This window comes from Oncorhynchus tshawytscha, linkage group LG09, assembly GCF_018296145.1.
Source record: "Oncorhynchus tshawytscha isolate Ot180627B linkage group LG09, Otsh_v2.0, whole genome shotgun sequence".
Lineage (NCBI taxonomy): Eukaryota > Metazoa > Chordata > Actinopteri > Salmoniformes > Salmonidae > Oncorhynchus > Oncorhynchus tshawytscha.
The window spans coordinates 41131029-41707744 of NC_056437.1; the positions used below are offsets into that span (position 1 = coordinate 41131029).

General features: G+C 42.2%; 1 protein-coding gene across 4 annotated transcripts; it reads left to right on the forward strand.

Annotated features, from left to right (window-relative positions):
* The first annotated feature begins 29104 nt into the window (after positions 1-29104).
* Positions 29105-445545, forward strand: cadm1a (cell adhesion molecule 1a). 4 transcript variants are annotated; one of them, XM_024431990.2, is made up of 12 exons: positions 29112-29233; positions 342939-342956; positions 359942-360088; positions 370854-371006; positions 373230-373367; positions 385665-385823; positions 392309-392405; positions 395279-395451; positions 406091-406177; positions 418172-418204; positions 441337-441465; positions 442259-445545. In XM_024431990.2, exons 1-12 carry the CDS (start codon positions 29161-29163, stop codon positions 442375-442377), a joined length of 1326 nt encoding a protein of 441 aa, XP_024287758.1. In that variant the 5' UTR covers positions 29112-29160; the 3' UTR covers positions 442378-445545. The 4 variants fall into 4 exon arrangements, with proteins under 4 accessions (XP_024287759.1, XP_024287758.1, XP_024287760.1 ...); XM_024431991.2 differs by lacking the exon at positions 342939-342956 and having other exon boundaries at positions 29105-29233; XM_024431992.2 differs by lacking the exon at positions 418172-418204.
* Positions 445546-576716: the final 131171 nt, after the last annotated feature.

Genomic DNA, 576716 nt, shown 5'->3' on the forward strand with positions numbered 1-576716 from the left:
ATTGGAGTGGTGCTTCCTATCACTCAGAAGTAGTTTTTTTTAGAAAGCTAAAGTGACAGCAATGCCTGCCATGGATGCTTCCCAGCTCTTAAGAATGTTCAAAATCATAGTGTAAGAACACTTTTAATAAAGCCTCAAAGGATAAGATGATCCAACTTTCAAAACAAGTCCTTTTTGGCTAAGCACAGCAGCCAACTAGCTAGCTAGGTAGCTGTTTAGCTTTCTAGCGCATTCACTAATTTGTTTGTAAACAATTAACAAGCTAGTTAGTTTCCACACATTCTTGTGGACATTCTCTCAATATATGCCAAATAACAGTCTTAAAAACCACTTATGGGCAAATAAATCAGACTTGTCAATTCAGACACAAGTTGCATGCCAGGAATCAGATTTGTGTCTGATTTCAAACAGCGTATGAAGGAGGTTTGAAATGTGACATGAAATATGTGATTCCATGTGCTCTTTGGCTGTTCAGACTGCAGGAAAATGAACAGATTTGAATTGGATATGCAAAAAAGTAGGATTTAAGTCAATCTGCCGGTGCAAACAAGGCTTTAGTGACGATGTAGCATCCACCAGAGCTTATAATGAAGAGGTGGAGGTGACACAAGGCTCACTCTTTGGCTTATAGGGTATCATCAACATGTTTCTAACTTAAAGCATGCTGCTACTGGTTAGAAAGCTGACTGGTTTCTTGACATGTTTTATTTATTTATTGCATAATATGTCTGAAAATGACAACTATTACTCTTTTTTCTGGCAAAAACTGAAAAATAGTCTGCAATCATGAGAACATGACATAATATGAGCAGTGGTGACCTGTGATTCTGGGCAGGTGGGGCAAATTCTTTGCTAAAAAAAGACAATGGGGGGTGCATGTTATTTTGGCATTAATACGTGTCACATATCAGTTTGCAAACAATGTAAAAAACAACAACAATTCATTGAGTTAATAAAGCCTTGATACAAACATGGTCTCTTTTTTTTCTTTCTTTTGTAAGGCAGCTCCAAAATGCAGGTGTTTCAGCATTGCTCAGTGCTTTCTGTGGTGGTGGAGCAGCCAGTGGAAAATATGGAGCTTAGGGGTTGGTAATGTTCTCTAGTTGCGCCGTGGTTGGCTCAGTGTTCTGTCACTCATGGGGACACTACGTCACTGCCAAATCTAAGGGTAGAGCTCCAAAATTCAAGCCCCTTGGGTGCTGCCATAGAGTTACATTAGAAGTGCCCATCCAAGAAGGCTCAAGGTCATTGGCCACAGATAAAAGGAAGTAAAATCATGTTATATCTACAGTAGCTTTGATTGGACTGATCATGTCAACATCATACTTTCAAAATCTTCGTTAGCAGTTATCATCATGAATCAAGTCGACAATCTAATTTTAATCCTTGTCATATGAAGAGAAACAATGAAGAGAAATTATAGATAAAATGTAGCGGTGCTCATCGGCCATTAGACATAAACATTACACAAGAAGTTGGAAATGTCAAATTCAACAAATTCAACTTGCTAACTGCAAGCATTGCAAAGCAATCACCAGCCTGCTATTCAGTGGAGTGGGTGTGTGGTCCCAATTGTGGGTTTAAGGGTCTCTTTTCTCAGCTTAAAATGATACATATTCAACATTGGCCAAGCTGTCAATCTAGCATGATTTCTTCCGCGCTCCAAACAACTTAATTTGGAACTGGGAAATATGACTTCAGTGAGTTCAAGACAACTGGAAACTTGGGGAAAAAAATTAGCTTCGACTGGGAAAATACGTTTGGAACGGTCATCCAACTCGGAATTGTAAGTCGGGGAACTCGGGCCTCTTTCTAGAGCTACGACCTGAAGATCATCATGATTCAAGCTTGTTTTTTTCCAGTTCCCAGTTGTCTTGAACGCACCATAAATCCAGAGAATGCCAGAGTTTGATGACAGTTTGATGACAAAATGTGCCCACTGTCACGTCTACTCACGCTCCTCCCCTGGGAATCATCATTACATGCACAAGAATTTCATCATTACGCGCACCTGCACTTCATCATCAAGCATACCTGTTATCCATTACCTCACTCATTACCGCCCCTTTATCTGGCACTCCTTTAGGTTCCTTCCCCAGGCAATATTGTTTATGTTTGTTCATGGCAAGCCACTCCGCCTACAATGTATCGGTCCATGTTTGTTGTTATATTATATATTATACTTACCACCTGCACCTCGGCTCTCCACGTCTACATTACAGAATACTGCCTCACCAAATGGAAGCAGTAGGAAATAAGTCGGTCAACGAACAGGGATACCTACTTCGTAAACAACACAACCAGCTGGCTCAACTGTGGACTGCCATGGAAGAGGTTCATCGCAGTTTTCAAAGTCTTGAACATGCCCAAGAGACGTTGCCTTCCACTAGCAGAGGATAATCTTCCACCAGTTGAGCCAGCACATCAGTCCATTCAGCAGTCTGCCCAGGTCAGTGATGCCCATTTGTCCCTCCCATATCCCTCCCATATAAATATGACAGAACCCCATCTAAATCCCGTGGCTTCCTATTCCAGTGCTCTCTCCATTTTATGCATACTGCAAGAAGCTGAGCCCCCGGATCTATTTTACGCATCCTGCAAGAAGCTGAGCCCCCGGATTGTGAGGCCATTCACGGTTCTCCAGGGGGGTAGTGAGGTGACTTATAGGTTACAGCTTCCCAGTGAACACCGTATCGCACCTTCTTTTCATGTCTCCCTTCTCAGGTGGGTGGTTCCTGGTCCCCTGGCTGATGCTGTCCCCCACGACCCCCCTCTGCCCCATCTGGACGTCAAAGGAGCTCCTGCCTATGCCGTCAGATCCCTATTGTACTCCCGACGTTGTGGGGGTCGAGTCCAGTACCTGGTGAACTGGGAGGGGTATGGCCCGGAGGAGTGGTGTTGCGTTCCGGTGGAGGACATTCTGGATCCCAGCATCATTGTGATTTCCATCTTCGCCGACCGGCCCGCTCCTCGCCCTCGGGGCCATTCCTCTGGCCGACGTTGTCTTGCAGCTGGCGCATGGGTGGGGTACTGTCACATCTGCTCCTCCCCTCCGAAGTTCAGAGTTGCCGATTTACAACTGGGAATCATTACGTGCACCTGGCTTCCCCAGGTAGTATTGTTTCTGTTTGTTCATGTCTAGACGCTAGTCCTACGTTTTATCGGTCGATGTTCGTTGCTATATTAATCTTACCAAATGCTTCTCGACTCCCAGCGTCTACGTTACACCCACGATGGACCGCCGCGCCACCTTCCTCTTCAAGTGAGCACAGCACAACAAGGTGAGTCCAAAAATGTCTTGTATGCTGCTGCATAAATTATGTAATATGCCAGGGACTTATGTATACTGTAGCTAAGAAAGTAATACTAAGTGTATGTTGTGTAGTAAGCTGTTAGTAGCCCATGTGCCTCACCCTAAAAACTTGGTCTATTTTCCCCTCTTAATTTCACCTACTGTTCTGACTTGGTGGTGCACATTTAGCCTATAACCTGTTTTAGAAAAATATAATCATCAAATATTGTAAGAGCTTTCATTATCTGCTGATATGCCCCACTTATATAGCGTATTTATTTACAGTTCTGACTGTGTGTACAGGGAGAACACTGTAAGAACGGCCCATGTTCTGAATTATGTCGTTGTACATTTCAAAAGTGTTGAACTAATAGTTATATTAACTACGTCCGTCCTAGCTCGATCATTCACGTCTTAATCGAAATTACGGATTGCCTCTTATCAGCTTGTCGTCTCATTATGCCATAGTTTGTACATCCTCAATTGTCAGTAGAAACCACATTTGTTTAAGCAAGTCAGCCATATCAGCTATGTTTATTTAAAAGGCAGTAAATAAGGCTGAATTAACTGTTTCGCTGCCAGACAAGGCTGCACTGATTGCCAGTTGTCTCTCAGTGGGAAGGTGTTGGGACTGCTGTAGGGCCTTAACTGTTTTTGGTCACAACGTTTGGCACCGTTATAGTGGAATTCATGTATTGTTTAGTGTTGTGTAGTGGCTTTACTGGCATGCATCCCCCCCAAAATTATTTTTTTGTTTGCCCCACAAAGATTTATATGCTAAAATCGCCACTGTGTTTGACACAATGCAAAGATTATATATACTGTATGCAGGGTTAGGGAGTAACAAATTACATGTAATCTGTTACATGCAAGGAATTACAAAAAACTGGTAACTGTAATCCGTTACGTTACCAGCAAAAACATTGTAATTAGATTAGATACTTTTGAAAAACTAGATGATTACTTTTAAATTCAGAAAGGATGTTGGCGAGAAATCTTTGACACTTCTCTGTTTTCTCAATGACATTCAAATCAGCATTGAAAAGGCACAGGTTTAAATTTGTTCCACCTGAGCGAGTCTGATCACAAGTCAGAGACCACTATGATGATGCACCAAAATGTGTTTGAAGGATCGCAGGAAAAGAGCTTGTCCTGTAGTAATATGTCTTACAATGGTGCGACTGCTGTCGGGCATTCAAAGATGATTAAACTTGAATAAATGCTTGAACATAAGGATGACAGCAGTTGTGTAGTCTACGGCGACACAAATATCACTTATTATTGATATCTACAAATAGCGCATTGATGTGAATCACACTGCTGCTCTCTCATTTAGGTATTTGCACCTTTCGGATTGGGGTTGTTGTCGATGGCTGTTCACAAATCTAAATGTGTATTTGAACCAGATGGTTCAATTCAAGAAGTTTAAAATGCCTATTTATCATTGTTTTTAAAACCAGTGGACAGCCAGTGAAAAAGGTGCTGTTGCAACAGCTGCATAGTGTGAATCCCAGCCCATGGAATAAAAATGGGGGTTTTATTGCTTAATTTAATTGATGCTGATAAAACAAAATCCATAGGCCTAATGGACATATGCTCAAACTCGTACACTTTTGATAGATGTAAAGGGGCAATCTGTTTTTGCTACATCCATTTTTGGACTTATAAATGATACATATTATTGGAAATATATAATTGAATCGTATTATGTAGTAGAAAGTGATGGGTTAGAAGAAGCCTACATAACCAACCCATAAAGTAAAATGTAACATCCATATATGGCCAGCTATGTAAACTTTAACATTGATTTATCCTGCAGTAGATGTCATTCAATTGGTAACATACATTTTTGTCTTCTTCTAATGCCTTTTAAGGGGAAAGTAATCTAAAAGTAACTGAATGTAATCTGATTACATTACTGAGTTTGGGTAGTCCAAAATGTACATTACTGATTACAATTTTGGACAGTTAACTAGAAACGGTAATTACATTTTGAAAGTAACCTACCAAATCCTGATTGTATGTACTGTGTGTACATTGTTAGTTTGCGATACTACCAGCTTTTTTACAATGGGATAAGAGGTTGTTGCTGTATACCTACCTGATACTTAAATATCAGGACCAATATGAACTGACTTGAACACACAACTGCAAACAGTCCTTAAACTCAAGCTTGAACCCACCTACTGGAACATTCTCCAGCTCACTCCTTATTTCCAAGCATGAACTTCAAAATATCCACTCGCTAAACCACTGTTTTATGTGCCACTGCACATTCATAGTTTCACCGACTTTAAACAATTACCTACACTTTAATGGAGACCTGATGCTGTTACGGAGTAGAGGAAAACAATAACTGGACACTGATCCATTGTCTCACGTATCAAGTTGTCAGTCTCCCAAGGATAATTACAGTGACGACGAGACAGCCACTCTCCGCATTTTACTGTCCACCCTAAGGTGAAGAGACAAATTGAAAATGTCCGGGCCTCCAGTGGAAACGATTTATGGTTCTTTTCAGTATTAATTCTCCCTGATGGCTGGAGTCAAAGCAGAGAGACCCCGCCACCCTAGCCTCCAGGAAGGGATTAAGCTTAGTGCTTCATCGGGCTGATGTGGCAATCAGCTAGGAGGAAATGTTTCCGGTCAGTTCAGTCGCTAGCTACAACAGGGAGGGCTAGTTTCTGTGTGGAATGCCACAGCTATCTGTGACAGGAATGAAACGTTTCTGGCGCTTTCCTTGCATCCATTATCTCTCTTATTAGAAAGCATGGGTCCTTTGAGGGAATTGTTTCCAAAGTATCAAACCTGATGAATGAATGGTGACAGAGGAGTTGATGTACTCTCTTCTGAAGTTGTGTTGAGCCTTTCTCTCTGCTGCAACAGTGGTGAAGAAATAAATGCAACAATGTATTTTCACTGCTGCATTGACAAATCAATGTGCCACTGGTCTGAAGAGAATGTAATGGTTCTGGCTGACGTATCTGCAATTGAAGAGTCAGTGTACACAAAACAAAAAATCAGTCAAGTTGGATTGATAAACCTTGGTCCTATCCTTTGAATCATTGAGAAACTGGGATTCCATTCACTGTACAGTAAAGGTGGTTGTGCATTGTAGTACATGTATCGTCAATCAAAACTTTTTAGATTTGTTTCGATTTCATAACCCTGACTGCCCCAATGTCCTGTTGCTGTTGGTTGGAGAAGTGAGTTCCTAGAATGTTTGCTTTTAAATATTGGGGATCACAGTCTGACTGCCCTTTGAAGAGAGCCTCTTTTGGCAAGTGGCATCTGTCAATGGGAACTATGTTCAGGGCAACTCTACCTTTGATGGGCAAACAGTTTAGTGTGCAGTTCACCTCTACATATCCACATGTGTACTGTAGGCTATCGTAGTGTAATGGTTGTGATAGCAGAACTATTATCGAAAACCTCTGGCAAAGGCTGTTTTATACATCATACTGTGAAGTATATTTAGATTTCAGGCTCCTATGGGTCCTGAAGTTTCATAACTGGGACCTTCAGAAACTCGATTTGAGTTTTAAATCTTTCAGAATTTTTATACAAGTGTCTGAAACTCCATCTATCTGCTTTCAGTACTGTCTGCTTTCAGTACTATTAGATGCATTCAGTATGAAATGGCGGAGACTTTTAGTGTCCTGAAATTTCAACACACCAACATACTGACGAGTAACAATTGGGTATAAAATTGTATTGTCGACAATTATTGTAATTTGTTACAACCCTGAAATATGCTCATGTAGTGGTTACAGTAGGGTCTCAGTCGTCAAATTACATGTATACTAGAAGTTTTAAAAAGTTAAATATGAGCTCTCCTCCATCCTGCTAGCATGATCTATTTCTATCAAGATTTCATTTTGTTTGGCTCATGGGGAGTAGAAGACTTTTCAGACAACGTTATGGTTATTGCCTATATTTACATAGAACAGCAACTTCTAAGTGCTAAATTAACATGAGACATTTATGGCATACTATACAAATCATGTGCAACAACCTGGGTTGTCTGTGTGCTCACTCCAATAAAGTGTTAGCCTGCAGAGGTAAAGCATTAACACCGGTCTAACACAAGTCTTCAGGTCTGCGTGTTTCATTGAAACACCTCACTTACAGTTACATTATCAAAGTAAAAATTAGATGCACATTTTGTTCAGTACAGCATTACCAAAATGGGGATGTATACGTGACATTTTATACCCTCCATTGGCATTCACAGACTTGACTTTTTATAGAGAATGCAGAAAGACTTCTCTGTGATTCTGTTAGTAAAGTCTTTCGAAAAGTACAGGCTGTGGATCATTGTTAGAGATCCGGCTCTTCAGTATTGCTTGAGATGATACTGTACTGAATAGATTTATGACATTCAGTGTTTGCTCACGACAGCGATGGCCTCTCCTTCTATTAATTCTGACACTGAGTTTCTCACACCATTCAGTCCCTTTTTTACTCCCTCCACGATCACTGTAGATGCCAGGCCTGGAAATTCTCTACATTGTGCACTTTATGAAAATCTAAAAGTAGAAGTTGTAAACTAGGGGAGTATATTGGGCTTTCACCCAAATGTAAATCGTTTGTTAGGTTATGTGGTGGTAAATGTGGTTATGGTGGTATAAAGATGGAGTCCTCACAAGGTTTAAACAAGAGGACACTGAGTGATGGTACTTGTCTTGGCTTTTAGCTTCTCCCTTGGGACTGCAACACCAAAAGCTTGCCCTAGCCCCCACATCCTTACACAAAGGTTTTTCTCCCCCCTCTGTCACACTATGCTCTTAGCAATAAAGACCCTGTACTCCGAGCAACCATAACAGACTTGTAGGGACCTATACTGTCATCATGACAATGACCCTGGGCCTTCACACAACTGATACAAGGGGAGAGAGTGACCTCTGGACACTGGATCACATGGGAGGTATTGGGCTTCTGCTTCTATTGTCCAAGGGTCATCAAGCCTTGTTCTAAGCACTGAACTCTGTGGCACTTACTTTTGTAAATATAGTGTATGTGGACACCCCTTCAAATGAGTGGATTTGGCTATTTCAGCCACAACCGTTGCTAAGTAAAGATGGCACCAACAGAGAGGGCTGCCTCACTTCTAGTTCTTAGGGAATTTTGCAGTGTTTTTTAAATGTATAATTTCTTACCAAAACAAAGGAGATGATCGTGGACTTCAGGAAACAGCAGAGGGAGCACCCCCTAATCCACATTGACGGGACAGCAGTGGAGAAGGTGGAAGGTTTTAAGTTCCTCGGGTTACAGATCACTGACAAACTGAAATGGTCCGCCCTCAGACCGTGTGGTGAAGAAGGCGCAACAGCGCCTCTTCACCCTCAGGAGGCTGAAGAAATTTGACTTGTCACCTAAAATCCTCACAAACCTTTACAGATGCACAATTGAGAGCATCCTGTTGGGCTGTATCACGACCTGGTATGGCAACTGCAGTGCCCACAACCGCAGGGCTCTCCAGAGGGTTGTGCAGTATGCATAATGCATCACCGGGGGCAAACTACCTGCCCTCCAGGACACCTACAGCACCCGATGTCACAGGCAGGCCAGAAATGTCAAGAACAACAACCACCCGAGCCACTGCCTGTTCACCTCGCTATTATCCAGAAGGCGAGGTGAATCAAAGCTGGGACCCCAGAGGCTGAAAAACAGCTATCTCAAGGCCATCAGACTGTTAAACAGCCATCACTAGCACAGAGAGGCTGCTGCCTACATACAGACTTGAAATCATTGGCCACTATAATAAATGGAATTACCCCTTAATTCCATGATAAGTACCATCACTCAGTGTCCTCTTGTTTAAACCTTGTGAGGACTCCATCTTTATCCCACCATAACCACATTTACCACCACATAACCTAATTCCAAGGATCAAGTGTAAGTTAATTTCCTTTATCCCCCAGTAGTTTGTCAAACGCTCTTAGCAATTGTTGATCAGGTTATTAAGAGCAAATTTCTGAGTAGCTAGCAGACACTCTGGTACTTGGAACCTCATGGATTTTCACCTAGAAAAAGAAACAGGAGACTATTTAAATCAACAACACAAGCGTCAAAATATTTACTCGCTCCTAAGGGTTCTCAAAGTTAGTCTACTGCATGGGGACAAAGATGACTGAAAAAAAAACATATAGCTTTCATTCTGTATTTACGGTAGGTTATAGATAAATTAAAATAGTTTATTTGATTACTTTGGTTTTAAGTTTTTGGAATCTGGGAAAATTATGTTCTTTCAATACATAAAGCAGATGAATATAGCAAGGCTTGAACAGTTCTCACCCTATTCTGTCTTCTCACTTTACATTCGCACTCTCTCCCACACACTGGGCCACCATCTGTCAACATGTCTCAATTCCTCACACAAATTCTATTTATGACACAAACACGACAACTTCAATGAGTCTGCTATGGCACTGAGATCGACAAAATTCAAAAGTCCTCAAGGTGACGTTGTCATCCTAAATAACTTCAGGGATTGTCAGATCCTTCAGTAGAGAAATAGAACATGTCTGATATGTGTGGAATCGCACTGTTGTACCCAATACGCCCAGGTATAATCAAATCATTTTAATCCAGTTTGGTGGCAATTACCTTGCCAAAAAATGCTGTTTGTAGATGCAGTGCAATAGTCCCACTGAGCATGCCACACACAGTTGACCTCTCCCTTGGTGAGGGGGAAGAAACAAGTGGTTGCCATCTTGTTGGTTGGCTCTGGGGGATAACCGCTAGGAAGTGTCCTGGGATGCTTACGTCCATGAGGCAGACAGCTGGTCTGGGAACAGACTGAGTATGGAGAGCGATTTTCCCCTGAGTTACAGCTGCTGCCAGGGGTGTATCTAGGATTTGAAGACATTCGGGGCTTACCCCAAAGCCAGTAGCGTGGTCTGAGGGCATCCTCCCACGGCAAAAGACATTTCAACAGCTAAATGTATGAATTTGGTGCACTTTGAGAGATTTTATATTTTTCAGGTACAGTGGGGAGAACAAGTATTTGATACACTGCCGATTTTGCAGGTTTTCCTATTTACAAAGTATGTAGAGGTCTGTAATTTTATCATGGGTACACTTCAACTGTGAGAGACGGAATCTAAAACAAAAATCCAGAAAATCACATTGGAATTACAGAGATCATATGTTTCCTGTAGTTCTTGACCAGGCTTGCACACACTGCAGCAGGGGTTTTGGCCCACTCCTCCATACAGACTTTCTCCAGATCCTTCAGGTTTCGGGGCTGTTGCTGGGCAATACGGACTTTTAGCTCCCTCTAAAGCTTTTCTATTGGGTTCAGGTCTGGAGACTGGCTAATAATTGCGCCAACAGTTGTTGCCTTCTCACCAAGCTGCTTGCCTATTGTCCTGTAGCCCATCCCAGCCTTGTCCAGGTCTACAATTTTATCCCTGATATCCTTACACAGCTCTCTGGTCTTGGCCATTGTGGAGAGGTTGGAGTCTGTTTGATTGAGTGTGTGGACAGGTGTCTTTTATACAGGTAACGAGTTCAAACAGGTGCAGTTAATACAGGTAATGAGTGGAGAACAGGAGGGCTTCTTAAAGAAAAACTAACAGGTCTGTGAGAGCCGGAATTCTTACCGGTTGGTAGGTGATCAAATACTTTTGTCATGCATCACAAGGTCCTGGAGTGGCCTAGCCAGTCTCCAGACCTGAACCCAATAGAAAAGCTTTAGAGGGAGCTAAAAGTCTCTATTGCCCAGCAACAGCCCCGAAACCTGGAGGATCTGGAGAAGGTCTGTATGGAGGAGTGGGCCAAAATCTCTGCTGCAGTGTGTGCAAACCTGGTCAAGAACTACAGGAAACGTATGATCTCTGTAATTCCAAACAAAGGTTTCTGTACCAAATATTAAGTTCTGCTTTTCTGATGTATCAAATACTTATGTCACGCAATAAAATGCAAATTAATTACTTAAAAATCATACAATGTGATTTTCTGGATTTTTGTTTTAGATTCCGTCTTAGATTCACAGTTGAAGTGTACCTATGATAAAAATTACAGACCTCTACATGCTTTGTAAGTAGGAAAACCTGAAAAATCGGCAGTGTATCAAATACTTGTTCTCCCCACTGTAACTTGCACCTTCCCACCTGCCACAACAGACGTAACTCAATTACAGTAGCTACTGAGGATCTCTACTCTGGAACACTCTACTCTGGAACACATACATCTAAAGTTTATTGCCAAAAACCTCCATACCACTCAAACGTTGGACATACAGTAAACTCTGACCTGTCCAATGAGCCAAGCTGATTTAAAGAATCCCACACACACACACACACACACTGTGCAGTAATTGGAATCTGTAGAGCAGCTTTAAGTGATGCATCTACCGTGTGTTCCACCCCTACTCTGCTTCTCTCCACCACTGTCTTTGTGTCGTATGTTGCTGTCTCTTTTGTCTACCCTCCTCTCTCGTCCTATACAAATACTGATTGTAAAGTGTAAAAGGGTCATGTCCACAGAATGGGTTCCTTTTGTGACCCATTGAAATTGAAGCGTCCTTTAATATAGACCACATGGAGAATAAATAGCTAAAGTGCCAAAATTTGGCATTTTGACACGTCCCTCCATCAACACTTTGTCACCTCTAGGAACATTTTAACCCCAACATTTCTCCAGGTTTCACCATTACTGTAAAGGCCTAGTTACGTTGCTTTGACAAAGTCATTTCTGAAGATTATTATTTATTTAATCTGATTAGTGATTCACTTGCCTGTCGCTCTTTTTAAAGTCAACCCTGTTACGTGAACTGAATTCTTGCTTTAATATGGTGAAACTATTCATTTTGTATATTTATTTCAAATAAAACACGAACAAATCATTGTGTAAAAGCAGGTGAGCTGGTTCTATTTCTGGTTTGTGTTGGAAAACTGAGGGAGCATAACACTTCAATGTTGCCCATAGATAGACAGGCTAGACTTATTTTTTTTATTTTTTTTGTGAAGCTTGCATTTTATTGCCAGCCCCTATTGCACACAACAAGCTTCCATTCCCCCTGTCACAATGGGATTTATGGCTGATTGAAGATAAAATCGTCAACCCTGTTACTTTATTTGGCACATAAAAATCTGTTAAACTCTTACTCTCTCTGGTGGCATTTTCTAAACAACGTATAATATTGTATGCTACCCTAATAAAGTACATTTCAGTTTTTTTTCATTTAGCAGAAGCTCTTATCTAGAAGAACACAGAAACAATTAGGGTTTTGCTCAAGTAGACATCGACATATTTTTCACCAAGTCGGCTCAGATTTGATCCAGCAGCCTTCCAGTTACTGGCCCAATGCTCTTCACCACTAGGCTACCTGCCAATTTCAAAACTGTAATTCCTACAAACACATGCTTGGTGTCAGAAACACTGACGCTTACAGAGCCCGAGATACAGCATGTTCCCTAATTGTTTCCATGTTGGGGAATAAGAGATATGTCACCAATTACTGTTCCAAAATCTTTTACCTAATGGTGGCACTCTAGACATGTGCAAATTCACATTAAAATTAATTTCATTGTAATTTTTTGATCAACAATCTACACAAGCCTCCTGAGTGGCGCTGTGGTCTAAGGCAGTGCTAGCTGTGCCACTAGAGATTCTGAGACCGGGAGACCCATGGGGCAGGGTACAATTTGGCCCAGCGTTGTCCGGGTTAGGAGAGGGTTTGGCCGGCAGCGATGTCCTTGTATCATCGCGCACTAGCGACTCATGTGGCGGGCCGGGTGCAGGTCGCCAGGTGTACAGTTTTTCCTCCAACACATTGGTGCGGCTGGCTTTCGGGTTAAGTGGGCATTGTGTCAAGAAGCAGTGCGGCTTGGTTGGGTTGTCTTTCGGAGGAAGCATGGCTCTCGAACTTTGCCTCTCCTGAGTCTGTACGGGAGTTGCAACGATGAGACAAGACTATAACTACCAATTGGCGAGAAAAAAGGGGTATTTTTTACAATCTAGACAAAATACTCTATAAAATATATATATATATTTTTTTTATATAAATAAAAAGAAACATTAAACATAGCTGTTGCATAAGTATTCAGCCCCTTTGTTTAGGCAAGCCTAAATTAGTTCAGGAGTACAATTTGGCTTAACAAATCATGTATAAGTTACATGGACTCACTCTGTGTGAAATAATAGGGGTTGACATGATTTTTGAATGACTAACCCTTCCTCTGTCCCCAATATAGTACATACGACATCTGTAAGGTCCCTCGGTCAAGTATTGATTTTTAAGCTATAAAGACCAGGGAGCTTTTAGAAAGCTTTGTAAAGAAGTCCAGTGATTGTTAGATGGCTAACAATAACAAATCAGATGTGGAATATCTCTTTAAACATGATCAAGTTAATAATTATGCCGTGGATTATGTGTTAAACCACCCAGACACATCAAAGATACAGTTGTCCTTCTGAACTGAACTGCAGGACACGAATGGGGTGGCAGGTTTCCTAGTGGTTAGAGCGTTGGGCCAGTAATCGAAAGGTTGCTAGATCTAATCCCCAAGCTGACAAGGTAAAAATCTGTCATTCTGCCCCTGAACAAGGCAGTTAACCCACTGTTCCAAGGCCGTCATTGTAAATAAGAATTTGTTCTTAACTGACTTGCCTAGTTAAATAAAGGTTAAAAAAAATCTATATATTAAAATGAAACTGCTCAGGGATGTTACCATGAGGCAGTTGGAGATTTTAAAACAGCTACAGAGTTCAATGGATGTGATGGGAGAAAACTGAGGATGGATCAACAACATTGTTGCGACTCACAATAACGACCTACTGTGAATGACAGAGTGAAAAGAAAAATAGAAATATACAGAATCAAAAATATTCAAAAACATTAATCTTGTATGAAACAAAGTTATACTGAAAAAAACACAGCAAAGGAATACACTTTTTGGCCTAAATGGATTTGTTTATGGATGTTTGGGGGCAAATCCAACACATCACTGATTAACTGCCTCTTTATTTTCAAGCATGGTGGTGGCTGCATGATCGTATGGGTATGCTTGACATCAGCAAGTACTGGGGAGGTTTTCAGGATAAAAAGAAACGGGAATGAGCTAAGCACAGGTAAAATCCTAGAGGAAAACCTTCAGTCTGCTTCACACCAGAGACTGGGAGAGGAGTGCACCTTTCAGCAGGACAATAACCTACTACAAAAGTCCACGTCTACACTGGAATTGCTTACCAATAAGGAAGTGAATGTTCCTGATTGGTTACAGTTTTACTTAAGTAATATTTAGAAAATTGCTGTCTAGCCATGATCCCCACCTTGACAGAGTTTGAAGAATTTTGAAAAGAATAATGGGCAAATATTGCACAATCCAGATGTGCAAAGCTCTTAGAGAGTTACCCAAAAAGACTGTAATCGATGCTGTGGGTTAAGGTGTTTCTAACAATGTATTGACCCAGGGAGCTGAATACTTGCAATGACTGTATTTGAATTACTATATACTTATTAATCTTTAAAAAAAAAAAATATTAATTTTTCATCCATTTTGACAGAGTATTTTGTGTAGATTGTTGGCAAGAAATGACAATGAAATACATTTTAATCCCACTTTTTAACACAATAAAATTTGAAGAAATCCAAAGGGTATGGATACTTTTACTAGACATATGAGGAGAAAGCTGAAGTCTCTACCTATCCATTGATGTAAATATATCCCCGTCTGATTCCCAGTTTGTCCACTAGATGGCAGCAGATCACATGACATCTCTTGGTCACTTGGAACCAGTTATGTCTGGTTTGGGGTGTGGGATGTTCCCCAATGCTGGAGTGAAAAAGTTTTGGAAACCCCTAATTTTGCAGATGCTCTTATCCAGAACAACATACAGGAGCAATTAGGGTGAAGTTCCTTACTCAAAGGCACATTGACAGATTGTTTTCACCTGGTCTGCTCTGGGATTCAAACTAGCAACCTTTTGGTTACGCTTAATTGCTAGGCTACCTGTCACCCCAAACTCAACTTCACAAAAAACAACTCAACTCTTTTCCTCTTGAGATGGGAAAACGTGTTTTTTATGAAGTTGAACATGTGCTCTGTATGACAGAATGTTACAATTAGGTGAAATCAAAAGTTACACTTCTCAAAAGGCACTGAATTAGTGAAACGACCCAAAAGTAAACAATTGTTTTAATTTCAGACTTTTTCGCCTCAGCTGAAAATTCTTTGTAAACCATTTTTCACTTTTTAACTGTCTGTATTTCCCCTGTTATCTGTACAAATAAATACAACTAATTAGAATCTATAGAGCAGTTTGAAGTGATAGTCTACTGTGTGCTCAACCCACCTCTGTTCTCTCTCTCCATCTGCCCTCTTCAGTCACTTTCTCTGTGTCTTGTCTGTTGCTGACTGTCCTCTTCCTTTATAACCTGGGCTGTTCTTGGTGTCTCTCTCCATCATATCCTATTATTCTGTTGCGGTCTCTGTGTCTTGTCTGGTGTGTCTCTCTCCTTCACCTATTCTTCTGTTTCTGTCTGTCTTTTGCGGTGTGTCTCTTTAGTTTTGCAATTATACACGGTCAAGGGGATACTGGGGTCGCTTAACTTGGTTTTGGGCCTGTGTCCAGATCACCTAAATCCTCCTTTTCTCTACCAGTTGCCCCTGGCTGCTGCTGTTCTAAGTGTTCCACTGGCCTGCTGTTCTCATCTATCCTCCTCCTTGGCTCATCTGCAAGTTAGAGTTGCAACATGTCATTAGTTAGTTTTAAAGTTAATGTATACTAACAAGACCAGGACAACTCAAGCGTAAAGAAAAATGGGGCGGCAGGGTAGCCTAGTGGTTAGAGCATTGGACTAGTAACCGGAAGGTTGCAAGTTCAAATCCCTGAGCTGACAAGGTACAAAATCTGTCGTTCTGCCCCTGAACAGGCAGGTAACCCACTGTTCCTAGGCTGTCATTGAAAATAAGAATTTGTTGGTAACTGACTTGCCTAGTAAAAAAAATATTTAAAAAATGCTTGTGTCTGCATAACAGAGCAACACAGGTCCAAATGTGAGAGTTAAGAAGTTACATATCTGCTAGGCTGTATGAATATGAAGACACATGAGCCACAAAAACAAACTGTAAAATTGAATAAGTTATGTGTAATTCAATCAGTTCTACCAGCTAATGTGAGATCTTTAAATTACTAACATTTGAGGACACAACTAAGTAGCTCAGTGAATAAAAGGGGTACTACAAATAATAGCTGAATGAAATAATTTCACCAATGTAATAATGGGCAGTTTTTTTACAAATAGTTACATAGCCTATATTTAAATAAGACATGAGTCAAGCATAGAGTAGAATGGAATAGGTTATAAGACCTATATGATTCATTTAATTTAGTCAGTTCTACCATCTCAACATTGCCCATAAACAGGGTTCAATATCTAGTTGAAGTAAAGTTCAGCTTCAGTCCACAGGGTGGCACTTCAGTCCACAGGGTGGCACTGTGTCACTGTCAGAAGATATGCGCTTCAGACAGAATTTTTTTCTCTCATCTCTTTTCTCAGCTAGCTAGTCAGCTAGTAGCTTCTGAAGTGGCTAGCCAGCCAAGCTAGCTACAGAAACGAAACCATCAAATACACTCGCTAGAAAGAAACACCTTTCCTAATATCATGACATATCAACATTCTTAGCTTGCCTATTCACTAAATATACTGTTAAATAACTGACACACAATAGTTTAAGAATGCTGAGCGCTAACGCTAGCTTATTAGCATTAGCCAAACCTTATGCTGAGGGAGACTAGCTAGTAGACTACCACCAACCCTGCACAAACCTGTGGCTAACTCTGCTGCTGCTACACTTTGACTTTCTAGCTGTTCTGCCCTCTCTACTTAATTTACTGCTGCCTGCTTGTGCTCAACCTGCTCGCTTTTCTTGCACCTCTTTCGGAAGAAAGAAATGGGTTTCCATGGCCGAGCAGCCGCACACAAGCCTAAGATCACCATGCACAATCCCAAGCGTCAGCTGGAGTGGTGTAAAGCTTGCCACCATTGGACTCTGGAGCAGTAGAAATTCGTTCTCTGGAGTGATGAATCAAGCTTCGCCATCTAGCAGTCAGGCGGACAAATCTGGGTTTGGCGGATGCCAAATGAACGCTACCTGCCCAAATGCATAGTTCCAACGGTAAAGTTTGGTGGAGGAGGAATATGGTCTGGGGACATTTTTCATGGTTCAGGCTACGCCCCTTGCTTCCAGTGAAGGGAAATCTTAATGCTAGAGCATACAATGACATTCTAGACAATTCTGTGCTTCCAACTTTCTGTCAACAGTTTGAAGCAAGTCCCCGCAGCAATGTTCCAACATCTAGTGAAACGCCTTCCCAGAAGAGTGGAGGCTGTTAAGGGGGGACCAACTTGATATTAATGCCCATGATTTTGGAATGAAATGTCTGACGAGCATGCTTTTGTTTATGTGCTGTTTATTATTATTATTATTATTTATTTTATTTATATTGTTACCATCAAAAGGTTCGGGGCTGGACCAAACAAATCTGGGGCCATACCCCCAGTCCATCTAATGACATCATATGATGTGTCAAAGCCAGACTGGGATAGGCTCACACAGCTGAGCAGGGTCTGAGTGGCAACCATGACGCAACCGGAGCATTATGGAGTAATGCTCTCCCTCGTGCTTATGATCAATGGGCCTGGTACATCAACGTGTCCGCGACAGACTGCACAGCACACAAAAGGAGCACACACCTTCCCAGGAGATCTTGCACGGCTCTCAGTGACTCTGCACATTGTTTACAGGTGCAGATTAGAATAAGCAGGCAACTTTTATCCTGTTAGTCAAATATATGCTGCTATGGTCCCCTATTCTCTGCATTCAAGTAACCTCCTCAGGGACTTGATTGTGGATGTTACTGTGGGATCCTTCCAGTTGGGGGTGCTCTAATCATGTGACCGTTGATGTCTCTCTGTGGTCTTCTGAGCAGTATGAGGTGGCCCTGCAGTAGCACAGGTCTTGAACCAAGAAGTCACGTTTCTGATTTGATGAGGCAGAGTGCAGTGTCTATGCCAAACTCTGGTTGTGGGGGTTGAGCAACATCCTGTTGAACTAATCAGAAAATTAACAAACAAAATGAGGCATGTTGGAATCATGTGACCCCAACGATTTAATACATAAAAAAGCATGCATGGGCAAACAAATAAACTAATGAGGCTTGATTCCAAAGAGAAACTAAGCTAATTAAAGCTAGCATTCTAAGCCCGGACTAAAACAAGGTGGCATGGAAACATATACATTTGCTGATAGGGTTGAGCGTGCAAAATAACAGGAGTGGTGAGCTTACGAGAGGGCAATTATGATAAAGCCACAAGGCTCCCAGATGACCAGCCCCAGACACAATCTGCCCAGCCCTGAGGGAGGGAGTGCCTGCTGCAACTCTAGGGGCTGGAGGAGGAGGGAATAGCGGGGTTGAGAGGCAAGACAAACAACCCTCTAACATCTCCACACACACACACCTGCAGTACACTATCCACTCACACGTGTTAAATACTTAAATCCACCAATCAAACTTACACAAAAAGGATCCACATATTTCAAAGGTCTCTGTATGCCTGGCAGTCAAAGGGGACAGAAAGCACCTCCTTCTCCAAACAGCTAGGCAACCAACGACAGCTGAAACGGAGCAGTACCTAGCCAATTGCTTTGCCCTAGTTTTTATCAGGCCGGCAATCTGGAGGCCACGCACTGCAAGCCTCTGTACGTGGCTGAGACTGCCGAATATCAGCGCCACCAGCTTGCACCTACACCCGAGGCTGTCCAAGCGTGCCACAAGGGGCTGGTACTTAAGCAGCTTCTCGGCAAAGGCCTGCTCCATGTAGCAGTCAAATGAGCAGCACACTTCCAAAATGAGTACCTCCCCCCACAACAACAATATCTGGCATATTTGGCACACAGAAAAACACATCATCATCAACATCAAACCAGCTTCCCCTTAGACAACAATGTTTATGCATGTGTGCTGTTGGTGAGACAACTTGTATCACCTCGCTGGCTATCAGGTCAACAAGGCGGTCATGTGTAGCAATGTACAAATCCTATTCACACACACAAACACATGCAGTACACTATTCACATACACACACTTAAATGTAATACAATTCATGCACCCTTTGCTTCCATTAAGACACACACAGACCACAAAACAAAGCCGCAAAGAAGCACAAACTTTGCAATCACTAAAAACAAAGGGTCCAACTGAGTCCTGAAGGGCTGACTAGACTAGAGCAAGCACCTCCTGTGGGCTAACTAGCGATCTGTCAAAACCTTGTCGACAGAGAGCCATAGACTCACCACTACTAACTAAATAATGACTAGCTAAAGAATGTCACCTTTTAATTTTCTACTGACACTAATGATTACCATTCTCTTTACCAACAAACATCTTTCATTGCATTCTGCATTGATGAGTGATAGAGTATTTTTAACAGAAACAATGCTATCTTATCCAGTTGGAAAGTTGTGGTATGTGTGAAGGGTCTGCTATCTGTGTGTGGTCTTTGGACATTGTCTCTGCAAATTGAGCTTTTCATATCACACTCTTCTGTGGAAAGAGCTGAAATCAATGGGAAAGTGGAACCACACAACCTTAAATCACATCCTACAGTTCAAGACAGTCCATGCTCAACATGAGAGAGGCTCAAACTAATCTGTTTACCTCTTTCTAACTTCACTCCCTCCCACACCCACCTCGTTACTATTTCTGTCACACAGCCAGTTTGGAATACATGCAGTTTGGGTGACATGGGTGACAAACTGTGAATGGGGAACGTTCAGTCAGATAACGAGTACCAAAAAGCAAAGGGCTGTTATTAAAGACAGCTGCCAGTTTACAAGCTTGTATACATCTCCATGTTATATTTATTCCAATGGCGTTGAGAGGGGAAGAAAGAAAATGAATGTGCTCACATGGATAATGACATCAAACTTGAGTTTCCTGTTTGAATTTCAATTCTCCGGGATTTAACTTGTGGAGCGATTGATGTGGATAGACTCGTGGAAAATAAACTGCTCAAAATATTTGTGGCACGTGCGCACACGCACACACACACACACACACACACACACACTTTAGTACTTCAGGACTCCACAGGTATTTTTTTGTTTTATAAAATGTCAACTTTGTGGGTTGGTTATTTCTTCATTTGCTATTGGTTATTTCCACATTTGTTTCTTTGAGAATGTATCCGTGTTTAGGATGTGACAAAAAGGAGATACCAGTTTATAGAACATAATAACATAACAGCGCATATAGGTTTATCTTTGCAATGGGTTAAACCCTGTTGTCTTTCTGGTACTCAATCTCAACAGAAGGGCATAGCCTCTATCATATCCTGTTGATTAAGTAATCACTTGCACACATGACACTCAACAGTCTACACAGCATGTAGTGTTGAATGGGGAGATTCCATCTGCAATCAATCAGATGATATAATGGACAGCCAAGAGATAGTGTTCTTGGGTGAGCTCCAACATGCAAACACAGAGGTCTTGAGCCAGTCCCGCTCACGTGACATGATCAATACAAATAATGCAACAAATGGAAGCCTCCATCTTATTCCAGCAATTTTATAGCACCACGCATTTGTCCACTGAACCGGGCACAATCCAATTCTGTGCATTAGTGCTGAACATTAGCCTGCATTGTGCCCACTTTACAGATAAAAGCCTGGGCTTATCGATAAATCACTTCAGATGCGAACCAGTACGATTTCCACTTTTGAGTTCTTATTAATCAGATTCTCCGGCAGTTGGAGACCTGCACTTTAAACAAATCATTACAGAGGAGGACAACCACAGTCTGTACCTTGGGACAAAATGTGCACTGTAGTGTTTACTCCAAATCAAATAACCCCTATTTGCAGACAAGAACAAAGACCTTCAAGCAAATCAATAAATAACAGGGAGATTTCATTAACTGAAGAGCCCTTATGGTGACATTCCAGCAAAAAAGTGTTGATCCAACAAGCTATCAGGAGCTTGTAGTCTATTACAGCAGGATCTAAAAACATTACCATCGTGCTCAAAGGTTACATTGTATTCTTGCTGTGGCCTCCTGTTGGGAGTTGCTTTAATCTGGGAGCAGCTTTGGGTTTGTTTTTAACTGATTGCATTTCGTTTCTATTTATTTTCATCACGCTTTGGGTCAGGAAAGTTGAAAGGTACCCATGACTACATCTCTTCTTTATGCCTTGGGTAGAGTTGTTTATCATATTTCTGTTACAGGGGTCAGTTTGTCTTATGTGGGTACGCATTTGACTTTATGTGGTTGATAAATTACTGTAAGTCTCTGAAATATTCCTATAATGTACATTGGGAACAGAATGATTTGCATAAAATCCTGTTTGTACATGAGAGAGGGCGAGAATAGATTCTAAATAAATGCAGACCAAGTGCATTAGTTGTGTGCCATGACAGCAGATTTGTCAACCAAAGAAAGTATCAGCGTGTCACAAAGTTACCAGAGTCACACAAAGTAGGTAAAGCACAGCCTGCACCCACTTTATTGGAGAGGGGGAAAACAGAATTTATCTGTAGCTATTTCAAAAGGAACACACTCAATGGGAGATACTGTAGTTGCTTCCCCCTCAAAAAAGAGTACAATGAAACAAAATTGGCGATAAGTGCAGAATGGATTTGGCTGAGAGTTGTATCTCCAACCCTGTATAGGCATGGAGGTATATCATTGGAATGTGAGGCGTGTATAAACATCATGAATTACTCTTCATCTCCAGAAAATCAAAGCACTTACACTATGAACCATTGCAGATGGTAGTCTATTACGGCGAGTGGGAAAGCTGCCGTTACCGTCAATATTACTTGCCAACGTACAGTCATTGAAAAATAAATTAGACGAGGTACGATCACGAATATCCTACCAAAGGGACATCAAAAACTGTAACATTTTAGGTTTCACGGAATCGTGGCTGAATGATGACATGGATATTCAGCTAGTGGGATATACACTGCACCGGCTAGATAGAACAGCACACTCTGGTAAGACGAGGGGGGGCGGTCTGTGCATATTTGTAAACAACAGCTGGTGCACGAAATCTAAGGAAGTCTTGAGATTTTTCTTGCCTGAAGTAGAGTATCTTATGATAAACTGTAGAGCACACTATTTGCCAAGAGTTTGTATGCTTTTCGTAGCTGTTTATTTGCCACCACAGACGGACGCTGGCACTAAGACCGCACTCAGTCAGCTGTATAAGGAAACAAGCAAACAGGAAACCGATCACCCAGAGGTGGCGCTCCTATTGGCTGGGGACTTTAATGCAGGAAAGCATATCAGTTTTACATAATTTCTTTCAACATGTTAAATGCGCAACCAGAGGGAAAAAAATTCTAGATCATCTGTACTCCACCCACAGAGACACGTACAAAGCTCTCCCTCACCCTCCATTTGGTAAATCTAACCACAATATCCTCCTGATTCCTGCTTACAAGCAAAAATTAAAGCAGGAAGCACCAGTGACTTGGTCTATAAAAAAGTGGTCAGATGAAGCAGAAGCTAGACTACAGGACTGTTTTGCTATCACAGACTGGAACATGTTCCAGGATTCTTCCGATGGCATTGAGGAGTACACCACATCAGTCAGCTTTATCAATAAGTGCATCGAGGAAGTTGTTCCCACAGTGACTGTACCAGAAGCCTTGGATTACAACAACAGTGCAACATTTGCACTGAGCTAAAGGGTAGAGCTGCCGCTTTCAAGGTGCGGGACTCTAACCCGGAAGCTTATAAGAAATCCTGCTATGCCCTTCGACAAACCATCAAACAGGCAAAACGCCAATACAGGGCTAAGATTGAATCGTACTATACCGGCTCCGATGCTCGTCTTATGTGGCAGGGCTTGCAAATTATTATAGACTACAACGGGAAGCACAACCGCGAGCTGCCCAGTCACACGAGCCTACCAGACGAGCTACATCACTTCTATGCTCTCTTCCAGGCAAGCAACACTGAGGCATGCATGAGAGCATCAGCTGTTCCGGACGACTGTGTGATCACGCTCTCCGTAGCTAAAGTGAGTAAGACCTTTAAACAGGTCAACATTCACAAGGCAGCGGGGCCAGATGGATTACCAGGCCGTGTGCTCCCGGCATGTGCAGACCAACTGGCTGGTGTCTTCACTGACGTTTTCAACATGTCCATGACTGAGTCTGTAATACCAGCATCTTTCAATCATACCACCATAGTTCCTGTGCCCAGAAACACAAAGGCAACCTGCCTACATGACTACAGACCCGTAGCACTCACGTCCGTAACCATGAAGTGCTTTGAAAGGCTGGTAATGGTGTTGATGTGAGCCATTATCTCAGAAACCCTAGACCCACTCCAATTTGCATACTGTCCAAACAGATCTACAGATGATGCAATCTCTATTGCACTCCACACTGCCCTTTCCCATCTGGACAAAAGGAACACCTACGTGAGATTGCTATTCATTGACTGCAGCTCAGCGTTCAACACCATAGTACCCTCAAAGGTCATCACTAAGCTAAGTATCCTGGGACCAAACACCTCCCTCTAAAACTGGATCCCGAACATCCTGAAGGGCCGCCCCCAAGTGGTGAGGGTAGGTAGCAACACATTTGCCATGCTGATCCTCAACACTGGAGCACCTCAGGGATGTGTGCTCAGTCCCCTCCTGTACTCCCTGTTCACCCATGGCTGCATGGCCAGGCACGACTCCAACACCATCATTAAGTTTGCAGACGACACAACAGCGATGAGACAGAGACCTGGCCGGCTGGTGCCAGAATAACAACCTATCCCTTAAGGTAACCAAGACAAAGGAGATGATTGTGGACTACAGGAAAAAGAGGACCGAGCACGCCCCCATTCTCATCGACGGGGCTGTTGTGGAGCAGGTTGAGAGGTTCAAGTTCCATGGTGTCCACATCAACAACAAACTAGAATAGTCCAAACACACCAAGACAGTCGTGAAGAGGGCACGACGAAGCCTATTCCCCCTCAGGAAACTAAAAAGACTTGGTATGGGTCCTCAGATCCTCAAATGTTTCTCCAGCTGCAACATCTGGTTGCATCACTGCCTGGTACGGCAACTGCAAGGCACTACAGATGGTAGTGCGTACGGCCCAGTACATCACAGGGGCTAAGCTGCCTTCCATCCAGGACCTCTACACCAGGTGGTATCAGAGGAACACCCTAAACATTTCAAAGACCCCAGCCAAAAGGCTTCTTAACAGCTTTTACCCCCAAGCCATAAGACACCTGAACAGGTAATCAAATGGCTACCCGGACTATTTGCATTCTGCCCCCTGCCCCCCCCCCACCCCTCTTTTACGCGACAGCTACTCTTTGTTTATCATATATGCAGTCACTTTAACCATAACTACATATACATACTACCTCAATTAGCCTGAATAACCGGTGCCTGTATATAGCCTTGCTACTGTATATAGCCTGTATATAGCCTTGCTATTTTTCACTGTCTTTTTATGGTTGTTTTTATTTCTTTACTTATCTATTGTTCACCTAATAGCTATTTTTTATTTAAAAATTGCACTGTTGGTTAAGGCCTGTAAGTAAGCATTTCACTGTAAGGTCTACAGCTGTTGTATTTGGCGCACGTGACAAATAAACTTTGATTTGAGATACATTTGTATAATGAGCCACCACGTGTAGGAGCTACCTGGATTACCTTATCAATTTACAACCCTGGCTCCAAATGCAATTGAATTTGAGGAAGCACTAAATTAATTTACATTATAAAGTCAACATAATTCTGTTAATGAGAGGTCCCCAGTTCTTATTCTTGGAGTGTGAGGTAAGATTTGGACTGGGCATGTAATCTCCCTAAATGTGGTGTTCTCTAAAATCTTTCTATATTCAAATAAATTTTAGCTCGAGGGGTAGATTTTTTAATATATTTTTTTCAAGTTAAAATCTTACAAAAACAACTGTCTCTGCAATAATGTTCTATCTGTGCAGTACACCATGGCTTTGGTTGGCTTAAGCAGTTTTGTTACCAGTGCAAAATGTGAAAATATAAATTGTGTTTCTTTGCACAACAGAAAACCATTCATTTCCCCTGCTATTTCTGTTGAAAAAAAGAAAAACAGTAGATGGATCAGGGTTGTCATATTCCAACATTGGCAGGCTCTCGACAGACCAAAGGTATGGACCGTTCACAAAGCTTGCCAGAATCAAGTAGAGCAAGAAACTTGAATTGATAATGTATAGTACTAAATCAAGATGTTATAGATTTGTCAAAGAAAAGGAGATTCTGCTTTATTTCAATTCAGTTGTACATAGCCAATACTTGTCTAGTTACAGTATATTAGTAAAGTATTAGCTTATCTGCCACAAACCTTGCATAGTTGAACTACTTTATTTATGACAGAATTATGAAGAATGAAGAAAGCAACTCAAGATGAGATTGACTTTGCATCAGTGCAAAAACTGCAGAAGGGACAACAAAGACAAGAACATGATTAATACATTTAGGAACAGTGTAAATATGGACTATTTCATGTTTGTAGCTTTCGTTCTGATATTTTATTCCCATATGAGTTTGAAATAACAGCTGCAAACCTATCCCAATGACACTGGAAATATGGTAAGACATCCTCATGTCTTCAAGGATGAGGACTTTTTCTGTAACCTTCAAATGTGGGAAAGAAGTAAAAAAGAATTATAATAATCTAAATCACACACTTCCAAAAAACAATGGTTGATTGGCCTAATCTCTGATTGGATTTCTGAATGAGTATAATTAGAAATATAAATCAAACTGAAAAGTTCTCATTCACATTCCTCTCAAAGCAATCTGTCACATGTCATGGCCAGACAGACTCGTTTGTTCCATTCCCTCTAGGCTCTTGCGCCTGTAATAATGGGAGGTTATGCAATAAAATAAATGTCCACCACAAAATTATAGGAGGTTATGTAGCTTTTGGGCATTCATTAACCTACATAAGGGTCTTTCTCAATGAGGCACTAATTGCATACATTGATTAAAACTGTAAACATAGCTTATCAGTATTCCCTTTCAATCTTTCAAAATATCTGGAATATCCCAACTACTGTCCTCTAGAAACAGTCATTTCCTCTTAACTTATGGCGAGTCTAAAATGGGTTCACTTTTACACATAAGAACAGACACTAAATGTTCTATGTATCTGCATATTTACTGTTATACCAGTTAATTAACCATTTGGTTATTTATCGCAGCACTTTTTCAATTAGGTTACTTCATCTGCACTAATCGATTAAGCAGCATATGCATAACTAATTATTTAACCCTCCCATTTGCCACCCACCAATACTTGTATTTAAACTAACATTTCATGCTTAAATGTTAAGTTCAGAAATATCATTAATATGTTGTTGTTGATTATGATTTTTTTTTGCAGGGAGGGACTTATAGCCAGTTTGAGTGTTATGCAGTAACACATCAATACAACGTCACTACACTTTAAACATGCAAACTTCAAGCGGATGAGCACAAGTCCCTCAGCTTAACTTCTGCATGTTTGTGTCATTATAACTTTAATTAGATAACTTCACAGGAGGATACTGGGCCACAACAGGCCTGTGAAACACAGACGTGAACACATCGAACACAGCAGCAATACTGCAGTTTCACTCTTGGTGTGTGTGTCAATCTCTGCAGGGTACAACTTGAATCAGAAAGGTATTAGACCTTTCATCTGGTCATGATTCCCTCTGGATCTCAGAGTCCTGAGATCTGTTCGACTCAACCTTACAATCCAATACCGATTTACAGTCCTTGGTCCCAAAAATTATTTGGTCAGAACATTTGTAAATCACAAGGGATTTTAAGACTGAGCAGGCAAATTACAATCTAATATTGAAGGAGAACAGAGAGCTGTTAAGCATATTTTTTTGATATGACATAGAAGAAACCCTTCGATTTCAGATTGCATTTGGGATTGCTTGTGTTTTACTATGCATTTGTATCCTCCTTTCAAGACAGTTAATATCTCACTTTGGCCTTCCCACTAGAAGGACTATTCTAATCAGTACATGTAGCCTAATGTATGCTAAAGGCACATCCTCATCACCTTTCTTCCTGCAAGAGATTCTTACATAACATTCTTACATAACTTAGTACCACCACTAGAGGCACCACTTTGTAGGCTACTTCTGTCAGAACATTACTTCCAATGATCCTCTGATTAGAGGTCTTCTCGTGTCCAACTCCAAAGAACCTGAGGATAATCAGACCCGGACCTGAGTGGACACTATATATTAAAAAAGGGGGGTAACGGACCCAAACGAATCCGAGAACAATCAGACTCGAACACGAATGGACCTGACGACAACCAGATCTAGACCAGACCTGACTGGATCCGAGTGACAAACAAATCATCTCTTTCAGCCAAGTTGCTCTTCTGGTTAAAGAATAGTTATTTATGGGCCTCTCAAGTGGTGCAGCAGTCTAAGGCACTGCACATCAGTGCTAGAGGCATCACTACAGATCCAGGTTCGATCCCGGGCTGTGTTGGAGCCGGCTGTGACCGGGAGACCTATAATGAGGTGCACAATTGGCCCAGCGTCATCCGGGTTAGGGGAGGGTTTCGCCAGCTGGGATGTCCTTGTCCCATCGTGCCCTAGCGACTCCTTGTGGCGGCCGGGTGCCTGCACGCTGACATCGATCGCCAGGCGTATGGTGTTTCCTCTGATACATTGGTGAGTCTGTCTTCTGGGTTACGTGAGCAGTGTGTCAAGAAGCAGTAGCCATTTGATTACCTGTTCAGGAGTCTTATGGCTTGGGGGTAAAAACTGTTGAGAAGCCTTTTAGTCCTAGACTTGGCACTCCGGTACCGCTTGCCATGTGGTAGTAGAGAGAACAGTCTATGACTGGGGTGGCTGGGGTCTTTGACAATTCTTAGGGCGATACCATGGAATTGGTGAGAAAATGGGGTAAAAAGTACTTTTTTTTAAACAAAAATAAAATACTAATTCTTTATATGCTGTCTAGGCCTTCTATGTCAATAAACTCACCTTATTAGCCTAAAATAAATCTGCTGTAGTCTATGAAGAGCAATGGTCGGGTCCGCACGGATCTATCAGCTGTAGTTACATAGACCTGTGACCTGATGACAATCAAACAAACTGACCTGGAACTGAGGGAAAAGTTAGGACCCGGATCCGTTCGGTTATTCGGGGTTTGGGTGGATGTAATGTGGACATAGAGCAGAAGTCTATATCTTGCTGAACTGTGTTTAAGAAATAAAATATAACCGTGAAAACTACATGTCCTATTCATACAGTACTGACTGTATGCTTGTTTTTTAAAATTTTAGTTGCATGATGCCCAAAGTGGATATAGCCTATTTACTTGAATGTGAGCGCAGGAAATTTTATATGCAAATGTACATGCAATTGAATTGATGCAGGAAAGAATGTCCAGCTTCACTGCATTCAAGTCCAGCATCTTTGATAGTTACCATATAAAGAATGCATGCATTTCAAAGCTGCCAACCACATACTACCCAGTTCATCATGAGTCATCTATCATTGAGTGATGTAAGCACTGTATTAGCTGTATGTCACACAAAAATAGTTAGGAAAGTTCACTGCACGTTTGCCTCGAACCCATTTTAACCCTTTACACAAAAATAATGCCATGTTCTGGAATGGATGAACAATTGAAATAAAAAGCTTAAGAATTTTCCCTTGCTCATATTCATAAGTATCCACAGTAACACCTTTGTTAGCTTTTCAGTTACCTAACCATCTTTTTTAAACAAGCAATTTGAATTGTCCCCTCCCTTCCATGCATATCATTAAAGAGAACGCTGTTGTCGCTAGGTGAAGTACTACTCGCGCCGCCAGATAGGAAGAAGCAGGTGTCCAACATGGCGATCACAGGCAACGGATCTCTCGCTACTCTTCTCTTTTTGTTCATGATTCCAGCAGCTCTTCATAAAGGTAGGATTTCGGCCGATAAACTTAAGTGAAACAAACCTACGTCTTTGAATAGATTTCTATGGACATGGGGGGGGGCAAAAATGTGTCTGCATTAAGCGCAAGCTTTTTCTGGATGTGCCCGCATGATTGTGGATCGATAATAATAAACGAAGAAGCTGAATGTAACTGTTCTTCAAGTTGTAATATGGTATTTAATATGCCTAAATGATGAAAAAAAGACTCAGATAGTTGTTACATTCTTTGAGTATTTTCATTTATCTCAAATACAGCATTTACAGATGTTTTTGTCTTCCATATAGTCAACTAACCCTTCGCACAAATCACTTTGGCTAGTTTTCCCTTCTCCTCTCGAGCCCTGTTCCACTGCCACATACACTCACATAGCTTGCTGGCAGTTTAAATGAGCGAAATTAGATATGAAAACTGTTGTTTTTCAAGTATTCAAGTTGTACGTTCAACTTCTGTGTAAAAGTTGAACGTGGTTTCTTTAAGTTAACCAGTCAGCTGTTCTCAATACTTTTGGGTTGTGATTATCCAGATTCTGTACGCCGAAGCCTACAATGAATGCTGAATATTCTAGCGCGAGCTATTCAGTGCGATGCTTGATTTAGGCAGGCTACCATTGCAATTGCATCATTTTCTTTCTGGGTAGAGGATCAGTTTTATTATGATGATGTTGGCAGTTAGATCTTTACAAATAGTAGTCTGCTCAAACTATGAACCTTACTGGGGTGATTGATTGGCCACAGTGTGTGTTACATGCGTGATTTAGAGGGCTGTTGATGCGTAGTGTTACAGAGTGTAGGTAGAAAGGATACTCTGTAGCTATACGCTTAACATTTGAATGCCCAGGGAACTGCATTAGTGGTGTGCAGATGCTATACGGATGTAGACAAAAGTTGTTAGTGGTGCTTTTTTGATTTGGCTTGCTTCCTAAACACCTGTTTAAAATCAAATCAGTGGCTTACGTAAAACGACATGAGCGTGTGCTGTTATAGACTACGTGATAGGCTATTACGAATTAAACTGATTCAATGATCGCAAATATCGTGCAAAAGGTATGCAGTCCCCGCGTTGAGCATACATTTCAATTCAGATGTAGCTAAACTCCTGAATATCTGAAGTTAAAAAAAAATGTCTTTCATGTTAGTTACCTCAATTTGAAGCATAGGCTACCGGTAGTTATTTCTTGAATTATCATAGTCTATTTAGTCATGTGGAAAGGAATAAACGATTCTCCTAAAAATCCGGCGGGTGCATTAGGCAGCTCTGCCATTTGCCAAGCAAACTTGTTTTGTTAGTACACATCTATTTTCGAAATTATAGGAAGTTTAGTTTACTGTAGGCTGAACATCAACAGGCTACTCTTAATTAAAGCTACCAAGTACCAACACTTGCTGTATAACCTATGATATTGCAGTCCACAAGATGTGCACGGACCTATTTTTTAAATTTATTTAACCAGGCAAGTAAATTAAGAACAAAGGATATATCTTTACATAAACGCTCACACATATAACGTTAGGCTGAATATTTGGCACTTCTTCAGTGTGTTATCTTCTTTCAGAGTGCTTCATCTGGATGCTCTTTAGCATTTCATTGCCAAGGTTTTTATACTAGGTGCCGTATATTTATATTAGGTAGCCTGTACTATTACGTTTTTTTATATAAGTTAATGTATCCTAATCGGACCAAGTCAGTCAATACGTGGAATTCATAGAAAACATGTTTATGCGTTCAACACGTGATTTAACCCTATCAGTCCCAAACCACCAGCAAAAATCTGCTTTTAATTGATCTGACTTTAATTTATCTGCATGTCCAGCTCATACATTTTGCATCACAATTAAGTGTTTTATTTGAAGGACAACCATGACTACAAGTAGAACACAAACAGTTGCATTCATGAGTTTAATTGACAAATGAAATAGTTTGCTCACTGGGAAATTAATATCCATCTAGTCAGTGACAACTGTGTGGAGTTTAGAGTTTGTGACAGCAACTATGTGCGATTATTACAGTATTATAAAAGAAAGGGGGATACCTAGTCAGTTGTCCAACTGAAATGTGTCTTCTGCATTTAACCCAACCCCTCTCAATCAGAGAGGTGCAGGGGGCTGCCTTAATCAACATCCACACATTTGGCACCCGGGGAACAGTGGGTTGGTTATTTGCCGTGCTCAGGGGCAGAACGACAGATTTTTACCTTGTTAGTTCTGGGATTCGATCCAGCAACCTTCTGGTTACTGGCCCAACACTCTAACCATTAGGCTATAGACACTATGTTCTGGGGTTTCCTATGATCCTCTATGCAAAAATACCCCTTACCTTCTAACAGCTCTGGTGTAGCTTGTGAGCGTCATAGAGCAAAACATTACATGTGCGTGCTCGTGAGAGTCTGTTTTGTTTATATATATATATATATATATTAGTTTGTAGCTCAAACCATTCAGACTCTAAAGACGTTTTGTAAAAATACCCGGTCCCGGGGCCCTTCGGGATGAACCCTTGTCTTACAAACACCGCTCTAGCTCAGCCCCCGTTAATCACACAGACTAACGGTTATCTGCGGATGCAGAAAAAATTGATGAATCCAATGTTACAACCCATAAGTCTGAAGCTAAAACATACAATATTTAGAAGACCTAAATGTGCCAGCGTTACATTGGGACTCATTGGGTTAAATAGGAGGCTATTGCTGCTTTTCACTCAAATGAAGCACAAACTTCAATGCACCACATTCACATTAGGGATGATAGAATAATGGGAACCGACTAACCGTGATTTCTCCCCAAACCCACCTTTTCCTGGGATAAATAGCTGTGAGAAACAGGTCAATTATAATAATTGATTTCTATGAACACAATAACATGAAATGGAACTGTTAAATTATATGCAATGTTTAAATCTGGCTTCTCCACAGCCTTTTCTCTGCTATCTGCATGATCAATCATCAACACTCAGGGTGGGTACAGACTAGTGATGCACCGGTATTACATTTTTGGCCGATATCTGATATTTTCCTTGCCAAAAAAACAGATACCGATATTTAAAATTTTAGCTCCCTTTTTAAGCATTCTAGTACAGTTAAATAGTTAACACACACATGGACGCAGCGGTCGAAGGCACTGCATCTCGGTGCAAGAGGCGTCACTACAGTCTATGGTTCGAATCCAGGCTGTGTCACATAATTGGCCCAGTGTCGTCCGGGTTTGGCTTGGGTAGGCCGTCATTGTAAATAAGAATTTGTTCTTAACTGGCTTGCCAAGTTAAAGAAAGGTTACACACCACACTGACCAAAAAGTTATTTTGTTGGTGTTTACGTATGCCCCCATTACCAGTAAAACATAATCAAAAACTATATATTTCACTTACTTGCTGTGCTGTTTCATTGTTCATTTGTTCAGTCATTTCATTCTCAACAAGGATTTCTATGGAACGCCGTTTGGGTCTTTGCCATGGAACGCTGTTTGGGTCTTTGCTATGGAACGCTGTTTGGGTCTTTGCTATGGAACTCTGTTTGGGTCTTTGCTATGGCACTCTGCGTGTCAAAGATACTATTTAACACTATTTGACGTGTCAAATAACACTATTTGACCAATCAGGACCTGAATATGTCACGTCACATAATAATTGAACAGGTTCATTCATTTTTTACGTAGTTATTGCACATTGATTACACTATCACTCGTATTTCAGATGTCACAATGATTCATTGATATGTATGCTATGATGCTGGTAAAGTTGTCTCGTGTACCTACAGTGCTGGTCATAAAAAAAAGCTAGCTAGCTCATGGATGCAAACAATGTTCTTCCCCAAAAACATAGCAAAATGACAGTCTGTTTCAAGGTAGCTAATTATATAGCTAGGTGTCATCATCTAAAATAACCCTAATTTATAAGACAGTTCTTATTTGATTAATGGTGGTCGGACCCATCTATGTGAAGCTAGCCACAATATGGATTAGCCACAATAGTGGACTTTGCGGTTAGCCTTCAAAATACAAGTATGGCATAATTCTATTTGTATTCATTTACATTACTGTCAATTACATACTTTTATTTTGAAGACTAACCGCAAATTCCGCTATTGTGCCTAATCCTTATTGTGGTTAGCTTCACAACACATATCCCGGTGCGGTCGAGCCTCACTAGCCAAATGAAGCTAGCTGGCTGCTTATAACGTTAGCTTTGGGCAACAGGGTTAAGTAGCTGGCTAGCTATTTATTTTCATGAATTGAAGGTCAATTTCAATAGGCGAACAACAAGTGGCAACCTAGCTAATACTTACAAGGACTCCTAAATCACTGCTAAAAATAATGAAAATGACTGCAGTTTCTACTGGTCATTGTTTTCTGGTTGTTTGTATTGGTGCTAGCTAGGTACCAAGCTAAAGCTAGCTACCCCAGAAGTTGCAGTCGAACAAATATTGCTTTATTACCAACGCGGTATTGTAAACACATCGTTCGTGGCCGGTGTTTGCTTGTTTGTAGACCTTTTTGTACAGCTTTGACAGTGCTACTGTATCTTTTTTGACACGCAAAGACCCACACGGCGTTCCATAGTATGAATGTCGTGAAGCTAATAGCAGTGACGCTATTACTGTGTAACTCCGGTAGGGCAACATCTGAAAAATAGCGCACTTGGTAGTGTGTACTGGTGCCTCAACCAGTCGGCGAAAGCAAACATCACCCACGACAGAGAACGGTTGATTGTCAATGTCAATGAATTCCATTTTCTTGGCTTTAATGGATTTCGCCTTTGAGTTGTCTCTAGAGGTAGACCGATTATCATTTTCAACGCCGATACCGATTATTGGAGGACCAAAAAAATGCCGATGCCGATATTTGTATATATATTTGTAATAATAACAATTCCAACAATACTGAATGAACAATGAACACTTTTATATTAACTTAATATAATACATAAATAAAATTAATTAATTAATATTAATAAATTATGAAATAGTTTCAATTTGGTTTAAATAATGCAAAAACACAGTGTTGGAGAAGAAAGTAAAAGTGCAATATGTGCCAGGTAAAAAAGCTAACGTTTAATTTCCTTGCGCAGAACATGAGAACATACAGTGGGGCAAAAAAGTATTTAGTCAGCCACCAATTGTGCAAGTTCTCAAACTTAAAAAGATGAGAGAGGCCTGTAATTTTCATCATAGGTACACTTCAACTATGACAGACAAAATGAGAAAAAAAAATCCAGAAAATCACATTGTAGGATTTTTTATTAATTTATTTGCAAATTATGGTGGAAAATAAGTATTTGGACACCTACAAACAAGTGAGTAAAGTGACTAAATACTTGTTTGCCCCACTGTAAGGAAGCTGGTGGTTCCTTTTAACATGAGTCTTCGTTATTCCCAGTTAAGAAGTTTTAGTTATTATAGGAATTATGATCCATCAACTTTTTCTCTCTATATCATTTGTATTTCATATTGGATGTTCTTATAGGCACTTTAGGATTGCCAGCCTCTGGAGTTCATAGGCTTGAAGTCATAAACAGCGATGTGCCTCAAGCAATGCTAAGAGCTGCTGGCAAACACTCAGTCAGACTGCTCTATCAAATATCAAATCATAGACTTAATTATAAAAAACACACAGAAATACGAGCCTTTGGTCAGTAATATGGTCAAATCCGGAAACTATAATTTTGTTCTTTCAGTGAAATACGGAACTGTTCCATATTTTATCGACCGGGTGGCAACCCAAAGTCTAAATATTGCTGTTACATTGCACAACCTTCAATGTTATGTCATAATTATGTAAAATTCGGGCAAATTAATTACGGTCTTTGTTAGGAAGAAATGGTGAGGCCAAAACTGCTGCATATACCCTGACTCTGCTTGCACTGAACACAAGAGAAGTGACACAATTTCCCTAGTTAATATTGCCTGCTAACATGCATTTCTTTTAACTAAACATGCAGTCCAAAAAATATATACTTCTGTGTATTGATTTTAAGGAAGGATTTGATGTTTATGGTTTATGCAATTATGCTGCGGTACTTAGAGGTCATTTGTGGTTTAGAATGGTACCCTACTTCACCACTTCATTGCACCAGACCAGCGCAAGGTGGAGTTAGAGAACTGCTTATGCTTTTGGGTCCTACTGTGTCTAAATAGAAACTTCTAAAGCCATGACATCATTTTCTGGAATTTTCTGCGAAAAGTGCAAATCAATGGAGGAAAAGGGTACAAAAGTATCTATATCCACAGTAAAATGAGTCCTATATCGACATAACCTGAAAGGCTGCTCAGCAAGGAAGAAGCCACTGCTGCAAAACCGCCATAAAAAAGCCAGACTATGGTTTACAACTGCACATGGGGACAAAGCTCGTACTTTTTGGAGAAATGTCCTCTGGTCTGACGCAACAAAAATATAACTGTTTGGCCACAATGACCATCGTTATGTTTGGAGGAAAAAGGGGGGGCTTGCAAGCCGAAGAACCCCATCCCAACCATGAAGCACAGGGGTGGCAGCTTCATGTTGTGTGGGTGCTTTGCTGCAGGAGGGACTGGTGCACTTCACAAAATAGAGGGTGTCATGAGGGAGGAAAATTATGTGGATATATTGACGCAACATCTTAAGACTTCAGTCAGGAAGTTAAAGCTTGGTCGCAAATGGGTCTTCCAAATGGACAATGACCCCATGCATACTTCCAAATTTGTGGCAAAATGGCTTAAGGACAACAAAATCAAGATATTGGAGTGGCCATTACAAAGCCCTGACCTCAATCCTATATAACATTTGTGGGCAGAACTGAAAAAGCGTGTGCGAGCAAGGAGGCCTACAAACCTGACTCAGTTACACCAGCTCTGTCAGGAGGAATGGGCCAAAATTCGCCCAACTTATTGTGGGAAGAATGTGGAAGGCTACCTGAAACGTTTGACCCAAGTTAAACAATCTAAAGACAATGCTACCAAATACTAATTGAGTGTATGTAAACTTCTGACCCACTGGGAATGTGATGAAAGAAATAAAAGCTGAAAGAAATTATTCTCTCTAATATTATTCTGACATTCCACATTCTTAAGATAAAGTGGTGATCTTAACTGACCTAAGACAGGGAATTTTTACTCTGATTAAATGTTAGGAATTGTGAAGAATTGAGTTTAAATGTATTTGGCTAACACCGAACCCAAACACGCGCCATCGTGCAGAGATTTATTTTATCCCCCTACACCAAATGCGATCACAACACGCAGGTTAAAATATCAAAACAAACTCTGAACCAATTACATTAATTTGGGAACAGGTCAAGAAGCATTAAACATTTATGGCAATTTAGCTAGTTAGCTTGCACTTGCTAGCTAATTTGTCCTATTTAGCTAGCTTGCTGTTGTTAGCTTATTTGTCGTGGGATATAAACATTGAGTTGTTATTTTACCTGAAATGCACAAGGTCCTCTACTCCGACAATTAATCCACACATAAAACTGTCAACCGAATTGTTTCTAGTAATTTCTCCTCCTTCCAGGCTTTTTTGTCTTTGAACTTATATGGTGATTGGCATCTAAACTTTCATATATATAGAGATGTCCTAGCCTATCTCTTTCAGGTTATAAATTCAATGCAGTATTAGCCTGATATTTAGCTAATGAATGATGGGTTATACTATGCAGAAGGTTCTAACTTAGAGCTTCTGTATCTTGCGCGATACGCAACTGTGCTCCGCTGGCCTCTTTCCTTAAAAAACGCCCCTTAGCTGTTGGAGTCTCAGGAGAAGCTAGACTTGAATGGCGTGCTGGACATTTTTTTTGCATTTCTTATTCTAATAGACTTCGAAGAGGGACGCAAGCTCATGTTTGTTGAATGTTAAGTACAGCAGCCAAGAAAATACGCTATGGCGGTAGGCTATACCCGTTATTTGTTCAGACCCATACCCATTCAATCTTCGCAAAGAGAAGTGAAAGACGTCTGCATCTTATTCTACTCCTATATTATTCAAGCATGTCATTACAATGATGAAGATAAGGACAACTGTACTTATTTAATACTTATTTAATTTAACTGTTGAAAGTTATGGAAGAATTAAGAGGTAGGCTAATACTCATGTCGCACAACATTAGGGGACATATTATGAAAGGTGTCTATATGCTCAAGTCCTGCCTACTAATTATAAAAATGTAAAATAGGTCCTATTATATTTCAATCAGATTTGCTAACCTATAATTGTAACTTTTTGGAGGCCACATGTCTTTCACCAGCATTGCATGTCCTCTCCCAGCTTCATGGTTTGAATGAGGTGTGTATATCCTGTCCATATAATACAGTATAATACAGTACATATGGAAAGTATTCGGAGCCCATTTTCCCCCCACATTTTGTTACATTACAGCCTTATTCTAAAATTGATTCAATGTTTTTTTTTAAATATCACATTTACATATGTATTCAGACCCTTTACTCAGTACTCTGTTCAAGCACCTTTGGCAGCGATTACAGCTTCAAGTCTTCTTGGGTATGGCGCTACAGGCTTGGCACACCTGTATTTGGAGAGTTTCTCCCATTTTTCTCTGCAGATCATCTCAAGCTCTGTCAGGTTGGATGGGGAGCGTCACTGCACAGATATTTTCAGGTATCTCCAGAGCTGTTTGAACGGGTTCAAGTCCAGGCTCTGGCTGGGCCACTCAAGGACATTCAGAGACTTGTCCCGAAGCCACTCCTGCTTTGTCTTGGCTGTGTGCTTAGGGTTAATGTCCTGTTGGAAGGTGAACCTTCGCCCCAGTCTGAGGTCCTGGGGTGCTCTGGTGTAGGTTTTCGTCAAGGATCTCTCTGTACTTTGCTCCATTCATCTTTCCCTCGATCCTGAGTAATCTCCCAGTACCTGCCGCTGAAAAACATCACCACCATGCTTCACCGTAGGGACAGTGGTAGGTGCTGGATAAACTATCACATTTGCTGCCTTGTTGATTTTTAAACAAAGCATGGGGTAGGCCTACAGTCAGACAGAGCAAATCAATAATTTAACTTGACCACACTTTACAATTTGATAAGGAAATGCAGGACTTAAGATAAATGGAGTCACTGAAACAATGGTAAATATTGCAGTGTATTCAGGACAAGAGAGTGCTGCAGGTGCATTCATTTGATCACCACTACATGTTGGCGCACGCAATGGTTTTAAGTTCATCATACGAGCAGTCATCAAATCACTCAAGTGCTCCAAACAAAATTGTTCAGCTGGTGAGGCATGTGAAGTTCTTAATGTAGATTTAATTTAATGGCTTGTGGCCATCTATTTACTTTCAAAGCGTTCAACATAGCCTAACTAGAGCATATTTTAAAAAATCACCATGAACAATTGGCCTAATGTGCAGTAATTTCCCATGTAGTTGGGCATTTTAACGATAGTTGTTCTATTGATTTTGCCTATTGCCATTGTTTCACAGCTAAACAGAAGAACCAGTACAGTTTGTTTGGCGTAGACCTTTGGATGACCTTTTTAGTGAGACTGAATCTGTTAACCTCACTGTAATATTAAGTCAGAGTCAGATTAGGTAATAAAATCTCTAATTTCTCCACATAATTTGAATACCCCCGTATCCTGTATTGAGTTTGGCTCACTGTAAAGTCAGTAGCCCAGTGATTGAAAACAGGTGTGGAAATGGACTTGTATATTTCCTGCTGCTCTCTGTTTCTCTGGTGCCCTGAGCAGTAATGAAGAACAATGGCTTTATTTTGAGGGGAGGGGGCTGAAGATGTTGTGCCATCCAACAGATGATTGGGTTTGGTCACATCTGGCCACTATGCACTCAGTCTTTTCTCTCTTTGATTATACTAAGTAATTATTGAGGTGCTAACTGATCCCTGATGAGGGATGCTGGATTAAAATCACATATTTTGAAAATACTGTACAAAATGTGCCACTTTATAGGTCTACTTTTTTTTACAGTAAAAATTGAAATGTAGAAAAAAAAACATTCATAGCTTTTGAAGATGTCAGTCATAACAACGGTACTAAGTCTAGCACACTGCTCTGAAAATATTTGTTTCAAAACAAAATATATTGATTAGGCCTAGTTCTTTTCCCCCGGGAGTTGTTAGGGCCCAATAAGCTTGTTATAGCAGGATGACATTAAATCAGACAGGAAGGGATGTTGTATGATATAAGTGGGCACATTTTGCATGAATTCATCCATATAATGCTGTGTTAAACAATGAATAAACAATCTATGGATATTATTTATGGTTCCATACCCCTGAATAACAAAATGCTGGTTCATCATTGTAAGCGGGTAAGGAAAATGAATGTGTCCTTTTGAATACAATACAGGTAATTATCAACTGGGCTTGATGGGCTTGAGTGATCTGCGTTCTCATGTCTGACATTAGCATAACACTCGAGCCGGTATTACATTTCAGTGCCCCTTACAAGACCCTTCAAGCAGCCTCACTGTCTCCCGTGGAATTGGATCCCTTGTGCTCATTGTATTCAGTTCCTGCCTATTGTTCCTACCTATTGCTGCAGTGTCTTGTCTGATGATAGGTTCTCTGCTGTTTTGTCTGCACAAATGCCAGATGCTAGAGGATTATGCTGTCTAATGCTCTTTATGCCTGAGCTGGGTGATGCAAGGAGGGTCTTGTGTGAAAATGCACACTAGACCCTCCCTTGTGGTAAAGCTATTGAAGTACAGGTCAGAAACAATGTCCATAAATAGCATTATTATGTAATAACATAACACTGTATTGTCAGAGTGATTACTTTTTATGAGCAACATATTAACAGTCACTGCAGTAGGCACAGCCTAGGCCTAGCCTATTTCTTAATTAAACTAAATGTTTGAACCACGTTACTTTTCTTAGACGGTTTGCTGCTGCATTGAAGTGTGCAGTATTTGTTGGGCTTCACTTGGCTGTCGGACTAATACCTTCCAGACTGAAAATGTGTGAGGGAGACACTAATCTGCATAAGAATATTTTTAAGGATTATGGCTGGAGTCTAGCAAGCTGCCTTCCTATTGATTGGTCGCTTGGCCCTACAGAAATGACAGTGAGACCAGATCCCTCTTAATTCTTTCTTAGTTTGAACACAGACAGATTTCCTGCCTTATTCTTGATGCTTTCTGTCCTAGGGCTGGGTGGTATTATGTATTTTATGATATACCGGTATTGATGCATGGAACAGTTTGGGTCTTTACTTTGCCTTATATAAAGGTATTTGAATGTTTGGTTTGTTAAATATGATAAGCCGTGTGTAAGGTCTCTCTCCGCTCTCTCTCCATGCCACATTCCATACAAGACCTAGCCCTGCCCTGCCCCGTTTCACTCAAGGAGCGCAAAATAATTAGAATGGAGAAACACCCATTAAAATCACTTAGGGTCACCCTAGGGTCACGCACTACTCAAAGCAAATTTTGAACTTTTGTTATTCAGAAACATAAAATAACGTCAAATAACATCATACTGTCAATATTTGTGTTTAATTTATCAATAGACTAGTGCAGGGTTCCCCAATTGGCAGCCCTAGTTTTCTGAGCTATAATATATAAAATCCCTAATATATCCCTAATATATATATAGATTTTTCAACGCCGATACCGATTATTGGAGGACCAAAAAAAAGCTGATACCGATTAATTGGCAAATTATTATAATTTTTTTGTTGTAATAATGACAATTACAACAATACTGAATGAACACTTATTTTAACTTAATATAATACATCAATAAAATCAATTTAGCCTCAAATAAAATGAAACATGTTCAATTTGGTTTAAATAATGCAAAAACAAAGTGTTGGAAAAGAAAGTAAAAGTGCAATATCTGCCATGTAAAACAGCTAACGTTTAAGTTCCTTGCTCAGAACATGAGAACGTATGAAAGCTGGTGGTTCCTTTTAACATGAGTCTTCAATATTCCCAGGTAAGAAGTTTTAGGTTGTAGTTATTATAGGAATTAAAGGACTATTCCTCTCTATACGATTTGTATTTCATATACCTTTGACTATTGGATGTTCTTGTTAGAGGTCGAACGATTAATCGGAATTTCAAGTTTTCACAACAAATCGGAAATCGGTATTTTTGGACACCGATTTTTAATTTAATTGTATTTTTTTTATTTTTTACTACACCTTTATTTAATCTTTAACTAGGCAAGTCAGTTAAGAACACATTCTTATTTTCAATGACAGCCTAGGAACGGTGGGTTAATTGCCTTGTTCAGGGGCAGAACAACAGATTTTCACCTTGTCAGCTCGGGGGATCCAATCTTGCAACCTCACAGTTAACTAGTCCAACGCAATAACGACCTGCCTCTTGTTTGTTGCACTCCACAAGGAGACTGACTGCCTGTTACGTGAATGGAGTAGAAGCCAAGGTAAGTTGCTAGCTAGCATTAAACTTATCTTATAAAAAACAATCAACCATAATCACTAGTTAACTACACATGGTTGATGATATTACTAGTTTATCTAGCGTGTCCTGCGTTGCATATAATCGATGCAACGCTGGGGGATGATTTAACAAAAGCGCATTTGTGGAAAAAGCACAATCGTTGGACGACTGTACCTAACCATAAACACCAATGCCTTTCTTAAAATTAATACACAGAAGCACAGTGAGGGAAAAAAGTATTTGATCCCCTGCTGATATTGTACGTTTGCCCACTGACAAAGAAATGATCAGTCTATAATTTTAATGGCAGGTTTATTTGAACAGTGAGAGACAGAATAACAACAAAAAATCCAGAGAAACGCATGTCAAAAATGTTATAAATTGATTTGCATTTTAAATTATTAATGGGGGAAATAAGTATTTGACCCCTCTCAATCAGAAAGATTTCTGGCTCCCAGATGTCTTTTATACAGGTAATGAGCTGAGATTAGGAGCACACTCTTAAAGGGAGTGCTCCTAAATCTCAGTTTGTTACCTGTATAAAAGACTGATTGCTTCTGTGGACAGGTGTCTTTTATACAGGTAACAAGCTGAGATTTAGGAGCACTCCCTTTAAGTGTGCTCCTAATCTCAACTCATTACCTGTATAAAAGACACCTGTCCACAGAAGCAATCAATCAATCAGATTCCAAACTCTCCACCATGGCCAAGACCAAAGAGCATCGCCAAGCAGCTTGGTGAGAAGGTGAAAAAGTTGGTGCGATTATTAGCAAATGGAAGAAACACAAAAGAACTGTCAATCTCCCTCGGCCTGGGGCTACATGCAATATCTCACCTCGTGGAGTTGCAATGATCATGAGAACGGTGAGGAATCAGCCCAGAACTACACGGGAGGATCTTGTCAATGATCTCAAGGAAGCTGGGACCATAGTCACCAAGAAAACAATTGGTAACACACTACGCCGTGAAGGACTGAAATCCTGCAGCGCCCGCAAGGGCCCCCCTGCTCAAGAAAGCACATATACATGTCCGTCTGAAGTTTGCTGAACATCTGAATGATTCAGAGGACAACTGGGTGAAAGTGTTGTGGTCAGATCAGACCAAAATGGAGCTCTTTGGCATCAACTCAACTCGCCGTGTTTGGAGGAGGAGGAATGCTGCCTATGACCCCAAGAACACCATCCCCACCGTCAAACATGGAGGTAGAAACATTATGCTTTGGGTGTGTTTTTCCTGTAAGGGGACAGGACAACTTCACCGCATCAAAGGGACGATGGACGAGGCCATGTACCATCAAATCTTGGGTGAGAACCTCCTTCCCTCAGCCAGGTCATTTAAAATGGGTCGTGGATGGGTATTCCAGCATGACAATGACCCAAAACACACGGCCAAGGCAACAAAGGAGTGGCTCAAGAAGAAGCACATTAAGGTCCTGGAGTGGCCTAGCCAGTCTCAGACCTTAATCCCATAGAAAATCTGTGGAGGGAGCTGAAGGTTCGAGTTGCCAAACGTCAGCCTCGAAATCTTAATTAGATCTGCAAAGAGGAGTGGGACAAAATCCCTCCTGAGATGTGTGCAAACCTGGTGGCCAACTACAAGAAACGTCTGACCTCTGTGATTGCCAACAAGGGTTAAGTCATGTTTTGCAGAGGGGTCAAATATTTATTTCCCTCATTAAAATGCAAATCAATTTATAACATTTTTGATATGCGTTTTTCTGGATTTTTTTGTTGTTATTCTGTCTCTCACTGTTCAAATAAACCTACCATTAAAATTATAGACTGATAATTTCTTTGTCAGTGGGCAAACGTACAAATATCAGCAGGGGATCAAATAATTTCTTCCCTCACTGTATATATTTTTAAACCTGCATATTTCGCTAAAAGAAATCCAGGTTAGCAGGCAATATTAACCTGGTGAAATTGTGTCATTTCTCTTGCGTTCATTGCACGCAGAGTCAGGGTATATGCAACAGTTTGGGCAGCCTGGCTCATTGCCAACTAATTTGCTAGAATTTTACGTAATTATGACATAACATTTAAGGTTGTGCAATGTAACAAGAATATTTAGACTTATGGATGTCACCCGTTAGATAAAATACCATACGGTACCGTATTTCACTGAAATAATAAACGTTTTGTTTTCAAAATGATAGTTTCCGGATTTGACCATATTAATGACCAAAGGCTCGTATTTCTGTGTGTTATTATGCTATAATTAAGTTCATGATTTGATAGAGCAGTCTGACTGAACGATGGTAGGCAGCAGCAGGCTCGTAAGCATTCAAAGAGCACTTTAGTGCATTTTACCAGCAGCTCTTCGCAAGCACAGCGCTGTTTATGACTTCAAGCCTATCAGCCTAATGGCTGGTGTAACCGATGTGAAATGGCTAGCTAGTTAGCTGGGTGTGCGCTAATAGCGTTTCAAACGTCACTCGCTCTGAGACTTGGAGTAGTTATTCCCCTTGCCCTGCAAGGACCGCGGCTTTTGTGGAGCGATGGGTAACGCTGCTTCGAGTGTGGCTGTTGTCGATGTGTTCCTGGTTCAATCCCAGGTAGGGGCGAGGAGAGGGACGGAAGCTATACTGTTACACTGGCAATACTATAGTGCCTATAAGAACGTCCAATAGTCAAAGGTATATGAAATACAAATGGTATAGAGAGAAATAGTCCTATAAATACTATATTAACTACAACCTAAAACCTCTTACCTTGGAATATTGAAGTCTCATGTTAAAAGGAACTACCAACTTTCCTATGTTCTCATATTCCGAGCAAGGAACTCAAACGTTAGCTTTTTACATCGCACATATTGCACTTTTACTTCTCCAAAACTTTGTTTTTGCCTTATTTAAACCAAATTGAACATGTTTCATTATTTATTTGAGGCTAAATTGGTTTTTATTGATGTATTATATTAAGTTAAAATAAGTGTTCATTCAGTATTGTTGTAATTGTCATTAATACAAAAATAAATATAAAAATGTCAGATTAATCGGTATCAGCTTTTTTGTGGGCCTCCAATAATCGGTATCGGCGTTGAAATATCATAATCGGCCGACCACTACTTTGGACACACCTACTCATTCAATGGTTTATTTTTATTTTTTACTATTTTATACATTGTAGAATGATAGTGAAAACATCAAAACTCTGAAATAACAATTATGAAATTGTGTTGTAACCAAAAAAGTGTTAAACAAATCAATATATATTTTATACTTGAGATTCTTCAAAGTAGCCACCCTTTGCCTTGATGACAGCTTTGCACAGTCTTGGCATTCACTCAACCAGCTTCATGAGGTAGTCACCTGCAATGCATTTCAATTAACAGGTGTGCCTTGTTAAAAGTTATTTTGTGGATTTCTTTCCTTAATGCTTTTGAGCCAATCAGTTGTGTTGTGACAAGGTAGGGGTGGTATACAGAAGATAGCCCTATTTGGTAAAAGACAAAGTCCATATTATGGCAAGAACAGCTCAAATAAGCAAAGAAAAAATACGGTCCATCATTACTTTAAGACATGAATGTCAGTCATTCCGGAAAATGTCAAGAACTTTGAAAGTTTCTTCAAGTGCAGTCGCAAAAACCATCAAATTCTATAATGAAACTGGCTCTCATGAGGTCCGCCACAGGAAAGGAAGACCCAGAGTTACCTCTGCTGCATAGGATATGTTCGTTAAGAGTTAACTGCACCTCAGATTGCAGCCCACTTAAATGCTTCAGCGAGTTCAAGTAACAGACACATCTCAACATCAACTTTTCAGAGGAGACTGAGTTAATCAGGCCTTCATGGTCGAATTGCTGCAAAGAAATGCCTACTAAAGGACACCAATAAGAAAAAGACACTTGCTTGGGCCAAGAAACACAAGCAATGGACATTCAACCGGTGGAAATCGGTCCTTTGGTCTGATGATTCCAAATTTGAGATTTTTAGTTCCAACCGCTGTGTCTTTGTGAGATGCAGAGTAGGTGAACAGATAATCTCCTCATGTGTGGTTCCCACCGTGAAGCATGGAGGAGGAGGTGTGGGGGTGTTTTGCTGGTAACACTGTCAGTGATTTATTTAGAATTCAAGGCACACCTAACCAGCATGACTACCTTAGCATTCTGCAGTGATACGCCATCACATCTGGTTTGCACTTAGTGGGACTGTCATTTTTTTTCAACAGGACAATGACACAACACACCTCCAGGCTGTGTAATGGCTATTTGACCAAGTAGGAGAGTGATAGAGTGCTGCATCAGATGACCTGGCCTCCCAATTGAGATGGTTTGGGATGAGTTGTACTGCAGCGTGAAGGAAAAGCAGACAACAAGTGCTCAGCATATGTGGGAACTCCTCTATGACTGTTTGAAAAGCATTCCTCATGAAGCTGGTTGAGAGAATGCCAAGAGTGTGCAAAGCTGTCCTCGAGGCAACGGGTGGCTACTTTGAAGAATCTCAAATATAAAATATATTTTGATTTAACACTTTTTTGGTTACTACCTGATTCCAAATGTGTTATTTTATAGTTTTGATGTCTTCACTATTATTCTAAAATGTACAAAATAGTAAAAATAGTGAAAACCCTTGAATGACTAGGTGAGTCCAAACTTTTGACTGGTACTTCATATATTAACATTTTCTATTTTTGGACATTTAAGATCTGAAAAAACACCAGCAAATCAGCTGAAAGTGATTTTCATTTGAGAAATCTGTTCCAAAGTATGCCCACAGATAATAGGCTTCTTCCGGTCAATATGCAGTCTACAAATTATTTGTAATTATGTTTTCCGGCCCCCTTACCATCCACTCAATACATTTTTTTGTCCAATAGCTGAATCTACTTGATCCCTGGGCTAGGGGATAGAATAGTGTTTACATACAGGTTGAAGTTGAAACATTATCACAAGTGGGGGATGTGCTAATAGATAGGGAATCCAATGTCCATGGGACCATGTCTAGAGTTGAGCAGTATCCATATTTTCATTTTTGTCATAATGTCCTTCTCTCATCCCGAGATATATGGTATTACCGGCTTAGTAGACAAGTGGGTGCCCAAAACATAAAAAAGCCCATTGGGTGTCTATTACCAGAATGCTCACAAAATGTGTACAAGTAATAGCGAATTTCCATGGAGGCTGCGAGCTAAATATGCGAACGAGTGTAACAAATACATAATAAGGAGCACAGGAACGGAGAGGAGAAAAAATGCAAGGAAATCAAAAGATAGCAGAGGCACTTGTACAGATAAACTCATCCAAAGGACTTAGCTTTCTGCTGTGTTTGAGATGTCAAACACAATATGATGCCCTGTGACATTAATTCAGCCACTTACTTAGATAACGCAACCCCTAAATGTAATTTGCTAGTTATTGCAGAATTATTCATTTTTCACACACAAAAAATGGGAAAAACTCAAATATCTTGCTACGTTTTATAAACGCATATCTAAAATGCTTGTTATTGTAATTTCTGTCCAGCATCAAACAAATGTTGTACTTCAGTTCCACTTCTCTACTCAGATAAGAATTTACAAATGGGCATTCTATCAGCAGACAGCTCTCTGACTGATGTGTAGCTACTTTTCTCTATTTTTTACCCTGTTTTCTCCCCAATTTCGTGGTATCCAATTGGTAGTTACAGTTGTCTCACCGCTGCAACTCCCGTACGGACTCGGGAAAGGGGAAGGTCTAGAGCCGTGCGTCCTCCGAATCACAACCCAACCAAGCCGCACTGCTTCTTGACACAATTTCCACTTAACCCGGAAGCCAGCCGCACCAATGTGTCGGAGGAAACACCGTGCACCTGGCGACTGTCAGCGTGCACTGCCCCAGGCCCGCCACAGAAGTCGCTAGTGTGCGATGGGACAAGGACATCCCTGCCGGCCAAACCCTTCCCTAACCCGGACGACGCTGGGCCAATTGTGCACTGCCCCATGGTTCTCCTGGTCGCGGCCGGCTGCGACAGAGCCTGGACTCGAATAATGACATTAACTTTAAGAAAAACAGTAGGAAATCTAGCCAACTACTACATTCTTTCTATGGTAAACAGAAATATGATGAACATGCATAGTTTTTGTTAATATTACCTTGCTTTTTCATTGCAAGCTCATTTAGTCTACTTGTGTGGCTGCCAGCCAAATAGCATTGTACTTCTGTTGTCATCTGATGAAAATGAAGCTATTTTCTGCCGAATATATTTTCTGTAAAGAGAAACTATAGTTTCATGTCCCTGATCACGCTATTGAAGCAAAAAAAAACACTGATGATTTTCAATATAAAACGTGACCCCTGTCAACACACAGCTGGTCTCACCTGCTCCCGCTTTCTCCTGTTGTGATATTTACAAACAAACACATCTGTCTCAACTGTGCTGGCGAACCAAGTAAGCTTCATAATGTAAAATTATGTGACAGTTGAAGTAGGAACGCAATCTGCTTTATCTCCTCACGCATTGCACACGTTAACTACTGGTATTTACTTAAAAAATAGCTACAAATATTAAAATGTATTGGAAAAACTTAAAATAAATAGTTTGAAAGGTATTGAAAAACCATCCCGTGGCTATTTTCAAATTCCCCGGTATACCGCCCAAACCTAACGACGCCCCATTACTCTGAAGCTTCTTTCCCTGTTATGTGCTATTACCTCGACTCCCCACTCATCTGAAAGGACAAGATGGGTTCAAGCAATATGGTGGACGCTAACTAGAAGGCTACATGGAGTTGCTTTCAAATGGCCACAAAATGCTGCGCTCATATTGCTCTCAGATATCAACTTGACTACTGCTGTTAAGCTCTATGTAGGCCTAGCTTATTCTTACACAATCTATTATCTTTTTCATTTTTATGCCGCCTTTGTGAAAATACATGACACTGTCCAATCATCAATCATGTACTGTTAATGAAATAGGCCGTAGCTGGTTCATTTATGACAGTGCTACCCTCATTCCTTCTTTTATTGGCACCATGTGCTATACAACACAGTGTCTCGTTCAACTGTAAAAATGTAAAAGCTCAATGCCGTATTTTGACAAAAGCTCTTATTCAGCCTATCTTGTAGGCCTACATTATTTCCAAGTTAAAATAAAATGTTTCCCTTTTCTTGGGTTTGATTCAAAACAGGCTTCTACGTTTACATTTTTAGCATCAAAATGTCTTTATACCAAAATTTATGCTGACTAGCATCAGAATTGTTTATCATAAATCGGAGCTTCTTAATTCAACACAGGGATTCAAGCTGAACTGATCTGCTATGTGTGCTGAATTTATGAAAAGTTGTCTGTCCAAAGTTTGCCAAAATCTTGTTGTAAAACATTCATTAAGCTCTCATGATATTATAACACATGGTTTCTAAGGGCGTTTTCACACATAGTTCTGAGCTATAGTTTGAATCTGAGTTTGTTTTAATTTAAAAAATATTGTTTGAGTCCTGTTGGTTTCACTAAAATGCCTAAACTTTTGTTCATGCACGTCATTTATTTATTGGAGAACAATGCTCACATTAAATGCATCTATGATTATCAAGAAGCATAACTTATGTGTCCCAAACTTCATATTTAACATGTGGGAGGAAATGGCGCAATAGCCGCTTTTACTGTGACATGAAAATACTATATTCAATAACCTACAGTATATCCCTGGTATAGCCCCTGTTTCCCCTAATCTGCATCAGATGCACTCATAAATGTGCTGCTACTCACAATGTTTCAGAGATATCAAGTTATGGTAGGCCTACTGCGTGCATTTCATCAAATTCAAAGACCACGGTGTGTTGTTCAGTGCGCTCCCGAGTGCGTATAGAGTGTTCAATCCAGTCTAAACAAACTGAACTTAAGGGGGACATGTGCCAGAGTTTGGAAAAAGTGCTCCAGACCAATTTGGTGTGAAAGCCCCCTAAATAAAAAGATTACATCAAGAAAGAGAAATAGTTTATTTGATAGGCCATGTTATTACCAAACATCCACGGGAGTGGTTGATATCACAAAACATTACTTTCATGGGATTTTTTTGTTATAAACATTAGGGGTACATTAAACCTCATTGATATCAATCAATCTTAATGATATCAATCAATCTTTAATATCATTAAGGATGGCATCACATCTGCCATCGTGCCATAGCTTTGCATATATGGCTATGTTGAACATTTAGCATCAATTCTAATTAGCCGGCACTGAAAATGAAAGTCGTTTACACATAACCTATTTACAAGTAAACATGATCAGTCATTACCAGAATGTACCTTGACGCTGGCAGGAAATTTGACCTTATTAACGGATGGTTTGAATCTATTCAGCAGGTAGTTAATGAGCGGTGGAATTGAATTCTGAGATACAGACCCCCCCCCCACACACACACACTTGTCCCCCTCCTGTAATCTCATCACCCCGCCTTCCCACCTCAGCCCTCCCCAACCCCTGACTTGTGTAAAGCCATTGCAGCAGATTAAACTGTGCTACCCCATACATCATATTGCCTCCTACACAAGAATGATCTCCCATTAAGTGTAGCTTACGAGGATCTATTAGCACTACTTTAAAACCCATACAACATCCTCATGTCTCATGTTCGAGGTCAATTACGCCATTTTTCAGAGTAAAGCTTTTCTTTATTGAGACAAAAATGCACTCTTGTGCTAATTCTGCTCTAAAGGTGCTATTCACTGAAACCATAACCACTTAATCTATTCAATGTGTGGGTAGATGCTCTTATCACGAGGACTTTTTTGTGCAATTATTTCCCATCGATTATCTGTAAGAGTGGTCGTTCAACAAGATCATCCACAGTCGCTGCGCAGGGTCTGTCTTGGTTGGTTGCAAGGATTATGGTAAACTTTAAACTTCAGCAGTGGGTAGTAAAGTTGACTAACACTGTAACCACACACCTTGTAGTAATTGGGATTAGCAAAGCCATCATTTTAGCTTAATCAGCACGAAAGCATTTTCAAAATAAATGAGTTTTGTTATCATTTTCTGGATAAACCTCTGGCGACTTTGATCAAGAGGTCCAACTCTGTGGTAGGATACAGGTTTTTGCTCCTCATCATTCATAGTGCTGTTCGTATCGACTGGACCTTGGCTGCTTTGGAGGGAACTCCTCATGCTGGAGGCATTTAGGACGTTCAATGACGTGCAAGTTGTAGGCTCTCTGGATGCCAATCCTTTCTTGATGGCTTCCATTTTTCATGGCTTTGATTGTTCACAGTTTCATTTGTGGCTCAAAACAATAGAGTTTCCTTGCAGACAAAAGTATAAATGTGCATGCTGTCTTCGGTAGTTTGCGTCAATTAATTTAAGAATGCACAAGTCTTTGTGAGCCTATTTTTGCTCTTGTCATTTAGTCGCGTTCCGGGATTAAATCATTGAGTGCATTATAATTTGTTATCCATTCCCCTGTTGCATTTCCTTTGTGGGTTTTGTGTGCCAGAAAATGACACTTGTAGGTTTTGGTGCCCTCAGAGGATTTGTTTAATTTATTATGCCTCTTGAAGGGCATAATAGTTGGAGGCTCACTATGTTCTTGACAAATTATTTAGTTTTCCTGATATAAAATTAGGTCACAGTCACTTACAAAAAGTATTTCAGGAGCCTTAGCCTTACAGTAGTATTCATGTTGTGATTTGGTTTGAGTTGATCTAATCACCGTCATCTACGACATCATAACCTATAGGCTCCAGGTTATAGTTGACTAGCCTATCTTTATGGAGAGCTGTGATTTGGTACAGATAGAAACCATGGACCACGTTAAGGCAATGGATGGATGACTATGTTCCATTTAACCAACATTTTTAATCTGGTCATTCAGTGCACATTGCTGGAAAAGCAGCAGTTGAAGAGAGTAAGCGGCTTTAAAACATTTCTGTCATCAGCTGACACTGGAGTAATGTCAAATTTATCTCTGTAAGGGACTTATTGTCATTGCAACAAACCCCTCACTCTAGTCTATCAGTTGGTGTTTACAGCACCCACAGAGGCTAGGCCTAGACAAGTCACCCAGCATCATTCCCATGTGCTCTGTCAAACCATGAATCATGAAATGACCCCTGCTTGCTCTCATTGCTCAGTGACCTACAGTGAGTCATATTAGATTTCATATCAGACTAAGCTACAAGAACATTGCCCTGTAGCCAGTCATGTAGGTACTACTTAGATAAATAATTATGAAATGTTCGTTTTTTTCACTGGCACAGTAAGACATTCATAGACATATACCAAATAACATTTTGTCCTTTGGCAAGATACAGTCACCTGAAAGATGTAAACCTACTTGAGGCATATGTTACGCGTGGTTTGGTCATTAGTGAATTGTACAGGATCAGACAGACATGCTTAGGGATAGCCTAATTGTAAGGCATTTAGACAATTCAAATACACTATCATGAGCTCTTGATTTAGTTAAAAGACCTAATACCCACATCATCATGCGACACCAGCTGAATGCATGTTATCATCTGGCAAACGTTCCAGTCCCCTATTATGATTGGAATCAACAAATGTCACTGGACATCCTGACCAGAAAGCAGCAGTAGCCCTGTATACATAATGTAGGTGAACATATTATAGTAACACTGGTTTTGCAAGCCTTTCAGTTCCTAGCCATGCTCAGATACTTGAGCAACTAACCAATCAATTATGAACACCAGCCATAATGGAATGTGGTAATATATTATGGATTGGTCATAACCCTTTATGGCCTATAAATATATGCTATGATTGCTGTTTTCGAGAGGACTTCAGTGGTCTATGTTTATGCTTTGCCGCAGTTGTTCAGAGCTGAGATTAATAAGAAGGGTGAGTTGTAGAAGACGAAGAACAACTGCCAAAACAAAATGAGATGCAGCAGTTCGACATTGCTAGTAAATATTGTGCAATGGAGTATTGCTTGAAAATTTACCAATAAATGTTTGTCAAGAGATCTCTGTTGTGCTCCAATCCGACCACCTTAACGAGACTATCAGACAACCCCAGGAAAACCTTTTGTCTCCCGAGACTGCTTCAGCAATTAATGCCCTGTTTGTCAGTGGCCGATCTTACAGTACCCCCCAAGTTCCTTGATAAGAGCAATTGCTAAGTGCGTCCAATTTTAAGACCATTAGGAACTTCTAAGATTTTTAAGCGGGAGCAGAAGTTCTCAATAAGGAGTTCCTGCTGTGGCCAGATTTGTGCATTCTGAACCAAATATTCTCAATCTGGATTTTGTAATCCCTTTATCATGGGGGTCTCTGCCTGCGCTTCAACCCCTACTGTGCTCAGTCCAGACATGTTTGGGCTTCAGACACGTGCACGGATGCAGGGGCCATCTGGATGTGCTTTTTTTCAGGTCATAAGGAGTTACGCTTGCACGGGTAACAAGACAGAAGGCACAGATAGGATGGCTCCCCCTTTCTGGGTCAAGAGAATAGGAAATTGCTGTAGCTTTGGAGAATTACAGTTCAGGACATAGTATGAGAGAGCCATGCAGAATGAATATAAAGAGATAGAAGTCGGGGGAGGTTGAATGCAATGTGTTCTGATGCCTTGCCAAGGCTGTCCTATTCCCTACTCGCAAACATTAAATGTCTGCTGCCCCGTAATGAGGTCTGGGAATTTTACAATGATACAGACCTATAAAGTGTCTAAATGAAAGATAACTTTATCATTCGAGATCAAGAGAAAGGTCACTAACAGTACATTCTGTCCCAAAACTTGTAGTCCTAGGCTACATATTTTCCTGAGTTATTTGTATACAGGACAAGTTTATCTACCTATCACACAGAGAATGGTAAACGGGACACACTACTGGGTCAGCCCAGTTGGCGCTAACATATTTAAGCTTTAGTCCAGCACCGCTGACATTTGGGAGGATCAATGTTTCTTGGAATAATGCCTGCTAAATGGTAAGGAAAGTACACAGAAGCACTAAGCTCAAAAGTCTGACAAAGCACAGCCAAGTAGACAGTTGTGTTCATGTTTTGCACCTCAGATACTTATCTGACCAGACACAACAATGGTTCCTACTACATACTTAGGAATACACTCAGCGTGGTTGTTTCATTTTGGAGTGTGAGTAACGCCAAGTCGAATTCCACCCCTCCGTTGTCAGAGTCATCCCTAAGTGCTTTTTCTCTTTCCTCTGCCTGTCTCCTTATATTGGGTTTTTCACCCCGATGTCATTTCTGATGCCTCATGTCGAAGGCTTTACCTTGGTTGGGGCTGCAATAGTTTTCAGTTAGGCCCTCTGCTCTGTAACTCCCACTCGGAGTGATTAAAGGCATTCCTCTTAGGTCATCTTTGAGATCTTTGAGTCATCTTTGATTGGCTGTCTCATCCTTTTGTCCAGTAGAGACTATTGTCCTTCTTGCCAAAACACGTCCTATCCGGATGGAACTAATATTACTAGAAAACGTTGGTTATGTAACTATTACCCCTACTCTATACCACAATTACTATTCTGACCGGATTCATTTTTCCCAAACTGCCCCATGTAATTCTTAATTTTTTCAATTAATTAACCATTATAATGAAATCCTGGAGGTTTATATTCTAGACAATACGATATTTCAACATGTCCATGCGATATGAGGCTTCACTGATAATTGAAGTGAACATGTCATTTCCAAAAGTTTAGCTCAGTTTGAATGCTGCTTTGCGATCTATTAACAGCAAGGGTTGCAATAAATAGGTGCAAAGCTTTTTCCCAGATGCATTTGGCGATGTTCAATTCATTGTCACAAAACGTATAAACATAAACTTTGACTATGGAAGTTGATACATGTAGGCCCTTCATATATTCAGTTGAAGTCGGAAGTTTACATACACCTTAGCCAAATACATTTAAACTCAGTTTTTCACAATTCCTGTCATGTAATCGGAGTAAAAATTCCCTGTCTTAGGTCAGTCAGTATCACCACTTTATTTTAAGAATGTGAAATGTCAGAATAATAGTGTAGAGAGTGATTTATTTCAGCTTTTATTTATTTCATCACATTCCCAGTTGGTCAGAAGTTTACATACACTCAATTAGTATTTGATAGCATTGCCTTTACATTTTTTTTTACTTGGGTCAAAGCTTCCCACAATAAGTTGAGTGACTTTTTGCCCATTCTTCCTGACAGAGCTGGTGTAACTGAGTCAGGTTTGTAGGCCTCCTTGCTCGCACAAGCTTTTTCAGTTCTGCCCACAAATGTTCTATGGGATTTAAAGTGCCTTGCGAAAGTATTCGGCCCCCTTGAACTTTGTGACCTTTTGCCACATTTCAGGCTTCAAACATGAAGATATAAAACTGTATTTTTTTGTGAAGAATCAACAACAAGTGGGACACAATCATGATGTGGAACGACATTTATTGGATATTTCAAACTTTTTTAACAAATCAAAAACGCAAAAATTGGGCGTGCAAAATTATTCAGCCCCCTTAAGTTAATACTTTGTAGCGCCACCTTTTGCTGTGATTACAGCTGTAAGTCGCTTGGGGTATGTCTCTATCAGTTTTGCACATCGAGAGACTGACATTTTTTCCCATTCCTCCTTGCAAAACAGCTCGAGCTCAGTGAGGTTGGATGGAGAGCATTTGTGAACAGCAGTTTTCAGTTCTTTCCACAGATTCTCGATTGGATTCAGGTCTGGACTTTGACTTGGCCATTCTAACACCTGGATATGTTTATTTTTGAACCATTCCATTGTAGATTTTGCTTTGTTTTGGATCATTGTCTTGTTGGAAGACAAATCTCCGTCCCAGTCTCAGGTCTTTTGCAGACTCCATCAGGTTTTCTTCCAGAATGGTCCTGTATTTGGCTCCATCCATCTTCCCATCAATTTGAACCATCTTCCCTGTCCCTGCTGAAGAAAAGCAGGCCCAAACCATGATGCTGCCACCACCATGTTTGACAGTGGGGATGGTGTGTTCAGGGTGATGGGCTGTGTTGCTTTTACGCCAAACATAACGTTTTGCATTGTTGCCAAAATGTTCAATTTTGGTTTCATCTGACCAGAGCACCTTCTTCCACATGTTTGGTGTGTCTCCCAGGTGGCTTGTGGCAAACTTTAAACAACACTTTTTATGGATATCTTTAAGAAATGGCTTTCTTCTTGCCACTCTTCCATAAAGGCCAGATTTGTGCAATATACGACTGATTGTTGTCCTATGGACAGAGTCTCCCACCTCAGCTGTAGATCTCTGCAGTTCATCCAGAGTGATCATGGGCCTCTTGGCTGCATCTCTGATCAGTCTTCTCCTTGTATGAGCTGAAAGTTTAGAGGGACAGCCAGGTCTTGGTAGATTTGCAGTGGTCTGATACTCCTTCCATTTCAATATTATCGCTTGCACAGTGCTCCTTGGGATGTTTAAAGCTTGGGAAATCTTTTTGTATCCAAATCCGGCTTTAAACTTCTTCACAACAGTATCTCGGACCAGTTTGCTGCACTGAAAGTAAAGGGGCTGAATAATTTTGCACGCCCAATTTTTCAGTTTTTGATTTGTTAAAAAAGTTTGAAATATCCAATAAATGTCGTTCCACTTCATGATTGTGTCCCACTTGTTGTTGATTCTTCACAAAAAAATACAGTTTTATATCTTTGTCTTTATGTTTGAAGCCTGAAATGTGGCAAAAGGTCGCAAAGTTTAAGGGGGCCGAATACATTCGCAAGGCACTGTAGGTCAGGGCTTTGTTATGGCCACTCCAATACCTTGACTTTGTTGTCCTTAAGCCATTTTGCCACAAGTTTGGAAGTATGCTTGGGGCCATTGTCCATTTGGAAGACCCATTTACGACCAAGCTTTAACTTCCTGACTGATGTCTTGAGATGTTACTTCAATATAACCACATAATTTTCCTCCCCCATGATGCCATCTGTTTTGTGAAGTGCACCAGTCCTTCCTGCAGCAAAGCACATCACAACATGATGCTGCCACCTCCGTGCTTCACAGTTGGGATGGCGTTCTTCGGCTTGCAAAACTCCCCTTTTTCCTCCAAACATAACGATGGTCATTATTTCCAAACAGTTCTATTTTTGTTGCGTCAGACCAGAGGATATTTTTCCAAAAAGTACAATCTTTGTCCCCATTTGCAGTTGCAAAACATAGTCTGGCTTTTTTATGGCGGTTTTGGAGCAGTGGCTTCTTCTTTGCTGAGCGGACTTTCAGGCTATGTCGATATAGGACTATTTTTTTACTGTGGATATAAATACGTTAGTCCCTGTTTCCTCCAGCATCTTCACAAGGTCCTTTGCTGTTGTTCTGGGATTGATTTGCACTTTTCGCACCAAAGTACGTTCATCTCTAGGAGACAGAATGCGTCTCCTTTTTGAGCGATATGACGGCTCATGGTCCCATGGTGTTTATACTTGCGTACTATTGCTTGTACAGATGAACGTGGTACCTACAGGCGTTTGGAAATTGCACTCCAGGATGAACCAGACTTGTGGAGGTCTACAATTTCTTTGCTGATGTCTTGGCTGATATCTTTGGATTTTCCCATGATGCCAACAAAGAGGCACTGAGTTTGAAGGTAGGCCTTGTAATACATCCACAGGTACACCTCCAAATTTACTCAAATGATGTCAATTAGCCTATCAGAAGCTTCTAAAGCCATGACATCATTTTCTGGAATTTTCCAATCTGTTTAAGTCTTTTGGAATAAGGGGCAGAATTTTTACTTTTGGATGAATAGCGTGCCCAGAGTGAACTGCCTCCTACTCTGTCCCAGATGCTAATATATGCATATTATTAGAAGTATTGGATAAAAAACACTCTGAAGTTTCTAAAACTGTTTGAATGATGTCTGTGAGTATAACAGAACTCATATGGCAGGTGAAAACCTGAGAAAAATCCAACCAGGAAGTGGGAACTCTGAGGTTTGTAGTTTTTCAAAGCTTGGCCTACCGAATACACAGTGTCTATGGAGTCAAGTTGCACAGCCTACGGCTTCCACTAGTGTTACAGGCTTCTGCTATAAAGGAGGGGCTCATGAGACCTGTTTGAGTCAATGGTCTGGCAGAGTGTCTCAGGCTCGTGACGTGCGCTCCCGACAGAGTTAGCTCTCGTTCCATTGCTTTTCTTCAGACATAGGAATTCTCCGGTTGGAACATTATTGATGTTTTATGTTAAAAACAATCTAAAGATCGATTCCATACACCGTTTGACTTGTTTCTACGACCTCTAGTGGAACTTTTCCAGTTTTTGTCTGGACGAAGTGCTCGCGCTTCATGAAGATGGATTACTGGGCTGAACACGCTAACAACAAGTGGCTATTTGGACATAAATGATGGACTTTATGGACCAAATCAGTCATTTATTGTCAAACTGGGATTCCTGGGAGTGCCTTCTGTTGAAGATCATCAAAGGTAAGTGAATATTTATCGTGTTATTTATAACTTCTGTTGAATCTGGCTGAATTGGGCTCTGAGCGCTGTTCTCAGATTATGCTTTTTCCGTAAAAATTTTTGGAAATCTGACAGCGGTTGCATTAAGCGGTTGCATTAAGGAGAAATCTGTCTTTAATTCTGTGAATAACAGTTGTATCTTTTATCACTGTTTATTTTATCACTGTTTATTATGAGTATTTCTGCAAAATCACCAGATGTTTTGGAATCAAAACATTACTGCATGTAACGCGCCAATGTAAACTGAGATTTTTGGATATAAATATGAACATTATCGAACAAAACATATGGTCACGTTCTGATCTTAATTCTTTTTGTTATGTCTTTGTTTTAGGTTGGTCAGGGCGTGAGTTGGGGTGGGTTGTCTATGTTCGTTTTTCTATGTTGTGTTTTGCGTTTGCCTGGTATGGTTCTCAATCAGAGGCAGGTGTCGTTAGTTGTCTCTGATTGAGAATCATACTTAGGTAGCCTTTTCCCACCTGTGTGGTGTGGGTGATTGTTTTATGCCTTTGTGTATGTCACCAGACAGGACTGTTTCATTTTGTGTCATTCTCTTTGTTATTTTTGTTTTAGTGTTCTGTGTTTAATAAATTAATCATGAACATATACCACGCTGCGCATTGGTCCTCCGATCCTTGCTACTCCTCCTAAGAAGAGGAGGAATACGAGCGTTACACATACATGTATTGTGTAACATGATGTCCTATGAGTGTCATCTGATGAAGAACATCAAAGGTTAGTGATTCATTTTATCTATATTTCTTCTTTTTGTGACACCTATCTTTGGCTGGAAAAATGGCTGTGTTTTTTTTTAATTGGCTCTGACCTAACATAATCATATGTTGTGCTTTCGCTGTAAAGCATGTTTTAAATCGGACACGATGGGTAGATTAACAAGATGTTTATCTTTCATTTGCTGTATTGGACTTGTTGTGTGAAAGTTACATATTTAAAAAATTTCTTTTTTGAATTTCGCTCACTGCCTTTTCAGCGGAATGTTGTCAAGGGGTTCCGCTAGCCGAACACCTGCCCTAGAAAGGTTAAAGGCACAGTGAATTTAGTGTATGTACATTTCTGACCCACTGAAAATATAATGCAGTGAATTATAAGTGAAATAATCTGTGTGTAAACAATTGTTGGAAAGATTACTTGTGTCATGCACATAGTAGATTTCCTAACCGACTTGCCAAAACTATAGTTTGTTAACAAGAAATTTGTGGAGTGGTTGAAAAATGAGTTTTAAACTTCCGACTTCAACTGTAGTTTTAAGCATCAATTTAATCAAATCAAATCAAATTTTATTTGTCACATACACATGGTTAGCAGATGTTAATGCGAGTGTAGCGAAATGCTTGTGCTTCTAGTTCCGACAATGCAGTAATAACGAACAAGTAATCGAACTAACAATTCCAAAAAAACTACTGTCTTATACACAGTGTAAGGGGATAAAGAATATGTACATAAGGATATATGAATGAGTGATGGTACAGAGCAGCATAGGCAAGATACAGTAGATGATATCGAGTACAGTATATACATATGAGATAAGTATGTAAACCAAGTGGCATAGTTAAAGTGGCTAGTGATACATGTATTACATAAGGATGCAGTCGATGATATAGAGTACAGTATCAACGTATGCATATGAGATGAATAATGTAGGGTAAGTAACATTATATAAGGTAGCATTGTTTAAAGTGGCTAGTGATATATTTACATCATTTCCCATCAATTCCCATGATTAAAGTGGCTGGAGTAGAGTCAGTGTCATTGACAGTGTGTTGGCAGTAGCCACTCAATGTTAGTGGTGGCTGTTTAACAGTCTGATGGCCTTGAGATAGAAGCTGTTTTTCAGTCTCTCGGTCCCAGCTTTGATGCACCTGTACTGACCTCGCCTTCTGGATGACAGCGGGGTGAACAGGCAGTGGCTCGGGTGGTTGATGTCCTTGATGATCTTTATGGCCTTCCTGTAGCATTGGGTGGTGTAGGTGTCCTGGAGGGCAGGTAGTTTGCCCCCGGTGATGCGTTGTGCAGACCTCACTACCCTCTGGAGAGCCTTACGGTTGAGGGCGGTGCAGTTGCCATACCAGGCGGTGATACAGCCCGCCAGGATGCTCTCGATTGTACATCTGTAGAAGTTTGTGAGTGCTTTTGGTGACAAGCCGAATTTCTTCAGCCTCCTGAGGTTGAAGAGGCGCTGCTGCGCCTTCCTCACGATGCTGTCTGTGTGAGTGGACCAATTCAGTTTGTCTGTGATGTGTATGCCGAGGAACTTAAAACTTGCTACCCTCTCCACTACTGTTCCATCGATGTGGATGGGGGGGTGTTCCCTCTGCTGTTTCCTGAAGTCCACAATCATCTCCTTAGTTTTGTTGACGTTGATTGTGAGGTTATTTTCTTTCCTGACACCACACTCCGAGGGCCCTCACCTCCTCCCTGTAGGCCGTCTCGTCGTTGTTGGTAATCAAGCCTACCACTGTTGTGTCGTCCGCAAACTTAATGATTGAGTTGGAGGCGTGCATGGCCACGCAGTCGTGGGTGAACAGGGAGTACAGGAGAGGGCTCAGAACGCACCCTTGTGGGGCCCCAGTGTTGAGGATCAGCGGGGAGGAGATGTTGTTGCCTACCCTCACCACCTGGGGGCGGCCCGTCAGGAAGTCCAGTACCCAGTTGCACAGGGCGGGGTCGAGACCCAGGGTCTCGAGCTTGATGACGAGCTTGGAGGGTACTATGGTGTTGAATGCCGAGCTGTAGTCGATGAACAGCATTCTCACATAGGTATTCCTCTTGTCCAGATGGGTTAGGGCAGTGTGCAGTGTGGTTGAGATTGCATCGTCTGTGGACCTATTTGGGCGGTAAGCAAATTGGAGTGGGTCAAGGGTGTCAGGTAGGGTGGAGGTGATATGGTCCTTGACTAGTCTCTCAAAGCACTTCATGATGACGGATGTGAGTGCTACGGGGCGGTAGTCGTTATCGAATCAGTTATTGTTTTCTTGCTCAAACCGCAAACAAAACCTGTCAAACTCAGGCATTTCTCTCAAAACACATGAATGTAGATTCTCACGAGACTAGTATTATCAGAGGACCTTGGAGTTAGTTGGAAAAAAGTAGTTTTTTTCTGCTGGAATTATTACTCTCCTGCTATGTAAAAATGGGTGACGTGCCAGATTCGGACCGGACGTAAATTACAGATGTGGTGATTTGTTCACGTAATTTCACAACTCTTTTTTTCCCCAGTATAACTAATCCGTTGTGAATCGGGATTTTTACTACCAATGCAGGTTTTTTTTGTTGTATTTTCCTTCTTGTAGGAAAAAAATATATATATATACACCCCCACATGACACATTTTGGTCATGTGTATGTATACTACATGACCAAAATGTATGTGGACATAAATGGATCGAACATCTCATTCCAAAATCATGAGCATTAATATTGAGTTTGTCCCGCCCCTTTGCTGCTTTAACAGCATGCACTCTTCTGGGACGGCTTTCAACTAGATGTGGGAACATTGCTGCCGGGACTTCCATTCAGCCACGAACGTTGGTGAGGTCGGGCACTGATGTTGGCCGGTTAGGCCTGGCTCGCAGTTTGTGTTCCAATTCATCCAAAAGGTGTTCAATGGGGTTGAGGTCAGGGCTCTGTCCAGGCCAGTCAAGTATTTCCACACTGATCTCGAACAAACCATTTCTGTGTATACCTCGCATTGTGCACAGGGTATTGTCATACTGAAAACAGGAAAGGGCCTTCGCCAAACTGTTGACACAAGTTGGAAGCCGGAATCGTCTAGAATGTCAGTGTATGCTGTTGTGTTAAGATTTCCCTTTTCAGGAACTAAGGGGCCTAGCCCGAACCATGAAAAACAGGCCCATACCATTATTCTTCCTCCACCAAACTTTAGTTAGCGCTATGCATTGGGGCAGGTAGCGTCCTCCTGGCGTCCGCCAAACCCAGATTCGTCCGTCGGACTGCCAGATGGTGAAGCGTGATTCATCACTCCAGAGAACACGTTTCCACTGCTCCAGAGTCCAATGGCGGTTAGCTTTACACCACTTACAGGGCTTGGCATTTCGCATTGTGATCTTAGGCTTGTGTGCGACTGCTCGGCCATGGAAACCCATTTCATGAAGCTCCCGAGTTCTTGTTCTGACATTGCTTCCAGAGGCAGTTTGGAACTCAGTAATGATTTTTGTAACCGAGGACAGACAATTTTTACACGCTACGTGCTTCAGAACTCGGCAGTCCCGTTCTGTGAGCTTGTGTGGCCTACCACTTCGCGGCTGAGCCGTTGTTGCTCCAAGACATTTCGACGTCACAATAAAAGTACTTACAGTCGACCGGGGCAGCTCTAGCAGGGCATAAATTTGACAAACTGACTTGTTGGAAAGATGGAATCCTATAACGGTGCCACGTTGAGATCCTGGTTGAAGGCAGCAGAGGTGTATTTAGAGGGCAGGTTGGTCAGGATGATATCTAAGAGGGTGCCCATGATTATGGATTTAGGGTTGTACCTGGTAGGTTCCTTGATCATTGTATGAGATTTAGGGCTTCAAGCTTAGATTGGGGGACAGCTTAGGTTTAAGTTTAGGTAACCTAACAGTACAAACTCTGAAGATAGATGGGGGGCAATCAATTCACATATGGTGTCCAGGGCGGGGCTGATGGGGTTCTATAGCAAGCGGCAACAATGAATGACTTGTTTCTGGAAAAGTGGATTTAAAAACAAAAGTAGAAACTCGAATTGTTTGGGCACAGACCTGGATAGTAGGACATAACTCTGCAGGCTATCTCTGCAGTAGATTGCAACACCGCCCCCTTTGGCAGTTCTATCTTGTCGGATGTTATAGTTAGGGATGGAAATTTCAGGATTTTTGGTGGCCTTCCTAAGCCAGGATTCAGACACGGCTAGGACATCCGGGTTGTGTGCTAAAGCAGCGAATAAAACACATTTAGGGAGGAGGGTTCTAATGTTAACATGCATGAAACCAAGACTTTTACGGTTACAGAAGTTAACAAATGAGAGCACCTGGGGAATGGGAGTGGAGCTAGGCACTGCAGGCCCTGGGTTAACCTCTACATCACCAAAGGAACAGAGGAGGAGTAGGATAAGGGTACGGCTAAAGGCTATCAGAACTGGTCATCTAGTGCATTCGGAACAGAGAGTTAAGAAGCCCTCCTGTTCTCCACTCATTACCTGTATTAACTGCATCTGTTTGAACTTGTTACCTGTATAAAAGACACCTGTTCACACACTCAATCAAACAGACTCCAACCTCTCCACAATGGCCAAGACCAGAGAGCTGTGTAAGGACATCAGGGATAAATTGTAGACCTTTTTAGGTAAATAATTAGCATTTTATTGTATGACATAAGTATTTGATACATCAGAAAAGCAGAACTTAATATTTGGTACAGAAACCTTTGTTTGCAATTACAGAGATCATACGTTAAAACAATACAATGCAAATTAATTACTTAAAAATCATACAATGTGATTTTCTGGATTTTTGTTTTAGATCCTGTCTCTCACATTTGAAGTGTACCTATGATAAAAATTACAGACCTCTACATGCTTTGTAAGTAGGAAAACCTGCAAAATCGGCAGTGTATCAAATACTTGTTCTCCCCACTGTATATATATAAATATATATATTATATTTATATATTATATTTATACTGTGCATTCGGAAAGTATTCAGACCCCTTGACTTTTTCCAAATTTTGTTACGTTACAGCCTTTTCCTAAAATTGATTAAATTGTTTTTTTTTTCACTCATCACACAATACCCCATAAAGACCCCAAAGCCACTCCTGCATTGCCTTTGGCTGTGTGGTTAGGGTCATTGTCCTGTTGGATGGTGAATCTTCTCCCCAATCAGGTCCTGAGCACTCTGGATTTTTATTTGAACCTTTATTTAACTAGGAAAGTCAGTTAAGAAGAAATTATTATTTACAATGACGGCCTACCGGGGAACAATTGGTTGACTGCCTTGTTCAGTAGCAGAATGACAGATTTTTACCTTGTCAGCTCAGGGATTTGATGTAGCAACCTTTGGTTACTGGCCCAACACTCTAACCACTAGGCTACCTACCTGGAGCAGGTTTTTGTCAAGGATCTCTCAATACTTTACTCCTTTTCATCTTTCCCTCAATCGTGAGTAGTCTCCCAGTCCCTGCCGCTGAAAAACATCCCCACAGCCTGATGCTGCGTAGGGCTGGTGCCAGGTATAATTTGCAAATAAATTCATGAAAAATCCTACAATGTGATTTTCTGGATTTTTATTTCTCATTTTGTCTGTCATAGTTGAAGTGTACCTATGATGAAAATTACAGGCCTCTCTCATCTTTTTAAGTGGGAGAACTTGCACAATTGGTGGCTGGCTAAATACTTTTTTGCCCCACTGTATGTTTGTATATATATATATATATATATATACATACACACACACACACACACACACACACACACACACACACACACACACACACTGAATCTGTTATTCTGTCTTTATGGGCCTATATCAGCGCAGTTTACCAGTGTATGAATGTCTTTAGTGCCGGCCAGCATGAACTTGATGCGAGGTGTGTAATTTTATGCCTTCTTAACCAGCTCATGAATTATGGATCAGTAGCTAGGTTTCCATCCAATTGGCTACAGATTTTCATGCAATATTCAAAAATCCTCATAAAAGCAATATGCACATTTTCCTACCAGAGATTTTTCCATCAAATGTAGTTGTTGCGTATAAAGTCTGTGTGTGATTACGTAGTGTACATGAAAATACCTTTTGCAGTTAAATTCCCATTCCCATGGGCTCCTGAGTGGTGCAGCGGTCTAAGGCACTGTCTCAGTGCAAGAGGCATCACTACAGTCACTGGTTTGAATCCAGGCTGAATCACATCCGGCCGTGATTGGTAGTCCCATAGGGTGGTGCACAATTGGCCCAGCGTCATCCGGAGTAGGCCGTCATTGTAAATAATAATTTGTTCCTAACTGACTTGCCTAGTTAAATAAAAAATATACTGAATAAAAAATAGTTAATGGGTTTCCATTCCATTTTCAACTCTACTGATGGTTTTCTCACCAAAGATGTTATTATAGCGAGTGTGCCCACTCTGGTATGGCATGTGTGCTCTAGCCAGCAGAGCGCAGATATTGTCTGCTAGAGCGTATGTATAGCCTACACAATGAGATTATTATGGACAAAAGAGCGAGATTATTTTGTTTTGTCAAATGCCAGCCAAGCATCGATGATCATGTCACCAGAATAAGACTTGATATTTTTGGGAAAAGAGCATCAAGCTCATCGCCTTGCGCTTTCACACAACCCTGTGAAGTTCATCATAACTTATTCCATCTGTAGCCGAATAAATGTATTGCTTTCCCTTCGAGTTGTATTGGAAGGACCACACAACATGTCATCGTGTGACTCAGGCCTGTCATGACATTTTTTATTCAACATGCACTTTACTCACATAAAAAGGTTGGATGGAAACCTGGTTAGTGACAAAATGTTGAGCATTGGGGCTAGGCACAGAATCCTAGTCCCAATATACATACATTTTCCAGCAGCATTATTTGATAATGTTTCCATGGCTCATGTCTGTTTTCGATGTCAAAAGAGGACCTGTGATCTAATATCAAGCAGACCCATAGATAATGCGTGCTTCATGTACCCTAACCCACAATCCCTAGAGCCTGGGCACCTAACTACGCCAGTTTCTTTGAAGTTGTTGTTATCAAAGTTCCTGGATGGCGGTAAAATCAGGACCCTTTGGAAACAAGGGGATTACAGTGCACCCAGGCTACTCTTTGAGAATAATCAGTTGAGCCTGTGGAGAGGTAGGCCTGTGATCTTCCCTCTAAGCACAGACAACAGTATGGAATCAGCATAGTCTCCTAGCTCAACCAATCACAAGTACGGTATTGGTCCACCCAGCTCACAGACCCCCACTGTTTTCAGTGGGCCTTTACCCTTTTATATGTCTTTGCATAGCTCACAGCCATCAGTGACGATAAGGGAAGCATCTTGCGCAAAGCAATAATATTCTTTGAGAAAATTGGCAATTTCCCGCCCTTTTCTAAAGCAGCCATGTTATTTGAGTGCCCATCATTGTTTATCATACTCATACGGTAATGAGGTAAATATCATATTCCATATTTAGGTGGCTTGAGCCTGCATCATAGCCTCAAATTAGATTGTTTATTTAATTTGTCAAATTCTGTCTTGCTCTATAATTTCACAGCGTTATATAAGCAGAAAACTAAGGCAAGCTATTTAGAGTGTCGTCGCCAAAAATAGATGAAAATGGAAGGTAATAAAATATGGAATTAATGTAGGACATACTAGGTTTGCCTCAGCCTTGCATATCTTTCTCTTAAGCTGTTTACAGTTTATTTTTGTTGTACTGTGTTGGGGGTGGGTGTCTAATAAATGATGATAATTCCTTATGGCATGATTTCTACAGAACCAAATAGCTTAACAGCTACAATTAAAATTCATTACTTGTCATGCTCTGATATCAAAATGTTAATGTCAGGACAAGCCATCATAGAAGAAAATGTTTTTCCGTAAATGTTTTTTTTATCATGGATCTCACAGACAGTAAATCACTGCTGTGAGATTAATTAATGTATACCATACTGTATAACCTATATGTAAACAGAACGACAAAACTAAGTGTACAAAGTATTAGGAACACCTGCTCTTTCCATGACATGAACTGTCTAGATAAAAGCTATGATCCCTTATTGATGCCACTTGTTAAATCCACTTCAGTCAGTGTAGATGAAGGGGAGGAGATGGGTTAAATAATGATTTATAAGCCTTGAGACAATTTAAACATGGATTGCGTATGTGCCATTCAGAGGGTGAATGGGCAAGACAAAAGATTGTGCCTTTGAATGGGGTATGGTAGTAGTTGCCAGGCGCACTGGTTTGAGTGTGTCAAGAACTGCAACGCTGCTGGGTTTTTCACACTCAACAGTTTCCCATGTGTATCAAGAATGGTCCCCCACTCTAAGGACACCCAGCCAACATGACACAACTGTGGGAAGCATTTGAGTCAACATGGGCCAGCATCCATGTGGAAAAGTTTTGACACCTGGAAGAGTCCATGCCCCGACAAATTCAGGCTGTTCTGAGGACCAAAGGGGGTGCAACTCTATATTAGGAAGGTGTTCCTAATGTTTTATACACTCAGTGTATGTGCTTAGCCTACATTGCAAACATTTTGTGTATGTATAGCCTATATATATGTTTAGCTGCCTTTAAGTTGCATAACATAACACTTAAAGGTCTCTGCAGTATTGGTTAATGGGCAGACCTTTCCATTCTCTAGTTTTTAATTCATCTCTAACTAATAGGTTCCCTACTGTTGCCAACTAATAAACTATTTTAGAGCCTCTTGGTTTGTTCACTACATCATTGCAACAGGGATATACTTCCCTAGTAAAAATGAATTTATAGATCATTAAATACACACCCACATGTAATTACTAAATAATGCACAGTAGTTTTGGGCGATGTCAACCTTTGTCCTATTGGGATTATGTATCCATAAAACATTGATATATGATGGTATCGTCCTTATTGGCCATCCCCAATCGAGAGAAAACCATGCATAAAACAATGAAACGTAGCCTTCAGTTATATTCATAGCCTATCGAATGGAGAGAGAAGGGAATGTAGGCCACGTTTTTTAAAACAGCTAGACACAAGTTAAGGAGTGTCCATTATAAAAAATAAAAAAGACACGTTTAGGCTATATGACCATGCATGACAGAGAGAGAAATATATTTTTTCTGTCTGGACATTTTGTTCTACTTTGGTGAGATCCTCTGCTCTGTCTGGCCTACATTCCTCTCTTGCGTTTTGTAGGCTATATAACATATATATTGAAATAGGCTACAGCAAATAGGATTTGGCAAATTGCTTGGAATGTCACTTGTGTGCCGCAGTGCTGTGAGCTGCTAGACTTAGCAGTTTTTTACTGCTCGGCGAAAGTCAAGTTCAAATAGGCTAAATCATTGTCTGTCACATCATGATGTTGTCAATCATGGTCGATAGACAATGCTATCGTAATATCGCCCAACGTTAATGCACAGCCTATCATATCTTAGCAAATGATATCATTTGGGCTGACAGAAATATGGCCTAAGCTCAGCTGTTAAGTAGTTACAAATGTATTTTTCTATTCACCGCAAATGAAATGCAGTGTACATATTCATTAGCATGGTCTTGCTCGTTCTCTCCCTGCTAGTGTCTGCCTTCAAAATGCCATTTACAAGCATATGAGAAGACCTCATCTTCATCCTGGTATTTCATGGAGATAATAATAGCCTGCCTCTTTGCAATCAAAGAACGGGTTCAAATAAATGTAACCTACATGTTTTGCCTCCTACATGGCCAGTATTTTGTGGCAAAACAGACTTTGAATTTGATACACACAACCAGAATGCTAATTAATGCAAGCATATCACTTGACATGTTAACCAGATGTGGCCTACCAATGATTTTCCTTGGCTTTGTAAGGTTCTTCACCTTGAGAACTTAATACTTAGGCATAGCGCAGGTCAAACCTAGAAATGGCCTTTGAGATACGTTTTTTTCGAGAAAGCTTAAAACTTTCCTAGAACGGAGGATTTCTTCTTCCCATAAGGTCTACATGACAATGCAGTTAAAAATGAACTGCTCTCTCTAAATACGCATGCCATCATGTACACTCCCTCAGCAACCTTCAGTGACACTCACTGATCACTGTAGCGCTAAGGGCCATGGCTTTGCTATCAAACAAGTTCCATGAATGTGTAACAGTGGTGAATAGATTTTCTTGCACGTTTTATCTTTGGGTTCTGCTCTTTGGCTCAGTTCCGGCAGGGTAGAGTGCCTTCAAAGCACAGGAGCGGCACCGCAACATTTCAAGAGATTAAAGGTTGGATGGCCTGAAGAACCAAATCGATGCATCCTCTCAGAGAAAGGGTTGACCATGTATCGATCCAGTCTAAACAGGAACTAGCAATCCTACTAAAACTTGAGGAAAACACCAATCCTCCCCAGACTAGGGCTGTTACAGTGACCGTATTACCGCCACACCGGCGGTCATGAGACATGATTGCAGTCAAATTCCACATGACTGTTTAGTCACGGTAATTAGGCTTCTCCAAGCTCTGATGCTAGTCATTAGTAGCCTACCAAACTTGCTAACTACTTGGTACTCTATTGTTCCTCTAATCACTCTGACATCAATGCACCTGTAATGGAAAGTCTAATTAAAATCTTCACGAGAGCCCATGAGCTCATGTTTCCCAAGATTTTGATAGGCTATGCAATTGCATGAGAAAACAGAGGGATGGCCTCTATTAAAAAGAGGAGGATCCCATCAGCTTTCTATAAGCTAGGCCCTCTATATTTATTTCTCAACGTTCCTAATATAAGCACATTGCTTTTCTTTAAAACAGGACTATAGCCTACCTGGCTGGCATGAAAATTAACCACTGGAAAAGCATCCTCCATTCGCTATTTAAGTGCATATATTACATATTTTCTGCTGCCCATGTTTCGAGATAGGTGCATGATAATGGTCCATTCTAAATCAAAACAAATTTCACACATGATTTAGTACATGTAAAGACAAGATTAAATCAAGAATAGGGTGATGGTTCACAATATTAGCCTTTCACTTGTGACTGATATATTATCACTTGTGAATGATGACCAGTTTAAGGCAAACAGCACATGCTTTTTTTGGCAAGTTTTTCACAACTAAAGTGGCCAAATAACTTCTTAATATGAAGCGCATGAATCCGCTTTACAACGGGTGTAGAGCCAAACTGGAATACATACGCAATGCGTGAATATCAAGTTTGGGGATAATAAGTTTAAGAGTTTTCACCATAAAAATGCACCTTTATAATAAAATAATTAAATACATAATCGCATTTGTGATCACTTTTGAGAATGGTGTTTTCCTGTTAATGGAACATTCGCGCTTATAGCCTACTGACGTGTGTGCATTGCTGCGCTTATAATGTGAAGAAATAGCCTAGTGGTTTATCAACATTTTATGCTAAATGTTCTCATTTGTTGAGACCGGCTCATTGCTTAAAACATGTTTTTTGATGCTAGTGGTTATATTAATTTGGTATCTATGTTTGGAATAATTATTTCTCGCACAGAATAGAATAGGTCAACATTTTGTACAATGGGGGATAGTAGATGGACATAGGCTTTTGCTTTTGCTGTTCAATAGGCCTGCTCATCTTGTTGGCTGACAAAACGTACATGTAGACAGTTCTTCCAATGTCTTCAATATGCGCCTCGGAATTGGATAAGGACGCAGGCAGTTGCTACCCCGATGTGTCTGTCTTCACTTGTAGCCTGTGAGAAACTCGATCACGGTGACTAAGAGCCATGTGAGTGAGAGGTGCTTCAGCACGCAGTTGAGAGAAGGGAATTATATTTATTATATTCAGCCGAAGGGCACAACAGCCACTGGCCTCAAAGGGCATTGATTTCTTTAGGGGGCATTACGGCCAGACAAAGGGGATGCAGCTGGGAAATATCGAGGCATTATCAAGTGCTTGTCAAGTTGTGAATGTGACTGATAAAGTGTGTACAGCCTGTGCAAAAAACAAAGCAGAGATCATGTCTTTCATGCAACTTTTTTCAAATCATCATTAAAGTTGCATCATGCAGCCTTAGATTCTATTACAAATCTAATCATATAGCCCAACATTTGTAACTAAAGTTAAAAACTCTAAATTAAGCATATAGGAGTACCTGTTTCTTTGTTAACCACAACACAGAATATCTGCATGTGCGCACTCCCGCAAATCATTTGGAGAAAATATCCTTTATCTTTTATATTTTATTCAGCTTTGTTCTTCATACTATAAAATAATGCCATGGAATGCTAAATTAACTAGTGTAGCCCACAGCTATATGGCATAGCCAGATCAGGGCCTAACATAAGGACAACTCAGTATGCTATTCTGTTCTTCTGAAATAAACTACATTTTCTTCATATCATGTTTCTTTAGACCTGTCTAAAATAAATAATATATTTATTGTGATAGTGTATGCTATATTACATGGATTTATTTGACTTTTCCAAATGTAGATGTTCCAAAGGTCTGCATCAGTGGCTTGTAGGCTATATGTGGAAGCCAGGAGATGCTAAATCTGTTTATGTTAATTAACGTTCAATTACCGTGAGACCGGCAGTTATTTGCTTGACAATCACCAGCTGACAAAATTTCATGACTGCCACAGCCGTACCAAGGACCTTAATTTCTAAACCACAGTGGGCATCCGTTGTGACATTTATGCAGTCGGCACCGACTGAAAGCAAGATCTCGGGCTGTATGGGCGTAATTGTTGTGTTGGAGTGAGAGAAAGAGAGACTTTTGCAGATCCTAATGCTACAATCAGTATTCATATTGTTTTCACCTTGCCTGTGTTTTCAGATGCAGTGCAGAGACGGAAAGGAGACAAGAGAATTAAGCTTGTTTAGACTTGAAATGCAACCCTAGTTCTCCTGCCCCGCCTATTTCACCCCCTCCTTTCCCTATGGGACTGAACTATGATGGGGTTCTGCCCGGTTGGATCAAACACTGTTTGTGGTTATTATAATCAATGTGCCACTGGTAGCCATTTTGAATTGAATTGTAAAATGAATGGGCCACTGCACATTGGTCTAATATTACCTCAATACAAGTAGGCAGTCTAAATGGAGCCTAGAACAGCAATGTCTCTCACTGGGACTGTCTTCACCATGCTTAGATTTTCAACCTCTCCTCAGCCTACGAAAGAAACATCATTTTTTTCTTTCCTCCCACCTCTTTTTGCTCCCTTTACAGTCACACGTATAATATGTTTCATAACATGTGCCTGTTCCTGAGGATCTAATTGAGGTATTAATATGGTGTTATTTCTCTGGCAACCTCAAGCACACACTGAGGTAAGGCAGAGGGCATGATGCAGAGGGAGTAGTGACTGAAATATGTGATTGTTTATGTCGATATGTGATTGTTTAAGTTGGTGTGTTCCACACATGCTAACCTATTGTCAGAGAATATCAAAGCTGTCCCATATATTGTACCCTTTCAGCTCTTGCTACCTTAGTATTTGTAGCATATTGCCTTTCCTCTCACTGCTCTCTACTAATAACCCCCTTCTTATTGGACTCCTTTTTCTGGAGGGTAATCTTACAAAGGTTGAGCAACATTTAATTGCCATCCCGTTCTTCCTTTATCTTCCATAGGAAGGAAGTGTTTAAAACTGCGGCAGTGGAAATTAGTGTTCTGTCATTTGGGAATTTGTCCAATAGTATAGCTGCTGGCCTATTAATTACACACACATAACAACGGTAGCAAGCATACTGCGAAATGAACCCAAAGGCTTGATGTAATCTGGGGCGTATGGATGAGATGGCCTGATTGTTTTCAGCTAGCCCTGGCTTTGAAACCTGTCTTTGAATTTGAATATTGACCTTGTCCATTGGCACTACCCTTTATGTTCTCAGTTAATTTCATTGAATGAAAAGCAACTCTAACAGGGCCCTCTGAGTTCGTGATTCGTAGTCTTTTTCTGATCTCGTGATAATGAATGGAGAAGAATGGAGAACATTTTGTTTTTTGAGGTGGAACACGGGTGCAGGTCAAGGGTCAGGTTTGATTTGAGTTTGATTGGTTTGAGGGTTTTCATTCAGCCTGGCAAATCGAACCTCGTCCAGCGACTTTGAGGCCGCAAAGGCTTTGAGGGGGCCCTTTTTCATCCCCACCCTTTTGTCAAACTAGTTCATTTCAGGCCATTCAGATGGCCCCATTGTGCTCTCTCTGCTCATGCATTTAATTTCGTGGGCTTTGATTTCACTCCTCATCAATATGAACAGGGGGAGTTGAAGCTAGGGCATTGAGTTGAGGCAGGCGGAATTTGAAAATGTCAAGTAGGTTTGAGTGAAATGTCTCCATCAAAATTGTAAACTGCTAGAGCAATCATTGCTGTAATGTAGCCTATGTTATGATACATTTACTTACAGTAAGCTATTATTGTCTGTCTCAAGTCCCTTTTTGCAACGCATCCTGAATCACAGCCTCATCTCAAAACGCTGCATCATGTATGGAACACAGGGAATGGGAAAAAAAGCCTGATTCTGGCAAACAACCAACCATGAAATCTGTCGCATCTACTTCTGTCAATTTTTCTTCCATGAAACCCCCCCAAAACAAAATAGTCAGATGCCGAAAACACTAATTTACTAATCAAACTTGGGACAAGGGTAATTAATTATTTGAAATCAGCCCATTAATTTGCATAATAAAGATACCATAATTATGACTTCTGCTAATCGAGCCCAAAAATGTAATTAGAGTTTTAGTTTGCATTACAGCAGCAAAGCCTGTTTTTGGGAGCCGTTTCAGAGAACGGGGGAGAAATCCGCAGCTCTGGGATGGAAAACACTGCAGGAATAAAAGGTCCTCTCCATGGCTCCTTTTTGCTCAGTCCAGAGGGGGAACGCCGAGGATGACTGATCTCCTAATCTGGAAAGTACCAAGCGCTTGGCTTCCAGGGCCTGGGTTTTGTCGACGGGCTCCAGTTTGCATTCTATGCCTTTTCCCTTTTTCCATTTGCAAGGAAAATCCATAATTTGCGGTGCGTATTGCTGACACAAAAACTAGGCTCTGGTTAGAAGATGAAGGGTTGCATTAGCATGGCCATGTTAGCCTCCTCCATGCTCTTACTCAGCTGTAGACCTGAGGAAAAAAACTGGGAAACAAAGCAAAGAAAGGCAATGAAAGAAGAAACAATCGGCAGAGGAAATGCCACTTGAGACCGCCGGGCCACTCTGATCGATTCTAGATGATCATCCACTTTATTTTGTTTTAGAAGGTCAATAAAATGACTCCACTCATTTGGAAGATTCATGGCACTGTTTTAAAAGCAAATGAGAAGGCACTCTACCCTTACTTTGTTATCTGACTTTTCTTTTAGTGGCAGAAAAGACACAACACCAGGAACGTGGAGGCTATGATTTGTGAACTCCCTAACTAGTCTATGCTGTCACAGTGAATCCCTTATGCCTTTTGCCCATACAGGACATCTCTTTTAAGAAACTGCTGTCTACAAGTAGAGTGAACAGAAATCCATACCATCCAACAATATGCATGAAGGAGACATGGCTTTTTGTTGAAAGGGTCCTCTGTTATGTTTGGGGAGATTAGGGGAGGTTGTCTATGCAGAGTAAAACGCTTCACTCTCTTTCTCTCTGACACAGTATTAACTGAATGAGAGAATCAACTGGAGTTGTATAACATTTTCTCTCCATTTAGCCGAGGGGGGGAAAGCTCAGGGTAAAGGGAGAGTGTGTGTGTGTTTAGGCCTGTGTGTCTGTCTGCTGCTTTAGTTTGTCTATCTACAGAACAGTGTGAGCCTGTGAGTGGGTGTATGTGTTTGGCTCTCTATGGTACTGTGGACATGTCTCAGTATGTGTGTGTGTGGGTGCCTGTTTATGTGTGTGTGTGTGTTTGTGTGCGTTAAAAGGACCAGCTTAAACTTGCTTGGCCGTAATCCTATCTCTGCAGCGCATCCGTGGCTCCGGCGCTCTCGGGTGAATTGAGACCTTCGCTAATTCAAGCGTAAGCTCCCTCTTTCCCCCCCATCCATCCTCTTCTTGCTTGGCTGCCACTGCAAGCGGGATGCGGTCAGGCTTAGAAAAACAAGCCCGGGCACAGGGCGTCTCCAGGTATACGGGTTGAGGCTTACGCTCACTTTCTGCACCACACCGACCACAGAGAGCTCTGCTACTTCTTTTTAAGAGTTTCACTTGAAGGTCATTGACTGAGCAGGAGACACTAATGGCGTAGGTAATGGACAATGGGCCCACAGAGATGCTGCGGCTAAGCTAATTAGCGACATTGGCAATGACAGAACAAGTCTGGGCTGCTTTCTATCCTACATGAAACAGCTTGAGTGCCTCGAGAGATTTGGTTTGTTGACGTCTTTGCCCACTTTACATTTTGCAGGGCCAGACATTAGAAAGAAGAACCGCACATGGAATCATTTCAAGCTTTAGTCTGGAGTTCATATCCACAATGTATTGATCAATTATTCTCTGGAAATGAAATGTTTTGGTGTTCTTTGCTTTGCCTCTGTCTACAGGGGTCTGGCAGTGTGTGGGTGTTCACTGTCCTCCCTATAGTCCTCTGTCGTTTAGACCTTTCTGATTTGTCGTTCAGACTTTGAGTTGGGGGCTGGATTTGACACCTCTGTCCTACCGCTTTGTTTGCTGAGATGAATCAACATCCTCCAGCTTGCGCCATTACAATGAAGGAAAGAACGGCCGTGATGTACCAAGGGTCAAAGAACCAAATAGGGGGGAATTTGCTGCAATACACAGCTTTGGCTGGCAAACAAGGGGAAGGCAGCCTGTTGTGTTGGAGGCACTTTCGTTCCGAGACCTCTGCACCTCTTCAACAGCTCCTGCTGTAGGGACTTTGCTCTTTCACTGTGCTATGAAAGACTTAACCTTGGCATCATTCAAGCCCACTCTTTCTTTTGCAAAAGTGCAACTTCAATAGCCTGCACACAATTTAGTTGGGTGTTCAGTTCGAAACAACAGTAGAGCGGGTCATGGTCGCAGATACACCCATGAAGGGACCCGGTGGCTCATCGCCGTTGGCAACAGGAACCTCTTTTCTAAGGACCCATCTCTTCAAAGCAAAGGAGAGCGATGGGGTCCTAAGACGTGCCCCCAGAGTGTCTGACTGTATGACAGTAATAAAAATGACGAAGGGGAGCACTCTGTAAAAAAAACAGACAAGGCCTGGTAGAAAGTTGTCACAGGATGTTGTGGTAAGTGAGCAATTATTAACAGATGGGAGATGGTGGGACGGCCTCCATCCCACACTGACAAATAATGCTCTCCATTCATGCCAGAGCAGTGCTAATGAGAAAGATGGAAGGAGGGAGAGAGGGAGAGAGAGCGGGATGAGGAAGGAGGAAGAAAAGCTGGAAGGGCCGGGGTCATGACTATGACATTGTTTCCCACCGTGCCCCAGTTTTTTTCCGCCATCCAGCTCATTGTCTGAGCCCCAGCATGGTAGGGTGAGCTCAGGCTTTGGGTGCAGCAACCAGAGGGTGGGAACACAAGGGTCAGCATATTCTCTCAGCCAGAAGCACCCAGTACTGTACCCCATTCAGAAAAAAAGTATAATGTACCCATTCAATGGGCGTCAAGCCGAATTGGTGCCTTTGGCCTCATTTAAAAGGAAAGGAAAGGGGGATACCTAGTGAGTTGTACAACTGAATGCCTTCAACTGAAATGTGTCTTCCGCGTTTAACCCAATCCCTCTGAATCAGAGAGGTGCGGGGGGCTGCCTTAATCGACATCCACATCTTCCAATAACTGCAAGCTAGGCTTTGCCTTGACAACATCACTGCCACTCAATGGATGAATGCTGAAGGTCTCTCTCTCCTTTTCAAATAGCAACCATACAACATGATCATATTTTCATATTTTATACAGTAGAAAAGATCTAGCGATATCTGTGCATAACAGGCATTGCGAGATGTTTTGATAGCCAATATAGACAATGTTTGTTGTCTTTTTCTGCGACTACGATGAAAACTTTCCTACATTCCTGTGGAGACCACGCTTTCCACGTCTTTAACCTGATTTGTAGCTGTCAAAGAGATTCTGTGCTCATTTCCATCACTTCTTGGTGCTTCTCTTTCCTTTACGGATGATGAATTAACCTGCCAAGGGAGCAGGGAAGTGGATTGCCAAGCAGCAGGCAATTTGTAAATTTCAAACTTGTTTTGAAAGCTAAACACCAAGTTGTGTCCTTGCTGAATTGCACTTACTGTATACTTTGAATAATAGAGGAAGATACTATGCCAGTCAAGATGGGGAAAAAAGACAATGTGCGGTTAAGAAGCAGCATGCTACCACAATCTATCCCTAAACCTTTTTAACAGCTATATTCATCTTCCTATATGGCCCACTTCATTATTCTTTGCCAGGTGGTTGTGGTTACAAAAAGTGGGTTTAAATTTTTTTAAATAATGAAGACATTGTTTCAGATCATTGTGAGCTATGACCCATTTTGCACCTAAAAAAACTGTCAGAGGTTTTTTTGTGTGGTTTGCTGACGGGATGTTGGAGACACTTTCATGCTTCCTATGCTGGGATACAGCAGGGTAGAGAGAAGCAGCCATGTCGACCTCCTCACTCCCCAAACTCACATTCTTCAAGCCGTGGGCCTACTACAGATTCAAATGCTATTGAAGCATTTGCTGAAGCAGAGAACAGCAACCTACTACTCCTATTTTCCTCCCTGTTCTGTTTTCGTGACAAATTGTCTTAGCTCTAAAATGGGCTCATGAACACAACAGTGACTTTTCTGTTTATAGTGACTTAGTTAGCATCTTTCATCCCTACTAATGATTTTGTAAAATAACATAATATACCAAAGGTCTTGTTCATTTGCAAAAATGAAATATTGTAGTAACAGTTCGTAGCACATTTTGTTGGAGCTTTCACATACTTTTCCACACTATTTTCATTAAAGGCCCAGTGCAGTCAAAAATGTGATTTACTTGTGTTTTATATATATTTCCACACTATGAGGTTGGAAAAATACTGTGAAATTGTGAAAATGCTGATAATGCCCTTTTAGTTTAATATTAAGAGCTGTTTGAACATTTCTGCCTGTTTTGGTGGGATGGAGTTTTGGTTTTGAGTTTGGCAGTAAAGTAGTTTAATTCCTAACCTCTCTGCCAATAACAGCTAGTTGTCAGTTTTCCCCTCCCCACCCAGACCACTCCCAGACAGTCCTAGCAAAATTCTCCCTTGAGAAATTGCTCTTTGCTAAAACAATTTTAATTGAAAACAATCGCAGTAAGGTACTTAATTGTTACTCAGAAATGATTTGATATTGAAATAGAAACGGCTGCATTGGAGCTTAGGGTTTACTCAAAATGGGGTTTACTCAGAATTGAGTATTTTCTGGTACATTTGGTTCAGTTATAATTCAGACATTTATGAGTTTGGGGTATATTACTGGGCTACAGACCATGGGCTTGTGTAGACTAATATCAGGTAAAACTACCCTTACTTTTAATAATGTATTTCTGTACAAACGTAGCGAGAGGAGTGGGAAAAAGGAATTAAATTAGTGATGGAACAGTGGATTTGTATATGCGATCTATGTTGTGTACTGTCTGGTTTTCCACTAGACATCCTGTCAGTAAGTAGACAGCCTAGTCGGATCATTATAATTCCGGTATGCTTAGATTTCATTAAGTCTTTAGCTCCAGGGTAGATCTGCAGGGAACCTTACTTCAGTCAAAAGAAAAGGCACATGTGCCTGCAGGTTACATTAATTGTTCAAAGCTCTGAGTCAGCTGTATTTCCACGCCTGGTCCTTACTGTGATTTTGGCGGTTCTAGCGAGATGGATGTCTTTAGGAGACTTGCTTGCCAGGATCTGTGCATTAACATGCAGCCAGGGTTGCCTTTCCTGCATGACTTTGTGTGGGTGGGTGGCTAGAAGAGAGACTGTCCAAGCATTTTGGGTCTCTCTGGCTGCGTTTACACAGGCAGCCCAATTCTGTTCTTTTGCCCAATTATGGGCAAAAGAGCTGATCTGATTGGTAAAAAAAAAAAAAAATTGTGCAGAAATATCAGAATTGGTCTGTGTCTTAGATTCTATACCCGGAAAACCTTAGATGTAGTTGCTTAAATGATTGACAAGCCATTAGAACAGACTGAGGTCTGGCGGTGGGTGTTTTATCACGCTCGAGCCAGCACGACCTTTTTAGGCACGTCAGTTAACCAGAAGAGAGGAGTTGATGCTGATAGGGGATCCTGTGAAGCCAGCGCAGACTGACAGATGTTGATGTGCAATCCTGGGAGTAGCACCTCCCCCCTATGAGCCACCATCTGTAAGTCTACTGAAGATGTGTGTGCATGTCTTTTTCCTCTTACTGTCCTCCCACATCAGCCAACAACTCTCCAACAAGATGAGTTCATCTGCTATGAAGCGTTGCTTTGAGTCTACTATAATGCACATAGTAGCATCTAAGGAAAGTAAACAAATAAAGTGCCAGTTTCTCTGGTGTTAGAATAGCAACTCATCAGGGTATAGAAGATTGGAGTTACATCATTTTTCAATCATGCTAAGCTGCATTGGAATGTTATGATAGTTGTGGTATTATACTTCCAGTATAGTTGTGTCATATGGCTAGGAACCAGAAAATGTTTTTAAATTCCTCACTGCTTTGATACCGACTTTACACTAGCTCGCCACTTTCCTTTTATTGAGAAAACAGGAGTCTCTCCTTATCAGTCAATTAAATATTGCTCAGGATTTTGTGTTCTACCTTAGATGTTTTTTAAGAAGCATCGCAAAAAATAACTGACTTGCAAGGATATGTTAAATTAAGGTCTTGGGACAATGCACTCGGAGCTCTTACCCACAGAATTAATATTTAATGTGGAGCCATCACTAGCGTATTGGGAATAGCGAATCCCTAAAATAAATACAAGGGAAAATTCAGGTCTCTGGAGAATTTTAAAGCTCCTAATCTGACCCTTTTAAAACTTAAGTCTACTTTTGGGAATGTGGGAAGTTCCAGGCAAATAGGAAGCTTTATTTAGCTCACTTGTTATGTGTGAGTCAGAAATCTACTGGATACTCACACAGACCCACTGTGGCCTTAGGAACACCATATTGACAATTTACCTCTAAGTGCAAGTGCAGCTCCCTTGTTATTCTAGTGTCACCGACAGAGGCCTTGTGTCATGCAACAAGTAGGCTCTTGGTTCTGAGATGGTGACAGTTCCATCATACAAAGCGATCCCACTGCTCCCCTACGTATTTATTTGGACAGTGAAGGTGAGGGTATTTTCATACATAGGTCTGTTTTACCGTTTCGAAATGAATGCACTTTATGTACAGTTGAAGTCGAAAGTTTATATACACTTAGGTTGGAATCATTAAAACTCATTTTTCAACCACTCCACAAATTTCTTGTTAACAAACTATAGTTTTGGCAAGTCAGTTAGGACATCTACTTTGTGTATGACACAAGTCATTTTTCCAACAATTGTTTACAGACAGATTATTTCACTTATAACTCACTGTATCACAATTCCAGTGGGTCAGAAGTTTACATACACTAAGTTGACTGTGCATTTAAACAGCTTGGAAAATTCCAGAAAATGACATCATGGCTTTAGAAGCTTCTGATAGGCTAATTGACATCATTTGCATCAATTGGAGGTGTACCTGGGGATGTTTTTCAAGGCCTACATTTAAACTCAGTGCCTTGTTGCTTGACATCATGGGAAAATCTAAAGAAATCATGCAAAGACCTCAGGAATAAAAATTGTAGACCTCCACAAGTCTGGTTCATCCTTGGGAGCAATTTCCAAACGCCTGAAGGTACCACATTCATCTGTACAAACAATAGTACGCAAGTATAAACACCATGGGACCGCGCAGCCCATGATGAACGTACTTTGGTGCGATAAGTGCAAATCAATCCCAGAACAACAACGAAGGACCTTTTGGAGATGCTGGAGGAAAAGGGTACAAAAGTATCTATATACACAGTAAAACGAGTCCTATATCGACCTAACCTGAAAGGCCGCTCAGCAAGGAAGAAGCCACTGCTCCAAAACCACCATAAAAAAGCCAGACTATGGTTTGCAACTGCACATGGGGACAAAGATCGTACTTTTTGGATAAATGTCCTCTGGTCTGATGAAACAAAAATAGAACTGCTTGGCCAAAATGACCATTGTTATGTTTGGAGAGAAAAGGGGGAGGCTTGCAAGCCAAAGAACACCATCCCAACTGTGAAGCACGGGGGTGGCAGCATCATGTTGTGGGGCTGCAGGAGGGACTGGTGCACTTCACAAAATAGATGGCATCACGAGGCAGGACAATTGTGAACATATTGAAGCAACATCTCAAGACATCAGTCAGGAAGTTAAAGCTTGGTCGCCAATGGGTCTTCCAAAAAGACAATGACCCCAAGCATACTCACAAAGTTCTGGCAAAATGGCTCAAGGACAACAAAGTTGAGGTATTTGAGTGGCCATCACAAAGCCCGGACCTCGATTCTATAGAAAATTTGTGGGCAGAACTGAAAAAGCGTGTGCGAGCAAAGAGGCCTACAAACCTGAGTGACTTACACCAGCTCTGTCAGGAGGAATGGGCCAAAATTGACCCAACTTATTGTGGGAAGCTTGTGGAAGGCGACTTGAAACGTTTGCTTTTAATAATAGGATATTTGGATATTAATAGGATATTTGTTTCTACATTAATGTGGATGCTGTCATGATTAGATTTTAATGGATTTTAATTAGACTTTTAATTTTAAAATGATAAACTTGGATTAGCTAACACAATGTGACATTGGAACACAGGAGTGATGGTTGCTGATAATGGGCCTCTGTACGCCTTTGTAGATATTCCATAAAAAATCTGCCGTTTCCAGCTACAATAGTCATTCACAACATTTACACGGTAGTGTATATGGGTAAGAGTCTAGCTAGCTGCATTTTCATTGCACATTAAAGCATGCTGTTAGCTAGTTAGCTAACATTAGTTGGCTGGCTCACTAGCTAATGTTACGTGTATGATCTGTGCAGTAATATTATTTGTATCACAGAAAGGCATTTGCATTGCTAGTTATAACCTAATGTTAACTAACTAGCTGACATTGAACCTAGTTGCTTAGCTTCCTGCAGATTCATGCATGGTAGTAACATGAGTTGGGATTATGGTTCATTGTCTAGCTAGCTACATGTCTAAACAAAAGACTCAACTATGCAAGTAACCATTTCACTGTACAGTTTACACCTTATGTATCCTGTACATGTGACAAATAAACTTAGATTTTAATTGATATAGTGTGTGTTTTCCAGAGATGGTAATGTGAAGAACAACATGACCTGCACTAAAGTCAAATTAGGATATAACGTTAGGCCAACGAGACAGTATCCAAGTTCTAAAATTCTCCGGTTGAATGCCCTGCTGTTATTTCGTCACACTCACAACCGTAAGCTATTTTCTGTCATTAACTTGCAAATAATGATCTTCTTCTGAGTTTATTTTCCTGTAATAATGAATTAAAATGAGCTAAAGTTAAGACATCGTCAGCAATGATATGGGCCTCTGGTCATTATTTGAACTAGCTAGCCAGCAAACTTTACATTAGCTAGCTAACAAGCTAGAAACAAACCAAAATATTGTTTAGAAAGTTGCTTTTAGTTGCCTGGTTTGTTAGATTGACATATACTAAATAAATGTTTAAACTGATGGGTTTATTGGTGCTGCTGATGTCATGCTGCCTGTCATTTTTGTTTTTATGCCTTTTCATAACGACAATGACAAGTTTGATGTCTGACGACAATATATATTTTTTAATGATGTCACTGTGACAACTGTCTACAGACATGTAGAGAGACGTAGTATAAACCAGCCTTTAGTCTTAATCTTTGGTTGTTCAGTACACTACTGTACTCACTCTGTTTAGCACATGGCCTCAAGTGAATCCTTAAAGAGATGGGTGGGGCTAAGGCTTAAGAGGGTGTGAACGATGCTGAATAGGTGTAGACAAAGAAGTGCTCTCCAGTAGCTGTACAAAAAGATTCAAGGGCAATTTTGGCAAAAGTGGGGTTACAAGATTTTCAACTTTTAAAGCAGAATTACTTTCCCATTGTTCCTCAACTGCAGTGTATGATATACCATTTTCTAACTCGGTCTCACCTTTTTTTTTACCCCTTTTTCTCTCCAATTTCGTGGTATCCAATTGGTAGTTAGTCCTGTTCCATCGCTGCAACTCCCGTACGGACTCGGGAGAGGCGAAGGTTGAGAGCCGTGCGTCCTCGAAACACAACCCAGCCAAGCCGCACTGCTTCTTGACACAATATCGCTTAACTCGGAAACCACCCGCACCAATGTGTCGGAGGAAACACTGTGCACCTGGCGACTGTGTCAGCGTGTATTGCACCCAGCCCGCCACAGGAGTCACCAGTGCACGATGGGACAAGAACATCCCTGCCGGCCAAACCCTCCCCTAACCCGGACAACGCTGGGCCAATTGTGCACCGTCCAATGGGTCTCCAGGGCGCGGCCGGCAGCGACAGAGCCTGGACGCAAACCAGAATCTCTAGTGGCACAGCTAGCACTGCGATGCAGTGTCTTAGACCACTGTGCCACTCGGGAGACCCCTGAGTCTCTACTTTTATCCAATGTAAAAAACACAATTTCAAATTTCGCTACATAAGACCAACTCGTGCCAGTCTGTCACCTAGGGTCTCATGAGTCTTCTCAAGTACCCCCTGTGAATAGGCCAAGTACACCCAGGGGTCCTAGGTCGAAGGAATTGTCCATAGAGCTCAGAGACAGGATAGTCTGCAGCATTGAAGGTCCCCAAGAAAATAGCTGTGCAGTGACGCTCCCCACCCAACCTGACAGAGCTTGAGAGGATTTGCAGAGAAGAATCGGAGGAACTCCCGAAATACAGGTGTGCCAAGCTTGTAGCGTCATACACAAGAAGACTTGAGGCTGTAATCGCTGCCAAAGGTGCTTCAACAAAGTACTGAGTAAAGGGTCTGAATACTTATGTAAATGTAATATTTCTGTTTTTCTGTTTTATATATTTGCAAACATTTCAAAAAAGCTGTTTTTGCTTTGTCATTATGGGGTGTGTATGATTGATGAACATGTTTAAAAAAAAAAAAACAATTTTAAAGTAAGGCTGTAACATTTGGAAAAAGTCAAGGGGTCTGAATACTTTCCAAATGCGCTGTTTGGCCAATGTACTGTACCACATCTAAAGGCTTTTTCCAAGCACTCCACTTTGTAAATACTTATGACACCTTCAAATGGGGGGATTTGATACATAAAGTGTATTCATTTCTAAACGGTAAACACAGATATGAAAATAACCTCAAATAAAAGGTGACATTCTGTACTGTCGCCTCATATAAAACATTTGATCTCAAATCCAATATGCTGGAGTATAGAGAGTATAGTACAAATTAAAAAGTTTTAGCTTCACTGTCCAAGTTAATACATAGGGGAGTGTATGTAATGCTGTGTAGCATTGTATCTTGAAATACTATGATTAGTCAGAATTAGATTTTGGGATTAGTGGGAATTTGCAGCACTGTATTGCACATGCATATTTACATGAAGGGACAGCCTTTTCATCCAATTGAGGGATTAGTGTGTACGTGCTTCAATCACCTACTCTTTGCCAGGATAAATGTTCCCTGTGCCTTTAAGCCAACCAACACACAGCATTTGTGCTGGGGCTTGTACCAAGTCATTACTACAATGATGGAGAGAGTAGACTTGCCTTCACAGGAGCACTGTGTAAGCCTACAGGACAAAGCAGCTACGGCAAGGTTATTCCAGGTTGTTTGCTTGGGCTGTTTAACATGTGAGTCATCACTTTGGCTTACTTTAACCATCTTAATTACCCTGCCACTGAAGGCCCCCACCCCTAAATGTATCATCTTCAGCAGAGTCTGTAGAGTGCAACCTAGGCAATAATGCCACTTCACCTAAACCAGTATCCTATCGATTGTCGCCCATGGTAAGGGACATCTCAGTGAATGTAATGGGGTGGGACAGTAAAGCTGCGTCGTTAAGCGAAGGCACCTAATCCTTTTCTCATCCATTGCTCTTTTATATTTCCCAGCTAATGTTAATGAGAGGCAAATGTTCCCGCTGCAGACCTTTTTATTGACCTCATGTCGGGACTTGAATTGACCAAGAGCAGCAATTTATTGGACAAATCAGCATCAGGAAGAAAAATGGCCAATGCGACTACGAGCTGACATGTGGGACTGCCAGTTTGTATTTCTGTGTAGATGAAAAACTAGCAAAATCTACGCTAAAGAGAACGATTGGTTCTGTTCACTTGTTCTTTATCGATAGAGCAACTTCCATACATTGAGGCGCTAGTTGAGATAGAGGCCCGCTCTCTTGTTAACATGCTACCGTGACAGATTAATACCAGTTTGGTTGTTGGCCAGATGTTGAGTGTCAGTGATGTTCGTAGCCCTAAATGTGATTCCATTTATTCTACCTAACATTACACGGGAAAATCCGCTGTCCTTGAGTTCCAAATGGAAATTAGTTTCAATATGTTGCCAGGGTTTTTTTCTGGATCAAAACGTGGCTTAGGTGGTGGGTATGGCACGGACATGGCCGTGGGCGTGGCTAATGGTGCAGTCACCGATCAACAATTTTAGAGGCCTTCTAACGTGATTTCAATTTCCTACAATTCTACACATTTTGCCATGAGAAAAATGTGCCATTGCTATCTGAGTGACTCAAACATTATATCAAAATCAATGACCAAGATATCTTCTGAATGCATCATTTTGGGAATTATAGATTCTCACTGAATGTGTATAGCTTTTATTTATTCCTTATTTTACCAGGTAAGTTGACCAAGAACACATTCTCATTTCTAGCAACAACCTGGGGAATAGTGACAGGGGAGAGGAATCTGAAAATTGTAAGCTGGGAATGATTAGGTGACCATGATGGTATGAGAGCCAGATTGTGAATTTAGCTAGGACACCAGGGTTAACACACACTAAGTTCCATGGGATCTTTTAGTGACCACAGAAAGTCAGGCCCCCCATTTATCATCTCATCCAAAAGACAGCACCCTACACAGAGCAATGTCCCCAATCATTGCCCTGGGCCATTAGGACATTTTTTTTAGACCAGAGGAAAGGGTGTCTCCTACTGGCCCTCCAACACCACTTCCAGCCACATCTGGTCTCCCATCCAGGAACTGACCAGGACCAACCCTGCTTAGCTTCAGAAGCAAGTAAGCAGTGGGATGCAGGGTGGTATGCTGATGGTCTGGGTTGGGTTATTTAGATGATTGTTAGTTCTCAAAGAGGTTGTATTTAAAAAAATATATAGGTCCATTATCTTTTCTACATACTTTATATCTGGTTGAAAACTTTTTTCCAAAAAGTATTATAATATATATTTTTATATAAAATAGTATTATAATATATATATATATACAAATATATATATATACATTGGGGCAAAAAAGTATTTAGTCAGCCACCAATTGTGCAAGTTCTCCCACTTAAAAAGATGAGAGAGGCCTGTAATTTTCATCATAGGTACACTTCAACTATGACAGACAAAATGAGAAAAAAAAATCCAGAAAATCACATTGTAGGATTTTTAATGAATTTATTTGCAAATGATGGTGGAAAATAAGTATTTGGTCAATTGTTGTTATATACCCTTTGTTGGCAATGACAGAGGTCAAACGTTTTCTGTAAGTCTTCACAAGATTTTCACACACTGTTGCTGGTATTTTGGCCCATTCCTCCATGCAGATCTCCTCTAGAGCAGTGATGTTTTGGGGCTGTTGCTGGGCAACACGGGCTTTCAACTCCCACCAAAGATTTTCTATGGGGGTGAGATCTGGAGACTGGCTAGGCCACTCCAGGACCTTGAAATGCTTCTTACGAAGCCACTCCTTCGTTGCCCGGGCGGTGTGTTTGGGATCATTGTCATGCTGAAAGACCAAACCATGTTTCATCTTCAATGCCCTTGCTGATGGAAGGAGGTTTTCACTCAAAATCTCACGAAACATGGCCCCATTCATTCTTTCCTTTACACGGATCAGTCGTCCTGGTCCCTTTGCAGAAAACCAGCCCCAAAGCATGATGTTTCCACCCCCATGCTTCACAGTAGGTATGGTGTTCTTTGGATGCAACAGCATTCTTTGTCCTCCAAACACGACGAGTTGAGTTTTTACCAAAAAGTTATATTTTGGTTTCATCTGACCATATGACATTCTCCCAATCTTCTTCTGGATCATCCAAATGCTCTCTAGCAAACTTCAGACGGGCCTGGACATGTACTGGCTTAAGTAGCGGGACACGTCTGGCACTGCAGGATTTGAGTCCCTGGCGGCGTAGTGTGTTACTGATGGTAGGCTTTGTTACTTTGGTCCCAGCTCTCTGCAGGTCATTCACTAGGATTTTTGCTCACCGTTCTTGTGATCATTTTGACCCCACGGGGTGAGATCTTGCGTGGAGCCCCAGATCGAGGGAGATTATCAGTGGTCTTGTATGTCTTCCATTTCCTAATAATCGCTCCCACAGTTGATTTCTTCAAACCAAGCTGCTTACCTATTGCAAATTCAGTCTTCCCAGCCTGGTGCAGATCTACAATTTTGTTTCTGCTGTCCTTTGACAGCTCTTTGGTCTTGGCCATAGTGGAAGTTGGAGTGTGACTGTTTGAGGTTGTAGACAGGTATCTTTTATACTGATAACAAGTTCAAAGAGGTGCCATTAATACAGGTAACGAGTGGAGGACAGAGGAGCCTCTTAAAGAAGAAGTTACAGGTCTGTGAGAGCCAGAAATCTTGCTTGTTTGTAGGTGACCAAATACTTATTTTCCACCATAATTTGCAAATAAAGTAATTAAAAATCCTACAATGTGATTTTCTGGATTTTTTCCCCTCATTTTGTCTGTCATAGTTGAAGTGTACCTATGATGAAAATTACAGGCCTCTCTCATCTTTTTAAGTGGGAGAACTTGCACAATTGGTGGCTGACTAAATACTTTTTGCCCCACTGTACATATATATATATATATATATATATATATATTTTTTTTTTTTTTTTTTTTTACAGATGTTTGAGTTTTTCTTCCTCTTTGACATTGGAATATTTTGTGTAGACCATTGACAAAATATGACAATTAAATACATTTTAATCCCACTTTGTAACACAACAAAATGTGTAAAAAGTCAAGGGGTATGAATACTTTCTGAAGGCACTGAAGGCCAACTTGTGTTTATCAAGGACAGTATTGAGTGTGAAATGAATGTGCCAATCCAAACTGTGCAGTTATGCGAGAAATGTGAGAATGTGTGCTTTCATGTCAACAAAAGAGGACATAATAACATTGATTTAAATGATTTCACCAAGTAAAAGGTCATAATTTCTATTATTATTATTATATATTTCTGCACCTTCCATCATTCAGCACTACCAAACACATGTACAGGTCATGACTTTCAGCACCAGTCTAAGCTCAAGCCATGATTGTGCTTTCAGGCATCATTAAAACTCAGTTAGCCTATGTCCTTCTATGATTGTCTAAGATGCAGGTCGTTGATTTTATGAGAAGAACAATGGAATATAGTAATATGAAATGAGACTGCTCATTGAAACCACACAACTTCATTTGGTTTTCCATTCAGACTCAATATGGTTGAGTTGTGGAATACCATTACCTTGCTTGCATCTCCCTGCACCTCTATTCATCCCCCCCACCACTTGCTGAAGAATGGCTGGCATAATGAAGAAAACACAATCACGTTAATATTTGTGAAGAAGGTCAGTTGCCATCCTTGGAGAGACAGTAGTATGCTGGTGTGTCTGGAAAGCGGTATAATTGATCATGTGGGAGTCTATCTTCTCTGTTACTCCTGGCAGCCCCCTGCAAAGTGCATAAGCTGCTGACCAATCTGGAAAAAGATGGCATCAACAATAAAAAAAAACTTGAACCTAGTGGGTGTTCCCTCTCCTTCTGTACCAAAGTTCTTAAACAAGAGCCTGTCTGCATGACGTTGAATGCAACAGTTTTCCCTGAAATAAAACGTTAGCTTAAAAGGGATAAGGTTCCGTTCAGAGTTTTAACAGCATTAGTTTTGCATAGCAGTGCTCTCCTGGGGCCAGGAAACGTCATCATCAATTATCAAGCCAATTTCGAGCTCTCCTTTTCTTCCATTCTGTCAACATACCTTGTTAGAAAACCAGACAAACTACAAATGAAGCTAAAGCACTTAATGCTACAGAGACGTAATTTAATGGGCAACTTGCAGAGTTGGCAGGATCACCGAGCTAAGTTAGCAGTGTATGTAAAGTGTTCAAAGTTCTTACACTCTGGAATTTCAGATATTTGATACCTTGGTTTGGATAGGAATACAGATGTTTTCCTGATCCAAAAGGTTTCTATAAACTCCTACTACAAACGTTTTACTCGTATGATACTTATTCAAATGAAAATGTTTGCTGTATATGTAGAAGACCAACTTGCCACTCTACAGCTCCTAGGCCTAAAGCAGAATCTCCCAAATGGTGGGTAGTGGATGGAATTGATAAGATTCTCAAGAAACGATCTATTGTGGTAAAGCTGAACTGTTAAGACTGTTTAGGTAAAATACTTGGCCCTCATTACCCTGCCCCCTGTAATCAGTCATCTGTTACTCTTTCAGGGAATGAAGTTGTTCATGCTCTCCAAAATAATGTTAAGGTAGGATTTCAGTGGTGTTGACATTAGAGGAGGCGACGGAGGTACACAAGTCAAATCGTCTGGCTAATGTCTGCACCATCTGTATCCTCTTTAGACTAGCGTAGCAATTAAAGCCTACAGTCAAAAGGCTTTGTGAGGACAACTAGGCTACACAGCAGAAACCTCTCATTCGCTTGTGTAATGTATGCCATCAATTCACCTGTCTAGAGCAAGTGCACGGTAATACATTTTATATTTGATGTGGTCATTCAATTAGCCTTTTCCACTTTACATAGCCAATGATGCTTGGACCTGCGATGATGTATTAATGCAGACATGCATGGCCAACAGCTGCAGCGTGAGCCCCAAGAAATAGGCCTAGGTTGAAATGGTTTCTGTACAAAGGCGGTGGTTGTGCTCAATGGAATAGCCTACATTCTTTAGACTTAGGCAGTGATGGGGGAAAAAATCAGTACAGTTACATATTGCGATATTATTTTTGACAATATATCCGTTTTGACAGTATAGCAATATTATTTTTGTGCTACTTTTCTGTACCTGCACCAAAACAGACGTATGGTGAGCAATATGTTTGGAACATCGAATTGGAATAAAATCACAGTATCGAATCGCAATACATACTCATTCAATTCTAGCTCGCTCATTGGCAGATGCATTTTGTCTCTGTGGCTTGTAGCTCCAGCAGGCCTTTTTGCATTTGAACTGCATAACGACTTTATCTCACACTTTGATGTCATTTGCCTGGTTCCATTACCTTTTTTCAACAGCCCCTTTTGTTTGCCAGTGCTGATGTCTGAATTCATATCTTGTTCTCCCATTGTCGCCGCTCTGTGTCACCAAATGAGTATGTCTCGCTGCTTGACAATGCGCGTCATTATTCTTACCATTATGCATATTCAGTCTTCTCAATTAAAGGATAACACAGCTCTTGTCACTTGCATGCTGACTCTTAGTGCAGCAGACTCGTTTTTAATCCCAAATTATTATTATTTTTTAAAAAGTTTTATTTTTCCAGGTTTCTGTTTTTCCCCAGTCTTTTCAGGTTTCTCTCAAAATCACACTTTTTAATAGATCATCCAATTTAGTTGTTTCTCTAAGTCCACAACAACCCTTAAACCACATCAGGAGACCACTGTTGAGGTCTGGGAAAAGTAGAAGTAATTTGGATTTTTGGCTGCACTTACACTTTAATGCAAGTAATCACCAACAAGAGACTGTTGTTTGGTTAGCGATATTTCTATATCGCTCATGTGATTGCAGAGTTTGCAAAACAAATGACACTGGATAGATGCAATAATCATATCATTCTGCTAGGTACAGTTTAAGTCGGAAGTTTACATACACCTTAGCCAAATACATTTCAACTCAGTTTTTCACAATTCCTGATGTTTAATCCTAGTTAACATTCCCTGTCTTAGGTCAGTTAGGATCACTACTTTATTTGAAGAATGTGAAATGTCAGAACAATAGTAGAGAGAATGATTTATTTCAGCTTTTATTTCTTTCATCACATTCCAAGTGGGTCAGAAGTTTACATACACTCAATTCGTATTTAGTAGCATTGCCTTTAAATTGTTTAACTTGGGTCAAACATTTCGGGTAGCCTTCCACACGCTTCCCACAATAAGTTGGGTGAATTTTGGCCCATTCCTCCTGACAGAGCTGCTGTAACTGACTCAGGGTTGTAGGCCTCCTTGCTCACACCCGCTTTTTCAGTTCTGCCCACACAATTTCTATATGATTGAGGTCAGGGCTTTGTGAGGGCCACACCAATACCTTGACTTTGTTGTCCTTAAACCTGACTGATGTCTTGAGATGTTGCTTCAATATATCCACATCATTTTCCTGCCTCATGATGCCATCTATATTGTGAAGTGCACCAGTCCCTCCTGCAGCAAAGCACCCCCACAACATGATGCTGCCACCCCCGTGCTTCACGGTTGGGATTGTGTTCTTTGGGTTGCATGCCTCCCCCTTTTCCCTCCAAACATAAAGATGATCATTGTGGCCAAACAGTTCTATTTTTGTTTCATCAGACCAGAGGACATTTCCCCAAAAAGTACGATCTTTTGCAAACCATAGTCTGGCTTTTTTATGGCTGTTTTTGAGCAGTGGCTTCTTCCTTGCTGTGCAGCCTTTCCGGTTATGTCAATATAGGCCTTGTTTCACTATTGATTTAGATACTTTTGTACCTGTTTCCTCTGGCATCTTCACAAGGTCCTTTGCTGTTGTTCTGGGATTTTATTTGCACTTTTTGCACCAAAGTATGTTATTCTCTAGGAGACAGAACGCGTCTCATTCCTGAGCGGTATGACGGCTGCGTGGTCCATTGGTGTTTATACTTGCGTACTATTGTTTGTACAGATGAACGTGGTACCTTCAGGTGTTTGGAAATTGCTCCCAAGGATGAACCAGACTTGTGGAGGTCTACAATATTTTTTCTAAGGTCTTGGCTGATTTCTTTTTCCCCCCATGATGTCAAGCAAAGAGGCACTGAGTTTGAAGGTAGGCCTTGAAATACATCCATAGGTACACCTCAAATTGACTCAAATGATGTCAATCAGAAATTTCTAAAGCCATGACATCATTTTCTGGAATTTTCCAAAATGTTTAAAGGCACCGTAAACTTCTGACCCATTAGAATTGTGATACCATGGTTTATAAAATAAATAATCTGTCTGTAAACAATTGTTGGAAAAATGACTTGTCTTAACTGACTTGCCAAAACTGTAGTTTGATAACAAGACATTTTTGGATTGGGCGAAAAATGAGTTTTTATGACTCCAACCTGAGTATGTAAACTTCCGACTTCAACTGTATACACTGAGTATACCAAACACTATGAACTTCTTCCTAATATTCAGTTGCACCCTTTGACTCAGAACTGCCTCAATTTGTATCATCGCTTTCACCTGGATTCACCTGGTCAGTCTGTCATGGAAAGAGTTGTGAAGGTTTTGTAACAAAGATACATTTTTGACATCATCAAAATATAGTGTGCTGTAAGTGCAGCACCTATTCATTCATTAATGTATAACATGAGTTCCTATTTCCTATTTTACCATTATAAGTTATTAATTATTTATTCAGGCAGCCAAAGGCTTCAGATGGAATAGGAAGCTTATGAATGTGTAATTATGTGTAGGCTCAATCATTACTATAATTTAAGTTATGCGTCTAAGTGACTTAAAAACATGTAACACGTAGACTACCGATTGCAAGGTGCAGCATGTGTCCAAAATATTGGAGTTTGGTCCAGTCATTCAATGCGATGGCCTTTACCACGTTTGCACTGTTTTCATTATACACACTTGCTGCTCCTTATTCAGGCCCCAGGCAGCTAAAGCTTCTCACAACACCAGAGCAATGTTTTCTCCCGTGTGATATCCAGGAAAGAAGCCTATGATGTTTCCAAGCCCCGACCTTTCAGTTGAAACTCCTCATCAATAAAGTCTACTGTCAAACGAATGTACTGTAGGGCCTAATTTTTCTTATAGTGTTGGGATGGCGAGATGGAATCTTGTGTCTCCTGTCCTGTACAGCTTTTTTGTATCATCTTCTTGAAGCTGTCTTTGCTGACTGTGTAAATAGGAACCATGTCTTTGGCTATGTGATAGGGAATAGCCTATGTGAATGTTTTATCGGAGTGCGTTTTGAAAAAGCATTGGCAATCAATGAGGGACTTTGCTGCTGTCGGGTGCTTTTTTCACCATGCAAAGTCTCTTTTCACCACGTAAAGTAGGGGATGGTTCTTCTTCAAATGATTGAATACATTTGTTGTCACCACAACTCCGAGACACTTTCTTCACAACACTTTGTAGCCTAAATACTGCCATACCACTGCAGGTCCACCTTTCTTTGGCACCAAATCGATCTCGTTAGTAACTCGCATCACTCATGTTTCAGAGGTTTACTGAGGTAAAGCCCTTTTTCTCCTCACCAGCATCTAATGCTTGGGATTGGACAGCATGTGCTCTGCATGCCATGCAGAGTAAAAAAGCTTGCTTGTGATAGCATCCTCTGTGCATGTAAAGAGTGAATGAATGTAGTCTAGCGCATCTCCTTGGAGGAGATACCGTAGTCTAGTTTTTGTTGTATTAACGGTGTGTCAAAGAAAGAACAAAATTGCTGCCTCTTGCGATATGGATATTGCACATGTCAATATCGCAATTTTCCATCTGAATTTGATTAATCGTGCAGCCCTATGTTGTTGACTAGTATTACCACCTGGGGTCACCCCTTCAGGAAGTCTAGGATCCAATTGCAGAGGAAGGTGTCTAGTCCCAGAGTGACGAGCTTTGAGAGCACTATGGTGTTGAACGTTGAGCTGTAATCTTTGAAGCATCCTCTCATGGGAATTCCTCTTTTATAGGTGGGAGAGGGCAGTGTAGGGTGCAATTGAGATTGCGTCGTCTGTGGATCTGTTGGGTCGATATGCAAATTGGAGTGGGCCTAGGGTGTCTGGGATGATGGAGTTGATGTGTGCCGTGACCAGCCTTTCAAAGCACTTCATTATTACAGATGTGAGTGCTACAGGGTGGTAGTCATTGTGGCAAGTTGCCTTAGAACAGGGTTCCCCAATAGGTGGGGGCAAAATTCGACCCATGGGTGATTGTTTTTGGCCCCCCATGTTTTCTGAGCAAAAAGCTAATATTTTTGATATACTTTTCGTTGTTGGACATAGAAGACCGTAAAATCACATTTTGTGTTGTTGCTCAAAGTGATTTTACTTTACACATTTTGTCCCCAATGTATTCCCACGCATAAATAAAGAGGCAGGCATATGTGATTGTATCCGAATGTAACCAAGGTATGAAATTATTCTGTTTTTGTCAAATAGTAAAAGTGTTTGGGATTCTTGCGATCAATTTGGAGTGTACAAATGATTTATAACTATATTCCAGCCCCGCGAACAGGAATGATGGTAGTCAGCTTGAAATGTGGGGAATACAGCCTGGGACAAGAAGAGGTTGAAAATGTCAGTGAAGACACCTGCCAGCTGGTCTGCACATGCCCTTAAGACACGCCCTGGAATACCATCTGGCCCTGCAGCCTTATAAGTGTTGACTCGTTTAAAAACCTTAGTCATGTTAGCCTCAGAGAAAGAGATCACCCAGTCTTCCATATCCGCAGGAGCCCTCATGTAGGGCACTGTGTTGTTTTTGTCGAAGCGTGCATGAAAAGCCTTGAGTTCATCTGGTAGAGAGGCATCTTTTGGCACATTACAGCTAGGGCTTCCTTTTGTAGTCCGTAATGTACTGTAGCCCCTGCCACGTGTCGAGCGTCAGAGACAGTATAAAAGGATTCCACCTTGTCCCGATATTGTCCTTTTTCCTGTTTGATGACTTTGTGGAGGTTGTCCCAGGGTTGGCTGTGATAGCCCTGTGAGCAGTAGCTCCGTGTTAATAGCACACAGCTGTGTTAATCCAGGGCTTTTGATTAGGGAAGCAGCAAACCTTCACTGTGGGGGCGACGTCGGTGATACATTTACTAATGAAGCCGGTGATGTAGGTGGTTAACTCGTCAATGCTATCGGCAGAGTTCCGGAACATATTGCAGTCAGCACTAGCAAAGCAGTCCTACAGCATAGCCTCTGCTTTGGTTGACCATGGGTACTTCCTGTTTTTGCTTTTGCTTATATACAGGAAGCAGGAGTATAGAGTCATGATCTGATTTGCCGAAAGGGAGGACAAGGGAGGGCCTTGTATGCTTGCTTGTGGGTTGAGACTTTATCACCTCTAATATCACCCCTATATTACTCATCTCATATGTATATACTGTCCTCTATACCATCTACTGCATCTTGCCATCTTGATGTAATAAATGTATCACTAGCCACTTTAAACAATGCCACTTTAAATAATTTTTTACATACCCTACATTACTCATCTCAAATGTATATACTGTACTCTATACCATCTACTGCATCTTGCCTATGCCGTTTGGCCATCACTCATTCATATATTTTTATGATCATATTCTGATTCATTCCTTTACACTTGTGTGTATAAGGTAGTTGTGAAATTGTTAGGTTATATTACTTGTGAGATATTACTGCATGGTCAGAACTCGAAGCACAAGCATTTCGCTACACTCACATTAACATCTGCTAACCATGTGTATGTGACAAATAAAATTTGATTTGATTTGAGGAGACATGTTGATAGAAGTTGGGCATCACGTGTCTTAGTGACGCCGAGTTAAAATCACAGGTATCAATAAAAGCAGCCTCCGGGTGCATGATTTCCTGTTTGTTTATACCCTCCTACAATTTGTCAAGTGCCAGCTTGTTGTTGTCCTTAGGTGTAATATATACAGCAGTCACAATAAGAGATGAAAATGCTCGGGAGGTAGAAAGGTCTGCATTTGATCGTCAGGTATTCTAACTAAGACAAGAACATAATGGTTTGAGACTTCTACTACGCTAGAGTCTTTACACCATTTGTTGTTGATGAAGAGTCACCTGTCACCAGAGAGTGGCAAAGAGATATTAACGACATTAACGACATTCAGGTGTGTCCAATTTACTCATTACAATTTCCCTGTTAAAAGAGGTGTGTTTTCTGTTGTCCTTTGCAGAAGCTTGAATTGTTTACCGTGTGTATTTGTTTCCTGAGTGAGTTTTCGTGACTGAGTGTTTGTTGTTTTTTCAAGTGTACTGTGATCCTGCGGCTACCGGTTTCTCAGTAAATTATTATGTTTATCCTAAACCACTGATTCCTTGTTCGGTCTCTTCTCTGCACCTGGGTCCAACCTTACCATATCACATCTGGATTTCCCTGAATCCAATGTTCTGTCCGCTCGGTGAATTGAGGATACATCGAGGTTTACGAATGCCTTGATTCAGAGATATAGAGAATATTGCAGTCAGCGGTCATCCATCTTATTATCAAGTGGCCAATAGAATGGAAGGGAGTGGTGGCCGGCTTTCCCTTCACCTTAGTCTCACCAGGATGCCCACTCTCTTTCTCCTGTTTTTCCTCTTGAAGAAATGAAAGAGCCCAGGGCAGATGAGTGACGTTGAAGCTGGAATTGAAGTTTGTAACTGCCGATTTGAGGTTCAAAAGTTTTTGTCGATCTTAGAAAATGATAGTGCATACATTTAGTGCAAAAGAGTTATGATAAACACCAAATGAATCACAAAATAACAAAGTTGGGCACGCAAGACGACAGCCTTATAATACAGTATGTCGCCATCTTGATCAGTGAGCCAAGCAGTTTACGTGGTTATCTAAAATGAGGAAGAAAGCACACACACAAACACACTAAGCAGCAGCTTCTTTTCCATGCTTATTAATTTCACCGTGGCTCTTTGGAGGCCATCCAATTACGGCAGTACAGCACAACAGCGCTAGACATACAGACAGTGGTGGAACAAGATGGATGAGTTTACATTTCTGGCTTGGTATATTTATCTAAATCTGTTTGGCTAAGAGCACACAAGGGGCTGTCAATTGCTAGGGGCCTCACGATAGGTGCCCATACAATATGTATTGCGATTCAATGTTCCAGAGAGCATGAGAAAGATTTTTTATTTTATATTTAATTTGTAAACATTTGTTATTTTTCACTTTTGTAGATATATACAGTACCAGTCAAATGTTTGGACACACCTAATCATTCAAGGGTTTTTCTTTATTTTTTACTATTTTCTACATTGTAGAATAATAGTGAAGACATCAAAACAATGAAATAACACATATGGAATCATGTAGTAACCAAAAAAGTGTAAAACATATATATTTTAGATTCTTCAAAGTAGCCACCCATTGCCTTGATGACAGCTTTGCACACTCTTGGCATTCTTTCAACCAGCGTCACCTGGAATGCATTTCCAACAGTCATGAAGGAGTTTCCACATATGCTGAGCACTTGTTGGCTGCTTTTCCTTCACTCTGCAGGACAACTCATCCCAAACCATCTCAATTAGGTGGAGGTTGGGTGATTGTGGAGGCCAGGTCATCTGATGCAGCACTCCATCACTCTCCTACTTGGTTCAATAGCCCTTACACAGCCTGGAGGTGTGTTGTCATTGTCCTGTTGAAAAACAAATTATAGTCCCACTAAGCGCAAACCAGATGGGATGGCGTATCGCTGCAGAATGCTGTGGTAGCCATGCTGCTTAACCTCTCTAGGACGCTAGCGTCCCACCTGGCCAACATCCAGTGAGATTGCAGAGCGCCAAATACAGAAATACTAATTATAAAAATTCAGAAAAGATACAACTATTTTACATAGGTTTAAAGATGAACTTCTTGTGAATCCAACCACAGTGTCAGATTTCAAAAATGCTTTACGGCGAAAGCATACCTTACAATTATTTGAGAACATAGCCCAGCAGACAAATCCATTACAAACAGTAACCAGCCAAGTAGAAGAGTTATACAAGTCAGAAATAGAGAGAAAATTAATCACTTACCTTTGATGATCTTCATATGTGTGCACTCAGAAGACATTCATTTATTCAATAAATGATCCTTTTGTTCGATAAAGTCTCTCTTTATATCAGAAAACCTCCGTTTTGTTCGAGTTTTGTTCAGTAATCTTTCTTCAGGATTCTTCAGTAATCCTAAATAATCGATAATATTGCAACCGGACAATAACGTTGTCAATGTAAAAGGTAAACAAGAAATGCACTCTCTCAGTCGTGCGCATGAAAAAGCTCTATGCCACACCAGGGTCCACTCATTCAGACTGCTCTTACTCCCTCATTTTTCAGAATACAAGCCTGAAACAATTTCTAAAGACTGTTGACATCTAGTGGAAGGCATAGGAACTGCAATTTGAGTCCTAAGTCACTGGATACTGTAATGGCATTGACTAGAAAACTACAACATCAAAACATCCTACTTCCTGAATGGATTTTTCTCAAGTTTCCACCTGCCAAATGAGTTCTGTTATACTCACAGACATTATTTTAACAGTTTTGGAAACTTTAGAGTGTTTTCTATCAAATCTATCAATCAAATAAACTAATTATATGCATATCCTACCTTCTGGGCCTGAGTAGAAGGCCTAAATTGGGCATGCTTTTCACCCAAAATTCCAAATGCTGCCTCCTACCCTAGAGAAGTGTTAAATCACTGACAGTGTTACCAGCAAAGCACCCATACCATCACACCTCCTCCTTCATGCTTCACGGTGGGAACCACAAATGCGGAGATCATTCGTTCACCTTCTCTGCATCTCACAAAGCCACAGCGTTTGGAACCAAAAATCTAAATTTTGGACTCATCAGACCAAAGGACAGATTTCCACTGGTCTAATATCCATTGCTCATGTTTCTTGGCTTAAGCAAGTCTCTTATTATTATTGGTGTCCTTTAGTAGTGGTTTCTTTGCAGCAATTCGACCATGAAGGCCTGATTCACTCAGTGAGTCTCCTCTGAACAGTTGATGTTGATGTGTCTTCAACTCTGTGAAGCATTTATTTGGGCTGCGATTTCTGAGGCAGGTAACTCTGATTAACTGATCCTCTGCAGCAGAGGTAACTCTGGGTCTTCCTTTCTTGTGGCGGTCCTCATGAGAGTTTCTTCATTGCTCTTGATGGTTTTTGTGACTGTTCCATATTAACTGAACTTCATGTCTTAAAGTAATGATGGACCGTCATTTTTCTTTGCCTATTTTAGCTGTATTTGCCATAATATGGACTTGGTCTTTTACCAAATAGGGCTATCTTCTGTATAGCACCCCTACTTTATCACAACACAACGAATTGGCTCAAACGCATTAAGAAGGAAATACAATTTTACTTTTCACAAGGTACACCTGTTAATTGAAATGCATTCCAGGTGAGTACCTCATGAAGCTGGTTGAGAGAATGTCAAGAGTGTTCAAAGCTGTCATCAAGGCAAAGGGTGGCTACTTTGAAGAATGTCAAATATATATATGATTAATACTTTTTTGGTTACTACATGATTCCATATGTGTTTTTCATAATTTTGATGTCTTCACTTTTATTCTACAATGTCGAAAATAGTCAAAATAAAGAAACTCTTGAAAGAGTAGGTGTGTCCAAACTTTTGACTGGTCCTGTTTATAATGAGTATGTATATAATTTGTATCTATTATTTGTTATTTGCTCACATTGCCATGAAATGAGCAGCAGCAGTACGGAACCATGACTAGACCAGCACATTAGACAGCACATTCCTCACTCACTAGATGTGTAGTTTAATTGCCAGATGCACAATTAAAGGGGAATTACACAAACCTAAAAATTGTCTTCTGATGTGATTTAAGCTTGGACACGGATTTCAACATCACATTTCGTTGTTTCTCTATTAACAATTGTAATTTTGAGAGTGAAAATCGAAATAAAAACAGGATTTTTTTTACTGAGAACATAATTTCAGAAAATATGAATCACAAATCTTATAGCTCCCACATAGAGTTGTTTTATTAATCATTATTTTACCAGGTGTATATATATTGACGTAAACTAATTTCTCTTGTACACTAAGGACCTGGGAAAGAGTTGCAGGGGAGAGGAGAAGAGAAGAATGTACCTATTTCAAAGCTAGAAAAAAAGAGTAGCTCACGACATGTTACAATTTCTTTGAAGTAGTTCTCATGCTAGAAAAGGTTGATAACCCATGCTTTATGTGCTCACTTATTTGGTTGGTTAGCTATATATGACAGTCAGTTTATTGAAATAGAAACATTTGCTTACATGCTTGAGATGTCGTTTATCGGAAAGGATCTGAAGACTATTCAAGTTAAAATCAATTGAAATTACTCCAGTGAACTTCCAGTTTGCCACCAAGGAGAAGTAAAGTTTTGACGAAAGCTTTCTCGCCAGGATGAGGGAAATGTCTTAGCAAATCACGTCCCGATTAAGATAAAATTGTCAACATTCTTGCTGGATTTGACTCTCTTCAGTGTGATGTACTAATCCTGAGTGAATGTCATTAAATGTATCCTCACCGTTATGTGGTTATTGCCTCCAGCCATGTTCTGGTAGAGAGCGAAAATATCCCCCAAATAAAGCATAAATCACAAAGTTAGTGGAAGTGAGGCAGGAGGAATAAATCAAAGCTGTTCACTCACAGCACTAAATTTGGCAACAAGACCAACAGATGTAGGATATTAATTTGAGGCAGTTTGCTATAGCAGGAAAATAATCCTGCAGCAACAGCAACTGCGGATTATAATTAGCTGACATTTTTTGTAGGGGTTGATCAATTTTTCGTTAGAGTAAATCAAGTCTGACATTTTAAAGTGGAAATTAAAAACGTTTGAAGCCTTTTTCAACCTTGAATGCACATTTGCTTTTAATGCTTTGGAAAACTGTTCTCAACAACAAAATAGTGATCAGATTAAGATCCTACATCAGTAGTCTTTGTCACAGCAGTGTGACTTATAGCCCGAGGCACAGTAATGGCATTTATCAGTTTAAGATATATAGAGAAAAATGCAAATTTAGTGCTGGATTTCAAATGTCACTTACTTTTTAAAAACATGGTCTGTGGTATGTGTCTTTGGAATGTGCGTGCAATGTCTGGGTGCATAGAGAGAAGGCATTTATCTCGTATGGGGAGGGGGGGGGTGATTGAACAGGGCATTTTCGAGTCAGTAAGTGACTAAGGCTGACTTTTGACTTCCCAGAGGCCTTGGAGAAAGGCAGCGCCACAACAATGGCTGCTTCTTCCTGCCTGGAAAGAGAAGAAGGTTATCTTAGTCATGGTAATTGGTTTGCCGGCGTGGAAGTTGGATCATTTGTAAAACCTCATTCAGTCCCAACTCAGTCACATTTAAATGTCTGGAAGAGCAGGGGGTTGGGGGGGAGAGGAAGAAGAGGGAAGGAAAAAGGTGTTGTTGCAACGAAGGAAATGAGAGGCATTTCCATAAAAAGGCTAAGGTGAACGAGTGCGTCTGAGGGCACAATCTGATTGCAGCCAGAATGAAGGATCCCTTTGGCAATCTGACGCATGAGAGAGGCTTTTTAACCCATGCAAGCACCTCTCCTGAACCTCTACCTCTAGAGAAAGTGATCTCTTTTACGAATGATGATGCAGATAGAATCTGTGTGTATGAATATGGGGTAGACACAGATAGTTAACAAGTGCAGAGGCACAGAGGTGGGGTTGTGGGGTGGTAGTAGTATCATCAAATCATTTATAATTTTCAGTTTATATTAATGAGGGTGGAAATTGTGTCCCTAATGCCACCTACTATCAGCTGTCTGGGCCATGTTTCAAACGAAATGGAAGGGTTCTTGCGTAGGGCAATAATATATATTTACAGCTTATCATTACGGGGCTTTGTTAACAGATGATGAGGTTTTCAATCTTCCCAGGTTCTCTCATGTCACCCCACTCTGCACACTCCACTGGCTTCCAGTCGAAGTTTGCGTCCACTACAATACCATGGTGCTTACCTACGGAACAGCAAGAGGAACCCGCCCTCCCTACCTTCAGGCAGGCTATGCTCAAACCCTACACCCCAACCCGAGCCCTCCATTCTGCCACCTCAGGTCTCTTGGCCCTCCCACCCTACGGGAGGGCAGCTCCCGCTCAGCCAAGTCCAAGCTCTTCTCTGTCATTGCACCCCAATGGTCACTCAGCGTGAAAGCATATATGGAAAAATACACATTTGAAAAGTTCGACCGATCAATTGGTCAAAAGAACAGATGACTTTTGGTCGACCAAGATTTGTTTTATTTGGGGACAGCCCTAATAGAATTGCAACAAAATTGTATATTTGCTGTCAATGGGGGGGCCGCTAAAATGTTTAGTTCTCAAGGTGGGGCGGTCCCCCAACAAAATTTCACGTAGGGCCCCCAAATGGCTAAGGCCAGCTCTGACAGCATGTGTGGGTATAGATGTGGGTACACAGACTAGAGGTCGACCGATTATGATTTTTCAACGACGATACCGACTATTGGAGGACCAAAAAAAGCCGATACCAATTAATTAACCATTTTTTAATTTGATTTATTTATTTGTAATAATTCTAATTACAACAATACTGAATGAACACTTTTATTTTAACTTAATATAATACATCAATAAAATCAATTTAGCCTCAAATAAATAATGAAACATGTTCAATTTGGTTTAAATAAGGCAAAAACAACGTGTTGGAGAAGAAACTAAAAGTGCAATATGTGCCATGTAAAAACCTAACGTTTAAGTTTCTTGCTCAGAACATGAGAACATATGAAAACTGGTGGTTCCTTTCTTTTAACAGTCTTCAATATTCCCAGGTAAAAGTTTTAGGTTGTAGTTATTATAGGACTATTTCTCTCTATACCATTTGTATTTCATATGCCTTTTGCCTATTGAATGTTCTTATAGGCACTTTAGTATTGCCAGTGTAACAGTATAGCTTCCGTCCCTCTCCTCGCCCCTACCTGGGCTCGATCCAGGAACACATCGACAGCCACCCTCGAAGCATCATTACCCATCGGTCCACAAAAGCCACGGCCCTTGCAGACCAAGGGGAACAACTATTTCAAGGTCTCAGAGCTAGTTACGTCACCGATTGAAATGCTATTAGCACGCACCCCGCTAACTAGCTAGCCATTTCACATCGGTTACACCAGCCTAATCTTGGGAGTTGATAGGCTTGAAGTCATAAACAGCTTGAAGCACAGGGAATAGCTGCTGGCAAACACACAAAAGTGCTGTTTGAATGAATGCTTACGAGCCTGCTACTGCCTACCACTGCTCAGTCAGACTGCTCTATCAAATATCAAATCATAGACTTAATTATAACATGATAACACACAGAAATACGAGCCTTATGTCATTAATATGGTCAAATCCGGAAACTATCATTTCGAAACACAAAACGTTTATTCTTTAGGTGAAATACCGAACCGTTCCGTATTTTATCTAACGGGTGGCATCCGTAAGTCTAAATATTCCTGTTACATTGCACAACCTTCAATGTTATGTCATAATTACTTAACATTCTGGCAAATTAGTTCGCAACGAGCCAGGCGGCCCAAACTGTTGCATATAACCGGACTCTGCGTGCAATTAACACAAGAGAAGTGACACAATTTCCCTAGTTTAATATTGCCTGCTAACCTGGATTTCTTTTAACTAAATATGCAGGTTTAAAAAAAAAATATATACCTCAGTGTATTGATTTTAAGAAAGGCATTGATGTTTATGGTTAGGTACATTCGTGCAACGATTGTGCTTTTTTCGCAAATGCGCTTTTGTTAAGTCATGCCCCATTTGGCAAAGTTGGTCTTCACACAGTTCGCAACGAGCCAGGCGGCCCAAACTGCTGCATATACCCTGACTCTGTTGCACAGAACGCAAGAGAAGTGACACAATTTCCCTAGTTAAAATAAATTCATGTTAGCAGGCTTAAAAAATATATACGTGTGTATTGATTTTAAGAAAGGCGTTGATGTTTATGGTTAGGTACACATTGTTGCAACGACAGTCCTTTTTCGTGAATGCGCTTGTTAAATAACCGTTTGTTGAAGTAGGCTATGATTCAATGATAAATTAACAGGCACCACATCGATTATATGCAACGCAGGACAAGCTAGATAAACTAGTAATATCATCAACCATGTGTAGTTAACTAGTGATTATGTTAAGATTGATTGTTTTTATAAGATACGTTTAATGCTAGCAAGCACCTTACTTTGGCTCCTTGCTGCACTCGCATAACAGGTAGTCAGCCTGCCACGCAGTCTCCTCGTGCAATGTATTTGGCCGTGATCGGTGTCCAAAAATGCAGATTACCGATTGTTATGAAAACTTGAAATCGGCCCTAATTAATGGGCCATTCCGATTAATTGGTCGACCTCTAACACAGACCCATGATGAGTTCAGATTTGTTGTGGCCCCCACCTCTCAAGGTTTCCCCTCCCTAACCTAATTTAATAAGGGAAATGTGCAGGCTCCCTGCTCCCTTTCTCCAGGCCCCTCTTGACTGATCACTTTTCCAGGTGATCAGACGTGTTCAACTGACCCTTCCTTTTCTAATTTCTCTCTCATACTCCTGCCTCTCCTTGTCTCTTTCTGTCTCTCTCTTCCTCTCTCTCCCTCAAATCTCTTCACTCTGCCTCCATCTCTCTTCCCTTTTTTCCTCTTTGTCATTTATTTATTTCAGGGGGCCTAGGTTGTAAACAGGGGCCCGACCCAGCCATAGGGGGTTATGAGGGCCATACACGGATGGATGATAGTGGAGGCCCTGTGTCCAACCCCTGGCAAAATTTAGGTGGCGAGGTGCTGGTGCGAGGGGTAAAGTGATCAGAATCCATCCTGACACAAGTTGTTGTCTCTGGTTGTGTTAGTGACATTGCTAGAGCGACGCCCAGCCTCGCACAGTGATGCATCACTTAGCCTAAAGGCAGAGAGTCATGTAGAGGTGGAGGAGGAGGGGGAGGGAGGAGACAGAAAGAGAGAGAGATGCCTTGATCAACTGCTAGTAAATGCTTTTGCAGCGGCTCTGCAGCACACACACCAGCTGCTTCCTAGCCTGTTTCGTTCAAGCCTCTTGAACTCTCCTGTTATTGTTAATAACTCACTTTGAGAGTTTTTAATGGGGGCTTGGATATATGGAGACAAATGATGCCTAGGCTTATCTCAGGCCAACATATTGCAATTTCTCAGACCAGTACCATTTGATCTGGCTAGATGTCAGATATACAGAGTTGTTTATGTGTTGAGATATAAGCTAGTAGTTTTCTCTTGTATGCCAGGGCTTAAAAATATATTTCAATGTGATTTCCAACAACAGACTATGGATTTGGTACCTCGTCTTCCTATTGAATATTGTCTGGCCTGTCAATCGAAGTTGCCAACATTATTGGGTTTAGCAATTTTGTTAACCACAAGGTCTCCTTCAGGATGAATCTCCGGGCTTGATATTTTGTACAAAGAAAAAGATCCCCCAGTGGAGCTTTTATTGGTAAAGTTCCCAGCTGTATTGGTTTGTAGAAGTCTCTTAAGTTAGAAAGGGGTGGAGTTGTGGCATACTGTACGAGAGGCAAAAGCCAGTCACCTTAGAGTGAGCCACAACGCAGGCCAATAAATCATACTTGGGGCTATTGTATGCAAGGCCGTGTGCAACACAATGGGCCACGTTGAATGTGCGTTGAGTATCACGAATATACCAGCACACAATTTGCCGCGTCAGCAACACTGCCCACCCGGTCCTTCACTCTCTGTCCCTCACCACAGTTATTCATAGAACACATCAATGATTTATTGAATAACAAATCGTGAATAATGGGACCCCAATCCATCATCCTGACTCCCTAACCCTCGCAGATGTAAGACACTTCCTTTTGATTTATTTCATTTGCTAGATTTCCAAATTAAATTTCACAATTGCTAATGGATTAATTGTATTTCATTTCAAGGAATTGGGGTGGAGGAAGAAGAATGAAAAAAATGACAAGGGGCTCTTGTGGAAACCAGGCTCTTATTTCATTTAGTCTTTCTATTCCATTGAACATGGCCACCTGCTTTTTTTTATGGCGGCCATATCATCAGCATAGCTGGCTGATTTTCACTGTAATTAGTGGGTTGTCATGCTGGTGGGAAGCATTTTACATCCTGGCTCGTTTAGACATGACATCCCTTACAGTTCCTACAGTCAGGGGCAGAGGCTGTCTGAGAGAAACCTCCTGTTTGAATAAGGAAAGCTGATTAAGCCTCTTATTTCTCCACATTCTTAAATTAATCCATAAAACCTGATGGCCCATGAGGAGGGAATGTGTGCATTGGGGACAAGCAAAGGATGTCGTTCTTTTGGCAAACCGAGAACTGAAATGAGGAACTATTAATATAATTTTTTAATTGGGTCCCCAAGGGTATTTGAAGGGAAAAGAGAAAATTCTGACTCAGAAAGTATCATTGAGTTATAGAAATTATAGGCCACAATTGTAGGACTTAAAGTGCTAAATGTGACCCGATTCAGGAAACTAGACGTATGTCGCAAGTCACGACTTCACAGGAGAGTAGTTTGAGAGTAAAAAAAAAGAATTTTCATCAAAATGCGTTTTTTGGCAAAAATGCCTTCTTGAACATGTGAACTTTCATGTGCCTTAATAACACATTTTTATGCATCTGTAAATATGAATATAATTGTTAAATTGCGAGCCTTGTTGGTTAAGTCACATAAAAAAGACAGCAAACTTCTCACTAGCCATGATTGGCTGAGATAATGAGTGGCTGGACATGCTGAGAGATGAGTTCGGATTGGTCTGCCAAATAGAAGGCTTTTGTTTATTTGAGCTGGTCAGTCTGTGTTGGTAATCCTGTCTAATGCAGATTTTTATTTTGTATTTTTATGTAGCTACATAAGTGTTGCTCTCCACTTTCTGGATGATCGAATTTTGAAATCAGTGGAATTAGAGTATGACAGCTGAAGAGATGGGAAACACCTGTTTCTGGATTACATCTTCAAACTAAGGGCATTTGTGGCATGGATCCGTGACAGGAAGACGTGTCCACCATGCATGATGGTAAGATAGTCTAGCTAGCTACATTTTCAGATATTACATGTTTCTAATTTTGACATAAAGTTGTTTCATTTCAAGCTCAATTGTACTGTTAGCTAGCGTTAGCTGGCTGGCTCCTTAGCTAATGTTAGATGGCTGGCTCGTTAGCTAACGAGTGATATTACATGTTGTTTACCTAGCTAGGTTCATTGTTTACCGAGCTAGCTAGCAACATGTCTTAAGGTAAAGTGTACTGTTAGCTAGCTAACGTTAGCTGGCTGGCTCCCTAGCTAGCATTGCATGTATGACATTATTATTATTAATTCAGCTTGATGCAGGGTAGTAATGACATGATTTGGCACTGTTCATTGTTGTTGAACTAGCTAACGTTAGGTGGCGTGACGTGATGTGTGTGATCTTACATGTTGTTTACCGAGCTAGTTTAGTTGTTAACCTAGGCAGCTAGCGACGTGTCTCAAGCTAAAGTGTAGAACACCCGTTGAATATGGGAATATAGGTAAACGTCAGAAAAGAAGCATTGTTGCCAGCAAAGCTGGTTAGGCTGTTTTTATGCTATCCAGAGGTAAACAAATCATCGGCCAGAGCGTCAAGTGTGTGCTCTGAACACAAGGAGATGGGTGGGGCTAAAGCTTAAGAGGGTGTGAATGATGCTGAATGGGTGTAGACAAAGAGGAGCTCTCTCACCGAAACACTAAAATGCCCTTTTCTCAAAAGTGAGTGTTTCAACTTTCAAAGCAGAATTACTTTCCCATTGTTCCTCAAAAATGCAGTGTATGATATACCATTTTGTAGCTCTGAGTCTCTACTTTGTACCAATGCAAAAAAACGACATTTCAAATTTTGCCACATAAGACCAAATCCAGGTGGTGAGTCACAAATATGCTAAACGTGGAGCCTTGCTTATTATTTACTGCAGACCAGTACATAGGCATTCTGAAGGATGGAAATCAGTTTTACAGTGGGTAAGTATGTGTGCGATAAGAGGCCTAGCTCCACCACATTTCAACATTAGGCACACACTCCAATACACTCGCAAAGCAACATACTCAAGCAGATGTTGTTCAGGACTAAGTGGAGAGAGAATCTGTGATGGTGCACATTTGGGGGAAGTCGTTCCAGTATTTCATTTATCTTTTTCCCCCCGTTTGGAGTGTTGGATGTCAGTTGGAAGCAGTCATTCAGCTGAGAACAAGTTTGTGTGCAACCAAATGCAAACACTTTTCCATGCTTAGGGGGGTTAAACAAGTCGGGTTAACAAGTTATTATGCAAAACGCCTCCGCATCACAAACCTCCACTTGAAATTGAGTTAGGCACATCCAGTATGCAGTTCATCTGTTTAACATTTGACCAACATTTCTACATCCGCCTAAAGCCTAAGTGTATTCTCAAGGCCTAAACCCAGTCAGTTATGCATTTGGCCTACTACAGATTACAGAACTGGGCCAGACGGTTATGAGAGCGGTCTTGACAGTTATCCTCATGTTGTGGAACACGGTCTTCGTGATTAATTAAGAAATTCCACCGTCCCGTCAGGTGTCCTGCGTTTTTGGGCCAGGAATTCGCCTCCACTCAGCATGAGTGTTCCTAGGTGTCTGGAAAATATTCAGTGAACCCAAAGCCACAAGGGAATTATATACAATGGAAAGTCAACAGGAGTGAATCAGGAACGTCTATTAAGACATCTTGTATATCAAATAATAATTCATAAAATGTAGCTAAAATGTGAACAGGAAATTATTTCACACAAGATGTGCTTACCAGGAGACACCACACTCAATGACTGTAGCAAAATAATAATAAAAAAATAAAAAAACGTTTGATGTAGGCTTAGCAATTACATACAACATCAAAACAAGTGTTACATTTTAGATTGCAGGATTTTATTAATTTATCGACAGATATACCGAGCCACCTTTTTCCATACTGGCTAGCCCTGAGAGAGTATTTGGGTCAGCGATTCACTGCTGCTCTTTGGCGACACAGGGAAATATTTGATTTATGGTACAATAACTCCCCAAAGATACACACTTCCTCACACTATTTTCGGATGTTTCAAGGATACTGTAGGCCATGTGTTAGCACCTTTTTTTAATAAGAGTGTATCTAGAACTTAAAAGGGTTATTCGGCTGTGAAAACCCTTTGAGGAACCCTTTTGGTTCCTGCTAGAACCCTATTGGGTTTCATGTAGAAAGAATCCTTTCCCCAGAGGGTTGTACATGGAACCCAAAAGAGTTCTATCTGGAACCAAAAATGGTTCTCCTATGGGGACAGCTGAAGAACCCTTTTGGAATACTTTTTTTCTGAGAGTGTAGAGGAAGGGGGAGAACAGGCACTGCCAGACCGATTCCTAGTGATTTATCTGACGGTCAGAAAAATCATATCAGCATATATCAAACAGGATTTTTGCTGTTATGCTCAATTCCTATTTAACCATTCAGTGACTCAATGCAGACTACTGCCTCATGCTGAGTTAAACCTGTAGTGTGAATGTACTGAACAACGTCATCGAGTTCAGAAGGATACATTGAAGATTCGTTTTTTCACTGCCTCGTTGGCTCTATTAGAACTGTTTGAGTGTATGGAAGCTGAGAGAAATTGAGAAGTAAAGGTATTTCAAGGGTGTTTATATCTGTTTTGGAGCTGTAGTGGGAGGAGTAGGCTATTTAAATGTAAAATCCACTAACTCAGTCTTTAGAGACTAGTTGGCTCAACCACCTGTGGTGATCATTGGACTTTGCTGTAAACAGCATAAATGGTAAACACATTTTTTACCATTTATGCGAGCTGATTAGCCCTTGATTCGATTTTAATCCATGTTTTTGTACGATTCTCCCCCCAAATTATCATCAGTCAATAAAAAAAGCCTGTGGCTGGTTTTGCCACGTTCTACTGGCTGGCACCATTAGGCGTTTGATATGATGCAAACCTGCCACATTTGCAATTCTCCAAGCACGTGCGCGCTCCGGCAGATAATGACGGCTTAAAATACATACTCATCTGGAGCCTTGTAATTAAATCATTTGAGAGGGTAAGCAGCGAGCTGTGATGGTGTGCCAGATGCTGTTTTGTTTCGAATGATGCTAATATTGGGCGTACAGAGGACGCAAGAATTTTCCCTCTATTCTGCTGGCATATGGGGTAGACAATCAGAATTCCGCCCACTCAAATTGGAAGAGGAGAGTCTGTGCTCGAAAAAACGGCTTCACAGAAGCATGGCATTTAGAATTTGGCTTGGATAGTTGAACTTTTGGAGGAGTTTGATTAGTTTGCTTTTTGACTGGTTGTTTAGCAAAAGTGGACTGGAGTAGGGGAGGGATGAGGGTTGGTTAAGATTGCTGCACTTGTGACAGTGCACTGCCACGCTCTTAAAATGTAAAACTAAATTTCAAGTGGGAGATAGGCATGGGTTTGAAGCTGAAAAATAAAGTAAATTCACAAGCACCACAAATGCCTACTCCACCCTGGCTCTACCAAGGTTTTCCAGCACACAGCTTTGACCAACTACAGTAACCATGTTGGTCTATTGTTCTTCAAACAATGTGTAGGCAGGTTGCTTAGGATTCAAACCTTCTCAAACAGCCTAATTAATAACTATTGCATTCTTCACACACCACACTGACATTATCCCTTTCCACTACCTTTTCAAGCTTGTTTTTATTACACGAAAGCAAGCTTTACTTTTATTACAAGACCACCAGGCTTGATGGAGTGAGCTGTTTTGTCTTGTAGTAGATTCGATATTTTATTTATTTCATAACGTCCTTTTTTGGCCAGTAGGTGCCCAACATAACAGGTGGTGGTGTGTTGGACACAGTTACTCAGATAGAGCCTGTCTACATTCCTGAAACTGTTGGCTTATCTGTGTGATGTTGACATAAGCTCTAAACCATTTGTTTTACAAACATGGTCCTGTTTTATCAATCGCTCTGCTGATCAATGGACAGTTTATTACCTCTGTCAAATGAATATGTAGCTTATTTGTATTTGTTTTTGTATATATTTATTTTTTAAATGACGCTACAATAATAATTGCCAGGGACCTCACGATACGATATTATCACGGTACTTACATGCTGATATGATTATGCTTGGGTAGTATCCAGTTACTGGGGTATTTGGAAAAAGCCACAGGATGGTTTTTCAATACCGTCAATACATTAGAATATTTGTAGCTACTTTTCAACTTGTGTAATACGTTAGGAGATAAAGCAGATTGCGTTCTTCATTTCACCTGTCACATTATTTTACATTATGAAGCTTACCATGGTTCCCCAGAACAGTTGAGCCAGTCACGTGTTTGTTTGTAAATAGCACAAAGGGAGAACGCGGGGGCTGGTGAGTCCATAGCGTTCTATACTGAACAAAAATATAAACGCAACATGTGAAGTGTTTGTCCCATTTTTCATGATCTGAAATAAAAGATCCCAGAAATGTTCCATACACACAAAAAGCTTATTTCTCTCACATTTTGTCCACACAATTGTTTATATCCCTGTTAGGGAACATTTCTCCTTTGCCAAGGTAATCCTTCACCTGACAGGTGTGGCATATAAAAAGCTGATTAAAGAAGACGATCATTACACAGGGGCAGCTTGTGCTGGGGACAATGAAAGACCACTCTAAAATGGGCAGTTGTGTCACACAACACAATGCCACGGATGTCTCAAGTTTTGAGGAAGCGTGCAATTGGCATGCTACACCCCAGCTGAATGACTGAGCGCTCGGCCATCTCTATTTGCAGGTGTGGAAGAAGTGGGCTTGAACATAAAAGCCTGCGTAACCCTACCTTTAAGCCGTGTGTCCCTGGGATGTACCGTAGAGATGGCATCTGACAGATGAGGGCAACGACTTCTTCCTTGAAAGTTTGAGGGCAGGTCTCTTCACAGTTCTCTCCTCTGTAGTAGCAAGACACGTGCAGTACTAGTACACATCACTCTCCCTTTCCCTTGCCACTCAACAATACCCAACAAACCCAAAGGCTAATAAATGAAAATACACACACACCGTGCGTGTGCGTACCGGTATGTTTGTGTGTGTGTGTGTGTCGGGACTGGGAGGGGGGTGTCAAAACTATACACGAAAGAGAATAGTCAACATGTCTCCTCTGGGACACTAACCCACAATCTTCCGATATACGGGCGGTAACGCTACTAACCCTGTTGTTAACCATCAGCTTGACACTATTTAAACCGACAAGCTGATGATGACACAATGTTTTTGTTGTTCATTCACTTAGTACTGATTGAATGTTTATTTCTCTTGCACGAGTCATTCTAAAACAGTGGATGTGTTGAAAACAGCCTCATTTATAGCTAACCAAGCTTTGAAATGCAATCAAGCATTTTAGTTTTTAAATGAAATAAGCTTTGAATAATTAGCCTAAACAATAAATAAACCGCAATGCACGAATGCATGCAACTGTTTTTAGTCTGCTGTAATAAATGCTTTATATATCATTTTGTTAGAACAGGCTCTCTGGTATAATTATTTATTTAGTGTTAATTAACACTGTTCCAAATGGTCAGAAAAATTGTAATATTGTAATCTAACAACAACTGTTTGGCACACATAATATTCATGCAAAGCTTGCTCCTATACCCTTCTTTTTCTTGATCTCCAGTAGTTTCCACAAAAGTCAAATGTCTTCCACAGATCTGACTTCCCCTTTCCCTCCTGAGCAACCAGTAAACATTCCTTTTTCACGTCCTCCGCATCCATTTTGCTGTCACGTGTTACTGTGTTCGAAGTTTATTATGAACAATTTATTGATGTGATTATGATAGGCTATAGGTCAGGCCCTATTGGTCACATGCATACATGTTTCACGTAAAGAGAGCAAGAGTTGAGGGAATAGGGAATGTTTTTCCTAAACAAATTAGGGATTTTGGTAACAGAATTTTTCAGTCAGAAACAAGTATAAGAAACTAAATGGCTGACATGTTGTTGCAGCTTTAGCACGGACAGCTGTGGTGCCTTCTTTGCTGCAGTAGGGAGGAGAGCGAGACAATGTGCGACAGTCACACAGGCACTTGCTGTCATTTTTTTTAACACAGTGTGACCATCGGGTTCTTTCTTGAGTCATTTGTGTGTCTTAATTATTTAATCAAACAGTGTGGTTAAAGCATCAGACAAGCTCAGTGTATATGTGACTTACCAGTTCAATTCAGTCTTATGTAGCAAAATTTGAAATTGTGTTTTTTACATTGGATAAAAGTAGAGACTCAGAGCTAGAAAATGGCATATCATACTCTACAGTTGAGGAACAATGGGAAAGTAATTATGCTTTGAAAGTTGATAAACTTTTGAGAAAATGGCCCTTGAATGTACTTGTAAACCTACTGGAGAGCTCTTCTTTGTCTACACCCATTCCGCATCGTTCACACCTCTTAAACCTTAGTCCCACCCATCTCTTTAAGGATTCACATGTGAGGGCATGTACTAAACAACCAAGATTTAAAGTCTAAAGACTAGTTTATACCACGGGTGTATTCGTAAATTCAATCTGGAGTGCCAGAGTGCGCCCTGGGCATTCGTAAACTCAGAGCGTTTCGCTATCAGAGCATTCGGAGCATACACTTGACACTCTTGCCGAAGAGTAGGGTTGATCCGAGCGTTCTGGCCTAACAGCAGTAGTCAAGCTAATTAACTTGCTAGCTACTTCCAGACACATGAGAGAACAGCTCACTCTGACCATTTTACTCACCCTAGCAGAGCTAGTTAGGCTGTTTTTATGTTATCCAGAGTGTTGGTGACTAACTGTGCTGCTGGCAGTAATTTACTTACGCTTTTTGCCTATGTTTACTGACACCGGCCATGTAACCTGTTGTAACACCCCATCCCGGGTCCGGGAGCGTAATCATCAACTGACCCTAATTAGCATAACGCAACGCACATAAATATTACTAGAAAATATTCATATTCATGAGAATCACAAGTGAAATATATTGAAACACAGCTTAGCCTTTTGTTAATCACCCTGTCATCTCAGATTTTCAAAATATGCTTTACAGCCAAAGCAAGACAAGCATTTGTGTAAGTTTATCGATAGCCTAGCATAGCATTATGTCCAGCTAGCAGCAGGTAACTTGATCACGAAAATCAGAAAAGCAATCAAATTAAATAGTTTACCTTTGATGAGCTTCGGATGTTTTCACTCACGAGACTCCCAGTTCGATAGCAAAGGTTCCTTTTTTCCAAAAATATTATTTTTGGTAGTCGAAATAGCTCCGTTTGTTCTTAACGTTTGGCTGAGAAATCGACCGGAAATTGCGGTCACGACAACGCCGAAAAATATTCCAAATTAGCTCCATAATATTGACAGAAACATGGCAAACGTTGTTTATAATCAATCCTCAAGGTGTTTTTCAAATATCTATACGATAATATATCCACCGGGCAATTGGTTTTTCAGTAGGAGCGAAAGGAAAAATGGCTACCTCTGTATTCTATGCGAGAATCACTCTGAGAGCCATCAGGTACCACTTACACAATGTAGCCGCTTACGGGTATTCTTCAACATAAAGGCGTAAAACTACATCACAATGCTGTAGACACCTTGGGGAATACGTAGAAAAAGTAATCTGGTTGATAGCCCATTCACTGCTCAATAGGGACGCATTGGAACGCAGAGCTTTCAAAACATGAGTCACTTCCGGATTGGATTTTTCTCAGGCTTTTGCCTGCAATATCAGTTCTGTTATACTCACAGACAATATTTTTACAGTTTTGGAAACTTTAGAGTGTTTTATATCCTAAGCTGTCAGTTATATGCATATTCTAGCATCTTGTCCGTTATTTTTCCAAAAATGAAAATACTGCCCCCTTGTTACAAGAGTTTAACGGGTGTTGAGCATCCGTAAATGTGTCAGTTATTCTGCGCTCTATCACACTCAGACGAGAGTGTTCTGAAATCTGAGTAGATAGCCAGAGCGACTTTACCAACTACGTCTATCGACAGTTGTCACAGTGACATCATGAACATTATATTGAAATGGTTACTTGCATAGTGGAGTCTTTTGTTTAGACATGTAGCTAGTTAGCTAAACAATAAACCATAATCCCAACTCATAATGTTACTACCCTGCATGAATCTGCGGGTAGCTAACCAACCAGGTTCAATGTTAGCTAGCTAACATTAGGCTATAAATGGCTCTGAGATACGAATAATATTACTACACAGATCATACACGTAACGTTAGCTAGCAAGCCAGCCAGCTAATGTTAGCTAGCTTTCTAACAGTATGCTTTAACTTGAAATGAAAACGACTTTCTTACAAAATTAGAATTGTGTAATATCTGAAAATCTTACCCGTATACATGGATGGACTCTTCTCCCTCTCTGTCACAGATGCCATGGTTGCCCTTAGTTTGAAGATATAATCTGGAGACAGGTGATTTATGCAGCCTTCTGTGTGTTCTCATTTTGATTCCCTCTGCACATTTGCAATCAAAGGCCAGAATTTTTATCCTTAACCATCATACTCTAATTCCACTGGGCCTTCCACTATTTTTCAAAACTCGGTCCTCCAGAAAGTGGAGAGCAACACTTTGATATCTTAAAAAAAAAGCTGCATTAGAAAGGATTACCTACAAATACTGACTAGCTCATGTTATAGACAGAAGTGTGATACATGGCAGACCAATCCAAACTCTCAGCATTTCCAGCACATCCATTATCTCAGCCAATCATGGCTAGCGGGAAGGTTCCTAACTTTTTCCATGGCTAAACCAACCAGGCTTGTAATTTAACCATTTTATTTGTACGTACAGATGGCATACGCTTTTCTTATTAAGGCACATTAAAACCTCTTAAGCCGACCCCCTACTTTTTCGAACATTCTGTTAAAAATCGCGCAACATTTTGGCGTCCTGCTACTCATGCCAGGAATATAGTATATGCATATGATTAGTATGTGTGTATAGAAAACACTCTAACGTTTCTAAAACTGGTTAAATCACGGCTGTGACTATAACAGAACGTCTGTTTCATCGAAAAGCGCAGGAAAATCTGATCACTGGAGATGGAAATAAATATCCATGCGCCACTTCAACCCATTGTTAAAGGTGAACCGTATTAAATGAGGCCGAGGTTGCAGTACCTACAGCTTCCACAGGATGTATAGAGTCTTCTCATTTGATTCTGATTTGATTCTTGGTAGATCCGACCAAAGGGAACCGATTCCCTCCGACCACCAACTTGATGCATTGGCTCGGTGTTTTTCCGGACATTTTTTCCAGACGACCAGCTATCGAATTTACATCGCCTCCTGATGATTTTTATAGCTTATTAACGTGTAGTAATACCTAAAGTTGCATTAGAAAGGTATTTCGAAGTGTTTTGTGAAAGTTTATCGTCGACTTTTTAACTTTTAAAAAATGACGTTACGTTATGAAACGCTATTTTTTTCCGTTTATCACACAGTTTTCATAGATCGATATCTAGGCTATATATGGACCGATTTAATCGAAAAAAGACCCAGTATTGATTATGGGACATCAAGGAGTGCCAACAAAGAAGATGGTCAAAGGTAATGAATGTTTTATATTTTATTGTGCGGTTTGTGTAGCGCCGACTATGCTAATTCTTTTGTTTACATCCCCTACGGGTCTTTTGGGGTGTTACATGCTATCAGATAATAGCTTCTCATGCTTTCGCCGAAAAGCATTTTAAAAATCTGACTTGGTGCCTGGATTCACAACGAGTGTAGCTTTAATTCAATACCAAGCATGTGTATTTTAATGAACGTTTGCGTTTTAACTAATACTATTAGCGTTTAGCGTAGCGCATTTGCATTTCCAGAGCTCTAGTTGGGACGTCTGCGTCTCAAGTAGGATGAAGAGGTTAAAGATCACATGTTCCAGAAGGCAATTCTGCCCAAAAACGCATTTTCATTAAAAAAAAGTTTGTTCAAATGGCTCTCCTGTGAAGTAGTGACGTGCGACATATGCCTAGTTTCCTGAAACGAGTCACATATGTAGTTGATTTTATTCAAACACACAGGGTGTGTCTGTCTATATATGGAAAAATGTGTTTAAACATTTAAAGTATAAAAAGAAAAGGCACGACTCTCGGTCGACCAAGATTTTGTTTTGTCAGGGACAGCCATAAACTGCTCGCATGTAGCACAAGCAAGCAGTGAGATCCCACTAAGCATATACTGAAGGCAATGTCTTTTGGACATCTTTATTTTGGTGCTGTCCTGACCGGCCATCATTTTTTTGTCTTATTTTGGTACAGTCCGGACCGGCTCAGGCACAGATGTCAACTCCATATTGGTTCAAGGTAATTTTATTAAAATGATGTGGAAACAATGTTGATTCAACGTAATTTTATTAAAGTGATGTTGATTCAACAGTGTGTGCCTATTTGGGGATCTCTCTAGGGTCTCTTGAATAGGCTGTAGGCTTTATGAACACAAAAATAATAACCATCATACGACCAGAGTATGAATCAACGATACAATGACTATGAGGTGAAAGTACGCACTGTCAGCTTTGCATTGAGGGTTTTTTCATCCATGTTGGTTGAACAGTTTAGAAATAACAACACTTTTTGTACATAGTTCCCCATTTTATGGGAACAAAAGTATTGGAACAAATTCAGTTATGTGTATTAAAGTAGTAAAATATTCCCCAAAGACATGCTAACCTCTCACCATTACAATAACAGCTGAGGTTAGCATTTTGGTGGGGAATGATACAGTATTTGCGCGTCTAACTTTCTCACTCATCATTATTCATGAGTCTTTCAGGATTATCTGTAATTATGGTAGCATCCACATTAATGTAGACGTGGTTAGAAACATATTCTATTCTTATTTACAATAAAAGTGACTCCAAAATGACACAACATTATTTACCATTCATTTCTATTGGGCACAATGTAATCAGATACATATAGCAAATGTATCCAACATATTTGTAGTCACAAGCTTGATGTAGTCATTGCGTGCTATGAATATGGGACCCAATACTTAACTTTCACTACTTTCATACACATATAAGTGAATTTGTCAGAATACTTTTGGTCCCCTAAAATGGGTGGACTATGTACAAAAAGTGCTGTAATGGATTAAAATACTCTGAAATTAAAGCTGACAGTCTGCACTTTAACCTCATAATAATTGTATCATTTCAAATCCAAAGTGCTTGAGTACAGAGCCAAAACAACAACAAAAAATGCACTGTCCCTATACTTTTGGAGCTCACTGTAGTTGTCAGGATGCATACTCTAATGCAGTCAACCCATCAATCCAATCTCCTTCTCCACCTAAACTCCCCAACCTTCAATATCCCTTGGCCATGCACAAACCTGGACCCTTTGAAAGGGGAAAAGCCCTTATTGAATGAGATCAAATCACAGTGAAGCCAGAAAACACTTGGCCATCCCTCAGAGGCCCTCGGAGTACAGAGATGCAGGATTTTAGTGTGAGCAAGGCGAGTGAATGCACTGATAACTCTAAAACCTATGTTGCCTGTCATATAGTATTTATAGAATGTCCCCCAGGCTGCCATGTCTTGGTTCTGTGAAAGCACAATATAATATTTATATTGTGAGTAGAGAATAACGGAGGGTTTGGCTTAATATCAGGGCACATCTTGACAGTTTGTCTATAAATCAGAAAGGGCCATTATGAACCTCAGATAAAAGTGTTATATTATCCTCACCCCTGGGTGTAGATTCATTCAACACAAAGGCATTATTACCCAAACAGACAAAGAGGGGGATAACTTGGAGGCAGGACTTGCCTCGGTAAACACATCTCTTAAATCGCACTAGCCACTTGGCATTTAAAATAAATATCCCTTTGTTCAAAATGTGTTTATGCATCCATTCACCTTACCAGCTGGTGTTACCACATATCTCAAAGCACACCCCAGTATCATTTTCCATGCAGCCATGTATATAGCATAATGTCCACAGTGCTGCACACCCTGCATTTTGCCTCTGCCAGCCTATTAATCTGCAGTCAAATCACTTCCATTAGATTTCAGGGAAAAAAGCATTTAGCAATGGGGATTTGCTGAGGCATTGCTCAAAGGGAGAGGTAGAGATGGAGAGAGGCTGGCGATAAGCCGTTAGGGAGAAATGAGCAAGCCACCACAACTTGTAAGAATGATGAATGAATAATACTCATCCAGGGCTGACTGTTTTCATCATGGAACATTTCTTTGGAGACACATTCACCTGTCAGAAAGACCCTATTCGGAGGCACAGTAATGGGCATTATTCCTGAGCACATAGGTGCAGCTGGATTGGGATGATCATTGAGGGGGTGCTAGGTGGTTAACAGTGATGGGGTAGGGGGTGTTTTCACTTTCGCTGATTGGCGCATATTGTGCTAAATGGACTTGTGGTAATTCCCGGTGAAGGCAAATAGATTCCCTCTCTCTGTTTCCTTTGGACGTAAAGCTTCCTTGACTGCTCAGCCAGGCTCACTTTACTGTAGCATCAGCCCTGTAGCTCTTTGTCCCGTTCCATTTTGGTTTGCGCTAGCTAATGCTAACAGTTGTCATCCGGCCCTGTGTTGTGTTATAGTCACAGAGGTTACAGTGGCAGTATGGATTTAAGTTCATAGGCCCCATTAGCGTGATTGATGGAATGTTTTGGGCACCAGACAGTCCCTTGTTCAGCGATTACGGGTCATGCTGAAACAGGGTTGCTCACTTGCTGGAGCTGCTAGCTGCGTCCCACTGTGCTCGGATTGTTATGCCCGAGTGTCTCTGCCTCTTCTCTCCTAGCCCGGTGTGGGTGGGTCAGTGCGCCAGAGCCACTAACACCAAGGCAATTGGTCATAGTGGCGCTTCTAGGGCCTTATGCGCTGGGAGTCAGAGACAGCCTAGACTCACACTGCTGTAGACACTAGAGCCCACTCCCTCTCTCTCTTTCTCTCCCCCTATCTCTCCTAGTTAGTTTTGTTAGAGAGAGTATTACAGCCAAACACATACACAGCTATTTAATAGGACAACACCATCAAGGGGACGAATGGGAATGACCTTTGTATTAGAGAACAACACATATGGATTTTTTTTAGGGCCGATAACAATTTCTGGTGGTTAAGGAGGCCGATGGCTGATGTTTTAGACCTATATTCAATATCATTCAATTTGAACATTTTGTTGACAACATTTCCAAGACAGCATTGCATGTGTTAAGGCATATATTTTTTTTAATCAAACAATACATTTGACTTTATTTTTTACCAATCTAGCTACATAACAACCTAATGATGATAATTGTATTTGAATGGTAAATCTCTTAATTAAACTGGATATGTTAAGATGGCATAGGCCTACTCACAATACAGGTGAATGCATATTCAATAGGAGTGTGTGTGTGCATGCATTGAGTTATTGAGCTTGTTTTGGCTGATCAGTGGAGTCTATGGTGCTACAGATGACAAACAATCTGTTTGCCTTCCATTTTGGAGTTTTTTGTATTTTTTTTGTCTACTGATCAACACCATTTGCATAGAAGCATCACTCCAGCATGTCACGCCTGTATGGAAGGAAATCATTTAGGCACTGCTGTTAGTTTGAGAATATAAAATAACATCAATGCAAATGGGTCCAAACGTAACGTCAGGATTTGTAATCACAGATGCTCATGAAACTGCAGCTTTCTTGGTCAATAAAAATGCAGACGGATTCTTCGGTACCTAAACCTATTGCCAACCTTTTTAGCTATTTTAAAACACTTTCTTCTTTCCCTATTACGACAATCATCTCATCCGACTAACAACTGTCAATTTATGGATATGATTTCGGCTGATCAGATCAGCACACCAGTAAATAACTAACGTTACACCGCAAGTCAGATGGCTCGTTGGCGAAAATGATGCATGTTCAAAATGATAAACAGCTATTGTTAGCTAGCTATGTTGGCAATTAGCTCCTATCTGATATGTTTAGCACCATGTTTATCTAGCCAGCTAGCTAGCATAGTAGCTAATATAGCTAGCTAGCTTAAACCACAGATGAAAAGGTTAGCTATCGTAATCTTTGCGAACAGGTAACAGAGTTATCTGCTTAGCTAGCTAGCTTGCTTATTGTATGCATGTCCGGGCATGTCGACACAAGCCTTATTATTAGTGAATTAAACTAAACTAATATTTGCAACCAGTTTGATTTTGGTCACTGTGCCAATACATCCGTTTCTTTCTTGTGTGCAATTTTTACCCCCTTTGTCGTGATTACGATCTTGTTTCATCGCTGAAACTCGGGAGAGGCGAAGGTTGAGTCATGCGTCCTCCGAAACATGACCCGCTAAGCCGCACTTCTTACCACCCTTCTCGTTTTAACCAGGAAGTCAGCTGCACCAATGTGTCGGAGGGTACACTGTTTAACTGACGACCGAAGACAGCCTGCAGGCAACCGGCACCCCACAAGGAGTCGCTAGAATGCGCTGAGCCAAGTAAAGCCCCCACCCCGCCAAACCCTCCTCTAACTTGGATGACGCTGGGCCAATTTTTCGTGTGAAACCATGTGGTCTTGAAACACTTCATATGATGATATTTCACATGAAGTTTCACATGTGGGTAAAAATGTTCATTTGAATATTTTTCACATGAGATTTCACAGGTGATGCCCTTCAAACAAAAATGTGTCATTAGGATGTCCCCAGAACATCAAGAAATAGTCAGTGTTTTTATTTATACAGTAATTATTATTCAACATGTCCTCACCTGGGATTCAAACTCACAACCTCTTGGTTCACGACATTGCAATCTTCCTGCTACTCCATCATGTCTGTGTTAATTCCATCATGTCTGTGTTAATGACGGATTTCACCTGTATTCCTACACTTTGGACTTCAAAGTAAATCTCAGCTTTGTATAATACACTAAAGAAAAACTATGATATTTTTCATCGTGATTCAGGAGTAACATTTAAACAGAACTATTTGCCCCACCAACATTATACAACTATACAGAAAACCCTAAAATTACTGAAATAAGTCAATGAAATTAGTAATCATGTTTCCATCCAAAGTTTTTATAAGAGTAGAGTAATACTGTGTAAAAAAAAATTGCGGCAGCTGTGATGGAAACAATAATATTATAAATACATCCAGATAATTCCTTTTGTTGACATGGTGGTGTAACGGGTTTCTTCTTCCTCCTCCTCTGAGGAGTAGTAGGAAGGATCGGAGGACCAAAATGCAGCGTGGTATGTATCCATAATGGGATTTAATGGAAAATGAATACAAAATACAAAAGAGAATCAAAATGAAAACCAAAACAGTCCCGAATGGTGCAAACACTGAAACGGAAAAATAATCACCCACAAATCAAGGGTGAAAACAGGCTGCCTAAGTATGATTCTCAATCAGGGACAATGATTGACAGCTGCCTCTGATTGAGAACCATACCTGGCCAAACACAGAAATACCAACTCATAGAAAAACAAACATAGACAACCCACCCAACTCACGCCCTGACCATACTAAAACAAAGACATAACAAAAGAACTAAGGTCAGAACGTGACAGGTGGGTTATTTTGGTGACGTTAATGTTAATTATGCAGGTAATGGTGATAACCATAATATCGAAGGTAACTTGGAGTCACACGATGATATGTTGTGTGGTCCTCCCACTACGACTATGGAAACCATGCAGTTTTATTAGGCTACAGATTAAATAACTTATGATGAACTTCACAGCACGGTGATCTTGATACTCCTTTCCAATAAATATTGATGGTCTGATTCTGGTGACATAAATATCGATGCTTGACTCCCGTTTGACAAATAAAAAATGTCTCGCTCTTATCCATAATAATCTACTTGTATCTGAGAGCTGTTTGCTAAAGCGCACGTGCCAAGACCAGAGTAGTCACATTTGCTATTTAACCCAACAGTTTTTGTGAGAAAACAGTAGAGTTGAAAATGCGATGGAATCACATTGAACTTTAGATTTTTATTCAGTACATGAAAGCTTCAGCGAAAAAGTACATTTTGTGTGCACTAGGTCATCACACATGGATTTTTATTGAAAAGTCAGTACAAAAGTCAGTCCCCCCCAACCCCCTCCTCCCTTTTGCCTTCAGAACAGCCTCAATTCGTTGGGGCATGGACTCTACAAGGTGTCGAAATCATTACACAGGGATTCTGGTCCATGTTGACTCCAATGCTTCCCACAGTTGTCAAGTTGGCTGGATGACCAACACTTTACATGTTGCGTTTATATTTTTGTTCAGTGTAGATGAAAACTATTTTGGTAAATATTTTGTGGTGTACAGTTGTTAAGGTGGCTGGATGTCCTTTGGGTGGTGGACCATTCTTGATACACACGGGAAACTGTTGAGGGTAAAAAACTCAGCAGCGTTGCAGTTCTTGACAGCAACTGATGCGCCTGGTACCTACTACCAAACCGCCATTCAAAGGCACTTAAATCTTTTGTCTTGCCCATTCACCCTCTGAATGGCACACACACACACAATCCATGTCTCTGTTGTCTCAAGGCCTAAAAGTTATTCTTTAACCCGTCTCCTCCCCTCCTTTTGGATTTAAGAAGTGACATTAATAAGGGATCATAGTTTTCACCTGGATTCACCTGGTCAGTCTATGTCATGGAAAGCTGTTCAGGTGTTTTTATTTTTTTGTATACTCTGTATGTTTACATGTATTCAATTTAGAGTTCACATGTTAACACCACCTTTTCACATGTGAGGAGAAAAACATGTTTTCACCTGAAATTTGCTGTTTTACATGTAAAAAACGTTCAAATGTTGTCACGTGTAGTTTCATGGTATCACATGTTGAATTTTTATTTCACAAGATCAGGTTTCACATGTGCTCAATTTTTTTGTTACCACATTAACTTCACATAAGATCATGTGATCACAGGTGTATTTTCCGTAAAGGTTCACACAGTTCTGGAGAGCATCCCCCTATAGTATTTAGTTGCCAGACACTGAATAGCTAGACATGAATTCACCTGGCAAATTCTCTTAAGAAGTTACCAGGACAGCAAGGATGCTTGGGCACACATCGAGTGACATTGAATCAGTTCCGGCGTGCTGGATGGCTCACTCCGAAAGAGTGAGGCGAATAGATCTTGTCCGCCGGTAACGTGTTGGCTTTGAGCTCCACTCGTAACTCGCTGTTTTGATTTCTTGTGCCATGCCTCTCGATATGGGTGGTACCCTCTCTTTCAGCAGGGTGTAATGAGAGCTGAATGCATTAACCTTGTTTTCATTTACTCCCAATCGACACAGCACACAGAGCTAACAGAGCAGGAGCTTCCTTCTTCCCTCTTTTGTCGCAACACTATGTCTTCCCTGGCACTTTCCGCAAAGTCTGGCGACCTTTTTGTGACCTTGCAGCACAAATCCTAGGGGAGTATCCTCTTGAGTTGACTTTGGCCTTTGTTTGCAGAGAAATTCACACCCTTCTTCATGCCTCAGGGCACTCCTGTTCACAGCTCGAAGCCCCCCGTTCCCCATCATCACCTGCCAATGTGAGGTTTGATGCATTTTAATAATAAATGGCTTCAGTCAAGGCACGTGCCAACTAATAGACGCTAAAAAGAGTTTGTTTTCACTGGCTTGGGGACTGTATCCAATAGACCTAGTGGGAGTGCTCACTTCTTGGCTTTGCTTACATCTGCTTTTGTCGAGTATATAAAAAGGTGAAATAATTGAAGGATTCATTCACTGTGAAGTTTAGCCCTAAACCAAACCAAATCATTTCAGAGACTTCATAATTCACCCCTTAGAGGAATGTAGAAGTCATCAGAGAGATTTATTTCATTTCTGTTACAAAATCATTATTTGAGGCAAAACTCATACGAAACATAATATGCACATTCACCCTTTATGGAAAATAAGTGATTCCTGAAAAAACTTAATCTAAAACTGGGAATAATATTTTATTGAGCACATAATCATTAGCATGATTTGCTTGCATTTGACTAAATTAATCATGTACACTTTCAATTTGACGAGTGCCTTACTTACCGAAAATCACTGCAGTCTCCGGTGCTGATAGAGCAGATGACAGCCTCGCTAACTACACACTTACACATTCCAGGATAATGACATTTAATGTATATCTACACAGGTTAAAGCTGTGTAAGTACAAGGAATGTTCCTTTGAGATAATTGAGTCCATGAAATTTTACGAGGATATTACCATTAATGCCTAAATAATTTCCAACCGTAAAACCCCTACCAGTTGGAATTACAATGGATAGGCAGAAGCCTCTCCTCATATCCTGCGCCATTCGGTTAGGTTTGTCCCATTTCAGATGTTAACTAGCAAGAGGAGGTGTTTATGACTTAGTCTATTTGTTATTTTCTCTATTTACCATGGAGTTGTTCCCCAGATGTTGTATGTTTGACCCTAACTCCCTGCCCTCTGCTTATCCTAGTTTCAGGCTACTGTATTAGAGTGAGAAGGGGTTAGATACGCAGCTGGTGCTCTTGAGCCTGCTCTGGATTTTAATATGCACTTGCTATTAATCAGCAGTTTTATCCCAGGCCAAGGGGTTTATGGGATACAATGTAATAGGACTGTAGGCAGCCCCAAGTAAGTTTTGCTTCCTGTCATTGACGTAACACTGCAGCAAAGAGTGGATCTGGAGCAGATTTGACAGCTTCAACACCCACGAGTGAATTCACAGGCCTATGACACATCCGATTTAAACAACGGTTACAGCACCGTCTGTATGATTTGTTTTGCACCACTGTTAAACCGCGATACTTCGCCAACAGTTACAGCTTGCCTGCAGCCAGCGTTTAAAATTCAAACTTGTCTTACACACCTTGCAGTAGCTAATAATGAGAGAATTCATTGTTTCACCCAACTTGAGCTGCTCAGACCTCCTATTTGTCATGAGGAGAGGTCGACATCTGGAGAGCTGAAATATTACCTGAAGTGAATCCCCCCCAGTCTGCTGCCTTGTTGTTCTGTCACCATATTGTACAATTGTCGACAGGCTTGTGACTGTGACAGCAGCCTAGGGGAAAAGAGATACAGAGCTTAAAGGCGAGGAGGTTACCTCAATAGAACCCTTATTACTACAGAGGCTGGCAGCAGAAAGTGGCCAGTGCCAATCTGTCACAGCATTTCTAGCCGAGCCAGTGATTTGTCCTGTGTCCATTAGAGACTAACCCTTTGTGACCCTGCGAGAGCCACACAAGGGGTCGCCAGACGGGCTTTACCTCAGGGAACCGGAAGAGGTCAAGGGGGCAACACTCCAAACGTACACAGCCACCTTTATAAGGGCCCACTTTCCATCTGTTCAGTAACACAGCCACTGTTCAGTGATGGAACAGTCCAACTGACCGGGCAGCAGGGCGGTGGCGTCGGACGGGCAGAGACAGGCGTGGTTGCTCCCTGCCTGCGTGGTTGTATCCCTTCTCTCTGAGAAAGCATCCACTCCCCCTCCCACCCCTCCATCAGATGGATTATTTATGCTATCCCTCTGCCCAACGTCACTTATTTATGGCACATTTGCATACGCAGAGCGTCTCTCCTTTGACAGCTCACGGTATAGCCTAATGTGTACAGATTGAACACAATAAGTGGGAGATCTCACCCGGGCTCCAAAATGAAACACTTTGTACGCAGCATAATGGCTGACGAGGCAGTACTGATTGGGGGGGACTGAAGACCACACAAGCAGAGGCTGCAGCAGGTTGTCACAAGACACAAGCCAGCAAAAAGTAATGGGGCACTCCCCTTTCCCAAAAGTTTTAACTATCTTCTGTCTTTCTTTGAAAGACCTTCACCCTCTGTAACAGAATATGTTGCGGAAACCAAGCCGAAGAGCAGGCACATGTATTTAAATTGCAAATATTCAGTGGGAGTCCAGACTTCTGTACGCAGCAGTGTGTGCTAACGAGCGAGAGAGCAACATTCTTGCGCTTGCAGCGACTTGAGTATATCTGTTTACTGTAACAGTGGCATACTAAAAGTTTTCATTGGCCCACTGCTGCCTCGTCGACTTGCCCGTTTCCTGAGTTGGGCTCTGGAGAGGATCATCAGTTGGCAGGTGAGAGTCAGCTGAACTCTGAATAGTATTTGGGACATGGCCCAAGGGGTGTGTATGCCACAAGGACTGTATGCAAGAGAAATGTAGGCCTAGCGCAAGACATTCAAAGCCCAATACAGACTTCGACTGAATTAGCTGTTTAGAAAACTGTACACTCCCATAACTCCCCTGAACTTTCAGGGGATACTGGTAAGTAGCTTCAAGCACTCTGTCTGTTGTCACCCCTCTTCATTTGGCCACATGCCATGGAATATGATTTTGTTATTACTATTCAAAAATCAGTTTTAGCAGTTGATTTTTATGTTGCTGTAAGCAAGTTGAAAGGATCTGAAAATAATTGAGCAAATTAATTTGGTTGGGCCCTATGAAAACAGGCTGGCATATTATTTTGAATATCATACTTCCTCTCCAAAACGCATTTGGGTTTGGACATGAAAATTCAACATTGGCTTCAGAGTATGTAATTGAAATGCCCTTTAGAGCCAGAATGGAATCTTCAAAGATTGCTGTGTTGCCTTGGTCACAGTGATTTATGGGCAAGAATTTTGACCTCCAGCTACAAAAGAGAGAAGCAGCTGTTTTTTGGGGACTTTTTCCAGAGACAACATGTACCGTATATTATCATGTTACACTATCAGTGAGGTGTAAAAACTGTCAATTTCTTTAGACTCAGACATGAGCCTTGAAATGGTTTTGTAGGGCATTACGCTTTCAAAGCTAAACCACATTCTTACAATGTGCAAGCCATATTAGTCTACATGCAAGCTACTGTTGCCTTTGGTAGTCTATATCAGGGAATACAATTACTATAAATAAAATATAAAACAATGTGCCATTTTCTCGAGGAGCTAAAAGTTCTGACAGGTTTAATGTTTTTCTTAGAGCATGGTAATAAGAGAAGGGAGATTTGGGATGTTAAGAGAGTATGCTAGTACTGTAGTACACTGCTCTAGTAGGTTCCTTTACTATATTCAGACTGTGGAATTTAGCTCACTCCTCCCTTTACCACACACATTGCCAAAAGTATGTGGCCACCCTTGCTCATCGAACATTTCCTTCCAAAATCATGGGAATTAATATGGCGTTGGTCCCCTCTTTGCTGCTATAACAGCCTCCACACTTCTGGGTAGACTTTCCACTAGATGTTGGAACATTGCTGTGGGGACTTGCTTCCATTCAGCCACAAGAGCATTAGTGAGGTCGGGCAATGATGTTGGGCGATTAGGCCTGTCTCACAGTCGGCATTCCAATTCATCCCAAAAGTGTTTGATGGGGTTGAGGTCAGGGCTTTGTGCAGGCCAGTCAAGTTCTTCCATATCAAATTGTATTAGTCACATGTGCCCGAATACAACAGGTACAGTGAAATGCTTACTTTTTCAAATTTTATTTTATTTTTACCTTTACAGGTTTTTCTCATTGAGAACATCTCTTTTCAAAGAGAGACCTGGTCCAATAGCAGCAGAGGGAACAAAGTTTCAGACAAAACATCTTACATACACTAACACAACATTAAAACAAAACTATTAACACACATACAGTACAACAAAAACAGTTTACATTAAAAACACAAAAGTCTTGACTAAAAACAGCTGTCCTAAAAACAATTACACTCTTCTATGATATTTACATCGATCAAGTGTTTAAACTCCACCAACGAGACTAGATCATCACATTTTTAAATGTTCAAGAGAGAATTACAGGACCATGGAGCTAAGTAACTAAAACTATTTCTACCATGACCTGTTCTAATTTTTGGCACTGTTAGAAGCAATTGAGAATGGGACCGTAATTGATATTTATTTACCGACCTGACTAAAAAAGAACAGAGATCAAATTGAATTTGACCCAATATGGCCTTATAAATCAGTGTATACCAGTGTTTAAGCCTACGCAAGGTCAATGACGACCAGCCAACAGCACTGTAGAGATCACAATGATGTGTTAGACGTTTTTTATTTGTAATGAACCTGAGGGCTGCCTGATACACTGAATCAAGTGCTCTCAGGGTAGTGGTTGAGACCTGCATATATATATATATAACATCACTAAAATCGAAAACTGCCAGTAATGTACATCGTACCAGCTCCTTCCTGGCCTCCAAATTAAAACAAGCCTTATGCCGGTAATAAAAAAACTATTCTCAGCTTGAGATTTCTTATCAAGTGATTAGTAACATGGCATTTGAAAATACCATGCATTTTGAACCAGCTTTAAATCATACAGATTTTGTTGTATGATGTTAAATGCTTTTTGGGTATTTTCAAAAGCTAAAGATAAACTACTACCACTTGAATAAAGAACAGTACCATCTGCATAAAAATGAACATCCACTGTTTCATTAAGATCCCTAATGTTGTTGATATACAAAATGAACAACAGTGGGCCCAAAACAGAACCTTGCTGAACATCTGAGCACACCTCTATGGACTCACACCACTATGATTTACAACCATCCACCATTATACATTGTGTACTATTTGATAGGTCATTTATAAACCAATCTAGAGCATGACCAGTAATTACACAACATTTTAACCTTTGCACTAACACAGCATGGTCCACGGTGTCAAAAGCCTTCGAAAAAATAAATAAAGACAGACACACAATGTAACTTCTATCAAGAGCACAGTGGATGTCATTTAAAACCTTCAATGTTGCTGAAACAGTGCTGTGGCCAGACCTAAAACCTGATTGCATTCCATTTAAGATGTTGTTTTCTTGGAAGTAGGCCTTTGGCTGCCTACTAACTAAGGACTCCAGTACCTTTGACAGTACAGCCAATTTTGATATGGGTCGATAGTTGTCAAGTAGCGAAGAATCCCCACCTTTCAGGAGAGGCAGTACAAAAGCAGATTTCCATAACTTGGGGATTTCCTTAACATCAAGTGTGAGGTTAAAAATACATGTTAAGGGGGAGTAATGATGTTTGCAGCTAGGTGTAGGAAGCAGGGGTGTAGTTCATCAGGGCCAGGGCATTTTTTCCCATCAATTTCTTTCAGGGCTTTACACACTTCTGAAACAGAGAAGGATGAAAAGGAGAACCTGGTGAAGGAGTGCACAGGGGTGTCAGATAAATTCATAGGGGGCTCAATTATACCTTTGACCTTTTCAAATAAACTGCCTGCATTTAAAAAATGCTGATTCAAGGCATTCAGAATGGAGGTTCTCTCAGTTACAATCTGTGTGCCTACCAACAATTGTTTGGGAAGCTGTGTATCTTTTTTGCACTCCAAACCTTTCACTACTTGCCAAAATTTGGATGGATTATTTAAATGGTGTGAAGTAGATTTCAGGTAGTGGACTGCTTTCAATTTACGGATCATTGCCACACAAAGCCATCCAATCTGCCAAACCAGTCCCTCTTGCTTTAGCCCACATAGCATTTCGTTCCCTTATGGTTTTTGTAAGTTCCTTAGTAAACCAAGACCTCTCATTGCCCTTAATCCTGACATTTTTAAAAGGGGCATGCCTATTGCATACTTCCTGGAATGTGTTGTGGAATGAAGAAAAGGCCAGTTCAACATCAGAGATGAATTCCATTCTATTCCATTCAATGCCTAGATACAGCATGTAAAAAAACCTTGAATATCAAACCGCTTCCAGTTTCTTTTCGTAATAACACGTGGAGATTTCTTAGGAATTTTACCATCTCTCACACAGGCAATAGCACAGTGATCACTGTAATTTGCAAAAAATACCAGAAGCATTAAAACGATATTGGTTAAGATCAAATCAGTCAAAGAGGATTTCAGAGGATATTTTATATTCAACCTAGTTACATTGTTGACAATCTGAGTGAGTTTATAGGTATTGCATAAAAGTGTGAGTTGATCAGAGCTAGATGTTAACCAGTCCTAATTCAGGTCACCCATCAGGACAAACTACTTACGATCCCCTAACCAACAATGCAGTTACATTTAAAAAAAAAAAAAAGAATAAGAGAAAAGTAACAAGTAATTAAAGAGCAGCAGTAAAATAACAATAACGAGACTATATACAGGGGGATACCGATACAGAGTCAATGTGCGGGGGCACTGCTTAGTTGAGGTAGTATGTACATGTAGGTAGAGTTATTAAAGTGACCAATCTTGATAACCATTTCTGTATGGATCTTGCGTTGTGCACAGGTGTATTGTCATGCTGAAACAGGAAAGGACCTTCCCCAAACTGTTACCACAAAGTTGGAAGCACAATCATCTGGAATGTCGTTGTATGCTATAGCGTTAAGATTTCTCTTCACTGGAACTTACGGGCCTAACCCGAACCACAAAAAACATGCCCCAGACCATTATTCCTCCTCCACCAAACTTTACAGTTGGCACTATGCATTCGGGCAGGTAACGTTCTTCTGGCATCCGCCGTGTTTCATCACTCCAGAGAACGCGTTTCCACTGCTCCAGAGTCCAATGGCGGTGAGCTTTAAACCACTCCAGCCGATGCTTGGCATTGAGTATGGTGATCTTATGCTTGTGTGTGGCTGCTCGGCCATGGAAACCCATTTTATGGAGCTCCCGACAAACAGTTATTTTGTTGACATCGCAGTTTGGAACTCGGTAGTAGGGTTGAATAGCAGGAACCCGGTTAACGAGATTTAGCTGGATTTACCACCCAAAACCACTCCCCTTTCCCGTGATAAATAACTGTGCGATACCGGTAAATTAGAATAAATTATTTATATGGATTCTCTACGGCCTCTGCATGATGAATCAATGCTCAGGGTGGGGACAAACAGCCCATCTCATTATGGAGCGCAGATTACAGTACATGTAGACCAACGTATCATCACATCATGGTAACTATTTGTCTTGTGACAGGTAGGCCTACATTTTCTGCAGTCTAGCCTATGCTACGGTAATATAAAGACCAAATGCGCATCTAATTTACCCATCTCCATCTGGCTTGCAGGGGACACCATGCATTTTTTAATTGCAGTTGCAAAGTTTTAAAGCAGCGTATCACTCAAATAGCGTTGTTTTAAATCAGTGCATGCATGAGCACTCTCTCGCAGTCTCTCTCTCTACCACTTTCAGGTAATAAATTCAATGCAGTATTTGCCTTATATTTAGCAAATTACTGAAGGGTTGAACATACGCAAGCACCTGTGCTCTGCTGGCCTTTCTTCTTTAAAGCTCTCCTTAGCAGTTGGAGTCCCATGCAGGAAAAGCTAGACAAGAGTAGCTTGCTGGACATTCTTTTTGTTAGCATTTCTTATACCAATAGACTATTCAAAGAGGGACGCAAGCTCTTTTTTGTTGAATCTTAAATACAGCAGCCATTACAACTCACGGGTAGTTTGAAAGATGAGTGGCCTATAGGAGTTATTTGTTCAGAACCATAACCATTCAATATTCGTAAAGAGTAGTGAAAGCCTTCTGCATCTAATTCTAGTCCTATATTATTTAAGTATGTCATTAAAATGATGAAAATAAGATAACATGATGCTGCCACCTCCGTGCTTCACAGTTGGGATGGTGTTCTTTAGCTTGCAAGCTTCCCCCTTTTTCCTCCAAACATAATGATGGCCATTATGGCCAAACAGTTCTATTTTTGTTTCATCAGACCAGAGGACCTCCTTGCTGACGGGCCTTCAGGTTATGTCGATATAGGACTCGTTTTCCTGTGGATATAGATACTTTTGTACCTGTTTCCTCCAGCATCTTCACAAGGTCTTTTGCTGTTGTTCTGGGATTGATTTGCACTTTTCGCACCAAAGTACGTTCATCTCTAGGAGACAGAATGCGTCTCCTTCCTGAGCGGTATGACGTCTGCGTGGTCCCATGGTGTTTATACTTGTGTACTATTGTTTGTACAGATGAACATGGTCCCTTCAGGCATTTGGAATTGCTCCCAAGGATGAACCAGACTTCATCCTTGGGAGCAAATGGAGGTCTAAAATATTTTTTCCTGAGGTCTTGGCTGATTTCTTTTGATTTTCCTCTGATGTCAAGCAAAGAGGTTTGAAGGTAGGCCTTGAAATACATCCACAAGTACACCTCCAATTGACTCAAATTATGTCAATTAGCCTATCAGAAGCTTCTAAAGTCATGACATCATTTTCTGGAATTGTCCAAGCTGTTTAAAATCTGTCAATTTAGTGTATGTAAACTTCTGACCCACTTTAATTGTGATACAATTATAAGTGAAATAATCTGTTTGTAAACAATTGCTGGAAAAATCACTTGTTACAAAAGTAGATTTTTTTTTTTACATGCACAAAGTAGATGACCTAACCGACTTGCCAAAACTATAGTTTGTTAACAAGAAATTTGTGGAGTGGTTGAAAAACAAGTTTTCAAGACTCCAACATAAGTGTATGTAAACTTCCGACTTCAACGGTATTTCTACGCTTTAGAATGGTTTTGAATGACACTTCTGGTTTTGGCAGGAAATCCCGGGTTACCCGGGAGACCAGTGATATATTCTCCGGGTGGAACATTTGTAAAATTAGTAAGATTAAACTACTTGGTAGTGAGTGTTGCAACCAGGGACAGATGATTTTTACACGCTTTGCATTTCAGCACTCAGCAATCCCGTTCTATGAGCTTGTGTGGCCTACCACTTCAGGGCTGAGCCGTTGTTGCTTCTAGATGTTCCACTTCACAATAACAGTACTTACAGTTGACTGGGGCAGCTCTAGCAGGGCAGGAATATGACGAACTGACTTGTTGGAAAGGTGGCATGCTGTGATGGTGCCCGGTTGAAAGTCACTGAGCTCTTCAGTAAGGCCATTCTATTGCTAATGTTTGTCTATGGAGATTGCATGGCTGTGTGCTTGATTTTTATACACCTGTCAGCAACGGGTGTGGCTGAAAAAGCTGAATCCACACATTTTTGCCCATGTAGTGTATCTCTGTTCAAGCGATGAATACTCCACCATTCTCTGGGAAAGCTGTTATCAGCCAATAGCTCCAGCTCCTCCCAGCACTATGAGCAAAAAAGTGAAGTTTTTTTTAACAGTACTACTTTACAAGGTTTTGCGGAGAATAGTAAGGTTAGCCAAATAGGAATGTGTCTGATTGCTCGGAAAATAATGTCCAGTAGCCTATATTTTAATGGTAGATAATGAGACATTACAGCACCTTGCTGAAGAAATCTCAAGATACACCGATTTTGTTCTGCGCACTCAATTGTATCTCTCCCATGCTCCCTCTCACTCTCACTCTTTGCTCACACCTCAAAGCTTCTGTGGTAGACAATTAAAATCGGGAAAGCCGATATTCAGATCTTGGCTTTGGGTTTGGGTTTAAGCAGACATGGGCATTTCTGTTATAAGGGGATCATATTCTGTGCAGTCGCACCGGCTAATTTCTGGCCAATTACCCTGGCTACTCACAGACACACACACAGATAGACTGATGACACAGTTGTGATTGTTTGCTTAGTCTGGCAACAATGCCAACAAACATTCCGTCTCACTCTGGGATGTGACAATACCGTATGTCTGTTTTACCCGGCCACTCCAGCCCAGATGTCGCTCCAAGTTGCTAACGGCCCCTGACCACTTTGGCGAGGGACAAAAGGATTTATTTTTAATTTAAGAGACTCTCAAATATGTGTTCGCCTCTTAAGCGTGAACGACTCTGGAATTACCTGAGATGTGTAACCAAGCTGTCCCTGTGTACCAGGGAGCATATGGTGGCCATATGTAGCTCGCTGGAAGGCATACAAACGGCAGGTTTTTCAGGTAGCAAAGGGTAATCCAATAGTGGTTTACGGCCATGCGAAACACATTGGCGAGAATCCTGGTTTACTAGGGATGTGCATCTCTCCTTTCATGAACTATTCGATGTGTATCTAGATACATGAGCTTCGACACGATACAGGAATGATATGTTTTAGCTAGAAATGATTCGGAAACAAATAGATGCCGATACGATTCGATGCACACATTTTTGTTGTTGTTGCATGAACACAATCCTTTTCCATTTTAAAGTAATATCTGCTGCTGATGGGATCTCAGGAGCTGGGCCTCTGAGCTGGATCTATCTGAGATGACATCTCTAAAATGAGTGGCCCTCTGTTAGTGTGTGTGTGAACTGAGCCATAGGGCAGACGTTGCATCAACTTCCACACTATCAGATTAGAAGTGGGGGCAATTTATAATTTTATTTGTTACATGATTCGTAAACAACAGGTGTAGACTAACAGTGAAATGCTTACTTACGGGTCCTTTTCCAACAATGCAGAGCTAAACAATACACAAATAAAGAGTGACACGAGGAATAAATACACAGTAAATAACGAAAAACAATAACGAGTAAAAGTTACATGGCTATATACAGGGAGTACCAGTACCGAGTCGATGTCCAGGGGTATGAGATAATTAAAGTAGCTGTGTACATATATGTAGGGGTAAAGTGACTAGGCAACAAGATGGATAATAGACAGTAACAGCAGTGTATGTGGTGAGTGTGAATGTGTGTGTGTGAGTGGGTGTGTGTTAGGTCAGTATGCATAAGCATACTGACTTATGTGTGTGTGTGTGGGGACATATTTAGTGTGTGTGTGTGTGTGTGTGTACAGTTGAAGTCGGAAGTTTTTTCATTTTCCTATGATGTCAAGCAAAGAGGCACTGAGTTTGAAGGTCGGCCTTGAAATACATCCACAAGTACACCTCCAATTGACTCAAATGATGTCAATTAGCCTATCAGAAGCATCTAAAGCCACAACATAATTTTCTGGAATTTTCCAAGCTGTTTAAAGTCACAGTCAACTTAGTGTATGTAAACTTCTGACCCACTGGAATTGTGATAGAGTGAATTATAAGTGAAATAATCTGTCTGTAAACAATTGTTGGAAAAATTACTAGATGTCCTAACTGACTTGCCAAAACTATAGTTTGTTAACAAGAAATGTGTGGAGTGGTTGAAATACGAGTGTTAATGACTCCAACCTAAGTGTATGTAAACTTCCGACTTCAACTGTATGTGTGTGTTGGGATGTCAGTGTAAGTATGTGTGAGTGTGTAGGTAGAGTCCAGTGTGTGTGCAGAGTCTGTGCAACAGAGTTGGTGCAAAAAAGGGTCAATGCATGTAGTACGGATAGCCATTTGATTAGCTATTTTCCAGTCTTGTTTAGTTGCCTTATAGCTTGGGGAAGGGGGGTAGAAGCTGTTCAGATTCCTGTTGGTTTCAGATTGGTACTGCTTGCTGTGCGGTAGCAGAGAGAACAGCCTTGTATGGGTGGCTTGAGTCTTGGACAATTTTTTGTTTGGGCCTTCCTCTGACACCGCCTGATGTGAAGGTCTTGTACTGGGCCGTACTCACCACTCTCTGTAGCGCCTTGCGGTCGGGTGTCTTGCAGTTGCCGTACCAAGTCCACCCACTTTTATCTGAAATCACCCTGATAAACTTGTCATTTTTGCAGATTACACATTTTGTGAGATAGTACTATAGTAATATTTATCTTTACAAATTTGCATGGAATTTAGCCAATTAATATAATGCAGCTTTGGATTTTACCCTGACTCAAAAGCAGGGAATTTTACAGAGTTTCTCCCGCTCCGACCAATGAATGTGACCATTCACAGCTCCAAAAAATTATTGCTGTCCTTTATGAAATTACCTTGTTCATGTAAAAATGACCAAATACACTGACTGTTTAAAGCAAAACTACCAAAACTATTTCTTATGGTGTACCTGAACAATTTAAATAAAATCTGAATGATTGAAAACCCCAATCAGCAGTTGGACGAGAGTTGAGTCTACTCCGGTAGGCTACAACACTCCAGTAAAAAACAATTTTCTACTGCGCATTTGGTAACAATTAGTTGTATTACAAGTAGTTCACTTACAAGCAAATTTCATTGTTTGTCACTTAACTAGTTAAACCTATGATTTGACATTGTGAAAGCCATTTTACAAACATCTGAATGTTGAAGGTGCCAGATGTACGAATAGCCTATTAGACCAGGGATAGGCCTACCTCAGCTGAGTCTCCTGTACTGTGCGCACAGTTGTTATCTGACAGTCAAACGAAGTTACATGCATAAAAGTTTGATTCAGTCACAGCAGATAAGAGTTATTAGTGAACCGCGATTCGTAATGTTTGAATTGGTCTTCTTACCGATGCATGCTTAATTTGGATCGCTTGGGCTCCTGCTGACCAATGCATTTGTATCTTAAACATTTGAACCGGGAACCTTTACGTATAGATGAATTATTACATCCCTATGATTTACTTTTCTCTCTCTCTTTTTCTCTCTCCGTTTCCTCTAGGTAAGTGATGTTTGGCTTTTCATCTCCTTCACCATAAATGTGCACCTCTACCCCACCACTTGAAGAACATACGCTGGAGATAAGGGTGCCTAGGTGATTCATCGGCGAGAAGGGAGCGGAGTGGTTAAAAATACTCCTTCTCTCACCTCACCAAGCCGCCGCCAGAGGAAATGAACCCTGCTTGCCTCGCACCCAAACAGGAAGCCTAGAGGGGCAATGAGCTCGTATGAATCATTGTAATGTTACCTTTAACTCCAGAAACGCATGAAATATTTATTGGGGTGTCTAAAACCGAAGAACGGCCTGTGAGTGACGGATAGGTTTAGGAGATTGAGGGGGGATGGAGGGTAATGAAGGTAATGAAAAGAGAACAATGTACCCCTTTTAGGATGTGGAGCTGGAGAAGGATGAGGGATATCTGTGTTGAGTGGGAGTGTGGAGACACAAGGCTGCAGGTGTTCATGCGCATAGCTCACTGCTTTATTCATGCCTGATGCTCACTGATTTGGCCTTAGAGGTCATGGATGAGCCTTCGACACCTTAGATATCTGAGAAAATAAAAAAACATTTACAAACTGCATCACGTCTAGAATATCAACACATGGTTATTTGGTAGGCCTGTGTAACAATTGGCTTTAAGGTACCAAGTTTTCAGCGAGCATGAAGAATCCTGACCTTGAAAGAGGGCGAAAAACAATTAATTATCATCAGAATGTGTCTGATGCACAGTTTGGCTCCACCACGCGAGGAGCATCGCCTCACGTCCTTCCCGCTGATGCAGCCATAAAGTACTTTTATCACACACCTCCAGGAGGAACAGATTAATCCATTGAACAGTTTTTTAGCTAAGTCAGTGTTACTAAATCAGGGGTGGGGGGTTCTATTTTTGGGGGCCCCTACATTACAAAGTCACTCTTCTTTTCAAAATAGGGAGAAACATGTTTATGTCACCAAAATCAATCACTTGGCAGAACATCGTTTTTGCCTTGACTTTTGAAGTGCTTGTTGGTTTTGTGGATGATAAATTCCTGAGTAACGCTCTTCCAGCCCTGGCTCCCATCTGATGCAACGGGGGTGCAATGCCAATTGTTTTCTCGCTCCTGAACTTTGTTTCTCTGAACGGTTGTAAAGCCGGCGCGTTTTGTCTGTGTTCACCGCATCTGTTGTCAGCCGTTTCTCTCAAATGGGGGTGGAAGCAGGACGGGTTTTCTAGTGGCGGCCTTTGGGAGGGGCGAGGGACTTCAAATTAGCCGAGGTCTGTGATGGTAAACGATGCCAGGAGGCTCCGGCTCTTCGTGATGGAAGGACATATGAATGAACCGGGAAGTGCAGATCAATTGTACTGCAGCCACCTCACCAGCGCCCATCCCATTCCCCCGGCCTCCCCTCTTGTCTACAACATCCCACATCGTGGGCTGTCGCCGAAGCGTGGGATTTTATTGTAAGGATCTTAGTTTGATCACTGTGTTGTTGCAGAAAATGCCTAACTTGTATTGCATTTGAGGTTTAAAAAGGCATCATTTCCACTTAACAAAAAATGTATCAACCTCTACAAAAAGGTATGTCAAGTATAATTCACATTTCCTGTTGCTGCAGGATTATTTTCCTGCTGTGAGAAACTGGTCAAATGAAGATCCTACATCTGTATAGCATTTTGGGAGAATGTCATTAAGGGACGCCAGCCATAGAAAGTACATCATTCTGTACAGTTTTTGTGTGTTACTGGGCGGGAAAGTGAATGGTGCTTTGTGAGTAGTGTGCTGCTGTACAGATGACCTCTCTTACTCACATCTTCTCATTTGTTGGGTGAAACAGTGTAGTGGCTCAATGGCGTGTTGTGTTCCCTCTAATAGGGAGCCACTGCAGCCCCTACGGGCCCCGACCATTCACACATGATGGAGTGGCTCTGACATCTGCCATGGAAGTACAGATGGTAGTCTTGGGTGTGTATTCCCTATCGAGCGTGTTGAATTTCATTTTAAATTTGAGTTATAAGCCTACACTCTGTAGTATTGATGGATAAGTCTCTGCTTATTAGTTAGATATTAAATAAAGATATAACCAACGTTTCTCAGTCGGATAGCATATGAATCCGAGGCCTGGAAATCGTTCAGATAAGCAAGTGATTGACAAAATACACAGTTACAATAGAATGACTGTGGAAGCTCTGTATATTTCTTAAGAGGAATGGAATTAACAAGTCCTTAAGGGACTGGTGAACTACCGCTGGTTCTACTGTGGAATAGGTTCGCAAAGACAGGGCCCCAGACTAACTTTTTCCCCTGGTAGCATTGGTGCCACTAAAATGTTTCGTGGTGGCACCAGCCCATGAAAAATATTAATCTTATAAACTAATTCATAGTGCTACTGAGAACTTATTTATTTCATCATGCTTTCATCTTACATGTCCAGGGAGCTGTAATGCCCAATTCAAGATACACTATATAAACACAAAATTATGTGGACACCACTTCAAATGAATGGGTTTGGCTATTTCAGCCACACCTGTTGCTGGCAGGTGTATAAAATCACTGTCATTCAATCTCCATAGACATACATTGGCAATAGAATGGCCTTACTGAAGAGCTCAGTGACTTTCAACCGGGCACCATCATAAAATGCCACATTTCCAACAAGTCAGTTTGTCATATTTCTGCCCTGCTAGAGCTGCCCCGGTCAACTGTAAGTGCTGTTATTGTGAAGTGGAAACGTCTAGGAGCAACACCGGCTCAGCTGCGAAGTGGTAGGCCACACAAGCTCACAGAACGGGATTGCTGAAGCGCATAGCATGTAAATTCGTCTGTCCTCGGTTACAACACTCACTACTGAGTTCCCAACTGCCTCTGGAAGCAACGTCAGCACAAGAACTCTTCGTCGGGAGCTTCGTGAAATGGGTTTCCATAGCCGAGCAGCCACACACAAGCCTAAGATCACTATGCACAATGCCAAGCGTTGGCTAGAGTGGTGTAAAGCCATTGGACTCTGGAGCAGTGGAAATGCGTTCTTTGGAGTGATAAATCGGGCTTCACCATCTGGCAGTTGGACTGACGAATCTGGGTTTGGCGGATTCCAGGAGAACACTACCCGCCTGAGTGCATAGTGCCAACTGTAAAGTTGGTTGGGAGAGGAATTATGGTCTGGGGCAGTTTTTCATGGTTCGTACTAGGCCCCTTAGTTCCAGTGACGGGAAATCTTAACAAATCTTAGCATACAATGACATTCTAGATGATTCTGTTCTTCCAACTTTGTGGTAACAGTTTGGGAAAGGTCCTTTCCTGTTTCAGCATAACTATTTTTTATTTATTTATTTATTTAACCTTTATTTAACTATGCAAGTCAGTTATGAGCAAATTCTTATTTTCAATGACGGCCTAGGAACAGTGGGTTAACTGCTTTGTACCTGGGCAGAACAACATATTTTTTACCTTAACCACTAGGCCACCTGTCGCCCCAATGCCCCCGTGCACAAAGCGAGGTCCATACAGAAATGGTTTGCCGAGATCAGTGTGGAAGAACTTAACTGGCCTGCACAGAGCTCTAACCTTAACCCCATCAAACACCTTTGTGATGAATTGGAACGCCGAATGTGAGCCAGGCCTAATCGCCCAACATCAGTGCCCCACCTCACTAATGCTCGTGGCTGAATGGAAGCAAGTCCCAGCAGCGATGTTCCAACATCTCGTGGAAACCCTTCCCAGAAGATTGGAGGCTGTTACAGCAGCAAAGGGGGACCAACTCCATATTAATGCAGATGATTTTGGAATGAGATGTTCGATGAGCAGTTGTCCACATACTTTTGTTCATATAGTGTATTTAGATGTGAAACCTAAACCAGTGATTGTAATGATTTTTGTGTTGACAATTAGGCTGTTGTTGCTAGGGTTGGGCGATATTACTATATAATCGTAAATCAACGATCTTTGAGAGACATCGTTGATGGAAACCACATCGTGATGTGACAGACAATGAAAGCATATAAGCAGACAATGAAAGCTTTTAAAATATTAGATGATGACATTTCTCTAAAACAGACTATAGGCTACATGTACACCACCAAATCAGAACAGTAGACTAAGTTATGAGGGGTAAATAGACCAAATTATTAGGGTGAGGTTCAGGTCGCCACTGGTCGGGTCGCCAATGACTCTGGTTGTCAAATGGTGCTAAAACACTTAATATTAATACCTACAGAAAGCTGAGGACCTCCTTTCTTCAACTATCACAAATGGAGTTGCTTTCAACACTGTTTTCTTTCTTATTTTTTCCCGCAATTGCATTTTGAAATATTGCGTAATCCGAATGCATTTTTTTCCTCTCTACTCGGGAGCGCACAGGGGGGGCCGAGGGAGTGTGGCTTGCTCATCACAGATACTCTACCCATATCCTTCCCAGCATCGAAACAGCCACAGACACTTTGATTGCAGGAATCAGGATAGGTCTAATGTACTTTACTGTTTTAGCTGCCCTAAAAACACCCAAAAAGCAAACAGCTAGAATTTGCAGCTCGCATCAATCACCAATTAAAATGAAATCCCACAGCCAAGTCAAAGGGTTGCAAAATGCGAACAAATGGTCGCACTCTGGAGCCCTCAAAGACAATGGCTGCTGCACACACTCTAAAGTGGCTTCAGACAATACAAACAGTTAGTGATACCTCTTCAGATTATTTTCTGGTTTGTTTATGTTCTAAAGACAATATGGTGTTACCACAAATATAACCTATCTTGTCTCGATACACTCTTGAAAGAGCATTGACAAATTATCACAATATAGTGATCAAAGAATGCAAAAATCCCCACCACTACTTTTTGTACTTTTATCAAGCTAGTTTTTCTTGGAGAAATTGCTAATTCCGACTCCAATATCATCATGCCATGGTCTGCATTACCCTGCATGCCCAATTTGTGCGCTAAAGCATCGTTGGTTTGTGATAAAACATTTTTCCTTTCATAAATAATTGACTCAGGCGTCAATTGGCGAGGTCATGATCCACATAAATTGCTGTGCAAATTGGAAAAGTGGAAAGTAATAGCAGTTGTAGAAACTGTAGGTTTGCCATATAGGCTATACAGTACAATGTATAAAGAGTTGGTGAACTTCACTTTGGCACCCACTGACCGAGAAACTTTTTTGCCTTTCACTGCTCGAAGAGAAACCGTTTGAGCTATTTATAAAGTATTTAAATACGGCATTACCCAGAACATTCATTATCATTACTCGGAGTAAACGTTTATTTTGTCCCGCAGATGGGTGACAACGTCAAGGTAATTTTATGGGAATAATTGCTTTGAAAATAGCATCTATTTCTCAGGCTCCTCTTGACAGGTACTGTAGCATTTCACAGGTTTTAGTCTGTGTAGATGTGTCAGGCCTGTGAACACGGTGTACCGTCCCTTTGTGTCTTCCTGCCTGCCTGGCCTCACGGCCCTGAGCCTTGTGTGACAGTGGGGACAGAATGGCGAGGGGCGGGAGGGCCGTCTGCACTCCTCCCTGTGGAAGGCTCAGCCACCTGGCCGCTCGCGGGGGAGGGGGCACGGAGGGCGTGTGCAGAGGAAGCGGGTCAGCAGGAAAAGAGTCTCTCCTACTCTCCTCCATCTCTTTGTCCTGTGTTCTCTCCCACCCTCTTGGCTCAACTCTCCCTCTCTTTATCTCACACACTGTCCTACTCCTTTTGCCTCTGCATCTCTCTCCCTCTTCCCCTGTCTTTCACTCTGTCTTACTCTCTTTATTGTACTCGCTTTTCATATTGGTCTTTCTCTCTCCCCCCTCCCATCCTCAGAGACCTGGGTATAGCCATGCCAATGCGGAGCCCAGTGCTCCTGGCAGTGGGCATTAACCATGGTTCAACTGGGTGAACATCTGAGAAAGACAATAATGCGCTTCAGACCAGGCCAGGGGAGCGCCAGCCAGCCAATATTGGTCTACACACAACACACACACACACACACACACACACACACACACACACACACACACACACACACACACACACACACGCACACACACACACACACACACACACTTTTCGGCATTGACTGGAGCTTTGTGTGTGTGTGATGTGGAGGCATCCCGTCATTAACACACATTTCAACAGCGAGCAAGCCTCTCTGGAGAGCTGCATTGCTTTACATCTTAACATTCATAACATATCCTCTTATGAACACACTTTTTTTCTCTCTCTTTCTCAAAAAGGCATTTTTTGTTTTTGCCCCTTAATTATTTTCAAGCTCTTCTAGAGGGGTCGACACATGGCACAGAGGTCAAACTGTGAGGCCAGGTGAAAATAAACTCACCATATTGCACTCGCCCCTGCCTCCTCCCTCTGCTGCCTTTCTCCTCAGGTCTTCAGGGCCGGTAATGGAGATTTGGGGCAGCCCCGCTGCTCAAGCCACCTGTGACATTATCCCCTGGCTCCTCATTCAAGGTGTGCCGTGGCATCTTTCCCTCAGCGGCTCTCTGCAAAGATAAATTACACTTATTTTCACAGCTTAAAGGATCCAAGGCTATGAGGCAATTGGAGGAGGTTTGGCATAAGACGTCAAACCTGAAAACGCAGACCCCAGGACGCGGCTCAGGTGTAGGATATCAAAGGCTACCTTTGAAGGTTGCCTGTAGTTCCTTTGCTAGTCGACCTCAGACCCGATGGAGGGTTTGTTTTTCATTATGGTTTATTCTCTCCCCCATGTTCACTACTTTGGTCTGTGCTGTGGTTAAAATAGTTAGAATGCGTCTGGGAAAGTACTAAACGTCCTGGCAATCTGGTTCTACTTTTCTACTTACGGCCCTGCGGTGCGTTTAAAAACATCAAAAGCTGGCCCTAATCATTTATAGAAATGTGGCTACCTATTGCAAAAGGGACTACGGCAATTATTGCACAATTTTTGACAGGAAATCAAAAATGATTCACTAAGCCATTCTCCATTTCGTATTCTCCCAGCTTGAGGCTAGAATCAGTTTCTTCTCTTACGCTAGAAAATGTGCAGGTGTGTGAGGTGACTGTTCCTGGGACCTATTGGCTTCCAAAATCCCAAGTGCTGTGTTTTACTTTGTTACGTCATAAGGTGACCACTGTAAAATATTTACTGACGTTAAAGTGGCAGCATGTCAAAGCTTACCTTTGTTAAACATTTCCGACATTGCCTCATTTGGACTACATTGGAACCTCAAATAGGCCATCACCTAGTGTTCTTCACGTGGCTATCAGAGACAGGGTAGACGGCGCAACCATATGGGTGTCATGAGTGATTTTATAGCAACTTGCCTGGTGCACTTAAGGGGCTCTCATCATTAACATATGCCACATCCCTGGAAGAATACTTAAATGTCATGTCTGTCATATCTAGACATGTTTCAACATTCTGTAATGATCTGGATTGTTCATAAATAATATCTGCTTTATGAGCCTCATCAAAATGGACAGCTTAAAAGGAGGTCTCATAATGCTTACATAGAGAATGCCATGATTTTCTAATTAGGCTGCAATGTAAAACACACTGTTCATACTGTTAACTGACAGTCCTTGTCGATTCCTCCAATGTTGTGCAGTAGAGGTTTTAGGAGTCTGCAACATTTTGTACTGGTTAGTAGTCTCCACTGTTGCGGTTGTGGCAGACATACTTTAGACTAATTAGCCGCAGTCACAGAACAAGGCTGCAACTGGAGACTACTTACCTAATGAGATGAAATGCGTGATTACATCATCCATCATGCTACGCTCAGCCACTATCGCTCACGTCCTCTAACCTCCGGCTCATTCTTAAATGGTTGTATAAATAACCTATCTTTCTTATTTTTCCACCACAGTGTCATGTGTAACTAATCCCATAATGCACAGAATGGTTCCTTTCTCAATAACGCCCTTCAGCCTTTGGCGCGGTGTCATGGAAATCTCTGACCTCACAGTTTCTGAACTGTTTTCTTCTCCCGGTCTCCATTTATTTCCTAGAAACCCTCTTCTGTCTTTGTCACCCAGTGTGGGAGTTACTCCCCTCTAATAGATAGGCCGGACACTTTACCATCCCCAGAAGAGCATTTGTCTCGCAGCATTCACATTTATAGGACACAGTTGGCAAAGGTGGTAAACTACTCAATACATTTCGTACACCCTTGGTGGCAATATTGACGGGGTCTGAAATGAGGGGTCTAGGATAAATGTCACAGTAGACCTAACTGTCAAAACAGACTCAATCTCATTCTCATTCTCAACTCATATATGGCCTAACAGTTTATCTTTGTTCCTTATTGACTGACAAACGACAATTCCCCACAGTCTTAGTTTTAATTCCACATTGTATTGCTGAGGCAAATTTAGGCAAACTCAGAACTCATTATTTATGTTCTTATTGCATATTGGTTTTGACCATGAATAGGATTTCAATCTATAGTTAAGTTCCTACTGACAGACTATGTACAGACTTAAGGTCATGAATGGAAACATAATTTATCACCTTTGGTGGCATTTATGGTGTTAGCAAACGTAATGTTTTCCTCCTTTCACTTGTTTGTTTTCTATGTTGTTGAATTCTATAAAAAAATGTCCACAGAAATCTCCAAAAGCCCAGGGCTCCCCTTAGTCTCTCCTGTGGGACAGCTAAGATGGGGCACAGCATTTCATTCGCTCGGTTCTTTAAAACCCCGGGTTTCTACATTGGCCAATGTTTGTTATTAGTCAGTCTATTGACTAATACATTTGATAGGAGGACTCTTGCCAAGCTTCTTTGTTGGCAGCCTGAGCCCCTTTCTGGTGGGACTAACTACAGTTTTCATAATGGGCGGCTGGTTTAAATCCCCGAGCCAAGTAGATGAAAAAATCTGCGGTTGTGCCCTTGAGCAAGGCACTTAACCCTAATTGCTCGTGTAAGTCTGCTAAATTACTGAAATAATGGCATTGAACTGTCCCCCAGAGGCTCTCTCACCGCCACGCTCTCATAGTTTACCCAAGTGAAAGAGGAGAGGGTATCAGATGCTGAATGAGATTGCTCGAGAAAAAACAGTGCCACCACAGTTTTGATATTAACACTGACTACATCACAGTTTGTGCTATAAAAAAGGATAAGTTGAAGCTTGTTTGTGTGACATTTTTTCTTCACACTGTCATTTCAGGCTCAGTGCTGTTGTATTTGACTTTTTAATGACAGTCTCCTACTCCCACTGACACATCTTCCAATTAATTTTTCATCTCTCACTGTAGTCACTGACAACTTTGATTGCCATAATTTTTTCTTTTTTTTCTTTCTTGACATTACACTCCCTCCTTCGGAATCGTTTTACATCCCTTCTGAAACATAACAAGAGGTGTCAATCATGTCTGATTCAGTGGTCCTGACAGTGCATTTGAAAAAAACAAGAGTTCCACAATACGTTCATCTGTTTCTTGAGGGCGAACTGGTAGCATAGACTCCTTTTCAGAGGCAGGGGGACCTGCTGGACGTAAGATGAGGACTGACCTTTTCTTGTCGCTGTTGGCAACCAAACGTCTGGTCGTATTGGCAGTGCCTTTAGCATTAGCCTGTCTACGCCAGGTGGAATATGGCTGAGGTAAAAGCGAGCCTGTGGTAGCAACTAAGGCCTCACTCTGTCGAGCACTTAATAGAGTGCTGTCAAACACTAGGGCCATTACAAATGGATACCGGGGCTGTAAATTTCAGCCCCTGGATGACAGCCTGCCTTGCGTCGACAAGGTGCCGGCCCTTCTGTTGGAAGTCCCATTAGCATTGAAAACGGAGATGGGAGAGGGAACTCAGTCACCAAAGACATTTTTTTTTCAATTGGGCACGAGAAACATTTGACTTCCATTGTCTGATTGGCCTATCAGAGCTGCCATGAAAGTGTTTGTGCCTTTGACTGAGCTTCTTTTGGTGGCAGTGCACGCCACTATTCGCTCACAGAATCTATTTGAAAAGAGAGCTTGTTTTATTTATATTTTACCTTTATTTAACTAGGCAAGTCAATTAAGAACAAATTCTTATTTTCAATGACAGCCTAGGAAAAGTGGGTTAACTGCCTGTTCAGGGGCAGAACGACAGATTTGTACCTTGTCAGCTCGAGGGTTTGAAACACAAACAACAGTATATTACTTTACTGGTGCTTTCTGTCATACCTTTTCATTAACATCAGAAAACGATAAGAACAGAACAACAATAACATTTAGGAAAATCAGGCTTTCTAAGTTTTATGGGATAGGTTAGGTAGTTTAGACAGCACACTACAGCTGACTACCACTTCCATACTCCATTACCTCAGGGGGCAGCAGCAACCTTGTCCAGGTGCTGAGCCTGGTTGTTAATCACATCAGGTGCTGCCAATTAAGGTGATCGTCAGTCAGTGTCCCAACTTGCAAACCGTAAGGCTGCTGGTTGGTTAGGTGGCAATTAAAACCTTTTGCTTGATTTAAAATCTTTAGTTTAGGTATGCCTTTTTGTATATTGGTTTTCAGTCACCATCTGAAAATATTTTTATTGAACCTTTATTTAACTAGGCAAGTCAGTTAAGAACAAATTCTTATTTACAATGACGGCCTATCGAAAGGCAAAAGGCCTGCGGGGCCGGGATTAAAAAAATAAGTATAAATATAGGACAAAACACACATCGACGAGCGACAACACAACACTACATAAAGAGAGACCTAAAACAACAACATAGCAAGGCAGCAACACATGACAAACCAACATTGTAGCAACACAACATGGTAGCAGCACAAAACAGGGTACAAACATTATTGGGCACAGACAACAGCACGAAGGGCATTAAGGTAGAGACAACAATACATCGCGCAAAGCAGCCACAACTGTCAGTAAGAATGTCCATGATTGAGTCTTTGAATGAAGAGATTGAGATAAAACTGTCCAGTTTGAGTGTTTGTTGCAGCTCGTTCCAGTCACTAGCTGCAGCGAACTGAAAAGACGAGCGACCCAGGGATGTGTGTGCTTTCGGGACCTTTAACAGAATGTGACTGGCAGAACAGGTGTTGTATTTGTAGGATGAGGGCTGCAGTAGATATCTCAGATAGGGGGGAGTGAGACCTAAGAGGGTTTCATAAATAAGCATCAACCAGTGGGTCTTGCGATGGGTATACAGAGATTACCAGTTTACAGAGGAGTATAGAGTGCAGTGATGGCCAAATGGTTAAGTGATGTCTCCGTAATCTAACATGGGTAGGATGGTCATCTGAACATAATAATCGGCTTGGGCTCGCCGACCGAAAGGGGTTAAGACAGAACTCGCCCTGGACCTAATGTAAGGTTGCTGTCTTCCTGGACCTAATGTAAGGTTGCTGTCTTCCTGGACCTAATGTACGGTTGCTGTCTCCCTGGACCTAATGTAAGGTTCCTGTCGCCCTGGACCTAATGTAAGGTTGCTGTCGCCCTGGACCTAATGTAAGGTTGCTTTCTCCCTGGACCTAATGTAAGGTTGCTGTCTCCCTGGACCTAATGTAAGGTTGCTGTCTCCCTGGACCTAATGTAAGGTTGCTGTCTCCCTGGACCTAATGTAAGGTTGCTGTCTCCCTGGGCACATGTGCATCCAACATGGTCCTCAAACACTGATTTCTTACATAAATGCACACATCAAATCAAGGTTATAGACCAGTTAGCTAGGCCTAAAACCCCTAGATTTAGCGAGTGCAACAATATTAGAATGCTAGTGAATCAGTTTCGTATCAGAAGAAACACCCATTTGAAGAGTTCTGAGAGAACGAATTCAAAAGAGGAGGCCAGAGTTGCACCGGCAACGACAGCAAAAAGCTCTCAACCAAAAGGGAAGAGTGAGAGAGGGAGGGGTGTGTTTCCTCAGACGCCTGGCCTGTTTTATTATTGATAGGATTATGAGTCAATAACTAGGGGCTATGCCCATTAGCGCCAGTGCCTTGCCTCTGGAGACAGCTGTACACTGCACAGTGGGCAGACTGATTGACTTGGAAACACAATCGACTCCTAGCTGCAGCGAAGGCCAGTTAATGTCTACCTTTATTAATTAGCATGGCTGCATTTCAGCTGACGGTTGCAGTTGTCATATTACGACGAGGTAGCAGGATCAAAAGAGAAAAAAGCACAAGTGAACCTGTGGTTTAGTTACTTTACTTTTAGTGTATGAGATTTTTCAGTAACATAAATGTGTCAACAAAGAGAACATGCTCTGACATGTCAAGCAGCGTGTGGGTGTTGTTGTTTTTGTCGGGACCAACTAATTAAGACATTTTATAACAATATTATGTTATCATTTGCACACAAGCTTGGCTAGAGTTTAGTCGTTAAGTTACTGCTTCTGAAGGTTGTGAATAAGTAATCTTTTTATTTTATTTTCTTGCTCTCAGCAACTTGTTTTAAAATTGTTCCAGTGAGTCCGTCAGATGGTTGAGTTTCCACGTTTAGCTCTGTATCAATGTGTCGGCTCAACAGGCAACTTCCCTGCCACCACCTTCTCCAAGCCGCAAAGATATTTTGTGCGTGCTCAATAACACTTCACTGTAAACAGCAGAAATATGCTCAAAAATATTTTTGACAGCAACCATTTCAAATGAAGCTTTTCCACCACTCGGAAACGATGACCCTCTGGGCCTGGCCCATGAGATAGTAAATCTGAATGCGATAGGCTTGCCTTTCAGGGTCATTGATACTATCCAGAGTGCAAGAGCCCCATCTACGCGCTCACTGTATGGAAACATATGGTGCGTTTGTGAGAAGTGGTGTGACCAGAAACCGTTCATTGTTAAGGTATTTTCAGCCACTATCTCGGCCTGTCGTATAGGCTTCGACAATAACACGGTAGGGAGCCTTCTGGTGTGTCCTTTCATGAAGGGAGTGTGTTGCTTACGCCCAGTCTCCAAGCCTTTAGCCCTGTCCTGGAACCTGGCTATTGTGCTTGAGACAATTTCTCAGCAACCTTTTGAGCCACTGGAAAGCGTGGAGTTGAAATATGTCCCTCTCTTGTTAATGGCTATCCTATTGGATGGGGGAGGTTATTATATATATATACCTTCCTTGTTGATGGTGCTGTTAAGAAGGTAGAGCAGTGTTTTATTATGGACACAGACTTCTCCCCATCTTAGCTACTGTTGTATCGATATGTTTTGACCATGATAGTTTACAATCCAGGGTTACTCTAAGCAGTTTAGTCACCTCAACTAGCTTAACTTTGCATGTCGTTAATAGAGATTGAAAAAAGTAAGGGGCCTAGACAGCTGCCCTGGGGAATTTCTTATTCTACCTGGATTACGTTGGAGGCTTCCATAAAAGAACATAGCAGGGGGTGTAAATCCAGTTTTTCCAGCAGCAGACTATGATCGATTATGTCAAGTGGCACACTGAACAAAAAAGCGCCGACAATCTTTTTATCATCAATTTTTCTCAGCCAATCATCAGTCATTTGTGTAAGTGCTGTGCTTGTTGAATTTTCTTCCCTGTAAGCGTGCTGAAAGTATGTTGTCAATTTGTCTACTGTAAAATAGCATTGTATATAGCCAAACACAGTTTTTTCAAAAACTTTACTAAGGGTTGGAAACAATTGGTTGGCTATTTGAGCCAGTAAAGGGGGCTTTACTATTCTTAGGTAGCGGAATGACTTGCTTCCCTCCAGGCCTGAGGGCACACACTTTCTAGTAGGCGTAAATGGATTATTATCAATTATTATAAATTATCCTCAGTAATTGTCCATCCAAGTTGTTAGACCCCAGTGGCTTGTCATTGTTGATAGACAACATTTTTTTCACCTCTTCCACACTCACTTCACAGAATTCAAAATTACAATTCTTGTCTTTCATAATTTGCTCAGATATACTTGGATGTGTAGTGTCAGCATTTGTTGCTGGCATGTCATGCCTTATTTTACTCATCTTGCCAATGAAAATCATGAAAATTCCAAAATGTCATTAAAGGTGCTCCTAATCTACAGTGGGGGGAACAAGTATTTGATACACTGACGATTTTGCAGGTTTCCCTACTTACAAAGCATGTAGTGGTCTGTATTTTTTTATCATAGGTACACTTCAACTGTGAGAGATGGAATCTAAAACAAAAATCCAGAAAATCACATTGTATGATTTTTAAGTAATTAATTTGCATTTTATTGCATGACATAAGTATTTTATACATCAGAAAAGCAGAACTTAATATTTTGTACAGAAACCTTTGTTTGCAATTACAGAGATCATACGTTTCCTGTAGTTCATGACCAGGTTTGCACACACTGCAGTAGGGATTTTGCCCACTCCTCCATACAGACCTTCTCCAGATCCTTCAGGTTTCGGGGCTGTCGCTGGGCAATAGAGACTTTTAGCTCCCTCTAAAGCTTTTCTATTGGGTTCAGGTCTGGAGACTGGCTAGGCCACTCCAGGACCTTGAGATGCTTCTTACGGAGCCACTCCTTAGTTGCCCTGGCTGTGTGTTTCAGGTCATTGTCATGCTGGAAGACCCAGCCATGACCCATCTTCAATGCTCTTACTGAGGGAAGGAGGTTGTTGGCCAAGATCTCGCGATACATGGCCCCATCCATCCTCCCCTCAATACGGTGCAGTCGTCCTGTCCCCTTTGCAGAAAAGCATCCCCAAAGAATGATGTTTCCACCTCCATGCTTCACTGTTGGGATGGTGTTCTTGGGGTTGTACTCATCCTTCTTCTAAATCCAAACAGGGCGAGTAGAGTTTAGACCAAAAAGCTCTATTTTTTTCTCATCAGACCGCATTACCTTCTCCCATTCCTCCTCTGGATCATCCAGATGGTCATTGGCAAACTTCAGATGGGCCTGGACATGCGCTGGCTTGAGCAGGGGGACCTTGCGTGCGTTGCTGGATTTTAATCCATGATGCCGTAGTGTGTTACTAATGGTTTTCTTTGAGACTGTGGTCCCAGCTCTCTTCAGGTCATTGACCAGGTCCTGCCGTGTAGTTCTGGCCTGAACCCTCACCTTCCTCATGATCATTGATGCCCCACGAGGTGAGATCTTGCATGGAGCCCCAGACCGAGGGTGATTGACCGTCATCTTGAAGTTCTTCCATTTTCTAATATTTGCGCCAACAGTTGTTGCCTTTTCACCAAGCTGCTTGCCTATTGTCCTGTAGCCCATCCCAGCATTGTGCAGGTCTACAATGTTATCCCTGATGTCCTTACACAGCTGTCTGGTCTTGGCCGTTGTGGAGAGGTTGGAGTCTGTTTGATTGAGTGTGTGGGCAGGTGTCTTTTATACAGGTAACGAGTTCAAACAGGTGCAGTTAATACAGGCAATGAGTGGAGAACAGGAGGGCTTCTTAAAGAAAAACTAACAGGTCTGTGAGAGCCGGAATTCTTACTGGTTGGTAGGTGATCAAATACTTATGTCATGCAATAAAATGCAAATTAATTACTTAAAAATCATACAATGTGATTTTCTGGATTTTTGTTTTAGATTCCATCTCTCACAGTTGAAGTGTACCCATGATAAAAATTACAGACCTCTACATGCTTTGCAAGTAGGAAAACCTGCAAAATCGGCCGTGTATCAAATACTTGTTCTCCCCACTGTATGTACTGTTAGTCTTTATGTTAGTTAACTTTGTTTCATAGTATACTTCCTTCTTTTTATTCAGTTTAGTCACATGATTTCTCAGTTTGCAGTACATTTGCCAATCGGTTGTGCAGCCAGACTTATTTGGCATTCCTTTTGACTCATCCCTCTCAACAATACGATTTTTTTTCAATCCCTCATCAATCCACGGGGATGTAACAGTGTTTTCAGTCGTTTTCTTAATGGATGCATGCTTATTAGTAACTGGGATAAGCAATTTCATAAATGTGTAAAGTGCAATGTCCGTTTGCTTCTCATTACACACCATGAACCAATAAATATTATTTACATCAACAACATCACTACAAAACGTATTTTATACACTATATTATGCCCAGCCTTTGTATCTTTGTTCTTCCTAGATATGGCTACTCTATTGTGATCTCTACATCCGATGGATCTGGATACTGCTTTCAAGCATATTTTTGCAGCATTAGTAAAGATGTGGTCAATACACGTTGATGAGTTCATTCCTGTGCAACTACCATGGTATGTTGACTGATAGCCTGAACCAGGTTGCAGGCACTGGTTACAGTTTGAAGCTTTTTCTTGAGTGGGCAGCTTGATGAAAGCCAATCGATATTTAAATCACCCACAAATATACCTCTGTTGATATCTCATACCTTTTCAAGCGTATCACACCGTATCCGGATACTGACTGTTAGCACTTGGTGGTCTATAGCAGCTTCCCACAATAATTGGCTTTAGGTGAGGCAGATGAACCTGTAGCCATATTACTTCAACAGTATTTAACATGTGATGTGATTCTGAATATAAACAGCAACAGGTGTAACGATGTGCGCCGAGCGTCGGGAAGCAAGTTTAGGGAGTGAATACATTTAATTAATAAATTAAGAATACAAGAAAAATGAACAGCGCACCAACATGAAACAGGAACAGTGATGACTGGGGAAGAAACCAAAGGGAGTGAGATATATAGGGCAGGTAATCAAAGAGGTGATGGAGTCCAGGTGAGTGTCATTATGCACTTAACACTGGTGACAGGTGTGCGCCCTAACGAGCAACCTGGTGACCTAGAGGCCGGAGAGGGAGCACGTGACAAGCCGACGATACCAGAGATCAGGTATCTAAGGTGCTAAGGTGCAGGAACCTGTCGATCTGGGTGAGGCGCGGGAGCTTGACGACCTAGAGCGCTGGAGAGAGGGCATCCGTGACAGTATCCCCTCCCCAGCTCCAGCCGCAGGACGCCAACCACAGGGACTATCCCGGGGATCTGTTGCAGAATGGTCGCCTCCACTGAGGTGCAGAAACCTGATGAACTGGCTGAGGAGTGAAACGATGAGCCGGCAGTTCACCCAACTTCGGCATGGGAGCCTAACGAACACACTGAGGCATGGGAGCCTACATACCGGCTGAGGCCTCCAGGTCGCTCCGGTTCCAACACCCGGACCCGATATCACCCCAACACAAAAAAATAACAAAAAACTCCCTGATGCTTCCCTGTGTTGAGTCGTCATTCTGTAACAATGTGCGCTGAGAGTCGGGAAGGAAGTTCAGGGAGTGAATACATTTAATAAATAAATTAGCTAAACAAGAAACACGAACAGCGCACCAACATGAAACAGGAGCAATAACGTCTGGGGAAGAAACCAAAGGGAGTGACATATATATGTATATACAGTGCCTTGCGAAAGTATTCGGCCCCCTTGAACTTTGCGACCTTTTGCCACATTTCAGGCTTCAAACATAAAGATATAAAACTGTATTTTTTTGTGAAGAATCAACAACAAGTGGGACACAATCATGAAGTGGAACGACATTTATTGGATATTTCAAACTTTTTTAACAAATCAAAAACTGAAAAATTGGGCGTGCAAAATTATTCAGCCCCTTTACTTTCAGTGCAGCAAACTCTCTCCAGAAGTTCAGTGAGGATCTCTGAATGATCCAATGATGACCTAAATGACTAATGATGATAAATACAATCCACCTGTGTGTAATCAAGTCTCCGTATAAATGCACCTGCACTGTGATAGTCTCAGAGGTCCGTTAAAAGCGCAGAGAGCATCATGAAGAACAAGGAACACACCAGGCAGGTCCGAGATACTGTTGTGAAGAAGTTTAAAGCCGGATTTGGATACAAAAAGATTTCCCAAGCTTTAAACATCCCGAAGAGCACTGTGCAAGCGATAATATTGAAATGGAAGGAGTATCAGACCACTGCAAATCTACCAAGACCTGGCCGTCCCTCTAAACTTTCAGCTCATACAAGGAGAAGACTGATCAGAGATGCAGCCAAGAGGCCCATGATCACTCTGGATGAACTGCAGAGATCTACAGCTGAGGTGGGAGACTCTGTCCATAGGACAACAATCAGTCGTATATTGCACAAATCTGGCCTTTATGGAAGAGTGGCAAGAAGAAAGCCATTTCTTAAAGATATCCATAAAAAGTGTTGTTTAAAGTTTGCCACAAGCCACCTGGGAGACACACCAAACATGTGGAAGAAGGTGCTCTGGTCAGATGAAACCAAAATTGAACTTTTTGGCAACAATGCAAAACGTTATGTTTGGCGTAAAAGCAACACAGCTCATCACCCTGAACACACCATCCCCACTGTCAAACATGGTGGTGGCAGCATCATGGTTTGGGCCTGCTTTTCTTCAGCAGGGACAGGGTAGATGGTTAAAATTGATGGGAAGATGGATGGAGCCAAATACAGGACCATTCTGGAAGAAAACCTGATGGAGTCTGCAAAAGACCTGAGACTGGGACGGAGATTTGTCTTCCAACAAGACAATGATCCAAAACATAAAGCAAAATCTAGAATGGAATGGTTCAAAAATAAACATATCCAGGTGTTAGAATGGCCAAGTCAAAGTCCAGACCTGAATCCAATCGAGAATCTGTGGAAAGAACTGAAAACTGCTGTTCACAAATGCTCTCCATCCAACCTCACTGAGCTCGAGCTGTTTTGCAAGGAGGAATTGGAAAGAATTTCAGTCTCTCGATGTGCAAAAGTGATAGAGACATACCCCAAGCGACTTACAGCTGTAATCGCAGCAAAAGGTGGCGCTACAAAGTATTAACTTAAGGGGGCTGAATAATTTTGCACGCCCAATTTTTCAGTTTTTGATTTGTTAAAAAAGTTTGAAATATCCAATAAATGTCGTTCCACTTCATGATTGTGTCCCACTTGTTGTTGATTCTTCACAAAAAAATACAGTTTTATATCTTTATGTTTGAAGCCTGAAATGTGGCAAAAGGTCGCAAAGTTCAAGGGGGCCGAATACTTTCGCAAGGCACTGTATATGTATATAGTGCAGGTAATCAAGGAGGTGATGGAGTCCAGGTGAGTGTCATTATGCACCTAACGCTGGTGACAGGCACCCTAACGAGCAGCCTGGTGACCTAGAGGCCAGAGAGTGAGCACAAGTGACAAAAGGTATTGTCTAAGTGAATTTCAGAGATAGAATATGAATGTCATCTGTTACTAGCAAGTTATTGATTTCATGAACCTTGTTTCTTGAGCTACATATGTTAACGTGGGCTATTTTGAGCTCTTTTCTGGGATGCTTGCTTGTTTTCATTGCTTTACTGGGAAGCTTAGCATAAGTAGATTTTCTCATGTTATTTATGTTAGTGCAGGGTGAGCCGCACAAAGGGTACTTCCTACTAGGGCACACTGCCTTAGTGCTAACAGCATAAATCTGTTCATAGGCACATGCTTGCTGCATGCAATAGCTGTTAGATCAGCAGAGGCATTCAGGACAGATAGAGGGACATAAATTAGGTTACTTATGGTGTGTCTACCAATGCCCCCGGTATAATGTACAATTGCTAAAGCATTATGATGACTCACCGACACGATGGTAGGGATTCACTGAGCTTGGCTCGTGTCACTGATAAGTCATTGTCTCAATGCAGCCTTATAAGGCTGTAAAAGGATCCAGGAACCCAAATGATTTGGGAGGATTTTGTTTCCAAAAGTTAGTGAAATTGTCAACAAAAGTTACACCCATTGAGCTGAAATAATCACGTAGCCAGTTTTGAAGAGAATGAGCGCTTTAGCAAGATTCCATGCGACGATTCAGAGGGCACAGGGCCAGATATGATGGCTATTTTATTTGTGTCTAGCAGAGAGTCAATCAGCTCTTTGAAATCCAGTTCAATTGTTCAGAGCTGCCCTTCATAATGTCATTAAAACCCACATGGACTACGATAGAATCGATATCCATGTCCTGCCATAGTACATTCGGGAGCAGCTTGATAATGTAATTTACTCAAGCTCTGGGATAGGACATAGTTTTTGCACCAGGAATGGTCACATTTCTTACCATGGATCTTCTAAAATCACGGCTTGCGAGAAGGACGAGAAAATCCGCCCACTCCAATGCTTCAGGGGAGGGTGCAGGCCTCGGTCAGATGGAGAAACCCCACTCGATCCAGAGCTGGGGCGGAAGGATGTCGACTTCGAAATCCTAGGGGAAGGAGTAAGAGTAGGTACAGCGGCCGCAGACACAGGTAACCCACCAACGAAGGTACAGGAATATCAGGCTCTAGGGCGGCGAAACTATTTGTTCTTTGTATCGGCTCCGGGCCTCTCGTTGGTAGTGTAGAGTACTTTGCGGGAGGCCGCTGTCTTCGGCTTCCACGGCTCGTGACATGCGACCATCATTGATTGCCATGCTCCTCTTGCTGTGCTCCTTCGATTCCGCTATCAGATGGGGAGGAGAGGCAGGAGATGGCTCCCCTGGGGAATGAACTGCAGGCAACACCGGCCAATCAGATAAAGACAAACGACTATACGGAGATGCAACCAACATGCGCGAAAGCCGTCCATCCCCCGGAATAGAAAAGGTAAACATTCCACTCTGCGTTTTCCCCAGTTTCTTACGTAGGCTGGCGACCTGTGTGATCAAGGAATCCACCTCAAGCCTTTCATCCTCGGTAAGCAAACAATTGCCACATTGGAACTCTGAGTGATCCAGTTTGTTCCGAAACAAAGCGTAGTAGATACAGCTCCTACAGCGCTGGAACCATTCATTTACTTCTCCCAACAAAGAGGGCTCCATTGGAAAACTCCTAATCTTGGACTAACTTCCTTAACTTGATGGCTAACGTTAGCAGCTTAGCTAGGTTAGCGGCTCTTTCAAGCAGACTTTAACCTGTCAGTTAAGTCGGATTCTGGGACAAGAAATAGCAGTCCTAGCTGTTAAAAGCTAACCACATGGCGGAATCCATGCAAAAACAAGTTTGGTTATGTTCTAGTTAAAATAACAAACCAAGTGTTTTGAGGCATACAGTTTTCAGCTGCTCACTCTCAGCAGATATATCAGTATCGGTAAGTTTTTTCCCCCTAAAAATTGGAATCTGACGTTAGTGTTTTTCCCCCCGATCGTTCATTTGGAGATGGCGAATCTCATCCCCAACTGTCTTCTAGGTATAATGAATCTTCCCAGTGGAGCATAAAGATGATTGATGGGAGAGGCACTTAGGCATGCCATGATGCTGGGATAAAGAGGGAGAGGAGAAAACAGATGAGCAGAGATAATGGGAGGATTGCACCAGACTCATTACTGACTGTAGCACATCTGCACGTCGGAGAGGCAGGCATATCAGACAGTATGTGCTTTGGTCTTAATTGCACATTTGGGCACCTCTTAGCAAGGATGAGATGCATAGGCCCGAGCCTACATTTTTGTCAGATATCAGGTAATATTGGTGATATGTTTAGGCTGCCTGTCTCCAACATAGTTAATCTAGAAAGGGGTCCATAAGGGGTTCTGGAGGCCACTCAATTAACTTTTTAGTGTGCTTAACTTACAGTAGGTATCAGTGAATCTCACTGATACTTGATCACAAAAATTGCACACAGCCATGCAATCTCCATAGAAAACATTGACAGTAGATTGGCCCGTACTGAAGAGCACTGTGAATTTCAACGTGACACCCTTATAGGATGTCACCTGTCCAACAAGTTAGTTTGTAAAATTTTTGCCGAAATAGAGCTGCCCCAGTCAACTGTAAGGGCTGTTATTGTGAAGTGGAAACGTCTAGGAGCAACAACAGCAAACCGCGAAGTGGTAGGCCACACAAACTCACAGAACGCGACCGCTAAGAGCTGAAGCACTTCAAAATGGTCTGTTCTTGGTTGCAACACGTACTACCGAGTTCCAAACTGCCTCTGGAAGTAACGTCAGCACAATTACTGTTCGTCGGGAGCTTCAAGAAATGGGTTTCCAGGGCCGAGCAACTGCACACAAGCCTATCACCATGCGCAATGCAAAGCGATGGATGGAGTGGTATAAAGCTTGCCACCATTGGACTCTGGAGCAGTGGATACGCTTTCTCTGGAGTGATGAATCACGCTTCACCATCTGGTAGTCCGACTACCAAATCTGGATTTGGCAGATGACAGGAGAATGCTACCTGCCCGAATGTGTAGTGCCAACTGTAATGTTTGGTGGAGGAGGAATAATGGTTTGGGGATGTTTTTCAGGCTATGCCTCTTAGTTCCAGTGAAGGGAAATCTTAACATTACAGCATACAATGACATTCTTGACTATTCTGTTCTTCCAATTTTATGGCAACAGTTTGGGGAAAGCTCTTTCCTGTTTCAGCATGACAGTGCCCCGGGCACAAAGCGAGGTCCATACAGAAATGGGTTGTCAAGATCGGTGTGGAAGGACTTGACTGGCCTGCACAGAACCCTGACCTCAACCCCACCGAACACCTTTAGGATTAATTGGAACACGACCCAGGCCTAATCGGCTAACATCAATGCCCGACCTCACTAATGCTCTTGTGGCTGAATGGAAGCAAGTCTCCGCAGCAATGTTCCAACATCTAGTGGGAAGCCTTCCCAGAAGAGTGGAGGCTGTTTTAGCAGCAAAGGGGGGGACTAACCCCATAATAATACCCATGATTTTGGAATAAGTTGTTCGACGAGCAGGTGTCCACATACTTTTGGCCATGTGTATTTGAGATTTGATTTAATATAGTTTATCATACATTTAATCACCCATAAAGCATCTGATAGAATGATTCATTATGCACCAATGACAGCTAGAACTCCGATTTGCTAGTTAACTCTGGTAAATAATGATTAAGCTGGGCACACTTCAAATTGGAACACTGATACACTTCACGTCTCCATAGCAACATCCTGTACTTTTTTGTTTTCCGTCATGTCATACCAAAATGAGTTAATTACAACCCTGCCCGAGATGACAGGAGGTCTCAGATGATGCCTGATGGATTAGCATGGCTGTTTATTTTTGTGCCCAAAGTGTTTATTTATTCATTCCTAAATCATTGATGCTTGCCGTAATTCTTTAATGACTGTGCCGTGTCAGTAAACAACCCCCCTTCCCTTTTTAAGCTTTTGAGGATTTGGGTAAAAAATGGTGGTTGGTACCTGGACTTCACACCGCCCATTGCTCCTCTCCTCTTCCTGCTGATTAGCATTGGCTGCTAATGACGGTAGAAGCTGTTTGAAGGCCATGACACAGGAGCAAAGAGCATGCTATGGCTATGGCTAATGAGACGCTTAATTGCCAATGCCCTCAATCTCTTTGAGCAACAAAACAGGAAGCTACGAAGCCATCTTTGACTTATGTTCATTGGAGGCCGAAGGTTTATAGTTGGCCCTTGATAAAAATGTAACAATGAGTTTGTTATTTGTGTCTTGGTCAAAAAGAGAGGGTCTTATCTGGTCTTATCGTTGACTGGGGATTTTGTGCGGTAGGCGAGATGTTTCATCACCAGCTCATTCACTCTAGCTTTACATCGTGATTATCTCAAGTCTCTCAGTCTATTAGATTAAAGAAATCTTCCTTCCAGGTATCTTCTATCAGGCTTTGGGGGGATAATACCAGGCTTTGATAGGCTCTGTCATTGAGGGAATGTGCTATGAATGTTGCCTGGTGAACCATGCCATTTTCAACAAGGGCCAAATTAGTCTAGAGCGAGTCTTGTTTACCTTTCATGGTGTTCATTAATTTGGGACTAATTTAGCATTCTCGGGTTCTGCGACCGGGTGCAGAAAAACGGTGTCTTTTGCTCAAATGACCTTGAATTTCTTAGCAGTTAAGCCTCTTTTCCGTTTTTCTAGTTCAGCCCCATACTTGTCATTGTGTTGAAGGGAGGGTGAGGAGCCAAGGAGACACTAGGTTGAGTGGAGTTTGAGTCATAAGCTGAGAGTCTGCCTTCTGGTTGGCTGGCTAGCAGCTCTATGTTCTGACAGACTTCTCTCTACCTGTCTCTGCTATATCTCTCTCTATCTTTATATTTCTCTCTGTTCTCTTCCTCTCCCATTCATTTTGGTCTCCTCTTAACCCTTGCTTGGCTGAGAATGCAGATATCTTCAGATGAGTTATGACCTGAAAGAGATCCATGATTCCACAAAGCGGTTAGGCAATGAAACCTTGTCCTTTTTTAATGTTGGATTAAAAATAAGGATGTTTGGTAGTTTTTCTCAGATATTGCAACGAAGGTTGCCTCATTGACAACATAAGAGGAACTACCACATGATGTCCAGATGAGTGTTCTCTGAGTGTTTGCCATCTCATACAGTATACCCACGCTTCCTGTCCTATTCTCCTCACACTGATCTTAAAATAATTGGACAGATGAAACCAGGTTACTCAGTAGTACTCCGAGTTCTTTTCACCTACCATGTGTTTTCATGTCAGTGCAAATGATGGAAAGGAGACAAAAGGGAGGAAGCCACTTTGGATTGGGGAGCACACCCTTGTGGGTGTCTTGTCTAGTGTCTTGCTTGCCTTCTCATAGACCCCTGACAGTTTTTTTTTTTCTGGACAGCCACTATACCCGCCATGGCCTCAACTTTGCTATAAAGGATTCTCACTATGCGATAATGGAAAGTCTTCAGACAGGATGCGAAGCGAGAAAAAAGGAGGGTGGGAGAGAGAAGAGAAAAACAGAGAGCTATCCATCAACGGCACAATCGAAGGCTTGGATCCTCCGTTCAGATTAGGACTGTTTAGAAAGATGGATGGCCATTGTCAGCGCCCAGCATCATCCCAAAAGGCTTAGCCTAAATGAAATCTAAAGAATCTCAGCAGTGGCTTGAATTACCTTTGTAATAACTGCAATAAGGCCCGGGCTAAACCCAGTTCAAGGGTGATTATAGTGGCAGTTCCTGGCGTTATTATTACAAATTGTAAACATTAGCCCACCCTAACCTCTTCAGTTCAGGGTCTGCCAGGGGAATAGAGAACAAGGAGAGAGACAGAGAGAGAGAGAGAGAGTGTGTGATAGTGATGGTGGTGGGACTTGAGGAGAATACCATGGCTAGTAGAGAGGGAATGTGACTGTATTCTTTCCTATATTACAGTTCAAGTATCAGGGCTTCAAGTCCATTGGCATTGGCATCCATGTCCATTTCCAAAGTTTTCCCTGGTTAATTTCATCAGTCAGGAATGAGGTTAGTAGCAGCCTTTTCCACCAGATTTGATTTGCAATGACACATTGGTGCCACCCAAGTTAGGCTATGCTGCTTAGGCCTACATCCCCCTGCCCAGTTGGATACATTTCTCCTGGTGCTTTTCTATGGGGGATCACGTATATTGATAAAGTTACTCAAAGATCATTAATAATCTTTGGGCACTTCTGGTCATGACAATGTTTCTGAGGAAAACCATGGTCTGATGATGTAATAATAGGTCAATATTATAGACAGGTAATCAAAGGCTGAAGTTGTCCAGATAGCTGCATCAATCTAATCACTTCATTGGTGATACGGTTGTATGGAAACTTGAGCTTGGATCAGATGGCTAGGACTATATCCACTTCATTAATTCTGCCAATAAAGCCACCACAGGGCACTTATATTTGTTGTGTATAAGATAACGTCAAGAAAAAGTTATTTCTCCATTTCCAATTTGTTCTCTACCCTTCTCTCTCTACTATAAAGACATGGAAATCTAGCCTGAGAGGAAAGAAGGGCTTTGATTCTGACCCCTTGGTGAAGCACTTGTTGTCGGCTCATATTGACAGTCTATTTATGACCCCGGCGGAACTCATTTCTGCCTCAGTTCCCTGCTGAGAATAAATGATGCTTCTGGAGGACCCTCGCTGTGTCTCTGGAACTAGCCTGAGCGTTCTAAAGTGCAGAAATTGGCAAAAGTACACAACACATTCAGCAAACCTTCCTTCAGCCAGCCTTCCTTCAGCAAGCCAAATCAATTTGGTCAATAGCTGCTTTTAATTCCTTTTTCCTGCATGCTTTCGCAGGAGGATCCAATGAGGCAAACCTGACGATTTGTGAAGCCTCAAGGGACTCTAGCAGTGTGTGTATGTCAACTCCCATGTTAACCGTATGTGGCCCAAATTACAAATGTTGACGACGTCGGTCTTAACTCTTGCATTTCAACACTTCAAACTTATAAGAGCATTGAGTGAGCTCTGCCTCAGAAAAATCTTAGATTAAATAGCCTAGAGTACTATGAGGTTTTCAAAAGCCTAGTCCTGCCAATGACTCCGGGCATACTGTGATATCTCCTGGTCATCTATTGAGTAGTTGGTAGGAAACTTAATCAATTCAGGTCATGTAAGCCTACATCAACAGAGGTTTTTTAATGTTGTTCTATCACTTCATCATTAGGTCATTACTTGCTCCAAACAAACCGATCAGCTGGACAGGAATCATAAAGGGCAGGTTTTTTCGCTGGAGGGAATATAGCTCGCCGGTAACTTGGCTCAAATGCCAACCCACTGGACGAACGCTCCGAGCATGACCACACAGCCAATTTGGAAGGTTCTCGGGCGAAAAGCTGAGGACTGGCTATATTCCTTCTCGCCGCAGCCGACAGTACCTGTCAACACACGCCCGTCAAGAGATGCCCGGCGCCACTGAGCAGGGTTTTATTTCAAAATGAGAATCAATGGCTGTTCTGACGGCTGCAATTAGTGTCATCTCCGTTTCGAGCTCCTCAAATGACTGCTGGCCTTTTGGCCCTGAGCCTGTCCCTCCAACAGAACAGCCTAATTACTCATTAGCAGCACCTTTTATAATCTCGCCCTTAAAAAAGGCTCTACCTTTTCATCTCGTTCGGGGGGAGGGCTGTCTGTCGGCTATCGTTAGTGTTAGCCAGCCCCTCCGAAGCTCTATTACCTTTATGCCAATGGTGAATTGATGAAATGCCTCAGCCCAAGTGCACCGTCTCTCAATATCCTGGGGTCAATAGGGCCTCCCCATGTCTTTGTCTCCTTATTTAATTTCCTGCTCCGGGCTCGGGCCTTGATTAATGCTTCGCGATGCCGGGGTTCGTCATCTGCTTTCTTTGTTTTTGCTTTGCTTTAGAGATTCGTAGTGTGCCACCTGCTCCTCTGTCTTTCGAAGGGGAATGTTTTGATTGTAATGATGGGTTTTATTGTGTGCTTTTCATTTTCATTCTGGGAAATGATGAGAGGTTTAATATATGAGGCTGAGTGATGGTTATAGCCTTGGAGCTCTCATAACATGGAGGATTGCATTGACACCTCCAGCGCCTGTTGAATATCACTTTTGATGGGACATTGTTCAGTTCTGGATGAATAAACACCTGTAGGAGCCTGTATTTTACTAGACTGCACTCAAAATACTTGCAGCACAGTATCGCAAAAACGCCATGGCTCAAAGTTAATGACAAGACTGCTTTTTGGTTTCTGTTATCACCTGCAGAATTCTTTAACGAACAAGACCTACTGTAGTTTGGCATTTTGTTGCCATTGTAATGGTGGAGAGATGTTTTTCTTGTTGTATTGTTGTAAACATGATAGGGTAGGTCTATAGTTGTATATTTACCCCAATGGTGAACAGGAGACCCTAATATTTTCCTTGCCTGGGATGTTTGTCCATAGTATTTTTTAAAGGGGTGTGCGTTGTCCAATAAAAATATGCATATTTTGAACAATGGGTAGATACTCCTCTAAGAAAACCAATGGTCCAAATCTTATGTCTCTATCACAATCTGTTCAAAAGTTATTGGAGTTTTTACACTTTAAAAGAAATGTATCCGTTATTTTACCAGGTAAGTTGACTAAGAACACGTTCTCAGTTACAGCAACGACATGGGGAATAGTTACAGTGGAGAGGGGGGATGAATGAGCCAATTGTAAACTGGGGATTATTAGGTGACCGTGATGGTTTGAGGGCCAGATTGGTCATTTAGCCAGGACACCGGGGTTAACACCCCTACTCTTATGATAAGTGCCATGGGATCTTTAATGACCTCAGAGAGTCAGGACACCCGTTTAACGTCCCATCCAAAAGACGGCACCCTACACAGGGCAGTGTCACCAATCACTGCCCTGGGGCATTGGGATTTTAAAAAATATATCTGTATTTATTTTTTAGACAAGAGGGAAGATGACCTCCTACTGGCCCTCCAACACCACTTCCAGCAGCATCTGGTCTCCCATCCAGGGACTGACCAGGACCAAATCTGCTTAGCTTCAGAAGCAAGCCAGCAGTGGTATGCAGGGTGGTATGCCTTTTGGAAAAACAGCCATACATTTCACTGATACACATTTCACTCACAATTTTAAAAGATACTGGATTATTGGGATTTTGGGGAATACAGAGGTCGCTCGCTCTCTCTCAGCACAAAACTCTAGACTGTAGGGTGGCCAGAATTAGGGTTACCAAATCAATTTAGGCCAGATAAAAAGTTGTACAAAATCTGGAAAATTGCATCAGCTAGGCTGGATTCTGTGCAAGAATGAATGCTACTGGCTACCTGAAAGGCTCACTTTCCCTTTGAACTTGTCATGTTTTTTCTCAAATCCGCAAGACATAAAACAGTATAGAGGTAAGATTAATTTGAAAATCCTACTATTTTTTGAAGATTTCTCACAAATACGAGTGTTTATCTGTGAAATGTCAACGAATCACTGAGCATATACCAAGCGTTTTATTTTCAAAGCCTTTTGCATTTAATTCAGCTCGTTTCATGCTAATTTAGCTTTTTGTGACCCGTGGAAACAACTTTGAAGACAACAACCACAAAATGTAAAATCCTCAAAAGTTGTTACAAGAAACCTGCACCGCTATGTCAACAGAGCTCAGTGCTTATTATCGGATGCATTAGGTTACAAAACCCGAATATTTGGATATAATGTTAATGATATGTTAGGGAAAGACCCCACTGAACGATTTAGAAAATGAGTAATCATATTTGTCTTGATGAAATGTATTTTATAACATAAGGAAGTGAAAATGAATCACCAAAGTGTGTTTTTACCCATTCTAGGCAGAGTGGGTAGACATCCTAGGGGGTGGCATTATAATATCTGGGTTGAATTGAAAATGAATGTTCATGACATTTATGGAAAAAAAACCTGAGTTGCATAACATCGTTATCAGAATAAGAGGTTGACATTAATACACTGCATGTTTCTCCTGACAGCTCGCTCACTTGCTCTCTCTCTCGCTCTCTTTCTGTAATTCTCTCTCTAATACTCCCTCATCTCCTCCTTTTCCCCACTTTTCTTTCTCTCTCTCACACATCCTACTCTTGTTCTCCTCTCCTCTGCCCCTCTTTTTCTCTCTCACTTTCCTTCTCTCCTATGCTCTCTTTCAACTCCCCCCTTTCCCAACATCTCCTCCCTCTTTCCCCTTTGTTGATGTTGGAGGGCCAGTAGGAGTCACTCTTTCCTCTGGTCTAAAAAAAAAAAATTATATCCAGGACAGTGATTGAGACATTACCCTGTGTAGGTTGCCATCTTAAATGGGTGGCATGACTCTCTGTGGTCACTAAAGATCCCATGGCACTTATTGCAAGAATATTTTTCATTTTTTTATTTACCTTTATTTAACTAGGTAAGTCGGTTAAGGACACATTCTTATTTACAATGATGGCCTACGCTGGGCCAATTGTGTGCCGCCCTGGATTTGAACCAGGGTGTCTGTAGTGAGGCACTGAGATGCAGTGCCTTATACTGCTGCGCCACTCAGGTGCCCCCTGAGTAGGGGTGTGGCCCCAGTGTCCAGGCTAAATGCCCAATCTGGTCCTCATACCAACATGGCCACCTAATCATCCCCAGCTTCCATTTAGCTCATTCATCCCCCTTCCATTTCCCTCTAACTATTCCCCAGGTCGTTGCTGTGAATGAGAAAGTATTCTCAGTCAACTTACCTCGTAAAATAAGGGTTAAATAAAATAACAATTAGATTTGTATTTATAGGTTGGCATCCTTTTAAACAATGTTGCTTATTTGCAGAGGCCTGTACAGATTGTGATTCAAAATTGGTTCACATATTTCAATGGGTAGTTGAATTGCAAAGAATGTCATACAACAGTTCATGTGTGAAAAACAAGGCTGCCACTTTGGCTGTTAAGCCTCCTTTGTAGGAAAAGAGGCCCAATCATTAGATATCATTGTTTTCCCGCTCCGGGGTCAGACACTGAATATCTGGAGACTTCAGAGGGGCGGTCACAATTGGCAACATGAAGGTCTCCCTCTCTTTCCTTCTATAAAACACCCAAACCGGAGGAGAAAGCCAGCCAGGGGACTTCTAATAGATCCAATAAACAGAAACATGTTGGTTACAAGTGACCCACGCCCTTGAGCAGGCCCTTCCATCGACTTTAAAGCCCATTTCAAAGATAAAGACGTCTTTTAATGGGATGGTAATTAAACCGCTATGAGCTAAAGGCCTTGTGCCTAAGCTAAGAGAGCTAAGTGGACCACTAGAGCACCCCTGGCCCAGTGTGACGACGCATCCCAGGTAGAGGCACTCTACTGTGGCCACGGCACCGGGCCTCGCCTGCCTCTCTTGGCTGCCACAGTTGATTTCAATGTAATTACCCGAAGCCGCTTTGGAAAATTCAATGCAGAAGGTGGGATAGGGTACAGGATGGGTGGTATGGGGGTCTGTGAGCCCCCTCCTGGCAGTAAAACCTGGATTATTCCACAACGCACACACCACCAGATTCATTCTGCTTGACCTCCTTCTGTACACTCACCCCCCTAAAAGCTTACAGGTGTGTTCAGGGCTAAGAGAAGCAATTTAGATTTGAATTGTTTCAAGACTCGTTCAAGTGATGAGACAGGGGGAGAAGAAAAAAAGATGAAGATTCCCTTGTGAAGTAGTAGTTGTCATTTGGATTAGGTGAAATAATCCCTTTCCTCCTTGATGGCGCCCACCTCTCTCCACCCTCCACCCTTTTTGGAGCTATCCTTCCTCCCTGTGCCAGTCTTAAAGCTCAGGCCTGATGTAACTTTTCTTTCTTTCTCATTCCCTCTCTACTTCCATCTGAAGTATGGCAGTGAACTAATGCAGCCCAGCCACAGAACAGGGGGAAGATTAGCACGCCCACCCTCTCTTACTGCTTCCTTTCTTCCTCGACCTCCTGCCATCAGGCTACTCCACACGTAGATGCCCCACCTAGAGAGAGAGAACTGAGGGAAAAATCTCACCCATGCTGAGGATTTAGCGCTTCCTAGGAGATGGAGGAATAAGTAGCCTATGTGGAGGACTGAGGAAATTAAGCAGCCTGTCAGTGAGGTTTGATGAGGAACAATCTGAGGAGAGGACGAAATGGCAGCTGTGTAAGACAAAGGAGATGATCATGGACTACAGTAAAAGGAGGACCGAGCATACCCCCATTCTCATCGACGGGGCTGTAGTGGAGCAAGTTGAGAGCTTCAAGTTCCTTGGCGTCCACATCACCAACCAACTAACATGGTCCAAGCACACCAAAACAGTCATGAAGGCACAACAAAACCTATTCCCCCTCAGGAGATGAAAAGATTGAGCATGGTCCTCAGATCCTCCAAAGGTTTTACAGCTGCACCGTCGAGAGCATCCTGACGGGTTGCATCACTGCCTGGTATGGCAACTGCTTGGCTTCTGACCGCAAGGCATTACAGAGGGTAGTGCGTACAGCCCAGTACATCACCGGGGTCACGCTTCTTGCCATCCAGGACCTCTATACCAGGTGGTGTCAGAGGAAGGCCCTAAAAATTGTTGAAGACGGCAGCCACCCTAATCATAGACTGTTCTCTCTGCTACTGCACGGCAAGCAGTCCTGGAGCGCCAAGTCTAGGTCCAAGAGCCTTCTTAACAGCTTCTACCCCCAAGCCATAACACTCCTGAACATCTAATCAAATGGCTACCCAGACTATTTGCATTGCCCCCACCCTCTTCTACGCTGCTGCTACTCTCTGTTATTATCTATGCATAGTCACTTTAATAACTCTACCTACATGTACATATTACCTCAATTACCTCGACACCAGTGCCCCCACACATTGACTCTGTACCGGTACCCCCTGTATTTAGCCCTGCTATTGTTATTTACTGCTTCTCTTTAATTATTTGTTATTCTTATCTTTTACTTCTTTTTTGGGGGGTATTTTCTTACAAGCTATTAACCAACAATGCAGTTAAGTAAGCATTTCACTGTAAGGTTGCATTTCACCTGTTGTATTCGGCGCATGTGACAAATACAATTTGATTTGATTTCATACAGCAAATGATATGCCCTTGATGCGCACATACATACACAAAATGAGGTATAAACATACCTGTGTGCCCCCAGAAAAAGCTATCTGAATGAGCAAATGAATAATTGAGCTCGACAATGACCAGGGTCTGATAGGGTGGTTGCTGCATCCACTCTCGTCGAGACGTTTTTGAGACCACCTTGACAGAAATGGCATGTTTGCTGCACTTGAGATTCAGAATAATGGAAATTGCATATGCCACCGCCGGAGCACGGATCAGATAACACCGCATGCATGTTGATGTTATCGGTTTACTGCCCGCCCGCCAGTATATGACTGGCTTGGAGAGAAGCGTATTGACTCAGGAGGGGAATTGATCACTTTCTGAAGGCGGTGAACTGAGGTTTTTCGGATATTCTCCGCTGGCGTCTCCGTGGAGCTAATTCTAATGTAAATGTCAGTCAAATGGACCATGTCCAGGCTGTGAATCCTGACAAGGCCAGAAATTCTGTAGTTATTTACCGTAGATTCTGTCTCCTCCATGTCGGCTTTGGCACTTGTGGCTTTTCTTCTATCTATCGCCGGTACCATTTAATGCCATTGTTTGGCTCCCAATAGAAGACGGACAATACATTTTGAAGGGAATAGGCTCGTCGGGTTTATGTACACCCATATTCATTATAAACTGAGTAGGTATATATTGAAGTTCAAAAAATAGTCAGAAAAGCAATAAAGGGTTTTGTGAAATCCTCTCAAAGGGACTTTGAATCTGAGGCCTTCTCATTGCGTTTTCCTGAAAAGCTTAGGATACCAGACTGAGGCAAATAGGGTTTCTCAGAGGAGACTCCTGCGGTGTCCTAAAATGAACCAGACAGGATAGACTGGAATTGAATTTCTAACCTTTTAACAAAACTCTCATGACTCTACAGTGACCTACTGTCATTTATGGTCACGCAGGCTTACTAATATGTCCCTATGGATCCCTTTTTCAGGCCATTTTATGATTGTATTTTCAAGTTTATGGTTGGTCATACTGAAGATTTAGGCCTGCAAATCTAGTCTCTTCCACCTGTTGATATATCTGTTTAACACAGACATCAATAGTGACATTTTGTCACCCAACACATAGAAATGCTTGTATGTAAGAATGTTCATTACAGCTGCTTCCAGCAGACCAGACTGGTCTTAATTCTGAGCCCAAGCCATCTCCATCCAGTCTGCCTGGGACATGGCTGTACTTTTCTATCCGACACTGTTGTTTATACATGCCATACAGAGTTTGTTTGAGCGGTATGTATTTGCTTCCCTGAACTTAGCATGACATTTTTCGTTCTCCCATTTCTGGGGATAAATGATTTGTTTTTGTGCTGGCAATTTTTGTCTCCACTACTTTTATGGAGGCTTACCTCAACACAATTTTTAAGCACAGTATACCACATAGTAAATGGCTGCTGTGTTAAGGGTGTCTTTGTGTGCTGGATTGTGACAAATGGAAAATTACCTGAGGGAAAACAATACATATGAAACATAGCAAAGACAACTTCAAGACTCGTTCACGTGAGGGAATATTAGTGTTTACACATTGTAGGACTCAATATTATGACCTGAGCACTGACCGAGAAATGCCTATTTTTTTTGCATACTCTGATTGCATTTTTTCTCATTAACATTAAATTATTCTTCAGCTGGTGTTTTGCATAGTTTCAAAGGGAAAGAGCTGACATTTTTATTATATTTTTTTATACTGAGCTGTCACAGGATAAAATTGTAGTTATACAAGGATGATTATTCATTCATCTTCTCCCAGAGGAAGGTACCTTCATTTCCATAACTTGAGGCTCTACTGTACACCACCCTTTTACAAACACAAGGCCTGGCCAAACAGGTTGTGTTTCAGTAAGGTTTTTTTTGTATGTCTGTGGGGAGAGTCAGGCCCATGTTTGTGTACAGTCATTTTCTTAAGCCAATTGATGTTTGCCTTTGAAGGGAGTCTTCTTGATTCTTGGTGGTTTGTGGAAAGCTTTCAAGCCCTTTCGCTTTAAACATCAAACCAGCTGTCTTAAGATTTGCTCTTGGAGTGAGAATTGAAAAGCAGAGAGAGAGTCTCTGACAGTGAGAGCACCCAGCAACGTGTCAGGTGTGTGATCTTAAACTTCTCCTGAGGGTGGAATCTGAGGAGCAGAAGCAGCGGATAAGGCCAATCTTAAAATGCCACGGCTGCCCCGAGAGGGAAATTAAATTTGACTTGAAAAGGACAACTCTGACATGGCCAATTTAATAATTAAAGTAGTTTTGGCTTTAATGAGCTGTTCTATTACAGAGTTGTCCCTTGAGAAGATGGTTTATTTATAAAAATAAAAAAATGTTTTTATCCATTATTTTACCAGGTAAGTTGACTGAGAACACATTCTCATTTACAGCAACAACCTGGGGAATAGTTACAGGGGAGAGGAGGAATGAACCAATTGTAAACTGGGGATTATTAGGTGAACATGATGGTTTGAGGGCCAGATTGGGAATTTAGCCAGGACACAAGGGTTAACACCCCTACTCTTACAATAAGTGCCATGGGATCTTTAATGACCTCAGAGAGTCAGGACACCTGTAACGTCCCATCCGAAAGACAGCACCCTACATAGGGCAGTGTCCCCAATCACTGCCCTGGGACATTGGGATATTTTTTTAGACCAGAGGAAAGAGTGCCTCCTACTGGCCCTCCAACACCACTTCCAGCAGCATCTGGTCTCCCATCCAGGAACTGACCAGGACCAACACTTCTTAGCTTCAGAAACAAGCCAGCAGTGGTATGCAGGGTGGTATGCTGCTGGCTTCATGGTGTTGCGGCATTGTCATGCTCTCTCCATGACTGCCCTGTGCCATCATTTTGAGGGGGCTACATCACGAATGAGACGGATAAATCGCCCTTAACCTTGTCCCTTAAAGACCTCTTCCAGAGTCAACAGGATGATGATTGTGGCACACTGGTTGTTTAGAACGTGGCGGTGGGCAAACGCCCCGCAAAGTTCAGAGGCCTCGACCATTAATCAAGTCATGGAATTCAATACCAAGTGTCCCTTTTCAAGTGTACGCTCTTCATATCAAAAGGAGCGTGATGACCTTTTTAAGTGCTATGCAAATTAAAACTTACACCAACTTTCCTCCTACTCTATCAGCAGTGCTATTCACCATCAAATACAGATGTAACAAAGTGATGGTATATGCCCTTTACAACGACTTGTTTTGACAGACGCTTCCTCTTTTGCAGATCTTCATACAAAGACCCCATGCTGTAAGTCCACAAGCTCTCGAGCATTCTTGAAAGACGCTACACTTCCTTATCAAAGCACTGACATGAATGTGTTGTTTGATGGTTTCAACCCATAATAACTTCCATTTGATGCAGCGATCATGGCAATCAGATATTACAGCACCCCTCCTGTTATTGACATCTGTCATAGTGGCCACTTTTGTCTTCTCATGAATTGGTAATCAGTCTCAGGCAAACGCAGGGAGCGACTCTTTATGTGCTTTGTTTAGAAAATTGATAGGACAGCGTCGAGCATTGTGGGATGCCTGGTAACCTGACACTGACAGTGTTGTGACTGTCAAGTTTTGCAAAGAATTGGGGAGACTTTGTTACATTTTAAAGTCAGGTCGAGGGTCTTTATGATCAACCAACTTGAGAAATGCTCGGTCAAACCTCATCAACCAGGCTATCTTCTTTCTTTTTCTGAAACATTGTGTTGTGAAAATTTTGGCAAATTTCATGTTGACACAACTATAAAAACCAATAACCATGAGGCAATTTCTGCAATCTGCATGAAATCATAAAGAACCAGTTTTCACTTGACATAAGGCCCCGCATGCAAACTAATGTTAATGTTTCTTTATCGCGCCGCTAACGTGATATATTCATATTTTATTAGCGCTTTGGCTTTCCAACAGCGAACTACAAATGTTTACAATGCCCATTGGTTACAAATCTTAACACTCCTCACACCCCCAAGCCAAATTCAGTCCTATGATGACAACCATCTGCTCAGAGCAGATCAGAATATGTCTAACAGCACACTCCCGTTCGAGTGTCAACTCACCACAAACGTCACTTTCCGTTGGTTCGTTACATAAGCATATTTCTCTACGTTCTCTATGGGCGATGTACCGTATATACCGTATACCAGGGTATTTGAAAAAAGCCATAGCGCTGAAACTATTTCTTAGATTTTTTTTTTATACATTTGAATATTTGTAACTACTTTTTAAGTAAATACCTGCAGTCAACTTGTGCAATACGTTAGGAGATAAAGAACATTGCATTCTTTATTTTAACTCACATTATGAAGCTTACGGTAGTCCCCAGTCATGTGTAATGTGGTGTTTGTTTAGAAGGACTCAACCACACTGAGAGCTGAGCCTTGTGAGTCACTCACTGTTGTGCAGCATGTTCCAGGTGATTTGTTTATAGTATGGAATAAACAACTAAATGTTTGCCAGCTATCTAAAAACTATTAAGTTAACTGTGCTAAATGCTCTGCAGTTGTGCATTTGGTTTGCTAATTTAGTAGCTAGTTAGCTATCTAACTACAGTGAGGGAATAAAAGTATTTGATCCCCTGCTGATTTTGTACGTTTGCCCACTGACAAAGAAATGATCCGTCTAATTTTAATGGTAGGTTTATTTGAACAGTGAGAGACAGAATAACAAAAAAAGAAAAGAAAAACACATGTCAAAAATGTTATAAATTGATTTGCATTTTAATGAGGGAAATAAGTATTTGAACCCTCTGCAAAACATGACTTAATGCTTGATGGCAAAACCCTTCTTGGCAATCAGAGGTCAGACGTTTCTTGTAGTTGGCCACCAGGTTTGCACATATCTTTGGAGGGATTTTGTCCCACTCCTCTTTGCAGATCTTCTCCAAGTCATTAAGGTTTCGAGGCTGACGTTTGGAAACTGAAACCTTCAGCTCCCTCCAAATCAAATCAAATGTATTTATATAGCCCTTCGTACATCAGCTGATATCTCAAAGTGCTGTACAGAAACCCAGCCTAAAACCCAAAACAGCAAGCAATGCAGGTGTAGAAGCACGGTGGCTAGGAAAAACTCCCTAGAAAAGGCCAAAACCTAGGAAGAAACCTAGAGAGGAACCAGGCTATGTGGGGTGGCCAGTCCTCTTCTGGCTGTGCCGGGTGGAGATTATAACAGAACATGGCCAAGATGTTCAAATGTTCATAAATGATCAGCATGTTCGAATAATAAGAAGGCAGAACAGTTGAAACTGGAGCAGCAGCACGGCCAGATGGACTGGGGACAGCAAGGAGTCATCATGTCAGGTAGTCCTGGGGCATGGTCCTAGGGCTCAGGTCCTCCGAGAGAGAGAAAAAAAGAGAGAATTAGAGAGAGCATATGTGGGGTGGCCAGTCCTCTTCTGGCTGTGCCGGGTGGAGATTATAACAGAACATGGCCAAGATGTTCAAATGTTCATAAATGATCAGCATGTTCGAATAATAAGAAGGCAGAACAGTTGAAACTGGAGCAGCACCACGGCCAGGTGGACTGGGGACAGCAAGGAGTCATCATGTCAGGTAATCCTGGGGCATGGTCCTAGGGCTCAGGTCCTCCGAGAGAGAGAATTAGAGAACGCACACTTAGATTCACACACGACACCGAATAGGACAGGAGAAGTACTCCAGATATAACAAACTGACCCTAGCCCCCCGACACAAACTACTATAGCATAAATACTAGAGGCTGAGACAGGAGGGGTCAGGAGACACTGTGAACCCATCCGAGGACACCCCCGGACAGGGCCAAACAGGAAGGATATAACCCCACCCACTTTGCCAAAGCACAGCCCCCACACCACTAGAGGGATATCTTCAACCACCAACTTACCATCCTGAGACAGGGCTGAGTATAGCCCACAAAGATCTCCGCCATGGCACAACCCAAGGGGGGGCGCCAACCCAGACAGGATGACCACATCAGTGAATCAACTCACTCAGGTGACACACCCCTTCCAGGGACGGCATGAGAGACCGTCAAATCTTGGGATTAAGATTTTCTATGGGATTAAGGTCTGGAGACTGGCTAGGGCACTCCTCTGTTGCCTTGGCCGTGTGTTTTGGGTCATTGTCATGCCTAAATACCCATCCACGACCCATTTTCAATGCCCTGGCTGAGGGTAGGAGGTTCTCACCCAAGATTTGACGGTACATGGCCTCGTCCATCGTCTCGTTGATGCAGTGAAGTTGTCCTGGCCCCTTAGCAGAAAAACACCCCCAAAGCATAATGTTTCCACCTCCATGTTTGACGGAGGGGATGGTGTTGTTGGGGTCATAGGCAGCCTTCCTCCCCCTCCAAACACGGCGAGTTGAGTTGATGCCAAAGAGCTCCATTTTGGTCTCATCTGACCACAACACTTTCACCCAGTTGTTCTCTGAATCATTCAGATGTTCATTGGCAAACTTCAGATGGACATGTATATGTGCTTTCTTGAGCAGGGGGACCTTGCGGGCACTGCAGGGTTTCAGTCCTTCACGGCGTAGTGTGTTACCAATTGTTTTCTTGGTGACTATGGTCTCAGCTGCCTTGATCATTGGCAAGATCCTCCCGTGTAGTTCTGGGCTGATTCCTCATCGTTCTAATGATCATTGCAACTCCACGAGGTGAGATCTTGTATGGAGCCCCAGGCCAAGGGAGATTGACAGTTTGAATAATCGCACCAACTGTTGTCACCATCTCACCAAGCTGCTTGGCTATAGTCTTGTAGCCCATTCCAGCCTTGTGTAGGTCTACAATCTTGTCCCTGACATCCTTGGAGAGCTCTTTGGTCTTGGCCATGGTGGAGAGTTTGGAATCTGATTGATTGATTGCTTCTATGGACAAGTGTCTTTTATGCAGGTAACAAACTGAGATTAGGAGTACTCCCTTTAAGAGTGTGCACCTAATCTCAGCTCGTTACCTGTATAAAAGACACCTGGGAGCCAGAAATCTTTCTGATTGAGGGGGTCAAATACTTATTTCCCTAATTGAAATGCAAATCAATTTTTGACATGTGTTTTTCTGGATTTTTTGTTGTTGTAATATCTCTCACTGTTCAAATAAACCTACCATTAATATTATAGACTGATCATTTCTTTGTCAGTGGGCAAACATACAAAATCAGCAGGGTATCAAATACTTTTTTCCCTCACGGTAAGTGGTTAGCTTGTTCCAAAATTAAGCCTTCACTTGGTAACAGCAGAGAATCCCCTCTTGGATCAAGAGCCTTGCTGGCTAATATTTACAATGCAAGAAGATACCAGTAGCGTCCAGCTTTTTAGGCTAACTTGCTAGCTTACAGCTAAAGCTAACATCAATTCTCTATCCTAGTACTTTTTAGTGCCCGACCGATATGTTTATACTGATTCTGATTTTTTTGGGGGGCAAAATGTACTTATACTAATATACACTATATATATATACAAAAGTATATGGACACCCATTCAAATTGTGGATTTGGCTATTTCAGCCACCCCTGTTACTGACAGGTGTATACAATCGAGCGCACAGCCATGCAATCTCCATAGTAGAAGAGTGGCCTTAATGAAGAGCTCAATGACTTTCAACGTGGCAACATCATAGTCAGTTTGTCAAATTTCTGCACTGCTAGACCTGTTCTGGTCAACTGGGAGTTGTTATTGTGAAGTGGAAACGTCTAGGAGCAACAACGACTAAGGAGCGAAGTGGTAGGCCACACAAGCTCACAGAACGGGACCACCGAGTGCTGAAGCGCGTAGTGTGTAAAACTAGTCTGTCCTCGGTTGCAGCACTCACTACCGAGTTCCAAACTGCCTCTGGAAGCAACGTCAGCACAATAACTGTTTGTCGGGAAGTTCATGAAATGGGTTTCTATGGCCGAGCAGCCGCACACAAGTCTAAGATCATCGAGCACAATTCCAAGCGTTGGCTGGAGTGGTGTAAAGCTCGATGACATTGGAGCAGTGAAAACGTGTTCTCTGGAGTGATGAATCACACTTCACCATCTGGCAGTCCGACAGACAAATCTGGGTTTGGCAGATGCCAGGAGAACGCTACCTGCCTGAATGCGTAGTGAAACTGTAAAGTTTGGTGGAGGAGGAATAATGGTCTGGGGCTGTTTTTCATGGTTCGGTCTTGGTCCCTTAGTACTTGTGAAGGGAAATCTACAGCATACATTGATATTCTAGATGATTTTTGTGCTTCCGTCTTTGGCAGCAGTTTGGGAAAGGCTCTTTCCTGTTTCAGCATGACAATCCCCCGTGCACAAAGCAAGGTCCATACAGAAATGTTTTTTTCGATGTCGGTCTGGAAGAACTTGACTGGCCTGCACAGAGCCCTGACCTCAACCCCACTGATCACCTTTGGGGTGAATTGGAATGCCGACTGCAAGCCAGGTCTAATTATCCAACATCAGTACCTCACTAATGCTCTTGTGGTTGAATGAAAGCAAGTCCCCGCAGCAATGTTCAACATCTGGGTGGACCAACTCCATTTTAATGCCCATAATCTTTGAACGAGTTGGTGTCCACATACTTTTGGTCATGTAGTGTATCTGCCAATATACTTATTTTACAGTGGGGAAATTAAAAAGTGTTTTTTTCCCACCCACACTGAATTGTCATACATTGCCATCCAAAAGAGAAATTATCCAATAGCTAAACATGTGATGTAATGTATTGTGACAATAATGACACATGAGAATGTTTTTAGATAAGCATGTTATTCCCCCTTTTCATCCTATTTATTGAATATCGGTTATTGATGGAATTATCGGCCGAAACCGATAATATAGCGTTAAAAGACCAATACCGACCAATAATATTGGCATATATATCGGTCGGGCTCTAGTACTTTGTGATGAATTCAAACCATGATGCAAATGATCCTGGTTTCAAAGCTGATTACCACCAGAACTTTATTAATTCACTTAAATCGCTTTCTCTCAGGTTTCTCCCAAAGATCTGAAGGGCCGGCCCTCTCTTGCCTCTTGAATGACCTCATTGCTGGTTAAATAGACATTGCACACTTTTATACAGTAAGATACTTTCATGCAAAGGTTGTTGATCAGTACAATAAAATAAGTCCCAATGGAAGGGAAACAGATTGTTTTGTCATCTGTAACGCCATGAAATCTGCCAAAACAAGCCCAATAATTCATTGTATGCACACACTCCTGTTGAATATGCATACACCTGTATTGTGTATAGGCCTAGGCTACATCTTGTTTTACCCATGTAATCAAGAGATTTTTCAATTTCATTAAATTACCTTTATGTTGCTATGTAGTTAGATTAGTAAAAACAAAGTCAAATTGATCAAATTATTGTATAATTGATTAATTAATGCATACACGGTTGTCTCTGAAAAATGTTGATGTAAAAAAATGATAACTCAAAAGATGACCAACTATTAAACAGAGCAGCAGTAGCTGAGTTTATCTGTCTGGATCAAGTGTCATCCTTTGACTTTGGATAATATGCCTTCTTTATTTACCATGGTATCATTTTGGTATTGAGTATCGTGAATGTATCCAGAATTGTGTTCTGGTATCGTGACAACACTATTGGGCTATGTGTAATTCTTCAGAGACAATGACTGTCATGCATTTGCTTCCCTGTGCATATTCCTGGTCGAACCCTCAGGAGGAGTCTCACCGTGTACGCTGGATGGCCTTCGACGACACAGGGAGGAAGGGTGGGCCCTGGAAATGGAAGACAAAGGACTGTGAAACACAGGTTTGATACGGGACACATGAAAGGTGAGGTGTATACGAAGGGTACGGGGCAACAGAAGACGAACAGCAGAGGGGCTAAACTGGGGGACAGTTTGCGAGACTCCACACGGACCGGCAGATCCCGGGTAGAGAGCCTACCTTCTGCCCGAGACAATACCGGGGAGCCGGGGTCTGATGGCGATCCGCTTGTCATCGAAACCTGGAGGTGGTCTTGAAGGCCGATCAGGCCCTCCTCAAGAGTGGGGGCTGATACCCCAGTTAACACTCGAAGGCAGATAGGCCCGTGGCAGAGCAGGGAAGGGTGTTGCGGGCATATTTGACCCACACAAGCTGCTGGCTCCAGGTGGTTGGGTTGGCAGAGACCAGGCAGCGCAGGGTGGTCTCGAGGTCCTGGTTGGCACGCTCTGACTGGCCGTTGGCCTGGGGGTGAAACCCGGAGGACAGGCTGGTCGACGACCCAATGAGGGTGCAGAACGCCTTCCAGAACTGGGACAAGAACTGAGGACCCCGGTCGGAGACCATGTCCACGGGCAGTCCGGAAGACATTCTTCACCATGAGCTGGGCCATCTCTTTGGCCGAGGGTAGTTTGGTGAGAGGAATGAAGTGGCGGCTTTGGAGAACCGATTCACCACGGTCAGGATGGTGGTATGTCCATCAGACGGTGGAAGACCCATGACATGTGAGACCAGGGACGGTGGGTGACAGGCAGTGGTTGGAGGAGACCAGCTGGAGCTTGCGAAGGAGTCCTGTTCTGTGCACAAACTGTGCAAGCGGCGACGAATGCGGACACGTCCTGGACCATGGTAGGAAGCGCTAGAAGGACCATGGTAGGAAGCACTGGAAGGACCATGGTAGGAAGCACTGGAAGGACCATGGTAGGAAGCGTATAAGCGCTGTTGCATAAAGGCCAGGGTCCGACAGGCGCCCGTGTGGCAGGCCAGCCTGGCGGAGTGGGCCCACTCCAGGAACGTGGCACGGATGGTGTCAGGAACGAACATCCGGTTATCATGGCCCCCCGGGGTTTGACTGGGAATGCTGCGCCTCACGGACCTACTTCCCTATTCCCCAGCTGAGTGCCATCGCCAGGCATGAGGTGGGAAGGATGGTCTCAGGTTCCGGGGTAGTAGTCGTGGGGCTATAGCGACAGGACAGTGCACGAGAGGTACGAGAGGGAAAGGTGAACCATGTGAACAGCAGGGCCCATCTGGCTTGCCTGGAGTTGAGTTGCTTGGCGGTGTGGAGATGCTCCTGGTTCTTGTGGCCAGTCCACACGATGAACGGATGTGCCGCCGCCTCCAGCCAGTGCCTCCATTCCTCCCACACCATCTTCCCCGCGAGAAGCTCCCAATTCTCCACATCGTAGTTCCCTTCCGTGGCGTTGAGGCTATGGGAGAAGAAGGCGCAGGGATGTAGCTTGAGGTCAAGGGCAGAATGCTGGGATAGGACAGCCTCCACTCCGACGTCTGAAGCATCAGCCTCCACCACGAACTGACGAGATGGGTCCAGATGAACCAGGATGGGAACTGTGGTGAAGTGATGTTTGAGGTCCCTGGAAACGCCCGGTCAGCAGCAGATGTTTTGTCTACTGATGTTTTCATTATTTGACCACTTCTTTTGACCGTGTGTCTTGGTGGTTGAGGTATAAAAATGGTAACAGCTTATAAAAATAAGTTGTAACAAAGGCACTCCACAAATAAAATTGATTGAACGCTTTAATTTGTTTTATTTGTATTTATTTATTTTTATATATAGCCTACAATTACATAACGTAATGAAAATACTCATGTGTTATTTGAAATAAAATACAAATTGTATTCTAATGTTACCCAAGGCCTTCATAAACATTTTTGCGAGAGCATATATGAAATATATTAATTACACTGTTAGAATGTTGCAGTCAGAATGACTGCTCTTTAGCTTGAAGGGGGGTCCATCGAGGCCCAGAGGTTCTAGTGTTAAGGCCTGTGTGTGTGCTTGTAGGCCTGCATGCTTGAAAGTGAGAGAGTGTGTGTTCTTTGAGATTGAGTGTTCCAGTGTGTCTGTGTGGACATTTCACGCCAAGCCCCATTGTATGCTTGGTGTAACTGCACAGTTAGTTTGGATTCATTGGCTCGCCTCGATGTGTGAAAGTGGCACCACTTTGCGAGCCCAGTGCATGAAAGTGGCATTGCTTCACCAGTCAATAGTATGAATTATGTATGGCAGGAGTAGGTGAAAGCCTTGTTCCGCATCATCTGCAGCCTGTTCAGCAAATTAGCATTTGGAAAGGTGTCAGCCTTTGTCAGGGGTTTTAGCTCTATTTTATGGCTTATAATATGGAAATAGAAGGAGCAAGGGGTGCCTTTTCAGCGTCTGTTTCACAATGTTCCTTTTCCTGATTGGTCAGCTTTGAAGGAACATGCTGTAAGGTGTGGACATGGCAGATGGGGGTGATCATCGATTGGATAGAACCCAGTTGGGTTCAGCTTGGACCAGTGGATGGTCATCAAAACCTGTCTAGGATTGTCTGGAAAACAACAAAGCTGAAAGATGCCCTTGCTACTGATTGAATGCACTTGAGTTGACATCGGACTGATTTTCCTCGACAGTCAATAGGTTTTTAATTAATTTTAGTGCAGTGCATCTACGCTACCTTATCTGTGTGCTATCCAGGCTGTATTACATCCGGCCGTGATTGGGAGTCCCGGCGCACAATCGGTCCAGCGTTGTCCGGGTTTGGCCGGGGTAGAATTGGTTCTTAAGTGACTTGCCTAGTTAAATAAAGGTTAAATAAAATTAAAATAAGTATTCTCCCTTCCTCCCTCCCCTCACCTCTCCCTCTTCACTTCCCTCACCCCCTCAACTTTTACATTGTCTGTCTTCAATTCTCCTGTCTACCCTCTTCCCCTCTTTTATTTTTCCTCCCCCTTCCCATCCCTCCCCTCTAATCTTCCTCTCCTGTCTCCTTATATCATCTCCATAGGCTCTAACTGGCCCTCAATAGTTTTCGATTGCCCCTCCAGTTGTCCATCACACTGTAAAAAGGCATTGAGTTTCAAATTAATAATGGCTATCTAAAGTTCATTGAGAAACAATAGAGTGAATTTCTAGAAGAAAGTTAAAATCACTAAGCAGGCCAAGTAACAAAGCCAAATAGTGGGGAAATTCAAACACAAAAACACACTGTCAATGTTGCCCTTAATATATTTACTTGACAAACCAAGCCCTGCTCTGTTACTTCTAGGCTAATTCATTCAGAGTGCACTACATCTTTTTTCTCCTCTTGAAGATTTGGAATTAAAGGAGAAAGAAAGAGCTGCTTTTCTTCCCACAAGTCAAGGGTTTGTTAGACGCGATACATAAAATCTGCTAGCTGCAAATGGCAAGGACCATTGAGTACAAGAGGCGCACTTTGTTTCCAGACAAACAAGGTCGTTGCGTTTTACTGTTGCCACTGCTGTTTTTTTCCCTGTGTTCGACGTCTGTGATTTTGTCTCTCTCTGTCTTGGCTGCTCTGTAGGCTTGGCTCAGCGAAGCCACCATCAGTCTTGATTCGGGCCGAGGCTAGAGCCTCTGGAACAAATTAAGCCAAATAATGCAATCTCTCCATCCATCCACCACCTCCAACATCCTGCCCCTCTGCTCTGTGCATTGGTACCTCTTCCTCTTGGGCAATTTTAGCTGGCCTGCTTGGAAATGTTTTTGATGTGGAATGTTTTTGATGTGGAATTGTAATCTTAGGCTAGTTAGCGTGTAGGCGAAAAATGATACAAAAAGGAAAATAATTCAGCCAAGGCCACTTGCATTAAAATTGATTTCAGTGCTTTCCAGTGCCATCTTTCTTTTTCCATCTTAACCCCTCTTCAGTGAAGAGTTAACCTGCGTAGTCTAATAAAGGCAGTCTGCAACACTAGGATACATAACGGTTGTGGAGGGAGTGTTGATCATAACTAACCACAGGCTCACAATCAGACTCCTAATGAAAAACCCACCAAATCACTCACCCACCCACCAGCTGTGGCAGGAGCGGGTGTTCTGTCTGTGTGGGGGTTTTGTTTTTCTTTGCTTCAATGATAATGGCAGTCCTAATAGTGCTGTAATTATCGCGCCGGTGGGGGAAAACCAGGAAATGTATGTTGATCATTCACAGTCCTAATGGGAAACCCTCTCATTCACTTCTCCCAGGGATCATCAGCAACATCCTCGTGGAGAGGGCTATGGGTGGTAGGGTAGCAATGGGACTGGAGGTGCACCTAGGCCTAATGTTAAGGTTTCTCCTGCATGCCAAGTCATTGCCATGTAAGACATCAGCTCCGGCCCTCTGGTGAATTTAGGAGAGTGATCGGATCATCTCGAAAAGCGAGCTCATAGACCTGCTGAGTGTATCGTAACATGGCAGCTTGAATAATCCTCTTTCTCTCTTCTCTCTCTCTCTTTCCGTCTAGGTAAGCACTTTCTTTGGCCCCTGGTGGTAATGATGATGATGATGGGGGATGGTTTGAGTGAGAGCACCTCACATTGCCAGCAGGTCCTGATGGTTCCAGCCCTGTGAGGAGCTGTACCGGAGGGGGACCGATTAAGGTGACAAACCGCACCATTGAGTTCAGGGCTCAGAGAGATGTCTGTGGCCCTGGCTCTTGCCGACCAGGCAGGATTAGCACACACTGGACTGATGTCATGTCCCCATCCCATCTCTGACCATTGAATCTCAGACCCCATCACTAGACAGAGGAGAGAGGTTTAAGAAAGGAATGAACTAGCATTTGATCTGTCCCTCCTTAATTTTAGGGCTACCATGTGGGATTTGTTCATTAATGTTGCCAGAATTTGAACTCCAACCCTAACTGACCTGATTTTTGTCATCAAGCGCTCTATTCTTGGCCTAAATTGACCGTGCCAGGCCTATACCCACTGGCTCTTTAGATCGGAAAGAACATGATCGACACTGAACAAAAATATAAACGCAACATGAAACAATTTCAATGATTTTACTGAGTTACAGTTCATAAGGAAATCAGTCAATTGAAATAAATTCATTATGAACTAATCTATGGATTAGGGGCGCAGCAATGGGTGGGCCTGGGAGGTCATAGGCCAACCCACTTGGGAGCCAGGCACAGCCAATCAGAATTATTTTTTCCACACAAAAGGGCTTTATTACAGACAGAAATACTCCTCAGTTTCATCAGTGTGGCTGGTCTCAGACGATCCCGCAGGTGAAGAAGCCGGATGTGGAGGTCCTTGGCTGGAGTGGTTACACGGGGTCTGTGGTTGCATTGCCGATTGGACATACTGCCAAATTCTCTAAAATGTTTACGTTAGAAGTGCATAGATAGAGAAATGAACATTAAATTCTCTGGCAAGAGAATTGAGGTGGCTTATAGTAGAGAAACTCTCAGGCAAGAGCTCTCGTGAACATTCCTGCAGTCAGCATACCAGTTGCACGCACCCTCAAAACTTGAGGCATCTATGGCATTGTATTGTGTGACAAAACTGTACATTTTAGAGTGGCCTTTTATTGTCCCCAGCACAAGGTGTACTGGTGTAATGATCATGCTGTTTAATCAGCTTCTTGATATGCCACACCTGTCATATGGATGGATTATCTTGGCAAATGAGAAATGCTCACTAACAGGGATGTAAACACATTTGTGCACATAATTTGAGAAAATAAACCTTTTGTGCAATATTTTATTTCAGCCCATGAAACATGGGACCAACACTTTACATGTGTTAATATTTTTGTTCAGTATACTTTGGTCCTGTAAAACAGGTGGCAGTGGACGAGGGAGGTACAAATGATCTCCTACCTAGGTCTCCCATCGACATCTGTCTGTTACTGCCCACTCGCCATACATACAACCAAAACATTTTGAGTGGAATGCTGACAGAATCTCCATCTGTACATTCAATCCGCTTTGAGTGGCAAAATGGCTTTTATTTCATATTATTGTTATCTATACAATAGCCCATCTTTATATTATGTTGTGTATTGCTACTTATTGTTTTATCTTTATTTTACTAGGCAAGTCAGTTAAGAACAAATTCTTATTTTCAATGACAGCCTAGGAACAGTGGGTTAACTGCCTGTTCAGGGGCAGAACGACAGATTTGTACCTTGTCAGCTCGGGGATTTGAACTTGCAACCTTTCAGTTACTAGTCCAACACTTCAACCACTAGTCTACCCTGCCACACTTATACAACGGGTGGGTCTAGTCCTGAATGCTGATTGGTTAAAACTGCATTCCAGGCGGTGTCTATTCCACAAATTGTTAAAATGCCTATTTACTCTGTTCCATCTGACTGCTCAATCCACTGTCTCATCAGCCCAGCCAGGCAATTTATAAACTTGATCTCCACTATAAAAAGCATCTAGACATTATCTCACATTTCTTTTAGACTAACATTTAGTTTATCAGTGGAGATATGTATAAATCTTGCTGTCTGTCTCCCCAACATTTGCAACATTGTTTCAATATTAAAAGTTGATCTCCAGCTGTTGCATAGTAATGAACGTGTCGGTAGTCGGGACGAGACAGACAGGCAGGCAGCTTTTCTCAGCCAGCTGTAATCATGAATCAGCTGACATAGTTCTTTGTATATTTCCATAAACTATCAATAGAAAACAGGTGAAAAAACAATGCAGCTAGTTTGCGGTCTTTCCAGCTTTAGTTTGAAGTCATTGTGTTAGCTGTGTTGTTGGCTAGCTTCTCTGAACAACAGTGTCCTGACGAGAGAGTACATTTTCTATGCTAGTTGAAATCTCGCATCATTAGCTCATTGTTATGGATGTATCCAAATAAATGTAACTAGAAAACAGCTTATGCAAATGCAGCTACTTTGCTGTTATTCTGGCTGCACTGTTTGACGTGATGGTAAGTTAGGCATAGTTGGCAAGCTAGGAAGCAAGGAGTAAGAACATTGCCAGCCAGAATGACAATGGAATATTTAGAACAAAAATACTTAACATCTGGGTCACGTCTCTGGGGCAACCGAACTGATAGAATGAACGACCAGCTGGCTTGGATAGCAACCTCTTAGATTTGTGTCGGGACAATATCTCGTGGAAGGATGAATTAGTATGAATACATTCATCAAAATAAATGCTTTTACTAAAATGTATCAATCATTAGCCGGTGCTTAGGCCTAACAACACCCGTGCCGATATATCCTCCAAACACCGGCTTCAAGGACATTATCACTTAAGTAGAGTATATCTTTCTGTTCTCTCCTACATGGCCATGTGCACAGATATTGACAAGCACAGGTCAGGAATAGCCCCATTTGGATGCAAAGGCATAAATAGCACAGGCCTCCCAATCATGTTTCCATCTGTGGCCATTTTCTCTCTCTATCCTATTCCCATTTTGATGGGAGCAAAGATGTGGAAAACAGTAGAGAAGGAGATCATGTCAAAGCAGAGGGCCTAGCCAAGTTTGAACCCCTGATCCAAGTGAGGACCAATCAGCTCCTCTTGTCCAAGACTTCAGGTCAATAGGGAAATAGGGCCTATGCAAGTCTGTTTCTCTTTCTCTTCTCACACTCACTCACTCTGCTCTCACAGTTCATGTCCCAACGGGATGTTCAAAATAAAATCAAGACAGTTGCAGGTTCATCCAGAGGACTCTCTGGGTCCAGTGAAGGCCAATGTTTTAAAAGAGGCCCTAACTATTGTTTGACAAACACAATTCAGGCAGACAGTCTTCTTTTAGGATGTGACTAGAGTGCACCTCAGTAGCTATTCTACAGTTGAGGAAAGTGGAGTTAAATTACAGGTCTAATGTACATCCATAGTTTGTTTTCGGCACAATCTACAGGAATAATAGGATTAGGGATAAGAAGAGGTCTCAGCAGTGCTTAGACTTCACACAGTAAGATTTTCACAAGAAGACCTGTCTCAAATAGGTGTGACAATAACACACAAGCCTGAGGTAGTAAATACCTTACCTATGCTGACATTTACGTCTCTTCTTAAGATAATGAATTCAGCAATGACTGAATGTGCCTATGTCCTTGATAAAATAAAATCCTGTTATATTTAGCTTGTTTAAATTGAAGCCCTATTCATTTATATCTCGGTTGAACAGCTAATTGGATTTGTGGCTCCTCGTGCTAATGCCTGAAGCTTAACCACTCTGCAAGGCACAACCTTTAGATTTATCACAAACAAATTCTCCCAATATATTCCAAAAGACCACCATTTATTTTGTCCTTGTCAATTTTCCACAAATGATTGTTGTCTGTACAATAGCACATCTTTCTATTATGTTGTGTACTGTTACAGAGTGTATATCTCTGTATGGTGCTTCATTAGGGGTCTAGAGAGAACAGTTACTACATTTAATGACATTCTTAAACCTAAAACTTGTTATTGAAAAGCATGGCTGCATTACGGGATGAGAGCAAGTTTTTATGGGTGTATTATTTACATGCTGCCGAGCTTTAATGTACGTGCCGCTTTCCATTTGGGATGTGGTTTTCCTGAATAAAAAATAAAAATGATATCAATGCAGATGACATGCAGTGCTTTGTTGTTAAGAGAGAGAACACAATTTCAAGGTTTATTTTTCAAATCTAATACATTTGGAGTACTGTACATGCATTGTCTCTGAGGATATGGCTGCTAAGAAAACAAATCTGCATGTATTATTTAAGTTGTTTGCCACGACAAATCCTTGAGCCGTCAAAGAAAAGTAGTTTCCAAATGGATTGTGTATACAAGAAACAAATATGCCTGTATCTGCAGTTCTATAAATCATAAGATGATCAGAACAATACAGGGGACTACTGCATTTACTAATACAAAGAAAACGTAAATGACAATTCTGTACTTTTAGAAAAAAGGTGCCATCTAGAACCTGAAAGGTTTCTCATAGGAGTAGCAACTGTCGTAAAAATGTATGAGTGGTCCAATATACAGTGTGGATAAATGTAACAGCTGCATAATCGAGTAAGATGATCAACTCTTTTAGAATAAACAAAAAAAAAAAAAAAAAAAAAAATCGATGAAATATAGACTGTATTATAGCACAAACAATTGGATAATAAGAGACAGAAAATCAATGGAATCCAGACATTTGGGTAGGACATCGGGTATCAACTGAATGTCAGGTGAAACTTTATTTGGATAGTCCAGCTGTAGATGCTCTACAGCAGGGATCATCAACTAGAGTAGGTTGCGGGCCAATTTTCACTTGGGCTTAGGGTTGAGGGTCCGGAACAGACTGCAAATTGCCCGCAAGAAGAACAAACGTATCATATTTGACTAAAACAGAATCATTTCGAACCTTGCTTGCATTTGTATGCGATCATGTGCCTCTCTATTATGCATTGGAATATATATTTACAAAATGTAAATGAAGATTTACAGTGCCTTGCGAGAGTATTCGGCCCCCTTGAACTTTGCGACCTTTTGCCACATTTCAGGCTTCAAACATAAAGATATAAAACTGTATTTTTTTTTGCCAAACATAACGTTTTGCATTGTTGCCAAAAAGTTCAATTTTGGTTTCATCTGACCAGAGCACCTTCTTCCACATGTTTGGTGTGTCTCCCAGGTGGCTTGTGGCAAACTTTAAACAACACTTTTTATGGATATCTTTAAGAAATGGCTTTCTTCTTGCCACTCTTCCCTAAAGGCCAGATTTGTGCAATATACGACTGATTGTTGTCCTATGGACAGAGTCTCCCACCTCAGCTGTAGATCTCTGCAGTTCATCCAGAGTGATCATGGGCCTCTTGGCTGCATCTCTGATCAGTCTTCTCCTTGTATGAGCTGAAAGTTTAGAGGGACGGCCAGGTCTTGGTAGATTTGCAGTGGTCTGATACTCCTTCCATTTCAATATTATCGCTTGCACAGTGCTCCTTGGGATGTTTAAAGCTTGGGAAATCTTTTTGTATCCAAATCCGGCTTTAAACTTCTTCACAACAGTATCTCGGACCTGCCTGGTGTGTTCCTTGTTCTGCTCTCTGCGCTTTTAAGGACCTCTGAGACTATCACAGTGCAGGTGCATTTATACAGAGACTTGATTACACACAGGTGGATTGTATTTATCATCATTAGTCATTTAGGTCAACATTGGATCATTCAGAGATCCTCACTGAACTTCTGGAGAGAGTTTGCTGCACTGAAAGTAAAGGGGCTGAATAATCTTGCACGCCCAATTTTTCAGTTTTTGATTTGTTAAAAAAGTTTGAAATATCCAGTAAATGTCATTCCACTTCATGATTGTGTCCCACTTGTTGTTGATTCTTCACAAAAAAATACAGTTTTATATCTTTATGTTTGAAGCCTGAAATGTGGCAAAAGGTCGCAAAGTTCAAGGGGGCCGAATACTTTCGCAAGGAACTGTACACAGTACCTGTCAAAAGAGTTTGGACACACCTATTCATTCAAGGGTTTTTCTTTATTTTTACTATTTTCTACATTGTAGAATAACAGTGAAGACATCAAAACTATGAAATAACACATGTAGTAACCAAGAAAGTGTTAAACAAATCAAAATATTTTTTTATACAGTTGAAATCAGAAGTTTACATACACTTAGGTTAGATTGATTGAAACTCGTTTTTCAACCACTCCGCAAATTTCTTGTTAACAAACTATAGTTTTGCCAAGTCAGTTAGGACATCTACTTTGTGCATGACACAAGTCATTTTCCACCAATTGTTTACAGACAGACAGGTTATTTCATTCTAATTCACTGTTTCACAATTCCAGTGGGTCAGAAGTTTACATACGCTAAGTTGACTGTGCCTTTAAACAGCTAGAAAAATTCCAGAAAATGACATGTAAGAAGCTTCTGATAGGCTAATTGACATCATTTGAGTCAATTGGAGGTGTACCTGTGGATGTATTTCAAGGCCTACCTCAGTGCCTCTCTGCTTGACATCATGGGAAAATCAAAAGAAATCAGCCAAGACCTCAGAAAATAAATTGTAGACCTCCACAAGTCTGGTTCATCCTTGGGAGAAATTTCCAAACGCCTGAAGGTACCATGTTCATCTGTACAAACAATAGTATGCAAGTATAAACACCAATGTACCACGCAGCCGTCATACCGCTCAGGAAGGAGACGCGTTCTGTCTCCTAGAGATGAACGTACTTTGGTGCGAAAAGTGCAAATTAGAACCAGAATAACAGCAAAGGACCTTGTGAAGATGCTGGAGGAAACAGGTACAAAGTATCTATATCCACAGTAAAACGAGTCCTATATCAACGTAACCTGAAAGGCCACTCAGCAAGGAAGAAGCCACTGCTCCAAAACCACCATAAAAAAGCCAGACAATGGTTTGCAACTGCACATGGGTCAAATATTGTACTTCCTGGAGAAATGTCCTCTGGTCTGATGAAACAAAACTAGAACTGTTTGGTCCTAATGACCATCGTTATGTTTTGAGGAGAAAGGGGGAGGCTTGCAAGCCGAAGAATAACATCCCAACCGTGAAGCACGGGGGTGGTAGCATCATGTTGTGGGGGTGCTTTGCTGCAGGAGGGACCTCACAAAATAGATGGCATCATGAGGATGCCATAGATTTGATGTCTTCACTATTATTCTAAAATGTAGAAAATAGACCCACAGAAGCAACCAGGGTCAACGCCTTCCTCAAGGGTACACCGACAGATCTGCCACAATGTCAAAAACAGGGACCCGAACAAGCAACCTATCAGCCACCGGCCCAAGCTACATCAGGGACCCGAACAACCAACCTCCAGGTCACCAGCCCTCCAAGTTCCCCCCCACAGTTCCCAGAGAGCTGCCACTCAACCATCCGAGACCCGCACAAAAAACCCCATCTGAGACGCCCCCAGCCCCTGTTCCCCAATACATCAACAACTAACAAAATGAATAAAAGAGGAAAAAGGAAAACAGAAAACAACAATGCGAAATACAAAAGAGATCCTGGACAACAAAATTCATAACAGCAAGACCAACTGAATATGTTTGAGCGCATGTATGGGACCATTTACATGTGTGTGTGGGTCTGAGTATATGCATGTGTGTGCGTTTGAATAAGAGTGTGTGTATATGCATGTGTACACGCATACAAACACCTGCGCCACATCAGCCTCAAGCAAACAGGCATTAGATGTAACAACGTTGCCCATCTGTGTAATTTAAAAATATATTTTTTGTTTGTTTTATTTTTACTTTAGTTTTTTACATTTATCTTTGACAGTCATTCTGTCCCCCACCCAGCAACTCCACTCCCACTTGTCTCCAATTCCACATCCCAACCCTCAGCTTCTCTCAGCCCCTCCCACCTATTTATGCTGGCCACCCTCTTCGGATTTCTACACACCAAATATATTTAAACTGTGCTGTGATGTTTAGCATACAGTTTGAATCTATCTAATCGAGTAGAATCCACAGATTGTGAGTGGAAGATAAATAATTTTACTAAGAGTATTAGTATATTAGTAATTGACTGACCAGGTCTCTCCAGATCTCGCAACAATGCTAGGGTCAATTTTAGATTAATGTTATGCTTTTTCAGCCATTCCTGAACATGAGACCAGAAATAGACTACCTGAGGCAATACCAAAACAAATGGTCTATTGATTATGTATCCTCACAACAAAATATGCTATATGCCCCAAATATTCAAAATTGTGTTGTTGGCAAGAATTCTGTACAGTAATTTTAGCTGAATAGCAAGATGTCTTGCGTTGTTTTTTTATATATCAACTCATATACCCTGTACCATGGAAATGGTACATCACAGATCTATTTTACAATCTGTATGGCACAGCTGTCAACATCCTGGTCCTCAAATGAAACTGGTATACTTTCCAATTCATGCTATTTTTATTCCTCCGACAGGTTCGATCCTTTTATATTGGGTAGACAGACCAGTTCTCTATCTCCTTCCGCTGCCACCTGCCTCCTCCATTTTTGGGGTAATTCTGTAATACATTTTTTTGTAATCTTGGATTGATCAGATCTTCCCATAGAATGTATAACTTTACCATTCCAATGTACAATATTATTTAAAAACAAAATACCCTTTTCCATGAATACAGGTATTTTATCAACAAGCACATTTTTCAGCCATAATATTTGTTGTAATATTTGATCTGTCTTTTCAGGAGAGTGAAATTGTAATTGTAACCACATTTGCAATGCTTGTTTGAAAAATTGAGAATGAGACATGGCGATCTGTACAAACGCACAAAGGCCAATTTTAAACAATAGATGAGCTTTTCTTAGTAATCTACTTGAGAACCATTTAGGGTGCAATTAAAACTTTTGCATAAGTGAGGCGTTTAGAGAAAGGTTTAGTGCTTTTATATTTAAGAAAATAAACCCACCCAGCTCATATTCATTATACAGATAGGCACACTTTATCTTGTCTGGTTTAGCATCCCAGATAAAGCTAAATATTTTTTGCTCATATGATTTGAAAAACGAATCATCAGGAGTAGGCAGCACCATAAGTAAGTGAGTAAACTGAGATATGACTAAGGAGTTAATCAATACATTTTTTTCAGAAATAGACAGGTATTTACCTCTCCATGGTTTGAGGTTGTGGACAGGTGTCTTTTATACTGATAACAAGTTCAAACAGGTGCCATTAATACAGGTAACGAGTGGAGGACAGAGGAGCCTCTTAAAGAAGAAGTTACAGGTTACAAATCTTGCTTGTTTGTAGGTGAACAAATACTTATTTTCCACCATAATTTGAAAATAAATTCATTAAAAATCCTACAATGTGATTTTCTGGATTGTTTTTCCGCATTTTGTCTGTAATAGTTGAAGTGTACCTATGATGAAAATTACAGGCCTCTCTCATCTTTTTAAGTGGGAGAACTTGCACAATTGGTGGCTGACTAAATACTTTTTTGCCCCACTCTTTTTTTAAAGTCTTGAGTGCATCCATAACATGGTGTTGTTCTTAGACTATGGAAGCCGATAAGGCAATAGACAAAATCAAATCAAATGTTATTTGTCACATGCGCCGAATACAACAGGTGTAGTAGATCTTACCGTGAAATGCTTACTTGCAAGCCCTTAACCAACAATGCAGTTCAAGAAATAGAGTTAATAAAATATTTACTAATTAAACTAAAGTTTAAAAAATTGAATCAATCAAAAGGTAACACAAGAAATGTTCATAACAATAACGAGGCTTCATACAGGGGGTACTGGTACCGAGTCGATATGTGAGGGTACAGGTTAGTCAAGGTCATTTTTAATGTGACTATGCATAGATAATAAACAGTGAGTATCAGCAGTGTAAAAACAAAGGTAGGGGGGTCAATGTAAACAGTCTTGGTGGCCATTTGATTAGTTGTTCAGCAGTCTTATGGCTTGAGGGTAGAAGCTGTCAAGGAGCCTTTTGGACCTAGACTTTGTGCTCAAATCAAAAATCAAATCAAATCAAATCAAATTTTATTTGTCACATACACATGGTTAGCAGATGTTAATGCGAGTGTAGCGAAATGCTTGTGCTTCTAGTTCCGACAATGCAGTAATAACGAGCAAGTAATCTAACTAACAATTCCAAAAAAAACTACTGTCTTATACACAGTGTAAGGGGATAAAGAATATGTACATAAGGATATATGAATGAGTGATGGTACAGAGCAGCATAGGCAAGATACAGTAGATGATATCGAGTACAGTATATACATATGAGATAAGTATGTAAACCAAGTGGCATAGTTAAAGTGGCTAGTGATACATGTATTACATAAGGATGCAGTCGATGATATAGAGTACAGTATCAACGTATGCATATGAGATGAACAATGTAGGGTAAGTAACATTATATAAGGTAGCATTGTTTAAAGTGGCTAGTGATATATTTACATCATTTCCCATCAATTCCCATGATTAAAGTGGCTGGAGTAGAGTCAGTGTCATTGACAGTGTGTTGGCAGTAGCCACTCAATGTTAGTGGTGGCTGTTTAACAGTCTGATGGCCTTGAGATAGAAGCTGTTTTTCAGTCTCTCGGTCCCAGCTTTGATGCACCTGTACTGACCTCGCCTTCTGGATGACAGCGGGGTGAACAGGCAGTGGCTCGGGTGGTTGATGTCCTTGATGATCTTTATGGCCTTCCTGTAGCATCGGGTGGTGTAGGTGTCCTGGAGGGCAGGTAGTTTGCCCCGGTGATGCGTTGTGCAGACCTCACTACCCTCTGGAGAGCCTTACGGTTGAGGGCGGTGCAGTTGCCATACCAGGCGGTGATACAGCCCGCCAGGATGCTCTCGATTGTGCATCTGTAGAAGTTTGTGAGTGCTTTTGGTGACAAGCCGAATTTCTTCAGCCTCCTGAGGTTGAAGAGGCGCTGCTGCGCCTTCCTCACGATGCTGTCTGTGTGAGTGGACCAATTCAGTTTGTCTGTGATGTGTATGCCGAGGAACTTAAAACTTGCTACCCTCTCCACTACTGTTCCATCGATGTGGATGGGGGTGTTCCCTCTGCTGTTTCCTGAAGTCCACAATCATCTCCTTAGTTTTGTTGACGTTGAGTGTGAGGTTATTTTCCTGACACCACACTCCGAGGGCCCTCACCTCCTCCCTGTAGGCCGTCTCGTCGTTGTTGGTAATCAAGCCTACCACTGTTGTGTCGTCCACAAACTTGATGATTGAGTTGGAGGCGTGCATGGCCACGCAGTCGTGGGTGAACAGGGAGTACAGGAGAGGGCTCAGAACGCACCCTTGTGGGGCCCCAGTGTTGAGGATCAGCGGGGAGGAGATGTTGTTGCCTACCCTCACCACCTGGGGGCCCGTCAGGAAGTCCAGTACCCAGTTGCACAGGGCGGGGTCGAGACCCAGGGTCTCGAGCTTGATGACGAGCTTGGAGGGTACTATGGTGTTGAATGCCGAGCTGTAGTCGATGAACAGCATTCTCACATAGGTATTCCTCTTGTCCAGATGGGTTAGGGCAGTGTGCAGTGTGGTTGAGATTGCATCGTCTGTGGACCTATTTGGGCGGTAAGCAAATTGGAGTGGGTCAAGGGTGTCAGGTAGGGTGGAGGTGATATGGTCCTTGCTCCAGTACTGCTTGCCGTGCGGTACCAGAGAGAACAGTCTGTGACTTGGGTGACTGGAGTCTTTGACAATTTTCTGTGCCTTCCTCTGACACCGTCTATTATATAGGTCCTGGATGTCAAGAAGCTTGGCGCCAGTGATGTACTGGGCCATACACACTACCCTCTGTAGCGATGCCGAGCAATTGCCATACCAGGCGGTGATGCAACCGGTCAGGATGCTGTCAATGGTGCAGCTGTATAACTTTTTGAGGATCTGGGGACCCATGCTCAATCTTTTAAGTCTCCTGAAGGGGCAAAGGTGGTGTCATGCCCCCTTCACAACTGTCTTGGTGTGTTTGGACCATGATAGTTTGTTGGTGATGTGGACACCAAGGAACTTCAAACTCCACTTCAGTCCTGTCAATGTTAAAGGTGGCCTGTTCGGCCCTCCTTTTCCTATAGTCCACGATCAGCTCCTTTGTCTTGCTCACATTGAGGGAGAGGTTGTTATCCTGGCACAACACTGCCAGGTCTCTGACCCCCTTGTCCCTATAGGCTGTCTAATTATTTTTTGGTTGATCAGGCCTTCCACAGGCCTTCCACAAACTTAATGATGGTGTTGGAGTACATTAGGGGCCTAAATACGCACCCCTGAGGTGCCCCAGTGTTGAGAGTCAGCGTAGTAGATGTGTTGTTGCCTACCACTTGTAGGCGGCCCATCAGGAAGTCCAGGATCCAGTTGCAGAGGGCAGTGTTTTGTCCCATGGTCCTTAGTGTAGTGATGAGCTTTGTGTGCACTGGTGTTGAACGCTGAGCTGTAGTCAATGAACAGCATTCTCACATAGGTGTTCCTTTTGTCCAGGTAGGAAAGTGCAGTGTGGAGTGCGATTGAGATTGCGTCATCTGTGGATCTGTTGGGGAGGTATGCGAATTGGAGTGGGTCTAGGGTTTCTGGCATGATGGTGTTGATATGAGCCATGAACAGCCTTTCAAAGCACTTCATGGCTACCGATGTGGGTGCTACGGGGCTGTAATCATTTAGGCAGGTTAACTTCGCTTTCTTAGGTACAGGGTCAATGGTGGTCTGTTTGAAACATGTAGGTATTGCAGACTCGGCCAGGGAGAGGTTGAGAATGTCAGTGAAGACACTTGGTAATCCATCTGGCCCTGCGGCTTTGTGAATGTTGACCTGTTTAAAGGTCTTGCTCACATCGGTTACAGAGAACGTGATCACACAGTCCTCTGGAACAGCTGGTGCTCTCATGCATGCTTTAGTGTCACTTGCCTCGAAGCGAGCATAAAAGGCATACATGCTCATCTGGTAGGCTCGCGTCACTGGGGAGCTCGGGCCTGAGTTTCCCTTTGTATTTCGTAATAGTTGTCAAGCCACATTCGACGAGAGTCAGAGCCGGTGTAGTAGGATTCAATCTTAGTCCTGTATTGATGCTTTGCCTTTTTGATGGTTCGTCCGAGGGCATAGCGGGATTTCTTATAAGCTTCCGGATTAGTGTCCCGCTCCTTGAAAGCGGCAGCTCTAGCCTTTAGCTCGGTGCGAATGTTGCCTGTAATCCTTGTCTTCTGGTTGGGAAATGTACGAGCGGTTACTGTGGGGATGACGTCGTCGATGCACTTATTGATGAAGCCGGTGACTGAGGTAGTATAATCCTCAATGCGGTTGGATGAATCCCGGAACATATTCCAGAGTCTGTGCTAGCAAAACAGTCCTGTAGCGTAGCATCCACATCATCTGACCACTTCCATATTGAGTGAGTTACTTGTACTACCTGCTTTAGTTTTTGCTTGTAAGCAGGTATCAGGAGGATAGAATTATGGTCAGATTTACCAAATGGAGGGCGAGTGAGAGCTTTGTATGCATCTTTGTGTGTGGAGTAAAGGTGGTCTAGAGTTTTTTTCCCTCTGTTTGCACATGTGACATGCTGATAGAAATTAGGCAAAACAAATTAACGTTTGCCTGCCTTAAAGTCCCCGACCACTAGGAGCGCTGCTTCCCGGATGAGCATTTTCTTGTTTGCTAATGGCCTTATACAGCTCGTTGAGTGCGGTCTTAGTGCCAGCATCGGTATGTGGTGGTAAATAGATGGCTATGAATAATATAGATGAGAACTCTCTTGGTAGATAGTGTGGTCTACAGCTTATCATGAGGTATTCTACCTCAGGCGAGCAATGCCTTGAGACTTCTTTAACATTAGACATCGCGCACACCCCCTCGCCCCTCGTCTTACCAGACTGCTCAGTCCTGCCGGAACACAGAGAAGCCATCCAACAATTTATTCTCTGTGTCATCAGCCAAGTCTCTGTGAAACATAAGATATTACAGTTATTAATGTCCCGTTGGTCGGATATTCTTGATCGTAGATCATCCAGTTTGTTTCCAATGATTGCACGTTGGTCAATACAGAGGGTAGTAGGGATTTACCTACTTTTCTCTGTCTCTTCTTTACGCTGATGACGGGGATTTGGGCCTTTTCTCGACAAAGCAGTATATCCTTAGCGTTGGACTCGTTAAAGAAAAAATCTTTGTCCAGTTTGAGGTGAGTAATCGCTGTTCAGTAGTACAGAAGCTCTTTTCGGGGTTAAGAGACGGTAGCAGCAACATTATGTACGACATGAGTTACAAACAATGCATAAAAACAAACAAAACGGCAAATTTGGTTAGGAGCCCAAAAAACGGCAGCCCTCCCCTTCGGCGCCAAACAAGCAGCCTTTCAAGTGTACACAGTGTCCTGTTATCCCGCCGTCCAGGGTAGCTTTGACAGACTAAGCCAAGGTTGCCATAGGAGCAAAGTGTCTGTCTGAGCTCTGGATACATTTTAATTTATGACTCAAGGACACTGCCTCCGAGCAAATTATAGAGTTAAAACAATTGGCTGCTTTCTATCTTACTTTCTCTCTGGAAAGGGGGAGGGAAAGAAAGAGATAGAGGAAAGGAAAGCACTGAGGAATGTGACGGACCCCTCCTCGTTTTCTAATAACATCTGAACCGGGGGGTACAGCAATTAGAATCGCAGTTCCACAGCCTACGGGCCCTTTCCCGAGCTCAGGTTCTTTTTGCTGTGGAAAAACAAGACCACCGCAGAACATTCATTTAAAAGTCTGAACAAGCAATTATAAAGTACCCTTATGGGGCCTTTGTAGCTTTTGTTTGTAGGAGAACACACACTTACACACACAAGCACACACAGAAAGATACATCTTTCGCGGAAATTGTCATATAGCAGAGAGTGGGCTATGGTGGCTCTGTGGAAGACTGCGGATGTGTCTGTGTTGTCAGAGCTACCCTGTAGAGTTGAAAAGCCAATTTCACCTTGGAGGGGTTCTTAAAGACATGGTTTTGATGGGTTCGGTTGGGGAAGTAGAATGCCAGAGAGAAATGTTTGGGAGTCTTAATTTAGTGTGTGTGGTCCGTAAATATGCGCTGTAGTGCATGCCCCTCTGTCCTCGTCTGCATCATTGGCTGTGTGTGAGTGTGTGCGGTCCGTGCACGTGTGTGTTTTTGTCTGTGTGTGAGTTTTTCATGAGTCTGTGTGTCTGTCTGTGGTGTAAATGGGAATGTATGAGGGCATGAGTGAACGTGCATGGCTGTAAGCATTGTCTGTCAGCAAATGTACCTGTGTGTGTGTGTGTGTGTGTGTGTGTGTGTGTGTGTGTGTGTGTGTGTGTCTCTCTGAGTACTCATTTAAAAAATAAAAAAAAATAAAAAAATTTACTAGGCAAGTCAGTTAAGAACAAATTCTTATTTTCAGTGACGGCCTAGGAACAGTGGGTTAACTGCCTGTTCAGGGGCAGAACGACAGATTTGTACCTTGTCAGCTCGGGGATTCAAACTTGCAACCTTTCGGTTACTAGTCCAACGCTCTAACCACTAGGCTACCCTGCCGCCCCATTGCAGCCCTGTATCTATCTCTATCTGTACAGGTCTCTGCTCTCCCTACTTCAATGACGTCTTAGATCTGCATGCAACTTAACACTCACTGGAGTCCATTCTGTGGTGCTCTTTGCACCCAGAACTCTCTCTCTCTCTCAAACACACACACAATTTTATCCCTCTGTCAACCCGATCAGCAGTGATACTCTGTTCTTTTCAATGAAAGCCCCGCGGAGTTAGGCAATAAATCAGGGATTAAGGTGCGGTGTGACACTCCATTCCCTCACGTGTGTCTTCATCTCATCAAGGTGCAAACAGAGGAACACGGCCGTGTTGGCACCACTACACTTTAATAATCGCCGGTGACCTCGCTCATCAATAGTAAATTAAAAAATAATCTCCTGTCTTGTCTTGCCTCGTATCTGCACTCCTCTACACTCCTCCCAGATAGTTTATTTATTTTCTCTCCATGGGCAAATGGTCTATAAATCAAAAAAGCCCATCAATAAGAGTCCCTCCATTTAGACAGGGGCTTGTGTTAGTTGTGCGGCTGCTGATTGGGTATGTTTAACCAGAGTGAAGGCTTCGAGAGGCAGATAATAATGCCATTCAAATGACGCTAGTGTAATACAGGTGATTTTGGTATCGACTGATTTTTTTATTAAACGGGTCTCGAGAGTCTCACGGCAAGTCAATAGATGGCTTGACGGATAGAGAAAGTATGGAATTGAATGGTATTGTCTGTAGTCATTTGAGTGTGGAATCTCATAGTACTAATTTAGCTGGCTCTAACGTCTATGATTATTAAAAGACCCCAAGGATTCTCAGAAGAATCTCTGAGATATGGGAGTGTTTTTCCAATACGTCTGAACTGCCACAATCACAATCTTTTCTAGGAGTAAACATTCACATGCTGAAGCACATACGGTATCTCATCCAGTGATAGTGTAGGTAGACTTCTTTACCTCATACGGACAGCGGTCAGTCAATACTCTCATCTCCACCTGAAGAGAGCAGTTTGTTCGCTCTCATTTAAATCAACCTCGGTCAATTCCATCAGAGATCATTCATTGGCACCCTTAGCAGAGCAGATAGGTGAAGACAACCAGGGTTTTACCTCCCTTATCAGGCCGTGCAGATTAGACCTGATCAAAAGGTAATCTGGGTTTGTTTTACCCCAAGGCTCCACTCTGTAATCTGCTGGGAGATTTGGGCCATGAATTGAAGATGAGTGTCACTCGAGGGGGTCAATGTACTGCTATCCCTGATGATGAAATCAGAACAAAATGAAGACCATTGTTTTATTTTTTACTGAAATGCTTTCGGTTGTGGTGTAGGCCTAATTACTGAAATGGAAAATAAACTTGAACACTTTTTTAGATGTAGGCCTAGTTGGAATTTAAGTGAAAGTATAGTAAGAGAAGGTGGTTTGGTATTCATTATTTTCTGTACCTCTGTTTTATTTGAGAGAGTTGGGAGATGAAGGAAAGAGACGGTTTATTACGTGCTTTATGCCATAGTAGACTGGATTTTTCCCGATCCCTAGACATGAGTTCTTTCCTAAAACTGTCTTTGTCACTTTGATTTTCTTATCATGCCACCAAACTCAGCAAAAAAATAAACGTCCTCTCACTGTCAACTGCTTTTATTTTTTAGCAAATTTAACATGTGTAAATATTTGTATAAACATAACAGAATCAACAACTGAGACATAAACTGATCAAGTTCCACAGACATGTAACTAACAGAAATGTAATAATGTGTCCCTGAACAAAGGGGAGGTCAAAATCAAAAGTAACAGTCAGTATCTGGTGTGGCCACCAGCTGCATTAAGTACTGCAGTGCATCTCCTCCTCATGGATTGTACCAGATTTGCCAAAACTTGCTGTGAGATGTTACCCCACTCTTCCACCAAGGCACCTGCAAGTTCCCGGACATTTCTGGGGGAATGGCCTAGCCCTCGCCCTCCGATCCAACAGGTTCTAGATGTGCTCATTTGGATTGAGATCCGGGCTCGTCGCTGGCCATGGCAGTACAATGACATTCCTGTCTTGCAGGAAATCACACACAGAATGAGCAGTATGGCTGGTGGCAGTGTCATGCTGGAGGGTCATGTCAGGATGAGCCTGCAGGAAGGGTATCACATGATGGAGGAGGATGTCTTCCCTGTAACGCACAGCGTTGAGATTGCCTACAATGACAACAAGCTCAGTCCGTTGATGCTGTGACACACCGCCCCAGACCATGACGGACCCTCCACCTCCAAATCAATCCCTCTCCAGAGTACAGGCCTCGGTGTGACGCTCATTCCTTCAACGATAAACGTGAATCCGACCATCACCCCTGGTGAAACAAACCATGACTCGTCAGTGAACAGCACTTTTTGCATTCTTGTCTTGTCCAGCGACGGTAGGTTTGTGCCCATGGGCGACGTTGTTGCCGGTGATGTTTGGTGAGGACCTGCCTTACAACAGGCCTACAAGCCCTCAGTCCAGCCTCTCTCAGCCTATTGCACACAGTCTGAGCACTGATGGAGGGAATGTGCATTCCTGGTGTAACTTAGGCAGTTGTTATTGCCATCCTGTACCTGTCCCACAGGTGTGATGTTTGGATGTACTGATACTGTGCAGGTGTTACACGTGATCTGCCACTGCGACAACTGTCTGTCCTGTCTCCCTGTAGTGCTATCTTAGGTGTCTCACAGTACGGACATTGCAATTTATTGCCTGGCACATCTGCATTCCTCATGCCTCCTTGCAGCATGCCTCAGGCACGATCAAACAGATGAGCAGGGACCCTGGTCATCTTTCTTTTGGTGTTTTTCAGAGTCAGTAGAAAGGCATCTTTATTGTCCTAAGTTTTCATAACTGTGACCTTAATTGCCTAACGTCTGTAAGCTGTTAGTGTCTTAACGACCGTTCCACAAGTGCATGTTCATTAATTGTTTATTGAACAAGCATGGGAAACAGTGTTTAAACCCTTTTCAATGAAGATCTGTGAAGTTATTTGGATTTTTACGAATTTTCTTTGAAGAATGGACGAAGAATGGACGTTTCTTTTTTTGCTGAGTGTGTGTGTGTGTGTGTGTGTGTGTGTGTGTGTGTGTGTGTGTAAGAGAAAAGAGAGGGGAAGGAATAAACGAAAAGAGAGAAGGATATTGTCAGGAGAGCCATTGAAAGACAAACGGAGAAGCGCTCAGAGGCATCCTTAATGGCTCCCCGATGGTTGCCTATGCAAATGATTGTGTTAAGAACAAAAACTCCCTTAACACTTAGCACTTCCAGGATTAAATGTAACACATCCCTTTCTTTTGCACCTCAGTAGGCAAGGTGTCAAACTCACCATGCCTTTTATTTTAGTTCAAACTCCCAGCAGAGACGTACAGTAGTAAATATTTTTTATTTATTTAACTAGGCAAGCCAGTTAGGAACAAATTCTTATTTACAATGACGGCCTACACCGGCCAATTGTGCACCACCTTATGGGACTCCTAATCATAGCCGGTTGTGATACAGCCTGGAATTGAACGTGATGCCTCTAGCACTGAGATGCAGTGCCTTAGACTGGTGCTCCACTCGGAAACCCTAGTAATGGACAAAAGCTTGGTTTGGTTTCACCTTCTTTGTAAACTATGCTACATGTGCCAGTTCTTTCGATATAACTATTTCAGCAATACCTTTTTTTTCCACTTTCCACTTTGTGTTCTGGATCAAAACCGTCCAAGATCAGTACATTCGTGACCTCGCCTACGCCACCTGGTAGCCTGACCTCTGCAATGCTGGGTGAGATATCTGAAATCCGTGAGAGCCGGTGTGAATGGGCTGGGTTGGGTTCCCTGTATATTATATTTAACTGAATGATACAAAAAAACACTAAGATTAGAAAAGTTCAACCCTTAGCAGAAGATATTTGATTTATAATGCATTCGCTGGGGCAGTGAGGAGCACAGCACTCTAGTGGTGATTGTTTGGAGGGCTACAGAGGATCTCGAAACTCAGAAGTTAAGAGTCTATGGGGGTATTCCATTTACCCCCAAGGGGTTCCAAATCCAGAAGCAGAGCTTGAGTAGCCCATAGAGAAGACTGGCCTAACCCTGACCTCCCCCTTCTATCAACGATATTAAAATAATGGTTTTCCTCACTTCTCCTTCCTCTTACCTCTTTGCTCAGGGGACGCCCAGAGACAATCAGGTGATGAGAGGAGTGGTGTCGGCGTGAAGAAGGCGAGTCGCCATTGTCTGAGGGCTGATGATTGGGGGGAAAGGCCCAGATACCTATCAACCCACAGGGATTGTGGGAGAATGAGGGATTAATGGTGGAGGTGAGGAGGGTGTGATGTTTGTCTCAGGTATTTCTGAATTTTAGCTCTCAGCTTTACCTCGCTGATATCAATGGTCAAAGTATTGGTGTCTGTCGTCGTCACTTCTAATTGGTAGCACCTCTATGATTTAGCTCTGTTTTTCAAAGATAGATGTTATCCAGATTATAACAACATTGAATACTCTGACAGAATATAATGAATATATTTATCAGTTCACGAATACAATTTTCAATATAAGGCATGTTGAATAAATCATCTTCTGATTTGCATCGGCACAATGAAAGCTGAATCTGCTGATGTTCAACACTTTTGTGCTCCAGCGCCGTTGATGTCTCAGTCTGAGCCGCCCACATTTGCGTGTGTGTGAAGGCATCACATTGCCATCATGCTGATCAGGATTTCCTATTGCGTCCCACATCCTGGCTCACTGGGATGCCATTGATGGATCAGGGGACGTGGCGCGCAAACATAAATAAACAGATCATGCTCCAGATAATTAAACTCACTGAGACTTGACACACTATAAAAGCTTGGTGTTTGTGAAGTAAGAAGTGTGGATGAGGGAGTGGAGGTGAGGGGGGAAGGTCTGTCCCAGAAGACCCCCATATCTCTGACGTTAGGCTACCTGTTTAGCACAGCGCTTTCACTTTTTTTTAAGCGCCCCAGTCTCCTGTGGCTTGGTTTCTACTCCCAGCTTTGATTTGGTTATAGAGCATGGAGTCAACTTTTCACCCCGGTGTTGGATTATTCAACATGAATGGGCTGTCTCTCTTTGTGACCTGCTAGCCAAACATATATCCATGCAATCACTCATCATTTGCCTTTGACCTGATAGTAATGTGTGGATGTAAACTGGGGAGATACACAGTTCCCATTGGGCACAGACGTCAATTCAACGTCTATTCATCTTCTGAAGACATACAGTATGTCTAAAGAAGCGTTCCCTACATTCCAGAGCAGTCACCCTGACTGGATTGACATACGAGGGCATAACGCTGCCAAGTTTCAACCCACTGGGAACACACTTGTTGAATCTGCGTTGTTTCCACCTCATTTTAATGAAATTACATAGAACCAACTTTGATTCAACCAGTGGGTTGGATCTTGGCAGTGTTATGCCCTCGTATGTCAATTTAGTGGGGGCTGCTTGATCTGGAATGTACTGTAGGGCACGCTACTTTAGACATATTATGTCTTCCAAGGGCCAAATTAACACCCGATTTCACTTTAAATTCAATAATTTACCACAACATGATGTGAATTAGGCTTATGAAGTATATTGCTTCAAGAACCTTTAGTAGTAATTCTGTCAATTTGTCATTATTTCTGTATTTTGCTAACCATTTGACAGTAGCTGCATTGGTTGGCTTGACTTTCTTTCTTGTTGTAGCATCCTATCTCAGAATTATAATTAGCATTTGGCTAAATTAGTTTTAACTTTTCATTAATTCATCACACCCTCCCTAGGTATTTCAGGTCTTAGCTGGCTAAATAGCGGTTTTATTTTACACAGCAACTGACAAAACAGCTTTATAAAAACGAAATCCCTATTCTCATGCCAGGAATGGTTTGTTGTCATCAATTTATTGTCAATTTTGCTAAATTCATTTTGAATGTCGCCCACTTAATAAGAACCATTTAGACATACCATCCTAAGCAGTTCTCGGGCAACACATAAATTGCATACAGACTGTATTTATAAGGCACTCACGTCTTAGTGTAGCCTTGATATTGAAAGCCGTGGTTCATATTCTGCCATATGTACAAGGGGCCAATTGAGCCACTAATTTGATCCATTGTGGATTTTAGAAAAATGTCAAATAAGAGCTGTGTTTTGTGTAGGCTTACCCCGGCGTGACGTTTTGATAACCGTGTAAGTCTCTAGGATGAGGTGACGTATCAATATATTCATCTCTATGTACTCTCAGATTCGAAAATGCTAATTAGCATCAAAGTAAACATCATGCAAGACTACAAATCCCTGCAAGCTCTTGCACATAATCTTTATCTGACACCTTTTTTGTCAGCTAGCTAGCTACCTTGATCCAAAACAAAATATATATTGAACGTAGATGTCCTAACCGATGTCCTACATCAAGTAATTTTTCCAACAATTGTTTACAGACTGATTATTTCACTTACAATTCACTCTTTCACAATTCCAGTGAGTCAGAAGTTAACATACACTAAGTTGACTGTGCCTTTCAACAGATTGGAATATTCTCGAAAATTATGTCATGGCTTTAGAAGCTTCTGATAGGCTAATTGACATAATTTCAGTCAACTGGAGGTGTACCTATGGATGTATTTCAAGGCCGACCTTCAAACTCTTTGCTTGACATAATGGGAAAATCAAAAGAAATCCGCCAAGACCTCAGAAAAAAATGGTGGACCTCCACAAGTCTGGTTCATCCTTGGGAGCAATTTCTAAAGGCCTGAAGGTACCACGTTCATCTGTACAAACAATAATATAGAGCAGCAGCAAAGGACCCTGTGAAGATGCTGGAGGAAACACGTACAAAATAGAGCAGCAGCAAAGGACCCTGTCAAGATGCTGGAGGAAACAGGTACAAAGTATCTATATCCACAGTAAAATGAATCCTAAATCGACATAACCGGAAAGGCCGCTCAGCAAGGAAGAAGCCACTGCTCCAAATCCGCCATAAAAATCAGACTACGGTTTGCAACTGCACATGGGGACAAAGATCGTACTTTTTTAAAGAAATGTCCTCTGGTCTGATGAAACAAAAATAGAACTGTTTGGCCATAATGACCATCGTTATGTTTAGAGGAGAAAGGGGGAGGCTTAGATGACACCATGAGGATGGAAAAATGATGTGGATTTATTGAATCAACATCTCAAGACATCAGTCAGGAAGTTAAAGCTTGGTCTCAAATGGGTCTTCCGAATGGACAATGACCCCGAGCATACTTCCAAAGTTGTGGAAAAATGGCTTAAGGACAACAAAGTCAAGGTATTGGAGTGGCCATCACAAAGCCCTGACCTCAATCCTATTGAAATATTGTGGGCAGAACTGAACAAGTGTGTGCGAGCAAGGAGGCCTACAAACCTGACTCAGTTACAGCAGCTCTGTCAGGAGGAATGGGCCAAAATTCACCCAACTTATTGTAGGAAGCTTGTGGAAGGCTGCCCGAAATGTTTGACCCACATTAAACAATTTAAAGGCAATGCTACCAAATACTATTTGAGTGCATGTAAACGTCTGACCTACTGGGAATGTGGTGAAAGAAATAAAAGCTGAAATATTTACATTCTCGCTGCTATTATTCTTAAAATAAAGTGGTGATCCTAATTGTGAAAAACTGAGTTTAAATATATTTGGCTAAGGTGTATGTAAACTTCCGACAATAACTATAGGCTAAATTTATGCCCTCCACAGTGTTAGATTAACCTACTTTTTTTATAAGTTTTGATTGCCAGTTCAGTGATTATCTAGAAATTTTACCAGAACTTGCATAATGCACATTCCCTTCTTGTAGCAGGCATAATAGAACATTAACACAGGTCTCATAAACAATCTCTCAAGCACAAGCCCACGTGCTAGTGAATAACCAGATAATCTTTATAAGCATCTTTACTTTTAAGTTTAGCCAACTTGGATCCATTTCCTAGCTAACAAGGCAGAACAGTTTAATTGTTATGAACACACCCTTCTGTCCATCTCCAACTATTTAAACAGCATGCTAGCCTGTCCACTTTGTTCAGATGTTGAAATCAAGTGGCCACCTTATTTCTCAGAGAACATTTCCTTATATAACTGTGTTTTATTCTTATTGCACATTTTTAAAGCACAGACCAGACAGCTAGTATAACAGTCTGTTTCTAAAATGCTGCTAGCCGTACGTGTTACCGCAATGTAGTACCACAAACTGAACATTAGTTTTTCAGAATTCATTGATACTCCTGTTTTAAAAGTGTCTGCTCTGCACACAATTTGACTAATTGAAACATAAAAATTGTATTTTTATAAAGTTTAACCTCTCCTCTATTACAGTCAAATACTGTCTCAATGTGTTTTGGTGTCCATATGACCCATTCTGTTGGACCAAACCTCAAATGCAAATAGCAAGTTGAAACTGCTTGTCAGAGAGGAAGAAGTGATCTCATCTTTTTGTTGTGAGTGGCAGGGGAACGGTCTTGGTATGTGTGTAGAGGTCGACCGATAATGATTTTTTAAATGCCGATACAGATTATTGGAGGACCAAAAAAAGCCGATACCAATTAATTGGCCAATTTTTAAATTTGTATTTTATTTATTTGTAATCATGACAATTACAACAATACTGAATTAACACTTATTTTAACTTAATATAATACATCGATAAAATAAATTTAGCCTCAAAACAATTATGAAACATGTTCAATTTGGTTTAAATAATGCAAAAACAAAGTGTTGGAGAAGAAATTAAAAGTGCAATATGTGCCATGTAAGAAAGCTAATGTTTAAGTTCCTTGCTCAGAACATGAGAACATATGAAAGCTGGTGGTTCCTTTTTAAAATTATTTTTTTATTTCACCTTTATTTAACTAGGCAAGTCAGTTAAGAACAAATTCTTATTTTCAATGATGGCCTAGGAACAGTGGGTTAATTGCCTGTTCAGGGGCAGAACGACATATTTGTACCTTGTCAGCTCGGGGGTTTAAACTTGCAACCTTCCGGTTACTAGTCCAACGCTCTAACCACTAGGCTACCCAATGAGTCTTTTTGAAGTTTTCGTCCGACGTTCGTCCGACGTTCGGATGGACCTGCACGAGCGTTTGGATTTGTGTACTAAACGCGCTAACAAAAGTAGCTACTTGGACATAAATATTCAAGCATTTATTGTGGAACTAGGATTCCTGGGAGAGCATTCTGATGAAGATCATCAAAGGTAAGAGAATGTTTATAATGTTATTTTTGATTTCTGTTGCCTCCAACATGGCGTATAATTGTATTTATTTTCTGAGCGCCGTCTCAGATTATTGCATGGTTTGCTTTTTCCTTAAAGTTTTTTAAAAATCTGACACAGCGGTTGCATTAAGGAGAGGTATATCTAGAATTCCATGTGTATAATGTGTAGTTTCATCTACATTTATGATGAGTATTTCTGTTGAATTGATGTGGCTATGCAAAATCAATGGATGTTTTTGGAACTAGTGAACGTATGCGCCAATGTAAACTCCGATTTTTTTATATAAATATGAACTTTATCAAACAAACATACATGTATTGTGTAACATGAAGTCCTATGAGTGTCATCTGATGAAGATCTTAATTAATTAATTTTATCTCTATTTGTGCTTTTTGTGACTCCTCTCTTTGGCTGGAAAAATGGCTGGGTTTTTCTGTGAGTTGGTGGTCACCTAACATAATTGTTTGTGGTGCTTTTGCTGTAAATCCTATTTGAAATCGGACACTGTGGTAGGATTAACAACAAAATTACCTTTAAAGCGTTATAAAATACATGTATGTTTGAGGAATTTTAATTATGAGATTTCTGTTGTTTTGAATTTGGCGCCTTGCACTTTCAATGGCTGTTGTCATATCATCCCGTTAATGGGATTGCAGACCTAAGAATTAATATGATCGAATCCGGAAACTATCATCTCGAAAACAAAACATTTATTCTTTCAGTGAAATACGGAACCGTTCCGTATTTTATCTAAAATAATTGATCTAATTATGTCATAATTACGTAAAATTCTGGCAAATTAGTTCGCAACGAGCCAGGCAGCCCAAAACTGTTGCATATACCCTGACTCTGCGTGCAATGAACGCAAAAGAAGTGACACAATTTCACCTGATTAATATTGCCTGCTAACCTAGATTTCTTGTAGCTAAATATGCAGGTTTAAAAATATATACTTCTGTGTATTGATTTTAAGAAAGGCATTTATGTTTATGGTTAGGTACAGTCGTGCAACGATTGTGCTTTTTTTCGCAAATGCACTTTTGTTAAATCATTCCCCGTTTGGCGAAGTTGGCTGTCTTTGTTAGGAAGAAATAGTCTTCACATAGTTTGCAACGAGCCAGGCGGCCCAAACTGCTGCATATACCCTGACTCTGTTGCAAGAGAAGTGACACAAATAACTTCATGTTAGCAGGCAATATTAATTAAATTTGCAGGTTTAAAAAGAAATACTTGTGTACTGATTTTAAGAAAGGCATTGATGTTTATGGTTAGGTACACGTTGGAGCAATGACAGTCCTTTTTCGCAAATGCGCACTGCATCGATTATATGCAACGCAGGACACGCTAGATAAACTAGTAATATCATCAACTATGATGTGTAGTTAACTAGTGATTATGGTTGATTGTTTTTTATAAGACAAGTTTAATGCTAGCTAGCAACTTACCTTGGCTTCTTACTGCATTCGCGTAACAGGCAGCCTCCTCGTGGAGTGCAATGAGAGGCAGGTGGTTAGAGCGTTGGACTAGTTAACCGTAAGGTTGCAAGATTGAATCCCCGAGCTGACAAGGTAAAAATCTGTCGTTCTACCCCTGAAAAATAAAAATAAAATCGGCCTTAATTAATCGGTCGACCTCTACATTAAACCATCGAGGAGGCAACGCGAGAGGTTTCTCACTCTGTAGAATCTGTCCAAAAAAAGCCTAATGCATTTATATGGACTTATTTTGGAACTAAGCTTGTCGCCTGCCTTCTCACCTTTGGGACAACCACTTCCATTAGGGTGGAGAAGTGCATCTCGTCATTATATACAGATCTCTGCTGTAAATAGGCAGCGGCACACAGCACAGAAAGAGCTAATTAGACGAGACTAAAAAGACAACATGAGAGAACAAGCGGACATAAACGCGCATAAAAAATACCAAAAACCTTGATTCGTGCGATACAGGCATTTGGAATATCGGGCAACAACATAAATTAGAATGATTCAACTTAATTTGATATATCTCCCAGCCTTTCATACATAACATATACACATCTGCTTTTAAGTAAACATTAAATGATTAATTCATCAATGCCACAAACCTGGGACATCGAAGAGCACCATATGAACTATTATTACTATCTGAGAGCGCACAGATTCTTCTGTTTTTCTATTTTTAGGAAATAGACCAACACAAATAACACAACAGGTAAAACAGCATATTGTGATTTTTGTGGGTGGCTACTTATTCAACTCCAGCATAATGAGAAACACTCTTAACAGACGCAAAACAAGTAAGCCATGCCTAACACGCAGTCACATCAACACCCTTCTTGTCAATTTAATAGATCTATGCTGCAGCTTTAAAAAGTGAACGGCACATTTACCACTGCTTTCAGTCTGAACCCGAGAGAATATGGAGGACAACAGCATTACAAAGGTGAAAAAATGTAGCAAAACCAGTACACCACAACACTTAAATGTGTTACCGAGTCTAGGAAGCAGAATAGGGAAAATGGGTAAAGGAAGGGTAGGTTTATGGAGATAAGATGGAGAGTTCCAAAGTGCCCGAAGTTCAGGGACCATGGGGCATAACAGGCATAGCGTGGAATAAGGGGTAGTTAGAGAGATGGCTGGCCATAGAATAAACATAAAATGGGATGCTGATGTGCTTCTGCACCCCTTTTAGGTCCATGTCACAAATATCCGGTTCATGTCGTCATACTCAGGGTCTCAGCATGTATCCCTCGAAGTCATTCCGTCTGTTGCAGCATTCAAATCGTGGTCATCGTGTCTGTGAATCACAACATTGAAGACGATGGGTGATCACAGTATTTTCACAAATTGAGCCATAGACAATGCAATTTGGTCCCTTAGGCCTGCACATCAACCAGTACTGGGACCATAGGATACTTGGAATGCTTGCTCTCAAAGTGTTGCTTGATTGTTTTCAGTTCTGCATCTATAAAGGTCAAGTACAACATGGAGGAAGTTAACAATCTGTGGCTTAGATTGAATTAAAAGTTGACACAAATGTGAAACTAAGCAATACAATGCAACAAACACATACACATATGAAAGACTGCACCACAGAGCCCAGTACAATAGCCTACATATGGAGAGGAACCTGAAGGCACAAACAGTTTCAATCAATACTGCTCACCTGACAGACAAGGCAGGTGTGGATCAGTGCTGCCTTGGCTGCAGTCTTGTGGTTCACAGCTGCTCCCTTCTTAGCAGCCACCGCCATGGCATCAGTCAACAAGCTCAACTTCAATTTGAGAGTGGAGCAGGCATTGTATGAATACCACCTCCCCCTCCGAATTGTACCCCATAGTACAGAATAATGAATGAAATGGGTGGACAGCTCCAGATCTGTATTGCAAGAGTGTGTATAAGCTTTTGTTCCAGCCCATACCGGATTATAAAACATAGCCTATTGCTGTGATTCAATATGTTGATTATGTAAGTAAGGTGTTCAAGCTGGGGAGGGACAAAACCCTTCACACACTCCTGCTCTTCAGGACTCCCTGCAATGATTGAAACAGACTAAAGCAGGAGAATAGTGTTCCAAGTTGATACAGCTTACCTAGTTGAGAGGTGATAAAACTCAGGCACACCAATTGGTTCTGGAATAGAGAAGGGGATAAAATAAGGTTTGCAATTTGGCATCAATAACATGACAGTAATTTCACCTAAAAAACAAATGTGTGAATACCAATTCATTTTAAATCCACCATAGCAGGTACAGTGCATTCGGAAAGTATTCAGACCCCTTGATTTTTCCCCACAATGTTACGTTACAGCCTTATTCTAAAATGGATTAAATACATGTTTTTCCTCATCTACACACAATACCCCATAATGACAAAGTGAAAACAGGTTTTTAGAAATGTTTGCAAATGCATTTTAATTTTATTTTAATTACGTTATTTACATAAGTATTCAGACCCTTTGCTATGAAACCCGTAATTGAGCACAGGTGCATCCTGTTTCCATTGATTATCCTTGAGATGTTTCTACAACTTAATTGGAGTCCACCTGTGGTAAATTCAATTGTTTGGACAGGATTTGGAAAGGCACACACCTGTCTATATAAGGTCCCACAGTTGACAGTACATGTCAGAGCGAAAACCAAGCCATGAGGTCAAAGGAATTGTCCGAAGCACTCCAAGACAGGATTGTGTCGAGGCACAGATCTAGGGATGGGTTCCAAAAAATGTCTGTAGCATGGAAGGTCCCAAGGAACACAGTGGCCTCCATCATTCTTAAATAAAAGAAGTTTGAAACCACCAAGACTCTTCCTAGAGCTGGCCGCCCAGCCAAACTGAGCAATCGGGGAGAAGGGCCTTGGTGAGGGAGGTGACCAAGAACCCGATGGTCGCAGACAGAGCTCCAGAGTTTCTCTGTGGAGATGGGAGAACCTTCCAGAAAGAAAACAATATGTGCAGCACTCCACCAATCAGGCCTTTATGTTATTGGCCAGTCCTCAGTAAAAGACACAGCACAGCCCACTTGGTGTTTGCCAAAAGGGACCTGCTTCTGTTCTGTTCTTCTTTTTTTAAAGGATAAGTCCTGGCCTTTCGGGGGCCTGGGGATCCGGTGGGATGAGGGTGGTCTGCCGGTGGGATGAGGGTGGTCTGAGAACTTAACTTGGGAGGGGCTTTAGGGAGTGGAATAATGGAGGGTTACTTAGTAGCAATGCAAATATTATGGTACATGGTATATGGACACTCAATCACTATGGTACTTTTTAATGGTACATTTACAAACATATTATGATAAATATATTTGAAACTTATATCTCATTATGGTAAATGGTGAAATAAGTATAACCAGTTATAATTGTAATGGCTTAGCAGATAATAAGAAAAGAAGAACAATATTTACCTGGCTCATAGAAAAGTAATTTAATATATATTGTTTACAGGAAACTTACTCAACAAGTTTAGATGACGTTGTGTGGAAAATGGACTGGGGGGGGATATTATTCTCCCATGGGCAAAGAAACTCAAAAGGGGTGATAATATTAATTAACAGTCATTTTTATCAGAATGTGCAAATTGTCCAAAAAGATGCGCAAGGTAGATGGATGATTTTAAATATGTTATTGGACCATAAACAGATATGGCTCATTAACCTTTACGGACCAAATAATCAGGATCCACACTTCTGAAAAGATATATAATAAACAATAATGTCAATGGATTAGAAATACAGGACTTAAAAACAAAGGTGTCATTGTATGCTGATGATTCATGTTTGCTTTTAAATCCACAACTTGGATCCCTCCAAAGCCTCAAAGGATCTGAAAAAATGTTTTTAACCTCTCTGGATTACAACCAAATTGTGATAGGTGTACTACAGTATATTACAAATTGGATCACAAGAAAATACAACTTTTACATTACCGTGTAGTTTACCAATAAAATGGTCTGATGGTGATGTTGATATACTCGGTATACATATCCTGAAAGAAATAAATGATCTCACTCCAATACATTTTATAGAAAGTTAGAAAATTTGATAAGATCTTGCTACCATGGAAAGTTAAATACTTGTCTATTTGTGGAATAATCACCCTGATTAACTCTAGTAATTTCCCAGTTTACCTATTTGCTTATGGTCTTACCTACATCTAGGGAACAGTTTTTTAAATTATGAGATTTAAAAAAAAAAAACATTTTATTTGGAATGGCAAGACGCACAAAATTAAACGGGTCAATTTATATAATGAATAATATTATTAAAGCATTAGACCTCTCACTAAAGGCTTCAGTCATACAAAAGTTATACTTAAATACAAACTGGGTCTCTAGCAAATTAGTAAGAATGTCTCACCCTTTGTCCAAGAAAGGCCTTTCCCCTTTATTCATATTACAACCTGTCACTTTCAGTTATTTGAAAATGAAATCATCTCCCAAATATTGCTATTTTTAAGACAACCCATAGAAAGTTGGTTGCAATTTCAATTTAATCCACCAGAAAAGACACAACAAATAAGACAACAAATAATGTGGTTAAACTCAAATATACTAACATTTGATTTTTTTTAAAGGTTTAATCATTGCAAATAATATCAGAAATATGACTGGTGGAGTTATATCATACATGCAGCTAACAAAAACATATAGAAATGTCTGCTCTACCCAAAATTACAACCAACTAATTGCAGCATTACAGCAAAAATGGAAGAGTAAAGTGGAAGGGGGAAAAGTAAGGAACGTGTCTGTCGGCCCTGCAATAAAGACCATCATTGGTTAAAGAAAATTGTGATAAATTAAAAAGTATACCCGTTTAATTTAAGGTCTCAAACATGTACAGCCGTGCAATATATATTGCAAAATAGTTGGGAAGAGATTTTTGACATACCAATTCCATGTCACATGGTTTATGAACTGATACGCAAAACTATGCTGTAAAAAAATATACAAAATTCTTGCAACCAATAGTATGTTATTTATTTGGGGGATACAACCTTTCATAGCTCTACAGATTTTGCTGTGAAGAGGCAGAATCATTACAGTGTGGAAGAAAAAGTATGTTAACCCTTTAGAATTACCTGGATTTCTGCAGAAATTGGTCAAAAATGTTATTATCTTTATCTAGGTCGCAACAATAAAAACACAGTCTGTTTAAACTAATAACACACAAAGAATTATACATTTTCGTTATTGAACACACTGTGTAAACATTCACAGTGCAGGCTGGAAAAAGTATGTGATCCCTTGGATTTAATAACAGGTTGACCCTCCATTGGAAGCAATAACCTCAACCTCAATAACCTTCTGTGGTTGCGGATCAGACCTGCACAACGGTCAGGAGGAATTTTGGACCATTCCTCTTTACAAAACTGTTTCAGTTCCACAATATTCTTGGGGTGTCTGGTGTGAACTGCTCTCTTAAGGTCATGCCACTGCATCTCAATCAGGTTGAGGTCAGGACTCTGACTGGGCAACTCCAGAAGGTGTATTTTCTTTTGTTGAAGCCATTCTGTTGTTGATTTACTTCTGTGTTTTGGGTCGTTGTCCTGTTGCATTACCCCACTTTTGTTGGTGGACAGATAGCCTAACATTCTCCTGCAAAATGTATTGATAAACTTGGGAATACATTTTTCCATCAATGATAGCAAGCTGTCCAGGCTCCGAGGCAGCAAAGCAGCCCCAAACCATGATGCTCCCTCCACCATACTTAACAGTTGGGATGAGGTTTTGAGGTTGGTGTGCTGTGCCATTTTTTTCTCCACACGTATTATTGTGTGTTCCTTCCAAACAACTCAACTGTAGTTTCATCTGTCCACAGAATATTTAGCCAGTAGCGCTGTGGAACATCCACGTGTACTTTTGCAAACTTCAGACGTGCAACAATGTTTTTCTTTTAGAGAGCAGTGGCTTCTTCCGTGGTGTCCTCCCATGAACACCAATATTGTTTAGTGTTTTATGTATCGTAGACTCGTCAACAGAGATGTTAGCATGTTCCAGAGATTTCTGTAGGTCTTTAGCTGACACTCTAGGATTCTTCTTAACCTCATTGAGCATTCTGCGCTGTGCTCTTGCAGTCATCTTTGCACGGCAGCCACTCCAAGGGAGAGTAGCAACATTGCTGAACTTTCTCCATTTAAAGACAATTTGTCTTACCGTGGACTGATGAACATCAAGGCTTTTAGAGATACTTTTGTAACCTTTTCCAGCTTCATGTAAGTCAACAATTCTTAAATTAAGGTCTTCTGGGATCTCTTTTGTACGAGGCATGCTTCACATCAGGCAATTCGTCTGGTTAATTGGACAAATTTTGTGAGTGTTTTTTATAGGGCAAGGCAGCTCTAACCAACATCTCCAATCTCGTCTCATTGATTGGACTCCAGGTTAGTTGACTCCTGATTCCAATTAGCTTTTGGAGAAGTCATTAGCCTAGGGGTTCACATACTTTTCCCAAGCTACACTGTGAATGTTTAAATAATTGTATTCAATATAGACATTAGTTATTAGTTTCTCATACATTCCTGTTGGCACAAAGTCTCCTACATGAATATGTATAATAACTGCATTTGTTTTAGAGAAGGTTGCATGTGGACAGGGAAAATAGATTGGTAATACGGTTGAAATCCTTGTTTGGGATACTGCTTCCATTTCCCTCATGCAAATCAAAGAAAGTACCTAAAGGTCCTTTGTTCTTCAGGACAATGTGGACTCATGGCTGCTTATCAATGTAAAAATAAACATTGCTATTATCCTTGGCATGGTTTGTTAATTTAATTTCCTTGTGGTAAGGACAATTACCTAAACTATATCTATATGGAACTAGCCCTATCCCAGGCACGTACTGAAAACCTTCCTAACATTGACTTGCAACCCATTTTGCCCTCAGAACAACCTCAATTTGTCGGGGCATGGACTCTACAAGGTGTCGAAAGTGGTCAGCAGGGATACTGGTCCATTTTGACTCCAATGCTTCCCGCAGTTGTGTCAAAATGGCTGGATGTCCTTTGAGTGGTTGACCATTCTTGATACACACAGGCAACTTTTGAGCGTAAAAACTGTAGTAGTATTGCAGTCAAACCGGTGCGCCTGCGTGGCACACATACAGGCACACATACAAAATCATCTGTCTCAATTGTCTCATGGCTTAAACATCCTTCTTTAAGCTGTAACATCAATGAGGGATCATAGCTTTCACCTGGAGTCACCTGGACAGTCTGTAATGGAAGGGGCAGTTGTTTCTAATGTTTTGTACACTCAAGAGTATGTAGAGCAATGTTGGCCCCATATACAGTACTTCTGGTTTCTCGTTGTGATGCAATGGATGTGATGTTCAGTGGGAAAGTGTGGCGCAACGGATGTTGAGTGTAAAAAAAAAGCCAAGACTAGCCTCCCATGAATGAGAACCATTAATCGTTAAGAAACAAAACAAAAGTGCACTTGTCACAGTTTAACAGAGGTGCACAGTCCCCATTACAGAGAGCAGAAAGAGTAGGCCATTAGTGTTCACCTGTTGGATACTGTGGCAACCCCTGGCTGACTTTTAGCATTGTCAAACATTTGCAACCCTATCCTGACCTTATGTTAAATCTCACAATTCAACCATCAGCTGAATAAACTTTGCCACGCAGAGGTAATATCTCTGTAAAACCATGCTGCCACAACTTGTTTTTCCACCACAGAACAGACTCCCACACACTATCCCCTCCCACTGGGCACAGAGGTCAGTTCAACGTCTAGTTTTGATTTACATTTGGTTGAGTTGTCCACTAACGTGAATTAAAGGTGGAATATTTTTTTCAACATGTCATTGGATTTAGTTTAAAAGTTGTGTGAAAAAAAGACTAAATACCCTTATTTTTATGACTTTTTGCAAATCCAATTAGTTTTCTATTTTGATTCAACGTCTCACATTGATTTTGGGGAATGAAATGGAAACATTGATTCAACCAGTTTTTGCACAGTAGGCTTTGCCTTCCTATCAGTGAGTCACAATAGATTCAATAATTATTTTACATTCTCCACAACAATAGGAAAAAGTTTGACAATGTCAGAAGCGATGTTGAAAACGTCAGAAGACAGATATTACACAAAGCGACAATCCTCCACAATTTCTGAGTGGTTAACATTCCTCCTAGGATATTTCTCCTCTCTGATACAGTTCATCCATGTTACGTCAAGCTTATATAACAAACAAGGTGAAAACATGATTTCTGAGCTTTTCTATTTATTACAAGCTCTCCTTTGTAGCAGTTTATTACGCAAGAACCAACAGCCTTGTGGGTGGACATTTAGAAACAAAACCATCCAACACATTTCCATTAAAGGGTGTACAGCAAAATTATTTTTGTGATAAACTAGGGCTGTGATGGTCATGAAAGTTTGTCAGCCGGTGATTGTCAAGCAAATAACTGCCACTCACAGTAATTGAACGTTAATTAACAAACACAAAAGCATCTTCTGGTTTCCACGCATAGCCTACAAGCCACTGATGCAGACCTTTGGAACATCTACATTTTAAAATGTCTAATAAATCCATTTAATATAGCATACACTATCACAATAAATATATTATTTATTTTAGACAGGTCTAAAGAAACATGATATGAAGAAACGTTTTCCTTATGTTGGGCCTTGATCTGGCTATGCCTTATTGCTGTTTGTTACACTAGTTAATTTAGCAGACAATATTTGCTTAGAATTCTATGCCATTATTTTATATTATATATAGTATGAAGAATACATTTGAACATAGCTGAATAAAATAGAAAGGATGTTTTATCCAAACGATTTATCCTCACACTTTCTGAGGGAGTGCGCACATGCGGCTATTCTGTGTTGAGCAGTTAACAAAGAAACAGGTCCTCCTATATGCTTCATTTAGAGTTATTTCTGCAACTTTAGTTGTTATACAAATGTTGAGCTACATGTTCTGATTTTTAATACATCCTAAGGCTGCATGATGCGCCTCTAATGATGTTGCATGAAAGGCATGAGCTCTGCTTTGTTTCTTGCACAGGCTGCACACACTACATCAGTCTCTCATTCACAATTTGTCAAGCACTTTATAATGCCTCAAATTTTCCGCACGCAACTCCCCTAGTGTGGTCATAATGCTCCCTAAAACAATCTATGCCTTTTGCGGCCAGTGGCCATTGTACCCTTGGGCTGAATATAATAATAATTCCCTTCTCCTGGCTGAGTGTTCCGAAACACCGTTCACTGATATGGTTCTCTCAGATATCTCAGTTTTTATTAGCCAATGGCCCTCACGTGATCAGGTTTTTCTCACAGACATCTATGTCAGCTCCAAAGTAGGCTTCAAGTGAAGACCGACACATCGGGGACGCCACTGCGCCCGTCCTTCTTATCGAATTCCAAGAACAGTCGACATTTACTTGTTGTCAGCCAACAAGAGGACTAGGTCGAACGAATGGCAAAAGCAATAGCCTATGTCAATCTACTCTTCCCCATAGTACCAAAGTTGACCTATCCTATTGGTTAACTTGTCCTTCTGTGCGAGAAAAAAATATTCCAAACACTCTGGGAAAGTTGTAGGATGCAATAGATCCCAAATTAATACAACCATTTACATCAAACAAACATTTAAAGCAATGAGGCTGATGCAACAGATGAGAACATTTAGCTCAAAATGTTGATAAACTTTTGGACTATTTCTTCACATTACATTATGGTAGTAGACTATAAGTGTGAATGTTCCATTAGCAGGAAAACACCATTCCCAAAGGTGACCACAAATGTGATTATGCATGTAATTGTTTATTATAAAAGGTGCATTTTTTTGGTGAAAATTATCTTCCCCAAACTTGAAACTCTCTATGTATGCAAGTGAAGCTCTACACTGGTTGTAATGCGGATTAATGTGCATTTGGCCACTTTAGTTGTGATACCAACCTTATCAAAACATATAGGCCTATGGGATAGGCTAGGTGAGGGACTATGATTTGAAAAAGTCATGCGCTGTTTCTTGCCTTACTGTACCCACGCTGGGTATCATTCACATCATTCACTCTCTTCGTTCCCAGGACTTTATCCTGCCAATTGTTCCAAATGTCCGAATTGAATTTGGTAAAAAGGGCTTTTATTTACTCTGTGCCATCGGCTTGGAACGCCTTACAAAAGTCACCCATCAGACTATTCTTGATTTAATCTCGTCTTTACATATACTTAATAATGTATGTGTGAAATTACTATAGAATGGACAATTACCGTGCACCTGTCTCGAAACTGGGGCAGTGGAAGAAAATACATGTTATCTATGCACTTAAATAGCGAATGGAGGACGCTTTTCCCTTGGTTAATTTTCATGCCACCCAGGTAAGATATACTCCTGTTGTAAAGCGAAGCAATGTGCTTGATATTAGGAAGGTGGAGAAATAAATATAGTAGGCCTAGCCTATAGAAAGCTGATGGGATCCTCCTCTTTTTAATAGAGGCCATCAAAACTCTGTTTTCTCATGTAATTGCGTAGCCTATAGAAATGTTGCACAACATGAGCTCATGGGCTCTCATGAAATGTATGATTTGACTTTCAGTTACATTTTCATTTTCGGTTATCACGTTTGGTAGGCTACTAATGACCACCAACAGCATCAGAGCTTGGGGAAGCCTAGTTACCGTGACTAAACCGTCACGTGGAATTTGACTGTGGTCATGACTGCCGGTGTGACGGTAATACAGTCACCTAAACAGCTCTAGGATAAACCACCTCGAGATCTCTCATTGGATGTCTCCTGATGACAATATTACGTCATTAAAAAGCCATTCATCCCTCCAACATACCATCATACCACTGCTTTGTAGATATGCATTCCAGAAGACTTGAAACTCCTTTCAATAGAGAAAAACGGACTTTAGTGAATTCCCTAACCTAGATTTAGTTGACTTGTATCTCATCCTCCATCCAAGCGGCACTCTGTTGTGGCTTGCATCATTTATGAGTGCAATAGGTTAACACATGCTCGAGGTGAGATTGTCACTCAAGTCACATGCTTTGGGTGACACGTTGCATTATCAAACAAGTAAATACTAAAGAGATGTTCTGAATGTGAGAGGTTATTTTCTACTCGCCGCTAATTGTTTTGGATATTCTTCCCTTTCACCAGGAAATCACCAAGTCAATGGTTGCCAAACCACAATGTCACATACCTAATAGTGTCTAAATATACTGAACTAAAATATAAATGCAATATGTATAGTGTTGCGTTCATGTTTTATGAGCTGAAAAAAAAATATTCCAGTTATGTTCCGTATTGCACAAAAAGCTTTTTTGTCTCAGATGTTGTGCACAAATTTGTTTACATCCCTGTTAGTGAGCATTTCTCCCTTGCAAAATAATCAATCCACTTGACTTGTGTGACATATCAATAAGCTAATTAAACAGCATGATCATTGCTAGTGCTGTCCCCGACTAAAATAAATATTTGCTAACCGAAAGTAATCTGTTCTTTTGACCAATCGATTAACCACCCCCCAACATTGATTTTAATAGTAATTATATGTATATGTATACATATATACACAGTTGAAGTCGGAAGTTTACATACACTTTAGCCAAATACGTTCAAACTCAGTTTTTCACAATCCCTGACATTTAATCCCAGTAAAAATTCCCTGTTTTAGGTCAGTTAGGATCACCACTTTATTTTAAGAATGTGAAATGTCCGAATAGTAGTAGAGAGAATTATTTATTTCAGCTTTTATTTCTTTCATCACATTCCCAGTGGGTCAGACGTTTACATACACTCAATTGGTATTTCGTAGCATTGCCTTAAAATTGTTTAACTTGAGTCAAACGTCTTGGGTCGCCTTCCACAACCTTCCCACAATAAGTTGGGTGAATTTTGGCCCATTCCTCCTGACAGAGCTGGTGTAACTGAGTCAGGTTTGTAGGCCTCCTTGCTCGCACACAATTTTTCAGTTCTGACAACAATATTTCTATAGGATTGAGGTCAGGGCTTTGTGATGGCCACTCCAATTTGTTGTCCTTAAGCCATTTTGCCACAACTTTGGAAGCATGCTTGGGGTCATTGTCCATTTGGAAGACCCATTTGCGACCAAGCTTTAACTTCCTGACTGATGTCTTGATGTTGCTTCAATATATCCACATGATTTTCCTCCATCATCATGCCATCTATTTCGTGAAGTGCACCAGTCCCTCCTGCAGCAAAGCACCCACACAACATGATGCTGCCCCCCCCCCATGCTTCATGGTTGGGATGGTGTTCTTTGGCTTGCAAGCCTCCTCCTTTTTCCTCCAAACATAACGATGGTCATTATTGCCAACCAGTTCTATTTTTGTTTCGTCAGACAAGAGGACATTTCTCCAAAAAGTACAATCTTTGTCCACATGTGCAGTTGCAAACCGTAGTCTGGCTTTTTTATGGCGGTTTTGGAGCAGTGGCTTCTTCCTTGCTGAGCTGCCTTTCAGGTTATGTCGATATAGGACTCACTGGGGCGGCAGCGTAGCCTAGTGGTTAGAGCGTTGGACTTGTAACTGAAAGGTTGCAAGATCAAATCCCCGAGCTGACAAGGTATCTGTCATTTTTCTCCTGAACAAGGCAGTTAACCCACTAGGCCATCATTGAAAATGTAAATTTGTTCTTAACTGACTTGCCTAGTTAAATAAAGGTAAAAATAAAAAAATACTGTGGATACTTTTGTACCGGTTTCCGCCAGCATCTTCACAAGGTCCTTTGCTGTTGTTCTGGGATTGATTTGCACTTTTCGCATCAATATACGTTCATATCTAGGAGACTTCCTGAGCAGTATGACGGCTGCGAGGCGCCATGGTGTTTATACTTGCGTACTATTGTTTGTACAGATGAACGTGGTAGCTTCAGGCTTTTGGAAATTGCTCCCAAGGATGAACCAGACTTGTGGAGGTCTACAATTTTGTTTCTGAGGTCTTGGCTGATTTCTTTTGATTTTCTCATGATGTCAAGCAAAGAGGCACTGAGTTTGAAGGTCGGCCTTGTAATACATCCACAGGTACACCTCTAATTGACTCAAATGATGTCAATTAGCCTATCAGAAGCTTCTAAAGCCATGACATCATTTTCTGGAATTTTCCAATTTGTTTAAAGGCACAGTGTTTGTAAACGTCTGACCTGGAATTGTGATACAGTGAAATAATCTGCCTGTGAACAATTGTTGGAAAAATGACTTGTCATGCACAAAGTAGATGTCCTAACCGACTTGTCAAAACTATAGTTTGTTAACAAGACATTTGTGGAGTGGTTGAAAAACAAGTTTTGATGACTCCACCCTAAGTGTATGTGAACTTCCGACTTCAACTGTACACACACACACACACACACACGCAGTACCCAAAAGTTTGGACACACCTACACATTCGAAAGGTTTTTCTTTATTTTTACATTGATGAATTATACTGAAGACATCAAACTATGAAATAACACATGGAATCATGTTGTAACCAAAAAAGTGTTAAACAAGTCAACATGTATGTTATATTTTACATTCTTCAAAGTAGCCACCCTTGGCCTTGATGACAGCTTTGCACACTCTTGAATCTTAAATATCTTGGTCGACTAACAGCCTATCGGCCAAACAATCAACCAGTTGACTAATTTGGGTCAGCCCAATCATTACACAGGTGCTCCTTGTGCTAGGTACAGTAAAACTGCTGCTCTAAAATGTGCAGTTTTGTCATTCAACACCATGCCACAGATGTCTCAAGTTTTGAGGGAACTTGCATTTGGCATGCTGAATGCAGGAATGTCCACCAGAGCTGTTGCCAGAGAATGTAATGTTAATTCAGATCAAACAAATGTTAATATTACACATAGATAACCGAAGTAAACACAAAATGCAGTTTTTAAGTGATCATTTTATTTATTAAGGGAAAAAAGCTATCCGAACGTTCATGGCCCTATGTGACAAAGTAATTGCCCCCTAAACCTAATAACTGGTTGTGTCACCCTCAGCAGCAACAACTGCAATCAAGTGTTTGCGATAACTGGCAATGAGTCTTTCACATCCCTGTGGAGGAATTTTGGCCCACTCTTCTTTGCAGAATTGGTTTAATTCAGCCACATTGGATGGTTTTTGAGCATGAACTGCCGTTTTAAGGTCACGCCACAGCATCTCAATCGGGTTTAAGTCTGGACTTTGACTAGGCCACTCCAAAACCTTCATTTAGTTTTTTTAAGCCATTCAGAGGTGGACTTGCAAGGTGTGTTTTGGATCATTGTCCTGCTGCAGAACCCATATGTGCTTCAGCTTGAGGTCACAAACTGATGGCCGGACATTCTCCTTCAGGATTTGTTTTGGTAGAGAGCAGAATTCATGGTTTCACCAATCACAGCAAGTCGTCCAGTTCCTGAAGCAGCAAAGCAGCCCCAGCCCATCACACTTCCTCCACCATATTTGACTGTTTGTATGATGTTCTTTGTCTGAAATGCTGTGTTACTTTTACGCCAGATGTAACTGGATGCACACCTTCCAAGAAGTTCAACTTTTATCTCGTCAGTCCACAGAATATATTCCCAAATGTCTTGGGAATCATCAGGATGTTTTTTTTGCCAGAAGTGAGACGAGCCTTTATGTTATTTTTGGTCAGCAGTAGTTTTCACCTTGGAACTCTGCCATGGATGCCATTTTTGCCCAGTCTCTTTCTTATGGTTGAGTCATGAACACTGACCGTAACTGAGGCAAGTGAGGCCTGCAGTTCTTTAGATGTTGTTGTGGGTTCTTTTGTGACCTCTTGGATGAGTCGCCGCTGCGCTCTTGGGGTAATTTTGGTAGGCCGGTCACTCCTGGGAAGGTTCACAACTGTTCCAAATGTTTTCCATTTGTGGATAATGGCTCTCACTGTGGTTCGCTTTAGTCCCAAAGCTTTAGAAATGGCTTTGTAACCATTTCCAGACTGATAGATGTCAATTACTTTGTTTCTCATGTTCCTGAATTTCTTTGGATCGTGGCAAGTCGCCTTGCTTTTTGAGATATTTTGGCCTACCTCACTTTGTCAGACAGGTTCTATTTAAGGGATTTCTTGATTCAACAGTGGCAGTAATCAGGCCTGGGTGTGGCTAGTGAAATTGAACTCAGCTATCCAAAAAATGTGATTAACCACAGTAAATTCATGATTTAACAAGGGGGGGGCAATTACTTTGTCACATAGGGCCATGAAGGTTCGGATAGCTTTAATAAATAAGATTATCACTTAAAAACTGCATTATGTGTTTACTTGGGTTATCTTTGTGGAAAATTTAAATTTGTTTGATTATCTGAAACATTTAAGTGTGACAAATGTGCAAAAAAAATAAGAAATCAGGAAGGGGACAAATACTTTTTCACAGCACTGTATGTCCCAGTTCTTCCATGGTCTGCATACTCACCAAACATGTCATCCATTGATTATGTTTGGGATGCTCTGGATTGACATACACGACAGCGTGTTCCAGTTCCCGCCAATATCCAGCATCTTCACACAGCTATTGTGGAGGAGTGGAACAACATTCCGCAGGCCACAATCAACATCCTGATCAACTCTATGCTGCATGAGGCAAATTGTGGTCGCACCAGATACTGACTGGTTTTCTGATCCACGCCCCTAGTTTAAAAAAAGTAACACTCTACCTACAAAAGTATGTGGATACTAGAGGTCGACCAATTCATCGGAATAGCCGATTAATTAGGGCCGATTTCACGTTTTCATAACAATCAGAAATCGGTATTTTTGGGACGCCGATTTCTGATTATTTTTATTTTTTTATACCTTTTATTTAATATTTTTAACTAGGCAAGTCAGTTAAGAACGCATTCTTATTTTCAATGACGGCCTAGGAACTGTTGGTTAACTGCCTTGTTCAGGGGCAGAACGACAAATTTTCACCTTGTCAGCTCAGGGGTTCCAATCTTGCAACTGTACAGTTAACTAGTCCAACGCTCTAACCATTGCACTCCACGAGTAACCTGCCTTTTACCCGAATATAGTAGAAGCCAAGGTAAATTGCAAGCTAGCATTAAACTTATCTTATAAAAAACAATCAATCATAATCACTAGTTATAACTACTGATCCAGTTTAGCAGGCAATATTAACCAGGTGAAATTGTGTCATTTCTCTTGCGTTCATTGCACGCAGAGTCAGGGTATATGCAACAGTTTGGGCTGCCTGGCTCATTGCGAACTTATTTGCCAGAATTTACGTAATTATGACATACATTGAAGGTTGTGCAATGTAACAAGAATTTTTAGACTTAGGGATGCCACCCGTTAGATAAAATACCGAACGGTTCCGTATTTCACTGAAATAATAAACGTTTTGTTTTCGAAATTATAGTTTCCGGATTCGATCATATTAATGACCAAAGGCTCGTATTTCTGTGTGTTAGGCCCGTAATCATTCATTCAAACAGCACTTTCGTGCGTTTTGCCAGCAGCTCTTCGTAAGCACAGCGCTGTTTATGACTTCAAGCCTATCAGCCTAATGGCTGGTGTAACCAATGTGAAATGGCTAGCTAGTTAGCTGGGTGTGCGCTAATACTGTTTCAAACGTCACTCGCTTTTAGATTTGGAGTAGTTATTCCCCTTGCGCTGCAAGGGCCACGGCTTTTGTGGAGCAATGGGTAACGCTGCTTCGAGTGTGGCTGTTGTCTATGTGTCCCTGGTTCGAGCTAGGTAGGGGCAAGGAGGGGGACGGAAGCTATAATGTTACACTGGCAATACTATAGTGCCTATAAGAACATCCAATAGTCAAAGGTATATGAAATACAAATGGTATAGAGAGAAATAGTCCTATAAATAATATATTAACTACAACCTAAAACCTCTTACCTTGGAATATTGAAGTCTCATGTTAAAAGGAACCACCAACTTTCATATGTTCTCATGTTCTCAGCAAGGAACTTAAACCTTAGCTTTTTTACATGGCACATATTTTACATGGCACACATTTTTACATGGCACATGTTACTTTCTTCTCCAACACTTTGTTTTTGTATTATTTAAACCAAATTGAACATGTTTATTATTTATTTGAGGCTAAATAGATTTTTATTGATGTTTTATATTAAGTTAAAATAAGTGTTAATTCAGTATTGTTGTAATTGTTTTTATTACAATTTTTTATATATAAATCGGTATCGGCTTTTTTGGCCCTCCAATAATCAGTATCGGTATCGGCTTGAAAAGTCATAATCGGTCGACCTCTAGTGAATACCCCTTCAAATGAGTGGAATCGGCTATTTCAGCCACACCTGTTGCTGACAGGTCTACATATAAAATCGAGCACACAGCCATGCGATCTCCATAGCCCAACATTGTTATTAGAAAGGCCTTACTGAAGAGCTCAGTGACTTTCAATGTGGCACCGTCATAGGATGATTTTGGAATGAGATGTTCGACAGGCAGGTGTCCAAATACTTTTGGACATGTAGCGTTTCTGTGACCAATAAATGCTTATCTGTATTCCCAGTCATGTGAAATCCATAGATTAGGCCTTAATGAATTTATTGAAATTGAGTCATTTCCTTATATGAACTGTAACTCAGTAAAATCTTTGAAATTGCTGCATGTTGGTTTGTATTTTTTGTTCAGTGTATATACCAGCTCCCTCGGTTATCCCCAGGACAAAAATGTGTCGGTTGACACCGTTGCCAAAAGTACACTGTAGGCCTACTCAACAGATCATAAATTAACTTTCCGGGCTTTTAGTCCATCTATTATAGGGCCACATCAACCTACCTATGACAGTTTTGGAAACACTGACTTCGCTGACTATCTCTCTTGGTACAGTCATGTCATCTTTTTGCTCCATTTAACTTCTTTCTGCTTAAACACCATAAGCAGCTTTGGCACCTTATTTGGGACGGGCTCATAGTAATGGCTGGAACAGAATAAATGGAATGGTATCAAACACATGGTTTCCACGTGTTTGATACCGTTCTATTGGGATCCATTCCATATATTATTATATGCCATCCTCCCCTCACCAGCCTCCTGTGCTGAACACAGTATTTTATTAGCACAGACTTGGATGTGCTACTATGGGAACTGTGAACACACTGCACTGGGACACCCTCATCCATGTTTTTTGTTGCATTCTCACCATTGAGGGGTTGAGGAGTAGGGCAGCTCTGATTTATTTATCAGGTTCATGTAGCACACACACAGACATACACACACACAGATCCCTCTCGCCTGCTGTCGCATTCTTCCTTTTTGAAGTAAGGGGGTTTTCCGATTTAAATCCCCAACGGGAAAGAATGATTGGCTTAGACGGCCGGGGCAGGTGGAGGCAGTGTCAGCAATATGCTAATGAGAGGCCAGTGGGCATTGTGGGTATCTTTGTGAAGTGGACGGTCTTGTCACTCATCTCTGCCACCCTGGCTGGAGAACAAAAGACAATAAGGGAGACAGCCCCCTAAGAGAGAGACAAGAAGCAGCTCTGAAATCATTTGCTTTATTATGTATTTGTCAGTCAAAGATATGTAGTCTTTGATTCAGTTACTTGTTGTCTTTGGTATGGAAAGTTTGCCAGGCCTGTCTAGATAGGCTAGTTGTTGTAAACACACCCTTATATTAACTGAAAATATTTGAGCAAAATAATATAACAGCACCCACAGAAAGAAGTACAGTTTCCCTATGAAAAAGGCTCTTCTTTGAGGGTGGAAATGGAAATTGGCAGACCTCACTAATAAGCCAGTCCAAATCTCAGGTTCTTTTGACATGGAGAGCCTTGCTCTTGCACACACGGGACACCTCACTTCAACAGGTCTGGCTGCTGATCTGTCAGAATCGCTCCATGCAGCAAGGCCCCAAGTGGCTCTCCACTGTCAAGCCAAATTCTGCACCTCCACCGTACAAAGTGCAAATGGGAATATAAAACCTCGATGCTCAACAGCCTTATTACCAGTGAAACTACTGGAGTTTCTGCTCGCAGCCCTCCACAGGGACGCTCCCAGGCCGAAGCTACGTACAGACTTTGGAATTCTCCCATCCGTAGACCTGGGGGAAAAAAGTAGACAGACTTCAGAACAGTCACTCTGAATGTGCTCTGATTCCTTTGGAGCAAGTCAAAGGAAAATAGGTGTCATGTTTATTGCATGGTGACAATTCACCAAAGCCCTATGCATTTCAGAGAACAAAAACAGCAATATTCCATGCTTACTCATGTCACATATGGACTGCATAGTCATTGGACTGCAGGGCCATTCTTTGCCCTCTTGTCAAGTGGTTCCATTTGGTCTGGAGAGAAGCCACCTGTCTACCCACTGTGTGTGGGGTATTGGTTCCGTGGTTGTCATCACAGTTGGTTATTCTCCTAATCACATTGACACACAATTTTCCCCAGACACATACTACTGATCATGTGAGCAAGACAGGAACAAGACAAGACACTGTGTCTATTTAAAACCCAGGGATGATAATAAAATCCCACCATAATTAGCAGCCACCGCAAGATCTTTGCTTCATTAACAAACACCAACAGAGCTACAGCTCTATGAATATAGGAACTCTAATCAAGCTAACTCATGCTAGGATCTATAGGGTCATCCTATTCTACAGTGGTGCTTCTGAAGTCAATGTTACCTTCAAGATGTTAGGAATTACATAATAACTGGAAATATTGGCTGTGATTAAGGAACCAGACCAAAATATTATCTCCCAACTTTGTAGATCTTTATTATAAGGCAGCGTCACGTCCGGCGTTTAAATAAGTGGACCGCAGCGTGAGTAGAGTTCCACATATTTATTACAGTGAATCTTCAAAACAACAAAGAATTAATGAATGTGCCAAACGTCGCGCACATAGGCACTAAACAAAACAGTATCCCACAACGCAGGTAGGAAAAGGGACACACTAATTATGATCCCCAATTAGAGGCAACAATATTCAGCTGCCTCCAATTTTGAACCATACTCACACACCAACATAGAACTATAATAACTAGAAAACCCCCCCTAGTCACGCTCTGACCTATTAAACCATAGAGAACCCAGAGGGCTCAGGGCGTGACAGGCAGAGTGTTTCACATGTTGATAAATGGCTAGTGCTTCTTATAATTGAGAGACAGATCTTACGGGTAGGCTACATCTACTCAGCTACATCTTCCCTTCACCATTTTGACTGGTGGAGTATCTCATTAGCCAGGCCCTCACCTCTGTCCTAGAGTTGCCACCGTTTCTCCCACCCTGGATAATGACTAGGGCTCTCTGAGCCACGGCCAGTCATGGACCCCCGGCTAGGCAAAAATAGTATTCCTCCACTGACTCATTTAAATTCCCAGAGGACTTGGCAGATTAAGGTGGTCTTAACTGGGGGCCCGGTTTAATGAACAACTTGTTCCGAGCAATAACCTTTGAGTTGACACAAACAAATCACTCAGCAGAGCACTAATAGGGAGATTCGCCTGCCGCACAATGCATTTGCGTGTGTGGTTTGCTAACGTGAGATGGAGAGAAGAGGGTGATGGAAGTAAAGGTACCGCAGGGAGAGCTGACACGACAGAAGAGAAGCGCCTAATCACTCACTCTGTTTCTGGAAACATCTTCTCCAGCGAGGCGTTGTAATGAGGGCCCTCTGGTTCAACCAAAATGTTATGTTCTCGAAGTAGCACCAATTTGACAATTCCCACTAGGTAGGTAATAAGGTTAACTTCTTGGCACACCCATCCCGTTAGCTGAATCATTTTCGTCAACATCCGTTGAATTGCAGAGCGCCAAATTCAAATTAAATTACTAAAAATATAAAATTTTCATGAAATCACAAGTGCAATATAGCAAAACACAGCTTAGCTTGTTGTTAATCCACCTGGCGTGTCAGATTTCAAAAAAGCTTTACAGCAAACGCTATCCAAGCATTTATGTTAGGACATCTCTCTCAGCAGACAAAACATTACAAACAGCTAGCACGAAAGTAGATTGGTTACGAAATTCAGAAAAGCATTCAAATGAATCGCTTACCTTTGATGATCTTCAGATGTTTGCACTCACGAGACTCCCAGTTACACAATAAATGTTCCTTTTGTTCCATAAAGATCATTTTTATATCCAAAATACCTACATTTGGTTGGCGCGTTTTGTTCAGAAATCCACAGGCTCGAGCGGTCACGAGGGCAGGTGAAAATTCCAAATAGTATCCGTAAAGTTTGTAGAAACATGTCAAACGTTTTTTATAATCAATCCTCAGGTTGTTTTTACAATAAATAATCGATAATATTTCAACCGGACCGTAGCTTTTTCAATAGGAGAGAGAGAGAAAATGTCTGCTCCAAGCTGTTGCGCATGCAAAACTCTGCTGGCACCCAGCCATCCACTGACGCGATGTGATCCTTCTCGCTCATTTTTAGAAATAAAAGCCTGAAACTATGTCTAAAGACTGTTCACACCATGTGGACGCCATAGAGAAAGGAATATGGTTGATATCCCTTTAAATGGAGGGAAGGCATGCAATGGAACAGAGAGGTTTCAGGAAAAGCAGCACTTCCTGGTTGGATTTTCCTCAGGTTTTCGCCTGCAATATCAGTCGCACACGTCATTCAAAAGCATTATAAATCATATTAATAGACCTATGTCTGGATTTGATTGAACTTCGATCGAAAATTCAAGCCTGATGAGCCATACTTAAAAAAACATTTAATGAGCCCAAGCCCAAAACAGCCCAAGTGCCATTATCCAATACATACAGTTGAAGTCTGAAGTTTACATACACCTTAGCAAAATACATTTAAACTCAGTTTTTCACAATTCCTGACATTTAATTCTAGTAAACATTCCCTGTGTTAGGTCAGTTAGGATCACCACTTTATTTTAAGAATGTGAAATGTCAGAATAATAGTAGAGAAAATGATTTATTTCAGCTTTTATTTCTTTCATCACATTCCCAGTAGGTCAGAAGTTTACACACACACAATTAGTATTTGTTAGCATTGCCTTTAAATTGTTCAACTTGGGTCAAACGTTTCGGGTAGCCTTCCACAAGCTTCCCACAATAAGTTGGGTGAATTGTGGCCCATTCCTCCTGACATAGCTGGTGTAACTGAGTCAGGTTTGTAGGCCTTCTTGGTCGCACACGCCTTTTCAGTTCTGCCCACACATTTTCTATAGGATTGAGGTCAGGGCTTTGTGATGGCCACTCCAATACTTTGACTTTGTTGTCCTTAAGCCATTTTTCCACAACGTTGCTTGCAAGTGTAACGGATGTGAAATGGCTAGCTAGTTAGCGGTGGTGCGCGCTACTAGCATTTAAATCGTTGACGTCACTTGCTCTGAGACCTTGAAGTAGTGGTTCCCCTTGCTTTGCAAGAGCTGTGGATTTTGTGGAGCGATGTGTAACAATGCTTCATGGGTGACTGTTGTTGATGTGTGCAGAGGGTCCCTGGTTCGCGCCCGGGTATGGGTTAGGGGAAGGTCTAAAGTTATACTGTTACATTGATGAGGTTGACCCGGATCACTGGTTGCTGCGGAAAAGGAGGAGGTCAAAAGGGGGGTGAGTGTAACTGGATGTGAAATTGCTAGCTAGTTAGCGGTGGTGCGTGCTACTAGCATTTCAATCGGTGACGTCACTTGCTCTGAGACCTTGAAGTAGTGGTCTCTGCAAGGGCCGTGGCTTTTGTGGAGCGATGGGTAACGATGCTTCGAGGGTGACTGTTGACGTGTGCAGAGCGTCCCTGGTTCATGCCCAGGTCGGGGCGAGGGGGCGGACGTAAAAGTCTATACTGTTACACAAGTATGCTTGGGGTCGTTGTCCATTTGGAATACCCATTTGCGACCAGGCTTTAACTTCCTGACTGATGGCAGCAAAGCACCCTCACAACATGATGCTGCCACCCACGTGCTTCACGGTTGGGATGGTTTTCTTCAGCTTGCAAGCCTCCCCTTTTTTCCTCCAAACATAACGATGGTCATTATGGCCAAACAGTTCTATTTTTGTGTCATCAGACCAGAGGACATTTCTCCAAAAAGTATGATCTTTGTCCCCATGTGCAGTTGCAAACCATAGTCGGGCTTTTTTTTATGGCGGTTTTGGAGCAGTGGCTTCTTCCTTGCTGAGCAGCCTTTCAGGTTATGTCGATATAGGAATTGTTTTACTGTGAATATATACACTTCTGTACCTGTTTCCTCCAGCATCTTCACAAGGTCCTTTGCTGTTGTTCTGGGATTTATTTGCACTTTTCGCACCAAAGTACGTTCATCTCTAGGAGACAGAACGCGTCTCCTTCCTGAGCAGTATGACGGCTGTGTGGTCCCATGGTGTTTATTGTTGAGTACTATTGTTTGTACAGATGAACGTGGTACCTTCCGGCGTTTGGAAATTGCTCCCAAGGATGAACCAGGTCGACAGTTATTATTCAGAGATCTTGGCTGATTTCATTTGAGTTTCCCATGATGTCAAGCAAAGAGGCACTGAGTTTGAAGGTAGGCCTTGAAATACATCCATAGGTACACCTCCAATTGACTCAAATGGTGTTAATTAGCCAATCAGAAGCTTCTAAAGCCATGACATAATTTTCTGGAATTTTCCAAGCCGTTTAAAGGCACAGTCAACTTACTGTATGTAAACTGCTGACCAACTGGAATTGTAATACAGTGAGTTATAAGTGAAGTAATCTGTCTGTAAACGATAGTTGGAAAAATGAAGTAGATTTCCTAACCGACTTGCCAAAACGATAGTTTGTTAGCAAGAAATTTGTGGAGTGGTTGAATGTTTTAATGACTCCAACCTAAGTGTATGTAAACTTTTGACTTCAACTGTTTATGATATAGGTTACTGCACATTACGCACAACATAATTAAAATAACAGCCCATTGATTCGGAAAGTATTCAGACCCCGTCACATTTGACAAGTTTTGTTAAGTTACAGCCGTATTCTTAAATGGATCAAATATTTGTTATTATAAATCTACACACAATATCCCATAATGATAATGCAAAAACAGTTTTGCTATTTTTGCAAATGTATAAAATGTATACCTTGTTTACATAAGTATTCAGCCCCTTTGCTATGAGCCTCTAAATTGAGCTCAGGTACATCCTGTTTTCATTGATCTTCCTTGAGATGTTTGTATAAGTTGATTGGAGTCCACCTGTGGTAAAACAAATTGATTGGATATGATTTGGAAAGGCACACACCTGTCTATAAGGTCCCAAAGATGACAGGAATTGTCCGTAGAACTCTGAGACAGGATTGCGTCGAGGCACAGATTTTTTTTCTTCACCTTTATTTAACCAGGTAGGCAAGTTGAGAACAAGTTCTCATTTACAATTGCGACCTGGCCAAGATAAAGCAAAGCAGTTCGACACATACAACGACACAGAGTTACACATGGAGTAAAACAAACATACAGTCAATAATACAGTATAAACAAGTCTATATACGATGTGAGCAAATGAGGTGAGATAAGGGAGGTAAAGGCAAAAAAAGGCCATGGTGGCAAAGTAAATACAATATAGCAAGTAAAACACTGGAATGGTAGATTTGCAATGGAAGAATGTGCAAAGTAGAAATAAAAATAATGGGGTGCAAAGGAGCAAAATAAATTAATTAATTAAATACAGTAGGGAAAGAGGTAGTTGTTTGGGCTAAATTATAGGTGGGCTATGTACAGGTGCAGTAATCTGTGAGCTGTTCTGACAGTTGGTGCTTAAAGCTAGTGAGGGAGATAAGTGTTTCCAGTTTCAGAGATTTTTGTAGTTCGTTCCAGTCATTGGCAGCAGAGAACTGGAAGGAGAGGCGGCCAAAGAAAGAATTGGTTTTGGGGGTGACTAGAGAGATATACCTGCTGGAGCGTGTGCTACAGGTGGGAGATGCTATGGTGACCAGCGAGCTGAGATAAGGGGGGACTTTACCTAGCAGGGTCTTGTAGATGACATGGAGCCAGTGGGTTTGGCGATGAGTATGAAGCGAGGGCCAGCCAACGAGAGCATACAGGTCGCAATGGTGGGTAGTATATGTGGCTTTGGTGACAAAACGGATTGCACTGTGATAGACTGCATCCAATTTGTTGAGTAGTGTATTGGAGGCTATTTTGTAAATGACATCGCCAAAGTCGAGGATTGGTAGGATGGTCAGTTTTACAAGGGTATGTTTGTTAGCATGAGTGAAGGATGCTTTGTTGCGAAATAGGAAGCCAATTCTAGATTTAACTTTGGATTGGAGATGTTTGATATGGGTCTGGAAGGAGAGTTTACAGTCTAACCAGACACCTAAGTGTTTGTAGTTGTCCACGTATTCTAAGTCAGAGCAGTCCAGAGTAGTGATGTTGGACAGGCGGGCAGGTGCAGGTAGCGATCGGTTGAAGAGCATGCATTTAGTTTTACTTGTATTTAAGAGCAATTGGAGGCCACGGAAGGAGAGTTGTATGGCATTGAAGCTTGCATGGAGGGTTGTTAAAAAAGTGTCCAAAGAAGGGCCAGAAGTATACAGAATGGTGTCGTCTGCGTAGAGGTGGATCAGAGACTCACCAGCAGCAAGAGCGACCTCATTGATGTATACAGAGAAGAGAGTCGGTCCAAGATCTTGGAAAGGGTTCCAGAAAATCTCTGCAGCATTGACAGTCCCCAAGAAGGCAGTGGCCTCCATAATTTTTAAATGGAAGAAGTTTGAAACAACCAAGACTCTTCCTAGAGCTGGCTGCCCGGCCATACTGAGCAATCGAGGGAGAAGAGCTTTGGTCAGGGAGATGACCAAGAACCCGATGGTCCTCTTGACAGAGCGCCAGAGTTCCTCTGTGGGGATGGGATAAACTTCCCAAAGGATAACCATCTCTGCAGCACTCCACCAATCAGGCCTGTATGGTAGAGTGGCCAGACGGAAGCCACTCATCAACAAATTACTGAGTAAAGGGTCTGAATACTAATTTTTAAACCTGTTTTTGCTTTGTCATTATGGGGTATAGTGTGTAGGTTGATGAGGGGAAAAAAGAGAAAACGGCTGTAACGTAACAAAATTTGAAAAAAGTCAAGGGGTCTGAATACTTTCCGAATTCACCGTGTATGGTCTCTTGGGTAAATAAATGAAACTAGCTTTAGTAGGCTAATCTTTTTGAGTGTGAACTGTATCACTGTAACTTATTGTATTATGCTGTTTTATATGGACTGGAATTACACACATCGTTCAAACCATGATAAAGCAGGGAGAGAACATGGGATTCTGATGGCCTACAAAGTATTGGCTAGTGGATTTGATTACAATTTTGAAATATAATATGACCTATTTGTATAATTAGTAGGCTGACACATATGTACACCTTTCAAAATATTACCCCTAATGTTATTAGCCTAGTATGCTCTTTATTGTTGCTTCATTTCTTCCTTTTAACAGTTAAATTAAATAAGTTATTGTCCTTATCTGTATCACTCTAATACCATCCTTGAATATTATAGGACTAGAATTCTATGCAGAAGGCTTTCACTTCTCTTCACGAAGATTGAATGGTTATGTGTTTGAATAAATAACCGCTATCGCATGTTCACTCTTCTTTCAAACTAGGTTATTGGTATAAGAAATGGGAACAAAAATATTCTCCACCAAGCTATTTATTTATTTTACCCCTTTTTCTCCCCAATTTCGTGATATCCAATTTGTAGTTACAGTCTTGTCCCATCGCTGCAACTCGTGTATGGACTCGGGAGAGGTAAAGAAGAGAGCAATTCGTCCTCCGAAACATGACACTGCCAAGCACTGCTTCTTAACACAGTGCTCGCTTAACCAATAAGACAGCCACTCTAATGTGTTGGAGGAAACACAATATAGCTGGTGACCGAAGTCAGCTTGCAGCTGCCTGGCCCACCACAAGGAGTCTCTTGAGTGCGATGGGGCAAGGAAATCCCTGCCGGCCAAACCTTCCCCTAACCTGGACGAAGCTGGGCCAATTGTGCTCTGCCTCATGGGTCTCCCGGTCCCGGCCGGCTGTGACACAGCCTGGGATCGAACCCGGGTCTGTAGTGACGCTTAACCTCTCTGGGATATGTTGAATGGTAGCGTCCCACCTCGCCAACAGCCAGTGAAATTGCAGGGCACCAAATTCAAAACAACAGAAATCCCATAATTAAAATTCCTCAAACATACAAGTATTTTACACCATTTAAAAGATAAACTTGTTGTAAATCCATCCACAGTGTCCGATTTCAAAAAGGCTTTACGACGAAAGCACACCAAATGATTATGTTAGGTCAGCACTTAGTCACAGAAAAACACAGCCATTTTTCCAGCCAAAGAGAGGAGTCACAAAAAACTAAAATTAATCACTAACCTTTGATGATCTTCATCAGATGACACTCATAGGACTTCATGTTACACAATACATGTATGTTTTGTTCGATAAAGTTATTTATTTACAAAAATCTCAGTTTACATTGGCGCGTTATATTCAATAGTTCCAAAACATCCGGTGATTTTGCAGAGAGCCACATCAATTTACAGGAATACTCAAAGATACAAGTGTTGTGCATGGAATTTTAGATCCACTTCTCCTTAATGCAACCGCTGTGTCAGATTTTTTTTTTAACTTTACGGAAAAAGCACTAAAAGCAATAATCTGAGTACAGTGCTCAGACACAAAAACAAGCCATACAGATACCTGCCATGTTGTGGAGTCAACAGAAGTCAGAAATGGCATTATACATATTCACTTTGATGATCTTCATCAGAATGCACTCCCAGGAATCCCAGTTCCACAATAAATGTTTGTTTTATTCGATAAAGTCCATAATTCATGTCCAGATACCTCCTTTTTGTTTGCGCGTTTAGCCCAGTAATCCAAATTTCATGAGGCGCGAGCACTAGGTCCAGGCGAAAAGTCAAAAAGTTCCGTTACAGTTCGTAGAAACATGTCAAACGATGTATAGAATCAATCTTTAGGATGTTTTTAACATAAATCTTCAATAATGTTCCAACCGGAGAATTCCTTTGTCTTTAGAAATGCAATGGAACGCAGGTCGCTCTCACGGGCGCACGCGTGATCAGCTCATGCCAGTCGCCTGGTTGAAACAGCTCTCTTTCTCTCCCCCTTCATAGTAGAAGCCTAAAACAAGGTTCTAAAGATGGTTGACATCTAGTGGAAGCCTTAGGAAGTGCAATATGACCCCATACACTGTATATTCGATAGGCAATGACTTGAAAAACTACAAACCTCAGATTTCCCACTTCCTGGTTGGATTTGTTCTCAGGTTTGTGCCTGACATATGAGTTCTGTTATACTCACAGACATCATTCAAACAGTTTTAGAAACTTCAGTGTTTTTTATATGCATATTCTAGCTTTTAGGCCTGAGTAGCAGGCAGTTTACTCTGGGCACCTTTTCATCCAAGCTACTCAATACCACCCCCCAAAGAAGTTAAAGCACTGCATTGCAGTGCCTTAGACCGCTGCGCCACTCGGGAGGCCCAGCAAGCTTTACTCGTCTAGCTTTTCCTGTATGGGTCTCCAAGAGCTAATGAGTGGTTTTAAGGAGAGAGGCCAGCGGAGCATAGGTGCATGCGTATTGCGCAAGAGACAGAGGCTATAAGTTAAAAGCTTATTGTGCATAATCAATCATTAAGTTGCTAAATTTAAGTTTAATACGGCATTCAATTTTTTACCTGAAAGTGGTTGGCTAGGACATCTATATATAGGGCTATATATCAATCTAGAACAGGATTACCTACAGTGCCTTGCGAAAGTATTCGGCCCCCTTGAACTTTGCGACCTTTTGCCACATTTCAGGCTTCAAACATAAAGATATAAAACTGTATTTTGTGAAGAATCAACAACAAGTGGGACACAATCATGAAGTGGAACGACATTTATTGGATATTTAAAACTTTTTTAACAAATCAAAAACTGAAAAATTGGGCGTGCAAAATTATTCAGCCCCTATACTTTCAGTGCAGCAAACTCTCTCCAGAAGTTCAGTGAGGATCTCTGAATGATCCAATGTTGACCTAAATGACTAATGATGATAAATACAATCCACCTGTGTGTAATCAAGTCTCCGTATAAATGCACCTGCACTGTGATAATCTCAGAGGTCCGTTAAAAGCGCAGAGAGCATCATGAAGAACAAGGAACACACCAGGCAGGTCCGAGATACTGTTGTGAAGAAGTTTAAAGCCGGATTTGGATACAAAAGATTTCCCAAGCTTTAAACATCCCAAGGAGCACTGTGCAAGCGATAATATTGAAATGGAAGGAGTATCAGACCACTGCAAATCTACCAAGACCTGGCCGTCCCTCTAAACTTTCAGCTCATACAAGGAGAAGACTGATCAGAGATGCAGCCAAGAGGCCCATGATCACTCTGGATGAACTGCAGAGATCTACAGCTGAGGTGGGAGACTCTGTCCATAGGACAACAATCAGTCGTATATTGCACAAATCTGGCCTTTATGGAAGAGTGGCAAGAAGAAAGCCATTTCTTAAAGATATCCATAAAAAGTGTTGTTTAAAGTTTGCCACAAGCCACCTGGGAGACACACCAAACATGTGGAAGAAGGTGCTCTGGTCAGATGAAACCAAAATCGAACATTTTGGCAACAATGCAAAACGTTATGTTTGACGTAAAAGCAACACAGCCCATCACCCTGAACATACCATCCCCACTGTCAAACATGGTGGTGGCAGCATCATGGTTTGGGCCTGCTTTTCTTCAGCAGGGACAGGGAAGATGGTTAAAATTGATGGGAAGATGGATGGAGCCAAATACAGGACCATTCTGGAAGAAAACCTGATGGAGTCTGCAAAAGACCTGAGACTGGGACGGAGATTTGTCTTCCAACAAGACAATGATCCAAAACATAAAGCAAAATCTACAATGGAATGGTTCAAAAATAAACATATCCAGGTGTTAGAATGGCCAAGTCAAAGTCCAGACCTGAATCCAATCAAGAATCTGTGGAAAGAACTGAAAACTGCTGTTCACAAATGCTCTCCATCCAACCTTACTGAGTTCGAGCTGTTTTGCAAGGAGGAATGGGAAAAAATGTCAGTCTCTCGATGTGCAAAACTGATAGAGACATACCCCAAGCGACTTACAGCTGTAATCGCAGAAAAAGGTGGCGCTACAAAGTATTAACTTAAGGGGGCTGAATAATTTTGCAATCCCAATTTTTCAGTTTTTGATTTGTTAAAACAGTTTGAAATATCCAATAAATGTCGTTCCACTTCATGATTGTGTCCCACTTGTTGTTGATTCTTCACAAAAAAATACAGTTTTATATCTTTATGTTTGAAGCCTGAAATGTGGCAAAAGGTCGCAAAGTTCAAGAGGGCCGAATACTTTCGCAAGGCACTGTATTTTGGATGCAATTTGAATGGAATTGATGGAGAGAGAGAGACTGCGAGAGAGTGCTCACACATGCACTGATTTAAAACAATGATTTTCGAGTGATAGGCTGTTTTAAAACGTATTTAAAAAATTATTATTCTTTACCAAAATGTTTTTGTAATTATAAAGGTGACCCCCGAAAGTCAGATGGAGATGAGTAAATTAGACGCACATTCAGTCTTTATATTGCTGTAGCATAGGCTATGCTGCAGGAAATGTAGGCCTTTCTGTCACAAGAAAGAAAATGTGACCATGATGATATGATAGATCTACATGAATTGTGAACTGCGCTCAAATCTTAGATGGGCTGTCTGTCCCTACTTTGAGCGTTGATGATTCATCTTGCAGAGGCTGTAGAGAAGGCAGATTTATACATCGCATATAATTTAACACCATGTTGTTTATATAAATAATTTATTATAATTTACCGGTGTCTCGCCGTTATTTATCCTGGGAGAAGGGAGCGGTTTTGGGCCGTAAATCTCAGTAACCGGGTTTCCACCATTCAACCGTAGTCAATACTATGGAAAGCTATTGAGCATGCCAGTGTTAGTTTGCGTTCACACGCCTGTTGATAATTACATTAGTGAGTTTTCCCACCTGAAAACAAATCTTTATAGAGGTGTCTTCAATGTCTTGCCTATTTCTATTTTTTTGTGCATTAAAGCAACTCTTATTTAATATCTTTCTCCTCCAAGTGTTGCCGATTTTCCTCTACCTCAATTCGCTCCTCATTTCATGCACCTTGGTTGGAAAGCGAGGTAGCGGCAATGATCCATTCCCTTTGCATTGCCTTTTTTAACAGCCAGGACAGCCATTTGTCATGGTGAGCTGGTTAAACAAGCTGAAAACTATTGATTCAATTTTGCCCAAGACTAATGTAATTTGAATAACATTGTTAAGGAACATCAACTTTAATTTAATCCTGTTGTCTGTCTATTTATAGATTCCTGTGTAATCTCACAACCGTATAATCCATCACAATGAATTCCCCCTTAAGATAAAATATTTATCATATCAACATTTAATCTTGATATTTGGGTGGTCAGCCAAGCCGATCCTATGCAATGCATTTTCCACCCACATTTTTTGCTTCATTTATCCACATATCCTCCGTCTCTTGTCTTTTTTTTAGGTGAAATCAATACCTCTCTTACATGTTTTCAAGAAAATAATAACATCATGGGACGAGAAGGATAATGAGAAATTGTCTCCCAAGGAAAAATGAATTGCATGCAGACCTTATTTAGAAGAAGTATGCTACTACAGTCTGTAGTGTACAATATCATCCTGGTACAGGCAATCTAAGTATAGTTGGAATAACTGCTTTGGATGAACATTCCTTTGTGTGAAAAGCTAAGTTTATAGTGAGGATGTCCTCTGTTTCCAGCACCTCTTATGGTTTATTTTGTTGACATTTTTGAAGGCAGACTATGTTGCTGCAAAACATACTGCATTGGAATTCATATGCTAGTCATTCTTCAAGCTCATTTTCTACACGGAAGTCTCTTGAATAGTTGACTGGTCTATGTTAAAATTTCTCTTTAGCGTCTTACTGAACAGGGCAGGTGGCTCGTGGCTAACTCTTGAGTGTCGACTAGAGTGCTGTCAGTGGCTATTCTTCTGGGAACTGGGCCCCGTTAGCACTCCCTATGGGAGTTTCATGTCCAGTGTCAGGCTCAGGTCCCCACCTTTCTCAACGGTCCTTGTAATCCCAAGATTGATTCAGATCCCTCATACGGGGCACTCGTTTCCAATTATGGTTTCAATTTACCGTATAATTACAGTAGCATTTAACCATTAAACAGCAACAAGCGGGGGAGATAAGCCAATGGATATCAATCTGCAGAGTGGGTCACTAGTTCACCATTAAAAAAATGTAATTGTATCTTGGGGTGGGTGGGGGAGTTTTTCCCAAACCCATTTAAAGTCTAATCTAATCAAGGCATCTGCCGAGACAGCTTTTTTTTATAGAAAGTCTGCACAGCGTGACTTTAATCTAAAAATGAAATTTCCCTCCAACAGTCTTCTCTCCCCATTGTTGTGCATCAACAGTCTCATCCTCACTCCAAATTAAATAGTTTTCTCATGCCCCTTAATATCAGCAATCTAGTGTACTAAATTGTAAAAGAGAAAACGAGATAGGGAGAAATAGAATAGGCTTCAGGTAAAGTACAATCTTGTCAGGAGTTTGAGAATAAATGGGAAAGAAATACAAGCTAGGCAATTCCATGGTAACGTAATTTTGCTGAGACTCAGATTGTTCGCCTTTAAATGTAGGCATATGCCAAACATTTGTATTTTATTTTAATGTTTAACCTCTTTAATGTAATGGCAAAATGTTTATTTCCGCCTAAATAGACATACCCAAAAGTAACTGCTATTCATGTGTAATTACATGATTCTGACATGTCAAAACTTGGTATATTTGGAAAGAAGACATCTGAGTGTTAATGAGGGAATTATCAGAAGATAGGAGTTACATAGTTCAGAATACACAAGATCAAGCACACACAAATTAAAAATAAAATACTTTGAAAGTCATCTTTCATTGACAAGCTATAAGTGAATTAGTGATTCCTAGAGCTGGAAACACATCAGATTACTTCCACAACATGTGAACAATATCAGAAAGAAAATAGGATTGATAGACCTAACAACTAGAAATGGGCAGATGTTTTAGTTAGTGGTGTCGGGTGTGGAAAATTAGATCATTCCAATGCTATTACATATTTGCTACCTCTAAATGCTATTTGTTCAGTGTAAAAACACAATTTCTACCATATCAACTTCACTCAAACATTGTGGTGGTGTTATGGGGTATCCAGGGTACATTCAAGTGTCCTTTCATCCTCTCCAAAGTGTCAGAATGTGGTGATTTCACTGTTTTTGCACACTGGATGTGCCTAAAAGTTATTGTTCACTATATAAAAAAAATTCTACAACACCAAACTCTCTCAAACATTGTGGTGGTGTAGGAGGACATCCAAGTGTTTTTTCAACCTCTCCAAAGTGCCTGAACATTTAGCCTAGGCATATCCAATGTATTGGTCCCACATACAAATGAACTGTTTACAAAAACAATATAAAAGCAACAGATGTACATACAAAATATACATATAAAATGTCTTATCAAACACAAACTTGGTTACACACATGTTCTTCCAAAATATAACTATTTACAAGTGGCATTTATTTTACATCCTAGGTGTAGATTAGATTTCACTTTCATAGCAGCTTGTGCATGTCATGATATTCTTTGACGCAGTCCCCCTCTGGCAGGAAACAAAAAGCGAACTGGCATTTCGGACAGAAGATCTGGCATTTCACTCCCTCCCCCCTGTGTTATGTGCAATGCTTGCAGTTCTTCCTTTTGTCTTTTGGCATGTGTGTTGAGCATGGTTACTTTCCTAGTGTCCTTCCATTTCACAAAATGCAGCTTGTTAGTTCTGATCCAACGTAGGGTCCCCCTCTCCGCTGTCTTTGTCATGTTGTTTACCTTGGTCACGGGGAAACCGATTTGTGGTAGGACGAATGGTGCCTCAAACCCCGATTTAATTTTTTCAAGAGGTCTATGAAAAGTGGATGTAGAACCATCAGATGGGGTGATGACATAGCAGTGGGGGGTGAAGACCTTGACTGGCGGGGGGGCGTTTACTGGAGAAGGGTGGCTCCCAAATCTCATCATCCAAATCTTCTGCATCCTCCACTCTGTGGTGAATAAAATAAAGGGATATATTGCATACACACAGAATTACAGTAAAAGTAAAGTAAAGGCACCAATCTTAAACTGTATCTGTACAGTGACTCACATAGAAGGTGTGAAGCACACACACACAATGCAAACAGTAACACTTCGGAGACAAAGGCAGAGGTGAGAACCATAAATAAACAATGGCCATGAGAGTTGAGTGGCCTCTCCAAAGTTACAATGATGAAACTTAGAACAGCAAACAGTGAACTAATATGAAACAGACAATAACTACTTTGGAATTATATAACATTGAAATGACTTGTTACATAGGCCTTTGTAAACTAAATGTAAAACCATAGCACAAAAAAGCAGAGAACTTATAAAAACCGAAATACATACAGTAAATTAGCTATATGAAGTCAAGAAAATAATTTACTTACAGATCTAAAAGTGGATCTAATCCTTCTAGAAAGCAATCTTCGATGGCCGAGTCGAAATACTTGTTGTCCAAATCACTCCCCTGATCAGATCTGATCTGACCAGTATTTTATTCAAAGCTGTGTCAGTGTACTTATTCACAGCTACCTCCCCCCCCCCTATTCTGTATTCTTAGTTTTATACTTTTCCCCCCCCCTTGATGGCACACTGGTCTTTCCCTTTGGTTTTTCTATTTACTTTTCATAGGAGCTTACATGCATGGGTCATGGACCTTGATTGTGTTGATTGCTCTAGTTCATTCATTAGACCTCTAGAGCAGGGATCATGAACCAGATTCAGCCGCGGGAAAACATCTTCTTCAGAGGATGGTCGGGGGGCCGGAACATAATTACAAATCATTTGTAGACTGCAAATTGACCAGATATAATGTTTGACTAAAACATAATCATTTTGAACCTAGTTTACATTTGAATACAATAATGTGTCTCTCTATTATGCGTGGGAATACATGGTAACACATTTCTTAAATTAAAATCACCTTGGGGGGATAAATAAAACCACCCGCAGGCCGCCAGTTGGGGAACCCTGCCCTAGAGGGTTATTGGTCTGTTACTGTTGTTTGACTTGTATCGATTGGTTATGCATCACATGCAAGGAACACTAAACTAGGGGTTCTATTCAATCAGATCCGCTGTAGCCGACATCCGCATAATGGTGTCAGAGGTGGAACTGTGTTAGAGCTGTCGATTCAACAAGCGGCTCCTGGCATTATACCAAAAGTAGACATTGCCATTGGCTGCACGGAGTTGTATTAACAGAAATCCCATGCGGCCTTCTTTACAAGTTTGAACACTGGAATGTGAGATGTAATCAACACCTTGATCAGGCTGATAGAAATCCTCATTATTTTGTTTAATGATTTTCAATTTGAGCATCATTATTTTTATATTGCTCACTGATTTGACAGCTCTAATACAGTTACACCTACACCGCCAAAACATCAGCTATGCGGGTGTCGGCTATCGCTGGTAAACGCTTTATCTGATTAAGTCTAGGCCTACATAAAAAATATATAAATCCAAGGTAACATTAAACAAATATTCCTCCACACACAGGCTTTGTTTGGCTCCTATTAGTGAGCATTTAAAAAAAAAATGTTTTAACGAGGTAGGCTAGTTGAGAACACGTTCTCATTTGCAACTGCGACCTGGCCAAGATAAAACATAGCAGTTCGATACATAAAACAACACAGAGTTACACATGGAATGAACAAAACATACAATCAATAATACAGTAGAAAAAGTCTATATGCAAATGCATGTGCAAATGAGGTAGGATAAGGGAGGTAAGGCAATAAATAGGCCATGGTGGCGAAGTAATTACAATATAGCAATTAAACACTGGAAAGGTAGAATGTGCAAGTAGAGATACTTGACCACACCTGACACCACTTACTAAAACATCGGCCCATGCAAAGGAGCAAGATAAATAAATAAATACAGTATGGGGATGAGGTAGTTGGATGGGCTATTTACAGATGGGCTATGTACAGGTGCAGTGATCTGTGGGCTGCTCTGACAGCTGGTGCTTAAAGCTTGTGAAGGAGATAAGAGTCTCCAGCTTTAGTGATTTTTGCCGTTTGTTCCAGTCAGTGGCAGCAGAGAACTGGAAGGAGAGGCTGCCAAAGAAAGAATTGGTTTTGGGGGTGACCAGTGATATATACCTGCTGGAGCATGTGCTACGGGTGGGTGCTGCTATGGTGACCAGGGGGCTGAGGTAAGGCGGGGCTTTACCTAGCAAAGACTTGTAGATGACCTTGAACCAGTGGGTTTGGCGACGAGTATGAAGCGAGGGCCAGCCAACGAGAGCGTACAGGTCGCAGTGGTGAGTAGTATATGGGACTTTGGTGACAAAACGGATGGCACTGTGATAGACTGCATCCAATTTGTTGAGTAGAGTGTTGGAGGCTATTTTGTAAATGACATCCCCGAAGTTGAGGATCGGTAGGATGGTCAGTTTTACGAAGGTATGTTTGGCAGCATGAGTGAAGGATGCTTTGTTGCGAAATAGGAAGCCAATTCTAGATTTAATTATAGATTGGAGATGTTTAATGTGAGTTTGGAAGGAGAGTTTACAGTCCAACCAGACACCAAGTTATTTGTAGTTGTCCACATATTCTATGTCAGAACCGTCCAGAGTAGTGATGTTGGACGGGCGGGCGGGTGCAGGCAGGGATCGGTTGAAGAGCATGCATTTAGTTTTACTTGCATTTAAGAGCAGTTGGAGGCCACGGAAGGAGAGTTGCATGGCATTGACACTCATCTGGAGGTTAGTTAACACAGTGTCCAAAGAAGGGCCAGAGGTATACAGAATGGTGTCGTCTGCGTAGAGGTGGATCAAAGAATCACCAGCAGCAAGAGCGACATCATTGATGTATACAGAGAAGAGAGTCGGCCCGAGAATTGAACCCTGTGGCACCCTATAGAGACTGCCAGAGGTCCGGACAACAGGCCCTCCGATTTGACACATTGAACTCTATCAGGGAAGTAGTTGGTGAACCAGGCAAGGCAATCATTTGAGAAACCAAGGCTGTTGAGTGTGCCAATAACAATGTTGTGATTGACAGAGTCGAAAGCCTTGGCCAGGTCGATGAGTACGGCTGTACAGTAATGTCTCTTATCGATGGTGGTTATGATATTGTTTAGGACCTTGAGCGTGGCTGAGGTGCACCCATGACCAGCTCTGAAACCAGATTGCATAGTGGAGAAGTTACGGTGGGATTCCAAATGGTCAGTTATCTGTTTGTTAACTTGGCTTTCGAAGACCTTAGAAAGGCAGGGTAGGATAGATATAGGTCTGTAGCAGTTTGGGTCTAGAGTGTCTCCCCCTTTGAAGAGGGGGATGACCGCGGCAGCTTTCCGATCTATGGGAATCTGAGACGATATGAAAGAGGTTGAGGTTGAGGTTGAACATGCTAGTAATAGGGGTTGCAACAATGTCAGCAGATAATTTTAGAACGAGAGTGTCCAGATTGTCTAGCTGGGCTGATTTGTCGGAGTCCAAATTTTGCAGCTCTTTCAGAACATCAGCTATCTGCATTTGGGTGAAGGAGAAATTGGGGAGGCTTGGGCAAGTTGCTGTGGGGGCTGGAGGGCTGTTGATCGGGTAGGGGTAGCCAGGTGGAAAGCATGGCCAGCCGTAGAAATGTAAAAGTTTCAATTATAGTGGATTTATCGGTGGTGACAGTGTTTCCTAGCCTCAGTGCAGTGGGCAGCTGGGAGGAGGTGCTCTTATTCTCCATGGACTTTACAGTGTCCCAGAACTTTTTTGAGTTTGTTCTACAGAATGCAAATTTCTGCTTGAAAAAGCTGGCCTTAGCTTTCCTAACTGCCTGTGTATATTTGTTCCTAACTTCCCTGAAAATGTGCATATCACAGGGGCTATTCGATGCTAATGCAGAACGCCACAGGATGTTTTTGTTCGGGTCAAGGGCAGTCAGGTCTGGAGAGAACCAAGGGTTATATCTGTTCCTGGTTCTACATTTTTTTAATGGGGCATGCTTATTTAAGGTGGTGAGGAAGGCACTTTTAAAGAATAACCAGGCATCCTCTACTGATTGGATAAGGTCAATATCCTTCCAGGATACCTGGGCCAGGTCGATTAGAAAGGCCTGCTCGCTGAAGTGTTTTAGGGAGCGTTTGACAGTGATGAGGGGTGGTCGTTTGACCGCAGACCCATTATGGATGCAGGCAATGAGGCAATGAGGCAATGAGCAGAGGTATATTTGGAGGGCAAGTTGGTTAGGATGATATCTATGAGGGTGCCTGTGTTTAAGGATTTGGGGTTGTACCTGGTGGGTTCATTGATAATTTGTGTGAGATTGAGGGCATCAAGTTTAGAGTTTAGGTCACCTAGCAGTACGAGCTCTGAAGATAGATGGGGGGCAATCAATTCACATATGGTGTCCAGGGCACAGCTGGGGGGAGAGGGTGGTCTATAGCTAGCGGCAACGGTGAGAGACTTGTTTCTGGAAAGGTGGGTTTTTAAAAGTAGAAGCTCGAATTGTTTTGATACAGACCTGGATAGTAAGACAGAACTCTGCAGGCTATCTCTGCAGTAGATTGCAACACCGCCCCCTTTGGCAGTTCTATCTTGTCGGAAAATGTTATATTTAGGTATGGAAATTTCAGGGGTTTTGGTGGTCTTCCTAAGCCAGGATTCAGACACGGCTAGGACATCCGGGTTGGCAGAATGTGCTAAAGCAGTGAATAAAACAAATTTAGGGAGGAAGCTTCTAATGTTAACATGCATCAAACCAAGACTTTTTCGATTACAGAAGTCAACAAATGAGAGCACCTGGGGAGTAGGAGTGGAGCTAGGCACTGCAGGGCCTGGATTAACCTCTACATCACCAAAGGAACCGAGGAGGATTATGATAAGGCTATCTGAACTGCGTGTCTATTACGTTCAGAACAGATAGTAAAGGGAGCAGGTTTCTGGGCGCGATATAATAGATTCAAGGAATAAGGCACAAACAAAGGTATGGTAGGATGTGAGGACATTGGAGGTAAACCTAGGCATTGAGTAATGATGAGAGCGATATTGTCTCTAGAGACGTTGAAACCAGGTGATATCACTGCATATGTGGGAGGCGGAACTAAATGGTGGGTTAAGGCATATTGAGCAGGGCTAGAGGCTCTACAGTGAAGTAAGACAGTAATCACTAACCAGGACAGTAATGGACAAGGCATATTGATATTAGGGAGAGGCATGCGTAGCCAGGTGATCAATAGGGGTCCAGTGAGTGGTTGGGCTGGCTGGAGACATGGCGATTCAGACAGCTTGCAGGCCGAGGCTAGCATGCTAGCAGACGGCCTTAAGAGGGACGTCTCGACAGAGGAAAGTCTGTTTTAGCCTCCGCGTGCGAGGATGTCGATAGACCAGTCGTGATGGATTAGTAGGGTTCCGAGGAGCAGAGGGATCCAATTGGCAAAATAGGTAGAGTGGCCCAAGAAATTGGCCGATGGATCTATACAGCTAACAGTCCAATATGCTCTAGACAGCTAGCGGGCCACGGCTAGCAGCTAGCATCCTGAAACAATGAATGGACGGAATGCCAATGAAGAACACTTTTCCAGTATGGCCTGAAGACTATTTATCTTAAGATAATAACACAAGTGCACTTAAGAACATGAATCTCATTGATTATGGCGGGAGTGTGCTTTCTTAGCGAGCTAGAGGGCCTTGACTCCTGGCCGCCTGGTGTTGGTTGGTTAAAAAGACAAGGCCATATTTCTTACCCCACCATAGATGATGATATGCGTCACTGTTTCCCCCCCTCATTGCAATCTTAGACACCCATCTCATATCAATGGGGTGCAAATAGATTACTATGGCTTCATTAGAGCCGATAGAGAGATTACACTGCAGTAGACTTCCTAGTATCTGTTCATTGCATAGAGGCAGGCAAACCAAAATAGTACATTTAGTCTCAGCTACTGTGACATTCTCCAAGGTGACCAAAGCAGCAAGTGGAGGAATCTGTGCATTGCATAAAGGCAGGCAAAGTCAAGTAGATTTGCGATAGTAGTGGTTAAGAAACAAGGCAGATTGAAATAGTACATGTAGTCTCGGAGAGAGGATGTGCCTTTTTTCTGAGCACGCTGCAGAAAGGACACGAGATTTCCCTTTTCAAAGAGTGTACACACACATGCACGTTACTAGATTCAGGTGACATGGAGTGAGACAGGCCATTGATATTGATACAAAGCGAGCATAACACTAGAAATACACTGCTCAAAAAAATAAAGGGAACACTAAAATAACACATCCTAGATCTGAATGAATGAAATATTCTTATTAAATACTTTTTTCTTTACATAGTTGAATGTGCTGACAACAAAATCACACAAAAATGATCAATGGAAATCAAATTTATCAACCCATGGAGGTCTGGATTTGGAGTCACACTCAAAATTAAAGTGGATAACCACACTACAGGCTGATCCAACTTTGATGTAATGTCCTTAAAACAAGTTAAAATGAGGCTCAGTAGTGTGTGTGGCCTCCACGTGCCTGTATGACCTCCCTACAACGCCTGGGCATGCTCCTGATGAGGTGGCGGATGGTCTCCTGAGGGATCTCCTCACAGACCTGGACTAAAGCATCCGCCAACACCTGGACAGTCTGTGGTGCAACGTGGCGTTGGTGGATGGAGCGAGACATGATGTCCCAGATGTGCTCAATTGGATTCAGGTCTGGGGAACGGGCGGGCCAGTCCATAGCATCAATGCCTTCCTCTTGCAGGAACTGCTGACACACTCCAGCCACATGAGGTCTAGCATTGTCTTGCATTAGGAGGAACCCAGGGCCAACCGCACCAGCATATGGTCTCACAAGGGGTCTGAGGATCACATCTCGGTACCTAATGGCACTCAGGCTACCTCTGGCGAGCACATGGAGGGCTGTGCGGCTCCCCAAAGAAATGCCACACCATGACTGACCCACCTCCAAACCGGTCATGCTGGAGGATGTTGCAGGCAGCAGAACGTTCTCCACGGCGTCTCCAGACTCTGTCACGTCTGTCACATGTGCTCAATGTGAACCTGCTTTCATCTGTGAAGAGCACAGGGTGCCAGTGGCGAATTTGCCAATCTTGGTGTTCTCTGGCAAATGCCAAACGTCCTGCACGGTGTTGGGCTGTAAGCACAACCTCCACCTGTGGACGTCGGGCCCTCATACCACCCTCATGGAGTCTGTTTCTGACCATTTGAGCAGACACATGCACATTTGTGGCCTGCTGGATGTCATTTTGCAGGGCTCTGGCAGTGCTCCTCCTTGCACAAAGGCGGAGGTAGCGGTCCTGCTGCTGGGTTGTTGCCCTCCTACGGCCTCCTCCACGTCTCCTGATGTACTGGCCTGTCTCCTGGTAGCGCCTCCATCCTCTGGACACTACGCTGACAGACACAGCAAACCTTCTTGCCACAGCTCGCATTGATGTGCCATCCTGGATGAGCTGCACTACCTGAGCCACTTGTGTGGGTTGTAGACTCCGTCTCATGCTACCACTAGAGTGAAAGCACCACCAGCATTCAAAAGTGACCAAAACATCAGCCAGGAAGTATAGGAACTGAGAAGTGGTCTGTGGTCACCACCTGCAGAACCACTCCTTTATTGGGGGTGTCTTGCTAATTGCCTATAATTTCCACCTGTTGACTATTCCATTTGCACAACAGCATGTGAAGTTTATTGTCAATCAGTGTTGCTTCCTAAGTGGACAGTTTGATTTCACAGAAGTATGATTGACTTGGAGTTACAATGTGTTGTTTAATTGTTCCCTTTATTTTTTTGAACAGTGTATTTTTATATTTTTTTTTGTGAAACCTGCATTCAAACCTGCATTGCCCCTTCACTAAGCCCCGCCCAAGAATTTTGTGCAACCAATTGCAGCACTCCAATGGATAGTAACTGTCGTCAAGTCTGACACCTCAGACAAGCTCACGTTTAAATCACATGAAAACCAGTGAGGGCTATGTTAAAAACAGGAGTCTTTTTAATGGCTAAATAATTGAACAGTGCAGCAGGTGTACTTGCTACTGTGATTCCTGAAATGCAGAGCCTATTGGATTATTTTTCGATGTTAGCTCAGCAGGTTAGCAAGCTCTCAATCGCATTGCTAATGCTAGCTAGCAAGCCACTTAATATAACTTGTTTTCTCAAAATGTATGTTAGTTTGCAATGTTATGAATACAACTCCCGTCTGCCTTTTGACGTCAGGATACAATTTGAGAGCATTAGTTAGCTTCAAAAGTGGCTATAACTTTGACTACATGCTGACCGGGAATTCAGAGCCATTGAATTCAGTGGCTAGCTACACTACAAACATAATTTTGCCAGGTACCTATGAAGCAATTGTAATGACAATCCTCCACAACATACCCAAGAGTTTCCTGATTAGCAAGGGGTAGTCTGTTTCATTTTATTGTGTATTAGAAATGCAGTTTGAGATCATTGTGAGGGGATTTCCCCAGTGGTTGAATGGGGAATTGGGCTTCAAGGAAAAATGTTGTCCGAGGTTGCAACAGTAACCAAGGGGGCAGGGGCTTAGCAAAAGGTATATTGCCACTCCCTGTTGCACACAAGCTTCGATTCCCCATCTCACAAGGGGATTTATGGCTGATTTTAGAAGAAATCGTCAACTCTGTTACGGTCAACCCTGTTACGGTCAACCCTGTTACTTTATTTGGCACTTAATAGGCACTATAGCCGTTTTTATTATTTAACTTCTTGAGATGGAATAACTTTTTTTTATTAAGTTGAATATGTGCTCTTTGATTTCACCCAGTTTTAACATTCTGTCAAAACACATTTTTGTTATCAAGTTATACTTACATCGAATTGGTGGAACGAACAAAAAGTAAACAATTGTTTTAATAGTAATTTCACAGACTTTCTCCTTTCTATTGTGATGTTGTTTGATGCTTATTGTGGCTACCCTGGTATCCACACCGCATTCCCTCTGGAGACTGTGCAGGACGGAGAGACAATCGGGAAATGGTTTCTCTCTGTGAATTAAAGACCAGGAGAGAGGAAGACAGGAAGCCAAGCCTATTCACTGTCATTTGGCTCTGAGCCATCTAACAACACTGAGAGGGAGAGAAAGAGAGAGAATCCTCCTAAATCCATTAGCTAAACCTAGGCAAAGACGAGCACAGAGAAAGAGAGAAAGGAGGAAGAAAGAGAGAGAGTGAATGAGTGAAAGAGCGAGAGAGGGTGCAAAATGCAGAATCACTCAGGGGGTTTTAGCAACTCGACAAATATGTGCTCAGAGGGTGTGAGAGGATGTTTGTGCGTCTGTCTGCTCGGCGGCATTAAGAGCACGCCGGCACAGAGTGTGGGCGATACACTTAAGAAGTGAGCTGCAATATTCATCCGCTTTTCCATAATTTACATTTAGAGCAGAAATTACAGAGTCAAGACTCGTTAAAAAAAGAGAAAAGTGGCAACGTATAGTTTGGAAGGCCTGGCGAAAACAACATGGAGTGGTCGGTCCGTCTGGTCGGTCTGTCTGCATAATGAAGTAAATAGGGCCATGATTAAAATGGCTGGACAGGAAATGAAATTATCCAGTAAATCAAAGGAAGCAACCCCCCGCCGGCAATTTACCATAGTGGAACATTTACGGTGGCCAAAATGCAGATTACTCTCTCAATCAGGCTTGCTTTCGTTGTGATTTCATGTGAAAATCACATCTCCCCACTGATAGGTTTGAGTTCAGCATGCAATCGCAGACATACATACACACACACACACACACACACACACACACACACACACACACACACACACACACCTGGTACAGGTGCATGATTTGGCAGAAAGATGTGGAACTAACTTGGCAGTATGCAGAAAAAAATCTGAATATGGTCTAATGACAATCATTCTTCATGGATTTTAATTTATCAAGTGTGAACAACAGAGAATAATGTTGTTATTTTCAGAATCTGTGCTCTTGGTCCCTCATGGTTTATAACTGACTTTGTGTTGAGGGATGGGAACAGCATCACTCCCCAGACTATGGAAAAGCATCCCAACTCTCTAATGTCTTCTAAATCTTAAACCTAGCAGATTAAATTATTTTTGGTTGTCTTATTACTTGCTTAGAATATAATGGCTATCGGATTGTATGATAGACCAGACGACTGGTCAACACACGCTGGACTGGAAACTTCTTATTGACCCACCCATGTAGACCCACCCCCATACAACATCATGGCAAATGAAACAGGCAACATTTTGTCCCTAAAGACTACATCACCCTTGTGTTCATTCTCATTACAAGTGAAGTATTAGCTCAAACTAATGCTGTCCTGATGGTGGTGCCCTTTTCCCTCGGCCGTATCGAGGCGATGAAGGAATGGTCGCGGGCTCAGCTGTGAAGCCCATGCTTTGGCAGGTCAGGAGTATTTTTAGTGCTGTTGCATGAGAGCTCGGCCAGTGCGTTATATTCCCCTAGGCAGCTGTCACACACACAATCCACAACAGACGAGAACCAGCTGTGTGTGGAGGGAGGGGACAACAGGTCCCGGGTCTGGGGACAGTAGTGTGCCTGTTGTGGCCACCCAATTATCACACGCCAATCGACCGGCGAGAAGGGGAAGAAAAAAACAGTACATGTTGGCATCCGAGGAGGACTGCAACCTGGAAGAGTCGCCTGTCAATTAGTGGTACTGTAAAAGCCGACATAGACAAGAGTGTGGGGCAGACATTCCATTCCCTCTTGTAATGGTCGGGGATGTTCTGTCTCCAACATCCCGCAACCTTTAACCCTGGTCACTCTCTATTTCTGTCCTCCTTTTTTCAGCTTTCGGTGTCTCATGGGGATTTGACATGCTATCCTCCGTCACCGCAGAGTCTGGTCTCTTTCTCCTCCACCCTGTACTCCCTCGCTCTCTTGCTGCCTCCCTCTTTCTGACTCCCCCTTTTCCTTGTATGGGGTTCTGACAAGTCTCCTCCTACTTATGGATATGGTGCCTCTCCTGCTCTACATCCCTTCCTCCCCCTGTCATTATACCTGCACCTCCCCTGTCCTCCCGCCCACTCTCCCCCTCCCCACTCTATCCTCCCTTCCCGCTCTCCCTTGCTCTCCTCCCCTCCCCTGTCTTAGCGTGGAGCGGCTAACTCACACTGCGGTGGGCTTCATTACGTCCGCCTGGGCGTCTTTCACTTTGCTATGAGATTTCAAAACTGAGAGATCACACTGGTAACATCAGTGTGCGTCCCTCTTTCCCCCTCTCTTTTCGCTCCCTCTCGTTCTATATTTCTCTCTCCTCTCCCTCTCACTCTCTCTGTTGTCCATACACTCTGGCACTGCATCCACACAATACAATCCCTGTGTGTGCTGCATTACTACTGAGTCCTCTTATTATACACCAACAGTGCAGGGTGCCCAACAAGGTTCCATCCTCTGGCCACTCCCTTTTCCCTGTCATTATAGTCTCCAAACTGGATGGACAGGAAATGAAATGATCCAGTAAATCAAAGGAAGCAACCATCTGCACATCATGGAAAAATGAAAAATTCAGTGTAGACTGCAGGAAGAGTTCATTAATTACCATCCAAATTACACCCACATAGTTTCAGACCATGTCCAAAACATTATTAGAGCACAGGACAGGGATATTAAGTTTTGATTTCCTCCAGCTTTTCTGTCTCCCTAATAGGAAAGGCACCCTGAGGATTACACTCACAAATAAATTGTATGTCTGAGACGGAGCCTAGTCATCAGAGAGCTGCTGCACCTTCAGCCGTGCCGCAGTGTATGCTCTCGCTGCTTTAGCCGCTAACGGGCTGATGGCAAACTTTCAGCGCACTTTGGCAGCATGTTGTGGGGGTTGGGCGGGGATGGGTGAACTGGGGGTGGGGGAGGAAAGCCCCAGCTTGCCTGATTAATCACTTAAGAAAACTCCCTTCTTGGTGATGAAGTAATTACATTGAGCATACTGACCAACATGATCCCAGCTCAAGGCATTAGTCACATCAATGCTCCCACTGTTAATTTAGCTCTCTCTCGACAATCCAATAGGCACTCTGGAGTGAGTAGGCTAATGAGGACTTCCTAAAGGTTAAGTAAACAAGGAGCGAGAGGGAGCAAGACCAGAAGCTCTATAGCAATTGGAGGATGAAGAGCACTGCAGGGACCAGGCTGCTTAGCAGGTCTTAGATGATGCATGTCGGTGAGACTAGGTTTGTGGTTAGAGTTGGTCTGGGGTAGCCTAGCTAGTAAACCTACATTTCCTACTCTGATTAAAGCTGATCCTGGTACAGATGTTATTTCAGTGATTGCCAAGTGTTTGTTGTATTTAGGTATTCTCTTGGAATACAATGTCACACTGCCTGGCCTTGTCTTAGAATATTGTCAGGAATGCAGACAAAACAACATATTTTATTCAGGCTAATAAGTCTGAATCGGAGCTCTATTTGTAAACGAGATAAAAGTTTGCAATTGAAATGATACTCTTCAGGAGTGAAGGATGAGCGGGCCACTCTGCTTACCTTCTTATGAATAATAATCAAATAAGCATGAAGCGTGAGTAGATTAAAAAGTGAGTAGATGAAGAAGACGTCAACTGCATTATCATTTTGTTAGCCCCTCCAAGTATGTGGGGATTGGAATTGAAAAAATGATTGTCTGGAGAAAATGAAAGTTATTCTGTAAAGTGGAATATGCATCAAGATATTTGGTTTCAAGTGATGGGCATTATGGTTCATCTTCATTGTAGGTCATATGCAATTGGTGCTGAACAGCATTTTTATGATGTAGTAGGCTACTGTTTTAAATAAATAATTTTGTGTGGGCATTTTTACCACTGCTGTATTCAAAGTACCAAGCTACTATTGATTGTCCCATTTTACAGTTTGGAGAGTGCAGCAAAGCATGTGAATACCAAGACGCTCTTCAAAGCGCCCACTCGATTATCAAGTTATTTTCAAAATGCACAGCTAATAATACATGGTAATTGATCAAGACAGATGAACTCAACTGCTGCTCTGTTCAATCGTTTGGCATCTTTTGAGTTCAATGTCATTACATTTGAACATAAGGTCGATGTTCGCGCCACCATGGAAATCTAATTAGCATAATTTAAAAAATCCCCATCAAATCTCAGTTTTAAGCTAGAGATTTTTTGCCATTGGATGCTTCTCAATCCACCACATCTGCCTATGTCGCACTTCCGCATCTGCGGTGAAAGGTGACAGAGCGAGAGCGATGTTTATTAGACCATGTATATCCCAAATATCGGCCTTCTCACAAAATCGTCTGTAGCGTTCGAACGTTTTGCTCTACGACCCCCACAAGTGTCTTGGGACTCGGTACCGCCGATCTGCCAACTTCTGTCTGTAGCATCCGAACAGTTTGGGCTACCCACTAATATGACCCCTCGGTGTAAAGGTGAGACTCTCACCAACACGTACATGTTGTTTTTTGTTTTGCTCACGGGGGGCCACAGGCCTCACAAAACTCTTCTGAAGGTCCCCCGGTACCAGTTGAAAAGATGAATGGAAGTACAGTAACAGTCAAAAGTTTGGACACACCTACTCATTCAATGGTTTTATTTATTTTTACTATTTTGTACATTGTAGAATAATATTGAAGACATCAAAACTATGAAATAACACATATAGAATCATGTAACCAAAAAAGTGTTTAAAAGAAAAATACTATATATACTCTAATTATACTTTATATTTGGGATTATTCAAAGTAGCCACCCTTTGCCTTGGTTACAGCTTTGCACACTCTTGGCATTCTGTCAATCAGCTTCATGGGGTAGTCACCTGGAATGTTTTTATTTTATTTACTTTTCTGCTCTTTTGCACACCAGTATCTCTACTTGCACATCATCATCATCTGCACATTTATCATTCCAGTGTTAATCTGCCAAATTGTAATTATTCGCTCCTATGGCCTATTTATTGCCTACCTCCTCATGCCTTTTGCACACACCGTATATAGACTTTCTTTTTTTTCCTACTGTGTCATTTACTTGTTTATGGGCTTGTTTATTGTTTACTCCATGTGTAACTCTGTTGTTGTCTGTGTTACACTGCTTTGCTTTATCTTGGCCAGGTCGCAGTTGCAAATGAGAACTTGTTCTCAACTAGCCTACCTGGTTAAATAAAGGTGAAATATATATATATTTTTATTTTATTTTTAATTTTTTAATTTTTTTTTAAGTGCAGTCAATAAAAACATCAAGCACTTTAATGAAACTGGCTCTTATGAGGACCACCACAGAAAAGGAAGACCCTGAGTTACCTCTGCTGCAGAGGATAAGTTCATTATAGTTACCAGCCTCAGAAATTGCAGCCCAAATAAATGCTTCACAGAGTTCAAGTAACAGACATATCTCAACATCAACTGTTCAGAGGAGACTGCGTGAATCAGGCCTTCATGGTCAAATTGCTGCAAAGAAACCACTACTAAAGGACACCAATAAGAAGAAGAGACTTGCTTGGGCCAATAAACACAAGCAATGGGCATTAGACCAGTGGAAATCTGTCTTTAAGTGGGATGAGTCAAGATTAGAGATTTTTGGTTCCAACCGCTGTGTCTTTGTGAGACGCAGAGTAGGTGCAAATATGATCTCCGTATGTGGGGTTCCCACCGTGAAACATGGAAGAGGAAGTGGGATGGTGTGGGGATGCTTTGCTGGTGACACCGCCAGTGATTTATTTAGAATGCAAGGCACATTTAACCAGCATGGCTACCACAGCATTCTGCAGCGATACGCCATCCCATCTGGTTTGCGCTCAGGGGACTATCATTTGTTTTTCAACAGGACAATAACCAAAAACACCTCCAGGCTGTTTAAGGGCTATTTGACCACGAAGGAGAGTGATGGAGTGCTGCATCAGATGACCTGGCCTCCACAATCACCCAACCTCAACGCAACTGATTCCCACATACTGATTTGGTTTGTGATGAGTTGGACCGCAGAGTGAAGGAAACACAGCCAACAAGGGTTCAGCATATGTGGGAACTTCTTCAAGACTTTTGGAAAAGCATTGCAGGTGAAGCTGGTTGAGAGGATGCCAAGAGTGTGCAAAGCTGTCATCAAGGAGAAGTGTGGCTACTTTGAAGAATCTCAAATACAACATTTATTCTGATTTGTTAAACACTTTTTTGTTCATTACATGATTCCATTCATAGTTTTGATGTCTTCACTATTATTCTACAATGTAGAAAATAGTAAAATAAAGAAAAACCCTTGAATGAGTAGGTGTGTCCAAACTTTTGTCTGGTACTGTATATGTATATATATGTTTCTTGATCAGACACTTCAGAACAAACTTCCCTTTAATTTTATTTTTAGGACTAACTGATGTTCCATGTAGTGAATCTGTTTTACGATCAGTTTTTTATAGGCTAATAGCGGTAAGGCCAAAAAAATATATATATATATATATATTTTTGGGATACTTCAAGGGTCTTAAAATTCAAAATCGAATAGCAAAATGATCCTTGATATGGCCTTAAAACAATTCCATGTAGCTTGAAATTATTTGCAAAGCAGAAAATGGCTGTGGAATTTGACTTTGACTATGGAATCTAGTGGAACCCAGATGGGAGGCGAAGGAGACGAAGAGGTGAATGAGGCTTTGGTGGTAAGGGAGGCAAAGTGAATTCAACGTTTTTGGTGACAATCAGCTTTGAAATCAGAATATTTTATGGTTCACACGCAAGGTACCCAACTAACAAATCAAGAGCAAAGGCTCAAATTATTATGATGATGGGCCACCGGTAGGACATTTTCTGGGAGTTTCAACAACAAATAGCTGCCAGGTTTGTCTGAAGAGTATTTGAACAGTTCCTGGGCTAATTCAAGTATTTTTTAAATACATTTACAGTACAGGCCTAGTACAGAGATAATACACATAGATAATCCCCTTTAAAAGACCTAGACAAAGCCTGTGTGTGTGTACACAAGTATGTACTTGTGAGTAGATATGTGTGTGCTGCACATGCTTGTGTGTGTGTGTGTGTGTGTGTGTGTGTGATGGATGGTTGAATGTATGCTTATTCTGCACTTCCTGACTCCATCCCCTCTGCCAAAGCAACCCCCCTCCCCAACTCCCCCCTCCTCTCTTGGCCCAACAAATAGCCGCTGTTCTCCAGCCACTGCAAGAGTCACTTTTCCCCAATTGAAACAAATGAGAGATAGCGAAACTGACATATGAATTAGGAACCCAAAGGATCCAGGCTGTGATTGCTGTAATGAATTACTTTAATCAAGCATTCATCAACTGTATTTTTTTTAAAGTGGGAATTTAGTAAAAGTGAAGAAACAGAGATCAAGCGTAGAGGTTAGAGCCAAAGTGTGGGATATGAGGATAGATGGTTGGTTGGTTAGTTGTGCCGCTGGGGGCACTGGACTGCCCATTCTGGATATACAAAGGGGTCCTTTCCTGGGAGAGGTTGGCCTTTGTGGTGCCTGCTTCAATATGCAGCTTTTTTGTTAACAGTGCAGTTAGAATGACCGCAGGGCATTTTTCTTGAAGAGAGGCACTGCTCTCTGTGCCACCCACCTTAACCTCAGAAGAATATATAGAAGAATAAGAGTCTTTGTTGTTTTCTCTTTGTTATTTATTTTCCTGATTTAATGATAACTTCCTCAGAGTTCCACCTACACACAAACACACACCAACCCACAGCGGAGGTTTTCCTGGAGGTGCTGCACCATTATATTGTATTCTATGTTTATGCCAATATTTCTAGACAAATCTTTTTCCTCTCTCTCTCACACACTCATACCCCCCTGATGGGTGTTTTTCCCCTTTCAGATAGGTACCATCTGATGGATGTTCCTATGAGATAATTGCAACACTACCACACACACGCTTTGAGAGTGTTTCAGAAGAGAGACATGTCTGTAGAAGAGAGAGAGAAAGAAGAGAGGGAGGCTGAGAGGCAGTGGGCCGTATCCCCCATGCACATCTCTCCACGCCTGGGCGAATCTGCTAAGTGTAGTCAAGTGCATTAAAGCCTGAGACAGGCTGGAGCTCCCTCCATTCGCGCCTGACTTCCCTTCCCCATATTTTTCCAATTTCCAGCTGGTCCAACAGACTACCCCCTCCCATCACCCTCCATCTCCATATACCCGCCACTACACTGGTGGCTGGTAGCACCTTTAATTGGGGAGAACGGGCTCATAGTAATGTCTGGAACGGAATTAATGGAATGGTAGGTAGTGGAGCACAGGAGGATGCTGTGTTTCCATGTATTTGATACCTTTCAAGCCATTATTATTAGTCATCCTCCCTTCAGCACCTCCTGTGCTCTACTACCTATCTGAGCATCCCTGTCCCACCTCATCCGACATGGGGGAAGGCACAACGTCTCCACTCCCAAAGTGCCCCATATACGCACACCAACCAACCATGTCGCCGAGCTGCACAAGCTCAGCAAGGAATCGAGGAAGGTTTCGTGAGTCTGTAAACCTCATGTCACAATTAATTTGCCTCATCATTGGAGCCTGCGAGCTAGCTCATGTGTGTGTGTGCACGTGCGTGAGTGCCTGTGTGTACTCCCATGAACCACACAGTAGGAGTGCATCTTGAGAAAACCCCCGTCAGGTGTGAGGGGGCGGAAAGCTTTGATACCATGCAATAACAAACATCGGCCCCAAATGCTAATGAGCGATCAAGGGAGCATAAGCTAGTGCACCACGATGGAGATGTATTGTACTGTGTTCAAGTGAGACTGCAGATCAACTCCTTCACCGATGAATATCCTGGGATAGGAAATGCCGGCTTTACCTGAGCTTAACTTCAGCAGACGCCACAAAGAGCGCAGCTGTTCTAATTTAGCAGTGCTGGCAACCGCTCCGGGCCAGGAAACTTTTTTTTTTTTTTTTACCGCGACGTTGACTGTGCGTGTTCTTTTCCTTTTTTCTCTGAGTGAATAAAGACAAAGCACCCAGAGTAATATCTTTCAGCTGAGAGTCGGCGGCGGCAGCAGTGGTTCCCATCCGCTTTTTGGAGCTACTGTAGCAGCACGGTGACAACCAGCATATTGCTGTGTTTTGGCTCCAGCTCAGAATAGCAGCCCAATGCGAGCTCTGTTTCAAAGAGAAGACGGTACCAGCTGTTTCACATTAGTTGACTCGGTCGCTTTCTCTCTCCCCTCTCTCCCTCTCACTGTCTCACACTTAGTCTATCCATAACTATTTCTGTCTCTCTCTGATGCCGTCTCTTCCCTGAGGGCACGCTTAAATGTTTTAATTAGCACACGCTAACCGGACTAAATGCATTATTGAATGTAATTGACAGAAAAGGCAGTTTGCAAACCAACTTTTCCCTTCCCTAAGTGATTTCCACAGTTTACTCAAGTTGTTCATATAGGAGTCTCTCGCCCATGGCTTTGGGTACATCCCATCCCCCACCGTGTGTGTGTGTGTGTATGTGTGTGTGTGTTGGGGAAAACTCTATGATATTCTACTCCAAATATTGCGATATCCGATATAATTGTTTTGCGGTGTTAATGAGTTTGATGCTTATATACGATATTATAGCTGCATTCTCATTAAATAATCTTCGTATGGCTAAAGAATAAGGCTTAGTTCATTCATTTGCGCTTAATTTTCAACATATTAATACAACATAAAACTGCACAGTATAGATTTGTTCAAAGTTCAAATAAGAGTATATAGTCTTGCACATCACAATATATAATCTTGCAATTCAAGATATCAATGTCAAATATCACGATATTCTAGTTAATCATATATTGGCCCAATATTAGTGTATGCCACTTCTCGACACCAAGTAGGCCAAAAAAAGCTGTGTCAGAATGAATTGCTCTCCCAATTAAGGAACTGGTAGAGTTGCCAGACTTTGGCGTTGCCCGGTCTCAGTAATATGAATAATTTATTTATTTACTTACTTACTCAGTGTTACCATTCTGCTTTGGTTAAAAAGAGCTGACATCAGCTGACAAGCCGAGTTGCTAATCCGATGGTGTTTTTTGAGAGACGTGGGCTGCAAGGGATACAGATGGTATTACATTTCTTGTTGTCGTTGTTGTGGGAAGTTGGGACAGGTTGCACGCAATGAAAAGGTAGTTTAGCAGTACATTAATTAATACATGCACACGTCAGTGTATGTACACAGGGGCTTAATGAGATTTCATACGTTGGCCTTCTCAAGCAATTTGAAATGTTGTTATGATAGTGCCTTAAGCTGGGGAAAATATATTCAGTGTGAAACAAATGTAAAATCAGGCTATATTTTGCTGTTGGCTGTGTAATATGAACTTGGGCAGGGCGTTTGTTTTGTGGCGGACAACAGCGTATGTTTTCCACTAGTCTCATCAAGCAGGTTATGTCACAATGGCAAAACACAAACAACTCTGGGCTTCATTTCAGTTGTGCCAAGTTCAAAGCCAATAGAATATGCCCCCCCATACTATATTCTCACTTGAATGTCTGGAGGTATAGGGGAGAGTTTGTGAGCGCCAAAGCCACCTAATCCTTTTCCTGGTGCCATACAGGAAAGCATGAGCTTTGATTCTATTTTATTTTATTAGGATCTATTTTAGTCTTCATCTGGACTAATCTTCCAAGAGTCCTAAAACATTAAATACAATTTACAATACGATCACATTTCCACATAACATACTGTTACAAACAGATATAATACACTGACATATTGACCACATAAATACTCTAACAGTCTGAATTGATAGACTGATTCATTCATCTACCATAGTCCTGCACAACCTTCCAATATATTATATTCAAATGGTTCTAAAGTATTGTTTGAATTTATATATTGAAAGGTTTCTAGTTTGCTCACATACATTATTACATTTCTTTATTGCTCTGAATCGAAATGTTCTTTAGCCTGAAGAGATTCCTCTAGACTAGTTGAAGTACAGTCAGGAGAACAAGTATTTGATACACTGCCGATTGTGCAGGTTTTCCTACTTACAAAGCATGTAGAGGTCTGTCATTTTTATCATAGGTACACTTCAACTGTGAGAGACGGAATCTACAACAAAAATCCAGAAAATCACATTGTATGATTTTTAAGTAATTCATGTGCATTTTATTGCATGACATTAGTATTTGATACATCAGAAAAGCAGAATTTAATATTTGGTGTAGAAACCTTTGTTTGCAATTACTGATGTCCTTACACAGCTGTCTGGTCTAGGCCATTGTTGAGAGGTTGGAGTCTGTCTGATTGAGTGTGTGGACAGGTGTTTTTTATACAGGTAACGAGTTCAAAAAGGTGCATTTAATACAGGTAATAAGTGGAGAACAGGAGGGCCTCTTAAAGATAAACTAACAGGTCTGTGAGAGCCGGAATTCTTACTGGTTGGTAGGTGATCAAAAACTGTTTCCATTGATCATCCTTGAGAAGTTTCTACAACTTGATTGGAGTCCACCTGTGCTACATTCAATTTATTGGACATGATTTGGAAAGGCTGTCTATGTAAGGTCCCACATCTCAGAGCAAAAACCAAGTCATGAGGTCGAGGGAATTGTCCGTAGAGCTCCTAAACAGGATTATGTTGCGGCACAGATCTGGGAAGGTGTCACGCCCTGGTCTTAGTATTTTGTGTTTTCTTTATTTATTTGTTCAGGCCAGGGTGTGACATGGGTTTATTTTGTGTTGTGTTTATGTATGGGGGTTTTTCGTAGGTTTTGGGATTGTGGCTTAGTGGGGTGTTCTAGCAAAGTCTATGGTTGCCTGAGGCGGTTCTCAATCAGAGGCAGGTGATTCTCATTGTCTCTGATTGGGAACCATATTTAGGCAGCCATATTCTTTGAGTGTTTCGTGGGTGATTGTTCCTGTCTCTGTGTTAGTTGTCACCAGACAGGCTGTATAGGTTTTCACATTCCGTTTGTTGTTTTGTATTGTTCGTATTCATCGTCATTAAAGATGTCTCGATTTAACCACGCTGCATTTTGGTCCGACTCCTTCAACGGAAGAAAACCATAACAGAAGGTCCCCAAGAACACAGTGGCCTCCAACATTCTTAAATGGAAAAATGTTTGGAACCACCAAGGCTCTTCCCAGAGCTGGCCACCGGCCAAACTGAGAAATCAGGGGAGAAGGGCCTTAGTCAGGGTGGTGATCAAGAACCCGATGATCACTCTGACAGAGCTCCAGAGTTCCTCTGTAGAGATGGGAGAACCTTCCAAAAGGACAACCATCACTGCAGCACTCCACCAATCAGGCCTTTATGTTAGAGTTGCCAGACGGAAGCCACCTTTCAGTAGAAAGCACATGACAGCCAGCTTGGAGTCTGCCAAAAGGCAACTAAAGAGTCTCAGACCATGAGAAACAAGACTCTCTGGTCTGTTGAAACCAAGATGGAACTCTTTGGTCTGAATGCCAAGGGTCATATCTGGAGGAAACCTTGCACCATCCCTACGGTGAAGCATGGTGGTGGCAGCATCATGCTGTGGGAATGTTTTTCAGCAGCAGGGACGGGGAGACTAGTAAGGATCGAGGGAAAGATGAACGTAGCAAAGTACAGAGAGATCCTTGATGAAAACCTGCTCCAGAGCGCTCAGGACCTCAGACTGGGGCGAAGGTTCACCATCAAACAGGACAACTACCATAAGCACACAGCCAAGACAACACAGTAATGGCTTTGGGACAAGTCTCTAAATGTCCTTAAGTGGCCCAGCCAGAGCTCTGACTTGAAACCGATCAAACATCTCTAGAGAGACCTGAAAATAGCTGTGCAGCGACGCTCCCCATCCAACCGGATCCGCAGAGAAGAATGGGAGAAACTCTCCAAATACTGTTGTGAAGTCAAGGGTTCTGAATACTTTCCGAATGCGATCTAGAACAGGAATGGATATGATAGAGAGAGTGGATATGAATGGATATGATAGAGAGAGCGAAAGACTGTAAGATTGTGCTTGTGTGTTCACTGATTTAAGGCAAGGGTATTCGAGTGATAGGCTGTTTTAGAACTCTGTAGCTGAAGTTTTAAAAAATCTACATCTTTTACAATAAAAGGTATGGTGACCACTGATAGACAGATGGGTAAATTAAACATGCATTCAGTCGTTACAGTATATTACTGTAGCATAGACTATGCTGCAGCAAATGCAGGCCTAACTGTCACAAGAAAAAGAGTTATGATAATGAGATGATAGGTTTACATACTGAGATGGGCTGGCTGTTCCCACCATGAGTGTTGATGTTTCATCATGCAGAGGCCATAGATAAGCCAGTTTTTAACAGTTCTATTTCACACCATGTTGTTCATATACATAATTTATTGTAATTTACTGGTTTCTCGCAGTTATATATCCCGGGAAAAGGTTTTTTTTTTTTTTTTTTTTTTTTTTTTCGGTAACTGGGTTCCCGCCATTCAACTCTAGTGGGGAAGGGGTAAGTCTTTGTACGCCGTAGAGTAGATTTTCCAATAACTGTCATGCTCGCTTCAACAAGTTTTTTTACGAGATGAAAGTAGTACGTTTTTTACTCATATTTCATAACAAATGGGAGGGGAGTTGCGGCTGTGTTCTTGGCACAAAGTGGTGTTGTCATTTGATCTGACAGAGCGTAGACATCAAGGCCTGATTAGGTCCAACAACTGTTTGACACGAGACTCAAACTTTGCCATCCGCTTTGAAGAGACAATTAATATGGAAGCCAATCCCTTTCCACTTCCCTCTCTCTGTCTCGACTGTTGCGCTTTCACACACAATGGCATGTGGATCGTTTGGAGTGTAGTGCTCGATTAGTGTCGTGTCATCTCTGTGGTTATTGCTTATGTGACTCACATTGACTATTTCCAGACAGTGCGGTGTAGCCGCTACAGAGATGACAACCTGGTTTGTTTGATCGGATGTAAATCTTATGCAGTGACAATGGGGTTGGGAAGACAGTTCAGCTCAGTCCCTTCAGCTCACCTACCTGCCTCCCTCCGGCAAAACGTAGAAGTGCCTTTGCTTTGTTAGTTTGGATATTAAACGTCTTAGGAGTGATGCACCGATATGACATTTTTGGCCGATACCGATATCCAATATTTTCCTTGTCCCCCCCAAAAAATAATACCTCTAACTGATATTAAACATTTTAGCTGCCTTTTAAGCATTCTAGCACAGTTAAATAGTTAACACACACACATGGATGCAGTGGTCTAAGGCACTGCATCTCAGTGCAAGAGGCATCTCTACAATCCCTGGTTCGAATCCAGGCTGTATGACATCAGGCCGTGATTGGGAGTCCCATAGGGCGAAGCACAATTGGCCCAGCATCGTCCGGGCCGTCATTGTAAATAAGAATTTGTTCTTAACTGACTTGCCTAGTTAAATAAAGGTTACACACACACACACACACACACACACACCACAGTGACCAAAACGTTATTTTGTTGGAATTTACATATGTCCCCATTACCAGTAAAACATCATCAAAACCTATTTATTTTGCTTACTTGCTGAGCTGTTTCGTTGTTTGGTCATTTCATTCTCAACCAGGATTCTTTTGACGTGTCAAATATTTGAGATGTCAAATAAGCTTGTTGAACAATCAGGATCTGAATAGGACTGTACGTCACATTATAATTGAACATGTTCATTCATTTTTTACGTAGTTATTACTCAATGATTTCACTATCACTCGTATTTCATATGTCACAACGATTCATCAATACATATGCTATGATGCTGGTAAAGTTGTCTCGTGCACCTACAGTGCTGGTCAAAAAAACGCTAGCTAGCTCATGGATGCAAACAATGTTCCTCCCCAAAAACATAGCAAAATGACAATCTGTTTCAGTAGCTATAGTAAGCTACCTAACTATATAGCTAGGTGTCATCATCTAAAACAACCTTAATTTATAAGACAGTTCTTATTTGATTAATGTTGGTCGGACCCATCTATGTGAAGCTAGCAACAATAGTGGACTTTGCAGTTAGCCTTCCAAATAAAAGTATGGCATAATTCTACTATTTGTATTAATTTGCATCACTGTCAATGACATACTTTATTTTGAAGGCAAACCACAAATTTATGGTAGAGCACAAAACACTCTTTTTCCTAATCCTTATTGTGGCTAGCTTCACAACACATAACCTGGTCCGGTGGAGCCTCACTAGCCAGATGAAGCTAGCTGCTTTTAACGTTAGCTTTGCGCAACAGGGTTAAGTAGCTGAATAGCTATTTATTTTCATGAACTGAAGTTAATTTTCAATAGGTCGAACAACAAGTGGCAACCTAGCTAATACTTACTCACAAGGATTCCTAAATAATTGCTAAGAATAATGAAAATGACTGCAGTTTCTACTGGTCATTGTTTTCAGGCTGGTTGTATTGGTGCTAGCTAGGTACCAAGCTAAAGCTAGCTACCCCAGAAGTTGCCACTGAACAAATTATGCTTTATTACCAATGCAGAATTGTAAACACATAATTCGTGGCTGGTGTTTGCTTGTTTGCAGACTTTTTTGTACAGCTTTGACAGTGCTACTGTATCTTTTTTGATACACAAAGACCCAAACGGCGTTCTATAGTGTGTATGTCGTGAAGCTAATAGCAGTGACGCTATTACTGTGTAACTCCGGTAGGGCAACATCTGAAAAATAGCACACTTGGTAGTGTGTACTGGGGCCTCAACCAGTCGGCGAAAGCCAACATCACCCACGACAGAGAACGGTTGATTGTCAAAGGCAATGAATTCCATTATCTTGGCTTTAATGGATTTTGCCTTTGTGTTGTCTCGCTGAAATTTTCTTACTCTTTCAAATGACTGCTCGACTTGTCGACTGCTCGATCCACACAGCAGACATTGTGGGCTAGGTTAGGAATGCTGTGTTGCACATGTAGTGCACAATTTTACTTTGACATCGGTTTTTAACATCGCCGTTAAACTAGACATTGGGCCGATACCGATGTTTGCAATTTTAGCTAGTATCGGCCGATTTCAACATGTTCACCGATATATCGTGCATCCCTACTTCTTAGTCAGGATGAAGATAACTTTCCCTGGGGTAGGTTTCTAAACATTTCCCAAATCATTGACACAAGGAAATCTAGAGGCCTTCCCTTCACCTTAGCTTATCCCTTACTCACATCTTCATTGTTCCACCCAAAAATCTAAATCTAACTTTGTGGAGGGTATCCTTTGAGTCAACAATGGGCAGCAGAGCTAGGCAGCCTGGGATGTTTAATCGATAGCCACAGAGGGCAGCCCCACGTTGATCACTCTGTAAATCTTGAAGCTGATCGGAGTTGTTGTTCAGCACAAGTAGCGCTGTCTCAGACGATTAAATCTCCTCGCCTTCCGTCTCCTCCCTCCCCCTTTCCTCTCCCCTATCCCCTCCACCCAGACTGATAGGGGGATTGGCTGTCTGAGGGGAGAGAGCGGTGGAGAGTTTGTGGGAAGGGGGGGTGTAGTTGAATACAGAGAGATTGATCGTGAATTCAGCTGAGAGTACAACCCCTGAGTGTGTATCATGCAACACCCTGCAGATATGATTATCAACAAAAAAGAGAGAACCCTTACCACATTGTGAAAGTATATGTAAGAGGGAGTCTTTTCTCAGACAGGCCTTAATTCAACAATATTTACAGGCTCCTATTTTCCTTTTTATCTCCGCCACCAGCTTAAATGATATTAATAAATAAATCAGAGAATATCACTGCAGTCCAGGGTGTTTTATATTGTGGGGAGACGAGGGGCTTTCTAATGCAGTGAAATAGTGAATTTGTCACCACAAGTGAGAAAAGCGAGGAGCCCATGCATCAATCAAGGCTGGCAATTCTGCGTGGCGTCATTGACCGGTGTGGATTAGCCACTCAATATGATGCATTGGAGTTCAGCATCAGTTTTTATTGTGAAGGCCCTAATTTTTTCCCAACTGTGTCTGTGTTGCTCAAATTAATTGACTCTAGATGAATAGATCTCTGATGGCACAATTTTTCCCTCATTTTCATTTCAACAATCATCTTACAATGGAGGGTGGGCCACACAATGAGAATGTTTCGGGCGTGGGAACCGTAAGTGAAATTTTATTTCGTAAATTGTGGAAATATGAAAGTGTGGAGTCTAAATCCTGCAGCTTGATAAATCAAAGTTTGATTGAACCGTGCCCTCTGGCTATCTTCTCTGACAGCTCTTGCTACTGACAAGTAGTCTCCCGAGTGACCAGTTTAACGTAATGTTCGGCAAGGGGAAATAGACGCGGGCAGAATCTGGACTCAGAGACGGCTTCTTGTCACCTCAGCTCGCTATCCACTGCCACCTCCTCTCAGGCAGTCGAACCTGGCTGGCTGAGATAAATTTACTCAGCGGTGAAGTACAGCCACCGCTGTCAATCTGAGGCCGTCCTACATCCATCGCCATCAATGTCTATGTCAGACAGTAGAGTACCAGGCCCAGGACACGCCACTGAGTTGCCCAACGTCATCTTGCATTAACTAGGCACCCAGAGATAAATATGCCACGTAATGAAGATCCAGGCCATTGTGTCTGCGTACGTCTCTCCTCAGAGATATCACGGCAGCAGTTAAACATTATCATAGCCCGACCTTGCCTGCCCTTGTGTCGTCTAGTCCCCCTGTTAGAGTAACCTAGTGTATCGCGGGCTAAATTGCGCTAAGCAGTAATTAACATTTGAATAAGAGACATCCGTCTTATTTGAATTCTATGCCCAACCGGTTGTGACACGATTACCCTCACAGCCAGTGTCAGAGAACGCTCTTGGTGATCGTCGTTGACAGCCCTGTGTTATGTCATACTTGACCCTCAAGACAAACGTGTCAGCCAAGTCAAGGACTCAACCTGCTATAAAGGCTGACACATTTGTAAACTATCGCTGTGGATGGATGCGAGTTAGTGTAGCAGGGAGCAGAACCTGGGGTTCACCAAAAGCTCAAGCAGGGGCAACTGTGTCATGAACTGTCAGTGAGACTCCCCATGGGGAAGGGATGAGAAGCTCTATGGTGACTACACCCACTTTTACTAGCGTCCATGCTTGTAGCCCCTTGCAGGCAACGCGTAGCCTTGGCCACAATTGCTGGGGCTCTAGCTGGCTGAAGGGGTCTCTCCATCCCTCCACCATCCCTCCCTCTCTGGACCCCACACTACTATTCCTCCCTTTTCCATTCCCTATCCTCCCAAGCCTGGCCTCTTTCTCTTAACTGATATTAGCCTCTGTTTGGGGATCCATGCCTCCAGATGGTTGATGTGAACTAGCTGCAGCAATCCACCTACAGGTTAGTCAAAGATATACTGCCTAAGGGACGTCTGGATGGAGGGATAACATGGTGGAGGGAGGGAGGGAGGGGTGGTGGGGCTTCTATGGAAGTCAAAGGTCTAAGAGCTAAAGAGACAGCAGAGTCTTTGGCAGCATACATACCTGTGCACTCCCCTCCCTAAAGCGGTTATTTTCATCATAATGTAAATTTGAACCCAGCTTCAAGCATGGAGGAAGGCTAAAGTTCATTGTGAGGGAAAGAGATCATGAAAGGACTTGTGAGGAGAACAAGCAGAGTTGCTACAGTAAATACAACAATGCCATCATCGCCCCACTTTGTTGGAGAGAAAGAAAGAAAGAAAGAAAGAAAGAGAGAAAGAGAGAAAGAAAAAAAACTGTCAGTCTAAGATGCTACAACACATAGCAGTAGGCAGAGTACAGCGATGACAGTGACATAACTGTACAAGGAACCTTGAACAAGTATTACACTTTGAGTGCATGTAAGTGCCTACCCTCGTTTAAATTCTTTAACTGCCTCCCCTTTTGTTAGTCGCCAGACACATTTCATTATTGATGCCATGTTTCATCCATCGCTTGCCCCTGACAACGTTGGAGGAGTGTGAAATCTGGGTCACAATGTGTGACTTTAGTCTTTGACACTGTGCAGCCAGAGAGGTTCGACTGAAGGAAAGTCAAGTTGCCATGCAGTCTTCTGTACCTACTGTGTGTTTTAGATATTTGCAAACCTTTGTCAGCCCTAATGGCCCTATTCAATCAAACCTACTATCCAGGAGTTTCCGGTTTTCGAGTCAGACAGCACCTGTATTTTTTCTTACACAAGTAACTCTTGGGTTACTGGTGTTGATAAAATATGGTCCCATGTACTTTAATCCATTGGAGACTAATTAACATAATGCAAAAGAATCCCCATCAAAATCAGTCAGTTTAAACTAGAGATATGTTCTGCATGGGCTGCAATGATTTTCAAATGACTACCTGAAACTGTACCCCACACATACAATTATCTGTGTGGTCCCTCAGTCGAGCAGTGAATTTCAAGCACAGATACAACCATAAAGACCAGGGAGGTTTTCCAATACCTTGCAAAGAATGGCACCTATTGGTAGATGTTTAAAAAAAAAGGACATTGAATATCCCTTTGAGCATGGTTATACCCAGTCACTACAAAGATACAGGTGTCTTTCCTAACCGCTCAAGGATTTTACCATGAGGCCAATAGTAACTTTAAAACAGTTAAAACATTTAACCCCCCTAGAGTCGATGTCCACGCCCCTGTGGAAATGTAATTTGCATAATAAAAACATCCCCATAAAAATCTGTCAGTTTAAGATGAAGATATCTGCTTTTTTTGCATTGGATAAGTCTCATTCCACAGTGTCCGCCAATGTTGCACTTACACATCTGCTGTGAAAGGTGGCAGAGCGAGAGTGGTGTTTGTCAGACCATGAGACATCGCGAAAATCGGGTCTTCTCACAAAATCGTCTGTAGCGTCCGAACGGACTGGCCTACAAACTATAAGTTCTTTATGGAAAGATGACTCTCACGAACACAATGTTGTTCTCCGTTTTGCTTTACGGCCCCCCGTAAGGGTCTTGGGACTTGTATGAAGTAGATACAACCGATCTGCCAACTTCTGTATGTAGTGAGAATCTCTCGTACATGTACAGTGGGGAGAACAGGTATTTGATACACTGCCGATTTTGCAGGTTTTCCCTACTTACAAAGCATGTAGAGGTCTGTAATTTTTATCATAGGTACACTTCAACTGTGAGAGACGGAATCTAAAACAAAAATCCAGAAAATCACATTGTATGATTTTTAAGTAATTAATTAGCATTTTATTGCATTTATTTCTGGATTTTTGTTTTAGATTCCGATGGGGTTGAGGTTAGGGCTCTGTTTAGGCGGGTCAAGTTCTTCCACACCGATCTCGACAAACCATTTCTGTATGGACCTCGCTTTGTGCATGGCTGAAACAGGAGAGGGCATTCCCCAAACTGATGCCACAAAGTTGAAAGCACATAATCATCTAGAATGTCACTATATGCTGTAGTATTAAGACTTCCCTTCACTGGAACTACAGATTTAGCCCGAACCATGAAAAACAGCCCCAGACCATCATTCCTCTTCCACCAAACTTTACAGTTGGCACTATGCCTTCGGTCAGGTAGCGTTCTCCTGGCATCCGCCAAACCCAGATCCGTCCGTCGGACTGCCAGATGGTGAAACGTGAATCATCATTCCAGAGAATGCGTTTCCACTGAGCCAGAGTCCAATGGCGGCAAACTTTACACAACTCCAGCTGATGAACTGACTTGTTGGAAAGGTGTCATCCTATGACGGTGCCACGTTGAAAGTCACTGAGCTCTTCAATAAGGCCATTCTACTGCCAATGTTTGTGTATAGAGATTGCATGGCTGTGTGTTCGATGTTATACACCTATCAGCAACGGGTGTTGCTGAAATAGTCGAATCCACTAATTTGAAGGGGTGTCCACATTGTATATATAGTGTATATATGGAGACTGTTTAGTGTCAAAAAAATAAGGCTTCAACGCATGTAAAAAATATAATAACAAATGTTTCCTGATCTTTCTTTTATCTCAGATATAGGACAGACACTTCAGAAGATTTATAATTTTTTGAGGGGGTCAATCTGTTGTTCCATGTAGTGAATGTGTTATTTGATGCATTTGAATGGCCTAATAGCTTTAAGGCCCAAAAATGTTTTCATCATGTTTTTTATACTTCAAGAGGTCTTAAAATTATAAATCAAATAGCTAAATGATCCTTGGTATGACCTTCCATTTAGCTTATAGCTTGTTCAGTCTGCTTTCCAACAGACACTGGGAGACTAAGTCACCTTTCAGCAGGACAATAACCTAAAACACAAGGCCAAAAAATACACTGGAGCTGCTTACCAAAATGACTTTGAATGTTCCTAGTTACAGTTTTGTCTTAAATTGTCTCGAAAATCTATGGCAAGACTAGAAATGGCTGTGTAGCAACAACCAACTTGACAGAGTTTGAAGAATTAAAATAATAATAATGTGCAAGTATTGTACAATCCAGGTGTGCAAAGCTCTAGGACACTTACCAAGAAAAAACTCACAGCTGTAATCGCTGCCAAAGATGTTTCTAACAGGGGTGTGAATATTTATGTAAATGACGTATTTCTGTATTTCATTTTAATACATTTACAACAATTTCTAAAGACATGTTTTCACTTCGTCATTATGGGGTATTGATTTAATCCAGTTTGAATTCAGGTTGTAACACAACAAAATGTGAAATAAATCAAGGGGTATGAATACTTTCTGAAGGTGCTGTATCTCCTAGATGTTGGACAGACACTTGAAAACCTTATTCCATATGATCAAATCAAAGTTTATTTGTCACGTGCGCCGAATACAACAGGTATTTCACCTTACAGTGAAATTCATAGTTACAGGCTCTAACCAACAGTGCAATTTCTAAGTAAAAAAAAAGGTATTAGGTGAACAATGGATAAGTAAAGAAATAAAACAGTGAAAAATAACAGTAGCGAGGCTATAACAGTAGCGAGGCTATAACAGTAGCGAGGCTATAACAGTAGCGAGGCTATATACAGTAGCGAGGCTATAACAGTAGCGAGGCTATAACAGTAGCGAGGCTATAACAGTAGCGAGGCTATAACAGTAGCGAGGCTATAACAGTAGCGAGGCTATAACAGTAGCGAGGCTATAACAGTAGCGAGCGAGGCTATAACAGTAGCGAGGCTATAACAGTAGCGAGTATAACAGCTAGGCTATAACAGTAGCGAAGCTATAACAGTAGCGAGGCTATAACAGTAGCGAGGCTATAACAGTAGCGAGGCTATAACAGTAGCGATAGCTATAACAGTAGCGAAGCTATAACAGTAGCGAGGCTATAACAGTAGCGAGGCTATAACAGTAGCGAGGCTATATACAGTCACCGGTTAGTCTGGCTGCATGTAGGTATGGTTAAAGTGTCTATACATATATGATAAACAGAGAGTAGCAGCAGCGTAAAAGAAGGGTAGAGGAGGTGGGGGGTGGGGGGGGGCACACAATGCAAATAGTCCAGGTAGCCAATTGATTACCTGTTCAGAAGTCTTATGGCTTATAGCTTGGGGGTAAAAACCCCAGTGATGTACTGGGCCGTACGCACTACCCTCTGTAGTGCCTTGCTGTCGGAGGCCGAGCAGTTGCCATACCAGGCAGTGATGCAACCAGTCAGGCAGGATGCTCTCAATGTTGCAGCGTGATGATCATCATTTTTACTGTCTGTTTTGCAAATGTATGAATGTCATACAATGTGTTTCTATGGGCTATAGTAAGGTTTTTTAAATTCAAAATCAAATAGCTAAATGATCCATGGTGTGACCATCTTAAAACAATTCCATATATTAGCTTAGACTTTTAGAGGTTAATTAGACTTAAAAATTCATCAGCACATCTTCGCCTGAGCTTCAGCATATTTAGCTCGTATTTCATAAGCCACACTGAAAGACAATGATCCCCCTCCCCTTTTTCTCTTATACCACACGAATGCGACATGTGGCCCGAGTATGTTGCTAATTGACAGCAAATTAATATTTAAAGGTTTAATCTCATGATGGCTCATTAATATCTTCATTAGTATGCAAACTGACTTTGCACATACGAATGGAAAATCTATGACACATTCCATTTGGGGCTTTTGAAGTTCTGTCACGCTTCCTGAGGGTTTGGAATTGGAACTCGGAGCTGCACGGCATTAGTCAGTGATTAGTCCATGTATCATAGCTCGGCATGGTGATTAAGTATGTTATTTAGCAGCAAAAGAGAATTAGTTGGGTGGCGCTTCAATCTAAACCCTGCATACAAAATAAGTGCCATCAGTTTATCAGCGTGAGTGTGTTCACTAGGGATCCCACCCTGCCATCACACCACGGAGAGAAGCTCCTAGCCCCTCTTCCTCTCTTTCTCTTCCTTCCCTGTATAAGTGAGACACTGCTAGAGTGGGAAAGGCCCAGAGATGGCTAACCAGTGGCCTGGCAAAGTGCTGGTGGTGTATTCATGAGAGGATTTCCAAAGAGCCTTGAGCTGTCAGCAAACAACATAGGCAGTGGCTCTGAGATTCCCCACCCTGATTGAATTAAGGGAACTGGAAAGGATGGCTATTGAAGTAGAGAGTAACAGGTTGGAGAGGTTTTGTGTTGCACACTGCTTGAAGTCCCCAGTGTGCGTTTCTCTCGGCTGGATCGTCTATGGGCTGTTGTCTTTGATAGTGTGTGATGGGATCTGTGCGACAGCTGTATGGCACCGATCGAATCTATTTCAGGGGCACGACAATGTAGTCGGGATTGTTTATTGAGGTCTCATTAACCATCAGGAGGAATTAACTCACTGGCATTTGAGACAGTGTTGGATTGGTCTTGGATACATTCAGAACCCAGGGATACTCTTATGCAAATCATGTTTAGTAATGTGATATGTTTATAATGTGTCAAATGAGGAACTACGTGAGCTCTTTTATTATTTGACACCAATTCCTCAGTTTTACCATATTCAAGTGTTTGTTCGGCTGTCACATGCTGCATTTCAAAGCCATTATTCCAAAGATTTCACACTCGGCGGGAGAACCTTTGACTTGAATGAGCTGCCCTTTTTTTCAATCGACAAACCCAGATGTCAGATAGACTGCCTGGCTGCGTTTGAAAAATAAAGTCTTATGGCTGAAATGTCACTCTACTACAAAGTAGCACTGGGTTCGTCCCACACACACAAATAAACCTCACATCATATCTATATAATTTTTTGAGTGGCACCTTTTTTAAAGACTGACACATGGGGGCGATCAACCAGACTGAGTTCCTGGTGAGAGGAATTTAAATGTCTGTCGGAAAATCTTTTTTTCTTTACGAAGTTCTCCAGTTTCTGACTTCTTTGAGGTTCCTTCCTCTCCTCCTCTGTGTACCACTGCCTGTCAAGAGCACTTTCAGTGTGACACATTATGCAGAAAAAACTGGATGAAAGTGCTAGCAGACAGGGATGTAAAAGAACCAACCTGTTTTAGGATTTCGACGAACATAAATGATTGCCACCTTGATTAAAAATCTCTCTCCCCAACTCTTCCGGCTACCAACCCTCCCCCTTCATTTTTGATGACGACGCAAGTTTCCTTCGTGCACCTTCATTGGGCTAAAACAGTCACGGGGTTAATGCGTCACCCACGTAAGGCGTGGTGCCCAGTCTTTACCATTATATCCACCTAATAAAAGGCGATTGCCAGATTATTATGGGAACTCCTAATTGCCATCGCAGGGTGCTCGAGTTATTAAGTGTCGACCTCTTGTCTTCCCCCCCATCCCTCAAAACCTGCCGTTGCTGCCCCGCGAGGCGGCTTCAAGAAAGACTTTCATTTTCACCTGTAATTTTTGTGATAACTTATTAATCAGGCACCGTCTAATGTCATGTAGAAAATAAAATGTTTGGTGTCTTATTACAATAAAATTATGCACATGGTTCTGAATTTCCTACTTTATTGCGCCTTGCAGTCAAGATTATTAGCTGTGACTAATTCCCTCTAAAACAGAGGAGTGTAGAGTGTCAGGGAACGGGGCTGGGTCTCAGTAGTTTTACTCTTCTTGTCTCCTTTCCTCCACCACCAATGTCAATATTGCTCAGATTTATCCAGGGCTTCCTTTCAACCATCAAGGGTAATGAAGGAAAAGAGATGAGGAAAAGATGGAAGCAATTTAATAGGGTTGAGACAATGTCCTCCTCCAGTCCATTAGATCCTCTCTTTCTTATGCTTCACCTTTGTGTGAATAAACCTTGAATCGTTTATCTTGCCGTTTCTATTAATGAGACTGACAAGGTACAAATTTGTCATTCTGCCCCTGAACAAGGCAGTTAACCCACTGTTCCTAGCCGTCATTGAAAATAAGAATTTGTTCTTAACTGACTTGCCTAGTTAAATAAAGGTCAAATAAATAAAAAGATGTTGTTTTGCAACTGTTTAACATGTTTCTCTCCCTCTTTCTCTCTAGGTAAGTTCCGTTGTGACAGTGTGTGGATTATTCCGACTGCCTCCCAACTCCTGCAGGGTCCTAGCTTCTCTGCACTTTGGTCAAGTGTCCAACTCTACCACTAGGTTTGAAGAGACTGTCCAATTTGTATGCGTCTTCTTTTTTGGTGAAACACACTTTGGTGACTGCAATGGTCTGATGGTGGAGACATTTGTAAAGATGTACCATTCTTGAATAGAGTGTTCAGATCTAAACATTCAGTGGACCTCTACTGAGTATGGTGTGTATATGTAGTATACTAGAGCAAAATGCATCCCTCATGACAATAGTATGCCTTGTACTTGTCTTAATACTGAGTAGTAGCACTAACATGCGATCAAAACCTTTCTTAAAGTTCCATGTTCCACATCTCTGCAATGTATTATCTCGAGTGCATCTCATGGGATTGACTCATTTCAGGGTTTTGTTCCATAGCCTACGCAAAATTCCATATACGATCGAAGGCGTAAATCTTGAATGTTGAGTGCAGTTCTATTGTTGTATAGGAAAATCTGTAATTGCTACGTTTTGATCCTTTTTGCATGTTCACATCGTCAACTTATACTCAAATGTCTGATAATGCATCTCAGAGATTTGGCCGTGTGTTGAACTGATGAATGCATACAGTAGGCCTAATTGCTTACATAATGGTGTCTTCTCAAGAGCTTTGTTTTTTTCTTTCCTTTTCTCTCTCAATCCCTTTTTCTGAGCTGTGTTTTTTAGATTGTCCCCCTTGAAGGATGCATGGGGACAATGGATAGGATGTGGCATCAACGTCAGTCCCCACTGTTCTGCCACCCATCCCCCCACTGTACGGCTGTACGTCGTTAAAAGCCGCATCACGGGCATATCTGTGGCAATGGGCGCCAAGGCCATTATCCACCTCATTGTCCTACCCGGGCGCTTTGGCACGGATCAGAGCAATTAGGCCGGATCAGTGGCAACCTTCCTTGCCCTCACCCCATTATCAAGATCACTAATTACCTCCAATGTTCAGTCGTCTCTGCTCTCCTCTACTGTCTATGTCTGGAGGAGTGGGCCTCATTTACTGCATGGAAACATGAGAGAGGAGGAGGGGGCAGGTGGTAGAGAGAGAGACAATGGGCGATGTAAAGGAATAGGGTGAGGCAAATGAGGTGCTTGTGAATGGTTTTGTTTCGGGTGCTACTAAGGACCTTGACACTGTGTGAGTGTGCAGGCCTGCTTGCGTGTGTGTGTGTAAGGGAGTGGTGTCTAAATGGAATACTTTTGAAAAGTGTCAGACAGCTGATTGAAGCTCAGTGGCTAGAGGTGGCTGGTTCAGGGAGGAAGTTGTTGGCCGTGGTTGTATTTGTAGTTGGAGGATGTCTGCCTTCTTGTCTATTTGTAGAACTGAGCAATTGCGTTGAATGGGTTAATGGGGACTGACTACACAGGGAATTGTTGCACTCCTTATTGCACTCTTTTTTTGCACTTTTAGAGGCAGGTGTGAATGGGCTAGACAGAGCTATTGATTGTGCAAACGTGTGTGTGTGTGTGTGTGTTCCTTTAAGCATGTGTGCACAAGCCAGGCAGACGTGCTGCGATACAGAGGAGATAAAAAAGTGAGTACCATTGACTAGTCGTAACAATACCAACATTTTACAAACGATACAATACCAGGCCAAGTATCACAATACCAAGTAGTATCGTGATACCACTGTGGGGAAAAAATCTGTGGCCTAGCATCCTGTTCGCCCCGTCCCCCGGACGTTTGTTGACGTTTTCTAAACGTTCTCCAATAACCTGTCACTGAAATTCACACTTCAACACAACACATTGAATTTAACTCCACACTGTTCACTGTATAATATTTTACTGCATAGAATGGCGGATTTCCTCATATTTGCAAAAGCCTACCTGTGATTTGGCTGGAGAGATGGGAGGAAGGAGTACACATCAGTGGAGGCTGCCGAAGGGAGGCAGGCTCATAGTAATGTCTGGAACGGCGCACATGGAATGGCATCAAACACATTAAAACCATTTGTTTGATACCATTCCACCAATTTTGATCCAGCCATTACCAGGAGCCCGTCCCCCCCCAATTAAGGTGCCACCAACCTCCTGTGATATACATGCATATTTACTTGCATGCCATTGTGTCAGTAAGGGGAAAACACTGCATGAAACCTTCCTCACACACTCTCTCTCTCCCACAAACACACAGACTGCTCCCAACTTTTAAAATGTTAGGCACCAAACAGAATTTAAGGAGCACCAAATAAATAGATTTTTGCTGTAGTTTAGACTTACATCAGGCGTATTTGAATCCTACCTTTTGAAGCACATCTCATGAGTAGCAGACCATTTTCCTTTCTTCCTGTGCCAATCGAATTAGCCTAAACCTACTGTCAAGTTACCAGGTTATCAAACCAATAATTAGCAACCCAGGATTAGTTTAAAACTGCCTGCGACATGGTTTGTGAAATAATATCAAATGCGCGTGAATCCTTATAGAAAGGTAATATGGGTACTATTTTATTAACTGTTTAGACTAAAGACAAGCCGTTTCCTTTGCTGTAAAGCTGCAAGCATGCTTGTCACGAAGCAGTGCTCCATTTTCCCTCTCGGACACTCAAAGGCTGCATGACAGTGAGCTTGCAAAGTATACTCAGACTGCTCTGTGCTCTTAGTTATAACAGGCGATGAAATGATACAATGTTTTAACAACATCAAACAACAGAAGACTCCTCAGGGTCTGGGTCTGCATCCCCACTCTCCATCATGGCTAAATTATATATTTGTTTAAACTGATGGAGTAATAGACGCGCGTGAAGATCAGACGGAGAGAAGCAGGTGAGTGAGGGCTGGTAGGGGAGCTGTTTACAGCTGCCACACATGAAGTGGATGTTATTGGACCTGCTAGTGGCTGCTGCCTAAATTCAACTGACTTTATAAACATTTTATAACAGGCGCCAGCAGGTTCTTTAGATTGCTGTGGATGATAAAGTCAGTAGTATCATGTGAAACATTACTACAGTATTCTAAAATGTTGGTATCATAAATGACGTTTTGGTACTGTGATATTACCGTGGTACTATTGACTGGCTTTATTAGGGATATTTGCATGATTCATTGACCCGTCTGGGCCTTGATCTAACCGTTTTCTCCCTCTCTTTTCCCACCTCTTCTCTCCCTCCCCAGCCTATGCACACACACTCCTTTATACACGCCATACAGCTTCCACTTCCTTTGAAAGCTGAAGGTTAGAAAAGGTCTTGTGAAGTTAGGATAAAGAAAAGAGACCACCAGAGAGCAGCGATATCATAGCAGACCTTAGCTACTGCGAACACACCAAAGGTCAGCTATCACAGATCACTTTTAAAGCAATAGCTACATGCCGTGACAGATATCTGGGAGAGAAGGTGAAAATGGCGGGGCTGTCATCAGAGGCGATGCAAGTGAGGGTAGAGAAGTCTCCCGAGAGGTTTGGAGGTGTGAGTCAGGCCAGGCGCTCGGAGTGGTGCGGTTATGTTCCCAAAGGACAAATTCTAAATGTCGTCGCTCACAGAAAAGGGAACTAACAAAAAGTCACTTCGACAACAGAAAGGGGTTCAAAAGGGGGTTCTGAAAGACACCTATGGGGCATCCACTGAAAGTTGGCAAGCAACTAATAAGGGGTTTCTAAAAGACACCCACTAAATTTTCCTCAGGGGATAAACTAAAGGAAAACAATCCACACCAATTTAGTCAAATGAATATGGAGCAAACAGGGGAAAACACAAATCTCAGGCTTCTTTTTGGCTAACTAAAGTCGAAGCGCTAATGTGAGGTGTAGCTCTCCCAACGTCTCCTCTCCCACTGATGCACTGGGTCAGCAGGTCCTAAATACCAGCTGGGCCAGCACAGGTGAAACACATCCTCACTGACGAGGTGACTACAATCAGTGCGCCTCTGCTAACATGATAACATGCTAATTATCTGAAAAATGGATAGAGAAACCAAAATCCTAAACAGTGGGGTGAGTTGGTTTAGCCCTAATGGATAAGACCTCATTGGTAGGCAGGCTCAGACATCTCTCTTTCTCTCTCCACCTCTCTCACTCTCTACACTCCACTCCTCCTCACTCTCTCCCCTCTCCCTCTCTCTCCAACTTGATTAATTCCCCCTAGTGGGTAAGAGGATAGTCCTCTCCTTTTTCCGTAAGAAGTGGTTGGAAGGCAAAAGGGGAGAGAGGGGAGGGGGTGGAGAGGGGGAGGGATAGAGAAATAGTCATCTAGAAGGGTATATCATATCACAGTCAAGTGTTTGGAAAGTAGGAGGGAAAGAGAAGAATAATAAGAAGAAATGTCTAGTTGCTTTGTATAACCAAGTAGCCTAGAGGCATAGCAAAGAATACTATTATTATTAGTGGCAGATTTACATTTTGGATCTATTTCACTACGTTTGGTATCATAGACACTTTTCTTTGCTGCTCTTCATTTGTTTTTCTCTAAAGTTATAGAATCCGGGCCTTTGATAAGTAGATCAAAGTCCATTTCATATTGGTGAATTGTTTGTAGAAGTTAGACAATTTCTATTTATCAGCTAAAGAGTCTACACTTGAGTTGTGCACACTGATGCTGTAATGTGTCATCTGTAAACTCTGAATAACCATTAGAGAGAAATGAAAATGGTCTTCTATGACTGTTTGTATTTCCCCATTTCTTTTGCCAGAGGCCCATTTGATAATGCAATACAAGTTTGTTTTATTGATTTTGATGAATTATCTATTACTAGTGAGTTTGAATAAATCAAAATAACTTTAAAGTCAAAACTTTAAAAGTAATTTAAGTGAAAAATTACCTTGTGGAGGGCCACTATGCAAGCATAAATAAACCACCGAGCCACCGAGTAGATGTCTACGAAGCCAGCCAAAGCCAAGTTGATTTTAATAATTGATCATAGGAAAGTACTGTACCTCAGCCGAAGTTTGCTGATAAGCAAGAAGAATAGGTTGTAGTGTTTGAATCGCAAGAGTCGTATCGATCCCTCTCTGAATAATGCACCGCGGCAGAGACTTTGTCTCAGGGGTAATTTATGGATTGCTGTTGACCTCACCAGCTTCCCCTAGCGTTTTCCTCCCTCCTGACTTCCTTGTGTAGTCGGCTGCCAAGCTCCTATTGGTGTGGCGATAAATTGGCAGTGACTCTGCAGTATTCTTCCCACCGCTACTCAGTTACTTGCTTGGGAGCCTGTAGTCAAAAGGTCAAATGCTTTATCATCTTTTCTCGCCCATACTTGGGCAACACATGCCATGTTCGATAACTCCACCCATTAATTGTCAGCCTGGATGTGTGGACGGGAGACTTTAAGCTGTGGAATTCCTGATCAGTGTATACATGAAAACATGAGATACACCACCGGAGCTAAAGCTGGAATGTGTAGCTTGTCCTCTATCTTTTATTTATACTGTATCTGTCAGCTATTTATTTTTAAAATCCTTTGGTCCTTACTGAATTCCGCCCATAATTCATGCAGGCCCGTTTTTTTGCCTGTTGATAGTGTTTGTCACTTTAATTTATACGTTCACAAATACAGCATACACTTTAGGTACACCCGTCTAGTACCGGGTTGGAGCCCCCTTTGCCTCCAGAACAGCCTGGCATTCAAACGTTGCATTCAGACGTTGCTCAATTGGTATCAAGGGACCAAACGTGTGCCAGGAAAACATCCCCAAACCATTACACCACCGCCGCCAGCCTGTACTATTGACACCGTGCAGAATGGGGCCATGGACTTATGCTGCTTATGCCAAATCCTGACTGCCATCAGCATGACGCAACAGGAACTGGGATTCGTCGGACCAGCCAATGTTTTTCCACTCCTCAATTGTCCAGTGTTGGTGATCGCGTGCCCACTGGAGACGCTATTTCTTGTTTTTATCTAATAAGAGTTGAACCCGGTGTGGTCGTCTGCTGCAGTAGCCCATCCATGACAAGGACTGACGAGTTGTGCATTCCGAGTGGCTGCTCTGCACACCACTGTTGTTCTGTTCCATTATTTGCCTGTTTGTGGCTCGCCTGTTAGCTTGCACAGTTCTTGTCATTCTCATCAACGATCTGTTTTCGCCCACAGGTCTGCCGCTGACTGGATGTTTTCTGTTTGTCGCTCTATTTTCGGTGAACCCTAGATGCTGTCGTATGTGAAAAGCCCAGGAGGCCGGCCGTTACTAAGATGCTAGAACTCGTTTTGCCCATTCTAATATTCAACCGAACAGTAACTGAATGCCTCGATGCCTGTCTGCCTGCTTTATATAGCAAGCCATAGCCACGTGACTCACTGTCTGTAGGAGCTAACCATTTTCATTAATGGGGTAGTGTACCTAATAAACGTATAGGGAAGCAAGACCTCATGCAGAATGAATGGCCCTCGTTCCAAAGAGAATTGCCTCGTCATCTCTCATCTGCATGGGCTGTGTTGAGAATGAACTGGAGTCTGGACATGCTGTTGAGCACTCAGTTCTGCAGTGTTGCAGTGTGCCAGCCAATGAGCTGCAAAGTGTGCATGGTGCTATGCAGCCTTTCTGCACTACATGCTGTATGGTCCATGTCCATGCTGTAGTTGCTTATAGGCCTACTGTACCTCTCCAAAAGCCAACAGCAGACAGTATTACGCATCCGTATCTGTATTGTGGTATTACAAATGTAAATCACACAATTGTGACACCTGGCTGACTATCAATAACATCATTTGATTATAGCTTTGAACATGTGTACTGCTGTACTTAACTATACTATGGCAGTGATATCGACTTTCATACTGAAAATGTTAACAGGCTCAAACTGAGAAGAACATCAGTCAGGTTCAATTAGGTTCTGCCTGTATAGATGAATTACTTTCACAGAAGGTAGTTTCAAAAGTATAATTCCTAAGCCTAATTTGTGCTTTTCTCCCTGAAGTGGTCCAAGCTGCTTTTTCCACCTCAAGGGCATTGCATATAATTGTATTTCTCAACAGCGTCCACCGGCGATGGATTACAAACTAACCCTTTTTCTCGCTCCTTTTACCTGTCTTTGTTTTAGTCGCAGGTGCCGTCTGCTATCAGAGCTCATGGCCTTTTGGCGTGGCGCATTAGGTATTCAAAGTATAGCTCTGCTTACTGACAAGACACCACAACTTTGCCGCGCTATGCTGAAAGGTGCTCAGCTCTTACAATTACTCCACTCAAAGTGACAGGGAATGACAATGGCTAAGATGAAGAGGGAAAAATAACCTTTGGTAGGAAATGCAAAAACAACAGCACACAAACTCTCCATTCTAAGGAGCTGTCATCTGGCAAATCTGGCAAACAATTGCATTTTTCTTTCTCTTAAGTCACTGAACTGCTGATTTGTTTGTAGTAAAGCATAGGCATACCTGTGTTACTTCATTGGAAGTATGCAGGGATACCACTTTTAATTTTATTAAGAGAAGGTGAACATATTACACTGCTCAAAAAAATAAAGGGAACACTTGAACAACACAATGTAACTCCAAGTCAATCACACTTCTGTGAAATCAAACTGTCCACTTAGGAAGCAACACTGATTGACAATAAATGTCACATGCTGTTGTGCAAATGGAATAGACAACAGGTGGAAATTATAGGCAATTAGCAAGACACCCCCAATAAAGGAGTGGTTCTGCAGGTGGGGACCACAGACCACTTCTCAGTTCCTATGCTTCCTGGCTGATGTTTTGGTCACTTTTGAATGCTGGTGGTTCTTTCACTCTAGTGGTAGCATGAGACGGAGTCTACAACCTACACAAGTGGCTCAGGTAGTGCAGCTCATCCATTATGACACATCAATGCGAGCTGTGGCAAGAAGGTTTGCTGTGTCTGTCAGCGTAGTGTCCAGAGCATGGAGACGCTACCAGGAGACAGGCCAGTATATCAGGAGATGTGGAGGAGGCCGTAGGAGGGCAACAACCCAGCAGCAGGACCGCTACCTCCGCCTTTGTGCAAGGAGGAGCAGGAGGAGCACTGCCAGAGCCTTGCAAAATGACCTCCAGCAGGCCACAAATGTGCATGTGTCTGCTCAAACGGTCAGAAACAGACTCCATGAGGGTGGTATGAGGGCCCGACGTCCACAGGTGGGGGTTGTGCTTACAGCCCAACACCGTGCAGGATGTTTGGCATTTGCCAGAGAACACCAAGATTGGCAAATTCGCCACTGGCGCCCTGTGCTCTTCACAGATGAAAGCAGGTTCACACTGAGCACGTGACAGACGTGACAGAGTCTGGAGACGCCGTGGAGAACGTTCTGCATCATGTCTCGCTTCATCCACCAACGCAACGTCGCACCACAGACTGTCCAGGAGTTGGCGGATGCTTTAGTCCAGGTCTGGGAGGAGATCCCTCAGGAGACCATCTGCCACCTCATCAGGAGCATGCCCAGGCGTTGTAGGGAGGACATACAGGCACGTGGAGGCCACACACACTACTGAGCCTCATTTTGACTTGTTTTAATAAGGACATTTTACATCAAAGTTGGATCAGCCTGTAGTGTGGTTTTCCACTTTAATTTTGAGTGTGACTCCAAATCCAGACCTCCATAGGTTGATAAATTTGATTTCCATTGATAATTTTTGTTTGATTTTGTTGTCAGCACATTCAACTATGTAAAGAAAAAAGTATTTAAGAATATTTCATTCATTCAGATCTAGGATGTGTTATTTTAGTGTTCCCTTTATTTTTTTTGAGCAGTGTATTTCATTACACAGATAGTGCCTTTTGGGTAGTGTGATTTTGTCAAAATAACTATTTATTTCACCTAGTTTTAGAGCCATGAGCCATGCGCCCCCCGAAACACGACCCCGCCAAGCCGCACTGCTTGACGTAATGCTCGCTTAACCCGGAAGCCAGCCGCACCAATGTGTCGGAGGAAACACTGTAATTCAGGCGACCGAAGTCAGCGTGCAGGCGCCCGGCCCGTCACAATCACTTAGCACATAAGTAACACAGATGGCTAGCAAGCTAATCTTACTACCTTGCTGGCAAGCTAGCAAGCTAACATTAACTAAGTAAGAATGTGATGAGGACAGGGCTACATTCTTGTGTGTACTTCTTACTTATTTGAATACGCTGACTCTGGCAAGCTACCCGCCCACTCTCTCTCACATTGTGACCTAGGGCTGAATGATGTTCAAAGAACAGCTCGTAGAGCTCCCTCTTCAGGCAACCTTTGAACATTTTAAATAATGACCGTAAAGGAGCAGACATATTTGTAGCAGATGATAAGAATATTTCTGTGAAAGGCTAATATCAGCAGATAATAACGGTCAAACCAATTTATCCGTGGATTCTACTGACAGCCCAGTTTAATTTGGATACATTTATCTACACTGGATGTAGTTTAAAAGGATAGCCTCAGTTTACCATTTAGTTACACGAAACTGAGGAAATGGCTAATTCCAAACAATCAAAAACCGACTCCATTTTTCACAGGCTAAGCAGAGCAAGTTGTCCCTATCTGCCACAAGTGTCCCATCTACAAGACATGCACCTCTCACTCACATGCTTCAGTCATTCAGGCCATTAGTTACCCTCACTAAATCAATGTAGCCTAGTGGTTAGGGTGTTAGACTAGTAACCGAAAGGTTGCAAGATCAAATCCCCAAGGTAAAAGTCAGTCATTCTGCCCCTGAACAAGGCAGTTAACTCACTGTTCCTAGGCTGTCATTGAAATTCAGAATTTGTTCTTAACGGACTTGCATAGTTAAATAAAGGTAAAATAATATTTCCTTTCAGTTCTAGCGCTGCTGGGCTAGGTGAAAGTCATTATGTAGCAACATTAGCGTGCAGCAATTACCTGTCCCGTGATCTGGGCTCATGGTATATTAATAAGCCCAGTCTTTCAATCCATCCATCTGAAGCTGTCAGGGCCAGGAAACACGGTGGCCGCAGCACCAAGATTTATTGCAGTGTTTTGGAGGTGTGCACAAGCCGCCCGCATGGAGAGGCACAGGCACGTGTGTGCGCACACACACACACACACACACACACACACACACACATATTCAAACAAAGGCTGGGCGATATATCAAATTAATTTGATTAATTCAAATGTATGTTTTTTAATATTCCAAATACTTTTATTACAAGAATTCAGGTTTTGTTGTTTTTTTATGAGCGTTTATGTTTGCTTGTTCTCGTGTTGTATTTTTGGTCTCGTCTCTTTTGCTCCTTCTGTGCTGTGCACCTCCCCAATTACAGCAGAGATCTGTATATAATGACAAGATGCACGTCTCCACCCTAACAATGGGAGTCGTTGTCCCAAAGGTGGGAAGGCAGGTGACAAGCTTAGGTAAAAAATAAGCCCATAGAAACGCTTTCGGCTTATTTTGGACAGATTTTAGCGAGAGGTGCTTCACCTCTTCCTATATGGTTTACACACACACACCAAGCACCTCCCCCTGCCATTCACGCCAACAAAGTTGAGAGATCACATCTCTGACCAGCGGTTTGAACTCACTATTTGCATTTGAGGTTTGGTCCAACAGAATGGGTCATATGGACACCAAAACACATTGAGACGTTATTTTACTGTAATAGAGGAGAGGTTAACCTTTTCGAACCATACTCTTTTTTATGTCTCAACTACTCAATTTGCACGCAGAGCAGACACTACTAAAATGAGAGTATCAATGAACATTGATTCTGTAAAATTATTGCTCAGTTTGTCGTGTGAGACATTGGGGTACCGCTAGCAGCATTGTAGACAAAGACTGTTATGCTGGCTGTCTAGTCTGTTTTATAAATTGCAATAAGCATAAAACACAATTATATAAGGATTTGGCAACACGTTCTCATTCTGAGAAATAAGATAGGCCACTTGATTTCAACATCTGAACAAAGTGGACAGGCTAATATGCTTTTCAAATAGTTGGAGACAGACAGAAGGGTGTGTTCATAACAATTCAACTGTTCAACTTTGTTAGCTAGCAAATAGATCCATGTTTCGCTAAACTTAAAATATAAAGATTAGCTGGCTCATCACTAGCACATGGGTTTGAGAGATTGTTGATGAGACCTGTGTTCATTTTCTGTAGCCTAATGCCTGCTACAAGAAGTTAGTTATTATTAGTGAATGTGCATTATGCATGGTTCTACTTAAATTTGCAACAAAAAAGGGCTTTTTCTTTTTTTCGAATTTTACCCCTTTTTCTCCCCAATTTCGTGGTATCCAATTGTTTTAGTAGCTACTATCTTGTCTCATCGCTACAGCTCCCGTTACAACTCTCCCGGGCTCGGGAGAGACGAAGGTTGAAAGTCATGCGCCCTCCAATACACAACCCAACAAAGCCGCACTGCTTCTTAACACAGCGCGCATCCAACCCGGAAGCCAGTCTCACCAATGTGTCGGAGGAAACACCATGAACCTGGCAACCTTGGTTAGCGCGCACTGTGCCCGGCCCGCCACAGGAGTCACTGGTGCGCGATGAGACAAAGACATCCCTACCAGCCAAGCCCTCCCTAACCCGGACGACGCTAGGCCAATTGTGTGTCGCCCCACGGACCTCCCGTTCGCGGCCGGTTACGACAGAGCCTGGGCGCGAACCCAGAGTCTGATGGCACAGCTGGCACTGCAGTACAGCGCTCTTACTGCGCCACCCGGGAGGAAAAAAAGGGCATTTTCATAGCCAGATCAGTGATTATTGAAGAACAAAAAGCAGGTTAAACTAGTGATAAATATAGAAATGTATGGTTGTGGAATTCTTATATTTAGCCTAGGTATAACTTCACAAGCCCCGAAGTCATTCAATTATTGCTGAATGTTTGAAATGCAGTGTATTTTACCTTTAAGTGTACAATAACGCTAATTTAGAGAAAACATTTTTAGGAGATATATTGTGAATCGCCCATAGTTTAAAAAATCTAAACAATTAAAAGTAAGATAACGCCATCCCTAACTCAAACACACACACATACTAGTGTGACTGCGCTGGCTCTCCTTCACACTCTGACACACACACACACACACAGGCACCCACCCCCTCAGTTCAGCTACATTATAAATTTTGCTCACATGGCTTTGGTTGGGATTAGCCCGGATTAGATTGGATCTAGTGTAAAAAATAATTGAATTGAAATGGAACTCAATAATGAGCTTTAGGGTGGCTATGTTAGTTTGAGTAGGTCGTTATCAATAAATGTCACAATAAGGTGCAGGGCGTTCAATTTCCTTTTTCCATTTGAGTCATTTAGCACACATTCTTATCCAAAGCGACTTAGTTCTGAGTTCATACTTTTTTCAATTTGTCTGCTAGGGGGCAAGGAAGCCCCATCTTTGCTAAACCATTGTCGTTTTCAAGGCATTGTTAAATAAATGTGAACTATTTAGTTGTAATATCATCACCTCTTGTAGAGTATAGTCAGAACTGCAAAAAAGTTCTGATTTATTTCATGCAAACCATTTGCGCATATTTAGCTCTATCAGAGTTATACAGCAGGTAACTGCATACTTTTCATGATCAGTAAACATCAATTGATAATGTAATTTCAGATGCCTTTCAGATAGCCATCCCAGATGGCTATGTCCAAATATTGTTTGATATGCTTGCCATCTATAGTGGTGATGACAGTAGTCTGACTGAAACATTAACCAGGAAGAGGACTGTCCGATGTCAAGCTCTTTCCAAAAGCCTAATTTCTGATGAAGCAAGCTAAATGACACATGTTGTTTGCTTAGCTAGCTAGTTAGCTACATGCCAAATGGATAGGCTACCCTCACGTATCTGAAATGCATCTTCAATTGATGTTTACTAGTCATGAAAAGCATGCAGTTACTTGCTGTATAACTCTAAATGTGGAATACACGGAAATGTGTAGTTCTGACTATGCTCCTCAAGAGGTGATGATATTCAAATCAAATAATTATAACATTTATTTAACAATCCCTTGAAAACGGCACGTAGTTGTCAATGGTTTAGTTCAACTTGGGGTCTCCTTTCCCCCCAGCAGCCAAAATGAATGCTCTGCTCTGTATTGTGACGTACTTATTGATAATGAACTATAAACACCACATTGGACCCCTCACTTCCACCACTGCAAATCCAAGATGATAATGGATTTGTCTCCGAAACTACTGCTGTAAAGCCTTTGGTCACTATCTCCAAATATGTTGAGTTGGTTTGCATCATCAAATGTGCCTCATACTGTATTATCAAAGGTGAGGCTACGAAAATGCAGGGAATATTCACCGCCTCTGAAAAAATTATGCAAATGTGAGGAGATAAATTAGACTTTGTTTGTTGCCATAGCAACTCCTGGGGGTCACAAGCCAGTGATGAGATGAGGCCGGGGCTAGAGCTGTGAAGGTGATTAGGCTTTTGTGTCATGGTTAATTCAGTATCTAGTGGGGGAGGAAGGTGCACACACACGCATGTGCACATACATTTGTGCGAACACACAGAAACAGACACACACACACGTCTCATTCTAACACATGAACACAAAAGCACAAATGCATATCATATCATAGACACCCTGAATGCATACTAAGTGGACACCTGCACACACACACACAACAACACACACACACACTATACACCACAGAGAAACAGCTTAGATTGCGCGCATACATCACATCCTACAGACAGCTCTTGTTTTAGCAGGAATTAAAGATGGGGGGGGCATTGGCGGGGTGATAACGACACCATATTTTATCTGGTACAGGATGCAGCCGACATTGTTTACATAGATCCCAATGTACAATACACAGGCTTTCTACTGCCACTTAGGAGCTGTGCTGTGGACTAGCTGTGACACGACAGGTGGAATTAAATGAAAGGCTTTAGAAACCTTTTGTTTTTCTTCTTGGCAACCGAGAGTTCCCCGAAGATGACACAATGTATACACATGATATGTTGTATGGGCCTTATTATATTATGCTTGTGTGACTTCATTTTCACCTCGCTTAATGGCTGTTGAGGGCTATATTATTGTGATGTGTGTGTGTATATAAGATAACCTTAATGAGCTTATGTGTTTGCAGTTGTTTTATGTAGATTGCTGTAGCCTCACATACTGACCACACCGCCCACGTCGCTTGCGCGAGCGTTGCACATACATGTTGTTCAATAATTTCCTCCAAACTGCTTGTGCGTGTCTGCGTAGCCAGGCTCTAAAATAGAACTTGGTTCTATTTTTGAGACTTGACGCCCTGCAAGTCCCACCTCTCCCATCTCCTCATTGGTTTTTAGGAGCATATACACACGTGGGTGATTGAAAGATGAATTGAGTTCCACATTCCAGTCAAAGTTGTTTGCCAACCGCCATATAAAGTCCACATAAGAAGAATACTGAAGGAGAGATTACTAGAAACTAACTAGGTTTCAACTTTTATCTGTGGATTCATTGTTGGAGTAGAGAACACACAATTTTGTGTGACTCAAAATGGGTCAAAATTCTACAGAGATCCAGAAAAAAAGGACCTTGTGCATTTGCTAGCAACAGCAAGCTAACTAGCAACATTTCCATGAATGTTTCATATTTCAACCTGTCCCAAAATTAATATAGTTGATTCAGAGTTGTTTTGATATTTCAACCTGCATGACCTGATCGCATCTGGTGCCCGGTCTAGTCAGCATGTCGCTTGAACCTTGCTTGACCCTCCTCCATTACAATTTCTTCAAAACACACAGGGTAAAAAATGCCACGCACATGTGTGCATGCAACAATTCCCCAGCTGTGTTCAGTGGTTAATGTGACATATCCTTAAGCCTCCAGTTATGCCCAAAGGACCTCACAGTCCAGCATGTGAGTGGGTGGGTGCATATCTCTCTCTCTCTCCCTCTCTCTCTCTCAATATATATATATATATATATATATATATATATATATATATATATATATATATATATATATATGCCAGATACTGCACCTTTACAGTCCCATCCTGTCACATCAAAAGCCCTCCCCACAGTCTTACAAATGGAGTCAGCCATACTGCTCCCAAGCACAACATCCTTCCTAACTGTGGTTGTAAATAGCCAGCATCTAATAACCCTACTTGAGATCCAGGCACTTGATCAACATGTGCTGAATAACTCCCTTTCACCTGTTGCCTGGCTGGGTGAGTTGTTGTAGTCAGGGGAAGACGGGGGAGCGGTCTCAGGCATCAAAGTATATCAATTTCCGGGGCTGCGTGGACGGCCTCAGTCTGCGGGGCTTAGCTAGTCTCAACCTCCTTCAGCTCCTCTCCCCCAGACTCTGTTAATTCCCTGCAATCTGGTGGCCAAGACAGAGATACCGGAGAGAGAGGGAGTCAGGGGGAGCAGTGAGGGAGACAACGTGAGAAATGGAGAAAGAGAGAGAAAATGAGACCAGAGAGAGAGAAAATATGAGAAAGAGAGAAAAAAAGAGCGCAGATGATGATTATTTCCTGTCACTAAGGTGGGCGCTGTTGTCGCGACGGCAATATCTCCACTCCTCGGCTGCTTTCTGGACGGCACCCCACAGGGGCCATAATTGCACCGGGTATGCAAATGGAAGGACCGGGGATAGGCTAATGCTTTTTACCTAAGTAATAGTTCCCACAGTTTCACTTGCACCATTCAAATCCCCCAGTACCACCTAGCTAGCTACCTGTCATTTAGCTACATTAGCGTGCGACTTAGCTGCAGGCCCGCTAACCCCATAACGACTCCTTTTTTGCCTTTGCTATTGATTACCGTTTTCAGCCATACAGTTTGGGGTGTCTGAGGGAAAGAACGTTTGATTCTAATTTGATCCTGCCCGACACCAATACTATTGTTGGGCCAGTGAGCCACTGCTCACAGTCTGCAATTAGGTGGCTGTAATGAATGGTTTGTAATCATGAGGAGACCGAAAGAGAGGGAGCAAGGGCAGAAGGAGAGGCAGATGTCAAAAGACAGATAAAATATATTGTTATTTCTCTGACTCTTGTGAGGTAAAAGTATCAGTGAGATGAACTAGGCCGAAGACACTGTGTGTGTACTAAGCCTATACTATGCCTTACAGTGTGTGTATGACGTACATCTTTTAGTATCACATCACATAACCATATGGTTTGCCTATATTTCTCATTTTAGCAAAATATACATAGGTGTGTAGCACACTAACACACACAGAAACACAGACACTGCACGCCTACTCAGTGTCACTACCAGAAAGCATGAGTCATAACAAACGCATGCAGAATGTGGCATCATCAACATGTCTGAGGAAGAAGACAAGCAAGCAGAGATCACGTCTCGATTCAGACTGAATCCAAGTTAAAGTGTGACGCAGAACAATTCTAAAGCCAATGCTATTAACTCAATGTGATTCAGTCATTTAGTGTCACGTCCGTTGAAAGGATCGGACCAAGGCGCAGCGTGGTATTCGTACATATTCTTTTAAGAAATGAATACCGAACAAACCAACTAAATAAAACAAACGAAACGTGAAGCTATATAAAATAGTGCTGACAGGCAACTAAACATAGACAAGATCCCACACCAGAAAGTGGGAAAAAGGGCGATAAACAGCTGTCTCTGATTAGGAACCATATCAGGCCAACATAGAAATACAAAACATAGAATGTACAAAAACTAGAGTACCCACCCTAGTCACGCCCTGACCTAACCAAAATATATAGAAAAACGGGGATATCAAAGGTCAGGGCGTGACATTTAGACCATCCTATTGTTTGTTTTTTGGGGGTTGGTTTATCTTAGGTTTATGTGCAATGTTATAAATTCCTCAAATCATAAAGGCAAATCATGTCAGCCTATTTGCGGTAGTATGTCTTCACGTCACCTACTGTGGCAAGTCGCCTACAAAAAAAACAAATTTTGATAATTCGAATTTTATCCATTTGGTTTGTTTATTTTCTATGCCGTCTGGTGTTTTCTGCTACTTGCAGTGTTTGAGTTGGGATGCTAGAGGTGCAGGAGCTGTCTTTTTTAAAGTCCGTTCATTAGACTATGTTCACAGAAATTCCCAGATTCCGTTGTGCTATAGAGACCTATTCACTGTTATTAAGGGTTCATACACATTTTTGACAGATGGAATTTCATGACTTTTCCATCAGAGACCAGCAGCTTCTCCATGACTTTTAACCAAATTTCCATGACCAATAAATGGTGGTGTTTGTGTAGCCCACATGATTAATTCTGCATAAATGTGGTATTGACACTAGAAGGCTGCTGGTCTCGGATCCCATGTAGGTCTACTATCTCCTGCCGTTGTGCCCTTGATCAAAGCACTTAACCCCCCCATAAAGTAGAATAACTGCACTGTTAGGCTACTGTATAAAACACATATGATCATGCATTATCAAGGTCCTGTTGAGCAGCTGATGTTCAGGCTACAATGTAGTGTGCTATAGCAGGGCAGGAACAAAAGCATGCACACCCATTAGCTCTCCAGGGTGGGTACTCTGAGGGTGGGTACTATGAGGTTCATGCACCTGAGGTGTGTGAACCTCAGCCTTTTCATTTGGAGTTGTAGTGTCTTGTAAATGTGGACAAGATGACCAGTGTGAGGTTTTCCATTGGCACCTAGGCTGCTATTATAAGATGTGTGAACAGTTGTTTTTTCTGACATTATTATCTCTTGAAACAGCATAGTTTTCACCTCTAAATGTCTTCTGTACCCAGGTGTTAACATGCACAAGCACCCCACCACCACCACCACCACCACACACACACACACACGCACACACACACCCCTACTGTGACTAAGCATGTAGTGTTTTACCTCAGTAGCTCTGCTCTGTGTTCCATCGGGACAGCAGCAGTATTTACTGAGGTGGTGTCTGTGTGGGCCGACCGATACAAGCTTTATACTTGACATCAGGTCAAGCACTCCAAGCTTTACATCAGTGTGGTTCCTCATCCCTATTGGTAAGACAGTGATGCTGTATATCCTAGCCTATGCTGGAATAAAGCAAGAAATCGCTGGACGCCCACAGAAAATACTCGGTGCAACAATACATAAAAGCCCTAACCCTGCAGTATAGAAAATCAAAGACAAGTCTTCCATTCACAAGAAACTCTTTTTTCAACTGCCCCCGTTCTGATTATGCAAGCCGGATAATTGTTGTGCTATTGCATTAAAGGAAAATTGCACCCAATAACTATATTTTGGTATTTGTTTCATTAGTCCATTGTTGATATCGGCCCAAAATGTTTGCACGACAGCAATCAAGTTTTCTAAATATATAACTTTCAAAATAAAGCCGGTGTGATGCATTTTGCATCATATCATCCATAGTGCATAATAACGGCTGTAATTTCTGTATTTTTTAACTTATATCTCGAAAACTTGGTTGCTGACATATAAAACATTTTGGCACTATATCAAATGAGGTCTAATAAAACAAATACCAAAATATAGTTTTTGGATGGAGTTTAAGCATCAAAATAAAATATGCATGTCTGTTCTATTCTGACAGACCTTACTTTTAGTCTTAATCACGTTGTCATTTCTTTCATTGTTAAAATCTGCTACTGGACGATCTCCTATCATTTTCATTATCTCCAGCACCATACCAGTGTTAACACCTTTTAACATATTGAAGTACCCCTTTAAACATTTTAGTTATTTAGTAGATGCTCTTATCCAGAGCGACTTAGTTAGTGAATTCATCTTAAGAAAGCTAGGTGGGACAACCACATATCACAGGCATAGTGATTACAATTTTCCCCAATAAAGTAGTAATCATCAGTCAGTTAGAAAATGGGAGGGGGATTTTTTAAAATACTCTTTGAAGGGGCAGGGTTTCAGGTGCTTTAGGAAGATGGGCAGGGACTGTGCTGTCCTAGCTTCAGGGGGAAGCTGGTTGCACCATTGGGGTGCCAGGACAGAAGAGCTTGGATGGCAAAGCTGGAGCTGCTCTTCAGTAGGGATGGGAGGGCCAAGATACCAGAGGTGGCAGAACAGAGTGCTCAGGTTAGGGTGTAGGGTTTGAACATAGCCTGAAGGTAGGGAAGGCAGTTCCTCTTGCTGTTCCGTAGGTAAGCACCATGGTCTTGTAGTGGATGCGAGCTTCGACTGGAAGCCAGTGGAGTGTGTTGAGGAGCGGGGTGACAAGGGAGAACTTGGGAAGGTTTAAAACCAGGCGGGCTCCAGTGCTCTGGATAAGTTGCAGGGGTTTGATGACACAAGCAGGGAGCCCAGCCAACAGTGAGTTGCAGTAGTCCAGATGGGAGATGACAAGTGCCTGGAATAAGACCTGCACCGCTTCCTATATGAGGTAGGATCATACTCTACGGCTGTTGTAGAGCATGAACCTGCAGGAGCGAGTCACTGCTTTGATGTTTTGCAGAGAACCACAGGGTGTTGTCTAGGGTCAAGCCAAGGTTCCTTGCACTCTGGGAGGCCAAGACTGTGGAGTTGTCAAACGTGATGGAGAGGTCATTGAGCGGGCAGGCCTTCCCCGGGAGGAAGAGCAGCTCCGTCTTGTAGAGGTTGAGCTTGAGGTGGTAAGCCGACATCCAAGGTGAGATATCTGCCAGACACGCAGAGATGGGGGTGGGGGGGGAGTAGTTGAGTGGCATCCACACAGCTATGATAGGAGAGACATTGTGACAATATGACAGAGCCGAGTGACTTGGTGTATAGAGAAGAGGGCCTAGAACCAAGCCTTGGGGGACACCAGTAGTGAGAGTATGTGGTGCAGATCCTCTCCACTTCACCTGGTAGGAGCGGTCTGCCAGGTAGGATGCAATCCATGAGTGTGTAGCGTCTGAGATGCTCAGCCCTGAGAGAGTGGAGAGGAGATGGTTAAGTGTCGAAGGCAGCAGATAGATCTAGGAGGATGAGAACGGAGGAGAGAGAGTCATGCTTTGGCAGTGTGTACAGCCTCCATGACAGGGAAGCGCAGTCTCGGTTGAGTGACCCATCTTGAAGCCTGACTGGTTAGGGTCAAGAAGATCATTCTGAGAGAGATAAGAGAGTTGATCAGAGACAGCGTGCTCAAGTGTTTTGGAAAGAAAAGAAACAGATACCGGTCTAAAGTTTGACATCAGATGAGTCGACTGTTGGTTTCTTGAAGAGGGGAGCAACTCGGACCATTTTGAAGTCAGAGGGGACGCAGCCAGTGGTAAGGGATGAATTGATGAGGGAAGTGAGGATTGGGAGAAGGTCGAGCGGGCAGGTTGTCGGGCGGCCAGACCTCACTAGTCGCAGGATTTCATCTGAAGAGGGGAGAAAGAGGTCAAGGCGTAGGGTAGTTCTGTGTGAGTGGGACCAGTGGACTCAATAGGCTGAGTGAATGAAGAGAGGATGTCGTTGACCTTCTTTTCAAAGTGGTTGACAAAGCCGTCTGCAGAGAGGGAGGGGTGGAGGATTACAGAGGGAGAACATGGAAAATAGTTTCCTATGGTTAGAGGCAGAAGCTTGAGATTTAGAGTGGTATAAAGTGGCTTTAGCAGAGGAAACAGAGGAAGAGAAGGTATAGAGGACGGAGTGAAAGGATGATAGATCCTCCAGAAGTTCAGTTTTCCTATATTTTCACTCAGCTGCCCGCACCCCTGTTCTGTAAGGTCACAATCAGTCAAACATACACAGAGCAGGAGGGGAGGGTCGAGCCGGCCCGGGGGACAGGGGACAGTGCGAGTCATAGGATGCGGAAGGGAGGAGTAGGGTCAAAGAGGCAGAATCAGGAGACAGGAGGGAGAAGGATTTAGCAGAAGATATATGATAGAAGAGTGGAAGAGAGAGAGCCAAGATTGCTACGGTGCATGACCATCTGGTGGGGCTGGGTGATATGGAGAAGTGATCATATCACAATATTTTTGACGTTATTTTGTTTTTTAATAATACAAGTTTTAAATGTGCTTTGGGTGGCAACATCAATTATAAGTGATTTCAAATGGGTATTTTTCCATTTATACTGTTTAATCCAACTCAAAACAAATTATTTTCAGCATTTCCATACCATTTCTGCATATTTATTATCATCTCCACATGCAGCATGATATGGGCAAAAATAAACAGGCCTAGTTAAATTAACTGTTGGAGTCAATATAGTGGGCAGCACCTTGAATAGATTGTTGTTTGACATCACAGAAATGTATAAGCCAGTGAGGAATTATTGACAGGGTAGGAACCAAAGTTTGTGTTATTGTTTCCAGTTGACCGTAGTTTGATCTTTTCATACTTCATGTAGCTAATCTAGCTAGCCAGCCAACATATTCATGCTTCGCCTATTCCTCTTGGTGTGGTTAGTGCCATGCAGCAGCAGGAGGGGGAGAGATGACTCAAGTAGCAAACGTAGTAAACTATAAAAACGGACATTATACACGCCGGAGTAGCGCATCACATTTAACAAATCAAACATTGAAATACCGTTATAGAAGGTAATATAAAAATTAAACCGGTCCGTGCATCAATACTAGTATATAGTAAAATACGGTAGACCGCTCAGCCCTATCATCTGGGTAGGGGTGGCTAGGGTTGGAGGAAAGGGAGACAGAAAATGAAAAAAGTAGTGATCAGAGACCTGGAGGGGGGGTGCAGTGAGAAAAGTAGGCATACTGCCTTTAGTAAAGATGAAGTCAAGTGTATTTCCTGCCTTGTGAGTTGGAGGGGATTGGGAAAGGGGAGGTCAAAGAGGGAAGGAGGGGAAAGGGGAGGTCAAAGAGGTAAGGAGGGGAAATAAATTAATCGAAGGCAGACGTCGGGAGGTTGAAGTGAAGTACGAAGAGTGGTGAGCCATTGTCAGGATATTAGCTTATCAAGGTGTCAAGCTCATTTGAGGAACTCTCCAAGGGCACCTGGTGGGCGATAGATGACAACAATGTTAAGCTTGAGTGGACAAGTGACAGTGACAGCATAGAATTTAAAATGAGCAGATGGACAGGTGAGAGGGAGAAAAGAGAATCTCCAGTTAGGACAAATGAGTAACTCTGTGCCACCACCGCGATGACCAGATGCTCTCGGACTATGAAAGAAACAGTCAGATAAAGAGCAAGCAGCTGGAGTAGCAGTGTTCTCTGGGGTGATCCATGTCTCCGTCAGGGCCAAAAAGTCAAGGGACTAAAGGTTATTAGAGGCTGAAATGAACTCGGCATTCTTGACTGCAGATTGGCAGTGTTTGGAACTGCCAGAGACCCGGAAATCCACATGGGTTGTGCGTGCAGAGTACACTAAATTAGAAGGGTTGCAGCAGAGGGGTGGGGAGCATCTGTAAAGCCTACAGGCATAGGAGTGAATAGGTATAGAAAACACAGGTGCCAAAGCTACAAAAGAGCATAATTAGATAATCAGAAAGTGACAGGGTAAGATACTCGACTGAGCGGTAGAACAGTCTTAGTTTCGGCGACGGTCTACCCTTTTGCCGACTTCACTGACACAACCGCCACTAAGAAGCCAGAGGAGACTGAAATACTAACACTAATTGCTAATTTCCTAGCAGACGGTCTAATTGCTGATTGCCTAGGACAAGAGAAACCCCTCCCCCTCCAATACAGCCATTGATTACCAAAACAAGTCACAAATTGCCCTGCCCCTTGATGCTGGTTGATGTGTCAATAATCATCTGCAAGTTATGAGCAGTCAGCAGTTCACACACCAAGTAGGCTCCTGGGAAGACAGGCAGCACTTAAAGTAGATGGCCCTGGCTAGCAAAAAGACAGTACGTATTAGACCACAACAGATAAAGACAAAATATTATAGCTGTAGAAGGAAGCACCCTTTCATTGCTAATCAACTGGCATTAACCCTCCCCTCCCCCTACTGTCAGAGGAGCTTCCCTACTTCCCCAAATTCCTTTATGGACCACACAGGGCTCCAGACTAGCATGTTCCCCCGGTGGGGGATGTCCAAGCAGGAATGCATGATTCAAAATATTTTTATATGCAACCTAATCCAGTGATTGTCATGAATTTTGGGTTAACAATTGGCTATTTTTGTTATATTTTACTGTCAAAATGGGTATCCAGATTTTTGGTATTTTTATAGGTTAACTAGTTGCTTCCAAAGTAGTTTTTTCCCCGCAATTGCATTTTGAAATGTATACACACACGAGGGGCACACAAGGGGTAATTCAAGTAGCCAACCCCAGTGAAACAAAGGATAATTAAAGTACAATGCACTTTACTACAACTTCATGGTTTTCTCCTCCCAAAAAATAGGACGTTTTGATTGAAGTGACTGGGTAGAATGTGCAGCTCGCACCAGTGTGTCCAATTAATAATGTAACTCGCACAGCCAGGTCAAAGGGTAAATAAATGGTGGCAGTCTGGAGCCCTACCTCACCCCCCCCCACCCAGCAGCCCATGGTTACGACACTATTCCCCCTCTTCCCCCTTTGGATTTAGATCACAACTAGGCTGTGTCTCAAATGGCACACTATTCCCTCTGTAGAGCACTACCTTTGACCAGGGCCCATAGAGTGCCATTTGGGAAACAACCTAGGGCTCATGGCTGGTGGTTCCCTCCCCACCCCTCTTGGGTCTCTCCCACCTGTCATAGTGGAGGGGTGGGGGGGTTTAAGAGGGTGTAATGTCAGAGGTTCCCCGAGTGGCCCAGAGAGAGACTGGCAAACAGGCTGATGATCAAAGGTACCCCCACCACCACCACCACCACTCCTGTTTTTTCCCCCGGGAGTGTCCTGCCTCTTATCTATCATCATCGCAGCTCCAATTTGGTTTGTGTCTGATCGCCCTTCTTCCCACACACACACACACATGAACGGGAACACACACACATGAACGGGAACACACACACACACACGTTGGATCCCCTGAGTGTTCATCGCTAAGTCAGGCGGTAGCGGTCTCGTTTCATCTCATTACACTCTATTTCTATCAGTGCTACTCCTCTCCCCTATTTCCCCTTGCTTTTCTTCCTCTTTCCTTGTTTCTCTCCCTCCCTTGCTCCCCTTTAGACTGCCTCTCTTTCCCTCTCCCTCTTTCCCTCTCTATTCCTTACGATCCTTCCCACTTTTGTCATCTCGCCCTCACACTCTGCCTCCCTGCATCCAACCCACTTTCCCTCCATATCCCACTCTCCTTCCCTCCTTTCCCTTAGTCTCCTTCCCTCTCCTTCCCTCCTTTCCCTTAGTGTCCTTCCCTGTCCTCTTTCCTCTCCCTTTATCTCCCTCTCTCCAACTCTTTCCCTTCTCATCCCATTTTCCTTCTCCCTCCTGCCCGCCCAATGGGGATGTGTCCAGTTCTACCCCCCCTGGTTGGGTTGACTCCAGTGTCTCAGTTGGTGCAATGAAGCCCCCCCCACCATCCCTCCATCCCCCACTCAGGTCCGTTTCTCTAAACCAACCATCTCCCCCATCATAGCCATTGCGAAGAAACCATTATTTGGTTTAATCTCCATAGATTAATACTTGACGGCTCCACTACCTGCCAGGCTATTGATAGGTTGGATGTGTGCCAAAGCTGCGACCTATCCAAGAGGTTCCCTTTGAAGAGAGCTGGGACACAGACAAATCTTCACTCACAAGTACACACGCACACATCTGTGTGTAGACACACACAGGAGCACTGATGCATAAACAAACAGACACATACAAACAGACATACACACACAGACACGCACACACATAGACAGACACATTGCCACGACCTCCCAGCTCAAACAGCCCTAGCATGGCCCTTTCTCCCTGGGATAATTGTGAGAGCCCTGTGTAGTAGCAGCACACCATAAATTCCAGAGTTAATCAAATATTTCTCCAGGAGAAGAGTTCAGCTACTTCAGGGACAGAAGGGAGGAAAAAAGACAGGGAAATGTATGCTCACCACTACTGTCTTCTTCACAGACATGATCAGGATATTGTGTTAAAGGCAAAGGTCAAGTTATAAGTGGATATATCATTCAAGTGTATTTGCTTCTAAAAGCTGGAGGCAAAATGTCAAGTCAATGTACAGTATGATAGGTGTTTTCTGATTCCTGTTTACCTTGCTAGATTCAACTCTTTCCTCAACAAGAATTTAGGTCGAATGTATCCAAATTCAGGTAAAGCATTGAGTGGAATTGGACATGGAATTCTATCTGAAGTTTTTGGGGGGACTTTATAATGTCATTACATTTCAGTGGACCTGGATTCAAATGAATTTGACCTACATTCCGGTTAATATCTGCCTTCATGTGCCCTTCAGTGTCCAATGAAGTTCAGATATTTCCTTCAGAACACTTTGAAAACTTCAGGAGGGAGACTTTTTAGGTAGGAAGGCTGGCTATGGAGCGATTTCAGAATTTTAATTACATCATTTTGAATTTGTATTAGGATATTGAATTTGAATGTAATATTTTGGAATTTGAAATGTACCAATTGAATCATTGAATTAAAGAATGTTACTTGGATTTCATGATTTGAAACTGAATTGAATGAAATTGCATTCTGTTTTAAAATTCAATTTCATTGAATATTCAAGTTCAATATTTACACAGTGTACAAAACATTAACAACACCTTCCTAATATTGAGTTGCACCCACCAGGATGCTGGCCCCCGTTGACTCCAATGCTTCCCACAGTTGTGTCAAGTTGGCTGGATGTCCTTTGGGTGTTTGACCATTCTTGATACACACGGGAAACTATTGAGTGTGAAAAACCCAGCAGTGTTGCTGTTCTTGACACTAACTGGTGCGCCTGGCACCTACTAACATACCCCGTTCAAAGGCACTGAAATATTTTGTCTTGCCCATTCACCCTCTGAATTTCTCAATTGTCTCTGGTTAAAAATCCTTCCTTAACCTGTCTCCTCTTTCATCATCATCGATTGATGTGGATTTAACATGTGACATCAATAAGGGATCATAGCTTTCACCTGGATTCACCTGGTCAGTCTGTCATGGAAAGAGAATAATGTTTTGTACTCTATCTATTCAGCTTCAATATGGTAGATATTGCATTCATTGTCTGTGTATCAAGTTTACAAACTATAATTTGAAGTTGATCAAAGTGTCATATTTTCAACTTATAAGATATATTCAGTTCAGGCGCTGGCGCCATAATTCGTCACATAATTACCATGTGATAATTAGTTTGCGAAGTGTGTCAAGTTAAACTTGTGATTTGTTTTTAAAATGCATGCGGTGTCTTGTTTTTTTTAAACCTACCCTCCGGGGTCAACACATGAAGTGTGGCGCAGGTCTGTTCATTTGGCACCTCCTGTGGATTGGAGACATGATGAATTCTCCACTGTCTGCATCCTGTGGTACAGGGGGAAGGTTTAGTGTGCGACACCACTCATGTGTCAAGCTGGGGTTAGGGCCCTGGGCGAGACACGTTGACCTGTTAGTGTTCTACTTAGCCTCTTCTAGTTTAGAACAAGTTCTAAAGGCCCTTTCCAAACCAGGTCATCGCTTTGTGGATTCTGGGAGAGGAACTCAATATTTTCTGTTTCTTTTTTACTGTGATATCAACTGCTCTATACAACTTTTGCTTCTATTTCTATATATATATCCAAAACCCTGGATGTATTGAGTATTATTACAGTTCTAGAAGTGTTAAGACCCACCAGTCAGCATTCTGAAACATATCTATATTTGCCTTCAAAGACACACACACACACACACACACACACACAACACATATATATATATATATACACACACACATACACACACAAAGACGGTTAAAAAAACAAACAGCCAGTGTTAGGGAAGCTACTCTGAAAATATAGTTTACCAAGCTACCAATGACTTCACACTGGAAGAAGTTAAGTTAAGCTAAGCCTTAAGAAAAACATAGTAGTTATCTATATATATCCAAACTTCTTTGTGATAGATGATCATATCGAAATCTGAAATGTCATAGACTACAAGAACACATTGCAAGAACACATCACTCTGGAGTCAGATGTTAACAGAATGTGTAATTTAGCCTATAAAACACAAAAACTTTGTTTCAAATGAGAATTCGGTAGGTCTGAAAAATAAAGGAAATTCTTGCCTACCTCACCCATATTATATTTTCTTTTTCCCAAAAAAGTATTGTGTAGTTCTAGTAGTTGGCTACACCACTAAATAGAAAAACAGTAATTAACTAGTGAAAACACTACCAAGATTTGAATTTAGTTCAACTACCACCAAGCTACGGCAAAATGTAGTTACATATTGTTTCCTACTCCCCAACACTGCAGACAGCCACTCCAGCAACACTAGTCGTGTATGTTTTTCGGTGTATTTGTTTTCTGTTTCTGCGTGACAGCCAGCAGTGCCGTCTAATTAAACATCCAATGGACCACGTCAGTGGATTTGATATTCTATCAGAAATGGGGAGCTGTAGGAGGATTTCGTTTTTTGCCGAAATTATGTTTTTCCTGTCCTCGTTTTAGGACAGCTGTACCTGTAATTTGATGACCTGTGGTGTTATCCTAAAGTCTCAGGAAACGTTAATGCACATTATCTCATTACTGCAAATGAACAACTTGGCTAAATCATTAACAAGGGTCCACTAGTAGGCTACCTCTGTTCCACGTTTTTTTTCGCAATCCATTGCTGGCAGCACCCCAGGTTGTGCACGTTTGTTTTAGCCCTGCACTAACACACCTGATTTAACTAACCACCAAATTATGTGTGTTAGTGCTAGTCTATAACAAAAGCCTGCATACCCTGTGGGTCCCCAGGACCAGGGTTGAAGAACACTGCCCTAGGCTTTTGTTATACCTGGTCTCTTAAACAGGATTGGCTTTCTGCTGTAAGGCTGCACAACTGTGTAGGTTATGAGTGGTATAGGATTGCATACATTGTGTGTGTGTGTTATTGCCCTTGACAGGCGAGCATGCTTAAGACATCTGACACCTGACATCTACACATGTAGCACCCTGCTCTCTCCTCACCTTCATTCCATGATTGGTAATGACATAGCACCACACACACTTGTGTGTTTGCGCAGGTAGCTAGCCAGAGAATGGTGCATTCACTGGAGCACATGTTGAATAGTGAATGTAATACAGTGGGTGCAGTGCAACTAACAAGACCAATCATTCAGAATTCAGCATGGGATTCAATTGGATGCCGAACAACTTGATACCACAGTGTATTTGGAATACGAGCATTATTTCTCAGCACAGTAGAGCATGTCACTGTTTGGAAGTGTCTTTTTTAGAACTAACGACCCATGCAGTCCGACCACCGACCACACCATGAATGTCATTCTGTCTTTGCTCAGTCCTCCTCACATAGATCGATGCCAGTATGAAGTATAATGCCCCCTTCTACTCAGACACCCTGTTTCCTACTTAACCACCTCTTCTCCTCCCCCCTTTTCTCCATCCTTCCATCCGTCCATCCCTCTCTCCCACCTCAACACAGACACCCTGTTTCCAAATCAAACAATTCTCCCTATACATGTAGCTCACTTTGTTTCCATCTCAGCTACTCCCCCCACCCCCTCCCTCCCTCTTTCCCTCCATCCCACCACTCTCCTATCCTCTCTCCTATTTGTCATGTATCAAAATCCCCATCTGGAATGTTGTTTAAAGATTGCTTGCTGAGGCGCTGGGTGTCCAGTGAGCTATCTTTCTGGTCACAGCTGTCGAAGTTGGGAATTTCACCTCCCGTTTGGGATGAGCGATCCCGGAGAGCTGATCCCACAGCCTGATGGATGGTTCCGGTGCAAGGGTTAAGCTGATCCACTTGTCAGGACACTTTTCCTGTTCTTCCTTTTTTTCTTTATCTCTCTCTCTCTCTCTCTGGCTTAGTTACAGTACACATTGACAGAGGTTTTGTATGGTAGTTGAATAGGGTGGAAGGTGGTGGGTTCACTAGGTTCATTTGTTGAATTTTTTTGGCGTGTGTCTCTCTTTGCGCATGTTGTGTGAGACTGTGTGCATAACCACACTTGCGTATGTGTGTCCATCAGCGAGGACATGGCATGTCTGTGTTCGTTACCCTTTCTTCCCCACAGGCTGCATTTGAGAAAATACTCAACTGAAGTTCTCTACCAATTAGTCTGAGAGCTGTAAGACCAGTCGCTTGTGCAGCTTAAAACAAAAATATATATAAATATATATCAAACAATGCAAACCGGCTGTGGGAAGTGTCAACTCTCTGCCCCAGTGCAGCGTGGGTGAATAACCTTCACTTGACCCAGGGACTGATTTTCTTTCATTGCCACTGTCTCACAATAGCAACGAGGAATGAAAGCAGAAATACAACAAGTGTGAAAGGGAAGTTTGAGACGCATAATTACATAAGCTGTGGCATTTGAGCAAGAGAGAAGGAGAGAGAAAGTGCTGAAATCAACTTTTCCCATCTAATAAAAAAATCACTATAGTAAGTGCCTATGAAGAGCCAAATAAGGTAACAGGGTTGACCGTAACATGGTAAATCAGCCATTAATCAAAACAAATTACATTGTTAAATCATTTCTACCATGTCTATGGCCAAAAAGACTAGAACCAGCTCACCTGCTTTTACTTTATGATTTGATTATTAGATGTTCAATGTTTCTTTTGGAAAAATATTTTAAAAGGAATAGTTTCACCATATTAAAACAAGAATTAAGTTTATGTAACAGGGTTGACCTTAATCACATGAAATAACGAATAATCTTCAGAAATGACTTTGTCCAAGTAACAATATAACTAGGGCTTTACAATGATGGTGAAAATTGGAGAAATGTTGGGATCAGGTTGGTTCAAATCTAAAACCAGAAACTACACAGGGTTGACAGAGAGACATATCAAAATGCTGAATTTTGGCACTTAAGCAATCCTTTATACATATACAAAAAAATCGGATTTATTGAATTTTCCATGTGGTCTATATTAAAGAGCACCTCATGAAAAATGCAATATTTACTTTTAAAAAAATGTATTCAATATTCGTGCACAATTTCCACTAAAAATATTAAAGGGACGCAAAAGGCACTCATTTCGTGGAACAACCCATTTATTTAAAGAGCACCCACAGCTATTGTATAGAGAATCCAGCCCGAGTCTCACAGCTGAGGTGTCTCAAACATGAGGGGAGAAAAGGAAAAAAGTCAGACATTTTGATTGTGTGTACACGCATATTGCTGTGTGTTGTCTATCTTGTAAAAGGGTGTAGTTGAACTGATTCGGGAAAATAATAGAACATAGTTGAGTGTGCGTGGAGAGGCTTTTTTGTTGGATTTATACAAAGTTTAGGGGTACAGTAGTTTGAAAATATCATTGCATCGGATTTTATTTGTAACAGATTGCATGCACCCTGAGAGTAATTGCTATACATTTAGTCAATGAAAGAAACATTTTCTACCGACAAATAGAGAACCTTATTGTGTAAATTCATTCAGTCTCATTGACTATCTCCTCTTGAGGTTTTGGAGGGAGAGACAATTGAAAATCCTCCATAACAGCTCCCCGGCGAGCCCAATACACAAAACAAATAGGAAAATTATTTCAATTTGTCGCAACATTCCAAGGTGTCACAGGCAATTCAGACCATAGTAAAACACTCGGCCTCTTTCAGGCTCGGGAGGTAGACCAGACAAGTAGCGTTGTTTTCCATTTGAAATTAAATGTGATCAACGAGTGGCTACTCCCTTCGACGTTCTGGCTCCTATGGATTTTTTCCTACGTGTTGTCGTCAACACACACACAAACACTTCCGCTGAGAAAGCCATGTATGGTAAATACAAAGCCATTTTGAGCCCCTGTTCAGCTGCACAATCCGATTCCACAAACAACAAAGGATCAGGAGCCAACCACTGATCTGACATTCCTTTGTAGCAGCAGAATCAGTGACTATCGCTCTGGCCTTACAGTGACTTTCCCTTTGAAATGTCCGTTTCATCATCCACATTTTTTATTTTTTACTTACCAATGATGAAAGTGCATCACCTACTTGCTGTAGTCGTAGAGTTTGTGACCTTAAAGAGCGACTGCCTTTAAAAAGCAACAAATCCCTTTAAAAATGGCCTTTGTGGCATATACAGTGCATTCGGAAAGTATTCAGACCCCTTGACTTTTTACCCCAAAAATGTACGTTAAAGCCTTATTCTAAAATGGATTTTTTTTAAATTGCAAATATATTACAAATACAAAAACAATCACATTTACATAGGTATTCAGTATTCCTTTACTTTGTTGAAGCACCTTTGGCAGCGATTACAGCCTTGAGTCTTCTTGGGTATGATGCTACAGGTATGGCACACTTGTATTTGGGGATCCTGTCAAGTAGAGGTTGGAGGACCAAAAATTGCCGATACCGATTAATCGGTCGATTTGTATTCATTTATTTGTAATAATGACAATTACAACAATACTGAATGAACACTTATTTTAACTTAATATAATACATCAATAAAATCAATTTATCCTCAAATAAATAATGAAACATGTTCAATTTGGTTTAAATAATGCAAAAACAACGTTTTGGATAAGAAAGTAAAGGTGTAATATGTGCCATGTAAGAAAGCTAACGTTTCAGTTACTTGCTCAGAACATGAGAACACATGAAAGCTGGTGGCTCCTTTTAACATGAGTCTTCAATATTCCCAGGTAAGAAGTTTTAGTTTGTAGTTATTATAGGAATTATATGACTATTTCTCTCTATACGATTTGTATTTCATATACCTTTGACTATTGAATGCTCTTATAGGCACTTTAGTATTGCCAGTGTAACAGTATAGCTTCCATCCTCTCCTCCTCCTACCTGGGCTCAAACCAGGAACACATCGACAACAGCCACCCTCGAAGCAGCGTTACCCATGCAGAGCAAGGGGAACAACTACTCCAAGTCTCAGAGCGAGTGACGTTTGAAACGCTATTAGCGCGCACCCCGCTAACTAGCTAGCCATTTCACATCGGTTACACCAGCCTAATCTCAGGAGTTGATAGGCTTCAAGTCATAAACAGCCAGCATTGCGAAGAGCTGCTGGCAAAACGCACGAAAGTGCTGTTTGAATGAATGCTTACGAGCCTGCTGGTGCCTACCATCGCTCAGTCAGACTGCTCTATCAAATCATAGACTTAATTATAACATAATAACACACAGAAATACGAGCCTTAGGTCGTTAATATGGTCGAATCCTGAAACTATAATCTCGAAAACAAAACGTTTATTCTTTCAGTGAAATACGGAACCATTCCGTATTTTATCTAACGGGCGGCATCCATAAGTCTAAATATTCCTGTTACATTGCATAACCTTAAATGTTATGTCATAATTACGTAAAATTCTGGCAAATTAGTTCGCAATGAGCCAGGTGGCCCAAACTGTTGCATATACCCTGACTCTGCAGGCAATGGACTTAAGAGAATTGACACAATTTCACCTGGTTAATATTGCCTGCTAATCTGGATTCATTTTAGCTAAATATGCAGGTTTAAAAATATATACTTCTGTGTATTGATTTTAAGAAAGGCATTGATGTTTATGGTTAAGTACACGTTGGAGCAACGACTGTCCTTTTTCGCGAATGCGTACAGCAGTGATTATATGCAATGCGGGACACGCTTGATAAACTAGTAATATCATCAACCATGTGTAGTTATAACTAGTGATTATGATTAAATAAAGGTGTAAAAAATGTAACTTGTATTTTTATTTTTATCGATTTCCGATTGTTATGAAAACTTGAAATCGGCCTTAATTAATCGGCCATTCCGATTAATCGGTCGACCTTGTCACGAATATTACCGAAGGTGACTCCCCTTCTTGTTCGGGTGGCGCTCGGCGGTCGTCGTCACCGGTCTACTAGCTATCGCCGATCCGTTGTTCTGTGTTCCTTTGGTTTTGTCTGATTGGTATCACCTGTTTCTTGTTTGGTTGTTAGGGTAGAGTTATATATAGTTTGTTCAGCCCGCTTCTGTTTCGTGCGGGCTTGTTAGTCTGTTTTGTTGTTTGAGTGTATTTTGTTTGTATTTGGGTTTCACGCTGTCCGTTTATATTCCTGATCATTTGTTTTTCTACTTTTGGTTCATGTTATGTTTCCAGGACATTAAAGCGTGTTTTTTCCCACATCTTTTGCTCTCTGCGCCTGACTCCACACCTCCTCACTCATTTATCGTAACAGACCTCTACTCTCAAGCTCTGTCAGGTTGGATGGGTACTCTACCATAATGGCCTGATTGGTGGAGTGCTGCAGAGATGGTTGTCCTTCTGGAAGGTTCTCCCATCTCCACAGAGGAATTCTGGAGCTCTTGTCAGAGTGACCATCGGGTTCTTGGTCACTTCCCTGACCAAGGCCCTTCTCCCCTGATTGCTCAGTTTGGCCAGATGGCCAGCTCTAGGAAGAATCTAGGTGGTTCCAAACTTCTTCCATTTAAGAATAATGGAGGCGACTGTGTTCTTGGGAACCTTCAATTCTGCAGACATTTTTTGGTAGCCTTCCCCAGATCTGTTCCTTGATACCATCCTGTTTCGGGACTCTATGGACAATTCCTTCGACCTCTTGGCTTGGTTATTGTTCTGACATGCAGTGTCAACTGTGGGACTCTATATAGACATGTGTGTGCCTTACCAAATCATGTTCAATCAATTGAATTTACCACAGGTGAACTCCAATCAAGTTGTAGAAACATCTCAAGGGGAATCAACGGAAATAGGATGCATCTGAGCTCAATTTCGAGTCTCATAGCAAAGGGTCTGAATACTTATGTAAATAAGGCATTTCTGTTTTGCAGAAATGTGTAAAAACCTGTTTTCACTTCGTCATTATGGGGTATTGTGTGTAGATTGATAAGGACAAACATTTATTGAATCAATTGTAGAATAAGGCTGTAACATAACAAAATGTCAAAGGGTCTGAATACTTTCCGAATGCACCTTATATGAGTGAGAAACCATTATTCTAGTGTCAAAATTTCCTACAAAGTTTAGAAAATAGGATACTTTTTGTCATAAAATCAGTCTCGTATAAAACAGTTTGGAACGTATGTGTGCCACAACGGGTAAATGAAGGTTGGGTTTTGATTTTATGATGTACATTTGCCCACTAACATGGGTAAACAGCTACAGTGATTGCTCTCTATCCAATAGGCATTTTTTAACTTGAGAAATTCTGCACCAAACACCTTAATGTAAATATGCGCAAAAACGTCAACATTTATTACATATTTCTCGAGTTATCTTAGATTAATTCTGGGGATTTTTAGGAAGTGAGGTAGGCTTCCTCGCCTATAGTGTCTCATGAGGGTCAAAAATCGTTAACCAAAGCAGAATCGGTCAGCCCCAAGACTGAAATCTCATTTTTCTAATGAGCAACTGACAAACACACGTGCCAACCGGTGTATTCAGTGGCTCTTTAAGCGCCAAATCCATAATAAAAAAAACGAATCAACCCCCACAGTTTTACCTGAGCCTGACAACAACAGTGCCTTTTGCAGTTGAATGGAGTTCCATTAGTTAGCACATCCTATTGTCAGCGCCCACTGTGTTCTGCGTCTTGCAACATATCGCCCTCGGCCCTAGTCAAGTGGCGTAATTATCATGGCTGGACCGCTCCCTCTGTGTTGACCACAGCAGAAACGGCACGAAGCGCTCACAAAGCATTCAGTCGTAGCCTAGAGACCCACCGTCCTTCATTATCCTCCGTTGAAAGGAACGCAGGGGTGCCTTGAAACTCGCTTTCATCACAGTTGGGGCTTTGGCGTTCTACGATTGCTGTACATGTCTATTAAAAATACACTGTGTATTACAAGGACTGTGTCGGACTGACTGTCATCATCAGAAAGACTGTTCACAAAAAAAGTTTAACAAGGCCATTTCTTGGAGAAGGACGTCCATCCACAAACCCTGAAAGTAAGTAGACAAAAGAGAGTTGGCCTTGCAGATAGATGAATGTAGAGCTAGAGATGTGTGTAGGTAGGGGTGTGTAGGTGGACTAGCAGAATTCTTTGCAACTTCACCATGATCGTGTGTATGTAGGTGTGTGAGGCCAGCTAGTGTCCGTACACTGTTAGTTAGTACACTGTTAGTCTACACCTGTTGTTTACGAAGCATGACAAATGCAATTTGATTTGATTTGAAATGACACGCTGAGGATAAGTAGGCCTATGCTTTGTTGCTATAGTCACATCTGGCCTGCAACTACTACTGCATCTACTCTATCTAGCCACCTTTGCCCTTAAAGATGTAACATTGGCCTGGATGCTTGGCTCATGCTATTACAGTGTTCATATGCTATCCATTATTTTCTCTCAGAGATCAAGCCTGTGGATCATGCAGCAAGTGATGATAATGCTCTATCTATATGTACCTGTAATCAATGTTCCTTCTAAGCGAGTGCGGCCGCGCACCTCCTCCAGGACCGCCACGCAGAAGAAATGCCAGCCCCCGCAGAGACACACAAGATTGAATTTCACAGTTCGCTCCATTAGTTTGCACAATAATCAACATTTTTTTCTCTTAACTTGATCAAATCAAAATTATATCAGCCCCTTTTCAATGCAACAAAGCAAAACAAATCTAAACTTTGCCAGATTGCGTCTGTAGCCCTTGGGCAGTCTTTCAATCACCTGCCTGTGAATGCACTTTTTTTGTTTTGATCAGAGCCACGCGTGTGCACATTTGATGACATTCTTTGCTAGTTAGCGAGTTATTTGCCCAGTTAGAGGTAAGTATTAGTAAGCATGTACATTGCAAGCTGTCTTCAAAAAGCGAGTCGGGTAAAAACCTTGTTTATGTTTAAGGGGCATTGTTGTATTTTAAGACACATTTAAATATCCAAATAAACCAATAGACAGAGGGTAGCCTACATTATCTAGTTCTGTATGGTAATAATTCATTGTATTTTGTAAATTGGTTTCTTTTATCATACAATACAATGCAATTTACAGTCACTTATTTGGCCCATGGTGTTATAGACCAAGTAAAAATAATGTCAATCCCTGCCTAATCTAAAAAAAAAAAAAAATTTAAAGTCTCATGATGGAATATAGGCCTGTATTGAACAACACATAGGCTACAATAGCCTATATCACAGAAATCCAAAGCTATTTCCATGTGAAAATGTTCAGGGATTTGCATCATTGGTTTTGTTGGTAGGCCACTCTGAAAGGCCTACATTATGCTCAAATAGCCACAATAGCCTATTGGCTACAGTCTAATACGGTAATTTAAAAATGTTACAAGTTTCCTATCACAAGAACTGAAATTTGCTCAGTTACAAAAATATTGAGGGAACATCATTGTCTGTAATAGCAACATGAGTCAAATCAAATCAAATTTATTTATATAGCCCTTCTTACATCAGCTGATATATCAAAGTGCTGTACAGAAACCCAGCCTAAAACCTTAAACAGCAAGCAATGCAGGTGTAGAAGCACAGTGGCTAGGAAAAACTCCCTAGAAAGGCCAAAACCTAGGAAGAAACCTAGAGAGGAACCAGGCTATGAGGGGTGGCCAGTCCTCTTCTGGCTGTGCCGGGTGGAGATTATAACAGAACATGGCCAAGTCCTATCTCCTGGTCAAATACAGTAGACGCAATGGAGGCAAAGCTACAATGGGCTTTGATATAATCCATCTTGGCAGCCAACAGAGCTCTTATCCATTAGTCTGTGTTGCGGCAGGGCCCAAGAATCATTGCCCTTTTAATATAAAACTATTCAGCTATTCATCAAAACTGTTAAAGCAGATCTGGCCTGTCTCGGCTAAAGCATACACAAAATAATTAATTATCCCCGAACCCTAGGAGTCCTAACACGCTAATATTAAATATTAATTTCCATTCTGTTAGAAATAGCCTACTCCAGCTAGTCAATAAATGAGAGGGGCGGTTGTATATTTCTCCGGCGTTGCAAGTATAGCTGTCAGTAAATATAGACAGTTGTAATATATGTGTATTTTAATTAACTCGTCTTGCAAGAATATAGTGGATGAATAAAGAAGAGACCAAGGCTAACAACCTCCCCCCTAGGAACATGTAGTCGTGAGTGCCACCTTGACTATAATCATCTCAGCCTTATCTTACTTTTATGTTTTGACAAGTGCCATTTTACTAGAGTAGACTGCACTCGCATCCATGAAGAGTAATGGAATAGAGAACCTGTCATATACAGTACCAGTCAAAAGTTTGGACACACTTACTCATTCTAGTGTTTTTATTTATTTGTACTAATTTCTACATTGTAGAATAATAGTGAAGACATCAGAACTATGAAATAACAACTATGGAATCATTTAGTAATCAAAGTGTCGAACAAATATTTGAGATTCTTCAAAGTAGCAACCCTTTGCCTTGATGACAGCTTTGCATACTCTTGGCATTCTCTCAACCAGCTTCATGAGGTCGTCACTTTGAATGCATTTCAATTAACGTGTGCCTTGTTAAAAGTTCAATTGTGTCTTTCCTTCTTACTGCGTTGTGTTGTGACAGGGTATACAGAAAATAGCCCTATTTGGTAAAAGACCAAGTCCATATTGTGGCAAGAACAGCTCAAATAAGCAAAGAAAAATGACAGTCCATCATTACTTTTAAGACATGATCAGTCAATCCGGAAAATTTCAAGAACTTTGAAAGTTTTTTCAAGGGCATTCGCAAAAACCATCAAGCGCTATGATGAAACTGTCTCTCATGAGGACAGCCACAGGAAAGGAAGGCTGGAGTGCTGCATCAGATTACCTGGCCTCCACAATTGTAATGAACACGAGGGGAGACAGAGAGCTGGTTTCAAGCGCAGAGCGCAGCAGGTGTTTATTACAAAGGACCACAGGAGGAGGCAGGTAGCTGGGTCCAGGGCAGGCAGAAGGTCATACACAGGGGGTCCAAAAGGGCAACAGTACAGGCAGGGGAAAGGCTAGTAATGTAGTCTGGGAGATCAGGCAATAGGTAGATAACAGAAAATCTGATTGGCTAAAGTACTAATGTACAGGCAGGGAATAGGCAAAAGGCATCGTTAGTCAGGCAGGCAAAAACTATCATAAGACGGGAGGGGTCAATCACGGGAGAAACAGAGCTCCGAAAGACGTGTTACAAAACAAACAATACCTCACAGTGATGGGGTGCAAAGAACTGAACTAAATAGTGTGATAATGACATACAGGTGTGTGAACAGGTGATTGGGATCTGGAGGGTGAGCTGCATTCAGGGGATCTAGGTGTTTTGAGAGTGTGAGCTGGAAAGTGGGCTGGAAAGCGAACTGCGTTCAGAGGATCTAAGTGTTTGAGGGTGTGAGTTGGAAGCAGACGTTACGACAATCACCCGACCTCAACCCAATTGAAATGGTTTTGGATGAGTTGGACCGCAGAGTGGCGAAGCAGCCAGCAAGTGCTCAGCATATGTGGAAACTCCGGCAAGACTGTTGGAAAACAATTCCAGGTGAAGCTGGTTGAGAGAATGCCAAGAGTGTGTAAAGCTGTCATCAAGGCAAAGGGTGACTACGTAGAAGAATATAAAATATATTTAGATTTGTTTAACCTTTTCACGCATACAAACAACATCTCCAACATTACGTGTTAAACAGCCATCACTAGCACAGAGAGGCTGCTGCCTACATACAGACTTGAAATCATTGGCCACTTTAAAACATGGATCACTAGTCAGTTTAATAATGCCACTTTAATAATGTTTACATATCTTGCATTACTCATCTCATATGTATACACTGTATTTTATACCATCTATTGCATCTTGCTTTGCCGCTTGGTCATTGCTCATCCATATATTTATATGTACACTACCGTTAGAAATGTTTGGGGTCACTTAGAAATGTCCTTGTTTTTGAAAGAAAAGCACATTTTTTGTCTATTAAAATAACATCAAATTGATTGGAAATACAGTGTAGACATTGTTTATGTTGTAAATGACTATTGTAGCTGGAAATGGCTGATTTCTATGGAATATCTACATAGCCGTACAGAGGCCCATTATCAGCAACTATCACTCCTGTGTTCCAATGGCATGTTGTGTTCGCTAATCCAAGTTTATCATTTTAAAAGGGCTAATTGATCATTAGAAAACTCTTTTGCAATTATGTTAGGACAGCTGAAAACTGTTGTTCTGATTAAATAAGTAATATAACTGGGCTTCTTTAGACTAGTTGAGTATCTGGAGCATCAGCATTTGTGGGTTCGATTACAGGCTCAAAATGGCCAGAAACAAAGAGCTTTCTTCTGAAACTCGTCAGTCTATTCTTGTTCTGAGAAATGATGGCTATTTCATGTGAGAAATTGCCAAGAAAATGAAGATTTCGCACAATGCTGTGTACTACTCCCTTCAATGTGCTTTTCTTTCAAAAACAAGGACATTTCTAAGTGACCCCAAACTTTTGAACTGTAGTGTATATATTCTCATTCCATTCCTTTACTTAGATTTGTGTGTATTAGGTAGTTGTTGTGGAATTGTTCGATTACTTGTTAGATATCGCTGCATTGTCGGTACTAGAAGCACAAGCATTTCGATACTCTTGCAATAACATCTGCTTACCATGTGTATGTGACCAATAAGATTTGATTTGATTTTACATACATACTTCATGCCACAGTAGTACAAACGACAACATGATATACAGAAAATAAGGAACTTACTTTGATAGGAACGCACACATGTCCTAAGTTATTATTTGTAAGGAAAACAGCAATGGTGGCAATGCGACCGCTAGCCAGAAAATGTTTCCGGTTCGTGCAAGACTGCGCAAATGTCTGCATACTTGATGTACAAAAAAGGGTTCTCCTGGAAGAGGGAAGTTTGTCCGGCTCAGTAAAGCCTCAAACATAAAATGTCCTCAACACTGAAATGGGGAGGCGGAACACACCTCAATTCAAACCGTTGTTAGAAAATACAACTTCTTAGAAAATAATTAGAAATGGGCAAGTTTAAACATAGCCTGTAGATAATTAGGAGGCAGCTCTTGTTAACTGTGCATTCTGACATCATGTGCATTAAACAACTCATGCTGCGGCTACCGTTAGAGATATTTGGAACTCACATATGAAAAGGTTAATACATGATTCCATATTTGTTATTGCATAGATCTGATGTCTTCACTATTATTCTACAATTTAGAAAATAGTAAAAAAAATAAAGAAAAACCCTTGAATGAGTAGGTGTGTCCACATTTTTGACTAGTACTGTACATTTACTTCTGTGCACGCACACATTTTGTGCAAATAGCCAGACACACACATACATGCATACAAGCACACACCCCCACATCTAAACCTGCACAGCCAGCTGAAATCCTTCCTGTGTGTCCCCTGTGGGAGGGCCCGTCTCCGTCCCCGTGGGTGTGGTTGTTCTGCTCGCTCCACTAACCCTGGCCTGAGAGAGGCATCCGCATGGTGGACACACCTCACCGACCACAGCCTGGTCTGAGAACTGTGGTGAGCACTGTGTCAGTGTAGCGGTTAGATGGTCAGACACTTTCTTCACACCGCGATATCTTGGCTAGCTCTCTCTGTCGCCTGCTTTCCCATATCCCTCCTTTTCAACCTGATTTCCTTTATTTTCTTCCTTCCATTTCCTTCACCTCTCCTTCCTCCCCTGTTTTCCCTGTTCGCTTCTGTCTTTATCTCCTCTTCTCCTGAACTGACCTCAGACTTGCCACAGTTCCACACTCCCCTTTCCCCTTCTTTATTTCCCTCCCTCGCTCACTCCCTCTATCCTTCTCCTTTCCTTTTCTCTCTCTCTCTGGCCACTGGACACGGTAGTGCCACGTTGCCCTGAGCAGCTCATCCTGGAGAGCTCCCCACTACATAGCGTTCCCCTCTTCTTTTCACATAGTCATTAACACCGTAGCGGGACGTTCAAACAGTTCATCCAGCCATTCCAGCTTCTCCCTCTTTTACCGCTCTGCATTGTCGTTGTTTCACCCCCGCTCAACTATACAATGAAGCCTGTAACTGGCCAACCGTCCACTGACTCTTTAAGGACATGGGTTTGTATATGGAGGTACTTTACTGTGTCTCTGCAACGTCCAATAAAAATACCACTTCAGCAACAAACAAAAAATGGTCTTGTTCTGATTATGTAGCAAGGCTTTATCGTACTAGGCTCTTAAGCCTGGTTCTCCTAGTCATGTGTTGTCTGTGTGTTACATAACACAGCTTTGCAATGCCGCTTAATGATTCTGCGTTTTGAAGCAAAACCGGTAACCCTAAAGTACTGCCCATCTGTTCCTCGTTAATTTGACTCTTCCCCTGGGATGGACGTATATTACATTACTGCCACAGCAGAAAAAACAACTACCGTCATTGTTCGCAATGTAATTGCTGTGTTTACTTTAGGATGTTTCCCTCACATAATGATGGAGTTTTTTTTATCCCAGAGGTTTATTTATATTCATGATCTCACCAGCTTAATTCTTTATGCATGTGCACTCTGTTTAATTTTACATTTCCCAGTCAAACAACGAGAGGAAGAAATGGGAGAACATGGCCTAGTTCTTCACCAAATTAGATTCTTCATGTTTTTGACCGAAAAGTAACCCCAGAAAATGAGCAATCTTGTGGTTTGTCTTGATGCTTGTACAATCTGTAGAAATGTATGGAGATGAATGTGTCTCTCAAAGGGTAGCTACGAAACTGACTAAATAAAGCAAACACCAACATAGTGTCTAAATAGGGTGTTGGGCCATTAGAACAGCTTCAATGTGCCTTGAAATAGATTCTACAAGTGTCTGGAACTCTATTGGAGGGATGCAACACTATTCTTCAACAAGACATTCCATCATTTGGTGTTTTGTTGATGGTGGTGGAAAACGCTGTCTCAGCACCGCTCCAGAATTGAAGTGTTTGATTGGGTTGAGGTCTAATGACTGACACACACAATTTAAAACCCCTATGCTTCTTTGAGAAACCTCTTTGAAAGTCACTGAGATCTCTTCTAGCCATGGTATCCATGGCTAAACAATGGGCAATTGGGCATTTTTATACATGACCCTAAGCATGATGGGATATTAATTGCTTAATTAACTCAGGAACCACACCTGTGTGGAAGCACCTGCCTTCAATATACTTTGTATCCCTCATTTACTCAAGTGTTTCCTTTATTTTGGCAGTTAACTGTATATGGTGCAATAGAATTGCACTTACTTATCGAGGGAAAAAGCATTGTATTACCATTACTTAATAACTATTCATGTTTTGACATTGTTTCGTCGACCCAATGATAAATTCACTGATCGGATTCCAGGGTGACTACCCTGCAGTCGCCAGCCAGATCTCACAACGACTGTATAGATGTTTGACATATCAGCTAACTGCAATATATAGCTATGTGATGGCCGGCAGGGAAGTCGATGATGTGGCACACAACCACAGGGTCTATAATCGGCCTTCAATGTGACCCTTAGGAGCAGTGCTTAATGTTCTTCCCATCGCCTCTTGATCAGAATTAGGCAGGCCAAATTTCAGACAGTACTTGGCATTACTGGCAACACTTGAAACTTTCAGATCACAGTCGCGGGCATTAACTTCCAAATCACTGAGCAACTTCTGGCTTGTTGAAAGGAGTTTAATGTTTAGCCTGCAACAAAATAATAGATGCAAATTGTATTACTTGTTTATATAGACTTAAATTCATTACTTCTCATTTTTCCCATCTCTTACTATCCATAGTAGTTTTCCTTCTCACCCAGCGGTAGTGCCTAATCAGTCACAGTATTGGGTAATAAGTGAAGGCACTATTAGCTGAGTAGTATGACACCCGGTGAGCGATGCTCAGCTTGGGTTTAGAATGAGAATGCATGGGCCCAGGGTCTCTACCTCTGGGACCTAGCAGCTCATATTCACCAAGACTAGGTGCTCTCCTCTCTGCTATTTATTATTGGCGGCTCACTGACATTCAGATCCTCTCAACCCTGTGATATTTAAGCACCCTTTGCATTTGTCTTCAAAGTAATGCTTTGAAGATAAGAGGCGCAGGATTCCCGAGTTGTAAACAGGAGGAGGTGGTGGTGGCAGGTATGTGGGGGAAGCGCTTGTGATATAAATGAAGTTTCATTATTTTCCTTCCTCCGTGCAATATGTCATGTACAATAATGGCGCATGTAATAATCCCACGCAGGTAGGGATCACGGAGAAGGAGTGAGCCTGTGATCCCAGTTCCCAGGAAGAATGCGGAAGAAAGGGAGGAGCACTGGAGATGCTCGGAAGTTGAGATTGAGTTGGCGCTCGACGTGAGGTTTCTCCGTCACCGCCGAGACCTGACTGTCAAACCGTCGTGGCAGGAGAAGCGCTCCATCTTCCCCTCTACAAATAGTGACACATAGTGTGACGCTGCCATTTTTCTGTCCTCTTTGATTGATAAGTCTCTGTCACCATGTAAACACTTCCCCACCTTTTTTGTATAAGGCTTTGACAATATATCTTACCGGCTGCTTGCGTAAAATATAGGGTAGATGTTTACTATTGATGTGTGGCCATGTTGTTTTCTTCAGCTTGTCATGATGGTGTCATTTAAATGATTTATCTGGATACTTGGATACTTGTCCTGGAGACATTAGGAATACAGTTAAAAGGTATTGTGGGGGAGGGGGGGGGGCATAATCCTTTTCCAAACATACTTACAGACACGTACATGGCAGCTTACCAATTTTTTTAATATTGAGAATGATTATTTTGGAAAAGCTGAGATGAAAAGAAACGGAAGCTAGATGGATGGCACATGCTCTCTTTAGTCACAAATTGCTATATTGGCTCGGCGCCAACTCACTTCAACTTGGATAAATACATCCTCTTCAGGTAAGTCTACCCCCAGAGTGCAAACATCCCCCTCCATCTGGGGATGTTTCTGAATGGAGATATAGGCCTCACAATTTGAATCACTAATAAGCCAATTACACCAATCCACAGTGTTTTGCTGATGGAGAATGTGCACACATCTATCTTTCTCCTCCACCCCATCCCCGTCTGCATCAAAATGCTTCTTCCCTCTCTCTTTTTACCTCTCCAGCAGCAGCAACCTGGGTCTGTTTGGTTTAATACGTTTGTTTGCGGCGGCTGCAGCTGCTCCTCCCCTTAGTGGTCATGCACAGTGGAAGTGGAAGAGGACACTGCAGGGTTTATTCCCCTAATTAGGCTGGCTAGAACCTGATGGACGTGGGAGCATCTCACGTCGACACTGCTGCACCTATGGTTCGGTGAAGGTGCAGTTGGAGAGAAAGCGATGGAATTTTCCCCTTTTCCTTCTTTAGTAAAGGTACTTTGTGGATATCGGATGAGGTCCCTTTGTGTTGTCACTTTTCCCTTTTGTTTTGTGTCATCGGATGGAATGGCAAAGGATCCGAGGATTTAGGAGTTCCTTGGTTTTTGTCACCTGTGGGCTTGGTTTCATGCTTGGACATGCACCGGTCCTTCATTTCTCTCTTGATGGAGACATTCACCATAAGAACAACTGGAATTCAAAATAGTGTTATGATTTCTATTATGATGATGTTATGATATTGTCATGTGTCGGAATTAAAGAAGAATACTTTGGGAGGTGTGAGGTTGCCTGAAGGCAACGATGTGCAGTAGAGGGTTAGAATATGAAAGAAAATGTATTTCAAAGAATACATTATCGTGAAGCGATACTATAAAGACATCAAAACATCTTACTTGCTTGTGACTCAGTAGGAGAATTTGATAAGGGAGGGAGTCCACATGGCACTCTCGGCTCTCCTAGTGTTAAAGCCTTGCCCTAAACCACAATTAGTTGTTTATCCTTAGCTACAGTTGATTTTCTCTTGGGTCCAGTAAGGGATTAAAAGTGCAGCATTACGGTTTTATTAGAGCGGGTTGTTTATGCTAGCCAGTTGCCTTTGGTTGAATGTGATCAATAGGCATCATAGGATGTAACAGATCCGAGTCCATTTGTGTTTGCAGAGTTTAGTATTGACACTGCCCGTAGGGTTGCTGCCGCTACATTGTGCTGTTGTCTATTGTGTTCTCTCACTATCTCACCATGTCTCAGCAAAGACCCCTCGACCAACGAAGTATAAACAAAAAATGAAGTTTACCTGGCTCGCCCCATAGGCACAACATCCTCGCTGATCAATTCTTCCTTTCTCCAGGCTCAGGAAGCTTACAGTCTTCACTACACTGCCTTGCCCGACAGAGAGCCAACAACACGGCCCCGCCAGGGCCTGTCAGACTGAGTGTCTGATATTATTAGAGGGAAGACTTGTTATTTTCCCCTATTCGCAGGCCCGGCTCTCAGACACCTCTTGGTGTAATACACACGGGGTTTCAGAAAAACCTTCTCCGTGTCTGTCTGTTTCCACCATGTAGCCGCCGCTCTCCCGTCTTGTCACAGACAGCATTCTCAGACGACGGGATAGGAGGGGTGTGTGTGTGTGTGTGTGTGTGTGTGGTGTTCTGCTTTTGTTTTGACTAAGTTTCATGGACAGAGCCCAGGCGATAGTGGGTAGCTAGCAGGGGAGAGCGCTGCAGTAGAGTGTCAGGCTTCTTGCAGCTTTCAGTGGACATGTATGTGAGACCCTTCATAGAGAGGGAAGGGAGCGCCAATTATCATATTTGACAACACCACTTCTGAAATGTTATCACCCTCCCTGGCCTTGTGGGTTTATTAGCTGTCCAGACCAAGGGTTGCCGTTAAGAAATAGGGGTTGAACAGAGAAAGGTAGGCTGTTGCACATGATTCCTAGAAAGGTATTTTGTCATCATTATTTTGTTCTAGTAGCCTCGGGCGGTGGATTCCAAGTCAGCTGTCGTGAGGGATGTAGGCTGACATATTAGCTGGAGCGAGGTGTTTTATCAACATCAGAGTTGAGTGTTAACGCCATGAGATCTAAACATGGAGTCAATTAGGCTATTCCCTTGATTCTTTAGACTAGGCTATGTTAGGATGTTTTATGAAACCCTGCACATTTTTGACAGTGATTCGTTCATTTTATCATGTCAATGGATGAGGGCAGATCAATAGTTTTTTGAGGTCATTGTACAGTGCATTTGGAAAGTATTCAGACCCATTCACTTTTTCCACCTTTTGTTACGTTACAGCCTTATTCTAAAATTGTATTTTTTTCCTCATCAATCTACACACAATACCCCATAATGACAAAGCGAAAACACGTTTGCAAATGTATTCTTAAAAAAAAAATCAGAAATGCCTTATTTACGTAAGTATTCAGACCCTTTGCTATGAGACTCGAAATTGAGCTCAGGTGGGTCCTGTTTCCATTGATCGCCCTTGAGATGTTTCTACAACTTGATTGTATTTCACATGTGGTAAATTCAATTGATTGATCATGATTTGGTAAGGCACACACCTGTCTATTTAAGGTCCCACAGTTGTTATTGTCATGTTGTGTTGCTACCATGCTGTTTTGTCATGTATATATATATATATATATACATACATACATATAACAAAGTACAGAGTAAAGGGTCTGAATACTTATGTAAATGTGATATTACAGTTTTTAAGCCTGTTTTTGCTTTGTGTAGATTGAGGGTAAAACACAATTTAATCCATTTTAGAATAAGGATGTAACGTAACAAAATGTGGGAAAAGTTAAGGGGTCTGAATTCTTTCCGAATGCACTGTAATGTTAGTAATGGATAATTGTGTGCATCAGGGCATATAGGTTCATTCATATTGAAACCAAATAAGACTTTGTTTGCATCCAGCATGCTGCCAGCCCTTACGGACTTGTCATGTGTGTCAAATAGAAGGCTCCTGCTCCCCTGGACCGTGATCTCTCATCCTTCACCAGTTTAACAGAGTGATTGGTAACATCGTGTTTGTGCTCCATGCACCACATATATTTCCTGGGATGCCAAACAAATTGAGCTGGGGATGGAGCAGATGTATCCTTCACAAGAGCCTCTCTTTCTCTAGCCTCAAGCCATGGCTGATTGATAGCTGTGATATCCGTGGAAAGGGATTGCTGTGTGTATGTGTGTATGTGGGGGGGTTAGAGGGTTGTGTGTGTGCTCGTGCGTGCATCATGTCTATTTCAAGAAGAGGTGGAAGGGCGGGGAGGATAAAGATAAAAAATAGTGGGTGAAGATTAGAAATTTGAGCACCCTTTATAAACCCCTGTTCCTTTTTACACGCTCGGGACAGTAGGAAGCAGGTGTTTGTGACAGGTCTGATTGAGCCCCACAAAAATACATTGAAATAATATCCAAATTGGAGGAAGCAGTGTTTGCTGTGCTTTTCTGTGATTGGTGTCAAGCCTGATGGATGGTACTACCCAGGGAGGCTGTCATCCGATTGGCTGGCTGGGGAAACAAAGGTGTCAGCAGAGGATCAAAAATTGGAAGTACACGGAAAGAACCAGAAAAATAAACCCCTCAGAGCTCTTTGTGAATGACAGACCGGGGTCACAGCCTTTCTCAATACCAGAATGGTGCTTTGATAATGCCAATTTCATAGGTGGAGAAATCGCTAGGCGATAAGGGGAATACTCAAAAGGCAGTAAGTGTGTCTGATGTTGACACAATTAGTTTTCTATTGGATGTGGAATTATTTCTTGACCCATTCACATTGAGTGATGACCTGTTTTGTGAAGGACTCCATACTACATCTTTGTGATAAATCAAAATGAACGATTAAATCATTTAGGAGTCGATTTGCTGTCAATGACCAAGTGCCCTAGTGCCACCAGTTTGATAGTAATCAAAGTCATTGATTGGCTTGTCTGAGCACTGATTTCCACTGCTAAACCTATCCTAATCCCACTGTATCAGTGTGGATTAGCACATCACTGCCGTGCTGCTTCTCCATGTTAAAAAAATGGACTGCTCCCTTAGAGTTTAATTTCAGGCCAAAATGTCCCGGGGCTTGTAGTTTTTCGGGAGGAATCTGCACTGTGTAATGGAATACGGGGAAACACTTAGGCCGACCTAGCAGTATGCAGTAAATCTGCCGTTTTGTGAGAAATGGCATATACACTTACACACATACACTTACACGTGCACACATACACATACTTCACCGCAGTGTTGATTACTCGATTAAAAGGTAGCTTATATGGTGTGATTTTAGAGTAAAAATACAAGATATTGATCATTTTCTTTCCTACCCAATGCAAGGAATCACCTTAAAATGAGTTAGATTTGATATCAAATCTAGGGTAGTCTAACCATCATTTCAACCAGTTAAAATCGAGCACACAGCCATGCAATCTCCATAGACACACATTGGCAGGAGAATGGTCATACTGAAGAGCTCTGTGACATAGGATGCCACCTTGCCAACAAGTCAGTTCATCAAATTTCTGCCCTGCTAGAGCTGCCCCTGTCAACTGTAAGGGCTGTTATTGTGAAGTGGAAACATATATGAGCAACAACTGCTCAGCTGCGAAGTGGTAGGCCACACAAGCTCACAGAATGGGATCATCAGGTGCTGAAGCATGAAATGCGTAAAGCCTAAGATCACTCTACGCAATGCCAAGTGTGGTGTAAAGCTCACCTCCATTGGACTCTGGTGGAGTGGAAACGCGTTCTCTGGAGTGATAAATCACGCTTCACCATCTGGTAGTCCGTCGGACGAATCTGGGTTTGGCAGATGCCAGTAGAACGCTACCTGCCCCAATGCATAGTGCCAACTGTAAAGTTTGGTGGAGGAGGAATAATGGTCTGGGGCTAAACCACTTAGTTCCAGTGAAGAGAAATCTTAACACTACAGCATAAGATGACATTCTAGATGATTTTGTGCTTCCAACATTGTGGCAGCAGTTTGGGGAAGGCCCTTTCCTGTTTCAGCATGACAATGCCCCTGTGCACAAAGCAAGGTCCATGCAAAAACGGTGTGGAAAAACTTGACTGGCCTGCACAAAGCCCTGACTTCTAACCCATCGAACACCTTTGGGCTGAATTGGAACGCCGACTGTGAGCCAGGCCAAATCGCCCAACATCAGTGCCCAACCTCATTAATGCTCTTGTGGCTGAATGGGAGCAAGTCCCTGCAGCAATATTACAAGATCTAGTGGAAAGCCTACCCAGAAGTGTGGAGGCTGTTATAGCAGCAAAGGGGGGACCAACTCCATATTACTGCCTATGATTTTGGAATAAGATGTTTGATGAACAGGTATCCACATACTTTTGTAGTGTAGTGTATTTAGTTGTAATATGTCAACTGCCTCACGGCAATGTGTATTCCTGATTTGTAGTGTGACTGAAGCTTGGAGAATGATGGAATTCCCTGTAGATTTCATTTTACCTACCATCATGTACAGTCATCTGGCTCTGTGTCTGAGCAGAACATATATGTCCATCATATTGAGATTACCTTTCCAGGACAAGTGTCCAGGAGTTTAATTGACCTGTGTAACTATGATACTAGGAAAAAGGTGTGTGGTGGTGGAGTTTCACTTCATATTGGAAGCATACAGACCAGACAAAGAACAGAGGAAACCACTCTTCAGGGTGGTTCATATGATCTTAGGCTAAACAATCTAGACTTAGGCTAGCCTTGTCAAACACCAAACACTCCTCGCTCTCGTCCTTCAATGGGCTACATTGTACTACTCTCAAAGCTTCCTTCAGAAATCCAAATAACTCTCTTTGCTTCTTAACTGGAGGAGAGAGGGAAAGAAAGAAAAATCCATACGGCTCATTGCAATGGCCACAGAAATCCTCCAAAAGTCCCTCTTCTGATTTTGGCGCTCAACTCCAGCGCTAGAACCCGTTTCTAAGAGCCTCCCCCATCCCCATGCAGTTTTATCACTCCCTCAAATCTTAATACCTTTGTAAGTAGGGCATTGAATCTAAAGCTATTTGTTTGATAGTGACTTTACCCTCTAATCCATTTTCAAATGATACCGATGACTCCTTTCAATTGAGACATCACATCATAATGGTATGTATTTTCTTCCTTTTCTCTCCCGTATTCGGTCTTTCCTTCGTTATTTTATTTACTCCCACCCCTCCCTACCTCGCATCTACCACAATTCCCTAATCTTTTTGAAGTCACTGCCTTCCACTGGTGGAAGTCTGACAGATGCTGAAAATGGGATTGAGTGGTAAATTGAATTATGCCAGAGCATAATATGCCAGAATGGCAGGTGTACAGTGGTGGCAGTGTGGACAGCCTTGATTGGTGGCAGCTGTGAAAGCTAGTCTTGTCTTTTGGATGACGTCTAAATGGAGTAGCGACAGTCCGTGTCATTGTGTTGGGGAACAAGAACCACATTTGGCCACGAAATGGGTGGCAGGAGACGAATCCTCTCACGGTAGTTTGCCTCACAATATTGCTCGGCATCGAGGGTTCCGCATCTTGTTCCAGAGCTGTCGTGATGAACACATCTTCTCTTGTTTCCACTAGCCTATAGTTGGCAGCTCCACTTCAAAATATAATATAATGTTGTCCATGACACTCTAGTTGTTCTCCTCAAGCTCCAAAGCTAACCTTATTCTGTTGGTTCGGCTAGTTTTGTGGACTCTGTGTTGTGGTAATAATGCATGACCAAGTAATTTGTAGCTATGCCATTGGTCATATGCAGCATGGATATTTCCTAGGTACTTCCTTCATACTCTCTCTGATTTGATGTTTTCTGATCTAGTTACATTATACATTAAGTTCAGTGGTTCAAAACAAACTGCTATTTTTATTCGCTTTGGGGTTTTGGGCAGCAAAATGTCAACATTAAGGATGAATAATTACGCCAAAGAGAGGACAAAGCTTTGGCCCATCGTCAAGGAGCCACTACTGTCTCGTGTCTTATTTTGTCTCAAGAGAGGTCCAAAGAATTGCACTTGTTGCCTCTCCTCTGAGAACCTCTCCCAGTTGCCGGTTGATCATTTTGAAGCGAAGTCATGCCGTTCTTCTTCGCCATGCCCATTTGAAAATGGAGTGCTCCCTTAGAGTTTCATTTCAGGCCAAAATGTCCTGGGGATTGTTGTGGTTTTTTGGGGGAAGAATCTGCACTGTGTAATGGCATGCGGGGAAGCACTGATCAGTATGCAGAAAATAAGCAATTTTGCCAGTAATGGCACACGCACATACACACAAACGCTTCATCACAGTGTAGCGCAAAGTGCTAAGGACTGTTGGTTAACACCTCTGCAAAATTCCTAGAACTTCTAAGAGTCAGGAGAGTGTGCAATGTCCCACTTATTTTACTGTCCTACACTTCTAATATGATGTTAGGCCAGGCTATATCCGCATAGTACCACCGATTCACTGCTCATTGGGTGAGGAGAGATTTAGAATGTCATTTGATGGCCTCTGTGATGGAATATCTGCAATACGCCGGGTAACCTTTTCCCCGTAACCGATTTGTACCTGAATGTCAGTAGCTTCATTTAAACGGAGGGGCACGTAGAATAACAGCTGACAATTCATTTGTTCGTTGTTCTCCGCTCTTTGTTCCTCTCAAAGTATGTGCTATGACAGCGTAGTAGCTGCCGCCATCGAATTAGAATCGATCTAATTCGAGTTCTATGGCTGCTGCAACCCCAAACAACTACAGTAGAAGTTTTGGTCCTGAGGTTTGCACCAAGTAAAAGGGAAGAGTTTGCGTATATCTTCTGCAGAACCTGAATGGTTTTTGTTTTTACCCCTCCCTCATTCCCTGGGTCGGGACAATTACTGCCACCACCAAGTGCAGCCAATCCTCTGAGGTAAATGTGTTTAGCCCTGTGTGCCGCGCGGAGGGGGGAGGTGAAGACAGCCTGGGCGTGTGATGAATGACAACTCATTCAACAGCAGCTGCCCCATTTTCAGCCCGTCGACAATGACGCGCACTGCGGCGACCCTCTCCCTCACTTTTCTCTCTCTCTCTCTCTCTCTCTCTCTCTCTCTCTCTCTCTCTCTCTCTCTCTCTCTCTCTCTCTCTCTCTGTGTGTGTGTTATCTAACTGGCAAGGAAGGACCTTTGAGAAGGGAAAAGAGACACACATAGAGAGAGAGAGAGAGACTCAAAGCCTACGGGAGTATTTTGTGTAGTCCCCTCAGACGTCCTCAAGGATAGACATGTTACTGATACATGTTATGTCTTCTGGGATTTACTCAAAGAACGGTGGGGCTTTCATCCCTGGCATGAAGATAGAAGGGATGTTGTTGTGCCTGTGACATCACAATGCCTTCTCTTTTAGAGAGTGGCATAAAAAGGAAATATCATTCCCCGCCACCCTTTGAGTAAGGAGCTCTGTAATTGGTTGAAACATCTGCTCTTTCCCCCTATCCATTTCTGGAGGTAATTGGTGTTTATTAAGTATTATGGCCAGTATTTGCCTATGTCAACTCAATGGGGTAAGATATAATAATATTGCCTTTTTTAGTTGACTCTGGTTTACACATTCATGAATTCAGCAGAGTGATGAATTGTTATACTATAAGCGTTAGAAGCTACAAGAGGCGGTTATTTTGATGCGATAGAATTAGTCTGCTGTCTGCTGTCCCATCTGCGACAGTGATTTGAGGAATGGAAGGGATGCCCCTTGCCACTCCCTGCTAATGAGCAGGTTTTATCTGGAAATTAAACCACAGTCTGTGAAAATATAGTCACAATTGTTTACAGATCAATCAAGCGAGGATCCCGCGGTTCGCCTGTGAACCAAGCTTTTCCTCCGTCGCCAGATAAATGCGATTAAAAAGGGAATGGGTACTTCCCAAGGCAATGGGAAATACGTGATGGGGCCGTCAACATGGGCTTGACACCAGACATTCAAGGATTTATTTTTTACCACAACTCAATGTAGGCAGAATGGGAGCTTTAGGGGGGGAAAACAACAATCAGTGCAGTGGGAGAAGAGTGGACCCTGTCTTTGTCAAAGTGCAGTGGGAGAAGAGTGGACCCTGTCTTTGTCAAAGTGCAGTGGGAGAAGAGTGGACCCTGTCTTTGTCAAAGTGCAGTGGGAGAAGAGTGGACCCTGTCTTTGTCAAAGTGCAGTGGGAGAAGAGTGGACCCTGTCTTTGTCAAAGTGCAGTGGGAGAAGAGTGGACCCTGTCTTTGTCAAAGTGCAGTGGGAGAAGAGTGGACCCTGTCTTTGTCAAAGTGCAGTGGGAGAAGAGTGGACCCTGTCTTTGTCAAAGTGCAGTGGGAGAAGAGTGGACCCTGTCTTTGTCAAAGTGCAGTGGGAGTAGCGACGGCTGTGTATTCTGCATCCCCTGTGTTTCTCTTTTGCCTTGTCAGAGACCGTGCATAGTGATCCCCCCCCCCTACATTATTTGACTGTTTATCCTCTACAGGAATACTAGCTGGCTGCATCACTTGTTCCTGCTCATACAATCTCTGCAGATTCAATTATACGCTGCTCTGGACACACTGAGAAATATGAGAGGATGAGAAAGAGAGGGAGGTATGGATAAAAGGTGGGAGAGAAATAGAGTAAGGGAGAGAGAAGCATGCTAGAGGGAAAGGGAAAGAGAGAGAAGGGGAGTGAGGGAAAGAGGGAGGCTAATGCAAAGCATTCCCTGGAGGCATGTATTTATGCTGTGGGATGATGTGATGCTGGAGTGGATGATGTAATGGTACCCTACTGTATAATGATCAGCAGTGACCTCCTAAATGAGAGGATTAGTCCAAGAGGCCTGAGCTGTGCAGAAATAATGGGCCCCGGGCTCAGTGGGGGTCTAGCCTTCGCTTGACATAGCAACAAAAAAAACAAATGCAGATGGGAGATGCTGTTCTATCCCACCACTGCCACCAACATGCACTCACTGTCACGGTAGCATGTTGTTGTCATATATCATAAGAGGCCCCCTGCTCTCCTGTTACATCAGTGACCAGACAGACAGCAGAGATCTAGGGGTCATGTGCATCACAATTTTTATCACCAGCACATCAGTGGTCCATTGTCACAGATCCATTGCACAGACACCGACCCAAGTCAGACAACCAGACGATATGAGGTGCGTTTGCTAGGTACAAGCAAACAGATGCTCACAAATGCTGACCTTCTCAGTCCTTTGATAGGGACCTGTTGGGGAATGACCTGGAGGTTCAATGACAAATGGACACATATTACCCTGGTCGGTGGTCAGTTTAACGATGTGCTGACAATTACTAACACAATTGGAGTGAACCTCCATGACCGAAAATAGTACAACCATCTAAAAATGTAGCCTAGTGTATGTGAAGAGTTGTGCCGCGGTGAATATTGCCCTCACCACGGCACCACAGATTAGAGTGCCTGTGATGGAGAATGAGCAATATGGTGGTGGGGGCTTTTTGTCATTTCTGTCAGGCAGCATCAGGGCAGCCTCCAGGTTTGACCACAGGGCTTAGGAGTGAATATGTGGCTAATGGTTGACTGCGGGCAACGCTCTCTTTTGTGTGCTCTGATCAGGCGGATTAAAGCATCCGTATTTCTGCCTCTCCTGGTATTAGCTTGTAGAACGGGATATGTTTTAGTATTTCCGCTAAGGAATATACAGTGCCTTGCGAAAGTATTCGGCCCCCTTGAACTTTGCGACCTTTTGCCACAATCCAGGCTTCAAACATAAAGATATAAAACTGTATTTTTTTGTGAAGAATCAACAACAAGTGGGACACAATCATGAAGTGGAATGACATTTATTGGATATTTCAAACTTTTTTAACAAATCAAAAACTGAAAAATTGGGCGTGCAAAATTATTCAGCCCCTTTACTTTCAGTGCAGCAAACTCTCTCCAGAAGTTCAGTGAGGATCTCTGAATGATCCAATGTTGACCTAAATGACTAATGATGATAAATACAATCCACCTGTGTGTAATCAAGTCTCCATATAAATGCACCTGCACTGTGATAGTCTCAGAGGTCCGTTAAAAGCGCAGAGAGCATCATGAAGAACAAGGAACACACCAGGCAGGTCCAAGATACTGTTGTGAAGAAGTTTAAAGCCGGATTTGGATACAAAAAGATTTCCCAAGCTTTAAACATCCCAAGGAGCACTGTGCAAGCGATAATATTGAAATGGAAGGAGTATCAGACCACTGCAAATCTACCAAGACCTGGCCGTCCCTCTAAACTTTCAGCTCATAGAAGGAGAAGACTGATCAGAGATGCAGCCAAGAGGCCCATGATCACTCTGGATGAACTGCAGAGATCTACAGCTGAGGTGGGAGACTCTGTCCATAGGACAACAATCAGTCGTATATTGCACAAATCTGGCCTTTATGGAAGAGTGGCAAGAAGAAAGCCATTTCTTAAAGATATCCATAAAAAGTGTCGTTTAAAGTTTGCCACAAGCCACCTGGGAGACACACCAAACATGTGGAATAAGGTGAAACCAAAATTGAACTTTTTGGCAACAATGCAAAACGTTATGTTTGGCGTAAAAGCAACACAGCTCATCACCCTGAACACACCATCCCCACTGTCAAACATGGTGGTGGCAGCATCATGGTTTGGGCCTGCTTTTCTTCAGCAGGGACAGGGAAGATGGTTAAAATTGATGGGAAGATGGATGGAGCCAAATACAGGACCATTCTGGAAGAAAACCTGATGGAGTCTGCAAAAGACCTGAGACTGGGACGAAGATTTGTCTTCCAACAAGACAATGATCCAAAACATAAAGCAAAATCTACAATGGAATTGTTCAAAAATAAACATATCCAGGTGTTAGAATGGCCAAGTCAAAGTCCAGACCTGAATCCAATCGAGAATCTGTGGAAAGAACTGAAAACTGCTGTTCACAAATGCTCTCCATCCAACCTCACTGAGCTCGAGCTGTTTTGCAAGGAGGAATGGGAAAGAATTTCAGTCTCTCGATGTGCAAAACTGATAGAGACATACCCCAAGCGACTTACAGCTGTAATCGCAGCAAAAGGTGGCGCTACAAAGTATTAACTTAAGGGGGCTGAATAATTTTGCACGCCCAATTTTTCAGTTTTTGATTTGTTTAAAAAGTTTGAAATATCCAATAAATGTCGTTCCACTTCATGATTGTGTCCCACTTGTTGTTGATTCTTCACAAAAAAATACAGTTTTATATCTTTATGTTTGAAGCCTGAAATGTGGCAAAAGGTCGCAAAGTTCAAGGGGGCTGAATACTTTCGCAAGGCACTGTATGATATGTAGACCCGACCAAGTTGATTCAATTTAGTAAAGAGACAAAAACAGGGCTAAGAGAGGGAGGAAATGGAGAGGCAGGGCAGCAGCATTCCGACTCATGGTTTCTAAAGGGTTTGGAGCAAATCTTTGTATTGGAGCACTTTTTATCCTACCTCTAAAACCCATTTTCACTGCATGATGGGATATGTGTTGAATATGTGGCATGTAGGCTAAAAATATATGTGTTTATCTCAGATGGAAAGTAGATAGCCAAATGTTTTTCTGCACGTCAACATACATCTTGTAGGCCCCAATACTATTGGTAAATTATGAATACAAAAGTGATAGTACGCTCTTCAATAGATTGCTCTCTGATATTGATATCTCTCCACATAGCCTAGCATTGCAATTTGATTAGCAATATATTGCCAGTATGTGAAAAAGAAACCAGACCAGATTCTGGTCTGAAATAGGCTACATTATGTTTTATTGTCCTATGTCTTGCTCTTGGCATGATGTAATATTTGTTATTGAGTAGTAATTCAATTCCTTTCGTTACATTCCTTGTATTGTATACGGTAATACAGGGTTTCTGTATCTTTTCAGTCCAGTGTTGTACAGTAATATTTGTCCTTTTTTTGTTGCAGTTTTAAAACAAATTTCCTGAAATTCTATGCATTTTGCCATGGCTAATACTGTGTTCTTTAGCTTAAACATAATCATTAAATATACTGCAAAAATATATAATAATGTTTTATTCTCGCTGACTGTATCTTTTATACAGTCAGTCAGTTAGTTCTCAAAGATTCTACAATAAAAAAAACATATAGGTCCATTATCTTTTCCAGATACTTTACATTGTTCTGTATAAAGTGTTTTTCCATTCCAATGGACACTTTCTGGACTAAAGCGACCTGATAAAACAGGCGGCCCACCCAAGGATTTCAATGGCAGAAAAGCCTTGAATAACACTATCTATGATCTACCAATGTAGAGGCTAATGTCCTACATTTCAGATTCAGAAACCGTTTTTGCCCCAACATTGGGCATTGTGTTGTCGAACACACCCTCAAGAATTTCGCTACATCCGCAATAACATCTGCTAAAATATGTGTATGTGACCAAGACAATTCGATTTGATTATGCTTTGAGTCATAGCCCCTTGTATGAGCCTTGCAAACAACTGTAGCCTAAATACATTCATCAGTATGCCTATGCACAAGTAGGCTAGCATTGATCCTAATCCGCTCATAAAAGTGTAAGTGCATTAGTGCAACCATAAAGTATAAAGTGGTTTCTAAAAGTGACCCTGAAAACTCAAATCCGAACTCATCAAATAGATCTGTTTGTTTGTTGTCCCCGGAAGTGGTGTGGTGGCGGCAGGCACGATGAATCAACCTGAATGGAGCTCGTTGAATGGCCCATCACTCTAGGTACAGTTGAGCGGTCCGGTTATCAGTGTCATTCGCTGGGCTCGTAACCCCGGTTCCATGTCTGTCTGGAGCCATTGGGTTTCCATTACCACAAATCCATTCTGCTCATTTAATAATAATGACTGAGGCCCTGCCACGACCCCAGGCTCAAACTGGGCTAAGTCTCATCCGAGAAGACACTAGACGTGCCTTTTGGTTTGGTTCAACCCAGACTAGACGTGCCTTTGGCTTGGTTCAACCCGGCTCCTATATTCACTCACTTATGGTTTCATCCAGGCTTTCAGTTGATAAACCTCAAAGTCCAGAATGTAGATTTTCTCTTCTAAAGCCTAGATGACAACATTATGGTAAATGTAGGGTAAGTTGTAATTTGAAGCTACATAGATTTATTGGCTATAGCCATCATGTTTTGGAACACTTCTGTAACATAGAAACACTGACACATCTTTCCCGACAAATAAAAATTATAGCCCAAAATATGTTTACTTTAAAATGTATTCCAAACAAAAACAATGATTGCGAAGTTAAACAAACCATACAACTCTATTCAGAATGACAGCATGAACGGCACAAACTGTCATTCTGTTACAAAACTTTGCATCTGCACAGTTTTTCAAGTTAACTTGTTTTGTGGAAGTTGTAGTCCTTTTACATAGAGTTGTATGGTTTGTTTAACTTTGCAATCATTGGTTTTTGTTTGACATACAGTACCAGTCAAAAGTTTGGACACACCTTCTCATTCCAGGGTTTTTCTTTATTTTTACTATTTTCTACATTGTAGAACAATAGTGAAGACATCAAAGCTATGAAATAACACATATGGAATCATGTAGTAACCAATAAAGTGTTAAACAAATCAACATATATTTTATATTTGAGATTCTTCAAAGCAGCCACCCGTTGCCTTGATGACAGCTTTGCACACTCTTGGCATTCTCTCAACCAGCTTCACCTGGAATAATTTTTACAACAGTCTTGAAGTTTCTTTTTTTTGTTACTACATAATATTTAATTGTTTAGATGTCTTCACTATTATTCTTCAATGTGTAAAATACTTTTTTTTAAATAAGGAAAAACTCTTGAATGAGTGGGTGTGTCCAACGTTTGACTGGTACTGTACGTTTTAAAAGAGAAAGGTCTGAGTCTCTGCATCATTCTGTTCTGTGGATTTGTCCTAAATCATACCTCTATCACTCTGTAAACTGCTATTCCAAAAACAGCTTTAGTCCTACTGAGAAAAAGAATACAGGCGCACATCTGAACCATTATTTTGTCACGCCATCTAAACAGGTATTGGTGCCTGGTTGTTTTGTAAGATAATAACTGAGCGAGCCAATCTTGTTGCCGTGGTGTCTATGCCGCACGCCATGGCCTATCCAACCAATCCCCCTCTGATATGAGAACACGGTCGGCCCTCCTAACCTCTTAATTACACGACAGCGTGGTGGGTCACGCTCCAGCCCCCCCCCCAGTCCAGTCAGTGGTGTCCATCTGTGCTTTCCCTGAACCCCAACCATCCCGCTAGCAATACGGAGCCCTGCGCGCAATAGCCTAATTCCCCAAAATGGAAACACTGGGACCAGTAATAAGATAAAGTTCCTGGCCAAAGCACAACGCAACATGTGGTTGGAGGGAGGTACAGATAGGGACATTGACTGTCTACAATAAAATATGCAATATTGGTGTAGGGCTGTATGTACTGTACAAGTGTCACACTTACCATTGCCAATGGCCTTATATACCACAGCAACTACTAGTGGAATAATTATACAACCTCAGAACAGATTAGTTGCTTTGTAGCTATGTACAGTGGTGGCTACCACTTTTGCGCACATGTTTTTGTCTACATGGACAACATTATTTGCTGCAATACTAAGTAGTAGTCAACCATATGTACAGTGCATTCGGAAAATAATCAGACCCCTTGACCTTTTCCACATTTTGTGACGTTACAGCCTTATTCTAAAATTGATTTTTTTTTTAAATTTCTCTTATCAGTATACACACAATACCCCATAATGACAAACCAAAAACAGTTTTTCAGACATTTTTGCAAATGTGTGTGTATATATATATATTTATATTTATATATATATTTAAATATAACATTTACATGAGTATTCAGACCCTTTACTCAGTACTTTGTTGAAGAACCTTTGGCAGCGATTACAACCTCGAGTCTTCTTGGGTATGACACTACAAGCTTGGCACACCTCTGTTTGCGGAGTTTCTCCCATTCTTCTCTGCAGATCCTCTCAAGCTCTGTCAGGTTAGATGGGGAGCGTTGCTGCACAGCTATTTTCAAGTCTCTTCAGAGATGTTAGATCGGGTTCAAGTCTAGGCTCTGGCTGGGCCACTCAAGGACATTCAGTGAATTCACTCCTGCGTTGTCTTAGCTGTGTGCTTAGGGTCGTTGTCCTGTTGGAAGGTAAACTTTTGCCCCAGTCTGAGGTCCTTAATGCTCTGGAGCAGGTTTTAATCAAGGATCTCTCTGTACTTTGCTCCCTTCATCTTTCCTTCGATCCTGACTAGTCTTCCAGTCCCTGCCGCTGAAAAACATCCCCAAAGCATGATGCTGTCTCCACCATACCAGGTTTCCTCCAGACGTGATGCTTGTCATTCAGGCCAAAGAGTTCAATCTTGGTTCCATCAGACCAGAGAATCTTGTTTCTCATGGTCTGAGAGTCTTTAGGTGCCTTTTGACAAACTCCAAGCGGCCTGTCATGTGCCTCTACCATAAAGGTCTGATTGATGGTGTGCCGCAGAGATGGTTCTCCCCAGTTTGCTCAGTTTGGCCAGGCGGCCAGCTCTAGGAAGAGTCTTAGTGGTTCCAACCTGCTTTCATTTAAGAATGATGGAGGCCACTGTGTTCTTGAGAACCAATGCTGTAGAAATGTTTTGTTACCCTTCCCCAGATCTGTGCCTTAACACAATCCTGTCTCGGAGCTCTATGGACAATCCTTTCTACCTCATGGCTTGGTTTTTGCTCTGACATGCACTGTCAACTGTGGGACCTTATATAGACAGGTGGACACCAATTAAGTTTTAGAAACATCTCAAGGATGATCAATGGAAACAAGATGCTCTTGAGCTCAATGTTGAGTCTCATATCAAAGGGTCTGAATATTTATTGTTAATTTTGTTAATGTTTCATACATTTGTTAAAAACCTGTTTTCACGTTGTCATTGTGGGGTTTTGTGGTAGATTGATGATGGGAAAAATGTAATCAATTTTAGAATAAGGCTGTAATGTAAGGGGTCTGAATACTTTCCTAATGCTCTGGAACTGCCTTGGCCCTGGAATGTTTATTTTGAGTTGCACTTACACAGCATTGGTTACATACTGTACATTCACATGCAAAGTTAACATGCAGGTGTAGGATCTTGATCACCCTGTTGAAGGAGAACTTTCCTGCAATGTGGGAATTTTAAAAAGTGTATTTAATGTTTAAAAAGTCTTCTGAAGTTTGTAATTCCCACTTTGAAATGTCAGACTTGATTTTCCTTTACGAACATTTTTACAACTCTTACAAAAGTAGCGAACTGGCTCCAATTAAGATCCGACATCGTGTATGGTCCTTACATCATTTATGTAACCAGTCTGTATGCTTTGTATAGCCTATTTAGCCTAGATAGTGCTGAATGAGTTGGCTCAGTGGAGAGAGGTCCACTCAGAGATGAGTGAGTCACGTTGTGTTTGCAGTTTACCCCTGACTTACATTAGAGCCATGACGAGGGCCATGTTTTTTTATGATGACTCTTTGCCACTTATGGTACTTCAGTGCATCTTAACCTTACAGGCGTCGTGCACAATCAGCACAGTGCATCACAGCGCTTAGTAACAACAGACCTCATCCGTGGTTTCTTCTGTCTCAGCGGTGCAACAGGAAAACTCACACAAAAATAACTTCATATTCCAAATGAGTGCTACACTGTGTCTGCTCTGCAGTGCACATAGTTTTCCCCCCCTCTTGAAACACTAAGAAACCTACATTAATCCAAGATCTCCGGGTTTGATATTTTCCCAATCTCTCGGCGCCACCCATGATTGTGGTGGTGACCTCGCCTTCCTCTCCCAGGTCAGGCTGGGACATGGCGGGGGAATTTTCCCATCACCGCCAGCTTATCAGTATGACAGCGCAGGCGTTTAATCGCGGCGCCGCAGACAGCTGTTAAGTCCCTCTCCATACTGACTCAGACGCCGAGCGTGGATGAGCGAGCCGAGCCGATGCTTCCAGTGTAGGGGGGAGAGAGAGAGAACGAGCGAGAGTGGCTGGTTTCATAGAGCTCCACTATGTCCCTGCTCAACAGTGGCCTTCGTCTCATCCCCTGGTGTGTGTGTGTGTGTGTGTTTGCGTGTGTGTGTGAGTGAGTAAGTGATATTTCAGACATGTAGATGTCTTTCTTGCAGTCTGTGTCACTTACACACACACAGAGTCACAGTGGCACACACACAATACAGTATGATCTCAATCACGAGAAGAATGCTCTCACAGTAATGTAGTCACAATTGGGTCACTGGGGCTTTGAAAACAAAACAAATTGTTACAGTGTTGACTGGAACAAGGTTGAATCCATTTTCATTCAGACTTTGATTCACTTCAGCGGCTTGTAAGGGAGACAATGGGAGAGCGGTATCGATAATTACTTTTTAATGTGGCACACTCATCATGTCCAATTTCATGGCCCTCCAGCTGCAGATTTCCGATTTAATCACGACATAATGCGGTTACACTCCACCTTTTGAATGGGGTGGGGGTGGAAGAGGAGGACCCAACTACCGCCAACTTCCCCATGTCTGGATCTGTGCCATTCAGACCTGGGTCAAAAATAGATTGCCTATTATTTTCTTTCAAATACCTTCGGTACACTTTATTTTGGGGCTGGCGCACAGGGTGGGCGAGCTTTGCACTTTTGGGACTACTACATAAAAGGTTGACAAGGATGACAAGGTTAGTGGTATGGTTCCTCCAGTAAGGCCTTAGATCAGTGGAGGAAAGGGTTGAACTAATGTTAATGTAGAGAGTTCAGCAGAGGGTTAATGCTGTCAGAAGCTCCTTAACTTGATAGGATTTTGCTGACAGTAGCAGATTGCTATGTCTGGATTATTAACCTACTGTAGGTCTGCAATACAAACCATATTACATATGCAATAAGGCCCGTATTTCTATTGAGGCTTTGAATATGAACTTGGTCATATTTTGCTGCTGCTATAGAGATTCTTGCAGGTCTCTCACACCCAGAAATGTTTGTGTGTGTCCATGCATAGGGATGAGGATGTGTGTGTGCGAGAGAGAAGGCCGGCCTGTCTTTGAGCTGTTCTGTAGCCATTTTATGAAGTGAAGTGTTCTTGCGGGCTGTAGAGGTGATTTTAAAGAGAGGCATCAAGCCTTCATTAATGCAGCCCAGCCTGTCTGACCCCTGGTTAATGTTCCTATCATTTTTAGAGTAGGGTGTAGCTACCTTTCATTTGAAATGACTCATGTTTAATGCATCTCTCTGGTTCCAGCATTTAACCTCACCTCCAGGGTTGTTGGAGGGTTCGATGGTTGCATACCGGCGACATGGCCATGCCGGGCAAGAGGGGTTGGCAGGTTAGCCAGGCAGCCCCCCTCAGGACCAGTGGGGTTGAAATGGCCATGCAGAGTTATTCACACCCGTCTGGCATTTACTTAACATTGCAAGCCCCTTCCCCCTGGCCTGTGTTCCAGGAACCTGATCTCCAGGGCGGCCTGGGTCCCCCCGTGGCTCTCTGAACCACTTAGTTGCCGTGGCCTGGGCCATGACTGGAATCCTTAAGCAGAGGAGACTGGCTTGCGGTGGTGCTGGGGTTTTGGGTATGCGTGTGTGTTTGTTTTGTACTCGCTCTGTGTGTGTGTGTGTGTGTGTAGTGGGTAATAATTTGATATACTGTAAAACTCACCTGCAACCCATAATGAGACTATGCCATTTATATTCAAAAAGTCTATCAAATGCATATCATATCATTTGACTCCATAAGATAAATAGCAATGTGGACTATTGTTGAGCAGGACTATTGTTGAGTTACAGGAATAGACTATCAAGAAAGGTCTGAGTGTGTGCGTGTGTGTGTGCGCGTGTGTGTGTGTGTGTGTGTGCGTGTGTGTGTGTTTTAGCCTACTAACAGCAGACTGAGTAAGGAACATGTATGAGTGATTCAAATACAAATCAAATCACATTTTATTTATCACATGCTTCGTAAACAACAGGTTTAGACTAACAGTGAAATGCTGACTTACGAGCCCTTCCAAACAATGCAGAGAGAAAAACAGAAAGATATTCCATGTCAGGCTATTCATGTCAGTAGCTTTTTTCCATCCAATTGGCAACAGATTGTAATGTGAATATTCTAAAATCTGCATTATAAACAATATGCAAATTTCCCCACCAGAGGTGAACTTGTTGCTGATAAAAGGATGTGTGTGATGACGTAGTGCACATAAAAATGACTTTTACGGTTAAATTCCCCTGTACCGAATTAAAAATACAAGTTACAAATGAGTTTCCATCGCATTTTCAATTCTACTGATGGTTTAGTCAAAAATAATGTTTAGTTAGAGCGCAGCTTGCCAACAGTTTGCAGATACAGTGCGGGTAGGCTTGCCGACATGATGAGATTATTATGGACAAAATAGTGAGATTAATCATGTCACCAGAATAAGACCCTCTATATTTATTGGGAAGGAGTATCAATCGCTGTGCACTTTCACCACCCTGTGAAGTTTATCATCACTTATTTCATCTGTAAGCCTAATAAACTGCATGCTTTCTCCGAGTCATAGTGGGAGGACCACACAACATACATGTATCATCGCGTGACTCCAAGTTTACTTTAAAAGTATGGTTATTATATCAATATTTGCGCATAAAGGCGTTTCCACCCCCCATTTCTCACATAATACATTTTACAGACACAAAAAGATCCCACCTTGTCTAGAGTATTTTGGAACATTTACATATTTGGAAAGTTTACAGACAAATTTGCTGTTTGCATTCCATCAGGCCGTGAAGTGTTTTATGCGACATGTACTTTACTCGCATAAAAAGGTTGGATGGAAACCTGGTTTATGTATCAGTGTTGATGAATCTATTACTGTGCTCATGGAGGCCTGGAGGGCTTTGGTGTAGTCAACCTGCTGACAATCTCAACACTTAATTTCTATATGCATAATTAGGCTACTAGTACTAGGCTACACTCTGAGAAACAAGGTGCTATCTCAAACCTAAAATGGTTCTTCAGCTGTCCCCATAGGAGAACCCTTTGAAGGACCCTTTTTGGTTCTAGGTAGAACCCTTTTGGTTCCAGGTAGAACTCTTTTAGGTTCCATATAGAACCCTTTCCACAGAGGGTTTTACCTGTACCCTCAAAGGGTTATCTTATGTGGACAGCCGGACACTCCTTTTGGAACAACTTTTTCTAACGATGTACCACTTATGTTTTTACATGTTGGTTTGTTTTGTATCAGTAGATGGTTGGAGAGATTCAGGCTGATTGCTCAGCAAAGTTCAATGGAATAAAATCTAGATGATGTCAGCCGATGATACATTTTAGACCATTTCAGACATCCATTAAATACATCTGTGCCACAAATACGAGTTGAAATGTCTCTCAGGATATAAACGGAAACCAAATAGGATATATTTTCTTTTCAGTCTCCACTCTGAAAATTTCAACTGATTTCTCGTCTACTAGGAGGAATCAACAGACTCCCACTTGTCTCTTGGAGAATTGATAATTAGTATGTCACCGTGATTGAAATTTGGCAAATGTTGAAAGGATATGGGTTGTCTAATCAGAACCAGCCTCAGAGCAGAATCCTGACACTCGGTTGGCGTAGAGCGGTTTTTAAAGATGTAACGGGTGACAAATGAATTGCATTATGGGTGAAGATGCTCATTTCAGGGGGATAGCAGATAGCGATGGCAGAAACCACAGATGGACAAATCTGGTACCTAACATCTCTGAAATGGTGTAATTTGCATTCACTGTCATATGAATTGAACCACCAATAAGCTTGTGCTTGCTATTCAGACCAATTCTGAGGTGTTCAATATTAAGCTATGTTTATTATACTATGATTATGTCAAGCTGTATTGAATGTGACTGAACTGAAAAGTCAAATCTTCTACTGGTGAATTGACTGAATTGAAATGCCATGTGTGCTATTGAATGAATGAAACTATTCACCCTTTCCCTGAGAAATCAAGAAATCAAGCACCCTAGAAATCCTCTCTCTCTGCCTTCATATGTTGGCCTCACGCTATGCTAGTGAGCTACCTCTCCTCTGCACTGGTGATGTTGGGGGCTGTTAATCTGTGGTGAAAGGGGCTTATCGCTAATGCTAACGCTACTCTCTCTCTCTTTTCCTTCCCCCTTTCCCCTGACACAGGAGCTGCTCAGTACCCAGGTAAACCCCCCCTCCTTCTTCTCTCTTTTCATTGATTTCTCTCTCTCTCACTCGTGCCCTTCTCTTCTCTCTTAGTTTTTACAGAATGGTCGCCTCTCAGCGTCTAGTGTTTGTGTGCTGCATACTAACTATCGCAGTGGTCTTTCCATATCAATTTTCTTTTATCACACTTTTTCTCTCACTGCCTTTCCTTCTCCTCTGTTTTCGTACATCTTCCCCCGCCGCCGTCGCCGCTCCATAGCTGCTGATAGACGATCTCTTGCTTCTGCACCTGCTTTTGTTTCTTCTTCACGTCTTTTCTTCTCTTGTTCTTGCAACCTTTTGCTCTCTATAGCTGGTCTAGGGTCAGTTTTGTTGAGTACTGCATAATGGATGATGTTAGACATGGAGGCAGGGAGAGCTGATCTTAAAACCAGTTTGTATGAGCAGAAGGTCACTAGACTCTAGAGCTCCAATTTGTCACATTCTCTTTTTCTTGTCAGTGTTGTTTTGTGTTAGGTGTTTAGATGTTGATGGTCTGTGGTATGTCAAGTTGTTTGCATTGTTCATAAAACAAAGTATTTTTGTGAATGAATTATGACATTGGAAGGACTTCGATGAACCAGTTTCAAAGCTTCTCATCTCACATGCCTCACTAGAATATATCACAAGTTATTCATAATGAAATCATTTTGATACTCCTTAGCAAAACTTAAGAGGTTATTTGAAGGATGCCACTTCATTCATACTTAGTTACTTTTAAATGGATGGCAAACCAGGACGTACCTGCTTCAAAACAACACCGTTCCTCATTTGCCTGCTAACAATGCCTGTTTCTGTCTGTTTGTGTTACACCATGGTACCATGGCAAACTGGTCTGAATTTGTGGTTGGAACTAAAAGAAATTACACAAGCTACAAAGTAAGGTCTATTTTTTTTGTCTTCAACTCGACTGTCTTTCAAACAGTCAGCCACAATGAAATAGCACTTTAGCAGTTAGCATACAGTCACGACTCTCTCAACAACTCTAGTACATCTCCAGTCCTGGAGAGCTACAGTGTGTGGATGTTTTTTCTTCCATCCTAGCTCATCTAATCATGGTCTAAATTGAAGACCACTATCAGTTAAGTCACTGAATCAGGTGTGTTGGTGCAGGGGTGGAACCAAAGCCTGCACACTCTGTGGGTCTCTGGGACCAGAATTATCCAACACCTTCACAGCCTCATATCCGAACTAGACCGTTGGCTTTTAGCACGTTAGCTGTAGACTACTGTAGACAAGAGGTTGAGGACAGTCAGACGTTGAAACTAGACGGCCCGACAACGCCCCTCACTGCGGCACGGGCGATTAATGCTCCCACCCACCCCCCCATCCACATTCAATCACACCAAAGATGCTGAGCCAGTATTGAACTAGCGTTCGCAAAAACACTGCCTCGCTTGGCAGAGGGCCTGGTGTGTGTGTGTTTAGCCCCTGCCTTCGATCCAATTATTAATGTCACCCTCCGTTATTTATACGTATATAAATTAGAATTGAGCTGCGAAAGATTCTTCCCGAGGGGGATTGGATAGGGCCCAGCCCTTGCTAAGAGGAGGACAGTCCTTCACGGCTCTATGCTCAGTGATATCCTGTCCTATCATACCCCACCCGCTGTTATGCTGTGGTCTTCTACAACAGATTGCCAACTGAGCATCACTGCTCTGCTCTCCTTCCCCTCTGCCAAAAACATAATGTACTGTACAGTCACCATCTATATATTAAGTAAAATACAAAAACTATAAAGTGCTTTATGGCTGGAGGACTGGTAAAAGTTGCTGGCTGTAAACTTCCAGTAAATCCCTAAAGGACTTGATGGGGACAGATGTGGATGGCGAGAGCTGTTGAGGGGAGAGCTGTTGATGGGGAGAGCTGTTGATGAGGAGAGCTGTTGAGGGGAGAGCTGTTGATGAGGAGAGCTGTTGAGGGGAGAGCTGTTGATGAGGAGAGCTGTTGCGGGGAGAGCTGTTGATGGGGAGAGCTGTTGAGGAGGAGAGCTGTTGAGGGGAGAGCTGTTGATATGGATACTGGACAACTCTATATCATCGACTGCATCCTTATGTAATACATGTATCACTAGCCACTTTAACTATGCCACTTGGTTTACATACTTATCTCATATGTATATACTGTACTCGATATCATCTACTGTATCTTGCCTATGCTGCTCTGTACCATCACTCATTCATATATCCTTATGTACATATTCTTTATCCCCTTACACTGTGTATAAGACAGTAGTTTTTTTTTGGAATTGTTAGTTAGATTACTTGCTCGTTATTACTGCATTGTCGGAACTAGAAGCACAAGCATTTCGCTACACTCGCATTAACATCTGCTAACCATGTGTATGTGACAAATAAAATTTGATTTGATTTGATTTGATTTGATTTGAGCTGTTGATGGGGAGAGCTGTTGATGAGGAGAGCTGTTGAGGGGAGAGCTGTTGATGAGGAGAGCTGTTGATGAGGAGAGCTGTTGAGGGGAGAGCTGTTGATGAGGAGAGTTGTTGATGGGGAGAGCTGTTGATGGGGTGAGCTGTTGAGGGGAGAGCTGTTGACGTTTTAGTCATTTAGCATATGCTTTTATCCAGAGTGACTTACAGTAGTGAGTGCATACATTTTCATAACCCTGGCGTTGCGCTCTACCCACTGAGCCGACAGGAAGGACAGCACTCGTGCTGGAATTTAGACCTAGCATAGCGTAGGATCAGGATCAATTCCAGTCCCTTTGAAGTCGGGAATTGAAATAAAATGATTCAGCTGACATTATGGGCATTTTCACAATTTGTGATTTGAATTCTATTTCCTTTCCTGAACAGACGATAAACAGAGGCTGTCCTAATGATGTTTCGCAGGCGCAGAGGAGTAGATACATTCTCCAGACACTTGATTAGAAGAAATACTTAGTAATGCAACACTGCGCCCGGTAAATCCACCACCTCTATTATACATGAATGTTTCAGCCTGAGACCTTTGTGTTTCAGTCTATCAATTGTCTAGACTGATCCCGTTTTAGTATAACTGACTGGAATTTCATTTAGGTGAGATAAGGTCAATAAAGTCCTATGAAAATTACCCAATCTAACAGAAAAGACCAACAAATTATTTAATGCACTATAATCATGTTTACTAAATGTCTCATTCAACCTCTCAGTTGAATCAGATGTCCAAGTCCTGGAATACATGAAATACATTAAATTGGCTGCGCTGAGATTTTACAACAACAGGACCTCCTAAATATGCCTTGTTGAACAGTGTCTGCCTCCTGGCTCTGACCTTAAGGACAAGCCTGTGCCGCAAGGACTCCTTGTGCCCCCCCCCTCTCCCAACGCACTGATGACATTAGTGTGTATGTGTGTGTGCATGCAAGTGTGTTTATGTGTGTGTGAGAGAGGGGGTTATTTCTGGGCAATCAATAGAGGGAGATGTGAGGGGAGCAGAGGACAGGGGCTTCCGCATGGCAGTTAATCTGCAGGCCACAGTACAGGGATTCATATCTGTGTTCAGATGGGTCCTTGAGATCACATACACGCTCTTCTCTCTCACAAATCACAGACTCTTTCTCTCTCTCTCTCTCTCGCTCTCTCTCGCTCTCTCTCTCTCTCGCTCTCGCTCTGCACGTGCACACACACACAAAAGCCTGCAAATACTGCACAATTTAAACACTTGCCCTCACATTCCACCTTTCTCTGATGTGTAAATATTGGACTATAAATTGTGCCTTCCTGTATTATACTGATGCAAAAAAAAGATATTCTATTCCACTGAGCTATTTACTTTGTTCGCATTCTCATCTTTATTATGTGTTATTGTTGTGGCATTGTCGAGAAGGAACCAGAGAGTAAGCAATTTTGTTAGACGGCGTACACCATGCGTATCCTGTACATACCACTAATAAAACTAGAAACGCACACACTACGACACAGAGCTATGCCTGCAACATTGCACACGTGCTTTGTCGTTGAGTGGTTCTAGTCAATGTTTACTTGTGTGCCCTTTGCATTCCTTTACTCTAGATCTCCTCCAAAGCCTGTTGAAAACACCAATGCAACCACTATATTTTCCTCTGAATTGATTGGTTTGCAGGTGTTGTAGAGCAGACTGTTTGATGATGATAATCTTCATGGAGCAATTCAAATACAAGTGGATTGTAAGTAAGCTTCGCGAGGGCATGGAGACACCAGTAGAGGACAGACATACCAGACTAGATAGTAGAGAGCAGCAGGTTTGTAAATGCTTTGTTTTGTGTTCGTGTACAAGATGGCTGTGGAGAGACAGCCAGGTGCTAGAGCCACGTAGCACATACACAGGCACTCCCTCTCACACACACACCACTAACCAAGAGGAGAAACAGTGAGTGTGGAGGCGAGGGGGGGGGGATGCTGATAGCCTGTGTTCTGCTGCAGTGCCCTCTACCTCCCCACCTCTCTCTTTCTCTCTCTGTATCTCCCTCTTGTTCTCTCTCACCACCTCTCTCTCCTCCTTCAGCCCTTCTGCAGGGGCTCAGCTTGCTTTTGTTTATCTGGCTGGGGGTGGAGGAGAAGAGACCCCTCCATCCGTCCTTCTCTCTCCCTGCCTCCCTCCCTCCCTCTCTCTCCTTCCTGAAAGAGATTTCCAAATGAGAGAGCATAATGGCAGGCGGTCTGGTAGCTCGCCCAGGCCACCACTGCCTCTCTGACAACCTCCTGTCCTACACATCCTCCCATCCCTCCCCCACACACACCCACAGACACACACACATCCTCCCATCCCTCCCCCACACACATCCTCACATCCCTCCCGCATACACACCCACAGACACACACACCCTCCCCTCCCTCCCCCATACACACCCACAGACACACACACCATTCCTTCCCTCACTCCCTCATACACACCTTCCCCTCCCTCCCCCATACACACCCACAGACACACACTCCCCTCCCTCCCTCCCCCATACATACCCACAAACACACCCTCCCCTCCCACACACCCACAGACACACATCCTCTCATCCCTCCCCCCACACACACCCACAGACACACACACATCCTCCCATCCCTCCCCCACCCAGACACACACACACACATCCTCCCATCCCTCCCCCATACACACCCACAGACACATGCACATCCTCCCATCCCTCCCCCACACACACCCACAGGCACACACACATCCTCCCATCCCCCCACACACACACACATCCTCCCATCCCTCCCCCACCCACAGACACACACACACATCCTCCCATCCCTCCCCTGATTCAGATGCTGTTCTGCACCACTTCTCTCCATCCATCCATCCATCCATGGACAGCTCCCACGTGAACTCTATTTTCCTGGTCATTAGCAGCACACAGGCCAGGCTTCCCCCTCCTTGTTTACCTCTCTTCTCCCTCTTTTTATTTGAATGCACTGCAAATGTCTCCCCACTCTCTCCTCTCTGAGTGGAGAGGAGGATGGTGATGAGGGAATGAGAGAGAGAGGGAAGACCATTACAGAATAGCCTTTGAGGGATTTTTCTGGGTGTCTTCTCCTCCAAAGCATGGAGGCGTAGGAGGTCAGTTTATAAACACTGTCTCATAATCTGCATGTAAAAACGGCATGCCGTCGTTGCTAATTAGCCACTACAAAAGCTTCTTCAAACTCTTCTTCGGGGCGAGTAATCACAACGTAAGCGCTAGGCCCTTTTGGAATATGCTTCATGATTCTGGGTGACATCAGTTCACTGTTAACATGATAAGTAGTACAGAGTTGTTTGCCAGTGTGTTTCATAAGTGTTTGTTCTTGAGACAATTCTTTTTATTCAAACAATTACCTCTTAGTGAAATGACTTAGTAAAAGTCAACGATGATGTGGAATCATTCTTAGTCATTCCCTTTGAATGAGCGAGCTATCTCAAATACTAAAACACCCTCGGTATTTAAGAAACCATTAACGTTTCTGAGGAAAATGAAGACACTTGACGTCGTTGAATGATTCAGCATCATCACTAACAAACCTTTTTATTTTATTACTGTGCAATAAAATATCTCTATAACGTCCTCTTTCCTCCATTTAATGAGATATGTTTCATCTTAAAAGCAGGACATTTCTAAATGGTGTAAATCAGACTTAATAGATTTTCTTTTATTGAGTAGACGCAGGGTTATTTTAGCCTGGTCCCAGATATGTGTGTGCTGTACAGCCAACTATGATTTAGCATGACATTGAACATAGGAGTTTGCAAGACGACACAAACAGATTGGGACCAGGCTAGGGTTCTTTGCTTCAAAGCAGTATGTGTGAATATGAGACGGTGACTGGTTGGTTAGGGACTTTGGCAAGGCTGCATCACCGTGCATTTCTGTTGAACAGGGTCTCCCACTCACAGATGGAGGGGTCAATGGCCACTGCCACTAATCTGGTCCACAGCAGAATTGGATTGTGAAAAATTGCAGGGAGAGGAAAAAAGAGCCTCTTGTTTTTGCGGGAACACCAACAAAACTCACACAGACACATGCAGGCACGCATGCACACACACACACACACACACACACACACACACACACACACACACACACACACACACACACACACACACACACACACACACACAGTGAGAGAGACGGACACATACACAGAATGCCATCGGATGAGAATCAAATCATCTAGAGTGCTTAGATACACATTGACTGTCAAACACACTCTCAGTGAGAAATGACTAGATGACCTCTCAAATTCACCATGTCAAAATACAGCATTGTTTGTTTGTTCTAAAATGTCCCCTTAGCTGTGGTATGACACAAGCTACAGGCCTAGTTAAATGCTTGGAAAATAGACCCTTCAACACTAATCTGACAGAACTGGTTAGATGTAACCATTACAGTGGCAACCTTGCTTTTCACCCAATCAATTCTGTTAGTTCAGTGTTCATCTCAAGGTAGGACACCAGCCTTGTGCATATTAATAGGGCAAAAAGCTCTACAAGCACTCCATTAACATTCCAATAACGTTCCAGCAACATTACTTACTTATTGGCAGTTAGCATTAGCAGAGTACAGTTCAACAAAGGGCGTGGCACAGTAAGAGCTCCTCACTGCGTCTGTTCAATAGCCTGCTGTGTGCTAGCCAGCTGAAGAGCCACTTCTGTACACAACTCCCATGGTCAATGCTAATTTGCCACTGGTGCTATTTTCTCTGATCGAACTGGCAGTGTGTACTGGGGGGCTAGTACCAGCCCTGGTTGCCGGACCCTCTACGTTCCCCTCTACATAGAGAACAGGACCAATGACCTTTCCAATCCAGCGGTGTGCTGCAGCCATCAGCCAGCTGTCTCTGACTTGCACCGCATGTGGGCTTCTCCCAACCGGTGGTGCTCTCTCTCATGTCAGGGCGAGCGTGGTAATGTACCACACACTAGCAAAGACACACTCGGGTCTCTTCTTTGTCTCACATACACACTCAAATGTGTGCACAAGTACACTCACACAAGTTCAGTCGAGCACACACACACACACACACACACACACAGTGTAGGCTAGTGCTGCTGAACGTACAGAGCATCCTCATCTGACAAGTTTAATCTAGGCCAGAATGATCAATGCTCTGTGCTAGCGCTTTTGAACGTCACTAATTACATACAACGATAATGTCACAGATCTGTTTGAACAAGTTATGCAAATGGAACCGATATGAATCCTTTCTTGCATGACGGCAAGCCTTGTTGATTGTTGACACATGCACAGAAAGCAAATGCACAGCAAAGCTTAGAGAGCCTTTAAAGGGAGAAACTAATGTTACTTTGCACATGCTAGTTTGGTTCTGTGTTTACAAGATTCCATTTGCAAATAATTAATTTGATTCCTGTCAGTAAGGAATTGTCATTTATTTGATTGCTCAGTCAATTCATTGAAGCATAGATACAATAGCCGTCCTCTATTATGCACATGTCCCTGTGTCCATTCTGGTGCTGTTAGACCATATCTTTGCTTTTGTTTATCCTCTGCTTTCTGGTCAGGTGCATGCTGGGTGAGTTGAGAGACTTTCCCCCAACTCTTGGTGAGTAGAGATAGATTTTTGCTGAAGACTCATCCAATACGCACACACGTCTCTCTCATTGAATTTGCCAAGGTGGCTCCTCCTCCTCCTTGCTCAAACACATGCACATCTATACGTGTATGTATGTTGAGCTGTAGCTCGGTCCCATCTGTAGGCGAGGCTACCGTGATTTATCCATCTCTCTCTGCTGCATTCCTTTGTTGTTATTCCAAACATGTATGGCGGTAGATGCACACAAGGATAGTTAGAGGATTTGCCAAGGTACAGATCTAGACGAGTTGTGTTGAGAATGATCGATCTGATAGTCTGGTCACTGAAGCCATGTGATATGGTCCCGCTCTGACGTGCTCTGACATGGTCTGTCGTGCTCTGACGTGCTCTGACGTGCTCTGACGTGCTCTGACATGGTCTGTCGTGCTCTGACGTGCTCTGACGTGCTCTGACGTGCTCTGACGTGCTCTGACGTGCTCTGACATGCTCTGACATGGTCTGTCGTGCTCTGACGTGCTCTGACGTGCTCTGACATGGTCTGACGTGCTCTGACGTGCTCTGACGTGCTCTGACATGGTCTGACGTGCTCTGACATGGTCTGACGTGCTCTGACATGGTCTGACGTGCTCTGACATGCTCTGACATGGTCTGACATGGTCTGACATGCTCTGACGTGCTCTGATGTGGTCTGACATGGTCTGACGTGCTCTGATGTGGTCTGACATGGTCTGATGTGGTCTGACATGGTCTGACATGCTCTGATGTGGTCTGACATGCTCTGACATGGTCTGACATGCTCTGACATGCTCTGATGTGGTCTGACATGGTCTGACGTGCTCTGATGTGGTTTGACATGCTCTGACATGCTCTGATGTGGTCTGACATGGTCTGACGTGCTCTGATGTGGTCTGACATGGTCTGACGTGCTCTGATGTGGTCTGACATGGTCTGACGTGCTCTGATGTGGTCTGACATGGTCTGACGTGCTCTGATGTGGTCTGACATGGTCTGACGTGCTCTGATGTGGTCTGACATGGTCTGACGTGCTCTGATGTGGTCTGACATGGTCTGACATGGTCTGACATGCTCTGACATGCTCTGATGTGGTCTGACATGCTCTGACATGGTCTGATGTGGTCTGACATGGTCTGACATGCTCTGATGTGGTCTGACATGGTCTGACATGCTCTGACATGCTCTGATGTGGTCTGACATGGTCTGACATGCTCTGACATGTTCTGATGTGGTCTGACATGCTCTGATGTGCTCTGACATGGTCTGTCGTGCTCTGACATGCTCTGACATGGTCTGACGTGCTCTGACATGGTCTGACGTGCTCTGACGTGCTCTGACATGCTCTGACATGGTCTGACATGGTCTGACATGCTCTGACGTGCTCTGATGTGGTCTGACGTGCTCTGACGTGGTCTGACATGGTCTGACATGCTCTGACATGCTCTGATGTGGTCTGACATGGTCTGACGTGCTCTGACATGCTCTGATGTGGTCTGACATGGTCTGACATGCTCTGACATGGTCTGACATGCTCTGACATGTTCTGATGTGGTCTGACATGGTCTGACGTGCTCTGATGTGGTCTGACATGGTCTGACATGCTCTGACATGCTCTGATGTGGTCTGACATGGTCTGACGTGCTCTGACATGCTCTGATGTGGTCTGACATGGTCTGACATGCTCTGACATGGTCTGACATGCTCTGACGTGCTCTGATGTGGTCTGACATGGTCTGACATGCTCTGACATGCTCTGATGTGGTCTGACATGGTCTGACGTGCTCTGACATGCTCTGATGTGGTCTGACATGGTCTGACATGCTCTGACATGGTCTGACATGCTCTGACATGCTCTGATGTGGTCTGACATGGTCTGACGTGCTCTGATGTGGTCTGACATGCTCTGACATGCTCTGATGTGGTCTGACATGGTCTGACGTGCTCTGATGTGGTCTGACATGGTCTGACTCTGATGTGGTCTGACATGCTCTGACATGGTCTGACATGCTCTGACATGTTCTGATGTGGTCTGACATGGTCTGACGTGCTCTGATGTGGTCTGACATGGTCTGACATGCTCTGACATGCTCTGATGTGGTCTGACATGGTCTGACGTGCTCTGACATGCTCTGATGTGGTCTGACATGGTCTGACATGCTCTGACATGGTCTGACATGCTCTGACGTGCTCTGATGTGGTCTGACATGGTCTGACATGCTCTGACATGCTCTGATGTGGTCTGACATGGTCTGACGTGCTCTGACATGCTCTGATGTGGTCTGACATGGTCTGACATGCTCTGACATGGTCTGACATGCTCTGACATGCTCTGATGTGGTCTGACATGGTCTGACGTGCTCTGATGTGGTCTGACATGCTCTGACATGCTCTGATGTGGTCTGACATGGTCTGACGTGCTCTGATGTGGTCTGACATGGTCTGACGTGCTCTGATGTGGTCTGACATGCTCTGACATGGTCTGACATGCTCTGACATGCTCTGACATGGTCTGACATGCTCTGACATGCTCTGATGTGGTCTGACATGGTCTGACGTGCTCTGATGTGGTCTGACATGGTCTGACATGCTCTGATGTGGTCTGACATGGTCTGACATGCTCTGACATGCTCTGATGTTGTCTGACATGGTCTGACATGCTCTGACATGGTCTGACATGCTCTGACATGCTCTGATGTGGTCTGACATGGTCTGACATGCTCTGACATGCTCTGATGTGGTCTGACATGCTCTGACATGTCTGATGTGGTCTGACATGGTCTGACGTGCTCTGACATGCTCTGATGTGGTCTGACATGCTCTGACATGCTCTGATGTGGTCTGACATGGTCTGACATGCTCTGACGTGCTCTGACATGGTCTGACGTGGTCTGACATGGTCTGACGTGCTCTGACATGGTCTGATGTGCTCTGACATGGTCTGATGTGGTCTGACATGCTCTGACGTGGTCTGACATGGTCTGACATGGGCAAGTTTTTGGATGCGGTTTCTGACGTGACACATTCAGTATTATCAGAACTATTTGTGTTGCACATGCAGTGCCATCTCTTCTTTTGGTAAACACCTGCTAAAACATATTCTCATCATTTTACCTACTCATTTCATTTGGTCTAATTACCAAATTTTGATAATGCCCTTTTTGTGTAAGAGCTGTTTAAAAAAATATATAATAATAATGTTTTTAAATGCCTGGAATTTTAGCCTGTTCAGGTGGGAGTTTGTGACCCAGATCATGACATCACAAGCTGATCTTATTATTCTGACTAATAACCAGTCATCTTTTATTTGCATATGTATCCTCCAAATTTGAAGGGGGTAAGCAGGTTAGGCTCATAGAGATCCTATTACATTACTTATTCTATGGGAAGGCTTTAGAGCAGGGTTACTCAACTGTTACCCTATGAGGTCCATAGCCTGCTGGTTTTCTGTTCTAACTAATTCGTAATTGCACACACCTTGTGTCACAGGTCTAAAACGATCCCTGATTAGAGGGGAACCATAAAAAAAATGCAGTGAAACTGGCTTCGAGGTCCAGAATTGAGTTTGAGGTCTCTAGAATGTAGACTGTGTATATAAAAATGTATATCAACACAGCCACACAGTCAGACTGAGCCTTTCAATGGCAAAAGGAGGCTCAGGGAAATAAATGAGTAAACATACATTACATGACCAAAAGTATGTGGACACCTGCTACTCGAACATCTCATTCCAAAATCTTGGGCATTACAATGGAGTTGGCCCCCCTTGTTGCTATAACAGGAAGGCTTTCTTCTAGTTGTGGGAACATTGCTGCGGGGACTTGCTTTCATTCAGCCACAAGACCATTAGTGAGGTCGGGCACTGATGATGGGCCATTAGGCCTGGCAGTCGGCATTCCAATTCATCACAAAGGTGTTTGATGGGGTTGAGTTCAGGGCTCTGTGCAGGCCAGTCAAGTTCTTCCACACCGATCTCAACAAACCATTTCTGTATGGACTTCGCTTCATGCACAGGGGCATTGTCATGCTGAAACAGGAAAGGGCCTTCTCCAAACTGTCGCAACAAAGTTGGTAGCACAGAATCGTCTAGAATATCATTGTATGCTGTAGCGTTAATATTTCCCTTCACTAGAACTAAGGGGCCTAGCCCAAACCATGAAAAACAGCCCCAGACAATTTATTCCTCCTCCACCAAACTTTACAGTTGACACTATGCATTGGGGCAGGTAGCGTTCTCCTGGTATCTGCCAAACCCAGATTCGTCCGTCGGACTGCCAGATGGTGAAGCGTGATTCATCACTCCGGAGACCGTGTTTCCACTGATCCCAAGTCCAATGGCTGCATCTTTACACCACTCCAGCCAACGCTTGCATATGCGTATGGTGATCTTAGGCTTGTGTGCGGCTGCTCGGCCAATGAAACCCATTTCATGGAGCGCCCAATGAACAGTTATTGTGCTGATGATGCTTCCAGAGGCAGTTTGGAACTCGTTAGTGAGTGTTGCAATCGAGGAAATAAAATGTTTACACGTTACACACGTCAGTGACTCGATAACGTTGACATTTTCTGGGTGACGTCTGTGTACGTTTGATGTTGTCATTAATGAGCATGTTCCCTTGTAATTATTCCCCTCACGACTCGTGTTCAAGTGTTTGTTCACCAGAGGAAGAACAAATAACCGAATGAACACCTCCCACTAGCCCACTGTAGTAGGAGACTAAATTTAGCAGCATTGCCACGGCGACATCCGCTGCACTAGTTACCTTCCATGCTTAACCTTCTGCAGGATAACCTTTATCCTGAAGAAACAGTGTTAGGGAAGGATATTAGCATATCATATTACCCTAGCATGTTACCATAGCATATTAGCATATATCCAATAATGGCGTTCCTTATTGAAAAGTAGGCTGAATTCGCTTCTTACAAGTGGGGAGTGTGCCTTTTTCTGGCAAGGTTCATTTTCAGGGCTGTTTGGGGTGTTGTTTGACAGGCAGATTTAAATCCTGTTTGTCTATCCTGGCGATTGCTTTCTTCCCCTGACAACAAGACATGCAAATTAGCATTTGATGTGTTGCAGGTCCATTCAGGTTCCCCTTATTAGCTCCCAGGGGAGGGAACAATAAATATTGAATGTTTTTTTTATTTTTTTTTATTTTATATATTTGAGATACGCATCCAGGAGGCAAGAGATGAATCTTGGAGATGATGAAAATCAAAGACACTCTCTCTCGCTCTCTTGACTTTAATGAAGTAGCTCAAATCCATTTAAAGTGTGTACATGTGCGTGTTTTTGGTTTCGAAGTAGATTTACGGGGAGATTTTCAGGTGCATGTCCACGGTTGATTTATGAAGTCTTCTATTGGCTTGTGATACGGTCTGTGATCACACGCACGCACACACACACACACACACACACACACACACACACACACACACACACACACACACACACACACACACGAGGTCAGCCAACAGGAGCAACCTTTACCAGTTTGCTCATAAAACACATACACGAGGGAGTCCTGAAACTACCAAGTTTCAATACAGGAATAATTCATATTTATCCCCAGATATCCAGGAATACTGCAAAAATTGGAGGTGCCCATTTAAAACCAAGATATGGTCACTCAGGGTTCTCCCAAAATAAGATTGCCACTGCGCCACATTGCCATCTTGGCTGCACCGGTAGGTGAAGATTTCACAGCAAGTGAAGCTGATATTTAGTAGTGATAGCGTAACTTTCATCGCCAATTACATTGTTGTGAATTGTGAAACAGGCCGTTGATAAATTCAGAGCGTTATCATGTTCCTCAATTAATTGCAGTGCATTTCAGCAGTAGGCCATGTCAATACAGAGCGTGCTCAGGACGCACAGAGTGCAGGCCATAGCGTTGTCGAATCATAAACACTTTGTAACGGCAGTCAAACAAAAGTAAACCAAAGTTGCTAAGCTTGCTCGATAACTTCCAAATAACTTCCAACTTCCAATATCTCCTATTTGGCAAAATGTAGTTGATGATTATGCAGATAGCAGATCAGCTCATGAATAACGTCGATAAAGAGAGGAAATTGTTTAAATAGCAAGGTGTCTTAACAGGGACCAACTCTGTAAGAAAAATATATATAATTAAATCCATATCTACCCTCATACCGTTTGTTGATCACAAATTCAATACCGAAGCTCTCAATGGGCAGCAATATGAAACAATGCAGAAAAGCGTGGGAAATGTTATAGTGGTATTTTGACGTGCATACGGAGACGTGCTTTGATAATGCTACCTATGGATTACAGAATAAAATTAGGAATTTTCATGTGAGTCAGGATGTTGGGTTTCAGTGGGACTGATTTAAGGCTGCTATGTGAGTCAATAGATCAATAATGCAAAATTGTAGCCTAAATCCAGTGTATGCTAAATGTTTCTGATCAGAAGAAAATTGATCAGTTAACAGTGCCCTAGGGAAAGTATTCAGACCCCTTGACTTTTTCCACATTTTGTTATGTTACAGCCTTATTCTGAAATGTATTAAATTGTTTTTTTCCTCATTAATCTACGCACAATACCCCATAATGACAAAGCAAAAACAGGATTTTGGAAATTATTGCTAATTTATTCAAAACAAAAAACTGAAATATCACATTTACTTAACTATTCAGACCCTTTACTCAGTACTTTGTTAAAGCACCTTTGGCAGCAATTACAGCCTCAAGTCTTCTTGAGTATGACGCTACAGGCTTGGCACACCTGTATTTGGGGAGTTTCTCCCATTGTTCTCTGCGGATCCTCTCAAGCTCTGTCAGGTTGGATGGGGAGAGTTGCTGCACTGCTATTTTCAGGTCTCTCCAGAGATGTTCGATCGGGTTCACGTCCGGGCTCTGGCTGGGCCACTCAAGGACATTCAGAGACTTGTCCCAAAGCCACACCTTCATTGTCTTGGCTGTGTGCTTCGGGTGGTTGTCCTGTTGGAAGGTGAACCATCAAGGATGTCTGTACTTTGCTCCGTTCATCTTTCCCTCAATCCTGACTAGTCTCCAAGACCCTGCCACTGAAAAACATCCCCTCAGCATGATACTGCCACCACCATGCTTCACCATAGGGATGGTGCCAGGTTTCCTCTAGAAGTGACACTTGGCATTCAGGCCAAAGAGTACAATCTTGGTTTCATCAGACCAGAGAATCTCTTTTCTGAAAGTCTTTTGGTGCAGTTTGGCAAATTCCAAGCAGGCTGTGATGTGCTTTTTACTGATGAGAGGCCACTCTACCATAAAGGCCTGATTGGTGGGGTGCTGTAGAGATGGTTGTCCTTCTAGAAGGTTCTCCCATCTCCAAAGAGGAACTCTAGAGCTCTGTCAGACTGCCCATCGGGTTCTTGTTCACCTCCCTGACCAATGCACTTCTCCCCCGATTGCACACCAGCATTAGGAAGAGTCTTGATTGTTCCAAACTTCTTCCATTTATGAAAGCTGGAAGCCACAGTGTTCTTGGGGACCTTCAATGCTGCAGACATGTGTTTGGGACTTTCAATGCTGCAGACATTTGGTGGTGCCCTTCCACAGATCTGTAACTCAACACAATCCTGTCTCGGCGCTCTGCGGACAATTTGGTTCGACCTCACGATTTTGTTTATGCTCTGACATGCACTGTCAACTGTGGAACTTTATATAGACAGGTGTGTGCCTTTCCAAATAATTTCCAATCAATTGAATTTACCACAGGTGGACTCCAAGTTGTAGAAACATCTCAAGGAGCATCAATTGAAACAGCATGCACCTGAGCTCAATTTCGAGTCTCATAGCAAAGGGTTTGAATATGATATTTTTACAAAAACGTGTTTTCGCTTCGTCATTATGGGGTATTTGTGTGTAGATTGATGAGCTTCTTTAAAAAAAAATGTAATCCATTTTAGAATGGAGGCTGTAACGTAACAAAATGTTGAAAAAGTGAAATGGTCTGAATCCTTTCGAAGGCACTGTACATGAGCAAATTAGAATAAAGATGATCATTAGCACTCACCTCAACGTATCTAACATTTCCCCAGCCAAATTGTTAGCAAATATTCAAATGGAGATTCCCCACGCTTGTCTCAAAGCATCGTGATGATGCTGTCCAAATCAAAATGGTACCTGAAATGATCATATAGTTCAAACTCGGGCCTGTCCTGCCACCCCCACCCCCCACACACACACACACACACACACACACGGTCGCGGCCAGCTGTGCCAAACCTGCGTCTGTAGTGACGCTTCCAGTGCCTTAGACTGTTGCGCCACTTGGGAGATGATGAGAACTCTAAACTGTATTCGGGTCTTATCTGCAGTCCGTCAGTGTCAATTATGCGTGTTCTTTGAATTTATGGCAAATTTGTGTGAAGTAAATACGCAAAGCTCAACCTGTTTGAATAATGTGCTGCACATGTTGTGGAATTGCATTCGTGCGACCTTGGTGTAAAATGTTGTAATTTCCCAGGTCTTGTCATTTTATTTTTTGGGGAAATGTGAAGAGTGGTCCCTGGACAGTCCCGGAATACTGGTTACCCGTGTTAATCCCTAATACACGCTGACTTGAAGAAGCAAGTACATCATTTGTCACCTAACTCTGCTGCCGTTTCTCCCCACTCTTATTTGCGGTTGCTTTGGCATTTTAGAGAGCACTTCAGGGCTTATTATGATTTAAGTGGGTATACATAACATGTTGGTGATGATCTCCAACACGTAGGGGAATCATATCAAAAGGTAGTAATACTTGAATTCATTCCATACAAACCAAATTGTGCTCACTCAGATATTATATTTTCACACCTTTTTAGCACAGTTCCAGCAATGGTGGATGTCTAACCAGGTTAAGTACAGCTTGGTTTGGCTTGGCTTGGCTCGTTGGTTTGAAAAACTAGACTGCACACAGCCTGCCAGTTGTAATGATGAGTGTTTGTCTCTGTCTGTGCCCTGCAGTCCAGAGTCAGAACCTGGTGACGGACAATGTGGCGGTGGTGGAGGGAGAGGTGGCCGTCATCAGCTGCCGGGTGAAGAACAACGACGACTCGGTCATCCAGCTCCTCAACCCCAACAGACAGACAATCTATTTCAGAGACGTCCGACGTGAGTACCACACATACACACAGACAGGCATACATTCACTCACACACACAGAGAGTCAAGCATACACACACACACACACACCTTGGAAATAGATAGGCCTGTTACACTGAGTGTACAAAACATTAAGAACACCTGCTCTTTCCATGGCATAGACTGACCAGGTGAAAGCTATGATCCCTTGTTGATGTCCCTTGTTAAATACACTTAAATACACTCCTGTGTGTATCAAGAATGGTCCACACAAAGGACATCCATCCAACTTAACACAACTGTGGGAAGCATTGGAGTCAACATGGGCCAGCATCTCTCTGTGGAATGCTGGCCCGTCTGGGCATGGACACCTTGTAGAGTCCATGCTCAGACGAATTGAGACTGTTCTGATGGCAAAAGCGTGCAGTGCAAATCAAAATTAGGAAGGTGTTCCTAATGTTTGGTATACTCAAGTGTAGTTCTACATTGACACACATACACATACTGTCATCAAGTCTACAATAATCTTTCGGTCCACTTCAAAATCAAATCAGATCAAATTTTTATTTGTCACATATTTAGCAGATGTTAATGCGAGTGGAGCAAAATGCTTGTGTTCCTAGCTCCAACAGTGCAGTAGCATCTAGCAATTCACAACAATACACACAGATCTCTAAGTAAAAGAATGGAATTAAGAAATATAAATATTAAGACGAGCATTGTCGGTGTGACATTGACTAGAATACAGTAGAATACAGTGTATACATATGAAATGAGAAAAAAAACAGTATGTGAACATTATTAAGGTGACCAGTGTTCCATTATTAAAGTGACTGGTGATTCCATGTCTATGTACAGCACATAGGGCAGCAGCCTCTAAGTTGAACGGTTGAGTAACCGTGTGGTAGCCAGCTAGTGATGGCAGTCTGATGGCCTTGAGATAGAAGCTGTTTTTCAGTCTCTCGGTCCAAGCTTTGATGCACCTGTACTGACCTCACCTTCTGGATGATAGTGAACAGGCCGTGGCTTGGGTGGATATCCTTGATGATCTTTTTGGCCTTCCTGTGACATCGGGTGCTGTAGCTGTCCTGGAGGGCAGGCAGTGTGCCCGCCGGTGTTGCGTTGGGCAGACTGCACCACTCTCTAGAGAGCCATGCAGTTGCAGGCGGTGAAGTTTCTGTACCAGGCGGTGATACAGCCAGACAAGATGCTCTCAAATTTCTTCAGCCTCCTGAGGTTGAAAAGGTACTGTTGCATCTTCCCCACACTGTCTGTGTGGGTGGACAACTTCAGATTGTCAGTGATGTATACGCCAAGGAACTTGAGGCTTTTGACCTTCTCCACTGCGGCCCCATCGATGTGGATGGGGTTGTGCTCCATCTTCTGTCTCCTGAAGTCCACGATTAGGTCCTTTGTTTTGTTGACGTTGAGGGAGAGGTTATTTTCAGTCATGGGTGAACAGGAGGAGGATCAGTATAGTGGAGGTGTTGTTTCCTACCTTCACCACCTGGGGGCGGCCCGTCAGGAAGTCCAGGATCCAGTTGCACAGGGCGGGGTTCAGACCCAGGGCCCCAAACTTAATGAGCTTGGAGGGTACTATGGCGTTGAAGGCAGAGCTGTAGTCAATGAACAGCATTCTTACATAGGTATTCCTCTTGTCCAGATGGGATAGGGCAGTGTGCAGTACGATGGCGATTGTCTGTGGATATATTGGGGCGTTATGCACATTAGAGTTGGTCTAGGGTGTCAGGTGAAGTGCAGGTGATATGATCCTAAACCAGCCTCTCAAAGCACTTCATGATGACAGAAGTGAGTGCTACAGGGCGATAGTCATTTAGTTCAGCTGCCTTTGCTTGGGTAAAGGAACAATGGTGGACATCTTGAATCAAGTGGGGACAGCAGACTGGGATAGGGAGAGATTGAATATGTCCATAAACACTCCACCCAGCTGGTCTGCACATGCTCTGAGAACACGGCTAGGAATGCCTTCTGGGCCAGCAGCCTTGCGAGGGTTAACACGCTTGAATGTCTTACTCACGTCCGCCACGGAGAACAAGAGCTCACAGTCCTCGGGAGTAGGCCGGCGTCGATGGCACTGTGGTATCCTCAAAAGCAGGTGAAGAAGGTGTTTTGCTTGTCCGTGAGCAAGACGTCAGTGTCCGCGACGTGGCTGGTTTTCCCTTTGATTGTCTGGAGTCCCTGCCACATACAGTTGAAGTTTACATACACCTTATCCAAATACATTTAAACTCAGTTTTTCACCATTCCTGACATTTAATCCTAGTAAAAATTCCATGTCTTAGGTCAGTTAGTATCACCACTTTATTTTAAGAATGTGAAATGCCAGAATAATAGTAGAGATAATGATTTATTTCAGCTTTTATTTCTTTCATCACATTTCCAGTGCATCAGAAGTTTACATACACTCAATTAGTATTTAGTAGCACTTTAAATTGTTTAACTTGGGTCAAACGTTTCAGGTTGCCCACAATACATTGGGTGAATTTTGGCTCATTACTCCTGACAGAGCTGGTGTAACTGAGTCAGGCTTGTAGGCCTCCTTGCTCACACACGCTTTTTCAGTTCTGCCCACACATTTTCTATAGGATTGAGGTCAGGGCTTTGTGATGGCCACTCCAATACCTTGACTTTGTTGTCCTTAAGCCATTTTGCCACAACTTTGGAAGTATCCTTGGGGTCATTGTCCATTTGGAAGACCCATTTGCAACCAAGCTTTAACTTCCTGACTGATGTCTTGAGATGTTGCTTTAATATGTCCGCATAATTTTCCTCCGTCATGATGCCATCTATTTTGTGAAGTGCACCAGTCCCTCCTGCAGCAAAGCACCCCCACAACATGATGCTGTCACCCCCGTGCTTCACGGTTGGGATGGTATTCTTCGGCTTGCAAGCATCCAGCCTTTTTCCTCCAAACATAACGATGGTCATTATGGCCAAACAGTTCTCTTTTTGTTTCATCAGACCAGAGGAAATTTCTGATTTGATCTTTGTCCCCATGTGGAGTTGCAAACCATAGACTCTCTTTTTTATGGCGATTTTGGAGCAGTGGCCTCTTCCTTGCTGAGCGCCCTTTCAGGTTCTGTCAATATAGGAATTGTTTTACTGTGTATATAGATAATTTTGTACCTGTTTCCTCCAGCATCTTTACAAGGTCCTTTGCTGTTGTTCTGGGATTGATTTGCACTTTTCAGCACCAAAGTACGTTCATCTCTAGGAGACAGAACGCATCTCCTTCCTGAGCGGTATGACGTCTGCATGATCCCATGGTGTTTTTACTTGCATACGATTATTTGTACAGATGAACGTGGTACCTTCAGGCATTTGGAAATTGCTCCCAAGGATTAACCAGAGTTGTGGAGATCTACAATTTTTTTCTGAGGTCTTGGCTGATTTCTTTTGATTTCCCCATGATGTCATGCAAAGAGGCACTGAGTTTGAAGGTCGGCCTTGAGATACATCCACAGGTACACCTCCAATTGACTCAAATAGCCTATCAGAAGCCTCTAAAGCCATGACATACTTTTCTGGAATTTTCCAAGCTGTTTAAAGGCACAGTCAACTTAGTGTATGTACACTTCTGACCCACTGGAATTGTGATACAAACAAGTGAAATAATCTGTCTGTAAACAATTGTTGGAAAAATTACTTGTCATGCACAAAGTAGATGTCCTAACCAAAACTATAGTTTGTTAACAAGAAATGTGTGGAGTGGTTGAAAAACGAGTTTTAATGACTCCAACCTAAGTGTATGTAAATCTCCGATTTCAACTGTACGTGTCTGAGCCATTGAATTGCGACTCCGCTTTGTCTCTTTACTAATGTTTTGCTGTTTGATTGCCTTACGGACGGCATAACTGCACCATTTGTATTCGACCATATTCCCAGTCACCTTGTCATGGTTAAATGCTGTGGTTTCGGAATTTCAGTTTTGCGCGAATGCTGCGATCTAGCCACGTCTTTTTTTGGGGTAGATATTAATTGTCAGTGGGAACACCATCCCCTATACACTTCCTGATGAACTCAGTCACCTTGTCAGTGTATACGTCAATGTTAATCTCAGAGGCAACCGGGAACATATCTCGGTCCGGGTGGGTCCGGGTGATCAAAACAATCTTGAAGCATGGATTCCGATTGGTCAGACCCGTGTTGAATTGACCTTAGCACGGGTACTTCCTGTTTGAGTTTCTGCCTGTAGGAAAGGAGGAGCAGATTAGAGTTGTGATCAGATTTGACGAACGGAGGGCGGGGAAAAGACCTTGTAGCCAACCCAGAATGGAGTGTACCAGTGGTCGAGAGTTTTTGAAGCGCGTGTACTAGAACATCAGTAGCGTTTTCCTCAAATTTGCTACAGATGTTATTATACTGAACCAAAATATATACAGAACATGTAAAGTGTTGGTCCCATGTTTCATGACCTGAAATAAAAGATCCCAGAAATGTTCTATATGTTCTATATGCAATCTAATATTGTGCATATTATCTGGCAACAGCACCACCAGAGCTGTTGCCACATAATTGAGTGTTTCTCTACCATAAGCCGCCTCCAACGTTGTTTTAGAGAATTTGTCAGTACGTCCATCCAGCCTCACAACCGCAGACCATGTGAACCACACCAGAACAGGATCTCCACATCTGGCTTGTTCACATGTGAGACCTTTTTTTTTAGTGGTCTGTGACCAACAGATGCATATCTGTTTCCCCAGTCATTTGAAATCCGTAGATAAGGGCCTCATGAATTGATTTCAATTGACTGATTTCCTTATATTAACTGTAAATCAGTCAAATATTTGAAATGTTTGCTTGTTGCGTTTTATTTTTTTGTTCAGTGTGGTACTCTCCACTCGCACACACATTCATCTGAAGAGGTTGGATATACACCCACACACACAAACATACACACAAACATACAGTATAGTTATACATACAGTATAACACTTTTGCAACAAGTTCCCAAGTCCTGTCTACTAGTCTTCAGGCATGAGTGTACACACACTCACACACACACACACACACACACACACACACACACACACACACACACACACACACACACACACAAAACACAAACACACACACACAGAGAAGCAGCCACGTCCTCGGAAGGTCTCCCATCTATCTCTGACGCATCCAACGTTGTGTCCCTCCCTCCCTTTGCACCAACACAAACTTCTTCCTCACACAACTACACAGCCACTCAGCCATGTCCTCAAGATCCCCATCGCATGCATAAATCGCGCCTCGTGTTTTTCTGTTACGCTGGGGCACCAAATACCAAGCCCACAGCTGGCTGTCAAGGGCATCTCATCTTTTGACGGAGCGCCTTGATCTCTTGTGATCTTTTCCCAAGAACACTCTGGCATTTCACTGCAGCTGCACTGTTTAATTATAGCTTGGCTCTGCTACCAGCCTCCCCTGGAATATCATATTGGGCCCCTCTAACTAAAATCCATATTGGGGGGGAAAGGAGAGAGAGAAAGAGAGGAGAGAGCTTTGACATTGACATCCTGTGACCCCACTTCAAGGGAGCGGTCATAGCCCTGTGTGGTGAGGGGGCCTCACCTCCTCCCAGGCTTAGCCCTCTGCACACAAAGTGAGCACACACAAACACACACTCACACACATACACACAATGATATACTGTAGGCACACTTAACGAGTTAAGAGACACACACACGCTTTTGGACTGGCATTCACAGTGAAGAGACACTTGATACCTGTACAGTGGATGGACAGCCATACTTTTGAAGGCCAGGGTGTGTGCGGGGTCCCCTGGGCCCCGGATGGTACCTGTCTGAAAGCAGCCTCTGCATTACCAAAGGACACCTTTTACCTTACCTTGACCACTACAGCTCCCAATCTCTTAAAGAAGACCTCACCTCCACCTCCTCTGGTTTTTCAAGGCACTGACCCGGCCATTAAGGGGACGGCAGCAGCCAAGCCAAAAGTTCACCCTCTCTGATCTTTCCACCCCTCGCTTTATCATTTAAAGGTGTCTCTCTCCGGCGCCGTTCAAAGGTGAGAAAACCGCATGGAATCAGCTAAAAGGCCATGGGAGAAGAGGAGGGTTGTGCGCCACGATTCCCTTTTCTACAACACTTGAAGTGTGTGTGTGCGAGTGTATCGTGTCTGCATATGTGCGTGCATGTGTGTGGTGGGGGTCTGTCAGAGGAGCCAAATTACCCTCCCCCACCTACCTTCGCCCTCTCTCGCTCCTTAATAAAACTTTAATGGGCTCCTCTCAAAAAGTAGCCGGGTCCACTAATCAGAATTGATTGCCGCCACTTAGAAAGAACCCAGAAGCTTGTCTCCAAGAAGCTGGAGCCAGCCCTCCTCGATGAAACCAGGGAGAAACGATGCAAATGATATACAATGAGAGAGAGAGGGAGAAAAGAGAGAAAGAAAGAAGAAGGGAATAACCCATTGCAGCCATCAAAGTTGAGTTTATCTCATCTTTATATTTTTTTTTTGCTCTGCTATGAATTGGAGTTTATTTTCCCCCTTTTGTGTTTACAGTCAGCTTCATTTCAATGCAGAGATTGCCAGGACTCAATGGATTTGGCTGGGTGTGTTTGTGCAGCCTTTTGAGCCCCATCATCCGTTTCCTCGACGGTGCCGAACGGACCTTTGGCTATTTGTGATAACACGAAAATAAGCAATGTATATTCAACACCACTTTAGGCGACTGTCCACCCCTCGCGAATGGAAATGAGTGGCATTTAAAATAAAAAAATGGCATTGTCCGCGTTGATCTGACCCAGGCAAATGAATTTGAAATCTTGGACAGAAAGTCCTCTGTTTTATTATTTCATACTATTTCATACCTAAGTAGGATCACTTTATTCATGAGATGGCTTGGGGTCTTCTGATACGAGGTAAATAACAAAAGAGACGAATTGAGTGATGCAATACCCTCCAAAACCAATTATGTTTTTTGAATACTCTTGCAATGTGAACAGTGAATCAGTTTTATTTTGAAGAAAGCTGTTTATTCATTTTCATAGAGAGGCTGTTTGTTTGGTTGTAGTGAGGCTGCATGAAGAACATTGACTTTGGTTTTCACAATCTAATTCAAGACCACCACAGAAATTAAACATATACATTCCCTAAAATAAAAATGTATACTGTACAAACGTTCCTCCAAGTCTCTGCCTTGTGTGGGTGGGTGTTACATAAAATAAATGTGCTAGTTTTGAAACTCCTATAGCTGCTGTATTCAAGTTTGAATCAGCAGGAATAGTCTACTGCTGTGTTTTGAGACTTCCACAGCGACAACCCCCCACACACTTAATCCAAAGACTTTGTTTTCATTATTGTTACCAAAATCCTCCCGGCAAGCATGCTTCAAATCTAATTAGGATTGTCAGAATTGCTCCGTCTCTCCTCAGCCCGAGCTCATGATGAGGGAGAAAGGGGTGGAAAAAGAGAAGAAAGGGAGAGGGGTCATCCTCCATGTTGTAGCACCTCTGAACCCAAAGAAGTTGGGGATCGGGAGAAATACCTCAGAAATTCCTCGCCAGGCATGCTTTGACATTCCTGGAATTCATTTGTTTGCGAAGCCTTTTCTTTACCGCCCACATCTATTATTCCGTCTGAAATGTACTGCAGTTTCCAACCCTGCTGTGTGACTGGGCTATTTCCCATTGTTTCCTTGTCCTTGTTCTTCTTTGTGTCTGTTTTCTCCCTGTTCCTTACCACTATGAATCATATTCCCACATATTGTTTTGATCAAGTGTTTGTTGCCTCACCAGTGTCTCTCCACACTTGTTTCTACTGTGTTGTCATTGCCTTTTTTTGCCCACTTCTGTCTGCCCCTGTGTTTGTACCTTCCAAGAAGTACATTATCTGAGAAACACTCTGCCAAACTAAAGGGAATGAAAGAACGAATCAACATCGAAATACTTTCTTTTTCAGTTAGTTTTCTTTAGTGGAATTGCTTTCCACTTCTAGTGCCTTTGTTTTCCTTGAACTCACCCCATTGGACAGCACTGCTGCGGCAGGAGCTAGTGGGGACAAGCTGCGTGTCCATTCCCGGGCTCCCCCGTGGTGAGCTGGATGTCGCGGGCGGGCGCCGTTGTTGTGCCGTAATGGGGACATGGCGGGCCACTGAACCCTCACAACATGGTGACGCTTGTGTCCAGGAACAACATTACTGCACTAGTGAAAGGCTATGTTCCCTGTTGAACACAGAGCTTTTGTGTTGTCAAGCCCTAACACTGTTGTACCATCCAAAAATGTATCCGTGTTCAGTTTCTCACCACCTCCAATTCTCTCCGTTTTTTTGGCCAAAGCCACATCTGTGTTGTTGATATACACTACCTTTGAAAGGTTTGGGGTCACTCAGAAGTGTTCTTGTTTTTGAAAGAAAAGCACATTTGTTGTCCATTAAAATAACATCAAATTGATCAGAAATACAGTGTAGACATTGTTAATGTTGTAAATGACTATTGTAGCTGGAAATGGAAAATCTACATAGGTGTACAGAGGCCCATTATCAGCAACCATCACTCATGTGTTCCAGTGGCATGTTGTTTTAGCTAATCCAAGTTTATCATTTTAAAAGGCTAATTGATAATTAGAAAACGCTTTTGCAATTATGTTAGCACAGCTGAAAACTGTTGTGCTGATGAAAGAAGCAATAAAACTGGCCTCTAGACTAGTTGAGTCTCTGGAGCATCAGCATATGTGGGTTCGATTACAGGCTCAAAATATCCAGAAATAAATAACTTTCTTCTGAAACTCTTCAGTATTCCTTTTCTGAGAAATGATGGCTAGAAATTGCCAAGAAACTGAAGATCTCGTACAACGCTGTGTACTACTCCCTTCACAGAAGAGCGCAAACTGTCTCTGACCAGAAAAGAAAGAGGAGTGGGAGGCCCCGGTGCACAATTGAGTGTCTAGTTTGAGAAACAGACGCCTCACAGGTTCTCAACTGGCAGCTTCATTAAATAGTACCCTCAAAACACCAGTCTCAACATCAACAGTGAAGAGGCGACTCCGGGATGCTGCCCTTCTTGGCAGAGTTCCTCTGTCCAGTGTCTGTGTTCTTTTGCCTATCTTAATCTTTTCTTTTTATTGGCCAGTCTGAGAGATGGCTTTTTCTTTGCAACTCTGCCTAGAAGGCCAGCATCCTGGAGTCGCCTCTTCACCGTTGATGTTGAGACTACAATTTAGCATGCAATGGGCATGCTTGCTGTCCACCACAGCTGTTGCCAGAGAGCTTAATGTTCTCTACCATAAGCCTCCTCCAAAGTCGTTGTAGATAATTTGGCAGTACATCCAACCATACACAACTGCAGACCACGTGTAACCACTCCAGCCCAGGACCTCCACATCCGGATTTTTCACCTACAGGATCCTCTGAGACCAGCCACCCAGACAGCTGATAAAACTGTGGGTTTGCACAACCAAAGAATTTCTGCACAAACTGTCAGAAACCTTCTCAGGGAAGCTCATATGTGTGCTCGTCGTCCTCACCAGGGTCTTAACCTGACTGCAGTTAGGTGTCATAACTGACTTCAGTGGGCAAATGCTCACCTTCGATGGCCTCTTGCTTGCTGGAGAAGTGTGCTCTTCACAGATGAATCCCGGTTTATCTATACCGGGCAGATGGCAGACAGCGTGTATGGCGTCGTGTGGGCTAGCGGTTTGCTGATGTCGACATTGTGAACAGAGTGCCCTTTTTTAAAGGTATCTGTGACCAACAGATGCATATCTGTATCCCCAGTCATGTGAAAGCCATCAATTATGAATTAATGAATGTATTTAATTTGACTGATGTCCTTGTAAGAGCTGTAACTCAGTAAAATCTTTGAAATTCTTGCATGTTGCGTTTGTTCAGTATAAGTCCTCACGTTGGGCTGACAGCCTCTCTTGCTCTCCTCCTCCTCTTTTCCTCTTTTTCCCATGCTTTTGGAATACAAGCAAAAGAGCACGGCTAACCAGCTGGAACCAAGAACAATCAGCTTCACCCCATCCCCCATCGCCATCACAACCCTGGCTTTCATGTGCCCGCCGCTGCAAACTGTAATGATGCCAGATCATTTTGCTATTTGTTTCCATTTATTTATGTATTTATTCACGCTACCTCTTTTTATGTTGTTGGTTTCGCTCTTTTGAACTGGTCTGCTGTGGGTGAGAAGAAACGTGGCTTGGGGAGGGGAAGAAGACACAGAGAGCAATAAATGGCCGCTGTCAATCTGTTGGGGTTGGTGGGGGGAAGGTTTCATCTTAACCAGACGTTGGCATTCTCCGTTGGCATTCTCCATCGCGTGATCCAAGGCAAAACAAACCACTAATGGACTGCTCATTAGTCTGCGAGCTTGTGTGTGTGTGTGTGTGTGTGTGTGTGTGTGTGTGTGTGTGTGTGTGTGTGTCATTCAGCACACACTGCTGTTCTAATTAGGTGAGGGACCCTGAGCTGGATACGAAGACCTCAAAGTTAAGACTGGCGTTTGTTGTTTGGTTTGGTTAGCATCCCTCTATGTGAGCTCTCTCCATAGGGGGCAAGCAAGGTTTGCTGGATGTGATGGACTAGAGTCGGAAGTGTGGGAGTGAGCATATGACGACCATGTGCCTGTAGACTTTACCTCATACTTTAACTCTTGAAACTCCACCTGGAACTTCACTCAAAGATACTCTCACCTAGTAGGTCGACAGTCATTTTCATAGTCAGTGCATAACAATGACACTCTTTTGACCTACCCCCCCCCCTTCTATCGCTCCTTTTCTCTCTCTCCCTCTTTCTCTCCCTATCTCTCTTTCTTTGACCGTTCAGCCCTGAAAGATGCCCGCTTCCAGCTGGTGAACTTCTCGGACAATGAGCTGCGGGTGTCTCTGTCCAACGTGACCCTGTCTGACGAGGGGAGATACGTGTGCCAGTTGTACACAGACCCTCCACAGGAGGCCTACGCTGACATCACTGTGCTGAGTATGACTACACACACTTTTATTTGTATTTATTTTTATATGTCACTTTTATTTAACCAGGTAGGCCAGTTGAGAACAAGTTCTCATTTACAACTGCGATCTGGCCAAGATAAAGCAAAGTAGTGCGACAAAAACAACAACACAGAGTTACACATGGGATAAACAAACGTACAGTCAATAACACAATGGAAAAATATATGTACAGTGTGTGCAAATGTAGTAAGATTAGGGAGGTAAGGCAATAAATAGGCCATAGAGGCAAAATATTTACAATTAACATTTAACACTGGAGTGATAGATGTGCAGATGATGATGTGCAAGTAGAGATACTGGGGTGCAAAAGAGCAACGACAACAACAACAAAAACATTATGGGGATGAGGTAGTTGGATGTGCTATTGACAGATGGGCTGTGTACAGGTACAGTGATCGGTAAGTTGCTCTGACAGTTGATGCTTAAAGTTAGAGAGGGATATATAAGTCTCCAGCTTCAGTGATTTTTGCAATTTGTTCCAGTCATTGGCAGCAGAGAACTGGAAGGAAAGGCGGCCAAAGGGGGTGTTGGCTTTGGGGATGACCAAAGCCAACACACAATGTTTATAGAAGGGAAATATGTCTCAGACCATCTACGTTGACATTAGTTATGAGAGTATGATTGAAAACACACACACACACACACACACAAAGCTATGTCTTACTATACTTGTGAGGACTTTTTGGAGACCAATAATTGATTCCCATTCCAAATACTATTTTCCCTTACCCTAACCTTAACCGTAAACCTAACTCCTAAACCTAACCACTAACCCCTAATTCTAAACCCAACCTTAAACCTAATCCCTAAGCCTAAAATAGCCTTTTTACAAGTGAGAACTGGCAAAATGTCTTCACTATTCAGAATTGTAGTTGTTTTTCTATTCTTGTGAAGACCTCTGATACTCACAAGTATAGTAAAACTTGTACACACACACACACACACACACACACACACAGAGCTATCACTGGCACGTCAAAGACCGATGGAGTGGTTGATCACACAGCTGTATCTTAAAGTAGCCTTCTCTCACTAACTTTTGCACTGAGACAAACTTTAACCCTTTCTCTTCACCATGTTTTTGTGACAGAAGATAAGTGCCAGGTTTCAATAATGATAATAAAGGACAAATAAATACAGTCATCAAGGTGTCAAGCCAATGTGCAAAGCATGAATTGAATAATAATATCCTTGAAAAACAATTAACAGGAGTAAAAGTCTCGCTTTTAGGGATGAGGCCATTTCATTGAAAGCAAAATATGTTTTCTATGTCACTTTCATGATGTCATGTTTTGTAAGCATACATACAAAACAATCCAAAGCCAACAGAATGACTTCAATCTAAACCTTGTCAAGCTAGTTGACGAACATTGTCTTCAGCTCACAGCTGAAATTTGCCATCAAAGCAGAGACACTTCAAGAGCCACGCCAATCAAAACCCAGCACCCATCCAGTTCTCCACTGTGCATCTTCACAGGGTTTTTGAGGGGAAATTACATTGTGTGCGTATTATACTGTACAATGCGACATACAAAATGTGCTTGAAACAAGAGCACGCACTTAGACATAATGATGGCGTTTTGGCAATGAAGTTTGACAGCGGGATGCAGAGAATGATTGTGATCTGAAAGTGTTCACAAGGAGAAAATGGGGAGGCTGGCTCTGGCTTGGATCTGTGTGTCTGGGCCAAGGCAGGGGTAGAACAGTGCAAATGGTATCAAGCTGTTTCAAGTGGCAGTAGGTAGCCAGCAAGAGCTGGAATTAAGTAACCCAAAATCGGTGAGTGGTCTCAACTCACATGTTTATGGGAACAGTCTAGTTTAGAGAAGTGGGACAAAACATCCTATAACATCTAAAGCGTCCTGCGTATTGTCAGCGTATGGGCTTTATTATAAAGTGGGTGATTATTATTTTATTTTGTGTAGAGCCTTTCGCCAAAAGCTGATAGGTGCCAATTCTGACTTGGATATGCGCACTTAAATATAACTTAGTCCTTTTTCACACTTTCTTTTCTGCGCGCATTCTGACTTTGTTTTGTTTACGACAAAACGACTGTAGTCAATCTAATTTATCTCAAAGTATTTCCAAAAATTGTTAAGACATCTAAGATGGTGGTTTAAACCCCCTGGTTTTTAGGGTGATTTATGCCCCAAGTTCCTTTAACACTGTGTCTATTTGTCCCCCCTGCCAGTCCCTCCAGGCAACCCAATCATCGAGTCCCGGGAGGGGCAGGTAATCGAGGGCAATGAGACAGAGATGACCTGCACCGCCATGGGCAGCAAGCCCGCCGCCACCATCAGATGGATGAAGGGAGACAAAGAGCTCCAAGGTAGGTTACTGCCCGTCAACACTGTCACGCCCAAAACACTTTGTCAACCCTGTCACTCACAAAATACTTGAGTGGTCTTCTACAGTCGGAGACTTGGCGCTCAGTCTCCGACTGAAAGACCAAGGTCTTAAACTAGATGTTTCTTTTGAAGACAGATAAGAAGGTGACGGTTAAAGTCATTGTAGTGAATTACTCAGTATGAATTGTAAAGTCGTCTATTGTTGTAAATGCATCATTTTCCATTCCCTACATTGATTAGGTTCAAATGAATTGACTCAGTGATATAGTGACACATTCATGACCATATCTTTATTCAAAGACCTTTCACATAGTGTGTCAATAAAACCAGACAGAGACTCAGTGGGTGATGGCTCATCACCAAGTCAACACCAAAACCTCTCCCCTCATCATCTCCATAGATGTTTCCTTTAGCCCATCTCTTGGCACCTCTACCTCTACGGTCTCTTTCTAACTTTCCTCTCTCTTGATTTATTTTCTACTTCCTTCCTTCCCTCATTCCTTTATAATTAGCCCCACGTCAATGACACTTCCGCCTAATTGGGTCACTCCCGTGGCTCTGAATGAGTTCCATTAGAGTGATGGGCTGGCTCAGTGGTCGACGAGAGCCTCTTGGCACAGTGGCAGCTTTCAAGCCTCTCTTCAAAGGGAGCTGGGATTAGGGGGGCCCAGGATTGGGCCAATGGAATGACCCCCTGCTGTTCCAGTTCCTACTCAGCATAGTCCAAAGCTCTTCACCCACGTCATAACCACAACCTCATACCAATCACTAATGGTGCAAAGCCCTAATGAGGAGTCAAAGCCTTTCAACTTGGTTTCATCTACTCAATGACCACTTTAACTCAGGAGACGGTCGGCTGACTCTGGTCCTGCAGGACTGTGTGCAGTGTATGCAGGCTTAAAGGAAAACTCCACTCAAAAACTATATTTTGTTCCACTGTTAATACAGACCCAAAATGTTTTGCATGTCAGCAGTCAAGTTTTCAAGATATTTGACTTTCAAGAAGCAAAGTGTCACTTGCCACATCATGATGATGCGTGGACCAATATTGTAATTTTTTAAAGCTAATTTTTGAATGCCAACCACCTCTGAACGTAGACTCGCTTCGTCTTGAACGATGTGGAGTGGAGGCCATGTTTTTGATTTTAATTGCCACATCAACATGATGAATATGGCATGCCACATTGTTCAAATCAGATTTCAAATCACATTTTATTCGTCACATGCTTCGTAAACAACAGGTGTGGACTAACAGTGAAATGCTTACTTACGGGCCTCTTCCCAGCAGAAAGAAAGAAAATAGAGAAATAATCAAAAAGTTATATTAATAATACAGTCCCTTCAGAATGTATTCATACCCATTTACTTATTCAGCCCAAATTCAAAATGGATTAAATATATTATTTTGTCTCACCCATCTACACACAATACCCGATAATGACAACATGTTTTTAGACATTTATATAATTTACATACAGTACCAGTCAAATGTTTGGACACAAATCAAATCAAACTTTATTTGTCACATGCGCCGAATGCAACAGGTGTCACCTTACCGTGAAATGCTTAGTTACAAGCCCTTAACCAACAATGCAGTTCAAGAAAGAGTTAAGAAAATATTTACCAAATAAACTAAAGTTTTAAAAAATTATAAAAAGTAACACAATAAAATAACAATAACGAGGCTATATACAGGGGTTACCGGTGCCATATGTCAATGTGCGGGGGTACAGGTTAGTTGAGGTAATTTGTTAATGTAGGTAGGGGTAAATTGACTATGTGTAGATAATAAACAGCGATTTGCAGCAGTGTAAAAACAAAGGGGGGTGAATGTAAATAGTCCGGGTGGCCATTTGATTATTTGTTCAGCAGTCTTATGATTTGGGGGTAGAAGCAGTTAAGGAGCCTTCTGGTCCTAGACTTGGCGCTCCAGTACTGCTTGCCGTACGGTAACACAGAGAACAGTCTATGACTTGAGTGACTGGAGTCTTTGACAATTTTTGGGGCCTTCCTCTGACACCACCTAGTATGTAGGTCCTGGATGGCAGGAAGCTTGGCTCCAGTGATGTACTGGGCCATACACACTACCCTCTGTAGCCTTATGGTCAGATGCCAAGCAGTTGCCATACCAGGCAGTGATGCACCTACTCATTCCAGGGTTTTTCTTTAGTAAAGTTAGGAGGGAAGCCTGCCTGTATCTTTGTAGTAACTCAGTGTATTGATACGCCATCCAAAGTGTAATATAACTTCACATTGCTCAAAGGGATATTCAATGTCTGTTTTGTTTTTTTACACATCTACCAATAGGTGCCCTTCTTTGCGAGGCATTGGAAAACCTCCCAGGTCTTTGTGGTTGAATCTGTGTTTGAAATTCACGTCTCGGCTGAGGGACCTTACAGATAATTGTATGTGTGGGGTACAGACATGAAGTACTCATTCAAAAATCATGTTAAACCCTATTGCAACGTATTATGTGATTTGTTAAGTATATTTTTACTCCTGAACGTATTAAGGCTTGCCATAACAAAGGGGTTGAATACTTATTGACTCAAGACATAGTTCCACTTTGACATTATGGGATATGGTGTGTATGCCAGTGACACAAAATCTCAATTGAATCACAATTCAGGCTGTAACACAACAAAACGTGTAAAAAGTCTTGGGGTGTGAATTCTTTCTGAAGGCACTGTAGATACACAATGAGTAACGATAACTCCACTATATACAAGGGGTACAAGTACCGAGTCAATGAGCAGGAGTACGAGGTAATTGAGGTAGATATGTGGGAGTTGTAATAACTTCATGGACAGAATGTGGAGGTTGAGAAGGAGGAGGCTTGAGGTCAGAAGAGACCAGGGCTCTTTATAATGTCATCTTTCCTGGGTTCCTTGCAAAATCATTTATAGATGGTCTGAGGGGAAGGACCTTTGACCTCTAATATGGTTGAGAAGGAGGCAAGGAGATATGAATTGAGGAATCATGGAAAGACTAATTGAGATAGAGCCAGGATGTAGGATACAAGAGGGAAGAACGTGTCACCACGGTCCATGCCACTCGCCGCCTGCTCCAAATTGCTTTCGGCACCTTGCAGATTTATTTCTAATTAAACATCCTCATGATTTAACCTAATTACCTTAAGGGATAATCGGGCATGTTTTAAATATCATTTAAAGGTTACATACCTGTCCTGAATGTAAACCAAGATGTCGGCCTCTGAAGCAAAGCCTCAGTTATAGCTCTTCTCTTGCCCTCTCTCGGTCTCTCCCGCTCTCTTTCTCCCCTCACCCTTGCCCTCTCTCTGTCTCCCTTCTCATTTCACCCCTCTCCCTCTTTGTCCTCTTTCTTATCCTGCTTGTTTTGTTCTGTGGTTAATATTTCCCCCTCTTTTATATCCTGACTTCCACGGATATCTCCAGCACTTAAGCGTACGAGTGAAATGAAAGTCAAGGAACAATGGGAGTTCCAGCAACACAGGTTTTTGTCTGGACAAGACTAGATGAGAGAGAGAGGCGGGGGGTGGACGGAGAAGTGACGGACAAGGGCGAACATGGCCATTAGCCTTAAGTCTTCAAAGAGAACCACCGGGGTGATTTCAATTATCCTGCCACACTGTGCCAGAATGACTGGCAAATTGATAAAAGCATAATTGAACTTGCAGTCGGCAAGGAGTCAAGAAATGTCTGAGGCGTTTCGACGGATCTGAGTTCATTCTCCCCAAATGCAGGCCACCAGCGTACCCCACCCCCCGTGCTCCTAAATGGCGCTTAAATTACAATGATCGATTTTCGAATGTAAAGTAACGGGGACTGTTAATGGCGCTGCATGTGAAGGAATAGCTAAGCAATTAAAAGTAGCTTGACTCCATCTGCATTGATGTTGAACCCCGAGCTTCACTCTTCAACTACCAAAGCAATTCGCTTTTCATTAACGTTAATATGTATGCTAGCACTCAAAAATAGTGTTGGAATAATCTCAAGCGCCACATCTGAGATTGTGGCTATCAAACGGAGATGCTATCACCGTGGGAAGATGATATCTTATCTAAGTAAATAAGAATCCGTTTGCATTATCCAATTCAAAAGGTTTTTGCATCTCCATCTTTTGAGGAAGTGCCCAGCACAGGTTTACTATAGTATAATGTTGACAGCGCATTGCAGTGATATGCAACATACCAGCAATTATCTACTGTGTAATAATAACATAAAATGTAGGGGGAATCAAATTAACTCCTTAGGTCAAGATATACATTGCACATTCTCGATGTGATAGAGCCAGTGTCTGCTGACTGTCTTTTCCCCTGGTAGTAAATTGTTCACTTGATCTCATTGGTCAGGCAGTTACCTCAGCTGGTTTCTCAGTTCAGAAAAATAACTGACTGTGTTTGATATAAGACACACCTCGGTGCTCCATCTCCACGATGCTTTATTAGCGCCAAATTCGTTTTTACAGTGCTCACCATGTGCTGCTATCTTTATTGATGCCAGCAGCATACCACACTGCATCCCACTGCTGGCTTTCTTCTGAAGCTAAGCAGGGTTGGTCCTGGTCGGTCCCTAGGTGGGAGACCAGATGCTGCTGGAAGTTGTGTTGGGGGGCTAGTAGGAGGCACTCTTTCCTCTGGTCTAAAAAAAAATTCCCCAGGGCAGTGATTGGGGATGGTTCCCTGTGTAGGGTGCTGTCTTTCAGATGGGACATTAAACAAGTGTCCTGACTCTCTTTCGTCACTAAAGAGCCCTTGACACTTATTTTAAGAGTTGGTGTCCTGGCTAAATTCCCAAGCTGTCCCTCATACCATTACGGTCACCTAATCATCTCCAGCTGACAATAGGCTCCTCTGTAACTATTCCCCAGGTTGTTGCTGTAAATGAGAATGTGTTCTCAGTCAACTTACATGGTAAAATTGACTTGGCCAGAGCTTTTTATACGGTAGACCATTTCATTCTTGTGGGTCGGCTAAGGAATATTGGTTGCTCTGATGGGTCTTTGGCCTGGTTTGTTAACTACCTTTCTCAAAGAGTGCAATGTGTAAAGTCAGAACATCTGCTGTCTCAACCACTGCCTGTCCCCAAGGAGTTCCCCAAGGCTCGATCCGAGGCCCAACGCTCTTTTCTATTTACATCAATAACATAGCTCAGACAGTAGGAAGCTCTCTCATCCATTTATATGCAGAGGATACAATCTTATACTCAGCTGGCCCCTCCCCGGATTTTGTGTTAAAAGCTCTACAACAAAGCTTTTTTAGTGTCAACAAGTTTTCTCTGCCCTTAACCTTGTTGTGAACACCTCCAAAACAATGGTAATGTGGTTCGGTAAGAAGTGTTAGCTATTTAGCAGGCTTATGGCTTGGGGGTAGAAGCTAGTCAGGAGCCTGCTGGTGTCAGACTTGTTGCTGCAGCCATGCGGAAGCAGATAGAACAGTCTATGGATTGGGTGGCAGAACTCTTTACCAATGTTCCAGGTTTTCCTTTCACACTGCCTGATATACACTGAACAAAAATATAAACTTAACATGCAACAATCCTTAAGATTTTACTGAGTTACAGTTGATATAAGGAAATCAGTCAATTTCAATTAATTTATTAGGTCCTAATGGTGTGACAACCATTTTCCTCATGCAGCGCGACACATCTCCTTCGCATAGAGTTGATCAGGCTGTTGATTGTGACCTTTGGACTGTTGTCCCGCTCATCTTCCATGTCTGTGTGAAGTTGCTTGATATTGTCAGGAACTGGAACACACTGTCATACATGATGATCCAGAGCATTCCAAACATGCGCAATGGCGGATGAATGGCACGACAATGGGCCTCAGGATCTCATCACGGTATCTCTGTGCAAATTGCCATAAATAAAATGCAATTGGGTTCATTGTCTGTAGCTTATGCCTGCCCATACCATAATCCCACTGTCACCATGGGGCACGCTGTTCACAACGTTGACAACAGCAAACCGCTCGCCAATATAACCCTGTCTGCCATCTGCCCGTAACAGTTGAAACCAGGATCCATCCGTGAAGAGCATACATCTCCAGCGTGCCAGTGGCCATTGAAGGTGAGAATTTGCCCACTGAAGTCGGTTACGACGCCAAACTGCTGTCAGGTCAAGACCCTGTTGAGGATGACGAGCACGCAGATGAGCTTTGCTGAGACACTTTCTGACAGTTTGTGGAGAAATTCTTCGGTTGTGCAAATCCACAGTTTCATCAGTTTTTCAGGTGGCTGGTCTCAGATGATCCCGCAGCTGAGGAAGCAGGATGTTAACTTATGTTAACATTAAATTCTCTGGCAACAGCTCTGGTGGATAATCCTGCAGTAAGCATGCCAATTGCAAGTTCCCTCAAAACCTGAGACATCACTGCATTATATTGTGTGACAAAACTGCACATGTTTGGGGCCTTTTATTGTCCTCAGCACAAGGTGCATCTTTGTAATCATCATGCTGTTTAATCAGATTCTTAACTTGGAACCACCCATCCCGGATCCGGGATAATTGTCATCAACTACGCTAAATAGCATAGCGCAACGGTCAAATAATCTTACTAGAAAATATTCATGAAATCACAAGTGAAATATAGCAAAACACAGCTTAGCCTTTTGTTAAATACCCTGTCGTCTCAGATTTTGAAATGATGCTTTACAGCGAAAACAATACAAGCGTTTGTGTAAGTCTATCTATATACTAGGAAAACATTATGTAGACCTAGTGGCAGGTAACTTGGTTACGAAAATCAGAAAAGCAATCAAATTAATCGTTTACCTTTGATGAGCTTCGGATGTTTTCACTCACGAGACTCCCAGTTAGACAGCAAATGTTCCTTTTGTTCCATAAAGATATTTTTATATCCAAATACGTTAGTTTGATGCATTATGCTTAGGAATCCACCGGAAATAGTGGTCACGACAACGCAGACAAAAATTCCAAATTATATCCATAATATCGACAGAAACATGGCAAACGTTTTTTATAATCAATCCTCAAGGTGTTTTTCAAATATCTATTCGATAATATATCAACAGTTGGCTTTTCACTAGGACTGGGAGGAAAAATGGCTACCTCTCTGTTTTGCGCAAAAATCACACTGAGAGCCAACAACAGACCACTTACGCAATATGGACGTTTACACTCTTTCTTCAAAATAAAAGGCCTGAAACTACGTCTAAAGGCCTGTATACACCTTAGGGAAGCCACAGAAAAAGGAATCTGGTTGAAATCCCTTTCAATAGGCAATAGGGATGCATAGAAAGACAGGGGTTTCAAAATAAGAGTCACTTGACTGGATTTTTCTCAGGATTTCGCCTGTAATATCAGTTCTGTTATACTCACAGAGAATATTTTTACAGTTTTGGAAACTTTAGAGTGTTTTCAATCATAAGCTGTCAATTATATGCATATTCTAGCATCTGGTCCTGAGAAATAGGCAGTTTAATTTGGGAACGTTATTTTTCCAAAAATAAAAATAGTGCCCCCTAGCTTCAAGAGGTTTAATATGCCACACCAGTCAGGTGGATGGATTATCTTGGCAAAGGAGAAATGCTCACTAACAGGGATGTAAACACATTTGTGCACAACGTTTTAGAGAAATAAGATTTTTGTGCATTTGGAATATTTCAGGGATCTTTAATTTCAGCTCATGAAAGACTTTGCATGTTGCGTTTATATTTTTGTTCAGTATACATTCAGTTGCCAGTTTATTAGGTACACCACTCCATTCACGAAAATGGTTAGCTCCTACAGACAGTAATTCACTTAGCCATGGCTTGCTATATAAAGCAGGCAGACAGGCATCAAGGCATTCAGTTACTGTTCAGTTGATTGTTTGAATGTGCAAAACGAGTGACCTAAGCAACTTTGAGCATGGTATGATCATTGGTGCCAGGGGTGCTTGTTCCAGTATCAGAAATGTCTGGCCTTCTGTGCTTTTCATGAACAACAGTGTCCAGGGTTTACAGAGAATGGTGCACAAATAAAAAATGTTCAGTCAGCAACAGTCCTGTGGCTGAAAACAGCTCATTAATGAGAGAAGTCGAAGGAGAATTGCAAGAATTGTGCAAGCTAACAGGCCAGCCACAAACAGGCAAATAACGATGCAGTTCAACAGTGCTGTGAAGAACGGTATCTCGGAATGCACATCTCGTCGGGCCTTGTCACAGATGGGCTATTGCAGCAGACGACCACAGCCTGTTACACTCCTATCAGCTAAAAAAAAATATGCAACTCCAGAGGGCACGCGATCACTAAAACTGGACAGTTATTTGTCACATACACATGGTTAGCAGATGTTAATGCGAGTGTAGCGAAATGCTTGTGCTTCTAGTTCCGACAATGCAGTAATAACCAACAAGTAATCTAACTAACAATTCCAAAACTACTGTCTTATACACAGTGTAAGGGGATAAAGAATATGTACATAAGGATATATGAATGAGTGATGGTACAGAGCAGCATAGGCAAGATACAGTAGATGGTATCGAGTACAGTATATACATATGAGATGAGTATGTAAACAAAGTGGCATAGTTAAAGTGGCTAGTGATACATGTATTACATAAGGATACAGTCGATGATATAGAGTACAGTATATACGTATGCATATGAGATGAATAATGTAGGGTAAGTAACATTATATAAGGTAGCATTGTTTAAAGTGGCTAGTGATATATTTACATCATTTCCCATCAATTCCCATTATTAAAGTGGCTGGAGTTGAGTCAGTGTCAGTGTGTTGGCAGTAGCCACTCAATGTTAGTGGTGGCTGTTTAACAGTCTGATGGCCTTGAGATAGAAGCTGTTTTTCAGTCTCTCGGTCCCAGCTTTGATGCACCTGTACTGACCTCGCCTTCTGGATGATAGCGGGGTGAACAGGCAGTGGCTCGGGTGGTTGATGTCCTTGATGATCTTTATGGCCTTCCTGTAACATCGGGTGGTGTAGGTGTCCTGGAGGGCAGGTAGTTTGCCCCGGTGATGCGTTGTGCAGACCTCACTACCCTCTGGAGAGCCTTACGGTTGAGGGCGGAGCAGTTGCCGTACCAGGCGGTGATACAGCCCGCCAGGATGCTCTCGATTGTGCATCTGTAGAAGTTTGTGAGTGCTTTTGGTGACAAGCCGAATTTCTTCAGCCTCCTGAGGTTGAAGAGGCGTTGCTGCGCCTTCTTCACGATGCTGTCTGTGTGAGTGGACCAATTCAGTTTGTCTGTGATGTGTATGCCGAGGAACTTAAAACTTGCTACCCTCTCCACTACTGTTCCATCGATGTGGATAGGGGGGTGTTCCCTCTGCTGTTTCCTGAAGTCCACAATCATCTCCTTAGTTTTGTTGACGTTGAGTGTGAGGTTATTTTCCTGACACCACACTCCGAGGGCCCTCACCTCCTCCCTGTAGGCCGTCTCGTCGTTGTTGGTAATCAAGCCTACCACTGTTGTGTCGTCCGCAAACTTGATGATTGAGTTGGAGGCGTGCGTGTGCCACGCAGTCGTGGGTGAACAGGGAGTACAGGAGAAGGCTCAGTGAACGCACCCTTGTGGGGCCCCAGTGTTGAGGATCAGCGGGGAGGAGATGTTGTTGCCTACCCTCACCACCTGGGGGCGGCCCGTCAGGAAGTCCAGTACCCAGTTGCACATGGTGGGGTCGAGACCCAGGGTCTCGAGCTTGATGACGAGCTTGGAGGGTACTATGGTGTCGAATGCCGAGCTGTAGTCGATGAACAGCATTCTCACATAGGTATTCCTCTTGTCCAGAATTCAGGCTGTTCTGGAGGCAAAGGTCCGACGCGGTACCTAATAAACTTGCCACTGAGTGTAGAGGTCCTGGATGGCAGGGAGCTCGGCCCCAGTGCTGTACTGGGCTGTCCGCACCACCCTCTGTAGGCGGTGCTGTTGCCATACCAAGCAGTGATGCAGCCTGTCAAGATGCTCTCAATAGTGCATCTGTATACATTTTTGTGGATTTGAAGGCCCATTCCAAATCTTTTCAAGATTCTTCTTCACAACTGTGTGCTTGTGTATGGAACATTTGAAGTCCTTAGTGATTTGGACACTGAGAAACTTAAAGCTCTCTACCCGCTACACTACAGCCCAGTCGGTGTGGGTGGGGGCGTGCTCACAAACCCCCCCCCCCCTTTCGTGCAGTCCACAATCAGCTCCTTGGTCTTACTGACGTTGAGGGAGAAGTTGTTGTCCTAGTACCACACTGCCAGTTTCTGACCTCCTCCTTGTAGGCTGTCGTGGGTGGCCACGCAGTCATGGACATTGAGTACAGGACAAGACAAAACACACACCCCTTATGGGCCCATCTCTCTCTCAACCCCCCTTTCTCTCCTGTCCCTTGTTCATTCACACTCATTCTCTATCCCTCTCTCTCTCCCTCGTCAACCTCCCCATCTCTCAATCCAATTTAAATCTATTTCATTTATTGACAAGACCAAAATACACTCATGCTTCCAAATATTGTTACAAAATGGGACAATGGGGAAAGGTACACATCCCTGCCCACTCTCCCTCCCTCTCTGCTCTTTGTGCAGTTGTGGGGCGCAGTTAGCCTATTCAGTGTGTGGATAGTGTGTTGTCTGTATTGTGTAGCACCACAGTTACTCATCAGAACAAGGTATGTGTGTAGGCTTGCTTCACACCTCACTGTGTACTGTTGGCAGGGGTTACTTTGGGTCAAAATCCCTAAATACAACACTGTCCCATCCAACACAGCAGCCATTGAGTGACTCACAAAAGCCCTCAACAGCAAGACATTTCCAGCTGATTCTCCTTCCATTGACCATTCTCAAGGACGTCTCCCTCTCTCCACTACTTGTACTGTACAAGGTCACTTTCACAGAGCCGCTCCATTCAGAGACCCACAATGGACGCCTCTCCCTTACGCTAAGTTATTACTAGTCTTCCCACGTAGCCTTGAGTACAACAGTATCCCTTTGTTACCATTTCGTTACAAATTAAACATATTCCACTCCCAATTGCATGTGGTTGGTTACATAATACAAGCTTTTCATAGGGGGAAAAAAATATGTTTTGTTTTCAGGTACGTTCAGAGATGTGTAGTTCCACAAAAAGTACCAAATACCATGTGGTGTCCTTATGAAGAGAAAACGTATATAGCTAGATTGCGTTATAGTAGGTCCTTACAGTCTTGTATGGTATTTTTCTTCCCTATAGGAAAATGTGTCACAGGTACAGTTTATGGAAGTTTACATACACCTTAGCCAAATACAACTTTGGAAGTATGCTTGGGGTCATTGTCCATTTGGAAGACCCATTTGTGACCAAGCTTTAACTTCCTGACTGATGTCTTGAGATGTTGCTTCAATATATCCACATCTATTTTGTGAAGTACACCAGTCCCCCTGCAACAAATCAACCCCACAACATGACGCTGCCACCCTCGTGCTTCACGGTTGGGATGGCCTCCCGCCTTTTTCCTCCAAACATAACGATGGTCAGTATGTCCAAACAGTTCTATTTTTGTTTCATCAGACCAGAGGACATTTCTCCAAAAAGTATGATCTTTGTCCCCATGTGGAGTTGCAAACCATAGTCTGGCTTTTCTATGGCGGTTTTGGAGCAGTGCCTTCTTCCTTGCTGAGCGGCCTTTCAGGTTATGTCCATATAGGACTCGTTTTACTCTGAATATAGATACTTTTGTACCTGTTTGCTCCAGCATCTTCACAAGGATCCTTTGCTGTTATTCTGGGATTGATTTGCACTTTTCGTACCAAAGTACCTTCATCTCTAGGAGACAGAATGCGTCTCCTTCCTGAGGGGTATGACGTCTGCGTGGTCCCATGGTGTTTATACTTGTGTACTATTGTTTGTACAGATGAATGTGGTACCTTCAGGCATTTGGAAATTGCTCCCAAGGATGAACCAGACTTGTGGAGGACCACAATTTTTTTCTGATTTCTTTTGATTTTCCCATGATGTCAAGCAAAGAGGCACTGAGTTTGAAGGTAGGCCTTGAAATACATCCACAGCTACACCTCCAATTGACTCAAATGATGTCAATTAGCCTATCAGAAGCTTCTAAAGCCAGGTGCCATATATCGTCATACGATAAAACAATGTAAAGAAACTCTGCACACTGCAATCTATGCTCGCATGTGGTTTATTGGTGACAACGTTTCAACCACTCAGGTCTTCATCAGGTGCCATAAAATACTGTGGTCTGTGTTAAACGACCCACTACTTAATTCCAAAAACAACAAAATTATGATAGAAAATGGCTGTAAATAACACACAGTGGACCTTTAAATGTGTCTGTCTTCATTTTCCCTCCCAGGTAAGTCGAAGGTAGAGGAGATGTACGACACCATGTTCACCGTGACCAGCCAGCTGACGTTCACCGTCACCAAAGAGGATGACGGTGTGCCCGTGGTGTGCATTGTGGATCACCCAGCCGTCAAAGACGTCCAGGCCCAGACGTACCTTGTGGTTCACTGTGAGTATGGGCCAACACTCAAACCCTGTCTATTTTTACAGAAATATTCCTTGCACATATGATACGGAAATGTATGGAGAGCATGGGTGACATACATGTTTTCTACTGATTGAGGGAAATTGTTTTAGATTTTGTTGTTCCACATATGTTGACTGAACTTTGTCTATCCATCATTTTTTGCACCCAACACAAGTTTGCCCCTTTTTCTCAGAGGCCTTTGTCCAACCTGAGATGGCAGACAAAGGCCTTCAGACTGCATTTCAGGAACTAAAATCAACCAACTTAATGTTTTGCCTATGTTTAATATGCAGTAGTGGCATTATAATACAATGGGTAAGGCCCTGAAGTGCTTGAAGTGCTTGACTTGGCCTTTGGGCTGAAGACCTAGGCTTCAGATACCATTATCTACATAAAAGGGTAACGGTATTTTCTCTTGCCTTTCCTTCCAAAACTTGACATACAAAATAAACAAGGATGCTCCATCTGACTCTTCCTTGGAAGAGACGGGCTCATGTGCCTCGTCGTGACATTTGGCCGCTCTCCCATTACAGTAGCAGACTGGTTCTCTAGGCTGCCCCTCTCAACTGCTTCTGCAGAGCTTGATTGGGCTGCCCCTGCTGTCACGTTCGAGTACTTTTTTCACATTGCGCTGGATAGATATGGAAGGGGAAGAGAGGATGTTTCACATTGAACTACCAATATGGTGGCAATTGAATTTGAAATTTTAGCAAATACAAAAAGAATTGTGTGATAATGAACTATCATTCCAAATTCTTAAAATTCTCCTCCACGGTGAGCCAGCCAGCAGCCCAAATTCTAGCCGTTCTCATTCCACAGTCCGCCTTGCGCGCTCTCATCAGAAACATCGCCTCGCCATGCTGTTGGGGCAGGCAAAAGCAATCAATGTTGAAGGTATTGAGTGCACAGGCTGGCCTAATAGACTTCTTTCTGCCATAGAAAATAGAAAAAACATGGCCAGGGATATTAAATAAGTCCAGTAATAATATTGATGGCTTGCTGGGCAAGGTAAGCAGGGTTACCCTACTGCTCTGTTGCCCCCCCCCCCTCCTCCTCCACGGGGTCACTAGTTCAGCTTTCCATGGCAGATGGATGTCCAAGGCTTGAGTGCTGCTGGGGGACGCAGATAATAAAGCAAATAATTATATTAGCATAATGATAATGGTCGTCTCCCTGGACGATACAGACGCTCTCATTTTCCCCAAGTGGTAATACCAGGAAGTCACCGGAGCGTGTGTGTGTCTAGCGAGTTTAAGATGGTACAACTCCGAGACAGACACTGGTACTGTAGCCATCAAAACACTAAACCTCTAGTTTCATGATGACATTTTGAAGATGACAAGGACAGGAGATATTACACTGCAGTGAGAAGACAATTGAGGGATGTACTGTAGTGTCTTTTATCAGTACCAACCCTCTGCATTGCATGTAATGGTTTCATTTTAATCCACATACCACAAGATTCGAGCAAAGTAGTTTCAATAACTTTTGTGAGAGTGCAGTGTAGAAACTAACACATCCCAAGCCTGAAACAAAGTTCTCTCTTGTAAAACGGGTACATGCCTGTCCGACCAATGTTGCGCCACACCCATCACCCAGTCAGAGTGGCACAGCCTCTGCCAGGGCTGTAATTTGGACTCCTGGACGGCCTGCAGATTGCTGTGTGTTGACCGAAAAGGCTGGGCAGTGGAGCAGCCTGGTTGAGCTCCGCTGTTGAAATATTTAGTGATCTGCAAGTACAGCAAATTCCACTACGTGAGCCCTACTCCAACTGCTTCTGCAGAGCCTGGTTGGGCTGCCCCTACTGTCACGCTCGCACAAGTACTTATTCATATTGCGCTGGATAAATATGGAAAGGGAAGAGCGGATACGGTTCGATGTTACACGATTTCACATGGTCCCACCAATATGGCGGCAATTGGATTTTACATTTTAGTGACTACTACAAAATAATGTGATAATGAACTATCATTCCAAATTCTTGAAATTCTCCTCCCAAGGTGAGCCAGCCAGCAGCCCAAATTCTACACGTTCTCATTTCACGGTCCGACTTGTGCGCTCTCACCAGACACTTCGCCTTGCCTGGCTGTCGGGGCAGGCAAAAGCAATCAATGTTAAAATCATTGAGTGCACATAGAAAATAGAAAAAACATGGCCAGGGATATTAAATAAGCCCAGTAATAATATTGATGGCTTGCTGGGCAAGGTAAGCAGGGTTACCCTACTGCTCTGTTGCCCCCTCCCCCTCCTCCACGGGGTCACTAGTTCAGCTTTCCATGGCAGATGGATGTCCGAGGCTTGAGTGCTGCTGGGGGACGCAGATAATAAGGCAAATAATTATATTAGCATAATGATAATGGTCGTCTCCCTGGACGATACAGACGCTCTCATTTTCCCCAAGTGGTAATACCAGGAAGTCACCGGTGTCTAGCGAGTTTAAGATGGTACAACTCCGAGACAGACACTGGTACCTTAGCCATCAAAACACTAAACCTCTAGTTTCATGATGACATTTTGAAGATGACAAGGACAGGAGATATTACACTGCAGTGAGAGGACAATTGAGGGATGTACTGTAGTGTCTTTTATCAGTACCAACCCTCTGCATTGCATGTAATGGTTTCATTTTAATCCACACACCACAAAAGAGCAACGTGGTTTCAAGAACCTTTGGGAGAGTGCAGTGTAGAAGCATACAAGCCTAAACAAAGTTATTTCTATTAAAAACAGTACATGCCTGTCCAACCAACATAGTGGCAGGTAGCCGGCAGTTATCCTAGTGGTTAAGAATGTTGGGCCAGTAACCCGAAAGGGCTGTTGGTTCAAATCCCCTAGCCGACTAGATGAAAAATCTGTTGAGGTGCCCTTGAACAAGGTACTAAATCCTAATCGAGCCTGTAAGTCGCTCTGAATAAGAGCTTCTGCTAAATGAGTAAAATGTAAATGGTGCCAGACAGTGGCACAGCCTCTGCCAGGGCTGTAATTTGGACAGATGGATGGCCTGCAGATTGCTGTGTGTTGACCGGACAGTGGATCTCCGCTGTTAACATATTTAGTGATCTGCAAGTACAGCAACTTCAACTACAGGAGCCCTGGGGACAAGAACATCAGTCTTAGTGAAAGTACCGAATACTCCTCGGGAAATGAACCCATCAACAGGTCAAACACTGAGCAGAATAGGCAAATCCACTACATGACCAAAAGGTCAGGAGGTCAGGCTCTGTGCAGGCCAGTCAGGTTCTTCCACAGCGACCTTGACAAACCATTTCTGTATGGACCTCGCTTTGTGCAAATCAAATCAAATTATTGCAAATTTATTGATAATGAAATACAGAAATATCTCATTTACATATGATACCAGTCAAAGGTTTGGACACAAATCAAACTTTATTTGTCACATGCGTCAAATACAACAGTGAAATGCTTACTTACAAGCCCTTAACCAACAATGCAGTTTTAAGAAGAAAGAAAAAGAGAAATATAACAAATCATTTAGGCACAGCAATAAAGTAACAGTAGCGAGGCTATATACAGGGGGTTCCGGTACAGAGTCAATGTGCGGGGGCACCAGTTAGTCGAGGTACATTAGAGTGTCTAGTTTGAGAAACAGACGCCTCACAAGACCTCAACTGGCAGCTTCATTAAATAGTACCCGCAAAACACCAGTCTCAACGTCAACAGTGAAGAGTCGATTCCAGGATGCTGGCCTTCTAGGCAGTTGCAACGAAAAAGCTATATCTCAGACTGGCCAATAAAAAAAAAAGATTAAAATAGGCAAAAGAACACTGGACAGAGGCCAGCATCCCAGAGTCGCCTCTTCATTTATTTTTTATTTATTTTATTTTTTTATTATTTTATAGGGGTAAGTTGACTGAGAACACATTCTCATTTACAGCAACGACCTGGGTAATAGTTACAGGAGAGAGGAGGGGGATGAATGAGCCAATTGTAAACTGGGGATTATTAGGTGACCATGATGGTTTGAGGGCCAGATTGGGAATTTAGCCAGGACACCCCTACTCTTACGATAAGTGCCATGGGATCTTTAATGACACCAGAGAGTCAGGACTCCCGTTTAACGTCCCATCCGAAAGACGACACCCTACACAGGTCATTGTTGACGTTGAGACTGGTGTTTTGGATACATTTGCAAACTATGCTTAGTTTAGCCCTAATAACATGCCCCGAACTGCCGCTCTTAAGGGTACAGTGCCTTGCAAAAGTATTCATCCCCCTTGGCGTTTTTTCCTATTTTGTTGCATTACAACCTGATGATGATGATGAATGTGATGATAATGATGGTCATATTAACACAACACCCAGCAGGAGTGCATTAGCCATACTGTGTGTGTTTTATTCTCGTGGTCCACGCCAGCCGTTGTTGCCAGGGCACTGTTAATGAAAGGGAGGTAATGGTGTGCTTTCTTTGACTTTCTCTCTCTTCCTTCTCTTTCTTTCTCTCTTCCTTCTCTCCCATCTTTTCCATTCACTCTGCCTCAAATTCAAATTGCCTCTCTTTTCTCTCTTTCTCTATCGCCCCACCACCCACCGCTCTCGCTTGCCTCTTTCTATTCCCTTTCGTCTCTCTCTCTCTCTTCCCTTTCTCTCTTTCACTTCCACCTCTCTCTTTCTTCCCCCTCTCAGTGTCGCTCTCTGTCTCTCTCTCACTCGCTCTCTCCCTGTCTGTCTCTCTTTCTTTTCCTTCTCTCCCTTCCTCTTCTCTCCCTCTATCTCTCTGTTCTTTCTCCCCCTTGCTCTCATTAGCTCTGTACATAATACAGAGGCTGCTCTTTCTTCTGAACACGGCAGGCGTGTTGGAGTTCTGCCAAAGGGAGCAAAGGGGGGCCTTATTAGTGTTAACTTACTGTAAGGCAACATTAAAAGGCAGCCCCGACTGATTTACCCACTTTTATAACCCTGTTTCTGTCTTAAATGTTGTTGAGAGGACATTTATGGCTTTCTTACATAAAGCGTCCAAAGCGTCTTTGAGGTCCAGACGTCTTGTTAGCGAGGCAGCTTTATTTTCTCTTTCATCTCGTTGCCTTCCCCAGATACTGCAAGGACGGCAGATAGTGTTGGAAGTTCATAAACATTACGGCAACTGTGGCTAAAGTCCCGGAGGGACTTATTTAATTTCAACCAATTTCACCCTGCAAAAGAACATCTCTAAATAAACCAATCGATATCGACTGGACGACTAACCAACAGTTAAAAAGAAACAGTATAGGTTCGCTGTGGGACACTCCTTCACACACTACCGCAACCTGAAGGCCAGAATCTGTCAAATCGTCTAGGTTGCGTACAATAATGACAACCTCGCCTCAAACAGTCCCTTCACAATCCCTCCAACTCCCCCGTAGGCAACATGCCACAGGCCTGTTTAATTTTACAGCAAATGTTGTAAAAACAGCTATGGACGACACATCTGCATCAAAGCCATCCCTTTACCCGTTGTCTATCACCGGGTGGTGGGGAGTAGAACCTGGCCAAACCTGTCCATTCTGCAGTCTGCGTATGACGGCCAGTCATGTTAATGGACGAGCTAAAGGTTGTTACTGATAGACCAGAAAGGTCAATGGTGTAGCTGTAGCCTGCTGTCGGTCCCATGGACTGTTGACAAACTGCACACCGCAGAGGAGAGAGGAAAAGCTTGGAGCATCTGTTGGAAGTGGACAGTGTGCTGCTGTGAAGATAGGAGGATACAGTAGGAGAATGTGGCCGTTTTTCAGGGGGTTGTGTGTAGGCTACTGGAGGGAGATATCATTGGATGGTGTCATTGTAATGGATAGAAAGGAGCCGATCCTCCGATTTTCCCATCCACCAGCCTCCACTGGTACTTAGTGAGGCCCAAACTCTGAAGGACCTTAGCATTGCATAGATCATTTTTATTTCAGTTTATTTAACTAGGAAAGTCAGTTAGGAACAAATTCTTATTTACAATGACGGCCTACACCGGCCAAACCCTAACCCGGACGACGCTGGGACAAATGTGTGCCGCCCTATGGGACTCCCAATCACAGCCGGTTGCGATACGGCCTGGATTCGAAACAGGATGTCTGTAGTGACACCTCTAGCACTGAGATACAGCGCCTTAGACCACTGCACCACTCGGGAGCCCAAATAATAGCAACGTGTTGATAGATAAAAATATGGTTTCAAACAAAGATTTACCAAACTACAATACAAACGCTGAGTTTGTACCTGAAGCTTTAGAACTGTCTTTTTTTATACAATATTCATATATTTTGCTCCAAATTTTTTAACATTTGTTTTGTGAACCTCCCAACCACACGTCCTTACATTTGACATTGCGTAGCCTGCATCAACTTGGAATGAAGAAACATTAAGTAGACTAGAGCCTACCTACTTGATAAACTTGTAATGGCACTAATGACTTGCATATTACATTGACGCACTGTCTCTCCCTACCTCTCTCTCTCTCTCTTCCCCTTCCTCTCCTTCCACAGATAAACCAGAGGTGAAGATCGTGGTGGAGTTTCCTGACGGGCTGCCAAGGGAAGGACAGAACATGGAGCTGTCGTGCCAGGCCAAAGGCAAACCCCAGTAAGACGCACACACGTTTTACACATCGACACCTTCACACACCTCCACGGGCTTACTAATGTACGTGTATGAATATTTATGGCTGGTACGGAGTAGGTTGAATGTACTTTTCATATGCCTCCAAAGGGGAAACTGCTCCCCCTCCCCTCTTCCTGTTAGCTCACAACCTCTGTTATTAGCATACTACACATGCTCCAGGTGTAGCACAGTGTGGTTGTGGGCTTGTAAATGCGTTGAAGACGGACACATGCAGAGACTGAAACGCCCGCCCGTAGCTCAGGGAGCAAGCGGTGGCCGGTCGTAGTGGAAACGTGATGCCGGCTGCAGCGGTTCGCTGCGGAACACAAACGGTCATTACATGATGCTGTCAGACGTATGATCCCTGTGAAGACATTACATCATTACCCATCCTCTAGTCCCGAGGCACAATAATTGTGAAGGAGGAGACCTCTAACATTTCCACATTTCGACAGATACAGACTACACACACACACATGCACACCTCCCTCCCTTTCCCCCTTCAAGTTTTGCTCTCAGCAGGGAGGGACAAGGCGACTCTCACCCGTATTCATTTAATAAAGATGAAAATACAATCAATACAGTGGGCCAGAGAATTGGAAGTCATTTTCATTAGAGCCCGTGAGAGTTCTCTGCACTCATTACTGCGGCCAGATAGTGGCGGGCTCTGGCCGTGTGTGTCCATTTGTATTCTAGCCGCCCATCCTCCCTCTCTCCATTCCCCCACAGTCTCTATCTCTCTTGTGTCATCCCCACTTCCTCAGTAAACCACTTCTTCTAGGTCATTTCTCCTTACTCCGTATCGGGAGCGCAGCAGAAGCGGCCGACGCTGTGTGTGTATATTTAACCTCTGATTCCGGCTACCTAAGATTCTCGCCCTGACGAGGGATTCTGATTTGCTTTCTCGAGCCGCCCGCTGCCTTCGCCATCAAATGTTGTTTTTTCACCAAGCCACAAAGGCGGGAGATCAACTGTTATTGAGCTCAAACTGCTCTTTTGTTTCGTGGCTTAGTGCTTTTTTTTCATATTTCTCTCCCTTACTCTCTCTCTTCCTCCCTTTTCTCTCTCTCCCTCCCTCCCTCATTCTCCCCCCCAAAAGTTTTTTCAAAAGAAGGGAACAAGTTTAAACGGCAACACAAAAACAGAACAACAAGGGAGAGGCCTCGGCGCCCACTCAAGGGAAATAACGGTGCGCTAGCTAGCTAGCAAACCAGCCATTGAAGGTTGTGAGAGCAGAACAGAGCTAAGAGGTGCTTTGTTTTTTTCCCCTCTGTGCCGTCTGGTTCTTCTCACATAACTCATCGTCAAAGAAATGGGATCCAGATCCAGCACTTCATGTAAGCTTCCTGCCAAGGTAGCTAGGGAACAAATATGGCTGGGTAATGTAGTTAACCACGTCGAGAGGCCAGGAAGATAAAAGGCTACCCAACTAATAGCTCACACAGTTCAACACACACACACACACACACAGCTATGAACACACACACACACACACAAATATACTGAACAAAAATATAAATGCAACAATTTCAAGTTCGTATAAGGAAATCAGTTAATTTAAATAAAGTCATTAAGCCCTGATCTATGGATTTCACATGACTGGACAGGGGCACAGCAATGGGTGGACCTGGGAGGGCAAAGGCCCACCCACTTGGGAGCTAGGCCCAACCAATCAGAATTAGTTTTTTCCCACAAAAGGGCTTTATTACAGACAGAAATACTCCTCAGTTTCATCAGCTGTCCAGTTGGCTGGTCTCAGACGATCCCTCAGGTGAAGAAGTCAGATGTGGATGTCCTAGGCTGGCATGGTTACACGTGGTCTGCGGTTGTGAGGCCGGTTGGACGAACTACCATATTATCTAAAATGAAATTGGAGGCAGCTTATGGGAGAGACATTAACATTACATTATCTGGCAACAGCTCTGGTGGACATTCCTGCAGTCAGCATGTCAATTGCTCACTCCCTTAAAACTTGAGACATCGATAGCATTGTGTTGTGTGACAAAACTGCACATTTTTGTGGCAGTTTATTGTCCCCAGCACAAGGTGCACCAGTGTAATGATCGTGCTGTTTAACCAGCTTCTTGATATGCCACACTTGTCAGGTGGATGGATTATCTTGGCAAAGGAAAATGCTCACTAACAGGGATGTAAACACATTTGTGCACATAATTTGAGAGAAATAAGCTTTTTGTGCATATGGAACATTTCTGGGATCTTTTTTTTCAACCCAATCTAACATGGGACAAATACTTTACATGTTGCGTTTATATTTTTGTTCAGTATAGTTTGGCAAGGTGAAAGAATCTCATTGGGTGTGTTTATGTTTATCCTAAAGGATACACCCTATCAGATGTGCCATAAAAAAAGGAAGTACAAAGGAACCAATTAAATAATCCCATTATAAAAATAAAAAAATTGGACATAATATGTATTCAACATCCAAGTCTAGGGGAAAACAATGCACGTGACTAGTGACACTACTGTCTCCTCTTTTTCCAGTGTAGCCAATAGACCAGTCCCAAAAGTCCAAATGCGTATTATTTCATCACTGAGTGATATTGCTGTCCTCTCTCTGTCTGTCTGTCTCTGTCTCTCTCTCTGTCTCTCTCTGTCTGTCCCTCTGTCTGTCTGTCTGTCTGTCTGTCTGTCTGTCTGTCTGTCTGTCTGTCTGTCTGTCTGTCTGTCTGTCTGTCTCTCTCTCTCTGTCTCTCTCTCTGTATCGCTCTGTCTGTCTGTCTGTCTGTCTGTCTGTCTGTCTGTCTGTCTGTCTGTCTGTCTGTCTGTCTGTCTGTCTGTCTGTCTCTCTCTCTCTCTCTCTCTCTCTCTCTCTGTGTGTCTCTCTCTCTCTCTAGTCCCCAGCAGATCAACTGGGTGAAGGTGGACGACGACCTTCCCTCACACGCCCTCATCACCGGCCCGGACCTGTACATCGAGAACCTCAACAAGACCTACAACGGCACCTACCGCTGCTTCGCTGCCAACTCAGTGGGCGAGTCGTATGACGACTACATCCTCTATGTCTATGGTACATACCTCTCGATTCAGTGCTCTCTCTGTCTTTATCTCTCCCCCTCTCTTATGACTACATACTCTACGTGTGTATGGTACCTACCTCCCAGCACCCTCTCTCTCTCTATTCATCTCTCTCTCTCTCTATCCCCCTCTCCTGACAGCATTATCTGAACACGGTTCAATACCATTGATTCCAATGACATTCCTCTCTTGCAGGACATTCCCATCTAATCTGGTCATTTTCCATCCGGCAAATTGACTCGGCAGATATCGCTTACCAAATCGTACTAAGCTTGCAGGATAAATTATTTGGCTGCTATTTTGAGGGCATTAATGGACTGAAAAAAGGACTTGTTGACTGACATAGGAACAAATCGCTGAATGGATGTTATTTACAATGGAAGAGCAGGAGGTGGTGTTAATGACGAACACGGTAAAACAACAGGGCTTGTGAAAGATTATGCGTCGACTTGTCTCCACCTTTTTATCGCACTTGTTAAACATGTATTGTATTTAGAAAAATTGGGTGTACGACAATACCTGCGTTTAATCTCAACAGTGGCCAACATTGAAAAATGCATGTGTGACATATTCAGGGCTTTTGTAGTAAACAAGTTTTTATTTCAAGTATTAACCACACTGATACTACACATTTTCACTATAATGCACTTTCCTGTCAGGGGAAATTACAATAGGAAATCCATTTAAGTTATTACCGTCCTAGTATGCTCAGTGGGGGCCTCAATATCCTCTAGGTTGGAGTGGTCTGGAAATGTGTAATATACTTTTCCCCCCTTCCATCATCAAGCTCACGTACAGTAAGTCAAGAAGCCTCAGCATCCCGCCCCATCCCACCCTGTCTCCCCTTAGTTGACAGGCAGAACTGATATAACCCCGGCCCCCATCCCTCTAATACGTTTGTTTCCCCGACTATTGTGAAGCTAAGTGATGGAGAGCAACGGCAGGGCAGTTGACACTAACTTGGTTACCGGGAGAAAGGATGCATTCCCCGGTACCCATTTCTTCAAGCGGCCCGTCGGTAAAGGAAAATTGGTGGGGCCCTGCAGTCGAATGAGATTTAGCAACCAGTTTACAGAGGCGTCCCTAACCCAATAAAGAGGACCCCCTTCCTTTACTAGCTCTGGCTTTTATTGCCCCGTTGCCCGGCGGCATGTCTCTCTAGTTCTTCTCTCAGCTCTCTATATTTCCTCCCCTTCCTCCTGCGATGCTTCCGGGGGTTTCCTCCTCCTGCCCCTGGCGTCAACATCAACATACTATGGACGAGACACTCCCCTAAACTGGTCTGGAGTACGTGCTTTTTTGTGTTTATCTCAACCGCCAACACCCGACCTGAGTCAAGCTGGAAGTCATATTGTTGTGAGGCCGGTACAGAATTAATTCCCCCTGTAAGGAGACACACAGCCAAAGCTGAACCAATGTATCGGACCCTTTACAGTAACCTTTTTTGTCTTCAACCTATCTACACGCTGGCTTGGAAAAGGAAGAACATAACGAAAAATATTGTCGCAAATGAAGAGACACCGTTTCCTATTAAGGGAAAGGGGGATTACTAGTCAGTTGCACAACTGAATGCATTCAACCGAAATGTGTCTTCCGCATTTAATCAGAGAGTTGCGAGGGGCTGCCTAAATCGATGTCCACGGCTCATAGGGAGCAGTTGTTGGGGGTTAACTGCCCTGCTCAAGTGCAGAATAGCAGATTTTTCCACCTTGCCGGCACTGGGATTCAAACCAGCAACCTTTCGCCGCACACCATAACCTAGTATAAGAAAACATATCTTTATTCCCGGCCAGGCAACAACACGTGTTTTACAGTTGTTTACTATCTAGAGGCAACCAAGCAAGGTAAAGCAGCATCAGATGTAACTCACGATCGGGAAGCCTAACTGGAGACAATCTACAGCACAGCAGCTGTAGGGAAACAACATGTGCCGTCCTGCCACAGCCAGAACCAATATCATCAGCCAGCCATTATAATGAAGCCATAAATTATCTCATCTTGACACCCTCCTCCAACCCCCATTCTTAACCAGGGTCTTGTGCTCTTTCATTAGATTCTGGGGGCCAATATTTCCTCCTGGTTAGGGGTCGGCTGGCGCTTCAATTTACAAGGCAGATAACCTGAGATCAATGGTAGACTATTAGATCAGAGGTGGCTATTGGCTACTGTGACACCCATAATCACGCCCATCTGCAGACACGCAAATGTATAGAAATATCAGCCTTCCATATGGAAGAGAGAGCTCCTCTTCATCTTTCTGGTTGAATAACTACCAATTGCATAATTAGTGCAGATGGCATTGATTTAGTCCAGAAAAGGTGGCTAATTTACAGAGGGATCCCAGTGTCAGTCTCTCCCTGCAACGAAAATGAACACAATTAAGTAAACATACAAAAGGATGCCATTCAAAACAGATGAGTTGTCCCGACGAGGGACTTTCCCCCTTGTAACCTCCACACCGTCTTTATTAACGCGTAATTGTCCACCCGTTGATTGCGTGAGACAAGCATTCGCTGCAGGTGTGCCGTTGGCTTCCAATGACCGTTGTTAGCGTGGTGCCGTTGCCGGAGACTAGTTATTTTCCTCCCCTATTCTTTTCTCCTCCACTCCTCCTAGTTAGGAGAAGTGAGGCCCCATCACTCTTGTTTGTCATTGTGCAGCTGGCAGATTTGGGAGAGGTTCTTTGCGCGGCGAATGCCGGGCACCGTCCCATTGCTGTGTAGGCAACAGAAGGGCCTGTGTAAGAGTCGCCTGCTATCTGCCAGGGCGAATAGGGGGGGCGGTCAGTGTCCCTTGCTGTTCATAAGCTTTTAAATTGGAGTCAACTACCCCCATGACGCTCTTTTGGGAGTGGGAGAGTGTTATTAGTTAGTTAGTGTTTTAGTTAGTGTTATTGTGCTGGAGTGTAACGTTATTCACCCATCTCCACACTTCATAACTCTCTGGAATGATATTCTCTGTCAGGTAGTCCCAGTATTTTAATGCAGCCTCCGCTCCAAGCTCTCTGGGCATCTCCACACTTCTTCATAACTCTCTGGAATGATTGAGTAAGAAAAGGAGTGATTTCTGTCTGAACGAAAGCTGTACCTGGGTTTTGTCCTTCACATACCGTGTGGCTCTTTCGTTTACCACTTCAATCTGCTTTCGCCTTTGGACATTGGAAACCAAAGGCGATACACTTTTAATGAGCTCAGGAAGAGAATGTTTGGTAGACATTTAGGAGATTTGACCAGATTTCTTTCCACTCTTCCTGCTTCTCTCCAATATATAAAGCTGTGTGACTCCAGCAGGTGGCTGGTAGGGAAATCAACAGCCCAAAGTACACTTTACTTTAAGTGCTCTATTAGCCAGATTGTTCTGTGTTTTCTTCATTGACTTTTACTCTGCCCCTTATTGAGTGAGATTCTTATACTACCCCCACATGTGCCAGTTTGCCACTCCCACATCAATCCCTTGGTTAAAGGGGTGGCAGGTAGCCTAGTAGTTTGAGCGTTGGGCCGGTAACTGAAAGGTTGCTAGATTGAATCCCGAGCTGACAAGGTAAAAATCTGTCGTCCTGGCCAAGGCAGTTAACCCACTGTTCCGAGGCCGTCATTGTAAATAAGAATTTGTTCTTAACTGACTTGCCTCGTTAAATAAAGGATACATTTTAAAATGTATTAATTGAGACGTTGCCTGCTTGCCTCTCTCCTCCCTACATCTGTGTGTCTCGGCTGTATCACCTCAGCTAATTTCCAGAGGTCTGTTTGTACTCAGCTGTCTAAGGGGATAAAACCAAGAGACACAGGAAGTGAGAAACTCTCAATTTCTTGAGTTTCTTAGCATTTAGCGTGACTGTGGAGGGATATTCTCTGTCAGGCAGTCCCAGTATTTTAATGCAGCCTCCGCTCCAAGCTCTCTGGGCCCGGGATGCTGATTCATAATCTGCCCTGGTAAACAATCCACAGTGATTTAACAGGAAAACTCACACGCAGCTCCCCATATTTAAAACTCTGTAAGCTTCCATTGCATTTGATACAACATCATTGGAAAAGCGGGTAGCATGGAGTGCTGCTTTTTTTAAGGGACACCTTGGTGAACATTCACTCTAGTCGAGCTTGTTTGGAGGGTTGGAAGCAGGGAAAGTATAGATCTTATTATCGCTGCCAAGTTTTTAATGAGCTATTGACACCGATGATCCCAAACATCTGCTGGGCCTCACAGTTTATTACGGGATAAAAACCAATTAAGTAGCGTCACTTCTGAGCTCAAGTTTGTCAGCTCCTGACACGTGTGAAACTCATCAGTGGCGCAAGCCCAGTTAGCCGGCTCCCGCCGCAAGATAGGCTTCCCTATTTGTCCGTTCAGACATTATTTTTTCAAACCTCTGTTTACAGGAATGGAATATGTTCTTTGTTAGTAATTAAAAATGAATATTAGAGAGTGTGTTCGAATACAAAATCAGATCACCTCAAGGCCGGCTTGGTTTGCTTCTGAAACCGCTCCTGGCTGGATTCATGGGGACTTTGCACATCTCCCTAGCTTTCTCTCACATTGAATTACTCACTTCTTTACGCATGTATCTATTTTATAATGTGTTGGGTGAAGATGAATGTACTTTTTGGGGGGAATGTCCAAACGATTAACTGGTCATGAACAAAATATAGGCTGAACAACCATAAAGGACTCTGGGAGCCAAACATAATATATTACAATAAAATATATTACAACTGTTCCTCTTTGTCGAATGTACCTAAATATACTGCAGTTTAAATATACTCCTTTTCACTGACAAGGTGATCAACCATAATCAAGCACTTCACCAATCTATTTTCCATGTCTTAATGCCAAGCTGAATTCCTCCGTTAGTGTAGAAACGTATCACGCCACTACTCCCCAAGCCACCTTCTGTCTCCCCTTTGGCAAAGGTAATCAACATGGGTGCACTGTTCCGAGAAACAGCGTGAAAGCAACTGCCCTGTCAAGGCATGCCTTGTTAATCACAGGGAGTTTGGGACAGGTAACAACTTAGTTCTGACAACCCATGATCCATAAAAGTACTTTATTGACATGCCAAACAAACAAATCTCTTCAAGTACCTCTCCCTTGGAGAAATATGCCACCAAACTCGACCACCCTTTATTCAATTTGTATTAGTATCCACATTAGCCGACGCCAATGGCTACAGCTAGTCTTACTGGGGTCCGACACATAATGAAAAAGACATTACAGACAAAATACTTTACATACATTAATATCTAGTGTGTGTGTTTGCATCCATCACAGTACATTTACTTTTTTAACCTTTATTTAACTAGGCAAGTCAGTTAAGAACAAATTCTTATTTACAATGACGGCCTATCCCGGCCAACCCCTAACCCGGGAGACGCTGGGTCGATTGTGCGCCACCCTATGGGACTCCCAATCACGGCCAGTTGCGATACAGCCTGGAATCGAACCAGGGTCTGTAGTGACGCCTCTTGCACTGAGATACAGTGCCTTAGAATGCTGTGCCACTTGTTGTTACACACCAAGTAGGTAAGAGGGAATGTGCTACAGATATACTAACGGTAGCCTAGGTGGGCTGTAGTAGAGGGAAGGTGACCCTTGGATCACAAGATGGCCACCACCTTTGAGTGTTGTTGACGTGAAGGAACGTTTGGAAAGATCGATTGATGCCCACTGTGATTTGATGGATCTTAGTAAAATGAAATAATGTGTTTCAATCAGGAAAACTAGAATGGAAATGGCACCAGCAAATCTATTGGTTATGATTAGGTTAGGGTCAGGATTAGAGTTATGTGTTTGCACCAGAGTAAATGAAAGTGTTGCAAGATATATGATCTTAATTTGAGACAATTTTCAGCAACAGGAAATGTGAAGTATTATGTGGATTTTAATCAATGGACATTTTTGTAGGGATTGACATATTTTTAGTTTGGGAAAATCAAGTCTGGAAATTACAGACCTCAAAGCCTTGGGATGCGTCCCAAATGGCACCATATTTCCATATAGTGCACTACTTTTGACCAGAACCCTATGGGAAGATTCTGAAAGTTGACGTGAAGTCATTGCCAAAGCTTTCCGAAATCATTCAAAACCTATGAAAACAGTCCACCAGCATATGCTCATTTCAGACACACAAGTTGCAGCTTGTATTACAAACTGTCAGTCAGAACAACCGAAAGCAATAAAAACGGAGGAGAAAGTGACCCCTCCATTTCAGCAGATACAAACACTATTTCTCAATTTCTTTAATTTCAAGCTGCATTTTCCTGCAGGGATGGGTAGTATTCATTCAATTTAATTGACATGCATTTGGAATGAGGTATTTGAAATATTTGCGTGCATCCTGTCAGTGATATTTGAAAGGCTTGGTAAACACAGCATGTCTGAAGACCACGTTTTTGCCGTCAACGTCTCTCTGATGTGTCCCTGCCCGCCTCCCAGTCCTCCAAGTCCTCCACGTCAGATGGAAAGTGTCTCTGGGCCCTCCTGCCGTGATGTTCTGATAGAACTCAGACAACAAGGAAAGCAGAGAGGGAGTGAGGAAGGGAAGCTGTCTGCCAATTTCCACCCACCTCCACAGATGTTAACACAGTGGTATCTGTCTGGCTGGACGAGGACAGACAGGCAAAACAGTTGTGCGGCCGTGGGCGCACGTCACCATTCACGCCTGTTAGCACAACAGAAAATACTCTCTAACTCTATTTCACTCCCACTCTCGCTCTCTCTCTCCTTCTCTCCGTCCCCCTCTCCCTCTCTCTCCTTCTCTCCATCCCCCTCTCTCTCTCTCCATCCCCATCTCTCTCTCTCTCCTTCTCTCCATCCCCCTCCCTCTCTCTCTCTTCTCTCCATCCCCCTCTCCCTCTCTCTCCTTCTCTCCATCCCTCTCTCTCTCTCTTCTCTCCATCCCCCTCTCCCTCTCTCTCCTTCTCTCCATCCCCCTCTCTCTCTCTCTCCTTCTCTCCATCCCCCTCTCCCTCTCTCTCCTTCTCTCTATCCCTCTCTCTCGCTCTCTCCTTCTCTCCATCCCCCTCTCCTTCTCTCTCCTTCTCTCCATCCCTCTCTCTCTCTCTCTTTATTTCCCCTCGTTTCATTAACCTGTTTGGTTGTGTCTCTCTCATCCTCGGGGGAAAAATGCTGCAATCACTCGCTCTCTGCACTCCTTTAACACTTCCCCCTGTTTTTCGCTACACTCTCAGGCAACTGAGCAGCATGACAAGTGACGAGGCTCTCTCCTCACCGCAAGCCTTAGCCCCAAGTTCTTATCAATGCAGCACCACCAGTCCAACTGAGAGAATGTCACTTTTGATTTCCCCCTACAGTTATTGGTGGGGGGTCGAGTCGACTAATGAAGTAAATGGAAAATGCAACTGGGGGGTAGTCCTCGAGTTGAAAGTATGTGTGCTGAACGTCCCTTCCTCCATCGGACCTCACATTGCGCCAATTTGTATGTTTGTTGATGTTTTGAGACTTGGACAGTGCATTTTCATCACTTATCATGTCCATCATGTTTTTTTTTAATATTGAGTTTTGGTTTTATACGGTGCATTTGGAAAGTATTCACACCCCTTCACTTATTCCACATTTTGTTACGTTACAGCCTTATTCTAAAATTGATTAAGTCGTTTTTCCCCTCATCAATCTATAAACAATACCCCATAATGACAAAGCAAAAACTGTTTTATAGATGTTTGTGTAAAAAATAGATATTTTTTTATAATATGAAATATCACATTTACATAAGTATTCAGACCCTTTACTGAGTACTTTGTCAAAGATCCTTTAGTAGAGATTATAACCTCAAGTCTTCTTGAGTATGACGCTACAAGCTTAGCACACCTGTATTTGGAGAGTTTCTCCCATTCTTCTCTGCAGATCCTCTCAAGCTCTGTCAGGTTGGATGGGGATGGTCGCTGCACAGCTATTTTCAGGTCTCTCCAGAGATGTTCGATCGGTCCGGGTTTTGGCTGGACTACTCAAGGACATTCAGAGAAGTTTGCGGACGACACAACAGTGGTAGGCTTGATTACCAACAACGACGAGACGGCCTACAGGGAGGAGGTGAGGGCCCTCGGAGTGTGGTGTCAGGAAAATAACCTCACACTCAACGTCAACAAAACTAAGGAGATGATTGTGGACTTCAGGAAACAGCAGAGGGAACACCCCCCTATCCACATCGATGGAACAGTAGTGGAGAGGGTAGCAAGTTTTAAGTTCCTCGGCATACACATCACAGACAAACTGAATTGGTCCACTCACACAGACAGCATCGTGAAGAAGGCGCAGCAGCGCCTCTTCAACCTCAGGAGGCTGAAGAAATTTGGCTTGTCACCAAAAGCACTCACAAACTTCTACAGATGCACAATCAAGAGCATCCTGGCGGGCTGTATCACCGCCTGGTATGGCAACTGCTCCGCCCTCAACCGTAAGGCTCTCCAGAGGGTAGTGAGGTCTGCACAACGCATCACCGGGGACAAACTACCTGCCCTCCAGGACACCTACACCACCCGATGTTACAGGAAGGCCATAAAGATCATCAAGGACATCAACCACCCGAGCCACTGCCTGTTCACCCCGCTATCATCCAGAAGGCGAGGTCAGTACAGGTGCATCAAAGCTGGGACCGAGAGACTGAAAAACAGCTTCTATCTCAAGGCCATCAGACTGTTAAACAGCCACCACTAACATTGAGTGGCTGCTGCCAACACACTGACACTGACACTGACTCAACTCCAGCCACTTTAATAGTGAGAATTGATGTAATGATGTAAATATATCACTAGCCACTTTAAACAATGCTACCTTATATAATGTTTACATACCCTACATTATTCATCTCATATGCATACGTATATACTGTACTCTATATCATTGACTGCATCCTTATGTAATACATGTATCACTAGCCACTTTAACTATGCCACTTTGTTTACATACTCATCTCATATGTATATACTGTACTCGATATCAGCTACTGTATCTTGCCTATGCTGCTCTGTACCATCACTCATTCATATATCCTTATGTACATATTCTTTATCCCCTTACACTGTGTATAAGACAGTAGTTTTGGAATTGTTAGTTAGATTACTTGTTGGTTATTACTGCATTGTCGGAACTAGAAGCACAAGCATTTCGCTACACTCGCATTAACATCTGCTAACCATGTGTATGTGACAAATAAAATTTTATTTGATTTGATTTGTCCTGAAACCACTTGATTTGATTTGTCCTGAAACCACGTCTGTGTTGTCTTGGCTGTGTGCTTAGGGTCGTTAGTGCTGCGGAGATGGTTGTCCTTCTGGAAGGTTCTCCCATCTCCATAGACGAACTCTGGAGCTCTGTCAGAGTAACCATCGGGCTCATGGTCACTTCCCTGACAAAGGCCCTTTTCTCCCGATTGCTCAGTTTGGTGGTCGGCCAGCTCTAGGAAGAGACTTGGTGGTTCCAAACTTCTTCCATTTAAGAATGATGGAGGCCACTGTGTTCTTGGGGACATTTAATGCTGCAGAAACGTTTTGGTACCCTTCCGCCGATCAGTGCCTCGACACAATCCTGTCTCAGAGTTCTACAGACAATTCCTTCGACCTCATAGCTTGGTTTTTTCTCTGGAACGCACTGTCAACTGTGGGACCTTATATAGACAGGTGTGTGACTTTCCAAATCATGTCCAATCAATTGAATTTACCACAGGTGGACTCTAATCAAGTTCTAGAAACATCTTAAGGATGATCAATGGAAACAGGATACACCTGAGTGTAACAGTATAACTTTAGTCCGTCCCCTCGCCCCGGGCGCGAACCAGGGACCCTCTTCACACATCAAAAGTCACCCTCGAAGCATCGTTACCCATCGCTACACAAAAGCCACGACTCTTGCGGAGCAAGGGGAACCACTACTTCAAGGTCTCAGAGCAAGTGACGTCACCGATTGAAACGCTATTTGGCGCCCACCACTGCTAACTAGCTAGCCGTTTCACATCCGTTACACTCACCTGTTTCCGCTTTGTCATTTTGGAATATTGTGTGTAGATTGATAAAAATATATATATTTAATTTTGTAATTTTGTAATCAATTTTGTAATGAGGCTGTAACATAACAAAATGTGGAAGAGGGATGGGGTCTGAATACTTTACGAATGGACTGCAGTTTTTTTCTGTGATGGGCTTGTTGTTATTATTATCATGCCAACAGCATGCGTAGGAGAGATTCATTGACACATTTGGACACCCTAACCTGAACCTTAACCACCCAGAATGAATCCCTTAATTTAGCCTTTAAAAAATGATATAGCTTGGTTTATGACTGGCTTAAAGGCAAACAAATGCACTGCCACTGGTATGAATTAATAATTTCCCCATCAGAATTGTTTCATATTATTGCAGACCTGGGTTCAAATACTATTCGAAATAATTTCAGATATTTTATCTGTGCTCGATTAAGCTGGCTGGCTTCATGGACCAATACAATAGTCTCAGAAATGCAAACCCTGCCCAACTGGAAATCTAGAGGGGTAAAGCGAACACTACAAGTATTTAGAAGGTTTCAAATAGTATTTGGACCCAGGTCTGTTTCATTGTGTCTTTTGTTTTCATGGTTTACTCATTAGTTTCCTTGTCTGTCATGTATTTGTTTTCTTCATCCAGATGCCCCCACCACTACCCCTATACCCACTACAGCTACTACCACCACTCCCACCACCACAACCATCTCCCTCCCTGAAGCCACTGCAGGTACAGTATCACCTCCCACCACCTCCCTGTGTGTTTTGTGGTTGTGTGTGCGTTGTTTGTGTGCATATGCGATACCCTCATACCCACCAAACCCGACCCTCACCACAAACACCACCACCTCCACCACCCACACTGTGTGAGTGCATGCGTATTTATGTGTTCCCATTCTATTGTTACCATTACCCACTGTAATGTGTGACCTGACACCCCCTTGTGCATGCCTATGTGTGTGTTTGTGAGCAAACAAGAAAGAGAGTGTGAGGAAAAGAGATAAATATTTGCCGTCAGCCAGTCCTGATAAGATTCTGAGAAACGATAATAATAACAGTCGCACTGGAGGGGCCAGGCCTCGGCTCCCCCCTCCCACTGCAGCGCGGGGCTGTCAATGGCACTCATCATCCGCCCGCTTGCACCCATCACATTTCTCTCACTAAAATGTTCAGCCGCTCTCTCTCTCCCTCCTCTCTCTCTCTCTCTCTTATCCCTTTCTTCTCCTCCCCCTCTCTCCCCCTCTGTATCCCCCATCTATTCCCTCCCCCATCTAAAATATTCTAGGTGTCTCAGATTGTTCTGGCAATTCTCACATAGAAAGTTAATTAGAGGGAAGGATGTTTGACATGCTTTTTACATGTGTTTAACAATTATTTATATTTTTTTAAAGATGAAAGCGGACATTTTAGGCCCTATTTAGACCTATATATGCCTCCTGTAAGACCCTGTGATCTGTGAACCGTACATGATACAGACAACATCTTATGTGTGCGCTCAAATATGGAGGTATATCTAGATTCAGAAAAACAAACGTTCGCATTAATTTATTCAACATAAAAATGTGAATATCTAAAAAGTACCCTTTTTATTTTTATTTTTTTTAATTTTTTTTAATTTAACTAGGCAAGTCAGTTAAGAACAAATTATTATTTACAATGATAGCCTACTGGGGAACAGTGGGTTAACTGCCTTGTTCAGGGGCAGAACGACAGATTTATATGTTGTCAACTCCGGAATTCGATCCAGCAACCTTTCTAGTTACTGGCCCAATGCTCTAACCACTAAGCTACTTGTTTGGAATAATATACTCTTCAAACATGTCAAATTTCCAGAGTGGACTCTCTGGTATTTTTAATACGACCCATTTTATACATAGAAATTGACATAATAGACCATTAACCAATCACAGCCCTCCTTTAGGATTGCACTTTCAGAAAATCAGCAGCAGAGGGAGTTCCATTTGAATCCGTTTTCCCATTTACTGTGTTGGTGTTGCTCATAAAATAGATTATAATTTAGAATTAGCAGAGAGCCCACTCTGGAAATTGTATGTACTTGTACAGTATATTGTTACAAACAATATGTCTTAAAATGAAAAGTGTGCTTTTGAGATTAGGAGTATCATGACACCAAGATGTTGTCTGTATCATGTACAATTCACAGATCGTAAGATCTTACAGAAGGCATATATAGGACCTAAAGTACCTAACATTGCCAAGCTCATCATTATGTTCAAAAAATGTGATACAAATGTAAAAAGCAAATATCCTTCCTCCCAGTGACGTTTATATGTGAACTTTGACAGAACAATCTGAGATACCAAAAATATTTTCGGCCTATCCTGGCCTTGAATCGCCCCTCTCTTTCTCTCTCTCTCTCCCTCTCCTGTTGCTCTCACAAGCTTATCACAATCTGGGCTGTATCCTGCCCTGTCTGAGCCAGGGATTACATATCTCCTTTGTGTTTCCTGCGGGTTGACTATGCCGGCATATTTTCATACGCTCAAACAAAAGAGTGGAGACGGGGACAGGCAGGCGACTCCCTTCTCTTCCCATCCAGCTATTCACATTCATGTCCTGTAGACAAATAGACTCGTCTTTCCCCAAATGAGGTGCATATCACTTTTGGGCAGCATTCACACAGGCAGCCCAATTCTTATCTTTTTTTCCATGAATTGATGTTTTTTCAGATCTTTTCACATCAGCACTTTTTCAGAGCTAATCTATTTGGTCAAAAGACCAATTAGTGAGAAGAAAAAAATCTGAATTGGGCTGCCTGTGTAATCGCAGCCTTAGTGACTGGAAATGTTCATGTCCCTTGCCACTCCTCAAAATACATTCACAATCAACTTAGTCGCAAAAGCGATATATGCGAAAAGTTAACCGTCCCTGGCGTCGTCATCAGAATACATTCATGATGTGAATGTCGGCACTGATGTTAGGATCGTTCATGGAATCCCTCATTTGATCCTATTTCCTGTTATACAGAATGCAGGTACAGTGATACATTTAGCTCTGATCTCACCCCTGCCTTTCTTGTATTATCGTGTACCTGTTGCAATGAACAGGCAATATATTTCCTTTTTTTGTTACAACTCCTGTAATCTTGGCTCACCTCCTCAAAACCAGTTGCTGCAGATTCAATGTCTGTCCTTACTATTGCTTTGGCTTACTTTAATTCCCCCCAAACTTGAATTGGTTTCTGTCTAGGAGAAACACTGACAAGGTACCAATGAGTCCTCTAGATCTGAGGCCGTAAGTACCGAGCATCTCAGAGTGCTATTCTAGGATCAGTTTTGCCTTTCAGGTTGTGTAATCATCTGGCAAAGTAGAGTATTTTGTTTGGACATGTAGATAGCTAGCTAGCTAAACAATGAACCAGCATAATCTCGTACTACTACGAATACAAACTGATTGTCATAACTGTAGTATGACTATGCAGGTAGCTAAAGCTAACCAACTAGGTTCAATGTTAACAAGCCAGATAGCATTAGGCTATAACTAGCAATGCAAATTGTTTTCTGATTCGAATAAGATCATACACGTAATGTTAGATAGGGAGACAGCAAACTAACGTTCGCTAGCTGGCGAACAGTATGCTTTAACTTGCAATGAAAACGACGGCAGACTGGAACCATTTAACTCATTTTTGTTTGGCCAGCATTGTGTCAAGTCACTCCGGTTCACACTGACCGTGGCGTGTGCAGATTTTTTTCTCAAAATAATCTGTCGATAGCACCTGCTAAATTCAGGGTATCAATGTTGTTGAGAAAAGTAGCACAACTTTTCTAGTTCTTGATAGCTAACGTTAAACCCTTCAAAAAAGCCACGGTAGAAAGGATTATCAACACATACTGATCAGGTCACTTTATAGACAGAATCACGCTACATGGCAGACCAATCCAAACTCATCTCCCAGCATGTCCAGCCCATCTATTATCTTAGCCAATCCTGGCCATCGGGAAGGTTCCCCCCTTTATCCATAGCTAAACCAACTGGTCTCATAATTGTATTTGTATTTACAGATGGCATACAAGTTTGTTATTAAGGTACATGAAAGTTCACATGTTCCGGAGGGCATTTCTGCCAGACAAAAAAAAACACATTTTGATCGAACGTTTAAGAAGTTCACATGCCTCTCTGTGAAGTAGTGATGTGCGACATACCCGTAGCTTCCTGAAAAGGGTCACATGAGCATGACAACACAACACGATGATGCCACAAATCATCATTATTCAATTACATTTAAAGTCAATTATCAGGTCAATACGACATCTTGGTTCCCATACTATTGTGGACTAAGTGCTCTATTCAATCTGTATTGTGGAAATTCAGTGTTACAGCAATGTTTTTGCGTTAGTGGAGACTGCATTCACGGTAAATGCTGCAGATGACAGCTCAATAGGAAATGATATTTACATTTCTATCACTCCATCTGTAACACTTCAGCAATACAGATTGAATAGAGCCCTAACTATAACCATTCGATTGTATTAGGTTTTCAACTTAGTGCCACATAAAGCCATTTGCGACGGCTAGTAAATTAACTTGCAATTGCAATTCTCTCTCTTTGTTCATAACAACTCTCATTGTCAGAAACTATTTGCTGAAGGCCATTTTCAGCATTGCAATTCCAAATCTTTTAAATGTGCATAAAGAAAACAACACTTAAGGATGGCGTTTGAGCTGAGCAGCCCTGAACTAGAAATGCTATGAAAGTATCTGACAGACCATTCTCAGCACAATTGGAACAAATCTACTGAGGCCGGGAAATCTTAGGCATTGTGCTCGATTATGCTATCTGATTGTATTAAATGAAAAACCAAAGACCTAATGACATTGCTGATTGGATACACCTTCTACTCACATCAAACAAGTGAGTGTGTCTTAGTAGGCTGTTACCTGCTTTGTCAGACTCATGTAATCTAGTATCGCAATTAGATAAGATAAGATGCACTATATTTTTCATTAACTTACATAGAAGAGAAATGTGTATTTCTGCTCAAAACCCAACCACCCAAGACACGGACACACAGCGAAGGGCTGGATGCATTGGGTCAGGTGCAGTGCAGCGCCCCTGGTGCAATTATAGAGGTTAATGCACATAATGAGAATCAAGTTTATTTACGCAGGAGTACAGTGACATCACACACATTTCAAGAAGCAGAGTGTGATACTTTGCTTCTTGAATGTCCAATATCTTGAAAACTTGACTGCTAACATTTTGGGACTGTATCAACAGTGGACTAATGAAAATAGCAAAATATAATTTTGAGAGGATTTTTCTTTTAACTCTCTGGGGCGTTCCATTATTACTGTGTATTTAGATGTGAGGGAACAGTCTGTTATGGTCATAATCCGCTGTGCCGGCTGATTTCATTTCTCCACTGGCGCAGGTGCATATACAGTTGAAGTCGGAAGTTTACATATACTTAGGTTGGAGTCATTAAAACTTGTTTCTCAACCACTCCACAAATGTCTTGTTAACAAACTATAGTTTTGGCAAGTCGGTTAGGACATCTACTTTGTGCATGACACAAGTAATTTTTCCAGCAATTGTTTACAGACAGATTATTTCACTTGTAATTTACTGTATCACAATTCTATTGGGTCAGAAGTTTACATTCACTAAGTTAACTGTGCCTTTAAACAGTTTGGAAAATTCCAGAAAATGACATCATGGCTTTAGAAGCTTCTGATAGGCTAATTGACATAATATGAGTCAATTGGAGGTGTACCTGTGGATGTATTTCAAGGCCTACCTTCAAAATCAGTGCCTCTTTGCTTGACATCATGGGCAAATCAAAAGAATTCAACCAAGATCTCAGCAAAAAAATTGTAGACCTCAAGACTGGTTCATCCTTGGGAGCAATTTCCACATGCCTGAAGGTACCACGTTCATCTGTACAAACAATAGTACACAAGTATAAACACCATGGGACCACGCAGCCATCATACCGCTCAGGAAGGAGACGCGTTCTGTCTCCTAGAGATGGACGTACTTTGGTGCGAAAAGTGCAAGTCCATCCCAGAACAACAGCAAAGGACTTTGTGAAGATACTGGAGGAAACAGGTACAAAAGTATCTATATCCACAGTAAAACGAGTCCTATATTGACATAACCTGAAAGTCCGCTCAGCAAGGAAGAAGCCACTGCTCCAAAAGCGCCATAAAATATGCAGACTACGGTTTGCAACTGCACATGGGGACAAAGATCGTACTTTTTTGGAGAAATATCCTCTGGTCTGATGAAACAAAAATAGAACTGTTTGGCCATAATGACCATCGTTATGTTTGGAGGAAAAAGGGGAATGCTTGCAAGACGAAGAACACCATCCCAACCATGAAGCACAGGGGTGGCAGCATCATGTATTGGGGGTGCTTTGCTGCAGAAGGTACTGGTGCACTTCAGTGGCCATCACAAAGACCTCAATCCTATAGAAAATCTGTGGGCAGAACTGAAAAAGTGTGTGCGAGCAAGGAGGCCTACAAACCTGACTCAGTTACACCAGCTTTGTCAGGAGGAATGGGCCAAAATTCACCCAACTTATTGTGTGGGAAGCTTGTGGAAGGCTACCCAAAACGTTTGACCCAAGTTAAACAATGTAAAGGCGATGCTACCAAATACTAATTGAGTGTATGCAAACTTCTGACCCACTGGGAATGTGATGAAAGAAATACAACCTGAAATAAATAATTCTTGCTACTATTATTCTGACATTTCACATTCTTAAAAAAAACGGTGATCCTAACTGACCTAAGACAGGGAATTTTTACTAGGATTAAATGTCAGGAATTGTGAAAACTGAGTTTAAATGTATTTTGCTAAGGTGTATGTAAACTTCAGACTTAAACTGTATATCATAGGCAGTAGCGGCAAACAATCTAGCAGAGGGTACGCGGGGTAGAGGCCACTTAGTTTATCAAAAGTATATTCTATTTCTGTCTATAGGGGGACTGGAATGGTGGTATACTGCAATTTTATTGAACTATTAAAGCCCCAATGCCAGAATAAAGTACTCGGTGGCTTCAGGAGGTGGCATTTAGAGATTACTAAATTGCCATTTACACTGCAAAATAAATGGCTAAATGGAATGAGCTTGCTCATTACACTCTTAGAAAAAAAAGGTGCTATCTAGAACCTAAAATGGTTATTTGGCTGTCCCCATAGGAGAACCCTTTGAATAACCCTTTTTGGTTCCAGGTATAACCCTTATTTCCACAGAGGGTTCTACATGGAACCCAAAAGGGTTATATCTGAAACCAAAAAGGGTTCTCCTATGGGGACAGCCGAAGAACCCTTTTGGAACCCTTTTTCTAAGAGTGTACCATCCATACTGGGGACAGATGTCATTCATTTCTATTTGTTGTGCCTCTTTTTTTGCCCTATAAAAACAGCTCCGAAATGTATGTTTATCGATATTTTGCCATCTATTTTTTTTGCTTTTTTTTTGTGCAAATTTTATCCAAGGCTAAATCTTGCTCCCATTTTCTCTGTATGTCTCCATTTATACCTGCATCCCTCCCCTGTCATTCTTTCTACCAAATATGTATTTCTGCTTCCCTTATTCTTTTCCCCCCTCTTTGTACTGTTTCCCTCCATTTCCCCAGATCCCTTATTCTTTCCCGCTATCTCTTTCTCTATCTCTCTGTCAGAGAGGCAAAGAAATAGATTTTCCTCTTGACATGCAGTGTTTGTGCTGGCCCTGTCCTCAGGGCAGGCTGTTGTCCTTTTGGTAGTCAGGGGCAACAGTAGTTATTGTCATCTCTAATGCGGACCCACTCCTGCAGAGCGGAAGAAGGTTGAATCTATCTGTTTGGTCCACAGATACCAAGACACAGAGTCATCTCTAGCACACTCACTACGTCTATCTTCCCCTCTTTCTCTCCATGTACCTCTCTCGCTCTCTCTCTCTGGATCCTCTCTCTTTCTCTCCGTCCTTCCCTCTCTCTCCTTCCCTCCATTTCTCTACCTCTCACCCTCCCTCCCCTTACTCCCTCCCTTCCTCTCTCTCAGATTGAATACAGTATATGACTAATGATGTACCAGAATGAGACGTCACAGAATTATACCCCAACCCAGAAATGGAAATAGACGCTCGTAAAGCAACGTTTGGGAGACGTACAACAGAAAAAGCCATTAATAAAATGTACCCGCGCTAATAAAAACAATTGTGTGTCAGGAGCCCTAGCCGCCACCGCCTGTTAATTGATGAAAATACATAAACAGAGATGGCAACCAATTCATTTTACCCCTCCCCCCAAATATACTTTTTTTCGTCAAGGCTTAAATTGCAAAACACCATCTGGTAAACTGATTTTGGAATTGAACAAATGAGGCCCTCGCCTGCACAAGCTCTTGCGAGATAGAGTAGTCAATTTCTCTGCCTGTCTTGATTCCTTCCAGCGGCATAAAGCAGGGACAGAGAGGGATGGCTCACCGGCAGAGGATAGGCTAATTCACTAAAGGTCAATTGTATTCCCACGGGGGAAAACAACAACTGCAGTCGTGTGATACACCGCTCAGAGAGAGCATCCCGCGGAATTTATTAGGCTTAGCATCATGCAAACACAGAAATGCGGCAAATACGTCTTCTTTATGTAGAGGTATATTGTTATTGGAGGCCATGATTGCGCTCCATGATGGCTCCAAGAAGATGGGACTCATAAAGTAGACTGGGAAAGGTAATCAGCTAGCTAGCCCTGAATCACCTACGACAGCGAATCTAGTGTGTGTGTGTGTGTGTGCAAAAGCATTGGTATATTTCTGTTGTGTTTACGCCTTGATTTTGAATGGAGATTATCAGTCATACCAGAGCACTGCAAGTCAAGTTTATTTAAATACAAACTATTGGTACATTGATGATAAATATAATCTGTGGCCTAAGCAATGTAATTCTGTAGTGATTACTGTACCTGCCACCCACTAACAGAATATATCATAGTATCCTCATTTAGATTATGTAAAGAAAATAGCTAGGTGGGAAAACGCTGATTGCTGTTCACAGTGAGTAAAATAATACTCTCTATACTTTTATAAACAGATTTCTGCAAAGGGTAGATAAACAGTGGAGCAAAATAAAATAGGTGCATAAACGGCATTTACCCTCAACTACACCACTGATTCTGACTCTTGGGTCCGGTTTCCCATGCAGATCTAGGGCTCGATTCAATCTGTATCGCCAAAGTTCAGCGCTATAGCGCAATTTAAATTTAAAGGCAATGTTCCCGCGTTCACAGGGACTGCATTCATGGTAAACGCTGCATATGTCGGCTCAATAGGAAATTACCTTTACATTTCAAGCGCGCTGTTGCATGATCTAACTGTGACATTGTACTTCTACAGTACAACCACTGTGGTTCCAGTGGGGATTATCTTCTATGTTCTGTCAACCAGAACAGACTTTGCAGAGATGGTGCAGTGGCATTATCAGTAAAACTTTAACAGGTGTTCCTCATGACAAGATGACTACTGAAGCTACACTATGTCACATTTTGCCACTAGGGGCTTGTGGGGAACCAAAGCAATTAGCTGGGAAGCTCTGTGCCCATTGTCACGTCTGCTGATGTCAATAAGGACGCGAGTGTCTCAGGTGACCTGCGACACGAGGCGAGAGAGAAAGAGAAAAGGAAGGAGGGCCGCACCGGGAGCTGGCGATAGCTCATCAGTAAACATATTGACCAGCCGGCGCAGCTGCCACAGCCAAGTAATGGGGTTAGCAGACATCCAGGGGCCACCGATGATTGAGGGTTGCAGAGACGGGTGCTTTATTGTACTGCTTGATTTGAATGAGCAGCGGTATATTACTGCTGTATAGTGGCACATCCCTAGCGGAGCCCCTTGAGCAGCCCCTCCAGCTGTCTTAGGAGGACTGCTTATGGCCCGTCCCTCCCGAAGACATTTTACTAGGCCTCAAATAGAGGCTGTGATGTTGTATTATGTCTTAAAATGTAGATTGAGAAAGAAGGTAAAAACCCTTACTTGACTGTGCAGATGTTTGATTCCCCCTCTGCTCTTCATGTCTATTTGTTTCAGGACTGTTCTTGAACCACTGCGTCTTTCTCTTCCCTCCTTCCTGAGGACATGCAGTGTACTCCTCTTTGATAACTCCTGCTTTCAGTTGTACCAGTGGTGATCTGGCCTACAAGCAGCCCGATAGACGAAGCTCTAGGAGCCGTCCGTGTAGAAGTAGCAGCTGCAAAGAAGGGGTAGTTAAAAAGCGAACAGTGAAGTGGCCCCTTTTCCCTTTTACAAGGTTGGAATCTATTTTAAAGAGCAAGCCGAGGTGCTCAAGCGATTATGCTAAAGAACTGTCATCCTAGCTGGAGCACTGTGGCATTACTTAACAGGACTACAGTGCGTTTCTTCTGGAGGACCATAGGAAAAGCAGGCCCTCCGAGGCCTGGCTCTCCCTGCTGAATGGGACATGATCTAGGCTCGCTGTTTGAGATCTCTCCCTGTTCCCTGGTCCTTTGGCAATATGAGGTGAAGCGTTAACTCTCATGTCTCTGGTGGTTTGAAGTGTAGAAGTGTTGAGATGCCTGCACACCCTGGTAGAGGTTTTCACGGGTCTTCCCTAACCCAAACGTTTCCCTTGGGTCCGGGTCGGGTTCTGTTTGATTGTCATCGGGTCTCTGACTTACGTAACTACGAGTGGACACGAATGGACCCGACTACGACTCTGCATAGCCTATAGCAGGGCTCTCCCACCCTGTTCCTGGGGAGCTACCTTCCTGTAGGTTTTTGCTCCAACCCCAATCTAGCGCACCTGATTCTAATAATTAGCTGTTGATAACCTGAATCGGGTTAGTTACAACTGGGATTTGAGTGAAAACCTACAGGATGTTAGCACTCCAGGAACAGTGTTGGTGACCCTTGGCCTGTAGCATATTTATTTTACATTAATAAGGTGAATTTATGGAGGTAGTGAGAGGTAGTGAGAAGAGAGGTGTGGAAAGCGAGGGAACACCTCCCTCCACTCATCCTCTCATGTCTACAGTAGATAAGAAGGGGAAACATGGGAAGTCTGTTTACATACAGCTCTGGAAATGCATCTAGCCCCAACTTAACCGTGACTGAGATGGAGGTGTCTAACCACTTTCAGAATAAAATATGTTTGATACCTATGTTGTCGTTGTGTTGTCTGGAATTGAAACATTGCATTATGCAAGGTGTTCACGTGATTCTGATGCGCTAGCTAGTATCTGTGTTCGTTGACAGGTTTCTCAACAACAATCTAGCTTTCGTTGGGTACAGGCCTACTTTGATAAAACAGTGAGAAACCATGTTACCTGACAGGCTGCTTTGATTGGCAAGCAGACATCTCCCTGCATTTCTAAAACCAGCCGAGTCCTCCAAGGCAGGTGTTTCATCTCAGGAAGACACAGGCTACATCCCGAATGGCACCCTATTCACTATATAGTGCACTACTGCAGTATATAATGCCATTTTGGACTCAGATTCGTCCCCCTGCTCCCATCTCCCTCTACTCCGACACGGTGGAGCACAGTCAACACATATCTCCTTCGTTTCCTAAGATTTCGGATAAACGCAAAGGAAACTGGTAAACTGTGCCCAAAATCATCAAAAGACCACAATCGGATTATATCAAGATTTCGATTTAATCTCCCTGGAGAGGGAGCGGGATGTGGAGTTACGCCCCACTCTTGCAGAAATTGACATTGCAAATGGGGTTACCACATAACAAGCCCTACAGGTTCCTGGATCTCGACGTCTGATAAAGCTGAAGTGTGGTAAAGGGAAAAACACCTTTGCTTGTGTCCCCACAATGGCACTGCATGGGGACAATGACAATGATGTTTTGTTAATTGGACTAATTTGCGATAGTACATTTTGGATTCACAACAGAAAAACAAATGGGCTTTTTTTAATATTGATCCATCATGGATACTTATAGTTAAGGGAGAAAGAATAAGTTAAATAAACAGCCAATTCAAAGTGCCTGTTTTATCCTCCGATGTCCTCTGCAAACCACATTTATTTTATTGAAATACTCTTGATGTCATTTTATCATAAAAACAAATACTGACGTATAAACAACGAATAAAGGTTTTCATATGCAGTGCTTTTATACTGCTTCCTCTGCTGAGGAACCAAGCCACCAAAAAAGATATATATTTCACAACTGAAAGGTCCTATGGGTAATATGCGTGCCCTGTACCATTGCGGTTTGTCACATCAAGGTTAGTATGATTGCATTTGACAAAGGTTATTTCAGTGGTTTTTATTGAGATTCCCAAAGTCATGTCATATTGATCAAAATATGCACAGCCATACCAAAATCTGCCCTTTGTAAATGAAATGTAAAATGTTCTCCCCAGCTCCCCACAGTCACACATTGGCCTTCAACATAATGCAGGAGTGTGTGCAGTTGTATTTTATTGATGAGCTGTCTGTGTACCATGTGAACGCTGTCTACGCCGCCACGATTGCTGCCGTCCTCCCATAAGTGGCAATGGCGCTCCCCTCACAGTTTGATGTCCAACGTGTGTGTGTTGTGTTTTATCTTTGCACTGCTTTGGTTCCCTTTGATTTCCCTTAAGCCTTGTGTCTTAGTCTTTGTCATGTAATGGTCTCTGAATGCTTGCTTATGGGTTCCATTTGTTTTCTCCCTCCTGTCCCCATTTCTCCTTTTTTTTGCATGCCACGTTCCTCCTGTTCCCTCCCTCCACCACTACTGTCCCTCCGTCCTTGTGTGCTCAGACACTACGCCCAGCACTGAACCCGCAGCACACGGTTGGTATCTCTTCCCTCCTCTTCTTTTTCGTCTGCCCGCCACAGCATGACACCTGATAACCAGCTCTGTTTTAAGGTTCTCGCTCTCCTTTGATTACCCTACTGTACTGTCTGCCACACTGTGGATGAATGCCTCCTATACATGAAACAATGATTTGCTGTGGTTTAATTTGTTACTGTGTCCGTCTGTCTCTGCTTGTTTGTGTCTGTATCTGCATATTTCTGTCTGTTTGTTCATCTATTGCTTAACCCCAATACTTCCTCTAGCCTCTACACACTTGTGTAGATCCGAAAGAATCAGAAGGGTATAGCCAATATGCTAATAGCTCCACTTTGCCTTCTGATAGGCTAGGTGGAATTTTGCCAGCATTGCTTACACATTACTGTGTAGGCTCAATTCCCCTATAAGAAAGGAATTAAGGGTCGATTTGGATTTGGGCATTTGTATGACTAACCTGCTGGTCCTTTTAGCCAGTTTGTCCTTTTAGCTAACTCCTCTCTGTGTTTGTTCCTTTTCATGACATACATGTATACCATGACAACAGGAGAGGAGTTGGCTACAGCACATACAGAATGGGTCCAGTCTATTGTATAACTATTCATCCTTCATGTGTCTATGTCTGTCCACCTGTCTTTCTGTCTGTTAGTGTATTTGCGTTAGAAATCCTTGCCAGTACATTTTAATTAAAAAAAAAACACCCCTTTTGGGTTTAATCAAAATGGCCACTCTTAATTGAACACCAGATAATATCTCCATAACATCGCATGAGTGTGCATAAGTACTTGTTGACATTTGCCTCCAGTGTTCTCATTTTGCGCCAAAAAGTAATAAATATTGACCTGCCTCAAATAATTTTTTAATGGATTTAAATGATGTCTAAATGGCTGGTTTTGTAAGGTGATGGATCACCTGGTACTCAGACAGCGTAGTTCAGTTTGCCAGATAATTACCGCTTGGTTTCTGTCCACATGGGCCACAAACAGCAGACTATTCATAGAGCTCAGAGGACAAGACATTTTTGTATGCAGCTAGTGTTTTGAGACATGGAGTGCCCTTCTACTTGGCTTTTCAGGCATAGGACGTGCCCTATTACTTGGCTTTTCAGGCATAGGAAGTGCCCTATTACATGGCTTTTCAGGCATAGGAAGTGCCCTATTACTTGGCTTTTCAGGCATAGGAAGTGCCCTATTACTTGGCTTTTCAGGCATAGGAAGTGCCCTATTACTTGGCTTTTCAGGCATAGGAAGTGCCCTATTACTTGGCTTTTCAGGCATAGGAAGTGCCCTATTACTTGTTCTATGAGTAGCAGCACCAGCCTGGGTGTGCAGTGTGTAAGTGGTGTTTTCTGAGGGGGAAAGGCACTGAGGTTTGACTACATATGCTATGTGGTACATGTAGCCAGGTTATAATTTTGACTTCTCGCAGTTAACTGCCATTCTAAATACCATGTCACAAGGGTAATGTTAACCTTGTGGAGTAATGTCTGCATGGCCTATGATGTATCACTTATAATTGCTATAAGCCCCAGAATAAGTTATTGCAATTTCCACTATTCAAATAGGACATTGGTGAAACCCGATGAACAGATTTGCGGATATGATTTTACACATGCAGACATGTAAAGGTATTTGGGGCATGGAGATGGGGAGGGAAGTATGGTATTGTATACACACAATTTATCCAACTCCCTACCTTGAAAGGGATACATCAGGATTTTGGCAATGAAGCCCTTTATCTACTTCCCCAGAGTCAGATGAACTCATGGATACCATTTTTATGTCTCTGTGTGCAGTATGAAGGAAGTTGCTAACTAGCGTTATCTTAATTGCTAACTAGCATTAGCGCAATGACTGAAAGTCTGTGGTAAGTGCTAGAAGATACCATAGACTCCCAGTCATTGTGCTAACGCTAGTTAGTATTGGATCGCGAAACTGAACTCAGCAAAAAAAGAAACAGCCCTTTTTCAGGACGCTGTCTTTCAAAGATAAATCGTAAAAATCCAAATAACTTCACAGATCTTCATTGTAAAGGCTTTAAAAACACTGTTTCCCATGCTTGTTCAATGAACTATAAACAATGAATGAACATGCACCTGTGGAACGGTCGTTAAGACATTAACAGCTTACAGACTGTAGGCAATTAAGGTCACAGTTAGGAAAACTTAGGACACTACTAAAGAGGTCTTTCTACTGACTCTGAAAAACACAAAGAAAGATGCCCAGGGTCCCTGGTTATCTGCGTGAACATGCCATAGGCATGCTGCAAGGAGGCATGAGGACTGCAGATGTCGCCAGGGCAATAAATTGCAATGTCCATACTGTGAGACGCCTAAGACAGCGCTACAGGAAGACCGGACGGACTGCTGATCATCCTCACAGTGGCAGACCACGTGTAACAACACCTGCACAGGATCGGTACATTCTAACATCACACAGGCAGTGTCCTACCTGGATGGGCTGAAGAGGCCCTATTAGAGGGCTGCTCCCTTACCTCCTCGCACTAGCCTGCCAAAGACAGATTGACCCACCCCTGCCACGTGTCATACAAGAAGGGACCGGAGGGGTCCTACTAGAGGGCCCCCTCCCTACCTCCTTACACTAACCTGTCAGAGATAGAAGCGGGACAGGTACAGGATGGCAACAACAACTGCCCGAGTTACACCAGGAAAGCACAATCCCTCCATCAGTGCTCAGACTGTCCGCAATAGGCTGAGAGAGGCTGGACTGAGGGCTTGTAGGCCTGTTGCTCACCAGAAAGGCAGGTGCTCACCAGACATCAACGGCAACAACGTCGCCTATGGGCACGTCGCTGCTCTTCGCTGACGAGTCACGGTTTGTCTTACATGGGGTGATGGTCGGATTCGTGTTTATTGTCGCAGGAATGAGCGTTACACCGAGGCCTGTACTCTGGAGTGGGATCATTTGAAGGTGGAGGGTCCGTCATGGTCTGGGGTGGTGTGTCACAGCATCATCAGACTGAGCTTGTTGTCATTGTACAATCTCAATGCTGTGCGTTACAGGGAAGACATCCTCCTCCCTCATGTGGTACCCTTCCTGCAGGGCCATCCTGACATGACCCTCCAGCATGACAATGCCACCACCGATACTGCTCGTTCTGTGTGTGATTTCCTGCAAGACAGTGTTCTGCCATGGCCAGCGAAGAGCCCGGATCTCAATCCCAATGACCATGTCTGGGACCTGTTGGATTGGAGGGTGAGGGCTAGGGCCATTCCCCCTAGAAATGTCCGGGAACACCAAGGTGTCTTGGTGGAAGTGAGGTAACATCTCACATCAAGAACTGGCAAATCTGGTGCAGTCCATGAGGAGGAGATGCACTGCAGTACTTAAGGCAGCTGGTGGCCGCACCAGATACTGACTGTTACTTTTGATTTTGACCCCCCTTTGTTCAGGGACACATTATTCAATTTCTGTTAGTCACATGTCGGTGGAACTTGTTCAGTTTATGCCTCAGGTGTTGAATCTTATGTTCTTACACATATTTACAAATGTTAAGTTTGCTAAATATAAACGCAGTTGACAGTGAGGGAACGTTTCTTTTTGGCTGAGTTTACCTCAAACTTCCTCCATACTAGATGCAGATACATAAAAATGGTATCCCTGAGTTCACCTGACTCTGGCAAAGTAGATAAATGGCCTCATTGTCAAAATCCTGAAGTAACCTTTAACATAATGCCAACTCTGGTGTGAAATGTGTTTTATGCAACATTTCAAGCAGCTTTATCTCACACCAACTGCTAAATCAATGTTTGTGATCAGTAAGATGCATGTAACTCTCTCTTAAGGTTTAGCTAGCTTGTGAGTATAGCGTTATAGTTTTTCTTTATCGGCAAGATAGACATATTGATTCAACTGTACCTTTGCATTCTGTTCAGCTATTCAGTGGCCTTAAAAAATATTTGAGTCATTCAAGGTGCATGGAATACAAAGATGCCAACAAAACAAGTTTCACACAGGTCTCTGTGAAATATTAAGCTGTCGCAGAAGGATTACACATTTGCATTCTATCGTTACAAAATGTGTTCTTGTTGTTTTGGTGCCCTTTCACTGTTTGGGAGATGTTTCTGCTCTCTGATAAATCTAGTTTACCCTCGGTATAGCCTAGAAACAAGATGTTACATAAATAAGAGGGGGGTGGGGTTTGACTGAAGGGGGTAGAAAGATACTACAGTAAAGTGTAACCAGTACACTACCACCAAAGTAAAGCAGTCCCATTTGTGTATTTATGCTACATTTTTGCATCGTCCCCTTTGTCAGAAGTGCTTCACTCTAGCTGAAGGTCTATTCAGTTGCTTTGGAGATGGATACTACAAGGCCAAGTTGTTGTTACTCCTTTGTGGCGTAGAGCTGAAGTGGGGTTGCCTCAGGAATATGAATTACAGTGCAGGGCCGGGAGACGCATTGCTGTCCTGGTCAGATAGATCAAACCCTTATCAGCACGTCAGCCTCGCTGTCAGACAGCACTTCTATCGCCACACACTGGCACCGGTGGTATTCATAGCATTTCCTTTACCTGACCCACTGTGTATTTAGTTTCAAACTGTCTGGGGTGCGGACTTTTTCAATCTGATTTATCAATAATGTGTCATCTTGTGTGTTTTATTTTACGATAAATGATGTTGGTGTTTTTCCTCAAAGAATGCATTCTTCAGAGTATGTCCTCTCACGCGCTGTGTGAATGTATTCAGGATTGGTCCCTCGTTCTCTCTGTTAATTTCCAAAGCCAACACGTTTCACTCTGGCCTTTACAAGCATGAGGCTAACATGTCCAGGCCAGTTGTTTGATGATGTGCCTTAAGTAACTTGATTGGAAAAAATATATATCTGCAAGAGGCCCGCCGTAAAGCCAGCGGCGGTATTATTTCAGATCCCCACACAGATTAACGCAGAAGATGTGGTGGTGGCAAGGTAATACTATTTCACCTCATGGTCGAAGTAATTCAATTGAATTTCAAGGACTGGTGCGCTTGTTTTTTTTTTGGGGGGTGATTGTGTGTGTCCATTTCATGCATGACATTTTAGAGTACATGATTTTGGCTGTTGTCCTACCTTGTTCTTCATGCTTGAATTACCTCTAGGCCAGGAAATACCATCTCACCATTGCCCAATGTGTAGCTGAGGGCCCTCTCCTTTTTTGAATGTTACTCAGAATATTTCATTCATATTCCTGAAGCAATCACAAAGTCACCCCCAATAGAACAAAACAGCTGAAGTAAACTCCCTGCAATCCTCAGGAAAAGTGACATTTGCTGCTTGGGAACATTGAGCAACAGCTTATTTATGTATCTCTCTCTCTCTGTCTCAGCGCAAAGTAACTTAAGCCTCTGTTTGACATGAGCTGAGCCTCTGCTGATGCGCGCCTGTTTTACATGCCGAAGAGTGCCAGCACTAACTAACTACCTCTCCCCTGGAAGCTGTCACCATGGTGATGCCCCTGCTTGTTGTGGCAGAGAGAAGCCAGCATTATTGAACTTCTTGTTTCAAGAAACAGACATTTTGCTCTGCATAATGCTACACTTGAGAGCCCCTGTTTGGGTTGGCATGGGGACGACATCTATATATCTTCAACAGAATCTTCTGCTCTTATCCACACTTTCTTTTTGAAAAGGGCATGGTCAGAGGATGGAACAGGTCTAAAGTCTGTTCCATTAGTTGATAACGAGCTCTGCCTGCTAATCTTCTATCTGGAGAGGTGAGCACGCTGGAAAAGACACTCCTGCCAACGTGCCTGTCAGGGCGGTGTGCGAGAGAAGGAGGGGATAATTGAGCTAGGAACAGGAAGCCACTGGGAAAGCGATGGTGGAGCGGGAAGACGGCGGAATAAGGGCCACTTTGCTCCCAGCTGGAACTGCAGCAGGTGAAGCGGAAGACTTATCTCTTCCATTTAATAGGGAACAGAGTTTGCCACATTTGAGCCCCTGGTTCTAACATGCATCCTTGTTCCTGATATTTTCCACATACTGATTGTGCTCACATTTTCAGGCAGGTGTAGATGATTAAAAGATGCATTGTGATCTGATTGTGATCAGATCTTCCTGACCATCTCAGGAGGTATTGAAGAATGCATTGTGTCTGTATATCTTACAAGTGATCTGGACAGTGAAACCAATCAAATCAGGGATGTGCAACTTCAGTCCACGGGGGGCCTGATTGGTGTTACGCATTTGCACCAGCCCCAGCTAACACACCTGACTCAACGAATCATGATCTGCAGTTTGGAATGCAATTAGTTTAATCAGCTGTGTTTGCTAGGGACGGGGGGGGAAAGTGTGACACCACTCCGGCCCCCAAGGACTGGAGTTGCCCAACCCTGATTTAAATCATCATTATCCCGCCTTCTAAAATCATTGACAGGTGGCACCATTGACTTATGGCATCAATATGTGTCTTAAATAAATAAAGATAAAGGAAGGACCAGAGAATCTGGTCGCAATGCGGACACAGTGGACAGATAAGAGACACATTTTAATACCATGTGCAGATGCATATCTGAAAATGTGGGCACAATCAGTTATAAACTAGGCTTTGTATGCCATTAATATTCAGACCTGGTCAGTAAATTACAGGAACACGACTTTGAGTTACCTAGAGGATTCGTCACAAGACATGCCGCATCCTATTGTTTCCCCCGGTATGTTTATTTCTCGGGTCTCTCGGAGATGTCAGGGTTTTCATTGACTCCTTCATTACTGCTTTAGTCCACTGGCTTTCGAAGTCATGCTAAACGGTTGGGAAATTAGGTGGGAGAGACTGTGTGGACACACCATGCATTTAAATGGCAAGTATCTCGTGAGAGCTGTATCTGTGTTTGTGTGTACGTGAGCTGAATATGTATGGCATAAGTGTAGCATGTTGATGGTACATGTATGTGTGGGTTTCATGTGAGATGCGTTTGTAATTTTGAGCACGCTCTGTGTGTGTTTGTAGCACGTGTTGTATCGGTGAGCCTGCCACTTGTGGGACTCTCTCAGGTGAGGCGCATATGCTGCCATAATTAGCCAGGAGACTCGCAAACTATTAAGGCAGACAACCAAAAAGGGACCCTCTTCCCCTCCTTCTTCTCCCTCTCTAACTCATCCTCGGCTGACATTAAATGGACCACCGAGGGGCCGTCTGGGGCCTAGACGCCCTGGTGGTTGGCGGGAAGCAAGAATCAGTGGGGGTGGTTTCTAGCAGCGGGGCAGACGAGTGTGGAAATTAGCTTCGTCTACTGAATCAACAGTTCCTCAGTCACCTGCCGTTCCTCTCCATCGCTCGCAGCCCACGCCAAATGCTATCTTCCAAGGCTCTGGCCCTTCATTTAAGCCATTTTCTTCAATTATTCTCCCCTTTTCCCTTCTATGGCCCTGTTTGAAATGTTGGGTACACAGAGGTACGGTTTGTAATTCTCTGGCAAGGCTTCTTAGCCAGTAGTTTTGGGGGTTTCAGTTCTCCACATGGTGTAAAGATTTGTTTTGGCCTCTTGAAGGAAATGTGTTTCCAAATCTGCCTTAATTTGTTGGTTTGGTTTGCTCTTAAGCTCTACACCGCAAAGAAAGAATGTACATTCTGAATGTCACAAGCCTTTTAAAGCACCGGTACAATGACTGGCTGAAAAATTAGCCGATCTGTGGAATAGAGGGATAATAGACGCTCTTTGATGTAAAAAAATTCCCATAATTCATATTCATGAGAGCAGAGACCCCTTTGAGGTGAGGTTTTGGATTACAGATCACCTCTTCTCGACACTCTGGACTCCATTATCACTGTGTGCTTTGTGAACAATGGCCTCACCGAGAAAGCACTACAGGATTGTGCTGTATGTCCTCAGAAAGGGACCAAAAATCACCCAAAAACCTGATAATGACAGCTCACAGTGGTCTACAGCTAGGAAATCAAAACACCCTGCTAGGCTGACATTCATGCATTGACACATTTTATTCCTTCCACTTTTTTGCCTGCTTTTTGTTGTGTTTTCATTGTCCAACTCAAAGCCATCAACCAGCTGTAAACTCTTGGGAAACAATATGCTATCTAGAACCTAAAAGGGTTCTTTGGCTGTCCCCATAGAAGAACCCTTTGAAGAACCAGCCCCTTTTGGTTCCAGGCAGAACCCTATTGGGTTCCATGTAGAACCCTTTCACAGGAGGTTTCTTCTACATGGCCACCACCGCAGTGAGGCAAAGGTGATGGCTGTCAATGCGAATCTGTGTATGCTCGCCGGTGTGGGTCGACTGCTTCCATGGCAGCCAAGGACAAGAATTAGCCTTTATCCGTCTTTTCTCAGGAAATGAGGGAAGCTTTTGAGAAACAGGACCTGCTCGCCCCAGGCTTTGCACCGTTCCCTGGAAGGGACATCTTATCCTGGATTAGCCCCGACAAAACTCACTTCCCCTGGCTCTCGCACAATGGACAAATGGTCCCCAGTGGTGTCTTGTGTTGTTTACACATATTTACATAATTCTTTTTTTGTCATGTTATATACACGTGGCACCCCAAAACACACAGTGGGGGGATCTAGATGTTGACTCACTAAGAAAATAAGAAACATCAGAGTCCAATTTTAACCGAGCCCTGCCACAACATCTGTCCCTAATTCTTTACTTGCCACAGGATATTCTACTTTTCCTTTTTTTCTTTGCCCACAACTACATTAAAGCAGCTGGAATTTAATGGGGTGGTTTGTTTGTCTGATACAAAGACTCCTCAGGCACTCTCTGTCAAGCTAAAAATCCATTTGGTTTAACCGGCTTGTAAAGGTTGCCCTCCTCTCCTTCCCCTGCCTCTGCACCACACCGGCGGCCCACTCCTGTCCGACCCTCGCTACTGTAAATATAAATCTTGGGGAGTTTGTCGGCCAATACGGTAATGACAAGGCTCCGGGCAGCTTGGTGACAGAGAGGGGTGGGGAATTGGAGAGGGGACGATAAACAGACGGTAGAGGAGAAGAAAGGGCAAACGGTGAAGCAAAAGCAGTTATTGCTCCGCTGTTCAGTTTTTTTTTCTCTGCCTCCCATTAACAGGGCTGGCGGTGTATCTATGAGATGAGCTGCAGAGTCTCTGGGCCTGTCGAGTCCTCTGAACATCCTGACAAACATAGTAGGCCGCTGGAATACATTAGGACGTGGTTATGGAGGGAACCATGAACTAGTTCTTATTCAAACTTTCTTAGTTTAGAGGGCATGCAAATGAGAACTTGTTCTCAACTAGCCTGCATGGTTAAATAAAGGTGACATTAAATAAATAAATAAAAATCATAGATTTTATTCGTCAGTTATGTTTGTTGTGTCTATATTTTTCATTGTCCATGATTATATCAAAGTCTCGATGAGGATTTCAAATGGTTGCCAAGATACCGAGAGCTCTATTGAAATCCAAATTAATGTAGGTCTTTCCTAAGAGACAGAAGACGCATGCAACTCATAGAACTTGGTTCATTTTCACAATGAGTGAAATACTTTTTTCTTTCAGTAAAATCCCGACCCCAAACTCCGTGAATGGAGAGGGGACTTCATAGAAAAGCACAGAACCCAATTTCTCATTCATTATGTACATAATGGCTGTACAAGTGCAGGGAAAACCATAAAAGACTTGGTATTAATTGACATTATTTTCACCTTTCCCCACTATCCCCATATCTCATAATAGAGAAGCCTTAGTCACGCACTAATAATACTCTTCCATGGTTTGAAACAGCTTTTGGAGAGACGTCAGGCCTTCCACCTATCCGTCTACTGTTACCATGGCACCCAGATTAAATATATTAACTAAACAATTTAGATCAAAAAGGCAAAGCTATCCCAGATCATGATTTTGGAAATGAAATGATAACTTTGATTTTGTTTGTTTTCTCTATTCAGCCTCACCTGAATTTTGAGTTTTTTAAGTAATTAGATTGTTAATAGGTTTAACTGTAAACCCTTTCAAAGCAACCCCAGAGGTTGTCTGCCAAGGACATTTTGTGAATAGATCCGGGTTATTGCCTTCAATAGGCCATCCTTTAGTGTAATCGCTAATTAGAATCACGGTTTGTCATTTTATAAAAGGAGACACCTCACTGTGAACAGAAGTCAGTTCAACATCTAGTTTTGAATTACATTTTGTTGATTTGTCGATTAACATGAATTCAACAAAAAATGTCACCATGTCATTGGATTTAGGTTAAATGTTGGGTGACAAAATTACAAAATATCCTTATGTTGATTTTTTTGGAAGTCCAATCAGTTTTCCACATTGATGCATCATCATTTAGATTTTGGGGTTGAAATGACATGGAAACAACGTTGATTCAACCACTTTTTGCCCAGTGGGATTCACACATCTCAAATAGCTAATTGTTATTGAAAATAAACACTGTATTTATAATAAAAGGAGAATACACTGTTATTGCTTTCTCTTCTGTAAAGGAGGTAGAAACAGAACAGTTTGACCTCTCTTTTTACATTTTACATGTTGTTGGGAAGTGAGAATTTAAATAAATCCACTCCAAAGAATCAAACCATCCAACTAATTAAGTTTTTGGCACACACTCATCTGACTGTCTGTCAACTTGTATACAAGTTCTTTCTTACAAGTTAAACAAGCAATAACCAATGTCTAGTCACACACATTCTGTCTCAAAAGGCTTCTCGACTTGTATTAAGCTGGGCTCCTTTATTTACAAGTGCATTATCTAGGAGGCAAAATATTAAACGAACATCATTAAATCTTCTCAATGGGTATTTTAACAGCAGAGACAGTGCAGTTGTGATGCAGTTATATTTAATGAGGCTATGCAGTAACACACGTACTATATGTTTGAAGCTTTGTATGGCACCCACCTGCTTGATGCTGCTGTCTTTTGGTTGTCTTCCTATCCGCAGGCAGCACAGCTGCACCACTGCAATCACTAATGCTTAATTACCAGATTAGAAGATCCAATTAGCAGATCTCCTGTCATTCAGATCAGCCCACTGCCTGATCTGAATGAGATACTTTCGTGTGTCGTCCCCCCCCCCCCAGGGGTTGGCATTCCTCCCCTACAAATTGATCGTACTCGCGAAACGGCGACGTGCTTTGTTTGGCACGTGGACACCTTGTTTCCGCATGCTCTCGGAGGTTATGATTTATATTTCAGAGAATGCGGAAAGAGACACATCTTCCCGGCTGGTGCTTTGGGTAAATGTGTCGCTGGCAAGTTGCGCACGGAGACAAATCCTCCTGTTCATTTGACTTTACCGTACACTTACTCAAATGGTGGTACTTAAAGGAGCTACATATAAAATGAAGCCCCTCCAGGAAACTAGGAGAACACCACACACAACCCCCCAGCGCCAACCCCTTCCAATACAACTGTTGGATTTTCAAATCTTAACAGCGTGAGGTCTCAACTAGGGCTGTGGCTGTCAAGCAAATAACTGCTGGTCTCACAGTAATTGACTGGTAATTAACATAAACACATTTGCATCTCCTGGCTTCTATACAAGCCACTGATGCAAACCTTTGAAACATATACACTTTAAAAGTTGAATCAATCCATGTAATGTAGCCTACACCTTCACAATAAAACCATTATTGGTTGTGCTCGTGAAGAGATGGCCATGCCTCTAAATTACACTGATAGAAGACAGAGAGGATGCAGCCTTCCTATTCGACAAGAAAATACTTTTATTGACAAATAGGAAGACTGCACCATCAGATGCAAATTTGTGTCGGGCCAAAAATAATTTGGGTTGGAAAAATATTGTGAAACACTATTATTTTACAATTACTGCAGACTTACAGTGCCTTCAGAAAGTATTCACAACCCCTGATTTTTTTCCACATTTTGTTACAGCCTGAAAATGATCAAATTGAGATTGAGTTACTGGCCTACACACAATACCCCACAATGTCAAAGTAGAATTAACTCTGTTGCCAGAGTGGAATAAAACCGTTAAGGGTTTTCACCATGAGGCCAATGGTGACTTTAAAACAGTTACCAAGTTTAATGGCTATCATAGGAGAAAACTGAGGATGGATCAACAACATTGTAGTTACTCCACAATACTAAAATCCTAGAGGAAAACCTGGTTCAGTCTGGTTTCCAACAGACACTGGGAGACAAATTCACCTTTCAGCCGGACAATAACAATAAACACAAGGCCAAATATACACTGGAGTTGCTCACCAAGACAACTTGAATGTTCCTGAGTGACCTAGTTACGGTTTTGCCTTAAATCGGCTTGAAAATCTATGACAAGACAACCAATTAGCTTGATGAGTTTAATTTGCAAACATTTCTAAAAACATGTTTTCACTTTGTCATTATGGGGTATTGTGTGTAGATGGGCGATTTAAAAAAAATGTCTAATGCATTTTGAATTTATGCTGTAACACAACAAAATGTGGAATAAGTCAAGGAGTATGAATACTTTCTGAATGCACTGCGTTATGGACATTTTCTGAAATTACAATGCACAAACGTTATGTGTTTAAGGATAAAAGTTAATCAAATGTTTCATTTAATATGTATGGGAATGATGGAAATTCACATCCATCTTAAAAGTGGCACCTGAGAGAGAACAATTAATAAAATTACACTGGACTTGTGATGCACACTTTTTAATGCCAAGACAACCACCATGTGAGTTAAAATTGAAACAAAACATTTTCTTGGTGAGTTAGTTTTTTCACCATTCCTCAACCTCTATCGGCACATTGATGTTTGGTAAAAACACTGACCTTCATACCTTGTACCTTCAACGTATAAGACCTCCTTAAGTGTGACGTTTAGAAGGATAGCACGCATATATCAACATGCTGCCGTGTAGTATTACCATTGCGCCTATGTGATATACAAGATTGACACAACATACTTCAGAGTTATGATCTAGTAGTACAACATACACTCACTTGTACACGTGTTTTGCCCTGTGGACACTACCACAGCCACACACTCCAGCAGAGCCCAAGATGGCCTGTTGCTGTGCTTTGCCTCCTTGTGGAGCCGTCTAATTAGGGCCTAATCATGAGATATTAAAGCTGAAAATGGCATGTCCTCCTTATTTCTTCTCATTATTCACACATACAGACCTCAGCGGATGACAGTCCAGAGCGACACACCACCATGATCGGGCACGCAGTTTCCATACCACAGAAAGCAACAAATGTAATCATATATTTACAGACTCAGTCAGAGACTTAGAAAAACACAAGCACACTCACTTGGGTACATTCACATACACTTACCATTCATAAGAGAGTCAAATTCACAGAAATTCACTCTCACGCACGGCAAACGCTGCATATGTCAGCTCCTCAATCAGGAAATTACCTTTAAATGTCAATCACGCTATAACGTGGATCTTCCACAGCCCAGATTTAATCTAGGCCTATGTCTCTTTAAGCTGGCCTCTAGCCTTTCTAGAATAGTTCATACAAATGGCAAATATAGGCTACCTCATTGTATGGATCACTATAGACTTCAGAGTAGTCTATGGACCAAGAGAGTTAGTGACCTCAGATTGGAATTTATTTATGTTGCAACAGTTTACCATAAGCATTGAAAAATAAAGCAGGCTGAAAAACTATTGGAGGGCCTTTCTAGATATTGGCTCGGTAATTCACAAATTTTGCATATTGAAACAGAGAGGATATTTTCAAGGAAACACTTAAAGTATCCTTGGTTTCAGTGAGCGATGCTCATTAAATTGGCTCGGCTAATGTGTTTGAAATACCTGGTGGAGATTTACTGAAAGAGTTCATATGAGTGTGTTTGTGTGTGCGTCCTAAATGTCAAAAGGCAACAAAACAAGGAGAGATGGCGATAAGCCAGACTGAATACCATTTTAATTGTCCACCAGAGGATAGCATCGAGGCCTATTGCTATCGTGTGCTTCATTTGAGAAAGTTATTAGAACTTGACAATGAGCGCCCCAATCCCGGATGCTGAAAAACAACAGCAGCCTTATCCCAAGGAAGCGAAGTAATTGACTCTGAGAGCAAGATCAAGTGTGGCTACAGGCTCCACTCACAAGAGCGGGGATGGATGGGGGTGGTGGAGAGAAAACCAACACTATCTCTCCACATAAACAGCAAACAACTGGGAGAGGGCTGGAAACACTCACCCTCTCTATCCTCTGGCGACGCTTAGCAAAACAGTCATGGAGAGAAAGAGAATGCGGGGGGAAAGGAGAGCAGGGAGGACAGAGTCAGATCCCTGTGGGACTCTAGTATATAGCTTGGGCGTTTGTCATTCAAGTTGTTTGGTGGTAAATTGGAGAGTGTTGGGCTAGATCAGAACCTAGACTGTAAAGAAACCACAGGGATGTGTGGGTGACTGGGTACAATACATTCTCAGCAAACAGTATAGACATAGACTCTTCTGTTTTCTCTTCTTTCCCACTGACAAGATAGATGGATAGATCAAGAGAGAGAGAGGGAGGGAAATTACCCCACGGTGTCCCGCTGGAAAAAGCGTGAGGGGACCAATCTCAAAAGAACGCTCCTTCTTTGGCGGTGTTTTTGGTCCAAAATAATCCCAAGTTGTTGAACACCTCAGGAAGGTGCTGCTACTCACACACGACACGTCGCCACATCACAGCAGCAAAACGCTTGAGACTCCATCACGTCTGTGTTTTCCTCTCTGAGTGTTGGAGGATGTGTCTCGGGTTACAAAAGGTGTGGACGGCAGAGTGCTTCGACCCTCTCAAGCTAACCAGCCCTCAGCGAGTGTAAACGTGACTCCATTGTCCGCGGGTGACTTCCTATAGGGGCCGGTCACCAACTCTATCAGGAAAGCGTGTTTGAGAGTAACCCCGCATGACAGCACTCCCACTGTGGTCTGTAGATGGACACCCCCTGAGAGTCATCCTTTCCTTCCCCTCATCAAGACTGTGTTCACACTGGTATTTCACTTCAACCCCAAGGTCCTGTATCCACACAGTGCTCTGTTGGGTCCTATTCTTCTTTCTCTTTAGGTCTTAGTCTTGGACTTTGAAAACCCAGAATTAAATGTCACTTGGATGTTTGTACTCAAGTTTATAGTTTCAGTTGTTGTCTGATGGAGATCTAGAGACTACCCTATTGGCGTTCTGTCTACCATTTTCTCCATACAAAGGAGAGAACGGTTCTCTGAATTCAATACATCACCTTTCCTTGGGTTGAGTGTTGTATTCTGGCAGCTGAAAATAATCCTTGTCTTTAGATTTACATAGATGTTTCTAAAAGCAAAAGTTGGTGGTTGCAAATTTTCATTTTTCACTTTCACTCATTTTGCACCCATCTATTCAACACTTTCTTTGTACAGTTCACAATAAGATATCACCTTTCTGGACATAATGGTAAAAAGTATTCAATTAAATCATTCTGCTTTTGAGGCCTGTTTTTAGCCTTTGCTGTATATGTGCATGCAATTCTAACTTTCCACCTCAGACACTTTCCCTCATCATGTGTAACAGTATAGCTTCGGTCCCTCTCCTCGCCCCTACCTGGGCTCGAACCAGGGACCCTCTGCACATATCTACAACTGCCTCCCATGAAGCATCGTTACCCATCGCTCCACAAGAGCCGCAGCCCTTGCAGAGCAAGGGGAACAACTACTTCAAGGTCTCAGCGCGAGTGACGTCACCAATTGAAACGCTATTAGCGCACACCCCGCAAACTAGCTAGCCATTTCACATCGGTTACACATGCATGAGATTAGTTGAGCTTGAGACAGGCCTTCCGAGATTCCCTAAAAACACTCACTCACACACTTCGATACAGCTACAACTGGACGTGACTTTGGTAGCAGCTTAGGAGAACTTAGGCAGTAGGTTAGGATAATTAATGTAGCAGGTTAAAATAATTAGATTAAGGTTAGGAAAAATTATGGTTAGCCAAAATGCTCTCCTAACCTGCTCCAAAAAGTCACTTCCAGTCGTAGCTGTATCGAAGTGGCGTAACCAGGCTGGCCCACCAGGTTGGCCCATAGTAGGCACGTTTACACTGCACCTTAGCCCACTCTGGATCCTGGACTCCCTACGGGCAGCCCCCAAGTGGTAAGAGTAGGCAACAACACGTCTGCCACGCTGATCGTTAACACTGGGGCACCTCAGGGGTGTGGACTTAGTCCCCTCCTGTATTCCCTGTTCACCCACGACTGCGTGCCAAACACGATTCCAACACCATCATTAAGTTTGCTGACGACACAACAGTGGTAGGCCTGATCACCGACAACGATGAGACGGCCTACTGGCAGTGTGGTACCAGGACAACAACCTCTCCCTCAATGTGAGCAAGATGAAGGAGCTGTTCGTGGACTACAGGAAAAGGCAGGCCGAACAAGCCCCCATTAACATCAACGGGGCTGTAGTGGAGCGGGTCGAGAGTTTCAGGTTCCTTGGTGTCCACGTCACCAAAGAACTATCATGGTCCAAACATACCAAGACAGTTGTGAAGAGGACACGACAAAACCTTTTCCCCCTCAGGAGAATTAAAAGATTTGGCATGGGTCCCCAGATCCTCAAAATTTTCTCCAGCTGCTCCATCAAGAGCATCCTGACCGGTTGCATCACCGCCTGGTATGGCAACTGCTCGGCATCTGACCGTAAGGCGATATAGAGGGTAGTGTGAACTGCCCAGTACATTACTGGGGTCAAGCTTCCTGCCATCCAGGACCTATAAAATAGGCGGTTTCAGAGAAAAGCCCATAAAATTGTCAGAGACTCCAGTCACCCAAGTTATAGACTGTTTTCTCTGCTACCGCACGGCAAGCGGTACCGGAGCGCCAAGTCTAGGACCAAAAGGCTCCTCAACAGCTTCTACCCTCAAGCCATAAGACTCCTGAACAATTAATCAAATCGCCACCGGGCTGCTCCTCGCTGTTTATTATCTATGCATAGTCACTTCACCCCCACCTACATGTTCAAATTACATCAACTAACCTGTACCCCCCGCACGCTTACTCGGTAACGGTGCCCCCTGTATATAGCCTCGTTATTCTTATTGTGTTACTTTTTATTATTACTTTTTATTTGAGTCTACATGGTAAATATTTTCTTAACTCTTCTTGAACTGCATTGTTGGTTAAGGGCTTGTAAGTAAGCATTTCACAGTAAAGTCTACACTTGTTGTATTCGGCGCATGTGACAAATAAAGTTTGATTTATACCCCACTATAACTACAGTTACACTGCAAAATTACCACTGTAAAAAAAAACGGTGTTATTTTGGCTTTAGTATTTGCCACATACTGCAGTTATACTGCACTTTAACTGCAGTTATACTGCAGTGTACTGCAGCCGCAGAAACATGGTGCCAAAATAGCCCGTGTGAAATGGGGTCAAGAACAACGCATAGAATTTTCACTGTCCAATCACAAAAGCTGTACTTTAACTTAATTTGCATTTGCTTGTGATGCATGTGATGCGTTCTGCATGGTATTTTAATAAGTACATTTATAGTACTCCCATCTGAGGACAAATTATTGACAAGGAAACCAAATACTTTTATCCATGCAAAAACCTATGCAGGCTGGCTACCATCTCACTTAGCTAGCCAACTGAAAGCCACAAACTCTCCAGCTAGAAGGGCAGCAAATGCTTCATTTTCATCTGTTTTCATAGCTTTTCTATTGACATTTAATTGGATATAGCAATCCATGATAATATTATTGTTGCATGATTTCGGCTGGATCAGAGAAGTTTGTCTCGTCCATGCACAGCATTCGCTGTAAAGGGGCAATATCATATGTCAAAAGTGAAACGTTGTGTCCGTGGTCAGACAGGCAGACAGCAAGGTTTATTCAAACCATCACTGTTGAAAATAAAAGGCTAGTAGCAAGAGGAAATCATGTGTAAATAAATTGCTTAACATTGGTCACGTGGCAGAGATAGAATGTGTGTTTGTCCGTAAGCCCAGTGCTTTGGAATAGAAGTGTGAATCCTTAGCCCAGGTCTAAAGCTTAGGATAAGAACAATGCAGAGTGAAAAGGCCTAGTGTGTTGCCTTGGGGGGCTCCAGCATCTGGGTAGTACTCTGGTGAACACCCCAGGCCCGGGGATGGAGAAATACGTCTGCCCCTGCCGTCTGGTAGCACCAATGTGCCATCTCGCCATGTCTGTAACAATCTCCCCTCTCCACGGGGGGCACCTGTGGAGAAGATGGGTGATGGAGGATAAAGAGATCTGAGTACCTAGCTGTTCTCACTGGGTGCTGGCACTTCGGCCTCAAAAGCATTTTGTTTTACTGACATTTACACTCGGGCCCTGTTCAGACAAAACATGAACCAGGTGTTTCTAGGTTAGACATAACAACACTTTGTTGTGCTGCGAGAATGCACAGTTGGATTCATTTTAAACCAGGTGCACTGTGTGAGACAAAAAAGTTAACCGGATATAATTTCCAGCATGTAACACATGAAGAATTGTTGTGTTGCCTCACCCTGAAAACTATCTTATACCCGTTTTTGATTGAATAAAGTCTTGGTCTTAATCCACATGATGGAGGGTTAATCTGCCTAAAGATTTTTGGGTCAATCAACTGAAAATATACACCTTGTTATATTTTTGCTAACGCCAATATCTGTTTGAAGTATAGAAAGGTATGGATGCTCCATTGCTCCAGTTTTATACCATTAAATCCTAAGTGTTTAACAAGGATTGTTGTTGGTGGTAATGACTCATCTATAAGCACTATGCAATATGTATAATTAAGTGACTCATTGCAGTCAATTTGGATGGAGGGACATTTCAGGGGTTTACATTACCATGCCAATTCTCTGTGAATTATTGAATATTCCTGGGGCAGAATGGGCTGGATGAGATTAGGCGTTCATTGGTTTGTGTTATGAGAGTGAAGCAACTCATTTCCAAACCATCTGGCCCTCTCTAAAATTACACAATGCAACAATGTTGGTTCACAGTGGACTTTTTTATCAAATTACAATTTCCCCCTCTTCTGATTGCGTTATGACCTGAGTGACGCCCCTCGCTGCAATCCATCATAAACTCCAATCTACAGTCAGATTTTTGTTGCCTGTGTTCCCTAGCCCCCTGTCATTTGTCTACAGTCGCTGCACTGAGGCTGACATGGCAGGGTAGGCTGACATGGCAGGGTGGGCCGACAGAGATGGCGAAGAAGGGGTGGGGGTCAACTGGGGGTCAGATCACTCCCGATGTAGGATGGGATACGACAGTCGGTTCCCCGAGCCCCGTTCATTTGTCAGTTTATGTTAATTAGAGTCAAGTACTGAGTGGGATGTCAAACCCACCATGGATCCAGTACCTCCTCTCCTCCCTCATCCACCAGTCCCTCATCCAGTACAGAAAAAGGAAGTAATTTTATTCAGGGGGAGGGGAGAGAGCAAAATTCCCTGACATTTCCATAGGCCTCTGTTTATCCCCCAGCCTGACGGACTGGCGTAGCCCAAGTCCACATTAACATCTTAATAGGAAAGTGTGTTAGCGCACGTCTTTACCTCCCTCCCTGACAAGAGCGAATTAAGTGTCAGAAGGATTTCTGCAGACTTTAATTGAATCTGCCCAGCGCGGAAAAGGGAAATCTGAAGTCAAAATAACCTATTAGGGTTATCAAGTAATGTTTGGCTGAGTTTGGCAGGTAGCACTGTGACTGTGGCGTTCTCTCCCCCCAGTATTACCAGTGAGTTGTTTATGAGGTGAGTTGGGTAAGGAAGAGGGTGGCCCTGTTGCCCAACAGCATGGGCTTCTCTCTCTCTTCGTTAACCTTTAATAAATTGTGGCAAGTCCAACAAGTAATTCCTTAAGCTGGGATTCAGGCTAGCGATGAGTGCGGTGGATGTGAGTCGATTGGAAAGAGGATGGGTGTTCAGTTTTCCTTCCTTCTCCATTCCCTCTAGCCTTCCTATCTTTTCGGGATAGCTCTTTGAAGATGATGCACCTGTAAACATACGTAGCTCTGGAATTAAACACCCGGAATGACAAAATCGAATCGGTTAGTCTTTGATATACAGTATACAGGAATGTAGCTGTGATATGGCATAGGCTATTACCAAAGCCTCACTTTTACAAATATATAATCCCTCATTGAATCTGAAACTTTTCCCTCTCTCAATGACGTAAGGTCTTGTCGAAAGCCCCCGGTCTCCTATCTATTCTCTCACCCAAAATCATTTCCTAGCAGAGTGTGAGCTATTGATGAAAGATTTTCCTCCTTTGCGCCGTGAAGAACCAATCAAGTCCACAAACCGCCATTAACTTTTGGTTGTCATGGATCCCTACACATGATCAATAACCTTCACATATCATTACGGTTTGGAGCCTCTGAGGCCTGCCTTGTTCTTCAGGCCAAACTGGTATAAATCTTTCAAAAAAATTGCCTAGAAACTGCACTTTTAGTCGTTGCAGGCTAAATGTATTTCAATAGCTCTGACTGGAGACAGGGCAGGGTCCAGATTTATTTGAACAGCGGTGCTTGCTCTGGTAGATTGAAGTTGAGAACCACCCGTATCACTTCATAAATCATGTTTAAATGTTCCACTATCTTCTTCTGCCATTCAGTTAAACGGCCAACCACAGTAGAGTTATGCATGCTCTTACTGTAAATTGTATAACATGCTATGTGTCACGATCGTCGTATTGAGGAGACCAAAGTGCAGCGTGGTGTGAATACTTTTAATCATAGACAAAAAAACGCGAAGTACACTAAACAAACAAAAAAAAACTAACCAGACGAACGTGACCGCTATAGAAACTGAGTGCTAACATGCAACATCACATAGACAATAATCCACGAACCACAATACAAAACAGGCTACCTAAATATGGTTCCCAATCAGAGACAACGACAAACACCTGCCACTGATTGAGAACCATATCAGGCCAAAACACATAGAAACAGACTAACTAGACATGCAACATAGAATGCCCACTCATATCACACCCTGACCAAACAAAACATAGAAACAAACAATGCAAATAATGGTCAGAGTGTGACAGTACTCCCCCCCTATGGTGCGGACTCCAGCCACAAAACCTAAACCTATAGGGGAGGGTCTGGGTGGGCATCTGGCCGTGGTGGCGGGCTCTGGCGCGGGATGTGGACCCCACTCCACCATAGTCATTTCCCTCTTCAAGGGCCTCTTTAGACTGGCGACCCTCGCCTCCGACCTTGGGTCAAGACCCTAATTAAAGGCCCCACTGGGCTGAGGAGCGCCTCTGGACTGAGGGGCAGCTCCGAACTGAGGGGCAGCTCCGGACTGAGGGGCAGCTCCGGACTGGCTGGCGGCTCCTGGCTGGCTGGCGGCTCTAGCGGCTCCTGGTTGAGTGGCGGCTCCTGGCTGGCTGATGGCAATATCGGCTCCTGCCTGGCTAATGGCTTTAGCGGCTCCTGGCTGCCTGGCGGCTCTAGCGGCTCCTGGTTGACTGGCGGCTCCTGGCTGGCTGACGGCTCTATCGGCTCCTGGCTGGCTGTTGGCTCTAGCGGCTCCTGGCTGACTGGCGGCTCTAGCGGCTCCTGGTTGACTGGCGGCTCCTGGCTGACTGGGGGTCCTGGCTGACTGGCGGCTCCTGGCTGACTGGCGGCTCAGGACAGACGGGAGACTCTAGCGGCTCAGGACAGACGGGAGACTCTGGCGGCTCAGGACAGACGGGAGACTCTGGCAGCGCTGAGCAGGAGGAAGGCTCTGGCAGCGCTGGACATGCGGGAGCACCTGTAGGGATGAGACGGAGAGACAGCCTGGTGCGGGGGGCTGCCACTGGAGGGCTGGTGTGTGGAGGTGGCACCGGATAGACCGGCGCACTGGAGATCTTGAGCACCGAGCATGCCCAACCTTACCTGGTTGAATGCTCCCTGTAGCCAGGCCAGTGCGGCAAGGTGGAATAGCCCGCACTGGGCTGTGCTGGCGAACCGGGAACACCATGCGTAAAGCTGGTGCCATGTATTCCGGCCCGAGGAGACACACTGGAGACCAGATGCGTAGAGCCGGCTTCATGGCACCTGGCTCGATGCCCACTCTAGCCCGGGCCGATACGAGGAGCTGGAATTTACCGAACTGGGCTATGCCCACGCACCGGGGACACATAACACGGTGCCTGCCCGGTTCCTCTCTCTCTCCGGTAAGCACAGGAAGTTGGCGCAGGTCTCCTACCTGGCTTCGCCACACTCCCTGTGTGCCTCCCCCAAGAAATTTTTGGGGCTGCCTCTCGGGCTTCCAGCCACGCTGCCGTGCTGCTTCCTCATACCGGCGCCTCTCCGCTTTCGCTGCCTCCAGCTCTGCTTTGGGGCGGCGATATTTCCCTGGCTGTGCCCAGGGTCCTTCGCCATCCAGAATCTCCTCCCAAGTCCAGGAGTCTTGCGTTCTTTGCCGCTGCTGCTGCTGGCCGTTACCACGCTGCTTGGTCCATTGTTGGTGGGTTAGTCTGTCACGATCGTCGTATTGAGGAGACCAAAGCGCAGCGTGGTGTGAATACATACTTTTAATTATAGAAGAAAAAAACACAAAGTACACTAAACAAACAAAACAAACTAACCAGACGACCGTGACAGCTATAGAAACTCATCACATAGACAATAACCCACGAACCACAATACAAAACAGCCTACCTAAATATGGTTCCCAATCAGAGACAACGACAAACACCTGCCACTGATTGAGAACCATATCAGGCCAAAACACATAGAAACAGACTAACTAGACATTCAACATAGAATGCCCACTCATCTCACACCCTGACCAAACAAAACATAGAAACAAACAACGCAAATAATGGTCAGAGTGTGACACTATATGCTATGTAAATTATTTTTTGTATAGTAGTTCTCCAAAAGCAGTAATTTTGCCTAATAAACCAAACTCTTACCACATTCTGGACATTTTATATAATTCAGTTCATTATATATTTAGTTTCATTATGGTGGAAGCTGGAATATAAAATATACATTTTACTTGAATAATATTGTGTTTTTAGAAAGAATCTTCATGGCCTTTATTGCTGTGATTTCATAAATGTTTTCACAATTCTCATTTTGCCCATTTTTCCAACTGCAAACAGCATTTGTGTATTTTAGGCTGGAGTAGCTGACAATATACTTTTAAGGATTAATGTTATCATTATTTCTTTGGAGATCTTTAATCCACCAAAGTGGGTGTGATGTCCTCCATTACCATGCACTGTTTGTGGATTCTCTAAAGCTGTTTCTGTTACTGTACTTACAGATTCCAGAGCTGGAGAGGGAGCACCGAGAGCGGTCGACCATGCAGTCATTGGAGGAGTGGTGGCTGTGGTTGTCTTTGCCATGCTCTGTCTACTCATCATTTTGGGACGGTACTTTGCAAGACACAAAGGTGTGTGACAAACCCTTTTGTTTTCTATCTATAGAAGCACCTCCCTGGAATCACAAGGTTAAAAAGTACACAGACACACTATAATGTCATGTTTTTGTTTACTCAGTATCATACTAATATTGTCCTGGCCTATCAAAAAATCCACTTCCCTCTCCCCGCTGAACACTGTTTTAGGAATTCTACCATACCGCCTGAGCCCAATCAGATTTTTTCTCTTTTATGGCAACTGTACTTTTGAAGGGGTGGTCTTTGGAGTGCAGCCCATGCTTTTGGTTTTGATTCTAAATTACTCCCTGCCCTTCTCCATTTGATCTGGGCTATCGCCTTCATTATCAGGCCCAACACTGTTGGGATGTGAATAATCCCTGTCAGAAATGAAGTTTGAAGTGGATTGCTCATTCCTACTCGTTCGGTGAACTTGGCAAGGTTAATTTGAAGTTGTGAGTCGAGCTGAAGCAGAATCTGTATATCCATGTGCGAATCTTGAATGCCAATCAAAGAATGCCAACAGAGAGGTTTTTAACCTTTATTTAACTAGGCAAGGATTAACAAAAAATGACAAAAAAAAAATTGTTTAATGGTTTACAGTGGCAAATAAATAATTGACCTACAAGAATTAAATACTTAGCAGCTGATATATAACTTTTAGGTTACAGTTTCCATTAGAGTTTGTGTTGGTGTGCCAACGGACATGATTATGAGTTTAATATGATTATATTTTAATTATGTATTTTATGAGTAGGAATTCAGGAGCTTAGCAATGAAGTGTCCATTTTTATCATCCCCCCTTCAGGTACCTACTTCACGCATGAAGCTAAAGGAGCCGACGATGCAGCAGATGCAGACACAGCCATTATCAACGCAGAGGGGGGCCACAACAACTCGGACGAGAAGAAGGAGTACTACATATAGAAATCACAGGGCCCCAATACTGTCTTCTGTGGAACACCACGCTGTCTTTGGGTTGGGGGAGGGGGGTTGCTTGGGGTTTGAGAATTGGTTGGATTAGGTTGGGTAGGTTGGTTTTAGCGGTGATTGCCCGGGATTGAACAATGTATTGTCCAGTCTCTGCAGCTGAGGAGGAAAGGTTTTGTTTGTATAAGGTGAAAATATGGGGAGGGGAGGTTTTTGGTAAGGGTGGGGGGTTCGGGGGGTTGCCAGAAATCACTGTAGAAGAGAGCGTCACCATGCGACACCTCCCAAAACTGCTGGTACGAATTTTGTTTAGTTCAACCATTTGCAGAAAATTCTGTGCCTTGTTCTGAATTTATTTTCTATTCATTCTTTATTTCCCCCCCATCAACATGCCCTGTTGCTCCCCACCCTCCCTCTTCCACTCTCTTCATTATCATTGTGCTGTTGGCTTTCCTATGAGGGTAAAATTACACAGCGGCTCTGTTCATCTCTCCCACTGTGTTCGCACACACGTCCTCTCCTGCATACCAAAAGCTCATAAGAACCCTATTTCCACTATACTGTGAGCAGGCCAGGTCTCAACCACCACCTTTATTTTTTTCCAAACCTTTTGAAAGCTCCAAAACACATCCAACGCTTTACGTATCATATTCGAAAAATGAATATAAGGAAGATATTATTACCCATAAATAACATTGTGCCCCCTCCCCCCTCTTCAAAACACAAACACACAGAAATATAATCTAAAGGAAGACAGTAGAGGACAATTGGTCTCGAAAACTGTCCTTGTTTTCTTTGTATCGGGGCCAATTCCTCATCACCGTGGATCACTTGTATTCCTTCCTCTGTCTCTTCAATTTGTTTTTCAAATTAGATATGCCAGCGCATTTAAAAGATTGCCACAATTTGGAATAAGGAAAGTAGAAGGCACATTATTTCACCCTCGCTATGCTGAACTTAGAGGCATTTTCAATTCATTATTTTCACCTTTTATTCTCTGTACAATGATGTTTTGTTCTGTTCCACTGAATGGAACTGCAATCCCCCGGCAGGCATTTATTTCTTTTTTTGTGATGACATTTTTGGGTTTTACATCCTCTCTCATTCAGATTTTTGATTCTGACAAAAATAATTTGTTTTTAATGATTTCTTTGGTGTTGTACTCACCCTTTGTCTCTAAATCAAGATGCCTCAGTTTAGCCAAGCTGTAATATAGTTAGGGGGAAAAACAAACTATGTAACACGGATAGGATTAATTTCAATGCGAAATGACCAGAAGAAATCTCCAAACTATAATGTTGATTATCAAAGATGAATATTCTCATTATAAGAGAGATATCAATCTAGGTTGTGAGGTACTTACTGCATTAATAAAGTGATACTACCTTCATCTTGGTATATACTGAACAGGTAAATCACACATTTAGTTGTATTTTTCCAGCTTTGTGTGTAAAATTAGAACTAGAGCTGTAAAAGGGGTATAGGATTTTGAAGGAGATGGTGAAAAATAGGGGATACATAGCTTCTGAGCAAAGAACATACAATCATTGTATCTAAGACATTTTTACAAGGGATATGATTTCAAGACAAGTTCAGTAGTTCCAACAATATACAAACTATGTCCAGCCAATAAATTTACACCAATGTATTATAGATAAACACTTGCCAGGAAATATTTTTTACATCCTAGTGGAATTTCATGACAGAATCATTTTGTGGTTTTTATGATTATCACAAGCTGTTTGTTGTGAGTTTTGTCACTTCATACTGTACAACACTCCTGAATGGGTGATGACAGTTGAGGAGCGTGTGTGTCACTAGGAATTACCACTGGAGACGGCCTTATGCCACTACCATCACACCTCAGCCTCTGGACTGTACATGGTCTTGTCATGATGCAACAATTTTCATTTGCCAAAACAGTCAGTCAACACCACATTGCATGTATGTGAGTGTGCACCATTTATCTTTTCTTTCTTTGTGAATGACCTGCCTAAGCTTTAAGATGAGACCATGTTGAAAGGGCCAGTGGGGGAGAATTGGGGAATGCCAAAATCATTTTTTGTTTTCTATTACTTTTCATTTAATTTCTACATCACCACAGTCAGCATTGCTGTTCAATGTAGTTACTGTCCTGCTGAGGTGGTTGATATGACAATGAGGTTGAAGAGGTGAAGTTGCTTTCATGTTTCATGTTTTCATGTTTGATTTGACATATATTCCAAATATGATATCTTGGAAAAGGAGCTATCACTGATTTAACACTGTACCACGACGACAATGCTGTTTGTTTATCAGGACAGCGGTGGCTTCCTGACTCGTTTAAATGCTTCATTTTAGACTGTGACATCATATGAAACATTTTGGATTCCCTCTGTTGTTTAAACGGAACAAACAACAGAGAGAATGTTACCATCGTTTAGATTGAGGTTGTGTGACTTGTGTTTAACATTGAGCATTATTTCGCTTCGGTAAAAAGTGTGGTGGCTTCCATTCAAAACTGGACCTAAAAAAGTATGTTCTTACCAAGTGAACACATCTATTCACTCTCTCTGTAGGTGGAGATTTTATTAAATGTACTCACCGCTGTGTGGACTGGGTCGATATATATGTTTGTTTATGCTTTTTAACCTTTTACTTATGTGTGTTGTGGTTTGGAATGGGGACCACTTTCAGAACCAATAGGAAACAGGAGTATATTGTGGAAAGTATGCATCTCGAGCATAGTTGACATGAAATAAATGTTCATTTGTATGAGCACCTACTTAACACCGGTGATATGAAGACTGAAATATAATTCGATGATGGACAACTATTTGGATGGATGTGAAAAGTCCAGAAAGTTATAGAATGTTTTTTGTCATTTCTTTTTCCTAGGTGTTATCTGTTTTATTTTTCTCATGAAATGCCCCTTTGTGACTCAAGGTACTATCAACTTGGTAGTCTGACCGTGTTATTTTATCAAATTACTTTTTACATTCTTTTGTTAATTCCTGTCTCAGGCGGTGGTGTGAAAAGTACCCAATTGTCATACTTTAGTAAAAATCAAAGATACCTTATTAGAAAATGACTCAAGTAAAAGTGAAAGTCATCCAGTAAAATACTACTTGAGTAAAAGTCTAAAAGTATTTGGTTTTAACTATACTTAAGTATCAAAAGTAAAAGTATAAATAATTTCAAATTCCTTAAATTAAGTAAACCAGGCGGAACCATTTTCTTGTTTTTTTTGTTTGCTGATAGCCAGGGGCATACTCCAACACATAATTTACAAACGAAGCATTTGTGTTTAGTAAGTCTGTCAGATCAGAGGCAGTAGAGATGCCAGGGATGTTCTCTTGATAAGTGCGGGAATTGGACCATCTTCCTGTCCTGCTAAGCATTCAAAATGTAACTAGTACTTTTGGGTGTCAGAGAAAATGTATGGAGTAAAAAGTACATTATTTTCTTTAGGAATGTAGGAAGTAAAATATAAATAACAAAGTAAATGATAGATACCCAAAAAACGACTTGGTAGTACTTTAAAGTATTTTTACTAAAGTACTTTACACCCCTGGTCTCAGGTTCATGTGCATTGAATGGTGTGATTGCATCTCAGGTAGAATGCAAAGTCTAGGCCCCACCACAAATTGATTAAAAAAACGCTAATGATTTTAGATCAAGAGACAACTGGTGTTTTTTTGTTGTTGTTTTTGCATTTAAGCTGTACATGTTTTATGTATTTTCTTAAATATCCAGTGAACTGTATAATATGTGTTTAAGTATGACTTTGTATAGACATAGTTCATAATGTATCAGTTTGTTAAAATGACACAGGAACTGAACACACTCGGCTGTGGCTGTGCAACTATCAATTTAAACACGTTTCTTATGTTTGGTTTTCCTCCCAGGACGTTTGGTTGTTTATCAATTCATTGTCTTCATTGATTATTTTTTGTCTTTCTGCTGTAGGTCTACTTGGGCAATGTTAATGTGTATTAATGAAGAAAAAAGATATTCACATTCCCATACACATTTTGTATTGGTTCATTAATAGACATTTTTACAAAAAAAATGAGTTCTTGTCTTAATAAAAAAGAAAATATATTAATGTTCAAAGTAACTGGTGTATGTGTTGTTTTTCATTCTTCCTGATTATATTTTTTATTTTTCATGCATGAAGAGACATGTATAAAGAGACATAAAATGTGATGCTTAACATTGAAAGGCCTCAGGTTTTTCGAGCCATTACACAGTCCATTAAGCACATTTTGTGGTTTGAGGAGCATATCAAGAGCAAGCTCTGTCTCCAAACTACGGGGCCGATTCAGATGCCTTTTCTATGCACTTCTCAGTAGTTGGTATTCAGAATTACCTTATGCAGGCACATACAGTTGAAGTCGGAAGTTTACATAAACTTAGGTTGGAGTCATTAAAACTCGTTTTTCAAACACTCCACAAATTTCTTGTTAACAAACTATAGTATTGGCAAGTCGGTTAAGACATCTACTTTGTGCATGACACAAGTAATTTTTCCAACAATTGTTTACAGACAGATTATTTCACTTATAATTCACTGTATCACAATTCCAGTGGGTCAGAAGTTTACATTCACTAAGTTGACTGTTGCCTTTAAACAGCTTGAAAAATTCCAGAAAATTATGTCATGGCTTTAAAAGCTTCTGATAGGCTAATTGACATCATTTGAGTCAATTGGAGGTGTACCTGTGGATGTATTTCAAGGCCTACCTTCAAACTCAGTGCCTATTTGCTTGACATCATGGGAAAATCAAAAGAAATCAGCCAAGACATCTGAAAAAAATTGTCAGCCTCCACAAGTCTGGTTCATCCTTGGGAGCGATTTCCACATGCCTGAAGGTACCATGTTCATCTGTACAAACAATAGTACACAAGTATAAACACTATCATACCGTTCAGGAAGGAGACGCGTTCTGTCTCCTAGAGATGAACATACTTTGGTGCAAAAAGTGCAAATCAATCTCAGAACAACAGCAAACGACTTTGTGAAGATGCTGGAGGAAACCGGTACAGAAGTATCTATATCCACAGTAAAACAAGTCCTATATTGACGTAACCTGAAAGGCCGCTCAGCAAGGAAGAAGCCACTGCTCCAAAACCGCCATAAAAAAAGCCAGACTACAGTTTGAAACTGCACATGGGGACAAAGATCGTACTTTTTGGAGAAATGTCCTGTGGTCTGATGAAACAAAAATAGAACTGTTTGGCCATAATGACCATCGTTATGTTTGGAGGAAAAAGGGGGACGCTTGCAAACCGAAGAACACCATCCCAACTGTGAAGCACGAGAGGTGACAGCATCATGTTGTGCTGCAGGTCGGACTGGTGCACTTCACAAAATAGATGGCATCATGACGTAGGAAAAGTATGTGGATATATTGAAGCAACATCTCAAGACATCAGGAAGTTTAAAACTTGGTCGCAAATGGGTCTTCCAAATGGACAATGACCCCAAGCATACTTCCAAAGTTGTGGCAAAATGGCTTAAGGACAACAAAGTCAAGGTATTGGATTGGCCATCACAAAGCCCTGACCTCAATCCCAGAGAAAATTTGTGGGCAAACTGAAAAAGTCTGTGCGAGCAAGGAGGCCTTCAAACATGACTCAGTTACACCAGCTCTGTCAGGAGGAATGGGCCAAAATTCACCCAACTTATTGTAGGAAGCTTGTGGAAGGCTACCCGAAATGTTTGACCCAAGTTAAACAATCTAAAGGCAATGCTACCAAATAATTGAATGTATCTAAACTTCTGACCCACTGGGAATGTGATGAAAGAAATAAAAGCTTAAATAAATCATTCTCTCTACAATTATTCTGACATTTCACATTCTTAAAATAAAGTGGTGATCCTAACTGACCTAAAACAGGGAATTTTTGATGAGCGAGGCCTGTAATTTTCATCATAGGTACACTTCAACTAGGACAGACAAAATGAGAAAAAAATCCAGAAAATCACATTGTAGGATTTTTAATTTATTTATTTGTAAATTATGGTGGAAAATAAGTATTTGGTCAGTAACAAAAGTTTATCTCAATACTTTGTTATATACCCTTTGAAGTGTACCTATGATGAAAATTACAGGCCTCTCTCATCTTTTTAAGTGGGAGAACTTGCACAATTGGAGGCTGACTAAATATTTTTTTGCACCACTGTATGAGTCTCCAACTTCAGTGATTTTTGCAGTTTGTTCCAGTCATTGGCAGCAGAAAACTGGAAGGAAAGGCAACCAAAGTAGGAATTGGCTTTGGGGGTGACCAGTGACATATACCTGCTGGAGCGTGTACTACGAGTGGGTGCTGCTATGGTGACCAGTGAGCTGAGATAAGGCGGGGTTTTACCTAACAGCAACTTGTAGGTTTGGCGAAGAGTATGAAGCGAGGGCCAACCAACGAGAGCGTACAGGTCGCAGTGGTGGGTAGTGTATGGGACTTTGGTGACAAAACGGATGGCACTGTGATAGACTGCATACAATTTGTTGAGTAGAGTGTTGGAGGCTATTTTATAGATGACATCGCCGAAGTCGAGGATCGGTACGATGGTCAGTTTTATAAAATGCTTTGTTGCGATATAGGAAGCCGATTCTAAATTTAATTTTGGATTGAAGATGCTTAATGTGAGTCTGGAAGGAGAGTTTACAGTCTAACCAGGCACCTAGGTATTTGTAGTTGTCCACGTATTCTAAGTCAGAGCCGTCCAGAGTAGTGATGCTGGACGGGCGGGCAGGTGTGGGCAGTGATCGATTGAATAGCATGCATTTAGTTTTACTTGCATTTGAGAGCAGTTGGAGGCCATGAAAGGAGAGTTGCATGGCATTGAAGCTTGTCTGGAGGTTAGTTAACACAGTGTCCAAAGAGGGGTCAGAAGTATACAGAATGGTGTCGTCTGCGTAGAGGTGGATCAGAGAATAACCAGCAGCAAGAGCGACATCATTGATGTATACAGAGAAGAGAGTCGGCCCAAGAATTTAATCCTGTGGCACCCCCATAGAGACTGCCAGAGTTTCGGACAACAGGCCCTCCGATTTGACACACTGAACTCTATCAGAGAAGTAGTTGGTTGGTAAACCAGGCGAGGCAATCATTTGAGAAACCAAGGCTGTCGATTCTGCCAATAAGAATGTGATGATTGACAGAGTCGAAAGCCTTGGCCAGGTCGATGAGTACGGCTGCACAGTAATGTCTCTTATCGATGGTGGTTATGATGTTGTTTAGGACCTTGAGCGTGGCTGAGGTGCACCCATGACCAGCTCTGAAACCAGATTGCATAGCGGAGAAGGTAAGGTGGGATTCGAAATGGTCGGTAATCTGTTTGTTAACTTGGCTTTCGAAGACCTTAGAAAGACAGGGTAGGATAGATATAGGTATGTAGCAGTTTGGGTCTAGAGTGTCATCCCCTTTGAAGAGGGGGATGACCGAGGCAGCTTTCCAATATTTGGGAATCTCAGACGATACGAAAGAGAGATTGAACAGGCTAGTAATAGGGGTTGCAACAATTTTGGCAGATAATTTTAGAAAGAGAGGGTCCAGATTGTCTAGCCTGGCTGATTTGTAGGGGTCCAGATTTTGCAGCTCTTTCAGAACATCAGCTATCTGGATTTTAGTGAAGGAGAAATGGTGGGGGCTTTGGAGGGTGCTGGGCAGTTGCCCGGGGTAGGGGTAGCCAGGTGGACAGCATGGCCAACCGTAGAGAAATGCTTATTGAAATTCTCAATTATAGTATTTATCGGTGGTAACAGTGTTTCCTAGCCTCAGAGCAGTGGGCAGCTGGGAGGAGGTGCTCTTATTCTCCATGGACTTTACAGTGTCCCAGAACTTTTTTGAGTTTGTACTACAGGATGCAAATTTCTGCTTGAAAAAGCTGGCCATAGCTTTCCTAACTGCCTGCGGATATTTGTTCCTAACTTCCCTGAAAAGTTGCATATCATGGGGGCTATTTGATGCTAATGCAGAACGCCACAGGATGTTTTTGTGCTGGTCAAGGGCAGACAGGTCTGGAGTGAACCAGGGAGTATATCTATTCCTAGTTTTTATTTTTTGGGGCATGCTTATTTAAGATGGTGAGGAAGGCACTTTTAAAGAATAACCAGGTATCCTCTACTGACGGGATGAGGTCAATGTCATTCCAGGATACCCCGACCAGGTCGATTAGAAAGGCCTGCTCGCAGAAGTGTTTTAGGTAGCGTTTGACAGTTTGACAGTGATGAGGGGCGGTCATGAGTATGTTTATATCCACAGTAATCATATGATATTTAACTGATTATGGCAGTAGTGTCACGCCCTGGTCAAAGTATTTTGTGTTTATCTTTATGTATTTGGTCAGGCCAGGGTGTGGCATGGGGTTTTTGTAATTGTGGTGTGTTTGTCTTGGGGTTTTGGTGGTGGTATTGGGATTGTAGCTTAGTGGGTTGTCTAGCAAGGTCTATGGCTGTCTGGAGTGGTTCTCAATCAGAGGCAGGTGCTTATCGTTGTCTCTGATTGGGAACCATATTTAGGCAGCCATATTCTTTGAGTTTGTCGTGGGTGATTGTCCTTAGTGTCCTATGTGTACTCGTTGTTAGTTTGCACCAGATAGGCTGTTTCGGTTTCGTTTATTGTTTTTTGTAAGTTCGTGTTTTTTTTTATATTAAACATGGATCGCAATCGACACGCTGCAGTTTGGTCCGACTCTCTTTCATCACCACTAGAAAACCGTTACAGAATCACCCACCACCAACGGACCAAGCGGCGTGTCAACAGGCAGGAGCAGCCGAAAAGGAGATGCTCACCAAGGATTTCTGGTCATGGGAGGAGATCTTCGACGGGAGAGGACCCTGGGCTAAACCAGGGAGTGTAGCCGCCCAAAGGAGCAACAGGAGAAGAGGCAACAGAGGCAGCAGCAGCAGGAGCAGCAGCAGCTACAGTGGGAGAGGTTGCACCACCTGGAGTTATGGACATGGGAGGAGGAATTGGACGGTAAAGGACCCTGGAATGAGCCTGGAGATTATTGTCGCCCCAAAGCCGAGCTGGAGGCAGCAAAAGCAGAGAGGCGGCATTATGAGGAGCTAGCACGGCAGAGCGGATGGAAGCCCGAGAGTCAGCCCCAAAATTTCTTGGGGGCTTACAGGGAGTATGGCTATGCCAGGTAGGAGACCTGCGCAAACTCCCTGTGCTTACCGGGGGCTGGAGAGACCGGGCAGGCACCGTGTTATGCTGTGGAGCGCACGGTGTCTCCAGTGCGGGTGCACAGCCCGGTTCGGTATATTCCAGCTCCTCGTATCGGCCGGGCTAGAGTGGGCATCGAGCCAGGTAAGGTTGGGCAGGCTCGGTGCTCAAGAGCTCCAGTGCGCCTGCACGGTCCGGTCTATCCAGTACCACCTCCACACCCCAGCCCTCCGGTAGCAGCTCCCCGCACCAGGCTTCCTGTGCGTGTCCTCGATCCAGTACCACCAGTTCCAGCACCACGCACCAGGCCTTCAGTGTGCCTCGCCTGTTCAGCGCAGCCAGCGCTTTTCTCCTCTCCTGCGCTGCTGGAGTCTCCCGCCTGTTTAACGCAGCCAGAGCCTTCCTCCTCTACAGCGCTGCCGGAGCCTCCCGCCTGTTCAGCGCAGCCAGAGCCTTTCTCCTCTACAGCGCTGCCGGAGCCTCCCGCCTGTTCAGCGCAGCCAGAGCCTTCCTCCTCTACAGCGCTGCCGGAGCCTCCCGCCTGTTTAGCGCAGCCAGAGCCTTTCTCCTCTCCTGCGCTGCCGGAGTCTCACGCCTATCTAGCGCTGTTAGAGCTTTCCTCATCTCCAGCGCTGCCGGAGTCTTCCGCCTGTTTAGCGCAGCCAGAGCCTTCCTCCGACACAGTCTACAGGAAGCAGCCCGAGCTGCCAGTCTGCATGAAGCAGCCAGTCTACATAGAGCAGCCAGAGCTGCCAGTCTGCATGAAGCAGCCAGAGCTGTCAGTCTGCATGGAGCAGTCAGAGCTGTCAGTCTGCATGGAGGAGCCAGAGCTGTCAGTCTACATGAAGCAGCCAGAGCTGTCAGTCTGCATGGAGCAGCCAGAGCTGTCAGTCCGCATGGAGCAGCCAGAGCTGTCAGTCTACAGGAAGCAGCCCGAGCTGCCAGTCTGCATGAAGCAGCCAGTCTACATAGAGCAGCCAGAGCTGCCAGTCTGCATGAAGCAGCCAGAGCTGTCAGTCTGCATGGAGCAGTCAGAGCTGTCAGTGTGCATGGAGGAGCCAGAGCTGTCAGTCTACATGAAGCAGCCCGAGCTGCCAGTCTGCATGAAGCAGTCAGTCTACATGGAGCAGCCAGAGCTGTCAGTCCGCATGGAGCAGCCAGAGCTGTCAGTCTACATGAAGCAGCCCGAGCTGCCAGTCTGCATGAAGCAGCCAGTCTACATGGAGCAGCCAGAGCTGTCAGTCTGCATGAAGCAGCCAGAGCTGTCAGTCTGCATGGAGCAGCCAGTCTGCATGGAGCAGCCAGTCTGCACGGAGCTGTCAGTCTGCACGGAGCTGTCAGTCTGCACGGAGCTGTCAGTCTGTAAGGAGCTGCCAGTCTGCAAGGAGCTGCCAGTCTGCAAGGAGCTGCCAGTCAGCACGGAGCCGCCAGAGCGGTCAGTCTGTAAGAAGCCGCCAGAGCTGTCAGCCTATATGGAGCAGCTAGTGCCGCCAGTCTGCCCAGCGCCGCCAGTGCCCCCAGTCTGCCCAGCATCGCCAGTCTGCCCAGCGCCATCAGTCTGCCCAGCATCGCCAGTCTGCCCAGCATCGCCAGTCTGCCCAGCATCGCCAGTCTGCCCAGCATCGCCAGTCTGCCCAGCACCGCCAGTCTGCCCAGCGTCGTCAGTCTGCCCAGCGTCGTCAGTCTGCCCAGCACCGCCAGTCTGCCCAGCGTCGCCAGTCTGCCCGGCGCCGCCAGTCTGCCCGGCGCCGCCAGTCTGCCCGGCGCCGCCAGTCTGCCCGGCGCCGCCGGTCTGCCCAGCATCGCCAGTCTGCCAGACTCTTCCAGATCTGCCAGTCAGCCAGACTCTTCCAGATCTGCCAGTCAACCAGACTCTTCCAGATCTGCCAGTCAACCAGACTCTTCCAGATCTGCCAGTCAACCAGACTCTTCCAGATCTGCCAGTCAACCAGACTCTTCCAGATCTGCCAGTCAACCAGACTCTTCCAGATCTGCCAGTCAACCAGACTCTTCCAGATCTGCCAGTCAGCCAGGATCTGCCAGTCAGCCAGGATCTGCTGAAACCACCAGCCAGCCAGGAGCTGGTAGATCTATCTACCTGCCTGAGCTTCCTCTCACTCCTGAGCTTCCTCTCACTCCTGAGCTTCCTCTCACTCCTGAGCTTTCTCTCACTCCTGAGCTTTCTCTCACTCCTGAGCTTTCTCTCACTCCTGAGCTTTCTCTCACTCCCGAGCTTCCCCTCAGTCCCGAGCTGCCTCGGTCCCGAGCTGTCCTTCAGTCCCGATCTGTTCCTCAGTCCAGTGGGGTTCTGGGTGAGGACTACTAGGCCATGGTCGGCGGCGAGGGTGGACTATCCAGGGACGAAGGGAGAGGGGACTAAGACATTAAAGGAGTGGGGTCCACGTCCCGCGCCGGAGCCGCCACCATGGACAGACGCCCACCCGGACCCTCCCTATTGTTTTGAGGTGCGTTCGGGAGTCCGCACCTTAGGGGGGTTCTGTCACGCCCTGGTCAAAGTATTTTGTGTTTATCTTTATGTATTTGGTCAGGCCAGGGTGTGGCATGGGGTTTTTGTAATTGTGGTGTGTTTGTCTTGGGGTTTTGGTGGTGGTATTGGGATTGTAGCTTAGTGGGTTGTCTAGCAAGGTCTATGGCTGTCTGGAGTGGTTCTCAATCAGAGGCAGGTGCTTATCGTTGTCTCTGATTGGGAACCATATTTAGGCAGCCATATTCTTTGAGTTTGTCGTGGGTGATTGTCCTTAGTGTCCTATGTGTACTCGTTGTTAGTTTGCACCAGATAGGCTGTTTCGGTTTCGTTTATTGTTTTTTGTAAGTTCGTGTTTTTTTTTTATATATTAAACATGGATCGCAATCGACACGCTGCAGTTTGGTCCGACTCTCTTTCATCACCACTAGAAAACCGTTACAAGTAGGCAGATTATGGAATAGTCATGTTAACACCTTACTCTGCTTATTTTAATTGCCATAAGGTCAAAATCAAAGTATACGCCGATTAAAACACCTGGTTTTCTGATCAATCTTTCACATTTTTAGGACATGTCAAATCAAATCAAATTGTATTTGTCACATGCTCCGAATACAACAGGTGTAGACCTTACAGTGAAATGCTTACTTACAAGCCCTTTACCAACAATGCAGTTTTAAGAAAATAAAAAAGTAAAAAGTATGAGATAATAAAGAGCATCTGTAAATAACAATAGCGGGGCTATATACAGGGGGGTACCGGTACAGAGTCAATGTGCAGAGGCACTGGTGTCAAGGTAATTGAGGTAATATGTAAATGTAGGTAGAGTTATTAAAGTGACTATGCATAGAAAATAACAGAGAGTAGCAGCAGCGTAGAAGGGGGGGAAATGCAAATAGTCTGGGTAGCCATTTGATTAGATGTTCAGGACTCTTATGGCTTGGGGAAGAAGCTGTTTAGAAGCCTCTTGGACCAAGACTTGGCGCTCCGGTACCCCTTGTCATGTGGTAGCAGAGAGAACAGTCTATGACTAGGGTGGCTGGTGTCTTTGACTAGGGTGGCTGGTGTTTTTCCACTGACACCGCCTGGTATATAGGACCTGGATGGCAGGAAGCTTGGCCCCTGTGATGTACTGAGCTGTATGCACTACCCTCTGTAGTGCCTTGTGTTCAGAAGCCAAGCAGTTGCCATACCAGGCAGTGATGCAACCAGTCAGGATGCTCTCGACGTGCAGCTTTCAAACCTTTTGAGGATCTGAGGACCCATGCCAAATCTTTTCAGTCTCCTGAGGGGGAATAGGTTTTGTCATGCCCTCTTCACGACTGTCTTACTGTGCTTGGCCCATGTTAGTTTGTTGGTGATGTGGACGCTAAAGAACTTGAAGCTCTCAAAGATGTGAGTAAGACCTATTTAAAGGTCTAACTCACATCGGCAGCGGAGAGCATGAACACACAGTCGTCCAGGACAGCTGATGCTCTCATGCATGTTTCAGTGTTCCTTGCCTCGAAGTAAGCATAGAAGTTCTTTAGCTTGTCTGGTAGGCTCGTGTCACTGGGCAGCTCTCGGCTGTGCTTCCCTTTGTAGTCTGTAATAGTTTATAAGCTCTGCCACATCCGACTTGCGTCGGAGCCGGTGTAGTACGATTCGATCTTAGTCCTGTATTGACGCTTTGCCTGTTTGATGGTTCGTCGGTGGGCATAGCGGGATTTCTTATAAGCTTCTGGGTTAGAGTCCCGCTCCTTGAAAGCGGCAGCTCTACCCTTTAGCTCAGTGCGAATGTTGCCTGTAATCCATGGCTTCTGGTTGGGGAATGTGCGTACGTCCCAGAACATATTCCAGTCTGTGCTATCAAAACAGTCCTGTAGTTTAGCATCTGCTTCATCTGACAACTTTTTTATAGACCGAGTCACTGGTGCTTCCTGCTTTAATTTTTGCTTGTACGCCGGAATCAGGAGGATAGAATTACGGTCAGATTTGCCAAATGGTGGGCGATGGAGAGCTTTGTATGCATCTCTGTGTGTGGAGTAAAGGTGGTCTAGAATTGTTTTCCCTCTGATTGCACATTTAACATGCTGATTGAAATGAGGTAAAACTGATTTAAGTTTCCCTGGATTAATGTCCCCGGCCACTAGGAGCGCCGCCTCTGGATTTTCTTGTTTGATTATGGAGGTATACAGCTCATTGAGTGCAGTTTTAGTGCCAGCATCAGTCTGTGGTGGTATGTAGACAGCTACAAAACAATACAGATGAAAACTCTCTAGGTAGTTAGTGTAGTCTACAGCTTATCATGAGATACTCTATCTCAGGCGAGCAAAACCTTGAGACTTCCTTAGATATCGTGCACCAGCTGTTGTTTTCATATATGCAAGGTCCCCGCCCATGTCTTACCAGAGGCTGCTGTTCTATCCTGCTGATCGAGTGTATAACTCACCAGCTGTATGTTCTTAATGTCGTCATTCAGCCACGACTCGGTGAAACATAAGATATTACATGCTTTCAGTTCGTCCCATTTATTTTCCAGCGATTGAACGTTAGCTAGCAGGATGGAAGGCAAAGGCAGATTAGCCACTCATCGCCTGATCCTCACAAGGCATCCTGTTCTTTTTCTCAGTTTCCTTCTCCAGTGAACGACGGGGATCTGGGCCTAGTCGGGTGTCTGTATTATATCCCTCCTCTCTGACTTATTGAAGAAAAACCCTTTGTCTAATCTGAGGTGAGTAATCGCAGTTCTGATGTTCAGAAGCTCTTTTCGGTCATAAGAGACTGTAGCAGCAACATTATGTTCAAAACAAGTTACGAACAACTCAAAAAAACAAAAAACATAGCATGGTTGGTTGCAGTTACACTGCATAATTACTGCAGTAAAAAAACGTAGTATTTAGATGCAGTATTTGCAGCTTCCTGCAGTTATACTGCACTCTAACTACCGTTATACTGCAGTGTACTGCAATTATATGGCACTCTGACTCTTTTTTGGTAAGTTTGGAAAAACAGAATATTTGCATCTTAGAAGTGGTTTTCACATACAAACTTTATATGTCTGAACTATGCTTCCCAAAAATAACATGGTCGCTGTGGTACTTTTATTTTGAGTGCCGATTTTCTGCATTTATTAGAGTGCCATCACACCTGGTCTCAGAGCATTTCATATTATTCTGTATGTAAATCCGAGACACTCCATTTAGTATGATACATTACGTTTCATGTGGTATGTATTAATTTGTGGATGTCCATCATCCACTTCGTATGATATGTTGCGAAAATCTTTGTAATTGTTGCATGTTCGGTTTATATTTTTGTTTAGTATGTGTATTAAAGTCAAGCTACGGGCAGGGAGCCGAATATCTGCCATTCCCTCCTGACACACAGAAAAGTAGAACCAAAAGCAGGTGGTGGGCAAAAACACCAGCAATATTGCATTGCAATTATGTTTGCTGGACTGGTCAACGTACATTAGGTAGGAGAATTTGTTAATATTTGGTAGCATGCTGCACACTGATCAGCTGAGATAAAGACTGACTAGAGTTTCCTGACGGAATCTTGCTTTGAGCTGTTCACTCGTGGGGCATTTAAGCCCTGAACACCATCTGACAGGCAACCCTGAGAGGCAGCACTGTCTCCCAGGCTACGTGACGCCCCCAAGACCAGAACATCGAGACACATTCAAACAGAGACAGAAAGCTGCAGCCTAGAGTAAAAAAGGTAATAAAGTTAGCATCTTCCATAATTAAGGCAACTTTATACTGACATATCACTGATATTATATCAGACTGATTGTTGTAGATGAGCAATATTTTTATGTTAGTTAGCTAGCTTGCTATCCGGGATGGCAGCAAGCTAATTTGGCTAGCTAGTCTTGTGTGCTAGCTAGCTAGTAAGCTAGGTTGTCTTGTTAGCTAGCTAGTTATCTGTGTTGGTTGTTAGCTTTCATACCTGATATGTGTAGAATTATAAGGGACACTTCATGTTTTGTGGGTAATATTTACACTTAGAGCTCCATTCCTGACAGGCTGATCAGATTAGCTTTCAGCCTCAGAGCTTGATCAGATTCAATAGTCAGGATGCTCCCGTGTAGGCTGTTTCATGAGCAATGCTCCTTGCAGGCATATTAGCAGTCAAAGTACCTTATAGGCTGATGCATATGATCCATTTGGTGTGCGCTATTCCTGCCAGGCTGATCATATTCAATAGTAGCCTCAGATGCTCATAAGTCAGGATGCTGCCATTCATGGTTCCATGTTGACTCAATTAACCCCTTCCCTCCTCTCTGCCAGCTCCCTGTGCCACTCCAGACTAGCCAGGTCTCTAGGCAGCATGCATGTGGTGGCCAGTGACAGAGAGCCAGTGTGCTGTGAGCCATAGAGACATTGCCAACAACACAGTCAACGCTGGCATCACAGACAGCACAAGCAACCTGTTCAACCTAAACTTGCTGCAGGCCCCTCAGAAGGCACACCCACCTATAGCCCCACTTCAACCCCTTTCTCTGGGCTCAACCTCACGCTCTCCTACTCTGTGGGTCCCCCACAAACCAAGGGGTCTACCTGAGCTTTTGCAATCACATAAGCAAACACCTTCTATATCTGTGTGTGCTGCTGCTAGGCTTCCAACACTTCCAAGCTCACTTCAACAATCAAGCTCAAACACTTGAACAGTCTCCAGCTCTTTACCCTCCCTATGGTTCCTTGCATGTTCTATTGGAGTGGATTATTCAGGAGTATAACTGGCTACAGCTTCTCTCGACTACTGCTCACACCGTGTCTCCTTGCTTTCAATCACCGGCAACCTGTCACTGTCCGTTTGTTATTCTGCTGACATAAATCACTGTTCTACAAGAGGAATCACATATCCCTTAACTTTTTCTTTCCCCCATATTTTTTCTCTTTAAAATGTATCTCTAACAGACGCACTGTGTCCAGAGGACGGAAAACTTTATGTTCATTACAATCTATGGGCTTTACCAGACTATGGCATCTAGTTCCCTTCTCTCTCTCCTTTCATTATGTCTCACTTCTTTGTTCTATGCTGTTGTGTTTGTGTGCAAGATTTGTCTCCACTCAGCCTCTTCTCTTCTCTGCCCACGTCCTTTAATAAAGAGGAATTTCACCCTGGGAGAATCTGGGCTTGTTTTCATCATGTCCTAGGCATTTCTAGGTCAGTGAGATGTGTTTCACACATAATTGCCGAAGAGGAAGGCAGGTCTGTGCTTCGCCCGCTGAATGATACACCGTATGACGGCTTCCGGTATATTTGATGGGGGACGAGATCTGAAAATAAATGTAGTCTTGACTTGTGGCATCTTACGAAGGCTCTATGTTATACTGATCGCACTCTACATTTTTGTGCGTGTAGATATGGTTGTTTTTGTGCGATAGAGCGTGGTGGTTAATTTCTTTACTATCAAACGAGGAGAGACAAACTTATCACACAAGTCAGAGTCATACTTAAACTAAATCTTTATTCACTTAATAATAAGGGAGCAGGGCAATACAACACACACATATAAAGTGAATCGATTGAGTGCTCTATGATAATGATGGCTGGTCAACAATTCACTCTTAGGTGATTCGTTGAGAGCTCCGAGACAAAGGTACACAGGTATTTTATAGCCAATATACACCCCATTCAGTCTACATGACAAACAACAGATGTATGGAATGGGTCTCACGGTTAAGATTTGTATGAAAGATACTTTTAATTCACAGCAGACAGTATCTGCTGTAAAAACTGTTGTCATTGTGTAGAGACCCTGGAGTCATCTCCCCCTGGTACCCTATAGAACAGAAACACCAACTCATGCTATGGAATGCGGTCTTGTTAGGTTTGTCCCCCAAAGCATCATACATCTTAAGCCCCTCCCCCCCGAGGCCCACTTTCAGTTCACACAAACACAGTAGAGTTATAAGAACCCTCTATTCTGTTGCGTAACACAACCATTTGATGCAATAACATTATTATAACATAATCGTGTAATTTCTAAAACATTCCCCCATTTTGAGAGTCCACTCAACTTAAAATAAAATTACAAGATTTATGAACATTAATTCACATGTAGGAAATGCATACATTCTTCATAAAACAAGAAGCATAAAAGCAATAATTCATTGCATGGTTTCCTGCATGTGACCGGCTGCTATAGCACGGTTTCAGCCTCCCCCAGGAAATGTTGCACTGTCTCCCATTTCAACCTCTAACACATATTCTAAGCATTCTACCAATTTGTCTGGGGAGGTCATGATACACAGTCACCTGCACAAACCCACGAAGAAAATGAAAAGATGCATACAGTTTACATGATTCAAGGCTATATCTTCATAGACAGTGAAAAGGAAATATTTCATGCTCAATGCTGTGCATGCAACAATGGAGTTTAATAAAAATAACATTTAGTCATTTAGCACACTCCAATGGATCAGCATGGTGGAAATAACTATTTCCATCCCAGAAACTAAAATTGGCATACCTTGTTGGTCAAATCCAGGTAGTGACTCCTGGTTTAAGTAAAATGTATTGTTTTGGTACCTAATGAACATGACCCAGGACAATCATGATTCCACTATGTATAAGGCAAAGCTTATAGATCAAATAGATTAGGATCAGTTTCACTTTCCGGATCAGAGTTCACCTTCTCCATTCACCAGGGCATGCTGAGAATAGTGTCAACATCTTCAGTTCACAACAGCAATCAAAACAATCCATCCATAATACATGACATGCTTCACTCATATAGTTATCAACATACTAAACTCAAATCAATCCTTCAGTTTTAAAAATCATTCAGTTTCCACATCATAATCAAACCCCAATTAATTATCAAACCCAAATGTAGAGTGATATTGCTCAGTGATTCACATTGGTCCTATCACTCAAAGGCAAAACCCCTACATTTAACACACACCGACATTGACAGGTTGTACAGTGGCAAGAAAAAGTGTGAACCCTGTGGAATTACCTGGATTTCTGTGTAAATTGGTCATCAAATGTGATCTGATCTTCATCTAAGTCACAACAATAGACAAACATAGTGTGCTTAAACTAATAACACACAAATTATAGAATTTTTCTTGACTTTATTGAATGCATCATGTAAACATTCACAGTGAAGGTTGGGAAAAGTATGTGAACCCCTAGGCTAATGACTTCTTCAAAACCTAATTTGAGTCAGGAGTCAGCTTACCTTGAGTCCAATCAATGAGACAAGATTGGAGATGTTTGTTAGAGCAGCCTTGCCCTATAAAAAAAACTCACAAAATTTGAGTTTGCTATTCACAAGAAGCATTTCCTGATGTGAACCATGCCTTGAACAAAAGAGATCCCAGAAGACCTAATATTAAGAATTGTTGACTTGCATAAAGGTGGAAATGGTTACAAAAGTATCTCTAAAAGCCTTGATGCTCATCAGTCCACGGCAAGACAAATTGTCTATTAATGGAGAAAGTTCAGCACTGTTGCTACTCTCCCTAGGAGTGGCCGTCCTGCAAAGATGACTGCAAGAGCACAGCGCAGAATGCTCCATGAGGTTAAGAAGAATCCTAGAGTGTCAGCTAAAGACTTACAGAAATCTCTGGAACATGCTAACATCTCTGTTGACAAGTCTACAATATGTAAAACACTAAACAAGAATGGTATTCATTGGAGGACACCACGGCAGAAGCCACTGCTGTCCAAAACAATCATTGCTGCATGTCTGAAGTTTGCAAAAATGCACCTGGATGTTCCACAGCGCTACTGGCAAAATATTCTGTGGACAGATGAAACTACAGTTGAGTTGTTTGGAAGGAACACACAACACTACGTATGGAGAAAATAGCAGCACAGCACACCAACACCAAAACCTCATCCCAACTGTAAGGTATGGTGGAGGGGGCATCATTGTTTGTGGCTGCTTTGCTGCCTCAGGACCTGGACAGCTTGCTATCAAAAAAATGTATTCCCAAGTTTATCAAAACATTTTGCAGGAGAATGTTAGGCTCTCTGTCCTCCAATTGAAGCTTAACAGAAGTTGGGTGGTGCACCAGGACAATGACCTAAAGCACAGAAGTAAATCAACAACAGAATGGCTTCAACAGAAGAAAATACGCCTTCTGGAGTGTCCCAGTCAGAGTCATGACCTCAACCCGATTGAGATACTGTGGCATGACCTCAAGAGAGCAGTTCACACCAGACATCGCAAGAATATTGCTGAACTGAAACAGTTTTGTAAAGAGGAATGGTCCAAAATTCCTCCTGATTGTTGTGCAGGTCTGATGGAGAACTACAGAAAACATTTGGTTGAGGTTATTGCTGCCAAAGGAGGGTCAACCAGTTATTAAATCCAAGGGTACACATACTTTTTTCACCCTGCACTGTGAATGTTTACATGGTGTGTTAAATAAAGACATGAAAACATACAATTTTTTGTGTGCTATTAGTTTATGCAGATTGTGTTTAGCTATTATTGTGACCTAGATGAAGTTCAGATCACATATAGTGCCTTGCGAAAGTATTCGGCCCCCTTGAACTTTGCGACCTTTTGCCACATTTCAGGCTTCAAACATAAAGATATAAAACTGTATTTTTGTGAAAAATCAACAACAAGTGGGACACAATCATGAAGTGGAACGACTTTTATTGGATATTTCAAACTTTTTTAACAAATCAAAAATGGAAAAATTGGGCGTGCAAAATTATTCAGCCCCTTTACTTTCAGTGCAGCAAACTCTCTCCAGAAGTTCAGTGAGGATCTCTGAATGATCCAATGTTGACCTAAATGACTAATGATGATAAATACAATCCACCTGTGTGTAATCAAGTCTCTGTATAAATGCACCTGCACTGTGATAGTCTCAGAGGTCCGTTAAAAGCGCAGAGAGCATCATGAAGAACAAGGAACACACCAGGCAGGTCCGAGATACTGTTGTGAAGAAGTTTAAAGCCGGATTTGGATACAAAAAGATTTCCCAAGCTTTAAACATCCCAAGGAGCACTGTGCAAGCGATAATATTGAAATGAAAGGAGTATCAGACCACTGCAAATCTACCAAGACCTGGCCGTCCCTCTAAACTTTCAGCTCATACAAGGAGAAGACTGATCAGAGATGCAGCCAAGAGGCCCATGATCACTCTGGATGAACTGCAGAGATCTACAGCTGAGGTGGGAGACTCTGTCCATAGGACAACAATCAGTCGTATATTGCACAAATCTGGCCTTTATGGAAGAGTGGCAAGAAGAAAGCCATTTCTTAAAGATATCCATAAAAAGTGTCGTTTAAAGTTTGCCACAAGCCACCTGGGAGACACACCAAACATGTGGAAGAAGGTGCTCTGGTCAGATGAAACCAAAATTGAACTTTTTGGCAACAATGCAAAACGTTATGTTTGGCGAAAAAGCAACACAGCTCATCACCCTGAACACACCGATCCCCACTGTCAAACATGGTGGTGGCAGCATCATGGTTTGGGCCTGCTTTTCTTCAGCAGGGACAGGGAAGATGGTTAAAATTGATTGGGAGATGGATGGAGCCAAATACAGGACCATTCTGGAAGGAAACCTGATGGAGTCTGCAAAAGACCTGAGACTGGGACGGAGATTTGTCTTCCAACAAGACAATGATCCAAAACATAAAGCAAAATCTACAATGGAATGGTTCAAAAATAAACATATCCAGGTGTTAGAATGGCCAAGTCAAAGTCCAGACCTGAATCCAATCGAGAATCTGTGGAAAGAACTGAAAACTGCTGTTCACAAATGCTCTCCATCCAACCTCACTGAGCTCGAGCTGTTTTACAAGGAGGAATGGGAAAAAAATTTCAGTCTCTCGATGTGCTGATAGAGACATACCCCAAGCGACTTACAGCTGTAATCGCAGCAAAAGGTGGCGCTACAAAGTATTAACTTAAGGGGGCTGAATAATTTTGCACGCCCAATTTTTCAGTTTTTGATTTGTTAAAAAAGTTTGAAATATCCAATAAATGTCGTTCCACTTCATGATTGTGTCCCACTTGTTGTTGATTCTTCACAAAAAATACAGTTTTATATCTTTATGTTTGAAGCCTGAAATGTGGCAAAAGGTCGCAAAGTTCAAGGGGGCCGAATACTTTCGCAAGGCACTGTACTCTTGTAACACTCCTGTGAGAAAATACATGAGAGAAAAGCAGTTGATAGATTAGATCGGATGCTGTACACTGGTTGCCGGCTCGGACTCAGGTCCCTCGGTAGAAGTGGTGCAGACAGGGCCGTATTGAACGCCTTTGTTGCTTTTCTTCAGCCAGTTAGAGGGGGTTTTGAGGTACCCACACTGTTCGGGTCCAATTATCTCTTCCATGCATTAAGACACCGACTGACGTCACTTTTCACGATAACCTCAAGAGAGGACAGATCAGAACAGAGTTGTTGAGCGTGTTATCAATTTAATGCCACCTGAGTCAGCTCTTTGTATTCGTCCTGAGGAGCGTGCTATCAGTCTGGTATATTCTGTGCCGGCTCCACGCACTAGGTCTCCAGTACGCCTTCCCAGCCCTGTACGACCTGTGCCAGCTCTCCAAACTCGCCTTGAGGAGCGTGTCATTGGTCCGGTACCATTTGTGCCGTTCTCTACGCACCAGGTCTCCAGTGCGCCTCCACAGCCCAGTACGTCCTGTGCCAGCTCCTCGCACTCACCGTGCGAAGTGTGTCATCGTTCCGGTACAATTGATGCCGGCTATACGTACCAGGTCTCCAGTGCACCTCCACAGCCCAGTACGTCCTGTGCCAGCTCCACGCACGGGGCCTCCAGTACGCCTGCCCAGTCCGGTGCATCCTGTGTCTCCTCATCACACTCGCCCTGAAGTGCGTGTCCCCAGTGAGGTATGCCAGTGCCTGTTCCACGCGCTCGCCCTGAAGTGCATGTCACCAGTCCAGTTCCACCTGTGCCGTCTCCGCGCACTAGGCCTCCAGTGCGTATTCCATGGCCAGAGCCTTATTCTGCGCCGGTGCCCAGGCCAAACATGGAGTCCAGTCCTGCTCCATGGCCGGAGTCTTCTTCTGCGCCGGTGCTCAGTCCAGATACGGCGTACAGTCCCGCTTCATGGCAGGAGCCTTCCTCTGCACCGATGTCCTGGCCAGGGCTGGTGTCCAGTCACACTCCATGGCAGGAGCCTTCCTTGACACCGAGGTCCAGTCCAGGCACAGTGTTCAGCCCGGGTCCATGGCTGGATATGCGGGATGAGTGGGTTCTTCATCCCGCACCAGAGTCGCCACCAATGCTGGCGGATCCGCGAGCTAGGTGGGTACTTCGCCTCGCACCAGAACAACCACCGACACTAATCACCCTCCCCCTACCCTAGCCATTGTTTCTCTATGGTGTAGTAGGTCAGGGCATGACTAGGGCGTGATCTAGTATATATATGTGTATGTTGTGTTCTAGTTTATTTTTCTATGTTGGCGTTTTGTATGATTCCCAATTAGAGGCAGCTGGTAATCGTTGTCTCTAATTGTGGATCATATTTAAGTAGTTATTTTTTCCACCTGTGTTTGTGGGATCTTGTTTATGTTTAGTTGCCTGTTAGCACTTCACGTGCTAATTGACTTCACGTTTCATTCATTCTTTATTGTTTTGTGTGTTTCTATTAATAAACATGTGGAAACCATATCACGCTGCACCTTGGTCCGATAATTCTTACGACGAACGTGAGAGCCCTATAACCCATTGGGAGAAATCCCAACAATCCAGCAGACCTAATCTGGTGAGATTTGTATCAAAACAGAACAGAGCACAAACAACACCCTCCTTCACATATCACTCAATACACTCCTACTTATCACTCAAGGTGTGTAAACTTCAATCCAAAACCTCAGAGGACTGTTACCTCACCCATTTTGACACGACTCCCAATGTGAGTAATGTGTAAAAACATTTATAAAAAATCGAATTAGAATCACTACACTTAATAACACGTAATAACTGAAGAAAAAGATTTGTTTATACCCATACGGTCATAGTAAAATAAACTTAAGACAGCCTACCCTTAGTAAAAGGTAATGCCCTCTCCTTCTTCCCATTGGTCCACATTACAAATATGGCTAAGAACTATAAACTTCATCATAATGATCAATATTACAAATGACCTTCAAATCAGTATTACAAATTACCTTAAATTCATTATCCAAATGGATTTCCAGTGAGAGTGATCAAACCACACTGGAAAGTCAGGAGAGGTCAGAGGTCATACAAACCAAACCTTCAAATAAGTGTTTCATATATATATATATATATGTGTGTGTGTGTTTCCAGTACATGTCTTATCAAAATAATTCACATGTTCAATTAAAACATAGAAAATGTGTGCCCCTTGTCACGCCCTGGTCAAAGTATTTTGTGTTTATCTTTATGTATTTGGTCAGGCCAGGGTGTGGCATGGGGTTTTTGTAATTGTGGTGTGTTTGTCTTGGGGTTTTGGTGGTGGTATTGGGATTGTAGCTTAGTGGGTTGTCTAGCAAAGTCTATGGCTGTCTGGAGTGGTTCTCAATCAGAGGCAGGTGCTTATCGTTGTCTCTGATTGGGAACCATATTTAGGCAGCCATATTCTTTGAGTTTGTCGTGGGTGATTGTCCTTAGTGTCCTATGTGTACTCTCTGTTAGTTTGCACCAGATAGGCTGTTTCGTTTATTGTTTTTTGTAAGTTCGTGTTTCTTTGTTGTATTAAACATGGATCGCAATCGACACGCTGCAGTTTGGTCCGACTCTCCTTCATCACCACTAGAAAACCCTTACAGAATCACCCACCAACCAAGGACCAAGCGGCGTGGTAAACAGAGGCAGCAGCAACAGCAGCAGCAGGAGAAGCGACAGGTGCAGCAGGAGCAACAGCAGCAGCAGCAAAGGCAGCAGCAGGAGCAAAGGCAGCAGCAGGAGAAGCAACAGAGGCAGCAGCAGCATTGGGAGAGGCTGCACTCTTTGGATAAATGGACTTGGGAGGAGATCCTTGACGGACAAGGACCCTGGGCAGAGCCATGGATGGAATTGGAGCTGACGGCGAAGCAGAGTGCTGAGTCTGAGAGTGTGGAGGATGTATTGGACAGAGTAGAAAGAAAGGTGTGGGCTTGGCATAGCATGCATACCAGTGCCAGCACTACGCATCAGGCCTACAGTGCGTCCCACCTGTTCAGCGCTGCCGGAGCTTTTCTCCTCTACAGCGCTGCTGGAGTCTCCCGCCTGTTCAGCGCAGCCAGAGCCTTTCTCCTCTCCTGCGCGGCCGGAGTCTCCCGCCTGTTCAGCGCAGCCAGTCTGTAAGGAGCTGTCAGTCTGCACGGAGCTGCCGGTCTGCACGGAGCTGCCGGTCTGCACGGAGCTGCCGGTCTGCACGGAGCTGCCGGTCTGCACGGAGCTGCCGGTCTGCACGGAGCTGCCGGTCTGCACGGAGCTGCCAGTCTGCACAGAGCTGCCAGTCTGCACGGAGCTGCCAGTCTGCACGGAGCTACCAGTCTGCAAGGAGCTGCCAGTCTGTAAGGAGCTGCCAGTCTGCACGGAGCCGCCAGAGCTGCCAGTCTGCATGAAGCCGCCAGAGCTGTCAGCCTACATGGAGCAGCCAGAGCTGTCAGTCTGCATGAAGCAGCCAGAGATGTCAGTCTGCATGGAGCAGCCAGTCTGCAAGGAGCAGCCAGTCTGCAAGGAGCAGCCAGTCTGCAAGGAGCAGCCAGTCTGCAAGGAGCAGCCAGTCTGCACGGAGCTGCCAGTCTGCACGGAGCTGCCAGTCTGCACGGAGCTGCCAGTCTGTAAGGAGCTGCCAGTCTGCACGGAGCCGCCAGAGCTGTCAGCCTACATGGAGCAGCCAGAGCTGTCAGTCTGCATGAAGCAGCCAGAGATGTCAGTCTGCCTAGAGTAGCCAGTCTGCATGGAGCAGCCAGTCTGCAAGGAGCTGTCAGTCTGCAAGGAGCTGTCAGTCTGCACAGAGCTGTCAGTCTGCACGGAGCTGTCAGTCTGCACAGAGCTGTCAGTCTGCAAGGAGCTGCCAGGCTGCAAGGAGCAGCCAGTCAGCACGGAGCCGCCAGAGCTGTCAGTCTGTAAGAAGCCGCCAGAGCTGTCAGCCTATATGGAGCAGCTAGTGCCGCCAGTGCCCCCCGTCTGCCCAGTATCACCAGTCTGCCCAGCGCCGCCAGTCTGCCCAGCACCGCCAGTCTGCCCAGCACCGCCAGTCTGCCCAGCGCCGCCAGATCTGCCAGTCAGCCAGACTCTTCCAGATCTGCCAGTCAACCAGACTCTTCCAGATCTGCCAGTCAACTAGACTCTTCCAGATCTGCCAGTCAACCAGACTCTTCCAGATCTGCCAGTCAACCAGACTCTTCCAGATCTGCCAGTCAACCAGACTCTTCCAGATCTGCCAGTCAATCAGACTCTTCCAGATCTGCCAGTCAACCAGACTCTTCCAGATCCGCCAGTCAGCCGGGATCTGCCAGAACTGCCAGTCGACCAGGATCCGCCAGTCGGACAGGATCCGCCAGTCGGCCAGGATCCGCCAGAACTGCCAGTCGGCCAGGATCCGCCAGTCTGCCAGGATCAGTTAGATCCGCCATTCAGCCAGGATCCACCAGTCAGCCAGGATCCGCCAGAACTGCCAGTCTGCCAGGATCCTCCAGTCTGCCAGGATCCGCCAGTCTGCCAGGATCCGCCAGGATTCGCCAGAACTGCCAGTCGGCCAGGATCTGCCAGTCGGCCAGGATCTGCCAGTCGGCCAGGATCTGCCAGTCGGCCAGGATCTGCCAGTCTGCCAGGATCAGTTAGATCCGCCATTCAGCCAGGATCCGCCAGTCTGCCAGGATCCGCCAGTCTGCCAGGATCCACCAGTCAGCCAGGATCCGCCAGTCTGCCAGGATCCACCAGTCAGCCAGGATCCGCCAGAAGTGCCAGTCAGCCAGGATCTGCCGGAACCACCAGCCAGCCAGGATCTGGTAGATCCATCAACCTGCCTCAGCTTCCTCTCACTCCTGAGCTTCCTCTCACTCCCGAGCTTCCTCTCACTCCCGATCTTCCTCTCACTCCCGAGCTTCCTCTCACTCCCGAGCTTCCTCTCACTCCCGAGCTTCCTCTCACTCCCGAGCTTCCTCTCACTCCCGAGCTTTCTCACTCCCGAGCTTTCTCTCACTCCCGAGCTCACTCCCGAGCTCCCGAGCTTTCTCTCACTCCCGAGCTTTCTCTCACTCCCGAGCTTCCCCTCAGTCCCGAGCTGCCTCAGTCCGGAGCTGTCCTTCAGTCCCGATCTGCTCCTCAGTCCAGTGGGGTTCTGGGTGAGGACTACTAGGCCATGGTCGGCGGCGAGGGTGGACTATCTAGGGACGAAGGGAGAGGGGACTAAGACATTAAATGAGTGGGGTCCACGTCCCGCGCCGGAGCCGCCACCGTGTTATTCTTTATGTATTTGGTCAGGCCAGGGTGTGGCATGGGGTTTTTGTAATTGTGGTGTGTTTGTCTTGGGGTTTTGGTGGTGGTATTGGGATTGTAGCTTAGTGGGTTGTCTAGCAAAGTCTATGGCTGTCTGGAGTGGTTCTCAATCAGAGGCAGGTGCTTATCGTTGTCTCTGATTGGGAACCATATTTAGGCAGCCATATTCTTTGAGTTTGTCGTGGGTGATTGTCCTTAGTGTCCTATGTGTACTCTCTGTTAGTTTGCACCAGATAGGCTGTTTCGGTTTCGTTTATTGTTTTTTGTAAGTTCGTGTTTCTTTGTTGTATTAAACATGGATCGCAATCGACACGCTGCAGTTTGGTCCGACTCTCCTTCATCACCACTAGAAAACCCTTACACCCCTTTAAGATATCTTGGCATGAAGACAAATGGAAAACTCACTAAACCCAAATGAAATAGAACACTCACAATAAATCAAACATTATTTTAAAAACACCAACAAATAGTCATAACAAGTGTGTTGTGTGTGTGTGTGGGTATTTGCAAACAATTTCATTAGGATTCACTATACTAATATCATAATCAGTAACCTAAAGGTTTATGATAATGATACGTCCATTGTACTCCCTCAAATCATTAATAATTTGTTTTAATGTACCCCAACATTTATGTGCGCTTAATATAGCATGTGCTACCCTTAGACTCAGCAAAATGTATCTCGCAACTGAGTCACTCCCATTTTATATTATATGACTGGTCTCGCTTCTCCATAACCATATAACATTATCCTGGTATCGTTTCTAAATATAATACTTTTATTTTCTGTCGCAAATGTAGTCAATTTCTCAGCGTAAGGAATCAGTGATATTTGATCCCAGCCATCTATGAAAAAGTGGTTTGAGACGTGGTCTCCTACATCTCCATTAACATACATACTGTAGGGGACTTTCAATAGTCATGGAAGGAAGAATCCTACTCAAAACACATCAGATAATAGTGCTTCGACACCTAAAATAAACAATAAACAAACCCGTAACCTATTTCCAGTGATCTAATAATTTCAACCTGTTGCATTAATTTAGTAAAAATATAAACCTGTTATTTAACAAACCTAGAACCTTCAAAAAGTTAGTTTGACTATTACGCTGATGAGATAACACTAACTGTTGCCCACTCTTAGCTATGATGTGGGCGTGCCCCAAGGGTCTATACTGTTCAGCCTGTACATTAACGATCTGCCTTCTGTCTGTACTGGGTCTGAAGTTCAAATGTATGCAGATGATACAGTGATATATGTGCATGCAAAGAGCAAACAACAAGCTGCACAATAACTCACACTGTAATGGTTCAGGTTGCAAAGTGGCTCAGTGACTCATGTTTGCATCTCAATGTGAAAAAAACAGTCTAAATGTTCTTCACAAAGAGGACAACTGATGCCACTGAGCCAGGTGTCTATGTGTCAGGGGAGAAGCTCCAGGTGGTATCCGATTTGGAGTATCTTGGCATCATACTTGATTCCAAACTCTCATTTAAAAAACAGGTGAAAAAGGTAACTCAAATAAACCAAATTCAACCTAGCTAATTACTGATTTATTATGAAATTGTTTGACTACAGAGGTAGAAAAACTGTACTTCAAATCTATGATACTTCCCCACTTAACATACTGCTTGACTAGTTGGGCCCGAGCTTGATGTACAATATTAAAGCTCATTCAGAATGTCTACAAACAGGTTCTCAATGTGCTTGATAGGAAGCCCAATAGACAACATCACTGTTACATCCTCAGAAAGTATGAGCTCCTGATTTGAAAAAAAGATTGTGCAATACACCGCCGCATGTCTTGTAATCAAGGTCCTAAATGGCCTGGCTCCCCCTCCACCCAGTACTTTTGTTAAACAGAAAACCCAAACCTATGGCAGCAGATCCACAAGGTCTGCCATGAGAGGGGACTGTATAGTTCCCTTAAGGAAAAGCAACTTCGGTCAATCTACTTTCTCTGTGAGAGCTTCCCATGTCTGGAATACCCTGCCATCAGACACACACAACTGTACCACCTATCACATCTCCACAAAAAACATGAAGACATGGCTAAAGGCCAATCAGACTTGTGAACATAATCCCTAGCTGTGTATTGTCACTTTCCATGTTGTTTGTAGCTTGTGAGGGGTGGAAACACTTTGTTGCTTTTATGGATTTTGTCTTGTTGCTTTTTGTGCTACTGCTTTGTGATTGTCTGTATTGTTATTGTAATTGTTTTTAATAACCTGCCCAGGGATTGCGGTTGAAAATTAACCGGCTGGCTAAAACCGGCACTTTACTGAAACGTTGATTAATGTGCATTGTCCCTGTAAACATAAAAATAAACTCAAACTGCAATCCACTTTAATGATCAAACACTGTTCCACGTAATGGAAACGGATTATATCGTTAGAATACCTTAACTTCCTGGTCAAATTCACTGGTGTTACCTAAACTATAAAACCCAGAAACAGTCATCAGAAATTATCAAAGAACGTTTCCGAATAATCTTTTCAGACCTCTACTGCAAATGTTCCACTACATCCCTTACAGCCCGATATAGCCCAGTGAGCACTACTCGCTTTCACCAGCAGACTAAAACATGGAAACTCTTCTATTCTTACCAGTAGGAAAAATATATATAACCTATTCCCAACAACATTCTGCGCTTATCTCTATTGTAAAGTTAAAAACAAACTTGACAACTGTCTCATCTATTTCGGCTTCCCACTAAAGAAATGTCCTAGACTTTAAAAGTAACATGTAATGCACCAAATTTATAAAACACATCAGTCAATCCATAAGGAAAAAACACATTTCGGAATAACAGAGGCGTTTCCTGCCCACAACTTCAGTTCATTGCAGTTGTATCCTGCGATAAGTAATACCCATGTTTAGATATCAATTATGATCATGATCACAGCTCTATCGCAATAACCTATCCACTATTATTAGAATTCATTATACAGTTGAAGTCGGAAGTTTACATAAACTTAGGTTGGAGTAATTAAAAACTTGTTTTACAACCACTTCACAAATGTCTTGTTAAAAAACTATAGTTCTGGCAAGTGGGTTAGGACATCTACTGTGTGCATAACACAAGTAATTTTCCAACAATTGTTTCAGACAGATTATTTCACTTATAATTCACTGTATCACAATTCCAGTGGGTCAGAAGTTTACGCACACTAAGTTGACTGTGCCTTTAAACAGCTTGGAAAATTCCAGAAAATGATGTCATGGCTTTAGAAGCTTCTGATAGGCTAATTGACATAATTTGAGTCAATTGGAGGTGTACCTGTGGATGTATTTCAAGGCCTACCTTCAAACTCAGTGCCTCTTTGCTTGACATCATGGGAAAATCAAAAGAAATCAGCCAAGACATCAGAAAATATTTTGTAGACCTCCACAAGTCTGGTTCATCCTTGGGAGCAATTTCCAAATGCCTGAAGTCTGTACAAACAATAGTACACAAGTATATACACCATGGGACCACGCAGCCCTCACACCGCTCAGGAAGGAGACGCGTTCTGTCTCCTAGAGTTGAACGTACTTTGGTGTGAAAAGTGCAAATCAATACCAGAACAACAGCAGAGGAGCTTGTGAAGATGCTGGAGGAAACCGGTACAAAATGATTTATATCCACAGTAAAACAAGTCCAATATGGACATAACCTGAAAGGCTGCTTAGCAAGGAAGAAGCCACTGCTCCAAATCCACCATAAAAAAGCCAGTCTACGGTTTGCAAATGCACATGGGGACAAAGATTGTATTTTGTGGAGAAATGTCCTCTGGTCTGATGAAACAAAAATAGAACTGTTTGGCCATAATGACCATTGTTATGTTTGGAGGAAAAAGGGGGAGGCTTGCAAGCCGAAGAACACCATCCCAACTGTGTAGCACGAGGGTGACAGCATCATGTTGTGCGGGTGCTTTGCTGCAGGAGGGACTGGTGCACTTCACAAAATAGATGGCATCATGAGGTAGGAAAATTATGTGGATATATTGAAGCAACATCTCAAGACATCAGTCAGGAAGTTAAAGCTTGGTCGCAAATGGATCTTCCAAATGGACAATGACCCCAAGCATTCTCTTAAAGTTATGGCAAAATGGCTTAAGGACAACAAAGTTATTGGAGTGGCCATCACAAAGCCCTGACCTCAAACCCATAGAAAATTTGTGGGCAGAACTGAAAAAGCGTGTGCGAGCCAGGAGGCCTACAAACCTGACTCAGTTGCACCAGCTCTGTCAGGAGGAATGGGCCAAAATTCACACAACTTATTGTGGGAAGCTTGTGGAAGGCTACCCGAAATGTTTGACCCAAGTTAACCAATTTAAAATCAATGCTACAAAATACTAATTTAGTGTATGTAAACTTCTGACCCACTGGGATTGTGATGAAAGAAATAAAAGCTGAAATAAATCATTCTCTCTACTATTATTCTGACATTTCACATTCTAAAAATAAAGTGGTGATCCTAACTGACCTCTAATACAGGGAATTTTTACTAGGATTAAGTGTCAGGAATTGTGAAAAACGGAGTTTAAATGTATTTGGCTGTATGTAAACTTCCGGTGTAAGGTGTATGTAAACTTCCGACTTCAACTGTAACTATTTTAAAACATTGCATAGTATTTATCTACTAATTATTATTTATCTCAGGCTCACACAGAGCCTTCATGATCACCCACACAGGATTCATCAAATGCTCACACAGAAAATTCTGCTCGTTATGGAGCACACCTGTCACCATCGTTACTGCGCGTTATCAGACTCACCTGGACTCCATTATTTCCCTGATTTCCTTCCCTATATATGTCACTCCCCTTGGTTCCTTCCCCAGGCAATATTGTTTCTGTTCCTGTGTCATGTCTGTGCGTTGTTTGTATGTCTTAGTTTGTGTTATGATGTGTTCATTTATTAAAACACTCACTCCCTGAACTTGCTTCCCGACTCTCAGCGCACATTGTTACACATCCACACAGGATTGATCAATGTCCACACAGAACATCATTGAAAGATTACCCATACAGAATGCTTCTACAAGGATTACGTATATAACCTATATAAATCCCATAACATTATCAAAATATTACCTAATTAGTGGTCCCAAAACACTCACACAGAGTAACATAGGGCATACCTGGCTAGCACATTTAAAATCATTGGATTTCACCACTTCTGAGGATCACTTAGACACTTTCAGAACAAGGTTTTTTTTCTTGAATAGGGCTTCACCAAGTACTTTGTTTCACACACAAACCACAGTCACCCTGGCCCCTCACCCCTTCAGACCGCACCAATCCCCACTGTGATCAATTCAGTGTCAGGACAGTTCTAAGTTGCCTGCAACCGACCAATGATAGGTGTCTTTGAGTCGACTAACTCTCAGTTCATCCCCCACTCGGCCCTGTTTACGCCTCCAAGGTGCCCCCTCACACAGGAAAACACACTCAGAGCCTATGTAACAGAGGCTTTTCTTAAAAACTCGACATTACGTGTTTCGGTCACCTCTTTCTTTTGTAAAACTATGTTCGTGATGTGGTATCCACTCAGCTCGCTGCCTATCAGATCAAAGGTGGCTCCATCTGCTCTTTTCACTTCATGGCTACTGACGTGAGTGCTATGGGGTGGTAATCATTTCCACACACACACCACACTCTCACACAGCTCTCACAATACAGCCCCAAACACCACGCGCACATACACACAAACTTTACATGGTTATTTTTAGTTGGTACAATTTACTTTAGTGCACATCTCAGTATGTTATTTAGTATTCATAGTATGATCTGTATATTCCAGTTACGTATTTTCTTGTTTCCATTCCTGTTGCTTCCTTTAATCTTTTTTTATATGTTTACTGCACATGGGTAAGCTTTCGCTGCAAATTTTACATCCTGTACATGTGAACAATAAACTTTGATTTGATTGGAATGGCAGTTTGGTCAAGACAACTCCTTTCCCACTGATGATCAACAGATGTTTGCACCTTACACCTCGGACACACTAACAGACAATGCAGCAGCTGCTGCAAAGTCACACAGCTGTCAGCCTACAAGTATTCCCTGAACTGTACAACATTGACTGTAATGCATTTTTTCTAATGACCAGTTTTTTTTAAATGACCAGTTCTGCTACTTACTGCACCTGGGACACAGGACATGTTTATATCTCTGGTCACTCAAGCCCTCACAGACACGTACTTTTAAGTCCTTATTGAGGTATGCTACCCCCACCTCGGCAAAGGGAAATTCTCACCTATTTTGCTAGGGGCAACTTTCTTCTGACCAATATCTGGTCAGCAAGGGAGTTTCTCCTGGCAAGAGAGGTGTAAATATCTCTTTGCAGAGGTTGGGGGTAGCCTACCTCAGTATGGACCGAAACGTTTGTGGCTGAGGTGGGGATAGTTTGAATGGCAATTACATCATGACCAGTATTTTGTTACTACACCAGACACACAGAGGTTTACAATAATTATTTTCACCATATTCATAATCAATCAATGAAATGTATTTATAATTCCCTTTTTACATCAGCCGATGTCACAAAGTGCTATACAGAAACCCAGCCTAAAACCCCAAACAGCAAGCAATGCAGATGTAGAAGCACAGTGGCTAGGAAAAACTCCCTAGAAAGGCCAGAACCTGGGAAGAAACCTAGAGAGGAACCAGGGTCTGGGGGGTGGCCAGTCCTCTTCTGGCTGTGCCGGGTGGAGATTATAACAGTACATTGCCAAGATTTTCAAATGTTCATAGATGACCAGCAGGCAGGGTCAAATAATAATAATCACAGTGGTTGTAGAGGGTGCAACAGGTCAGCACCTCAGGAGTAAATATCAGTTGGCTTTTCATAGTCGATCATTCAGAGTTTGAGACAAAAGGCACGGTAGAGAGAAAGATTCGAAAACAGCAGGACCGGGACAAGGTACCACGTCCGGTGAACAGGTCAGGGTTCCATAGCCATAGGCAGAACAGTTGAAACTGGAGCAGCAACACGACCAGGTGGACTGGGGATAGCAAGGAGTCATCAGGCCAGATAATCCTGAGACATGTTCCTAGGGCTCAGGTCCTCTGAGAGAGAGAAATAGGGAGCATACTTAAATTCACAAATGACACCAGATAAGACAGGAGAAATACTCCAGCTATAACAGACTGATCCTAGCCCCCCAACATATAATCTATTGCAGCATAAATACTGGAGGCTGAGACAGGAGGGGTTGAGAGAAACTGTGGCCCCGTCCAACGATACCCCCGGACAGGGCCAACCAGGCAGGATATAACCCCACCCACTTTGCCAAAGCACAGCCCCCACACCACTAGAGGGATATCTTCAAACCACCAACTTACTACCATGAGACAAGGCCGAGTATAGCCCACGAAGATCTCCCCCACGGCATGAACCCGAGGGGGGCGCCAACCCGGACAGAAACATCACGTCAGTGACTCAACCCACTCAAGTGACGCACCCCTCCAAAGGACGGCATGGAAGAGCAACAGTAAGCCAGTGACTCAGCCCCCGTAATAGGGTTAGAGGCAGAGAATCCCAGTGGAGAGAGGGAAACCGGCCAGGCAGAGACAGCAAGGGAAGTTTGTCGCTCCATTGCCTTTCCATTCACCTTCACACCCCTGGGCCAGACTACACTCAATCATAGGACCTACTGAGGAGATGAGTCTTCAATAAAGACTTAAAGGTCAAGACCAAGTCTTTAAAAAAATTTTTTATTTCACCTTTATTTAACCAGGCAGGCCAGTTGAGAACAAGTAATTATTTACAACTGCGTCTGCGTCTCTCACATGGACCATTCCATAAAAATGGAGCTCTATAGGAGAAAGCCCTGCCTCCAGCTGTTTGTGTAGAAATTCTAGGGACAATTAGGAGGCCTACGTTTGGTGACTGTAGCGTACGTGTAGGTATGTACGGCAGGACCAAATCGGATAGATAAGTAGGAGCAAGCCCATGTAATTCTTTGTAGGTTGACAGTAAAACCTTGAAATCAGCCCTTTCCTTAACAGGAAGCCAGTGAAGAGAGGCTAGCAATGGAGTTATATGATCACATTTTTTGGTTCTAGTTAAAATTATAGCAGCCGTGTTTAGCACTTACTGAAGTTTATTTAGTGCTTATCCTTAGCCAGAGAGTAGAGCATTGCAGTATTCTAATCTAGAAGTGACAAAAGCATGGATTATTTTTTCTGCATCATTCAAATATTTGCAATGTTACACAGATTGAAAAAAGCTGTCTTTGAAACAGTCTTGATATGTTCTTCAAAAGATAGATGAGGGTCCAGAGTAACGCCGAGGTCCTTCACAGTTTTATTTGAGACAACCGTAAAACCATCAAGATTAATTGTCAGATCTAACAGAAGATCTCTTTGTTTCTTGGGACATAGAACTAGCATCTTGCTTCTACACCTGCATTGCTTGCTGTTTGGGGTTTTAGGCTGGGTTTCTGTACAGCACTTTGAGATATCAGCTGATGTACGAAGGGCTATATAAATACATTTGATTTGATTTGATCTCTGTTTTGTCTGAGTTTAAAAGTAAAACATTTGCCACCCTCCACTTCCTTATGTCTGAAACACAGGCTTCTAGCGAGGGCAATTTTGGGGCTTCACCATGTTTCATCGAAATGTACAGCTGTGTATCGTACGCATAGCAGTAAAAGTTAACATTATGTTTCCGAATGACATCACCAAGAGATAAAATATATAGTGAAAACAATTGTGGTCCTAAAACTGAACCTTGAGGAATACCGAACAGTTCATTTACAGTTCATTTGTCAGAGGACAAACCATCCACAGCGACAAATTGATATCTTCACAACAGATAAGATCTAAACCACGTCAGAACTTGTCCATGTAGACCAATTAGGACTTCCAAACTCTCCAAAAGAATGTGATGATCAATGGTATCAAAAGAATCACTAAGGTCTAGGAGCATGAGGACAGATGCAGAGACTTGGTCTGATGCCATTAAAAGGTCATTTACCACCATCACGAGTGCAGTCTTAGTGCTATGATGGGGTCTAAAACCAAAATGAAGCGTTTTGTATACATTGTTTGTCTACAGGAATGCAGTGAGTTGCTGCACAACAGCTTTTCATTTTTTTTTGAGAGGAATGGGAAATTCGATATAGGCCAATAGTTTTTTATATTTTCTGGGTCAAGGTTTGGCTTTTTCAAGTGATGCTTTATTACTGCGACTTTTAGTGAGTTTGGTGCACATCTGGTGGATAGGGAGGTGTTTATTATGTTCAACATAGGAGGGCCAAGCACAGGAAGCAGCTCTTTCAGTAGTTTAGTTGGAATAGGATCCAGCATGCAGGTTAAAGGTTTAGAGGTCATGACAATTTTCATCAATGTGTCAAGAGATATAGTATTAAAAAACTTGAGTGTCTCCCTTGATCTTAGATCCTGCCAGTGTTGTGCAAACTCAGGACAATTGAGCTTTGGAGAAATATGCAGATTTAAAGAGGAGTCCGTAATTTGCTTTCTAATGATCATGATCTTTTCGTGAAAGAAGTTCATGAATTTATCACTACTGAAGTGAAAGCCATCCTGTCTAGGGGAATGCTGCTTTTTAGTTAGCTTTGCGACAGTATCAAAAATACATTTTGGATTGTTCTTATTCTCCTCAATTAAGTTGGAAAAATAGGATGATCGAGGAGCAGTGAGGGCTTTTCGATACTGCATGGTACTGTCTTTTCAAGCTAATCAGAAGACTTCCAATTTGGTGTAGCACCATTTCTCGGCTTCAGGGCTAAGGTATTTTCTGTAAACCAGTTTCTTGTGAGAAATGTTTTTTGTTTTTAGGGGTGCGACTGTATCTAGGGTATTACGCAAGGTTACATTTAGTTCCTCAGTTAGGTGGTTAACTGATTTTTGTACTCTGACGTCCTTGAGTAGGTGGAGGGAGTCTGGAAGGGCATCTAGGAATCTTTGGTTTGTCCGAGAATTTATAGCACGACTTTTGATGATCCTTGGTTGGGGTCTGAGCAGATTATTTGCTGCGATTGCAAACGTAATAAAAAGGTGGTCCGATAGTCCAGGAATATGAGGAAAAACAGTAAGATCTACAATATTTATTCCACGGGACTAAACTAGGTCCAGAGTATGACTGTGACAGTGAGTAGGTCCAGAGACATGTTGGACAAAACCCACTGAGTCGATGATGGCTCCGAAAACCTTTTGGAGTGAGTTTGTGGACTTTTCCATGTGAATATTAAAGTTACCAAAAATTTGAATATGATCTGCCATGACTACAAGGTCCGATAGGAATTCAGGAAACTCAGTGAGGAACGCTATATACAGCCCAGGAGGCCTGTAAACAGTAGCTATAAAAAGTGATTAGTGTTGTAAATTGAAATTTGCTATCGTAAATGTTAGCAACACCTCCGCCTTTGCGGGATGCACGGGGGATATGGTCACTAGTGTAACCAGGAGGAGGGGCCTCATGTAAACACAGCAAATTCATCAGGCTTCAGCCATTTTTTCAGTCAGGCCAATCACATCAAGTTTATGATCAGTGATTAGTTCATTGACTATAACTGCCATGGAAGTGAGGGATCTAACATTAAGTAGCCCTATTTTGAGATGTAAAGATATCACAATCTCTTTCAATAATGATAGGAATGGAGGAGGTCTTTATTCCAGTAAGATTGCTAATGTGAACACCGCCATGTTTAGTTTTGCCCAGCCTAGATCGAGGCACAGACACAGTCTCAAGGGGGATAGCTGAGCTGACTACACTGACTGTGCTAGTGGCAGACTCCACAAAACCTGGCCTGCACACTATCTCATTGTGGAGCTATAGGAGTTAGAGCCCTGTCTGTCACTCCTCAGTCCGTCACTCCTCAGCAGGCCAGGGTTGGTCCTGTTTGTGGGTGAGTCCCAGAAAGAGGGTCAATTATCTACAAATTCTATCTTTTGGGAGAGGAAGACAACAGTTTTCAACCAGCGACTGAGTTGTGAGACTCTGCTGTAGAGCTCATCAATTCCCCTAACTGGGAGGGGGCCAGAGACAATTACTCGATGCGACACATCTTTCTGGCTGATTTATACGCTGAAGCTATGCTGCGCTTGGTGACCTCTGACTGTTTCATCCTTACATCGTTGGTGTACAATATCCCTATACTCGCTACACTCGCCAGTTTTAGCCTTAGCCAGCAGATTAGCCTTAACGTCGGTAGCTCTGCCCCCTGGTAAACAGTGTATGAACGCTCAATGATCCTTTTTAAGTCTAATAACTTGGGTAAAGTTGCCAATGACTAGGATTTTCAATTTGTCAGAGCTAATGTTGGGAGGCTTCGGCGTCTCAGACCCCGTAACGGGTGGAGGAGAGACCAGAGAAGGCTCGGCCTCGGACTCCGACTCTTTGCTTAATGGGGAGAACCGGTTTAAAGTTTCTATTGGCTGAATTAGAGACACCGGTTGAGCATAACTACAGCATTTCCTTCTAGAAGCCATGAGAAAATTGTCCGGCTGCAGGGACTGTGCAAGGGGATTTATACTATTATCTGTACTTATTGGTGGCACAGACGTTGTTTCATCCTTTCTTACACTTACATTCCCCTTGCCTAACGATTGCGTCTGAAGCTGGGCTTGCTGCACGGCTATCCTCACCATAAGGCGATCATTCTCCTGTATATTATGAGTACAGTGACTGCCCTTAGAAGGCATGATGTTAATGTTTCTGGGTTTCTGGGTCTACTTAGCTTCGGGTGGTGGAGATCGTGTCGAACCAGGTCCAGATAAAGTGTCCGGGGTGAAAATGTTGAATGAAAAAAGTAGAGCGAGGGAAAAAATTTAAATATCAAATGATAATTAAAAAGATTAAAACCATAAAGTTTGGGGCGGCAGGAGGCCTAGTGGTTAGAGCATTGGACTTGTAACCAAAAGGTTGCAAGATCGAATCCCCGAGCTGACAAGGTAAAGATCTGTCCTTCTGCCCTGGAACAAGGCAGTTAACCCACTGTTCCGAGGCTGACATTATAACGTCTAACGTCCGTCATTAAATGAAGACCAAGGTGCAGCGTGGTAGGTGTATATTTTCTTTCATTTACATGTTCCACCAAAAAACAATAAACAACTCAACAAACGTAAAGCTAGTAGTGCAACACATGCAACACACAAAGACAAGATCCCACAACTGAAGGTGGGGAAAAGGGCTGCCTAAGTATGATCCCCAATCAGAGACAACGATAGACACCTGCCTCTGATTGGGAACCATACCAGACGCACTGGGCTTTGAAGGCGCACTGGAGGCATAGTGCATAGAGTCGGCACACGATATGCTGGGCCGTGGAGGCGCACTGGAGGTTTGGAGTGTAGAGCTGGCCCAACGAGTCCCGGCTGAATCCCCCCTGTAGCCCGGTAAGTGCGGGGAGCTGACACAGGCTGCACTGGGTTGTGCTGGCGAACTGGGGATATCGTGCGTAGAGCTGGCGCAGGATATCTTGGGCCGAAGAGACGCACCGGAGGCCAGGAGCGCTGAGCCAGCACAATCCATCCTGGCTGAATGCCCACTCTAGCACGGCAACTGCGGGGAGCTTGCACAGAACGTACCGGGCACCAACAAAGACATATAAACATAGATTTCCCACCCTAGTCACACCCTGACCTACCAAATAGAGAATATAAAGATCAGGGCGTGAAAATAAGAATTTGTTCTTAACTGACTTGCCTAGTTAAATAAATAAAAATACTTTAGATGAAAGTCACAGACTTTTTAAAGAAGGGTAAAATAAAAAGTTGGCAGGTAGCAAAGTAACGTTAGCAACAAACCGCACAGCAGCACGTCCACAAGTTGTGACTGGAAATGATGTCAACTTGCTCATAACATTTATTACTTTTTCTGGCCAAGTCTAGGTCCAAAAGGCCAAGTCTAGGTCCTTAACAGATTCTACCCCCAAACGATAAGACTACAGAACAATTAATCAAATGGCCACCTGGACTATTTACATTGACCCATCCCCATTTGTTTTTACACTACTGCTACTTATTATCTATGCATAGTCACTTTACCCCTACTTACATGTACAAATTACCTCGACTAACCTGTACCCCCGTACATTGACTCGGTACCGGTACACCCTGTATATAGCCTTGTTTTTGTTATTTTATTGTGTTACTTTTCTATTATTTTTTACTTTAGTTTATTTGGTAAATATTTCCTTAACTCTTTCTTGAACTGCATTGTTGGTTAAGGATTTGTAAGCATTTTACGGTTCACATGTTGTGTTCGGTGCATCGGACAAATAACGTTTGATTTGATTTGATGTTCTGAATTCTGTCGCTGTACATAGTTATATTGACTACTTCCGTCATTGCTTGCTCATTATTGTCTTAATCGAAATTACGGATTGCCTCTAATCCGCTTGTAGTCCCCTTGCCATAATTTGCCATAGTTTGTACATCTCAATTGTCAATAGAAACCTCCTTGGTTTAAGCAAGTCAGCTATATCAGCTATGTTTTTTAAAGGGCAGTACATGAGTCTGAATGAACTGTTTCGCTGCCAGACAAGGCTCCGTTGAAAGTCAGGTGTAGCAGTGGTAAGGTGTTGGGACTCTGATGTTGAGAGCTTGATGTAGGCCTTGACATTTTGTGGGCACCATTTATCGCCGTTATAGTGCAATTAATGTATTGTTTAGTGTTGTGTAATGGCTTTGCTGGCATGCATCCCACTTTTTTTTTGCCCCACCAAGATGTACATGCTAAAATCGCCACTGGTCATCATACACAGCTGAGTCACTGGACAGCCACATCTTCTCGTCCCTGTCAACGTCGCTCAGTTCAGTGTGGAGACAACTGACTTCTTCCCCATCCTCGGTCCAGCAGTAGACGTCAGAGATGTGTTGAAGAATTGAAGTCCAATGGCGCTTAAGTCCCTCCAAAGACAAGACAAAAATTACAAGTTAGCTAGGACTACAAAAGTAGTCAGAAAGACATTAAAGAGTACAGTTGTGTGCAAGCCTTTGAGAGGGGGCGCTCTGGATCTCAGTTGCATCTTGCACTCCAGTAGAGTTGATTGGTGATTGAGCGTATCTAAGGACACAAACCCTGGTTCCCTCGCTTTTTGGACTTCAACACCAGCTTTTCGAGACATGTTAAAAAAAACATTGAAAAACAACACACTGAATAGCCTGTCTTGAAACATTGAGTGAAAAATGTTATTTATTTAGAAAGCAGACTAGTACTAACCTTTTACTGTATGCCATACATCAATCTGACGGAGGATTTCAGAGAAGGTTTCGAGCATCATTTTATGAATGTAGTAACTATATCCACTTGAAGATCCATGTCAAGAAGTGAAGTCAGGGAGCGCTTGAAGCCAACTGGCTCCATTGCAAAAGAGTTGGGAGCCTCTGTGACTTGTAATGGACATTAGTGTTCCATTACAGCATGCTAAAAGGTCAAACAGACTACAATGTTGTTGTTTTTTTACTATTCATTAGAATGTATCAGCTTGTTGTGTATCGTCTCTCATTGTGGTGTAGTTTGTCAACTTTGCATTGAAGCCAGGGAGTTACTGCGTCCATCCTGGACATCTGTTCTCCAGATGTCCGGGATGGACGCAGTGACTCCCTGAGCATATCGCAGTGGACGCAGTGACTCCCTGAGCATATCCAGGACAGTCTTCCTAAGATAGCTGTCCTCCCTTCTTCATATTCAGCATTTATCACTAGAAGCAGTAAGCCTTTTGAATGTCATAGAAGGTTGTGCTGCCAATCATCTTCAGGTGCATAGTCGTAGCCCAGTCTTCCAGTTCAGTGTAGCTACAACCTGTGAAAAGCACAGATGCAGCAGTGAGGAGAGGAAGCTCAGATTTTGGACTGTCCACCATTACAGTCCCATTTGACTTCCATCATTGCTCCCAGGTAGGAAATCTCTGTGTCCACTATTGGCTGTCCACATATCTTGCAGAACTTCATGAGTTCCATGATTTTGGACTCATTCACGATACACTTCGGCTCTTGCCAGTCAGAATCTTGCCACTCAGAACCTAATCGTGTCTCTTCCTCTTCTGAAGATGACTGTAGAGCTTGATCCCAGAGGAAAACTCTCATCTTTTGGGTCTGCGGGCTCAGTGCTGTTGAAGCTGGGGTCATGACCTGATGAAGAAGCAGCAGCTTCAAGATCAGTTGGAAAAACACAGTACAAATATATTACACACAGATACCAATTACCTCCGTATCAGTCATTATACAACACAAACTCTATTTCTGTATCATTTTCATCTTGACACAGCTCACTCTAACATGCCTTTGCCAAAAACGGGATATTTACTAATTCCATAGTTTTTTTTTTTTACCACCGCCTGCTCAAACCTAGCGTGAGACTAGACAGAGTACTCCGGCTGATCCTCATGCTACTTCAAACAACCTGTATCCCCATAATGCATAGAAACACTATCCAAATAGATGTTTATGCCAAGGTTACTGTAATTTGAAGTACTTTACTGGTAGAAGCACATGATGGTGGAATCAAATCCTGTAACACAACACACAATTTAACCACCCCGCCAAATTTCTTGGCCTCTATTTGGATTGCACTGGCTACCTTAGCAAACCTAACCAGGCCATTTTATCAACATAAATATTATCAGCTACAGGCTACTATCATTTGCTAACGTTAGCTAGTTAAAGATAGAACCATAAAATCATAATTCCTAATAATATGGATAGAACAAACTAGCCAAGTTACCATTCTAACAGTGACTGAAAAGGTTAGCTAGCTAGCATGGCATAGGCAAAATTGCATAGGCAAAAATGTTGATTGTGAAGTTAAAGACAAATTGGTATCATTTCACTTTTCATAAGTTGAATTGGATTCCCTGGCATCAGTTTAGACCACATACCCATTTTTTTTAGATGCATGCCAGCAAACCCACTACACAACATAACACCAAACAATACATTAATTGCTCTATAATGGTGACAAACGGTGTCCACAAAACTGTTAGGGCCTACATAAAGCTGTCCCGACAGCAGAGCTTTCCTTTCAGCACCATAAAGTGAACCCTTACCACCGCTACACCTGGCTATCAGCGGAGCCTTGTTTGGCAGCAAAAACCTTATTTAATGCCTTTTTCAAAACCATAACTGACATGGCTGACTTTCTGAAATAAATATAGTTTCTACTGACTATTTGTGGATTTGTGTGACTCGATTAGAACCGCATTCTCCTTCAATAATAAGGAATGCCAACATGAGTTTTGACTTGTGAACCATACACAAACATTACAGTTATGTTCAGAAAATTCGTAATGTTTGTTCTTATATCATTAACACTTAGCTCCAAGTATAAGCAAGAGCAAGCAAACGAGCTGCGATGAGGTAGGCCTATTTGTTCAGTACTTTTTACTTAAATTCAGGAAGATGTTGTAAAGATGACTTTACTCTTCTTTAAGTCACCACACACACAGAGAGAGAGAGAGAGAGAGAGACGCAGTTAGCCTACCATTTAAAGTATTTTATTAGGCCTATGTGGTATAAAAAGGACGGAAAATATAATCACAAGGATCCACTTTTATAGACAATACACCGACGCACAGTGCATTGCGCAAACAACCCTTGCAATATAAACTGGAATTACTTGGGTCTGTTACTGAACTTTCTGTTGAACAAAAACCCAAATTGAACTGGCAAACATGGTTACAGACCCAACAACATTATATATTATCCCCTCCTCATGGAAAAAAGCACATGAGCTAATTTAAAATACACAAAGTAAGCAAAACAATGAAATTAATCATTCCAACATTGCCTAAAATGATGAATAAGATACTAATGAGATACACCTATATAAGTAACATAAAAATTGAGATGTATAAACTATGGCATAAGGGAATGATGAGTGGATAAGAGGCAAGCCATAATTTCAATTAAGACATTAATGAGAGAGCTAAGACGGACGTAGTCGATATGCCTATTTTTTCAGCATTTTTTAAATGGACAACGACATTACTCAGAACATGGGCCATTCTTAAAGTATTCTCCCTGTACACCAATTCAGAACAAGGGCATATAAGTAGACAATGAAAGCTCTTACAATATTAGATTATGACATTTCTTTAAAACAGGCTATAGGCTACATGTGCACCACCATGTCAGAACAGTAGGCTAAGTTCTGAGAGGGAACCACATTCTTAGGGTGAGACACATAAGCTACTAACAACATACATTTGGTATTACTTTCTAAACTACAGTATACATATTTCCCTGGCATATTACAATTTATGCAGCAGCATACAAGACATTGTTGGACTCACCGTTGTTGTGATGGGCTCACTTGAACAGGAAGGTGGTGCGGCGGTCCTTCTTGTGGATAAACTTTGACATCAAAGCATGGTATTCTCCGGATGAAGTCATCCTGGATTGACAGCATGGCCAATGTATTCAACCTTTTCTGGCCAATGGTGTTGCGTGTGAATGTTTATCCTTTTAAGCTTGGAAAAAATACCCTTTGAGACAGATGCCTTTACATCCTTAAACCCAGACTTGGACCAGACATCCTCCACCGAATAGCAGACAAGGGAAGCAAAATAGTGATTGCTTTGTGACGCTCACAGTTAGCCACTGATTTTCTTCCAAATGGCCGATGAGCACCAATATGTTTTATCTATAATTTATCTTCATGTGACAAGGATAGAAAAGGATTTACCAGTAGATTGTTGACAAGATTCATGATGGTGGCTGCATGTCTAGCTAGCTTGCTGGCTAACTAAAATGTTGAAAGTATGATGTTGACATGATCAGTCCAGTCAAAGCTACGGTATATATGATGTGATTTGACGTAATTTTATATGTGGCAAATAACCTTGAGCCTTCTTGGATGGGCACTACTACTGTAAATCTATGGCAGCACCCAAGAGGGATTGAACAGCCTAGCTCTCCCTGTAGATTCTGCGGTGGCATAGTGTCCCCATGAGTGACAGAACACTGAGCCAATCAAGGTGCAACTAGAGAAGATTACCAACACCTACGCTTTGGGATTTCCCTGGCTACCCTCCACCAAAGAGAGCACCTGCATTTCGGATCTGCCTTACTCAAGAAAGAGACCATGTTTGTATGCGTCTTTATTAACTCAAGGACATTTTTTTAATTGTTTGCAATCTGATTTGTAAGCAAGCAATGCAGGTGTAGAAGCACGGTGGCTAGGAAAAACTTGATAGAAAGGCCAGAACCTAGGAAGAAACCTAGAGAGGAACCAGGCTATGAGGGGTGGCCAGTCCTCTTCTGGCTGTGCCGGGTGGAGATTATAACAGAACATGGCCAAGATGTTCAAATGTTCATAGATGACCAGCAGGGTCAAATAATAATAATCACAGTGGTTGTAGAGGGTGCAACAGGTCAGCACCTCAGGAGTAAATATCAGTTGGCTTTTCATAGTCGATCATTCAGAGTATCTCTACCGCTCCCGCTGTCTGTAGAGAGTTGAGAACAGAAGGTCTGGGACAGGTAGCACGTCCGGTGAACAGGTCAGGGTTCCATAGCCGCAGGCAGAACAGTTGAAACTGGAGCAGCAGCACGGCCAGGTGGTCTGGGGACAGCAAGGAGTCATCAGGCCAGGTGGTCCTAGGGCTCAGGTCCTCCGAGAGAGAGAAAAAAAGAATTAGAAAGAGCATACTTAAATTCACACAGGAGAAATACTCCAGAAATAACAGACTGGCCCTAGCCCCCCGACACAAACTACTGCAGCATAAAAACTGGAGGCTGAGACAGGAGGGGTCGGGATACACTGTGGCCCCGTCCGACGATACACACAGACAGGGCCAAACAGGCAGGATATAACCCCACCCACTTTTCCAAAGTACAGCCCCCACACCACTAGAGGGATATCTTCAACCACCAACTTACCATCCTGAGACAAGGCCGAGTAGAGCCCACAAAGATCTCCTCCACGGCACAACCCAAGGCGGGGGGGGGGGCAACCCAGACAGGAAGATCACGTTAGTGACTCCACCCACTCAAGTGACGCACCCCTCCTAAGGACGGCATGGAAGAGCACCAGTAAGCAAGTGACTCAGCCCCTGTAATAGGGTTAGAGGCAGAGAATTGCAGTGGAGATTCATGAGTCCAGTCTACCTACAGCCCCTGCAAATTTTTTTTTTTCACGCTCAACAGTTTCCCATGTTTATCAGTAATTGTCCACAACCTAAAGGACATAAGCCAACTTGACACAACTCTGGGAAGCATTGGAGTCAACATGGGCCATCATCCCTGTGGAATGCTTTTGAGACCTTGTAGTCCAATATGCATACATATTGAAGTACAATAGACCAACATAGCTACTGTAGTAGGTCAAAGCTGTGTGCTGGAAAACCTTGATAGAGCCGATATTGGAGTAGAGAAACCCATGCTGGAGTAGGTATTGTGTTGCTAATGTGAATTTCCTTTATTTTTCATATATTATACATTTCCACATGCAAAAGGTGTCTTTTGAAATTGTAATTTGCGCTTCAAATGATGTTAAAAAAATGTATGTGTTTTGTCCCAAATAATTTATTCTCCAGAGCCCAGTTTCCCAAAGCATCTTAAGGCTAAATTCATCATTAGAACCTTTGTAGTTGCATTGTTAAATCTCAGAGCTGTTTCTCAAAACCATCATTACTAAAGTTGCACTTGAAAACACTTGCTGCCTGACTGCCTCTGACCACTAGTAGAACAGCTAACTGGGTCATTAGATGCTTTTTGCCCCACTTTATACACAGAAGTTCTCTGATAAGCATATAATCAAGATGTTAATCTGTGACCGCCGATAACTTCAGAACGAAGTTGACTACAATACAAAAGTGCCGATGTCTTTGCAATTGTTATAAACAAGCAAAGGGTAAAAAAAATGCTTCGAATGAAAACTGAGATAACTGCATTAAAATATAAATACAGTAGGTTACATAGGCCTATACATTTCCATCATATTGAAATAGTATGCTTTCGTTGTAAAGCCTTTTTGAAATCGGACTCTGTGGTGGGATTAACAACAAGTTTATCTTTAAAATGGTGTATAATACTTGTATGTTTGAGGAATTTTAATTATGGGATTTCTGTTGTTTGAATTTGGCGCCCTGCACTTTCACTGGCTGTTTCTTAAATCGATCAGGTTTAAGAAGTTTTAAGGTAAGATTTGACGGGGCCTATTCTGATGCTTATATTTTGCACCATCGCTATCTGGAAACCAGGTCCTGGCTATTACTTCATAGACATGGCTATTTGCATTTCTGCAAAACATGTATTCTCCCTTTAAAAGTGGGAGAATTTTGCTTACCGGGTTCACAATTTTGGAACCCCACTGAAAAGTAATTTGGCATTTAAATAGCATGAAGAAAATTGCATTGACAAAGGAGGGAGTGTACTGAAGGTAAGTGCTCGAGTTTGTTCTGGATGCTCGAACAGTGACACATCTGTCTCGTGTGATGATCTAGCACTGCAATGCACAGTTGATGCACTACTTGCATGTGCATTGCCGGGTTTAGATTTCACTGTAAAGCCTTTCACGATAAAGTCTACACTTATTGTGTTCGGTGCATGTGGCAAACAAAGTTTGATTTGACTTGATTTGATTCAACATAGCTATTTGTGCAGCCAGAAGTCAGTTTCAGCACAAACAGCTGCTAAATAGCCTGCATTTCCTCAACCAAAACCAGTCTCTCACAACACAAACTGTAGCCGATAAAACAAATTGTCTTTCTAAGAAACGGTTAGCTAGCTAGCCAGTTTAACTGTACCATGCTGGAGTAGCTAGATGAGCATTGCATTGCATGTATTATAAGTGAGCAGCTTGTCAGTTTCTCAAAAGTTCCCAACATTTGGTGTTGACCATGAACTTTACTTAGCTAGCTACCTAGATATGCTTTATGGAAGAATGTAGCTGGTTAGTATATATTGTGAACATTGAGTGTAGTGGACGATCTATACAGCTATGCTACAATCGCTTTGGCTTCTATTTACTGGCTAGTTGGCTTGCCAACTGGCTATAATGTGAGCCATGAACATTCGCTAGGTTATTTGTTTGTGCTCTGATTTAGTTTACACAGATGACTTCAGCTATATGAAAAACCTTCCACAGCAAAATATACATAGCTAGCTTCCTTTGCTTGTAGCTTGCTTCTCATCCGACTTGTGTTAGCTAGCTAGCTAGCTAGCTACTGTAGCTTGTTGGCGCAAGAGACACATTGGGAGAGAGACTAGAGCAGACCCAGAAGTTTTGACTTAACGCACATTTGATTGCCCCAGTATGGTTATTTACTTTATGCTGTTATAATTTATGCTATGAAATACTGCGATTTCATTTGGGCAGTTCACATTTATAGCGAATAGCTGGCAAAACAATCCAAGCAATATTCATATGGCCTATACCCTTGTGGAAGTGGAGCTGTTGCTGCTGGCAGTCACTGAGGGGCAGAGTAGTAAGTAACTGAACAGCTTTTTTCAACAATATAATATTGAAACAGGAAAATATACCATTTTTTCCACACTTTTATGAGCAATTAAAAAATAATCCATGAATTGAAATACTTTTTGTTGTTGTTGAGCAATCAGAAGTTGCATGTCGCCCTTAATGCCCTAATGGGCAGGCCACCACTGTTGAATTTTCTGTTTATGGACACCCCTAGCTAGCACCATTCACTACTCACAATTTTCAAATTAGAGCAACTGAGAACAGGCGCTAGATAGTGGTTGCTGATCACAGGACAGTAAATTCTTCATGTTCGTAGTCTGTGTTTACATAGGCAGTCCAATAGAGTTTGTCAAAAGATTTGATATGATTGCTCAAAAGACCATTAAGTGAGAAAAAATTCAGAATTTGGCTGCCTGTGTAAACGCAAGGCCGACTTTAGTGTTGGTCTGTCCCCACTGGGCAAAAACTGGTTGAAAACATTTCATGTGATGACGTTGAATCAACATGGAAACTGATTGGATTTGAAATAAGTCATCAACGTAAGGGAATTTTGTATTTTTTTCAACCCACTTTTAACCTAAATCCAATGATATGGTAACATTTTTTGTTGATCTCACATTGAATTCACGTTAGTTGACAACTCAACCAAATGTAAATCAAAACTAGACATTGAACTGACGTCTGTACCCAGTGTCCCCGTAATAGGGAACAAAGTAAGACAAGCTATTATCTTCAACAGTGCATTTATTGTCACAGATATAATTCAACATTTCCTCCACAGTGCTTACCGGTATATCAGAACACAAGAAATAACACCAAAATGTACACAAGAACCATCGTGTTGGAATAGCAAAAAAAAAAGATGTACTATGTAGAAATGGACAAACCTTTTATGGCTTCAGAGCACAATCAAAACTCCTAATGGGCTGTCACTGATGGCCATTCTGAGCCTTCTAAGACGATCCTGAAATCTCTTGAGCTTCCACTGTTCTGCTCACAGTTTGAAACTGCGAGTGAAACATAATGAACTTGAGAGAGGTAAACATTTCTCCAACCTCAGTCTTCAGCATTATGTGGCAGGGCTACCATTATGTTTACATTAGGACTAAGGAGTGCACCATTAAGTTGAAACAATATTATGCTACACAATATCAGATGCGTAACTTACTGTACTGCAATGTTTCAGAGACACCAGTACTTTTAGCCTATCAGTAAAGAACGTCTTACTAGCCAACGGTGTGCATCCTGAGAGTGAAACATTCATTTCAGTTAGGAGTTATACATTTATGCCTAACTTTTTTGGGCTAAATTGCAATCACTGTAGTCCTATCTAAACCAATTAGCCTGGCAATTAGCCTGGCAATCATGTTCATATGTAAATATTTCAATTTATCATTGTGAAGCTGAATTTTGAAAGGAGGCTGTCAGATATGTCGTTTCATGAGACTTGTAATACATGGAACCAGCAAAGTAACCCTGCAGACTGTGGGAAGACTGATTTGATTGCCTTTATTTATTTCATGTCACGGTCAACCACCACATATCCATAAGACAAAAACAAAAGCATTAGTGAAACAAAGTAATACATCCAATCGTTGTAGCAGTCTTGACCCCAATTATATGGATAGACAAAACATGGGCTCATGAAACAGCCTATAAGGCAGCATCCTGACATTATGAGCCTCTGAGGCTGCTATTGAATCTGATCAGTCTGGCAGGAATAGAGCTCAGCCCACTGGATCGTATGCATTAGTCTATAAGGCACTTTAACTGCTAATATGCCTGCAAGGAGCTTTGCTCATGAAACAGGCTACAAGGCAGCATCCTAACTTACCAGCCTCTGAGCCTGCTATTGAATCTGATCACTCTCTGAGACTGAAAGCTAATCTGATCAGCCTGTCAGGCAATGGAGCTCTGTAAATTGTTATATTATCCACAAAACATGAAGTAACCCTTATAACTATACACATATCAGTTATGCAAGCTAACAACCAACATAGCTAAAAAGACAACCTAGCTAACTAGCAAGCTAGCTAGCAAACACAAAAGTATTGTTAATCTACAACAAATCTAATCTCAGTGATATATCAGTATAAATTGGCCTTAATTTTGAAATATGCTAGCTATACTACCTTTTCCCCTCTAGGCTTCAGCTTTCTGGCTCTGTTTGAATGTGGCTCAATGGCTCGTTGTTTCTGTTTCTTTCATACGATTGGCTCTGGTCTTAGGGGCGGAATGCTGCCTGTCAGGCACTGTTCAGAGCTTAAATGCCCCATGAGCTTAAATGCCCCATGAGCCCTTTGTACAACATGGCTGAAACGTTTAATACAATTTGCTAATACCTCGGGCAGCTTATATCTCTGGGGCAGCAAACAGTGAAAGTGCTTTACCCTTGTTGGGTTAAAGAGAAGCTCCATTGGGGCAATGTGAAAACAGTAGGTTTTTAGCTGCTACACTGGGCGCATAACTTTTGTCAGCTTCAGCATGAGAAGAGCGTGAGTCACTTACAGATGCACTCTCAGCCAGTCCTTTTGAAAGTGGTTCTCACGAACCAAAAGGGACCCCATTTTTTGTATACTACATCATCAAATTGTGTACTACGCTATCCCAAATCAAATCACATTTTATTGGTCACATACTCATGGTTAGCAGATGTTATTGTGAGTGTAACGAAATGCTTGTGCTTCTAGTTCCAACAATACAGCAATATCTAACATGTAATCTAACAATTCCACAACAACCTAATACACACAAATCTCAATTTCATATGATATGTTATGTCCTGCAATTATTATTATAATACATTTTTTGCAATTCATAGGATATGTTACATATGTAATTAGTACTGTATGTTACGAATTAGTTGTGTTTATGATCCTGGAGTGCATCTTGAATTAATCAAGTGTTCTCGGATGCGAGCCGCACGTCAAATTCTTTAAAAAATAGAGCAAGAGTGTAATTTTACGCTGAGCAGTGGAATTATTAAAATAACTTTTATTCATGTTTTATTAGACATTTTTGTCTAACTCCAGTGCTTACGTGTTACATCGTGTGATCATGAATCACTTTCTAACAAAGTGCAGTTCTTTACACTCAAGTCAACTAAATGTGTTGAAGCACGACGACACAGAGGCAGTTTGAAAGGTAGAATTGAAAGTTTACCAAATGAGTGGCAGTACATTGAGCACAATGAGTGGCAACACAGAAATTGGAACAAATTTAGTAAATAATAAAAATAACAATTGAGTCCTAAGAGGCTTAACCAATGTGATAACTTCTGTTAAGGTCAGAAAACTGGATTTAATTGTATTTTACCGTGCTTTAAGATAAACGGTTGTTTAATATAATTTTCCGCAGCCATTTTTATCTCAATATCAAATCATTTCTAGTAGTGTGGAAATATATATAACATCCAGGTAAATCACGTTTTTGAATGCACTGGGTCTTTAAAAATGTACTAAATTCAGTTTCCATATGGTCTAGTCACATATTCTTCATCAGTAAAACATTTTGAGAGGATATCTTCCGGAATTCAATATGAATATAGAGTATAACTAAACAAAAATATAAACACAACATGCAACAATTTCAAGAAAACCAGTCAGTTTCTGGTGTGACCACCATTTGCGGGCAGTGTGACAGATCGTAAATACTGAATTGAGTACATTTAAAGACCCAGTGCAGTCAAAAACGTGATTTACCTGAATGTTATATATATTTCCACACTATGAGGTTGGAATAATTCTGTGAAATTGTGAAAAAGATGATAATGCCCCTTTAGTGGAAGAGCTGTTTGAAAAGATTTCCTGAAATTTCAGGCTGTTTTGGCCTGCCTAGTTTTCAATGTGACACTTCGCAAAAGTTAATTGAGGACTGTGGAATGGTGTCCGACTCCTCTTCAATGGCTGTGCAAAGTTGCTAGATATTGTTGGGAACTGGAGCACTCTATCGTACATGTCAATTCAGAGCATCCCAAATATGCTCAATGGGTGACATGTCTGGTGAGTATGCAGGCCATGGAAGAACTGGGACATGTTCAGCTTCAAGGAATTGTGTACAGATACTTGCAACATGGGGCGTGCATTATCATGCTGAAACATGAGGTGATGGCAGCGGATGAATGGCACGACAACAGGCCTCAGGATCTCATCATGGTATCTCTGTGCATTCAAATTGCCATTGATAAAATGCAATTGTGTTCGTTGTCCTTAGTTTATGCCTACCCATACCATAACCCCTTCTCCACCATGGGCACTCTGTTCACAATGTTGACATCAGCAAACCGCTCAACCATACGACGCCATATACGTGGTCTGCGGTTGTGAGGCTGGTTGGACGTACTGCCAAATTCTCTAAAATGTCGTTGGAGACAGCTTATGGAAGAGAAATTAACATTACATTATCTGGCAACAGCTCTGGTGGACAGTCCTGCAGCCAATTGCACGCTCCCTCAAAACTTGAAACAAATCTGGCATTGAGTTGTGTGACAAAACTGGACATTTTAGAGTGGCCCTTTATTGTCCCCAGCACAAGGTGCACCTGTGTAATGATCATGCTGTTTAATCAGCTTCTTGATATGCCACATCTATCAGGTGAATGAATTATCTTGGCAAAGGAGAAACGCTTACTAACAGGGATGTAAATCAATTTGTGCAAAACAACATGAGCGAAATAAGCTTTTTGTGTGTATGGAAAATTTCTGGGATCTTTTATTTCAGCTCATGAAACATGGGACCAACACTTTACATGTTGCGTTTATATTTTTGTTCAGTGTACAATATGACAAGATGGAAAATATGGAAGCTGTTGTCCACATTGAAATTAAACGTGATACATCCTCACCTATAGTTTGACATTACTCCCACTCCTGATGACATTTCTTGATAATAGTTTTCATCAAACATTTTGAATGTGATTCAATTGCTGCCTGTCGATACTTTTTTAACAGAGCCCATTGTGGAAGTCTTTAGAAGTCCAGGCAACAACACATGCTCTGTGACTGCTCAACCATGGCCATATAGAGATTTCCCATGCTTGTGTCAAGAACACAATCTGGGCACTCAATGGAGCTATTTACCATCGTTAAGTGCTCTTAAAACAAAGTGTTTCCACTAAATCATATGGACTGCTGTAAAAAATCATATAGAAAAGCAGATGAAATTTGAGAAGATAGAACTGCTGTCTGTGCACAAACTGGTTGAATCAACATTGTTTCAACGTAACTTGTCAATGTATTGAAACATAGACTAAGTGAAAAATATGTTTAAAAATGTTGTTTTGAGGGTGAAATCTCAATCACAAGATTATGTTATCATTGTAAACAACAACAAAGACAAACCTTGTATAGCATTTTGAATTCATACCACGTCAGATTTTCAATGTTATATCCACTATATAAAAAAAAAAATAGGCTGGGCAGCAACTCCGACTAGAGAGTTGATCTACAGCTATTTATTTGGTCTCCCATCAAGTGTTTTAACCAAGCCCAGCCCAGCTTTTACTCAACGTCAACATCTTTTGCTCAACGTCAACAGTGAAGTGGCAGCTCCGGGATGCTGGCCTTCTAGGCAGAGTTGCAAAGAAAAAGCCATATCTCAGACTGGCCAATATAAAGAAAATATTAAGATGGGCAAAAGAACACAGACACTGGACAGAGGAACTCTGCCTAGAAGGCCAGCATCCCTGAGTCGCCTCTTCACTGTTGACGTTGAGACTGGTGTTTTGTGGGAACTATTTAATGAAGCTGCAAGTTGAGGACTTGTGAGGCATCTCTTTCTCAAACTAGACACTCTAATGTACTTGTCGTCTTGCTCAGTTGTGCACCGGGGCCTCCCACTCCTTTCTTTTCTGGCTAGAGCCAGTATGCACTTCTGTGAAGGGAGCAGTACACAGCGTTGTACGAAATATTCAGTTTCTTGGCAATTTCTAGCCATCATTTCTCAGAACAAGAATAGACTGATGAGTTTCAGAAGAAAGGTCTTTGTTTCTGACCATTTTGAGCCTGTAATCAAACCCACAAATGCTGATGCTCCAGATACTCAACTAGTCTAAAGAAGGCCAGTTTTATTGCTTCTTTAATCAGATCTATAATGATTTATAATGATCAATTAGCATTTTATCATTATAAACTTGGATTAGCTAACACAACGTGCCATTGGAACACAAGAGTGATGGTTGCTGATAATGGGCCTCTGTACACCTATGTAGACATTCCATTTTTAAAAAATCTACCGTTTCCAGCTACAATAGTCATTTAAAACATTAACAATGTCTACACTGTATTTCTGATCAATTTGATGTTATTTTAATGGACAAAAAATGTGCTTTTCTTTCAAAAACAAGGACATTTCTAAGTGACCCCAAACTTTTGAACGGTAGTGTATAGAGAAGGTAACGTGGTGGAGTCCAGGTGAGTCTGACGACGAACAGGTGCGCATAACGATGTTGACAGGTGTGCGCCATAACGAGCAGCCTGGTGACCTAGAGGCCGGAGACGGAGCACACGTGACACTTTGGCTGATTTCAAGTTAATCACTAATATGTTGGATTCACATCTCCATCTCAACCAAAAATGTAAGTTAAATAATATGACTAAATCAAATCAAACTTGATTTAAAATGCATTTAAAGGTTGATTATATTTGATTTAGTCCTATTCTTTAATGGTTGAGATGGAGACATGAATCCAACGTTTCAATTATTAATTTGTATACAAACTGGTTATTGAATTGTGTTTGGTTGTCAACGCAACCAAATATCAACATTTTAAGGAGATGTATATTCTCCTTGAATAGTTCCATCTGTGCCACTGACTTAGTCAGGCTTTAATTCCAGCATGTCTACAAATTAATAATTCATATGTTAGATTCACGTCTCTGTCTCAACCAAAAATCTAAGTTAAAGATTAGGACTCAATCTAATTGTATCAAACTTTAAATGCACTTTAAATAAAGTTTGGGACCCATGTTGTCCAAAAAGTTATACTTTTGAATCATCTGTCCATAGAACATTCTTCCAAGAGTCTTGTTGACCATCCAGGTGCTTCCAGGTGCTTTTTGGAAAACTTCAGTCATCTTTTATAATGAGATGGGTCCCATTTGTGTCTGGCGAAAACCAAACACTGCATTCCACAGTAAGAACCTTATACCAACGGTCAAGCATGGTGGTGTTGGTGGGATGGTTTGGGAATGCTTTGTTGCCCCAGGACCTGGACGACTTGCCTTAACAGAAGGAACCATGAATGTTGCTCCGTATCAGAGAATTCTACAGGAGAATGTCAGGCCATCTGTCTGTGAGCTGAAGCTGAAGCACAGCTGAGTCGTGCAGTAAGACAATAACGGAAAACACACAATCAAGTCTACATGAAAATAGCTAAAAAGCAACAGATTTTACATTTTGGAATGGCCTAGTCAAAGTCCAGACCTAATCCCAATTGAGTGGTATTGGCAGGATTTGAAATGAGAAACTCATGCTTGAATACCCACAAATGTCACTGTGTTAAAGCAGTGCTGCATGCAAGAGTAGGCCAAAATTCCTCACAGCGATGTGAGAGACTGATCAACAACTACAGGAAGTATTTGGTTGCAGTCATTGCAGCTAAAGATGGCACAACCAGTTATTGAGATTAAGGCGGCAATTACTTTTTCACACAGAGAAATTGGGTGTTGCATAACTTTGTTAATTAAATAAATAAGTATTAATTTTGTTGTTATTTCTAAACTCAGGTTCTCTTTATCTAATATTAGATTTTGGTTGAAGATTTGCTAACATTCAGTATCAAAAATATAGAACATCAGAACGGGACAAATAGTTTCCCACGGCACTGCACATGGTTGAGTCATCAGCATACATGGACACACAGGCTTTGTTTAATGCCAGAAGCAGGTCATTGGTAAAACTAGAAAAGAGTAAAGGGCCTAGAGAGCTGACTTGCGGTACACCACACCCTAAATGTTTGATATTAGAGAGGCTTCCATTAAAGACAACCCTCTGAGTTCTATTAGATAGATAGCTCTGAATCCACACATACGTTTTCTCAAAAACAGGTTATGGTCAGTAATATCAAAGGCTGCACTGAAATCTGACAGCACAGCTCCCACAATCTTCTTCTTATCAATTTCTTACAACCAATCATCAGTCATTTGTGTCAGTGCAGTATATGTTGAGTTATTCTTCCTTTTCCAAGAAATTGTGACATTGACACTGATGGATTCAAGGTCTATATCTCTCCAAAGCACACAGCAGTTCTCACTACTGCTGACCCCGCACTCAAGATGTCTTATGGTGAGGTTTCACTTCAACTCTCAGTGGCAATCTCTCTGCCATAGCCTACTGCAGATGTTGACTTTGGGTTGTTGTCTGTAGGACGCCCTGGCTTTTGATTGCCTGAGCAAGGATGCTGCACCGGCTTGTCATTCTGCCAGGGCTCAAAGTCACCTTGTGCCCCTGATAGAAGCCTATCTGCTAGTTGGCTGCCAGAGCCCAGCACAGATGTCATGTGGCATCATCTGCTGTCCTGAGACATGGAGACACTTGTGGTTGTGGAGGAGAAGCGGGGCGTGCCAAACATGAAGACCCCTGTCAGGAGGATTTCAGAATGTTCCACACATGTTGCTAGGAGATTTTATGTCAAGGCATGAGCACCAGTTCCCCTGGAATCTATCTTGCCTGGAAGGACAGAAGTATTGCATAAGCATGTTTTCCCAACGTGTCCTTTTTCACTCAGATTTCTGACTGTGATTTGACCCTATTGTTAACACTTAGAATATCAAAGTGCTTACTATTTCCTTGTTTGCTTTGTACTTAGTGCTGGCATGCATATATACAAAAAATCATCAAAACTGGTGGAATGCTGAACATTGTGACAGTTAGTATACATAACTATATCAGTTGCATTTTGGCCATACAGTACATGAGCAAGAATTTCCCACTCCAGTATCTAAATCAAACCACTGATGCTGTGTGAGGGGGGAAGAATTTCAACTGATTTAATAGCATCAACACATTCCTCACTATGGCCAGGGTCAAGAGGTAGAAAGGATGCTGATTATCAAAATTACTTCAGTTTGAGAGGAAAATGGGTAGGTGGAATTGTCTATTGAACTCAACAAGAGTATTTCTGCGGCTCAACACTATCAATCACTGGAAGGAAAAAGGTATATGCTGGCCTTTTCACGTTTTGATTTAATTTGTTTCGCTCATATGATCGTAGTCTATTTTGAAATATTTTGTCCTGTCTCATCATTACTTAAATAATGCAGCAGGGTCCTATTTCACTTTGTTATAATTTAGCTAAACCTATTCTGTTGATGCTGCTTTGTAACAATTCAATACAATGTGTAATTGAAACTCAGTAACTCCAGCAATGTTTGTAAAAAGCTTTTTTCACTGGACATAAGTTGCATGCTGTAATTTGTGCCTCCTAGTTGCTTTGAGTCATTGCTATTTTGTGAAATGTAGCCAGATCCACTTACCTAGAAGTTAATACAGCAATAATTTCTTTGTTTGCCTCCACCAGAATTTATTTCTGTAGTCTGGCTCATTGTTTTTACAGTTTTGTTTTTGAGAAATAACTTGTGCTTAAAGATGAGCAGGGCGAGAAACTCTGCATTTGGGTTTGAGTGAAAGTCTTCACAGCTTGCTCTGTCTGGGAGATATGATCAACATAGCATGTTCTTTACATATCTGTGATCCATGACAGACCCATGGACCCCACTAATGATCTATCACAGGCTTTTCTGTCTTAAATTGGTTTGTTTGAATGCAAAGCTTTCAAGCGTTTCCAATACCGCCATTCAGTGCCTTAATGCATCAATTTGACCATATATGGCAACAACAGACATTAGGTGGCAATGCTTGACTTTGCCTCAGTTGGTTTACGATTTCTGTCATAATATCACTCTAGCGGTTTTAATGGAATCCACACCATGGACCTGTTATTTGTAACTAGGCATGTCATTGATTGGTGTGTTTGTTTGTTTACCCCGAGACATCAAACGGTTGAGAGGTTTTAAAACGATTCCTTAAAAGTTCCCTTAGACAAGTAAATATACATCTCATGGCTGCTCACAAGCAGAAAATTGCTAGAGATGTGGGACATTGCACATTTTTGGCTTAGCGCAGGAGAGTACTGTCTAAATACAGTCTTTCTCAGAACACATCCATGTTTCATATTCTACTCCTATATGTCGGTATACAAATGTGTTCACTTGCCCAAATAAAAGATGTGAAATATTATAATGAATATTTCTTCCAATGTGTTAGGTTGTTTAAACCAAGCCTGCAACCTGGTGTGAACAACAAGATGTGCTTTTCATTCACAACTGTTTCCATCCTTCCCCCTATAATACAATCTCCTGTCTGACACCATTATTTCCTTTAGTAATGACTTTATATACTGTATATCCCCATTAATATGAGGACAGGCCCATCATTTTGTGAATGGGGAAGTAGAGACGTTCACATTGAAGACAATATAACCTGGCATGTGAAATGAGAGGGAAAATAGGCACGGTAGCTATTATTTATTTATTTATTTTGCTATAGCCTTTGTGTTTGACACATGAGTGTAGGCCATTAGACTGAACTAGTGGTAATAGTACTGCTGATGGTGGGGATGATCATGAAATCAGAATTATAATAATGACAATGGGAATGATGCTTTATGTACATTACATACTGTGTACTCTTGAGAGGACTAACTGTGACAGATAGAGAACAATGTAGGCACGAAGAAGCCTTAGAACCTGTGGTAAAACGTTTACACTGAAGACCTTGTATCTGCTTGACAGATGGGTGTGAGGATTCCACACAAAATAACATGTATTTGCAACATTACAATGGGATATTTGTGCTAGAAACCCTTAACAATATTGAAACATCAATGGATGCACCGAATTTGGAATGTCAATAGACTAGCCATTCATTCTGACATTTACATGTAGGTGTAAGAAAAATGGAGAGGGGACAAAACAAAGTCAGATTTGAAATTATACTTCCGCGGGTTTATGGTTGGACACAAATTGCTGAGATAAAGCATCCCACTTAATTTGCAATTACCTCAGCGCAATCACCGCCGTGCTAATAATTGCACATTGGAAATAATGGGCAATGGTGGTAAGTGCAAACATTAGAGAAGCTTGCTTTGAAAGGTTATTTACAGAATTAAATGTTTTGTTGGTGCCATCGGAGCCGGAGTGTCCAAAGCTGACTGCCTGCCTAACTCACTTTCCAATCATAACCTGTCACCAAAAATGTATCTGTCCTTTTCAAAGCTAGCAGGGGACAGAAAAGTTGTTGTTTACCTACTCTGCTATTACAACGGGCTCCTCTCTATGAAGACTTTGGGAGGCAAGTAAACAGAGTTGCCTATCTAGTAATTTTCCTCAAACACTGTAACAATGCCCCTTTCCTTCCCCATTGGAAGTTCCCATTCCAATGGACAACTCATAGCTGCTCCGGGAGCAATTTAATTGCCGTGTGTGTGTGTTCTGTGTTCCTCTGTCAACCCGGTACTAATATCAATTTCGGGAAAAAGGCAGCATGCTCCTGTACTCATAATGACACTTTTGCATTATTAATTTGTTACTAATATTAATGTCACATAGAGAGAGGGTTCGAGCAGGGGAGATGGTAGTAAATCAAGGAATCTCTTTACCCGTCTGCCAAAAATGTATCTTACTCTTAATTGAAAGCATTTAGGACGTTAACTTCACAGATTCCCCGGACTGCTGCTTGTTCAGTGCACCAGCTCTGGAGGTCTACGTCACCGGTCTCTAGGCGGCACTGAACTGTTTCATTACGCACACCTGGTTCCCATTTCCCCTGATTAGTAATTGTATATATGTGCCCTCTGTTCACAATTTTTTTTTGTCAGTTATTGTTCCCATGTCTGTTGGTCTTGTGAGTACCTGTGCTTTGTTGTGTCAGCTTTCATGCTGCGTGTATTGTGTACTCGTTATTGTTGTGCACTTGTTATTATGGGTCTCGTCCCGTGTATTTATAAGAGGTTTAACCTTGTTCTTTTGTTTGGGTTACATCCCTGTGTTTTTGTATATGTGTTTGTTTTGGGCTTCGTCCCCGTGCCTTTCATGGCATGTTGTATATTTTGGGTGGAGTATTAAACTCCCCTATTATGAATTCCTGCGCCTGTTTCCAATCATTTATACAACGTGACAGTTAATTGTATCTACAGTCTTTTATTTTTCTCCTTGTGAAAACACATTGTAACTCTTTTGTGAGGTAACTGGCCTGAGGGGCAAAAATATTAAGAGCAATGAAGTTCCAATAAAAATCCTGTGTGATACGATCTGAATATACAGCAAAAACATTTAACTAAGGATTCTGTAGTTCGTGTCTTTTAGTAAGCTGTAGAACCAACTAAGACCCAGTTTACACCTGGTGTTTTGCATGCACCCTCTGATTGGATCAGTGGCCACTTATGGAGCATGGTCTCAGTGGTAAGATATTGAGTCTGTAGATAATATAGGGTTAAATCTCCTGAAACCTCAACCCGTGGTGGACAAGAATGCATTTTGGCTGTTGGGGCTAAATCTCACAATTCCTACCATCCTGACACACCACGAAGATGAATGGATAAAAGCAGCGGGTTGCCACAATATCACCTCTGACCAGAATATTGTCCATCATTTCCGGATGATTCTACATGTTGAATTGCCATCATTTGTCGCCAACCAGCACACTGCAGAAATCTGCTGCTTTTAGCTGTTTGTCTTCAGTGTGTCTCTAACGTTACCAAACTATTAAATTAAAACATTGTTTTCAGAATATCAATGCATTGTGAGTTCACATGGGTCAAAAATGAAGTGTTCTGTTTTTGCATGTCGATTAGCATTAGTTTATTTGTATGATTTCTCTCATTTTAATAACTGAAGTGTGCTGTAGGTGTCTGGAGGGACAACTGTCATTTTCTCCATGGAAACCAAACTTACCGGAGAACAATAAGGGTACCTTTCTCTCACGGCAGGTGAATTAGGATTGACTCAGCTTAATTTTTCCACTCTTTGTTTAACATGAACCCCATTGTAAGAAATATATCCATAAAAACAATAACCGAGCTAAAGCTAGGTAAATCCGGCTTTAATTCTGATTAAAGTTTGTCAGTGCATGTATAATGAGGGCATCCAATGAAATTAGTCAACTTTCAATTTAACGCCACCTCAGGTTAAACTGCTAAGTATTTAATGATTAATTTATGGGGCCACTAGTGATGTTCCACATACATTTACACTCAAACACCTTTAAAATAAAATGGTTTACTGGAAGAAAATCAAGACTTAATGTAAAACTTATTTTACAAGTCTACTCAATTTAATTCATTACTATGTGGTGGGTTGTAGCAGGTCTGTTGTAGTGGAATATGGGTGGGTTATCTTTTTGTTTGTTTACTGTCTAGTACCTATAGTAGGTGAGGACATGTAAACAAACAACCCATATTGCTAAGTTTGCTGGGTTTTAGTTACTGCCAGACTTGTTGTGAAATCATTGTTGATTCGCAGTTGGATGATACTAGCATGGAGTATACTAATAGTTGATATGCTTACATCAAAGAAATGGGGTGATAACAATTCCAGATCGAGTTGAGTTTAAACTACATTTTTTTTCTGTTTCTCTGAATTTGATCTAGTTCTACAATAACTATTAGTCAGAGCAGCATTAGCCAAAGAATGAGGTTCAAATGTTAAACTACACCCTTGGCCCTTCAACGCCTTGACCTTTCACCTGATATGCTAACGCTTATATGCTAACGGAGGTGCGGCCAACCAAAGGTCAGCCCAGGAAGAAAAAGCACCATCTGTCTCGCCCTCTTTACTGAGAGTGATAAATCAACAGCTCCTCATGAGTGGCACCAATGAGGAAGACCGACTCAGGAAGCCGAGGTGTTACCCTTCACAGTGCCCGGAAGGAACCCATGCTAAGGTGCACTGCTCCGAACCCACAGGAGCTGAGAGGACATTTTTTGTTGTTGATCGCTCTTTGCACAATGAGCTGACATGAACGGATGTCAGGGAGTGATATTCACACACTAGGGCTTAGGCAGAGTGAGTCCTGTGTGCTTGCTTACCTTGTGGAAAAACCTGTACGCTCATCACCGACAGATCAGAAGTATTTGCCCTCAAACAGGAATACAGAAATGATACCTTAATTGTTATTTTTCTGATTCATACTTAGGAAATGTATGTTTTCTTACACAGGCCTTTCCTACACACTTCTATAGTAGTGAAATGTATGTTTTCTTACACAGGCCTTTCCTACACACTTCTATAATAGTTGGTATTCAGACTTACCTTATGCAGCTGCGTAATGGACTTTGCAGGCGTGGTTCCCTTGTGCGCGTTGAATTAATGTAATTCAACTGCTGAAAACCCTTCCACTTGCTGGCCAACAGATTTTCTCATCGAGTTTTCATTCAATAAGGTTTTCAGTACATTTACTGCATCTAAAGCCATCCATTTAAATTTGCTGTACCATTCATTTGAATTTTCCCAACAGACTCACTTAGGGATCAATGAAAGAAACTATGTATGCAAATTCATCTACTTTTCAGCACCAATTGGTACAGTAGATAAAAAAAATACTCTTATCTTGAATATTATTTAGGATTAGGAAAGTATTTATGTATAATTTGAAAAAGCAGTTTGTAGAGACTTTATGCACTAAATATATTGATGAATTAAAAATAGCGGTTTGATTCATCCTGAAAATTATGTTCAATTGTTCAATACATGACATTGGAAGGTGAGAAAAGTGTAGAATAGGGTTTGAACAGTATTCCTACAAATCTACCCTAATAATCCTCAATGACCATGGAACTGTGAAGACAACGGTCCAGTCGTTGTGAACCATGTGCCAGGCTCCAGGTTTAAACTGGACATACGTTTAAACTACGTATGGTCTGTGCTCCTTAATGATTCAGATAGGCTACATGTCCCAAATTATTGCACAGCTTGTAATACATCATCCTAATATGATCCACTATTGTTAGCAATCCTCAGGAACAACCACACGAATGTGACAGAGGAAAGAAAGGTAAATTAAATATGGAATGGAATGTAAGGAAACTAACACTGAAGTGCTAATACACTGCTCAAAAAAATAAAGGGAACACTTAAACAACACCATGTAACTCCAAGTCAATCACACTTCTGTGAAATCAAACTGTCCACTTAGGAAGCAACACTGATTGACAATAAATGTCACATGCTGTTGTGCAAATGGAATAGACAACAGGTGGAAATTGTAGGCAATTAGCAAGACACCCCCAATTTAGTGGTAGCATGAGACGGAGTCTACAACACACACAAGTGGCTCAGGTAGTGCAGCTCATCCAGGATGGCACATCAATGCGAGCTGTGGCAAGAAGGTTTGCTGTGTCTCTCAGCGTAGTGTCCAGAGCATGGAGGCGCTACCAGGAGACAGGCCAGTACATCAGGAGACGTGGAGGAGGCCGTAAGAGGGCAACAACCCAGCAGCAGGACCGCTACCTCCACCTTTGTGCAAGGAGGAGCAGGAGGAGTACTGCCAGAGCCCTGCAAAATGACCTCAAGCAGGCCACAAATGTGCATGTGTCTGCTCAAATGGTCAGAAACAGACTCCATGAGGGTGGTATGAGGGCCCGACGTCCACAGGTGGGGGTTGTGCTTACAGCCCAACACCGTGCAGGACGTTTGGCATTTGCCAGAGTACACCAAGATTGTCAAATTCGCCACTGGCGCCCTGTGCTCTTCATAGATGAAAGCAGGTTCACACTGAGCACATGTGACAGACGTGACAGTCTGGAGACGCAGTGGAGAACGTTCTGCTGCCTGCAACATCCTCCAGCATGACCGGTTTGGTGGTGGGTCAGTCATGGTGTGGGGTGGCATTTCTTTGGGGGGGCCGCACAGCCCTCCATGTGCTCGCCAGAGGTAGCCTGACTGCTATTAGGTACCGAGATGAGATCCTCAGACCCCTTGTGAGACCATATGCTGGTGCGGTTGGCCCTGGGTTCCTCCTAATTGCAAGACAATGCTAGACCTCATGTGGCTGGAGTGTGTCAGCAGTTCTTGCAAGAGGAAGGCTTTGATGCTATGGACTGGCCCGCCCGTTCCCCAGACCTGAATCCAATTGAGCACATTGTCTCTCTCCATCCACCAATGCCACGTTGCACCACAGACTGTCCAGAAGTTGGCGGATGCTTTAGTCCAGGTCTGGGAGGAGATCCCTCAGGAGACCATCCGCCACATCATCAGGAGCATGCCCAGGCGTTGTAGGGAGGTCATACAGGCACGTGGAGGCCACACACACTACTGAGCCTCATTTTGACTTGTTTTAAGGACATTACATCAAAGTTGGATCAGCCTGTAGTGTGGTTTTCCACTTTAATTTTGAGTGTGACTCCAAATCCAGACCTCCATGGGTTGATAGATTTGATTTCCATTGATAATGTTTGTGTGATTTTGTTGTCAGCACATTCAACTATGTAAAGAAAAAAGTATTTAATAAGAATATTTAATTCATTCAGATCTAGGATGTGTTATTTTAGTGTTCCCTTTATTTTTTTGAGCAGTGTATATATGGGTATAACTGACAGTGGCTACCAGTAATGGCTAATATTTAAATCAATACACACTTAAAAAAAATACAGTGAAAAGTCTGTATGATTAAAACATTCCTGAAATCGTAGTCAACTCTGTAGGTCTGGTGCTGTACTGTCATTTGTGCATGGCTACAGAAGCCTATATCTTGGGTATCCAATTTTCATCCTTGTAAGTTAAGGCCAGTATTTCAGCAACTTCACTGTGGAAAAGGCGGTATGTTGATATGCTTCAGTTTGCTGCCATACGACTGGTTTCACATGTGTCTTCGCAATCATAAGGTAAAATAGATTAAACAATTGTCATTCATATTTGCTATCCCCTTATCCAAATGGCTTACTCATTTACCTAGCTCTTATCAATAGCTCTTATCAATTTGTAAATTACAGTGCATGGAGAATGGGGTTATTTCTATTGGAAAAAATAAAGTAGATGTTTCACTTGGAACAGACAGGTTGCTCAAATGTATTCATCGAGAGTAAAGGTGGCGGAATTATGAGGGAATTAAGTCAATGTCAGAATACGGCGTATCTGTAGACACACCTTCATTTCTTTGATCTTCACCCCAAATGAATAGCAGATGAATGGCATGCTATTCTCTTGCTTAAATTCAAGATCAGAATACACAGAGAGAAAAGTGCATAAAACAGGAATTATGTTCCATTTACACGCACGCTTAACTCGGGTCAGAATTCCCCCCTATATGCATTATCAGACATTTTTGCCCTCCATGTTATTTGCTGTACATTCAACCAATAAAGGATGGGAGTTCTTCTCAGATCATAGAAGTATTATTAGACAGTGAGGGTCTAACACTACATCCATCCTGTCTGACGAGGACAAATTACCACACCTGATTCAGATACAGATATCACATGTTGTTGGTAATTACATCTAATGTAGATATTTTTAGCACTGATGTTGATGTATATCACATTGGGATCTACAGTGTAAACAGGACCAGTTTATCATGTTAGCCTTATTGCATCAGATATAATCATCAATTTCTAACACATACACTACAGTGTGCACACATGCATATGTACACATACATGTGTGCGGAGGTAGGGTTCTTGCCTTGGTACTCAATTGCCTATATTCAATGACTAGAGATTATCACTGGTTTCAAATGATCAGAGATAGACCAGTCCAGGCAATGATGTATGTATGCATTATAGCTGTCTATGGGCTCTATTCAATCGGTATCGCAGACAATCAGCGTTACAGCATGATTGAAATTTTAAGGAAATGTTCCTGCGTTAGCGGAGACTGCATTCATGGTAAACGCAGCATACAGTATGTCTGCTCAGTTGGATAATACCCGTACATTTCTATTGTGCAATCTTTAAAACCAGCTTCAGCAATACAGATTGAATAGAGACCTATATCAGAGACATGTGGGAGATAATGCACCGCAAACACTGGAGGTGGCGGTTTAGAGGGTGTTTTTACATAAACAGACTCATACCTCCATCCATCTGAACATTACATCGAGAGATATCAGGCACCAGAGCTCCTTCTAGTGGCCAACCTGGGTACAGACAGCAACATCCACTTCACTCTATGCCTCACATTAGGCAGCCTCCTCCACAATTTCCAGCTACATATAGCGTTCTATTGCAAATAACACATTGGGGAGTAAACATTTATGTAACAAGGTTATTACAAGGTCTGATACTGCTTAAATCATAAAAATAAAAAATCCCTATGGCCCTCCTACCTAACCTGTTGCGTAAAATGAATTAATGTGAGGTTAATATGAATGGCATTGAAAAAACAAGTTAATATAACTTATTAGGGCTGTATCGGTTTGATTGGAGATGTAATTGATTACTCAATGGTATCTCTGATTCTTTTCAAACAGGAAGCCATTTTATTGACATTTACAACAAAACATGAGTCTTGAATATCAACTTAATGAATCTTACAATTAGCCATGTCACCAAAGAACAAGGTAAATTAGGCTAATCAGAGTTGACTGTTTCTACCACTCCTTTCCTCCCTTTTCTCTTTTCTCCTTATCTTCTCTCCCTCTCTCTCCATTTGTCTCTCTCTCTCTCTCTGTCCCTGTCTCTCATTTATGAGGCTGCTAAGGTTCATTTGTCTTCTTGATTAATGAGGAGACCCATATCTTCCAACACAACAGTAAATTAAGAGGGATTGAAGAGAAAAAGAGAAATAACAAGGCCCATTCATCCCAATTGAGCTCTTACTTGTTGAAAACATTCAAAGGGGCTTTATTTGTAATATCAAGCTGTAGCAGACAAGCTGTGAAATCCTTTCAGATTTTTCCTGAAGGATGTAATTCTCATGAATTAGATAATTTGATGTCAATAGTCCTCAATAAATGGAAGCAATAATTATGGAAAATTAAAGAAAGAAAATCTGTCTCTATTTGCTAGGCACATTTTTGCAGTGTGTGGATTTGTGTGCCTGTGTGCCACACACACCCTGTCTCTTCCTCCACATCTATTCTCTACTTCTCCCTCCTCCTCCCCCTCTTCCCCTCTCCACTCCCCTCCCCTGAGGCTGAGTGTCTCCCACCCTGCAGCAGTTTGGGGACGACGGCCCCAGCAAGAGCCTCTCAGGGCAACCCACCCCTACTGCTTCACATCTTAGAGGGGCTCAGCTGCACACAATGTGTGTGTGTGTGTGTGTGTCCGTGCGCATGTAGAGGGAGTCAAACAGGCCCTGGTCTACCGAGCGCGATGTGCACTATTTTTCAATTATTCCCACAGTCTTTGGCAGGCACCACAAAGGCGCCAGACATATTGGCTGGACATCTGGTTAAGTGGCTGGCACTGAGATGAAATGGAGGGGAGTCTTAACAGGCGTCCCTGACTTCACTCAAATTCAAGGCTTCCTGGTGCTCATCTCAACACACATATTACCCATGATGCTCGGCGGCACAACTACGGTAAGTATGGAGGTGCAAATGGTACAACCCTAATACATAAGAACCATAACAACCAGACATATTGTTTCAGGGGAGAATTAGGAGAAGCGAGTGTAGAATGACCCATAGGGCGCCTTCACATTTCCACCAATAGCTTTTATTGGCAAAGCCTGAGATTTGATGCCATCGAATGGAAATGGGGAAATAAGTGAGACACACTTGTCATTAGAACATTTGTAATCAGAAACCAAAGAAATTTGACTCCTGTGCTCATTTTCAATTTGATCCACCAATTGAATTTGTATTCCAAAAGTAATTTGTGTTCAGAAAACCTCAAAACAGAAGATGCGAGCTTGCGAATAAACACACACACACGCACGCACATGCACACACACTCACTGACAGCACATTCACAGTCAGTCATGTATATCAATATATTTCAACAAACTGGTGAAAATCAATGGATTCCGTATTATGTCAATCACACTGTCTGTTTTGTTTTCTGATTCATGTTCAGAGAGAGGAACTGTATAATGTTGAATTAGCATATTAACAGAGCCAACTATGTTCGGAAGAAGTCATCCTCATTATTGGACTTCAAAGCAAAGTATTTTGATACCTTGACAGCATCTCTATCTCCAGAGGATCTTAGGTCAGACGCTGGGAGTTAGGATTCGACCCTATGAGAGCTTTATGCTCCATCTAATAAGTACTGCTGTAACTGTCTTTGCTCAATACACTGGATTTTGAGATGACACCTTAGATTGATGTCCAGAAAGGCACAGGTAGATTACAGAAAATACTCCAAAAAAGTAAGAGTTAAGAATAACAAATTACGTAAATAACAATTACGGGGCTATGTACAGGGGGTACCGGTACAGAGTCAATGTGCGGGGGCACCGGTGTCGAGGTCATTGAGGTAATATGCACATGTAGGTAGAGTAGCAGCAGCAATGCAAATAGTCTGGGTAGTCATTTGTTTAGCTGTTCAGGAGTCTTATGGCTTGGGGGTGGAAGCGATATAGGAGCCTCTTGGACCTAGACTTGGCGCTCCGGTACCACTTGCCATGCGGTAGCAGGGAGAACAGTCTATGACTAGGGTAGCTAGAGTTTTTGACTATTTTTAGGGCCTTCCTCTGACACCACCTGGTATAGAGGTCCTGGATAGCAGGGAGCTTGGCCCCGGAGATATACTGGGCCGTACGCATTACCCTCTGTAGAGCCTTGCGGTCGGAGGCCGAGCAGTTGCCATACCAGGCAGTGATGCAACCCGTCAGGATGCTCTCGATGGTGCAGCTGTCAGACGTTTTGAGGATCTGAGGACCCATGCCAAATCTTTTCAGTCTCCTGAGGGGGAATAGGTTTTGTTGTGTCCTCTTTAAGACTGTCTTGGTGTGCTTGGACTACAGCCCCGTCAATGAGAATGGGGGGGGTGCTCGGTCCTCCTTTTCCTGTAGTCCACAATCATCTCCTTTGTCTTGATCATGTTGAAGGAGAGGGTGTTGTCCTTGCACCACACGATCAGGTCTCTGACCTCCTCTCTATAAGCTGTCTCACCTCCCTATAAGCTGTCTCCCTATAAGCTGTCTCGTTGTTGGTGATCAGGCCTACCACTGTTGTGTCATCAGCAAACTTAATGATGGTGTTGGAGTCGTGCCTGGCCTTGCAGTCATGAGTGAACAGGGAGTACATGAGGGGACTGAGCACGGCCCCTGAGGGGCTCCCATGTTGAGGATCAGTGTGGCGGATGTATTGTTACCTACCCTTACCACCTGGAAGTCCAGGATCCAGTTGCAGAGGAAGGTGTTTAGTCCCAGTGTCCTTAGCTTAGTGATGAGCTTTGAAGGCACTATGGTGTTAAACGGTGAGCTGTAGTCAAAGAATAGCATTCTCACATAGGTGTTCATTTTGTCCAGGTGTGAAAGGGCAGTGTGGAGTGCAATACAGATTGCATCATCTGTGGATTTGTTGGAGCGGTATGCAAATTAGAGTGGGTCAAGGGTTTCTGGGATAATGGTGTTTATGTGAGCCATGACCAGCCTTTCAAAGCATTTCATGGCTACAGACATGAGTGCTACAGGTCAGTAGTCATTTAGGCAGGTTACCTTAGTGGTCTTGGGCACAGGGACTATGGTGGTCTGCTTGAAACATGTTGGTATTACAGACTCAGACAGGGAGAGGTTGAAAATGTCAGTGCAGAGACTTGTCAGTTGGTCAGTGAATGCTCAGAGTACACGTCCTGGTAATCCATCTGGTTCTGCGGCCTTGTGAATGTTGACCTGTTTAAAGGTCTTACTCACATCGACTGCGGAGAGAGTGATCACACAGTCATCTGGAACATCTGATGCTCTCATGCATGTTTCAGTGTTACTTGCCTCGAAGGGAGCATAGAAGTTTTTTAGCTCATCTGGTAGGCTCGTGTCACTGGGTAGTTCTCAGCTGTGCTTCACTTTGTAGTCTGTAATAGTTTGCAGGCCCTGCTGCATCCGAGGCGCATTGGAGCCGGTGTAGTATGATATTTTGATATATGTCAGCCATCATGTTGGGAGTGACAATGACAGTTGGCTGGAAGTGACACTCTTGGGTTGGGTGGGTGGTTGTGTTTATGTATGGGGGAAAAAGAGGGTTCTATTTTTATTCTATTTACATTCATATGCATGGGGCCTGATTTTTTGGAAAAGCACGCCTTTCCTGCTTACGTCTCAGTAGTTGGTATTTAGACTTATGCAGGTGCCTAACAGGCTTAACAGGCATGGTTCCCTTGCGCGCGCTGAATATATTTCATTCAACCTCTGAAAACCTGTTGTTCAGCAAGTGGGAGGGTTTTCTTGTTTGCATTCCGTTTACATTCAATAGAGTTTGCATTCAATAGGGGTTTCAGTACATTTCTCTTAAGCCATCACTTTAAATACGGTGTACCTTTAGTGATGATAGTGACTGATTCTCTAGAATACATAGAGAGAATGGGTTGAGAATATATAATTGAAAGAAAGCCATCTAAATATATTTATCTCCATTTCAGCACCAACTGATAAATAAAAAAATACTCTTATTTACTCTTACTTACACTCTTATTTAGGCAAATTTTAGGGTAAGGAACGTATGAATCATAAACAGGGTTGGAGACCCTTTACGTACAAAATATATTGATCAATCGAAAATACAGTGATTTGATTCATCCTGAAAGTTGCCATATTCAAGTTCAATGCATTAAATATTGGAAGGTGGAAAAAAAGTGTACAATATGGGTTGAACAATAGTCCTATAAATCTACAATGGTCCAGTCATCGCGAACCATGCGCCAGGCTCCTGCTATGGGTAGTCTGAGTTCCATAATGATTCAAAAAATAGGCTAAATGTCCCAAATTATTGCACAACGTTAGCCTAAAATGATCCACTAATGCTAGCAAATCTAAGAAACAACTACACGGACATGAGAGAATAAAAGGGGAAACGGATTGGAATGGAATGAAATTATGCAAAATAATAATATATTTCTTGTCCGTGGATCAAACCATACGTATCAATATAACTGTTCTTTGTTTCAAAAGCAACCAAGAAAATAAGTCAGTAAGTAGCAGTTATACAGATTGTAGGAAACATATTTAACAAGAGTTAAATTGTTTTCCCCTCAGTGAGTAGCTACATTCACATCTAAGTGAAAAGAGTGCTTGGCTTTCACATTCACAATGCTTTAACAAAACAATTGCCAGTTTATTTTTATTTGAATGTCTTGAGCTTCTGCTGTCTGCTTGGTCTAACAAGTGTGAGTTAAGAGGAGATAAGTAGCAATTGATTCAATCATTGTTCTGCAAAACTCCTTTGTTAATCAAGTCAATAGTGCTCAGACTTCGGAAGGCTAAGGTTGCCCTGACCCTCAAATACCAATGCCCCTAAGGAAAGGCGATGGTAAAATCAGAGGAATACCACTCGTAATATACTCAGCAGTGTTGGATATTTGGTCATCAACGCACATCACAGGGCAGTACTTGATTAAAATTCCTCGACTTTCAACCTTGCATCAGATCTCTTTCCAAAACCTCAATGCTAATTAGCGTCAACCTTTTAAGTAGTTGAAAAAGACTAGACTTCCCCTCAAAACAAAAATAATTAGGCCGTATTTATCCCCTAACACTTCCCAATGAAGACTCTTGTGCACTTGTCAGCAATTTTCCATCATCTGAGAAATTAATAGACTCGTCGATTGAGTCGTTCTCTTTTCTCTGTGAGTGATAAGAGATTTGGAGGGAAAATCTCTTAACCCAATTTATTCCCTAAGCTGCTATTAAATGTTCTCTAAAGCATGAGTGGGAGGATCCCTCAACATAATGCCTGTAATGCGTCCAAAGTGACCATGCTGGAGATGTTTTAATAAGAACAATGGACATTTACTTTGGAAATGTACTTAGGCTAATTAGAGGGAAGCATTTTGTGTATTTATCTAGTAGAGGTTGACATTTTTTATTCTGGGCATAGCTCCAAGGGTCTCAGGGTGGTTTCACAAAGGGAGGAGAGAGGATGCGGGGAGAATGGAGAGGTATTGTTGGATTTCCTTCAATTTAAGCTCTCCTAAACTGTGGTCCAGGAACTTGCCAGATTAAAGCTTTGACAGTGTAGAAACCTCATGCGTGCTAAGCAGAGTGAGAGAGGGAAGGCGAGAGAGAGGAAGAGAGAGAGAAGATAAAGGTGGAAGAGAGAGGTGCTATGTAAACACACACACACAACAAATGTACACACACACACACACACACACCTGTTGCCTACTGAGCCTCCTTCCCACCGTTGTCCTTAATGTCTGTATCATCAAGAAAATAGGCACCCTAATCACCGTCATTACTCAAGCTGGTAAGACAGTAACAAATCAATAATGCTAAAGAATTACTCTATACCCACCTGTAGGACAGGGTTGGGTATTCATATGCCAAAATATGGGCGGCATCACTTGCGAACATACACTGAACGTCTTTATATTACACTGTCACATCAAAGCACTACTAAATCAGTTCTATTCTGGAAATAGAAAGGTTGGCTACCCTGAACAAATAGATTGTACAGACTCTTTCAAATGTTGGTTTTCTATCTCTTTGCTGTTTCATAGCAACATATCCCGCCGCACTGGGTCAAAGCAATTGGCATTCACTCGGCTCAGTTGGGAATCACTAACCTCTTTCAACTGCAATTCAAACTACACAGCCTACAACCCCGGCAGACACAATTCACAACTGACAGTGCTCCAAGTTCCTTTTTTCAGTCGACAGTCTCAGTCGAATGTTTTCATTCAATCTCAAACCACAAATTCCCTGTGATTACAGGGCCAGGTCCGCTATCGGAAAAGGCAAACCATCCTGCATAAACCTGTGTTTATTGGAAACCTTTGTAGAAGTGGAACAGGGGGAATATTTTTTTTTACCAGACATTACCACCATCGGCTGTGACAGGAGTGCTTTGACAAAATTAGGATCTGTCGGTGTTCCCCGTCACAAATCACAGAAAAACATCTAGATATCGCAGACAGGCAGGACAGGCAGCCAGTCAGAGGACATTGACGGAAAGGACAGGGAGGGAACAAGTCATTTATCTCCCTTCCGTGTGGGCACCACTATTCTTTCTGTGTCAAGGAAGCATTTTTGAGCGTCTCTATCTCCAATTTTATGTGTCCGATGCCCGTGACATTAATTAGTGTTTGGCCATTTTGTTGGCGTAACATTTACAATTTCCACGTAAGTCACGCGCCCGTATCGGTGCTATCGAGATTGCATGTAAGGTCATTCGCTCCCACGGATTCTGCTGCAGGTTGTTACTGCAGTAAACCCTTTAGTTGGTTGTCTTGTGGAGAAATTGTCTCCTGCAGACTTTCTTTCCTTGTTAATTCTTGGCGATAATGTGTCTTGACAGACCCTCCCTGAAGCTGGCCCACTCTGCATCCCTGAAGAGAACCCTGTCTGCCTTTGCCCTTTTGAAGACGTTATTGCTTTGATGTACGAGGGAACAGATAACACAGCACGTGGAGGGAAGAGTAATTGCGCTGAGTCTTCGGGGGACAGTTTTAGCCCACACAATGACTCCAGTCCCTGTGTCTCTCTCTGTCTCTCACTCTCTCTAAGCCTAATGGACAATGCAACATATTGTATGGTGACGGAGGCACTGAGGCATCACCGGGTGAAATCATTCTCTCAGTATCCACAGTCCACAGACAGACAGCAGAGATATGGAGAGCAGGGTGGAGGTTATGTTGAATAGATAGACTATAGCAGCTATAAAATCAAGATTGTAATATTGTCAGGATGTGAGAAACATTACAGTTGGCCAGACAGTGGGAATAGCATAGGGCTCTAGCTTCTAGTGGGAATTAGAGATGTAGTTGTTAGATCTCACTCCCTAAAGTACTTCTCTGTACCTTACCTTAACTATGTCCCCATAACACTTTACTCCCCACCTCAAACTCAGCAGGTGGGCTACCCACACTGGAGGCTAACAACATATGATTTCACAGCATACTGAATCGTGGAAGGGCTTTAAAGTAGCTCATGCCTCCTGCAAACTCATCCGTTCGTAGCCTGGTAGCCATCATATTGCGAATGAGAAAATCTCAGACAAGAAGATTTAAACTGAATCTCTAACTGCAATCAGGGCCGGCTCTAGCCTTTTGGGGCAAGATTTGGTTGGCCCACACCAAGGGGGAAATGTATATTTCTTTCAATTTACATTTGGTTGAGTTGTCAACCAACGTAAATACAATGTGAAATCAACAAAAAATATTACCATGTCATTGGATTTCGATTAATAGTTGATTGAAAAAAAGACTAAATTCCCTTTCGTTGATGACTTTTTGCAAATCCAATCAGTTTTCCACATAGATTCAACATCATCGCATTGATGTATTTGTTGTTGAAGTGACATTGAAACAAAGTTGATTCCACCAATTTTTGCCCAAAGGGTAATGTGTTCTCGGTTTTGGGTCTTATACCCTACAGTCTACTGAGAGAATGACTTAGCTAACTAAATTCCTGAGAGCATGATGTTGCATAACATTTTGCAGAAGTGTTGTTGCTATAAGGAAAGTGTAGAAGTGTCTTTAGAAAGAAAGCTACAACGGGACACATTGAATCCCATCCCAAGAATTAAATGTAAGCAAGCACAGAGAAGTCTACATTTCATTTCATCACCTGGTAAGAGGACAGCAAAGGGAAACATGAAAAGAGAAAGCACAAACCTACAACTGGATGTTAAATATTACTGTGAATGTTTTTGAAGATGCGGGAGAACACAGGGCAAAAAAATGTCATCCTCAGATCAAGCTTAGAGCCTTTGACAATGTTTTTATGATTACACACAAAGCCTGCCATACTATATGGCAGAGAGAATACAGTAGACGGCACGCGTCAAACGTTTGATTTATGACCCTATGTCCAGATGACGTGTGCATGCACAAATATGGGCATCCGGTCAGAACATCCTGGCGGGAAGTTATCACGTGGTTATGCCCATATAAGTGCATCCTGTTCCTGTTGTCACGTGTTAGAGTGTGCGTTAATTCATGCATATATTGCATCTATTCCTTTGAAGTTGTCATGGTGATTGTTACGAATCCCTTTTGGCCCGACAGTCTAGGGGGGGGATGGTAATGAGACCCGTAACATAACTCATGCAAATTATTATTGTGACAAAGTAAAAGTGTGAACGAAATAACCACGACAACAGAAATCTACCGTCAAACTCCAGGTTTATTTATAAACACACGGTAATGGGGGGGGGGAAGCAGGAAAAGGGGCTGAGCTGGACCCAAGGAAAGAAACAATAAATATACAAAAACACCCCTAAGCTAGACTAGCCTACTTTAACAACAGCTAACCAAAAATACAGTGGGTGGTCCGCCCAGTTCTAACTAGTGTATTTAACAAAGTTCACCTACGGGTAGTGTATGCCCATGGGCGACTTGTCTTGGTTTCCCCCTTTTCCCACCAGCAACAAACAAACACCATATCCAAAAACAATACTCACAGGTGATGACAAAGTGCTATGGAGGTGCTCAAACAAAAGAGAGGTTAAGACACAAAGCGAGAGTGAAACACAGAGACCTACAGACATGGCATTTACAGAGAGATTGAGCTCTAGAGCAAACAACTGATGGGGTTTTTAAACCAAGGGAAAGGAACTGTGATAGGGTAGGAAACAGGAGGAGGTGTGTCTTCTGATTGATGATTGATTGTTGTCTGATTGGGGAGTGATGATTTTCACCTGTGAGGGGAGAAGGAGAGAAAAGAAACACATACAGGATACACAGGATACTTGTATCCGTAACACTCCCACCCTTAAAAGAGCAGCCCTAGGGGGGGATTGCGACCACAGTATTAATGAATACTCACAACAAAGCAACAACCTTGCAAAACATACAACAATTATTACACACGAGACAAAGCATCTGAACCCTTTTTGTGGCGGATCTCCAAATTATAATTTTGTACAATCAGCGCCCAACGCATAAGGCGCTGGTTCTGGTTGTACATTCGGTGGAGAAAAACTAAGGGGTTATGGTCAGTATATACAATCGCGGGTAGGGCACTGGAACCAATATATACTTCAAAGTATTGCAGAGCCAACAACAAAGCAAGAGCTTCTTGTTCTATTGTCGCATAGTTTGTTTGACATTTATTAAATTTACGGGAAAAATAACAAACGGGATGACCCACTCCACTCTTGTCCTGCTGCAGTAGAACAGCACCAGCACCTCTGGCACTAGCATCTACCTCAAGTTTGAACGGTTGTTCAAAATCTGGAGCAGCAAGTACAGGTTTACTACATAAGAGTGCTTTCGCTGATTCAAAAGCTCTCTTACGATCAGGGGACCACACAAATGGTCTTGCCGGACTAAGCAAATCGGTCAATGGAGCAACTACCGCAGATACATTTTTACAGAAGCTACGGTAGTAGCCAACCATCCCTAAAAAGCGGCGTAGCTCTCGTCTGGTGGTAGGTGCAGGGAATGCAGTTATAGCCAAGACCTTGGCATCAACAGGGCGCACCTGTCCATGGCCAACCTCTTTACCGAGATAGGTAACAGTAGCCTTCCCAAACTCGCACTTTGCCAAGTTCAGGGTTAGAGAAGCAGCTGCCAACCGTTCACATACTACCCTTAGCGAGTCAACATGATCTGACCACTCAGACAAATAAATCACTAGGTCATCAAGGTATGCACTACAATTAGGAACGCCAGCTAATACGGAGTTAACCAGTCGTTGGAAGGTGGCTGGTGCATTTCGCATCCCAAAAGCCATGACTGAGTACTGTAGGAAGTTGTCTGGGGTCACAAATGCAGAAATCTCAGAAGCACGTGAAGTTAACAGAACCTGCCAGTAACCTTTTAAGAGGTCCAACTTAGTTACATACTTAGCAGCACCAATAGTGTCGATACAGTCGTCCAGTCTGGGTAACGGGAACGAATCTGGCATTGACAGAATTTACCTTTCGATAATCCGTACATAACCTGGACGTACCATCAGGTTTAGGAACTAGAATGCAAGGAGAACTCCAAGGGCTTGAACTTGGCTTAGCCAGGTCATTCTCCAACAAATATCTCACCTCATCCCTCATTATCTTCCTCTTGGAAGCGTTGATACGATATGGGTGTTGCTTGATAGGTGTAGCATTTCCAACATTAATGTCATGTTCCAACACATTGGTGCGAGTAGGAACGTCATTAAAGAGACATGGAAAACTGTGTAGTAGCCTCACAATATCATTAGCCTGTCCATCCGTTAAATGAACCAGACCGGATTGGATAGACAGCAGCATTTCTGAGTTGGGCAATCTAACACACTGCTGTTGAGTGTTGCGCAACTCCAATCCATCATCATCATCATCATCAATATGACAGTCCACTATGATAGCAGTAGTAGCAGAGGAGACAGCAGTACCTTCCTCTGTTTTTGAACTCTCTAACTGTGTGATGGGTCGGGTGTGGTAAGCTTTCAACATGTTAATGTGACACACACGAGATTGGCATTGTCTATCAGGAGTTTGAAGCACATAGTCAGTTTCACTTATTTTCTTTTCAATTAAATAAGGACCAGAGAAACGAGCTGACAGTGAAGATCCTGGAACAGGTAATAACACCAGTACTTGGTCACCTGGCTGTAGTGGACGAGAAACAGCCTCTTTATCATGGTGTCTTTTCATGCTCCTCTGTGAGGAAGACAGAGCTTCCTTTGCGAGAGCACAAGCTTGGTGTAGGCGCTCACGAAAGCGACTAACGTAATCCAACACATTCTCATCTCTGGTACACAACTCTTGGGACAAGAACTGTTCTTTAAGGACTTTCATTGGTCCTCTCACTGTGTGACCAAACACCAGTTCAGCCGGGCTGAAACCTAGGGACTCCTGCACAGTTTCACGAGCAGCAAACAAAACTAGAGGAACTCCCTCATCCCAATCTTTCTCAGATTCCAAACAATATTTACGTAGCATAGACTTCAGTGTCTGATGCCATCTTTCAAGTGCACCCTGAGACTCTGGGTGATAGGCGCTTGACACACGGTGCGTAATTGACAAGGATTTTAACACCTGCTTGAAGAGCTTGGATAGGAAATTGGTACCTTGATCGCTTTGTACCACCTTAGGTAACCCGAATGTCGTGAAGAATTTTATTAAGGCTTTACTCACTACCGGGGCTGTAATCCTTCTCAGAGGAATGGCCTCGGGTATCTTGTAGCCATACACATTATCGTTAACAAAAACTGGTTACCCGATTTTGTCTTCGGTAACGGTCCGACACAATCAACCACCACATGCTCGAATGGTTCACCTATGACAGGTATGGGACAAAGAGGAGCGGGAGGAATAACCTGATTTGGTTTTCCTGTTATCTGACGTGTGGCATGTCCGACAGAACTGAGCCACATCTTGTTTTAAACCCGGCCAAAAGAAATGTCGAAGGATCCGATCATAAGTTTTTGTGATTCCTAAATGACCAGACCACTGGTGATCATGAGCAAGGGATAACACATTTTGTCGAAAGGCTGTAGGAATCACTATTTGGTAAACAGCATTCCAATCTCCATCCGCGTCAACATGGGATTTCCATTTACGCATGAGGAGATTACCATCAATGAAGTAAGCCACGTTCTTCTTCTTCACATCTTCCAATGAGACAACACTAGAAAAACATTTAGCAAGCTTGTCGTCAACCTTTTGGTTAGCAATCAGCTGCTCACGAGTGACTGGTAACTGTATTGCCTCAGCAATAAGTTCAACGTTCTTTGATTTTTTTCCTGGGCTGTTTGTCAGAGGTGATCAGCTTCTCAGAGGTATCACACAATCCATCTTCTTGATCAACCTCTTTGAACAGAACAGTGTTCGACAAATCTATCACGTCACCCTCTTGTCGTGACTGAGCACGAGTGACAGCACAAGCGGGGAACACATGTGGGTAACTCTGTGCCAGCTCATTCGAGAGAGAGTGGTCACCTTTATCCAATACTTCCAATACGGGTACTACCTTTCCTCCGGCAATATCGTTACCCATTATAAAGGTCACACCTTTCACTGGCAACATAGGACGTACCCCCACTCTGAATATTCCACTGATTAACTCAGAGTGTACTTTCACAAAGTGCAATGGCACTGGGACAAAACCCATTTCAATACCCTGCACTAACACACTGGAACCACAGTATGTATCGTCAGATAAGGGCAACACATCAGACAATATAAATGACTGCGCCGCACCAGTATCTCTAAGGATTTTAACCGGACGCTGAGACGCTTCGTCATTCGTTAGGGACACAAACCCCTCGAAAATGAATGGTTCATAACTGCGGTCGGGGACTGAGACTTTCAAACTACAGTTACCCTGAGGCACCTGTTTTGTTGCAGACCTCACAACCGTACCAATTAGAGCAACACCTGTTGGTAGCTTGGCACGAAGAGGCATCCCTTGTTTGCGTTTAAGCAGGAAGCAATCATTAATCATATGTCCTACTTTATGACAATAGAAATAGGGACGCTCATTCTTCTGGCGTGCTTGATATACTACTGCTGGCCGACTAGGGCTAAAGGTAGGAAACTCAGCGGCTCTACTCTCAGTTTGAGCCGAAAACACACTCTTGTGCGTCAACACAAACTCGTCTGCCAACACAGACGCTTCTGCCAGGGAGGATACTTTCTGTTCGTTTAGGTAAACTACAATGCGTTCGGGTAAGCAATTTTTAACCTCTTCCAACAAGATTAACTCCCGGAGAGAGTTGAAATCAGTTACCTTACTAGCAGCATGCCATTTATCAAACAGATTTCCCTTGTCTCTAGCAAATTCCACATAAGTCTTACTAGAAGACTTTCTATGAGACCTAAATCTCTGTCGGTATGCCTCAGGCACAAGCTCATAGGCACGAAGAACAGTAGCTTTGACCACTTCATAATTTAAACTGTCCTCTAGAGGTAGCGCTGACAAAACCTCTTGGGCTTTACCAGTTAATTTACACTGAAGTAATAGACACCATACCTCTTCAGGCCATTTCAATGCTACGGCTATACGCTCAAATACACAAAAATAGGAGTCAACCTCTGACTCTCTGAACAAAGGTACTAAGGCAATCTGCCTACTAATGTCAGACGTGTTTGAGGACACAGCAGGTGAGGACGGCTCACAAACAGGCACAGTAGGAACGAAGGCTAGCCTTGCTGTCTCTGCCTCCAGTTCCATCTGGCGCATTTTGAACTCCAACTGCCGTTTTTCTCGTTCTTTTTCTGCCTCAATTTTACACATCTCCAACTGGAGAGTCTCTCGCCTAATTTGGGCTCTCTTCCACCTCCAGTTGGAACTGTGCTAAACGGACATCCCTCCTGGCATCACCATTTGACAGTGGGGAGTGTGGATCAAAACGGGACAATGTGGCTGGTGTTTTAGCCTCTCCCTCATTATCAGACACCAATGGGCTTACAGGAGCAGCAACATCCCCTACAGGGGTAGTAGACTCAGGCAGCGGTAACACAAGCACCTGCTCTTCCAACAATACATTTAATACTAGCTGTTTAACCTCCGCCTTAACTAAACTCTGCGGAATCGATACTGAATAATGGTCAGCCAAGGTCATTAAATCAACTCTACGACATTTGTCAAAAACCTCCCACGAAGGGTTATCCAAAAAGGATTTCAAATCAAAAGTAGTCATTTTACACTACTTCACAAGTGCCAAAGAAAATAGCAAACACTAATGCTACTTCAGCTATGACGCTTAACACTGAACTATACCACTTCAATAATCTACATGAGCGGCATGGGTGTCAGTTATGACAGATCCCGGACGAGCCCCCACTTATGTTACGAATCCCTTTTGGCCCGACAGTCTAGGGGGGATGGTAATGAGACCCGTAACATAACTCATGCAAATTATTATTGTGACAAAGTAAAAGTGTGAACGAAATAACCACGACAGAAATCTACCGTCAAACTCCAGGTTTATTTATAAACACACGGTAATGGGGGGGGAAGCAGGAAAAGGGGCTGAGCTGGACCCAAGGAAAGAAACAATAAATATACAAAAACACCCCTAAGCTAGACTAGCCTACTTTAACAACAACTAACTAACTAACCAAAAATACAGTGGGTGGTCCGCCCAGTTCTAACTAGTGTATTTAACAAAGTTCACCTACGGGTAGTGTATGCCCATGGGCGACTTGTCTTGGTTTCCCCCTTTTCCCACCAGCAACAAACAAACACCATATCCAAAAACAATACTCACAGGTGATGACAAAGTGCTATGGAGGTGCTCAAACAAAAGAGAGGTTAAGACACAAAGCGAGAGTGAAACACAGAGACCTACAGACATGGCATTTACATAGAGATTGAGCTCTAGAGCAAACAACTGATGGGGTTTTTAAACCAAGGGAAAGGAACTGTGATAGGGTAGGAAACAGGAGGAGGTGTGTCTTCTGATTGATGATTGATTGTTGTCTGATTGGGGAGTGATGATTTTCACCTGTGAGGGGAGAAGGAGAGAAAAGAAACACATACAGGATACACACAGGATACTTGTATCCGTAACAGTGATTGATGTGTAGGGACCTCGTTGAACTGGGGGGGGGTTGGGTTGGGTGAAGACGCATTATAAATAAGACCCAGAACAACACATGCTGCCCCAGAACACTAAACAAGACTTTAAAAATAAACCCAGAACATTAAACAGAAAATTATCTCCTAGGCCAATTCTCGGTGTGCTATGCGCCTCTTGTCATGAACCCAATGATAAAAGCATCGAGGACCTTTTGTATGAGGCCCCTGGATGTTTTAAAGGAGTTTTGGATACGAGTGATGGACATATGAGTTACATATTCCAACCTGACGATTCAACTGTGAAGGTTTTCACAGACAGCGGTCCCAACCCCCTTTATCATGCAAAACCCGGGAGTTTTTTCCTGTGCTGGATATGAGAAAATGGCTTAAGATACGTCTAGCGCTCTGTCAAATTGAACAGGCCCTGAGTGGTGCAACCTAGCCAGGCTATGCTTTGGAAGAGCTTGGGCACGGTGATTTGGAAGCCATAAGAATCTCTTCAATAGCGTATAGCCCCGACTCCAAAGTTACTATTTTAGCATGTGAACAATATGAAAGTACAAATGCGACCAAATCTGTCAGTTCATATGTATTTTCCAAAGCCTGCAAGGATGTAAACTTTTTTATGCCAGTGTTTAGCTTTAAATGGCATGATTACCCTATATTCATAACCCTAACATCTGCTCTGCCATCCTTCTTGCCTCTCTGAGGTACAATAACGTTAATGATCCCCTTTCAAATAACGACAACATTTCATTTGAATTTTTAATTTTAATTTTTGCAAACATCAAGTATTACGTATACAGACATTTCAGGATTTGTAGCAGGATACTAGTCCCTGTTTTCTCAACGATCCAAGCATGCAACACCCTGTATATTTGGTTTAAATTTACAGGCTTGTGTCGCAGAATTTTTAAAACACACACATCAGCTATATAAGTTTATAAACAACAAATATGATACATGTTACAATTAAACAGTGTTTCAAACAAATAAAGTAAAATCGTAGACAAAGTTGTTTCTAGTTCTTCAGAATCATCCACAAGATAGCATACCAGTTGTGTCCATTGCAAATATTCTAAAATGTGCATACATACAATATGCACATTTTCCCATCATATCAAATTGACTTGTTGCGGATAAAAGTCTGTGCGTGATGCCGTAGTGCACATAAAATTCCCATGTACAGAGTAAAAATTACAATTTAAATGGGTTTCATTCACATTTTTAACACTGATGGTTTTGTCACACAAAAATGTGCATTATATAGTGAATGTGCCCACTCTGGTATTGATAGGTACCCTCTAGCCAACAGCTTGCAGATACAGTGGAGGTATAGCCTACAGTTGAAGTCAGAAGTTTACATATACCTTAGCCAAATACATTTAAACTCAGTTTTTCACAATTCCTGACATTTAATCCTCGTAACAATTCCCTGTTTTAGGTCAGTTAGGATCACCAATTTACTTTAAGAATGTGAAATGTCAGAATAATAGTAGAGAGAATTATTTATTTCAGCTTTTATTGCTTTCATCACATTCCCCAGTGGGTCAGAAGTTTACATACACTCAATTAGTATTTGGTAGTATTGCTTTTAAATTGTTTAACTTGGGTCAAACATTTTGGGTCGCCTTCTACAAGCTTCCCACAATAAGTTGGGTGAATTTTGGCCCATTCCTCCTGACAGAGCTGATCGCACACGCTTTTTCAGTTCTGCCCACATATTTTCTATAGGGTTGAGGTCAGGGCTTTGTGTTGGCCAATCCAATAACTTGACTTTGTTCTTAAGCCATTTTGCCACAACTTTGGAAGTATGGTTGAGGTCATTGTCCATTTGGAAGACCCATTTGCGACCAAGCTTTAACTTCCTGACTGATGTCTTGAGATGTTGCTTCAATATATCCACAATTTTCCTACCTCATGATGCCATCTATTTTGTGAAGTGCACCAGTCCCTCCTGCAGCAAAGCACCCCCACAACATGATGCTGTCACGCCCGTGCTTCATGGTTGGGATGGTTTTCTTCAGCTTGCAAGCTCCCCCTTTTTCCTCCAAACATAACGATGGTCATTATGGCCAAACAGTTCTATTTTTGTTTCATCAGACCAGAGGACATTTCTCTAAAAAGTACGATCTTTGTCCCCATGTGCAGTCGCAAACCGTAGTCTGGCTTTTTTATGGTGGTTTTGAAGCAGTGGCTTCTTCCTTGCTGAGCGGCCTTTCAGGTTATGTCCATATAGGACTCGTTTTTACTGTGGATATAGATACTTTTGTACCTGTTTCCTCCAGCATCTTCACAAGGTCCTTTGCTATTGTTCTGGGATTTATTTGCACTTTTTGCACCAACGTATTTTCATCTCTAGGAGACAGAACGCGTCTCCTTCCTGAGAGGTATGACGACTGCATGGTCCCATGGTGTTTGTACTTGCGTACTATTGTTTGTACAGATGAACGTGGTACCTTCAGGCATTTGGAAATTGCTCCCAAGGATGAACCAGACGTTTTTTTCCCGGAGGTCTTGACTGATTTCTTTTGATTTTCCCATGATGTTAAGCAAAGAGGCACTGAGTTTGAAGATAGGCCTTGAAATACATCCACAGGTACACCTCCAATTGACTCAAATTATGTAAATTGTCAAAGCTTCTAAAGCCATAACATCGTTTTCTGGAATTTTCCAAGCAGTTTAAAGGCACAGTCAACTTAGTGTATATAAACTTTTGACCCACTGGAATTGTGGAACAGTGAATTATAAGTGAAATAATCTGTCGGTTAACAATTGTTGGAAAATTACTTGTGTCATGCATAAATGATATCCTAACCAACTTGCCAAAACTATGGTTTGTTAACCTCTTGAACACTCTAAAGTTTTCACAACTGTAAAAATATTGTCTGTGAGTATAACAGAACTGATATTGCAGGCAAAACCCTGAGAAAAATCAAACCAGGAAGTGACTTCTATTTTGAAAACTCCATGTTCCATAGCCCTCATTGCTCCATTTAAAAGGATATCAACCAGATTCCTTTTCCTTTCGCTTCCTCATGGTGTCAACAGTCTTCAGACATAGTTTCAGGCTTTTATTTTGAAGAATGAGCATGACCACATTGCGTAAGTGGATAGGTGGGGGCTCTCAGAGTGAATTGTGTGCAAAAGAGAAAGGCGGCCATTGTTACTCCCGGTCCTAGTGAAAAGCCAACTGTCCTGGTTGATATATTATCGAATAGATATTTGAAAAACACCCTGAGGATTGATTATAAAAAACCTCTGTCATGTTTCTGTGGACATTATGGATATAAATTGGAATTTTTGTCTGCGTTGTCGTGACCGCTCTTTCCGGTTGATTACTGGGCATAACGCACCAAACTGACGGAGGTATTTGGATATAAAAAATATCTTTATGGAACAAAAGGAACATTTGTTCGCTAACTGGGAGTCTCGTGAGTGAAAACATCAGAAGATCATCAAAGGTAAACGATTAATTTGATTGCTTTTCTGATTTTCGTGACCAAGTTACCTGATGCTAAGTGTACTTATTGTTTTGTTGAGCGATCGATAAACTTACACAAACGCTTGTATTGCTTTCACTGTAAACCATCATTTCAAAATCTGAGACGACAGGTGGATTAACAAAAGGCTAAGCTGTGTTTTGCAATATTGCACTAGTAATATTATTTGACTGTGGCACTATGCTATTCAGCGTTGCTGATGACAATCATCCCGGATCCGGTATGGGTGGTTCAGAGAGGTTAACAAGAAATTTGTGGAGTGGATGAAAAACAAGTTGTAATGACTCCAACCTAAGTATATGTAAACTTCCAACTTCAAGATTACTTTAATTTGTCAAACGGCAGCCAAGCATCCATCATCATGTCGCTAGGTTACGACCCTCGATCTTTATTGGAGAGGAGCGTCAAGCTCATCAGCTTGCACTTTCACATTGTGAAGTTCATCATATTTCATCTGTAGCCTAATATATGCATGTATGATCTGTTCTGGGCCAACTGTAATTTGCCTATGTCCCTCTTTGCAACACTTGACCATAAAACTGGGCAGTAGTCCACGTACAGTATGATAAAACTATTGGTCGATTGTCAAGAAAGCAGAGCAGCGCTTTATCACGGACAGACCTCTCTCCATTTTAGCAACTGTTTAATTCATATGTTTTGACCATGTCAGTTTACAATCTAGGGTTACACCAAGCAGTTTAGTCTCCTCAATTTGCACAATTACCACATTATTCATTACTAGATTTACAGGTTTAAGATTTAACAAATGATTTGTCGTAAATACAATGCTTTTAGTTTTGATATAATTATGACTAGCTTATTACAAACCACTTATCCTAAAGCTGAATGCAGCTCTTTGTTAAGGGTTGCATTGATTTAACTTCTCTGGCTGCAATCCCGTTAACGGGAGCGATATGACAACAGCCAGTCAAAGTGTAGGGCGCCATTTTCAAAACATTAAAAATTTCATAATTAACATTCCTCAAACATACATGTATCTCATACCATTGGAAAGCTATTCTTGTTGTTAATTCCACCACAGTGTCCTAACCTTTGATGATGTTCATCAGATGACACTAATAGGACTTCATGTTACACAATACATGTATGTTTTGTTTGATAAGGTTCATATTTATCAAAATATGAGTTTACATTGGCGCGTTACATTCACTAGTTCCAAAAACATCCAGTGATTTTGCATAGCCACATCATTCAACAGAAATACTCATCGTAAATGTAGATGATAATACAAGTTATACACATGGAATTATATATGTACCTCTCCTTAATGCAACCGCTGTGTCTGATTTTTTTTTACATTTACGGAATAAGCCAGCCATGCAATAATCTGACGGCACTCAGAAACATTTGTCACAATAGCCGCCATGTTGACGTCAACATAAACAAGAAATTACATGATAAATATTCCCTTACCTTTGATGATCTACATCAGAAAGCACTCCAGGAATCCCAGGTCCATAATAAATGTTTGTTTTGTTCGAAAATGTCCATTATTTATGTCCAAATACCTTCTTTTGTTAGCGCGTTTGGTATACATATCCAAACGCTCATTCCGGTCAGCGTGACATCGGACAAAAACTTCAAAAATAAATATACAGGTCGAAGAAACATTTCAAACTATGTACAGAATCAATCATTAGGATGTTTTTAACATATACCTTCAATAAAGTACCAACCGGACTATTCCTTCTTGTCTTCATGAGCCATGGAACGCAAGTGACTACCATGAGGAATAAGCATGATCAGAATATGGCTGACTGCCAGACACCTGACTGATTTTGCTATCATTCACTCCCACAACACCATAGAAGTCTCATTATAATTTCTATTGATGGTTGACATCTCGTGGAACCCCTAGGCAGTGCAACATCATTAATATCTCAAGGGGATTTCATTGGGGACTCTGGTGAATACATACAAAGCTCAGATTTCTCACTTCCTGTTTTGATTTCTCCTCAGGATTTTGCTTGCCATATGAGTTCTGTTATACTCACAGACATCATTCAAACAGTTTTAGAAACTTTAGAGTGTTTTCTATCCAATAATAATAATAATATGCATATATTAGCAACTGAGACTGAGGAGTAGGCCGTTTACTTTGGGCAACTTATTCATCCAAGCTACTTAATACTGCCCCCCACCCATAAGAAGTTAAATTTCTGTGGAAGATGACATGTATAGTGTTGTCATCAGCATACATAGACACACAGGCTTTATTCAATGGTAGTTGTAGACAATTAGTAAAAATAGAGAACAGTATATGGCCAAGACAGCTGCCTTGAGGAACACCACACTAACTGGTTTACGTTAAAGAGGCATCCATTAAATAAAACCCTCTGTGTTCTATTAGATAGTAAGCTCTCAATCCACAATATGGCAGAGGATGTTAAACCATAACATACGTTTTTTCAGCGATAGATTATGATTGATAACATCAAAAGCTGCACTGTAGTCTAACAATACAGCTCACACAATCTTTTCATTATTCATTTATTTCAGCCAATCATCAAGTCATTTGTCATCAGTACTGTACATGTTGAGTGTCCTTCCCTATAAGCATGCTGAAAGTCTGTTGTTAACCTCTTTACAGTGTAATAACAATGTATCTGGTCAAACACGTTTTTTTCCCCAAAAGTTGACTAAGGGCCAGTAGTAGGCTGATTGGTTGGCTGTTTGAACCGGTAAAGGGTGCTTTGCTATTCTCGGGTAGCGGAATTACTTTTTCTTCCCTCCAGGTCTGAGGGCACAATCTTTCCTCTAGACAGATTGAAGATATCGCAAATAGGAGTGGCAATATAGTCCGCTACCACCTCAGTAATTGTTCATCCAAGTTGTCAATACCAGAGGGTTTGTCATTATTGACAGACAACAACAAAAGATGTTACCTCTTCCACACTCACTTTACAGAACTAAAAATGATAATGTTTGTGTTTCATTATTTGGTCAGTTATGCATGAGTAGGAAGACTCAATTTATTAATCTTGCCAATGAAGAAGTGATTAAAGTAGTTGGCAATATCAGGGGGTTTTGTGACGAATGAACCATCTAATTCAATGAAGGATGGGCCGAGTTTGCCTTGTTGCCAAAAATTTCATTTAAGGTACTCCCAAGCTTTTACCATCATCCTTTATATAATGTATCTTTATTTCAAAGTACTGTTTTTTAAACATCTCTTATGTCTCAGATTAATGAAATGGATGCTTGTGGATTTTTTTTCTTTTTTAAACGTGGTTAAATTTATAGATATTGTGACACACCCTTAAGTTTAAAAAAAGTGCAGAATAATACATAGCTGAAGGGGGGATGGGCTGCATAAATTCATGTGACCCAATATTGCAAATTGAAACTATTTGGAATACAAGTACTCTGTTGTCTGCACTACACTGTATACACAGAGATACAATAGGCGGAAACTATTATTTATGATGAATGTAAGCTTTACTTTTTGGCAACTGATTAATAGACAAGTAAAATTAGCTGTTATTTTGTCCTGTATTTTCCTGCCTGGCGTAAAATACATACAGCTACTCATTTTTTAAATGTTATTGCTAATCTAAATCGTCTCTAAGAAAAACATGTGGGCTCAGACACTGAAAACTGTAACGTTTCCTCTTTGGATTTTATTTGTTCAGCCCCTACTCTTGTAATTACATTAGGGGGCATGTCATGCCAAATAGTGTCCCCGGGCCAAACAATGTCCCCCTTTGCGTCACAATGGGATTTGATGAGTTCTAGCTTCTGTTAATAGGGCTGTTGCAAGTACTTGCAACATTTTGACAGGATTACATAATGAACTAAAGCGTCCGTTGCTATGCTGGTTGCTTGCCTCAATTTTATATCGTAGAGGTCGTGAAGGAAGGAGGATGCGAGCAGTTGTAGTTCTATTTCAATGCATAAGCGCTCGCTCAGTCCGCACACAATTATTACCTCAGAATTGCTCTCTAAAGATGGTGTTTTTGATGATGACAACCTGCTGATTACCTGCTGCTTCAGAGGACTGAAAATACTGGAAAGATAACTCTTTCTTTATTACGTATTTGTCGTTATATAGAAATAAATCATTTAAGCTGTTGTTAGATTGACTTTGCTGACTACTGTACTTACGTATATACCTTAGCCTGCAAGAGTCGCAACATTCAGAGAAATTCACAATTCAGTGTAATGTCAAGCAGTTAACTTCTATTAGATAACTGGACGGATTTAGCTGTGTACAACCATTTTTCAACAACCATTTTCCATTTAACGTTAGGTAGTTGCCAACTATACATATAGTTCAGTGGAGGCTGCTGAGGGGAGGATGGCTCATAACAATGTCTGGAATGGAGTTAATGTATCAAACACGTGGTTTCTAAAGCCATCCTCCCCTAAGCAGCCTCCATTTATATAGTTATATGTCTGTCATATTGAGGTGTCTAGCTATAAGTTAGACCTGATCAATCAATTAGATATGTGTAAGCAATTATGGTAATTCCAAATGCCCTTAACAAGGTGTCTTCACTAGACAGACCCGGGAGGGGTGTGAGAAAGAAAGGATGAAAGTGAGAGAGGTGGAAGATAGACAGGGAGCGAGATGGAGAGAGAAAGACAAAGACAGCAGTGCAAATGTACTTGGACTTCAGTATTTCAACAACTCTTCTCTTCCAACTTGTTTTGCAATCATTGCTACCTACGGGTGAAGGATGGCCAGCCACACAGGAGGGTGATTTTTACTAAGGAGGAAAAGGAGGCTGTGCTGACCGAGATGCATGTTGGCCATTTCGGAAGGAAGCGCATGATTGCCAAAATCAACCTTACGCTTCTTCTGATCAGGAATTGTCAAGGAGGTGGACACCTGGGCAAGTGAAATAACATTTTTTTATCAATCACATTCTATGATATCTGAAATTATTATGATTTTAATGAATGTCATATCAGAGAGCACACACTGTTTGTCACTAGTTTGAGAGGGCAAAGACTGTGGCGCCGGAGTTGAAGCACATTAGTTGTTTCACCATGGTACATGATTGGTAAGTGTCCCAATTCAAATTTTGCCCTGATAAGTATTTTTGCAATGGTTGCTTTATATGGCAAGAACAGCTCAAATAAACAAAGAGAAATGACAGTCCATCATTACTTTAAGACATCAGTCAATCCAGAACATTTCAAGAATTTGAAACTTTCTTCAAGTTCATTCGCAAAAACCATTAAGCGCTATGATGAAACTGGCTCTCGTGAGGACCGCCACAGGAAAGGAAGACGCAGAGTTACGTCTGCTGCATAGGATAAGTTTATTAGAGTTGCACCCCAAATAAATGCTTCACACATCAACTTTTCAGAGGAGACTATGTGAATCAGGCCTTCACGGTCAAATTGCTGCAATGAAACCACTGCTAAAGGATATCAATAAGAAGAAGAGACTTGCTTGGGCCAAGAAATATGAGCAATGGACATTAGACAGGTGGAAATCGGTCCTTTGGTCTGATGAGTCCAAATTTGAGATTTCTGGTTCCAACCATCTTGTCTTTGTGAGACACAGAGTAGGTGAACGGATGATCTCTGCATGTGTGGTTCCCACCGGGAAGCATGGAGGAGGAGGTGTGATGGAGTCTGTGATTTATTTAGAATTCAAGGCACACTTAACTAGCATGGCGACCACATCATTCCACAGCGATACGCCATCCCATCTGGTTTGCGCTTAGTGGGACTATAATTTGTTTTTCAACAGGACAATGACACAAAATACACCTCCAGGCTGTGTAAGGGCTATTTGACCAAGGAGAGTGATGGATTGCTGCATCAGATGACCTGGCCTCCACAATCACCCGACCTCAACCCAATTGAGATGGTTTGGGATATTTTGTACCACAGAGTGAAGGAAAATCAGCCAACAAGTGCTCAGCATATGTGGAAATTCCTTCAAGGCTGTTGGAAAAGCATTTCTCGTGAAGCTGGTTAAGAGAATGCCAAGAGTGTGCAAAGTTGTCATCAAGGCGAAGGGTGGCTAGTTTGAAGAATCTAAAATAACGGCTGTCACATGTGCTCCCTCTCCGGCCTCTAGGTCCCCAGGCTGCTCATAATGGCGCACACCTGTCACCGTTGTTACGCTGACCTGCTTGTCGACAGACTCACCTGGACTCCATCACTTCCCTGATTACCTTCCCTTTGTATGTCACTCCCTTTGGTTCCTTCCACAGGCATCATTGTTTCTGTTTCACGTCTGTGTGCTGTTCATGTTTCTTGTTTTGTATTATGATCCTTTTATTTCATTGAAACACTCACTCCCTGAACTTGCCTCCTGACTCTCAGCGTACATCGTTACAACTCCAATGGACTACCTTTAGGGACTGACGGAGAAGGATGTACAGGTTTTTGATCAGGTAAAAATGATTGTCCGCTGTTATTTTCTGGCCCTCCAAGAGATATGTAAGAAATGTATTTGTAATATGAAATATAATTGCATGTAATCCTGTCATCAGTCAAGGTGAGACTGAACATGGACAAGTCTCAGGAGAAATGGAAGGAGAGCTACCGTAGAAGAATCAAGAAGGGGACCAAGTGCTACGACATCCGGGCAAATTACTTGGTTATTACTTGGTTTGGAAGAAGGACGAAAGTAAGGCGAGACCTGGGAAACCTCGCTTCTCTTTTGCTCCTAGCTGGCGTCACCATCTGCTGAAGTGAATATAAAAAATCTCAGATAACTATTTTCATTGCACACAATACCCTGAAGCTAGTTTTAGTTTCCCTAACACTGATATTTTGCTCTTGCCTTTCTAGGGTTACCTCGTGGAAGCCAACAATATTATGCAGTTGGATGGTCGACCACTGGAAGTACTGCCGCCCTACACTTCAGTGAAGCCCCATAGACAAAGTATATTAAGCTTTGGTTGACATTTGAGAAAGCAAGAAATGGTAGTTAAGCTAAGCTTGTAAAAATGTGCCTCTTCAATTTACTTCTCCAAATGACTTTAGGACCATAGACTGTCTGAGCCCCCCAGGAGGTATCCCATCCACCAGAACCAGTGAGTTCGGGTCAGTCTGATTCTCTGTGCTGAGGGGGACCAGATAGAGGTAGGCTATACCTTCCAAAGTACTTATCTCCCATTTTATAACACTGCACGAATGCACCCCATTTTCTCACAGTAAAGTGTAACCTGTGCGTTTGCTTGTTTATACGTCTCCGTCTCCTACCCTGTTCCCGTTCTCCAGGAGCTAGGGGTTCTGCCCAACACCCAAACGTGGATCCACCTGATGTCCTCCATTACCAACTACCCTCCAACTTTTCATTACATCATCTACAGCGACTGTTGTTGTCATGTTGTCATTATCTGCTAACAAAGTTATTGCTCTATCATACTGGGCACATAATAGGTGAGATACACCGATGAACTGAAAACACTAAGAACAAAGAGAGCAGTAGTGCCTGGACTTTGCTGTCTCCCTCTTCAAGCCCCCCTTCTGAGACTGGCTACCTGTTGAGAACACAGACAGAACCTCCCACCCACACAGCAAACACGTTCTCTATATTCCACACACCAGAATTCAGTATTTTAGTCTATGGTTGCCATATGAGTGCACAAAATAATCTGTGAAAATAAATTAATGACAACTGTAGCAAAAACGATCATTGTTTGTATTAAAATTTTAAATATTGCCAGGTTGGTTTTCACAGCTGTTTCACACGGTGTTAATTATTGTACATTGTAAGGTATACTTTGATGGTATTTATTTGTTCCACATTATTAATTGTTGTATCCTAGGACCTACAATAGATACATATATACTCAACCAAAAGGGTGAACTAATGAGATATGCGAGAGAGAATATTAATCATAGACCAAAAGTATTATTTCACTGTAGGGAAGGGCAGTGAAAGGTTATTGGAATCTGTGTGGGTAGCTGGACAGGTAGGATGACTGACAACAGTGAAGGTGAACAGGTGGTCAGGTGACAGAGGAATGGATAAGTGGTATATTTACTGGGTAGTTTGTCTGTACTGCATAACAAAGGAAACATAATAACATGTATCCAATCCAATTCAAATCAGAAAGTAAAATCATAAATCATTCTCATTAACAGAATGAGGTAATTCAGCAATAAGGTTCCATAGGAATGCAATATGAAGCAGAATGGAGTCATTTAGGGTCATAACCATTCATCATGAGAATGATGCAAATCAATAGATCAGTTATTAAATCTATAATCTCCAATTTGATATCAGAATTGATCAGTTCAGCAAATCATTACATTTCATATTTCATCCTAGCTTAGTCTTCATATATACATGCCATTTAATTATATTGTAACCATATATCAATGGCATAATTGGCCTGTGATAATCTGTAGGGCCGTGATCATTGGCCATTTACATAACACAATAGGTTTGAAGAATGCGCTCCGAGGTAATAACTATAAACAATAACTGAAGGCCCGCTCTCCCGATCGCAACAGATAGTTCAGATGGAAGGTAACCGATTCGGTGGATTTACGTTGAGTCATGGACGCACAGAATGTCTGGATTAGACGGAGTTGAGGAAGAGAAAGCGCAGATTTCCTCCTTTTCATGAGTTGAGATCTGTCAGACATTTCCACATGACCTAATTAAAGCGCCGCTGGCACAGCTGAGCAAGTAGCCATGAATTAAAGGACGATTCCACCAACTTTCTACAGGCAGGTCAAAATAAAAACATGACAGCCAGTCAAGCCAGTGTATGAATCAAACAGATTTGCATATGAATGGAGTGGAAATTATCTGACTTCGTGATGTGTAAGGTAAGTAACTTTAAAGTGTCAAGCAGATTGCATGTTTTCTTTGCCATTTCTGAAATGTAGCAACGTTTAAGACATGGATTTCATGTTGTAATGTTAACAAGGTACCCAAAAGTAGTTCAAATGAATGTTTTAATTTTATAAGCTAAACTAAACTTATTGTGGAAATCAGCCTTGTTTGCATAGCAATGATGAAAATAATGTAATTTAGGCTGTACTGATCTCCAAAATTCTAATCATTAGGTCATCACACTGTTGATATAGAAATGGACGCTAATAGTTTATCAAATCCCATTGTGATGCAGAGGGGGACACTATTTGGCCGGGGGACATTATTTGAAATGACAGGCCCCTACATTTGACTCCAAATCCAATATGGCTGCCACAATACTGTACCATTAAATGGTGGTTAAATCACCCATATTTAGACATGTTTTAAATGAGCGACATCATTCAAATTTGTGTACTGTTCTTATGACTATTTTCTTTTGCAATTCAGCTTTGTTGGGAATCCAATATGCCTGTCATAATTAAACTTGAACACCTTTGTCTGGATATTGAAAAGGTAGCAGACTACTTGGCATGGCAACAGACTACTTGGCATGGCAACAGACTACTTGGCATGGCAACAGACTACTTGGCATGGCAACACCAAGTAATCCAGACCTTCCACTGGCTCACGGCGTTCATGATGCACATTGGGATGTTCCGGTGCACTCTTATCCTGTTCAGGTTGAGCTGGCACATTGTTTTCTCTCCAGAAAACCGTGTCCACCATCCTGTTTGTGTGTCTGTCTGGAGTTGCCATATATGTTGACTTGCTGACATAATACTGATGGGGGGGATGCAACCACATATGATGACAAGCTGTTAATAAGGCAAGTGTTCACCACATTGAACCAACACAACCTGACACTCATTGACAACAAATGCCATTAACTTACTGGGCCTTCACATATGATAGGAATTGTACCTATCCGATGCCAATGCCATCCTGAATATCCCAGCACTGTGCTCGATAGGCCCACTCCATCATCAGCCCTCCCCTCTGGCAGTTACTACAGACAGAGACACCATGAAACTAGACTGCCGCAGGTCAAGCCATTTAACAGCCAAAATGCCATCTGGAAAGTGCTTGTGTGCATTGCCCTCATTTGTACCTGTTTTGCTACTAACCATGGGCTGACCAGCCCATGTGATACCTGAACTGGATTTGCATGTGTATAATGAGCTCTCGTGATAGGGTGACTCATGCAGTGGTCTGGAAAACTGTGCAGTAATCCCAACATCGCTTTAAGGACATATGCCATCTATAGCAAATAAAAGGCCCCCTAGGATTGCCAAATTTAAACAAATACGCTGTATGTCATTGTGTATGGTGGCTGGGGATTGACTGTGAGATATTGGCCTTTGTGCAATGTGCTTGACCAGCTTCACCTCCTCTGCAAACCCTTTACTGTCCATCAAAGCCCAGCCATCCTCTTCAAATGTATACTGAACAAAAATATAAACGCAACATGTAATGTGTTGGTCCCATGTTTCATGAGCTGAAAAATAAGATACCAGAAATGTTCCAATTGCACAAAAAGTGTATTTTTTGTCACACATTTTGTGCACAAATTTGTTCACATCCCTGCTTGTGAGCATTTATCCTTTGCCATGATAATCCTTTCACCTGACAGGTGTGTCATATCAAGAAGCTGATTCAACAGCATGGTCATTACACAGGTGCACTTTGTGTGGGGGACAATAAAAGGCCATGCTTAAATGTGCAGTTTTGTCACACAACACAATGCTACAATTTTCTCAAGTTTTGAAGGAGCGAGCAATTGGCATGTTGACTGCAGGAATGTCCGTCAGAGCTGTTGCCAGACAATTGAATGTTCAATTCTCAGCCACAAGCCGCCTCCTCATTTTAGAGCTCTTGAGGCCCATTGTCATGCCATTCATCTGCTGTCATCACCTCATGTTTCAGCATGATAATGCATGGCTCCATGTTGCAATGATCTGTACATGATTCCTGGAAGCTGAAAATGTCCCAGTTCTTTCATGGCCTGCATACTCACCAAACATGTTACCCATTGAGCACGTTTGGGATGCTCTGGATTGACGTGTATAACAGAGTGTTTCAGTTCCCGCCAACTGTGCACAGTCATTGAAGAGACGTGAGACAACATTTCACAGGCCACAATCAACAGCCTGATCAACTCTATGCGAAGGAGATGTGTCGCGCCACTTGAGGCAAATGGTGATCACACCAGATACTGACTGGTTTTCTGATCCACACCCCTAACTTTATTTTAAGGTATATATGACCAACAGATGCATATCTGTATTCCCAGTCATGTGAAATCCATAGATTAGGGCCAAATTAATTTATATCAATTGACTGATTTCCTTACATGAACTACTGTAACTCTTTGACATTGTTGCATGTTGCGTTTTATACTGTATTTTTGATCAGTGTATATGTGTGTGGAGCTGTGCTACGTCCCTCATAACGCTTCTTAGTCATAGTCTATGGCCTACACTAACTCAGGGTTTCCCAAACTTGATCCTGGCCCCCCGGTGCATGTTTTGGTTTTTGCCCTAGCACTACACAGCTGATTTAAATAATCAAAGCTCGATGATGATTTGGTTAATTGAATCCGATGTGTAGTGTTAGGGCAAAAACCAAAGTGGGCCCCAAAGGGGGGTCCCAGGACCAAGTTTGGGAAACTCTGCTCTGCATATCATCTAATCAACCTGTGGTCGCCCTCACTGGTTCTGTCACTCACATTACCTCTTGCTGGGCCTGCCCCAGACTGTAATCACAGCCACCACCCACAGTTAATATCGTCCAAATTATCCACCTACCCGAATTCCAAAGGAATATGTAGGCCATGACCTAAAGCATTTTTCTTCTGCCACATTCAATATAAAAGACTCTACCCATTTGTCAATTAAGTGTTTGAAAGATCTAAGGGCAGGTATGTTTGTCACAGCCCTTTCATAGACTCCCCTTCACAACCAGACAACCAACCATTCCACTACTTGAGTATCCCCTGCATCATTCAGGCTGAGATAACATTCCAGTTAGTCAATGGGTCTCCTTGTCATGCAAGCTGCATCTGCTGAGTGCCTGCACCCAACTGTTGTAGAGTTGGAAAACCCAACACAGCCCCAATAACCAGCCTGTCATACAGGACAGACACTGGCTGGTAACACTTTTTTGGATAGTCCATCTGTACAGTGTACTGTATTTCAACTAACTATCTACCAACCTTAACCCTTACCCTAACTCTAACTCTAACCCTAACTTTAACCCTTACCCTAACTCTAACCTTAACTCTAACCCTTACCCTAACTCTTACTCTAACCCTAACTCTAACCTTCAACCTTAACCCTAACTCTAACCTTAACCCATACCCTAACCCTAACTCCAACCTTAACCCTTACCCTAACCTTAAATCTTACCCTAACTCTAACAATAACCCTTATTCCAAACCTTACCCTGACTGTAACCTTAGCAAGCAGTTGCTTATCAACAGATAATTTGTTGACAGTATGACCATCTGTAAAGCTTCTACAGCTGGACTATGCAAGCTGGTCAGGCCCATGAACTGCAACCACCACTGGCTACTTTGTCTCCTCACCCTGTTCGACACAACAGAGGCAAGGCAGTGCCACTCCTAGATATACCAAAGAGCCTTATGAAATCCTTTTAAAGTCAGAAAAACAGAATACAAAATAAACAAGGACAATTTATATGCAGGTGAAGGTGTTTGAATGTAATCATGTTGGCCATTTTGGAATAAGAATAAAATTACACCAAAGCAGTCTTTATGGGCATGAGTGTTGTATACAATTCTGAAGAAAATGCCTATCATCTCCAAAAATCATATTTTCATTGATTTATCCTCCATCAAATGGTACAATGACAGCCATATTGGGTTTTGGATGCCATATTGGATTTGAGGCAAAATCCATGGTGGCCCCAAAGATAATCTGTGGTGGCCCCTGATTTAATTACAAGAGTAGGACCTAAACTAACAAAATCCTTCAAGGAACCATGGACCCCCAAAAATATATTTCTGATGTCTGAGCTCACTTGCATTCATCATTAACATGAATAGTTTGCATTTCCTCTTATTTTATCTCTGTGTTTACAGGTTGTATTTCCAAAATGCATTACGATATCCTAATGCTGTTTGTTCGTGTATGTAGGACAGAACACTACTTGTATTCCACATGTTTGCAATATCATAGCTTGCAATATTGGGTTACATGAGCCTGTGCGGCCCAACTCCCTCCAGCCAGGTATTATTCTGCACTTTCTGAGTTTAGGGGTGCGTCACAATATCTATAAACGTAATCACTTTTGCAGTCAAATATTTGTACACCCCCATCCATTTCATAAATGTGAGACATTGGGGATGTGAAAAATCATAGTTGTGTTCTGTTCTACATCGGGTAGATGTAAATTGGGGCCTGGCCCCTGGCCTAAATCAGGCCCCCGAGGACTGGAGTTTCCCATTCCTGGTGTACAGGTTGGTGCGCTCTGGAAGGACGAGAGTGGGGACTGTGTAGCCTCATCCAAATTCCATGAACAAGGTTTTAAGGGTGCTGGCAGCGAGTACACATCTCACTCCAGATCCGCTCTCCTCCCTGCAGTGCACATTTCTCAACTGTATGCACTTTGTATGTTATTTGAAAGCTGATCAATCTTACTGTTTGATAGCATGTTGTGTGAGCGACAGTGCTGAAGATGATGTTTAATGAGCTGTACAGAGCGCTTCAATTATTTATTGATTATTAAATAAGGTGTTCCCATTACCCTGTAGTAAATAAAATATTTATATTGCAATCTGTCGTATCAATTCCACGCTCAACCCTGATATTAGGCAGCGTAGCCTAGTGGTTAGAGTGTTGGACTAGTAACCGAAAGGTTGCAAGTTCAAACCCCCGAGCTGACAAGGTACAAATCTGTTCTGCCCCTGAACAAACAGGTAACCCCACTGTTCCTAGGCCATCATTGAAAATAAGAATTTGTTCTTAACTGACTTGCCTAGTAAAATAAAAAAATAAAAATATTCAGAACCTGTTTAGTTGTATTTAGTTATTTATCCGAGGACCTCACCTCGTTAAACAAGGTGGCGTAACAGCTACAACCTTCTCCCTGTCACATCTTCTAATATAGAGTTCTGATGATCAGATATATTGGTATTAGCTTTTTACATGATAAATAAAATAACCTGTCGGGATCATGCAATTAAACCATCAATCAAAGTAGAAATGAATCAACCTGCGGCTCAAGGATATGTAGAATCAAAGAGATAACAAACATATCGCTTTACCTCCCAAAACGAGCAAATTACTACATGTATAACTTCATTACATCTAATTTAGCATCTGGCCTGTGCAGAGATAATGGAACTGATTGGCTGGCAGTATATTTCAGTGGACAATTAGCTCTGGCCTGTTTTTGTATCAATTATGTGCACGGCGGTGATTGATTGCATTCCAAAGCCAATAAAGGCTAGTCTTCCTTGTTACTTTTGACTAATTAGCTGAAGTGTAGAGCGGGGAAGGGAGATACTCTGGCAGAGTAATTTAAGGTCATGCATTCTAAGGAGTCCTTGAGGGGGCTTGGCAAGAGTATACAGCTTCTGACTGGTACACTCGTTTGACCTCTCTTGGGCCCTTCTTCCAGTCGCATCTATTAGTTTGCCTCCTATTTCATCATTCAGGGAGGCAGGCACCAGTGCTGGGAAGAGCGCGCTACCTCTAAGTTGTTGAGTGAGTTTGTGACCATGTGTTGAACTGGATTGTCCACTAAAGCCCCATGCAGACCAGGGACTTAAATTGCCAGGGCAAATACTGTGGGAATACTAGCATGAATTACTGATGAGCCCTTAAGGTGATGCCCAAAGAAACTACTACTCCTGTCACCCAGCAGACATATCATGTGTATCTTATCCTCACTTGCACTGGCTAATGATGTATTTTTCATACTAGATGTTCAATGATTCTACATACCTGTTTGGATTTCTCAATGCTATCAAAGTGTAAACATTACTGAAGACTCCACATCAGGAGATTTTTTGGCTCATGTATTCAAACCAGTTACCTTTCGGTTATTGATCCAACACTCTAACCACTAGGCTATCTGGTGTCCCTAACCACAAATCAACCCTAACAAGGGCTCCAGGACCAGTGTATGCAAAATAGCCCCATAACATCAAAGATCAACCACCATATTTTACATTAGGTATCATTTCCATGTCATCTGACCATAGCAACAGTTCTAATCCAAGTGCCAATACCGTTTAGCAAACTTCTGGCGTTTACATTTGTTGAATGACATGAAAATAGAGCTCTTTGGCCAAGCACACCAGTGGAACCCCATACCTACTGTAAACTATGGTGGTGGATATTTGATGTTCTGGGGCTATTTTGCTTCCACTGGTCCTGGGGCCATTGTTAAGGTTAACGGCATCATGAACTTTACCCAGTGCCAGGGCATTTTAGCCAATAACCTGGCAGCCTTTGCCAGGAGGCTGAAACGTGGCTGCAAGTGGATCTTCAAGCAAGACAATAACCCTAAGAACAAATCAAAACCCACATAGAAAGGGTTAATTCACCACAACATTAACATTTTGCAATGACCAAATCAGTCTCCGGACTTGAACCCCATTGAAAACCTGTGGTTTATCCATAAGGATATCAGGGATCTGGAAAGATTGGAGGAATGGTCTAAGATCCCTCCCAAAGTGTTCTCCAATCTCATATAGCTCAGTTATTTTATATTGTCTTTTTTGTTCATCTTTATCAAGGGTGCCAATAATTTTGGACGTGACTGTACCTCTAGTTGTGTTCACATTTTAATGATTTTGACACCATCCACTTTCTATGCATAATTGGAACACTATATTATGTCAGGCATGACATTGGCACAGCATATAACATAGATTGCCTTGTGAGAAAGCGTTTGTGGTTCTGTATATCTGTGCTATTTGTAAACTGCATACCAGAATAAGTTTCATTACTTCAACTATACTTTAACTATATGGAGTTTCAACTTATCTGTGAAATATGCTTCAGAACTCCAAAAAGATAGTGTCAGACAGACACACAAACAGCTCTTTAATTCATCTCCTTATACTCCTCTTTTTATGTGGAGTGATTTAGCAATCTTCCAACAATAGTCTGAGGATGAAAAATACTAATTTCCATTTCATTAGAGTCATTTCTACATTTTTTAAATAGTTTTGAAGAGACTTCTTTTGGTTAAATCAGTAATCATTCTCCAATCTGCCTCGATGAGAAAGATAAATCTAATTTGATAAGGAGGTAATGAAGCCTCACAGCCATTATCCTAGATAACCTATTTGTGTGACTGGTTGAGCAGTGATGGAAATTCTATTTAATATAGCTGGCTGATTTCTCTATTTTGATCACTGGAGAAAACTCTGAGATGATTGTCCTTTTTTAGCCCTAGCCAATTTACTTTGAACTCTCCAAGTTGCCGGGGATCATTACATTGAGGAGCTTCAAACACTCACCTTTTATTTAATGATTCAAAGCTCGAGAAAGTCTAATCTTGTGCTAATAACCTGTGCACTGTGCATACACTATGCATACAAGTGCAGAAGACATCGGGCGCAATGGCCACTTTCAGGCAATTGTACTTTAACAATAGTATACTCACTGGACAGCATTAGAGTATTTCCTGGGCTTTTGGTGATGAGATCAAATAACATCTGATGTTATATGCCTGACATTGACCAAGTACAATATACAAAATATTATAATACTTATTCACCGCTCAGGGATTTCACCATTAGGCCAATGGTGACTTTAAAACAGTTACAGAATTTATTGGCTGTGATAGGAGAAAACTGAGCATGGATCAACAAAATCAAATCAAATCAAATTTTATTTGTCACATACACATGGTTAGCAGATGTTAATGCGAGTGTAGCGAAATGCAACATAGTATCGTGGAGTAACTACATACTTAATAGACATAGTGAAAAGAAGGAAGACTGTACAGAATGAAAATATTCCAAAACATGCATCCTGTTTGCAACAAGGCACTAAAGTAATGCTGCAAAAAAATGTGGCAAATCAATTATCTTTTTGTACTGAATACAAAGTGTTATGTTTGGAGCAAATCAAATACAACACATTACTGAGTACCCCTCGCCATATTTTCAAGCATAGTGGTGGCTGTATCATGTTATGGGTATGCTTGTAATCATTAAGGACTGGGGAGTTTTTCAGGATAAAAAAATAAATTAAATAGAGCTATTCACATGCAAAATCCTATAGGAAAACCTGGTTCAGTATGCGTTCCTCCAGACACTTTTCATCAGGACAATAACCTAAAACACAAGACCAAATCTCCACTGGAGTTACTTACCAAGAAGACAGTGACTGTTCCTGAGTGGCCGAGTTACAGTTTTGACTTAAATTGACTTGAAAATCGATGGCAAGACTTAAATGGTTGTCTAGCAATGATCAACAACCAATGTAACAGCTTGAAGAATTTTGAAAATAATAATGGGAAAATATTGTACAATCCACGGGTGCAAAGCTCTTAGACTTACTGAAAAAGACTCAAAGCTGTAATCGCTGCCAAAGGTGATTATAACATGTATTGACTCAGGGGTTTGAATACCTACAGTATGTAAATTAGATATCTGTATTTCGTTTTCAATAAATTAGTTTTTAAAAATAACATGTTTTCACTTTGTCATTATGGGGTATTGTGTGTTGCTGTGTGAGAAGAATAAAACTATTTAATCAATTTTGTATTCAGGCTGTAACACAACAAACTGTGGAATAAGTCAAGGGGTGTGAATACTTTCTGAAGGCACTGTTTCAGTAACCTACTGTATGTCCCTCACCCAAAATAAATTGTTCCCATACTTGAATTGAAGTATCTGATGTGGAAACTGCATTGGGAAGAGGCAGTCTTAAGTCTATTAACCTTCTGAACTATTAACTGAACCTGCATCACTTTACATGCTCAGCAGCTTGCCCTTGTGTTATCATAGGTTGGCTATAAACGTAGATTAGAAAAATGAATATGCCTATGCAATCTGGCAACACAATAATCAAGTTGAAACAATAACTAATTAATCAAACCAATCTTTCCTTAACCTTTGTTTTTGATAGATGATATTTAATTGCATTAACTATATCACGATGCAGAACACCTACCATCATTCAATAACACACAAATCACTATTACAACCAGAGGCCAATAAGTTTGGGCTTTGTAAAAACATTCAGTAGGCCTCTGAAAGAACATTGTTACCTTCAATGCTAAGATTGCTGCTCCATTTTCCCTTGTTAAATTAATAGGGTTGGCTATTAAATGTGACAAGATTAATTAAACAGACATAAATTAAAACATTAGGAATCCATCAAATAAAAGCCATAGCGTATAATTAACTAGAGGACTTTGATTGCATTCCATTTCACTGCACTCTGTTGGCAAGGAGAAAGTAGGTGAGCATACAGTAGCTCTTAAATTCCTGTTAGATAGTTTATGGTTGTAGATTTAGCCTTTGGGCAGTCCCTAGCTCCTCAATCTGTCTTGGATTAATGTACCCAACTAACCCAAGTTACAAATATGACCAAAAAGTCCTAAGAAGCATATTTTCTTTAGATTTGTTGTACCTGGCACCCAATACATAAAATTGCACAATACTACAAATCATGCGTTAACACTGGGATGAAAAGAGAAGTCTGATTGTGTATGTCTTCACACCCCAGAGTTCATTCTTGATGGAAGCCCGTTTGGCAGCAATTACAGCTGTAAATAATTTTGTTTACTAATAGTTTACTAATAAATAGATTAAATAACTAGAATATAGTTGCTGCACAAGTACCCCCCCCCCTGCTTTGTTTATGCAGGCTTAAATTAGATCAGGAGTCAAATGTGGCTTAACAAAAGAGATGTCACCATGAGGAAATTGGTGATTTTGAAAACAGCTATGTTGTTCAATGGCTTGGCTGTGATGGGAGAAAACTGAGGATGGATCAACAACCTTCTAGTGACTCCACAATGATGAACTAAATGAGAGTGAAAAGAAGAATACAAATATACAGAATACAAATTCATCCTGTATGCAACAAGGTACTAAAGTTATACTGCAAAAAAACATGGCAAAGGAATACACTATTTGGCCTAAATGCAAAACCTTAGGTTTGGAGGTAATCCAACACAACTGAGTAACTGCATCCTTCTTCTCAAGCATGGTGGTGGCTGCGTCATGGTACAGGTATGCTTGACATTAGCAAAGACTAGGGAGTTTTTCCCGGATAATAAGACACGGGATGGAGCTAAGTGGAGGCCAAATCCTAGATGACAACCTGATTTAGTCTGCTTTACACCAGACACTCGGATAGGAATTCACCTTTCAGCAGGACAATAACCTACAACACAAGGCCAAATCTACACTGGAGTTGCTTACCAAGAAGACAGTGAATATTCCTGAGTGGCCAAGTTACAGTTTGACTCAAATCTACTTTTAAAAAAATCGATGGCAAGACTAGAACATGGCTGTCTAGCCATAATCCCCAACACATTGATAGTCTAATGTGCAAATATTGCACAATCCAGGTGTTTGTGGAGTCACTTACCCAAGAAGACTCACAGCTGTAATCGCTTCCAAAGGTGTTCCTAACATGTATTTACTTAAGGGGGTAAATACTTATCTGATGAAGGTATATAAGTGTTTTATTCATTTTTTATAGTGAAAATGACAAATCCATTTCAATCCCACTTTGTAACACCGTATATATGACATATTAATGGGGGTTAACACTTACAGTATGATACCCACTGTATCAATTGTTTTTGAAAAAAAATGTCAATTGTAAATTTGTTTAGGAATCATTTATGATTTTAAGGACAATTCTGCCACTGTTCAACCTCATTCATTAGCTCCAGCACCAAACCAGTGTCTACATATGTGAAAACAGCACGTTTCTATGATCTGTGTTTGAAAAGATAAGAGTCCTAAAAAAAGGCATCGCTGTGACATCACAGGGTAGGATTAAAATAAAAATGGTGATTTATATGCAATATATGTCACAGCAGGTGTAAATATATGGGTCATGACAATGTTATAACCATTTAATGACAAGTTATGACATGGTTATGGCCGTGTCATAACGTGTTATGACGTGAGTGTCAAGTAAAGTGTAACCGCATTTTTTAAAATACATTTTCTTAAGAAATGTGGGGCAGGTTGTGTAGATCTGTAGGGAAACACATCTAATTGAACCGCTTTTTACATTTAAGGCAGCAAAATGGGACAGCTGTGTAAGCTGTGTGTAGACTTTCACTAGGCATAAAGTACAAAAACCATATATGGGCAGAATGTTTAGATAATAAAACCTACATTTTTAAGCATGTTTGCTCTCTTGTCAATATTTATTCGCTGCAGCATCCTTGTCAATATTGTTCTTGGATCATTCTATATTAACAACATGACATCAATAATGCTTGGTCCACACTAGACCGACAGACCCACGTAAATCAATCATGTGCACAGTCGAATGATCAAAAGAAAAACTCCCGAATATGTCCCAACTCCACAGGTCTTAGGCCAGTAGGGGAGAGTAGGGTAAGTTGCAATTTTTACATTCAGCATCACTCCATCAAACGAAATATAGTATTCACTGTAAAAAAAAATATCTACGTATATTTCAGGGTGTTGTGTATGCCTGGAAATAATCAGAATTCATGTAAACATTACAGTTGAGAAAACAACAGATGGTTCATGGGGTAAGTTGAGCCACAGGACAGGGTAAATTAAGCTGCCTACACATTTCTGTACTGAATTAAATATTACCACTAGCTTTTTAAAACCAATCACAATCGCTTTTTTGAGCATCTTTTAACACAGGTTTAACACCTAACAAACACTTGGTACTTTTAAAAACACTTTTAACATAGGCCAGGCCCTGTTGTTACCTCATATCCTAGTGATAATGCCTTGCATTATGCCTGGGAAGAAAACACTTCATTTTGGCTCAACTTACCCCAAGGCAAACATTTTGACTATATTAGCCCACACAGCTACAAGGATGTACTTTCATGCTGGCTTTAGGACCTCATATTGAAACTTATAGAGACCCTAACTGACGTATAGAATCATCTTTAAATTATTTACTTTGGTTTCGCTACAAGCATCATGAAACCTCTAACACAATAAATTCATTTGATGAAAATCTGGTTTTTGGACCTAACTTGCTAACCACTTTTCCCATTTAGTTTCTTCCTTCACAGACTCAAGGAAATTATGACCTCTTCCTAAATATTTGGTCAAATTATTAATTTTGTGTATGGTTTCCTAGAAACAAGACTGGCTCAACGTACCCCATTCTCCCCTACAGACTAGAGTTATAGTGGTATAGAGTGCAGTGCCACTGCCACCTTAATCATGCATGGGGTGCTGTCCTGACCAGACCACAGCACTGGCTTGGCAGCACTCTCCCGCCTCCACATTCCCTCAGCGTCTGTTTTTAATTAACTGCTTTACTGGAGTTTCTCCTCCACCTGCTCCTCCTCACTCTCCTCTCCCACTGTCTAGCGTGCCACACCAGAGGCCTGCTCAAACCCATTCAGTCAACATTACTTTTATCAGGGAGCAGCTAGCCAGGCGGCTATCTGTGCAAAGAGAGAAATATTGACAGTGTCTGGCAGCCATCTTATTATCTCGCTGGTTGGCATTGACTGGTGGTGGCTTGAGAGAAGCTTTGCGTGGTGCCCATGTTTGTGAAGCTAACAAATCTGGAAGCGCTGTTGTTGGAGAAAGAAGTGGCGAATGCCTGCCACTGTCCATCACATTAGTGTGGCTGGCTCTGATAGCATGCAGGCAGGGCTAGATAGAATGGGGGCAGTGAGCGGGACAAGATCACTGACTTCGCTCGGTCCTCAGCAGCAAAGCTAGGGGCTACCTTTTGCTTAAGCACTGCCAGGGCCCACATTTATGAGGCCAAAATGAGAACACCAAGTCATGTTTTTGTTAATCACACACAAGATGGCTGTAAGAGGCCAATTAAGTAATACCAACATGCATTTTGCATCAGACAACCCAATGACAAACGTTATTAACTACTGTCAATCTTCATGATCTGATTTCAAAATGTTTATTGAACTGAGGGAGCCTCAGAGTGCTTTGTATGAGGTAAATGCATTTAACCATACTGTCACAGCTCAGACATACTGAAGAGTTCAGCTTGGGTTCAGACCACAAATCTCCCATCCTTAAGGATACACTTCACCGATAGCACCAAGCTCATGACAATAGCAATAGTCATAATAAAGGCAGATTATTTACATTTTAGCCACAGAATCTGTCTAAACATAGCAATGTATCTAGTGGGATGGCTGCAAATATTGGGCTACTCACTAAGGCAGTCGATTAATCAAAAGTTTTTAGATTAAGTGCATGTTATGAAATGTAAATGTTGCCATCACAAGAATCCAAGTCCTTTGTATCTTTAATGCAAGCAGAAATAAAAGCAACTAGGTTAGAATGTGACGATGCAATCTAAAGGCTCTCTTTTGAAGGTACAAAATCAATGATATGATTAATATTTGTTCACAGTAAAAGTGTTTTGCCACATTTACATTGAACTGTTATATGTGTCTGAGTGTCTGTGCGTACAAGACGGCAAAGTGTATGGTAAATATGTGTTTGAAGATAGTAGACGCAGTTGAAAAGAAAAGTAGATCATCTTATTCACAGTCACCTAATTGCTATTCATCCTAGCTGCCAGTCAGTATGACAAAGCAATTGGAGAGAGAAAAAATATCTGGCTTTTTTTTGTAGATGGCTGAACAGAATTATTTTGAACTGACAACTTCAAAAGAGATCAAAGTGTATTCATTTTGGAGAGGCTTGAAAACAGAGGCAACTTCCCGGTTGCAGCACATGATAATTGAACTGAGAACACAGTCACAAAAGATAGATGGGACTAATGTATAATAATGTATATGTTTTTTATTTATTGATTTGTGTTTTATTATAGAAACATTTATTGTTGTCACAGTATTGTGATTAATGTTTCATGAATTCATGTTTCAAAGAGTGGCAATATAAAATAATTAAGAGATTAATAGGTTGCAGTGATTGGAGGAATAGATGCATACGACACCGTCGAGAGACTTAGCAGGTGTGCTACAACTGTCTACGCCATCTGCTAAGTCAAATTTAACATATTTAGTATTAGTGATGATAAGATGCTTTTCACAACAACCTCAACCCCTGAGTTCTAAGTTTTGAAATGGGCATATACACTTACTATGATCATAACAAGTAGGCTAAGTAAAGAATCACCAGTCCCCACTGCTCTGCATTTTCAGATGACATAAGATGCTTTTCATATGTTCACGTTTCGAAATTAGGATACTTACTGTTACCATAAGAGAATGGTAAGGAATGAAAGCTCTCGCCTCTTTCCAGAATCTGAATATTGATCTTCAAAACCTGAACATGAAAACGCAGAATATTCTGTTGCTGGGGTAGGCTGTTTTTTTTTTAATGCATCCATACATGAAATGCATTCTGAACATATTGGCAATACTGGCAACATTTCCGCCACATCAAAGGACATCTCTTTTTGGGGACCAAATTACAGTGGGGCCCCACTTTTGTCTCGACTCCGCATTTGGAGGAGGATGGACTGTGATCATTTGGATAAACACATTCGGAGAAAGAGAGAGAGAGAAAAAAAAACGAGAAAGAAACAACGCTCACAAAGGAGCTATTAACATCACTGCAGATTTCCTCAGAAAAGATGTAAGCTAGACCACTACTTGTTTAATGTCAAGTGAAGGAGAGCCAGGTACATGGATGATTGAATTCCTGCTATTACCACGTTGTCATGCTTGATTTCAAATAACGTCAGCAGGCGCCTCAATAACAGGCAAAATATATATGCCGTTTTCCTACTGTCAGTGGAATGAGGCGGAAACAGGAATGGGGGCTAAATAAAGGGGGGCTGTCAAGACACCAAGCACTCCTCGGATGGACCACTTACACATGACAGGCCCCAATTGTCGTGGGATAAGGAAAACAACTTGTAGTATTTGGGAGAATGACATTACTTGGCACTAGAATAGACTGATGCTTGTTGTTGTTTTTGTTTCGGAAAGAGAACTTTTGACTTTTATCAGGTAGTGTGTGTTGACCGCAAACACTGCAGGTTTAAACACCATCATTATGTTCTGGAAATGAAAATAGAAGGATTCTCTCTATCGAATTGAATCAATGAAGTTGTGCGATACTGAACCAATACCTTCTACTGAACATCTATACTAGCATTACACTACACTACTGTCTACACTATTGTTTTTAGACACTAGGGGCATTTTGGTCATGTAGTTTGTTTTCAAGTAATACCGTGTCCCTAATCATCCACTCTTTGTACTTTATCATCCTAAATTCATTATCTAGCAAAAATCTTTTTTTTTTATTACTATGTTCAGAAAGTTGTTGCCACACTCATCAACTCATTCACCGTTTCACCAACTTAGTGAGGAAAGAAAAAATTGAAGATAATTTTTCATCAATGTCTCTTGGAAGTCAAATCAGTTAATTGGTGGTTTTCATGAATCATCTAATCTTTTAATGATGAAAGCAAGGTGTGCAGTACCGCTGAGCATCACCCCGGAGAGGTTCGATGTGGCCAGCTAAGAGGACAGCTGTCTTCTGGACATGGCAACATTCATTTGATATTTCAGAGAGCTTACCTCCGTTTCCATGAAAGTAAACTTCAGGTCTTCCCCGCTTGGCTAGCTCGGGGAAAGTCAGCCACACTAAGCCTTTTGATAGATGAAAGGAAGATCGTTTTCTTAGCTTGTTAGCTAGAGTTGAGGTGTGCACCACTTTTCTCAGTAACTTTCTGTAGAGTTATTGGAGAGCAACATATCAGGGACAACTAGTCATATGGAATAGGTCAAGTAGTTTAGACCACACACTACAGTTCACTTCCACATTCCATTCCCCCTAGGGGCAGCAGCAACCATGTCCAGATATGCTGAGCCTGGTTGATAAGAAGACAGGTGCTGCCAATTAAGTGATCGCCAGTCAGTTTGTCAGCTTGCAATCCCTGAGGCTGATTGTGTTGTTTGGTGGCCATGAGGCCTTTCGTTTGTTTTTTTGTCTTTAGTTTGGGCATGCCTTTGGTACACATTTATGTGTAGATTTATCTGAACAAATAATAATCCGCTTAGACTGGCTGACCAAAAGAGTTGGCCCTGGACCAAGGTAAGGTCACTGTCTCCCTGGGCATATGCACATTCAACACCTAAGACCTCTAGACATCACGAGTGCAAAACAAAATCAGCAGGCTAGTTATTGATTTCGTAACACAAGAAAGAGGTGTCCCTGTCTTTTCAGAGGATTCTACTGAGACTATGATGGTGCAACATAGAGAAAGCACAACACAATGGTCTAGAAATACCATTCTAACATCAGAGCCAGGTCACACTTAACATATGAACTGCGCTGAGGCAGGTTTTTCACCTGCTATACAGGACAAGATTTTGCAAGCATGAGTGTGAGAGACTTTATCCTGTTCTCAAGTGTGAACTGCACGTCAAAATCCTGAAACGGCCAGTATGTTGCCTGTATAAGGCTAACAGGGTTGTGGAGTAACTGATTACGCATAATCAATTACATGTAATCTGATTACAAAAAACAAACTAATCAATTACCTTACCAGCTAAAATATTGTAATCAGATTACAGATACTTTGAAAAACTAGATACTTACTTCTCGGATTACTTTTAAATTCTGAAAGAATGTTTGCAAAAGTACACTATGACACCTTTTCTTTTTTCTCAATGACGTTGAAAAAAGGTGCAAGTTTAAGTTTGTTCCACCTGAGCTAATCTGACCACAAGTCACAGACCACTATGATGACACACCAAATGCGTTTGATGGACTCTTTCAATCGTCTTCTAATGCCGCTTAATTAAGGGGAAAGTCATCCAAAACTAACCAAAAGTAATCAGATTACATTACTTTGGGTAATCCAAAAGTTATTTTACTGATTACATTTTTGCACAGGTAACTATACTGTAAATGTACCGGATTACATTTAGAAAGTAACCTACCCAACCCTTACACTACATCATGAAATGCTCCTATTCCAGACAATCTTCAGCAAACACCTTTTTAGTGACTGAGACATTCATATTTTGTGGAGAAATCGAACAGTGATTCTAGGATCTAAATAGCCCTGCTTTCAATAGTACACATTTTAGGATACTGGAGGGGCAATACTCAAACATGACAATGGAATCACATATCAAGGTTCATTTGAGATTGAGGACTACTGAAATAATTAATTCAGAAATTAAATGCATTCAGATGGAAATTAAAGATCCTCAAAAATACGTCCCATTTCACTTTCGCATTGTGCGACTATGCCATGTGGGACAGTTTTGATCTTGGAGCGCTATCTCAACGCACCACCTGTGGTTGGGTGAAAAGACACGGCCGTCTTAGAATACCCTGCACCTCCTTAATTGGCTCTAAGAGAAGTCGAGACTCCCAGTCTAGTGTAGCCTCAGTTCGCTGCCGTTGAGCCACCCTGTGTAACACACTCTTTCACCACTTCGGCCAGTCCTCCGACCCCTCCTGGCTGTCTGTATTTCATGTCTGGTGATCTGGCTGTCTGCAGCGTGGCCCGTTTGAAGAGACTGAGTGACGGCCTTCTTTCCTCCTCAAGGACTGACAGAGTGGTGGCGTCTTGAAAGCATTTCAGCAGGATAAATGCAAATCTAGCCGGATGCCTGCCTGCCTGGTTGTCTGCCTGTCTGTCTGCCATTGGAATTTTCACTATTTTTCTGGGGAGAAGTGGTTGCCTGGTTCCCTGGTTGTATCAAGTATAAATAGCGACTGAGATCATCTTTGTCTATTCATTCTGACACAAAGGAAGAGCTTGCACCAATTTGGATTATTTGAGTCCTTGTTCATTTAGCTCTACCTGGATACCCATTATGGGATTTTAATGTTTGAAGTCTTCGGTTTGTTTATAAGCCGCAACCAAAATAGTGTATAATTTACATCGCCGAAATAACAAGTTAGACAAGTGTTTGGAAGCTGTTAATAATAGGATGTCTTGTTAATATAGAAATGTTATTATTTCTCCTCAAAATAGCAAACTCGTTAGATAGGTATGAACACTAAGGCCCAAGAGAACCAAGTGTGACAGGAGTTGGTGCTGGTATTGCATCATCAAAACACTGCCAATGTCACTGTCAGAGAAGCAGATGGCTTTAACTCTCTACAAAATCAAAACACTTGACATAATGTTTTTTCCTCCTAAGACAGCTCTTGCATGTCCCCCATAGCTACTGCACCTTTTGAAAATAATATACGTAGGGCCATTGCCTGACATCTCCTTGTTCCTAATCCAAATTGACAACAAGGCATATCTTCCCTGTCAGAGAAGCTCGGCAGGGCAATTGAAGCAAGGATTCCCAGGAGTACGAGCCGAACAAAAAAAAAGGTTGAATCAGTGAGAAGGCTCTTTGGAATTCTGCGTTCCCTGTTTGGAATTCTGAGTTCTCTGTCATGGTTTGGTTTAAGCAGCTGCAATTTCCCGGCCATCAATTATGTGTCTCATCCCTCAAAGCACCTGGAACTTGAATCCTTTTACTTTAAATGCACTAAATATCCCTCCTCACCTTCTCATGCTGTGTTGAACCCCCAAAGCTTCTTCTGAAACAGCCTAGGACATATACCTATAATAGTGTGCTGGTTGAGTAGCATCTATTCTAAAATGTCACAAGGCAACAAATAGCAACGCTCTCAAATCCCTCTCCACAGTATTACCAAGTCTACTAGAGGGGCTGTGCTCTCCAAAGCAGACTTCTTCCCTTTTCATGTTGTCTATAAAAAAAGGATTTCTATTTAAGGGAAGCGATCCGCAGTCGGTACCTTGCTTTTGAATACATGTTGCTGTGCACTGTCCCAGGGCTAGGCCTTGCATCTGCACTGCTGCTGCTGAATCATTACTGCGCACGGGTCGCTGAGCTTTCAGATGTGCAGGATGAAATTCTCTTGCCTGAATCACCTTCTCTTGCCTTGTCAGTAGCTGTTAATTTGAGATGATAGTCTTCTCTTGCATATTAAATTCTGTGAGGATGATCTCCCAATGAGTATGTATGCGGGGCATCTGCAATCGGCGTTAAATACTAGTACCATCAAAACTGTGTTGCTCACAAAACTGCTGCACACTGTACAGATTGTTTTCAACAGATACACTACAGATTAAGGAGAGTGATCTCTAGGTGAGAAAGACTGCGCATTATAATCTAAATGTATTATTATTGTATCATTAAGACTGAGCGAGTTGACAACCCATGCAGTTGGTTTGAAGTGGAAATGTGGAAAGCATTTGTCTTGTTAATGTGTCTCTGACGTAATGCTCATACTGTCCTGCATATCCCTGTTGGCACCAACAACTTCACCATGAATAACCTCTAGATCTATCTACTGTACTACCTGGCACAGCCAGTCATTTGGTCATCTCATTATATAAATCTGCTAACTCCGGGGAAGGCGACAGGAAAACGTAAACACAAAACAGAATTCAACATATTCAAGCTTGTTGAATGGGAATATAAACTCATACGTACAAATGCCATCATCAAAACAATTGTATGGTAGTAAATTGTATTCAGTCTATTCACAAAAAAGATAACATGTTGGGTATTTGCTGTTTCTTCCAAAGAACAGTTATGTCATCTATTTTAAACCAATATCCAGAAACAGTTTGGGATAAATTGAAAACCTAAAACATAAAATGTTCTATAGACACAAACATCTACCACAATAATCATATTACTTGTATTTTTTTCAACAAGCACCTTATAAACTGCACAAGCACCAAAACGCTGTTGTTTTGACAAGTAGCAATAAATCACAGATCTAGAGGTTATTCATGGTGAAGTTTTTGGTACCAACGGGGATATGCCCTATGAGTCATCATCTTCCATAATTTTCAGCTGATCACTATCATTGTACTGCAGTACCCCAGTCAGTAGCCAGCTATATAAGTAGTTATTGTACAGAGTAAATTGTGACTCCTATACTTGTGGAATGACTACAAGAATGGGATTTCAATAGCTTGATATATTCAGTTGTGCGGCGAGTGGTGCTTGCATATCATTGGGAACATCCTGCCTTGTAGACCTACTTTCTAAGTTCGCATGCCATAGTCATGTTGTTTATTAAGTCTTAGGTGGTAATCAATAAATCATCCACTGTACAGTCTGCACACAAAGATAAACCATCCTTATCCCATTTACTATTGTTTTTCGCGGTCTGCACAGGCTGTTTCACAGCAAATCAAATGTTATTAGTCACATGTGCTCGAATACGACAGGTGTAGACCTTAGTGAAATGCTTACCTACAAGCCCCTAACCAACAATGCAGTTTAACAACAACAAAAAAAAGATAAAAATACGAATAAGAAATAAAAGTAATTAAAGAGCAGCAGTAAAATAACAATAGCGAGACTAAATACAGGGGGGGCTACCGGTATAGAGTCAATGTGCGGCTGCACCGGCTAGTCGAGGTAATTGAGGTAATATGTACATGTAAGTAGAGTTATTAAAGTGGCTATGCATAGATGATAACAACAGAGAGTGGCAGCGGTGTGGCGGGGGTGTAATGCAAATAGTCTGGGTAGCCATTTGATTAGATGTTCAGGAGTCTTATGGCTTTGGAGTAGAAGTTATTAAGGAACCTCTTGAACCTCAACTTGGCGCTCCGGTACCACTTGCCGTGCGGTAGCAGAGAGAACAGTCTATGACTAGGGTGGCTGGAGTCTTACACAATTTTTAGGGCCTTCCTCCGCCTGGTATAGAGGTTCTGGATGGCAGGAAGCTTTGCCCCAGTGATGTACTGGGCTGTACGCTCTACCCTCTGTAGTGCCAAGCGGTCGGAGGCCAAGCGGAACCTTTTGAGGATCTGTTGACCCATGCCAAATCTTTTCATTCTCCTGAGGGGGAATAGGTTTAGGTATGTCCTGCCCTCTTCACGACTGTCTTGGTGTGCTTGGACCATGTTAGTTTGTTGGTGATGTGGACACCAAGGAACTTGAAGCGCTGAATCTGCTCCACCACAGCCCCGTCGATGAGAATGGGGCTGTGGTGAAACAATCATCTCCTTTGTCTTGATCACATTGAGGGAGAGGTTGTTGTCCTGGCACCACATGGCCAGGATCCAGTTGCAGAAGGAGGTGTTTAGTCCCAGGGTCCTTAGCTTAGTGATGAGCTTTGAGGGCGCTATGGTGTTGAACAATGAGCTGTAGTCAATGAATAGCATTCTCACGTAAGTGTTCCTTTTGTCCAGGTGGGAGAGGGCAGTGTGGAGTGCAATAGATATTGCATCATCTGTGGATCTGTTTGGGTGGTATGCAAATTGGAGTGGGTCTAGGGTTTCTGAGATAATGGGGTTGATGTGAGCCATGACCAGACTTTCAAAGCAATTCATGGCTACAGGCATGTGTGTTATGGGTCAGTATTCATTTAGGCATGTTACCTTAGTGTTCTTGGGCACAGGGACTATGGTGGTTGGCTTGTTGGTATTACAGATTCATACATGGAGAGGTTGAATATGTCAGTGAAGACACTTGCCAGTTGGTCAGCACATGCTCGCGGTACACGTCCTGGTAATCCGTCTGGCCCTGCGGCCTTGTGAATGTTGACCTGTTTAAAGATCTTACTCACATCTACTGTGGAGAACGTGATCACACAGTCTTCCGGAACAGCTTTTGCGCTCATGCATGCGTCAGTGTTATTTGCCTCTAAGAGAGCATAAAAGTAGTTTAGCTCATCTGGTAGGCTCGTGTCACTGGGCAGCTGTCGGCTGTGCTTCCTTTTGTAGTCTGTAATGGTTTGCAAGCCCTGATTTCTTATAAGCAACCGGGTTAGAGTCCTGCTCCTTGAAAGCGGCAGCTCTAGCCTTTTTAGCTCAGTGTGGATTTTAGCTGTAATCCATGGCTTCTGATTGGGGTATGTACATACGGTGACTGTGGGGGCGACGTCATCGATACACTTATTGAGGAAGCCAAAGACCAATGTGGTGTACTCCTCAATGCCATCGGAGGAATCCTGGAATATATTCCAGTCTGTGCTGGCAAAACAGTCCTGTAGCTTATCAGCTGATTCTCATCTGCATCTGACCACTTTTTTATTGATTGAGTCACTGGTGCTTCCTGCTTTAATTTTTGCTTGTAAGCAGGAATCAGGAGCATAGAATTATGGTCAGATTTGCCAAATGGAGGGCGAGGGAGAGCTTTGTATGCATCTCTGTGTGTGGAGTAAAAGGTGGTCTAGAATGTTTTCCCCTCTGGTTGCACATTTAACATGCTGATAAAAATTTGGTGAGACTGATTTAAGTTTCCCTGCATTAAAGTCCCCGGCCACAAGGAGTGCCGCCTCTGGTTGAGCGTTTTACTGTTTGCTTATGGCGGAATACAGCTCATTGAGTGTGGTCTTGGTGCTAGCCTCAGTCTGTGGTGGTATGTAGACAGCTACGGAAAAATACAGCTGAAAACTCTCTAGGTAGATAGTGTGGTCTACAGCTTATCATGAGACTCTACCTCAGTTGAGCAAAACCTCGAGACTTCCTTAGATATCGTGCACCAGCTGTTATTTGCAAAAATATATAGTCCACCACCCCTTGTCTTACCAGACGCCGCTGTTTTATCCTGCCGATACCAGCCAGCTGTATGTTGATAATGGCGTCGTTCAGCCACGATTCCGTGAAGCATAAGATATTACAGTTTTGAATGTCCTTTTGGTATTTTAATCTTCCGCATTGGTCATCAATTTTATTTTCCAAAGATTTCACGTTTTCTAGCAGAATGGAAGGCAGTGGGTGTTTATTCGATCGCCTACGAATTCTCAGAAGGCAGCCCGCCCTCCGGCCCCTTTTTCTCCGCCTTCTCGTCACAAAATGACGGGGATCTGGGCCTGTTCCCGGGAAAGCAGTATGTCATTCACATCAGACTCGTTAAAGGAACAATAAGATTCTGCCAGAACGTGGTGAGTAATCGCAAGTCTGATGTCCAGAAGTTATTTTTGTTCATAAGAGACAGTAGCAGCAACAGTATGTACAAAATAAGTTTGAAAAATACGGTACAAACAACGCAAAGAAACAAACAAAAAAACACAATTGGATAGGAACACGTAAAACGTCAGCCACATAGTATCACATTTGAAGTTCAGATGGGAAGCAGAAATGATAGAGAACTTTACAGATGTCAATTATTGTTGATTATGCATTCATTCTATCGATTTATTACATTCTGGTGTGTAAGGCTTTACTTTGTAGTCTAAAGCATTAAGTAATGACAGAAGAGAAGCTGCATGTATCTAATTATAGACAAGATGCCTAACAAATAGCTTACCTAATGTCAGAAATTATAAGCAGAATAATATTTAAATGAGGCTTAACTTTTTATTTTCACAAGTCCCTGCCAAAAAAAATATTCCACCGTCCCTGGGTAAGCTAGGAATATTCTGTTTATTCATGGATACAGGGATACTCGTGAGTGGGATATCAAAGTTGCATGGAAACAGTTTATCCTGAGTAAGACCTTAACCGGAATATGAGCTATTATCCTGAATACTATGCGTGTATAAACGTGGTCAATAAGACCCTGCTATAAACTCTGGGCTTCATTAGTGCACGGCTCATAGCAAGGCTTGAGGGCGATAAACAAGCCAAAGGAGACATGTTCTGTAGCGTTCACTCAAACAAACACAAACAACAGAGAAAGAAACAAGGGAATGGAGAGATGGGTGCAGACAAAGTGGAATTGAGAAAGAAACAAAAATCACAAAAGGAAAGAAACCGTGTGGGAGAGAGGGGGTGGTGTAGAAAGAGAGCAGTCTAGTGCAGTAGATTCTAGGTGAATCTTAGTAGGCACAACATGCTCGGTGAGATACTGTATGTATCCTATTTTGTCTCTCTTTCTCCCTCTCTCTCCCTTCCACTCCCTCACTGTGTATCACTGACACGCTCCCATAGGTGACAGCAGCACTACAGAGCAAGCCTGGGTACACTTGTGCTAACAAAGGCAGACTTCTACTCTTGATCACAACTACAAAACAAGACATTCTGGTTATCATTATAGTGAATATAACAGCAGTGAGTCAAAGGTTTTATAGGCAGCAGGTGATGGTTTGGAGCCTGGTGCAACAGGGCATCTAAACCAAAACTAGCCTGTGTAGGAGGGATGGAGAGCAGGCGTAAAATCTGTTGCATGGAAAAGAGGGAGAAGTCTGGCTGAGAGGTTCCAGGGAGGATGGATATGCTTGAAGGAGCCAGATAGAAAAATATCAAATGAGGCATCAGAGGAATTGTGGCCAACATATTCTGATTCCAGTGTGTGTGTGTGTGTGTGTGATGGCCTGCCAACTCTTGGCAAACCTCATCATCTGCGGGGAGAAGAGGATTCCAGGCAACACATTTACTGAAATCATCTTGGCCATCGAGCAAAAGAGGCTTTGATGGGAGGAAGACACTGGTGAAAGCATGACATGGCTCCTAGTGGTACCATAGGCCAGCTTAGGGGCCTAGCAAGCACAATGGCCTCAGGGCCAATGGACAATGTCACCCACATTTCTCAGAGTGGATGTGTGACTACATTAGTTTCTAAGGTAACTATACATATTGTAAGTATAATAGATTAAACTGCCAAAACAATTATTCCACTTAACAATGCATAGGTCTTCAGAAAGCATCAGTGATTAGTTTTATCGCTTCCTTCTTTCTTCCTGAATAAAAACGCCAAATACTCTTGTCATGTATTGTTAAGTAGCTGTCAGTGAAACTCATTATTGAAGAAATCTGAATTATACATTTACCACAGTATATTAATTTGTCCAATCTAACACAGAACATTTAATGATGAACAATTTAATTGGTTCACTCAAGTATATTGAATGTTGCAAAACCGCAATCTGTGACAATGTTTCACTGTCAAAGGAACAGGTTCATCTGTTGGCTTTTTTAATGCAATCAATCATTCATTGAAGCAACAGAGAATCAGTTATACTGATAGCTTCAGCTACTCACGACTGCCACCATGATACTAAACACAAGCCCTCAAAGGCAGCAATTTCTACTAGTTTTCCCTTTTTTGCCATAAGTTTTGAGCTGTGAGAGTCAATGATTTTATGGTCAGGCCAATCAATGGCTAAATGATCAATAAAGTGTTACAAAAAAGCAAAAGCAGCCACCATTTCTGCCCTCAAGGACGAGAGTAGTGCACCACTGATCTTTATGTATTAAGGGTTTAAGGGTTTCGCTTTAAATGACATTCGGCTCATAAAGGCTTCATAAAGCCTTCATAATGCCTTCATAAGAACTACATACATGTGTTACAAAGCATCTATAACCTTATTTCCTGCTTTATAAAGGGTTCATAAATGTGGCATAACTGTGTGACATAATCACCAAGGTCAAATGTGACATAACCGACTATGTCAAGTATGATGTAAACATGTGCTTTATGAAGATAGACATGTAGTGCTGAATGATGACATAAGCTCTAAAGTGATGTCATGTTAGTCACTTTACACCTAATCTTGTTCCCACTTCTGCCCAAATGCAAGGAAGGTCTGGTGGATCAATGCATCAAACTTAGCCTTCATTAGTTAGGGTTAGGTTTAAAATAAAGTTTTATGAAGTTAAATTGTGGTAATGGGCAGGGTTTAGCAATAATTATGAATTTTTGACTGTGTTAAATAGTGATGATGACCAATACTTTACCTATAGAATTGTATTGTCACTCCCACTAAGGCCAACTTTGGAATGGTTGATAGCACATACAAGCCTGGGATGTGTGCAATAGCCTAGGGACGACGTTACACCAAGAAGAAAGCGCCAACCTAAAGAAATGTAAAGCGTCTTTCTTCTCGAACCAAGTTACATGATCCTCAGTACACAAACATGCAGATAACAAAAACAAGCCATACTGTGTGGTCTTTGACACACTCATCCACTCTCTCGCTGAAAAATCTGCCACAAAATGGTTAGCCCCATTGTAGAAGTTTATAATCAAGACCTGGCCTGCAGCATGGGAACAGAAGTGGAATACCTGGTGCGGTAGTCTCAGGTTGGACTACTCCAAATCATCTTGGTTCTGACACACACACACACACACACACACACAAACGCAAGCTTTGCAGGTCCATCGACCAATTTAAATACCTCACACACTCTACAGTAAACTGTGGATCATGAGAGAACATTGTTTAATCCTCTTATTGTCCTGTTTTCAATTTTCGCCTAAAATGACACACCCAAATCTATCTGCCTGTAGCTCAGGCCCTGAAACAAGGATATGCATATTCTTGGTACCATTTGAAAGGAAACACTTTGAAGTTTATGGAAATGTGAAAGGAATGTAGTTGAATACAACACAATAGATCTGGTAAGAGATAATACAAAGAAAAAAACAACTGTTCTTTCATATCTTTTTTGTACCATCAGCTTTGAAATGCAAGAGAAAGGCCATAATATTATTCAAGCCCAGATGCAATTTAGATTTTGGCCACTAGATGGCATCAGTGTATGTGCAGTTATAGACTGATCCAATGAACCATTGCATTTCTGTTCAAAATATTGTATCAAGACTGCCCAAATGTGCCTAATTTGTTTATTAATAACTTTTCTTCTTCCAAATAGCATGGCATTCTTTCACTGTAATATCTGCTGTAAATTGGATAGTGCAGTTAGATTAACAATAATTTAAGCTTTCTACCAATATCAGATATGTCTTTGTCCTGGGACATTTTCTTGTTACTTACAACCTCCTGCTAATCGCATTAGCCTACGTTAGCTCAACCGTCCCGTGGAAGGGACACCGATCCCGATTAAACCATACATTTCCTTTTATTTCTACATTTTTAAAACAATACAAATGCATGAAGTTTCAAAAAGTCCAGCAATGCAATTACATTAAACCTAACACAGGGCTTTAAATAGTTTAGCTTGTCCCTGAGCTGGTGGACGCATGGTTCTTGCCTCTCTTCCTGCTGGAGGTACTGCATGTTGGTTCCAACCTTAAAGTAACAACATAGAAAGTTAGCAGGTATGTTAGCAAATGCCTTTGTCACACCATCTGGATAAGGGCATTTCTGTGCTGTGCCAAAAAGGAGGCCTACAAACCTGACTCAGTTACACCAGCTCTGTCAGGAGGAATGGGCCAAAATTCACCCAACTTATTGTGGGCAGCTTGTGGAAGGCTACCCAAAACGTTTGACCCAAGTTAAACAATTTAAAGACAATGATACCAAATATTAATTGAGTGTATGTACACTTCTGACCCACTGGGAATGTGATGAAAGAAATAAAAGCTGAAATAAATCATTCTCTCTACTATTATTCTGACATTTCACATTCTTAAAATAAAGTGGTGATCCAAACTGACCTAAGACAGGGAATTTTTACTAGGATTAAATGTCAGGAATTGTGAAAAACTGAGTTTAAATGTATTTGGCTAAGGTGCATGTAAACTTCCGACTTCAACTGTACGTCATGTCTGGCCGAGTAAGATCAAAGCCAATTTGAAAATACTTACAATTATTTAGAAAAGCGTTCAGTGGATAGGTATTCTCTGGAAAATCAGCTGATAGGCATATGTCTCCTCGCCTTCCAGTAGCGTGAAAACATTTAAAATACCCAAATGTGGGACATTAAGGTACTTTTGCTGTTGGACATACGCGGACCAATGTATCCTATATGAAAACATTAGTTGGCAGCAGATGTAGCCTATTGAATCTCACTACCATTTTCTATTTTTAAATACCCTCAAACACACTAAGTTAGGCATACCTCATTTCAAAATAAGCAATCATTAATGTAAATCGTTAATGATAATTCTTCATGTTTTACCTGTGACAGGTCAAACTGTATCTGCAAGCCAATCGATCTCAATCAGTTTCATGGGAATATGCATTTAGATCTTCTTGAATTACTGTTTTGTTAGCAGATAGTGTGTCACGACTTCCGCCGAAGTTGGTGCCTCTCCTTATTCGGGCGGCGTTCGGCGCTCGTCGTCACAGGCTTTCTAGCTTCCACAGATCCATGTTTCTGTTTTCCATTTGTTATGTCTTGAGTGTACACACTTGGTACCCTTTAAGTTATTATTATTTCCATATTTAACCCTCTGGTTCCCATTATGTTTTGTGCGTAATTGTTCCTGGTTTGTGTTCTGTGTTAGGGTTTGTGATCTCTGCGTGGATTTATTTTTCCTGATTATTTTCCAGAGTAAAGTTCTTTATTTTACTCAGTTCTCAGTGACTCCGTTCTCACCTCTGCACAACTAACACCTGACATAGTGTTAAACTATAGCGTTCCTGTATTCTGTTTCAATCCAACCACATTCTGCCTAGTGGTGTGCTCTGTTGAGTTTTGGCTGCATGAGATTACATTTTTTTTTTTACTATTCAACTAATCAGTGGCGACCCATCATTTTGGAGTTGCCTGTTTTGCATGTTATTTTGGCATGACATTTTTTTTTAAATCATTGTGTTAATGAAGCCACGTGGTCTCTTTTTTTCTTGCAGGTGTTTCAGCCTAGCTCAGTGCTTTCTGTGGTGGTGGGGCAGCCAGCGGAATATACAGAGTGCAGAGGTTGGTAATGTTCTCTACTTGCGCTGTGATTAGCTCAGTGTTCTGTCACTCATGAGGACACTACGTCACCTCCAAATCTAAGGGTAGAGCTCGAAAATTCAAGCCCCTTGGGTGCTGCTATAGAGTTACATTAAAAGTGCCCATCCAATGTAATTACTTTGTCCACAGATAAATGACGTCAAATCATGTTATTTCTACAGTAGCTTTGATTGGACTGATCATGTCAACATCCCACTTAAAAAATCTGATGAATCAAGACGACAATCTACTGACAAATCCTTTTTAATCCTTGTCATATGAAGATAAATAATGAAGAGAAATTAATGATAAAACGTATCGGTGCTCATCGGCCATTGGACAAAAACATTACAAAACAAGTTTGAAATTGCAAATTCAACAATTAGTGGTTTGGAAGGAATCCGTGGCTAACTGCAAGCATGGCAAAGCAATCTCTAGCCTGCTATTCAGTGGAGTGGCTGTGTGGTCCCAAGTCTGGGTTTAAGGGTCTCTTTTCCAAGCTTAAAATTATAAACATTCAACATTGCCTTGCTGTCAATCCAGCATGATTTCTGCCGCGCTCAAAACAACTGTTAAGTCAGAACTGGGGAATCTGACTTTAGTGAGTTCAAGACAGCTGGGAACTCTGAGAAAAAAATGAGCTCCAACTGGGAAAATACATTTTGAGCGGTCATCCAACTCGGGCACTTGGGCCTCTTTCTAGAGCTACATTGCCTTGAAAAAGTATTCATCCCCTTTGGCATGTTTTCCTATTTTGTAACATTACAACCTACAATTTAAATGGATTTTTATTTGGATTTCATGTAATAGACATACACAATATAGTCCAAATTGGTGAAGTGAAATGAAAAAAATTACTTGTTTCAAAAATAAATAAAAAAACGGACAAGTGGTGCGTGCATATGTATTCAGCCCCTAAATAAGATCTGGTGCAACCAATTACCTTCAGAAGTCACATAATTAGTTAACTTTTTATGGCTGCAGGGGCAGTATTGAGTAGCTTGGATGAAAAGGTTCCCATTGTAAACAGCCAGCTCCTCAGTCTCAGTTGCTAATATATGCATATTATTATTAGTATTGGATAGAACACTCTGAAGTTTCTAAAACTGTTTGAATTATGTCTGAGTATAACAGAAATCATATAGCAGGCAAAAACCTGAGAAATTCCACTTCCTGTTTTTTTTCTGGGGGTGGCAGATCTTCAACCAAGCTCTCATTGAAATTACAGCGAGATATGGATGAGTTTTCACTTCCTCTACGCCTTCCACTAGATGTCAACAGTCAATAGAACTTTGTCTGATGACTCTAATGTGAAGGGGTGTCGAATGACACAGGAAATAGTCACCACTGCCACGTGTTGACCATGCATTCACTATGCACGTTCACAGGGGAAGCACCTGAGTTTCACCGCTCATTTGAAGTCATTCTAATTCTCCGGTTGGAACGTTATTCAATATATATGTATAAACAACATTCTAAAGATTGATTCAGTATATCATTTGACATGTTTCTACTGACTGTTACAGAACTTTTAGACATTTCATCACGTTATAGTGGATGCGCTTTGTGACTTTGGAATTGTTTACCAAACGCACTAACCAAAGTAGCTAATTGGACATAAATAACGGACATTTTCGAACAAATCAAGCATTCATTGTGGACCTGGGATTCCTAGGACTGAATTCTGATGAAGTTCATCAAAGGTAAGCAAACATTTATCATGTATTTTATGGTTCCTTTTGACTCCAACATGGCGGCTAATTTGGCTTCTGTTCTGAGCGCCGTCTCAGATTATTGCATGTGTTGCTTTTTCCGTAAACTTTTTCTGAAATCTGACACAACGGTTGCATTAAGGAGAGATATATCTATAATTTCATGTGTATAACTTGTATTATCATCTCCATTTATGATGAGTATTTCTGTTGAAACGATGTGGCTATGCAAAATCACTTGATGTTTTTGGAACTAGTGAATCTAAATAGCCAATGTAAACTCAGATTTGTTTTATATTGTGTAACATGAAGTCCTATGAGTGTCATCTGATGAAGATAAATCAAGGTTAGTGATTTAATTTTATCTTTATTTCTGGTTTTTGTGAATGCTATATTTCGCTGGAAAATGGCTGTGTTTATTGTGGTTTGGTGGAGACCTAACATAATCGTTTGTAGTGCTTTTGCTGAAAAGCCTATTTGAAATCGGACACTTTGGTGGGATTAACAACAAGATTACCTTTAAAATTATATAAGACACTTGTATGTTTTAGGAATTGTAATTATGAAATTTCTGTGGTTTGAATTTGGCACCCTCTATTTTCACTGGTAGTTGTCATATCGATCCCGGTATTGGGATTGCAGCCATAACAAGTTAAATAAAGTGCACCTGTGTGCAATATGATCTCAGTGTATATACACCTGTTCTGAAAGGCCCCAAAGTCTGCAACACCATTAAGCAAGTGGCACCACCACCAAGCAAGTGGCACCATGAAGACCAAGGAGCTCTCCAAAGAGGTCAAGGACAGAGTTGTGGAGAAGTACAGATAAGGGTTGGGTTATAAAAAATGATCAGAAACTTTGAACATCCCACGGAACACCATTAAATCCATTATGAAAAATGGAAAGAATATGGCATCACAACAAACCTGCCAAGAAAGAGCCGCACACTAAAACTCATGGACCAGGCAAGGAGGGCATTAATCAGAGAGGCAACAAAGAGACCAAAGATAACCCTGAAGGAGCTGCAAAGCTCCACAGCAGAGATTGGAGTATCTGTCCATAAGACCATTTTAAGCCATACACTCCACAGAGCTGGGCTTTACGGAAGAATGGACAGAAAAAAGCCATTGCTTAAGGAGACCATTCAAGAGCGGAAAAGTCAGTTGTGGGGAAATCCCCATTTTCTTCAGCGGGACTTTTCCTCCTCTTTGTGGGGTCTCTCCTTCTGTTCCTTGTGAGGCCTCTCCTCCTCTTTCTTCCCCTGAGGCTCCCTCCTCAGGCCGGACTGGGCTTCCATCTGGAAGGGTATCAATTTCAGGGAAGAGATGTTCCCATTCTGCAGGTGGTACTTCGGGGTCCCACTGGGGAGGGCTTCTGTCAAAGAGGTCTGCCACAACAGGTATGCCATCAAGAGTAGCAGGCATGTTACTCCCTCCCATCGCTGGACTCTCTGGCCCCACAGGAGAGAATTCTGGTTGTTCGCAGGTTCTCTCTCCAGTGTTGTCTCTCCTTCGTCTTCTTCTGGGTGCATTAGGTGATGCACCTGTCGTATTTTGGCTTTCACTTGGTCTGCTGTTCTCTTGGCTCCTCCCTGGCGTCTCGATTGCTTTCGCTGTTTCTGCTCCTTCCGGGCTCCTGCCTGATGGATCAGCATCCTCTGTGTCCCCATCTCTATATGGTTGTGTCCTTCTTTCTGTTGGGACTCGGGTGCAGTGATTCAGATGGTACCACGTCTTGCTTCCTTTCACTTGGACGGCCGTGTTTGTTGCTGCGGCCACCTCGTAGGGTCCTTCTCTCCTCGGTTGATCCCACTTCCTCCGGAACATTCAAACGTAGACTAGATCTCCTGGTATCACTGGGAGAGGTCCTTCTGGTCCCCTTGGATCATCAGACGTGGAACCTCTCGTCCTGTTTCAGGTTTCTGCCTTCTTTTTGTGAGGCATTCAGACTTTGGCCTCTGTTCTATGATTACACCATACATCCTCTTACTTCCATCACTCATCACACAACAAACTGACATTCCAGCTGAAGCTGGCGAGCCCTTCTCCATCTGGTTTCCTAAACATAAGACTTGGAAAGCAAAAGACAAAACAAAACAGTATTGACAATGTTATGTGCTATGCATGAATATATTCATGAAAACTGAAATCTGAGACCATGACAATTCCCACTCTCTCTTCACCTGACTCTATGCCTCCAGGATACTTTTATGCTGGACTCCCCTTTCTGCCCCAGGTTCTGAGAGGTGTTCCCAAATCATGTCATTTTTTACTTAGTTTCCCATCTGCTCGATTTCAACTGAGGTGCATAACCTTAATCAACATTATCTCTTCTTGAAATAATTCAACACTGTATAAGCTTTCACATCAAGCCTTCAACATGTTGTTTAGAGTACAACTACCCTAACATCTTATTTTTCACATGATGCATTAACAAATAAAACAAGTAGCCCCCAAACTCAACCCAGTATGTCTACAGTGGAATCTAGTCTTTCTCTCTCTCTCTCTCTCTCTCTCTTTGGTTCCACGTCCTCTGTCATGGTGTTTTCCAGCTCACCCATTATTCAGTCTCTTGTGAGACTTATGCACCCACCAAAGAGAGACATGACAATCTTTACCACTGCAGGTGCTGTAAGAAGTATACCCCCAGCCTGGTGTATCTTGATGTACACTCAGTCTCCAGAATTCAGCCCATGCCCTTCCATCTGGCCTCTTATGTGCTGTTTTTTCCTGAGGACATACACTAACACATGGGTTATTTCCTGACAACAGACCGTCTTCTTATAGCAAGATCACTAAATCTTAATTTTTAAATAACAGCCCTATGTAAACATTCTGTCTCAAATACCTGGTCTCCTGCCACATAAATATTCATAATGATAGCCAAATTATGGTCCTACAGCAACTGCTGTAAGAATAACATGTAATCAGAATATCCAATCCTAACAAAACTAAGTCATAAGTTTCTTAAAGTTTTGCTCTAGTGTTCAAAATGCCACCACTTATTTATTTTACCATAATCTAGGTATGTGTAATGTTCTATTTACTTTAGAATTGTCCCTATATTTTATATTCCTATATTTTTACATGGCCAACTGTCCTTCCTTTTCTGTGAGTTATCTTCTCTAATAATATTCATAGTTGTTAGAAATAACGCCCCTTCAATACCATAACCTTCATTTATGATCCCCCTCATATCCCCAATGTAGTTAGTTTTTCTAACCCATAACACATGAGTCACTACTCCTAATTTCCTTCCATAGTTTGATACATACTTAAACATTCTCAAATCAATTTTAGTCAATTTATATCAGTCCCTCCTCAGGAACAATATACACACTTATTTTCCTCAAAACAAAAATAAATTGACCAAACAAGAAAAAATAGAAAAGTAAATTATAATAACTGCATATTTGCAATAAATTACCACTATTTGTAATGTAATTAAACCTGGGGAAAACGTCCATCCGTTTCGTTCTATGCCCATGTTATGTTGGTCTCTTTCTTCTTCATCCTTGGGTGTTATCGCACAACAGACTATACCTTTTATTCAATTACTTATATCATTCCAATTTATCATTACAATTACAATGACATTATAAAACAAAATAAACAAAAACCTTTAATCTAATATTCTGTAAATTCTGTCAATCACCCTGTCTCAGGATTAGTTTCCAGAGCTTCCCTAGGCCTAGTAAATTTAAGCAGTCCTATATCCAAATCATAACTAAACATTGTTTATAAATTGTCCAACCCAATATTCAGGATAATAGTCCTTAGTGCTTACTTTAACTCAAATTTGACCTTATCTATTCAATACACATCATCCCTTTACTAATTAACATTTATACTAAAAACTTTTAGTACCAGTAATATCTATTTTCCAATACACCCTTTTGTCTCTGTTTTTCTGTCATGAGTGGCCTGGTAATAAAAGGTCAGTAACTCATTCCCCTTTAGTCTTCTCTCAGCACATATCATTCCCGCATGTCTATTTTAGATACAGTTCACAGGTCATCAGACACAGTTGTCCTTCACTTTTCAGCCAGTAGGGTGGGTTTGAGCTTCACACACACACTTGTTGTGGTGATAATCTCTCCCATGCATTAAAGCATTCTGACGTCACCTTCCATGATAACTCCCTTATTCTACTGCCGATCTCTCAGTAGAGTTACAGATTATGTAGTTATCAACATAACCCTCGCAGAGACCCACACTCCAATAAACCATTTGGAGTAACTGTCATCCCTTGTTAACATATATTTCCCTTTTATATGCAGAATGAACAAAGCACATTTGTGTATTTACCCATAGACCATAACCCCAGGGAACTGATAATTTCTCCTATGAACCCATGTTAAATAAAAAAATTAACCTATTTGAGTAACTAGTCAATTTAAGATTATAACTCTTCATCATTTTCCCAAGGAAATAATAGAATTTCAAAGTGATTGTACACTTTGAATAGAGACTGGTGTTTCTTAATCCTTTTATAATTAAATCCCACCTGTTCCAACAATTTCTAGTGAAGTTGATTAGTCTTCAAGGGAAATTCTTAGGATTCAGGGCATTTGACACCATTAAAATGTTTCCACTCCCTTTTCTTTAGAATCAACTTAAATACATTTTCAAAAACATTTCCATCCTTCTGCATACCCAATTTGAAACTGAATTGAAAAAACCCCTTCCAAAATAAATCCACTATCGCACATTCATTCACGGTATAAGGTGTATGCTAACTAGTGAACCATAGGCCAAGAACACACAGGAACTGGCCTCACTTATCCAGAACTCAATTTTTAGCCTTATCCAGATACTAAGACTTTTAAAGTGGCCGGATATCTGTAACTGCTTTCCTCAGTACTGCAGTCTCCAATGACATTTTGACCAGAGAAAATTAAACCCCTTTTTTCTGGAAAAGAAATGTACATTTCGTTAACATTCACAATGTTACCTTTTAATCAGCAAGCCAATAGTATTACTTATATATGGATTTTATTGTATAAGCGGTTTCAGAGAATAATGGTATTGAATGTCTAACACAATTAAAATCCCCTTACTTTTTGGTCATGCGATAAAAGTTTTAGCCATGCCAGAGAACGCATAGTTTCTTCCTGGTCGGTTATCTGTATCTTACCCTTAGAAATTGAAAACACCAATATGTTACATTTTGCTTTTCCTCCAACTAATTTTACCAAGGTGGTGATTTCTCATATACGTTTATTTTCCGTCTTTTGACGCTAATAACAAATTATCCACGTTTTTATCACCACTGAAACCATTGTTTATATGCAAAAACATTCCAAGTGGGACTATTTGTAAATCCCATCGGTACTCTACTAGAAGTCAGGTAAAACGTGATCTAATACTTATTTCATCATATATAAACTTTAATCTCTATGAACCATTCATTGATCGATCAAAGACTATACACCGCCAGGTGACAATTTCATTCTTACTAACCTCAAAACTATTAGTTTGTTCTTTTGACAAAGATGCAAACTCTTGTATAGCGGCATTTCCTGCTACCGCACTAAGTTCCAGTGTCATCTTACACTTATTTTTCCCATACTTGTTAGCTCCACACCTACAACAGATATTTTCTATAGCTCTGCTAGAATCTCTGATATTCTATCTCTGATAGAATGCTGGTAAATTGAGCTTCTTATTATGGTTTTATGTGATTGTTCCAATTCCTAATTGTCTCCCTGAATCGTTTATTTTATTTATCCTATTTACCGGGTAATGTTGTCCTCCATTATCCAGTTTGCTTTTTCATATTCAAGCCGAATTTGGTAGAATTCACGTGCACTTCTTTCAGCGACTCCATGGCTTTATTAAATAACGCTATCTCTGTATGCTGGGGAGAAACAGTCCTTTTGTTTCCTATGCCACTATTTATTTTTTCTGAATACCACAGATTACTTAATAGCTTATTCTAGTACAGTACCTCAAATATCATTGTGTTTTTCCCTTTCACAGATATCATTATTATTCATTTTATTAGTTTGCTTATTCTATTACTTTAACTTTATTCAGTGTATTAAATTCCATTTAATATATTTTTCCTTCTAATTCAGTTATTTATAAGGTCTACACTTTCTTATCTCTTTATTTATCCGCTTGCTATATTTTCTATTAGCCTATTTTACTTTCCTTATTGCTTAAATCCTAATGAGGCAAACCCCTCTTGTTTCATTATAGTGATTGTGATAATTTTAATATGTGTTCTAGACTTCTATTGTGGTGTTTTTCAGAAATTTTTGTTACTATTTATTCTAGACCGCCTAGATTTATAGTGTAGTTTTTGCTTACTCGTATATTTTTCTTCCTACTTCCGTTTTATACTATCTGCGCTCTGTTTAATACCTCTTTTTAACACCTATTGTATTTTTACAATGGTCGTTTAACACATTATCACAGTAATGTTTTATCCTTAGTTTTACCCAATGTTTATCGATTTCGTTCCCTTTGTCTAGCGATATTTAAGAGTGCCTTCCTTTAACCTTATTACCCTGTCTGTCACAGACAGACTCCGCCGTACCTCCTCTGGCACGACACACACATAACCTGTTCTTCTTCCTTTCACCACAGAGAATTCTCATTCATGCATTTTATTTCCATTCATTCAGTTTCTTTATTCACATTTGTTCACACACACACTTCGTTTTACCTAAAACGATCTATAGTTTCTAAACTTAAGTTAAACAGCAGTTACCTTGCCAGCTACATCACACAACTAAAGAGTAGCCAGTTTCTGTTCCTTTTGCAACTCGGTGAAAGAGCGCAATACGTACACTGAACTATGCTCAACTCTCCCTTGCTGGTCCAGCCAGCCTTCCAGAATCTTTGCCTTCACACAGCCTGTCAGCCCACTCTGGTGTCCACGTGGTCCTAAATCCAGTCGGTTAAATACTTCAAACAGTCTACCCAACAGCTTGGAGGCCTCCGCATGGTCCTAAAGCACACCGTTGCCTTGTTTTGTGTCACCTTCCAATGCTAAAACTGCGGGGGACAAAAATGCAATTTCAGAATGTGTGGGGGACACATGTCCATCCCCAGTGAAAGTTGCACAGGTTTAATTGAACAATTACCAAAATGTAGTATAACATGTACTAGCTACAGCATTATGTTCTAGCACAGTGGTCGATGGGTAGGCAAGGGGAACTCAGTCTGGCTTTAAACTTATTCTTGAAAGTTGTAATAGTAGAATGTACAAGGTTCAAATTGGTTAGTGCATCGTCAGTTCCTCTTGTCATGTTAGTCAGAGCTATTTATCAACTAGCCCATGTCAGCTAATGTTTTTTATTTAGGCTTTTTAGCCCATAGATATTGTTGTACTTTTTTAGTCACTCAAATGTCACATGAATATACATTACAAATGGAAAAATGTATAGAATTGCAAAATAATTGGCTTTAACACTTAACACTGTAGAATTGCAGAAGATAAGCTTTAAACCTGCAAAATTCTCTCCACCATGGGAAGTTCCCCAATGCTGGAAGGGGGGCCCCAAGTGAAAATGTTTGGAAACACCTGTTCTAGCATATCAAATCAAATCAAATCAAATCAAATTTATTTATATAGCCCTTCGTACATCAGCTGATATCTCAAAGTGCTGTACAGAAACCCAGCCTAAAACCCCAAACAGCAAGCAATGCAGGTGTAGAAGCACTGTGGCTAGGAAAAACTCCATAGAAAGGCCAAAACCTAGGAAGAAACCTAGAGAGGAACCAGGCTATGTGGGGTGGCCAGTCCTCTTCTGGCTGTGCCGGGTGGAGATTATAACAGAACATGGCCAAGATGTTCAAATGTTCATAAATGACCAGCATGGTCGTATAATAATAAGGCAGAACAGTTGAAACTGGAGCAGCAGCACGGTCAGATGGACTGGGGACAGCAAGGAGTCATCATGTCAGGTAGTCCTGGGGCATGGTCCTAGGGCTCAGGTCCTCCGAGAGAGAGAAAAAAAGAGAGAATTAGAGAGAGCATATGTGGGGTGGCCAGTCCTCTTCTGGCTGTGCCGGGTGGAGATTATAACAGAACATGGCCAAGATGTTCAAATGTTCATAAATGATCAGCATGTTCGAATAATAAGAAGGCAGAACAGTTGAAACTGGAGCAGCAGCACGGCCAGGTGGACTGGGGACAGCAAGGAGTCATCATGTCAGGTAATCCTGGGGCATGGTCCTAGGGCTCAGGTCCTCCGAGAGAGAGAAGGAGAGAATTAGAGAACGCACACTTAGATTCACACAGGACACCGAATAGGACAGGAGAAGTACTCCAGATATAACAAACTGACCCTAGCCCCCCGACACACAAACTACTGCAGCATAAATACTGGAGGCTGAGACAGGAGGGGTCAGGAGACACTGTGGACCCATCCGAGGACACCCCCGGACAGGGCCAAACAGGAAGGATATAACCCCACCCACTTTGCCAAAGCACAGCCCCAACACCACTAGAGGGATATCTTCAACCACCAACTTACCATCCTGAGACAGGGCCAAGTATAGCCCACAAAGATCTCCGCCATGGCACAACCCAAGGGGGGCGCCAACCCAGACAGGATGACCACATCAGTGAATCAACCCACTCAGGTGACGCACCCCTTCCAGGGACGGCATGAGAGAGCCCCAGTAAGCCAGTGACTCAGCCCCTGTAATAGGGTTAGAGGCAGAGAATCCCAGTGGAAAGAGGGGAACCGGCCAGGCAGAGACAGCAAGGGCGGTTCGTTGCTCCAGAGCCTTTCCGTTCACCTTCCCACTCCTGAGCCAGACTACACTCAATCATATGACCCACTGAAGAGATGAGTCTTCAGTAAAGACTTAAAGGTTGAGACCGAGATTGCGTCTCTGACATGGGTAGGCAGACCGTTCCATAAAAATGGAGCTCTATAGGAGAAAGCCCTGCCTCCAGCTGTTTGCTTAGAAATTCTAGGGACTATTAGGAGGCCTGCGTCTTGTGACCGTAGCGTACGTGTAGGTATGTACAGCAGGACCAAATCAGAGAGATAGGTAGGAGCAAGCCCATGTAATGCTTTGTAGGTTAGCAGTAAAACCTTGAAATCAGCCCTTGCTTTGACAGGAAGCCAGTGTAGAGAGGCTAGCACTGGAGTAATATGAACAATTTTTTTGGTTCTAGTCAGGATTCTAGCAGCCGTATTTACCACCAACTGAAGTTTATTTAGTGCTTTATCCGGGTAACCGGAAAGTAGAGCATTGCAGTAGTCTAACCTAGAAGTGACAAAAGCATGGATTAATTTTTCTGCATCATTTTTGGACAGAAAGTTTCTGATTTTTGCAATGTTACGTAGATGGAAAAAAGCTGTCCTTGAAATGGTCTTGATATGTTCTTCAAAAGAGAGATCAGGGTCCAGAGTAATGCCGAGGTCCTTCACAGTTTTATTTGAGACGACTGTACAACCATTCAGATTAATTGTCAGATTCAACAGAAGATCTCTTTTTTTCTTGGGACCTAGAACAAGCATCTCTGTTTTGTCCGAGTTTAAAAGTAGAAAGTTTGCAGCCATCCACTTCCTTATGTCTGAAACACATGCTTCTAGCAAGGGCAATTTTGGGGCTTCACCATGTTTCATTGAAATGTACAGCTGTGTGTCATCCGCATAGCAGTGAAAGTTAACATTATGTTTTCGAATAACATCCCCAAGAGGTAAAATATATAGTGAAAACAATAGTGGTCC

Bases quoted from the DNA above. Each gene is read 5' to 3' on its own strand.
- cadm1a (XM_024431990.2), top strand. From the start codon at position 29,161: ATGGCGATCACAGGCAACGGATCTCTCGCTACTCTTCTCTTTTTGTTC. The intron at 392,406-395,278 runs GTAAGACGCACA...CTCTCTCTCTAG, and splicing joins CAGGCCAAAGGCAAACCCCA to TCCCCAGCAGATCAACTGGG. The intron at 395,452-406,090 runs GTACATACCTCT...TTCTTCATCCAG, and splicing joins CTACATCCTCTATGTCTATG to ATGCCCCCACCACTACCCCT.